Below are 478334 nucleotides of genomic sequence, written 5' to 3'. Positions count from 1 at the left end.
TAGAGCAGCACACGGGCTTGATCCTGGAACAATCCAAAGCCTTCTCTCTCACTCACTCACTCTCTCAGTGGGACTGAACTCGGGCTGAGAGATTTGTGGGTTGTGGCATTTAACCCACAAAGCAGCCTGGGAGTAGTTGGAACAACGGGTGAATAGAGTCTCCCTTTCTGTGTGCTCAAGTCATGGTGTCAGGAGTTTACACCAAAACATACAGCCTGGAAAAAAACGCAAACGAGATTAGCCGACGCTGCATGTTGTTTCCTTAAAGCATTCATTCTGTCATGCAGTAATGCAAGCTCAAGTTCATATTATACACATTTTACAATACTGTACATAGCTCTTGTCCTATTTTTATATATATATAGTTCTACATTCAAATGTTTATATTGTGTTGTCTATTTTTGCTAAACTCTGCCTTAATTGTTATTGATCTAATCATAAAACAATCTGATCTTTGTGTTATCATGCACAAAAACACCATTCTGTGTGTGTTTCTGCAGTCAGTGCGTCTGTGGACGTTTCACAGAATGCAGAGATGGACCTCTCCTGCAGTGGTCTGACTGAACTGGACATCGGTGCAGATGAGGTTTTCATCACGACTTCAGCTCCCAACTCGTGCAGGCTGCACTTCTCCCCTCACACGGTAACAACCAGTTTCACGTCAATGCAGAGGATAATTGCTTACTGAATGAATCGTCAACTATCGGTTTGAGTTTTTCCAGCTTCTTAAAGGTCTCATATTATACCCTATTTTTCCAAGTTAAACTAGTTCCCTGGTGTCCTAATGAACATGTCTGTGAGGACTGTAAGGATGAAGCACCACAGCAGTTCAATCACCCTGCCAACACAGCCCTGTTCAGAACGCTCTGTTTAGTAGTATTTCTTAAAAAAAAAAAAAAAAAAAAAAAAAAAAAGGAAACTTAAGGGACAGGAAATGACATCAGCCACAGAGGCTAACAGCAGTTAGCATTTGGAAAAGTGATCATTTGCAGGCTCTAGCAGGCACATTGCCGTCATATATAACATATGAAGTTTGTGTAGAACTCTGTGCTGCACTGTGGAGCCAAGCCGGTTTTCGGATACCGTTGCCCTCGCCAGCACTCTCGCGTGTGTTTTACGTACAAAGCAGAGCTCCGCGAGACAACAATTTCAGAAATTTAGAGCGTTGTGACGTCCCAGTGAGCGCGGAAGTCAACATCTCGTGTTTAATCTCCTGTACTTAGACTGAGGAGGACCACAAAAACATGAGTGGGTCATCTTTTTTCACACTTTGCCGACTGATAGGACCTCCAGAGTCCCAAATATAAGGACTTAAATGATTAAACCGTTGATTTTGCATAATATGGGAACCTTTAAATGTGGTTTTCGTGGTTTCTTTGCTCCACATTTCAAAGAAATCATTAAAACTGAATAATTTTGGTTTGTGGACAAAACAAAACATTAGAGAGTGTATAGACGGTAATGACACTTATGGAGGAGGTAAACGGGTTGGAGTGTAACTAAAAACACAAAGAAAAGTGAATTCTCCTGCTCAAAACACCTGCTTGTTCAGCATTTTGACAAGATAAACTCTTGCTGTCTGTCAGATAGTGTTGCTGCTAGTTTTGCTTGACAGAGCCTGTTGTCAAATGCAGCATACATACAATAATGTCACGTTGTTTTCCGTTTACAAATAACAACGAAAGAAAAAGTTACTCACTTACTGGTTCTCATGACTTTGTTGAACCCCGGATTTTATCCAGCGCCATCTTCTGGTCATTCTTGTTCCATAGTTTGGTTTGTGATCGAGTTTCTGCAAAACTAATCAAGTTTTATTAGCATGTCAGAACCAACGTATAATTGTGATCATAGTTGACGATATAACTGCTAAATCTGCTGACGCTGTGTGTCTCCAGGTAAACAAGGGGGCGACAACAACAAAAAAGTGTCTGTTTAATTTCAAGGTCAAACTCTGTGTGGGTGATCTCTGCTCTCTGAGGAAAATGATCCCTGAACCAGTAAACATCAGAGGTGACCGGGCATTCGTTGCTTTTTGAATTGACCCAGTGTTCTCAAAAAGACTGACACCATTTTATTGGCATACGCATGGTACAGCGACGACAACTACGAGGACATAAATGGGGAAATGAGGATAATTAAATGATGGGAGGAGCGTCGAGGAAGCAGCAATGGTCTTTTTCTTCTCTTTGCGCTCTTTTGTATTCTCTCGGAATAAGAGTTGGCATAAAACAGCTCTGGCAGCTTTTTGAAGGACTGGCAAGCCTTTTTTTTTGCAGCCTGGGCTAATGGAGTATTATCAACAAGGCCAGATTCCCAGCTCTAATTGTGTGTGTTTGTGTGTCGGTGTGTGTCATGCACGCTTTGGCACGCAGTGTGTGGTCTGCCTGTGTGTGTGTGTGTGTGTGTCCTCGATGCAGACTCTTGTAAACAATGATTTACACATTTTGCGTGGACACAGAAACTCGTATTTGCCCCAGGTGACCCGTGAGGTGAGAACGAGACACCTTTTCTCATCGGGGGAGCAAGTCTGTTGTAAATATGTTGATTTTCTGTCTCACACGCTGCAGTTCATAAACAACTGTGTTTGCGACTGATTTTTCACCTTATTCATTAAACCCAAATCTTGCGATTGTATTGTGAGGCTTTAATGAACCAAAAGAACATTTTATATAAACCCCAAGCTAATTCTTGTCTAGACGCGGCTGCGAGTGAAGGATTAACTTGACTCATTCTCTCTCTGATGAGTGCAACCCCTAAAACCTTCCTTCCCCTGACCAACAGCAGCTGACCGATCAGGAAGGATAAAGCCCAGTGTGTGTAATAGTAGTTGTGTTGTACTCGGCTCCCAAAACTCTTCCTCACCCTGACTGCTTTAATATTCCTAATAAATCAGGACAGAGATTTGGTAGGTTGAGCCACATTTGCTCAGCTGCATGACTGAGTGGGCCAAATATGTTGGTACATTTCCTTCTGGTGAATCTATTCATTTATCAAATGTGAACAGGACAAAGGAATTCAGCTGTGACGTGGGTGGACACGTAGCAGGTGCAGCCAGCAGAGTGGCAGCCTGTCAGAGGCTTTGTTAGGAAGCATATAATGCATCACTAACCGTGATTATTTGGTCAAATTGTACCTTTTTCTGTAAGGTCTTAGTCATTGTGTCTCCTGATGCACAACTTGAACAATTGCAATCACAAAACTGGATACATTCTGCTTGCTTCCTGGTAACATTGTCCATTTACTGTAACATTACATTAACATTTAAAGGGATACTTCACCGATTTGAATGTGGCTTTGTATTGCTAGAATAGCAGTAGTATTTTTTTTAGAAAATGTGCTTCCCTCCCTCAGTTTTTCACTGAGTTGTAAAAAAATTTCCATTTTCAAAATGTGCCCTACTGTGATGCAAAACGCATCATTTGACTCACAGTAGGGCACATTTGGATAAGGGAAAACAGATTTTTTTTACAATTCAGGGAAAAACTGAGGGAGGGAAGCACATTTTCTAAAAAACACTACTGCTATTCTAGCAATACAAAGCCACATTCAAATCGGTGAAGTATCTCTTTAAAATTAAATTATTCACTGCTGATTATTTCCCAAATTAATAGATGAGTTCTTTGGTCCATAAAATGTGATAATTGCCAAGTGTCGAGCGGCGTTTCCTAAATTATCTCAAAATGACGAACAAACCAAAGATGATCAGGTTTGTATGTTGTGCAGTAGTTGCAGACCTCTTTAGAGACCAGGTGCAGGTTCTGATCGATACTAATTGTCCGCGTTGTGCGACTCTCAGCAGCAGGAGCGGTTCCTGAGGCACAGCGACACCGGTACCAGCCCTGCGAGCGACTGGCCCTCACCTGCCGAAGGCAGATCCGCCAAGGACAGCAGCAGCTGTGCCAGACCCAGAGCGTGGAGCGTGCGCACCTTCCAGGACTTCCTCCCTCCACTGCCACAGCTGCACAAGAAGTGGTGCAGCTGGAACTCCGCCAGTCCCTTCACCAAACTGGTGGACAGCGTCAGTACTGCAGCCCTTTGCCGCGTTTTCATACCCGCAAAAGCTGTCGTTTTAGGATCATTTCATTATTTCCAATATGAATGAGCCTGTCACAGGAAGTTAGTCCCGAAGGACCTGTTCAGACCTGGCATTAACATCCGTCCTATGTGATCCCATCGTGTGCAGAACATGTTGAATGTGTCCTCGGATCCAAACACACACGACAACCACATTTGTAGGTTGTTTGAGGATGCATGCGGCCACATTCCTGAACGTGCATGAAAGAAATCTGTCCTCAGGATTAGAGAACGCCTCCTCAGCTGACGTCCTTTGAGCAGCTGTAGTTTCACAGTATTTTCTACTCATTCAGTGCTCAGCTAATTGTAGCCAGCGACACTATCAACAGTGATCATTGCACGATTTCTTCCCCTACTGTATTTCATCTTATTACAGTTTTGTTGTCTCACTCCATATCACCAGGGACAGATTTTAATATCAGGTCTGAATGAAACCTAAAGGCAGGTTTTACACACTCAACAAATCAATTGTGCGCGTACTGGCTTATGATGCACTAAATATATCGAAGAATCCTGTAGTGTAATTATATCTGCTCACTGTGTAAAACTGTGACCGTCTCCATTGCAGACTCAATCTGGTTTGACAGCCGACTGCAGGGGAAATGACGGCAGGAAGGTCTTCTCCGAGATACACTTGGAAGCCAAGGCAGACGACAGCGCCATCTCCGACTCGTCCATGAGCAACGCCTCCTACCCGCTGACGCAGTCCGCCCAGCGCCAGCGGCGTCTCAACTCCACCAGCAACCTGAGGCGCTCGCGCTTCCCGGGCCCTTGCTTCGGCCTGCTCCCTGCGACGACAGACCCAGGAAAGGCCTCCAGGGTTCCGCAGTCCCAGGGATCCCCTTCAGAGTCCAGCTCGAGTTCTTCCTCCTCCACCCAGTGTCAAATCGAGAGCAGCCAGGCGGCGAAGAGGCGCGATTTCCCAGGCGAGTGCGATCACGTCAGCGTGCCGGTGTTCGCCATCTCTGAGGAAGAGGACCGGCAGCCTCTGGTCTCAGCCGAGCACCTGGATCAGGCATCTGCCCCGACTGCTCTGAACGGACTGCTGAGGGGGACATATGAGGGGAAGCATCCCGCAGGAGGCGCCGTCAGCCACAGCCCAATCAACCAGAGGGCAAGGCCGGAGTGGAGGCCGTGGGGGAGCCAGGCGTACGGAGGAGCGAGTCCACTCCCGTCCAGCACGCCCACCATGACCGAGTCAAACACCGTCGGTGACAACCAGCTGTGTCCGAGTCACTCGACAGCGCTGTGCAGTGTGACCAACCAGATCTGAGGTCATGTATTCTCTGAACTCTGTTAGTGCCGCATTATGAAGTATATATCCTGCTCCTTTAATTTCTGAAATAATGTTACAACTTTTGCAAATTTACTACATATTCTCCTCACTCTAGATTATTATTGTAAAGTTGTGTTTTGGACAAAGGTGGAACAATGCGCTGCTTACTAAGTCGAGGCTGAATGCAAACATACATAACTATTTTCTAAGCGAGTCCTTCATAACCATCATCTCTTAGTGTCATTTATTAACCAGTTTGATGCTTTTCATTCAATCATAATCCAATCATTACACTTTTCTTTCAGAATCTCATTCATCGTGGATTTTGCGCTGCTCCGTCAGCCTTTCTTTTTTTAACACAGGCAAATAAATGCTCTATAGTTATTATGCAAAAAAGTTTCTGCAGAGCATGAACCGTACATTATCAATGTTGGAATAGGGCACACACATACAGTATGTACTGAAACTGGGTTATAAAAAAGGGAAATCAAAAATAATGCAAACGCATAATACAGCACTAATACACGTGTGTAGAAAGAAGAGAGGACTAGCAATCACAAGAGTATTTAAAAAATGTCAAGTTTCAATAAAGGTTGTGTCATTTACATGTTTCGTCCTTGGTTTGATTACCAGCAGGAACTTCTGACATTAAACATTAAAACACACACATACAAACGAATAGATTAAAGCGAGATTTGTTGCGTTTATGTGCATGAGCGTTGATTTCGCTCGGTAATTATGCAGATGCAGTCATTTAAAATGTCTTATTACTATCATTAATATATTAATATCACAGATTTGAGTGTCGACCATGACTGGCTTCTTACCTGGTTGTGATCAGGGATCGGCTAGTTGTGATGTCACAATATCCTGTACCATACCTGCACGTCATAAACTCAGATTTCAGGTGAGCACAGAGAAATGTGAAAAACAGTCAAACTGCAAAAGTATGAGGCTCAAACATTGAGGGAAAAAAAAAAAGACAAAAAGTCAATTCTACTGCTATATCTGTATTTAATCTGTCAGATCAGTTCCATTTCAAAGACATCTTTAGCATTGCTAATACAATACACAGGGTAAATAAGCATTTATCAAACGTAAGTTCTCAACAGTTGTTGCATGGGCCTAGTGCTGCTACTCTATAGTGGATTATAGTCCAGACTAATTGTTCAAACGGTTGCTTTGCATACACGATCACCGCACATCAGCTTTGAAACCGACGTGACTCTGATGCCCGTTCAGTCTCCCACACGCCTGGAAGCTGAGATGAGGTAGAACGAAACCTGCCTCTTCCGCACTTCTGCCGAGCAGCTTGATCCACACACGCGGCGAGTAAATATTTGCCTCAACATACAACATAACCCCGTGCATAACATCCCACCCCAGGGGAGAATGCAAAGCACTGGCTCCAAAGCCTCTTTAATTCCAATCCGTGATTGGAGCGGCTGGAGGCTGCTGTTGGCTTAGGGTGCCCAGATCTCCTGGAGGGAATAATTAAAATCTAGCCACTCTGTAGGGGGATCGACCAGGCTTGTGCTGAGGGCCTGAGCCGCTAAGGAATGCCAATGTGAACCCACCATGACTGAGGGGGGGAAATAAAATACACCTAAACCACCATGCTAACCCCACAAATAAACTAAGGAGCTCAGGCTGAGGCCAGGAAAGTGCCCATTCATAAACCAAGACTTAGAAATGAAATTATGAGGAGCTCAATTCCAAAACAACACAGTGCATCAATGTCTCTATGGCTGATGTTTTACGAATGCTATGCTACAAATGCTATTAATAGTATCTTCCAAAAAAAAGCATCTATTTATATGATTAAAAATCTGATTAGACATTGAAGGAATTTTGACCTCCCATACAGTGATTATAGACGCTTCTTCTTCCAGGATGTTTGTTTCAAACTGTGTACACTTTAAAGAAAATAACTCTTTAAATGTGTGATGAGACACATTATGTGCAAATACCTTAAGAGTCGTATAGACAATACAGACACATTGAGCAATAAAATACTTTTTTTTTTTTTTTAAAACAAACATTTACGTGTAAAACTACACACACACACCGATACGAGCCGAGGCCTGAATTTAGCATTCGTCCTCAACTATTCTTCATGTTCACCAACATTTTCTGTACACAAACGGTAAACCCTACAAAAAATAAAGAAAGCCGAGTGGAGACCAAAATGACATCCTTGCGTTTCAATTTACAACCAAGTAGTAAAAACAAAACACGGGAAGAGAAACCCCCTGATTTGTCGCGTCTACATCAAAACTGGTTGTGTATGTTTGCATGGTGGAGACTTACCGACACCTGGGTCACAGACGAGACGACGTCAGATTTAAAATGACGATGTCCAGTGACACAGAGCCTCTGAAAGCAACAAAACAGCAGCTCTGCAAACTTGAGAAAAATCCCTTTTTAATCTAGATTTAAAGGTGCCATATGTAAGAATGTGGCCAAAAACCGTTACTACATTCAAATTCAAATTCTAAATACCGAGGTCTTTTAGGTTTTGTTTTCTGACGTAACTGGCAACCCGTGGTAGCTGAGACTCTACTGACTGCAATGATTGGTCGATGTCGGTAGGTGGCGCCGCATGCAAAAACATGAATTCAATATTCAATATTTTTAATGCAAATATTTTGTCTGTACTGTTGTTGTTGGTGAGTTCAGTTTGTTATATGAACATTATTCCTGAGTTTCTGTGACATATTAGGAGGATTTTATGGCCAGTTGCTTTAGATTTATTACATAATGCACCTTTAATCTCACTAAATTCAATACACTGATCTACTAAAGTCTCAAACTAACAGAAACTGAACAAACGTATATCAAAATGAACTTGAGGCGAGCTATGACATAGTGTATGTAATTAAAACCTAATTAACAACATACACGGTTGTTGTTGTTGTATTGGCACAGTTCCCTAAACTGTTGTTTTATGAAAACACTCACAAACGAGCATCAGCTTCGTGGCATTCTAACCATCCCTGGTTGCTCGAAGTGCGCTCTATCCTTTCTTCTCTTAGGTCGTCATGGAACAAACGCATTTCCCTCACAGCTAAGCCCTTACTACAAAGTTCTAAGAAAAACGTCCTCGTCTAAATGACTTTAATCACCTTGGAGATGATTATCCAGAGCAAAGCATACAAAAGAGGCCCCCGTGCCCTCTGACAGTATTACAACACATCGATTCCATTCCCACAGACATGAAATCCCTTGCAAATATCACATGGGATTAAAAAATCTACCCTAGTTTTCGTGAGGAGCTTTAACGTGGCTTTACAAAACAGGAGTAGACCATCAGAGGTGAGACCGGGGGCTTTGAAGCTCTGATAGTTGGAGTACTATAGTAGTGCTATATTACGCATCGCTTTACTTTCACTCTAATTATTATCAGAAGAAGAAAAATCCTTACAGAGTTGACAACTATAAATACATACAGTACATGGCCATTCTCCATCCTGATTGCCTCGGTTGCTCTTAATGTCTTTACGTCACACAGGCTGGAAATCAAACATACCAGGAAAACACATTTTTCAACACCAACTCAAACAAATAAATTAAAACCATGCTTGATTACCCGGTAAGTTTATACTTATTCATGAGCCACAATCTGAGCCCAGTCAGGTCGTAACTCCCTGCACCGTGAACTTAAAAAGGATAAATGTGAATGTGCATAGCATTGTTTCACACAGCCCCGTGTCGAGTGAGACACCGGTCACTACTGTAAATGCATAATGATTGTTGTGTCAGCGTTAGGTTATTGCATAACATCTGGAAGGCAGTGAGCTACGATTGACGCGAGGAAAGGTAACAAAATCATATCTGATGTCCAACGCATGAGGAGCTCCATCGTCATAACCACACCTCTGCTCGGTCAGTTCTTGAAACGCGTCTGCTCGCATATGTGGTTGAATTTTCTGAAAGACAAACGGAAGAGAGGGGAAAAAAAAACATCAACGAGGTGTTTGAACGTAAAACAACAAACATCTAAGACGCATGTGTCAAACTCAAAACCACACACGTCATTTTATGTGTCCCGCGAGGTCTATGCTGCTTTAATGCTCGTGTTGACCATAAACTACATTTCCCACAACGCATGAAGTCACGGCATCCCGCCACTAGATTGCAGTGCATCATTGAATATGCATCATGCGATGAGTGAAATTGAGATTGAAATATCCACAAATGATCATGATGACCAAAATATCCAGGAAGAGAAAGATTGATGCAGATGGAAGGCAGCTTCAAGAATGATGGGAAGGCAAATACATGTTTGTGCTTCAAGGAGAAAAAGCGGTATGTCTTCTGTGTTATGAGGCGGTGTCGGTCGTCAAAGAGCACGATCTACGTCGGCGTTTGACAGCCCTGATCTAAGAGGTGAGATGATGATACCCTTCTTCTGGTCCTCAAACAGCAGCACAAGGACCTGTAATTACCACACTTATACAAGGACTCCTTCTAGTGGTGAAATAAGTGAACTACAACGATGCATTGGGCTGCTGCTCCACATCTCCCATCATGTTAAGTGTGTACGTTTAGAACTATTCTACAATTTAGGTCTGAACATATACATATATATACACACACACACATATACATACATACACATGTACACACACATATGTATGTGTATATATATACATATACACACACATCCGTGTGTTTATATACACATATATATATACACACACACACACACATATACATATATATACACACACACATATACATATATATATATATAGTGTAAAAAAAAAAATGGTGTGTCTCTGATTCTATTTAACAACCAAGTCATTATTTTAATAATACTGACATCTTTCCACCATTTAAGCATAAGGTGATGGGCATTGCATCATTTACGATGGATAATAAAACCAGAGGGATGGGTTCATTGTTTACTGGTCACTGTGGCTATTGGTAAACAAATAGAGCATCAAATAAGAAAACATTTTTGTTGTTTATTCAGCACAAGAAAAAAAAGGTGAATATAATAAAACTATTATGAGGGAACATTGACACAGACTACCGGTGTTGCAATTCCCTCACATTCAAGGACAAAATGTGCTGACACGGCTTAAGATGGGAGGGCAAAATTTGTAAGAGCCGCTTCGCCCAATGGCGTCCACGTTTGTTCTGTGTAGTCTACGTACATCAAGCAATGCAGGGCATGGAACAGTAGGTGGCGTCGCAACAGACAAGGGAGACATTTAGCTAGCCATCATCTTCTTTTTTGCACAAATGTCAAGCACTTTCAATGATTCATGACTATTTTAGGCCTTTTTATAATTCACAAACTTTAAAAGGTTTTACACTATATGGTGCATAATAAGACTTACACTGCATGATGGGCCTTCACCTGCGTACGACAGTTGCGTCCCCAGTAACAGTCGGGACGAGATGTTACAGCAGCTGAGGAAAGAACATAAAAAAACAACAAAAAAGTTAGTACATGGAACAAAAAACTGTAACCTGTTTTTGTCGTTTCTGAGTAGACTAAAAAAAAAAAAAACAATCTTGGTGTGTCTGACCTGGCAGTTCAGATGGAGGGATGTTCTGTCTGTACTGGTAGGCCAGCTCTTTGAACGCTCGCAGGCCGCAGCATAAGCACATGATGGTATTGGCAGAGATTCTGCAATCTGACACAGAGAGGACAAAAGCACAGCAATCAGGGTTTTTTTGTACGTGGTAATGTGAACTGTGCTTATCGTACGCCCTAAACTGCAGTGAATCTTCCAAACGCATGTGTTAATGTAACTGGCAGCTTTGTTAGGTTGTGGTTTAAACCCTGTGTGTGTGTTGCAATTGTTTTCTCCTGGGTGGAAACACCGCCCCCCCCACCCTTTGTTGCGTGTCATGCATAAGCTGCTACTTTACAACCTGTTGTAAATCAACTCGCCACAACAACGTAATGGAATACAGCAGATAGTGGCAGCAATGCCAGCGGAGAAACATTTTTTGGAAGGCATTGTTGCTTGTTCATTAGATGGGTTGGCATACCGCCATTTTTATCACTTAAACGATGATCCTTTTAAGGCGTTTGACTAATTGGTAACTGGTATTTTGTTCGAGCGTTCTGTGACATTTACATTTGTTTATACAAAGGAGCTGTGAAGCATCTGTTCAGGACTCCTCCTCATCCTTGTCAACAAAGGGCTGTTACAAGGAACATCTAAGCACTCACCTGTCAGATGGTAGTTATGCTGCAAACCCTGCAGAGCCTCCTGAAGAACATCCCTCCATGACTTCCCTTTGGAGGACAGGTGGTTCTGGTGGAGGGAAGGAAACACAAATAAATGCATATTAACATTTCACATGACGGCGAGCACAGCTGTGTATTTCAAGGATCTCTTTCAGTCATACAGCATTTCAGTGGACTAATTTTCAAGGGGAAATGTATTCAACATAAACGAATCCATCGGTTCTGTTTTACTTTAACACCCTCACACTCACACACAGGAACATTTATACATGCCTTATATACATGTGGCAGTTACTCAACCGTTCCGTAGAAGTTGTAATGACTTATATGTGCACAAAGCTGAATTTCTCTGCTTTCTGGTATCCATCCATCATCACATGAGGCTCACAGTGGGTTCTGTGCCCATCTCAGCAGACGACAAAGGGCGAAAGGCAGGGTCACACCCTAGGCAGATCGCCAGTTCATAGTTTTTGAATTTTCTAGATATCACAACGGTCTAGGAGTTACGGGTTCAACAAGCACTTTTTAATGGAGATAACTCAGAATGGAGCTTGTCCCGTAAGATTACACTGCAGCCATTGCTGCATGTCCTGATGTACTGGACCAATTATGAAACGATTTGTAAGTACTATTCACATACACACCAGCACTTATAAACATAGGGCCCTGGTCGAAAAATACTGGAATTCCCCTTTAATTCCTTATGGTCAAAATACCATAAGGATGAAACACCATAGCAGTTCAATCACCCTGCCAAAACAGCTCTGTTCAGCCAAAGAGGCTAATGGGAGCTAACAGCAGTTAGCATTTGGAAAAGTGATCATTTGCAGGCTCTAGCAGGCACATTGCTATCATATATAACATGTATCCACTGGACAGATAAATCCTCTGAGGCTGGAAGTTTGTGTAGAACTCTGTGCTGCACTGTGGAGCCAAGGATAGAACTTTTCACAGCCTTCGCAGACTTTCCGGTTTTCGGATACCGTTACCCTCGCCAGCACTCTCGCGTGTTTTACAGACAAAGTGCAACAATTCCAGGAACTTAGCGTCTTGTGACGTCCCAATGAGCGCAGAAGTCAACCTGGTGTGTTTTATCTCCTGTACTTGGACTGAGGAGGACCACAAAAACATGAGTGAGTCATCATTTTTCACACTTTGGCGACTGGTAGGGCAAAAAGTTGATTTTGCATAATGCGTACATGTGACTATAATAACATATCATACAATACAACATCTAAATTGGGTCCATCTTACCTGAAGGATCTCCGATTCATAGTTATTGTTGTTCAGCACTCCGTCCAAACACTTGTCCGTCAGATTGAGCTCTGCAAAAAGGAATGTTTTCAACTACCAAAACATCTATGCTTTTCTATTCATTCATAAAGGACAACAATCTTCTTTTAAAAACAGAAAATGCTTTTCTTTGACACAATTGAAAACAACTTGGACCTCGATTTTAGAGAATATACCAGCGGAAACAGAGCCACACCTGCTGAACAGATACATACATACTAACAATAAGGGTAAGAGTTGAGAGTTGCTCTGCTGAAAGTGATACGTACCAGTGAATCGAGCCAAGCAGCCTTGACAGCGAAGCCCCTGGCAGCCCCAGTACATATGACAGAAAGGTAGCTGGCACAGCATACCTGCCAACACATACACACCATGAATATGAGGTGTATAATGTAGTTAGTGCAAAAATCTATCCATGAATGAGAATGAAAGGCAAAATTGTACCATTACGGTCATGTGATTTGTACAACTGAATTTATGAATTTAAGACTGTAGTGTGTCATTTTATCATTTTACCCTGGTACCATAAGAAATAAAATGGAAAATACAGCTTAACATGTTATAGGGAGCACTCACATTGTTGAGGAGGGACCTGCTGGCTGATCTGCTCCGTGTGTCTGTCTGGCATCGGCGAGAGGCAGCAGGTGCAGAGGACATGGCAGCCCTGAGGGGGGCAGCAGAACTCCTGAGGAGCTGCAGACAAGTCATGAAGTGGGCGGAGACGCTTTCAGACAGGTGCCAAGATGTGGACAGCGCAATCGACAGTTCTTGTGGCGTTAAGTGAAAAGATTACGGGTGAATTCCAATTCATTGCTTAACCCTCAATCTCAAAAATGCTCCCTCCCTCTAGTGCAAGTGCTGTCCCGATTCTCAGAAAAATTAAGTTGAGGGGCGAGTTTAAGGGCTGTATCGCCCTCAATGTTGAGATTTTCCGAGACCACCCTTGGGAGCAAGGGCTACCCAGAATGCATTGCGTGTTTTCACATAACAAAGACGCCGAAAGCAGCGAAACGAGTACGCTACAAATTAAGTATTTTCTTTGTTAATAGAGATATAAAAATTATGAAAACCATTGTATTATCTTAGTTTAGGCCCATATTATGGATTACTGACGTCATTGTTGGGTAACATTTATTTTTATTTTACGATCTTTTGTCAATAGCCGGCCGGTGCGCACACGCAATCGTTCGCTATGGTTTACTTTTCAATAAGCCGTGGTGTGTGGTAACTGTCAGCTGAATATGTCCGTGGTTGTGGTATTTGTATGAGTATCATCTTATAACTAACTGACAACCTAAAAACTTGACTGACAAATGGATCGTAATAAATAATCCTGAAAATGTGTTCTTCTTCTTCTTCTTCTTTGGAGTTGACAGACTGGACGCAGCTTTCGTGTTATTCTGCCCCCTACAGTCTGAAGACGTATCTGCATTTAAGGGGTGTCCCATTTCTAAGTGACAAAATAACCCTCAACACTTGGTTTTGAGGCCAGTTAAGATTAAGGGTTGAGCTTGAGGGTTAAGATAGGAATTGGCCCTTATTTTGGCGAGTAACCTTTTCTATCTGCTCAGTCATAATCACCTGAGGGGACATCAGAGGATGTTGAAGGCTGCTCCACTGCAGACTTGGCAGACCCTTCCTCAGTTGCTGGTTTGGGTGGAGCAGGTGTAGGTGGAGGAACTACCCCAGCAAACCAGTAGTTTGATCCTGTAGGAAACAGCACCTGACTGACCTCACCCCTGTAGCCAGGACACTGTCGGCACAGCACAAGAGGCTGACTAAAAAGCACAAAAATAAAAAGGGGAAAATCACCGATCACACGTTTTTATTTACGAAATTATAGATTTTTAATATCAGCCTTATTAGGACACATGATTGGAAATATTGTTTCCTACAATAATTTTTACCTTATATCAGAGGAGTCACTGTCATTGTCAGAGAGCTCATAGAGGTAATCCGAACTGCCCTCCTCATCGGAGAACGAGCGCTCCACTTTTGGCTGCAACATGTCCTGAGTTATCTTGTTACGGCCGTCCATGCTCTTCAGATCCTCCTTACTGCGACACTTTTCTGCAGGACAGAAAGGGACAAAAATACGAGCAAAATTTATATCACGAGACCAACATTTGTCTTCTTGACACAGATGGAAGAATACATGTTGTTCGCTGCCAGTTAGTGCTTTCATTTTCTCTTTTTCAGTGACGAATACAGACTACTCCATCTGCTTGGAAGGAAATCCGTTTCCTCTCACATAGGAGAACAATGTACATGCTACGTTGTTTGTTGGCTGTAATTGATCCGGTGTGTGCAACTGCAGTATTTAACCCCTGACACATCAACTGAGGCTGCATTGTTGTTGTCCGTGAGTCGGCCCTCTAGGCTTAAAGGGATAGTTCGGAATTTTGGACATAAGACCTATTATCCAACTCAGCTGGTGTGATGGAGACGTCTGGAGACGTTTTCAAGAAATTTCATTCAGTTCTTCTAGTTGCCGAGTTCGCTGATGCTATGGCTAGCGCAAGTCAATGATACAGGTTAGCATGGTATTAAAAACACTCATACCGACTCCACAGTGCACCCGAGGCAAATCGATTGTAACGGCAGACTATCGATGTACATATCTGTGTTGATAGAATAATATTTAAAACAAAACTAAAGTCGCATCGCATGAATTTTTGAGGGACTACTTTCTCAGCACTATACTTCTGGCAGCGGAATCAGTCCACCGCTGCCGGAAGTATGACGCGCTGCTGCTGCTGCTGAGACATAAATCCTTCAAATTGCAAGGTTGGTTTTATTTCAAACATTCTATCAACACAGATATGTACATCGATAGTCTGCCGTTACAACTGATTTACCTCGGGTGCACTGTGGAGTCGGTATGAGTGTTTTTAATGCCATGCTAGCAGGTACCATTGACTTGCGCTAGCCATAGCATCAGCGAACTCGGCAACTAGAAGAACTGAATGAAATTTCTTGAAAACGTCTCCAGACGTCTCCATCACACCTGCTGAGTTGGAAAATAGGTCTTATGTCCAAAATTCCGAACTACCACTTTAAGAAACTTTTGAAATGATCTGTTCAAACCTGGATGCTGGATGAGGTAGGCCTCTACAAGGTTGTTGAGCATGTGGTTCTTGCGTATCCTCTCCACAGGACACCGGCAGGTGGGGCAAAGTGAAGAACGCTCCATCCAGCCCGAGTAGCAGGCAGCACAGAAGACGTGCATGCAAGGCTGCAAACTGAAGCAAAGACAACACTTTCAGAATTTAACGCAAACGTCCCTTCACGTCCCTAAAACATTGATATAATAACCAGCGAGATTTTACCTGACACAGTCGTGCAACAGGTCCTGACAAATAACACACGTCAGAGTCTCCTCCATTTTGTCCGTTTTTATTGATTCCATGCGAGGTTTGGATGCAACACTTCCCTTAATAGCACTGGCAACTTCTGAACTGGCATCATGACTGTAATCTGTAAAACACAAACACTGTATATTACACGACACACCAAGTCTTCTGGTTTGACACACAGAAACCAGGCTAATGAGTTGTATGTATTTATGGTTGAAACAAAAGCTCTAAAAGTCTTAAAAGAGTTTAAACTAATGTGAAAAGTAATTGGAAGATTCCCCAAAATCCCCAACAACTAACCATTATCTTTTTTCCTCCGCTTGCTTTCTGGCTCCAAGTTGTGCAGGTCCTCTTTAGTTTGGTCTGATAAAGCAGATGCACAGACAGAGGTCAAGTTATGGTGTTAATACTTAGTAGTACATTGGTGTGGAAGAATTTAATTGATATAGCTCAGAAAAAGGGATTGGTCATTGGTCATCACAGTAGTCGGGGAAGACTAGTTAAAGTAGATATAAATTCTGATATAAAACAATTTCTCAACTCGTACAACAAACAGCACTCCTCAAACAGTCCCATCAAGATCTCACATTTCCTGTTTGTAGTCATTTTTTAATCAATGGAAAGTCAGTAGAAAATGAATGATCTGCCCTCTTGTGGTCTCAGGAGACTATTGCGTCTAAGAGCTCAGTCGACCACCAGCCTTTGCATCTTGTATCCATCATTTCTGTCACTTTTATTGATATGGCTGTATCTGTATCACATTGACAGAGGCTTGTGTAACAGAGAGAGCAGTAATGTTTAGTACATTTGTAGTTTTTTAAAAATATAATATTGTGGTTGCACAACACATAATCATGGGATGTTTGATAAATGTTTCTTTTAAGCTGCTCTTGACTCAGCAGCACAGTATGATACTGTATATTCATGTACAATAGCTTGGTAATGTATTGATGTATAGCTACAACACACGGGGGGGCAGTGAATTAAGGAGCTGGTTCCACACTTCTGTAATACGATAACAATAGCATTCAAGACAAAACACAGGAAGAAAAACAAAACACAAAGACCATTTACTTCATCATCAAGCAAATACTGTATATTGAACACAGGGCGGGAGTGTGGTGCCAGAATCTGACTCAGCTAAGCTGTATCTCATTGTCAGCTCACTGTGTGGGCAAATAATCAGAGCAGCATAGAGTCTCTAAAAAGGGGAAGTGAGTCATAGTGGGATTTTGTGAAGAAGAAAAAAACATAATTAATCTCTGCCTTTCTGTTTCTCAACATCCAGCAAATCCATATCTATTAGAGAGACTATCTGACATTATTTTGTTTATTACAAACAAGTATAATTTGAATAAATGTCTTATATGTGTTAAATGTGTAATATGACAGTTAAATGTTCATCAACAGCTCATCTTTAATCAGAGTCATAGCAGAGAACCTACCAGAGGCAGAAGAGGCTGCCGTTGCAATGAGTCCAGAAGGGAGAGGGCCCTCGATACAGAAGTTAGAAGCTGAGGTGGAGGGTTGAGGTTCTTCCTGGACTGGATTACAAGGAGCCTTTGTGAGCATTACTGGCTGCACAGAGAGCAACATGTCTGAAGCTGGAACAGGAGCAGGACTGTGGGCCGATCTCTCCATGTCTGAAGGTCAGATGAAGAGCAGCGGGGAGTCAGTCAGGCATTAGTGAAGTTGAATAAAGGTGGTTGAAGTGAGCTAAAGAAAGTATCAGACTACTTACCATAATTAGGTTGTGAAATAACAGACTCTGTTTTGATTGAGTGGTAAACATAAGCAATATCTACATGGTGACAGGAGAGAAGGTTGTCAAATTGTATGCCTTTTAAACTCATATCTGTTGTTATTGTCATTGCTAAGAATATGAACTGCTTACTTTGTTCTGGTTCACTTTTCCTGTAAACAAAGTAGATGACGTCACCATTCTGCAGCATGTGAGTTTGCTTCTTGACCAGTTTGGACATGTTAATCACTGTGCCGTTCGTGCTACAAAAACAAAAAAAAAGGTTAATTATGTGTCACTATACACTTTAAAGATTTGTTTTGTTTGCTGTAAACACTCAAAGAGATATGTCTTCTAACTTCTAAATCAATAGCGGCGCACAGACCTTGCATTATTTAGCTCAATCAATTAGTATGCACCTTAATCCACTGGGAAGTTAATTAACACATGATGCGTAACACTTATGAATTGCACTTTGGTAAACATGCACACAGTACCTCATGTCTTCAAGCCACACCAGCCCTGAGCTTTCATCTTGCACAATTTTGCAGTGTTCCCCTGAGACCAGTTTGCTGGCTGGAAATGACAGATAACATCCTGGCAACAAAATAATAACACCACATGAAAACAATTGCAAATAAGAGTGGTTACTGAAGCTCTGCTTACTCTGTTTTTCCCTTGTCAAGCTGTTTATTCACCTCTCCCTGTTAAAATATGCATCCGACTACAACATGTTTGTATGTTGATTTCATAATTTCCCCTCCCAAAACAAACTCGCGGCTGATAAACTGACACCGCTCTACATTTCCAGCCTAGTAAATCAAATTAAATACATGACAATTAAAGCTGGCACTATAGAGATTCACCTGAAAGCATGTTGCCATTATATTAGACCCATCAATGCCCAGACATAAGCTATAAGCAAACCAATTAATGCTGGTTGCTTTGCATTGCAAAAAAGCAGACCTTCAAAAGGCTCTCAACAAAGCAGACACTGGGGGGAATATAGGACTAACTTTCTCTTAAGCAACACCCATACAAAAAAAATCTACTTAATATTCCACACACATGTTCTCAATGGACGCCTTTTGTTATCATCACAAGGGGCTGTCTAAGTTTGGTGCACTAAAAAAAGGCTTTGTGTTTTCAAGGGGGAGGTTTGTAAAGGCTCCAGACACTGACAGCAGACACTATGCTGCAGACGTGGTTGAGTTTTGTTTGGGGTGGTGGGGGGGGGTTACACAGCACTCTGGGTGTGTTTTAAAGCAGTTTGACATATGAATAGTTTTATGAAATAAGACATACAGTGCGTCTTTAAATATGTATAACATTATACACAAGCAAACTAACTGACCTGTTTTTCTGCCCACTGTGCATTCCTTGCTGAAAAGCAGGACAGTTTCACTGGAGTCGACTTTGACCAGCTTCCCCCATGGACGTCCTCTCCTACAGCTGTCCATCTCTCGCTTCTGTGAGAAATGATAAGAGAAAATGTACTCAAAGGTCTGAATTACATACTGCAGTCAACAAGATCAGACATTTATGCGTGGTGGTGTTTGTGGAAAAAATGTATTGCGTCAATAATCCATTTTAAATGGTTATCATGGCAGATGGAACTAGAGGTGAAACGATAAATAGATGAATCGATTACTAAATTAATCGGCAACTATTTTGATAATCGATTAATCGGTTTGAAGCTTTTTTCATGATTAAAACAAGATTTCTGATTGTTTTAGCTTCTTAAATGTGAATGTTTTCTTGGTTTCTTTGCTCCACATAACAAAGAAATCAATAAAACTGAATCATTTTGGTTTGTGAACATTTTCTGACATTTTCTGGACCAACCGATTCATCGATTAATCGAGAAAATAATCAACAGATTAATCGATTACGAAAATAATCGTTAGTTGCAGCTCTAGATGGAACTTATTTTATACTTGCTGTTGTAATTTAATACATAATATGCAGTTACATTTCATGAGAAATGTAAAAATTAATTTAAAATGTCTTAGACCAAAAACACTGACATCATTACACTTAATTGGTCTAGTCCAGCAAGTTGTTTTAATATTATTAATTTAATATCACCTATCGGTGGATATTTGGTGTATTAAATATGCCGAATTCACAAGTGTATTTGACGAATCCAGAAACAATTATGAGTAACGTTCTGAAAAACTGCATTCACTGAAAAAATCCCCGAACACATAAAAGTTGGGGAGTTTCCAACGAAGTTTTGTTAAAGAAGCCAGTGGAGTAAAGTCTGCCACCCAGACCTCACTGAGCTTGGCTTTCTCTGAACCAATACTGTGATTTTGTCGTGTAATAAATCGGAAAACACCGAGTTTTATAACCGTAAGATAACAGTTCAGCATAAAATAGCATCGGTATTTATGAGTGGAGCCGTTCACGTAAACACACACAACTTCGCTCAATAATAACACTAAGCTAGCGCGACTGCTAACATTAGCAACGCACCGTAGCAAGTATCCGACATACCCAACGGGGAGAAAACAGCGACCGCGGGGGGTGAAATGCGACGTTGTTATTTGTGTCGGGTGTGAAACGCTTCGTTTACCGTCAAAAGATGAGTTCGTTGCCCCAGTAGCTGAGAGTACGGCCACCTCTTCTCCTCATGTTCCAGGCTATGCGAACAAGATGCACTCACTTCCTGCCAAAGAGCTCAGGGTTGACAATATCAGCTGATGGAGGAGGGGCAGCAAAAGTTCATGTGCTGAAGCTGAAGCTGAGGCTGAAGCTGAAGCTGCGAGGGGAACAAACCGAGCAAAAGCATCATCCTCATCCTCCTGCACACGACCGTGACACCTGCTAATGCAGCAGGTGTTCGTTAAAAGATCATCATTATAAGAAACAATATCCAGTCTTGTATAATGTGCCTTAAAGTATCATACCAGAAAATTACTTTGGTAGAAGTTGAAATCACTTTTTTATAATATTACTTTATAAGTCCTTCAACAACCACGGTGAAATTACACTGAATAATAATATATTAAAGGTGCATTATGTAATAAATATAAAGCAACTGGCCGTAAAATCCTCCTAACATGTCACAGAGACTCAGGAATAATGTTCATATAACAAACTGAACTCACCAACAACAACAGCACAGACAAAATATTTTGCAGACTGCAAATCATGTTTACGTTTTTAAATCACGTTTTGGCACGTGGCGCCACCTACCGCCGTCTACCTGTCATCGCAGTCAGTAGAGTCTCAGCTGCAGAGCAGCCGCGGGTTGCCAGTTAGGTCAGAAAACGAAACCTAAAAGACCTTTAAATATTACATTTGTCATGAGCTGAACTCAAAGATCGCTATTTCTCTCAAATATCGTTCACAAATATGTCTGCCTAACCAGGATACACCTCTTTGTATTCAATTTCAACACTTCCCATATATATATATTTTTAAATGTAAATATAACTTTACAGCAGCTGTTTTACCCACTGAGCTACCTGCTCCCACAGTTCTTGACTGTTTACTTTTAACATTGACCTCTTTAGTCTTGGCTCCCTGTAGTGGTTGGACTATATTCTATACAAGTATTTATCATGAACCTTTTAATCATTATTATTAAAGGTGCATTATGTAATAAATCTAAAGCAACTGGCCATAAAATCCTCCTAATTATGTCACAGAGGACCAGGAACAATGTTCATATAACAAACTGAACTCAACAAAAGTAGTACAACAAAAATATATGCATTAAAAATATATATTTTTCGGACTGCAAAGTAATGTTTATGATTTGAAATCATGTTTTGGCATGAGGCGCCACCTACCGCCATCTACCAATCATTGCAGTCTGTAGAGTCTCAGCTGCTGAGCAACCACGGGTTGCCAGTTACGTCTGAGCTACGATGGAAATGAAACGAAACAAAACCTTAAAAGACATTGGTATGATGTGTCAAAAACGCCAAGATAAAGTTTGCGGCAAAGCGAGGGTCTATATAGGACATGCTTTTGAACGGTGGAGAGAGGCTGTGTTTTGGGTATGTCGTAGGATCGATTCCAGACAGTGTCGACGTTATTTACCTTATTATTGTATGAAGCATTTATAAGCCTGGGATGCATAAAATATAACTATAAATAAATATATTGGGTGTGTGGTGGTAATTTGCCCCGCATGCCACCATTGTCTCACTCTAAGGTTTTGTCAGAAGTTGGCAGCCCTGCTATATAACATTATAAACGGGGAGGCAAAAATGAAGGACAGTTCTTCTGTTACAGATTCCTGCAGAGGCAGTAAAGCTGTGTTTCCATCATGGCACGGCACAGTTTGGAACGGTAAAGCCCTGGGTCAAGTTTGACTGAGAACTTGTACTTGGTAGCTGGGGTGTGACCCTGATCCTTACCTTTTACTCTGGTATCCCAAGTGAAGGGTGCCAAAAAAAATGGAACAATAGAGGCTGGTTATTTTGGTACTATTCCTAAAGGAAACGTTTCTCAAACTCAGTGGAAAACACAGCATAACATGTTCAGAGAGCATTCACATAGTTGAGGAGCGACCTGTTGGCTGTTCTGCTCTGCCCCTCTGTCTGGCATTGGCTCGAGGCAGCAATCAGGTGCCAAGATTCACATTTGTGTTTGCAGCGCACAACAATTCCTGGTCGGTAAGTGAAAAGTTTACTTTTAGCAAGTAACCTTCCCATATGCTCACTCAAGAACAATTGAAGAGGCATCAGAGGATGTTGAAGGCTGCTCCCCCTGCAAACTTGGGGTGGAGGAACTGGCACAGACCAGTAGTTTGAACCTGGAGGAAATAGACACATTAGACACATGTCACATTTAAAGGGACACTGTGTAGTATTTATGGGTTTATATGACCCAAAATCCACTTTTTTATACATATTATGTGCTCCTGCATTGTCTAGTCGCTGTATAATATTCTTTGTTTCATTTTCGTAGTGTTTCAAAAAGTCATGTAAAATAACATGGTCGCGGGCCGCTACTGTATTTCCACGACGTCATGTTTCTACCGGAGCCTGTAAGGACAAAAGCGAGAGAACAAATCAAGCGTCGCTTTACTTTACGAGGATGACATTTGCTGCATCGCTCATTTTAGTACGCCCTTAACTCATTTTAGTTCAGGGAACACGTGGGCCGAACCAGTAAAATAATAGCATAATAACCTATAAACAACAAGAACTACTCTGCAAGTTTTACCATTTGAACATCATGAGCATTACAACTTACAGATCACGATGGACCTACAAAGGCAGAAAAAACACCCCGAAAAATAAAGTATTTCAGTTCCAGAATTTCAACTAATTCATCATGTGGGCCAGATTGGACCCTCTGGCGGGCCGATGCTGGCCCTCGGGCCGTATGTTTGACATCCATACTCAAGGTGGTGTGTGTGTGTGAGAGAGAAAATTCAAATCCTCAGCCAGGCTGATTGACAAAAAAAATGTTTTTTAAACTAATGTTGAAAGTAACTGTAAGAGAAAAAAAAATCCCCAACAATTTACCATTATCTTTTTTTTTTTTTTTCACATTTCCTGTCTGTAGTCATTTTGTAATCAATGGAAAGTCCCTCAATGGAAAGTCAGTAGAAAATGAATGATCTGCCCTCTTGTGGTCTCAGGAGACTATTGCGTCTAAGAGCTCAGTCGACCACCAGCCTTTGCATCTTGTATCCATCATTTCTGTCACTTTTATTGATATGGCTGTATCTGTATCACATTGACAGAGGCTTGTGTAACAGAGAGAGCAGTAATGTTTACTACATTTGTAGTTGTTATATATATATATATATATATATATATATATATATATATATATATATAAATGTGTGGTTGCACAACACATAATCATGGGGTGTTTTGTAAATGTTTGGCTGCAGCTACTTATAGACGAATGTTTCCTTTTACCTCAGCAGCACAGTACCAAGTATGATACTGTATATTCATATACAATAGCTTGGTAATGTATATATGTATAGCTACAACACACAGGGGGGCAGTGAATAGAGGAGCTACTTCTGTAATACGATAACAATAGCATTCAAGACAAAGCACAGGAAGAAAAACAATATATAAAGGCCATTTACTTCATCACCCAGCAAATATACTGAACACAGGGCAGGAGTGCGGTGCCAGAATCTGACTCAGCTAAGTTGTATCTCATTGTCGGTTCACTGTGTGGGCAAATAAGAATAATTTTTTAAAAAAGAAAAATAAATCAGAGCAGGATGTCTCTTATAAAAACATCATTCAGAGTTTCTAAAAAAGTGGGTGTTAATCAGAGTGGGATTTTCTGCAAAAAGAAAATAATTAATCTGCCTTTGTGTTTGCACAACATCCAGCAAATAGACATGAGAGACGTTATTTTGTCATAATTATGTGTATTTCCAGCAAGTATAATTTAATAAACATGTGACGGATAAAATTTAACGCCTTATCGTTAATCAGAGTATTAGCACCCAGAACCCAGAAGTGAGAGGGCCCTCGATACAGAAGTTAGACGTTGAGGTGGAGGGTTGAGGTTCTTCCTGGACTGGATTACAAGGAGCACTTTGTGAGCATTACTGGCTCCACAGAGAGCAACATGTCTGAAGCTGGAACAGGAGCAGGACTGTGGGCCGATCTCTCCATGTCTGAAGAGAGTCAGTCAGAAGCTGACCAGTTTGGGCCATGATGTGCCACCATTTGATGCTTAATCTAACTTCTAAAGCAATAGTTTGTTTGGCTTGATCAATTATGCACTTTAATCCTCTGATGCATGCAACACCTATGAACTAGCAGTTTTGTAAAACATTGACATGTCTTCAAGCCACACCAGCCCTGAACTTTCATCTTGCACAATTTATGCAGCGTTTCCCTGAGACCAGTTTGCTGGCTGGAAATGACAGATAACGTCCTGGCAACACAATAATAAACACCATGAAAACACAAAATAAGACGGGTTACTGCGCGCTAGAGTGAACGAGGATTTCCAGGAGAGCCGTGACGTTACCACTGTTACGATCTGGTGATGAGTGACTGCAGGACCAGGAAACATGTAGGCTGAGTTGATGAGGGAATTCAGAGCAGGTGTGCACCAGCAGCATGTGAGCGGATTACATGCTGGAAGTGAAAACAGGAGGCAATGACACCCTGAGCAGAATCAGATTTGGGGGCCAACCATACGACCTTAGTACATTAACTATAGCCAATGCTCAATCTAACACACCCATTATCAACTGTAATAGTTAATGCTCTGTTGCTTATATTATCCCAGTGTCAGGCCATATGCAATTTAATTTAATATTTTATTAACTACTGAAGAAGAGTCTGGATTTGTTTATGCAATGGTTCAATGTTTTTTTTCTAGTGATATTATAGGAAAATGAATTTCCTCTCACATGATGACACCACAGAGGTCTTTGCAATCAACCCCCTTACACTTTTCTACCAGTGCTACTCATTTTACTTCTTTAAAAGTACAAATAAATAATGTACTCAAGCAAAGGTAAAAGTACCACATAAACATTTCTACTTGAGTAAATTCCCCTCGTATATGTAGTACTACATCTACAACTGAGTATATTACACAGTACTTAAGCCTATCAACTCCAAATACTCTCGTATAAGAACATTGGATAAGAACAGATGGAGGCAACAGCAGCTTTGCTTTAGTAAACTGAGACAAACGCAAACAAGTTGTAGGATGATAGAAGCTCATAAAACAGCCTCAGCCTGGTCTGATAGTATTGTTTGTCAGAGTCTGTTTTCATGTGAAGGATGACGCATACAAATAATGTTACATTGGGGCAAACATTACGTACTGCAGCTTTAAGGACGTGGTCTCCCGTTATTCCAGGTACGGTCGAGTTAAAGTGACAAGGATTTCCTGCAGATCCTTCAGGTTCAAGTGCAGAGTGGACACATGTTTGATAAACAGCTGGTCTGTCTATTAAGAAGGGCTGTTGCCCCTAATTCTGTCCACAGCATCTTTCACAAGTACATAGATCAGTGAAGGTCTGGAAACAGATGTGTTGCTTCAGTTTCCCGATCTTCTTTTGACAGTTCTATTGTTGGCGTCAGCTCCGCTGGTGCAGCTGGAGTCTTTACTCATCGCTGTGTTCAGTCTGCAGACTTTGGACTCCAGTGAAAACTGTCACTGCTCACTCTTTGCCAGGAAGCCTGCGTCACCTGTGGAGTTCCAGCAGCATCCAGCTAACTCTGGATGAGATCTTCTTCTTCTTCTTCTTGACAGTTTCATTCACCTCGTGGAAATATCCGTCAGTGTGATGCTTGGCTGTTACAAGCGCCAGCTGTTGGACAGCGATGTTGGGGAGATGAATCAGACACTCCAGAGACTCTTTCCTTGGAAGCTGTCTGATGTAGTCATGAATAATGACAATCTTCGGCAGCGCTGGAGTTTAAACATCTCCCTGAACGCAACCAAACTCTGGCAAAGATTTATTTGGCTACACGTGTACATGCTCCTACTCCTGCAGACAATAAACCTGAATATTTGACTGTATTCCCAGTCACAAGATTCATTATTGGAATGTGTTTTTATTTTATGAGACCAAGCCTCATAGTAATTGGAGAAAAGGCTTGACAGTGAAACCTTGATGTGCAACACTGACGTGAAATGTGACGTCGAAAGTTGAGATTTATAAAAAAAGTCGAACACCTGAGAAGTTTGCATGTTGTGTTTCCAGCTGTCGAAAGCAGTTTTTTTGTCAAGTCCATTTTTAACTTGCTTCCATATGCTGCTTCATTCTTCATTGTTAACACATGCTTCAGAGGGAAATGTTACTCTATCACTTTGACAGTATACAAATGCTGGTTATTTGTCAAAGACGATTTGGCATCCCCCAAGGTTCCATTCTTGGCCCCATTCTTTTTTCACTGCCTCGCCAATTATATCCAGGCTAGAGTCTCAGAAAGTGTTCAATCAGTTCAAGACTTGACTGCTGTAAAGCCCTTTATGTTGGTGTCGCTCAGTCTTCACTGAGTCGCCTTCAACTAGTGCAGGGGTCTGCAACCTTTAGGACGCAAAGAGCCATTTTTGTCAACCCTCTCCACCCAAATAAAGTTGCAAAACAACCCACAAAATGAACAAAATAACAGGAATAAAGGTTTTTGTGCAGATATAATACATTAAAGAGCAATAAGTCTTTTCATTTATGAACTTTAAGAACTACAAAATGTTCAGTTTATACAACACACATCGACGTAGACCTAGTTCTTCCGTTGTTTGGTTGTCTGTGACAAATTATTGAAATTAAAATGAACCCACTTTGAAATAAATTAAGCAAACATTCGGATTGTGTGTGTTGTTCATGCTTGAGAAAAAGGCATGTAGATCCAAAGATGGACAGGACATCCACATGTGTACTTAATATTGCATTTTACTTCGACGTTGGATGTGTTGCACAACATATTAAAATACTTTTATTTGTCGCCTTGTTCTCTAAAGCTACAAGGAGCCACATGAGGCTCTAGAGCCACAGGTTGCAGACCCCTGAACTAGTGCGAAAGGCACCTGCTCGAACTTTGAACAAACACAACTATCATGTCACAGCCGAACAAGGACTTGGACCCGATTGCAATCATTTACTTTGAAAGTGCGACGAAAAAAACAAAAACTACGAGCAAAAACGAGGGCTTGTAGCAAACAAAAGTGCAAAACCTGATGAGACATGATGGGGCACAGAGCGACCGCTGACACATCTTCTGATGACCTGGTAATGGGAAACAGGTGGAAACAATCAGGACGGGGAAGACAATCAGACTGGCGGGAAAAAACGCAAGGGGAAGTGGCAAGTTACCTGAAACGAGAGGAGAGTGACATTTCAAAATAAAACAGGAAACCACAAGACAACAACTAAACTTCTGAATTTCTCTGTGAGATGAATAAAGTATCTATCTATCTATCTATCTATCTATCTATCTATCTATCTATCTATCTATACACAACCAGAATAGCTTTGCGGTCGTCCAACCAGCAAGATGTAAATATTAGGGAGGCCGAGCCTTTCCTGTTGTCGCCCTCAGGCTCTGGAATAAGCTTCCCCTGACCTGCGTGTTATCACTGACCTGGCCTCTTCACATCTAAACTCAAACATTTAGAATGTCCAGTAGTGTGGTGACACTTCACTTCTGCTCTGGTCCATGTTTATGAAACTGTGTGTTCTTAATGCTGTGTATCTGTATTGTTGATAGCACTTTGGTCACCTGTGAGTTGTTGTAAAGGGCTACACATAAATAAATAAAGTGCATTACATAACCTATAGCTAATAAAAACATTATTGTGATGCATGAAAGAGAAGATGTGCAGCCCTTTTTAGTTGCCTTTGACACCACATAATGAACTGGAGTCCAGTCACATAGCAGATGTTTATGAGAACATCTGATATGAACTAAACTGCTGAGATGGTTTCAATTAAAGTTAAAGACCAACATTTTAAATGTGCTAACAGAAAATCTTATTTTTTAAAATACCACTGTTACCAAGTGAAGTTCAAACCAGATAATGTGTTGCCAACTGCATCAGCTGCTTCTTATTTAATTGTAGGGTTACATATCTTTTTACCATATAAATACAAATAAAGATAAAGTAAATAAATACAATTACAAGGTTAAAGAGAAAGGTAATACTCACAAAAAGTGTCATAATGTCCAATGGACTGCTCATTTCAGAGAGGAGAAAAGGAAAATAAGAGTAAAGTAAATATGTAAATAAATCAAAACAACGTGAACATACAAATCCTTTTGACACACTGGAGCCAAAATGGCGGTTTGCAATGCTCAGATCCACATGATCACTGAGCAGCATCAGCTGTGTCTGTTATCTTCACACCAGCTGATTAACGGCCACGCCCACATGCACATGATAGTAATACTACATTAAAATAAAATGTACAAGTAAATAAGTGAGTGTATCTTTCTACATCAATCTTTGGATGATCTGTTTCTTGTATTTACTATTTAATTTAGTATTTACATTATTCTCATTTAGCAATTTTGTATTTGGTATACTTAAATAGGTTTTTTTTTTCTTTTATCAGAGGGAAGAGAAAACAATCATCAGCATCATATATCTGCCAGTGTCTGCACTGATTTTAATTGGCATTGATGCAAAAAACCCACGTCTGTCAATTTCTATTTTAAATAATCACAGTGAACACCTGAAATTAGCCCTCACTGGTCAGACGATGACTGTTGTGCATGGATGAAACGCTCAGCTTCTGCAGTTTTTGCCATTGCATGCACTGCCTGTGTAGTGAGGTCAAATGACTTTTTAATGCAAATGTATTCCCATAACCGCGTGGTTATGTTAATGTTTGCGTCAGTGAAGTTGTTGTAATAATAGAAAACCCTGTCATTTTCACATTAAGAGCGTTCACCATGTCCATGTAGAAAAACCCCCCAGTGGAGTTCCAGTCACTGCCCTCGGTGAAAAAGGAATTACATGCGCTGGACTACTGGCAATTTTGATATAGGATTTTACAGTCCAATTACAAGTGGGCTGATCTTTCTTGTTTAAGAAAGACCAACATGTCTCCGGAATAGAAAAAGCAAACGAGTCCTTAATGCAGGACTAATCTCAGCTCGGCCCCCCCCCCCCCCCCCCCACCTTCCTCCCTGGCAGTACATTATTAATGGGCTGTGGGGAGGCTGGTGCAGCACGGGGGCTTCTGCTCGCTAATGTGCTCATTCCTCATTGTTACACGTACAGTGAGGGAAAAACGCACACTCTCACACATGCACATGCCTACGCGCAAAGACGTGGCGTCCGTGCATGCTATTATGTTCTTAGCTGTCAGTCAGCGTGGACTGTGAATCCTCTGCAGATCCTCTGATAAGGTCACACTGCAGCAAATTAAACGCATCTTATTGAATCCCACACCCACTCTGTCAATCAGCATTTCCTAATTGGATCAAAGATTACGTGTGGCAGCTGTATAAAACATCAAATGTGTAATTAAATGAAATAATGAGAAAATAAACCTTAATGTTGCCAAGTGGGAGCGAAGGCGCGCCGGGGAAACGTGATTCCGCGCTGCTCTTTGAAATTATCTCTCTCCGGCGTAGGCTAATTGCTGGAGGATGTCCTCTTAACTGAGTGTGAAAAGCTGTGTCTAATTACTGCAACATTAATCAGGCATTAGCATGTTATCACAAGGTTAACTTATCAGGAGGGGCCCATGAGCAGCTGGAGGTGCCATTTACCCACGCTGCATTGGGCCAACTGGGCCACAAGGGGTAGTGCTTGTTCTTCCTATGAATCATTACTCATTGAAGCCGAAGGGCTGAACTCATGAGGCGACCATGTTGGATTGAAAGGAGGGAGCTCTGCGGTTTTGAGATTCCTCGGTGCAGAGTGGGAATGACCGGAATCAATATCAGCCATTTCCTGCTCATTGTTCAGCTGAAATGGACCCGGTTATCCTCGGAGGGATTAAGATTTTGAGGTTGCAATTTGTTAACATCATACTTTAGCACAGAGGAGAGCTCTTTACCGCACACACACACACACACACTTGCAAGAGGAATTACACGCGCCGAGAGAATCTGTAAAATCAATGTCAAGCAATTGTGTGCTTGGTGGAGCAGTTGAGTCCAGTATAATGAAGATTGACTGGACGGTGAGTGCATCCTAAATTACCCCACTAGTCAAATATGAATACAGATATTACATCGGACATCACTGATTGCTGAAAAAATGTAAAGTGTCACTATCCCCACCGCCAAAATAGGGAACAGAAATAACACGTTTGAAATGTGTTGCCGCCTGGAAGGAATTATTTCATGAGTAAACACAAGAGAACAAAGACCTGCACATGCACATCTGAGCCACTGCATGTTAAATTACCTGCAGTGTTTGTTAGATTAAAGGTCATTCCTTTCAGTAGGTTCGGTTTTTCCGGCCCCTGACTTTATTACCAGCAGCTCCGCAGAGTATAGTCTCATCAGAATTCCAGCAGGGCAGAGAAGCCGCACCTCCAGCGAAGCCCCTGCCAAAAGCGCTCATTTGTAAGGGAGGCATGGAGATCACAGGCCGACAAATCTCCCCCATGTCTCCCAGACTGTCGAGCTCTTTGGCTGCATATTAGAGACAAAAGAACAGGACTGGAGAGCAAGAGAGCAGAGCAGCCATTCTATTTAAAGACGGTCAGCCATTTAAAACCCCCCCGGAGCACGCTCTTCTTTGAAAACACCCACTATAGCCTGAGCGAGAGAGATTACAAGCAAAATAAAATGACGTTCATTGTGATATTTGATTTCATAAAACCCCTGGAATTATAATTACACCCGCCACTTTTCCATCTAAAACCATTCGGCGACAACAAAGAATGTGTGTGCATCTAGTGCGCATCCAGCGAGTAAAGTGCACGTTATCAGGCTTGTTTCACCAGAAATAACATTAAAAGGGAGAAGAATGGAGGCACTAATAAGAGTGTAATCACACGAGAGAGCGGGATTTAATGATATGGAACACAAGGGCACAGGTTATTTTTATCTGTCAGTCTTTTTGGTGCAGCAACGGGAGAAAAAAATAACTGCAATATGGAAACTTAAAGGTGCATTATGTAATAAATCTATAGCAACTGGTCATAAAATCCTCCTAATATGTCACAGAGACTCAGGAATAATAACAAACTGAACTCACCAACAACAACAGTACTGCAGACTGCAAATCATATTTATGTTTTGAAATCACGTTTTTAGCATGTGGCGCCACCTACCGCCGTCTACCAATCATTGCAGTCAGTGGAATCTCAGCTGCCGAGCGACCACGGGTTGCCAGTTACGTCAGAAAACGAAAACCTAAAAGACCGCGGTATTTTGAATTTGAATGTAGTAACCGTTTTTGGCCACATTCTTACATATGGCACCTTTAAAAAAAGACCCACCTCTTACTTCCCTACGCAATGAATAAACTCCCAATCATAACTGAGCTGCGGCTGCTCTGTCTGTCAGGGTTTGCACCAAATGCACAAACGGTGTGTTACACGGGGAATGTGGGCATATGCTGTCTGGCTTAAACCAACACGCAGAAGGGAAGAGATAAGAGGCATTCTTGGGCGGCACAGAAACCAGGAATGAGAAGGGCCAGCTTGATAGCAGTACTTGTTGTTCTGATGTGTTAAATAGCTGGCCTTCAACACCCCCAATCAATCGCTGAGTGAGCCACTGTGTAGCCAAGGGTTGAGTGAGATAGCCAGATGGCTGAAGTCAATGGAGCTTTGCCTGGTTTTCTTGTGTCACAAAGGGACGATCATGAATCTGGCCACACAGACTGAGGGGGGGGGAAAAGAAAAACATCCCACATGAAATATTGCAGCAGCAGCAGTGTTGTTTTGGTTGATAAGTCAAATAGATGTGGTTTCGAAATATATCAATGATTAAAGCTAATCAGCAACACAATAATAACAAATCCTCCCCCAAAGCATTCAGTCACATAGCTGGCCTTGGGTGGCTATCAGGCACATTTTTATTTTGGCTCGCACAGTCAGAGCTTGTCTGATGTGATAAGTGTTGTCGATCTCACTGTGTAATGATGCCTACCAACCATTGTGTGCTACTCCAGCCATTTGACATGGGGGGGGGAGCAGCAGGCAGCCACTATGCCAGTGTTGCACGTATACGAGCGCGTCTGCGGGAGGAGAAAGAAGCACATTTCGTATTCGCTCCGAGAACCTCCAGAGGCCTGCGCTGACTAATCTGCAAACAATCCGCTCTGCGAGCGCCTCCCCACACTGCAAGTGGAAGAACAAGCCCCTTAAGCTGCGACATTAACGAAACACAGCGAGATAAGATAGGGTTTGTTATCTCAGTCGCACGGAACTCCTGCCCAGATAGGAGATAAGAACCCATTCGAAGCATGTTAGCTGCCAGACACATTTGCACGGAGCAGGGGAGGCAGGCAACGCATGGGCCTGGAATGTGGAGCGGGTTCCACTGAAGCCAGTCTTCACCTTCCCTTCTCCAGCCTCGTTTTAGTATGTTTGTGATTGACTCACTGTTCTGGAAGAAGGAATGAGAGTAAGCAGTGCAGGAACAGCAACATATACTGCAGGTGTAGACCATTAAAACGTTTGATTATTCCATTAATTCAAACATGTAGAAGTAGCTGTTCCTGTGATCGTGATGCTGTCACATTTATCTGCAGACCTGTCTGAACAGCACTGTTTTTTGACAAGTTATTTACATAATATTATGCATCTATAAGTGTGCATAGAAGAATATGTATAAAACATACATGAACAAATCTGAATACATTTCTAATACATGCATTTCCACTTTAGCTGTACAAGGATAAAAGCATGTGGCAATATGAAAAATATGCATAAAACATATACATATATACATATTTGACTATGCTTATTAGTTTAAAACATATATCTTCATAAATCCAGATGATAAATATCATAACAATATCACTCCTGGTGTATGGACATGTATTATTATATAAAACACATGGTACTATGTTGGTATAATTAGTAGAATAATTTTACATTTTAAAAATAACTTCTAATACAGGAATTAAAGGACCAGTGAACAAAGCATAGTGCCATCTAGTGGTGTGTTTACAAACTGCAGTCACCTGAAATAATCTACCCTCCCTCAAGTTGGTAACATACTTTGATTTGAAGGTGCATTATGTAATAAATCTAAAGCAACTGGCCATAAAATCATGTTTTGGCATGTGGCGCTTCCTACTGCCGTCTACCAATCATTGCAGTCAGTAGAGTCTCTGCTGCCGAGCGACCATGGGTTGCCAGTTACGTCAGAAAACGAAACCTAAAAGACCTCTGTATTTTGAATTTGAATGTAGTAACCGTTTTTGGCCACATTCTTACATATGGCATGTAGGTTAGCATGTAATTTACAATTAGGTCAATTTAATTGTAGGTTTACATAGTTTTTGAACATCTTTTTACCATATAAATACAAATAAAGAGTAAAGTAAAGAAATACAATTACAAGGTTAAAGAGAAAGGTAATACTTCAATATATAATATTATATAGAGAATGCTCTTGATGTGTCGTTGCTGATTGGTGGTCTTTTTTTATATAAATGAACCAGTGAACACTAAGGAAACACTGACAGTTTCATATTAGCTCTTTGTTTTCAGTAGAGCAATAGCATGGTGTGTTTGAATGTTTTATTTTCCTACGCGTTATTAATTCATAGGCCGTAAAAACAACTTTTTTTTTTTTTTTTTGGGTCAATTTCATAATTTCATATTGGAAAGGAAATCCTCACGCGTGTGCGCCAAGAAATAGGTATTGCATGGCTGCCAGCTTCACACTGAGTAAACGCTTCTGAATATGCCCACACCACCAGAGGGGACGGACTGAATGGTAATTCTCATTCTGCCGGCTTGGAAAAACTTCCTCCTTCCTTCCCCCCCACCCCTCGGTTGCCAAGCGGCTCTGAGGCGATCCCAGTGATGAGCCAGGGAACACTCCGCTAACCGAGCTCTGGAGAAATTCGGTCACGGCGAGATCCATATTCAAATAAACTTCACTCTTGGCCCGTGCACACAAGCCATGTTGTCACCAGCTGGCAGCGCCTCTCACCGCCCCCCCATCCCCCCCCCCCCCCTCTTCAAATACTGAGCCACTTTTGATTAACGTCTGTACGGCTAATCATGTGCATTAGCTGTGCCAAATTGGACCAGCCATGTATGGCCTCCATTCGCCTTGAAATCGCTTTTTTGAAGCATTGGAGTGCTTCCCTTTACACCACCCATCCCTCCCTTAATTCTTCTCCTGTCTAGTGGCCATACAGAGAACAGAGAGGGTGGTGTGTGCGGTGGCATCAACAGAGACGGTATAGTGTGGCGGCACGGTGCCATCCTGTGGGTCCCTCAACGAGAGCCCTATCTCTGCCAGATGCACCCAGCTGCATAAATGTTATTCATTTTTATGGCTTGTGTACATAATATGGCCAGTGTGGGAGATTTTTGAGGTTCCACTAAAGACTGGAAAAATCCTCCAAATTGAATCAAAGTGGAAAACTTATTTTGGCTGCCGGCTGCTCTGGACCTCCTTCTTTTTCCATCTTCCCTGATTCTCTTCCACTCCGCCCCCTGTCTCGCGCCACCACGCTTCTCTGAGGTTCCTCTGTGAGGGATTTACACTATAATCTTTCTCCTCGCACAGCCGTAGTGGCGGTGGTGTGAGCCAGCCCGGGATATTTGTCCTGGATCCGGAGGTGCAAAGACATTAGACAGCACTTTGTCACCGGGGTCTGGAATTCACACCATTCGGTGCGTTTCCAAGTCAGCTCCTTCACCGCTGACTGGCCTGGTTTCTGTCAGCTGCCACTCTGTTGACATTGAAGGGTTAGACGGCAACACGTGAGGGTGGACGCTGTTGGCCTTTTTAGGTGGTCAAAACAACACGCAGTCTGCACTGACAGTGATCTAGTGACCAAGTCCTTCATCTCTCTCACAGTTCACAGTTCATAGACGCTGTCATTTGGAGACATTTCCCTCATTCCCACTGGTAAAAAAAACACATTTTAATCCCATATTTAAACTGGGTTTTCGCTCGTGGGAATGTGTTTAATCAGCATTCACATGGGTTTTTACAGGACTCCGCTCAGACTGGCATCCGAGCGCGACCAAAAAAAATCTTAATCTAATTCCACTATACCATATAGTGTATGAAGTATATTGATGAAAAGAGAGAAAATTATCTTATTGGGAATAAATTCGCTCAACTCAACTTTTTTATAGAGCGCATTAGGCAGCTATAGCTGGTACAAAGTGCTAAACAATACAGTAAATAAAACATGGCACATAAAATATAATAAAAACAATAAAACAATTAAAAAATATATATATAAAAACAATAAATCTGCCTCCTGACTTTGCTCGACCTATTTACACCACTGTATTTTAACGTTGGTGATAATGGTGTAAATTTGAGAGCTCAATATTTTCTCAGGTCACACTTTGGTGTAAAAGGTGTGAGAACCACTGATCTAAATGATTTAATATGATATAATAATAAGTTATTTTGCTCTTTTTTTTAAGAGTAAATGACATCATTATTAATTCTCATACTATGTAAACTGATTTGACCAAAACATTCCTTGCAGAAAACCTTCAAAATAAACACTTTAGAGTGGTGACACAGCACCCCCAATGGCCAACATCAGTATTACAAAAACAAACACTAAAAATAAGAGTATTTTCCCCTGAAGAGTGACAGAATGAAATGTTCACTTGTTTTAAGGGTGTCCATAATTTAAAGAGGGACCAAAGTAAAAGATACACACAATAGCAAACACCTTAACGTGATCACATACCAGGAAGTAAATGTTTTTCTTCCTTTTCGACTCATGTTGTGCCCAGCACGTCTGCATCATCACAATTCACGCGTGAGTAACTCCCTCCAGGGTGAACAGAACACCGCAGAGCAAACAACAACAGCACTGGCAACAGGAATGGTGTTAATCGCCTTTTTTTAACAGCTTCATCTGGGTTTTAAAATCCAGCAGAATATTCCAACCAAAAGCAGTGTCAGACAGGCACGTCAGGGTTTGCTTCTCCCCACAGACGGAGAAACATTTCTGGAAACCCTGAAGCACAGTCTCCCAAATCACCCGAGCCCAGTGGAGGCCCCGGCAATCCAAATGTGATAGAGTCGGGGACCTCCCATCTCATTACCAATCTCCATTTCAAAACAGCCGTCTTATGGGAACTAATGCATTAGCCTGGGAAGCCACTGCGTAGCGGCTTAAAAACACTTTCATACATGATTTATTAGCGGGGAGAAAAGGAGCCTCGGACCGAACCATTCATTTGTTGCCCATGGTATTAGCTCGGTGCTGTGTTATTAGGAGCCATTGTGGTGAGTAAAAACCCCTTAGGTCTGTTCCAGTGTTCACTGAATCCTTGGGCGAACTGTGCCAAATGCTTTTTTGGAAGTGAGAGCATGAAAATTCAATCCTAAAACCCTCAGCGACGGAGTTTTCTCACAGATAAATAAGCAGGATTAGAATAACAATAAAACAATGTCTCAGCATTTGATACCGCAATATCGTATTAATGGGGAGCGTAGTGGAGAAATGTCCCGAAGACCTGTCTTGGTAATAATTCATCAAATAAAGAACAGTTTAACATTAAAACATATCATAAACAATGCCAGCAACAACAACAAAAAAGGAAAAAAGGGGGAAAAAAAGCCTGAGGGTGAAGAATCGCTGTGGAAAAAGAGCTGACAATCGCAGATACTGTAATAACCCACCTTGGGTTGGATATGCTACACAATGTGTCAATTGATTCCCTTCTGATGATGGACTGTGTGTTGAAATAAATTGACCTTGCCAGACGATGAGTGAAATTGATGGAGCTTTTCATCTCCGGAGGGCCGTTCTTCACTCCGCTGTAAAATGGATGGAGCGCAAGGCACACAGTGATTGAGTCAGGAGGGGGGGGGGGGGGGGGATGTAAGACGTGTGTTCTTCTTCTACCGAAGCTTGTTTGGTAAATAATAGTTACAGGAAAAATCACTATGCAGTAACTGCAGGGGTTAAGTGCCGTTTGTTGACTAAATGATTAGACCTGAAAGCACACGGGCGCTAAAGCGAATCTGGCCACTGACAGATGCTACACACCGCTGAAGGAATATCTGGCTCAATTACCGGGGGTCTAAATTGAAAGTGATAGTGATTTAAGTCTTCCCAATACGCCAGCCCCATTCTGGCATTTTTTTCCAAAGGAGCCTTTAAAAAAAAAAAACGTGTGTGAGACAGAGGAGTGCCATTGATTTTCAGTAACATCCCCTAATGACCTGGCCACGGTTTGATCCACGCTGTTATTAGAGGGCCCGATACCCTGGGACAGGATTGGTGGGTCTCATGACACGCGGCATGGTGATGAGTAGTCGAGGCATTAACGGGATGAATCGGTCGTCTCTGGACAGGCGGCAAGCACAGCCGAGGTCTCGTCAATATTGGGACGGGGCACCTCGGGGCGCTCTCCGTGGCCCACACCAGAGCACCTTCTGGCCTCATTAGAAAAGCAGATGAGTGGTGTTGAATGAGGTGAGGGGGGGGGGGGGTTATGCGAAAGGAGCATAGCGTCTCCTCCGCCATCCGATAACCTCCCTCCCAGACATCGCTCCTTTTAATGAGTCCAGACCGTGGGTCAATATGCCACTGGGTTGCCAGTCAATACCAGTTACCTGCAACACAAACACTCAAAACCTGCTTTCATACAGAATCAATGTCCTATTAGTCCCTCCCCCGTATTGCCTTGGCCCGGTCCCATCGATCCCCTCTGAAGAGCAGTGCTGCCCATGTATGACAGATTACGGTCAAATGATCCGACGGCTTAGGCTACACTGCCAGAACAAGTCTGTTGCCTTTATGATTTCCAGAGTAATAGCTTCACATGACATGAGCAAATACTCCACATGCTGGAAACTGAAGCACAAGCACTAATCGACCAAACACCAACATTCCTCTCAGCGGGCAGATTGGGTTTCGTCGCGCTCGGCTGCGACAATCAGCACCAGGATTAAACACAGGCGGCCAATGAGTGACATTAGGTCCAAACTTTATTCTGTACATTTTAAACCATGAATGTTCATTTTCATTTTTTGCAGGCCTAAAACTCTACTCGTTTTTGTATACAACAGTCTAAGAAAAACAACTGCACAACACCACAAGGTTGACAGAAAACCGTCCTTTTTGCCGCCCGCTGAAAGCGTCCCTTCTTTTCTGTCCGGGGGGAGGGGGGAGGGGTGGTGGGGGGGAGGGGGGCTGGTCCAGTTTGTGACATGGAAGTCTTTCAATAATTCGTCATTATTTCATTGGTAGATATAAACATGTGTTAATCCAGGTTTCTCTCAGTGTCACCAGTATTGTCCGCTCCCTCCAGGTGATCTTCATCAGGGTGCTGAGTGCTGCTTTGCATAGATTGCAGATGATCCTCGTCGGCCCCCCCTTTTTGCAACACCCTCCCATCATACTTCCCCATCCATCGGGCAAAGGTTTGTCAGTTTTACCGTGATATTCAGCTAAGGGAAGCGACTCCCCCATTAGAGTCATTTCATTTTGTTTTTCTAGAAATGGTTAAAAAGCCTAATAAATTTACATGGTAATTTTGCAGCAGAGGAATATGAACAATTTATTTACATCAGATTACTTTACAGAGACTGAACAAAGACCCCATAATATATATTTTATCTGCATATCTCAAAGGCAAAACAAATGGAACGAAAACATATCTCGTACATTGTCATTGTTGAGGATATCCTGGTACCATGAGGTTAAAGTTATTGACGGCCGAAACCCAAAAAAATCCAGTCTTTACAGTGGGTCATAGTTGGATATGTCTCACAATCAACTGGGATAAATATTGTAAAATGTGTGACTAATGCACAAAATACATAAAATTCATAGAAATGATATTTATACATGGAACAAGGATAGGAAATGTACAAACTCATTTCAGGACCTCTCTTTTCGCACAAAGCTGAAAAGAGATATTGGATTAATATATTAATTATCAAATATTTAAGTCGGATATAAACATACACGCGTTTGTGTTTTTCTTCACCGACATTTTGGAAAACTCCAGTCCACTAAAAGTAAAGTCATGGCATGTGCTTAATCAGCCTTACACACCTTCACTTTCACTATGACAATCATACCCTTTCCCTTTTGGGAGTCTCGCTCTCCTTTGATGAAGAGCAGTGCATTTCGTTCACAAGGAGATTTCAAATTTAGGGAAAGTGGGGTTTGTGAGTGTTTCTGCTAAGATTTTGTGCACTTTTTTTTTTTTTTTTTTAAAAGAAGCTACCGAGCCTCTACCTCTTTGGGGTTACGGGAAGGGGAGTAGTCCCGTGGGTCCTGTGTGGAGGTGAGGGGGGTAGTCCTCCTGGGGGAGGCTGGCCTGGCACTGCCAGCTGGCACAAGGGGCGGGGGTGCACTGAGTGCAGCAGTCGGAGGTGTTCTGTTCAGGGGACCGTTGTGTCCCGTGGAGGGGCTGAGTCTGGGGTAGGGCATGCCACCCAGGTGGGGCATGAAGGGAGGCATGTGGGGTAGGTGGCCCTCCATGGGGGACTGGTGCAGCTGATGGAGGCGAGCTCTGTCCAGCTCCTCCCGCAGGTGCATGCGCTCGCGCTCCTCCGCCTGCTGTCTCATCCTCTCGTGCTCTCTGCGCACCTCCAACAGGTGCTCGTGGTGGGAGTAGTCGTGTGCCTCCCGCTCGCGGTACGCCCGCTCCTGCTCGTACGCGCTGGGGAAGCGGTGTCCTTGTTCCGCCCTGAGCTGGAAGTCCATGCGCCGCTGCAGATCCAGGCTGCGGTAGGCCTCTTTGAGCGGGTCCCACGGGAAGGCCGCGTGGGGTAAACGCTCTCTCCCAGCCAGGGGACTCACGCCCATGAAGGGGGCCATGCGAGCCCGGTCTAACACGTTGAGGCTGCCCATGTGGGGCATGGCACTCATGGAAAGGGGCAGAGAGTGAGCCATGGGCACGCCGTGCAAGCCAGGTGCGGGGATTTCATTGCAACGTGGTGAGGGAAGAGGCTGCTGCTGCTGGGACAAAGGCGGGTGGTGGTGGTGCGGGTTTCCAGGTTGCCCAAGGAGAGCAGGAAGAGCTTGTGTCGGTGGCTGGGGTGCAGGCTCTGAGCTCACCACCATGACCTCCTGCTCTTCCTTCCTCTCCTCCTTAATCTTCATGTCATTTTTCACCTTGTGGAGCAGGTCTACCGACGGGGGCTCTTTCTTCTCATTGTCCTTGAGTGTCGGCGGGGGCCCGCCTGCTATCTTCATGCTCTGCTCATTGATCACTGCCTTGGAGTATGGGGACGGAGAACGTTGCGATTGCTTGATGGAGTCCTCTGAGGATCTCCTCTCTAGCATCTCCTTGCCGGGGGAGCGACTCTCCTTCACCTTCACGTCAGCCAGCGCGGAGGACTCTCGGTGTCGCTCGAGCAGCTCCTTCTCCGCCTCGCGGACTCGGTCTACGCTGCCACTGTGATGCCGCCCCGAATCGCTGGAGTTCTGGCTGTTGGAGCGGATAAGGTTACTGATCTGGTAGCTGACGGGAGCAGAGGCCGGGGATGAGCGGTTGGAGTGTCGATTGCGATCCACAGAGTCCCTGAAATGACAGCGTGACAATAATGCTGTCAGTTCCAGTGAAAACAAAGGTGATGAAGGAGGGATGTACTCGATGTATGTGTTTTAATTCTCTTTCAAAATAGGTCACCATGCTGCAGTTTCCCTGTGATCATGTTTTCTGCCTTTAGTCTGATGGAAACATCTGTGGGCTGCTGCAATATTTTCCGCAGAGATCCTTTCCAATTACATTTTGACTGATAGCTTCCCTCAGAGCACATTTCTTCCTGTTTGATTTACGACTGTTTTCCTTATTGTTTCATGATTTCTATTTTTTTTATTTTAGCTTTCAAAGATCCTCTTAATTGCCAGAGGAATTGTCAGTTTTTTTTCTTTCTTATGCAATTCCAGAGATAATTAGATAATGACTTTCATGTCGTTTTTTTGTGCGTGCATGCATAGGCCTGCGATATTTGGGCACATTTACTCCGCACGCATATGCTAATGCTATTTGGAAAATGGATTATTAATGTATCTTTTAAGCTGCGTCCATGGAGGAGAATATTTTTGAAAACATTAAAGTTTCCCTCTGAATAATACCATGAAATTAGACCACAAACGCACCTGTCTTTGTCCTTCTCCTCCTTCCCAATGGACGAGTCTCTTTTCTCTCTTTCCCTCTCCCTCTCTCGTTCTCGCTCCCTCTCTCGCTCTCTCTCGTGGCTGTTGGCCGAGCTGCTCCTCTCGGTGTCTGCGGTCTTGGGCCACTGCGGCGGGGTGGGGAAAGACGGCGGGGTGCGTCGCAGTCTGTTCCAGGTATCGTGGTGGGGGCTGCCGAACGTGGGCAGGCCTCCTGGCCCCTCCTTGGTGCCAAACATACTGTTGGACCCTAGAGGCAAAAAGGGGGAGGGGGGGGTGGGGTGGAGAGAGATGTGGGACCCAGTGTAAGTTAATCGAGCACAAAACCTTCTTCAGGACACATATGATGAGAAAGACTCAACAACAAAAGGTTTTGTCTTTGTCTCTGGAGGTTCTCTCACTGAAGCTGTTTGAAAGAGGTAGAGGTTAATGGCTCCCCCCACCAATGGACAAAAAAAAAAAAATACTCATTTGTTTTTGGACTAAAGGGTTTCTCCCTTCCCTTTTTGCACCAGATGAACAGGGGATACTCACTTGCCCTCAGGAGTTGAGGGCTGTGAAAAGCCAAGGGAGACCTTAGCATTCCACGGCATGTCTATTCCAATTATATCCATTTTCACAGCAGGGTTTGGCACACAAGAATAGCAAGGATGAAGAGAAAGAGAGAAAGGCATAGAAAGGAGGATGCAGGGGGGAAGAGAGAAAGCCCTTCGTGGTGGTGCAGAAGGTGCTTATCAAATAATTAATAGATGAATTGCCACCAAACAGCAGACCTGAGAGTGCATGTTGGCAGAAGTGCAGCCAGATTAAAGCCAGGCTGTTGGGGACATGGTTGGTGGATGAAGTGCAGGCAGGGAGGAGGTTTGCTATGGCATGTTTGTGCTGCGCTACTGGGGCTTCGCTGGGCTAAGTTTGCTCTGCCACAGAAACTAGAGCAAAAGTTTCATCATTTTTTTTTTTTTCCTCCCCTCCTGGCTCTCCCTGTGGTCTAAAACTCCTGTCCTACTCTGTTCTGTCACCGGCCACAGGGGCCAGATTGTAGGGGGGTAGCAGTGGAGGAGGAGAGGGGTGGGGGGCCAGCGCTTACCAAGCGAGGGGTTGCCTAATCCTCCAAAGGCACTGCTTGAAAGGTTGCCGAGGCCGCCAAAGGAACTGGAGCGACTGAAAGGATCTGCAAAATGCCAAACAGGGATTAGCAAAAGGGGGGGGGCTGGCTTGCAGTGCTCACCCCAACACCAGCCCGTTCCACTCGGCTTTTCTCTTACAAGCGAGCTTCTTTTTTAAGCCCTAGCCATTCTAGCTCCCTGCCTGATAATTCTGCAATTGCCAGGTCATCTGGATTCACTGCCACTAACTGGAGTGGAGTGTCTCTGCCTCTGCTGGGGCGAGTGGAACAAAATTGCTTAATGGGAAAAATTTGTTTGGAGTTGTTGGAGCTCTCTGCTGAAAAATGGCCTGTGGTCGGTTCAGGGGAAGTAGAAGCTGTAAAAAAAATAAGGCTAGACTGACTGTAATGATTTAATTGGAGAACAGCGTCTGATGGGATCCACTGGTGCAAACTCTACCCTCCATGCATTTATAGTAATAACACAATTGTCGACACGTCAGCGACAGCGAGCAACATTTATCACCTGCTAATTTGCAGTCCCGATTTAATTCGGCAAAAAAAATATCCAACCAATAACGCGTCTGCAGATTAAGGCTTAAGGATTTTCATCTCTGGTGTTAATAAAGCAGGAAAGACAACAATTTCCTTTTGCCTCACAGAAGAATGTCTTCCTCCTCTGTGCAGTGTGTGTGTGTGTGTGTGTGTTATCCCATGAAATCAACTCGGTGACAGAATGGTGAAAAAAATAATTACATGCACAAATAAACCTAGTAGTAAACAGTAGCTATGAATTACAAAATCAACGTTGCATGCTAAGAGAAAATGAGTGTGATGTATTGCTTTTTGCGCCGAGTATACTCGTCTGAGTTATTTTAAGGGCTTATGCTACGAATCATAACGTCTGGCTACACGATGGCTACTGCACCCGCCGAACGATGACGCCGGTCAACCGGATTCCACATTAAACTTCAAACGAATCCGAGATCAAACGTAGAAATAGAAAGTTCCGAATGACACCCTGGTGGCTCGTAATGTGTTTAATACAGGAGTGCAAGAGAGAGAGAGAGAGAGAGAGAGAGAGACGGGGAGGAGGAGAAGATAAATGTATTAAAAAATTGAACATGGGTTTACTTACACTTACCTGCCAAATGGCTAGGAGGCAGGAAGCCACTGGGGTGAGGGGCAGGGCCATAGGGGGAGGGCGCTGGGTGGCCAGAGCCTATTAGAGCAGAAAGGAGAACATTGTTATTATGATCTCATTCGAAAGTCATAACCAGGCAGAGAGAGAGAAAAGACACTTATTTTCCACCCACAGCAATCATCATTCTAACCCCTGTGATTATCAATGACAAAACATGTAAATGAGAGTAAATACTGCATTTATTCCCCCCCCCCCCCCTCTCTGCAGAAGCATCACACATCTGTTGCATGAGTGTAGAGACAGCTGAGTGTTGGCAATAAGCGAATGAACGAGTAGCATTTGGGTTTTCAGTGCAGCGGCCGTACATTTGTGTGTGTGTGTGTGTGTGTGCTATAGCTGCTTATTGAGGTCAACTCCACACTGTGCCTCTTTCCCAAAACAGTAACCATCACCCAAAAACTCCATGAATGGTTAATGAGCGAACCAATTACAGGAGGGTCTCTGACACGCCGCTGCATAATTACTAGTCAAAGGCCATTTCTCCTCCCCGTTGCCCTCCAACGCAGGGCAAATCAGTCTATTACCTGAATGAGAGTCATCCATATTCATAGAATGTCTGACTCCATTTACTGGCAAAACATTTGCTACAAAACAACTATAATTAAGTGAACATTACGCGGGAGGGGAGGGAGAATAACGATGCTATTTCTTTGCAGTGGTGCAGGAACAATTCCGACACAGGGCTATAAAATGCAAATTTTATTCTAAAATGCAAGCGGAAAGGCTTTCGACGACGGCATAATTCAAGCGTTTTGAATGATTTGTCTCAGAAGGTGCAGTTCATGACCCCCCCCCCCCTGCATTGGGCACCGCGTGACCCCACTGACCTGAGGAAGAGAAAAGAGGTCTGGCCAGGTCATGAGGGTACGGGATGCCTGGGAAGACTCCTGGACCTGGGGGTCGACTGAACAGGTCCAGCTTCCCGTTCATGTCGATTTTGTGAGGATCCAGCTGCATTTGCTGTAGTGCAAAGAGCGAGGGAGATAAAAGGAGACAGAGAGAGAGAGACAAAGGAAATTAGGTCGCTATAAGAAATAACAGCAAACATTTCCAGCAGCAGAGTGAGAGGGATTTGTCCTCAGCTACACTGGGTGACAGATTTGTCAGAAGACGATTTGTCAACAATGGCTCCGTGTCTCCAATTTTGGCCTGACTGTGTTATCCAAATATATTGTAAGCTGATTAGTGGACACTAAATCCTCGGTAACGGGCATTCAGAGCCCAAGAAGAGCCGACACCACAGGGCCAGTGGCATTAGCAGAGGATCTCCATGGCGAGGCCACACCATCCTCTGTCAGTGAGAGGAGTATTTCCACACTGGCATTTTTTTTTTTTTGTTGGTCTGTGCTCACATGTTGCATTTTGGTCAACACATCATTTCAGCCACTATTTCCGTACACGGGACGCTTTTTTATTTCTGCCCTTTTTCTCTTTAGGTGGAGTGAGCCGAGCACAAAACCTTTACACAAGAGAAGATTCCAGATTTTGTTTTGTCAATAAACTTTAACAGCATTTTCTTGCTTTTCATTTTCCAAAGTCCTTCCTGAATCCAATAACACGATTATAGATTGTTGTTACAGGTAAAAGATCCAACTATATGACACAACCAGAACTCCCAAATTTTCAGTGAGTGTGTTATCCAGGGGACATTATTTCATTACCAACGTACTGTATTTTCGATTTTTACATGACAGCAAAACTCCTGCAAGACATCACTTTGCATCTCACGCACCTTCATTTTCTGCTGGTGGTGGTAGATCTGCCATGCGATCTGGACATGCACTGCACACCACTTGCCAGGTTTCTAAAAATTTACAGAGAAACTGAGGTTAGCCTGCTGGCTTTGATACGGGGAGCTAAAAGTGGATTTTGGCATCAATATGTTCTGGCCAAACTACAAAGTGGGAACTGGTCAGAGTTTTCAACCAGGCAACAGATTAAGAAAAATCGAAAAAAAAAACCTGACTTCCGACCCAATAGAGTCCTCGATTCTAGCCGTAAAATGCAGCCAACAGGTTTTTTTTTGTTGGGAGAATTTGCAGTGTCAGACTTTGTGGCCTGGCCAGAGAGATGACATGCTAAACAAGAAGATGGACAAGGCAACCACTTACCCTAACAGATGTCCTGAACGGATCTGTTATCTGTATGGACAAACACACGATCATTATCATCACCAACAACGATGGTACAGTCCTGCAGAGCTCTTTCATTTAATGTGTGCACAGACAGGCAGGGACAGAAGAGTCTCAAGAAGACGGCGGTGACTAAGATTTCTCCGCGTGGCCGTTCACCGCGACGGACAGAAGCAAAAATGGCGTCGGTCGGACGATTTCAGCGTCATGCTTACCCGTGGATCCTTCTGTAGGAGTGTGTGAGGTACTGCTCCAGGACGCGCCGTTACGTCAATGGAATTCGATGGCTGATTGAGAGAGAGACACAAACACAGAGACACAGGTTGATCAGATCATCATTTACAGCATATTATATTTATTTATAAGTGCTTTAAGGAGATGGTTTCAGGAGGTAACTTGACCTCATCCAATAGCTTCTCCATACTTTACACTCATTCACACCATTGTGGATGTGAACCACAGCAAATAACAGTACAATCATATGGATTGGCTTTAATTGTGCTTTTGGTAGAGGAGTTTTAATTGATTTTCTTTCTGTATTAATAAGAATAAGCAAACATACATGTACAATATGTAGCCACGAGGGCTCTGTCAATCAAATCAACAACAAAAGACCTTATATCGTGTCAGGAGGCAGCGTGGAATCATGGGAATTGTTGTCGTTTTTGTCTTACGCTATTGGCAACAGAACACGCAGTACACACACAATAAAATGAAAATAAATAAAAAGGACAAAAACAACAAAATACACACTGGCTAACTCGTATTAGTAATAAAGATTTCTTTAAATTTAAGGCCGAAATGACTGTATTATATATTTAAAGGTGCCATATGTAAGAATGTGGCCAAAAACTGTTACTACATTCAAATTTAAAATACCGAGGTCTTTTAGTGGCAACTGGCAACCCGTGGTCACTCGGCAGCTGAGACTCTAGTGACTGCAATGATTGGTAGACGGTGGTAGGTGGCGCCACATGCCAAAACATGATTTCAAAACATAAACATGATTTGCAGTCTGCAAAATATATATTTTTAATGCAAATATTTTGTCTGTACTGTTGTTGTTGGTGAGTTCAGTTTGTTATATGAACATTATTCCTGAGTCTCTGTGACATATTAGGAGGATTTTATGGCCAGTTGCTTTAGATTTATTACATAATGCACCTTTAACTATGTGACTACATGTTGCGTCAGTGTTACTCGACATGGAAGAATGTCAGAATCTCAGTCTTGCAGCGAGAGACGCCAGCGTCCCTGTAACCTATATCCTCTCTCAGTAGCACTACACACAAGTTCACTAATCCTCAGCTCCAGCTACTTATATCGCTGATGCTGTAGATAAAATGGCAGTGATGCGACGCTGCAGGCGGCGAGCCAGAGTAACACACCTCCTCTCTCAGCTGCTGAAGAACAAGTGCTTAGATCAGCCTTATAATCCGCCTCTAAATCAGGGAGAGGAGGGCTCCTGCGGGGTGACCATCCCCACCCCCCCTTCCCCCCATAAACAGACACACATCTCCCAGACAGCTCATCTCCCAGAATACTTAGCAGGGGTTTTTAGACACATAAGACGGGTTCTTTGAGCCATCTGGAGGGGCCTTTCGACAAAAGGGCCCCCTCTATGACAGAGTCCATTGGGAACCGGGCCAGCGGATTTAGGGCAGCTTTGATTAGTGGCTTACACTGGGTCACAGCCCCTGGGCATCTGCCAGACAAGCTAACACCCTCATCCCCATCCTTTTACACCCCTAACACTCCTGCACCTTCTCTGCTTTTGCTTATTCGCCTGAACAGATTTTTTGCTTTCTTGTCCCTGGCATGGTTCGTCACAGCTTGTGTCAACACACAGCGCTGACCCCGGTTCACGTCTGGAGTGTTATAATAGATTCAAATGGGATGGAAGGAGGGGGTGGGGGGGAGGGGGGGGGGGGCAAGATTTATGAGAATCCTGTTTCATATTTTCAGCGTTGAGAGCCTTTCAAATCCAACATATGCTTCAAGTTTAGGGTGCAACCAGTTCTTGTGTGAGTATCCACTACTAGGACGTTCCTTAATGACTCACATGTATGTTATGGACTTGCATAGCCTAGTTTTTTTTAAATTAACAAACCATATTTGTGCTTATCACGTATACAGTATTAGTCACTGTGTTTATATAGGGAATAAAAAACGACATAAAGTCACATGACTTGAATGAAAAAATCATATCAATCATTGTCCCTTGACAGAGCAGTGCATTTAAATTCAGACAAAAGGAGACTTTAATCTAAGTGCGTGTGATTTTATCGATTTTGTGTTTGTTTTTGGTGTGCAATTAGTTTTTTAAGTTTGCGCCAATACGTCCTCAAAAGTCCAGTGTGTAACATTTAGGAGGGTTTATTTTTATTTGCAGACACGGAATTGAACGTGTGTTTCTCCTTGAAATAAACATGGTTTTTTTGTAGCTGTAATATAAGACGTTTATATGCACGTTTGGCAAATGCCTTGCTGTGCACAGGCTGCCAACGTTTGCTCACGTGTTTCAACAGCAGCAAAACCAGCCAGAGGATCCATGATGTGTTTTGAGATGCCACATAAAGTGGGAGAAAGGTGTAAATAGTGTTTACATCCTTTCTGTGCATGAAGGCCACTGTCGCTCCCCGATGTGCGTGGGAAGGGGGAGGGCTGAGCGGAGGTGTCGCTAATTCTTACACACTGGACATTTAAATTCTCAATTTGTGTGTCGACGGTGGGCGAGTCGAGGGTGGTGGGGGATGTGGGGCTGACCTTGGGCTGGAAGGCTCCTTGCAGCGAGCTGAAGGGTCCTGAGTGTGGGAGCAGCGGGGGCATGCCTGGCATGGTGGGGGGGTAGGAGGGGAAGTACTGGGGAGAAAAGAGGAGGATGGGAGACACAAAAAGACACAAAAACAAAATCAAACAGAGATAACGTACAGGACTCAAGCATAATGCACACAAAGCACCACCGCAGCCAAATGGCAGCATTCAAATATGTCAAAATATTTGATTTGCCAAATGCAAATTAAAGAAATGTGATTAAAAATGGCAAAGAGGGAACTCACGTTTGAATGTCTGATGAATGGATTGTCCAGTTTGGGGGTGTATTTGTCGAACTGGAAGAGACGGGAGAGAAAAGAATAAGGAAACATAATGATCTCTTCTGTCAAATTCCTTCATGGAAAAGCTTTTTTTTATTTCTTTAAATAATGAATAAGGAAACATAATGATCTCTTCTGTCAAATTCCTTCATGGAAAAGCTTTTTTTTATTTCTTTAAATAATAATACCATCTCATTATTTTGACATCTTGAAAACACATCATGTGATCAACATCTGTAACTGGTAATAAGCAGGATTATGATCCAGAGTAATAAGCCCTGGAGAGAAGCAGCTGGCTTGCACTGGTCATGGGTTTACTTAAACTGCATGGTCAGATAGGCAGTTAAATTACTAACAATACAGTCGCTTTAGCAGACTGCCAAGATGAAGGCAGCCTGCATGATTTTCCAATTGAGCGTACAGAGGTTTGGGCGTGGAGGCCCAGCTTTGGGAATCAGACCATTTCAAAACCAGACCAGTTGTTTCTATTCACTGGAAAATTTGTAGAAATGTGAATCTGATTGCTTTTGACTGCAACGCTTTTTTCTCTTTTTTTAAAACAACAATCTCCATGATAGAGTTGGGAGGGAGCACATGGAGACATATGGGTTTGTCCTGGGTGTTAGAGAACCAGACTTCAAAAGAGACAGGAAAAAAACGGGGGCCAATTCTCTGTGTATAAAATCATGGAAATAATTCATGGAACCTCTTGAATGAGTAGTCTGCCTTTTATGACTGAAACCCAATCTAGTAAATGACATTCGCAATGGTTAGAGGCTAATTAAGGACAGATGAGCGTGGAACCGATATACTGTAACCTCGAAAAAACCTGAACGCTGAAGTCTTACGGCCAAAAGAAGAAAAATCTCAATTACAATTTGCTTGTCTAAAAACACTGTTGTTTGATGTAAAAGGGAATTCTGATCATATCCCTAAACACATGGGAATCTAGTCAGTAAACTGAGGAGGGAGAGGAGGGAGAGCAGGAGCACTCTGCATGAATGGGAGCTTTGTGTGTCTTTTCACTGGCTCTCTATTTTGAAACGGGCTAATTACAAGTGACAGTAACTTACTCCAATTCTGCAAAAATTCGCAAAACCATTTGCAGGTACTTTTTTTTTGCGAGTGTTTTCGCAAAGCCCTCTTGGCAGCCGCAGATGTTTTGGGTTTACATAAAAACCAGAAAACGAGTGGGTATGAATCAGAGTTTCTGTGAGTACACGCGCGTGTGCTGCGACACGGGTGGTTGCAGAGAGCAGGGGGGGGGGCGGATTTGTTGGCTGAGCTGCTGGTGCAGAGGCAGAGTTTCGGGGGTCAGGGGGCCCCCCCCTCTTTGGTGAACCGGGGGGGGGGCCTTTCACATCTGCACGCAAAATGGCAGCAGTCACAGTGGCGGTGTTGACGGCCCTGTTTGTGGGGCGATAATGGGTCCAAATCAAAGACAGACAGCCTATTGAGAGGAAACGGCGACCCGGCTTTGGAGCTCATTAAACAGCTCCTCTGCATTTCTGAAGGCGCGGCCCGTTTAATGTCTGACACTGGGAGAGAGAGGTTTTGGCTGCTTTATGGCCTTGTAAAAAAAAGGAAAATCTAAAGCTCTTGCCCTTATTATTTATGGTGCCTGTCACGGTTTTATTGTAAACAGCTTTGGTTAATTAAGGCTTAATATTTCATCTTATAACAATTAAGGAATATTCCTGGTCCAAAGACAAGGCAGGGGCAAAGGGGGTGGGGTGGCAAAGACACTCAGTGCTGCCATTTGGCAAGCCAGCTGCTTCAGGGTGTTGTACAATAAACAAATATAAAGGCTTCATAATTTCATTAATTACAGCCATTAGCCGAGGGCTGTTATAGAGTTGAAATGACATGGGGCATCTAGAGAGAGAGAGAGGGAGAGAGAGACAGAGTGAACAACTGGGCCATATGTGGTCTGCCTTTTTACGACAAAACAGTACGACAACCACAACATCATTATTACTCCTGCCTCTCTAAGCATTGGAGAGCAGCGTTTGTAGCAGAGGAGATGAAGGGAGGGGGGAAAAGGCACAAGTTAAGTAACAACAACACAGTTTCAATTAAAAAAGGAAAAACAGAGCAGAGGACACGAACGGAAGAAAAAATCCCTTCACAACAAACACGAGGGATTGAAGGTTACGTACATCACGGGCTACATAACGGCAGCAGTAGAGAGACGCGGAAACAGCCCTTTTTTCATCTCCAAAGAGACGAGAGTGTGTGTGTGTGTAATTCCTACCACGTAAGAAACAAGCGGGACCAGCTTACGCCAAGTGTAGGAGCTGAAGGAGCTGAAGGAGCTGAAGGAGGCGGCTAAACGCTGTTCCATAAATACCACGGCTTTGATTTCAGATGTACAGGATGGGGGTAATCTTGAAATGGTGCCTTAATGGGTCCGCGGGCTCTCAATCAGAGGTTGTGACATGATGGATTGGATCTATTAGACTAATGCCAAACAAAAAAAAAAGCTACAAATGGGGCCCGCGTCTAAAATCCACTGTCAGAGATTGCTGTGCATTTGAAATGATGGATGAATAGTTATAACCTTTTTTTTTTTCTTTCCCTGAACTAATCTGCTAGTGTTTGACCCCCCCCCCCACCCCCCCTACACAAGACTTAATGGCAGTCAAAGCACGGAAGCAATTAGAAACATTATCAAAACAGTACTGCAGTGATGTCATAGCCCATTCATCTACAATAGGGTTATTTGACTGGCTTTGAATTTTCGAAATTGGCAAGTATGGTTGCTATTGAGCTGTGCATGCCCATACGCACACACACACACAGATGCCGTCTTTGTAGCTCTTTGTTAACAGGCAAATAAAAACAGTCAGCACCGTTTAAAACACATCCATCTGCAAACAATTGAAAAGCCTGCCTTCAGGCCATTCCTCCGTTTTTTTTGGTTTTTTTTTGATCCACAGCAAACTATGAACAGGGAAATCTGTGCCCAAGTTAAGAAGGAGACGAATCGTTTTAAATTGAATCTGGTGAGGTTTGCTGGTTTGGCAGACGAGACGCGAGTCTCTGTGAAAGAGAGTGAAGCGTCCTGTGTAGGGAGATGTAGAGGTGTGTGTGTGTGTGTGTGTGTGTGTGTGTGTGTGGAGGTGGCAGCCAGAGGGTCGTGTTCGCCCAGCATTTGTTGTGATGCTCCCAGCTTCTCAACAGGAGAGTACGAAAAAAAATCATCTTTTTGAAAGGGAGGGGGTTTGAACAGCTATGGGACATAGTTGGTGAATTTGGGTTAAAGTAAAAAAAAAAAAAAAACAGGGAGGAACTGATTGAAGAGGAGATCTGAAGGGGGTGACAGTTGGGTGGGTCTTTTTCTTGTTTTTTTTTTTTTACTTATCCTCACATTTCTGGCTTGGGTACGCACCATGGGGGGTGCGGTGGGCGGGGTGAGGATGGCGGCCGGGGGCAGACTGGTGGGGAAGGGCGTGAAGGTGTGCTGGTGGGTGTGTTGGTGCTGGTGCATGTGCTGGTGTTGGTGAAACTCGGCCCTCAGGAGCGACGCGGGGGCCAGCGGCGAGGCGGGCGGCCCCCGGCCCCGCTCTGAACTCTGAACCAGGAAGCGGTTGTTCAGCTCCTGCCTCAGGAGGTCATGCTCTGTAAGAAAGGAGAGCGAAGGAAACCCAGAAAAAAAAAAAAAAAAAAAAGGAAAGGAAAGAAAGAAAAAAAGGAGGGTGGGGGATGGAGGGTGGGACAAGAAAAAAAAAAAGGCACGGCGCCCAGTCAGTTTTTACAACAAGGGTAGAAGAAAAGAGAAATAGTCACCTGGCATTCTCTGTTTCTCCAGCTCATGCTGTGAGGGTTTTCTACGTGGGGACTCATTGGTGGTGGTAAGAGAGTTGCCTGTGACAATGTGCCAATCAGAATCCCCGAATGAGGCTGGCAATACATGATTGGTTGGTTGAATGATATCAACAGGCTGGTATCTAAAGACAAGAGAGAACCAAGAGTCATCCCAGCAGAAAACACACCACACACTCTCTCCCTCGAATAGAAAGTCACTGGCATAATCATCACAGACAGTCACTGGAGACACTGTTGTTCCTTAACAGCTTATTTTGAGATTGTTAAAATTTAGATATTTAATATGTTTTTATAATGTGACTTTTCCAGCTCTGATGACTGTCCCACTGTGATGCGTCCCTGTTCTCCTTCTATCACCTTTTCCCCCAATAATAAATAAAAAATTAAAGTTGCCTATAAATACACTCTATCTTAGAATGATTGATTATTATTTTTGTATGTGTAGCACTAAGCAGACTGCATTACTACCATTAATGGACAGGACATTCAGGAAATATGCAGATTTTTTTTTGTTTCACCTCTCGTTTTCGTATGTAAAGTTCCACTGCACTGCCTTTGAGATAAAGTAGATGCAAATGTTTCATTTACTATTCACGGTGCATAGGCACCGACTGTGATCTGGAATATAAATGAATAATAAAAGCAATACGTTTTTATTTCAAGGCAAAGCCCTAATTTAGGAAAATGTGTTTTCTTTAATAATAGAGTGAACTAGGACTCGGTGTAAAATCGGTAAAGTAATACATGTAATCATTGAAATGGCCAAATGGCATCTTTTGAAGTAGAAAACAACATATTCTGACATAGTGAAAATAATCAAAGTGAAGCAAAAAAAAAAAAAAAAAGGGGAAGCACTTACCAGAGCAGCAAATCATTTATGAACACGTGACTGAACTCAGTCACTCAGTTTATCAAACACAGTTTGATATTCACACTATAAAACTCATCATCTAATATCACACGTTAAAGGTAGCTGGAGGTTTTTAATCCCACAACACTGTGCAGACTCTATTAATACATATATTATTAATATGTTCTACTATTTTGAAAGGCTTTAGAAACTTTAGGAAACACCTAGTGACATGATATTGCTATATATGGAAAAGGTGTCACATTGATACTGAATAAAACTATATCGCAATATTTATTAAATAAGAACCCATCCCTATGTACAATAAATACTCTAACAGTTTGTTAATACCAGCAATTTTAAATGCCGTTGCTGCTCTATTGTTGTGTCTGTGTCGGGTAAGTTTATGGTCCAGCGTGTGACGGAGCGCGGCTTTACCTGGGTAGGGGGTGCCGGCTGGGTGCCCGGGCACCACTAAGCTGTTGGTAGGTAAAGTCGGTGGTGGAGGCAGTGAGGCTGGGGTTGCAAACATGGCCGGAGGGCGATGGGCCGGGCTCCGTAGGGAGGAATAATGCGAGGTAGAGAGGTTGGCTATGGACAGAGGCAACGCGGGAGCCGTGGATGGCAGTCCACTGAGGTGGTGGTGGTGGTGGTGGTGAGGGGACGGGGGTAAGTGTTGTTTGGGAAGAGCCACCGGACTGCTGCGATGGCTGAAGGTTTTCATAGAGAGACAAAGCAGAAAAAAAAATACAGTTCTCTGTTAAAAAAAAAAAGGAATGATAATTTATGTTGGTAATCAACACAAAATAATGAATTTATCCAGTTAAAAATGCAGCAGTATGACACGTTTAATTAAAGTACCGATAAAAACGTCAGCTTCTGTTTGTTTATGCCTGCGCTCACAGCTTTATTGATGTTTGACACTTTTCTTTGACAACATGAGAATTATTATTTTTTTTTTCAATTAGGCTTCTTGCATTGAATAAGGAGGCGAGGGCAGAATCTAGGATAAAAAAAAGTGCTCGGTGAAATATGACGAACAGCTGACAAGCTGCTTATCACAAGTTTGTGCCGTGAAAAATCAATAGCAGCTCGAACACCGTCGATATTGTAAACTGTCCCATTGGACTACATTATACTCATTTGGAAATTGCTGCAGTGGTTTGCGAGGGCGACAAGGACGTAATAAAGGAAAGTGGCTCCAAAGTAATATCCTGGTCTGCTAGATAATTGCTCGCTTGACACTGAATCTCTGCTCCCTCATTGTTGGACCGTACCTCAACTGGTTCAACTGAGGCTAAACGCTGCTGAACGTACCCCTCGTCGTGTTTGGTCATTGCTAATTCTCAGTGCAAAGCTTCGGAAGACTGATGCTGCTGAAATTCTGCAAAACTTCAGAGGCCCACGCCCAGATTTGTACATTAGCAAGAGCAGAACATTGCAATTTGCACATATTTCCATGGATAAGCATGATAAATAATCACTGTGAAGAAATCATATTTTAATTTTATGACATAAATGGGAGTTTCATAGCCAACACTGAGGCCAAACTGTAATACCTCCAAGGCCCTCTGTCTTCATGGGTTTGTGTTTTTAATCATAAACGAATGCATTCTGTTTTGTAAACCACTGTAAAGCCCAACACGCCCCCCATGTAACAACCTACCTGATGTCGTGGAGGCTGCTGTACTGTAGCGGGTGATGCAACTGGTGGCTGATAATTGGCCGCGTGTGGTGCTGCGGAGGCAGAACAACACGTGGCTCCTGGTGCAGGTGTGGGTGTAGATGTGGATGTGGGTGTAGGTGTGGAGGGAGGGGCTGGGGATGGGGATGGGGATGGGGCGGTGCCCTCAGCAGGGGAGGGGTAGGGATAGGGGGCGGAGGCTGCTGCTGCTGCTGCTGCTGCTGCTGCTGCTGCTCCCTCTTGACACTGAGAGGAGGTGGGGTGGGGAGGCGTAACCTAGGAGGTTCTGGAGGCGCCGCCGCTGCGGCCGGGGCGGGGGAGCCTGTGGGTGCCGAAGCCGGGGTGGGGCTGGGCACGGGAGGCGCGAAGGGCACCTCACTGTTGCTTTGCTCCTGACTCCGCTGGAGCCCCGATACTTTGGCCGAGCTACAGATCTTTGACTCAGGAATCTCATTCGCTGGCACACCTGAGGGGAGAGAGAGAGAGAGAGAAACACAACAACATGTAAAAACAAATCTGTACTGTACACACACACAATACTGCCATATTTTACAGTATGATACTGTATTGATTATTTGAAGTGCTGTATCGACACACCAGAACAGTGGGTTTTCCAGCCCATACCGACTGGTTTGAATGTTACGGCAGGTTAACGCGCTTGATCCACGATGAGTTAAACAGTAGCTGCCTTTCCTTTTGTAATAAAGCCTAAGGTTCCTCTTGTTTCCGTCTCCCTAGGTTCCATTAAGTGTTTAATCAGGTCATTTTCATGCTCGACTATAATCAGATGATCCAATTTCTTCCCGCGATCCAGTCAGTATGAATAAATCACAGCTAATTAAAGTTAAATGTCGGCCTCTATTCAGGGCTTTGCTGAGCACACAATCTGGCATGAAATAATTATGTTTCAATTCTGCTGTGAAGAGAGATCATGGCCCTTATCTTGGCCTCTCTGCCACTGCACAGTTCTATCCTCCCATCCTGATCTTTCACGGGATTTGGGAAACGGCAGCAAAGCCACTCTGAACTTGGCCACTTTGTCTTCACCATTCATCAGGGAGCTTTTCAACAGATAAGACGCTTTTATGATCACCATTCCAGTGAACAATGACTTTTCATACTTGCGCTGATGCAGTTTAATGACTATAATTATATGCTGTTGTAGCAGGAAAATGACACCTTTTACATACTAGGAATCTCAACGCACTTCTGGATCTTAATGAAAAAGAAAAGACATCTTGGAGTTAAAAGAAGAAAAAAACACTAAACGAGCGACAAAGACACTGATTTTGAGGAGATGTAAGTGCAACGAAAAAAAAAAAACAAGACTTGAGCTTACTGGCATCGGAAAAATCTGAGAAAGACAAGGATAGAGACAGAAGAACAGAGGAGACAGCCTCGTTCAGACGATACTCTCCAGGCGGCTTTAATCTACAGCTAAAATGCAGCAGTGCTTCAGTCAGGAGGCTTACTAGCTTTGCAATTAAAAAAGCTCCACGGGCACTTTCAACGGTAACAAAAACTAAGAGGAGCTGGGAGCTGCTGTCAAGCCAGTGAGAACTCGATATGCAGCCTGCTAATGGAATATCCAGTCCCTATTAACAGACTGCTTAATCTTTCAAGGATCCTTACACCCATAAAAAGACCAATAAAAAGGCAAGGCAGAGCTTTTATTTTTTTATTTCTTCAACTCCCCCTCCTCCCTCGCTTCTTGCATTTTATGAGAGAGCTGGGCCTGACTAAGGTGTCACGATTTTCGAATGAATGCCGGGGTCTGGGTGTTCTGTATATAAACCTCCAGATTTATAGAGGTCTGGGATTTGGATTAAACTGTCAGGCTCTTTCCCTGCGAGCGATGGAGGCATGAAGGCAAAGACAAAGAGATGGGCACCGACAGACAAACAGAGAGGGAAGAAGCAAATATCCACAGTCGAAAATGTCGCCGCTGGCTGATGTTGCCGTGGCAACCCGTTCTCCCAGACACAATGCGAGCCGAGTATTACGGAATGGAGTCTCGACCACTGGAAGACAGAGAGGGGCATTTCTAACACAAATGCTGGGAAGCCAGGGCCACAGCGAGTGCTGGGTTATCTTAATGATGATTCTAATGGGCTCTAATGGAGGCAGGGAGGTATCAACCCATACCTCATTAAAATCCCTCTGCAACTACAACACACACACACACACACACACACGGACACAAAAGTTTTCATTCTGGACACATTACAGACTCACAAACACAAATATTCTCTAGTTCTAACGTCTTCATTTTGGTAGAGCAAGAAAATCAATTTCATTTCATTTACTCCACATTTATTCTACAGGTCCCTCAGCTTCTTTAGCATCACACAAGTCACAAGTCCTAAAATACTATTCACCATTATTATCGATCACCTTTCAATTTTACACCTAGTGTTTCATCAGCAGCCATTTTGGGTATAAACTAACACGTACTGATAACAAGTTGATATAAATATCTCTATGACACATGTCACCTACAGGCTACATGTAGCAAAAACACAACAACAACAAACACCACACAACTGCCAACTGGATGTCAACAATGTGACAGATTCAGAATTGTTTCTTTTCCCTGAGCACATGAAACACACTTTGCCTGCAACGACACACACACTGAGGAAAACTGTAGCCGAGCCACAGGCAGTCGTGTGAAGCAAATGCCGTGGTGTCTTTACAAAAAAACAAAAAATGTACTGTCCTTAAGCCCTGCCCCACAAACCTGAGCAGATGGTATGAGTGAGTCAAGCAGGTTGCCCCCACCACACCCCACATCTCCCGTTAGCTGGGTTAGTGCACCGGGGGGACGGGGACATTCCCTAGAGGGCGCGTTGGCAGGTCTGCTCACCAGATGACTTCTCATCCCACTATTGATCTTTTTATAGTTGTGTCCTGTGCTCCTGCTTACTCGGGGGAATTAGGCCTTGCCCGGTGCACGCGTGCCTGAGTTTGCAGTGATATGGGTTTGGACGACTGGACAGTACAGAGAGGAGGGGGGGTGTAGGGGAGGGGGGGGTTGCAGGCACTAATGTGGCAGACGGACAACAGGCCGCTGGGATTCACTGGTAATGACTGATGTGTCCAGCGGGGGAATCTGGGGTGAGCACAGTGTCACTACACAGCTGTTCCTGCCGCCAATATCCTTCACTTGTGACCCTGTTTGTCTCTGCGGAACATCTGGAGAGCTGGCACAGATCTGGGTCCTCTGTGGCCTTTATGAAGCCAGATGGCCCAGCTTGGAATGACTTGGACCAGCCTGGAATGGCTTGGCCCACGGACTGCGCTAGGATGGGCTAATTGTCATCATCCAGGGGACCTCAAAAGGAATAAAATGCCTGGTTGTTGTCATCGGGATTCCCTTGTAAAACATGGCCTGCCAACGCATGCCAAGTCAACAGCGCTACACTCCTTTGCCTTCTGAAGCTTTGAGATGCAAAACTGTGGCTTTAAAAATCCAAAGCACTTTATTTTAAACACACACCTGGCCACCTGCAAATAGACCCAATGAACTCATGAACGAGACAAGAGCCCTAGAGAGCGTTCTCATCTGGCCTCGAACAAATGGTGCGCATGCAAAATAACGTGTTACATAAATTACCAGCTCGAAGCTGAGGCCGATGCCAGTATATACAACCGCCAGGGAAACTCAACTTGCATGCAAAAAGCTTTTTCAGATTAGATGAGAGGGAATGCAAATTCTCCCAGTGACAAGAGGGTTGTGCTAAGAGAAGCTTTAAGCCACTGGGTGTTCTCATTTACTAGGCAAACACTGCGGTTCACTTCCTTCACGGCTTTGCCAAAAACAGTCAAGGCACTGATAAAATAAGGACACAGGCAAAGCGAGATACACAGTATAAATAAAATGGTATTTCTTCTGAGAGACGTTGGAGGATGCAGAAGGTACGTGAGACGGCACGCAGCCTTGTTCCATCTCCTGCTGGCTCTGGTTGACAGAAAATTCTGCTGCACTTGATGGCTGGGCTCACAATGATTTGGTTTTCGTACCTCTCGAGACAGGCAATCTGCACAGAGCCAAGGCTTAGCTCACGAGTGAGTGACTGCGAAAGATGGCTATAACAGATACTAGCAGAAGGCAGGAAACCACACTCTTGCCAATCAACACTTCATTGCCATGAGGTCATAAAAAAAAAGTTGGGGCGGTTTCAACAAAAACTGATTTCGTACGAGAGGAAGAAAAAGACTGAGCATTGTTGAATCATTGCGATAATAATAAAATCATAGGAGAGTTTTGTAAACGGCTTGCTTTGCCTCACAGTATTTAATCTGCCTCAAGCATCTCCAAGCTGGTAACGAGGGGAGCCAAGGCGGCATTTTTGCAAATCACTTTGTGATGTTAATGGGGGAGTGGACGAGGAGCTGGGCTGAGATAGCTCAAGAGTGGGGACAGCTGGCATGTTCCAATTAATTCTTTCTGTCTCTACGCTGCACCAGACAAAAGGAGTGGATGGCAGCAGAAAACGGGGAAGGGTGTTAAGCTGTAACACATTTACAGTCAGAGCCCAGGCATAAATTGAGAACCTAATGTTCATTTCAGAGCGCTGGCAGCTCAAGCTGTGGGATGAGTCAGTTTTTTTTTTCCTGTGCATATCACATCCCAATTCAAAATCCAGCCATATGGTGCAGGACACATATGCTGCTCACCTCTTATGGCACATGTGACAGTGTTGTGGATGAGAGAGAAGCGGTGGGAAGTGAGACGGGGGGAGAGGAAAAAGACAGAGGCCTTGAGGTTGATTGTAAAAAAAATCAACGTAGCCTTGGAGGCAGTGAGAGTCGGCCAGCAGGAGGTGATAACGCTGGTTGCACAAAGAATGGAAGGAAAAAGAAAGAAGGGCTATGGGTGGGAATAAGAGTCTACTTCTCACTTCATTTTCAACATTTTTCTTCCAATCGTTGCCTGTTTGCAGGTGACATCCATCCATCCATCCATTATCTACCGCTTCATCCTCCACCAGAGGGTCGCGGGGGGTGCTGTGCCTATCTCAGCAGACATTGGGCGATAGGCGGGGTACACCCTGGACAGTTCTCCAGTCCATCGCAGGGCCACATATAGAGACAAACAACCATTCACTCACACACTCACACCTACGGTTGACCGATTCACCTAATCCCCATATCGCATGTTTTTGGACTGTGGGAGGAAGCCGGAGAACCCAGAGAAAACCCATGCACACATGGGGAGAACACCCTTGTTCCGAAGTTCTGATACAGTGCTGCCCAAATTGTGAATCTTGGGGCTTTTGCAACTGGAGGACTACGTCCAGTTTTTTATATATACAGTCCAAATCCTATTACGTCCTTATATCCGTGCTGTGTTGTGCTGTGGAGAGACAAGACTCTTCAACACTCACACGTCCCCTGTTCGAACCTGAATGTCCGTCCAGGCCCGTCCCCCCCTTAGAGCTCCTCTGTGGGACAGCCATCGGTCTCAGCCTCTTACCAACACAACCAGGTCGTCTAAGGTCAGTGCCACTGGGCTCTCCCAAATAAAATAAAAAGGGGGGGGGGGGGGCATCTTGAAACTTTCAACAGAAAAGATCAAGTCTAATGGTTCCTCCGACATGGCCCACCCTGCCAGCCTGGAATTTGACCCCTTTCACTGTCACTGACCCGGGTGACCCCTCTTACCCTGAGGCCACTGTGGACAGACAGCCAACAGGAAAGAGGGAAGGGGGGGGGGTGAATTGTAAAGATGAATTTTTGTGCTGAAAAGAACGAGAGCCTGCAGGAATTATTTGTGCAACGCTACGAGCGCGAGCCTTATCGTTTCGTTAATTAGCGCGACACGCCCACCTTATGGACTTGAACGCCGCAGCGGCAGCTGTCTCGACTGATTACGGCGGTGGACGTGTTGCTGCAATTATCAAGGTGACTGGAGACGACGCCTGCCACTTCTAATAAAAGACTTAACTCCTGCGTTCCACATCGCAGCACAGTGGTAAGTGGACAGCAGCAGCCTCCCCACATCTCTCATACCTTCAAGACCTTTTCAGTGTCTCTCCATGGGCTGCCGTGGAGCACAGTGTGGGCTGTGGTTCTCGGGCAGCGTGTCAGCTTTACTTTAGCTTGCATAATGCCTGAAACAGTATCACTTTGGTGCCCCACAGGAAATCATCCCTCTTTTAGCCCACCAGCTGGCTGACAATCCACAGAGAATGAAGGGAAAAGGAGGTGGGAGAGAAAAGAGAGATTGAGAAAGAATGACGAATAAAAGATACAAAGGCGGGCAGCGTTTGCCAGAGAGCTTCAAGTCCAAGCAGAGACAGAAGGGGTGAGTGCACAGCAATGTAAACAGAGGCACTGCTCTCCAGCTCCAGCTCATGTATGAACACGCAGCAAGCCCACATGCCTTTAAGTGGATATAATATTATCTTTCAGTGGCGTACTGATTACTCCTCAAAGGAAGGGAAATGGCTGGGTTGAAAATCCTTCAACAAATCCGAAGTGGCATGACAGTGGGCTGAAAGAGCCTGCATGTTTTGCTTTTCCTCCTCCACCATCTCCATTTTCACTTCCCACTCTGAAAGCAAAGCAACAATTGGGAGCTGACAGCTCGCAAACCATTCACCGTACCTCATTCACTGCTTTGACATATGCAGCCGTCGCAGTTTAGTGCGGTAAAAGCAAGTCGGACGAACAGTTTCGCAGACATATCGTATTTCTTTAAGTGTTTCGCAGATACCGAGGTTTGACGACATGCTCCAGATGACAAGCGGCAGTTTGAACCACTGCTTGATCTACACACCTGCATGCAAACATAGCAGCCGTATTACCAACATCATATACAGTAATACCCTCTGACAGCTAAGAGCGCTGTGGCCGAGTCGGCTGAAAACAAATATGTCTTTACCGACAGCGTCCAAAGATCATCGGTAGCCCACCACATTTCTTCCTCTTGTCATGTTTGGAAGCGTCCTGTCGTAACACGCAACAACTGCTGATCCTCAAAGCTCAGGAATACTTCTCCTGTCATTCAAGAGCCTGTCGGTGCACAATCGCTTACATTACAACACGCCAGAGGTATTTCTCTGCACATGGCAGAACAAAGGAGAAACTAAAAATAATCATCCTCACCACCACCACATTACCAAATATACTTTCAAACCCGAGCTTAAAATATATTTCGTGTCCCAAACTTTTTACACGGTGACCTGCTTTTAAAAATTATTTATGTTCCCAAAGACTGAAAAATTACCTCCTCATACAGTAGTTTTAATTAAAACATTCCATTTGATTTACAATATAATACAATAATATAAAATAGGGAATTCACCCATTAAAGGTGCCATATGTAAGAATGTGGCCAAAAACGGTTACTACATTCAAATTCAAGAATACCGACGTCTTTTAGGTTTCGTTTTCTGACGTAACTGGCAACCCATGGTTGCTCAGCAGCTGAGACTCTACTGACTGCAATGATTGGTAGACGGCGGTAGGTAGCGCCACATACCAAAACATGATTTCAAAACATAAACATAATTTGCAGATGCAAATATTTTGTCTGTACTGTTGTTGTTGGTGAGTTCAGTTTGTTATATGAACATTATTCCTGAGTCTCTGTGACATATTAGGAGGATTTTATGACCAGTTGCTTTAGATTTATTACATAATGCACCTTTAAAGAAACAAAGCGATGCTTATTCTATTTGCAATTAGTTCAGTAAATCAAATCTTTTTGACATGATCAGTATTAAACTGCAGAACGACATGATCTACAGTGGCTATGAAATGTCCCTCAGAGGGAAAGTGTCTGTGTGTAAGATCCTAGTGGACTATTTGTCCAAAGATAGCACCCCAGTGTGCGCTGAAGTGCTTGAGGGTTACGTTTCACATTTCTGTCGCCGCCCCCCACCCAGGAAAACACACTGTCCAGTATAGACCCCACTGTAATCGATGCCTCTTCTATAGGAGGATCCTGCTGCTGAGCTGCTCCTGGGGTGTTGCCGGATAATAAGGGCCTACAGATGGAGACCCGGCAGCTGTTGAAGAGTCAACGCGAGCTGCCATTTTCCCCTTCAGGTGGCTAAGTGCCAAAGGAGAAGCGTTTTTTATATGAGCTACAAGCCTTTTTTTTTTTTTTCACAGCAGCATGAGCCTTGCGGTCTTCTGAACGAAGACTTAAAAAAAAGTGGGGTGGGAGGTAAATTACATGTCAAGGCTGATAACACACTTAGACCAAGGTGGAGATGTTTGAAATAGCTCTCACAAAGAGCTTAGTTAAACAAACACGCACAAAAGCCTTGTCAAAATCACTCTGCTCCCTCTCCCAACCGCCACATCCTCACCCAGCACAGGGGAAAAGAGTGACAATTAGAGGGTGTATCAGGTTCGTTTACATTCACTGTCCTTCCTTGTACCCCATTCATCATTCTTGATTAGACAGAGAGGGATCATGACACAAACAGAGGGGGATAAAGTGACCCAGTCTGGAGGAGAAATTGGGAGAGAGAGGTTAGTTAATAAGGCAGAGGAGAGGGGAGAGAGAGAACAGAGGGCAGGGAGTTGTGTCAGGTAAACTAATGGAGACAAGGCCTAGATCCTGACCTGTAAGGGGGGGGGGGGGCAATGTCTGCTTCCATCTCCTCTAAGCCTTGGCCACACATAAGTACTAATCCATCCACACAAACACACACAGATGTAGGAAAAAAGTGGGTCTTGCTTCGTTGAGCTTTAGGGCGCTTTCGCACCACTAGTTCGATTATTTGCTCCTCACCAGGCAAAACAATTGTTATTATGTAACATATGACTCCAGTGTGGTCCAGTTTCACACCAGCAAACCAACCAAAATTGACCCGATTGACGTTTCATCAATGTGTTTATATCTTCCGGTAGAAAAGCGCCAATTTTGACTAACTATGGAGCGACACGCTCGAGAATGAGTCGCGGCTGCGTCTGGAGAACAATCTGCTGATGCGCTGGAGTCGGCGAAGACGTATATCGCGTCATTTCAGGCAGAGGAGACGCGCTATTTTCCTGAATGTGGTCGTGCTAACTATGAGACGAAGATTGCTCCAAAGACCTACAAGGTAGACTATGTCCATGGCATTTACTGCAGAATATGGTTTGGACCCGAGTTGGCGTTCTCACCAGAGCGACCGCACCAGAGTCTGACATTTGGTGCGGAGTCAAGCGGACCGAGACCACCTCTTTTTGGCGGTCTCGGTCCGCTCGATTTGGTGCGGACCCGAGTGCGATTGATGCTTTCACACCAACGAAAACCAAACCAACTAGAGTTTTTGGTTCGAATGGATCGTTAGGTGCGCACCAACTGCTGTTGGTGTGAAAGCGCCCTTAGTTGACAAAAAAAAAACTACTGAAAAACAGTCTGCATGTTTTCAGCAATTTACTCTGGCGCTCCAAGTGTGGCAAGTGAAGGATTGATTTGTTTGGAGTGTGAAGGCGCTGTGTCGGTTTGGGGAAATGTGTGAACGTGAGTAAGTCTCTGCAGAGAGAGAGAGAGAGAGAGAGAGAGAGAGAGAGAGAGAGAGAGAGAGAGAGAGAGAGAGAGAGAGAGAGAGAGAGAGAGAGAGGAAAGCATGGTGAAAGTAAATTGTTCTCCGAAATGAGCCAAATCGCTTGCGAGATGAAACAGACTACACCGAGGAAAACAAAAAAAAACACCAACACCAACAACAACAATAATAATTCAAGGCTCCAGAAAACTGTCAAGCAAGCCGGGGCTGGCACAAAAAGAGAGGAAACAAAACAAAACAAATACCTTCTTTCTGCTCGACATATTTCAGACTACAGATGACAAAAAAAAAAACAACAACACTGCGAGAAAGAAGGAGTAGAATCTAAATCACATCGGCAAGTGTGTCTGGCTGTTTCCTGAATCCGTGCTGAAGCGGCGGCTGCACACCACATCAAACCCTGTAAATTCTCCTGATAGCCTCCTCCTTTCCCTTTAGCAGCCAGCGCTTAGATTATTGTGTGCAGCTAAAAAGTAAGTGCTGGGAGTGTCACACTTGAGAGTGTGTTTTAAGCACCATAAAGCAACAAGACCCAGATGGCTCATCCTCCCCGAAAAACATGTCCGCCCTACCTCAGCTCCAGTCGCACCTGCTACCCGGATTAGGTCAGCGCTACACCGAGCCAGCTCAATAATACAGTGTGTCGCAGCAGATAAGGAGACCTGTGCTCTTCAGCACTTGCCCTGCACTTAACGGTTGATGAGCCAATTCCTGTCTCACTGATTGTACACAGGGCCGTATATTGATCTTTTCCAAAAAAAACAGACAACCATGATTTCGTTGCAATTTCTGAACCATTAGGCTACAACAGATGTGGTCTTTTTCATTGTCGATATCAGTGATTATCATTTTAAAGCCTAAAGGTGACTGGTATTACATGTTTGTGCCAATAAAATCCTAACCATTTATACCAGGGGTGTCAAACATACGGCCCGTGGGCCAGAACCGGCCCGCCAGAGGGTACGATCCGGCCAGCAGGATTCATTTGTTTTTGTAATACTATTCTAAACTACCTGTGTGTTGGTAAATTTGGGGATAATATGATTGAAATTGCAGTTATTTTTCTCATAATTTGTAAAAAAGATACTTCATTAAATGTAAAACAAAAGGGAAAATATTGTTGTTGTTGTTGTTGTTCATAGGTTATTATGCTACTCCATGTGGCCCCTGAACAAACATGAGTTTGACACTTCTGATTTATATGTACACATATGTACACAGGACATTTTAAAATAATCAATAATCATTTTGTACTATTAGTTTTTTATGCAAATGGACACATTTCTCTGCAAAACAAACGCACACAGAATGGATAGGCAGATCATAAGTCAATAAATGTTTAGGGTTTTGCGTAACATTTGTTATAATCAAACTGTCATATTATAGCATTATACATTTGCCATTGACCGCCCTGATTTCTAAAGATTGACCAAACATATTATTAGTCAGCCTCTTATGCTATTATCAGATTTTAAAAAAAAAATCATCAAGAAAAATAATTTTTCTCCAGGATAAAATATCAACAAGTCCATTTATTTACCAGTGGCGTCTTAATGAATACTGCTGCTGGAGCTCTGTGCGCTCTCCTCCACGGGTCATGTGGCTTTGGAGCTGTCTCCCTCACTCCCGTCCCAAAGCAAACAGCAGTGAATTCCCAGTCCTGCTGCTCACATCTCAACACAGCAGCACTAACCCAACAAGCAGGGAGGTTGAAGCCCATGCTCTGCTGAATGGGGTATTACAGTCAGTCAGAGGCCATTAGGGGGGGGCCCCCCGTGACCAGGGCCCAGTGCAGGGAATTCACCAAAAGCCAAAAACAACAGCAAAACAGATGACCACTTGAATATTGGAGGAGACAAATTTGTGCATGTGCTGCTTAAAAAAAAACACCCTAAAACTGCCAAACGCAGGCCCTCGTGTCTCAGAAAAAGACCGCCTGTCTGTTAACAAACACCAGGGACGATTAATGACGCTCACACGCAGTGAAAATACAGGACAAAACACAAGCTGTTTCTCAGGCCGTGCGCGTCAGGTTACCACTTTCACCATAATAGCTGTATAGAAAACGTCTTCAAACCCTCTCGTCTCTCAAACATCAGTCCAATTCTGCAGTAATGATTCCAGACAGAGTGTCTCACGATAAGACACGTGGATGCTAATGCTACACCACTGAATAAACAGTGGAAGACCACACATTCAGAAATATTTGGAAAATACTTTATATTTCTGTTTGATCTGGTTTCCTGCATTCATCCCCCCCTCCCCCCCTCCCCCCGTCTTCCCACAATCCTCTCTGGCACATTCTTCGTCCTTGTCCATCACGGAATCTGAAGCGTTTTACATCCGCTCTGCTCCTGGCGATGGTTTCCGCCCCATCTTTATAAGCCCGTGTTTAGGTGCTTCCCAAAAACGTCCAATCCATTACAAGCATGTTCGTAATATCCATCTTGGCTGACGACTGTCCCCGTGCCAAAAAAACTGTACTTTATCCAAGTGTCGTGTTTGGCCACAATCGCCTACCATCTGGCTTTGTCGACGAGCGTTACGGCCTCATCTGCAAACAACGTTGGCTCTGCACTGTTCAACACAGATGAGCTTAAAATGCAGATAGAGGGGGAACTAGAGGGGATCTTCAAACAAATGCAGGGAGTGGGGGGCGGGGGGGACCCCACTCTTCCAGGCAGAATGACTGGAGCTGGGAATAAAGGAGTGAAAACAAGAAAACCTCTGAGTGATAACAGGCGATGGCGCTTTACATTTCAGGCCCCGACAGCTGACGGCAGATAAGACGCTGGTCATGTATTCTCACAAGTAAACAATGAAAATGCTTTCCTCGCCGCAGCCGGCTGTGCCTTCACAGGATTAAGATCAGACAGAAGATATGATGAGAGATTTCGCTCTCTGGAGTTATCCTTTCTAAAGTCTTTGCTCTATCCCCTCTAAAGAAAAAGGTTTTTTTATAATAATAATACAAAAAAACAACCTACATTTATTAAATTTCATACCAACGATGCTTGACATTGTAGTCAAAGCTGCTCGTCTAAACCTCTCATTTCCTCACTCGCTAGTGAAGTGTGAGCGTCCTGCACACGCCTCAAACATTTGACTGATTTGAAGTCAACAGTAAGAGCTGCTGAGAAGAAGGGCTGGGTTCAGGCAGCAGCTTTGCTGTCGGAAGGATTTCTTTACTGCCAATAATCGTTTATTGAATTATCTCTTCTTTGTGTGCTTTGCAGCTCAGCCAGAAAAAAAACGTCTTGGTTTTTCAACACTGACGATTCAACGCTGTGTGCTACTGACTGATGAAATGTCAGCTGAGGTCTTAAGAGTCGCATCTGATTTAGAGCCAGAGCAAACATTCACATTACTGTGTTTTTTTTGGAATAGTGTACAAAACAGCTGTTGTATTCAAGATGTAATAATAGGTGAGGGGCAATATGTGTGTGCAAAGGGCAGAGTGGGAGTTTAAGATGGCATTTGATAACATGAACAGAAGAGATCACATTGAACGTCCTCAGAATAATAATAATATAATAGTGTATATGATTCAAATAAGGAAAAAGAAAAGTGCAACAGTTTTGCTGAATTTATCACTTTTCTGAACAGTGCTTGTGTTTTGACTACTTTCCACCTGCGAGCTGCTGGCTCTGTGAACATCTTTTACCTCAGTGAGTCATTTCCAGTCTCTCCAACGTGAGACAAAGTAAAACTGGATTTAATTAAACAGGCGGGACGCGTTTGCTTCATTAATCTGCAAAGCACTGTCTTGTTAATTCAGAAAAACCACAGCAGGAATAGAAAAACTAGCTAAAAAAAAAGGTACATGTAAACACTTTCTAAGGGAAGCACTCGTCTCCTGTGTGTGTGTGTGTGTGTGTGTGTAGTAAAATGGCTCAGGCTGCACTGTAATGAAGTGATTAAAGGCGCAATATGTAAGAATGTGGCCAAAAACGGTTACTACATTCAAATTCAAAATACCGAGGTTTCTTTTAGGTTTTTTTTTCAGACGTAACTGGCAACCCGTGGTTGCTCTGCAGCTGAGACTCTACTGACTGCAATGATTGGTAGATGGCGGTAGGTGGCGCCACATGCCAAAACATGATTTCAAAACATAAACATGATTTGCAGTCTGCAAAATATTTTTTTTATGCAAATATTTTGGGTGTACTGTTGTTGGTGAGTCTCTGTGACATATTAGGAGGATTTTATGGCCAGTTGCTTTAGATTTATTACATAATGCACCTTTAAATACTTACAATACAAATATACCAACCTGTTCTTGACGGTATAATGAAACAGAAACTGGAAATGTATGGACATAGTTTGTTTCTGTGAAGGTTCATCCAGGTCATTATATAAATTATTCTCATATCAAGTTCTGAAGAAAGTTGCCTGGCTCTACACTGGAAAATAATGATAATGTTCCGCAGACAAAACGCTGGCAATCTCCGTGACAACTTAACACCAAAAGTCCCTCGTGGCCGTTAGTGATTTTGTATTTGTTCCCTCTCAAAAGCCCCAAAAAACTAAATCCATATTCAGTCAATGAACAGCGAGTGTCACAATAGAGCACTAATCACACAGCTTTCGGTGCGACTCCCACTTTCTGTCACAATAGCGTATCACCACCCGGGGGCTCGCTGACACAGATGACAGCCCCTGATAAGGACTGAGTGACAGGTGTCAAGTGCTCTGACACGTAACGGCTAACACAGACGGGAGGCAGAAACACGCCGACTATCTCACACGGTTGCTATTTCAAGACTAAAAACGCAACCAGCAGTAATTCAACACATGAAAGAGTTAATATTTAATGCACACTGGGGATGTTGGCAGCGAACAGACATTTTTCTAATGGACATAATGGTGCTCTAAAGGGGCCACAGAGTGCACATGGGGATAACATGACGTATCACCAATGACTTTACAAGCCGGCTAATTGCTGTGCCGCTGACAATCGGAGGCCGTCTTGTAAGAACTGCTACGATTTGAAATCGCTTCCTGAATCAGAACAAAAACAAACAATTCCGCCCTGTCAGCGTTTTAAGGTGCCAGGCCGTGCAGGGGTTGTGGGTAATGTGGCCTGTTCTCTTTGACTGCCTGCCACTCCACATAAATAGTACATGACGCTGTAATCGTAATTTAAAACGCTATAAATATTGAAGAGGTATTAAAATAATTTATGGAACACCACACAGTGTAACAGGACGCATGTGTGTGTGTGTTTGTGTGTGCGAGTGTTTTGTCTCCTTTCGCTCCTCTCTTTGCAGCACATCATGAAACGATGGGCAGCAGCGGTGCAAGCTGGGAACTCTGTAATTGCTTTTTTTTCTGTCCCTGAAGCAGGGCCTTCCTGCTTTAAATCAAAAAAAGGCAATCTCTGTCAGTGATGGCTCAATTAATAATTAAACACACGTCTTATCTCCGCCCACCTCCCACTATTTATTTTCATCTCTCTGACAGGGATGGCTGCACAAACAGCAATAGCACTATCAATAAAGGGAGCGTTAATAACCGGCGCTTTTCTCCAAAAAAACAAATCACCCAAATGTCCCATGTCGGTGAACAGTAATAACCCAAAGATTAATAAAGAATCGAGACACATTATTTGGTTTTCACACTCTCAAGTAAAACCTGTGTTTACTAAACCAACTGCGTTCGACAAAGAGTTTGTACCTTAGATAAATCACAAAAGACGAGCTGAGCTGCTGTTCAACTAAAGCAAACAAGGCTGGTGTTCGGCTTCATCCACAAAACGCAAAAATTCTGCTTTGGATACAGAAAAATGCTGTCTCATTTTTAGCTTGAATGAAAATGTGGTAAGGTACGGATGTAGCCTTAGTTTATTTTATACAGCTCCTTCTTACTCCTTACCCCAGGTCATAGGTCCACCAATTGGGTATTGGTAGAGCGGTAGAACGATTATTTCCGTAATCGATTAATCTGTCGATTATTTTCTCGATTAATCGTTTGATCCATAATGTTTAAAAAAAACGTTGATCGGTTGTCAAACGTTGTCAAAGTTGGAAATGATGATGTTCTCGAATGTCTTGTTTTGTTCACAAACCAAAATTATTCAGTTTTAATGAGTTCTTTGTTTACGTGGAGCAAAGAAACCAAGAAAATATTCACATTTTAGAAGCTAAAACAATCAGAAATCGTGCTTTTATCATGAAAAAAGCTTCAAACCGATTATCGATTATCAAAATAGTTGCAGATTAATTTATCTCTAGGGATCGGTTCCCTGTTTTTCCCAAAAAAGGGCAACATAGATACGGCACCACACAGATGAGGGCCTCAGAGCTATTTCAATACAGAAAAACTGCACTTCTTGATCAAGAAAACATTTCCTATATAGCTGCTTGGACTTTGTCAAACAAATCTCAGTAGGTCCTGAAGGTGAGCTAGTCCAGGCTTAGCTTCCACAGCTATAGAGCTATAGCTGCTTTCACTTCCAGTGCTCACTAATCTGTCTGTGCAAAGCCCCCCCGTCTGTGTGAAGCCTGTGCAGCCTTTGTTTTCCCAGCAACATATCTGCCCTCTGGTCCAACCAGCCAGCCAGCAACACTCTCCCTCTACCTCCACTCTATACTGACTCAATGGTGGCGAAAAAGCTGATTAGTTGGTCACAGGGTCAACCTCCATTCATTATTTAATAGGTGAGAGGCTGCAAACACTCAGGCCAGCCGTCGAGGTTAGTGATACATTACACTGACCTGGCCAGAAAGAGAGCTGCTTGGCCCCAAACAAACACGCTCACTCATTTTCTTCACTATTCCTGAGCTGCCCTCCAATTCCCCCAGCCCCTGACCTTGCCGCTCACTCTCCAATCCCCATCCTTCCTCCTTTTCTCTGGCGTTCAGGATACAGCAGGTGAGACGGTGTGTTTTCCTTTTCCTGTAGGTTCTGCACTGCCGTGTGGGCTATGGCTGCCCCCAGGTAACTGAGGAGGAGGAGGAGGAGGAGGAGGAGGAGACCATAGCTCTTTTATTGACACGCAGCAAACAGCAGTGGCAGAACAAAGGCCACTCAGCACCTATTGAGAGCGAGCCGGCCTGCGGACAGGGTGGTTGATTAGCGATTCGACACAGAGACCGTGGACTGTGTAGCACATAATGAGAGCTTAGGAAACCAGCCATGATCTGATGGGGGGAAGGCGGTGTAGTGAAGGCAGAACAGAGGAGGGGGAGAGGAGGGTTCGACCAGAAGGCATTGATTTCTCACAATAGATAAGATAGATAAGTAAAAGTAAAATAAAGTAAAAGACTCGCATAAAAAAGCAACAGTATGGGCAGATCCTAAATCCTTACATTACAGCATTGTTATTGCGTTTGTATATAAACAGTTAGAGGATAAGCCCCTAAATCCACTGCAAAGCTAAGTGGTTTATGCATCTTTTTTTGTTTGTTTACTTCTGTGTCAATTAAGCAAATTGGTCCGACTTCCCTGACGAGCAGCAGACCTAAAGTGAGTGGATTTTGCATTCGCGTCCAAAAGCTTCAATCTCCCTGCACGGCACACTGACCCTGTCTTCACCTCTCATCGGGGCCTGATGTTTGTAGTTAGATGTGCGCGATGGTAGTTTTGTGTGTGCGCGCGTTTTCTCTTCTTCATCTGCACACTCTCTCCTTCCTTTGTTCCACTAGTCTAATCCAGTATGTGTGGGCCGGTAAGTTTAATGGAAACAATTTATTAAGTCCGGCTTAAAATGCCATCTGCAGCTAAGCCTCCCAAAGCCGCTAAGCTCCTGGTTTCGCCCCAGAGCTTGCCGTGTTCACGCTTACTGTAATGCTCTGTTTAAAATGAGCACAACGGGTCAAAATTAATCAGGATTACAAGGGCACAAATCCACTTCAGAAATGGGTTTTTCCACCAATCTTTCTCCGGCTATCCTAAGACGCCCCCCAGGTTTGTCGGTTGTTACACCACATGGGTTCACCCCTCATCCCACAGCAGGTAGCACAACAGAAGCCCCAGAGAACAACATTCAAAAGTGCTACTCTCAAACATTTCTGACTGCTCACAGCTAAGTGAGAGCTCCCCACCGCCTCCTCCACAAGGCACAACATTTGCGAAATGTCATAAGGCCTGAGAACGAAGTGTTTATGTGTGGAGTTGCCCTGTACATGCTGCTCAGCAGCTACATTTAACTTCTCATTCGCCTTCAAGCGAGTGACAAACGGTGAACTCTGACCCCGCAACTCAATAAGAGGAACCCAGAGTGGAGCACACAGCGCCTGCACTTAAACACGCCATCCTACAACAAATCAATAGTTGCAGGAAGGTTTTAAGACAGGAAATAAATAAAAACCTAATACACGTTAGATAATCTCGCCCTTTACTGTACCTTTCTACCTTGCAACCACCAACACAAGCAGACGTTCAGCATCGCTCGAACATCCAAAGAGAACAGCTCAGCGTGCTCTGTTATCACAGATAGAATTAGCCTGCACTGTGATCAGTGCTGTGAGCGTGCATCTATAACATGGTGTCAACAAGCAACAGGCGGTGTAGAGATGATGAAAAGTATGAGAGAAAGACAACACGGGTGTCTGGGTTTTTTTTTTTACCCAAAACCATGTAGTATGTGTATAATTACAGGCTTCTGTCTTCCCTGATTACAATGTTGGTCTTTCTTCTCCTCTATTAACCCTGAAGCGCTTCATTAACATGACAGACTGTCGGGCCTGTGTGCAATTTGGACTTAACCTCAACTGTTTGCATCCATAACGGCTCCCACCAAAATAAAGTTCAGAGTGCTGAAAGGAAATGATGTAAAAGAAAGACGAAAAAAAAAACATTGACACTCTGGACAAAAATGTGCAAGCCAAACATCATCGCAGCATACAGTATTTATGTGTGTGCGCGCGCGAGCATCTGTGCAGTGTGTCTCGCAGCCAGCAGCTCGACAGACCTGGTGATCAGAGGAAAAGCGGGCTTTTCATTGATCCCACAGGACAACGAGCTAGACCGGTAATGGGACACATACGCTGCATTCTAAACCAGAGGAAAACAGCCTGTGGGCTGCTCTGTATTACACACACACACACACACACACACTCAAAAACCCAGTCTAGGCCAAAAAAACAAACCCTGGCCTAGAATCTATTACAGAAACAACAACACTGGAATGGGAGATTATCTGGCTGGTGCAAACGCAATTGTAGCACAATAACTTAACACGCCACCCTTCTTCTACACTACCTAAACAGGATCCAGTTGATCTGTGCGATAATCACAAATGTCTGATTGGATTGTCTGGATGTAATTCCCAGTTGTCCTAATCCTCAGCCCCGTGCGCACACATTAGCAGCACACACAGTGGCCTCCGCTCACCAGCTGACAAGGAAGGAGTGTTTTGAGTGAATGTGTGTGTGTGTGTAACAGCCTGTACGATCAGTTCTGTACGGCCATGCAAGAAAAGTAAGTCAACCCTAACCCTGACAGCTGACAACTACAGTAGTCCTGCAGAATAAATGCAGTCGGACACGGTCGAGTTGTTTTCTAAACCATGCAAGTCTGGAAGTCATTGTCATTGTGATTGCTGGGTCCATGAGCCTGCCACTGGTCACAGGTCATCTACATCACACAGCCCCGCAGATCTGGCTTCTCTCTCTCTGTGTGTTGTCAGCCATGCTTTTGCACTTAGCAGTCACACAGCTACCGCACTAAAGCAAGCAACACCTTCGTATGCTGCACAGAGGGATTTAAGCGTTCACACCAGATGTTCTCATGGAAAGGTGAAGCGAACACAAAGACACTGTTTCTTGGAGATGGAGGTAGTTTTACACTTGGATGCTTGGACACTAACTATGCCTACATTATTATGGGAAAGTTGCATTTCTGAATGATTTAATTTATGATATATTTTTTCAAGTCAAGGATTAGTTTAAGTATTTACTGTGTATTAAAGGTGCATTATGTAATAAATCTATAGCAACTGGCCATAAAATTCTCCTAATATGTCACAGACTCAGGAATAATGTTCATATAACAAACTGAACTCACCAACAACAACAGTACAGACAAAGTATTTGCATTAATTGCAGACTGCAAATCATGTTTATGTTTTAAAATCATGTTTTGGCGGCCGTCTACCAATCGTTGCAGTCGGTAGAGTCTCAGCTGCCGAGCAACCATGGGTTGCCAGTTACGTCAGAAAACGAAACCTAAAAGACCTCGTTTTTGGCCACATTCTTACATATGGCACCTTTAAATTTAAAATGTAACGGGACATTATCACAATTTCAACGACTTAGAGATACACATTGTTTCCAACATGTATGCACTACATTTTACAGTTTACATCGATGAAAAGAAGACCTGAGTTCAATGCATGTCTGAAAGCTGCTTTTGAGTTTAGTTTGAAAGAAAAAACGCCCCTAATTACAACCAAATGCTGATTACAGTGCACAGCCTCACGTGCACAGCCCTGTTACTCTGACAGAAACCTCCTCATATGGCCATATTTTTACATTGTTCTGCACTCCCACCGTCTTCTCCCTCTGCTTGTGTTAATAGCCGTGCTTATTGGTTCCTGCCCTGAGGGGGACGTGGTCTGCATGCTGCTGTCTGTCACTAGTAGGCCGATCGTGCCTCGCCTCCCCTTTCTTGCCTCCCTGCATAAACAACTTGACACCTTCCTCCCTTCGTCTGACCTGGAAAGCACACTGCGTCTGGTGAGCACGCAGGTGTGCAGCTGCCCACACGGCAAACACACCAACGCACGGACACATGTTGCGCAGAATCACATGAAATCGTACATGAAAGAAGCAGAAACCTCATATTCCACATTTGTGCACATGTGAATACACACACACACACAGTTTGTATTGTCTGGGGGGCTGACAAAGCTCTTTCTCTCTCCTTCCTTTGGCATCCATTATGTTCCAGGCCTGCTGTCAGAGAGCTTGTATTGCCTGAGGGGATGTTCCCATTTGTGGGAGCATGTGGCATGGAGGCTCTAAATCCCCTCTAATGAACCAATATGTAGGAGGGCTAAGCCTTCGGCGGGGTCGTCCAACAAACGTCACTTGGGCACCCAGGCAAAAATGTATGCATATGTAGTCACCAGGCCTTATTTACGTCGGCTGACATTTAAATCTGAATGGGAGCTGCAGGATTAGAGCGCAGCAGATTTGGACTCGTTCGCAAAAAAAAAACCCAGTTGTTTTGTGTATGAGGTCGGAGGAGGAAGGACTGAAAGAGGTAAAGAGAAAAGAAAACAGTGCAGGTGCTTACCTTTGGGTGTGGTAGGTAAAAAGAGCGTTTCTGATCCTACATCAGACACCTGGAAACACAAGAGAGAAGCCGTTAGTAGATATATGGCTGATGACGTGAATTAACCATCGACTCGTACAAACACAAATTAACGTTCATTTAAACTAATACAAGCTCTCGCACAAAATTCATTCACAAGCTTGGAAATGTAAATTCCAGCTCCCATACACAGCATTTAAAAAAAATCAATCAATAGCTTCCTATCAGGCCACAAAAGGAGCTCCCTCTGTACCTGATGGTCCCTGTCTGGATTTTTACTGGTGAAGGAACATTAGGTGGCACTGTTGTGCCACCTGAAAACCCTCAAAAGAAATGCTGTCAAAGTCAGAGGAAGTCAGTGAGGTTGCTATGCAGGCGTCAGAGCACAAAGGCTCCTGCGTACAACGATGCTGCTGCTGCTGCTCAGAAACCATATTTAATATGACCTGCAATGTTTTTGAATGGAAAAACATAGCGCATGAATAAAATAATCCTTATTTGACTGACTCATCTGTCAACAACATGAGCATTTTTTTTGGGGTTAAAATAAAACCTGGTGACTGACGGTGAACAGTGGAGGTTGAGTCTGATTATAAAGTGATAGTGGAGAATTGTAGACTAAACATCTTTATATGGAAAGATTTTTCCCTTGCTCCTTTAGAGGGAAGTAGATTTTGGCAAACCTCGCCTCAGTCAAAACACACCATTCATTTTAAGAAAATAAAAAAATTCTTCCTGGCTAGACATGACATTTTAAACACTATGACCAAAAAGCAGTAAATCCCCAGGATTGTGCAAAAACACCATAGCAACAGCCTTCTTGCTCGGAAGATAATATTAACAATAAACGTCTTCCTCAGCCTGTAATATCAGCCCCATGAAGAGGTGTTGTTTAACCCAAGATTTCCCTCTGCTGCCTCTCCGCTCATTCGGGTTTGTGCAGACTTGTAAAAAAGCTGCAGGAGCCGAACATATGTTCCAGCCAAAGGGTCTGAGTGTCCTTAACTGCCATGCTTGTATTTTATGCAGCACAAAGGGACCATATGTAAGGAATGAACAGTGAATCAGAGTGAGTGAGAGACAGAGAAAGAAAGCAAATGATTGTGTAAACACAGATGGCTGTCCTTGGCACCTATGTTAGCTCTTCACAAGTGTTTTTTGAGGATGTCCTCTTCTTTCCAAGACCTCCCAATTTCTCCTTCAGTGCCACTGTGTTACAGTTCTCCATAGTGTTCGTCTGTGTGTGTGTGTTTCATGTCTTGGAATCTGCTTTAATCACAACAAGAAAGCAACAACCCTGTGATTTGTGTTCTCCGGGCCATGTAATACACGGGTAGGAAGTCTGACAAAGTGAATGGAAGAAGCTAATCCTCCTTAACATAACAATAACAACACTGAAAAAATACATTATACCACATATTACCTATTTAAAGTTCCGTACCTTTAGCTTCTGAAGCAGATGTAAGATAACCTGCTGTATTTATAGAAAGACTATAGTCAACTAATGTGTTTACAGAAGTTCAATAACCTGAGGTAAATTAAAGGGGGGGGTCAATAACACCTCTTAAGTTTAATCTTGATAACAGGAACATTCAGAGAAGGACAAACACTCAGCTGAATTGAGATGTTTCCTGTTTCCTCTTACAGTAGACGAGGTGAAAAGACCATAGAGGAGTGAGAGTGTTGTGCATTGCCCTCTTCCACTCTCCCAGAACCAGGGCGCCAGGCTACAACACAGGCTCTTTTGTTAGCTTTGGACGACATTAAACGCTCCAGTACCAAGCCTCAGTGCAGCAGCAGCAGCAGCAGCACAACCTCAGGCTTGAATCGCAGCCCCGGAGGCCATGGAAGAAAAAGAAAATATGGGCTCAGACTGAAATGAAGCTTGTCAAAATGGACACGGAGGTTTGGCTCAGGGACTCGCTTCGAGTGGCATGGGGGTCACAGATGCAAAAAAAAAAAAAAGACGGGGCAGGTCATGTCATAACTCACTGAAAACAGTTAAAACAATTGTTATGACCAGAGTGGTTATCCAGAGAGCAGTGAAGACATAACATGTTCCTGAGAAAGAGTAAAGAGAATACTGCATTTTACCATGTGTTGACCTAGATCTCCTAATTCCTTTTCTGGCCATTCTGAGCGTGCAGAGAGCTGTTTTATGTTGCAAATGTATTCCAAGTTACACCAACAACCAATATTTAGGTTTTAACGTTGCGTTTTGCACCTGCCAAGTCTGCATGAGTCAGTCACGTAATCCACAATTACAAGGCCGGCTTACAAAAGCACTTCTGAAAAAACTTCATGTCAAAGCAGAGGCCTGATTTGGCGAGCTGTTGTTTTTGTATAAATTTCTAGGTTTTTTTGCCGGTCAAGTTGACATATTTTCACGGGGCTGTGCTGCTGGCAGTCTGAGCCGCCTGTGGTTGCGGTGTGCAGAGGTCATGTATAACAAATTCTTCACACTCTCTTTGTCGAGGCAACCCTGGGTGCCATTAAAAACAGACCGAGAAAGACGAGATAGAGGGGGGGAAATATGTGGATAGAAAGAAAGAGACAAAGAAAAAAAAAAGAGGAGCAAAGGCCAGATTTTCCAAAGGAAACAGGGAAATTTAACTATTTGAAAAAATAATAATAAAGGAAATTCAAGCCACATTGCCTAGGAGCCAACAGCCCTTGGAGCGGGCCGCAGGAAGCCTGACCTTTGTGGGGGCCGTCTGCTATTTGAGCCTGGGGCTTCAGGAGCCTGGCCTCCTCTCTGGAGGGCCGTCAGCAGGCCTCAGCTTTCCTTCCCTATTCTATTCATTAGCCATGCTTTATGATTCAGCTTCCTTTGAGCCACACAAGAGCTCCCTGAGGAAAGAGACTGCTGGAGAGAGGGAGAAAAAAAGGGAGTGAGACCGAGGGAGGGGGGGGAAAAGCAAGAAGGAGGTCATAGGGCCCAGCAGGGACCCAGCTCTCAGCAGCTGTGAAATCCTCCTGTTTCCTCGGCAGTCGTAAAAAGGAACGAAGGGGGAGAAAGAAAAAGAAACGCGGCCAGGGAGGGAGCTGAGCCAGTAAACCCACCATTTGAGTGCTAACTCCCTGAAGAGCCACATGCAGAACCATAATTCCCAGATTTAGGGAATGCCAAATTACAAATTACACTGCTGTTTGTTTTAAAAAGTCCCCAACTTCCCTGAACACCAATGACTTATTGGCTGCATAAATCTCTAGATAATAGCATAGCCACAGAGGGAGAGCAGAGGCAGAGAGCCTTTCTAGCAATAAGTGAGACATTCGCTCACTGCGAGGAGGCAAAATGCATTTGCTGTCACAGCAGAGAAGCACAGGGGGGAAAGAATCTTTGCGAAATTTCCATGTCCACATCGTGTCTACTTAACACCACAGCAAGTTAATTAATTAAGACAATCTGAGACGAGCTTAATTGAGTTAAGTTGAGTTAAAAAAGCTTCCACGTTCAATTTTTGCACAATGGATCAAGAGAGCGAGGCGGTGCAGGCGGCGAGGGAGAGAAGAATAATAAACCGAATGACCTTCGGGCATAAATTTATGAAACACATTGATCAGTTAAGGCTGCGATTTCAATGAGACAGAAAAGTCAGCAATTACCAAGATTCAGTTAACCTCATTTAGTAAAGACTGCTGAGAGACCAATTTCTCTCCACACAATCCCCCACCCACCGATCCCACTGTTTTCAAATGAAACAATCCCAGTGCCGGGCCAACTACCTTTGATTTTAGAGCTGCTATTGCATGTCCGACATTCCTCTGAGCTGAGCGAATTATCTACAAACAAGAGGAGGAAGTCTTGTGGCCAAAGGTTAGGTAAACCCAGACTAACTCAAACCAAATTCGGTAACTGTCTCTTTCCTCCCTAGTGAACGAGACAGAAAAAGCTCTTCTCCCTCCAATAAGGAAATACATTTCATTTCATCACAACAGCTGTTACTGCAGGCTGCAGAGCTATACTTAATATTTAGCACGGAATTATTTGGCACACGGTTTCTGTTTGACACGACTGTTGCAGTGGCAAGTGGCACGAGAAGGAAAGCAACAGTAATGTACCAGGAACCAAATGAGAGAGAGCGAAATTGCGGCTTAATATAAAAGCAATTTTAGAGACGGCTCAAAAGGTAATCCAATGTGAAAATGTGAAAAATAAGTAAATAAGTAAATAAATGCAGGTGAAAATTGAGTCATCACAGTAGGTGTAACTGATGAAGGTTGTCCTGCTGTAGAATGGGAAATACAATTTGAAAAAAAAAAAATCTTGGTGTGCTTCCTTGACAGGCAAACACGTACGCTCAGTGTCTGAGTGTAGGTGAGGTGAGGGCACTTGTCCGGTCCTGAGGATACATGGCTACTCTACTCCGTGTTGTGCTGACGTGACATGATACAGCGCAACAGATCCATCGGGTGGCATGAAAGAAAAGCGACGAAATAAAACAAACGAGGGAGAGAAAGACGAGACGGCGAGAGGGCAAACGAACCAGACAGTCAGGCTCTCAATTACCCTGGATGAACCCTGTCTGTGGCTCCACACCTCCAACACACACACACACACGGACACACTTAAGAGGGTTGTGCAGCTATGCGTTTAAGCACTCTAATTGACTTTGATTGTTTTGGGCAGCCTAGAAATGACAGTGAAGTTATTCTGTGTTTTTGTGTTCATTATATAATGGTTTTGAACGCTGGCATAAAGACACAAGAAAATGGCTCTGCAGCTTGGCTAAAAACACGGCATCAGCAGCTGCCCTGCACCCTCAGCTGTCACCTTTTTTACCCCCAGATGTCTGCTAATGCTACTTTAGCAATAAACGCCGCATTAGCCATGCACAGTGGGCCTACAGCTCCCAGGCTGCAACGGGTGACACAGAATTAATTATCTCCCTTGCATTTTGTCCTCACTTCGTTCCAGAAACTTAATGACCTCCCGAGCGGTCGTTTATTATAAGCCGCGGCAGCGCGATGCATTCCCAAGGTGGGGAACAGACATCATCTAGCTTTCCTCCAATTCTCACCCACCACCACCGCCGCCGCCGCCGCCACTGCCTGCTTGTCAGAACAGGTGTGGGCCAGCAAGACTTCGAAACCCCCAGCGAGCATGATGGGATATACAGTATGAACCGGGAAGAGAGAAGAAACCTCCCACGCAACTGTCAACCAACAGATACTCGCCTCAACTGGAGCATCATTAAGATGATAATGAATTCCATAGTGACCGTGTAGAATAGAGTGGTCTACCCTGGCACACACACACACACAAAACACACACACACACCTCTTTATGCTTAGCCCTGAGTGCCATTTTCATAGCCACGAATAATGCATGTGTGTGTGTGTTTGACAGTGGATACCGGGGATGACAACTCCTGCTCTTCCCCCAGCAACAGACGCATGGAAATGAATGCCAAGAGAGGAGCAGGGGGGCTTGAGCTTTGTGTAAAATATTACCCTTCTTCTCGCTTACCGCAGCCCACACCACTACTCCTACCTCCCCTCGCTGTGCTGCTGTGCAGCAGTTGCTCGCCGTTATCATGGCTGCCTGTCAGTTTACTATACAAATTAGCAGTCTATCAGGGGAATGCAGGGGCCTGTTTCATCAGTAGGGAGAAGGGCAGAGGCACGCATTGCATTAAAGGCTCTTGCCGCCGCAGACAGATAGGGTCACAAATCAGCACCGCAGCAGGCCCACAGCCAGCACTAACCAGATAAGGAGGAATGAAGGAAAAAGGACGAGGCATATTTCACCAGAGAGTATCCAGACCTGCTCAAACTCCCTGCAAAGGCCTGAAATAAAGGATGGAGGAGGGAGGTATAAGGACGGAGGAGGTCACAAATCACAACGTGAACCTTACAGATTGCAACGTAACAAAAAGAACATGGAAAAACAGACACGGTTATAATAAAAGAAATAACCAGGAAGAAAACCCCGCTTTATAAAATGTCAACAACAGACACAGAGGAGTGCTTTGAGTTGATTATCAGCCGAAAATCACAGGAAATTAGGGCTAGCACATTCGCACCTCTTCCTGTGCAGTGAACCTGTGCATGTTAATACCAGCGGAGACAAAACGGCTGTGAAGGGTTCTCATTAAGTGGCATAATGCGATGAGGCACAGTCTAAATTGCAGCAATAAAAGCCGACAGACAAATCATCTCGACCATCACAATCCATTTAACTCAATTAATTCAACACAAGATCTGAACTCGGTGGTGTAAAAGCATGTGCAGCCTCGTCTACCGTGTCCGTCTTATGAGAATAAAGGGGGTGAGGGGTGGGGGGGGGGGGGGGGTGTGCACCTGGAAAGGTTAGTGGTATCTCTTTTATGAGTATCTCTTTGAATTCTGTGCGGTGCAGCCACTGCACTTTGATTAAGTCCTGCTGCTTAAGACCAAGGAAATGGAGAAAGAGGGAGAAAGTCAGAGAGATAAAGGCAAAAGGGGAGACAGGAAAACAAAAGCAGGTGATAGCAGCGGCTCTGCTCAGCGGAGCACAGTTGACTATGAAAAGGGCGTGGCCTCCTTCGCTTTTTAATGTCAAAATGTGCGCCGGCGGAGATAAGAACAGCAGGTAATCTCCCGGTGGAATCAGGGGGGCTGTTCGTCATTACTCCCTGGCTCTGATTAAGATCAGAGCGCTGGTGGCTTCTCTTGGCTCTCCGGGCTTTTTGGCAGCCGAGATCGCAGATAGCCCTTCAAGACACGGCTCACTGCGCCCTGATTGGCTGGTCAACAGCCACAACCAAATCTCCAGCTCCCTTGGGCCGCGCTATGAGGAGGTATGATAGGAGAGGTCACGGAAACTCACAGTCCCCATATCCACATCACCCTTTTCGTTTGTAAAGCCTTTACCCCATTGTCAGTGTGTGTGGTGGGAAATAATAATAATAATAAAAAAAGAAAGAAAAAAAGCCTTTCTCAATGTTATTGTCTGAGAGGCATGATAACAGACAGGCGGATTATTTCAAAAACAGCTTTCTCCAGAGCGCTCACAATGCAGCACTGTTGTTGCTGTGGAGAGGATCCGAGAGGAGATAATAATAATATTCCTAGTCAGAGCCTTTGCTGCAGTAGAGCTGCCTTCTAACAGATAGATACACACAATTCTGACTGGCCCGCCATGACATAATCGCCCTGCAGAGAGCTGCAGGCAAGCTTGGTCGGCAAACCACCTCTCACTGCAGCTTGTTAAGAGAGAGGTGGCTTTAAGCATCGCTCAATAGAAACTCCTATTGAACTTTTTTTTTTTTTTTACTCCATCTGAACAATGTCTAGGTGAGTCATAGCCCACCTCAGGCTACACAAGTTACAGTCTTCCTTTCTTCCTCTGTCTTAAGATTGTACTGCACTTTTGACTTGGATGAATTTGCTAAGAAGGGGGGAGCGGTGGGTGGGGGGTTAAAAAAAAAACTCGGCTGGATCTTAAATAATGCATCAGAAAGAAAAATATATTGGCGACCCTTTCCCTTGCCTCTACCCACACACACCGAATTTCTTGTGCAGTGAAAGACAGCGCACACAAAAAAAAAAAGCAGAAAAGGCAGAGCTGGCACTACATGAAATGTAGTGGTAGGCATCGGTTTGCTCCTCTGGGCACGGACACCTCTAATAATCGTGGAAAAGATTGCACAGCAAACGGCAGATCTCGCCCCGTTGCATATCAGTGATTTTGAGTAATATGAATCACCTCCTCTAACACAAACAAATATTGTTCTAATACCAGTGGGAGTTGAAGGCGGACATTGGGTTACGGAAACTATGAGGGATCTAGGCTCCACGCAACTGCCTCCACACCAGTCATCCTGAATCACATAGCCCTGCTAAACCCTACACCATTCACACACTAGGTGCCCGTGACCCCCCCCCCCCGCCCAACCTTTAAGCTTGGCTCTCTGCTGATCTCACGGTTTATCAGCGCGACAGGGAGTGTGAAGTCGTTGATGCCGGTTTAGTAACAACATCTCCCTTAAACGACAACGGGGGCAGAAACGAGGCAAAGGGAATTTCGAAAATTCATCTCTGCATCCTGCTCATATGTCAAGCTGCAGCCGTGAAAGTCGGGCCACGCTGTCGGGGGGGTCAATGCAGCCACTGTGTCCTGCAGAGGAATGAAGGGGGGGATTTGTGGAGGACAGGAGGTTGCAAGTGAAGGAATGGAAAACTGGAGATGTGACTGAGAAGACCCACTGGTTACATGCCACAATGACCTTGTCACTTTAAGGCACACGATCCACCATGCTAGCACAAACAAACACGGTATGTACTATATAAAGGCGTCTCAGACCCTCCAAAGCCCCTAGGCCATGTTGGAAAGGGATGTGGCACGTTAAGTCGTTAAGTGGAATTTACTTTTGATGCAGACATCAGGCCTCGAGTTTCTGGCAGCTGTAACTCAAGCGTTCCCGTGGGCCTCACTGCAGGGTAGCACAGGACACCAAACGCTCAGGCAGTCACCTTTAGAAATACCTCCAATGTTCAGCTGCTACTATAAAGTGGGGGCCGGGGGGGGACTTTTCATGTTGGTTGTGTGGGATTGTGTGATACTGTTCACTAGGGGTGTGAGAAAATACCGATTCAATAAAATGCTGAAATAGTTTATGCTATGAAACTGTATCAGTTCTTTGAATATATTTGGTCAGTGGTTTTGTGATGTATTTTAGCCTCCGAACACTAGTTGGCAGAATTCGACTCTCCACCGCCGAGATCTTTTCTTTACGTAGACAATTTTTTGTGGGAAAAATAAATGTATAACAAAGAAAAATAGGAAATATTGTATTAGAAGAAAAAAAAGAACAGTATTGCAGTTTGCTAATATACCGTATTTTCCGCACTATAAGGCGCACCGGATAAGGCGCATATAATAGTAGATATTGCAGTCAAACGTTTGACTGGGGTTGCATTATGCATCCACTAGATGGAGCTGTGCTAAAGGGAATGTCAACAAAACAGATAAAGTCAAACTTTACCAATTGATCCATATATAAGGCGTACTGTCGTTTTTTGAGAAAATTAAAGGCTTTTAAGTGCGCCTTATAGTGCTGAAAATACGGTAAGTAATTAAATACATAGAACGTGCACCCTTGCAGCCCACAGTACAGTCACAACAACGCATCTTTTCGTCTTTTCATCAGCACCTTTGTTTCCCTTTGTGAATACATGACAGGGTTTTGAGTCAGGCATGTCACGACTCCTTATCATGGGAAAGTGTTGGTCTAAATCTTTTCATCTCTTTCAGGACGCGACGTAGCACTTGAGCTACTCTGTCAGTGACGGTCCAGATGTGTGACTTCATGTGGGGTGGGAGAGGAGAGTATAAATATCCACGATGACATGTCGGGGAGCTTTGTTTCGCGAGGGGTGGAGCTAAACTGCGGAACCTCTAGGGAATCCGGCATAAGCCGGTTTAACACCGACACGACAACTGCAGAGATCTTGTGAGAGAACTCATGGCTTTGGACTTCACACTTTAAAGTGAAACTTCATTCTCGCAACTCTCGTGTGAGCTGACCTTGACAATGGCTGTGGTGTGGAGTGGTTTTCAATTACAGTGATCATACATAAAACCAACTGTTGGGCAAGACTTAGGAATGGCATAGATTTATGTTTATATTTTGTGATGACAGACTGTCAATACGTATATAATAACCTAAATAATATTTAGCTCTTACAGCTACACACATTTCCTTTAATTTGTAAAATATAACTTGTGAAAATTGACTGTTTAAGGTGAAGTACATGCACACCAACTGGATGTTACCTCAGGTAACAGCAATAGCACTGTTGGAGGAATCTGATCTGGCATCTAACTGAACTCAGATGGCAGGACAAAAGAATCGCAGGCAGGATGAGGATGATATATTGATGTGCGTTCGCATTGCCGGAACAGATTTATGAGCCATCACTGCACAGAGCACTGTTAAAAGTCGTTGGCCATGCCAAGTGTATGCAGAGCATCATTTGCTCTGGATTAAAATATAATGAAGCAAGTGAATGCAACTTTGTCTTACATACAACTCCTTAAATTATTCAAGTGGAAAGAAAAAAACAACAGACAGGAATGTTTCCCTGGAGCACTGATACCCTTTTCTGGGCTTGTTCACGATGGCAACAATGAATATGTTAGCGCTTGTTAAAAGCTTTGTTTTCTTTGGGAGTCTTGGAGCATGCGAGCGGACTAAAAGTCTGTAGCAGAGGCCAGTCATTTTCACCTCCAGTATGGCATCACTGACAATACTGGTGAGTGTGTGTGTGTGTGTGAGAGAGAGAGAGAGAGTGTACATAATGCAGAGGATTGATTGTTTTTTCAGTGTATGGGAAGAGGCAAGGTTAAACAGCTCATTACTGCAGTGCCAGATAGCCTTAACAAGCCAGTTTCCTGTCAATAAAGCAAACCTTACAATTACACTCTTAAACTACCTCTTTAAATGCTGAGAAGCCTGCTCCAAACCCCGACCGTCTATCGCAGGCCGATAACTGGTTTAATTAGCCGTGTCACTTAAAAAACAAAAACGTGTGCTTGTTTTTCTGAGGCAACGCTATAGCAAATCTCAATATCCCCGAAGTTCATTGCAACATCTGCAAGTCCAGGAACACTCTGGCAGGCTGGCCCAGGTGGCTCCTATCTGTATTTGAATAAGAGATATGCAAACAGATGAAGTCAAAGCAGAAGCCTGTGTGCTCAAGCAGCCTTTTCTCACATTTGAGAGAGTCCTTGGATTAGTTAGCCGAGGCTCCAGGGCCTTTATACTGCGTGCTATTCATTCAGCAGAGAAAGAAAAGTGTGTTTGCATTTCATGTCTGTCACTGGCAAAGATGCTTATGGTTTGGACTGGAGAGGCCAATGTAAACAGAGTCTACAAAGACAGAAAAAGGTGACGATTAGCGAGCAACAGCCAGCAGAAACTAGATGACCGATCAGAGGAGAAATCCCTGAAGCACATTTCCCTTACATTTATTCTATCAGTGCAACTGAGGATTAAACAGGAGAAAAGAGGTTTAATCATCTGTAAAAACTGAGACGCTGGACACATTAAGACAATGGAGGATAGGAGGTTAGTTAAGGTCATGCCTTATTAATCATGTTCCTCTTGCTTCCCAGATCATTGGTTAGCGTACTGTGATGGATCAATAATCCCACCCCAAATATGTAGTTACAGACTAATAATGCTTTTGGTGTAACCCTATATCATATCTCTGAATACTGAGATCTCCGTCTGGGCCATCGGCCACTTTCATGAGTGACAGGATCAAGGATATCGGTGTGTGTGTGTGTTTAGGCAACAACTTCTGGTACAGTGCCCTTGTACCCGCAACAGATCAATAGCCCATTTAGAGTTATGAGATATAATCCAGCTCCTCTATCAACCACTGTGTGCCTGCATTCCATCGCAGAAATATATGTACATGTAAAAATACTCATAATGCACATAATAATCAGGCAGTCCTTGTTTTTCTCCCACATACTATTTAGAAATATCCTGTAGGGCAGGATGAACATAAATATAATGTTTGCAACATGCATTGTGTGTGTACATTGCAGTTTTTAATTGGCGTAAAACATTTATTTATAAATTGATCTACCACAGAAAAAGAGCCAGTTGCTTGTGCTAGCATAGCATAGCTTCCAAAGAATGCAGGGGCCATGTGTGGGCCACTGTGGTGGTGATGGGCCTGTGGAAACTGTTCCGTCTGCTTTTTTCCCTTGTGCCGGGAAAGACTTCAATCTGCTCTACTGACAGTTACACTTGTTCTGTCAGCTCAGAACCCCCCCACACCCCCGCCACTAACAGGTGGCGTGTCCCTCACAGCAAAGTCATTTGCCTTGCACAGCAGTAGTCATGGGTAGCCCCAGCCAAGCTGTATTCAGGTTTCCGGAATTATAGCTTGGGCCACCGAGAGAGGCAGTGGCAGAATGCAAAGGATAGGGCCGGGGGAGGGGGGGGGGAGGGAAGGAAGAAAAACCTCCTCCGATCAAATAAATGCCACTGTAAGCACAAGTGACAAGTCTTGTTTAGGGGTTGTGTCTGCTCAGGGCCTGAAAGGCCAGCTCTGCCTCCTCTCTTCAGCTATGTCTGCGAGCAACGTGGGTGGGTGAGGGAGGGAGAAATGTCGGATTGGTGCCATAGCCCGAGAGTGAGAGCAGCCCAATTATATTTCCTATCCCTCAAGAGCCGGTCAGACCCCTCTGGTAGAGCGAGGCTTCTGCCATCTCTTCCTTCCTCACCTCTCAAGACACTGCAGATAGATAAATAAATGACAGCCGCGCTGGGGCCCGGCCCCAGCCTCCCAGAATACATTGCTGGCTGGCTGCCTGTCCATTTGCCTTCACCTGGCATTACTGCAGATAGACATTTTTCACATTATTATCGTTGCATCGTCTCCATTGTCCTGTTCACTCACTCGAGTTGCGGTTGATGATGGTGACAGAGGTTCCTGAGGAGACTAGAAGGAAACGTCTCCTGTCAAAGTCGGCATAGCCTAGCTTAGCAGAAATTTAACAAGTTCCCTGGGCTCTTTCCATTCGCTCTCTGATGGAGCACGGAGCCAGGACATGGCCTGCTGACAGCAGTGGGCATGTCACTGTCACCAGTTCTTGATAGGCCACAGAGAGGAGAGGAGAGGCAACAGGGCTCAACACAGCAACACTTAACTATAATCCGCATGGTCCCATATTGTTATTTTTGCCTTAAAACCAACCATTCGGAAATTTACCCAGAATAAGGGAAATGCAAACTAGCCTCAGTCACACACAAACACATTAGCTTTCTTGGTTAAGTGAGTACGTTTGGTGTTGTCACTGTAAAATGCTTACAACTTCACAGAAAGCCAAATATCCGCGCATGTTTGTGTTTTAACAGTAATAATGAGGTAGAAGCCAACAGTGAAATACTTGCGCTTAAACTGCATGTGTACGAGCATTTTTTTCCCCCCACAATCTCGCCACTCCCTGATGGTTAAACCCAAAACCAGATGTTGTGGATCAGTGGGGATAAAAAAAAAACAAAAAAAACAAGGCGAATAAAAGCAAGAGGATGGAATGGTATGCATTAACTATAATCAAAAAGAAACAAAAAAGGAGACCAGGATGCTTTAATTACTTCTCACATGTAATTTGGTTTTGTGGGGGCAAGTTGTGCACTGCCAAGAAAGGAAAGATGAAAAGCAACTGAAATTGCATAGAGAGAAAGTGCAGAGGCTTTTTTACACACAGTCAATCTATTCTCCACAGCTGAAGACAAGGTTGATGACTAGCCCCCAAAATGTTGCTGTAAATTGTCCACGGGTCCCCCCGTACTCGGTGGATTGAGCCATTCCCGAGTTGTTCAGCATGGCCGTGACTTTTAGAGAGGTGTTGAAATATAATTACTGTCGAAAACAGGATGAATTGCTCTTTAAAAAGAAATGTGCTTTTTAACGGGCATGCATAAGTCTGTGAGCATCCGCATTAAAATCATACTTTTCAGTTGTTTGCTTAACTATTAAACACCTTAAAGTCCCTTCAATAACGTAATTTCGCTAATTTGCCGTGCCATTGTGCCAAGTAGATGAGGATGCATGTTATGTTTGGCCACTGGAGAGAGCTTGGATGAGGCCTGAGTGAGGTGCTCTATGAATCTACTTCATAGCCATCCTCTGTTTACAGAGTCTCTCTTGACTCGCTGGTGTTGCCACAGTGCTAAATTGCACAGCTGTTCCACAATCTGTGGTGGTGTTAATTACCCAAATGTGAGCGGCAGCTCGTCAGTTCCTCGCTAACGAAGGGGCCTGCTTTCCAGCGAGGGCGCCGTATGTTTGGTATGTAGGCCCATTTCCACCCAGCGCTCCCCAGACTGTGCGCGGACCACCCGACACATTCGCATCCCGGAGACGATGCATCTAATTAAAGCTCACGACTCGAATCTGCTTACTAAGGGGGGAAAACACGCTGGCTGGATTAAAAGATGGAGAAAGGGGTGGAGAGGAATGGGGGGGGGGGGGTTTAATAGACTGCAAGTGAAAGGGCTTAGGAGGAAATATGAGAACTCTCAATAGTAAGATCCCAGGCAAGGCTGGAAGGAAACGCTGTGTAAATGTGAGCCGATCAGTCAGCGTTTGTCAGTCTAATCCCTTAGCACTTCCAAAGCCCCCAGGCAGAGACAGACAAGCAGGTTGTTTTCAAGAAAAGTGGCTTCTTCACTCTTCTGGTTGGCCCCTCTTCCAAGGACATGCACATCAATTCTCAACTACTGAAACCCAGACTGACAGATCTCAACAGCCTGTGCTCGATGCCAAAACCACTTAGTGATCCAACAGAAAAGGAATCCAAATAATGATGTACAACTTTGGTGATGTTTAACAGCAGCTGCATATGAAATGTGCCTTTTATTCCTCTCACACTCTCACACGATGACAGTATATGACAATGAAACCCTCTCCAGGCAGACACTGTAAACCGGTAATGCACCGCATTACTCGGTACATCACCCCACTCCTTGCATGAGATGTTCAAAACAAAGGTGTTAAGAACTCTCCTCGTGAATCATACTTGCTGGCTAAAAGCGTAGCTGCAGTGTACCCACCCACCTCCAGTTATACATGAACACCACGGCCTGAAGTAGCACTGGGAGACTACATAATGAATGCATAAAGCTAAGGTGTCACGGGGGCTCATATGGCGCACAAAACGATGGGGCAATTAGGCCCACACGACACCTCGGGATGGCGTGATGAAGGACTCCTGGGCTTGTCTCCTCCGCCTCTGTTCCTCTATCATTAAGGATTGAGCAGCCACATCTGGCTAATGGCACGCCTGGGGTTCCTGCTCAAACACTGTGCCATGCCGTGCACATTTAATTATGCCTCATAAAGGTAACAAAAGACACGGACTGCACACAGGGAAGGACCGTTTGGAAATATGGTAGGGAGATGGGAAGAGAGGGGGATGAGGGGAAGGTGAAGAACTGGCCAGCTGCCAGAATTACAGGTTGACCCAGGTCGGGCAGCTTCAAAAGAGGGGGGGAATTCACTCGAGTGTCTCCAAGATGGGTTCTGATGTGCGGGCTGAGAGGAGGAGGTGCTCAGTGGCTGAGAATCAAAAGGACCTCTAGTTTGTCTTCCCTTCCTCTATTGGATCACCAACAGCACTGGATACTGCCATCAATGGCTAATTGTAGTGAGACTAGGAGGATTAAAGGGAAAGCTGCCTTGAATAATGCATCGGTTTTAGTAGCTGTTTGAACCGAAGAGGGCCTTCGTTTTAAAGGTGGACAGAGACGGCAACAGCAGCATCACAGGAGAATGCATGTTAACCGTGACCTTTGTGACTTCCACCCAGCCTCTTAGGCACAGTGTGTTGTTCAGAAGCTCCTGTAAACAGCTCACCAAATTCAGTTAGGGGTATGAAGCACACATTACCCTACTGACTGAATGACTGGCTGACCTATGACTTCAGCAACACCTGGAGGAATTCAAAAGAGCATGTGGACGGCTCTGACATTTTGAGCTGAGAGGGAAAATGTTTTTTAAGAAAGGAGAAAAAAAAAAACACGAGCGGCAACGCAAGCCCCAGGTCTCTGAGTGAGCAAATGCTCACATTTAGGAAATCAGATAGTAAGAAATGAGGGACAAAGAGCTGCGGCTCATTGTCGAGGCGGTCCAATGTCTGCAGTTGGAGAACTGGCTAACGCCACAGGAAAAGGTCACTGGTCACTTCCATTTGGACTCGCACATAAATCCCCCGCTGTCGAGTACAGTTAATAACACAGCCAGCTCTGAAGGAGCTGCCATGCAATAAAAAGGGAAGGGGAAAAAAAAGAGAAAATGCATTTTGTTTTGCCAACACCTCCCTGTCCCTTTACAGCCACTGGCCTTGTGCAGCCCTCTGCGTTATTTATAACTTAAACATTAAAAAACAGAGACATCTCTGCAGTGTGCATTAAAAGACAAGCCTGCCAAACGCCTCACTTCACAGCAGCTTCCTCTCCTGTAACGTCTCCCCCTCTGCTTTTGGTGTAGAGAGAGTGTTTTACGGCAAGTCCCTTGTCAGGATTAAGATGTAGATCCACAGTGCCACAGGGGCGAGCATAAATTCTCCTTCTCCCACTGTGGGGACCCACAGGTGGCGGAGCTCAGGGAGTGTCCTTGAAGTATGAATAACATCACATGCTACGCGTCATCCGTTATACAGTAATGACATGTCCTCGAAACAATCCGCATCTCCTGTGGCCCATAAGTCTATGAATGAGAGAAGTATGCAACTGTGATTTTTGCAAAAGGCCCCCGAGCGTTACGGCGAACACAGTTCACGCTCCTGTTCTAATAAGAACATTTTATTTGCACCAACAAACTAATGCTCGGTGCAACATGCACTGAAGACAGGAAAACACAACCAGAGTGATCCTTCTAGCACGACTGGCACTGACTGGTGCGTGGAACGAGAACCGCGTCGTTTCCCGCAGCACAGCCCACTTTCACACTTGCAGAGGGCACCTTAAATCTCAAAGTATAAGCCGATTTAAACGAGGTCTACACTTTAGACCCATTACTGTTGGGATACACTCAATTTTTAGAACACGTTCCTTCCTCGGCATAATGTTAAGTCGTTTCACAGATTGTTGCATATTTAAAGCCAACGCTCCGTTTGAAATAACTTTGCAGGCTGAAGAAGAATCAGGTCACAACACACAGCGAGAAGCATCCTGAGGTTCTACACATCACTGCTAAGAAGAGGCCGTTGCGTTTAAAGGCTTTGGCTATTTCCATGCATTCTTCATCTATTTCAGCCCATTTTTTTTCTCATGCACGGATTCTAGAATATATCTCCATTTCTTCTTCTATCTCCTATCCGGGCTTCAGGGGGCACAAGGCATTAGTCTCATGATGCTGGGTTTGTCATGTCTTCCCCAGCTGTGATCTGCCTGAACTCTTACATTACAAATAGCTGGAGGATTTTTCACCCTCTTATCACATTTGGCAAGCAGGCCTGTCTCTTATCAGCTTTCCTCTAGAGATAAATGGGCTTTTGAAGATAGGGGTAAGAGACGTTTTTGCAAGCTAATTCCAGAGCCCCATCTGCAGTAGATTACAGATAGGTGCTGGTGGAGCGGAGAGAGAGAGAGAGAGATACATATTTTAATACGTAGGTGGTAGAAGTGCAAGGTGGAGAAGTGATTGGTCTTACAATGGCATATACTCTATGGCCCAAAGACACTAAAACAGGAAATAACAAAAGATAATGGACTGAGAATATTTTACAGAGACTTCATCATTGACCGCATCAGTTACACTGCTGGGGTTTTCGACAGCCCTGATGAGAACAAAATGACATTTCTTTTTTTTTTTTATTAACACAGCCTATCTGGAGCCCGCAGCACAGGGAGAGACAGTGATTGGCAGACATTACAATGAATATGCAGACACATTTCTCCGTGAATCTTATCAGGGGAGGCGGTTCGGCGCATTCGGGGAAACAGGAAAAAGGAATAATGCTGAATTACTTTGTGTGTCATTTATAGATCCATCTGCCTTCATTATGATTTATAGTAATATATTTGAGATTTACCCTTTTTAGCAATTTATTGCATTAAAATGCCTCAAGAATTCTAAATATACCACAACACCTATTTTTATAGTACAGCTACTCACACCTTTAATTGGTGTTTTTTTAAATTCAACAGAAAAGTGCCAAAGAGACACACAAGTCAACAGATATGACATTATACTATTCACCACTGTATAGTATAGAAACAAAGCACATAGAGCACACATTAGCAGGGCAGTGTCTCTATTGAACGCAGGTCCCTATGGAAATAGTATAGTAACGCACTGGGGTGTGCGTAAAGTAGGGCAAATCACTATAAACTCTATTGGGACGCGCGTCTAAAGTCTCTGTGGGATTACAGCGGGAATGTTGTCATTTGTTTTTCCTAAAAGGACAAAAGAATCAACAACAACAACAATAACACGCCTGCATTTGCTGCTGTTTGCTGTGTGATTCTTGTCATCAAGTCTTTGCAGTAATATTAACAGGCGACATGTGATCCAGTCTGACCTTGAGGGCTGAGATTTTGGGTGAAAAAAAAAAACCCTAATTAAAGCGCTCCTCCCACGGCTGTGGGAGTGAGACACGGGACAGGCCCGCGTTGTGTTCACGTCCTGCGTGGCGGATTTAAGAGTGTGTGAAAATGGCGCACGGGATATTGCAATAAAATAAAACATAATAATAATAATAATAATAATAATTAAAAAACAGCTTTAAGATCGGAGATAATCAGGAATATAAATAATAAAAAAAATACATGTGTAAATATAAACACACTCACTGACTGCAGGGAAATGTTAATATTTTGAATTTATTTGTGTCTTCTCCCTAAACAGAACCAGCCTTTCATCCGTTTCTATGAATCGCGGTGCAAAATATAATTGCAGACGTGAATTTTTTTTTTTTTTTAAATAAGCTATTTTTCATATTAGAAATGGGGAAAAGTAAGTTTTAGATGATATATTCAAGCCGCCACAACATCTTTGCTGACAATACGTGCGGGTGCGGGTGTCTCTCGCTCTGTCGTTGGGAAGGAAAAATGCGCCTTCCTGCCACCGGCGGAGAGAAAAATCCTAACAATGAACAGCACATTCAAACCAAATCATTCACCCATTTCGACGTTAATTGTACATAATGCTTTTTCTTTTTTTTACATAACCATATTTACCCTAATATTACACCAGAAAATCACGCCACAAAAGCATCGGCTGCTAAACCTTACCGAGTCCAAATGCGCGTAGATCGGTGGCGGAGGAAATCCAAATCAGCCAGACTGGAGCGAATAAGAACACGCATTCGTGGAGGTATTTCAGCCTCGCTGGGATTAAATCCAAACACGGGAATAATAACAACAATAATGTGGAGGAAAGAAAAAAAAATCACAGTTCAGCTGCCGGACAATCAGAAAACTCTCGGCACAGGAATAACCTGCCAGAACAATAAAAAAATCTTCACCGAGCCGATTGTTTCCCCCTCTCTCTCCGTCTCTCGGAAGGAAAAAGCCGCGAGAGTTTCAGGAAATATTATCAAAAATCAGTTTGTTTCAGTTCTGTCGGAAAGGATCTTGTTGTTTTTTTGTGGATCTTTGTGAAGCCCGAGCACGATTCCAACTCGGGGAGCGAAAAGCGCCGATGACAGATCGTCCTCTGTAGTAGATTCCCCCCACAAAGTATCTGCCGACCTCGGGTTAACGAAACGCGACGAAATCCATATCCATGAGAGCCGTGTGGGCGCTCCGTCGAGCATCGGGCGGTATCGTTTCGACGGTTTTATCCACAAAATTCCCCGGCGCGTTTAGTAAAAAGACGAGAAGTGGAGGAAAAAAAACGCAATGCGCTCCGCTCCGCTCCGACCTGCTCTCCGTGCGCAACAGAGAGGGAGACTGGGGCTGCTCTGCGCGTCAGCCAGACTCTCTCTCTCTCCCTCTCTCTCTCCGTGTGTGTGTGTGTGTGTAAGTGTGTGTGTGTGTGTGTGTGGCAGCAGCTGTTGAAAACGAGGACAGAACGAGACCAGAGCAATCAATGTACGAGGGCTTGATCTGATTTGTTCGCACCATTCACAGTGATGTAACCAGGGTTCTGGTCCATTTTCAGCCATTGTGTAAAATCGTCTTATTATTTATTTTTCTGAGGGGTTGAGCATATTATCCTATACGTCCTCTTTTAGGATATATATACATTAAAAATCAGGGCGGTGTAGCCAATGCAGCAAGGTTTTAGCCCGGGTTGCAACAAGGAAAGTAATGAAATACATTTACTCAAGTTACTGTATTGAATACTTTTTTTTGGTGTATTTTGTATTTTTTAAGTACAATTTAAAATCAGGATTTTGTATTTTACTTGAGTACGTATTGACTCAAGTATTGTACTTTATAAATCCTATATATAAATAAAAATTCGGCACAATGAAGACCTACAGGAGGGAAAATATACACCAGAACCAGACGAATGATGATGTGATTAGCACCAGCACTGGCGCGTGAACCATGGATGTATTATATGAACTGGATAGAGCTCCGCCCCTTCGCTTCCGTTCATTCCCATGAAGCCGCTCACCCAGCGCATATGCCAAAAAAGTTTTTTGAATTCCGCGTTTATTTCCGGGTTATGGGGCCCATAGAGCACGCGGAGTAGTGTCACTGCCATATAAAGATCTATAAAAGCCCGTGTTCATGTCTCCAGGTGTCCTGTGGACACTTTTACAGGCGTCTCTTTTACTATTGCGGTCAATGGGAAAATTGCTTTTGGGCTCCAAGGGGTTTTCTGTTGCAGTACCCACAGTGGCCACCATGAAAAAAAAATTGTCTTCAAAACAGAGGGCGCGCGACAAAAGTGACGTAATATCCTGTGTCGCGCCCGGCGCGTGAGCTCTAAAATAATTTTGGATTTCTGACCTTGTCACATTTCTACTACCCTCACACCCCACATGCAAAGTGACTAAGTAACTTTTACTCAAAGTACATTTCAAATGAACTACTTTTTACTTCTACTTGAGTAATATTTCATCAAACTATTGGTACTTTTACTTGAGTACAATATTTGAGTACTTTTTCCACCTCTGTCTGCATGTTCTCCCTGTGTGTGTGCGTGAGTTTTCTCCAGGTTCTCCAGCTTCCTCCCACAGTCCAAAAACATGCGATATGGGGATAAGGTAAATTGGAAACTCTAAATTGACCATAGGTGTGTGAGTGTGAGAGTGGTTGGTTGTTTGTCTCTATATGTGTCCATGCAATGTCAGCTGAGATTAGCACAGAGACCCTCATGTGGAGGATAAAGTGGTAGAAAATGGATGAATGGATGGATGGATGTTTCAGGGCAGTACTATAGATTATATGATACTAGATAATCTATGTTCAATATTGAACTTGAATGTGTGGTATTCTATCGCCTGATATACGTTGTTAAGTAGAAATGACCTGGGCATCAGTTAGCCATTTACATGAAGATTAAACGTCTGATCACAAAAAACAAAATGTAAAAAAAGTAAAGTCAGTGTTTAGTGCGCAATGTTTTTTTTTTTTGTTTTTTTTACCACTTTTGATGCTATTTTTAATATTTATTTGGATTTTATCACGAAGACGATCGCTGAGCCGAATACAACATTTCACAGTTTTCCTCCTATTGACCCATCCAGACTTGCAGCGATTCCCTAAAACTCTCGCTATAGCCTTGGGAGTATGGATTGGCATCAGTCCTGACCAAGCGAGGCTATCCATCTGCTCCCTTTTTCACAGTGAAGATGTTGTTCTTAAAACGTACTTCAGAGGAGAACTCTCTGAGGCTAAAGAGGAGGAGGACTGGACTTTGACGTCTCCAACAAAGTTAGCCCTGTGGTTATCCTGTTCACTCCGATGACCTGCGTAACGCAACGTAACGTTGAAGTCAGGTTAAAAGAGGCTTATGTTTGTAAAATGCCAAGGCGGAATAAGGGTTTCCTTTACAACCCCATCTCCCTGTGGAGTGTTCTGGAGACAAGTAGAAGATTGGTGTTTACTTTCTGCCATGCTCTGTTATACTCCACAGATACCCAAGAGAGAATAGCAGCTCTGTAACGTGAAACAAATCCTTTTTTTCTATAAAGAATGATAAATACAGTTTTGTGGATGGGTAAATACTACGCCGTAAACTGGGCATCTTTTGCCTGTAGGTTAGGCACTGTCTTGAAAGAGTTATAGTACTCTGTGGGTTTGTGTCAGGAATGCAAGACTTGTAATTATTTCCCAGCTGACTGTGATTAAAGGTCATCCCGAGACTCCAGACTTCCTCTAAAAACACGGACATTACACAAAAACATATCAGCACGCAGCAGGTTGGAGTGAAAAGGTGTGGGAACATTTGGAATTTGACAGGGAAAAGTTAGACCACACTAATGTGGACCTTGGTCAAGTTGGCTGTGTGTTTTTTTTTTTTTTGTTTATCCTTGAAAATACAGCTTACTAAAAACAGCTGTAAAGAGATGGCAACCAAAAAACGGGAGATCGTATACTGTACAGGACGTCAAATCTGGGAAATGTTTAAGGACAACGTATGGAACAAAAAGCAGATGTTGGACAAGCAGGGCATCCTGAGAAAGTGAACTCTTAGATGCTAAAGAAAAAAACCGAGCCAAGAAGTCAGTTTCACATTAGCCTATCTACGTCTGCTAACTCTCGTCTTGCAATAAAAAAAAACAAAAAAACGAAACCATGGAGCCGACCAGTGGTGTAGGGGATGGTGGTGGGGGGGGGGGGGGGGTAATTGCACTAAAGTGCCCTCTTGAGTCACAAGACGCACACTAAAGTACCCTCTAGAGCGGTAAAACCACGAGGAAGTGCCCTACTGGCTGCCATTCAGAATGGATTGTTTCTAAAGAAGTGTAGGAAAGTGATCCAGTGCCTTATAAGATGCTCTTCCAATCAAAATAGGTGCTGTTATGAAGTTCCCTACTGTATGGTGATTTAGTATCACACGGAAGAGAAGAGTAATCGTTTATTTTTTGAGATCATCAACATGGACACACGAGAGAGGCTCTTGCAGTAGTCATTGTTAAGCTGGTGAGGCCACACATGTTTCCCAAGGTAGGGATCTAAAGCACAACATCACCTCTGGGAGAAAGGTTGGGTGTATTTTCTGTCCTTCAACACGTTAACAGCCAGCTTTCGCTTCTCATTCATTCAACGGTGGGCCGCTAATGCAGCCAGCCTCAGCCAAGAGAACAGTTAATCTCAGGTAAGCCCACGCTGACTGAGTGGATCTTGAGGCTTGGTCAAAATATCGGCCTTGTGGAAATAGCATCTGGCATATGTAATAGCTCACTCCTTGACGGCTTCCTAAAATAGGTGCGTGTACAGTAAAAGCTGTTATGTAAAGAGAGAAGTCGGAGGGTGTGAGCAGAAATATTCCAGATCAAATGTTGAAAGGATGGTGTTAATATTGACCACAAAGAGAACATTTCTTGGATAATGGCATTTTTTCTGCTGATGGTTGATCGATTGCTTTTGTGCACAACTACTGAGATTTTATGATTATCTTTAACAGAGACAGACATGACTGAATATTCACCACCATCATATCCGCCGCAGCTAATTTAGGTAATAAATATCTACTGTTCTGTTAAATAGCAGCAGTGGACAGTTACTATAGCTGGATATATAAAACTACAGAGCAAGTTTGAATCCCTCACATTACTCGTAATGATGGTGGAGAGGCTCAACACAGACCCTCACCACCTAAAAATCGGAGCACATTCATGTTTTATTCCATTTTATTTCTGCGGCTGTACATTGTAATTTCCATCTGCAGATTGCTGTGCAGAATCCATGATTTATTCATTATGGGGGACTCGAGTAGCAGAGACCAATGATGTGAGAATGAGCACCTTATTCAATGACTCCCATTTTTCAATACAGACAACATTTCTAGGTCATCCATTTGGAGCACCACTGTACTCCACAATACAAGTAGTGCTACTGAGAACGGAGGCCAGAGGATGTCAGACACTTTGAATGACTCTCAGGAGAACCAACTAAAAGTAAAGGACTTTACAGTAATAATGGAGATGCACAAGCGATCGACTAAGAACAAAATACTCAGTAGGATTATATGTAGAAATGCATCACGGCACTGCAAATGGATTTTCACTCATGTTCAGTTCTGCAAACTCTTTGCAGTCCTATTTCTCTATGTATTGCATGTGCGGGGCTTGTCAGGCAGCTCGTTTTTTAACCGTCTTGAAAGTTGTGCTCATCAAAGCCCTCGTGGCAAATGTTTCTGGAGGTTCCTGTTCGACATGAAAAGTCGTCCTGATTGATCGAGGCGATGTAGAACAAAAAGCACCCTCCGCCAGGCACATTAAAAATGAATTTTCTCTGGGATTCAAAGGGCTGCGCTGCTAGGGCAGAGGGAGATGAGAGCTGGTAACTCTGCTAGTTTGCCTCAGGAGCCCCTCTAGCAGCTAGTCCCAGCTGATCCATCCATCAGCCTTCAAGCCCACAGAGGTGAGTGACTGTTTGAAGGCTCTGCCGGCTACCTTATCCCGAGGCTTAACAATCCAATATTGGTTGTTGCCGAAGATAATTACTCTCCATTGATGGTAGAATACCCAGGGCTAGCTGCAGCCATTTGCATTGCCCAATACCACAGATCGATCAGCGAGGGAAAGCAGTTGGGAGCTGATAACAGTGTTGCGTTAGACTGGCGTTTCTAGGAGGGATGTTATGCTCTCTCTCCAGCTTTTATTCTCCTACACACCCACACCCTCTCACGGCCTTCCTCCCCCACCCCCCCCCCCCCTCTTTCAGCGAACAAGGCAAAGAATGGCATCCACTGATAGAATCTGCAAGGACATTGCTGTCTTTATTCTCCCTCCAGAAGCATGCGCATGTCACCTTGACATTCTTTATCTTCTTCACAGCGCTGGCAAAGGAAAATGTGCAAACTAGATCCTGCATTTGATACACAATTGTTTATGGACCCACAGTATTCATTTTCCCTCCTCCTGAGCCGTTCAGAAGATTGACGGAAGCAAAGAACTACACTTTGCTGCTTTTGAAAAACATGAAAACAGAAGGCACAGCCTTGTGTGGTCTTGTTGCTGATTTGTCTCCACCAGGGTATAATTTACACTTCGGAAAAAAAAAAAGATGAAAATTGGAGAAGTGAGATTAGCAAGTAATTTATGGGCACTTAGCAGGGTGCCTGCAATAACAACCCCCGATATGCTTCAGCGCAGTGTTGCATTCTGAGAGGACAGCCATGCCACTTGCTCCTGAGTTATAGAGCCTCCATAAAGGACAACCAAACGCCACCAAATTATGCGTGAACACAATAATCAGAGCTATCTCGTGTCTAATCTCCTGCTTGGGATGTGAAACGGAAAATGTGAAAAACAAGTGGTGTTATTTTCGCTTGTAATAAATTTTCCATTTCTTTAACAAGATAAAAGTGAATTGTGCTCCGACTCAGAAAGTGTGAAAGACGCGGCGGGTTTAATTTTTCATGCACATTGATAATTTAATACGAACTAGCACCAGTTTATTAACATTCTATGACTTCTCTTGTGCTTTGAGAATAATAACCGTATCATTTGTGGCACTGTCGGTGGGGGGGGGGGGGGGGAAACCTCACTGTGGCCTGATCAGGAGGTCAAAGATTCTTAAAAATGGTCTTCAAATAAAAAAAAACACAACAAAGTCTGATCCACCACTGAGTGTAGAGAAGGTTTTTCAATTATGCAGAAAACTAGTGATAAGAGGACAGTGCAGGGAAAAATCGATAATATCCGAACCAACGGAAAACTCTTCAAATGCGATAAGATAAAGCAAAGTGGTGTCCAGGTGCTGGTGTTTTTTTAGTACATGTCTGGCCAAGTCATATAGATAAGAACCACTCTCAGGGATAGTTATTTTACTTTCCATTCATCTTGCATAAAAAAAACCCCCAAACACACATAGTCAAGAACAAACAAAGACTTTGCAGTAGTTCAGGTGCAACAAATAAAACAGGAGAAGGAGAAAAACGACAGAATATTTGTTACCATGAGAAACAGAGTTGCCTGCAGAGACTGGAGTGAGATTAAATATAAGGTTACCACAGCAAAGACCTAATCCATTCAGAGACAAATGCAGGGTCTCTGAAGCACATTTGTTGTGCGGCCTGGGGTTTAACAACTGGCATTATAACTCCATTCCTCATCATTACCTCCCTGTACTGTAGCACTGCGGAAATGGGGTCGGTCAGGGGAAAGAGAGCAGGGAGAGTCGGAGCAAGAAGGACTGTGAACAATAGAGAACACACGGCATATTATATATTGTACCAGCCCCCTGTATATATGTCCTGTAAATTCTCATTTCAGGCCCGGGATTGCAAATGTTATATAAGTAGGTGTGCATAATTGCTCATGGTAGTGCATTACTGCGCAGGGCTGGAGCACAGTTGCACTCATACGACATCTCCACGGTCACCATATGCTTCCACGTTTCTTGGTGGAGGACTGAATGTGGACACGAGTGCTCCCAGCAGAAAGTCAGCATAGTGTCAGATATGGAAATCTACCGGCACTCATGAATGATACAAGGCCTGCTCTTTTGCCCCACACGTCAAAGGATTTGCCAGGGTGGATGAGGCAGATGCTTTGACAGATTTAAGGGAACTGGGGGAGGGTCTTTTGGCTTCCGACTGCATTGCACACAAACTCTCCAGTGTTACAGAAGTATATAATAAGACCCCTTGAGGAAAAGTGTTGGGGGGGGAAGAAGCACCCAGGCTTTAAAAAAAAGAAGACAAAAACAACAAAATCTGATTGCATTCAAGGCCTTATTAACATATCTTTTCATCAGCAGAGGATGCCACTGGTTTTAATTCAGTAAGACACAGCTGCTGGGGTCCCGCAATTTCTATTATGACTCTATGATTCAATCAATTATGGCTCTAAAACTATGGCTTAATTAACTCCATGCGCAGGCGGATGCTTTTCACGGGAGAAGTCAAGGAAAGCAGGAAAACAAAATGGCTGCTGGCTTTCCTCATGCTCAAAATAGAGAGTAAAATGGTGGTGGGTAGATTAACTATGTCCTGTGCAGTTTTATTGATTCACCGTTTTGTCTCATAGGGGATGTGGAACCAGTAAATGCTGTAACTTTCTCTGTATGGAGTGACCTTGGCCCATTTCTATAGTTCTAGATGAGTGTTTCTAAGTAAAGATAACAATGGTTGACAAAATTAGTAAGTCTGATGAAGTGATTACCAAATGGAATGGTGTTAGTATGGGGTGTGCAGACTGTTCCTAGTTATATGCTTTCAATTTCGTCGTCATGAAAAAATCCATGAAGCTGACTCGTTACTGAGTGAGGCACAGGCAAGGAAGGAAAATAGACGCTGAGTAATTTAATATTAATTCAAGTCAGGGCAGGAAACAAACCTCCATCAAATAGGAAAATGGCTCAAAAAGTCCCTCTTGCAAAATACGAATCAACAGCAAGTAATGAGTTAAAATTAAGTTAGGAATATCACATTATCAAGCCAAATAATATTTCCAAAAGATTTAAAATGTAATTATAGACTAAGACGTAAGATGTTTACACTCCTCTGTGGCAAACTTCAGAGTTACTCAAAAGTAAACAAACCACAGGTTAGCTAACTGCAGTCAGGTGAACTGAGGATCCCAACGCTGGCAAACTATGAGTCAAAGATGGAAGTGATATAAAAACTTCAAAAAAGCTTGAGTGGAATATTGTGACCATTTCACAGAGAGTGCCTAACACCACGCACATTAACTATGTTTTACTTCAATCACCCCCCAAAATTGAGCTTGAACATCCCTCGTTCATCATTCCAACCATCGTACACTACCTTTATTGTCTATGCTCGGCGTTTCACTGAAGAATGCTCTCTTTATACTGGAGGCATGTGGAGTCCTCTGGAATAGCATCGCTATAATGACAAATTAATGATGAAGAGACCAAGATAATTGGTGAAATAAAATCTCACCCATTTACAGCACATCACCGGAAAATTATCCTTATTCAATCACGTTATTAGATAAAGTACGGTCCAACTGAAGTTCTTTCTGTGACCACGCTGGTGCTGAATATTGAGTTCATGTGTCAGGACTTTGGTAACTAAGGGCGAGACAAGAAACACATTTTTGCTGCAAGCCTAGTTATCAGACAGAGAAAATGGGTCACTGCAAATGAGTTAAGACATTAACACCAGTCAGGTGGTTTTCATTTTAGCCCATAATTGTGTGTGTCGCTACCCTAAATCCCATATTTTTCCTGGAAGACCCTTGCCCTCCAAGCTAATGGCTTCCACGTCAGAAGGTTAAGGTTCTCAACCTGTATATCTTAACCTAGAAGGAGCTTAAGAAGGATATGTCTTCTCAGCGTTTCTTGGCAAAAAAATTATTTTCTCTCTGTATCCATATGCCCCCCTACAAATGGTAAGTTTTAATTCACTGGGATGAAGATTTCTGTTAATCTGCAAGGCCCTTTTTATGGATTAAGACGCATTGGCTCAGGGAGCTCAGTCATGATGCCAGAAAAGCCTCTTTGCATCACAGCTCCCTTGTTCATCTGGCCACAGGCCTGACATGACTTCTGACCTTGCACCCTTCCCCTTGGGACAAACCCCACACAACCACTCAGTCTTTTTTTCCCAAGTGAGCTGCCCCGGCCGTCCTAATGCCAGACCCCAGGGGGGACGTGGGGGTTGATAGAAGACTGGCGCAAGGGCAAGGGCCTTCATTGCTAATTACACCAATGCAACTCCAGAGACAGAAGCTAGGATCCTTTGACATCAGTTTCATATTGGTCTTTTGTTCCTTTGTTCCAGTGGGCTTTTGTAGAATGGCTGCGAGGGTGGTGATCACAACTTCCTGCTTGCCAGATCTACACTTGGACTGAGACATAACTGGGTGGATAAAGCATTTACAAACTCTGAGACTTTTGACTGTGTTTGCTTGGACAAATATGATATTAATGTAATGTTTTTGAACTTAAAGCTCACATAGAGTGGTCCTGTTGCACATATATGTTGGTTATGGAGGTTTACTTACATACATTAACTTGTTTTTATGGTCAAAAACCTCCTAGTTGCTGTAAACGAACCGATCTCTGAAATCTGTCTTTTCTGACGCTGTGCTGAGCCGCGATATTTCAGACATAAATCTCACCCCCAGAAGACAGAGTGTGTTGTGATTGGCCAGCCATGTTTTGAACCTTCAAGGCTTCGTAAACAAGGTAATGACGCATACACAAAAAAACAGCGTTAATTGGAACTTCCGGTCTAGGTCCGCTTTAATATTTTCTGTTCCCACACACACAGACAGAACCATGATAATGCAGTTTGCCTGGTTGGACTTTCCACAGTGCATTCAGTTGCAGGAAAATCCCCAAACTAAGTGCATGCAGGCTGCATTGCATTAAAGTGAAGTGATGTGAACAGGAAAGGAAAAACTCAAACAAAAGGACAACAACTTTTTGGAGCAAAAGACAAAGGAGACATTTTCAGAATATTATAGGTGTCAACTTTTCCGTCTAATTTAAAGCCACTTGTTTAAGCCTTAAAAGCCTATTTAACTTAAGAAAGGTTTTCACATTCTTGGGATTCCTACAATGACTTGATTCATTAAATAAAACCTTCAAACATTAGGACGTCTCATGGTTCATCATGAGACCTCTATCAAAGACGGTTCGTTTGCAAATGTATCCTGATTGGCAAAATCACTTAAAGAGTGCAGACTTATTATAGTCTGCAGATGTTCACAGAGGTAAGCTATTAACTACCTCTAAAGTCTACAAAGTCTGGACTTCCTCCCCTCTAACAGTATGTATTTCAGCAATAAAAAAGGTTGTTTATACAGCAATCAGGCCACAAGCTGGAAACCAGGCAAAGACTGTGGGGGTGGGACTCTACACAAAACCACTCGATCCCACTTTAATAGAAAGCAGAGCGATGGCGACTGACTGGGGTTCCATCGTAAAGACAAACAAGCATTAACTGGGATGTTTTAAAGGCAACAACAGAGGGTTTTTATTTAATGTCTTAAAGCTTTAATTGGCGCCTCTGTTATTTCCTCTTCAAGGGACTGTGGGTAACAGTAAACCCAGTGTCAAGTAGGAGGGCCTCGCTGGCTGTGGTGACCCAGCAAGTGGCTACCCTCGTTGGGCCTCTACATCTGTGATCTTTACCAATTGAGCTCGAGAGGCCATGCTCCCCTGGTCCCCAGCTGCCAACAAGGCTGGCCTCTCAGCCATGGCCTGGGAGCCTAATCGGCCTGGAAGGGCCCTGTCAACCACTCGGCCTCGGGGTCACATGTGGTAGTGACTAGGGCTGTTTTTAAGTCACCTGCGGATATTCATAAATCTCAAGACTGTTTCCTTAACCTAATAATTCAGGAGAGCCACTGCTCCCCATCAGTTGTCTGGCAACATTATGGCACCAATTTTGCACTTACCACTTGCAGCTTCTCTCTCCCCGTCAAACAGGAAGTACATATCTATGGTAATAGCGTTAACTAAATTGCTCTCTAAACAGCCCCAGGTTTCGCTCCCCTGGAGATTAAACTTTAGAGCTGTGGGGGGAAACCCGGCTATTGAGTTCCCGAAAAATGAAGACCACCACCTCACGCAGAGGTTCATCGATGGATGTCGAAGCAAAGCTACTTCTCTCAGACACTTTTTTATTCACCACAAAAACATTCCAGTCAATGAACTTTATGTACACTAACTGTGTCTTCCCTGTTTTAATGTGCTCAGGGTGGGATCCAGACTGTCAAGCCAGTAAATCTGATACTCTCCTCGAGGAGAACAAGCAGTCTTTTATGCGAACAGTTTACAGCTCCATATGTATTTTCGATACAGATTTATTTAGTGAGGGGATCGGTAAGACCCCTGAGGGATCCATAAGCCTTAGTGCTCCAGCTCCACCTCTCTTATTAGATTTATATCCTACAACAACACAAACAAAACTCTTGTTTCTCCCCCAGGAGCCCAGTTGTGAATCAGTGCAGCTTCCATCTGAGCTCAACATGCAAAACAGGAAAAAAGAGAGAGAGAGAAAGAAAAACAGGGCTTCACCCTGGCTAGGCTAAACAAAGTAGAAGGAGGTACAAGAGTTGTTGGATGAGGGTGGAAATAGCTGCACTGCAGAATGCATAGATAGTTTTATGGCCATGACACATGCAAGCCAGTCCATAATCATTTTGAGAGACACAATTGAGGAGGTTCGGCCAAGTGAGACTAAGTGGGATTGATGGAGCAAAGCTAAGGCAACTGCGCAGACTAAAAACACACTGAGGTTTTTACGATGAATGCTGAGCTCCAGCCCAGGCTCACATACAACATGATCTGGGCTTTACACAGTCAAAGCCCTCCATCCTTCCTTGCATTGTCTCATCTGACACAGTGAAGGATGTGAGGGAGTCGGGCGCAGACAAAGGCTTCTCCCAACTGGCCCATTAGCCGGAGAGAGCGATGTCCAGAGCGTTGGAGCATGTCCCCTTGCTCTCAGGTGGGGGCTGTTTTATTAATGAGCCAATCCAAATGGGTGCAAGCTGCGGGTCTGGTCACTGCAGACTGTATGAAGCACCTTAGGCGGCCAGCCTGGTGGATGAGTATGGCTGGGAGACAGAAGACTAATCCCTGCAGGGGCCCCAGCCAGTAATGTACTCCCTGGCGGCCATCGGTGGAGGCATGTTTGACAAATGAAGTACTTTAGCAGAGCTGTGCTGGAGGTTTCTGGGTGTTGGGTGTTAGCTCATGGCTGGTTTACCTGCCCACCGTCTGCTCACTTCTTCATCCGACTGCCTCCCCTGAGTTCAGACAGCTACTGACTGACAATAAGGCCGTGCACACAGAAATGGATGGACCAGGCGGCGAAAGACACACAAACGCTGAGCCTGTCTGTGCTGATGAGCCAATGTTGTCAGTAACACAGTACTGTCACTGCTATGGTTTCCATAATAAATTACACTGTAAAACTGGCTAGTTTTGGAACAATAGGTTAACATAATGTTTTCTGTAAAATACAGCATTTGTCAATATTTGGAAATTTAATTTATTTAGAAATACATGACTATACAATTAACAAACATTTGATTCTATTTTGACGCTGTTATTAAAATGTTGGTTTGACAGACACACTTGTTTACTCCTGGATTACACAGACAGGAGGGTGGTGCAGACTGAACCTTTGTTGATATTTGTCTAACACAAAAACATTAAAAATAAATCTTTAATGGGATTTCTTTTTTTGGGGGGGGGGGGGCAATCTGTTGTAGTCTAGTGTGTTGGCAGATGCTGAGGTGGTAGACAAGTAGTGCGACAGATCAGGACGTGTGCATTTGTGTTTTCTTCGTGCGGTGCAGGAATTGTGACAAATTCCAGAGCGAGTCTCTAGCGAGTCCCACTGCTTTGGTGTCAGCGCTGAGCGGCTGTCTGTGCGTGATGGAGCTGAGAAGCGCCGAGCGCCGCGGCCTCCCTTGGGAACGCGTGCCGAACAAGATGTCGCCTGTCAAGCGGGGAGCATTTGAAAATAAATAACATCAATGATGATTTCAGTTTACTTGTCACGAGTGTGTGCGCTTTGAGAAGTGATGCCATCACTCTGCCAGGAATGCAATTGCTCCGCTTACCCCCCCCCCCCCTCTTCTGAGACAGGCTTTGGCTGCTAGACACACTGCATTTGCTATTCAGATTCAACATCAATCTGTTGGGGACTCCAGATCTCACTTTTTATAAGCTGCTGGGTAAGATGTGTGCAGTGATCATTCATTAGAGCTACCGTAATAATAATGTGGCATCACGCAGTAGCCTCTCTCTAAATGTTTTTACATTACTTTGGACTAGGGATGGGAATTTCACACATTTTTAGAGTCGATTGTTGAGGTCCACGTGTCAAATTATTTGTTTATTTATTTTTATTTTTTTACAGCAGCAGCAATGAAGGGATGTAAACTATTCTACTGTGTACTACTTCATGCTACTTTAGGCTCAAAAAACATGGCTGTAATGTCCGTTATTGACCATCAGAACAGCGATAATAAAAATGAGGGGCAAAAAAAAAGGCAAAAAAAGTGGACTCTCCGCTGGAACTCGTGTGTCGCCACTCGCCAGACGGCTTAGGTTTTTGAACCTGTGCTCGTTAGGTGTCCAGAGTGAAGTACAGTGATCCTGACTGGGTGAGATGCTGTCTTCATTTGTGTAGCGCTCGTGTTATGTCCCCCACCCCCGTCCTAAACTTAAGCGCAACCTCGTACGCACACACACACACGCTTGGAACGCGCACAGCCACTCGAGAGAACGAGCCGGTGACGCGCGCATGTGAGAACGCAGAGAGCCTGGACAGCAGGATCACCTTTTTTTACTTTTAATTTTTTTGTCCAGGTGCACACGTGTCGATTGTCGATCGATTTGTCGACAAAAAAGTCCCATCCCTACCTTGGACAACCCGTTAGTAGCACGTTCAAATTCAGTATTTATGTGTCCTGTGGCTTTATGCACTTTGGACATAACATATAATCTGTGTTCTACCACATTGTTACGGGAAAAAATCAAAGCTCCCAAAAAGGCATTTAAACCATCAACTGACAGAACCAGTAATTACAGTCCAATTCCAAGGAGCATTTATTAACCTTGACTGGAACACGGTTTGTTCAATAACTCAAAAGCATGAAGACAGGTGAGACCATTCATCACATCCCAAGTCTGAGTGTTGAATGCGTATATGCATGCCTTTGCACTCATTTGGCCTCACTACCTTGGAATGAAGCCCAGCAGGGGAGCCTGAACCGATTGGAGTCTCAAAAAAGACCAAAGAGCACTTGTAACACAAAGAGTTTCATCTCAGCTCCTTAAGGAGAACCATCTGTTGTAAGGCAGCCTTTCTATTGCTCTCTCTTTCTCTCCGTGGCTCTACAGTCGATCGTGGGTCAAGAGCAGGAAAACAAATGTGCTCTGTGCACATGTGTCTGTCTGTCTGCCATTCCTCCAGCCAGAGATTACATATCAGAATGTTCTTTTGGCAGCCCTGCAAAAGAGAGAGAGAGTGGAAGAAAAAAAAAAAAGGTCTCCACGGTATGGAGGCCAGATCTGACTTCCTTAGAAAGGCATCATAAATTGTTTGCAGTGTGTTTCGTCTTTTGAAGACTGGGGCTCATCTCTAGTGGAAACTGTGAGGAGGGGAGGTGTTGGAGAATATATAGAGGACTAGGATGAGGTGAAGGAAAATATGGGGAAATGAAGGATGGGGAGTTTCAGCATCTGTGTGGGGGCAGGGAACATCTGAACATGCCTGTTCTAAGCTGTGTTTTGCGCGCACCGTACTGTCGAGAATGACAGGCCCACCTGTCCATGAACGCTGGGACAAGACAAAGCAGACACGGGGAGACGAGGGAGGTCAGACTTACCCGTGTCTGAACACAATTTATACCACACTTTTCTAGGCCTTTTGACAATGATGTACACTGACACACGTACGCAATGTGCTTAAACCAATGCATACTTTTATAGAGCTCCTCTATCTCAGATCTATGGTACAGCCAACAGGATTCAGCTGCCCAAGCACACAAGAGCCAGAAATTGAACCACTGACCTTCCAATTTGTGGATGACCCACTCAAACCCTTGGGCCACAGATGTGCATTTCTATGGTCTCTTTTCCGTGGTCTTTCATCACCCCATGATCCCTTCCCGTTCTTCCTTTTCCCTAGCTGGTCTGCACAAAGTGAATCAACCTCTTGCTGTGCACCTCAGAGCCACAGGCCTCTAATGCCTCCATGTGTTTCCCTCTCACTCAGCACATACAGTATCTGCCTTTGATTTGAGGCTCGTCTGAGGGCCAATCGATCACAGTTTAAAGGCCCCTAATCAGGAACAGGAAGAAGGAATGAATAAAATCATACATCATGGCTCTCTGGCTGGCTGCTGGCCTCCTGCTATGCTTCTCTGTCTTGCTTGCATTCTCTCTTCTTTCTGCTGTCTCTCTCATCGCGTTATTTGATGTCTTGAAACGACCCGAAGTGTTCAGAGCAACTCTTTGCATAGAGGGAGAAGAAATGGGCTTACAATGGGGTCTAACAAAATATGTCATCGTCTAGCTGTGATAACTTCTTTGGCAAAACCAGTGGTGCTATTCAGGAAACGTGAAAGCTTTAGCGACTGTCAGACTAATGGCATCTGAGATACTTCCTGCATCAAATGAAAGGGTCAGTGAGGAAGGGCTTTCTTACAGAATGTCTCATAATGAAACCGTCAATGAACGATGGAAGCAAATTTAAATTGAACCAAATTCAAATGTATGTAATATATGTTATGGATCCAGACAGATGTAGCGTTTTCCGTTAAAGGATCAAGGAAAAATCCAATGCATCCCTTGCCCCTACCCCTTAACCCTACCTCTACTATTGTGTGTTTACTTGTTTGCATAGGGTGTCTCCATTTTGTTTATGTTATGTTTATGCTTCGAATGGAAGTGTCATGAGATTTTTTCCAGAATAATCAAAATCAGGTTAAGTAATGCAGAAGTATTAGCTCCGATTAAAATGGTATCTCTAGCTGTGTAGCTATACTAACCACAACACTAATCATAATAACACTTGGTTGTATGTTGAATCTCCCCAAATGTATTTAATGTCTGCTTGCGTGATGACATGTCATGTCCCTGAAGGGGTGTCCCATTTTTATTTTAAACCCCTACCCCTTCTATCTTCTATCGAGTGGGTAGAGGTAGGGTTAAAAATTAGAGTTATGGAATTGAAAAGAATCCCAAATTTTAGTGAGTAGTATGGAGCATAAACCCTGAAAACCTCCTGTCATTTGGTTGAGCCTTTAATCTACGCCTCTTAGATGGAGACATGTCGAGAGCAGAGAGCAAGAGGGAGGTTTAATGAGCAGCATTGACTGCTATCAGCCTCAACAGTGCCCAGGCCCTTGGCCTTCATAAAAGAATCATATCCTTTCACCCTAATTAAAAGGCAATGCTTTTACCTGGAGGGTGACCCCTACGATCCTCTCTTTAACAACCCCATTCCCCCTCTCATCACTTTCAATCCATCCATTTGGACAGATTCTTCTTTCACTCTCTGTCCAGGTCCCTAGTGTCATTTACATGTTCCTACCACATTTTAAGAGAAACAGAGGCTGCAAAATACACATGTTTAATATTCACACGGAGGAGGATTGTGGTCAGAGCTTTTTGGATGAGTCCATCTCAACCGCTTCCTTGTATTGTCACCAACCCCTGCAGCGTTTTTCGATCATTCTCACCGGCTGTGGAATTAATTGAGTCTGTGCTGTGGTAATGTGGACTCATTGCTTTGGAAGGCCATCCTATCGGATTACTACAGAGAGTGGGGAAGCAAAGCCCTCTTCTGTCCCTGAATTCCCCTTCACTGTGCCTCCATCGCTCCGTCTCTCCTTTCTTCAAAAGTACGATGCAACAAAATAACCACAGCGGGCATTATTAATGAACTAGAATGGGCTGGGAGGGAGGAGCTCATTTCTTATTTATGAGACACTAACCAAATGGCAACCTCCCTGACAGTCCTATTAATGATCTTTAGTGGCCCTCAGGCCATTCCCTCTCCCTCACTCTCATTCCCAGTACCTGTCTCTCGCCCCTTGCTCACATCCTGCCAACCTGCTTCCCCCTCTTTGCTAACCTCCCACTCTGGCCTTCATCTCTTAACATGGCAGGTTTGAACCAGGGTGGGCAAGTGGGGGTGGGATGGGGATGGAAGGTGGTACAGACCTGTAATTTGTGCGGGGGATTTAGACATTACAGGGGGGGGAGGGGGGAGAAAAAGGGCTCTCTTGGGACCAGGCAGTTGATCAGCCATGGCCCCAGTGGAGCAAGCCAGACAAATAACAAATGACAGCTCTGTGATTAAATCAAACCTTCTACTTTAAGTGTTGAAGTATCTGCCTGTCACTAACAATCTAGGGCTTGTTAAAGCTCCCGTCCCCCCCCCCCCCTTCAGAGTCCTGCCTCCCTCCTGCCGCAAGTCCCCATCAAGCTGCCATCCCCGACTCATTCTCAGAACTCCCCCTTCTCCACCTTCCGCAACCCCCAAAACACATCAATCAAACAGCTCCCTCTGGACACCCTCCCATCTCCTCCTGCCATAGTCTTGGCTAGCCATACAGTCTCAGGAGAATGGATGAAGTGACACACACACACACACACACACACACACACACACACACACACACACACACACACACACACACACACACACACAGACAGTCCATGTGTCTGATAAAAGAGGTGGCTTAGCGTAACATATTTAAAAATGTATGCAAAACACATACAATGGCTATTATAGCACAATAGAATCATTAAATTGTCACTATAATTTTGAAAGTACACAGGTATTATTGCACCATTGAGAGCCACGGCATGTAAACTGAACAATATGATTATGTGTCGGTCAATATTTGCATCATATATTATATCGCATCATGACTCTTTTCTAGACAAACCGATGTCTAAGCGCTCATTAGGGATGGTCACTAAAAGAATACCGGACATAAAAATGATTTCTTAGAATTACTGGGGAATACTAAAATGATATTGTATTGATAAGTCACTGAACCTTCAGTTCACAGGCTTTGGTCTGAACCACATCAGTGATTCGTAGCAGAAATCGCACAACTCTACTGCAATGCATGACAATTGCAACGTGCAAACGTTAGCTTGCTTCAACAGTAATAAACACTGTATAACACGGTCTGTTGTAATGCAATCAAACCTTTGTGCAAGAGTAGTCGGGGTAGAATATACTGAAGGCTTTTACGTGCAGGATAAAATACAGTTGTTGCACATAATGCAGGAGATGTCATTGATTTATTCTCCTTCATGTTCAGATGTTGTGTTTGAATTCATCATTAACACCAAAACCCTTGTGTATGAGGCTACATTTTCATCCTGCCATTTTCTGGATTCTGAAGACTAAAGAACACTGAAATTAAAGGGACACTGCGTAGTATTTATATGACCCAAAATCCACTTTTTTATACATATTATGCTTTATGTTTCATTTTCGTAGTGTTTCAAAAAGTCATGTAAAATAACATGGTCACGGGCCGCTGTTGCATTGCCACTGTTAGCAGCGAGATGCCATGTTTCTACCGGAGCCTGTAAGGACAAACCAGAGAGAACAAATCAAGCGTCGCTTCACTTGTAGCGGAAGTCCCGAGCGGATCTTTTTACGAGTTTAGAACGGAGGACCACGCGTATTTTACGGCGGATAAAGGAACACCACTTCCTGACCGTACACCCGCATCACGGAGAAAGACGACGAGGACGACATTTGACCGGCTGAGGATACCGTAGCGCTCAGAGAAGGGAGGGGGTGAGCAGAGGAGCAGTTCTTTGTTGTAAATTTCAGCCTCTCCTCTAGATGTCACTATAAACTACTTACTTCACCTTTAAAGTGTGATGTCAAATTAAACTTATGGACTAAAATGGACTAAAACTAAAAAAGACAACTAATATATGTATCTCATGAAAAAATCTGTGATGGTGTTCTGGTCTTTGGTTTTCATAACGTTGGACTCACGTGCTGATTTACTGTATAACAATGACTGATAATTAAAGATGGTATTAAAGCAAAAACACGGTGCTCTGCTGTGCTACCTACACGTGTAACCTTTTCACGCAACATTAATGTCATTACAGTGTGCAGCCACAAATGCTGCTTACACCAGGGGCCGATGCACACAACTGGAGTCACTGGGGGCAGGGGAGGGGTACGGACACCACGATATTTATAGTTTCCATCAGACCCAGCCTTGCCATCGCTCCTGTCCTGAGTTTAATTGTACATTTAATTGCCTGCTAGTATACTGGAGACGGCATTAACCCCTATAGTAAGCTCATATACCGTGAACAGTGAAGCCAACAGTCCCTGGAATATCAAACATTTACAAGTGCCCTAACCAGTGAATGAGGAACAGCGAGAGCTAGTCCAACCAAGTTACCTGACCTTATAAAATGTCTGGCTGCTCAGCTGCTCTGCTGCTGCTGCTGCTGCCTGTTGGGCAGGTTGTTGATGTCTGAAACGGTGACATGATTTAAGGCTAAATTAGTATTCATCACACCAGTCACAAGCCATTAATCTAATATCCCCAACATGAAATGATATGCAAATTGCTGCCCATTGTAATGCTGCACCATGCGCCAGTGCTCCAAAATGGCCACTGCTGTATCTGCATCACAGGTTCGGCACAATGAAAAAAGAAAAAAAAACATATAGGTGCTCTCCTGTCTCCGTGTGAAAATGAAGCTGAATTCAAAATGCCTGTAAATCATTTAAATTTGATTTGGCAGAGGTGGATGTGTTCAGAAGCAATTGTCGGCTAATGTAATTTACTAAGGTGGGGGTTAGAATATGCTGTTTACATACTAATATATGCATATACAGTATATAGGTGGTGTGTTAGTGTATGTGATAGATGTTCCTTAAACACCACTGACTTGAAACATGCCTGTTTCATGGTTTACTCAAAACCTAATGTAAGACTGTATAGGATTATGAGTTGAACTATTCCTAATGCACATATTGTTAGCATTCATCATGTCTTTGAATGCAGCTGCTATTGTGGGCTCACAGCCCATTAAAATCCCCAGTAAGGCTAAAGAGATTGTGTTAGTTCAGAAAATTAATTTCTTTAAAATCCCCAATCTACATTCGGCACATTTTTCTTGCTGTATAACTATTTCTGCAAGTTCAGCGTACATCAAATAGTATTAATAATAATATTTTTTTTTAAAAAGATGAGTGTGTGTTACTGATGAATTGCCACTGAGAGAAAAAAAAAATGTTTGGTGAGCCATTTTCAGCCAAGAATTCAGGGAATATTGGTAGCTGAAAAATGTGATTAACATAGCTGTTTTTTAAGAATGTGTTAAATGTTTCTTATCCTGCTCGATGAAAAAAAGAGATAAAAAGGTAAGTGGACCACAAGATACCAATCATTCACACCAGCATCAAGCAGAATGAAATATAAATGAACACATATTTCCACCCACTGCTCTTATGTGAAAATTAGCACTGTCAAAATTAAATCACATTTTATTTTTTACTCTCTCTGTGTATACGTTTGCACAAAATTGCACAAAGCAAACAGCGTTCTGCTGGTGATGGACCTGTGGGCTGACTGTAGTTTACAGAGCTCGAGTACAACTCAATCTTGTGATTGTAAATGCATTATCAAGTGCAGTTAAGCTGTGAACCCCTTTTTGCTCACAGTTGTTGTTAAATGATTCACTCTTTTCATCTTTTCAGCTAATTTAAGTCATCAATCAGTGAAAGTGACGATGTGTGACATCACTCAGTGCCGAGCACACAGCTGTGGCAGTGTGTGTTAACCCACAATCAAATACGAATTTTCACAATTGAATATCTTTTTTCTTTTTTTTTTTTTAAATCACATTATATAATGAAATTTAAATCTATTTATGGCCCTTGTGAATATCAGAAGTTGGTTCAGGATCAAGAAAAACGAGTGGTGCTGGTTATTCTCCCGTCAGGTGCCAATAAACCTCCCGCAGAAGAACAGGGTGCAACCACATCGCAGTCAATCAAAACTCAAAAAGGTGAAACAATGGAAATATACTGTTTATTTTGCCTATTGCACCACACAGATAGTTTTGTCTGACACCATTTTTAGTCTTTTCAATAGAGTGGAAGCATCAGTTAGGTCACACGCTTCTCGTACGTCATGATTTATTGATACGCTGACTTTTCCACCTCGCCCAGCCTGAAAGCATTGTTTTGAAACTATGTCATCCAAAATTTGATGACATACAGTTGTACAGTTTACACTTATTGGTCTGTATCCAGTAATGTCCAATAAACATTTAACAAGCTTAGTCGCTCCTGGATTAAAACTATCAACTGTAATTCATTGCGGGGCCGCCAGAAATGTTTCTGCGGGCCGCCATTGGCCCGCGGGCCGCACTTTGAGAACCAATGCCATAGAGCATTATGATATGTTTTTGCAGGGAAAGCATGCACTATGAAAGTGAGGAAGCTAAATGGAACTCGGCCATCATTGCACTTTTTCCTGCGGCGACCAGTCAAAATGTCTGCTGCTGAAGAGGAAAATGTAATTTTGCCATCATTCAAAGCAATGTCAGCAAATTAATTTGTATTTGTTCATAGAAAAAAAATATGTAAATAAGACATTTTAACACTAGTCCAGCACATAGTTTCCCTATTGTTCATGTTATAGTGATTTAAAAATGTGGATGGGTCAAATATTTAGGTCAAAGATACTCTTTTCGACTCCTCTCTCTCTCGTGAATATGCCTTGTAGTGTTTTTTTTTTTTTATCGACAGTTCTATTGATTCGGCCGTGTACACACACACACACACACACACACACACACACACACACACACACACACACACACACACACACACACACACACACACACACACACAGAGCATTGATGTGGTGCATACGCCTGTGGGTGAACTCATAAAAGAATGCATACTCTCCGGAGGTCATCGATAAAGTCAATGGTCCCCTCAATAATGATTAGGTATAATCAGCGTAATGCTGTTGATGAATTACGACGCGAACGTCCGAGGTGGAGCTCCTCGTTTGGAAACACTTGGAGTCGTCAGGTTAAATAAACCAAATATGTAATTCCAGCAAAACAAACAATATACCTAGACAATGTATTTTCACACCTCGCTGTAGTAAAAGGACACCGGAGGACAATGGTTTCTGGCAGAGTGCCCGGCTCTGAGGCTGAGGGCCAGGGTCTGGTGCCGTGTTAGGGAACACGCCTGGCGACAGATGCTCGGGAGACACGGGGTCGCGGCGGAAAGGTCCAGGGAGAGCAATTAGCACAAACAAAGCGGGTATGTCGTTAGCTGGTCTTTATTAGCCTCCGTGATCAGTTCAGAGGCCATTTGTCTCCTCTGATCACAGACCCCCCCCCCCCCCCTCGCTGGCTCTGCCCATTTCGGAGCGTTTGTGATCACGCATGTGCGGCGTTTCATTGTGGCGAGACGCCGGATTAGCGTTAAAAGCAGGACTGAGCCAATTACAGATGCTGATTTCTGATTATATGGATGAGATGCAGTCGAGCGATTACATGTCAAAGAACAACACCTTATTGCTGTGTCCTTTGAGAACGGTTTGTATTTCTTTGTTAATTGATGGTCTTTGATATTTGGAAGATTCGGAATATGTGGGCAAAATAACAACATGTATTCAAATGTTGTGTGGAATATTCATTATAGTAAATTTCAGCCTCTCCTCTAGATGTCACTATAAACTACTTACTTCACCTTTAACTGCTCAGGACATCACGTAAGGTAATATAGTATTTATAATGCATTTAATCCTCCATTGAGTACCATTTATAAAGGTTAATTGGCAGAAACTGAATATACTACACTAAAGTACGTTTGCACCAGGGTATAATCTCTGTTCTTATGTTTATCGTAGCCTTAGAAAAAGCCTTAAATATGTACTTTCACGCTTTGAAGCAGAAAAACAACACTTGAACATTTTAAGCGACACATAAGTAGGTATGTTTTACAGGTTACCTGCAAAAATCACATTGTCTATTCCACATGTAATCAACATTCACCACCCTCTGTTCATCCCTTGCCTTGTTTTCTTATGTATTTATTTTTATTTCAGGGCTGTTTCAGGTTCTCTTTCAACTACAACCTGGTGGGAAACATAGAACAGAGTGTCTTGCTCTGTACCATGTGTGATATCATGGGCTGGCGGGGGTGGGGCTGCGGGGACACCATCATGTGCAAGCTTTCTTCTCTATCCTGTGTTGCATGCTGGGAAATCGCTGCTCTGTGTGCTGTTCCTCTTCTTTGCATGGGCCCTGAGAGACTTCCCTGCTAATGTTCCCCTCCTGTTTTACAGCAGTACTTCCTGGAACAGCCCCCCTACTAGTCGTCAGAAGCTACATTAAGGGAGCACTCTGAAGTCTTCCTCCATCACTAAGGGCCCCTGATAAATAACTTATGGGGGAGAGGATTCAAAACATCTCTCCGATTACTAGACTCGATTCATTTTTTACAGTCCCTCGGGCCCCCCCCATCTGTCCTGCACTTCAAACGCAATCTGAATGCTCTGAGATACTTTTTCCCATTTCATCCTACGGGATCCTGGCGAAGGTAGAGAAGGAGGGGATGTGAGGGGATTGTGTGGAGGGAAAAGAAAAGGAATATGACAGTCAAGACGCTTTCAACGAACGCAGAATGTGCCAAAAGCATCTCTCCCTTCACCTTTGTTTCTGAATAGTCTCCACGGAGAGGAAGGAGGAGGATGAGGAGGAGGAGGAGGAGGAGGAGGAGGAGATTTGTGGTTGACGCGTCATTGTCCGACTCAGAGCTGCCACTCTGCGTTGAATTATAACACATCCAACAACTCGGCTTTTTCACATTCGCAATTACAAATGAGTCCATTAGTCTGTCAGCTGCCTGTCCCTGCTCCTCTCTGTGCTGGAGGGGGAGGTGTGTGTGTCTGTGTGTGTGTGTGTGTGTGTCTATAAGGGAGGTGAACAGATGGGAGGGGACCTTCCCTGGGTGTGAGATGGCAGTTTTCAAGTCACATAATGAGACAAACAAGCAAACCAACAGTTGTAATTTGACGTGATGTCAACAGTAATTGTCCGCGATGCCGCCGATAGGCACGCGAATGGCGTGGCAGGTTGGCCCCGAATCGGTCGTTATGGAATCTAAATTGGAACAGCCTCTTTTCTAAAGATAGGAGGAGGGAGAAATACAGGTGGGCCATTTTGGTGAGGGCCATCACAAACACCACTTTTGTCAATCAGTCCATTAGCTTAAATGGATTTTAAATTAGCATCGAGAGCACTGACAATGCATCAGAGCTGAAAGGAGCGGCGCTCGGTGCGGGAAAAGCATACGAGTGACATGTATGGATTTTGATGGAGTCAAGACGGCTCTCACTGATCCCTTTCATCGACACCGAGGCTCTTTTTCGAGGCTTTGAATCAAACATATTCACACGTCGAGCAAATTTAATTTGAGCTCCAGATCAAAGACGAGCAAGAGATAAATTTAGTGTAAGGTGATTATTAACTGGGAGGAGGTTACAGCACTGTACATCACATGAAATGTGTTTTTTCAAAATTGTTTTTCATTTATTTAATATACTTTAAAGACTGCAGAGAATCCTTGCAATTTTAAAGGGCGCCAGTAAAATAATTAGCATACAGCGACTCGCTCACACAAGTGTAGTGTTTTGAAGGTGTGGTCCATCCTGTCCGGTTGTTATCATCCACTTTTGGATGATTTTCATTCCCCCCCCCTTTTATAAAGCTCCCCAAGTCACAACTAAAAGACGCACATTTCCCCTTCACTCCACACGCTATCGATCGATTTGCACAATTCTTGATTGCACTGTTCGTACACGTTTTTAATTGCACTTCCCTGACAGTTCTTCAAACTTGACAATTAAATCGGAATTAAATTGTCAAGTTTGTTTATACCGTGTGTGTCTACGTTGTCCTTCGTTCTACTTTATCGTGTGTGTGTGTGTGTGTGTTTTAATTGTTGTTTCAGCAAAAATAATTTTACCTTATGGGACAATGAAGCTCTGAATTGAACTGAACAGAATCCAGTGGGCCTCAGATGACCTATGTTCTTACAGTATATTATGTAGCAGCTTAATATTCGGGCAATTTGTGCCGTAACTTGGTAGTCAATTCACAGCGAGTCCAACTGCTTCTCCCTTATGGCCACTATTGCAGCCAGTTAGTAAATGTCAATGCCCAGATCCCTATTTCTGCCTTGAACAGCACCCCGTGGATGGAGGTGGAAAGCAGGATCATCGTGTCTTGCATTAATAAGGCTGGTCCCTTTTTTTTTATCACTAGGAGAGTAGAGCTAATAAAATCATGCAGGAATTAAGTTGTTTAAGAGCTAAGTTCTGGTTCTTGCCAGACGATAATGAGCATGTTATGTGAGAAGCCCCCTCGTCCCTCCTAAACTCTGCATTCAGCTACTAACATTGCTTTCATCCAGACGGTCAAAAAAAAAGGGGACAAAAGCAGGTTTTTCAAAGGACAAATACGGTGTGGGGGGTTCGGTGGAGCAAGGGTGAACTTAACAAGCAGGGATCTTACAGATTTAAAGGTAGAAGTAAAAATTTATGAAGGCGTGTTTGGACGGGGGCCACTGCGAACAGCTTGGCCAGCTGAGCAACATCACAGCAGGATGCCTAATAAGCTCTATGCAATTTTTCACCCCATATTTTATCAATAAAAAAGCAGTTTAAACAGCCTCCCCCGAACCGCAGCCGCTGCACTGCCTGCCATCTGGAGCCCTCTTTCATTTTATAATCCAACTGTCATTAAAATGCTTCTTGGCAGTTTACAGCTCGTTCCCCCTGTGCAGATGTGGAAGCGATCTTCAGACGGGGCCCTCTGATCAAAGTGTTTGCTGCTGTCAGACAGAACACTTACCACCCTCAGGCTGCCTTCCAGTCCTATCCGGACTTAATGCCTCTCATTATTTATTTATTTCCACACTTCTGTATTTATCAGGTGCACCACTCCCAGCAGAGCTCGGGTCAGCCCCTGAAGCTGGCAGTTGGTTGCCTTGAGGTTACAGCAAGCAGCGGGCTCGTGATGGGGAGGTTGCAGGAGAGAGGAGCTATTAAGGTGCTGTTGAGCAAAGCAAGCAACCTCTGGTCGAGTTCGTATTTACTGGCAATCGAAGGAGAGATGCAGAAAAAGGGCCAAGCTACTGAATCTGACTCACTACGACTGTAACAGTTCTTTTTGGGGGTTTCTAAACGCAACCGGGATGAAAAGATCATCCAGTAACAATTACATCATTGTCTAACATTATCTGAATAAGTATGAGAGGTAAGAGATTGGAAAAGCACTGCTCACAGATGTAAAAAAGTAATGTAATGCCAGTGTGTAGCATGATGTATATTTTGTCATCTCATTTTTACTTGAGTTGATGCGAGGAGGTTGAGTCGGTATCCACAAGTGTACAACTCAGCACTCAAAAGACTACAAATGAGGATGATTTCAAGATGAGAAAATGCCGCGACTGGATTCGAATGTGAGATAGAGAACAAATGCATGGAATTCTAAATTCCTCATTTCAGTATGAACTGAACTACAGACATGAACACATGCATGCGGACATGGAGAGAATCTCTCCCCAGACATGGGAGTATGGAAAGTATGACCTGACCAAAAAAGCTCTTTGACTACAGTGCTACATAAATACAGACCATTTATACATCAGTAGAATGACATGTTGCCGACACAATGCGATCGTTTTCTAGCTGCAAGATTTAAGATCTCTGTGTGATTTATTACACACAACACAACAACAGTATAAGACTGACACTTGGCATGCCCCTATTAATGACAGCGAATTTAAAATATACATATATATATATATATATTTTGAAATATAATACTCGCTAGTCAATAACGAAATAAATACGAGCTCTGTAACCTAATAACATGAGCGTTTCTGTCTGCAGCCACAAAGGTAATGGCAGTGAGTCAACCTTGGCAGCGTCTCTGTATCATATCACGCTGCCACATTCACTGTGTGTGTGTGCACACGCATGACTTGCACAAGCTGCCCGGCGACTCGCGGCCTCCTCGCTGATGTGGCGCGGCGCGCACGGCGTTAATGCTCCGACCGGGTGTTGATTGAGCTCCCCTAAAGCCAGTGACGCATGTTGCCTTTGTTTGGCAGCCGTCCCGGGTGTAAGAACCAGGGCCATATTCCGCCTGTCAGTGCCATGTGTTCGCTCTCCTCAGTGCACAGCGGCTGATGCCACTCAACCACCAGCAGCCCCCTTCCTCTCACCCCCCCCCTGGCATCTCTGTGGGCACCTCAAGGCCTAGCAGGTCTGCACTAATGAAGTCAAATTAATTTAATGGATGCCCATGCCGCCTGCGTCTGTAGTGCTTGGCAGGGGCACACTTTTAATGCTGGTCTCTGTCTGTGCTTTCCAAACCTCATACATATCCAAGAGCCGCTGCACTTCTTCCTGAATGTGTCAAGCCAAAAACAGACAAGCATATCAGCTGCGGTTGTGCCACAGTGCCCTGAAAGACTCCGAACTCCCCATAAAACAAAAGCGGCAGGGAGAGTTTTCACAGTTAACTTCGGAGGGAGGCCAGGTGTGTCCACTAATTAAAGTCTACCGAAAAGGACGAAGGGAAAATAACTGGCAAATGAAAATGAAGGGCAGCCACCATTAATACCTGCTCCCCGCTGCCCCCTGAGCCCAAAAATCCCCCTGTTAACTTTTATGGAAACAGCCCTTTGATACAATCATTTTTTTTTCCTGTAATCTTTCAAGCTCTGTACCGTTTCCCCTGGCTGAATGGTGCAGATCAAAGCGGGATGGTTTTGTGCATAAGGGACTGCAGAGGCTGGGGTTTCTGGCTTAATTGAAGGCAGCTGGCCCCTGTGTGTGTGTGTGTGTGAGTGTGTGTTTGGGCCTGATCTCAGCATGCTCTCCAGGGTTCTCAGCTTTCCACATCACATAGACATTCGCCCATGGAAAGTTCCCTGCAGACCCCAAGTGACGTGGAAAGGCTTGCAAACTCTTGAGGTCTGGCAGTCGCCGGCTCGTCCACAGGCATCCAAATGTTTAAATTGACTTGGAGATGCTCGAGTGGTTAGCGCAAGAAAGATAGAACACATTTCTCTCGGTGGGTGGGAGACGAGACTCAGACTCAGAGCTCACTTCCTTTACTGTCCATCACTGCGATTAAGAGGACCGCAGATGATCCTTCTCCATAAAGACGCAGGGTTGTGAAACTTAGCCGCAGAGAGGTTTTTTTTTTTGTTGTAAATGGAGACAAAATACAGAGCCCAAAGAAATAACAATGGCCCATGACTTCATGATTAATGTGTGTTGATTTTTCTTATAAAAAAAAAAAAAAAAAATATGAAGAGTGTACTACATTGCTGACTGGCCTCTTTGTCTGAGGAGGGAATTAAGGCTCTCGACATTCGTGTTGCAACACACAGTGGACCTGAGCTCCATTTACTGATGTCGTCCTCGCCAAAGAGGAAGCAACGCTTCTTCAGGGAAACATTATCCACAACGGCACTGATTCCTAATAACAACAGGGAATTCTATATTTATCCCTGATTGCATATGCCATTTGTTGTGGAGGAAAAGCGAGTCCTCTTGCATTAGGAAGTCTCGCGCAGACAAAGCCAAGCCTGGGACAGACATGAGTCTTGGAGCGCCAGCTCTAAACGCACACAAAGTCTGTCTTGCATTTCCAGCCAGAAAGAAAATGTGTAAGTAATTTCAGTCCAACCATGTTTATTGAATAAAAAGCCACTTAGGCATTATGTTTATACACAATCAGAAACACTCAAATCTTACATCTTACACACACACAAAAACATTTGTGTCTTTTTTTCCCCCCCCCTCTTTCCACAGAACATATGCACCCAATATGGAGTCAATTTGACTTTTATTACTCATGTGGAAAAATGTACATAGAGCTCGGATTGTTATTCAAACACGGGCCACTTGAAAAACAATGAATGTTGTGCCATGTGTCTACGGTGGACACTGTTTCACTTTGTGCCACACGTGTGCGTCTGGGTTTATTACCTGGGTTATGTGTTTATGCTTTACTCGCTTTTAAGTAGGTGTGCGTTAAATGCTTTTAACAGTGTATCATTAAAAAAAAAAAAACAGCGCACATAAAGTAACTTGAGGTTGATTACATGAAGCAGGTTTTATGTTTAACTTTAAATTATTATGGTAGGTGGATGTTCTTGTGCAACTCATAAAAACTGTCACACAGGAAGGTTTTTTCTTTTTTTCTTTCCCAAAGTCATATATGTCAAATATTGAGAAATGTAGTTTTATAAAGAGCAAATAAACTGCCCGGCCAAAAACAGTCACACACTAGGCTTTTTGTTGGACCTTTAGCTTCGATTACGACATCGCCTTGGCATCACTCCGACGACCTTAAGCGATGTCAGAACATTTATTTGAAATAATTTTTTTTTTTGCCAAAACCACCACATCCCAAAGATTCTCAATGGGATATATAATTTAAAAAAAAAAACTCCCTGAGCCACTCTTTCAATTTGAGCACAATGAATTCAGACATTGTCATTTTAAAATATTAAAAACCTGGTCATTCAGTATATCTAGGTAGTCAGCTGGCTTCAATTTCTGAGCACATAAAGAGACCCCAGATCATCATAGAGAAAGAAACTTCTTTTGGCTGGGCAGTATATGAGCTGTGATTTGGATCTATATCTAGTTAAAGTACTCTACTCTATTGTAAATATTTTATATTTATCTGGAAATTGTTCAAAATTTTAATTTTAATTTAATTTTATTATTTATTTAATTTTATTTATTTTGTATTTTTTGTATTTTATTGTATTAGTGCTTCACAGTTGCACAGAGGGGCTTGTTTTGCAATGTCATTTCACAGGGGTGTACTTGTACATCCAAATGTGACAAATAAAATCCTGAATCTTGAATCTACAGATACATACAGTACCAGTCAGACGCAATGAGGCACCAAAATCGGCACAATACTTCACAGCTTGTCCGATTTGATACGGCACGACAGCTTTTTTTTTTTTTTTTATCACTGTATCACTGAGCTGACGAGATCTCGAGCAGAAAATTGTGCAATTGAGCATTTCACCTGACCGACAGTGAAAACTCTCATATTACAGAGCCTGCGCTCTCAGGTGAGACAAACAGCGTTTGAGAACAGCCACCTCCAAAAAATGGATCTGGTCGAGCTGGAAGAAAAACACATATACTGGAAACGCGATGTTCATTGAGGCAACAATAACTCCCCTCAATAACAATGATCGCAAAGCTGTTAAACACGGCTGAATGGTGGCAGGATTTTCTCAAAGAGTTAGCAGAGCTCTGGTGTTTCACAGACAGATGGGCAGGGCGTGTGTTATGATTTTAACAGAACAAAGGGACAACTATTTGTTTTATTAACCGCCGCTGCCAACAGCTTCGCTGAGACGAGGCAGTTAAGTGAAAGAAGATTACAGTGTTGACGCCACGCTATGTTTTCACAACTCTTTTTCCCAGTGACTGGTGTGGCTTTTGTTTGCCACAACCCTTCGAAATTCATCTGCCACGCCAACATCAGCGCTAAACCTTTGAGAAGGAATCTGAGCCGGGCTATTGCAGTGCCACATCAATGACACCACGTCCATGTTGACTGTCCCTGCTTTGCTGCGTGACGTGCATTGCTAGTGACAGGGCCATCTTTGCTGATGTCTGCTGACTGTGCCCCCGCAGAACCTCCAAGTCTGTCTCTGTCATCACCCCGACGTCTTCCCCCGACATGCACTGAGGCTGTGTGCCCTTATACTCACTACATACATGCTTCAACTTAAGGCGTCCTTCACTTCAGAGACAAATCCAAAACGTGTTCCCTAATCACGGCAAACTTGTGTCCTTAATGAAGAGCAGATGAATTACCTAACAGCCATGAAAGGAACATGAATATGCTGCAAACTGCTATAAGTCAAGGTTTCAAGGTTCATTGTAATGACCACATGTAAAGACCATCACAAGAATATATGGAAACATGGTCCTGTTGCACATATATGTTAGTTATGGAGGTCTACTTACATACATTAACTTGTTTTTATGCTCAAAAACCTCCTAGTTGCTGTAAACGAGCCGATAGAAATCCTCTTTTCTGACGGTGTTTCCGAGCTGCGAGATTTGAGACTCAACTCTCTCACCCAGAAGACAGAGTCTTGTGATTGGCCAGTACCCGGAAGTGACATAATCAGCACACCCGCTCTCAGAAGCGCAGCTCCCCCCTCTGGAACGGTGGATGCACTGCTACTCATTATCAAAAAATTGTTTTAACAGTGTTTAAAAATAGCTTCTTCACGACTCCCGGCCGCAGTCCCTTTGACGACCTTTGACCCAGAGTCAGAAGACACTGTCGCTCGTGAAACACCTCCACAACGGACGTTATTCTTCTTCTGCGGTTCAATGTACTCAACCGGATGTGCCCGGACTAGTGCCCGGAGCAGGAGGATCTGCCCGGAGAACCGGTGTTTATGTAACTGGACCAGGTTTTTTCAGAGATCTCGCTGAGCCCGAGATTACAATACAACACATCGTTCTCAGCAGTGGCTGAACTGTTTGTTTAGAACCTTCAGGGCTTCATAAACAAGGTAATGACGCAGATACACACTAAAAAACAGCGTTAATCGGAACTTCTGGTCTAGGTCCGCTTTAAAGAACCTATGTGACCTTCATTTACTATAAAAAAAAACAATGTGTCCATTGTGGGCTATTGTAAAAACATGGTGGTCCAAAATGGTGGCCTCTGTAGAGCTGACCCAGCTGCTGATATAAATATAAAAGGCTCATTCTGGGGTAATGAAATGTTTTGTGAGGCTTAGTCAGAAAGTGACACTGCAGTAAAAAGAAGAAGAAAAAAAGAAGGAAGTACCATCACTGTAAAAGAAAAAAAAGGAGCAGAGGCGGTTGAGAGAGAGAGGAAAACAAAAGCAAGAGGAGAAAAATGACATCTCCATATTAAGGCCTGTGTTGCCGGTGTCAGTTCTAATTTCACAGTGCCTGTGGGGAGGCGAATGTAACCAGTCAGCTCTGGTCTCATCTCGTTCATCCTCCATTTTGACTCCGAGCCGGCGAATCCCAAGCTGGAGCGAAAGGAATATTACAGGCAAATTGGTTTTAGATTAAAGGAGGTGGCGAGGCATTCTGCTTTCTCAGCTCTTTCCCAGGTGCACTTAATCTAATTTCATTAAAGAGATGAGGACGGATGATCACTTGTGTCGAAACATTAAGCCGGTCCATTTTTTTCCGCCCATAAAAAAAATGTTAAGGTTGTCAGCAGCCTGGTGGGTGGCCTGTTTGTTATTGAATATGATGATGCTCAGAGACCAATCTGGATCTTTCAAAGCAGCAGGGGTTGGGGAGTAGTATGTATCAGGAGGCTCAATTACACGTGTGTGTGTGTGTGTGTGTGTGTATAAATATATAAACTCATTGTCCATTTTATACAGAGGTACAAAGGACATCTAATGAATTAGCAGGACTGTCACGAGGTGTGGCTCATTTGCTTTAAGGCTTAACATGCTTAACTCTTACCCATGGTAATTTAACTGTGGGAATATTACGCAACTCCTTATATGGACGTCCTGGGGTTGTGTGTTTATAGGTCACAATAATTGAAATAATTGAGCAAAAGTCACACAATTAGACCGTTTTTCTTTTATTTTTGTTGACAAAAACGAGCCGAGTGAACTTTGAACTGTGACATTTTACTAAGTTTCACAAATTCAGTCTGATTTTAAAGATTTTGAGCGGTGACATTGTTTTTTATTTTCCTCAGATTGCCTAGGTTGTGCTGAAAAATGGATTTAAGATACTTTATATTGAACATTCTTATAGCTTCTCTACATAAAAATAGGAAAAAACAGCCCAAATGCTGTATTCTAGGGGTTAAAGATGGTCTTCTGCATACCTTGGTTGTAACAAGTGGTCATTTGACTTACATTTGCAAGTTAGTTTTGTCTTTCTACTGCTGCTCACTGAATGTTTCCTCTTTTTTATAAAACCATTCTCTGTAAATACTAGATAAGTAGTTTTTGAAATACTCAAATCAACTGTCTTTGAACTTCAGCAGGCCGTCTTGACCTTGTTTCCAGTTGCTGCCATGTGACACTAACCAGCAGTTATAAGTGGCTGGTGAGTCAATATTAACACACACACACACACACACACTTGGGTGTGACATTTATTGTTTTCCTTTTTCATGATGCAACAGTGAGCACAACGGGTAAAACCTGAAAACACAGGTTTTGACCGATGGAGCGACGGGTAATAATTACAAAAGAGCAAACAAAGAGATGAGATTCAAACATGTGAGGGGAATCGGTGACATCAACGGATGCCTTAAAAGCTCTGCAATGCGCTTGTTTTTTCCGCTTCCGATGCGCCACTACCTACCTTTACAGGGCGTACCCACTGACACGTCAGCTGGGAGGAGACCAGTAGCTGACGAGCCATTACAGATAAGCTGGTAAAGACGTTCCAATGCAGTGATATGGCATTCATTCTGCACACAGCAGGAAGATAAGAGGGTAGAGGAGGAATTAATGTGTCAATCAGAGCCTGTGCGCTGCACTGGCAGATGAGTACACCAGAGCCATAAAAGAGCTAATAGACAGGATGTGGTAATGGTCCTTGGAGACTCCCTCAGAGACAGATACACTCTGCTTGGCAAATATGACCCAATAGAATTAGCCGACCTGGGTGTCCTCCACAGTGGCTATCGTGATGCAGCAGCGGTGGTGGTGGTAATGTAACACACACACACTAGGCCACTGCTTCAAAGGGCTGCAGAGAATAGAAGCGGCTAATGCTAATGTTTCCCACACGGCTGTATTATTTGCACAGCAGAAAGAATACAGAGGTAATTGGAGGAGCCAGTGAGGATGGCAAAGTGGGGCCTAATGGAGATACGATGACACTTCAGGAGAGAGTATGAACAAACTGAGAACAGTTAAATCCCACTCTGTGCCTTTCCCTGCCTCTCCAGTGGAAGGCAATGACAGTCTTGACTTGGAGTATCTCAGACATGTCAGAGGTTGACATGATTGGCTGCTCCACTGATGGCAGGTGAAGCCGGAAGGGGTGAGCACTGAGTTTTTAACATTTGTTAACAGCAACAAAAAAGAGGAAACAATTATGTGTGTTGCGACATTTCTGAAGTTAAACCATGAAATTACATCTAATCAGCTAAAAGGGTTCTTAAGCTGTAGAATTCACTTATGAAACTTCCTGTGTATGCTTTTGCTTCCATCTGCATTCACATAAAACAAATCACTTCCTGCGTGCAGTGCAGGAATGTCACCAGTGGACACAAGATCAAAGCAACTGGCCATAAAATCCTCCTAATATGTCACAGAGACTCAGGAATAATGTTCATATAACAAACTGAACTCACCAACAACAACAGTACAGACAAAATATTTGCATTAAAAAAATCTTTTGCAAACTGCAAATCATGTTTATGTTTTTAAATCATGTTTTGGCATGTGGCACCACCTACCGCCGTCTACCAATCATTGCAGTCAGTAGAGTCTCAGCTGCCGAGCAACCACGGGTTGCCAGTTACGTCAGAAAAACGAAACCTAAAAGACCTCTGTATTTTGAATTTGAATGTAGTAACTGTTTTTGGCCACATTCTTACATATGGCACCTTTAATCAACTTCTCATCACTAACTCATTAGTCAGTAGTTCAAATATCTGTGACATTTATGCACAGCATTTTTAAGTTCAAACACTAATGTTAGAAACACGTTTGTAAATAGGGTAAACAAATACAATGCCTTATCTAAGACCTCATAATTACATTAAAAATACAGGCACTGAAATCCATCTTTGTGAAGAATTAGACAGCTACCACATAGCATCTGGGATATTCTCATCAACTGACAGTCACACAGAGATGTTAGGTAGCTAAAAGTATTCCATTTTAAAATAAAGAACAAGTTCCACAGCAGTGACTTCAGAAAAGATATCGTCCTTTTGTTGCCAAGTGATTTACCCAACAAGTGGTTATTTCCTCCATGATGAGCGTCTAATTTAGCACGACTATGTGCAAACACACCAAGTGCTGCTTTAATAACGGCAAAGACTCCCCCGGGGCGTAGACAATGCAAAGTCAAGGCTATTATTTTTTTGGAAAAATGCATTCTGAATACTCCTCATTGTCAAACACCACATAATCTCAGACAACAGACAGATGAAAGGGCCTCCCAAGAAGAAGTAAGCGGCGATCAGGACACAAACACCCTGGATCGTGTTTGCTTGTTTCTTCTCGGCTTTGGCCGATCTAGGCGAGAATCTCTCGGTAACAGCTTCATGCTTGAACCGGAGGTGACCTGTTCAATCTCCGAAGAATTCAAGTCTGACGTGTTCTGGAAACGCATCGCAAGGTTCCCTGATCCAAACCGACTTCACTGTAGCAGCGACTCGTCACTTCTGTTCACGTACAGTGTCGCTGATTGCACCCCGAGGGTACACCTGGAAGCAATATTCTAATTAAGTTAATCTGTGAAAGCCTGACAATGTGGGTGTTCAGGTGGCTGCGTAATCTGATGTGAAAGGAGTCTTTGTTTTCATTGGAAAGATTTGTGAGGAGCTGGCACCTGTTTCAGCGAAACGTTGCAGAAAATCACTGCTGTCGAGTTATCCTGAGTGCAGGCAATTACAAATGACAGTGTTTGTCTTCCTCCTCATGGAACCCAATTTTCACACCATCTTTTTTTTTTTTTTTTCCTACGCATAGTGATGGCCTGTCAGAATATTTTTTTCCCCCCAGGCTTCCTGTTTCCTCTGCAATTTGATGTGGATGATTCGTAACTCATCAACTTGATTATGATAATGTGTGTGTCTGTAGGAAATAGGAGGGTCAATGTGGCTTTGGACTTTTTTTTCTACATATTCAATTTGAGTTTGCACTCTATTAGTTTATAAAGATCCACCAAACAGTCATAACATTGTTAAAGGTTCCATTGACTGTTGGCCACAAATGAAGGTTTTTCTTTATTCAACATCTGCTCATGAAAACAAACCATTACCATTGTCATAACAATAGACAATATGAATACTTTAAGTATTAATACTTTCAGTTGAATATCAATTTTTTATTTAGATAATGGACGTTCATAATTCATATGACTTTAATGATGTTTTTTCATTGGTCGATGTATTGATGTTGCTTTGAAAGGACGATCGTTGACCTTCATAATATTGTACTGAAAGGCTTTAAAGGAGTAAATGGATGGTTCTTCTGAAATGTGTCATTGTTTTTCACCTGCTGATTCAAGAATTGAAGCAGTTAAGGACAATTATATGAGGTCGTGCAGAATTTCCTCTCAGTGTGAGAGGTTTTACAGACACTTTAAAAACAAGCTCTGTTTTGTTCCAGACGTGCATTCAAGCCCCACATCAGAAAAAAAGGTTCAAGACCAAGCTTTAGACGTTAAGAAGGGAGAATGGAAACAAAGAACTGAGAGCAAAGCTCGGAGATAAATGAAAGAGTAAGTGAAGGATGTAGGCAGTTTCAGTTATTAAAACTTTCTTGTGATTACTTTTCTTTCTATTTTTTAATTTGCAGCAGACACATAGTTTAAGATTTACATTTGTAGTGATGCCATCATGATTACAGAAAAATATGGGCCAATTCCAATTCCAATCTTAACCCTCAAGCTCAACCCTTAATCTTAACTGGCCCTCAAAACCAACTGTTGAGGGTTATTTTGTCACTTAGAAATGGGACACCCCTTAAATGCAGATACGTCTTCAGACTGTAGGGGGCAGAATAACGCGAAAGCTGCGTCCAGTCTTTCAACTCCAAAAAAGAAGAAGAAGAAGAACACATTTACGTCACGATTATTTATCACGATCCGTTTGTCAGTCAAGTTATTAGGTTGTCAGTTAGTTATAAGATGATACTCATACAAATATTCAGCTGACAGTTACCACACACCACGACTTATTGAAAAGTAAACCACACCGGCCGACTATTGACAAAAGATGGTAAAATAAAAATAAATGTTACGCAACAATGACGTCAGTAATCCATAATATGGGCCTAAACTAAGATAACACAATGGTTATATCTCTATTAACAAAGAAAATACTTCATTTGTAGCGTAATCGTTTCGCTGCTTTCGGCGCCATCTTTGTTATTTCAAAACACGCAAGGCATTCTGGGTAGCCCTTGCTCCCAAGGGTGGTCTCGGAAAATCTCAATATTGAGGGCGATACAGCCCTTAAACTTGTCCCTCAACTTAATTTTACTGAGAATCGGGACAGCACTTGCACTAGTGGGAGCGTGCATTTTTGAGATTGAGGGTTAAGCAAGGAATTGGAATTCACCCAAAGTCCTCTGCATTAAAAGTGACATAAGTAATATGACTGATGCATTCTGCGAAAACAATATAAAAGTTAGGATTCTGGAGTTAAAGAGGCAATTCATAGTGTTCTGATTGAAGTGTACGAGACGAGAAGGGTCTTAAGTGACATTTGGCTCTTGGCAGTGGACTGTGTAGTAATTGGTACAGCGCTCAAGCAAACTTGGCAGCACTATCTAACAGTCCACCATGTCTTGAACTACATCCCAGTCCAACCTAAACTGCCAAATGATGCCGCTGCCAAACACAAAATATGGAGCTGTTTTACAGGACAGAGAGGCTAACACCTCACCAACAACACAACACCGCCGACTCCACTCTACAAAACTGTCAAGGCCTTCGCTTGTTTTTCTTGCTCTTGTTTTCTTTTAACAGCGCCGCTTCAGAAGTGGAGTAAACTTTTTTCGATGCTTCATGTCAAAACGGATGACATTTCATAAGAATAGGGAGGGGAAGGAAAAGAGAAGGGAAAACAAAGAAGCAGCAAAGCAAACAATCCGAGAGCTTTGTCATAGTTTCCACCTCCCACAGTGATGCCAGGGAACCTTTTGGAGACTGACAGGCCTTCTGCACGTCTCTGTCACGTCAGCCAGCTAGTGCCCTCCATTCCTTCTCGCTACAATAAAGAGATAAAAGCCTATTGACTTGCCAGGCTACAGTTAATGCAAATTGGGCCTGCTATCAATGTATTATTTATAAGGGGAAGCTGCAGACATTTCCAGAAAACTGGGAGCTAAGCTTACAGGAGATTAGGCACGCTATCTCATTCATTTACCAGGGAGTAATTGCTAAACTGTGGCGGAATTAGGATGCTGGAGGTTCCCCAAAAGTGTTTCATCTTGTAACCCGGGTTGCTGCCATTAGTCAACCACCTCCACGTCTGTGATAAACAGACATACAGAAGTTGTTGTTTGAAGATTTACTCGTGCGACCTATCGTTGGCAATTTCCATGTGCATTCACAACTCTGAAATAAGAGTGAACATCACATTTACTTATCGTGAAATACTGATTCTCCGTTATTTCATCTAACCAAGAAAACTCAACAGTGGGCAGCTGTCTCTTCTGGTTTCTATCTTTGTTATGTTTTTTTGTTTTTTTTAAACCCTCCTTTAAAACCTCATATGTCATATGAGAAAAACATTTTTTATTTTTTAAATAATAATTGAAATCTCGAGGTTTCAAAGTCGAGATCTCAAGTTTCCAAAAAATTGTTAAAAAAAAAAAATCAACATTTTGCTTTTTGGATTTTTTTTTTTTATTATCATTTTTTGGAAACTCGAGATCTCGAGTTTCTTTTGACTGCCAGCCGCTCAAACATTTTCAGTTGCACCATGCTCAGGGCTTCTTTGGTTCAGCACAATGTTCGAAATTTCAAGTTTCAAAGTCGAGATCTCGAGTTTCCCAAAAAATTTTAATTTTCTTTTCATATTTTTTCATATTCGAGATCTCGACCTTGAAACTCGAGATTTAAATTTTTTTTTTTCCTCCTGTCACTTCGAGGGCTCCGTAAAAACCTGTAATGACCTTGAGTTCAATAATCAAATATGATCACGTAAGGACAAACTGCAGCTCTGACATTTTTGTCAAGTAAGAGACAAACCGACAAACGCGATACACGAGAAGATAAGAGGTGAACAGCTCGCTCTATATTACCTTTACTTCAAAAATAATAAGTGCTGCATCGTTTCACAGCTGCAAAACAGCCTCGACCTGCACCACATTTTCTTTCTTGTCACTTTCTTTCTATTTGGGATGCAAATGATCAACAGTTGTAGGATGTGCAGAGCATCCTTCACCCCCCCCCCCCCTCCTCTTTTGTTGTGCTAACAACACACTACGACTGTCTCCCTCCTTTAGTCAAGAGCTCAAATTTGTTATTCACAACTCTCAGACACACCGTGTGGTAGGTGAATAAACACAGGAAAAGCAGTCCTACCTTGTTGTCAATGTCACTCTCGCTGTCACACTGTAACAGAAAAGAAAGAGACATGGGAAATGTAAGGAATTATTCATTTGGCTCACCTCCCCCCCCCCCCACAGTAGCTCATAATCAGTGCAGATGTTATTTTTGTGTGCAACCTCTCATTCACTGACAGCTTTCAGTGAAAATGGCAGAGAATGAAGAGGGAAAGGAGAGTGTGCTATTCTAAGAGAGTTTTACAAGTTTCAAAAGGAGCACGGTCGCACAGAACGCCATTCTGCTATTTCTGTGGCAAATTCAATGCTATAAATTTACAAAAGATGAAAAAACGAATAATACTATACACTGGAGGTTTTTTTTTTGTAAAGAGCCTTTTCAGTGACTTTGTATTCAGCTGCAGCTTGTCATTTAGCCTTTTAAGTGTGCTTTAAAATTGGATGATAGTATCTCAAGGACGCAGAGAGCTAAGGTTCTTTGAATACTCAAACACAGCGCTTATTAAGAACGGCATTTCAAATCCACCTTGTGACAAACTAGTCTTTAATTTGTATGCAAGACGTCTACCGGGATGAAGGAGCTGCGTTCTGAAATATGCCTCGTCTTGCTCAGTCAAAGGCCAAATCACTTTTTTCCTTTTATGCTCAGTCAAGATGTGAAATTATTATTATTTTTTCGGAACACTTCAAATAACACAAGTCGCAGTACACGGCGATCAGGCTCAAATATCCAACGGAGAGGTGAAGCTTTTATACAAACAAGAATGAGAGGGAAAAAAATAATCAGACCTTGTATCTGACAAACACACATTGCAGATTCTGAAGGCCGTGGCCTTTCATTCCTGATGTGTTTCATAGACAGAAATGTCTTTTTTAAGCAAATAATTATTATTTTTAAAAAAAAAGTTAGACTCGTACACATACTGGGAATAACATTGATGTTTAGTCTGTAAATTCAATAATACTGGCCTAGAGTTATTGATGCTTTTCTTTATATTTTTCTGCCAGTTCTCATCCTGTCAGAGAAACATTTATGGGAAAAGAAATGACCACATTCCATTAAATCTTTTTGTCACTAAATTCTCTTGGCTGGGAAATATCACATCTCACAACTAGTAAAGTTGAGGAGACAGACGTGATCCAACCTCCAAGGTCAGTGGTCCTGGACCTCCCAGCAGGACGCATGAGCTGCAGAGCAAACCAAGCGAAGAGTCACACAGAGAGGAAGAGGGCCCCCAGTGGAAAAACTGCCTTCAATCTGACAATTAAGTCCCTGTGGCAACATATTTAAGTGGAGCCTCTTTATTTTGTTTGACTCCCTTTCAGAGCTGGGTCACAATGAAAAGAGAGCCGGGTCAATGGAGGCATAGCGGCCCTTTTGTTGCAAGCGCGGTGGGTCCAAATGTATAATTAAGTAACGAGAGTAATCAGTGCAAGGGCTCAGTGGCCAAGATCTCTCTGGAGCGTAGAGTGGAGGAGTTTGGGGGTCCCACTCTGCAGTGACGGGGGGGGGGGGGGGACATGGCAAAAACCTGCCTGTAGGGGGGGTTTCTGGTTGCATCTCTATCTGCTCTATCTGAAATATCTCAGCTCTCGCTGTTCACACTAAAGCATTCTTGCACAAACAAACAAAAAGAGAACAAGAGCATACACCTGTCAGAGAAACAATACGGCAAAAATGATGTTCATTCTGAGACACTGGCTGTTATTGTTTGTGGTTGGAAAAAAAAAAAAAAAAAAAAACTTTAATAAAAGCAGCGTGAAAGCAAAGGAAGCATCTGTCAAAATACTGTCGAAAATATCCTCGGGAGAAATGAGAAATTAGCCTGACAAGTGTGCGGTGTTTCCGAGAACATGGCTGAATGCTTGTTTTTATAGGGATATGTTATTTATTTATGTTTAAATGTTAAATATTCAGCCCATAACAGGAAATGACAAAATCATACAAAAATTGTAGAATTCAATTCTTCTATATGTACAACATGTGTCTTTTCTTCTCTGAGAGAATGTTTGCAAACCTTCATTTCGGTGCTTTTGTTTGTGAAAAGACCTTCATTACAGAGTTGCAGGGCGTTAAGAAGAGAAAGTGGCTTGGGCTTCGTGTGTCAATCAATTCCCCATTCTCACTGCAGATCCTGGACAAATTAATTGTCAGCCATTTTCTATGCTGCTTGTTAAGGGGGCACATCACAACCTGTAATCACCAGCCATTTCTTCCGTTACCACTCTCGCATTTTATCTGACAGGAATCACGATCACAATAATGTTTCTCTCCATCTGGACCCATCCACAAATTACAGAAAGAGGGGAATTGTATCCAATCTTCAGCTCCCCCCCCCTGAACCCCCCCGGGAAACCGGTGTAAATGTATTCTTAGCATGCAGCTGAAAGGACGACAGGGGTTCACAGCGTCTATGGAGCTCTTCTCCATTACTCTGGGCAAGTTTAAACCCTATAGGTGACGGAGATGAACAACTGGCTCGCTCTATTCCCCGGGCACATGCTTGGCCTTGTTGTTGTAGCAGTAACCATGACACAAGAGATGAGGCCTCACAAGGCTGGAGCTGGTGAAGAGGAAAAAAAAATAATATCAAAAGAGCACAGCATGGTGCTTATCCTTTTACAAGAAGCATACACTGCTGCAGAGCATAAAGAGGAATACTAGCTATGGCTCAGAGACAGAGGACGACACGGCGCAGCAGGGGAGAGAGGGGCAGGTGGAACGGAACACCAGTAAAAACAGGCAGGGGGGATGTGATAGAGACGGAGGGATGGACTGATGTAAATAGCAGGTTGTATGCGATTACTCTGTTGGGCTATTACGCTAGGTTGAGTAAAAGAAAAGAATCCAATGAACCCATGACGTATAAGATTGGCTAATGGTGTTCAGTGTGTGTGTAAGAAAAGGACCATGTCATTTAGCACCCAATGCTTTTTCAAATATCTACACCAGAGAAAAAACATTTTCAGCAGAAAACCAAGTGATCCAAACCACATCCCCGAAGATGAAGCCTCCCCGAGCTGCACGTCTGATGGTCAGAGGGGACGTTGTTAAAAAATTGGAAAGATATGCTGCTCACTATGCTGCCTGACAGCAGCCAAGCCCCATGCGGTTTGTGTCTCTCAAAGATGTTCATAAACCAAAAAAAAGGAAAAAAGAAAAAAAAAAAAAAAGAGGAAACTGTCTGGCTCTTTTGAGGCTGGAAGCAAGCAGCAACATCTGCACCTGCAACTGCCAGCTACGAAGGGTAACAGGGGAGTAGCTCCATTCAATGGCTCCACAAACCCCCACTCCCAGCTCTCCCAGCCAGCACATCAGACAGATGCATTTGACATTTACATAGCCCTCAATACTTCAGAGACAGGAGATTTATTCCACTAGTGCTCCTGGCATGGGGCTAGGCTTCGACCTGGGCTGGCCTCCTCGACAACCCTGTAGCTTAGCCCTGAAAAGAGGCAAGGCTGAGGAGCAAGAGGGAAAAGAACTACAGGATGGAGGCCTGGAAGTCTCCATTTCCCTCGATAATTTCCGGAGACAGATTCCATAAGACGTGCAAGGTGAAGGCGATGGGCTCTACACATACCACAGACTGGACAAAATGACTCACACATTTATACATGTGGAGGCTTCACAGCGGTCATACTCTGAGGACAGTCTGTGATACAGGCAACGCAAGTGAGGAGGAACTTGCACAGATATGCAAATGCTGACATGGCGTCAGAAAAATTACTGTATGAATACTAAATAAAAAGAAAGAAAATCAAGAAATCTGCACGAAAATATATATGTCACTGTCAGTTCCTTAAAAAATGTAAACAATGACAAAAATAAATAAAAAGCACTTAGAAATAGAACATTTTAATAAATCTAAAGCAACTGGCCATAAAATATGTCACAGAGCCAAATTATTAGCATTAAAAAAAATCTTTTGCAGACTGCAAATCATGTTTCGGCATGTGGCGCCACCTACCACCGTCTACCAATCATTGCAGTCAGTAGAGTCTCAGCTGCCTAGCAACCACAGGTTGCCAGTTACGTCAAAAAAACGAAACCTAAAAGACCACTGTCTCTTGAATTTGATTGTAGTAACCGTTTTTGGCCACATTCTTACATATGGCACCTTTAAGCTTAAAAACTACAATTTCTGATGAATCTTTAAATTCTTAAGATCTTGATAAAAACGATGAAAAAATATAATGTGAGACTGGAAAAAAATGCATATGAAAACTGAAAAAAAAAAACATCAACAAAGAACGGTGAGACAGCAGCTGCATCATCTAGTCTCTGTGAATAATGTGTCAAACCAATAATACAACAAAAAAAGAAAAGTCTCAGTGAGGGGGAAAATGGCCTCAGCTCAGAAGACATCTGCCAGGAACATCGACTGAGATTCCCCTGATGGTGAGGGACAAAGCGCCGACAAACCCAGATCTCCTAGTGCGAGAGCCCACAGAGGGAGTAATGGTCCATTTAGATAGTCGAGGACCAGAGCAGTGTCAGCTACAAGTGGAACAACACCAATTTCCTCCTGCAATTTGCCTCCTGCAGAGGCTGGGATGAGGTCTGGGGACAAAAGTGCTGTGGGGCATGGAAGCAAAGCCTCAGGTGCACTGGGGAGAGGACCTCCTGTTGGGCCAGAAGATAAAGTCATTTTTTGACCCGATTCAGACGCGGTATTAATACCCGTCGCGAGTGATCCAATCGTGTGCCGATCACAATAAATACAGAATGCTTTCCAATCCGCGCTGAATGTGTCCTCAGATCTGAGCACAAAAACCACACTGGGAGGTGGTTTGAGGATACGTGTGTCCACATTCCTGCAGTCTACTCTCACGACATCCTGTGATCGGCAGCAGTTTGGTACTTTTATGTATTTGTATCAACACTGACCTTCTCTAGATGTATTATTCTATTGCTTAAAATCGTATTTAGTGTAACGGCAGTGTGAGTAAGGCTCTCTTTCCTCTGTCACACATGCGCCTCACACACAAACAGCAGGTACACCTGTACAATCAGACTAATTATAAAAAGCTGTTGTACTCCCAACTAGCCATGACGTGAGCGTGTATTTGAATACAGGGCGAGGAAGCCAGATCGGAGGTATAAACAAATGTACTTTGTGCTGTGTGGTGACGGGCGTAGCCTTATTTCCACCCCGCTTTCATTATTTATCAATAAGAGGGTTTGTCACCAGGCTTTTATGTTCTCTAAAATAAACTTGGAAACGTCAGTCACAACAAAGCCGAAGAAGCGGTGTTGTGTATTCTTATTATGTGCTGACAAACACGGAAGCACGCAAGTGAGGTGGAATCAACGCCTAAATATACCCCGGGGCAAATATAGCTTTGGAGAAGTAATTGGCAGAGCTTTTTAATGTAAGTGTTTGCATGACTCTCTCAACTCAACAGGGAGGGGAGGGAAAAAAGTGATTGCTCTTGACCCCACGAGCTGTATCTGAAAGCACCACCTAGCAAAGTGATTTGATCACAGGATCAAATCTATACGGCCATTTGACCTTTGACCTACCCTGCAGGCAGCATGGGAAGTCAGCTGATTACCCCAGGTCAGCCTTGGAGCTCTGGATTAGGAAAGTATTGATCTCAGAGAAGATGTAGGCTCCAGAGGGAATGAGATTGAGAGAAAAAAGCTCTGCTGGGTAGAAATGATATCGACCAGTAAGAAGCCGAAGACGGGCGTGCATGTAAAACCATATTTGAGCTCGGGACCTTGGAAGCTGTGCAAACAGAGAGACGGCTTCAGCAAAAGCTCCTTTCACAGAAGACCGTCGAAAGAGCACAGAGAGAGAGAATGGGAGTGAAGTGAGGATTGAAGAAGACAAGCTCAGAGAAAAGCTTTTTGCATTAGCCAGACACAGAGGCCTCTGGTTCAGGGCTGTCACACTTAAGGGAAGAGTCAGCAGGGGCCATGTAAATCAAGCCGAGGTGAGGAAAGATATAGTCCTGACGTGGGGCCAAACTAAGCAGGCTTTAACATTACCCAGAGTCCATGTAAACAGCTCTGAGACCTGGCAGTGCTCTGTTTCACTTCCATGCAAAGTATGTGGTGAGGTCGAGAAGGAGGTTCCATGGACAGATTGATGGTGATAGCAGTGGGGGTAAACTTGAAGAGCTGTCCCCCGTCTTTACTAAATCAAAGGACTGCCTTGTCCTTTCCAACAAGAAATCCCTCAGCACTTTGCTTCCAGTACTCGCTGGGGGAGCGACAGAGCCGGCCGGGCTGCCGGTGTGATCCTTGGAGGAGTTTGGCGCGGAGGAAAAAAAGAAAAAAAAACAGACAGTAATGGCAGATGTACGAGGGAACAGGGAGCATTTATTCAGCTCACAGAGAAAGAAGAAACTGACTGAGACCTGAAGGGACAGGGAATACACAACTGTGTTATGAATATAGTCACGGAAGAAAAATGGAGACATAGGTAACAGAGAATGAGGGAAAAAAAACAACACTGATTTATGATTTTTTTTTTTTTTCAGCCTTGTCTTTCATAAAAAAAAAAAAAAAACCTTCAGCTCCATCTTGTCTCAGCTGACCGTGTGACTGCGGCGAGCACACACATCGACACACACACACACAACCATCACTACCTCCCAGTGTTTTGACATGGCCTCAGGCCCAGTGCTGCTGAGCTGTAGCAGCAGACACTGGGCATTGGAAATTTAAGTCGGAGCGTAGAAGAAATTAGGCGAGGAGGCAAGGAAATGGGATGTTGACTTGAAGTGGCCCCGGGGGCAGCTGAGAGTCTCCCTGTGCAGCTCTGCTGGCTGCCTGACAGTTTGATGGAGCGAGTGGAGGCTTCCCTGCGGCCCCAGCCACCGTCTCTAACACTGATGTAGCTCAGTGAGGAACAGATTGAGCCTCCAGGCATCGCTCTGTACAGTTACTCCCCTCCTCTCTCGCTCTTTTTCTTGCTCTCTGTACTGCTACTAGTAACTCTGCTGCACTCTCGCTAATCCTGTCAAGCGACACACACACACACACACACACACACGCAGCATGCATGTATGCATGTTCACACAAAGATCACATGGCGTAACGCTTCGCAAAGCACGCAAAGACACTCGGAAATACACAGAAATAACAGCATCACCCACAGAGACACCAGCTCCCCCCTCCTTGCCTCGTCGTCCCCACGACAGTAATGTGATGAGCGCTGCAGATGCTGTTTACCAAACTCTGGCCGACGCAAAGGGGGACGGAGAGGGAGAGGGAGAGTGGGGATGGAAGGAGAGGCAGAAGGAGGTAGAGTCAGGGGGCTGGCAGGCCACAGCCATAATGAAAAGAATCTGGCGGCGGCCCACTGTGTGCTGGTCATGAGAAGCATGTGCTGCCGGGGGGCTCTACTGCTAATTTCAGGGGGCAGCCAAGCGTTTCACGCTAGACTTGTCATCGGGCCAGAGGGGGCATTCATACTGGGTGACAGCAATTGCACGAGGGGCGGGTAGGGGGTTCGGAGTGGGGGGGGCAAAATGAGAGGGAGAAAGCTTGAGCTCCCCTTCCCCCTCCCTGTACCTCCTGTCCCCTCTCTGCAATGATCAAACGTTATTGTAGGCAGGGTACAGAATTACAAATGAGTGTCCTGTGGCAATGGCTGGAACTGGATTCAACTGCTCTCTCTCTCTCTGCTCTACTGTCTCCTCAGGTGGCCATAAGGGGCACACCTCATCCTCCAACCCCTGTTGTGTCCAGACAGGAGTTTATACTATTATACTAGTTAACGTGACAATAATGATGTATGCGATGAAACTATTTCCATTGTCAAAGGAACACACAGTGGTGAGCTGGACTGCACGTCAATGCTCGGTGGATACATGGCTTTTATTTCTTATTGGACTGTTTCCCACTTAAAATTGTGGAATATGGATTATTCTCTTAAGCCCAATTTAGACTACACTTTAGTCTCCAACTGCACGAAATATTTTTTTAAGTGTCCGTCACTCCGTCAAGGGACAACGGAGACGGCAAGAGCTGCGGTTGGTCCTCAGGACAGGCCGAGCGAAGCTGCTCTGTGGCGGCTCACAGTGCGCACCGAGCGTCCACAGAGGCGGAGCTGATCACCGCCGACAACGTCGCTGCCAAACTATAAATAAATTGTTAATTTCTCGCCTCAAATTATCTTAAAACTGCGTTCCGTGACACAGAAAAGTGAGAAAACGGCCACTGTTTCAACAACAACAACAACAGTCTTTCTCTCTCGGAGGCCATTGCTCACTGTAGCCAGAAGCACAACAGCCTTGCGTAGCGACCCCTACTGATCGGGCGGGAAATTGCAGTGCGTATCTGTCACCACGACGCCGAAGTATGAAGGCACGAGGGGTCTCCGTGGTTACGCAGTCTGATAACGCATTACGCAGTCGGAGAAGTATAATGTGGCCTTTACTGTGAATCATACACAATCTATAATATAGATTGTAGATATTATTGTAGATTAATAATGGCTGACAATCTCTGTCTGTCTTGACTGGGCCAATGTCCTTGGCCAATGTCCTTGGTTTGGAGCATCTCCATATTCAGGATTCAAGGATCAATGACTGACAGGCATATCTTTAATCAGTGCAGTTAACTGGCCTGAGGATTTGTTGTGCACAGAGGGTTTATCTTGAAACTCTGCTCGATAAAAATGAGCACAACGGAAATCATTAGATTTGTACGGAGCCCCCGAAGTGACAAAAAAAATTTGAAATCTCGAGTTTCAAAGTCGAGATCTTGAGTTTCCAAAAAAAATATTTCAATTTCAAATTTTTTTGTTCTGGAAACTCGAGATCTCGACTTTGAAACTCGAGATTTCAATTTTTTTTTTCTCATGTCACTTCGGGGGCTCCGTAGATTTGAGATGAGTGGAGAAAAAAAAAACAGGGGTAATAAACCACTCGGTCCAACCCCTATAGCTCATGGATCCAATGAAATGTGAGCGAGGGAGGGAGGTATGGAGAGAGTATATATAAAAGAGCTGATGCTAAAGAAGAAATGATTGACTCTGGACTTGCAGCCAGGAGAGGGAAGCGAGGGATGAACAGGGCTGGAAGGAGGAGTGTGAGATATGAAGTCAGTGTTGGAAGGTGGGTGGTTAATGGGAGATGAAGTGGATGGAAGATGGAAATGGGTGTGGGGAGAGATTTAGCAGCTTGCGAGGAGAAACTCCAGTTCATTGACTCTGAAACATGCTGTCACACAAGAGAGAAAGGGAATGGATGGGAAACAGAGACACACAGAGAGAGAGAGAGAGAGCAACGTAGAGTGAAGGAGGGAAGAGAAGAAGGGAGGAGGGAGGAGGGCAAAGCCACATTGCGAATCTTCAGGCTGTGAATAATTTAGAGGAGCATTGGGGAGATGAGACGAAGACGAACACAAAACACTGGCAGCGTTTGACCTAGAGCTGCAGCTACATCAGTACACATCACAGAGTGGAGAGAGCACTCCCTCAGTCTCTCCCTCTTCTTCCCTCCCTTTCTCGTCTGCTCTTCCTCTGCCTCCCTCTGTGTCTGGGAGGAAACAGCTGTATGCTCTTCTTGTTTCGCCTCACATTCCATGAAACTCAACAGAATGGCTGACAACTCCATTTTTACAAGGATCTCTCTTTCTCCCCGTCTGCTCTGGGCACATCACGGGACTTTAAAGGAATGGAAATGTTTAGATCCAGGTTAGATGGATCACACTAAAGGCTGTCTGTCTGTCTGTCTGTCTGTCTGTCTGTCTGTCTGTCTGTCTGCAGGTCCTGCGGCACAACCACGACGAACCATAACATCACACAGCGTGAGGAGGAACATCTCCACAATTCATCAACTTCAAAGATCTTAGCATCTGAATCAGCGCTTTATTTTTAAACACAACGTCAGCTTTGACATTCCACTAGTGCTGCAACAATTATCACTTTGGTCAAATTAGATCATTATCAAGCAAAACGCTTAATTCAACATTCACATTAAAAAAAATCAAATATTCATTAAATAAATCAGTTTGAGTTCAGAATAAATCATTATTTTTAGCTCAAACTAACTCGCAATAAAAAACGATATGCCTCATGATGAGGTGGAAAGTAACGAAATACATTTACTCAAGTTACTGTATTGAATACTTTTTTTTGTGTATTTTGTATTTTTTAAGTACAATTCAAAATCAGGATTTTGTATTTTACTTGAGTACGTATTGACTCAAGTATTGTAGTTGGTTACTTTATAAATCCTATTCGTTACCGAGTAAAAATAAGTGACCAAAAGTGACGTAATATCCTGTGTCGCGCCGGGCGCGTGAGCACCAAAATAGTTTTGGATTTCTGACCTTGTCATAGTTCTACCCTCACACCCCACGCAAAGTAACTAAGTAACTTTTACTTAAAGTACATTTCAAATGAACTACTTTTTACTTCTACTTGAGTACATTTTCAGATGACTACTTTTACTTCTACTTGAGTAATATTTCATCAAAGTATTGGTACAAAGTACAATATTTTAGTACTTTTTCCACTTCTGGCCTCATGATAGAACAACAATATTTAAAACATATAAAAACCAATATATGTAATATTTACCACCCACTTACTGACACTGTTTGCCCATATCAATACATCAATGTCGAGAGACATAATGCAGTGTCGGGAGGAGGTTGGGGGGGGGGGGGCAGGGCTGTGAGCGACCAAGCAGCGTAAAAACTGTGGACAGCAGCAGTAAATAATCGCTGCCCTGTGATTAGGCACACAAGAGGTTAAACAGAGCTTGTTCACGCTGCCTTTGTCAAGGTGCCATGAATCATCTGACCTGCTGAAGAGAGAGAGAGAGACTATGTGTGTGTGTGTGTGTGTGTGGAAGTGAGAGATGAAAGGACCACTGGGCATCTGTGGTGGATGTGACAGTTGGGCGGACAGAGGGCGGTCTGATCAGCCCAGAAGGGGAGGGGCCATGTATTACTGTAATTAAGGAACCGTGAGAGTAAAGGAGCCATGACTGTATATGTGTGCCGATAGACACACGCGCACGAGTAAATATTTATCGTGTTAGGCGTGATAGTACGATGAGTCGATTAATAAACTAATAAAGGAGACAAACAAACAAACAAACAGAACACAAGTTAACTTGGCGTCTTCATTATTTTATTTGCCCTCCCTCCCTCCAAACACACTCTCTCTATCACTGTCTCCTGTTTGGCCTGCATGGCTGATATTAATGGGACGTCCCTTGTTTGTAAACGTGCCAAGTTGTATGCACCACTGCAGGCTGTCTATTATAGCGAGCCTCTGGGGCAGCTTTTCCATATGGCGTCACATATGGTGCTCAGCAGCATCAATTAATGTTGTTATAATACTGATTTTTATGAGCGAGGATTTCACTCCTTTTCCTCTCTTCTCCAGCCCTGCAACTCCCCGACATCCACCCCCCCCCCCCCCACACACACACCCTCGACTGTTGCTGATGCTTTGATTCTTCAAACTGCCGCGCTTCCGCTCCTGAAACCTTCGACAACCTGGTCTCTGAACAGCAGAGGATCTAAAAAAAAGTTTTTCTGTGCCAAATTCTGAAAAGCTCCTCACAGCTCGACTGAGCTCCACTCAAAGAACCTTGAAAAATGACTTTGTTCCTGCCACAGAAACACTATTGCCAGTGTGTTGGAATCTTTGCATCTCCTATGAAGCCGAGAGACTTTGATCAATGAGATATGAATATGAGAGAGACAAAAACAGCCTCAACACAGACTGAAAACTATGATAGAAAATATAACATCTGCAACTAAACACTGCATTTACCCTACCTATTGTAGTTTTGGTCACATTAGCCCAGCATCAGGGCGTATTAGTTTTAAATTACAAAACAATAGTAAGACGGCTGTGAGAACAGAATCTGAGGGGCCTTTTAGTTCCCTGGTGCCTTTGGTGGTGGATGTGACAGGAAAGGAACAAGAGCGTAGCATTAAAAAGCTCCCAGCAACCGCAGCCTTGTCAGCGTTGCCACAATTAGAGACTAGATCACTGGCGCTTCCCAGCGAGAAACATCTCACCACCGCTCCTCAATGGCGCTCAGTTCTTTGAGGAACACACTCAAAGCGCAGGGTTTTTAAAACGTTTCTGATGGCTAATCACTCTCAGGATGAAAGGCCCCGGCGTGTTCGCTTGCCTCCGCGTGGGGAGCTTCCCTTGCCGTTTCTCCGTCTCTGATTCTGATTGTTTTTGTTCGTTTCTTTTTCGGCAGGCAGGCGGGCTGGCGGGCTGGCAGGCAGCGCCGTTTGAAGGTGCAGTCAGACCTGAGTGCAGGGCCTGATGCTTTGTAGTGATATTTCCAGCAGCACAATCTCATTACTTTTTGACGTGGGAGATGCGCGCAGGGGTGGATTGTCATTTCACGCTGTCAAAAGTTCTGTGAGGGGAACGGAGACGGGAATGGAACTTCAATGACCTGCATGCCTCTGGCTCATCAAGACTGAATATATTAAACCAAATAACATGGATAATATCCAGCGAACCGGAGCCTTGAAGGTGTGTGTAAACCTAATGTCCGGTCCCCAGGGGTGTTGAAGGAATTTCTTCTCTTTATCTGTGATCTCCAATGGGATCTGTTTCACACTCTAACTAAATCTGTCCCTGTACATCCATCCCCGAACCTAATTAATCTACATACAGCACTGCATATACAAACAGGTCATTGTGTCTTGAGAGGATATATCCTGGGGGCAGCATCCCACACCTCTTAAAAATGCTGAGAGCTCCTGGACATTTTCACAAGGGACAATCATTGGCAGCTTCTCCCTTTTTTTAGAAGAACTGGGGGGTATCCCTCGAAGTTGATTTCACACCGAGTTCTTTCAATGCAGAGAAAAACTTTGCTGTGTTTAAGAAGCTGCCAGGCACTGATTGAAGCGCCTGGTTACCATGCAAACGCCAGCCTGTTGCTGGGGTTACTGTCCCAAAGTGCTTCCTGGGTAATTTTTGAGGTCACTGGTTTGTGCACGCCTATGTGGTGCAGATGCGCCCACCCTCATTCAGTGCCCAGCAGGAGCTCTTTCATTAGGCCCAGTGAATGGCCTCATTCATCCCCTTCACCACAATTGGTCACGCTGCGTCTCTGCAGAGGGCCCAGGACAAACTTTTCTCTCTTTCCACCCCCCTGATCTTTCATGCACCACCCACCTTAGTCATGCTTCACTTTTGTTCAGGAGCATGAAGTGTCTGAAGGTCCAGGACTCATTTTTTTTGGTTACCTTGGACCCACTAACAGACAAAACACTAACATTGCTGTCCATTGTTACATTTGGACCAGCAAATAATGATGTGCATGCACAATCTGTTACGTATTCAAAGTGTTTTTAAAGCTGCAGTGCGTCACTTTATGTCATTATTCTGCACGTGTTTGGTTTCTGTGGACAGAAATGATGTAACGATGTAATACGCAAAGATGTATTGAAGGTGCAGCAGAATTTTATACAGATTTTTATGACACATCAGTGCATTAATCCCATGTTCCACACTTCTATTTATAATCTGATTGTGGCACAAAAGGCCCAGAGGACCTGTTCTAGAAGAACTTGGAGCCATTTCATCTCTGAGATGCTTCTCTCTCCACTGAGTCACTCACATAAACTGCAGTGCTTAGCCATGCAAGTGAGTCCTCTACTCTGTGCCTCTTTTTTGTCCTCCAGTGAGTTCCAGGTTTGGCCTAGTGAGAAGTGACTAATTGTCTTGAGTTGTTAGTGTGCCTGGAATGAGCTCCACTCCAATTGGTGACAGGGGAGCGCAATAATTTTGTTACTCCCCCTCCTCTCTCTCTTTTTCTCCTATTTTTGCAGCAGATTTAGCCCCTCTGCTTCTCAACCTACTGAGCTGTAAAATTGAGAGGACGGCAGGCAGGATACGGAATGAGACCTGGCGTCGTGGACACACTAACCTTGAAGAGGGCCACTGCTGCTGGCTGCACCTAAAGAGATGGAGACAGAACGTCAACCATATTGGAATGAGGACGGTTGAAATAAGGAGGGAGGACAGACCAGAGGGTAAAGTGGAGACACCCTTTGTAGAAAAACATGAAACAAAAACAAAACAATATGACTTGACAAAGCAGATCATTGCAACAAGGATGGAACAAAACACTACATATAATTGACAGGAGGTTAAATGCACAGAAAGAAAAACGAGAAAATATTAAGTATTATCAAACCTCCCCCTCTTTCCCTTTATTTTGTAAAATCCTAACAGTTCGTGCAAATCTATCATTGGTAATGAAATTGATTTGTATAGATATTCTTGGAGGGAATGCGGACAATCAATTACTATGAATCACAAATATACTAGTCGTGGTTAGATGTGAACAAATGGAGTCTCAGTCCCTTACAGATGATATTAGTGCTCTGAGCTGCTCTCTCTCCGCGAGAGATTAAGCAGGTTTGTGCTCTCCCAGGCGGGCAGTGCTCCCGCCCTCCAGGGTGCTGCGCTATCATTTGCAGGAAAATTACTTCAGTAATGAAGAATCCAGGCCCATAAATCCTCACGGTCTCACCTTCCTTCGCCGCCCGAGTCTCACTGAACAGCACAGTAAAAATTCCCTTTAAAAAATTCATTGTGCAATTTTGCTCAAATCCCTCCCAGCAAGCACAATTATGGAACTTTCATCTCAATTGATTTATGTCCTGGGCTAAAGGAGTAGGGGCGGGTGGGGGTGTGTCTCGGAGGGGTGTGGATGGAGGGGAGAAAAAACAAGTGGTAAATCATAGATTTTAAAAGGGGAGACATACACTCTTTTGTCACTTAGCCTGCATGTGTTTTGTAACGCAGGATACTGAGGGCTGCACGGGTGAAATGGGAGGAGGAGAAGGGACGGCGAAGTCTGACGGGTTTGAAAGCAGAAGTGAAATGGCAAAAGGAGAAAGAGGGGAGGAGGGGGTTGGGGGTGGGTGGAAAGGAGCGGTATTCCACTTGATTAATAACACTAATCAAATTATACAGTGTTCCACTGTGCCCTGAAATCTGGGGCCATAATGTCCTCTAATGGCGAGGTTCATGGAGCTAAACTTCAGAGGGAAAACACGGAGCTGACTGCTGCATGCCTTAATGAAGGCAGTAAAACATCCATTTCCAGAAGCCATGAAATGAAAGGCAAGATTGTACTGTAGATGTGCACCCAGTGGCTCCCCCACTGCAAGAAATGCAAGGCTGTTAACACAAAAGACAGTGTTGGAAAGAGAGGGAGGGTGAGAGAGAGAGAGAGAGAGAGAGAGAGAGAGAGAGAGAGAGAGAGAGAGAGAGAGAGATGCAAAGGCTTTCAGGAGAGAAAAAAATGACGAGAGAATAATACAAGTGAAGAGATTTAAAGGGCAAGAACACCAAGAGTATGCGGATATAAAAGGACAGGGATGATGAAGAGAGGATAGAAAGACAGATTGGTAGATGCTCTCAGTGCTTTATTTCCAAAGAAATTCTCTGCTGGCATGAGGACAATCTCTGTGCTGATTATGGATGAGCCAGCCTGCTTTACTATGTCTGTTATACTTAGTGCCGCTGACAGCAGCCACAATTCATCACTATTTAGTTGCTGATGCACCTAACCACAGCATCCTCCCCCTCATCTATCTCAATAGCACTCCATCGGAGTATTCCCTCTGTCCATCCAGACATGCGTTCTGTTGATAAATCCAGCCATTTGTATCGTCATCCATCCGTCCATCCATCCAGCCATCCATAGTTTTGCAATACAATTCTTTGAGCAAAGATCATTGTAATTCACTATGTGATAGATTTAAAATGTGACGGTGCATTACCACACGTCACCATCACAAGTCATTAATTACTCTGTTTTCTAAGGAGAAAAACTTGACATATGAGTTTTTTTTTAATTTGCATAAAACTGTCAAAAATATACAATTGCAAGGTTTCAAGTTGCAATTTTTACTTGGAAACAATTTATTATTTAATCCTACCATCCATCCATCCGTCCATCCATCTATCTAGGGCTGCAACTAACGACTATTTTCATAATCGATTAATCTCTCGATTATTTTTCTTTTAATCGTTTGGTCCATAAAATGTTGGGGTTAGAAAAATGTTATGAAAAATGTTGATCAGTGTTTGTCAAACCTGGAAATGACAATGTTCTCAAATGTGTTGTTTTTGTCCACAAAACCAAAATGATTCAGTTTTCATGTTTTCATTGTTATATGGAGCAACGAAACCAGACAATATTCACATTTAAGAAGCTGAAAAATCACAGAAACTAGTTTTAATTCCTTAGAAAAAACTAAAACTGAATAATCGATTAGCAAAATAGTTGACGATTAATTTAATAATTGATTAATCAAGTAATAGTTTCAGCTCTACATCCATCCATCATCCATCTATCCAATTAGACCTGACACACTCAACAGTATTGCTCTGACCTCTGACCTCAGCTATGTGCTAGCTAGTAATAGTGTTTGATCGTATTATTCTGTCTGAGCGGTGACCAATCAGGTCGTATGACTTCAGTGGCACATGTTTGACATCTAAATCCAAACATTACACGTGAGTATCATTAAAGACACCAAGCAGAGAAGAATGTCTGCAGCATTATAACAAACCCAGACACTCCAGACACTTACATTTATACAAAAGCATTATGCTTTGCATTTAATCTACTAAATTGCACTTGCTACAAACAATCAAATCAGCCTTTGAATCTTGAGTAAAGCAAATGCTGTTAGTAGTCCTTAGGGCAAAATTTCATCTGGAGAGCGAGAGAGGGGGGAAAAAACAACAAAGCTAACAACAAAGCTGAGAAAACACAGATTGCTATTGTTATTATTATCATAATTACAGCTGCGCTTATCATGCAAGCCGCCTCAATCAGGATGAAATACAGTTTCATTTGATGACGCTTCCTGTTTTGACTGGCTTGAGTTTGGAAACCACACACTTGGCTGGCGTGCCAAAAACTCAATCAAGCGCAATTACATAGCCATCAGATAGAAATGTAATTGATTTGAAAGCTGACATGAGATATAACTACATTACAGTGGCGGCACAGTGGGGAGGCTCCTTGGGGACAGGGCCTATGGGGAGCTCATTACCGCCAAGCTTTGAATTATTGAGTGCTATGGCAGTGACACTGAGGGAGAGGGGCGGGCGATTGGCTGTTACAACTCAGCAAGTGTTTATCTCAACTTACAGCAACCCAAGACAAGAAGGAGTGATCTGCCCGCACATAAATATTGCAAGGAAATAAGTTGTAATGGTTCATAAGTGGGGGCTGTGTCCAAGGTCTCTGGACAAGATAAGAGTCTAAGGGTACACGACCTTAGTATTTATCATTTACTATACAGGAGGGAGAGCTATGTAGACTTAGCATGGTGCTTTCCAAAATGTACTTTTACTCAAACAGAATCTGCTGCTGAGTAGGTTTTTGTGTTTGGTCGAGTCCGGCTCTTGCTGAGCTTGTTGGATAGTTTCATATATATAAGCCAGTAGTGAAAGGAACACTGAACCATACGTGTGTTAAAGTGTCTGTGGTCTCAGGATTACGTTGTGAAGAAGCGCCAAAAGAAAGTGCCGAGACGCCGACAAACAGCTGAAACAATTATAAATGGAGCATACAGTTATAATCTGGTTCCGTTTGGGTCTTTTATGTGGTTTAAAAACAGGTTTACATTTCTCCTTGCAGCAAGAGCACACTGCTCAGAACAAAAAAAAAAAAACTGAACTATCTACTACTACTACTAGCAGTATTTCAATCATCCATCCATTGGAGACCACTTTATCCTCCACCTCCACAGTCCATCACAGGGCCAACACATAGCGACAAACGGGACCGTATCTATGTTCCCCGGGTCCTATGTCCCCCGCTTTCACCCAAAAGGACCCGGGGAACATAGGACCCTACCCCTTACCCCAACCCTAACCCTTACCCTAACCCGAACCTCAACCCTTACCCTAGCCCTAACCCCAACCTGAACCCCAACCCTTACCCTAACCATAACCATAACCATAACCCTAACCCTAACCCTAAACCTACCCCTACCCCTACCCTAACCCTTAACCCTGGAGCTCCACACCCAGGCTTCCACAAAGTGGGGAACATAGGACCTTTTTTGGGAAAAACGGGGAACAGGACCCGGGGAACATATCCGTGGAACATAGGTACGACCCCGCGACAAACCAGGACCAGGACGTGAACCCGGGTCTTTTTGTTACAAGGCACAAGCAGTAACCGCTACTGTGCTGTGTGGCCCTCTACTTCAATCATTCTTTAATCATTTTTTAACCTACACATGTCTGTTTTGTCACCACTTCTTTGCTTTTCAGACACAAAGAGTTTAAAGTAGCCTCCCCAGAGTCAGGATGGGGCGTGAGGGAGTTAAGAAGTGCATCTTCCTGACCCTGACCACCAGCCTGTGGGCTTTAACTCCAGTGCTGAGGGTGACTGTTGAGGGGATAAAGATATAAGGCGTTGCACAAGGGCCTTGGCATCCCTCAGGAACCTGGTGACTGCCTACCTCTGGGAGGGCTGTGCCCCCTAGGTTTCTACCACTGATCTCCCCTCTGTCTCTCTCTCATCCTTCTTTCTCTGCTCACACAGGTCTCCTGTGAGCTTTCTCACAAAAAATGAGAACTCAATTAATTCAGGCGGAATGAGGACAAGAGAGGAGTGTGGTCTGGGGAGAGCCCAAGGAAACAGAGAATGAGCAAGAGAAGGAAGCCTCACAGAGCCGCTTGTCACTCTGTGGCCTGGATAACAGCAAACAGAGCATGAGGTGACTGTGCATGTGGATTAAATCTTTAGTCGAGTTAATCCTGTCTGCAGTTTAAACATGGCTGATGAACAAATGCTCCTCATTACAGAGGGGGATGATGGGTATGGAAAGGTCAGGGGGCAGGCAGACAATGAAAAAAAGAGCAACGCTCAAAAGAGATGAAGATTAAATAAAATGCTGACAATCTCCCACGTGTAGTTAAATCACGTGTTGCCCGTTTATTAAAGGATTTAATCTCTACCACTAGGGGTCTCTTTCTTAATCAAAACAATAAAAAATAACCTCGATTGGTGGCAACAGGGAGCAGCGCGGGATCATGAGCTTCGATGAAGTGACTTTTCCTTTCCTTTCTGTATTTTTTGCCAAAGTTGCTTTTTATTACAGCAAAAGTGAAGAAGAGAAATAAATTGGGTCAGTAAAGTAAAGATTCTGAAAGAAACATTGGAAACAAAAGACACTAAACTGAACCATCACAGCTAAAAGCCTAACTACAATCCTTAACCTAAGCCGAACTTAAAAAATTCACCAGAGACACAAAGTGCTGAGCTAAAATAGAACCAGCCACATGGAAACTTAGATTTTTTTAAAGTAATATTAGCATTACGATCGTTTACATTCTTCTTGTAGTAGTTGTTTTAGTAGTTATCCCTGAGGGATTCAACATGACCTAAAATGAAAAAGACGTGAGAGGACAACAGCAGAGCACTGCTGCATCCGTCTGTGCACAGACTCTCGGGAACTTCTGCAGACAGCGACTGTAGAACATCTCTGCATCTTTGCACTGACAGCTCACCGGAAACAGTCTGCCTGGATTATTGAAAAACTTTGAAAATGACAAAGACGGTGGGCACAAAACCCAGCTTCTGACCATGGTCTTTCCCTCTCTTCCTGAGTTAAGGAGTTGAATAATGAACAGACATTTCAGTATCACAGTACTACTGACCTTTGGGTTGAAATGCCTTTATATAAGATTTCATTGGCTGTGACCTTTAACTGTTTGTAACCTTAAAACTTGAGTCCAAGTGGATGAACCACATGTAAAGAAACAGGACAGACTGCAGGCACATGTGTGTGTGTGTGCAAGACCACATTTTTTCCCCATTAGATCCCCACAGAATAACCTACAGAGCATACATAGCACTATAATTAGAAATACCTTAGCCCCGCTTTGACCTAAGTTAATGACCAAATGTTAGTGTGAAATGGCTGCGTGTACAGTATGTCACGTCGCGACTGTGACCTGCGACCCTGTGAGCGAGGGCCCCCCCCCGCGCTAAAGATGCAAAGTGCGGTCCCAAAGACAACAGTCATCCATCTTGCATGAGCTCGGTCACCCTGCTTAATACTATAATAAGGAGCTACAAGCCACCACACAGCTCAGCTAATTTTCTCATAGCCTTGCAGAAAACTGGCAGAAAACCAGCTGTTAGTCGGGGGCCGTTGCCAGGTTTGAGGTCACGAGCGAACACGAGCGTGCACGCAGGTACTCACATGCACACACACACACACATGCATGATATAAGGTAGCACACTGCAGTATTTCCAGCACCACAACTATTTTAAACTGCAGCAGCTTTTTTTCATCTGATTGGTTGCTTTAGGCATGCAAATGTTTTCTTTATGCGTCACTGAAAATAAAACAAAAAACAAAGCAAATGACCTATTTTCGCCCCCCACCCCCCACCCCCCCGACTACTCGTAAGCTGTGAGATGTTATCGCCATTTGAAGGTGTTATAAAAAGTAACCACTTCCCTCTGACAAAGTGTAAATCTCACAGCAGTCTCGGATATTTTTTATGTTCATCTTTGACTGCAGAGCATATATTATGTTTTACCAGTCCCAGCTCTAGGACAAGGCTAGTAAAACAAGCACGTCAGACGGTTTAAAAATTTTAAGGAAGTAAGGGAGCTGTGTTTCAGAGAAAAATCAGCCTGCCACTTGCACTTACAGTGATTAAATACCCTGTAAACAGAGGCTGCTCACTTGCTTGACACTCTCTGGGAGATTCTCATATAGTTGTGGTGCCAGGAGTTGAAGGGAAGGAAGGAAAGAGGTGGTGTGCAGTGCAGTAGGTGCATCAGCTTTTAATTTGACCCTGTCTCCAGATTTGGCCTGGAACCCTTAACTGAAACTGCAGAGTAAAAGCACAAGACTGATGAGTGAAGTACGTCAAGTCAGTCATAAGACACCCTCACTCAATGGCTGATAGTGTTCCTCAGATTAGCCCAAATTAAAATTAGATCTATCTTTAACAATCTAATAAAAAAAAAAAAGGCATATGATGACACGTTTCCTCTGCAAACCTCCGAGGGGAATAAATTCTCATTTGTTCATGGTGCTTGAAAAAAAAGAAAAGAAAATGTGTTTGTTAATGTGCCAGCGTCTTCCCTAATTATAAAATGTATTACAGTCAGAGTTAATTTTTTTTCCACATCTATGTCCAATCAAGAAAGAGAGAACGCTGCAGTAGTTGATAGTAGACTTGTTGATGTCAAATTCAAGAAAGAAAATGAGCATGAAAATGAATTAAGCATAGAATTTAGCACTCTCGGTGAAGGCATGTCTTTGTGACTTTGGCTCACATCAGCTGACATTGATAATGTGCTAAGCCTAAGGATATCAGGCTGATAAACAACTTCCCAAGAAGGCAGCATTCTTCTCTGGTTAGGAATCTGACTGTTTTTACCTTTAAAGCGGCCATAGAGTGGTCAAGGGTCAAGGGACAACGGCGACGGCAAGGGCTGTGATTGGTCCTCAGGACAGGCCGAGATAATGCTGCTCTGTGCCGGTCACTGTGCACACCGAGGGTCCACAGAGGCGGAGCTGATCACCGCCGACAACGTCGCTGCCAAACTATAAATACGTCATGTTTAGACTCTAAATGGCTAATTTCTCGCCTCAGATGATCTTAAAACTGCGTTCCGGGACACAGGTGTGAAACGGCCACTGTGTTTCAATGTTATTCAGCTGCAACAACAACAACAAAAACAGTCTTTCTCTCTCAGATGCCATTGCTCACTGTAGCAAGAAGAACAACAACCTTGCGTAGCGACCCCTACTGATCGGGCGGGAAATTGCAGTGCGTATCCGGCACCACGACGGAGAACTATGAAGGCTTCAGGGGTATCCGTGGTTACGCAGTTGGATAACGCATTACGCAGTCGGAGAAGTATACTGTGGCATTTATGGAGGTCTACTTACATACATTAACTTGTTTTTATGCTCAAAAACCTCAGAGTTGTTGGAAACGAGCCGATCAAAATCTCTCCTCACTGAAGCTCTCGTCAGTTGCGCTGTTTCAGACTGAAATCTCACCCCCAGAAGACAGACTGTGTTGTGATTGGCCAGCCAGCGTAGAGCCTTCACAACTGTCTTGTGATTGGCCAATACCTGGAAGTGATGTAATTATCACATCAGCTCTCAGAAGCACAGCTCCCCCCTCTGGAATTGTGGATGCACTGCTACTCATCATCAAAACATTGTTTTAAATTGGTACTTCCGTTCTATGGCTGCTTTAAAACTGCTCATGTTTGTCACTTGATCAAAAATCTATGAATTCTTCCTGAAAATGAATTGACTCCAGTGACCCCCAACAAAGCAAAATGTGTAAGATAAACTGCATTTTGAAAGCTTGTTTCACTTTCTTGACGTCAGCTACGGGGTGAATTATTGATATTTTTCTGAGACACTATCAATTTTCACAGAGCATCAAGAGGGAGGAAGGGTAAGGGAGGCAGTGAGAGTTGAAACTCTGCAGCTACAGCAGTTTCGTTGGAGGTGTACTGTTGAAAAAAAAAGGTGAGAAACCCACAAATGATATGACTCTTGTGCAAAGGCTGCTGCAAGCTGCAAAAAGAGCAGGTTATATACAGATAAGTCACAGCCCAACACAGATTGGACTTTTTGCCTTGTGAGCGGCACATGAACCTGCCAACACTGGTACATATATTACATTTATTTTATTAGATTTTTGGGGGATCTACGCCATAGACTTATAATTGATAGCAAAGTAACAAACAAACCCACAGACACACCTGTTAGCTTAGCTGTGGCAGCCTAACCTGTCTAATAGTGAGTGTAATAATAAATAATGTGGGGATGTTTGTCTGTGTCTGCAGGCAGGGAGAATATCTTCGAAGGAATAGAGTGTCACTTAATATTCATTTGAAAATGTGACAACCCTTCTAGGCTACTGTACGCAATTGAGTTGAAGGCTAGTGCTTCTTTTAAAAAGTCTTTACTTCTGAGAGTCGGTCATTGTTGGCTGCCATTCCCCTTAGGAAGGGAAACATACACTTCTGTTGCTCAGGAGTGGAAGACATTATTTTTGGATTAGCTTATGAAAGGGTACAGATCTGTGACACTTGATAAATAAAAAAATAACTGACGATTTATGAACACAGCTAGCTAACTAGCGGCTATTTCTTCTACTTCTTACTCTTACTTCGAGAGAGTATGCCCTTCATGTCGAGCTACATGACGGGCAAACTCTCTGCTAGCTAGCTCCCATACATCTGGGTAGTTTTGTCAGTGCTTTGGATGTGTGTACCGGCACATTCGTGATATAGTGTTTATGAGGACGGAGAAAAACAGACACTGATGGAGAAAAACAAACACAGGCAACACAACAGCTGGAACCGCCGACATTTTCCATGATAGATCCTTGCAGAACACTTGTCTTCACTGTCAGGTGCAGAGTTATAATTGTCCGTGGACGTGCGCTGACTTGTGCCTGTCAAGTAGCTTAGCACACGTCATATCTCCCAGTACATGATGATAATCCACTGAAACAAATGCAGTGGCTTATCTTTTCGTAACTTGTGACCGATTTGACTGCCGTTATTGTACGATGTCCTTGTCCCGAGTCTGAATCTTTTTTTAAATAACGTGAATGAGATGTTTATTATAACAGGTTACTGAAATACTTAAGCTTCAACTGATTCTCAGAAATAATCTGAGAATCAGTAAACATGTCCACTGTGTTTCTAACAATAATTATAAGTCTTGGTCCATTCCATAGATACTTATCTCGACCATGAGACACCAGGGGCCGTCCTGGCGTGCAGAGAAACCTTACACTGGCATTCACTCTAATCCCCAAAGAAAAGCGCCAGGCCAGCAGCACACAGAAAAAGCATGGAGTGGTTGCATATCTGTGACAGACCACCACTGAAGTCTCCAAATGTGGCCTCTGTGACACTGCTAATTTGACGTCCCGTCTCCTGTTCTACACTTGAACCTTTCTGCTTCAACCTAAAACGACTTAGCTCGGGCAGAATTGCGCCCAGTTAATTGGCGATTGGCTGGTGTGGAGCTGGAGAGTATCAGTTGACCTAGACCAATTATTCATAAGGCCATGTTGTGGTGGCTGCTGTTCCAGTAAGGTCAGACAGGTGTAGTTAAAGGGGAAAACAAAAACACTTCAATCTAAAATGGAGTCGTTGTGTCTCAAAATAGACATACATTAGTTAAAGTCGTGAGCTGTTCTGTGTTGTAAGTGGACAATAATGTATAAGATAAACATTTCCAGATGGAGGTTTTATTTGATGCAGTGGGAGATATGATTTAAATAGGTTGTTAATGCATGGCTGAGAGAATTATCCATCTCCCTAAATAATAGCACACGCTGTGTCCTCACTAACCCAGACAGGCATTGCCTTACAATTTGTAATTACATTTATTGCAGTCTTGACAAATAGGCCTCCAGTATGGCTAAAACACCATTTAGATGAAACTGTGACTCCTGCAAGGAACACGGAGAGAATGCGCTTCACCTTTATTTTCATCGGGGAAAAAAAAAAAACCTCACCTCCGTTCACAATCAAAATGACGTGCAACACATGATGTTGTGTACCAACAAACACACACACTAAAAGCCCACATATAAAAAAGCACAATAGTGTGGCAATTAGCGGCTCGAGAGGAAGAATGCTGGATCGGTTACAGTTGTTGAATGTTAATTACAGCGTTTTACGGCGCCGAGGAGATAACGAGTTAGCGCCTGGTGACAGCAGCGACATGTCCTTTAACGAGAGCCTTGGAAATTTATGAAACTTGAGCTTAGGGACAATGAGGCGTTACTGGCTTGTCAGACGCACTTTGGCTCAGCCGTCCTTTGTCCTAATGAAAGCAGACACTCATTTCTTTGTCTTCTTTACTACTCCTAAGACTACGACTATCCATCCAGGAAAGGTAAAAATGTATGGACTCCATAGGGATTCCATCCATGTCCTCTCTATACGGACATCACCAATGGCTTTGTTTGACGAGCAGGTCACAGTTTTATGGTTAAAAAACAATTTCAAACACGGGAACACATAAAGGCCACAGATATGTATGAGGTCGTATTACAGATAGAAACACCTACATCGTGAGGAATCAAGAGCTTGGTGAAATCCGAGGGGTTAATATGGTCAAGTTGTGAAGCCTTCTTTAGAATTTAGGTTAATGGAGTCATTGACGGAGCTCAGCGTTTATGCCAGCAATACTTAAGAGGCTCCATACTTCATGATTTAGACAAATCCTTGGGACATCCTTTAAAGATTCCCCCGACTGACTCTGGAAAGAGTCTTTGAAACTTACACAGACGCAGGATTTGACTGTAGGTCTGCAGTCTGCTGCTAACAAGAATACCCCAGGCTGTTTCAATAGCCTAAATGGGCTTTTATTGAATATTACATCAGCTCGACCAGAGCCCCAGTGGAAATATTAAGCATAATAAACAGAAAGAGGGGCCTGGTTTGTTGGGTTGTTTTTTTTTAAATCTAGCAAATTACTCTAAACCATGACCAAGAACGTACACTAAAGAACGGCATTCTTGGAATTGTAGGTCATGTCCAGACCTGGCAAAAAAGGTAACCAAGCATGTTATCAATACAGGAAAACTCTGGTGAACTTGGAGCTGTTTCCCGAAATTCCTGTCGAAGCTTAAGTATTTCATGTTATAATAAACAGCTCATTCACGTTATTTAAAAAAAGATTCAGACTCGGGACAAGGACATCGTACAATAACGGCAGTCAAATCGGTCACAAGTTACGAAAAGATAAGCCACTGCATTTGTTTCAGTGGATTATCATCATGTACTGGGAGATATGACGTGTGCTAAGCTACTTGACAGGCACAAGTCAGCGCACGTCCACGGACAATTATAACTCTGCACCTGACAGTGAAGACAAGTGTTCTGCAAGGATCTATCTTGGGACCAAATCTCTTTTTTTCTATTTATATGATTGAGATTGTGATGGACGATTTAACACAGCAACGGTACATCTTCTGCGCACATGACACAATTATTTATACCGCGGCGCGATTATTAAACGGGGCGACGGATTCTACACAGATCGTTTTTTTATACGACTGCAGATATTTGCTGAATTGCTGTTTGTGATTAAACTGTCCCTGTCCACCACCCACTGACTGTGTGGCATCTGTCGTCATGGTTAAAAATAACAATTCTGAATTCTAGTCAGTTATGGTTACAATGGCGATATAATTGATATTCATGTATAATTATCTCTTTAAAACAACAACAAAAAACCTTCATTATCTTCACCCTATCCAGGGAAAACAATACACAATTGATTAGGGATATTTGATTTAAAACTATCAAAGATATTCTCAAGATCTAATGCTGTCACTAGTATAAATAAACATAAATAAACTGGTGAATTATTCAATTATGGCCTAAAAATGCTTTCTTTTGTGTATTATACGTGGTGCAGACACGATTAACCCTTTAAACACCTCTGAAATTTATCATAAAGAACGTTTTTCAAACGAGTTCCGAATCAAATTACCAGGCAGCTCCCATAATTAAACATACCTATTGTAAACGCTGCTAATACCTTGTGAAAACACACTTGCCTGTGATTATCGAACAAGGGATTTTGTGCAACCAACTGCACTGTGTGACTCACAGACACTAAATTAACACAGTTTTTCAGTGTTTGCCTTTAACATTTGCCATTAGTGACGACAATTCTTTTTAAGCCTCCAGTCTTTCTGTGTTTTGTAATTGCTGTTCTTTTATATTAAACTTTGAAAATGCAATGTGTTATTTATTTTTGTCCAGAACTCATCGGCAGAGAGATGTATGTATCTTTTTACATAAAAAAATTTAAAATATGCTGGTTTACTGATTAGACATTTGCATTATTATCAAAACACCTTCCCCCTCTGTTAATGAGCCTCTTATACAAACATGCAATGACAAAGCTTGTGCCAATGCAAATGTATTGATTTAACTACTTATATCCTGTTTAAACTGCTGACCTTCAATCAATCCATGTTGTGGGAAAAACCCCCCCGACTAATTTAAGCAGCTACAGGAAGAGTGACTAACATACCAGAGAGAGATCTTTTAAAACCACAGAAGACGAGGTGCCTGGGATGTCAATAAAAACAGGTGTTAACCAGCTTAGCTAAGATGTTAAGAGCTTAGATAATCCTAGCCTGGATCCAAGCGGGATCCAGCTCTGGAATACTAATGCTTGGGATGCATTATTGAATCACACGGCGCTGATTAGGAGGCTGGGTTTGAGTGGATCTGCTGTTAGAGACAGTCAAAGCTCAACCCACATCGTCTGGTCACTAAGAGTAAAGGACGTTCATGTATGAGAATACTTGGTTGTAGGAGGTCCAAGAGCAACGGATTCTTTTTTTTACTACAAAATCCAAAGCACACAATTTCAATTTCACAATTTTCACCTGCAGAGAGAGAGAACAAACCAGCAGTGGTTGGATTTTCTAACTGTAACAGTCTTCAATGGTCCATTTATGGTTGTCACTTTTGGCTATTCAGTCAAACGTGTCAGGGGAGGTTCAAACTCTAACCTTAAAAACCCACTGAGTTAAAAATATACAACCTAAAAGCTATCGGAAGCAGTAACTGCGTGGTTCATCAAAGGCTGCGGTGAGTACAGCACGGCCTTGAATCCATCAGAAAAAATGAGAGTGATGTGAACGCTAAACGGTCCTTCTGAGCAGAAAATAACAACTCCAAAGCAACTGAAAAGCACCAGGTGAAAGTATTTGTGTAAATATCTGAATATCTTCAATATTTCAAATAATATTCTTTCAAAATGTAATTTCTGAACGAAAAGTGACGGGTCTACAGTCCAGAGCTCATGCGTCTACTGCCGTGTCTATTCTTGGCTGAAAAGCGGTGGAAAACTGACATTATCTTCTGCTGCTGAACCGTTTTCTCCACAAGGTCGGATGTGTCACTTTTTTTTTTTTCCAGCTCTAACCAGTTTGACCATTCTCCTCTGTCCTCTCTCATCTTCCAACACACTTCCTTCCATCTGTGGAGCTGCTTCGAACTGAATTCTTGTGTGTGGATAAAGTTGAAAGGCCGTTGTGCCTGAAAGTCTGTGGAGAGCCGCAGTTTCACAAACAGTCAGACCAGGAATTTATGTTTTCATCTGCTGCCACATGATAAGCGTAGGTGTCAGTGCAGCTTGTATTTGTTCTCAATAAAGTTCTTTAAAGCTCACATAGAGTGGTCCTGTTGCACATATATGTTAGTTATGGAGGTCTACTTACATACATTAACTTGTTTTTATGGTCAAAAACCTCCTAGTTGCTGTAAACGAGCCGATAGGAATCCTCTTTTCTGACGCTGTTCCTCAGCCGCGATATTTCAGACATAAATCTCACCCCCAGACAGACTGTGTTGTGATAGGCCAGACAGCGTAGAGCCTTCCCAACTGTCTTGTGATTGGCCAATAACCGGAAGTGACATATTCAGCACACCCGCTCTCAGAAGCACAGATGCACTGCTCCTCATTATCAAAACTTCCGGTCTAGGTCCACTTTAATCAACTTTAAAATTCAGTTCTGTCTCAACTCACCTCAAACAACTACATCGGTGTTGTTTCTACAGCTTGATGACTTCATCCTCAGGTGTCTGAAGCATCGGAAACCAGAGCTCCAACTGCAGAGCTATGTTTGTTAGCACTTTCACACCTGCAATTACAATCTAATCAACACCACCTACATGTTTAAGCTAGGTTTATGGTTGCCGTAGTGTATTGGGGCGTGCATCAAAAACGTTGCCATATCCTGTGTCGGGACAGGCACGACAGCTCCGAAAGGTGTCGCGGCGCTTGGTCGCACGCCTCTGAATTGTTGCAACGCTGTCGGCTGCGGCGCGCGCCAAGTCGAGGGAAGTCTGGCCCGAGACTCTTGCTTAACCCTAACCCCCTGCCATTGAGGCGAATACCGCAACGCATTGAGCATAAACGCTTCCGTGCATGCAGTGTGACGCGCATGCATAAACAAGGCTTTAGGCATCGTCAGAAAACGATAAAAGCGATGCAAATGTTTTCATCAGAACCCGTGCCCTTGCATGCGTCATGTTGGGTTACGTATGTCAAACGTAAACGATGAATTACGAGCAAGGTCAAGTGTTTCCCGATGAAAGCAGGATCAAGAAAATGTCACAAAGGGCACATCTGCAAAACCTAACGTAACGCTGAATGCAAACACTGCACGGAAGAAACAACAACAAACCCTCGTCGTCTATACTTAACTCCACTGCTCTCCCCCGACACCACGCCCCTGCTGCGAGAACCCCCCCCCCCCCCCCCCATCATTCTCACAGATGACACCTCCATTTGGATAAAATCTAAATAAATGTGACACTCTGTTTCACCTAATCGACTTTGAACGCACCAATCTCGCCTGCTCCATACATTCATACACTCTCTTACACGCCACCCCATAATCAAATCAGCATCTGGTGTCAGAGTGGCTCGCGGTTTGGGGTGTTCTCATTTGTAAACACCACCTGCCAGTTCTCACTCTCCCTGGGTGACATTAGCGCGAGCGTGAAATGTGATTTAGCGTTGAGCAAACCTCTGTGCTGAGCGCATCTGAGCCTGCCCACCTGGAAAGCGGGCATGAATAATCAATGGTGACCTAAGTCAGAGGCAGATTTCATGCATAAAAGACACCAGGCACCAGACAGCGACGGCAGCAACACAGTCCAGGAAGAGCTCATTTCATCCTCGCTGTTATTTCTGTTATCACCACGTTAAATAATGTTAATTATAGTAACAGGAAATACATTCTTATAAAGAAAAACTCTGTGTCTGAATGTGTCCTGGTGTCACCCTTTAAAGCGGGATCGATCAGGATTCCTGCTTCTCCCCCCGCTGACCACTTTATTTGCTCCGACTCAAAGCTGTGAGACAAGGCCACTGTTAATCACACCAATTTAGCTATCGATGCAAAGCCTTAAAGTGGCACAGACCCTGAGGCGATCAATCATAAGACAATTTATTTTCATTGGTCAGGTCTGGTTAATACAAGGCAGCTTCACGCCTATTGCATGATCACACATAATGTAATCAGATTTTCATTGATGGAGTACCTAAGCTATGATTAGATTTCCCTGTGGGGGAAAAGGAAGACATGTAGATATTCACTTGTCAGCGCTATACACCTGCTTCACAATCGGCGCCAAGTGCACTGTAACAAGGAACAGCAGACGCATCACCTTTAAGCTGGCAGCATCCTCCTTTTGATGAATGTCAACAAAGTCGTTAGCAGTAGTTAGTAAAGAAGGAAATGGAAAAAAACGGAGAAAGAGAGAGAGAAGTGGAGAGGTGGGGGGGGGGGGAGAACACACAATTATAAAAGCTTCATTTCTTCAGAGAACCATAAAGTCTCGTCCCAGAAGGGCAGCTGAGCACAAATCAATTTCTTTCAGTCGATTACAAGCACCGAGGTTCTAACCTTCATTTGTGAGTCTAATACTCCAACAGTTATGTAGAACACATACCAATTAAGCAATTCCGCCGGAATAAGAGGGCCGTGAACTGACGTGATTATGGAGGCCCGGCCTCTGGGGAGGTTGGGTTATCGGCTCAGGAGCAGGGGAGAACGAGGGGAAGGAGGAGAAAGAATGCAAAAAAGAGAGAGAAATGGAAGTCAAGGAAAAAGCCATTTATTAAGTCTAATACTCTGTGAAATGTTCCCATGGTAATAAGGCGGGGAGATTGCGTTAATATCAGGGAGCCATGCGGGAAAGGTCACTCGATATCTGTGCCGCCCACTGGGGTCGCACTGATGGGAACTGCTCAAACACATCTGATCATCGCTCGCAGTGTCGTCGGCTCGGTGCCAGAGGTTGAGAGGATGGGGGTTTGGGGAAAAAAAAGACGCCATTTATGGAAATTGTACTGATGTACGACTGCGCTCTGACACGATTCTCAGCGCTGGCTCTTTATGTGCAGGCAGCTGTACGACAAGTGAACGGAATAAGCACAATGACGCCCAGTCAAAAGATTATCAAGCGTAAGTGTATACCCACCATAGTGCACTGTGTTCTTTTCCAACTAAGACTGTGATTTTTTTTGCAATCATTCATCTCCACAATGACATGAATACACAGGAAAGGCAGCCAGCGTCCTAGCTCTGATTTTCTCTCTATCTGTTTGCACATACACTCGTGAAAGGAAACGCATTAGAGGCACTCTTCATCTTTCTATTGTCACGAGCTAAATCTGATGCCATTTTCCTCTTGATTTAAAGAGCGTGGATGCATCTCTCCAGATATGCAGAGATCAACACATTGTCATTCACTGCTGAGGCGCACCTTAACCACCGCCCTCGCTGCCGGAAGATTTATGGTAATTCCTGATAGCATGTGATAGGATGCAGCCCATAAACTCAAGTGAGGTATGTGTTTCTATGGTAACCCTTTCCCTCTATTTGCCAGCCCTGTGCGTCTTGGTGTTTTACTTTTTTTTCCTGCATTGTAGGCGCCGTCTATTTGGATGCCAGTGGAAGGAATGAGATGCAGATTTGTGGCAAAGCAGAGACACAGATGTTTCCTCATTGCCTTTTAATCTCCTATTCCCTCAGCTCCTGGTGAGAAAACACTCCCCCTTCAGAATGGTAATTGGACGAGATGAATAATAAACAAAATGAAAACAGGCTGATGTTTATAAGCAGCATTTTAACACTTTGGAATGATTATACTTTATGGCTGTTATAAGCACAGAGACAAAAGCAAGTGCTGACTCTACTGGGAATAATTTAGGACTTGTCTAATTAGTAGAAGACCTATCAGGGTCTGGCAGAGGACAACAATGCTTTGCTCATTAAGACGGAGCAGCTCAGAGTCCAGTTTGCGGTGGCTTCCTTTGTTTTAATGTGCACAATAACTGAAAATACACCACAGCATTCATAAATTCATACTGAACACTTGCACGTCTTCCTTTTCTGTCCATATGTCTGACATATACAGAATAAAATCTATATGAAACTGCAGCTTAGTAGATTCATGGCTTGTAAATTTTAAGATTTCAATAAATGCTGCATCGCCCAGTGCTAACATGGCGAACACACACAGCCACAATGTGCGTTTGTTGACAGCACTGAGATAAATGTGAATATTGCAACACCATGTAATGTGGGGAAAAAAGAAAAAAAAAAACTTCTATTTGCATGAAAAGCCTGTCTCTCTTTCTCCCGAGGGAGCTTTATTACAGGAGGATATTTCAAACGCTATCAAATGTGCCAAACATTTACTTTGATAACTCCATCAGATGACTCTCTGGGTTTAATGGCAGCAATCTGTGAGTGCTGCGGTGCACACCTGAAGCACAGACAATAAATGCAAGGGAGAAAATACGAGGAGGAGATGAATAAAAAATATCTCTTTAAAAAAGTTCATAAATAATGCACCTTGCTCGCGAGAGGGTTGTTGCCTATTTAACATTACAAGCCTCTTCCTGGTTTCTGTGCTGGCAGAAACACAAACGCAGCGGGTGTTGTGGGTCAACATGACAGCACAGGAGGAGAACAACCTAGGGCTCCATCAATCCTCACAGCCTCAGCACTTCCGTTCACGTGGAGCAGCAACTCCCAGTGACAAACCTCCAGCCACAGTATGACTGCACCACCTACTGTATTTTGTTTTTGCCGGGGCTGAAAAACCTAATGACAAAAGGGAAATGACCGAACCACTTGCCAAACTGAGGGAGAAGATTTGAGAAAATGGGAGAAAAACAAAGCGCAGGACTAATTATCCAATTAATGTGCAATTAAGCCCATGCGGGCTAATGGTCTGTGTTGGATTTGGTAATAGCTCTACCAGACTGAGGAGATTATTAAACTCCGTGTAGGCTGGTTTACAGAGCAGACACAGACGGTCTCATTAAAGGAGCCAAATAGTAGGCTCCTCCATGCACCTACATTGTATTTTGGGAGCAGGCAAATTTAAGGAGAGGGAGGGAAAAAAAACACATCAAACCCTCCTGACACAGAACTCAACAAAGCATTTCATTAAGATTTTCATCATCTACCGTAGCAGAGTTTGCTAATAAATGCTAATTATATTCAGGCTAATATTTAATCACACACTATTTCTCTAGTCAACTCAGTTTGAGGAAATACTAATTGTAATAAACACGTTCACGATGCAGTTTATGAACTCCGGCGCGGGGCAAAATGAGAGCGGAGACGTGGATGGTGTTTAAAAATGCTGTTTTCAACGGAGCGTTATTGGCTTTGACTCAATTCCAACCCTAATGGGAACCTCTTGGAGGGGTATTTTTGTCCAATTAATAATGCACATAGAATAATAAGAGGCATAAATATTTATCGTGTTGTACTTCTGGCGAGTATAGAGGCTGCTACTGAGTACAGACAAAGCTACGAAGGAAATTTTTATTTCCTGCATTTCAATATCAGCTTTAAACGCACCACACACGAGAAATTACAGTGAAATCTGTAAGACTGTAAGACAATCATCCTCTGTGAGGGTTTTATTATGTTTGGTATCATTCAAGATAACATTTAATGTGACTGACTGTTAAGCCAAGAACAAATGGCATGACTTAAAGCCTGAATACGAGCATTCATTACGCCCATAGAGGCCTGTGGACATGACTACAGAGACAGCATGCTTCATTGTGTGTGAATGAATCTCTCATCTTGAAATTGAGCGTGAGAAGACTTTACACAGTTCAACAAACACTCAACAGCATAATTTCAACTTGACAAAGACAAACATGAACCTGTTCTTCCAGACGGTGAAGTGTTTGCGAGCTTATCATACAGACAACGCGGCAACATGATGTGTGTTACAGTTGGGTATAGAACATTTGTTTAGGAGTGGCTGGATGCAGGTGCAGCTCATCTGTGTCGCAGATCATCTATCTTTTAATTTAGGCACACATTCATCGATTAGAGCAGCACACTTTTTAGAAATAGTCTCCTATTTGTGTTCAGCATAAAAAAGTATTTTACCAAAGTTTACCCCTTGTCCTGTTTTCATTATAAAGTATAAGCACGAGTGTTGTGTATCCCTGAATCTATTCATTATCTTCAACAGAGCTTTATTGTGAAAAATAGGACCAATGGTTGCACGGCCTCATACTGAAGAGTCCTCTTATTCTTAATCACAGAGGAGTGCTTAGAATATTTAAAGATATATTTTCAGGATTTTGTAAAACATCGCAGACGCTCAGCAGCAGGTGCAATCGCTGTGTGAACAACGACGCTGGGCCACATGCAGCACATCAGGAACATAGCCATCACATGCACTACACAACTAAGGCCGACCTAAGTTCTGTTATGTTCCACCATATACTCAGTCTTGGATTGGACGTGTGTGTAATGTCATGGTGGGTTACATTCTTTCAATGTTGCAAGCTAGAACCTCATGGAACTGTAGTGCCCCTGGTGGCGGCCATGTTTCACCAACATCAGAACACCTAGACTATATTGAATGATGAATGATTCTCAGGTTATCTTCCATCCACATCACTCTGTCATCTCTGAGTTTACAGGTTCTCTGGCCCTATTCATCATCCCTCTGTTTAAACTGGTATTATCACGTGATTTCACTCTTTATAGTGACAGTAAACCTTTATAACTTTATTCCTTTATTGTATATCATATAGTTGTATTGCTCTAGTGTACACTGTTGTTTAACTCTGCCTTATAAGTTGTAAATTGAACGTGACCTTGAATGTTTTATAATACATCTATATCAAATCATATTAGTACTGTTGTTATTATAATTTGTATTATTATTTGCAGCAGTAGTAATTGCAGAGGTAGTAGTATTATTATTAAAGGATACAAATAAGTCAATAGCCAATGCATTTTCAGTCAGCGTGCTCTCCATCTTGTGCTTTCCACCCATTTACCTGGGGGCAACCACAGCCTGCTCAAACATGACTAGAAATGGAAATACAGAGAAGGAAACCAACATATTGTCGTGACCTACAGATTCTGCGAAACTGGTGTATGGAGATGAATGATTCCAGACCAGCATGATGTGTGTGAAACAATAATTCGGTTGCTTTTTACTTTCTTCAGCAATCCCAAACATTTCTGTGACAGGATTCGCTGATGCCCGGCTGACAACCTGGTCCACTTTTATAAGCAATATAGAGCTCAAATACTGGCCGTCTCCTCATGTGAAACAGATACGAGCAGGAAGAAAGAACAAGGTACAACTGAAACGAGGCTGAACTCTCTTTGCCCTTCAACAACCAACACTAAAGGTAAATATTGCTGGATCACACTTACCATGAAAGATGAAAGTGTAAACACATGTGGGTATAATGTGTAGCCAAACCCAGATAAGCCGCTCATATAAGCAAAATATTACTCAACATCCCTGGGCTTATTATGAACCTTTAAAAAAATGTTATCATTATTCTGGGACAACTATGCAAATACACGTAAAGCTGACGGGGATTGTTCAGGGTTTAGTGCATTTGTGTAGCCTTTAGCCCACTTTTAGGTCACGCGGGGTTAAACGTGCACGACTCACAAGGCTGGGCTGTGGGTCAGGATGAGCAATCAGGTAGATCTGCTTCCTCGGCTCCAGGAGGTCAGAGTCGATAAGATAACGAAGTGGCGCAAAGACAATCAGCGTGGGGATGAATTTAATCCACGTTGAGAGCAAGAATAATAGAGAGCCTATGTCTGGGTGAGCAATGGATAGTGAGGCAGCGGTGTCCCCCGAGCCCTGAGCCCTATGACTGCAGCCATCTGGAGTTGATCTGTGTCTCATTCACCTCGAAACCCAGACACAAAATGGAAGTCCTTTCCCCCTCTCTCCCCCTCAGTCCCAGGTATGTAAAACAATCCGACACACTTTGTCTGGCACCATGTTTCTTTGATTTCTTGTCTCACTGCATCTAATCAGCCTTTCACTGGTTTAATTGTCTATAACGTGTGGTATTTAGCCGACTTGGATCACACGCCCATAGGCCTAAGTCAGAATCCTACAGGGTCCCTTTAGCTTTTAAGTGCATAAACCAAACATCAAACATTCAAAACAAACCACTATCTGAAAATGTACTGTCAAATTGGAGTGAATTAATGGTGCGTTTAAGTGCCCAAAATGGACGTTAAAGTCCTCTGCAGCCAAGCTGACTGACAGATTTCTCGTAATAATCTTCCCAGGGGTTAAAAGGGAGCTGATTGACATGACTGTGCTCTGCTAGAGCAAAGGGGTAAAGCAATAACGGTGACTGGGTCACAAAATGCCTGCAAAGCTGGCAGCTTGTGTTAGTTATCAGACTGTTTTAAATACCTCTTTCAATGTGAATCCAATTACCGGCAGCTTTTGTTTGCTCAGACAAAAGCAGCAATGTTCAAAGCCTGTGTCTCTCTGATTTTAATCAATTCTCTGGGGAAGTGTGTGTGAGATACAGATCTGGTCTTGCCATACGTCACTGAGAGATAATGTGTGTGTGTGTATGTGGATGCTCGTGCAAATGCATGTTTGTGAGACACAATGCATGTTTAATTCCTAAAAGGTACAGTTAGATGTAGTTTTTAGCACAGCTTAGGCCTGTATTTAATTCAGCCAAAGATAATTTGCAGCAGAAATAAATATATTGTTCATATTATAATAATTCTTGCAACTTGGCAGATGTACTCGTACGCTGCAGGTAAAGCTGGCAAAAAAAAAAAAAAAATCACAACAATTAAGTTTCAAATATCAATACCTGAAGCAATAAAATGACAGATTGTTGTTAAAACACAGACACAAACTTAATAAACTAACTTTTGTGCGTCTGCATAAACACTACATGGTTATATATTGAAACTTTTATATTGATTTATATTGAATTGGTGTTGAATAAATCCCCAGTCCTATATCGCAGCCATAATCCACTTGGGCACAAACCACCTGCTCCATAATGGAATTTTGCAGCGCGCTAAAGCCTGTTGATGGAATCCAGATTCACGTGAAAAATTAGTGAAAGACGACACTGCAATAAAACGAACAAAGGTCAGAAGGTCAGTCTCATTTCGTTCCATTCCCTTTCAGGAAAGGAATTTGCACGGAATGAGAACTGACCCACCCCCTTTCCACAGTGCACATTCAGGCTTTAGGAGGTTGTTGTTGTTCGAAAAAGGGCCATGTCAAACCTAATGAATTCCAAAATGGTAAGATTTGCATTTCAATTTGGTAACCTCCCTCTTGAAGGCGATAAAGTCGCCCGCCCCTTACCCCAGCTCTAAATCACATTAAGCATACATCTATCTTTTGTGAGGCCCGGCAACAATGTCACTGTGCTTCTCCCTCTCCATCATTATGCCGGCTACTTTTTGTCGGCCTGTTTACAAGCTAAATAAATAGCAAAGCAAAACATCTGGAGCCACAAAAGAGACCGTAAGTGGGGCTCATAAAAAGAACCGCCAAAGCCGGGGCAGACTGAGGCCTCCTTTAACTTAATTGTTCAACTACCAAAACAAGAGAGAGGAGGGAAAAAAAAAACTTTTTGTTTAATCTCAAAGTATATAAAATAAACCGTACAACATACACGCATACTTTTTCTTAACAAAGAAAATGATCCGAGATGACTGTGGACAAATATTTACATTTACAGCACTCCATCTGGTCACTCCGCTAAGTGGATGAAGTCAATCTTCACATAAGATCAACAGTGCGATGAGAGTCTGCGGCGCTATTACCGACAAAATGTAAACAAATTGTGAGCCGGTTATTTACCTCTGCTTGACATCACTACTTTTCACTCTCACAGTGTGGAGCTCTTTTTTTTTCCTTCTTCTCCTGGAGCCTTAAACTATTTCAGCAAAAAACTGCGACAAACTATTAAATCCACATCTATTTGGTCAGCGGTGCAATTCATTGATATGGCGAGGCACTGCTACTGCTCCTGCCTACATACACTTTTGAGCAATGAAATCTAATCTGGATGCTGTGTGTGAACTTAATGGTGCGTGGCCCATTCAGCCTTCTCATCCTAGAGGTCAAGCGCACTTTATGAGGTCACAGTCCGCAGTTTTACAACCTAATTTTCCCATGACAGCTGCCGTTAGTTTGTGCATCCAAACAGGAGGACTCAGAGAAATGTGCTCTTACAGCTGGGTCGCGGTGTGACCTGGAAGTCTCTCTCTTTAAGAAATAGAGACAAGGAGGAGGCAGAGGCTAATACAGGTTGTATAAACATACTGTCAGCGGCAAGGGCAGCCGGCACAATAACTTATAGAACGTTTCACGTCTCCCATCCACACAGAATGACAAGTCATGTCGAGAGGAGGTGCTGGCGTAATTAGTTATGGGCTGTAACTGCTTGTAAAAGATACGTTTCATGTGGAAGATTCAGCGCCGCAGTCGGGCAGTAAAACAGCAGAGAGGACATAAGAAAACCATGACACCAGATCGCTCTTTACCTGACGTTAGAAAAAAGGCAAAGGGCCAATTCCAATTCCTATCTTAACCCTCAAGCTCAACCCTTAATCTTAACAGGCCCTCAAAACCAAGCGTTGAGGGTTATTTTGTCACTTAGAAATGGGACACCCCTTAAATGCAGATACGTCTTCAGACTGTAGGGGGCAGAATAACGCGAAAGATGCGTCCAGTCTGTCAACTACAAAAACGAAGAAGAAGAAGAACACATTTACGTCAGGATTATTTATTACGATCCGTTTGTCAGTCAAGTTATTAGGTTGTCAGTTAGTTATAAGATGATACTGCCATCTTTGTTTTGTCAAAACACGCAATGCATTCTGGGTAGCCCTTGCTCCAGAGGGTGGTCTCGGAAAATCTCAATATTGAGGGCGAGACAGCCCTTAAACTTAATTTTCCTGAGAATAGGGACAGCACTTGCACTAGAGGGAGAGCATTTTTGAGATTGAGGGTTAAGCAAGGAATTGGAATTCACCCTAATTATTATGTTGGTCTGACAAGACCAGACTTTTAAAAATAAGAATGTAAACATTGGACTAAACTTACATATCACCACCTTGTCGGAGGATTGCACTAGTCGAGTTTACATAGCAGGACTTGACTGTGTGCATGGAACCGTAATGAGTGTTGCTGGTCATGATTACATGTTTTCTCTGAAGCACTGCTGTTAATGTTAGTGCCTTTCTTTTTGCTGAACTACATTAAATGAGTGGGAAGGAGAAAAAAAAACCAAGAAGCATAGGAAAGTTATATTCCTCTTCAAAAGCTTGCTTCTGAAAAGCTGTTGCGTGGGAGCGCAAGATCATTTCAACCATGACCCTTTGTGTCTATTTTTTTTTTTCCCCTCATCTCTGAGATTCGGCGAGTCTAAATGAATACAGCTTCCAGTCAAGTTAAACTCTGCTTTCATGCTGGACATCACATGAAATATCCTTTACAGGGGAAAAAAAGAAGAGTGCAGTAATAGTACAATCCTTTAGGGAAATGGTCAAAGTTCAAAAAATGTAAATGCGTGGGTACAACGCGGTCTCTCTGGCTGTAATTCTTAGCATCGTCTTCAATAAGACTTATCAAAGACAACTTCCTCGTGATTGGATGTAATTCTCTTTTTCAAGCAAATATGTAATGAAGGAGAAAAACACAATTAGGGACAGACCAGACTGCAGAGTAGAAGATCTCTCCGCATGAGGCAGGGGCGTCATCTTTCATGTCCAAAACTAAAGGTCAAAGACTCAGGCAGCCCACGTTTAGACCTAACAACTAATCGCCTCACTCCCCCATCCCATCTGAGAGAAATACAGTGGCTGTTAAGTGAGCATAATGAATGCCATAAAGTTGGCCTATAAAGCAGGCTTTTGGCCAGCCCCTGGCAGTGAGTGGGAGCAGGTCTAAGCATAGATCTGACTCTGCACACCCTCATGCACAGAATGATTGCTGATGGGTTTTTTTGCGAGGAGGGGAGGGGTGGGGCCCCGCTTCCACATCATTAATGACCACTAATATTTCAAAGCAGGACGCGGGGCCTGAGCACTGACCGTTATATTAAAAATCAAACGGTGTGACCTTGTTAAGATGGATGCCTTGTTGCTCCGTCCCCTTGGTGCAGCTGAGCTGCAGACGGCGCACCATATTAAAAGTGGCTCTTTGCTTTTTAAAGCATCAGCTATGGCTGCAGATATACGGGGTGCACCGGGAGCATTACGAGTGGCATTTAATTAAAGAAAAGTAAGCTGTGGGATTTTATAGACTGGCTGGGGATTGCTTGATCTGGTAAGTAAGTGGAAATGAAGGATGCTTGAAAGGTGGCATAAATCTAACACAGTGCTAACTTAACCTTGCTATCATTGTAAAAGTCAGGGTGAGGACACTTTGAGTGCAGTCTGCTGCAGCAAACGTTAACTCATTCCTTTTCTTTTCATTTTTAAATTAGTTTTTTTGGTATAAAAAGGGGGAACGTGGGGATCACACAGTACATATGGTAAATTAGATTATAAGGTCATTTCACTTTAATGATGAAAATTATTGAAATAGCTGATAATAACACATGCAGATGTGTATTATATTAATAATAGCCAACGCGTGAACAAACATTTAACTAGAAAAACCAGCCAGCAGGGACTGAGGGTCCAGTCCACCTTAAGAGAGACTAGTTCCTCTGGGCTGTAGCTGGTCCGGGTTGGATTAGTGATTTATAGGCTACTAATTAGCCCCAGATGACAATGATGAATGTGCTACACCAACACCTTTGTACGCCGCCTTGTTCCGTAACATCTGAGAAGGCTGACAAAGCTATCATTTTACAGAAAGCTCTTAATTAGCCCGCGCACAATTACGACCGGACCACAAACAGACACCCAGCTGTTTTGATGCACTGCGGTGGGAGGAGACAGACTGTGATGTGAGGGAGGGAGGGAGGGAGGGAGGGAGGGAACCAAAGCGTTCGGATGTCGGTGCTTGATGCAGATGTGTCGCGAGACAAACGCAGTCGGACAAAATAGCTCAAGGACATTCTGTTTGTCGCCGTCGCTGCACTCTCTGGGAGTCAAGGAAGTGGCTTTTGCTCAGTGATAATCAGAGCTGTGCTGGGTCAAAAGGTGGGAAATGAAGGCGATGATGAAAGGAGGAGCAACTATGTTTGCTGAGAAAGTAGGAAGACATTTTTAGCCAGAGTACGGTTGATTAAATGTCGTAATAATTATTGTTTATCATATGAATAAATAATCACTGATCTTATCTATTATAGGCATGCACTATATTGGATTGGATACATCTCACAGCCAATACTGATGATTTCATATTTTGTTAATAAAAGAGAGACCTTCATACGACCTGTGGGTTTTGCTCACCTGAGGGTAAGGAAGGAGTGCAGTGAGCACAGATTAATGATTCAATACAGCGTAACCGTGACCTAACGCATAACAACAGTTCAGAAAGCAACAACATATGAAGGACGGCCCAAAATGCATCATAAAATCCTTTTGCTACCAAAGTAATTAAAATATGTCATTTTAAATAAGACTTTTTTCTTCCTTATATCAGGGTTCCGTCTCCGTACAGCTTCACTACAGTGACAAAGAGCTTTCAGGTGACTGGACTAATGCGTGAACAGTCTGTCCAGCAAAGCAAATGATTCTATTCATGGCATACAATTATATTATTGCTGTTCTGTATATGTATATTCATACGTCATTACAGTCCCTATTGGCGTAATGGTCAGGTGTCCGAATACTTTTGTCCATATAGTATTTTCCGTATTACTGCGTCCAATATTATGGTCATTCTCTAATGTATCTCACAGTCATTCATATCAATCAAAGCATTATTGACATTTACTAATGTCTGTACTATGGATTTTGTTGTACTGTGTCATCAGCCTTGAACCACAACACAAGAGGAACAAAAACACATCAGTGTTGGATTACTTCCCTCGCCATCGCAGGCCATCGAGTAAATAAGGCAAGTGCCATGAATAAAAAAAGACACTTCCTCCTCTTTGAGGAGACTGAGGTCCTCATTCCACACATGGCGTCCTGTGCAGGGAGCCAGAGCTACTCAGAAACCAAAGAACACACTTCCACAATCGCCCCTGCCGTGTCACCGAGGTCAGCAACAGGGCTGTTTCCTCCCTGCCACACATTTATTTTCCTTTTCCAGATTTCCAAAATTAGACTTTCCGTGCAGGAAACGAGCAAAGAGGAGGAGGAGGAGGTGGAGGAGGAGGTCTCAATTCATCTCATTACCTAAATATTTGGACGCCTGGTAATTTGCTTTTGTGATATGAAATGATTTCCTTTCCAGATAAGAATCAAATAATGGATTCCATCTGTCTGTGCACTGTGAAGTGACGCTGCTGAGTTTGTCTGAGTATGTACGCCTGTCTGTGTGTGTGTGTGTGTGTGTGTGTGTGTGTGTGTGAATAAGGGGGTGGAGTCAGGGGCGAGGAGGGCAAGGAGGGCGAGGAGGGCAGGGTGACCTGCGACTCTATCAACTGAACAGAAACAGACACAACATACGGAGCCAGTGGGGACTACTACAATTTTGGCTTTTAACTAGAACATTCTGTCAAGGTGATTATTATAGTGCTGCTGTAATCCCTCCACTGCAACATCAGTGGTTTGTTGATTTTCATTTTTTAATTAAAATGATGAGTTACTTAACTGTGCGATGGCTCCTGACACCAGAAAATCAATCTATAAGTTTTGCCAAGCTGTCACTTGAGTAAGTTTTTGATAAACTTCTAAATAAAATGGATTCATGTCCATCTGGAAATAAGATCATGACACTGTCCATTTATCCCACAGCCAATATATATACATATATATATACATATACATATATATACACATATATATGTATATACATATATATACACATATATGTACATATATATATACACATATACATATACATATATATATACATATATGTACATATATGTATACATATATACATATATGTATATGTATATATACATATATATATATATGTATATATATGTATATGTATATGTATATATACACACATATATACACATATAGATATACATACATACATACATATATATATATATATATACATACATATATATTTAAATATATACAGATATAATATATACCGTTTCATCAGGCTTTAGAATTCCATGGTGCCAGTGACAGCACAAACCACAGTGATGAGTCGATCTGCAGAGCTCCACAGGGAATTCTCTCAAAATATACAACTATTCAAAGGAACAATGGTAATTACATTATGTTTGACAAGCATTTAAAGCCATATGTTGGACACAGGGAATGTAAATGTATGGTAATATGGCTATTCATGGCCCCACTGTACGTGCTGGAGTCTGTGACTGTCACGGCTAATCATACCGCTGCCGTCTGATCATACGATAACGCGGCGTAACATCTGCGAGCGCACAATCGACATGTAAAAGGCAAAGGGCCCATAAACAGACGCCGTCATGATGTGTTTCTGCTTTATTAGCCATTTAAACACGGGAAGACAGACACGCTCAAGAAAATGATGAAAAGACGAGCGCGGGCATATGAGAACGGTTAGGAAACACATTCACAAATCCACTCTGTGTCCTTTAGTCAGAATTGACTTAGAGGTCATCAGACACTTTCAAATTAACTCAGCAGTCCGCCTGTACAGGACACAGATGTTTTTTCTCTAGAGTGTGTTCCTGTTGAAATCCATTTTCATTTGTTCCTGCGTGGGGTCGGTTTATAAAGACGCAGCCCGCGATAGCTTATATATGCTGTCGTCGCCAATTTGGTCTCTCGGTGCTGTGGGACAAACTATCGATGAGCTGTTGCAGGCTGTTAAATTAAAGTGAGCCCCACACCCGCCGTAGAGGAATTGCTCCTTCAACACAAAATGACACGTCCCAGGACCAGTTCAATAAGTCACATCTTTGAATTAAAACCACCACGAGGCACAATTTCAAAACGCAATCTCAAAAAAACGTGGATGTGAACGCTCAGAGATGGGAATCGGAGATCCACAGTTTATGTTGTGATAACAGAGCAGATGGTTAACTACATTGATTTCAGCAGTCCCTCAAGTACTTGCACTGTTGTTTGGTCCATTTTGTGACAATACAATTAACTTTCACTTCACTTTTCAGAGGAAAAGGATCAGACTCTGACCCTCGTGAGTCATTACATTCCAAAAAATTCAAGTTATTCAAATAAGGAATGAGTGAGCAATCTCTTTCTGAAAGCAGCAGAGAAAGAGTATTCATTTGAGTGGGTCAGCAGGCTTTTTGTGGCAGTTCCACTTCCTGGGAAAATAAACATTGCTATTAAATTGTCTATTTATTAAGAGTTACTCCTACATGTTTTTTTTTTTTTTTAGAAAGGTACTCAATTTTCACTTTGGAAAAACAGGTGGAAAATATTAGTCAGAAGCTCTTTAGGTGACTGTGTTCATATTCACCCTCTGAAACAGGGAAGATCTGAATAATTTCACAGAAAAAACATGGTTTTATGACACAACCGGCCTGGAAAGCAAATGCAACCCTTAAAACCGTCGGGGGAAACTTGTCATAAGGGACTTTTTCAAAAGAAGTATTGCTCGGCTCACATCTGACAAAGATAAAAGTTTTGAATCAAATCGTATTTCCATATTTAGAGATTCGGGCTTGTTCAGGCTCTGCTTCTTCAGACTTATTTTTATGGAGAAAAAAATAAAAGTCACATCACAGTCCGGATACTATTGAAGCCACAACATAATTTCTGAAAAAAAATACAAAATCCCTGTTCTTCTCAGACGAACAGAACTGTTTTAGAAATGATTGATTACTCCTACAGCACACCCACACAGTCATAATGTTTAACATACTACAAGAAAAACACGTTTGTTTAGTCTGAAAAATGTTCTTCTTTTGCAGGTCTGTGAATGCATTTTCGAATTACCATATTAAATGGAATAAAGTTAGCGTATTAATACTTTACGTATTTGTGGGTTCAACGTTTTTAAGAAAAAGGCGAGACTTATTTCACGTGCAAATGGTTCGTTCATGCTGGGAACGTCATCTTCTTCCCATTATTGTCCCGTATTTTGTCTGTAATTGACAGTGTATGTTTGTATGCATACTGTATACACTGCACACACACACACACACACACACACACAGTATTATGAACATGCTGAGAAAACAAGCACAATGCAGGCATGTTGTAGCAGGAACACCACATGGAATAAACAGCAAGAAACCTGCGAGTCCTGTCACAAGCAGTCACAACATGGAGCGAGGGAGTGAGAGAAATGTATATAAAGAGAGTGGATGAGGGAGGAGGGGGGTGTTGGATGAAAAGAGCTCCCCGTCTCTAACCCGCCCAGTGGCAGTAGCTGAACTGTCATCGCTCCGGCCCTGTCGTTTGGAAACTTTGCTGTTTAGAGGCGACAGCCGCCCACAGACACACTGCACACACTCCACAGCGCCACACACACACACACACAAACTTATATAGTGCATACTGGGGAGAGGTTTGGGGTGGTGAGTGCACACTGTTTGACACTTCCATGTTTGACACCTCCACATCGCTCTGCATGCTGTAGCCTCTGCAGGCTGTTTTCTCGCTGTGCTGATGTGGCCCTTGCTCCTTTTAGAGAACGATGGATCCATGCAATTGTGTGTGCGTGTGTGCTATGTGTGTACAAGCTGTACAAGCTTTGCAACTTTTTTTTTTTTTTATTGCAAAGAAGTTTGGTTTCCGGAGTTTTTAATAACAATAACATAACACTATTACATTGGCTGCGATCACCTACCAGAATCAATGCAGATACACTGGACACTGGGATAAACCAGTAAATGAGTATTTGTGTGACACTTAACTTCCTAATTACAGGTGTCCCGGGGTGTGAACGTGTGTGTGTGTGTGTGTGTGTGTGTGTGTGTGTGTGTGTGTGTGTGTGTGTGTGTGTGTGTGTGTGTGTGCGCAACAGTCGCGTGAGTGGTGTCTGAGGTGTGCTGAGGGAGACAGACTAGGAGGAAGGGGTGATGAGGAGAACAGCAGGGTTTCTCATCAGCAAGTTGTAAATGGTCCCACCACCAACAACCTCCCCCCCTCCTACTCCCACTCCCACCCAACACACACACACACACACACACACACACATTTATACACACGGCGGTAATTGCCGAGCCGGCTCATTTGAGCTTGTCATTTCTCCCGATAAGACTGCAGTATTAAAGACGACAAAAGATTGATACACACTCTCTTTCCCACACACCCACACACACACACACACACACACCGCATCACCCAGCGCCCACAAAGGCGGGCGAGGGCGGGGTTGTTATTGCAGATTCTACAGGCGAGATATAAGGGAAATGTGATTTCACACTTTTTTTTTTTTTTTTCAGTGCTGGAAGATGGTGAGATGTTGTGTAAAACAAAAGACAAGTTTGGGTGTAAACAATGCTGTGAAAATGGGAAAAAAAAAATATTTAATTGTCTTATTTGGATGAGATAAATAGGAACAAAGAACAGACTGCATAAAGCCTAAGATCTATCCATCCATCTAGCTATGGTCTTAATAAAATCAAAAACAATGAAATCACACTTCAGAAATGTAGGTAGCAGGTCGTACTTTCAATGATAATCCATAAGTAGGTGAATCATCATCATCACACGGAGAAAATGGACCAAATAGTCCCTCTGACATTGGATATTAACAAAGAGGAGGATGAGAGCGAGAGAGACCAGTGTTAATTGGGAGCAGAGTATTGACTGGATAGTAATACAGCATAAGGCGTTTGGCAGCCAGAGCGGAGGAATGAGCTGATGCCTCGTCTCCAAATGGAAGGAAGCAGAGCGTTCACGGTTCATTACCACTTCCCTTCAGCCCGCTAATCAAAACACAAAGCACTACAATGTGTCAACAAGGAAGAGTTGTTGCTTCTTTCTTTTTTTTCTCCCTTTTTTTACTGAAATCACACATTATAGATGTGAGTCAGTCTGGTTTGTGTGTGTGTGCGCGAAGTAAGGTGTGGGTTTGGCTCGTATGTATGTGTGTGTGGGTAACGTGTACGTGACGGTACAGATGTGGTCAGGAGTTTCTGTCTGCGTTTGCACGTACGTGCCCAGCAGTGAATGTGTTCGTGCATCACATCGCTTAAAACAGTTGACGCTGCAGTGCAAAACGTGTTGCTGTGTTGTTATTTGGCCTCCGTCTCTTGATAAAACAGAAAGGATGTGACATTATTTGCACGCCGTGTCCTTCATCTGAAAGCAGGCTCTGTCAAGCAATACTATCAGACACCACTACACTGAGAAACACAGATCAGCACCGTGTGAACTCATTTAATGGTGTTTTTAATGTAACAGACATCCGTTTATATGAAAAACGTCATGCACTACAGTTTTAAAGGTGCATTGTGTAATAAATCTAAAGCAACTGGCCATAAAATCCTCCTAATATGTCACAGAGACTCAGGAATAATGTTCATATAACAAACTGAACAACAGTAAAGCCAAAATATTTACATTACATTTGCAGACTGCAAATCATGTTTATGTTAGGGCTGGGCGATATGGCCTCAAATCAATATCACGATATATTGAGCAGCTCACCTCGACAATGATAAATGAACGATAAGTTCGAAGTTGCTAAATGACGTCATCGCCTAATTTGTATAATTGACCATTTGCCTGAAATAAGTGTCCGAGTGTCTTAAAGGGACATGAAGATACAGGTAGCCTGCCTACCCTACACACACAGCCCAAAACAACTTTTATTTTGTTTTTTTTAATTTTTTTTAATTTCTATTTTTTGAATTATTGAATGCATCGGTAACGGCAAAATGACGTTGATTATCGTCGTAAATTTCGATAACAATACCTTTTCGATATATCGCCCAGCCCTAGTTTATGTTTTGAAATCATGTTATGGCATGTGGCGCCACCTACCACCGTCTACCAGTCATTGCAGTCAGTAGAGTCTCAGCTGCCGAGCAACCACGGGTTGCCAGTTAGGTTGGACAACGAAACCAAAAAGACCTCGGTATTTTGAATTTGAACGTAGTAACCGCTTTTGGCCACATTCTTACATATGGCACCTTTAACTACATCAAATCTGGAGATCTAAGTGCGGCAAAAAAGGAACTGCTTTGTCTTTGCAGTTCTTGGGCAGCATTATTATCCTCCAGGAGAAACGTTCATACATATCTGAACTCTTATGACACAACCAGCCTGGGTCCACAGAGCTGACTGTCTGAGAGCCTGCAGTCGTCTCACACTTCAGACAGGCAGCAGGAGGAGCCCAGGGAGGCCACAACTCATTTATGCCTTTCTCTGGGCTAACTCCGGTTATTAGCTGGAATCAAATGATCCAACATGTCTTGTGCCACAGGCAGGCCCTGCACAGAGAAACTCAGTGTGTGTGTGTGTGTGTGTGTAACATGAAGGATAGAGGGAGAGGAGTGAAGCGAAAGAGAAATGAAAGACAAACAGCACTGCACAATTCCATTAGAGGAATCTAAAAGCATCATGCAGAATGGATGGGCAATGATCCACGCCTGAGAAACTGCGATGCTCAAAATTAAAAGTATTTTTCAACTTGGTTTCCGCCCTCAGAGGATCTTCATGGCCACTGTGAGATATCTGTGTTATAAGAAGACAGCTTATTAATTGTAACCGACGCTTCTATAGTGGAACGTGACATACGTAATCTTCTCTACAGACGTACTTGTAATGTATTGTTTAAGAAAAGTCACTTACTGTAAAGTCTGTCACATACATTTAAATGCGAGAAAAGATGTCTAAGTGTATGGTTTCAGTTTGAAAGCAGCCACACCACAGCGGTGGTTTGTGCTACATGCTAATTTCACAACTCAAACATCCTGAAAGCACAGTAAGTACTTTACGTTCATCCTGTGGCCCGAGCACAATCACTAATGAACCCGAGGTGAGCTCGACACAAAGACGGACGTCTTCGAAATTGAAAAAAATCCACAAAAGAATAGCGAGGAAGTCAAAATGTGCTGGATGTGCACCATAAATACATCTTTGCAAATAAAGATATGAAAAGTAATACTGGACGATATTTGACCTTGCGATGGCGCGAGATGTAAAGCCAGTAGGAATTAATGTGAGTGACAAATTCCTATGCAGCAGTGAGATGTTTTTTACACAACTCGTAGTCACCATGGAAGCACGGAGTAGAAATGTTATGGCTTTCAGATGTGACATCTGTATTTTCAGTACATCTGAAGTGTTAGACCTCTTATCACAAGGCCAAGATTCCATGTAATCATCATAATGGCACAGTACGTATACTTATTTGGTGACTAAATCGTCGTGCATTCCAGTCGCAGGTGTGTAATTTTGTCTACAAAAACAGGTCGTCTCAACAGATTCCTAGATCCACAATCAAAGCCACCTTTACATTTTGTCCCTTGTCATTTTGTGTCTTTTGTCAGCTACTATGGCGAGGCAGCTAATTTGCCCTCCAAGGTTGTTATCCCACCTCCACTCCTCTGCTGTCCCTTTGCTCTCAGGCAGCAGACTGGCAGTATCCTCGGTGAGAGCTGGCCCTCATTACTCTCCGCTGAGTCTTTTGGCCTAAAGGCTGCGGAGCCATCGTCCTCCATTCCCCAGTCCCCGCTGTCCCTGTCATGCTGTGGGCTCCGGTCTTATCTCTCTAGTCCACAAAGCTCCTGTGGATGTGTGCAGCTATCCACTTGCAGCGTGTTGTTCCCAATCACCTCGCTCCCATGTTGGCGAAAGGCAGAACATTGTGCCAACCCCACCCCCACAACTAGGACAGAAAGGCTGTGATGATGTGATAGCTGCTGAGCATGTGAAGGGTTAGAAAGTGGCAGTTTCCTCCACACAGCAGCTGATGGCGCTATATTTAGTCAGCTTTCTCTGTTTATGTCAATTGATTAAAATGATGAACTAAAGGTAGGCCAATATTTCAAACAAACATGGAGAATTGTGCTGAATAATGCATACATAAACATATTAACCATACAAGTCAATACATTCATCAGCTGTCTTTTTAGATCATTTAAAGGTCACATAGAGTGGTCCTGTTGCACATATATGTTAGTTATGGAGGTCTACTTACATACATTAACTTGTTTTTATGCTCAAAAACCTCCTAGTTGCTGTAAACGAGCCGATAGAAATCCTCTTTTCTGACGCTGTTGCCCAGCCGCGATATTTCAGACTCAACTCTCTCACCCAGAAGACAGAGTGTGTTGTGATTGGCCAGCCAGCGTAGAGGCTTCCCAACTGTCTTGTGATTGGCCGATACCCGGAAGTGACATATTCAGCACACCGGCTCTCAGAAGCGCAGCTCCCCCCTCTGGAACGGTGGATGCACTGCTACTTATTATCAAAACATTATTTTAACAATGCGGTTCAATGTACGCAACCGGATCTGCCCGGACTAGTGCCCGGAGCAGGACGATCTGCCGTTCAGGAGAACCGATGTTTACGTAACCGGACCGGGTTTTTTCAGAGATCTCGCTGAGCCCGAGATTACAACAAAACACAGCGTTCTCAGCAGTGGCTGAACTGTTTGTTTAGAACCTTCAGGGCTTCGCAAACAAGGTAATGACGCAGATATACACTAAAAAACAGCGTTAATTGGAACTTCCGGTCTAGGTCCGATTTAAAATGTTTCCAGGTGTAAAGTGATAAGCTGTCGTGCTCCAGGTTGTATTGGATGAACAGAGGAAATCAATTTGTTGCTGTATATACACGAACAACTTGCAGCTAATTCACATTTTTTGCGAAAAATACACACATGCAGTAAATGGAAAAACATATCCTCTCACAAGCGAATCTGCATTTTGCTCAGCCATTGCCGATTTTGACATACGGGGCCCCTCAGTCCAATTTAAAAAGAATGTCTAATATCAGAGAGAAGGGGAATTTATTCCGCACTAATAAAAAAAAAACAGTCGCTTGGTGAAAATCACCATCGGCAAGTCATTAAAAGTGGGAGAGGGAGAGGAGCTGTGTGTGTGGAAACGGCTCATCAGCTAACCGGGTGCTACTCACAGCAAGAGACCTGGACACGACGTCCGAGGCCCTGATGAATTGAGCCATAAAGGTGATTGGCTCAAACGAAAGTCTGCGCCTCTGAGGCAAAAAAAAACAAACAACACATGCGTTTGATTCGAATACAAGACCATGTCGAAACGACAGCCAACTCAACCTGGAAGAAAATGACACACGGGCGTAAGAAGAAGAGAGTTGCGCGGTGCCTCAGCATGAGTTTGAACATCAAACCTGGCGAGCAAGTGAGACAAACCAAGCCTGTGGGACACATAAGCCTTCATTACTGCGCCGTTACTGGTTGTCAGGTTACGGATGCAGGGCCTCGGGTGCAATGTGTGATTTTGGAGCAGCGGCTGCCTGCTAATTACCAACCTCGGCAACACGCAGGCATTAAAAACGCAACCCTGAGTGTCTGCCGAGCTAATTTGTCTAATTACATCTTTGTAACTTATGAAAAGACCCAACATTACCCTGAGGGCTTGCTTTCAGACAGGGAGCTGTTTAGATAGTAAATGAAAACTTTGCTGTCTTACTACAGCGTCACGAGTGCCTCAATATAGCTGCAAGGCAATGGGAGTATGGGGAAAATTGTGAGGGGGAGACGGTGGAACCCCTGTTGTGTGATGCTGTAACTATTCCTATATCCCCGAGATTCCTCTCCCATGGGACAGCCACCCACGTCCTGTCGGCAAACCTCCTGTTTATTTTTCTCATCATTAATTTGGTGGGTTTTTCACTATTTATCAGCAAAACCGATATTTGGTGTCAGTTAGAGATGCACAGGCTTTCAGTCAGTGTAATAGATTGTGACCGAGCCGTCACAGCAATGAGGGTCTATGGCAGCTCTCCTAACAAGCATTGCTAATAGGAGAAGGAAGGGGAAGTAGGGTGAAACCTTGATGACATGTGTCAATTCGCTGATATTTGAAAGGCTTAAACTAAACTAAAAAAAAAAAACATCTTCCAATTAAACTGACAGTGAAATGCAAATATATTCCCAAACCGAGCGCTGTTTTTGGGAACAATTTTTACTGTAAGCACCCAGGTAGCCACGCTCACAATTCTTTTATTTTATTTTGTTTGTGCAAGTGTGTTTGTCAGTTCATAACCCGCACACTCGATCATATCGCCTCAGCTTGAATGACAGCATGACATGCAACACATTCAATCAAACAAGGCACAAACAGAGAATAATCGCAGCAGACGAAGATAGAAAAAAAGAACAAACAGGATGATGCCATCTTCCTTCCTTCTTCCTCCTCCTCCATGCAACAAGAGCACCTGATAGCATCTCTGAGTTTCATAGCATAAGCAGCTCCCAGGAGCCAGGCAACTCGGCTATTCTGAGGAGAGACCTCCTGCCTACGTGGGATCGGGCTCATCTTTCAGCCCCTTGAGTTCATCCCTATTCTCCTCAGTCCCCACATGGCGGACATTAGCGGGGCTGGGTGCCAGTGGATCGACCACCCTGCAGCCAAATGAGAGGAGGCCAGCGCCAAGGTGTAGCACATGTTGCATGTGTGTGTAACACGTGTGTAAAACAAGTGTTAGGATTAAAGACTTTATGCACTGGCTCTTGACAACATTAGGTGCACCATTAAAGGCTACTTGCACCCTTTATTTACATATTTATACACACTTACTAAGTATTCTTATTGTATGTTTGTTTGCTTGAGCATATATGTGAATGATCTGATGTTATTCACATTTAGGAGAACTGATAAAAACTGTTAAAACGAAAAGCAAACAGGTTAATGTTGGCTACTTTAAAGGTGAAGTAAGTAGTTTATAGTGACATCTAGAGGAGAGGCTGAAATTTACAACAACGAGCTGCTCCTCTGCTCACCCCCTCCCTTCCCTGAGCGCTATGTTATCCTCAGCCGGTCAAATGTCGTCCTCGTCGTCTTTCTCCGTAGTGCGGGCGTACGGTCAGGTACTGGTGTTCCTTTATCCGCTGTAAAAAACGTGTGGTCCTCCGTTCTAAACGCGTAAAAAGATCCGCTCTCAGCCTCCTCAGCGCTTGATTTGTTCTCTCGCGTTTGTCCTTACAGGCTCCCGTAGAAACATGGCGTCTCACTGCTAACAGTGGCAATGCAACCGCGGCCCGTGACAATGTTATTTTACATGACTTTTTGAAACACTACGAAAATGAAACAAAAACTATTATACAGCGACTAGACAATGCAGGAGCACATAATATGTATAAAAAAGTGGATTTTGGGTCATGTAAACCCATAAATACTACACAGTGTCCCTTTAAAAAACAAAGAAAAAAGGTTGACCTCATTTAACCATGAACAAAACTGAAAGGGAAAAAAAGTTATCACAGTTGACGAATCTCTGTTTCAAATTTGCGATGAGAAGATAAAGCAGTGCCAGTGTGGTTTGTAATCCGGCCGTCTTGACTCAACCCACTCATTTGTGGAGAGCGTGGTGTGTTTTCGGGGCCAGCCAGAGATGTGTGAACTGAAACTTAGACACAACCTCAGAGACCCGATGAGGCCCACTATCTCGTCTAGATTTGACTCGCCTTGCCTCGACGCTTTCTCCTCGCCCTCGCTCTTCCTCTGTTTTTTTTTCTAATCAGGTGAGATTTTATCAGCCGCTCTCTGTCAGTAACCGCTATCCGTTGTGAAATTTCAGAAGGCGAGGCATGTGGGAACCACAGTATCAGTTGCGCTCATCGAACCCAGGACCTTTACAGACACGCGGGGTGGTTTCTGAAAAAAAAGTGTGAAAAGCTTCACAAAGAGCGTATATATCGCAGGCCGGGTTTAACACAAACCGACAGCGGAAATATTTTCATATCCTGTTCAACATTGTCTCTCTGCTGCGTCCCCTTTTCTGTGCAGCTTTTCATTGTGTTCCACTTCTGCCACGCCGCACTGGCTCACTGCAGGATCGTTTTACAACATTCAGAATTACCATTCGAGGAGGGATCTGTGATCATTTGTTTGAACCTGCAGACACAGAGAAGAGATACCCACATGCAGCAGTCTGCTGTCTTAGAAATCCCTATCAGTCGGACCATTCTTGAATACATGAATGCAAACCCTGGTAGGACAAAATTGGAGCTGAATGATGGCCTCTCCCTGTGGACCCACATTGAGAGCACTATAGCACCATTCAGTGCGAGTATATTCTTTCACAAGCTGAAGTGATGGTCTACATTCAGTATCACGATCAGAGTTAATTCTTTGCATTTACCATTGAGCTGCCTTATTGAATTTCAGGGTTCCGATAAATGCAACACGTCATTAGAGCTCGCAGTGCGGATGCACCGTAACACAAAGTAATCCCTCGGGTGCTACTGAGACGCACTCTCTCAATGAGCAGAAAGGTAATCCAGCTGAGAAGTGAGGTTGTGATAAAAAAAAAAAAAATCGCAGTATGAGCAGGAATGAGCTGCGGGGGGAGGGAGAGGACTGACACTCAACCAAGAATGGGTTCATAAACAATCGCTGTCTAGTCAATAGGAATAAATGATTCAAATTCATGCTTGTAATGGGAGGGTTGACAGTTTGACTCCGAGGACGGGTAACAGCTGAGGTGCTCCTGAGCCAGGTAACCCCCACAAACAAAACCGCATCATGAAACAATGAGGTCCTTGCTTGAAAACGCCTCTTGACACAGAGTCTGAACACAGATAGCACAATACACGACCACCTAAGGAAAATCAGCACCTTTGATTTCTAAAGGTCAGAGGAGAGAGTTTGTCGTTTGTTTCCTGGAGCTTAACTTTCCTTCATTGAGCTGTTCCAGACGTTCTGACTTCTTCTTCTTCTGCTACTAATAAATGAGTGCTTTGGTTGATGAGGGCCCTCTGCTGGTATAAATCGTAACTCCACAGTATAAATAATCCAAAACAACCAAACGGATGTTGATTAAAGGCGCCATATGCAAGAATGTGGCCAAAAACGGTTACTACGTTCACATTAAAAATACCGAGGCCTTTTAGGTTTCGTTTTCTGACGTAACTGGCAACCCGTGGTTGCTCGGCAGCTGAGACTCTACTGACTGCAATGACTGGTAGGTGGCGGTAGGTGGCGGTAGGTTTGTCTGTACTGTTGTTGTTGGTGAGTTCAGTTTGTTATATGAACATTATTCCTGAGTCTCTGTGATATATTAGGAGGATTTTATGGCCAGTTGCTCTATATTTATTACATAATGCACCTTTAATTAATTAATACATTGATAAACGAACTACTTACTCTTAATCATGCTTGTTTTTTTAAATTTAATTTAATTTTTTTAACTCAATTTAGTGTGCAATTTTTCATACACTGATGTATCTTCCAAGAATGTCTTTATTATTCAGAGCTGCACATAAAGAGAAAAAGATCCTGATGAGATTTAAATAAAGAATGCTGCTGTTTGATGGTCAACGTCTTTAAAGTGAAGTGACACGCGACACATATCTCAACAACTTTGACTGAGAAGGTTGACTGACTGACTTACACTGTTGGGTTTCTTCATCGGTTGCATTTTGATTTTCAGTGGGAGGAAAATTGCGGTTGGAATAGTACACACTTCCAAGAAGTAATTTCTAATAGGTGATTTGTTCTTGTCCTCCTGATCCCTGGAGGTGTCACCGTCTCTTTTTCTTTTTCCTTCCAAGTACATTAGCATAGCTAGCAGTGCGAGGGCGTCAGTGGCTCCATCAGTAATGTCATGGGCACTTTAACATGATGAAGCACGCCGCAGCCCCGCTGGCATGAATAATTCACATTACTGTGCACCCAGAGAGAGAGAGGGAGAGAGAGAGAGAGAGAGAGAGAGAGAGGGAGAGGGTTTGACTTTGCAATGAATTGTGGGAACAGATGTGTGATTTTTAAGGCGCATGGGTTTCTGTTTTGGGTGAGTGGGCAATTTTAATTCAATTTGATATTTCTCTTTTAAAGTGAGTCGAGACCTTGAGCCGGGCTGGGAAAATAAATAAGGTGGGATCAGGCGAGGGAGCTGTGGTTATGGGGTGGGAGGGGGAGAGAGGGGTGCTAGGTCCTCCTCACCATCCATCACAGTGGCACTTCAATGATTGTCAAATAAGTAGCCCTGTCCAAACCCATCTTTTATCATTACGTATGAATGGATCTATCTGGAGATCACATCATCCAGCACATGGGAGGGCTCCATCTCATAAACATGATAGGGAGACGGTATGGAAATGGGATACATGATAGTAGAATGGCTTGGATAAGGGAGATGGATTCACATCACTGCTGGGAGAATGGATCACTATTTGATCTCCGTCTATTCCGTCTGTCCTGAAAAATGGAAGACGTACAAGCCGCTGCTTCTTTTACAGTTTGCACACCTTTTTTTATATATATATATATATCACTTAAAGCTGCAGTGCATAACTTTTGATGAATTTTGTTGTTGCTGACTTTATTATTCAGCCTCTGCTTGGTCTTCATGTCTGTGTATAGAGCAGTAGTGCAGGGATAAGAAGTGTTTATCCTGTCTGCAGGAGTAGAATTCACTTCTGAGGCCGTTTGTCAATACCCAAGTATGCCAGTATGTACTAGCTTACTTGGAAAGTACATACTTGAGAAGTACGACTGAAGTACAGCAGTGTACTTCCTTGTTCTACTGTTTGAATGGCAGGTGGCGCGAAGCACTTAAGCCTCATTACCGTCACCTACAGTGTTGATGAATGAACATATAAAATACTTTTAATAAATATACATATATTGTTGTTATTTTCACATTTTAAATATTTTATACACTATAAAATAGTGTCCATTATATGTAAATACATATACAATGACAGTGCGACTTTAATATAAATCTAAAATGCAAAGATACAATAAATTAAACATTAATATTATACAAAAGTTCACACTGTCAGGTCAACAACAAATCTATGGATCACACCAAGTATGTAACGACGGAGCCGTCTGAGCCAGCGGATCATTCCATCGGGACAGGCCGAGGTAACGCTGCTCTGTGCCGGTCACTGTGAGCACAGAGCGTCCACAGAGGCGGAGCTGATAACCTCCGACAGCGCCACTGTCAAACAATAAATAAGTCATATCATATTACACAAACCACACGTTTGGATTCTAAATGATTAATTTCTCGCCTCAAATGATTTCAAAACTGCGTTCCGGGACACAGAAAAATATTTATTTCAGGTTTATATTTGTATTTTATCCTGCTATGTTCCGCCGAAATGCATTCTGGGATATATGGCTTTCCCAAGTACGCTCAAGTCACCACCCGATGCATACTTGGTAAAACGGGCGGAGCGAGAACACTTCCGGGTATGAGAACCGTACTCGCTGCTCGCGTTCTTGAGAAATGGAACAGAATTTGGACTGAGGCTGATGACGTTTTCACAAGTACGGGAGTACGCAAGTACGGACGAGTACGCACAAGTATGGATATTGAGAAACGGCCTGAATCTCTTTGTGTGCGCTTATGCGTTCAGTCATACTGCAACTTGTTTGCAGCCACTTCACTTTAGAGCAATGTTGACGATGCTTCCATCTAAACACGTTTACAACACTGAGAAAGAGAGAGTCGTGCGGTGATGAGCATGTGTGTAAACCCATTTGGCAAATTCAGCCTTGAGTTACTTCGTGCAGGACACATCGTCACGAGCCACAGCTGTAATTAGCCGACCGCCAGCTGACCAACATCTACTAATAATCCTAAATCAGACTCAAAAGTTGTGTCTTGCTCGCTCCTGTACAGGTGTTTGACTGTGATGCTGCTTGGCCAATCCGGGGAGCATCTTTAGAGCAGATCCATCAGTGCGAGGTCTAATTGCATTTCCATTTGTTGCAATAAAAGGTTTAATTATGACGAGAGTGTTCCTGACTAAATGGTTTAAATGTTTATATTCAAAAGCTACACGCTACATTTTTAATGGAACACTTTATTTCAGATCCTCGAGTGGCACTGACAAACCTCTCTCTTTGAAAAAAAGAAAAAAAAAACATGTTCCATTAAAAGTCTTGGAAATACTTAACATTTGTTATGTTGCTTCGTGCTTCCAAGGCTTTGACATCTCGGCAGTTTAAGAAATACTATCTCTGGGGCTTGGTTCTAAAGCTGACGTGAGAACTTTAACGTAAATAATTCAGCAAAGGTGGGTGAGAACTCTTGGCACAGGATTAAGGAGGCTCTGCCTGCAAAAGCTGCTCTCAATCCATTTCCACATTGTCACGGGGCCTTCTAAGAGGCAAAACAAACCCACCTTAATCTCTGCTAATCATACTTAAGCGTAAATGTTTCATGTGGAAATGCCTGGTTACAATTTAGGGGCTTTTTCCTCATTCCTGGGGTAACCCTGCTGCAATCCAAAAATCCTTTTGGCCACAACAAAGACTAAAATACAACGCAGACACATCAGATGTGGTGCAGTGTGCACAGCATGTAAGTAGGAGGAGGCAGAACACCACATTACAGACACCATGTTTGTTGACTCCATGAAACGCTGCAGATAATAATTCCAGGCAGCCAAATTTCAAGATGTGCCAAAAGATAAAGCTGTTATAAACAAGAGTGAGAAAAAAAGGAAAACAACCATAGCAGCAGTGATTGGTTGTGATTAACATCAGCCTTCTTGCTTGTGTCTCAGAAATTCAAATTACAAACCTGATGTAGGCTATGCCAGGAACCAACCTAATATTATTATTATTCGAGACGGAGCATAACCCAACGGCGGGATGATTACATTTGACTTGCAATGATTTTCTCCCTCTGCATGCGAAAACAACAGCTTAGAAAAACTAATAGTCATATTCCCCAAAGTAGCTGTGTTGCTCCTGCCTCGCTTTAGATAAATCTCAACACCACAGTGAGAAATGTTTTGATTTCTTCGGCGTTTAGTGGAGTGGAAAAAAAAGTCCGATCCGTGTGTCCTTCACCTTCACAGAGAGCAATATGCAGCAGAGGGAAGGATTTATCACGTGCGGCTCGGCAAAGTGCATCTGCATCCGCACACTGCTCCCTCTCGCATCATTATCCTCGTTGCCTATCGCTTCCCCAGCTGAGCCCCCGTTTGGAAACAGGGGCTGACATGTTGACGATTGGTAAAGACTTCCGCATTTTTCGGGGACCCCTGGCAGTGTGCTGAGCTTATAGGGGAGTAAGCCACTGTCTGGCATCACCTGACTGGATCAAGTTTGTGCGAAGAACAGATGTGTGTGGCTGGCTAAGCTCGACACTGAACCAGAAGATGCCAGGGCTAAATTTACCTTAAAAAAAAAAAATCACGTCTGCCTCCAGAATGAGAGAGAAGAGCAAAATCTACCATAAAAGAACATTTGTGGTGGCGTCTGAAAAGTAATAAACACTTTCCTCTTGGTGATGATTCAAAAAGGTCCCTATTTTCTTCTGTACAACCATACATCTGTGTGGGAGTGGATGTGTGAGACACAACGATTGCAAAGAAGGCTGAGGTAGTTAGCATGGCAGCACTCGCTGCGCCAGTCATGATCTTTGGCAAAGGACAAATTAAACCTTGGAAACCAAGTATTGCTGATCTAATTAAGAGCTGGCACGAGGTGTCATCTGGGGTCTGACAGATATCAGCCGCGAGCTTTTCTCCGCCTGCAGTGAGCTGCCGCAAAAGTGAGAAACGCCGGCGCGAACAAAGAGAGATGAAGGAAGACAAGGAAGCACTATTTCCAATCAAGCATCTGCCTCCCCTCTGACACAGCTCGATTTAACCTTGAAGAGTAATGAGATCTGACTTGCTTAAATGTTAGCATTCTTAAATCATCAGGAAGTGCCTCCAAGGAGGCGATAATCACTGTGCCAAATTGCTGTGCTCGCTAATTTCATTTCTCCCTCGCATTTGCTTGCAGTTAGTGTCGATTATTCAAGAACAGGCATTTAATGCTGCCAGGTCCCAGGGGTGTTACATTAAAATGTAATAACTTGCAACATAAATGAAAACAAAAAAACATTACTTTCTTCCCCCCGCAACTTTCTTGCCTCCTCCCTCTTTCGATGCCACCTCTCTCCCTTCCTCTCCCCCCTCAATCTCTCTCTCGCTCCTCACCCTCCCTCCATGGTGGGAGTTCGAATCTAATTCTCAGCCCATCTGGCAGGCGTAATGAAGGCGGGCTGGGTTTGCGGTGCCCTGCTGCCATGGCTCTGCAGAGCAGGAGGCTAGCTGGCAGATTGGGCCGGGATGAGTGGAGGGGAGTCAGGGAACCTGCTGAGTGAGTAAGCCAGCCCAGTTAATCTCCCATGTGGCCCGATGTGATCAGGGCCAAGGCTAACCACACGCTGAGGGCACGGAGGACTGGAGTGTGTAGTGTGGATGGCTGTGGGCAGAAGACTGGAGGGTGACTCTGGCATTCATTTACATTTACTGGCATTTAGCTGACTCTGCTGTGCAAAGAGACTTTCATTGACACAATCTGAAAGACACCAAAACATTAAAAAAATCCAGCAGGTATATACCAAGTTATATATAACATGACTGCAAATGGCAATATCATCATATTCCAAGAAAAAATGTAATATAAATGATAGCACTGATAAAAAAAAAAAGTGTATTTCCATATGCATCCACTGAGCAGTCTGCATAGTTTTGTTTCATGGATTCTAAAAACAGTCAGGAGAAAAACTGTATACACAGTAGTTAAAGGTGCCATATGTAAGAATGTGGCCAAAAACAGTTACTACATTCAAATGAAAAATACAGAGGTCTTTCAGGCTTCGTTTTCTGATGTAACTGGCAACCCGTGGTTGCTCGGCAGCTGAGACTCTACTAATTGCAATGATTGGTAGATGGCGGTAGGTGGCGCCACATGCCAAAACATGATTTCATAACATAAATAATGTTTTTTTTAATGCAAATATTTTGTCTGTACTGTTGTTGTTGGTGAGTTCAGTTTGTTATATGAACATTATTCCTGAGTCTCTGTGACATATTAGGAGGATTTTATGTCCAGTTGCTTTAGATTTATTTCATAATGCACCTTTAAACGAGTGAATGTCGTGTGCTAGTTGTGCTGCCAGGGCTGTGAAGCCTCCGTGCAGAGTGATGATCTGGGTCATCACATGACAGGTGGACGCAGCACAGCCATTACTGGAGCGAGGGTCCACCGATGGCGTCAGGTTGTAAACAATGTCATACCAGAGCCCATTAATTAACAGCAATTATTAAGTGGGTGACCTCCGGTGTTTTAAAATTGCAAATAATATTATGGAGCATAAATGAGTCAATCCCATGAAACGGCTGCATGTGAATGTGACACTGAATACATTTTGAATGCATGTATTTCTAATTAACACTTTGAACCGCGGTAAGATTTTTCTGCCGTGCTGCAGAGAGCGTAAATTACATCTTCTTAAATAGGTTCCAGGTCGAACTTGATCAAAAACTGTATATATATCAGAAGACGGAGACTTAAGTTAAAAAACAACAGGTAGAGCCACAGAGGAAACAAAAGACAAACAGTGTCTTTGGCACCATATGGCGCAGACAGGCGTGCATATGGATTTACATATGGTCAAACATGATAAACAAACAAGTTAGCGCTGCACAACACATCAATAGGTATACTCGAATAACACAGGGATGTGTCACAGTTGCAAAAAAAACAAACACTAGGATTTTGATTGAGTGTACTTTATAATATAATATATAATTTCACCCTAAAGCAGAATATATTATGTTTCTATTGTATTTGCCAGTCTGCTGAAACCTATCACTGCCAGCCAGAAGTAGTTACCAGGAGAATGCCATTGCTAGACATTGGAAATGTCTTGCAATTATGATTAATCTCTCTTATCTAAACACTAACTCCTCTCCAATCGCTGAGATCTGCCTGCTGTGTGTGAAAGCACGTAGAGGGAAGTGTGGTCTGGCAGCCCAAACCCTGGAGAGAGAACAGCTGCAAACACTGCTACATATCTGTGTATTCCTACCTCTATATATATGTGTATACTGATGTGTTTTACCAAGCCAAGCTGCTATGACCCAGAGAAGCCATTTTTAGTTGCATCTCCGTGTAGTCGGCACCTGCTGGTTGAGCACATTACTGGAAATCTGTATCCGCTCGGTGCCTCCGTTTGCCCAAAAGGCAAAAATCAAAGCATTCGCAGAACAACACAGACACACTGCACCTCAAAGTGAAGGCTCTGAGTGTCGCCGAGGCGTGGGAGAGAGGAAGAACAAAAATCGGTTTGGAGAACAGGAAAAAATAAAAAGAAGGGGAAAATCAAGGCAGAACGCTAGGCTGACAAAAACAGCAGGTTTCCCAAAGCTGTGCTGCGGCCTCTGGAGAAACCACAACGCTGTCATTAACAGTTACTCTCCTCATAAACACACCAGCATCAGCTGGAGGTATAATTGCCCCGGCTTCTCCTGTAATCTTATACCTTACCTGCTGTTACTGTCAGACAGACAGACAGAAAGGGGGGGAGGGGGGAAGAAAGACAGAAGTTGCTTATGAACTGTCAGATACGACGTATGGAACGTAAAAAGTGCGGAGAGAGAAAGAAAAAGGAGAAAACATATCGGGGAAAATCAAATGAGTGTGCATTGCTCACTGAAATCCCAGGAGTGAGGCTCACGGGCTCTGACAAGAGGAAGAAAATCGTGTTCTTTTCATTGAGTGATTAGAAGACGAGTGGCAGAACATGACCTACTTAGTATAACTTTCTTGTTCAGGTTTTTTCGGAAAAAGAGGTGGGTGGGGGCTTTAACCCTAACAGAGTCAAAGAAACATTACAGATAGCTAGAATAATTGCTGGGGGTGTTTGTGAATATGGAATAATGTCTCTCTCATCTCATGACCTCTCAAATTGAAGGAAGGGTTTTGCCGTTATCCTCGGTGCTGTGGCTTTGCAGCCAAAAAAAAAAAAGAGCAAAAGATGAATGCATATCATCCTACAGATGTGCAGGGTTAAAATGCAAAAAAAAAAAAAATGAATTAAACATCATCTGACACCCTCCAGGATATAGGCTATACAAGGAGGGTTTTTGTACCTTTAAAATGGATCGCAGAAAGAGTGGTGGGAGGTGTGAATGTTTGAAAAAACATAGATGGAAAAACCTGCGCGCTCAAAATCTGTGACTAAAAATTCCAAAACGTTATTTTGTATATTTCCATATGGGAAATCCACCACAGCCGTGAAAAAAGAGCACTTTATCTGTGCTGTGGAAACGGGGCCTGCCTCTGGCTGCTCTTAATTTCAGGCTTTGTTTGCGCGGCGTCGAGGAGCTCTTGTGGGTTTGAGGGAGACCCGCAGGCCTTTTGTCTCATCAGCAAAGGTGGTTTCCGCGTGGCACCTGCAGCAATCGCATGCCTTTTCATTCCACCTCTCCACGTGAGATTTGGCCACAGGTCGCAGATAACGCGGAAAAAACAAGTCATCACAGGAACACTGCTGTTTGTTTACAGCATAACAACTGAGGCAACAGTGGATTATCAAATAGTCAGTGCAAGAGGTTCTTAGGAAGAAGCGAGAGTGAGAGGCAGCAACACTCACAGTAGGAAATAAAAACTCCTATCATATAAAAAAAAAATATACCGCTATTCATCAGGTTCTGCCAAAACTAAAAAGATGCTTCCGCAAGATTCTTTGGGGAAGAGAAGCGATGCCGCAATGCCTGCTTCTTTAAACCACACAAACTAATATTACACTTGTGAATTAATAAGCTGCGACGTGATAAATCTCTATGATTTATTATGTTCCCTCCAGTGTATAATCAAGCCAAAGAAAATGGGGAGAGAGAGTCAAAGAGAGGGAGATTGGAAGAGACAGCAACATCGCCGGGTCTGACTTGAGAAACAACAGACGAGGTCCTCTTTTTTGCCGCCGCGCAGCCGAATGGACGGGCGCACGATGACTACGAGAAGTGTCGGCTATCGTCTGAAATCAGTGGGCGTTGTGCTTAACAGAAGGAAGGGGATTAAAATACCACAAAGTTCAATGTGCAGCGCGCTGTGAAATATGACATATGGAAGTGCCAGAACTGATCTAGCAGACGCTCTTTCCTCCGAAAAAATGCTCCGTTTCTTTTGGGAGGCATGAATTCCCCATAAAGACATTTTTATGAGAATATCACACCTTTATGGATGTCTCATCCCACAATCCACAGGAGGTTTCCTCTCCCCCCCCCCCCCCCCGCCCGCTTCTGGTGGGTGTCATCGTTCCCTGTTCCCAGATAGATGTTTTGTAATTGGAGCTCTAATTTATGATCGGGCTTTGGTGCAGGATAATGATATGGAGCATTGTAATTTGCTGATGCAAATTGTACGTTATAATGGGGAGCCATAAAAGCCCCGGCAACATCTCGGAGACTTGCCAAACACCCTGAGCGTTCATTACAGCCCTCATTAAAACATCCACGTCGGCGCTGGGAGCTCTTACAAATGGAAGGAGCATGTAATTGCTGCTTGATTGTGGTATATGTAACATATGATAAAGTGGAATTACCACTTTATTTGTCTACAGTGTCCGTGAAACTTAATAGGGAGAAAGGCTGCAGTAAACAAATCCACAGAGCATTGTGTGATTGTTACATTATAGGGCTATTTGTTTAAAGTGGGGCAAATGTGAGTTAGGGGACAGTGCATCCAGGACAAACTAAGAGTGATGATAATCAAGGCTGGGCTTAGGGGGATAAAACTAATGCTTTTACCCAAGAGAGCCTGTGTTTCATTTGGACTAACTCCAGCATGGGTGATAGCACAGAGCTCCATCTGGGAATACATTAACTGGATTTAATATAAGAAAAGATCAGTATTGTTCTTTTTCATTACGCAGCCTGAAAGTCATCATCATACATTTGCGTTAAGGGTTGGTGGAACTCGATTGAAAAAGGTTAGAATGAACCATTTAAGTCACCTCTGGTGAAAAAATATTTTGTACAAATGCCAATTTGGGCCTTTGGGCTAAAGCTTCCAGCCATTTCCAATCGTTGATCTCAATTCAGTGGTAATGAAGGGGGTATGTGCAATGCAGTGAAGCCGAACGTCCCCGCTTTTAAGCGGCCTTAAGAGCAAAGCCAAGTGGCAAAAGCAATTAAGAGTTCATTTGGAACAACTGAACTATGCTGGGGCTGGTTTTTCTGAAGCCCAGTCAACGCTAATTCACAGTGTCGCCTTTTTATTCAAATGACTTCTCCCAGAGTCTCCTTTCTGCTGGTGCCGTTCTAATGCATCTCCATTAGAACAAAACCTGAGCTGCATTGCTGAAAATGAAGTTTGCCTCCTCGACTCTGAATGACAGCAGGCCTCTGCTGCCAGAGCTGTGAGTGCTCAGCCACTGGAAAAGGATTTTCAACTGTGCCATTCACCCGGGGCCCCTGAAGCCCGCAGCCTTTATCTGCAGACCCGTTGATTGATGTGTTGTGGGCCCTGCTGTGGTTAACAGCAATTTTTATCTGTTGCTAGCGGCAACAGCCCAGATCCCCGGTGTGCAGAGAGCAGCAGGGCCTGGATCTCAGGCCGGACCGCACACGGGGATAAACAAATAGGTTTTTCAAGGCGGACAGCCCTCATAGAGAGGCCTCTGACAGGCAGCGCCCCACCCCAAGGAGAGGACAATGTCAGGCCCCCGACCCACTCCTACTGGGCTTGTGGTTTCCTTCACTAATTTTCACCATGTGCAGAGCTGGTGGTATGAAGACACCTGCACATCTGACTGAAAAGCAAGCAGAGTGAGAGACGAGGGGAGGGGCCACACAGTAAGACACTGCGGTAAAGATAAAGTTTGGAGATATCACTGAGTGTACAGGAACAAAGGCGTGGATTGCTGTGAAAGTATAGGATATCATTTACACTCAATTTCATCCAATTGCTGTGTTTATTATTTAATCCACTGAATCAGTGTCGTTTGGTTAAATAAAGCGTAACGCTTTTAATGGCTTCTATTGTAATTAAGTGACATAATCCTTGTATTCGATAAAGATCTTGTAAAAAGCCTCATCACTCAGGCAGGGAAGTCTATTTGCCTCAATGTGGAGGCCGTGAATGCCAAATCAATTAAAACAAGGCTGTGTAAGAACGCACTGAGACAGCTCTGTTTAGAGTTTTAGAGTCGTTCAGCGTTAAATATGATTATGACAACCCGAGCTGGGGGAAATGAAAAACGGGTGTGTGTGTGCGAGCTCCGAGCACTCGCGCTCAACCCAAACGCTCCGGCAAAGGTTTTACTCTCTGACATCACAGACATAACGCCTCAAAACCGACACGTCCGATTATACAGCCACAGACAAAGCTCTGTGTTTTTTTATCGTGTGTGAAAACATCAGTTGGCCTTGGGTGGTTTCAAAAGACGAGGAGTGGAACGACAGTGGCTCAATCGCCACATCTGAAATGAAAGAGAGGTGTGTTGTGTTTCTCGCTCGGCTAAAACATCACGGCTTCTGCACAGTACATTTTTTTTTTAGACATTTTCTGCATCTGTTGCAGCCCATATCTCCCAGGCGTGGAGGGGATATGCTCGGTTCTTTATCAAGGAACTCCTGAGAGGATGATAAATCGGCCCAGAGCCTGGGACCATCTCTGCTGGAACAACAAGCAGTTAGCGGTGCAGGAAACAGGGCACAGATATTGTCTCCCAAACATAGTTGAGGCTATAATGAAGCCTGCACAAAGCAGACAGGAGAGAGTCCTGCCTGATAAACAATTCCATAGCCAGTCTTCCACAGAGAGAGCGAGATAGCAAGTCCTGCCTCTGCATATCTCTGCTGCTGGACTCACTGGTCCAGAGATTAGCCCTCAAACCTGAATATGAGATGAACGACCGGTCGTGATTTCACATCTTGCAATGGCATCAACTGAATAAACACACCATGTAATGAATGTATGTCTCGTTTTTTTTTACAACCGAGTGAAATTGTTTTTGAGAAGAGGATGGATATTGGCACTGGATTACTATCTACTTTATGTACTCGCACTTTTTATTCAGTCACGGAGACGGCGTGGAAAACATTAACTACACACAGCACTGGCTGCAGAGGCACAGACAGAAACAGTGCTTATACATTATGCCAATCATACATATATATACATATATACTGTATATATTAGAATGTGTTGAATTACATTTAACACACTTTAACCACATTTTCATCATCTATCTCATTATTGCATGTTTGCGTGTCCTCAGTACCATGGGATCATAGTTCTGACGTACATAATCACATACATTAATTTGTAGTATTATTAATATCTAAGCATTCAGTGAGTTGCCAATTGGTGGACTATTAGTCTGCGTATGCTCTCTGTTGGTTTGTCTTTTAACAAGCAAGTAAAAAGAAAAACTAATCGGTAAAATATACAACTTTTATCTATAACGTGCACAATTTTCTCGAGTGAAATGAAACCAGCCGACTGTGTTCTGTATGCAACAACCAAACACTTGTGTGGAGGTAGTTGCAGTGTCCAAAACACTCCAGGGCTCCGATTTCCCTTTTTCACGAGTGCTGCACTAAAGCCCGGAAACTTTCTCTACATTCTTGTATAAACCATTCAAATGAGGCTATTCAAGCCTGGCAGGCAGCATAAGGGGGGGGTGGGGAGGAGGGGGGGGGAGACGTATGGAAACATAAACAAGAAGAGGCGTTATCTCCCAGAGAAGTAGAAAACAAACTGTCAGGAGAAATTTCATTCTTTACCTCTTACTGCCTTGTGACAGTTAACCAGCCCCGATGCACCAGCAGCTTTTTTTTATTTTGATATTTTTGATTGTTTGTGATCTGCTCCTGGGACCAAACCAGCAAATATGTGGCCTTGTTTGTTCTCCTGGTGCCCGGTGGTGCTGACTGCACTTCTGTGCCTGCCGTGTTGACCCTCGCACACACCCCCACCCCCACCACCCTATTTTACAACCAGCCCTCCACCCACACACACTGATCAGCCACAACATTAAAACCAGTTACTGGTTTAACACTCTCCGCTGCCTCTGGCCTTTTTTCTTGTTCCTATTCCTCCTCTCAAAGTCGCTCCGTGAAACTGGCAGTTCCCCGGAGCCCCCTGACCCGACACCCCATTCCCCCGCTCCCGCAACCATCACACTGGAAAAGCCTGGAGCACTTACAGATAAGGAGACCCCAGAAATCAGGCAGACGTGGCAGCAGAGCAGATTGAGAGTCAAAGCTCAGCACCCGGGAGGTGCCCTGTGGCTGCAAACGCTGCAGACAGCTCCACTGCAGAGCCGGAGAGGGGGCAAGACAACCTGAAACGTCCTGCCCCTGTAACTGGACTTTGCTTTGCTTGCACAAAGACCCTGCCTCCAAAGCACCACCAACAAGCCCCCCCCCCCCCCCCCCCCCTCCATCTCTACGTCTGCCCTCTCTCCCTCCCTCCTGTTTTCAGATAAAGAGAAGGCCTTGTTCCCTGCCGACTCAAACTGACAGCTTGAGCCAAAGGGCTCCACAAGCTTTTTTGGAAGGTCTTGTTTGTTTTCATCCATCTGCGAGTACGCGGCTGCTGGGGAATAGCAATGTGACATGTTCTATTAAAACTAAATAATAATAATAATGATAAAAAAAGATCGCACGAGATCAATTCCTTTTGAAGTAACGCTTTGTTTGGCACTTTAACTGCAGTCCTTTGAGGCAGATTAACGATGACAAACCATTTATAGTTGTTTTGTTTGTCTGGATGATTGCTTTCAAGCTGCAATAAGAACCGCCATATGCCACTCATCAGCTAAAAGTAGCACACTTTAAAGAATGCTCCTCTTACGAGTTCCCCTTTAAGCAAAGGACATAAAGGACGACCGCTGTCTCTATTACCCAGAGACGAGACACATCATTGAAACAATGGGAGGGGAAGAGCACAAATGTACGGTTAAAAAAACACACTGGGGCAAGGCAACAGATGCCTTCACGGGATAAAAATAGTCCTGTGCGTTTGGAAAGATTCGCCTCCTGTTTTCCACGGCGTCGCTAAATATTCCTCTCGGGCACATTTACCTTGAACAACACTCCACACGCTCTATGATAAAGACCATCGCACTGACTCTTAATGCACAGCCAGCTCCAGCAAACGATAAGACATGTTTAACTGCTATGAATCTTCCCGAGGGTGTAAATGTACATGCATTTCTCTGATGGTGAGAAATTTTATTTATTGCATAGATGTGGGGTGGTGGGGGGGGGTTTAAAAGGCTTTTAGGCATATTGTCTGATCTGTGAGCAAATGGATCCTGCACCGACAGTCACTGGAGGAAGACATAAAACTCTGACAGCCAAATTGCAGCATCGCGGAATGGCGCTGATCGATGCCAATAAAAGGAGGCTCTTTTCGCCAAGGTAGCGCAAGACACCTTCCCGCAATTTAATCAGTCAGTCAGCCAGAATTAATGTTCCTAATATCATGATTTCTCCATTACTCTATTTAACATAATTAAAATGTCGAGCGGTGGGGCCATAAAGCGGGTCGTTGGAGATTGTAATTCTGCCGTAAAGCCATGAAGCATGAAAATGTCACTTACCGAGTAGCCGCGGCCTGACAGCGAGTGAGTGGAACTCTGTAGGGAGAGAGAAGGAGAACAGGGATGACCTTTAAGGAGCGTTCCCCTCGCTGACACAGACATGATGAAGCAGCGGCGCTTTAATATCAATATTCACGTTAACCTTTTACCCGCCCTGCCATGTTACTCCCGCCCATCACACATCACTCCCCTACATTCTGGCTTTTACCACTGGGGCAGCTGACCCACACTCACTTGAAAAACAATCACTTACGTCAGCTGACAGTTCATTTGAGTTTTCTTCGAAATAAAACCTCAGATATCTGATAACTGAACCTAGGGTTCTTTTAAGACTATGTTTAAAAACATTTATTTATTTCACTTTATTTTGTGTTTTCAAAAATTCCATCTGTAATAGTCATTGTATTGTCATTGCTGTGAGACCTTTGGTTAAAACAAAGTCACTTTGGATAATGTATGATGTCGTCAGATTGACGTTTGCATTCGGAATACATAGCTCATGCATTCTGGGATATGTGTGATGTGCTGTAGTCCATCAAACCACGCCGGTGCTTTGTAAGAATCCAGGACTAAGACAGAAACGGTTTGGGGTTTGTTCTGTTCTCTGGTCCTGTCCATCAGCGCCCAGCACGAATACCAATCTCCAAATCCCGCCCTCCCACTTCCACTTTTCACTGCTTTTATTCCTCTGTCTAGATTGCCAATCTCTCCCCCTTTGGTCTCTAGAGAGGACTTTTCTGCAAGACCAATTTTATCCGTAGGTCCACCTTCCAATCCACACGACCTCCCCCCCACACCTTCACTGCTGCGGCCTCCCTTGTTTTTGCACCCTCCCCACTGCCCCTCATCCATTCTCCAGGCCTCCGTGTCAGTTTGCCACTGTGATTCACAGGACAGATCCTGTGGTGACGATTAGACGGGAGCCCTGCCGCAAAACCGGAAAGCAGACTCTGCGGGAATCAAAAAGGCTATTCCCACTCTGCTCAACCACTCTGTAACCTTCACTACCGCGACCAGAGGAGTGGTGGGGTGGAGCTGCACAGAGGACAGAAATATGTAGATAGAAAAAAGGGGCCAAACAGGGTGTTCACGCTGTCGTCTGTGTGCATGTTGTGACTGCAGTTCAATGCGTGCGCGTATACATGTGTTTGTGTGAGTGTGAGTAGATCCGTGCATAGGTGGTGGGAGGCCAAGGCCATTTGGAATTAGCCCTACTACGTAGAGTTCATTCAACTTGGAGCATTCTGAGCAGAAAGAGAGGCTTATTTAAATGATAATGAGGGACAATCCATTGGATTTAGTGCCGGTGAGGGGAGGAAAAGAGGGGAGGGAAAGGGGGGGATCCATTAAAATGCCAGCGGTTCATAAGCCATAGGGTCGGCATACAGCTAAACACTCTCTCTTAAAAGCCATTATACATGGCTCTCAATGGATTTCTGCAGCGCTTAGGACTTCAAAAGGATTTAAGAACCCGCCCCAGAGAGGGAGTGTGGGGGAGGGAAGAGGACAAGTGCATGTGTGTGTGTGTGTGTGGTAAAAAGGTTCTGTGGTTGGTGGTGAGAGGGATGGGGCGGATGCTCGCGGCATTTAAGGGTTAACTAAACAGCCCCAGAGAAGAGAAATGTTAGTAAATCCGCCCCCTAATCCTCTACCCATTTCCATGCCCCCTCCTCCACTCTCGTACAAAAAAAAGGGAGAAAAAAAACATGGCGACGAGAGAGGAGGGTCTACTCCGTCGTCTCTCAACTTCGACTATTGGTTTTTGTCATTGCGTGGAGGCCAAGAGCCAAGCTCACTGGACCGAGATGAGGGAAGTCGATGTGAACGCATGTGCCCCCTGCAGCAGGAAGGTCGGGTAGGTGGGTGGGTTTGGGTGAATGTGGGTGGGTATGGGTGGTTTAGAGGAGGGTGTGGGAGACCGTGACAGCCCCACGCTGCCCTCTCCTCCGCAGGACACAGATGCAGTGGAAGCCACCCCCCTCCACCACTTCACATTTCCCTAATCCCTGTGTGGCTTAGTGCCGGGGCCCCGCTGCACCGCAGGCACAATTACCTAGTCAAAATAAACAGATAAAGACCCAACCATGGCAATGAACAAATAGCATCCCCTGCATTTTTTTTTTCCTACCCCCTGCTTCCAAATTGATGCATGACTGTTTTTACAGGCGGGCGCGTCCGCATGTAGCATTTGTCTCTATTTCCTTTGGCGGCAAGACAAGAGGAATCCATTTTACTCATTGCCGATGCAGCATCATTAGTTAGGAGCTCTTAAAGCTGCGGTGCCACTTTAATGTGGTGGAAAGTATTTTTTATTTTTTTTTATTTTGCTGAGCTCTCAGTGTAGTGGTGGAGATCTTTACGTAGCTGAGAAAAATAAGAAATTCAGGGAAGACAATAACACGGTGCTGTCCGGGGCCTTCACTGGGAGGAGCCAGCAGAGAGAGGAACAGATGCACAGACAGACAGATAAAGAGAAAGGTAAATATGGCAGAGCGAGGGAGAGAGAGATAATAGATATGGATGGCTACAACGATCAACGTCTGTGCGCCATTTATTTGGCAGCAGATTAGAGAGACATGCCACATCTAACACTGTTGGCGATTACAGCCTGCAATTTTCATCCTTGTATCCCCCCCCCGCTCTACCCACCACTCCCCACCTCCCACCATCACTGCATCAACCACCACCTCCACCACTTCTATACTCACTCTACCTCCCTCCTCCTCCTCCTCCTCCTCCTCGGTGCACGTCGTATATCCCTGTCAGAGCTGTCAACCAGCGTCGGTCTTTTATCTGACAAGCCCGCCTCTTCCTCCTGACTTTTTCATTAAAAGACAGGCTTTTACACAAATTCAAGATGGGGGGTTGGGCGATGGGGGGGGGGGGGTATGGGGTGGCAGTGCATGGGAGAAACAGAGCAGCAAGGTTTTTTCATATTAAGAGAGGATGAAGTTGGATTCTTTCCCCCCTCCTCATGAAGCTGAATGTTCAACTGGAATGCCAAATAGCATAAAACAATGTATTCAGTCAGTTCATTAAAATCTTTTTTGTTTCTCTCATTCTTAGCCCTACAGGAAAAGAATGCTGCCTTCTCTCTCTCACACATTATCTCTCTCTCTCTCTCTCTCTCTCTCACATTCTCGCTCCACCTGCTTTTGTCAGCGAAATGAATAGTCTGATTGAATTTACTTAGGTTTGGGAGGCCTGCTTGACAGGCATTAGTTAGGAAGCAAATTTCTACATTCATTTAAAATGAGCCGCATGGGATTTTGCATAAATTCTCATTACTTCCTCTATATTGTATCTAAATTGCATTATTTCATCCCTTATGCTGAACCAATGCCTGGCCTCTATTTCCCTTTGCCGCCTACTCATCCTGTAAATGGGCTAACATATGGTAGCCAGTGCAGCGATAATTGGAACAGCTCCTTTAACTCGTTCCACTCCGGGGTCAGTGAGGTCAGCGCGCACCTGGCAGAACCGCGTTAGGTCATGTCCACATTTAACCGCACATTGGTTTAATAATACCAGGCCAACTAGGTGACGCTCATTTCCTGTCTGTGTGTTTCAAGCCAACCATTTTTTTCCCCTCCCAGTGCACGGGGGATTTATGAGGTGAAAGCTGGAAACACCAGGAGCTGCTGCACTACCCGCCCTCTGATCTCAGACTCAGTGTTGCTGTCATCCGCTCGCTCTCTGTATCCCACTTCAGGGGTCCACTGCTTTAGCGTGTGAAAGTGGATACCGTGTCTCTCTGTAGGAGATCTGTGAAAAGGTTGAAGGTCTTGTCCAAAGACTCACCTCGCTGAGCTGTTCCTTGGAGTTGCTCCTGTGCGGTCGGCTGAGCTCCTGGACCGTCTCATCTTCACTGACTTTGACAGGACGTGGTGCCAAAGGTTTGATCTGTAGGGAAGGCAAGAAAAGCGTTTTTAATAGCGTTTTTGAAGTTGTGTACCTGCCACATGAATCCTGAATCGCTGCTTCATAGTAATTTCATTAGACATGTAAAGGATGTGTATGTAAGATGTCCAACTAGAGTTTAAAACAGGTACTACGTTGTCAATTCATCCCTGCTCCCCTGAGACTCAAGGTTGCCAGGTATTTAAGGAACTAATCCTGCATAAACCGCACTATTTAGCTACGAGCAGTGACACTTAAAGGTGCATTATGTAATAAATCTAAAGCAACTGGCCATAAAATCCTCCTAATATGTCACAGAGACTCAGGAATAATGTTCATATAACATACTTGAACTCACCAACAACAGTACAGCCAAAATATTTGCATTAAAAAAAATATTTTGCAGACTGCAAATAATGTTTATGTTATGAAATCATGTTTTGGCATGTGGCGCCACCTACCGCCGTCTAACAATCATTGCAGTCAGTAGAGTCTCAGCTGCCGTTACGTCAGAAAACGTAACCTAAAAGACGTTGGTATTTTGAATTTGAATGTAGTAACCATTTTTGGCCACATTCTTACGTTTGGCACCTTTAAAGGATGTGTATGTAAGATGTCCAACTAGAGTTTAAAACAGGTACTACGTTGTCAATCCATCCTCGCTCCCCTGAGACTCAAGGTTGCCAGGTATCTAAGGAACTAATCCTGCATAAACCACACTATTTAGCTACGAGCAGTGACACTCATGAATGAATAAACTGTCGGTACCATTGTTATCGTAATACGATACATTTCCTGCGAACAGCTCCTTTAAGACAGAAGCTCTGTTGTAAGTGTACATTATATATACTTTTTAAAATGGCAGGAATAACCTTTTTGAACGGTAGAGCTTCATTTTAATGGTAAACAAAGTCCATATCATTCAAACCACTGTGAGTTTACACAATGCTGATATCGTCTTTCATCCCCACAGGACTGCATTTCCCAGTATCTCTCAGTCAAGTTACATATTGGACTGTGCACTGAGCTTCAAATGACATCTGACACATTAATAACTTTACTGACTCCAAACTAGCGCTTCAGCCACTGAGCATCTGAACCATCCATTTCATATGAAAGGTTCTGTCACTGTAATAAATCACATGGCAGAACAAAACCATCGGTCGAGGCTCAAACTTGAATTCTATCTCGTTTCCCATCACTCACTGGGATTTTTAACTGACTCCACAAGTTAGGCAGCCATGTATAACAATACAACACAACTACAATGGCTCTGACAGACTTCCACCGGACTGTGGCCCTGCTATTATTAACCTGAGGGAAACACAGAGTCAATGTGGTGCCTCGTGCTCAGTCTCAGACAGTTTGTGCTTTGGGTAAATGCAAAGCAGAACTGGTTGTAACAAAAGCACCCGCAGCTCCGAACCCTCGACCCACTGGTGCTAGTCATAGCAGCCGGCAACAGCAACAACTGAGTAAACCCAGCTGTGCACGACAAGGAGTGAAATTAGTCTCAGTAACAGCAAACAAGTTTGTTACGTGATCTACAAATAAAAACAAGATTTACACATGTCGAAATTTGTCGATTGTTGTGGGTAATTTATATTGTATATACAAATAAAAATGAATAAATAACAGTTTATTTACAATTTGAATAGACAAATTTTTTTAAATAATATTTAAAATAAGAATGTTAATGTTCATACAAATGATTATCATATGTGTGTGCATGGATAGTCTGACATGCATGGAGTACTACTGTACAGTACAGTAACGTGTGTTTAATATGACTGTTTTAAACATGTGATAAAAAAATATATGTAAAGTGTGAGATGAGAGTTATTTCCTGACAATATTTCGCAAATATATAAGCACACTCAGATATTCTTATAACACTGACGTCCATTCATTTGGACAGCCAAAAACTACCATTTAATGCCGAACACTAATCACAATTAAACTCTTAGCGCTAAACAAAACCATTTGCTCAAAAATAAGGTTCTGTTTTATTAAAATCTGTTTTTTTTGTCTCCATGAGGACTACCGGTCCTAATAAGGTAGTGAACAGGTTACAAATACAAGAACAGGTGTGTATTTTTGGACTGTAGGAGTACACCAGAGTATCCAGAAAGAACTCATGTGCACAAGATTAGAACATGCAATCTCCACATAGAAGGGCCCTTGGTCAAATTACCTGGCACATTAACAAGCGAACAAGTAGAATTAGAAAGAAGTTTGGATTAACGCCTTAAATTGGTTCATCTCCTCCTTTTCCTCACAACATGACACATTCATTAAGCACATGAGGCAAGAAACATTCAACTGCAAACAAAGTTAAACATAATTCCACATCTACCCCCGACGACATCTACAGAAAAAAAGAAAAAAAAAAAAGATTACACTTGGCGGAGACAATTTAATAAATCAAATTAAAGGTCAAACAGTGGAACAAACCATCACGTTTTAGCAGCTTAATGGTACAAATGTCAGAATGTGTGTTCAGCCACCCACATCATGGCAAGTCTAATGCCAACATGGATGGGTTGTTTTATTGCAGGCCATCAAAAAAAAGAAAAAAGAAAACACTTGGCGTGCATCCAAATTCCTGGCCAGATGGGAGGTTGGCGCGCTCAGCATGGAAGAGTCTGTGCTAGTGCAGCACCGGCCAATCACAATGTCCCATGCTGCTTCCCCACCTTGGAGTACAGTGGCGATGGCCGCGGGGTGTAATCCATTTGACTAGCAGTTTGCGTGTAGCAGCTCCCCCGGTGGCTGGCCCCGGTCTCCTGATCTCCACTGTAATTTAAGCAGATCACTGCTACAATTAACCTTTCCCGGTAAATATCAATTATGGCCCCCGGCTGGGCTAGAATTAAAAGGGTCATCAGCTAATCTGACAGGTCCTGCATGCTACCACCTGGCTGGGAGAGATGGAGGGAGGCAAGGCGGCAGAGAGAGAGTGTTTGTCTACCCTTATGCCCACCAGCTCACATGCCAAGTAGACACAATTCCCTTTTAATTACCCTGCCACCGCCAGGGCAGGCATGCTGATTGGCCAAGGGGCATTAGCAGTGCACCGAGTTCAACAGTGACAGAATGAGGGTGGGATGGGGCGAGCATGGTGGAGAAAGAGGAGGGGAGCTGCCGCCAAGCAATCACGCTGCAGAGATGGGAGGAAGAGAAACCTGGCAGGTGGGCCTAATCAGGTTTGACTTCCACCTCCACCCGCCTCTCCCTCCGCCTCGCTCTCTCTCTCTCTCTCTCTCTCTACTAGCTGTCAGCCTAATCACGTCTTGAATTTCAAAATAGATGGTGGCCTTTTTGATTTTATTCTCTCAAAGTGAGAGCACAAAGAGAAAATTCCCCCTCGGCAGGCAGGCAGGCAGGCACGGTGGCAGAGACAGAACATTGAGGCGCAGTCTGTGACGCGTTGTCGTCAAGTGCAGCCGTTGATTACTTTGTTTACCCGGCATCAGTGTTGCCGACAAATTCCTGAAGGTGCACAAATAGTTTCGGTCTCCTCTGGGGCCTGAAACTTCATTACGCAGTCAGCAATCAACTTGGCTATTGATCAGAGCACAGTGTCTAATTAGGCACCGAGGTTAATGATGCCGCACACGAGGACCGCGTTCCCCGAGCCGATGTTGAACAGGACAGGCGAACAATTGATCTAGGCTGGAATTCACCAACTCTGACAAAAGATTGACAAACCTGACTGCCTGTGATTAAGGCTGGGATTAATTTCCTGTCTGGGGAGGTGTTTAATTGGCCCTAAGCTCCCAACTATACAGCTTTCATGTATTGTTTTTTTCCTTTTTTTTGTCTACTCATTACTGTAAAAGGAGAAGTTAGTGAGCTTAAGGGTGGGGTTAATGGTCTCTACTGAGATGTTATTGGTAATGACTGGTGACATAGTTCAAGGTCGTAATGCCCTTTTCACTGTGCCTTTGACGATGTCTTGGCCACTTGTTGTCAGGATTACATTTGTTTACCTTGGAGATTTAACCCACACTGTATCAGGGCAAGGTTAACCTGACTGAAACAGTGTGTGTGATTAATCTGTGACTGTGTGGTAGGGGTGGAGTTGGCTTGAAGTGACAGCAGTCACAGAAAACCCATAGCTAAGTCAGGGCCTGTGTTTTACATGAATAATGTACTGGAAATTAGCTCCATTAGTCTCGGTATTGAACATGTCTGCACTCCCTCTCTAGAGGCTGCAGCTCTGTGCTCTTTAATTATCTTCAAAGGGCCCTACAGCATCTTAATTTTCCCCACAAGTTCAGTAGTGTTGACTTGGTTTTGCTCGTTTATACTGCTCTAACCCTGGGTGAAGTCCCCCTGCTAGGGAGGGACCGGTCCGGGGCTTCAGCGTAGAGAGAAGTGGTTCACACCAGTTCATGCTAAGCTTGGCTAACTTTCCTTTTACCGTCACTCCTCCTCCTCCTCACTCTCATTTCAGTGTCCATCAATCTGCAGCCTGTCAGCAGGGAGCCGGCTGGAGGCTGGCAGGTGATGCTTTGTTGTCTTGCTCCTTTGATTCTCCCTCCTCCTTCACCTTGTAGAAGGTTTTAGAGGGGCATCGGACAGCTGTGTGGTCTCCCGCCCTTTTCCACCTTGAATAGGAAGAGCTGTTAGTCTTGACCTCGCTTTTCTTCTCCGCGCTCGAGCTGGTCTCGCTTTGCCTCATCTCCCCTCGCCTGCAGTCACCTGTCAACAGCGCTCTGGGAGTCTGTGCTGCAGCCTCATCCCAGTGTCAATCCTCATTACCCCAGGATCTTGGACCTTGTCCCCGCCTGCTACTTTTTTTTTTATCTATCGCGATCTCCTCTCTGGGTTTCCCCATGCACAGGGCGGGGAGCAACCAAGGGGGCAATACAGGAAAGGAAGGGCTGAAGAGGACGGATACAGATCCTTCCTATAATTTGTTCTGAAAAGTGTCCTGCGCAAAGGACCCTCACCCCCATTAACCCAACGACAGGCTGCTACCGCTGCTCAGTGAGGCCCCCGGAGTGTGTCTGTGTGTGGGGGGGGGGGGGCCCGATGGTGTGGTGGGGCAGAGAGAAAGAGGCACCATAACGCTCAGAGCTGGGCTCCAGCACCAGCTCAATCTATCGGCTCATTATCCCCCCGCCCCAGCTAGGGTGCAGACAAGTGCACTTTAGGGCCACAGGCCAAATTGATTCATCTGCCTTCATTTTCTTCAGGCTCAGAAGTGGCAGCTGCTCAGAGACAAGGGAACGAGCCATAAGACATTGAGAGAGAGAGGGAAGGAGAGAGTCTGGTACAGAGTGAGATAAAGGAGGAAGGTATCAAGAGGAAAAAGGTGTTCCTGGCTTTGTTCCCCATCCATGTCTCATTTTGCCTTTCCTCCGCCCTTCCCTCTCTCTCTCCTCTCTCTCTACAGCACAACCAACACCTCCCCTCCCTTGAAACCGCTATGAAGACATGCACTCACTCCACCGCCAAGTCCCAAGTTGGAAATTAGCCCAAGGACAAGCAAGTAGATTTACTACAGGGAGAGCAAATGGATTCTTGCTTTTATTTTGACGAGTCCCAGCGTATCCATTACGCCTTTTAATCATACATTATTCATAGAGTTCGCCTCATAATAAATGACCACATAAAAAAGGGGTACACATATTATACAAGGCCTAAAATGCCCCCATAACTCTCTTTCCTCGTGCACTCAGAACTACATCGCATTTGTACACCGGTTCACAAATATGAGCCTGTGAAATCGCAGCAAGATGGCGTTTCTATTCCAAGCACTGACACAAGGACGCGACAGGAGTCGAGAGATTAAAAACAACACTTGTGTATAAATGAGGGACCGAACAAACAAATTAGAGGCTGTGACCTATAAGCTGTTCAGCGAGTGCCCTGTGCACAAGATTGCAATGCAGAATGCTGCACGGTGTTATGCTAACTGGGGGTGACCACTGTGACCGCACAACACCGCAACAAAGCAGTAAAAATGCAAGCAAAACTGCCTCCTTGGCCTGATTCCCAGCCAACAGGGACCTGAGGAGAGCAGGAGTGTCCCGCAGGGCCCAGTGTGGAACAGATGAACTGGGGAGAGGAGCACTCCCTGTGGGGCCCCAGGTCTCTCCAATCACTCTCACCATATGCCTCCTGGGGGAGTGAGGGAACAAGGCTAGAGCAGAGGAGGGAGGGGGGGGGGGGGGAGAAGGTGCACCTGCTCCCAAATATGAAACCATCCCTCAGCACCTGTCCCGGGGGTCCACTGACAACCGCAACCGGCAGACAGACAGACACACACACCCACACACCTGTCAGCTAGGACCACAGGAGCAGTATCTGCCCTTCACTGATAAGCACAAGGCCTTGCAGCAGAAGCACCCCCCCCCCACCCCCCCTACTCCAAGGCAATCATTTCTCAAAGCTACCAACAACAATTAGGGCCTATGATGTCAAAACGCTCCTGATGTGATTGGAAGGAAAGCACAGGGACAAACGCTGGATCTGCAATTTGCTCTTCATTACTTCAGTTGCTCTGTAAATAAAGGCTCAGCCCGGATTTTTCTGTAAACACTGTAAGCGTCGAAAGCGAGTGAATGCAATTTGCAAATGATTTATGCAAGACACATTCAAATAGGATTCACTTGGGATGTTGTGTGTTTTTTTTTTTTTGTTCTTCTACTTTAAACTCCACATAATTATTTGCAATTCAAAGTTCACTCTGACTTTTGAAAGTGTGGGTGCATTCAAAGTCGCAGTAAAATAACTTCAGGTTGTGGTACATGCTATTGTAAATGCCACATTTGCACTTAGTGGTGGGCCAGACCTTTTGAAAAAGTATGAGAGAGAACGATTCATTCATTCACTGTTCAAGTCTGTGCTGCTGTAACCTCTCAGTGCTGTAATTATCTCAGCAGAGACCTTTTAGTCAGTAAAAGTATTTTCAAGGTAATGTGGACACATTAGCAAATGTTATAAACAGAAGGAAAGAGAGATCTTCATCATCACCATCATCATCATCATAGAAAAAAATACTATTAACCAAGAAATATAACTGATATAATTGGAAGGAAAAAAACTAACGTAACAAAAGTATCACTGGCATTGATTATATATTCTACATTATTTTAAAAAGAATGTCACCTACAGTATATACTGTTATGGGATTATTAAGACAGGAATAGGTACATTGATGAGTGAATGAAAAACCATCCATGGAGCATTTGTAACATCGAGCAATGATTTAAGGAAGAAATCTGTATCTGTCAGATGTCTGCAAGTGTGAGATAAAATTTGCCTCATGCTCGCTGGATGTTTTTTTTGCTCTGCTGTGACACATCATAACAATATTTACGCTACATCAATCACAGATTCTGCAACAGTTTCGTGCGGAAAAAGGATTTATCAGTTATGGCTCTCGACTCCTCAACCTTTAAATGGACAGAGATAAGGCCGGCGTAAACACTTTTATCAGCTGATAAGAGCATGTTTGCGGCACAAGATCAGCAGTCCAGACAGATGTCGAAATGACAGAATATCTGACTACACGCAGATTTTTCACAACTTCCACTCTTGGTTAAATATCAAAGAAAACGGCGCGCTCTGAAAATGTTAAGCAAATCCAGGTTTAGACCGTTATACAGCAATACTGACATATATATTTGGTTCATTGCAAAAATAATTATGACTGCCCTTTCATCGGGATTTGCACAGCTGCACGACGACCGTTATCAGTCAAACCTCATTTTGAAACACTGAGAATATGAATATAGCTTTGAAACTTCAATGACCATTACATACCACTGCTAAAAGCTGCAGGCGTGCCTTAATGCTCCAACACCATTAATTATTTTTTAACACTTAAAAATGATCTTATTAGCAGTCGAAAAAATTGCATTTTTGGAAGTGCAAGATTCACACTCCCCGCCGTCACTATACGCGATAACTTTGTCACCCTCACACGTACGTTAAGAAATGTTTAATTTCCTCTAATGTAATCTGAAATAATTATCAGCCACGGCAGATGTAGGTATGTGCTGCAAAAAGACCCCCTTTTAACAAGTCTCACACACACACACACACACACACCTTCCAACGAGCTATCATTCACCACGACATAATTAAAACACTGAAGATGAGATTGTTAGGTAAAGGAAATGAGCAAGTGATTAAAAAACACTAGATGAAGAAGAGTCTGAAACTTCCAATCCATCTAACTTTAGACTGTGTTCTTTAATCAGGTAAGAAATTGGCTCTTTAATGGATTTCGTCTGAGTTAAATCGTGCTATGTTTCTTAACTCTTTTACGGCAAAACACCAATGCGAATAACAGCAACATGTGATTAAAAACGGAGCTTATTTTCCGCCACACAACAGTAATCAACCGCTCCTACAACCTCAGCGTTACTGACGACCACACGGGTGGTGTAGTGGTTAGTTCTGTTGCCTTTGCAGCAAAACAACCCAGGTTCACGACTTCCACAGATTGATGGTGACGGATCTAAGTGGAAAGAATAGCATTCAAAGGAAATAAGATGAACTTCAGACTTTCAGACACAGAATGGCAAAAAGAAAAACGAGTCCATTTTGCATGTATGGACATGTTTGGTCAAAACAGACGCTGATTTAACTCGATCACTGAGAAATAGCAGGGAGCTGAGGCATGTCATCTGAGGAGACGGAGGGTGCAGATGACAGAGAAGGAAAGAGTTTTTGAGAGAGAGACGAGGTCTAGGAGAGGAGTCGGGAAAAGAGTTTGCAGTCAGAAAGTGAGAAACCAGCAGAGACGGAGTGCTCTGGGCTGTTTAATAGGAGGCAGATGCAACACATGTAATGAATCAGCTTCGGCTCAACGCGGCTTCCCTCTGATGTCTGAACACTCGTCTTGCCCTTGGAAAACTTCTGGGACGTTATCTCATGCCTGCACAGCACACAGTGCCAGTGAATTTTGGAGGAAGTGCATATGGAGAGGGAGGGAAGGTGGAGACAGAGAGATGGGATGTGAAATGTATGTGTGCTAGCAAGCCGAAGCTTCAATGTACTGTATGTGCTAAAACTACAGACTCTTGTTAAGTGTGACTTCAATGTAAAGTATGCATAATGTGCAGCTCTACATTTAACACAACGGTAAGTTTTTCTGCAACACAGTTAATGGATGATAATGTGCCTTTTGACACATGCCTACATGCGGCAGCCTATAGCTACATAATGAGGCCGTGCTGTGCTTATTTCAGCATTCATCATCCAGCAGAGAGTGTTGGGAGCACTGATTGGATCCATTTTGAATGCCCTTTTAGCTCAATAGAAAAATAAGTGATCTTATGTTGCTGTTAAAATGGAGGACACAAGGAAGCTAAACCATTATGCTTAGTGGACATTCACTAAACACAAAACATCAAATAAAACTGGTCCCAACACAGGCTGAAAATAATACGAAATTAGACGCCCTAAAGACGCCCTATTTTTTCCCCCGGAAACTACCGAAACGATGTTGTGATGATGCGCGGGGTATAGATAGGCGCGTGCTGGCCGTGCCTGTCTTTACCCGCTTAGAGTCTGTCCAAGATCAGTTTGGAACACAAATAAAACTATTCCAACAAAATGTGAGGACACGGTGGAACAGCACCTATTAAATGCTGCGAAGTCTCTTTGCGCAAAAGTGAAACTTGACTGCATAGAGCGCAGATTATGAACTCCCCACGACAGAACTCTCTTCTCTCTCTGAACAGTTAACTAAAGAGATCAGCTCATCTGATGCATCTGTCATTCCCTTAATTACAGCGCTAGAGCGTCTTCTACACAAATATTGAGACCACGGAGTGAAAACATGAAAAGTGCGTTTCACTAAGACCTACTCGGATCCCCTTTCATCGCGACTGTACTCGATCCTCGTCATAAAGATCATTATGTATGTGTCATATATGGATGTGTGGATACAACTGCGCATAGAGAAATAATCCATTCTGTGTTGGATACGGAGAGCCCGCTTATAGCAGCGCACAATGCAGGAGAGGCCAGAGGGCAAGGGGGGGGGGGGGGGGGGGGGACACACACTCTAAAAAAATCCTAGCTAAAAGCCTGTCTTTGTCTTTGGATTATTGAAATCTGACCTTAAAACAAGAGGTGGTGACATGGAAATTTCCAAAGCTTGGTTCACATCAATGCCTTTGTAGTCAGGATAATGACCTACTAGAATAATAAATAATAATAAAATACCTGCAGTGAAAAACATCAAGTAAAATTAGTGCTGTGGTTAAACTTTATATCACCAATATAATGTTCCAGGCAGTTTATGAGCTCAATGATTCCACCGTTCATTACATTCCAGCCTACGTGTCTTCACCTGTTGTATGGATGAGAGTCATGCAATTGTGAGATGCATATACATGTTTATCACTGGACTAAACAATTTGGACATGTGCAGAGGTGTTTGATTTTCCAGAAACAGTAGAAGAAGAAGCTTCACTTCAGCCTGTATTGTAAACAGACGCCATTGTTGCTGCTCAGCCTCAACTCTGTGTTCCTCGTCCTTCAACCATCAAGACATTCAACAATTCTGAGTTTTTGTAAAGCCTCTAATAAGAAAACAGTGTTGATTCCATGCCAGTATTTTGCTCCCATTTCCTCCATGTGTTTATTTCTAGCAGCATCAAAAGCGTCCTAACATCCTAAACCATCCCTCTCCATCAGAATGAAATTTCTTTCCAAATGGCCCATATAAGACCAGAGTATTCAGATTATTGTGTTTATTTGAAGCGTTTACATTCCAATCAGGCATTTATTCTGATTAAATATAACCATATTTGTATTTGTAACCATAGCTGTTCCTGTATTTCTTCCTCTGCTGCAGTGACACAGGTATTTGATGTACTGTACACTATGAAAGGTGGAGGAATTGTACCCCACATTTTGCCCTGTGTCAGCTGGGATTCGCTCTGGCTCCCCCCCATGGGCCTCATGTGGAGGATTCAGCAGCAGACAATGAATGAATTAATTACACAGCATCTCATCTATGGGCTTAATAAACTCTTTGTGTTGAATATGAATACGTGTAGATGTAGAATCATCAAATTGTTTTTACTGGCCCTGTCTTGAGTTTTCATGGTCGGTCTATTTTCCAAACCACCCACCCAGCCCCGTTCCACACAGATACTTCAGTATATATCCACGACAATAAACCCCCAACGCTAACTTCTTTCTCCCAAAAATGGCACTGGCACATTTAAAGGAGTTTGTGCGGGGGCAAGATTTGCAATGACGTAGGCAGTGGATAGATGAGAATGTTGAAAAGGAGAGAGGATTGGAGGAATGGGAAGAACTACATAGGAGGCCTCCTCCCTGTCATTTGGTTGTTTTGGCTGTGTCATCTGCCTCTTTGTTACCAGTTCCATCCCTGCAGCCTGAACCAGAAGAAATAAGCTGGTAGAAGAAGAAGACGAGGTGGAGGAGGAGGAGGAGGAGGAGGAGGAGGAAGGAGCAGAGCTGATAAGATGAGAGGATTCCAAAGCTTTGGGTTGGTATGGAAATGAGGTCTTGGAAAGAGGGAAAAAAAAGAAATGATGAAAAGCAGATGGAATCAGCCACTGACATGACAGCATCCAGCCTAGAGAGCGCAGATCTACGGGTTGTGCAATTACACGGCAGCATTTGCATCTATATGATCCCTCAAAATGCTGACATGCTCTGGGATTTCTGCATTACTATCTGCAAGAGCCTGTCTGTGCACGTTTGTGTGTGCGTATGTGTGTGTGCGGACATATTCGCGAAATTAGATAATCTGACAGGCACTGCTTGTCACAATGTTCGCGACACAAAAAGAGGATGCAGTTGGAAGAAGAGGATCATGTCCATTGTGTTAATAGGGATAATAGAGATTTAATGAGCTTACTGGGGGATTCAGTGTGCATTCTAATTGGCAAGGCCCCTCAGATGAAGCTCTACCCCTGGACCATTCCATGTGTTGCCACTCATGGGAATGGGATAAACACAGTCCAAGTGTGAACCTGCAAAACTGAAACGACGATGCATTCTGTGTGATGCTACCAGCTGTTTTACTGAAATAATACAATGTGCTTTCATACCTACATTTTTTTTTTGTTCAGTAATAATTTATGATATTACTACATAGGCTCTGCGAAATGTAATCATTAGTGTTGCTATTGCCACTGCACGGATCAAAAGGATATTTTGAGACTAGTGGAATGGGGGAAAATTTAAGGTCCATCATTATGCAAAAATAATACACTACACCTGACTTGTGTGTAGCCCTTTGATTTTCGAAGTCAGTGAATAATTTATTTTTTGTAAGTAAGTTGTTATTCAGATTTTGTTTTGTTCTACAAGGCATTCGTAAATACCTCGGCATCCCTTTTTTCACGTCGTGTACCAAAATCCAAGTGACCTTATGACTTCCACTTGAACACAACACAGACTTCCAGAAAACATTGCGTCTTTGAAAAACCAAACAGTGTTTACAGAGATACAACTAACTGTGTCATTGCTGTGTTTCTCTGTTTGTGGTTGCCATGCGGCCCCCCATCCCTCTTTCAGCAGCAAACACTCATACTTTAAAGGGACACTGTGTAGTATTTATGGGTTTATATGACCCAAAATCCACTTTTTTATACATATTATGTGCTCCTGCATTGTCTAGTCGCTGTATAATAGTTTTTGTTTCATAAAATAACATGGTCGCGGGCCGCGGTTGCATTGCCACTGTTAGCAGCGAGACGCCATGTTTCTACCGAAAACCTGTAAGGACAAACGCGAGAGAACAAATCAAGCGTCTCTTTACTTGTAGCGGAAGTCCCGCCTCCTCTCTCTCCGCTTCGTCTGCTACGGCCGCGGTAGCTCGCCCTCTCCCTCGCCTCACGAACCTCATCTGCTGACACGGAGAAAGGCGACGAGGACGACATTTGACCGGCTGAGGACACCGTAGCGCTCAGGGAAGGGAGGGGGTGAGCAGAGGAGCAGTTCTTTGTTGTTGTAAATTTCAGCCTCTCCTCTAGATGGCACTATAAACTACTTACTTCACCTTTAAATCCTGCCACTTACATAGCCCAAAAAATCTCAAGTGACACTTTATTGTGTAAAGGGTTTGTGTGTGTGTATAGGGGGCAGGTCAGGGGTGTATGTTGGTGAGAGTACATATATGCCCATGAGGCACTTCCCCAGTACCACTTGATGGCAGTAACACACAGTAACTTCAAAGTATTTCCACCAATGTACACATGAAGAATTACAGAAATGACTGCCAAGGGCTCAATGCATGAAGGAGCTGGCAGAGCAGGAGTCGAGTGGAAAAAATGAAGAGGGAGGTGAGCACTGAATGTGGAAATGACAGGAGGATATTGGGAGGCTAATTGTCTTGAGGAGTGGCCCAGGCAACCTTGGCTGGGTGAGAAGTTCAGGGGCTTTGGCCTCCCAGGGCAAGACACTGCCAGGGTAATTGTACCGTGATCCTGACCTTGCATTGCTTAAACCCAGCCTCTTCTCTTTCTCTCTCAATCATTGTCTCTTTCCTTATCTTTCTCTTTCCCTTGCTGAAGACAGAGAGGAGCAGGGAACTGCTCTCCACTCTAATGATGTCAGCTCCCCAGAGGAGGCGTCTGTCTGCTGAATCTCAACAGCTAGCCTTCAAAGTCTTAGCCTGACCCTGGAGCTGGAGGAAGGGCTGAAGGATGGAAAAGGAGAGGATTTGCCAATTGTGGTACAACCACAGCCTAAACAACCAGGCTGAACAGCACTCCTGAAGCGGGTCACAGAGGTCCAGCTCATCTTGCACTGCATATGTTAATGGAGCTCTCAAATAATCATAACATGAATGCAAAGAGGCAGGAGGAAGCAGATTCACTACACAAGACGGAGAAGGGACTGGAAATCTAAGCAACTTTTAAGCAGTCGGAGCATTAATCAGAAACTCAGCTCATAAAAACAAATTCAAACAACTCTTTTTTTTTTTTCTTAAACTAAACTTACCTGAACTACAATGATATGCAATACTGTATTCTTATACACTTGAAGTTATTTATTGTATGAAACTGGTTGGGGGCTGTGTGATGTCATGTCCAGGTTATACATATCACACTTTTGTGAGTCTGTCATGTGGCTCCTTCCGTCTTCATGTTTGCCGTACAGTGTGTGTCATGAGTAAAAGCCTCTGACTGAGGTTTGATTTGAAGCACTCGACTGTACACTTGAGGGCCTGGCTCTTATTCTGCATGAGTTGACCAATATTCAAAGTACAGTTTTCAGGTCCATTTTGAAACTCAGATCACAGAAAACAGTCCTATTTTAGAACTGTGGTATTTGTTTTGTTTTTTTCTGGAGCTCTTTGGGGTAGTCACACCTGGGTTTCAGTTTTATAGCTTTTTGCTTTTTTTTTTAATACTAGTAGCAGAGGTAAAGCATCTGGATAATATTTTTAGACCATGACAAATGCCTCTGACACACGCAGTACATGGTCTGTTATGTGAGGATTACAATACATCAGCAGACAAGAGTCTGTGTCTGTTTGCAGCATGTTTGGAGGCCTGTGTGTCAGATACAGAAGTGGTCTGCCTCAAAGGTTTTTCTCTTTCTGTTTGACCTAGTCTAGTCTTTTAGGCTATTTACATCACGGCTAACCTCATCTGCACACCAGACAAACCTCTATCTACAGACACTACATCGATGCTAAAGCAGTAATGTGATGAATCAAAAGTGCAAAAGAGGAAGCAACAGATGGGGAAATCTAATTTGCTCACATTTAACACTGAAACAAAATCAGAGTCAGATTCCCTTAACCCTGGGTTGCACTGTAACGCTGACTCAGTGAAACAATGGGTTTTTCATGTCCAGTGCCAATAGTGTATGTATTAAAGATCTATCAGAACATGTGCCTTTCAAGAAACACTACACTGATACGGACACCTCGCTCCAGATGTGACACAGACGCATGGAAATCTCAGACCATACAGCCGTCTCCAGATCCTCATCCACTCCTCAAGACACCCAGCAATCTTCTTAAAGCTTAGAAGCACTTTACCATACGTCCACCTATCAAGTTTCATCAAAGTAGCCAAATCAAATAAATCTATAGGCCAGTCACAGTGTGAGGGAAATGACTCCCACAAGACCCCACTCCTCCTCTACTTCAACCATTACCTGCCATTTCTTTCGCTCTGCTGTTCAGTGAATTTCTGCTAGAACCATTGCCGCAGAGATAGGAGCTATAGTAAAATTGTCTGTCTCCTTGACCTTCCACGAATGGGAAGGCTTTTAATCTCTTACTTTCTTTTATTCTCTCTTTCCATTCTTTCATACTGCAGCAGCTGCAAGGCCACGGGTCACGCCTGTCTTGCATTTCACATAGCAAACGTTACTTTGACTGCAACATCCTCTGTCCATCAAAACACCACAAAGCTGTTTTCCGTGTCACACAAACGCACACATTTGTGTTCTCGTCAGCAACGAGGATACCGGAGACTCACTGTAGATACAGCTGGATGATTACTTTAAGTGTAGGTTTACCTGTTGAGGTTTGGACATTGCAGCCTTTCAACAGCAAAATAAAACTGGGGCACAAATGTGATATTATCACCAAGTATTATAATCCATCTATTCACATTTTCTGTGTACTGTAGTGACCTTCAGGACTACATGGTAAGTGCAAGGATTCCAAATGAAGCAGTTTTTTAGTGTGTATCTGTGTCATTTACTTGTTTACGAAGCCCTGAAGGTTCTAAACAAACAGTTCAGCCACTGCTGAGAACGCTGTGTTTTGTTGTAATCTCGGGCTCAGCGAGATTTCTGAAAAAACCCGGCCCGGTTACGTAAATGTGAACAGCTGATCCTCCTGCTCCGGGCACTAGTCCGGGCACATCCGGTTGCGTACATTGAACCACAAAAGAAGAATAACGTCCGTTGTGGAGGTGTTTCACGAGCGACAGTGTCTTCTGACTCTGGGTCTGACTCTGGGTCAAAGGTCGTCAAAGGGACTGCGGCGGGGAGTCGTGAAGAAGCTATTTTTAAACACTGTTAAAACAATGTTTTGATAAGGAGTAGCAGTGCATCCACCGTTCCAGAGGGGGGAGCTGCGCTTCTGAGAGCAGGTGTGCTGAATATGTCACTTCCGGGTACTGGCCAATCACAAGACAGTTGGGAAGCCGGGGTGAGAGTTGACTCTGAAATATCGCGGCTGGGGAACAGCGTCAGAAAAAAGAGGATTTCTACCGGCTCGTTTACAGCAACTAGGAGGTTTTTGACCATGAAAACAAGTTAATGTATGTAAGTAGACCTCCATAACTCACATATATGTGAAACAGGACCACTCTAGGTGAGCTTTAAGCATGTTCTGTTAGTAAATGTCAGGGTTGAGGTCATGCACATGTAAAATGACACCATGTGCTGATCAAAGTTTGAAAAGCATGTGTGCAAAACAGTGGTCGTGAGACTGAGTGGTCTTGATCCAAATCTGTCACACTCGAGAGAGAGAGAATAGTGGGGTAAATTGAAACAGCATTTACTTCAGTGCAGAGCAATACTGAAGGTGGGTAGCAGACCAAATCAATAGATATTAATGAATTAAGTTAAGCAAACATTACATTTATAACACAACGATGTAAGATTTACAAAGCGTGTGTGAACAAGTCAGAGAATACAGCTTTGCAGAGTATACTAGACCAAGAAGTGACATCGTGGAGTATCTTGCAGCCTCAGTGTCGACAGTGGTCTTACCATCAACTTTTAACAGCAATGTTCTCTCTACAAGGACAATTGTCTGTGTTTGTTCTGACCGTGTGGGCAAAGTGCTAAATGCAAAAGCAAGGCCAGCCTTATTGAAGTCTATTCATTTCACTCCAGCAGACAGAGCTGAGAGACAAATATCCTTGCCTAAACTTTCCAGTTGAAAAGTTTGAGTTATGCCAAGGTGAAGTAACATGGACGCACAGTCTTCTATCATATAAATATTTTATTTTCTCTTTGACTCCAGGTTAAAAGTAAAAATAAAACGCATTTATCAAAGACTGTAAGCCACAATGGGTATTTATGTGACTTTCACTCAAATATTTGCTGACATGCAACTGCACAGGGTTAATCTACATAAACCAAATGGGACAATGCTATCAAATACAACTCACCACGACAGTTTTGACCAAAGAAAACAACCTGCCAATCTCCTTCCTAACCCATTGTCACTGCTTTATCTCCAAAGCCAGAGTGAATATTACAAATTGCCCCCTTGTGCAAACACTCTTGATAAATGGAGCTGGGAGGCCAGGCCTTTGGGAGCTAACAAAGCAAACATGACGTGGTGCATTGCTCTACATCTCCATCTCCAGTGTGTTTTTACAGAGAAGCGAACGCCTGGCTGTCTGGGTTGGATCGATGGGCACATCAAGGTCCGCTTAGCAGCATTAACACAGTAGTGAGAGAGGAAATGACCAAACATCTCCCTCCACGAGGACCAGAGTCGGTGACCAGTGTGTTCTAATCATAGAAGAACATTTCATCTTTCCTGTTTCCAATCTATAAAAAACAGGGTAATGTGACCCTATTTTCTTGATGGTTGAAAACTAAAGTTTAATCTAAAGTGTCAGAGGAGAAAGTATGAGTGAAACAAACTATCACATTGGAGACAGCGGTATGATCGGCTGCCATGTCATCTGATCGGCTCAGTGCCGAGCTAAAAACTAACCTCTGAAGGGTGTGTTTTATTGGGACTTTAGTGGACCAAGCAAACAGGCTACACACTGAATGGAGTGATTGTGATCATGTTCTCAATGGCCTGTCTAAGACTGGTTTGATCTGTTTTGATCCATCTTACAGGTGTAACCATCATGACCAAGTGGTGCCAAAGAAAATCAAAAAAAATCAGGCTCAGGAATCAAGTTTGGTGTGTTCTAGTTTGATGTTGTCTGTTCTGGTATGAACCTGCATGGCCAAATCTGATGTTTTTGACTTTATCTGATTTGAGCTAATGCAAAATTGTATCCTGTAAGAGGTGACCATGTTCAACACCACATAAAGATAACAACACAACTTCCCAAGCTGATGCAAGACATCACGCAAACATCAATATAATGTCAGTCATCAAGCTTACCGTCACATCAGTGGCCAACAGCCACTTTGTGTCCTTTTGTTGAGAAACCACACCTAGTTCACTGTATGTTACTATTGTCTGACCTCGGTTGATTTTCTGGCGTGCTGTGTGATGAGTAACAGTGTGAGGCTCATGTCAACTCAATAAAACAACACTAACTGCAGTGTTACGCTGATTCAGACTGTGAGGAAAGATACATCATTCCTTCACCCTGAGGAGGAGAAAGGCTTTTCCAAGCTTATAGAGGCTTCTGCAGGCTTTAACTTCTGGCCGAGTGCTTTCTTTTGTATTACTACAGCTGGCAAGTTAACAGTTAAGGTAAAGGATATCTTTCACACTGCATCAACAAACATATATTTCTAGTATGTGCTATGCTTTGTAAAGTCATCCCATGCTTGCGTTGTCTTACCAAAAATAACTCAGTTTGTATTTGTTCTGTCGTATGTTATCTCTTCATCAGCGTTCTGACGTTGGAGAGGCTTTGCGTTATCTTGACTGCTGTTTCATTTGCATTACGACCATAATTAGCTGCATGTATCTGATAAGCGCTCAGATAGTAATCAGGTTAATCTGTCAGCCATTTTGTCCTCTCTTGTGACTTAACACGTTGCACAAGAAAAAATTACTCCTACTCCGAATGGCACAAGACTCAAAAGCTTGAAATGTTGCTTATACAGAGAACAGAGGGTCTCACATTATAACAGGTAATTACAATTGAATTTACCAAAGAAATAATATGAGGAGATATGAGTCACCAAAGGGGAGGACACAACTCACCCACTGTTATAAGCACAAAAGCCTTCATGTCAGCACAGTTTGAAACTCTCTGCTTTTCAAAAACACCTGCTGATGTGGCTCTAGTGGTAATCTAATAGCAGATGTAAGTCATGGGGTCTTTGCATCAGAAGGAAAGCCAAGCTCCCAAGAGCTTTCAGTCTCCTAAATAACAGAACACACTTTTTGCCTCAGTTGGAACAGCAGACATAAATCCTGAAACCACAGCTCCATCAGCAGTTAGGTTATTTGGATGATCTCTTTCATCCTGCCATGTGCCACCATGGCTGATAAAATGAACGATGACTATTGACACTGTTGCACGTTTCACTTGCGCTTTTCAACGACTCTTGTACATGTGTGCGTCTATTTATTTACATATTATTTGCATGCACAAACATGCACGTTTTTTTTCCAATTTGCACAAGCGTACACACACACTTCTTGCAAATCACATACATCAAAAGCACACATGTAGCCAATACTGCGAGTCAGACATCTGGAAAATATCTAAGCCTAGCGAAAAATGCCTGTATGAGGGCAGCTACAGTCCAACTGTGTAGGCATGTCAGGGAGACTGGAGAACAGCAGGGAGCCAGAAGGATGAGGTGAGAGCTGTAGTGAGCATACTGCCATGCTGAAAGAAATCAGTACAACCTGGGGAGAGAAAGCTGGTACATTATGTTCAACCACTTAGCTTTCATGCTGTTATTTGTGTAGTAGTTAATGCCTCTGGCACTGGGTTCTTAAGCACGCTGTGTTAACTGAGCTGCCAAACACCAAAATCTACTTGCAGTCTTATTCTTATTTTTTTTTTCAAAAATGAGCAAATAAAACTAAAAGATACATCGTTTTAACTGTCATGCACAAACTAATACCAAGTTTGAAACATATTTTTTAAATGATGAACATGTTCCATAATGTTTACGAGGACTCACTGTCTTAACTGCTAAATGCATTAGGGAGCTACAATCCTGCAAAGTATATTCGGGGAGGGGGGGGACTTAACAACATTCACATAAAGTACATCATCTAAGTGAATTAAAACAACAACCCAGGACAACACATTGTGTATCATAATTTACACCCTGTAGACAGTAACGGTAGCTGCTTTGAAAGGGGTGTTATGGAGGTCATGCACATTAAGCTTAAGTAACCCTCACTGAAAAGCGGTTGAGGACAGCATTGTCACTTTTACAATTCTTCCTATGCCATCACTATATCATCGCACTTTCAGTGCCAATCTCAACTGGGAGCAAAGCCGGCACCTAAAGAGATGACGGCGTTCATCTGCTGAGCAGATATCGGCAAGCGTGTCCTTATTCAAGAGAGTCAGTCTCAATAGACATAAATAAACTGATGATCATTTTCCCTTTCAGCATAATGTGGAACCTTTTTCCTGCTTAGATTCAACATAGCAACAAATTCTTGAAAAGAGATGAAAGACACAATGGTGGTAAAAAAGCGCCTGCTGTAGCTTGGATATCAGACCTGCTACTGTATCAACTGGGCATGGGGTGAGGGTGGGGTCCATCCTCCGAAATGAATGATGTCTGGGGGAAGCAAGGTGTCAAGAGGGACTTTGGTAAATGGCAGCATGTGGCAAGGTCACTTCTCCATTTGTCTGCCAGTGGGATGGTGGAGGGCCACTGCATAGTGGAGGCTATAGCTTTGTGACTGCCTGACAACCCCCTGTGGCCCTGCAAGCAATGAGGGCCCTCCATCTTGTGTCACTGTGGGGATGTTTAGGACTGGCGTGGTGCAGAGTATAGTGCCCTCCCCTGCTTTTCAGTGCTTCTCTCCACCTCCCGGAAGCATCCATCACAGCATTCCCCAGTGGGGCGTGGGTAACGGATCGACTTTCCTCCGGAGCGCTAATCAATCCGACTCTCGCTGCCTCTCCCTGGGAACATTTATGGCTTGCCATAAAGCAGGCCTTTGGGGCATTACGGCACCCAGTAATCTTGCTAAGTGAGCAATATTTCCCATCTCTGGGGCTGCAGTTAGACGGGCTTGGGCCATAAATAGCAGAGTTAATCTGTGGCCATGACTTCTCGGCCAACCCTCAGCAGTCACAACCCCACTGGGGCCAGTTGGGAGCCACCCAGCGGCCAAGGTAAAACAACCTGTGAGAAAAAAAAACAATGACATGGCCTTCACTAGAGAAGGTGTTGGATTGACTCCTCACCTTTTTCCTTCTCTGTAGTCTGCTCTGATGGAAAGAGTCACTCAGGGAGTATGCATCTATCATGGAAGATATAGTGTTCAGTTTGAACCGATGCGCCACTGTTGCTCCCTCTGTTAGACAGCGAGTTCATAAAGTATCCATGAAGAAAGCAGTTTGTCATTGTGCACCCAACACCACCGCGTTCATTAAAGAGGCTCCAATTCAAAAGCTACTAGACTAGAGAGAGGGTTAAAGTGAGGCTGTACATAATAAAGAATCATTTTGATTTAAAACACGTGTGGCACAATCTCTCGCCAATGTTATTCAAATAAACGATCGAGCAATGCATTGTTGCGCTTCCTTTATTGAACAAATTCGGGAAAATAGTTCAGTTGGGCAGTCAAACCTCTAATTCAAATATTGCAAAGATACAAATTTGCTTTTGTTCACTTGATTCGCTTGAAAATGTGCTTGGTTATTGGCTGTTGGTAAGCAGTGCCATTAGTCCCAGGTTAGTAGTCAATAGTCACATTATTCACATGAGTCTTGTAACTAAAAAAGTTACATTATTCAAGTAAAACAATGCCAAAAATAGATTATATTTCAGTGTGACCTCAATATCAGGGTGTGTTCCTGTAAAAAAGTAAACAAAAGTCAATGTATTTGCATACCGGATTAATTCCTCAAACACACATTGGATATGTGCAAACATCTTCACTAAGGATACAGGATGTCTTGCAAAGCAGTTACATCTCGGGACTAAAATAACTCCAAAAATCTCAGTCAACAGCAGAGACTGATATTCAAATCAACTACTTTCAGAACGCAGCTTTATTAAGGCATGGCAAACCCAGAATAGAGGAGAACGACACTTAATGGCACATGTATATTGCTCAACTGATCGCCACGTCTATTTCTGTATTGTCAAACATATTTATGATAATTCTATAAGATGTAAAGTGAAAAGACAACGACCAAAGGAATAATGTGCATGTTAAAAGAAAGACATAAAAGGAAAACACTAAGACGAAAAAATCCGGCTGCATTCTTTCAGACTTCCTGCCAAGGTCACAGAGTTCTTCTCATAGGGGAGCCACTTCCCCATTTTATGCCCAGCTGAGTTTAAACGGATATGTCGATGTGCTAGTATTTCTTCAAAACATCTTAAAACAGGCCGTTTTCTCTCAGGGCACCAGTGGGAGTTCCATATAGTAAAACAGAGAAGATAGAAGGTAAAGCTCGCCTTTGGTTGAGTGTTGCCAGAGGGCTACAGCAAGCACCTCCCTTTCACCAATAACTGCTGCTGCTCGAGCTGATCCCATTCTATTATGTTTTATTCCACCCATCATGCATCAAAACATCTCCCTGAGGTAGCTCACCTTTGAGCAGAGGCTCCCGTCTCTTTTTTGCTGGAAGGCCAAGTCTCTCCATCACACCACGGGGTGCAGGAGTCAAGGTCCTCAACCCTCAGCGCTCAGCAGCCCAAGCTCTGCTCAGCCAAACCCCAAGGCTGCCTGCTTGTCAGTCAGGAAAGCTCGCTGACTTTTTTTGTCTTTAGCTATAGGGTCAGAAACCTGACATTGTTTTCCCATTCGGAGCAAGGCAGAAACATGACAGGTGTCCATGGAAACAACTTTCGTGCAGATGTTTCCAGCTCTTTTAAGATTTCAGAGGATGTTTTTAACAACTAAGGTCAGTTTTCACTGTCCTGCCATACCTCTTGGGCAGAGAGGGTACAGCGAGGCATGATTTAATCAAACAGAGGGCAAATGATGGATATTGTGAGAAAAAATATTCACCCATTAAACATTGAGTTCTAGCAATGCTATGATGTATAAAACACAAAGAAAGAAGGATTAAGCAATGGCAAACTACTACAAGTGAAAAAAAAATCTGACATTTGAGTTGAGAATGAAACCATATAAATCAATGCATTACATATGGCAGTGGCTGAAATCAATAGATTTAAAAGACAAAGAAACTGAACCTCAGGCAACTTAACCCCCTTTAAATTCTATGATATAGAAGTGATGATCCCTCATGGTTTAGTTGAATTGGATATTTACACTGTGTATTATACTGCACTTCAAACAGGGAGCATATGTTTTGAATAGTAGCCAATTAATCAAACTTTCAAAACAATTCAAGGCTGTCGTTGACTTTTCAGGCGAGCTGTCATCACGTGTTTTTTTTTCCAGGAGAGTAGATGTGTGAGAGCGAGGCATACAAAGCCTGAAAGACTCTGACATGTTCTTTGATTCCTCCATTTGCTCTTCTTCATCTCATCCCTTCCATGTCATATTTTAAGTAGCAACTAGCATGTAGCTGTTAGTGGTTAACCTGCACTGATGACTTCTGTCAAGTGTATTGCTCTTCCCACTCCATCCTCGTCTTTGAAGCAGACTATGGAGGCCACCTTTGGTTTTCGCAAACTTGGCACCATCCAAAGTGGCTCTGTCAGAGTCCTTTGTAGACCAGCTCAGGCTCAGAGGGGTTTCTGTGGTAGTGATGGGGCCCTGATTAATCCTGGAGTCCCATAAGTCACTGTTGTTGTTGCTGCTGAATGTCCTGGCCAAGCCTGAGTAATGCTCAGAGGTTCCCAAATCATTTCCACTTGTAGCAGGAATGTATCCCGACTACAATTGGATCCGTATGGTCTGGACGGCTGTCAAGAATGTCTTTCATCTTCTTCATGTATGGTAGCTCCCCCAGCAGGCAGAGTATGCACTTACTCGTTGTATATATGACCAATAAAAGCTCAATAACCGATGTAATCAACAACATTGGATACAGGGGCTGCACTGTAACTGGGACAGAAGATTTGTCTGTTCCCCTGAAGAGATGTTATCACTGTAAGGCTCAGTAACCATGAACCTGTGATCTACTTCTACCCTGTGAGCAGGGATTTAAACTCCCTCACAGCTAAAAGAGGAGTAAGGAACATTAACTTTGTACATGGGACTCAGCCACAGAGGGGAAATTGGAAAAGAAGAGGCAGAAGAGGGATACTATTCTTAGCACTGCCAGTGCTGCTGCACTCATAAAACGTTTGCTTTATCTCTCCCAACAATCAGTCTAATTATGTTCATTGGAGGAGTCCAATTAATCCTCTATTGTCAGCCGGCGTCTAAGTGTTTCTCTAACACTCACACTGCCACACACAGACATATAGGAATCTACAATTAACACTACCCAAATTTATTTAGTGCCACTTGCCTCAGCTTCTGACTCCCTGCAATTATTCCAAATCAATTCCACCAGGAGGTGACGGCAGAGTGGGGCACTGGGGGGGTCACTGTCATTTGCTGCGACAAACCTCTCTGCGCCACCCAAAGGCCAGACGTGTCAGCGAGGTTGTCATGAGGCAAGACATACAAGCGATGCTCACTGAATAGCTAACCAACTTCCAAATGGCCACTGCCTGGGGCGCTTCCATTGTAGACGTTAATTGAAAAACATGCATTAACATAGTAAAAAAAGATCACACGTGGTCTCTGGACAAAAACCCAGTCTGGACTGGCTGCTTCACTCATGGCTGAAAATGAAATGCAAACATAAGTGGGAGGAATACAATAAAACCCCCCCAAAAAATGATATATAGCTTAAATATGGCCCAAAGCTGCACGTAAATGTAAATCTGCTGTAAAGCTATTGGCGTGGACTGCATCTGACTGTGGATATGTTTTTGTTATCATGCACATCCTGCGACACACACGTGTGAATGTGACATCAGATCAGCTGCTGCAGTTTTGGACAATGTAGTTCAACATATGGGAACAGCATGCTCATGCAAAAGCATTTGTAGAACATGGCTATTTATCTGCAGCACGGAAATATATGGAATTTCCACACTATATTTGTGGGAGAGAGAGTGTGTATGTGTGTGTGTATATATATCTATATATATATATATAGATATATATATACACAGTACATATTTACTGCCCAAACTACTCCCCACAGCTAACACTTTGTCTCAATGCCGTCAATGCCAAAGCTCTACACTGTGGGCAAAAACAGTGGCAGGGTAAGTCTACTGACTGGAATAACCACGTTACAAACACTCTGTAAAACATCACTAATATTCAGTGCCTTGCTGTCAGGTCTGAAGGGCAAAGGCACATGGGGGAACTGTGCAGCCAAGTGTGTGTTCCTCTCTGAGGCTCAGTGCATCTGTAAGCGGAAGAGAAATATGAACAAGTGTGTGTGTGTGTGTGTGTCTGCATGCTTTTGTGTGGGCATCATGACAAACAAAAACCTGTTTTTTTTTGTTTTTTTAAAGCTGAAAGCATTAATATTTTCACTGAGCCGTGTCAGCTACTGCAGCCAGAAACAGCCGGTGGCACGTTCCTCACTAATCCACGAGGTGTATCGGATGATGGAGGCATCACTGGGCCTGATAACATCACTATGTCTCTGGCAGGATCAGCCTGAAGAGGCACCTTGTGGGTGAGGTCAGGCTAATGGCAGCAGATATCAGATCATGGCTGTCACTGCATAAACCCTGGCCTTGTGTAATCATCTGAAAATAGACACATTTGGAACCAGTGATGCTGGTGAAACTGTCAACATGCCAGCCATCGTGACTCTAATGAAAATCAATGTCAAGTGCTGACATGCAGTGCATGTATGTCAATGTCAGTATTCAAACATGCGCGGATAGAATATCGAGCCATATATGAATATATCAGTATGTAGTAAACAGTAAAATGACATTCATAAAAAGTCATACATGCATCGATGTAATTACATGTAAAGCAGATGTCTCCCCTGTCCACTGAAAATGTCAATGTGTCATTCGTAAAAAGTATAGTGTAGTAAGTATGTGGAGACACACGATAAACAATGCTTTATGCTGCACTGATGTGTGCAGTGTTTCCCTTTTTTTTTTTTATAAACATTGAACCTGTTAGAATAACTTTCACATGTCAGCAACTGGCAGAGATTGAAAGTGAAAGTGGGAACAGGGAATCATCACATGATGAGAAAAGATGACAACGTGACAATAACAGACTGTAAAACATTATACACAAAGACACAGAGAGGGAGCGTGCTAGCTAACCTTGTGTGCAGTTGCTTCCACATGATATGATTGAAAGGCGTTTAACAACTTTACAGGGTTCCTTAATCTCTAATATCATCATGGTCATTTTATTCCTTAATATAAAAAAATGTCCTCCATATAGCCTGTTGAAAAATGTATAAATATATTATTTTTGATCATGTGAATCTATGAGAGCCGACAGTGTTGACAGTACGTCCACTAAAAATAGCATTTGCCTCTTGACCCAAGTGCCTGTGGTTATTCTCTAGTGCAGTGTATCACTTTCACACCGACAACAGTAAAAGCACAGAGCCCCCTGCACTGGTCTAGTCCAAACACAGTACCTTGGGATGCCTTCCACTTAAAACAAGCAGTGGGAGCACATTAACATTTCAAGGTATTATTTCAAACACTGGGGAAATTGCTGCTGAATATTTCATGTATCCAGTTCAAGTCAAATATATCTCTCTGTTGCTGGAGCAGTGGCGGAGGTCGGAGTTGGTGGTTTGGGAGGGGGCGGGGGGCGGGGGGGCTGCAGGCAAAATGATACCTAAGAGACCTGACCTGGGCCTTTGAAACAAGACTGCTGTGTACAGTGCTGCTCTGCATCAGTGTCAGAGGGGACCCCACTTTGAAGAGCAATTATACTACGACTACCAGCTCATTAATTAAACGGAGAGCCACCAGGCTAATTCAGCTCTGTGACCCTGCTGAACGTGTTCACAGCTCAGTGCGCTGCTCAGATATTATCCAATCAGTATTGCAACAATGCACCGCTAATTGGTGATGTTGTTATGTCTGTGGATCAGTGTCACAGCTCCAGTCTGGCCTTTGGCTTCAATCACATGTCACAGCTTCCAATTACACCCCGATGTCACCCACCGTGCGCAGAAAGACTCCCGATTCTGACTGTAAGTCGTGCGCTTGTGCATGAAAGGCCACCAAACAAGTTACATGACAGGAAAAAAAAAAGACACACTAACATCTGCTCCTGCTCTCATTAATGAATAACAATATTTATAACTACATTATAAACACTGAATGTTGAGCATGATGCAAATCGTTTGTACTACAATAATCAGGTGAAGCCGTGACTGCAGACTGTTTGATGCCTTAATCTCTTCTGCTCAGGGACCAGAGGATGAACCCTGACCTTTTTCCCTCTACAGGCTCAACCACAAAAACCACACCCTCCATCTGGATCCAGCTCCTCAGGGACTGTGCTATAGGGTCCCTGAGCCCCTTCACCCCCCCCCCCCCCCAAACGCCTCGGGTGTACATGCTCTGTTGTACAAAGCAATCATTCTTAACACCCCACCACCACCTCCACTACCACCATACGCACACACACCCTCTCTTTGTTTTGCAAATGGCCTCTTCCACATCATTTTACATACACACTCCAACCACTGAGCTCTGGGGACCATCCAGGAAGTAATTGTGGCTTTGTGCATGTGCTCCCCACCCCCCCACCTTTCCTCAAAGGAGCCACGCCTCCTTGTCAGCTGTCATCATATAACTGCCTGCAGACCCAGGGGCCTAATGACAGGATCTATAGTACATGAAAACACAATTATAGCCCTTGGATCAATTGCTACTGTGTGAATGGCCTTTAAAAGAAGAAAGGAACCGTACACATGTTGTCTGCTAGAAGGGATCTGCGTCTGAACAATATCCCTCTAAATCACAACCTATTAAAATGCACAAAGACTCATATTTGAGGCTCAACACCTTAAATACACCCTGCTTATACACATCTCAAATTGGTGTTAAGCTAATTGCAGAACACGCTTGATGCAAGGAGATTCGTGCCTGACACTGATCCATCTGACCTTGTACAACAGTGCTGTTTTCTGCTTTAATGAGCCGACATGAGGAGCAGCTCTGGCAAACACGACCCACACGCGAGAGCCGGCGTTCCAGCAGCATTTCATTATGTGTGGCGATGCAGTTTTCACGGCAACATTTTGAAGCAACATTAAGCATCCATTACAAGACGCTGCAGGAAACATGTTGATGGAACATGTGAAAGATCCACCGCCTGGGTTTAATATTGCGCAGACCGACGTGCTGTACATTAGACAGTCAAAATGGCAGAAGAGGGGAGGAAAGGCCTCCTAGTATCTTTTTGAAAAAGCAACAGTGACCCCCAATGGACAATCAGATGCAGTCTGAGGAAAGAGTTATCACGGCATCATCCGCCGTCTCCTGATTTTAAGTCTGTGGTTGCAATGACTCTGTAATGCAGCAGGGGTCAGTGTTGTATCACAGCAAAACTGAGCACGAGAGTGAAAAGTGGCTGCAAAGATCACATCTGCCTCAGTGACATCACTAATCCTATTGAATCCATTTGAGCTAATGTGCAGCTTTGCTAGCCGCCAAACCCCCCCCTCCCTCCTCCCTCCAGGCATGAGGCTATGAAAACAGGGGCAGAGGTCTTTGCAGATCCTATTAATGTAGTGACCCTAATGGGCTAAAGTGGCACAGATGACACATAAGTGTTCATATGCCGCCAAGTGGACAAGCACTCCATCATAGCCACACGCATGCACATGCACATGCACAGGCCCACATGCCTAGATACACAGTGTTTACATCATGGACACACACACACACAAGAACACCCAGTAGCAAAGGAAAGAACACACAAGAGACACAAGAGAGGTTTGCAAATGAGATGAACACGCCTGCAAAAACACATTTTGCAAGAAAAGCAACAATTAAAGGTAATCTGATTAAATTGGTGTTAATTGAGAGGATAATTAACTACAAAACAAACGGGTGCAACTGTGACAAGAGGAGCATTTATAAACGGCAGCAGAGTGCAGCAGCCTTCACTGCAGGAACACGTCAGGATTATGGTCTGGCCTCTCTATTGTCTAAGCCACTCTCAGGCCTGTCAAAACAAACAGGTCTACACAAACAACTGCAACTGCCACCCACTTCCATTTGCCCTAACAAACTCAAGATCCCCACGTCCTTAAAGCCTCCCGTGTAACTCAGTCAGCACCGAGCATCGGGCTCTGCAAAACCTGACCTGGGTTACAATCCACTTTCACCGATTCATGATTTTGAAGGAGCAGTACTGTGATGAGGCACTGATGCAACACATGAGGATTCCCCACCTTTTAACTGGTTTAGGCCAGGTTTTAATCATCCACGAAGCAGCAGAAACACAAATGATGCAGATCTAATTTTGCGACCCATAACATCACACAAATCCTGAATGAACTACTGCAACACACTCTGACTTTAATTTCAGGAAACGCTCGTTTGATTTTCTAGAGATGTGTTTGTGTGGAACAGAGCACAAGGAAGTTAACTACTATTACACTGCTACAATCATTTAAAGACTGCAACTAGGCTAAAGATAATTATCTACCACTAAACCATATCAGATACTCTTTAACCTCATTAATACAGGTGGGTGACACAATCTGACACAGTGATGCCTGTTATACTCTGTTCATGCACATGTACACATCTTTACACACACAGCAGCCACAGTGTTTTCTTTCTCGTTTACGTCCATTTGTGATAAGCTTGTTATCTTAACCTTTTTGAAAAAAAAAAAAAAGCATTGGACGATAAATCAGACCTCACACGACTTGCAGCTCTAACTCTGAAGAGCTACTTGGCAGAGAGCGTTAGCAGGAGCAATACGACCCTAGACAGCAGAGATTTCCTCGGGCACAGATTCTGAACCGCTCTCTAAACATTACTGTAATATAAACCACCATGATACTGTAAATCATAAAGCACAAGGTGTAATAAAGTGGCTCTCCCTGCTGTCTGCTCTAGTTAAACATCTACCAGGGGCAATATATCTGTTGCTATAGCTACTGATTCGCCAGTAGATGCAAAACTGGAGTATGATGTAGCCTGGGAGGTCCCTCTTTAATAAATTACTGTACATGAAAAAAGAAAGTAATCACAAGTAGCCATCTGGCACAGTGCAGAAAAGTAATGTCCTGACAAATTTATTATGGCTAACATCTTTCTCCCGAGTCCAGAATTTAAAGAGCTCTGTAAAAATATTGCACCACATTGTAAATAAAATGAACATTGGTCTGAAATTAAACCCTTACCTTCTACAGTAATATCAGACGGCACACAGTGTATCCAGGAGGTTCTCTCTCCGCCTCTGTTACCTCGTCCAATCCCAGCATGCAATAGCCCTGGCTCTGACGGAGCATGACTTTAGATCCCTGCTAATTTAATGTTCCCAGGCCTAATTGTCCCCAGAGTGGTTGCTCTGAGGTAGCCCTGCTCTATCTCAATGGCTATGGCTTGTTAAAAGTGATGGTGTGTGTGTGTGTGTGTCTACAACCGAGCAGCCTGGCCAAGAACCTTACACGGCCTGACATTAATCACTGTGCGCTGTCCAATGTAATATTCACCTGGCTAAGCACAGAGGGTGCAGAGGTTGGCTCGGTTTGGCCGGTCTATGTCATTCTCATCCCTTTATTTCCAGCTCTATTTCAGTTCCTCTCCGTCTTTCAACCGACTTCTCTCCCTCTCTCTCCTCTGGTCTGAGGCCCTGGAGGCTTTGGCTGCAGCTGTGTGTGATGGATCTTGACGAGAAACCCTGTTAGAGCTTTATATTCCTGGAGGTTGCACTTGAACACACTGAAAACTATTTTTTCAGGTGTTTCCACTAAATCTTGGTTTGATGAAATTGCGCCACTATGGGTTGCATTTATCACGACCGCGTTTACAACCGAACCCCTTTATCAGGAAATCTCTCGATCCACCTATGGAGCACGTGTTCTATTCTGGCATACTGGTCATATCAAGAATGTATACTAACATCCAGTTTCATCAAATTTCAAATCCAACCATGTGGGTCTCGTTCAGACTGGGACCCAATTCAACTCCTAGCCTTCCCTGCGTCTACACAAGCAGTCGCAGAATCTGTCTGCGCTCCCCCACCGACTCCATTCCAACACCAGTGGGACTGTTCCCTCATCCTTTTCCCATCTTTCCCCTGGCGTTCTGTGCTAAGTCAACACGCCAGTGGAAACCCACGGGGACGAGTTTGGCTCCTCACACTAAATCCACTGTGGTCAGACTGTCTGCTGAGCAAAAAATAGATGGCATTTAGGAAACTTGAAAACACACACACAGGAGAAAGGTGCATGCTCTCAGACACTTATTCATACAGGAAAATCATCGCAGCAACAGGAGAACAACTGACTACCGTCAGTTTCCCTAAAAAGCTTGCATGTGCCAGTTTGGCCACAAGTTGATTTGCAGAAATCTTAATTACATTTCTTATGATCTTAATGATAATATTATTAATAGTGGGCTCTTGAATCTGCCAAGTGTGTAGTCCTGCACCTTTCAAGTGCATGTTGGCCGCAGAGCAGCAGCGCTAACATGCCAGAACTCCACTGCAGTTACTTGTGTGATTCCCATAAAGAAAAAAAAATTCACACGAGAACATACTGTGCAGATAATGATAACAGAATATGACGACGTGCCATGATAAATTGAAAACCTAATATACACGTGTATATATATCAAATTCAATTTAAGAAAGCATAATTGTAATATAAAGAATATAATGGCAGAACAACAAAAGCAGTATGTGCTTGTGCAGTAAGTGTGACTTTCTATTGCATTAATATCCAAATAATTAACTTTTCATGTTGTCATTACAGCATGTTTGTCATGCACAGGCGACTGACTGTCAGTTGTGCGTGTGTTCTTCAGCTAAACTTGTCTTTGATGAGGTACAGACAGTTGCTGTATCTGCCATTTTGCCATGCCTCATGTGCATGTGTACGTTTCAAGCAGCTTACTAATTCACTAATTGATCTGTCAAGGTCTATTACAAGTTCCCCCTCCACTCCTTTCTGTCTGTCTACTCTGAACACACACACACACACACACACACGTGCGCTCACACACGCTGTGCCTGCAGACACCTCTGCAGCGTATCTCATTATCCACTCATCTAATAATGCTCTTTGTTAAATTGCAGTGTTAACCCTGAGTATGAGCCTTTTTCTATCACATTGTCTTCCGACCCTATAATCACTTTATATTTCAGGGCTGATCTCATTACAAGTTCAAAATTAGACAGTGTTCCTGTTTCATTATGAACCACAAAAAAACAAAAGAAAGCAGTGGAATTATTTTCTTGAAACCTTTCATGGGCACTGTGTTTTCATTCATATTCACATTCGTTGCCGTCTTGCAACACAACTGTTGCATCAGTGGATTCCTACACTTTGCTTTGTGCAGTGTACGAATGTGACTGGGCAACACAAGCTCTTACATTACATTTTATGCACTACAGCTTTAAATATGGCTTTTGTTTTCAAAAGGTTTCTGTCGCTTTGACCGTTTGTTTTTTTTGTAAACTTGATACGAGTCAACAATAGCAAATTGCAGCTCTGTGACTTGAGCCACTGGAGATGATTCACCTTTATCTCAGGTTTAAATTGGCTGAAAGCAAGGTGAGCCAGGACAGATAGTCTGCTGGGCATTTCCTGAGCTGAGCTTCTACTGCTCAGGGTCGCTGCTCCCCAGATAACAACCAGCCTTCTGTTATCAGTCATCCTGATCGTCCGACTGTTTCCACCGCCTCGCTGCCGATGGGCAGCGGAGCCCTTGTGTCTATCACAGCTCTGCGTCTACCCCTGAACTATGCTCCGGTGCGCTGCTAATGCCCCAGCTAATCTGATCTGTCTGCGGCTGGATTACAGTTTATAAACACAGCTAGATATGAACCTGGAGGAGTAATCCAGCTACAGCATGCTACAGTGTGACAGGTGCAGGCAAGACACTGGCCTCGTGTCCACAGGCTGATAGTGAGGGATTCGCCTGAGGGGAGGGGGTAGAATAATAGAGTGGAGTGTCTGGAGGTGTTTACCTGTTTTGTTGGTATGGTGTGTGCTGCACAGTGTACAGTGCTGCTGGACTAATGGACAGGCCAATGTGCTGCTTGAGCAAGTCAGCGTTATGTGTTATTCATGATCCCCGGTAAAAGAAAAAAGCATACTGAAGGGCAAAGCCACGTTGCTCGGTAACCTGCAAGCTTTTTCTGGTGTCTTAGGAGAGAGAATCTATTCATTCAAGCATCCACTAACCCGGTGTTATACCACAATACTATCAACTATGAGGGCTGTCAGAGAACTGAAACATGTGTAAAATATCAGGAAAATCTTTATAAAGTTAATGCAAGTGACAGAAAACAGATGAAAATATTCATATATAGACTTAAGCTAAAACAGGTATCAAGAGGGACAGAAAAAACACTGCGCAGGATAAAAAAAGATACAGATTAACAGACTTAAAGTCAGCAAAACAACACTAAATAACACTGTCGCCTATAACTTTGCACTGAAAACTTTGTTTGGGTGTGTAACCACTTCTCATCTACTATAAGAGGGATTTATAAGGAAGGCAAAGATCATTATGAAGAACCTAATGCTCCTCACACAGGCCGTTATCATTATTGAGCACTAATCATAAAATAATAACTGCAATTACAGCCAATAGACTTAAAGACAACGTGCCCATTATAACAGATAATGATCAATGTGGATTCATTCCAGGTAGTTTCCTGCCAGACAGCATTAGATGGGCTATAAATACAATAGACTATGCACAGAACATTAATACTGATAATACTTTTGCTTTTAACTGTGGATGTTTGACTGGGTGATGTGCCAGTGAGATTTTGTTTTCATGAACCTCTTGAATGATAATAAAACACATAAATCAAATGAAACTTTGCATATTGATATGGTTGACTGGAGATGAAACAAAAGTCATTTCTGTTATTAAACCACTCTTTTTTGTTTTCTCACTGGATCAATAGGAGACATTGCTATTGATCTAACTGAGCAGCTCCTGTCCGGTGGAGAGCTTCTGAGCAACACTACCTCAACTGTGTGGATCATAGTGGGTGACAAGCACTCATGACAACTGCAAGGGGGGGGGAAGGGGGAAGGACAGCGGAACTGAGCTGAATACTTTGAGAGAGGGGGTATAGCCTGGAGGAGAAAGTAACTGCTCCAAGTGATGCTGAATTAGTGCCTCAGCACAACATCGTCTATCTCATTGGTTCTCAAAGTGCGGCCCGGGGGCCAATGGCGGCCCACAGAAACATTTCAGGCGGCCCGCAATGAATTACAGTTGATAGTTTTAATCCAGGAGCAACTAAGCCTGTTAAATGTTTATTGGACATTACTGGATACAGACCAATAAGTGTAAACAAAAATACTGGGTATTTACCTGGTTTCTATATGGTGAATTTTAGTGTATTATTGGGTTATAAGCTGGTAATAAGCAGGTAGCTGCAGCCACCAATTACTAGCTATTTACCCAGTAAATATATGGTAACAGAAATGTGTTACTTGGTATTAACCTGTAATTAGAAGGTAAGAACAATGGCCAAAATACTGGGTAATTACCCAGTAAATTAAGCGTTATTATATTAATGCTTAAATTACATTATATTAATGCTTAAATTACATTATATTAATGCTGAACTGTAGAACTGCAATCTGGTCATTAAAATTATTACAAATGGGATTTCTTTCTGGGTTTTTTTCCCCGTTTTTTTCCTTTGGCGGCCCTCAGTCCAATGTTGGGTTCCTAAATTGGCCCTCAGGTATCAAAACTTTGAGAACCCCTGGTCTATCTGATTCATTTATTATGACACTCCATGCGAGTCTGTGTAAATCACCTATCGCATCTATAAAAAATCAGATTAGGGAGGAAATACCTGTTTTAAAGCCCATATGGCTGCTCCACGTCACCACAGTACAATAAAGACTTTATGGGTGCACAGCCATCACATCGCATGCTCACGTCCCCTTTTTTTCCATGGAGGGATTTACATTATGCCTTCACTGTAGACGTAAAGCTAACCGGCAGCTAAAGAGAACTGTGAATCATACACATTTCCTATGGCATTTAAAGTCCACAGAAGACTTATCAAAGAGGATTTCATCTGGAAAAACATTTTATATGAACGGGCATCCATACATCAGCTGCATGAAGGCCCATTTATACTCTGTAGCAGGACACTTATAAACATGTAGAGCAAAAGAAATGGATAGAAAACGTTGTGCTCTAACCCTTCACTCTATCCACAACAGATGTTTTCATAGTTTGCTGCATAGTGCGGGAATTAAATCAACGACTTCATCAAAACCATCCAATTTCAAAACAAAGCACTTTCACCAGAGCACAAATGTCCTGCTACTCATTAAGTGGTAAGAAATGTAGCCAGGGAATCATCACATAAATCCATACACTTGCATTTAAATAGTCACTTCAGAGTTAGCGAGTCTGACTATCTTCATTCACCCTAACACAATAACCAGAAGACAGCTGTCTATGTCTAAAGATTGAAGGGAATCCAAAGAGCCACGTTGCTCAAAGGCTCCAGTGAAGATGTGCGTGAGGCAGGTGGCTCTGCAGGGTTGCATAGTAATGTGCATTTTCCTGCCATTACAAAATCATATTTTGAGAACAGACCGCAGTACATCTCAAATTGTTGTTGTGGGACGGAAAGTTGTGGTCGTGAGAGCTGCTCTGAAACAACTGTGAATCCATTCAGCTTTTTAAACGTTGATTTAAAGACGCAGCTCAATTACCGTATAATTCATTATGTTATCTGTAATTCATTAGCGATGCAACATGATCATCTCATTAGCCTCGTTCATTAGCACTGTTTTTATGACTGGGTGTTGTTTCAAACCATAAATGTCAGTTCCAAAACAAAATGAATGTCGCGGGAATTTGAGTGTTGTCTTACAAACAACAATACGATATACCGTACGCTCTTTATCTGCAGAAAGCTACAGGGAAGGGCAGGTGGAAAGATACTTAGGAGAAAAAAAGTGACCTAGTGACTAATGAAAGAGGAAAAAAGGGAGCCATCAGCACAGGATGTGAAAAGCTGTGTAGATCATCTGTCCAGATGGGATTAATGATCAGCTCGATCAGTTATCTATGGATCTCAAGAGTGAGTTGTGTTTTAAGCAGCTTGAACAATACATGGAGTCAATGTGCTCTCACGAGACAAAAATGTCTGATGTTGCTGAAAAAAAAAAACAAACATTCATTACAATGGTTGACTGACACGGAATTCTCTGTCAGAGCAAATATAGCTGCTGTCACATGACGACCACAGAGCAGCTTGTTAGTAAACAGAGGTTTACTGTATGTGCTGTGTTGACCTCATGACTGGTGCAGTGAACTGCACTCAGAGTTCTACCACGATTATCTTGCACATAATGGGAAGAGATGGCTTTTTCTGCTGCATTCCTCAAATACAAACAGTAGATACAAGCATTTAAACAGATGCACCTCTGACTGCACAAAGAGTAAATAACTACTATTATTCAATACGCAGTAACATCACTTGGAAAGCAGACAAAACCCCGGCTTCTTTAAGACACAAGATGGAAGAGTTGCTGCCTCTTCACTTTTATGAATTCGAGAAACAACATTTCTCTCAAGACGGCTGGAAATCACATCAAATACGAATCAAAAACAGTTTTGGTTTGGCTTTTCCACAAGGATTTGGGCTCCTTTCAAAAGCTTTACACTAACTTAATCTCCCAGGGAAGAGTAAAAGTTACAATATGAGATTCAGCTCAGCGGATGTGATAAGGTTTTTAAAGACAGCGGCAGTTTGCTGATATAATGGACGTATTATTTGCACTGGGATGTAGATGATGTAGATCTGGGTGAATTAAGTGCAGCTGACTGCACTTACAAATGTGGATAAGATCATCAGCTTAATACATCATTTCTAACTTGTCTCTTAGCAAACTAAATATCACAGCTAAACTAATTTTCAGCCATGTTAACTTCCTGAGGAAATCTTATCTAAGAGAGATATTTTTGTCCGTGGAGGCCTCAAGGCTACACAGCCTCATTATTTAGTTTGGCTTCCTGACTACATTTCCCCTTGTATCCTCAACAGCACTATGGTGGATCTTGGCATCCAACAAGAGCATAAAAAACATCCTCCCATTTAAACAACTGTTAACACATAGATGGGCTATCTCACTCGGACAGACTCCGAGTCTGAGGGCTGCACAGCGTGCTTAAAGCTGGGGATACTGGCAGTCCTGGATCTGCATAAACAAACAGAAAACCACTCCTGCAGCCACGAAAAAGGAAAACAAGGACAGGACTGTAGCGTTAACTAGGGATTAATATTTTAAAAAGCCACACAGTGGAACACGTGGCTAGCACAGTTGCCTCACAGCAGGAAGATTGATGTTTGCATCCCAGTCCGAGTTTGAATGTTCTCCCTGTGTGCGCATGAGTTTTCTCCAGGTGATTTCTCCGGGTTTAATGCAGCAGTGAATTGAATAGTCTAAATTAAAGGTGTGAGTTTGTGAGTGTATGATTACTCGCAGGGAGTCAGCTCCCTGATACATGCAGTAGAAAAAGAGGTGTGAAAAGACGGCCTGGAAAGGCAGACTCCTAAGTCTATTGGATGAATGCGAAAGGGGAGTTGCTTAGGTAGAAATGTTTCGGGCTCACTCTGCTCCGTGTCTTTCTCCAGCTACGAACACTCGTGTGCAAATTGACCTTTTCTTTGCAAAGAAAATAAAACCTTGTCGGCCGGCAGAAGTCTCTATTTCATTCTTCACCAGCAGCAGAGCATTTCCACAACACTGTCTACCGCCTCTCTCGCTATGTCAGCTGAGACTGACACCAGTGCCCTGCGACCGTCATGTGGAGGATAAAGCAGTAGATGAGACGAATGAATGAATAAACTAGATGTATTAAATGAACCCTGGGAAATAAGTGCGTGTATATTTAAAGCCCAGGTCATTTCAGACAAGGGCAGGCATAATTGTCTAGCTATATAACATTAAAGAGGATAATAAGAGATAATAGAGGTGCAATAAGAGCTTTTTATTCTAGCAGTGGTCACCAGTAGCAGATGTAGTTGTCCTTCCTTAAAGTTAATGACATGAAAAACCTTTGTATGCCTATAATTTAGGCAAAAAACCCCCAAGGCAATTGGCCTAAACCATAGCTGATAGCTCCGGCTCCTACAAATGCTTGTTGTACACACAGGTGTTCCCTCTTAAATTCCTGCCAATCACAGGGCAGGGTATTATTGATTGACACTATGAAATATAATAGAAACTTCTTTTATTTTCCCTGTTTTCCATTTACTTATTAAATTTCCCAGGAAATGGTCCCCATTTCCCAAGATTAAACCCTGGAGTAAAACTACTGACATCAACATATCTGTTTATGATACACATGTCACTCTCTCTTATAACAGTAGTGCATGACTTTTGAATATAAACAGTGTCTGTTTCATTTCATATTCAAACCGTTGCCAATTGAGTTTGCACAATGCCGCTTAGATTATCAGCTCCACACGAGTCTCTCGCTATCTCTCAGCTGTGTTAAGATTTGTTTCATACCAAGAGAGAGAGAGAGATGGAGGCAACCGCAACATTTCACTAGTAAAAGCGAAACAGCTGCAAACTGATTACGCTGCACAAAATAATGCTCCCTCAGTCAGGTCTAATAATACAGTTGAGCAGATCCTGTTTTCAGATGAAGGATGCGGCACACAAATAACGTTACATCATTTTCTGTTCGTGGAGAGCAAACGGCTGCAGAACAATAACATCAACAACGACGAAAAAGTGAGCAAACTCGAGGCACAAACCCCCCACAGTGGCTACTGTTGTGTGTCTCACTGCTGAACTTTGTCACCACCACCAATGGACAGAGCAAGCCATCCACTTTATCTCAATAAATGTCTTCATGGTTACAATCGGCGAGTAGCCTATAGTCAGCAGACTCTGAGGCAACACTGGGGTTTTCATTTTCAGAGTAAGTTAGGAAACGGTATGCCGATGATACTGTCCTGTATGTCCATGCAAAGGATAAAAAACATGCTGCGCAAGAACTGACAGATGCTATGACACATGTGCATAACTGGCTTGAGAAATCCCAACTATACTTGAACATATCCAAGTTTGTATGTACTTTTCAAAAAGAGCAAATACCGACAGTGATCCTTACATTGCTGTGCAAGGTAAAACAATTGAGGTGGTACAAGTGTTTAAGGGTGAATTCCAATTCCTTGCTTAACCCTCAATCTTAACCCTCAATCTCAAAAATGTGCGCTCCCTCTAGTGCAAGTGCTGTCCCGATTCTCAGAAAAATTAAGTTGAGTGGCAAGTTTAAGGGCTTCTTACTGAGAATAACTTTACAAAGTAGCACAGGTGCATGTTACACGTGTCTATAGACCATAATGCAAAAGGTTAGAGGTGCATGTTTTGACATCTCATGTCCAGTGTTATCACCAGCCACAATGGTTCTGTTTACAAAACTTCAGACAAATAAAGATTCTATACAAGTCCAGTGTGCTATGACCTGGATAACATTATGATAAATCTTCTGTTTCCAAACACAAACAAAGACGAGATAAACTAAGATAATGCCGACAGCATTTCCAAAAACGATGGGCAATATAAAGTCCACTTTTGCCAGCACTAAATGGGCTGAAGCTCCACCTGACAGCCATTAGCTGGAGGAAGTTGAAGACAAGTATTCTCCTCAGTGCTCAACACAAAGCTCTCAAATTGAGTGAAGCTGTCTCCTAACAACATCACTGCTATGGTACAAAGTCCCAGCTGACACTTTAATAGTGAATGTAACTTCAAAACTGACAGAGTTCATGATATTCACCTTTTTTTCTGACAGAATAAGAAGCAAGGTGAAGAATATAAAACACTTCCCTGCTTCTTTTGTTAAAGAATAGCTTCATTTCTCAGCAACACAAATTAAAAGGCTACATGAAAAAAGTCCGACTCACCATCTTGTTCTTCTTGGAGTACGTCCTCTTCAGCAGCCGCTCGTTCATCCTCTCCTGCTCTCGCTGCGCGTGATGAAGGAAGCCGTTCTCCAAGGGATCCACCACCGGCTGCACATTCTCATCTTCTTCCTCCTCCACCTCGTCGTCTTCCTTCTTTTGCCGCTTGGCGACCTTTTTCTCCTTCCAGCGCTCCTTCTTCTCCTGCGAGTTCGCAACTCTGGTCTTCTTCTGCGGGGAGGAAGTGGAGATAAACTCATTAGAAAGAGCGTCACACGGGCAGACACATGCTGAGCAGACCAACTGGGCACTTTTAGCAGGAAAAGCACAGGTGTTCCTGATTACACTGACGACCACACTGATTTAGGTCAAATAAGTCAGAGTGTGACAGTGAGAGAGCATCGTTCATTTGATTATTTGCACCTGCGCTTTTGCAACTGTGAAATATACACAGAGGTGGAAAAAGTACAAAAATATTGTGCAGAATTTTTATTTTGACTCATTAACGGATAGGATTTATAAAGTAACTAAGTACAATACTTGAGTCAATACGTACTCAAGTAAAATACAAAATCCTGATTTTAAATTGTACTTAAAAAAAATACAAAATACACAAAAAGAGTATTCAATACAGTAACTTGAGTAAATGTATTTTACTTTCCACCTCTGAATATACATACCTATTATAATTAAAGGTGCATTATGTAATAAATCTAAAGCAACTGGCCATTACATCCTCCTAATATGTCACAGAGACTCAGGAATAATGTTCATATAACAAACTGAACTCATCAACAACAACAGTACAGACAAAATATTTGCATTAAAAAATTATATTTTGCCGACTGCAAATCATGTTTATGTTTTGAAATCATGTTTTGGCATGTGGCGCCACCTACAGCCGTCTACTAATCATTGCGGTCAGTAGAGTCTCAGATGCCGAGCAACCACGGGTTGCCAGATACGTCAAAAAATGAAACCTAAAAGACCTCGGTATTTTGAATTTGAATGTAGTAACTGTTTTTGGCCACATTCTTACATATGGCACCTTTAAAGAAACAGAAAAATCTCTTCAGGAAAGCCTTTTCCACTCCCACAATGCACCAGTAATTCTTGTGTACCAAGCGCAATTAAATGTAATGGATTCTTTAAACTGAATTAAAATGTCTGCATTTAAAGGTGCCATATGTAAGAATGTGGCCAACAACGGTTACTACATTGAAATACAAAACACCAGGTATTTTGAATTTGGTTGCGTTTTCTGACGTAACTGGCAACACGTGGTTGCTCGGCAGCTGAGACTCTACCGACTGCAATGATTGGTAGACGGCGGTAGGTGGCGCCACATGCCAAAACATGATTACAAAACATAAACATGATTTGCAGTGTGCAAAATATTTTTTTCAATGCAAATATGTTGTCTGTACTGTTGTTGAGATCAGTTTGTTATATGAACATTATTCCTGAGTCTCTGTGACATATTAGGAGGATTTCACGGCCAGTTGCTTTAGATTTATTACATAATGCACCTTCAACTACAAGCTCTCCCGCTTTTAAGTAGTTGCTTGTATTTGTACCTGGTGAAGTGCAGCTACTTAATTAAAGTCACAGAAAATAAGAAACTTCGGTAAGCCATTAGTAAGTGGATGATGTATAACCTTTTATACACGTCGCATAACTTTCTCCATTTGTATCACCTCTAACTACATTACACAGACATTCTTGCACTGCAGTGACACGGCAACTAATCAATGCCAAGCTAATGAGACAGATTTAGTGCTTTTAGTGTCTCCAGGATTTCCTTAAAAACCCCCACGTAACAATTGTACACCGGGGTGATGCCAAGTCTATGAAAAACAATGCCGTCGCCTTTCGAACGAGAACAAAGCGGGCAGATATTTCACTGTGCAGACAGACTGGCAAGCGATTAATGTGCGGGAGAATGAAGTGGGCTTATGCCACAGCTGACAAACAGTCAAGTGCACAGCCCCTATTCACTGCTGGCTTATACAAAAGAAAGCAAACACTTGAGTAAAAAAGGAGCAATGCCCGCTATCGCTCGAAAAATGTTTAATCCTGTCAACAGCAGAACAATGCCTTACTGGAGCCCATAACCACTTTATGGCTCAGATATAATGAGCTTATGATATGAAGTGCTTCTTTAACACACACTGGAGAAAACACAGTCGCTGTGCACTTACCCTACCACCGTACTATTTCCCCCCTTAATCATTCCCTTTATGCTCCGGTTACAGCCCATGTAGAATTACAGTTTGCTCATTGGAACTAAAACACAATTAGAAAATGCCTGGTATTTTACATTTTTCTTCACTCGCTCCCTCTGGAGCAAACTAACACACTACAACTTAAGTTAATGTCCCTGCACAACTACTGAAAATAACATTAAATAGCATTAAAACACTACTTTAATCATCATGTCACAACCATTGCATGTCTAAATGTCCAACCAGGTTACCAGGAGGTGACCTGATATCATCTGTACTAAATACATGCACACCTCCAGAGCACAACACTGTCCAGTCCAGTTGGTGGCGCTTTTTTGGTCAAAAAAAGATGGTAACCATGGAAACTTGCTTGAGATGATGTGATTAAATTTGCCAGTAGCCCCACACGTACAACTCGGCACCCACAGGGAATTGCTGAGCAAGTATGAGCCAGCAATTATGGTTTTACAGTTCAGTTCCATGTCTATGTCATGTTAAGTTAGCACAATACAATTCCCACTGAAAAGACTGACAGTCAACATGGAAATCTTTCCTTCCTTCCATCCATCCTCCAACACATGAAAGTGGCCTTAGTCATAGAGATGGGGGCAAATTGGAAAAGATGCACTGGCTGTGGGCAAAGTTACACATTACATTCAAAGTGTGTGTGTGTGTGTGAGACACAAAGTGACGCACACACACATCTGTCAGCTTGTGGAAAACGATGCTGCCGGCCTGCCTGCCTGCCTGTGTGTGTGTCAAGTGATGGAATCTTATCCTCCTCCTGCCCTTCTGCTGTGTTCTATTTCCAGATCTCATCAGGCCCGTGTGGAGCTGGTGATGCACTGCTGCCTGCTTTAGCCCGTCGGTGGATCGGTGTGTGTGTGTGTGTGTGTCTGGATGGCAGCGGGCGACAGCAACACCGCTCGAGGCTGCGTGGAGTTCAAGCCCGAGGGGCAGCGAGTTCGTGTTTCAACATCTGTTCACAGCCAGCAGCGCTCTGTCTGACCACAGTTAGCTTAGCACACCGTGTAAATAATCAGGTGACGGGTTAGCAGATGGCTAGCACACTAGATGAGTACATTAGCCTCATAACTGCTAATGAGTGACACCCAGTGCAACACACCGAACGTCTTTACCATGCAATAATTTATGTTGTGGGGGCTTGCTTTTTGTCCCCCAGATGGATAGATAGATAGATAGATAGATAGATAGATAGATAGATAGATAGATAGATAGATAGATAGATAGATAGATAGATAGATAGATAGATAGATAGATAGATAGATAGATAGATAGATAGATAGATAGATAGATAGATAGATAGATAGATAGATAGATAAAACACATTCAACACACTCAAGACCTGTTCAAACTCACAAGCTAAAAAAAAATATTCTGTTAATTTACAGTCCACTATCTCTGTGACACAGTTGACAGCGTGGCAAAAAGCTGCTGAGCTAATACAGCTAAGAGTGTGACACCACTTGCAAACAAGGATTTCATGTCATGACACCGACTTCACGCAGCAGCCTCAGAGAGGCCTTTCTCACTGCACATTAAGGCAAACGCATTAATTTCTCATGAGGAACATGCAGTATTAACGGTCCACATCTCCAGTCCAATTCATAAGCTGAAGAGCAGTTACACAGATGAAGCGGTTACAGCCTGAGAGCAGGAGAGGCTGAGAATGTGGTGTTTACCTCCGTTATAAGAGGAGCACTGCAGCTCCATGAGGACGGCCCATCAATAGCACGGCAAACTGCAATTTTCCATCTGCTTGCTTGTTAACAGAGACGTACCATTGTGAGCAAACCTGCTGTGAGCTGTGGATCAAGTATGCAGGCGTCTTTTTTTCTGCTGGGCTCCTGTGGTTATGTCTCAATCAACCAAGGTAGAAAAAACACAGACACACGAGGACTAGAAATAGGATTTGACAGTTTGACACACTTATATTTGGCTTGTGTGTAATATTTGAAACGATTGGCTGACATCGGCTTTCTGTGTATTTCAGGATAACTTTAGCTTCACATACAGCAATCATATACTGTACGATGAGCAGTGATGACATCGGGAAATTAAGACTGATCTATGTATTGATATATAATAATTATAGAGCGTTAATCATCGTTTGCTGTATTTCTTATGACAGTCCAGTGATAAATTCTGTTCACCCAGCACTGACTTCATTTTGGTGACAAACCTCTTTACTTTAAAGGTGCATTATGTAATAAATCTAAAGCAACTGGCCATAACATCCTCCTAATATGTCACAGAGACTCAGGAATAATGTTCATATAACAAACTGAACTCACCAACAACAACAGTACAGACAAAATATTTGCATTAAAAAAAATATTTTGCAGACTGCAAATCATGTTTATGTTTTGAAATCATGTTTTGGCATGTGGCGCCACCTCCCGCCGTCTACCAATCATTGCAGTCAGTAGAGTCTCAGCTGCCGAGCAACCACGGGTTACCAGTTACGTCAGAAAACAAAAAGAATATTTTGAATTTGAATGTAGTAACTGTTTTTGGCCACATTCTTACATACGGGACCTTTAAGGTCTAGTTTGTAAGACTTATATTAGACACAATAGACACATTAGATATAATGGTGAAACTATATGTTTGACGTCATTAGACACAAACATGCATTTTTGGCCTTTCAGATTTATGTCACATGTATTTAAAGTAACGTCAGGTGTTACAGATTTGGCAGTAAATGAGCTAATGTAGAGATATTAAAGATAAATTAGCTCTTTTAAAGCTTTGGGAACATTTTGACAGGTCACACTGGGGAAATCACAGAACTGTTAATAGTCAATTGTTAATATAATATAATATTATCAGTTTAACACCTTTGTTTGAGTGTGTCTCTGTATAAAAGGTTTGGAAACACTTCACTGTGTAAATCCACACACATATGCTGTTTTAATCCTTATTTTACATTCTCCTCTGCGTACCAGTTTCACTTTCGAAACGGCGCGTCCCTGACTCACGTCAGGATTTCAGATCCACTTACGCAAATACCACACTCTCAAGTCGGTGTGAATCATGTGACCTTTCATTCACAACACACCCCTCTCTCGCTCTCTCTCTTTCTCTGTCACCCTCTCCCCATTTCCCCCTAGACTTTAAGCCGTATAATGAAGCACAACAGAGAGTAAATGACATTAAAGAGGCCTGAGGGTAAAAAGCATGACTCAGCTGTTCAAACCTACTGCCTCCATGTTGGCATGAGAAGTAGCTGCTCTTATAAAAATGAGTCATATCAGGACTTAAAATGAGACTTTCAACACATGTGCTAATAACATTAATCCTATTTTATAGCCATCCATCTTTCACCGCTTTATAATGCCACATGAGGGTCATGGGGGCGCTATCCACTCACACAGTGTCCAATTTACCAAATCCCCGTAATGCATGTTTTTGGACTGTTGGAGGAAGCCAGAGAACCTGGAGAACCCCCCCCCCCCCACACACACACACACAGGGAGAACATGCAAACTCCTTGTTTTGTATAAAGTATAATAATAGTATGCAGAGCCACCGCTGTAGTAAATATTGCTTTTTGTCCGTACAACTTATTCCAGTTCAAGTCAGTTCACCAGTGAATACTAAGGGTTTGGATGTGAATATGCATTTCATGAGGTCAGGGAATTAGACTTTGCTTCGAAGCTTTGCACCTGATCTCGTTGCGGTTTCATGTCTGCTGTGTTCCATCAGAAATAAACCCGTTCAATTGTCTTCGCAGTGTCATTTCTATTTATTCACAGCCCACAACTCGACTCTGACAACAGATCTATAATAGCTCCAAGAGACGAAGAAGAAGAAGAAGACGACGTGTAATCCATCACCGTGTGCGTCTGCCAGCAGCTTAGTTGTAATATAATTTCCATATGCCAAAGGCCTGAAGTGGGGTTTTTCTTTTAATGCGGCAACATTATTTTTCTTCCCATAATGAGAGCACTCTCTGTATTATTAAAAAGCTCATTTACAAATGAAACAAAGCTGTTGTAAATAATTGCAGAGCACAGGCTTTAAAAAAAAAAGATCTATATCAGCCTTCGGGGGGAAACACGACATTATCACTTAACACTTAATGACACTGTAACCTACATGCTGAATTAATGTTGTTGGTTGAGTATTTTGGAGACTGCCACTGAGTGGACACTGTGCTCGGATATTTTCCTTTCTATTCATCCTGCGTAAGACACAATGGGGCGGAGAGGTGAACGTGGGGTTGAGGACAAAATGACAACAGTGAGAGAAAGAAGGGAAATTGAGGGACGGACAGAGCACAGAGGGAGAGACCGCTCAACTTGTCTGACCCCATCACGTTACCCTGGCAACAGTGTAGGAGTTGCGTTGCTCTTCCTGGCCGAGGGGGAGAGAATGTGTGTGTGTGTGTGGATGCGTGTGGAGGTATGAATACATCCAACACAGGTTTCCATGCCAGCAACAATGAAGTACATGGTTTAATGTGTTTATGCTGAGGCCTGGAGATCCACCCATGGAAGAACATGCAACTCCCAGAGGAAGGTTTATGTATTCTGCACGCAGGAATGTCAGCAACCCTGGAGTTGCTTTGCAAAAAGGGTAAGGAGGGTCTCGATGAGGCATGCATAAACCAGAAGGCAGAGCGGGTTCAACACAAATGGAGCCTGGAGTGCAGGAAAAATAGACAGGGCGTGTGTGAAGAGCACAGGGAGTTATGGTGGTGGCGTCTAATGCACATAATCGCAGTTTCTCCACTGCACTCTCTTCTTTTCTCAGGTCAGTAATTATTTAGGAGACACAAAAAGCCGTGCAGGTTACACCCTCCCTGACACCAGGCAGTGCTACAAAGGGATAACAAGCCACCAGTCCACTTACTTCTAATCCAAAAGCTGCAAATCAACTGTGTGTGTAGATTAGAGACTGTATTGGAAATAATAGACACTGGTTCCTGTTTATCTTTGACATTTGTCATGATCGGGATGGGCTAATAATTGCTTTGTGCTATTGTGCATGTAAGGAAGACGACATGTGTAACACCATTTTCTGTTGTGATTCTGTCTGCAGTGATATCCTGACACTGCATTTAAACAAGCGTGACCTACTTTGTGGTGTATTTCTGCTCCTCTTCAGTGACACGGCATGTTATTGTTAATGACATCCATATTCCTGGATGCTCAAGTGCTTTTGCAATACCCATCTGACAGCTCAGGTTAACTGTACTTTTGAGGGCCCTATTTTCTCGTAAAAGTCTGATTAGAAAGCTATTCAAGGAGCTTAATACTGAGCGTGTGAATGCCCTCTTTCATCTCTGCATACGACATGAAAGCAGCAGTCATTTGTTGCTTCAGCTGTGTTTAGCGCCTTTTAAGCGGGCTGAGGTGTGGCTGCACAGATTTATGGCTCAGCTGATGGACTGATTCTATACGCATTACCGCGGCTCTTGGCATGTCAGATAAATCACTCTGACTTGTCATGATTTAGCCTGGATTGATTTAATCATGCCACGCTCGCTGGCTTTTATCACGGTGCGTGTGCGCGCGACGCTCGGCGGAGACAGCGGCGCACGTACACACACACGCGCACAACGTCAGCTACATCAAACACACCTTTGATTAACTTAGAGCATTTTTTACCGTCTCGCTGTTTCTCTCAAAGCATGTAATCAGAGTGTTATTGCCTCGCAGGGAGAGAAAGGCGAGCACATTGTGTGCCGCGGGGCTTATCAAGGCTGTGAACAAGAGAAAGCACACATTTCTACAGTGATCAATGTTGCATAATTGGCTAGCACATGGATTAAATGAACCGCATCCTTTTCACCTTTTGTTAATCGATGTGGTGTGTTTTTCCTGTTCATTTGACTTCATGGTTTGAGGCTCCAATCCTTTGTAAACTGTAAGCTAGTTTATTGGCGATGCTGCCGCTGTATGCACTGTTTTTGGGGGGGGGGGAGGGCAGGGGAATGAACAGGAGGACAGGAGGTGTTAATCCCTGGCAGGTGAGATCGCTGCTGCAGTCGTCCAGCTCACAGGAGCCAAACCTGTGAGCAGGCCATCTCTCTCACTTTGTCACTTCTCTGCCTTTCTGGGGAATAACTGTCAGGTTGGTTTGTGGGTAAAAACATCAACACGAAAAGCTCCAGGTCGAAGCCTGCAACATGATGATTTCTTCAGACCTTTGCTTTGTCATAATCATTCTCACTGCTGTCAGTAAAGTATGACTCACCAGATGTAAAACTCTTCATTTCAACAACAACAAGATGCTGAAAGTAAAACTCCTTTAAATACATGCCGATTGCTGTTCAAGATACTTCTTATCGATAAGATCCTCCTCCACACCAGGCTTTTGAAAATAGAAAGAAATTAGACATCCTACTTGTAGGCAGGACGTGCTAAACATGCCCTATTTTTCCCCCGGTAACCACTGAAACGATGTTGTGATGACGCGCGGGTATAGACAGGCGCGTGCTGGCCGTAGTTTGGAACACCACAAGATTCCAACAAGATGCGAGTACACGGTGGAACATCACCTATTAAATGCTGGAAAGTCTCTTTGCGCAAAAGCGAAACTTCGAGCAGTTAACTAAAGAGATCAGCTTATCTGATGCATCTGTTATTCCCTTAATTACAGCGCTAAAACGTCTTCGAAAGAAAGAATTAGACCACGGAGTAAAAGAGAGTCTGTCAACAGTTTACTAAGATCTACTCGGATCCCCTGTATTTCATCGCGACTGTAATCGATCCTCGTCATAAAGATCATTATGTACGTGTCATATATAGATGTGGGGATAAAACTGCGCATAGAAATATTATCCATTCCATCCATACGAAGGGTCCGCTTACAGCGGCGCACAATGCAGGAGAGAGAAGAAGCGAGTCAGCAGGGGCGGTGCGCAGAAAAAAAAAGTGGGGGGGACACCCTCTAAAAAAATCCTAGCTAAAAGCCTGCTCCACACCCACTATCTATGAAGAGAATGAACAAATACTTACCTGTATTGCTCAATTTCTTCATTGTATCAATAACTGAATTACGATTCAAGCTTGTAAACGACATACGAAACTGACGACACGAAGCAGGTTATCGCTCGGTCGTACGTGATGTGACATCAGGGTTTTCCTGCCAGAACGAGCCACATCAAAGACGGAGCTGAAATCGCCTCCTCGTCTTACACTGACGCATGAGCCGAGGTTTTTTTTGTTTGTTTTGTTGCTGAGCTAAGCTGCGTTAAAAAAAAAAACCCTAATTTAATCAGCTGCACTGCGCTCACAATAGGAACAGGAATAGAACAGTGCACAGGCGAACAAGAGAGAGATGTTGAGAGATGCTTTTTGATAGTTCTGGAACCTGTTGGAGATTTTCTTTTGAGCGAGCAAAAGAAATTGTGTGTGTGCAGGTGGTGAAAGCCTGCAGCCACTCCTCCTTTCTGTGTCTCCATGTCCTTTCATTCCCTACCCCCTTCCTGGCATTTGCATTCATTGACACTGTAGGTTTTATGAACTCACGGCTGTTGCTTGTTATTTAAACATTCTATATATATCTATATTATTAATGCTTATACGCAAGCCTCATTGGTATGTGTATGAATGAATCAATAAATGAAATGCACTTGTATGGAGTATTGACACTGTAATCATCACCCTGACCCTGAAATATAGCTCTCTGATGCTTCTCACAGTTAACTGACTAAAGTATACAGTGGTGTCTGCCAATCCTGCACTTTTGTATTCTTCAGTATAGATGATAGACATCATACTATGTCATCATACTGTATTTATTGCCAAGCAATATTGCTGTATTGTGACAGTATTACTGTGGGAAATGGATTTACCCTTATTATCATCCCTAGTCTATATTATAAAAGCACATTTATGCAGCTCAATGTGCTTAGTAAAAAAAATAAAGCACATAACAAAACTTAAAGTGCATGAAACATAAATAAGAATACAGTAAAGAGAGGCATGTATTATGTTTAGAATTACTCATTCCAAGTATATTAAATTCTGGTATGCAAGAGGGTGAGTGAATACGGTAAGTAAATCCTAAAAATGTATAATCTGCCACGACTGTGTTTGTGCGACGACCGCGTGAGTGTTTGTTTAGCACATGTGTGAGAGCTAAATTAACCCCTGGAGTGACACCATCTGGCCAGAGGAGGCTGCTGGAGGAGGAGGAGGAGGAGGAGGAGGAGGAGGAGGAGGAGGAGGAGGGGGGAATGCAGCGATAACAGAGCGCCGAAGCAGAAAAATAAACACCGCCATTAAATGTATTTGAAAGCTCTGTCAAACATTTGACACAGTCCACACTCCAGTAGCAAAAAGCCATCGGTAACAGCTGCATCGCTAATATACACAGTTAATATACTGTATACAGTGTGGATATTACATACATATGAATCCCTATTTGTTTTCTTACAACATAATAACAACACATAACATGAAATAAAACAGTGTAGTTTAACGTCACCACAAACTACAGCCTCAGTGCAACAGTCTTCACATTATAATCAACATAAAGGCAGGATTTACTGCAGCACTTACATTCAGTCACTTTACTCAGTTTCATGGCTTATGTTTGTGTAGATGAAGTAAAATGTATATTTCTTATATTTGAGACTTGCAGGAACATGTTTATATTATTGGATCACTGCATTTGAAAAGTGGATATGGTCTTCCGATTCTACTGAGGACTGTGGAAGTAACAGTATACTCAACAGCCACCAGGGGGCAACTCTGCTGGTTGCTTGCAAGAACAAGTCTGTTTGAGTGGAAGTTGATGGGAAAATGAACCTCGTTCTTACATGAATGAGTAAACGTCTCCCTGAGGAGTTAGTGCTGCGATCGCGAGTTCCCAACTCTTCTTCAATAGAAAATGATGTCAATTTTGTAAATGATGTTCCCATTTAGAAGAAAATAGTCACAGAGGATGACGTTAAAATACAAACAGAAAAATACTTAAAAAACATGAGGAGGCTGAATTCCATAGAGCATGAACAGGATGAAGTGACAAAGACACTGGGGAGCACAGAGACTGCACACAAGGCTGCATTTACACTGCAATGCTGCGAGTTATTCCTCCCATATGTTACAAATCAGATATGAGCCATGACAGTGTGAGGAGAAGAGAAAAGCACACGGATTTGGATGTGGAAGAAAATCAGATATGTACATATGTTACTCTGTCAATGCAATCCATACATCCTTAAACACACGTGGACCCTATCTACAGTCACTGCTCACGTTCAAACGGTGCATCGGAGGACCATGGTTTCATGCTTTTTAAGCCTTTGGAGTGAGGATTTAAACATTTCAGACAGTGTCAATGCAGATTTCAGATCATGGGTCACGTCTGACAACATTTCAGCATCGGTCGTTAAAACCTCCATCCATCATCTACCGCTTTACCCGGGGTGGAGGATGGAGGATGTCTCAGCATAGGGCGATAGGCGGGGTATACCCTGGACGGTTCGCCAGTCCATCACAGGGCCACATATAGAGACAAACAACCATTCACACTCACACCTACGGTCAATTTATAGTGACCAATTTACCTAATCCCCATATTGCATGTTTTTGGACTGTGGGAGGAAGCCGGAGAACCTGGAGAAAACCCACGCACACACGGGGAGAACATGCAAACTCCTTGCAGAAAGACCCTTGTTCCGAAGTTGTTCCAAACGGGGCTCGAACCCAGGAACCCGGGTCTTCTTGCTGCAAAGGCAAGAGCGCTAACCACTACACTACACCAACCGTGGGCCCATCATTAAAACCTTTGAAGTGGAAATGAAGCGTAAATAATCCACAGACACGAGGATCACGACACACAGGTGAACCACATGAGGACAGGGCACAGAGTCGCAATGATGGGAAGTAAAAAAAAATAAACCTAACAAATGACACAGGGAGGAAAACTAGAAGGTAAGACAACAAAAACCAAATGTCCAAATAAATCAAAAGAACCTGGAGAACCCAGGGGTCAATGTCCAGAGGTCAGGACAAGGGTGATGCATCTCTGCATCAGCTGATGTGATGTCTGATTTAAAACAGCAACAACTGACAGTTTATTTTAGCTGCTCACTGCTGCTCACTGTGCAGCTGATGCAGCTGATGTGTCTCACATCCTGCTACTGTAACACTCCAGCATTCTGCTGCCGTGGGCTCTGTTCATTATGGCATCTCACAGCTGGGTGTATTGATCTCTGCTAGTTTCTGCAGTAAAGCTCTTACTCTGCCAAAAAAAAAAAAACCCGAAATGCTCGGGCTGTTCAGGTTATCAATATTATATCAGTATTTTGACACGTGATGAGATATTGACTTAGAGTTTGGATAATGTCATCTTGATATAGGATGTGTTTTTTTTCCCTGTTGCAGTGCTGACACTGAGGCATTTAGTCAAATATGCCTGGATTTGTTGTGTTACAGCAGAATTTGAAATGTCTCCGTTTCTTCTTCTATGTGTTAATATTCTTATGATATTAATTAGAACACAGAGCATTTTGACATAAAAATAGATATAGAGGCTATAAGAATGCACAGTTATAGCGTCTTATATACTTTTTTCAGCACAACCTATTGGCAATCTGTTGAAAACTATTTATTTTGATTCAAATTTTCACAAACAATATAAACACACCTGAGCAAAAACTACTATTTATATTTTAACTACTATACTTTTTTAATCAGATCACATTTTTATGAACATAAATAAATATGCAATATAAAATGAATCATAACTCGCTGAAAAACATACATATATACATGTATATACATATACATTTATATACGTATATATACATATACGTATATACATATATATATATACACATAGATACATATACATACATATACATATACATATATACATATATATACATATACATATATATGTTAAAATGTGACATTAATCAGAATCTTGATGTTCACAGTCCATCAGAAGTCAAAGGTCTCTCCTCCCACAAGCTCTTCTAAAGACTATGAAGTCGATTGTGTGACAGGAAAGAGGCTTTTCACAGAGTCCAATAAAGTCCTGTGAACCTCCCACCCATTGTCACAGGAAGCTCCCTGTTTTCTGCCACTCAGCCCACACACTTGAGCCCAAAATACAGCCCAGTGTCATTCCTTGGATTTCTCTTTTCCCCTCACACTCTCCAGAGAGAGGAAAGCGTTGCCTCGGCAACAGCTATTCCCATTGGTCGGGCAGAGAACGACAAAGAAACTCCTTTAAATCTGCGATGGCCTCTCACTGTCAACAAATTAGCTTGTAACATATTTTCCCGCACCAACTGTTAATTATGTGGTTTTTTTTTCTTCTATCGTGGGTAAAACTGCTAAAAACACATGGGCGACATTAACAGCAAGCCTCGTCAAGAACAATAAACAGCCTGCTTTTGGATACTAACATGCTTTTCTGTCTGCATAACTGCCTGCTCACAGTTTGACAGTTTTTTTTTTAACCACAAAGCCAAATCAAAATAGAAATTACAAAATGAGTTTCCTTCCCACCGCTGACTAACTCGGGAGATAGCGGTAGTGTTTTGACATCAGCTGAATTTCTGAGCGCGTCCCGCTGTGAGCTGAACCCTGGTGAGGAGGCAGCTTTGTTCACACAGCAGGAGGCTGACAGAGCAGCACAGACCCAGCTGCAGACGACTGACGGAGGAAGAGGAAGAAGAAGCCTTAACCATATCAGCCCCACATTTCCTGTAAATACGTTTCAAAGCCTGGTAATAGGGAACCTTTCTGAAATCTATACAGTTTTTTGTTTCATTCTAAACTGCAGACACAGACCATCCATCCATCCATCTTCTACAGCTTTTATCCTGCACATGAGGGTCGCAGGAGCTGTGCCAATCTCAGCTCACTCTCTCACTCTCACACCTATGGTCAATTCCCATATTGCATGTTTTTGGACTGTGGGAGGAAGTCGGAGAACCCAGAGTAACCACTACACCAACCGTGTGGCCCCTGACACAGAACAAATCTTCAAAATTAATCTGCCTAGAGGGAAAACAGTGAGAAATAACAACATGAACATCACGCAAATTCTTTAAAAAGTGACCCATTATAAAACTTCAGTCATTGTCTTTCCGTGCAGGGTTAAGTCGAACAACAACCTCCACTGTCCTTGTCCCAATATACAAGCATTAGAGAGGAATTGATTTAGTGAATGAAGTGAGTCCACCTTCACTCTATGCAAGGTGGCGATATGCCCGGTTTCAGCTTGTTATGGCGCTTTTCCATTAAACAGTTCTGGCACGGCTCGGCTCGATTCTACTTGCTTTTCCATGAGGGACAGTACCTGGTCCGACACAATAATCAAACCCATTTGTTTTTAAAACGGGCAAAAGCGTTACAGCGAGATCAACCTTTTTGTGTGTTTGTCTCGCTTATATAAAACTATGTCACACAGCCGTGATATGACGACCCTGCCCATGTTGACGAGGTGCTATGAAGTAATGGAAAACAATGTGACTGATACCCAAACTGAGTAGAGACAAGTTTAGTAGTGCTAGATCTGTATGATGGCAAAACCTATTAGGCTGAATATAAATAGGGGATGTAGTCTTCCAAAATAAAAGTCAGTTGGCAAGGAAGTCTGTGAGAAAATGAGCTTCTACTTCGGACTTGATTCATGTAGAGAGACATTCCAAATATTCTTACTAGCTTTGGACTTTAAAGTGTTCAGTTCAATCACTCTGCCAAAACAGCCCTGTTCAGAACGCTCTGTTTAGTAGTATCTCTTTAGGTCCACCTTTAAAAAAACAAAAAAACTTAAGGGACAGGAAATGACATCAGCCACAGATGCTACTGGCCGCAAACAGGCAGTTAGCATTTGGAAAAGTGATAATTTGCAGGCTCTAGCAGGCACATTGCCGTCATATATAACATGTATCCAGTGGACAGATAAATCCTCTGAGGCTGGAAGTTTGTGTAGAACTCTGTGCTGCACTGTGGAGCCAAGAATAGAACTTTTCGCAGACTTCCGGTTTTCAGATACCGTTGTCCTCACCAGCACTCTCACGTGTTTTACGGACAAAGCGGAGCTCCGCGAGACAACAATTCTAGGAATTTAGCGCATTGTGACGTCCCAGTGAGTGCGGAAGTCAACATTGCGTGTTTTATTTCCTGTACTTAGACTGAGGAGGACCACAAAAACGTGAGTGAGTCTTTTTACACACTTTGCCGAGTGTGTAAAAAGACACTTGGCAAAGTGTCTTTTTGCCTTTACATATAAAACTATTTTTATGTTTGTGTTTAAGGCGAACTCCTTGCAGGAAAGGGAAAAAAAAAAAGAAGAAGTAATTCGTTAAAAAAGGAACACCGACTGTCACCTTAAGGAACGTTAAACGTGCGAACATTCAGACTATTACCCACAGAGAAATCACGGTGACTGCGTTAGACAGCGAGCAAAATGAGCTGCCACACACGGAAAGAGGCCTTGTGTCGAAAATCAACAAAAACAAGTTGGTGATAAAAGCCGCCCCACAGCGTTCCCCAAACACTGAGTCAGCTGTGAACTGATGCCGTCACACTGTTCGCTGGGTGAATGAGCCTGACACACTGTTTACACACACACACACACACACACACACATTCTTGTACTTGCTGCATACTGAGGACCGGGTAAAAGTGCTGACAAGATGAGGACCAGCATTTCCACAAATTATAAATCAACACAATTACAAATATCTATTTCATGAATGACATCTATAAAGAACTACTGGGTGCAGTACCAAAAAATGTCCGCAGGTGGAGCCCTAGAGCAAAAAGGTCTGGAAAACTTTTTGTTATTTATTTATTTTTTTAATTCTTTTTGGTCCAAAATTTGACAAAAACATCATACTATACTATGTTGCCCAAAATGTGATTTATTTTTTTTTACAAATTGAGCATAGCATGTTATAGCAACCTAAGGAAGTGATTTCAATGAAAACAAAGTGAGGACCGACCAAAATGTCCTCACTCTGTAGGTTAAAAACCCTCACTGGTCCTCAGTATGCCACAAGTACAAGAACACACACACGCACGCACATACACACGCACACACGCACACAAACACACACACACACACACCCACTTCCTTCCCAGCACTTTTGCTTTCTTTGTTTCCCTCTCCTGACGGTATTTTAGAATAAAATCCACAGTATGTGTGAACTGTGCAGAAGTTTCACTCCTACACACAAACACACTGCGCAATAATGTCATACACACACATACAACAGAACGTTCATGTACAAAAACACACCGGGGGTCAGAAACCTTTTTAAACACAATTTTTAACAGGTTTTTGTGGGTTACGCAAATTAACTTATAATTTTTCCGCTCGTCAACGTAGCATAACATTGTCACGCACACCAACCATTAACACTCTTACACTTCATTTTCATCCCTCCCTTCTCCAGCTGTCAGTGTGAAACCTCACCTCCACCTCTCGACTGATCCACCTCAGTGAATGTGTGTAACTTTTGAAAAAAAAATCCACAAATTAATCCCCAGACAGAAGGTGTGCTGTATTACACAGTTTTTAAAGTGTTTATACTCGTGAAGCTCACCAGACACATCCTTTCACCTACAAAGAAAATAATCATTTTGCACCAAATCTCCAACTCTCGTGTGTCAAAGAGACCATAAAACATGTTTTTTTTACATTTATAATTACTTTATGCACTGCTGCTGTGATAAAAAGTAGTATAATATCAAGGTAAATGGAAGCATTCTGGCTGTTCTTATTCTCTCCGTTTTGAATTTCATATTTTATACCCACGAAGGTCACCCTTGCCTTGAAGTGTTAACTATGTGGAATGTGTATACGTTTATATAAATGTCTTGCTTGCGTGTCCCTGTGGTTCGCTGTCCTTGAAACTACATTTGGAAGTAGTGTGGGCTGGTGTACTCACTGTTATTCTTACTTTACTCTATCGCTCCCAGCAATTTTCTGCTTCCTTTCCTCTCCGTTCATCCTTGACGCTTTATATGCACGTTAGTTGTTGATCAGCGATGCAAAATACATCCACCCCTCAGGTGCATAAGGAAGCGTAAATGTTTATAAGGTGGGATGTGAACGTTTAATGTCCTCGGCATAAATTTTACGTGCCATGCTGTAATGTGCGGAGGGGACAGAAGATTAGGAGAAGCTCGTCTGAAACTCCTCTGCTGACGTTATCGTTACGCACATTCACAGACATTTGGATACTTCAAAATCAGCTTTGTGAATTAAGCAAATGACGGATGGAGCAGTTTTGACGAGGAAAATATGCCGTCGACACACAACATGGCCTATTTTTTAATTATGGAAGTGTTTCTTTATGAGCATGTGTAATGGGGGGGAATTATTTTGCATTTCAGAAAACCACATTTATCCTCCACATGAGGGTGTCGCGGGGTGCTGTGACAATCTCAGCTGACATAGAGCGATAGGTGAGTCACACCCTGGACAGTTCACCAGTCCATCGCAGGGCCACACATAGAGACAAACAACCATTCACTCTCACACCTATGGACAATTTAGAGCAGGGGTTCTCAAAGTTTTGATACCTGACATTGGACTGAGGGCCACCAAAGGACAACAAAACGAAAAAAAAAACAGATATAAATCCAATTTGTAATAATTTTAATGACCAGATTGCAGTTCTACAGTTTACACTTATTGGTCTGTATCCAGTAATGTCCAATAAACCTTGAACAAGCTTAGTAGCTCCTGGATTAAAATTATCAACTGTAATTCATTGCGGGCCGCCAGAAATGTTTCTGTGGGCGTTTACATGTGGCCCTTTGAGGGTAACCATTATGCTGATGTGGCCCTCAGTGAAAATGAGTTCGACACCCCTGGACTAGAGGAAGCTGGAGAAACCGGAGAAAACCCACGCACACATGGGTAGAACATGCAAACTCTGACTCTGCAGCTACTAAACCACTAAACCAAACGAATGAAACACATTTGACTCACCTAATTGCCGCCTATTTCGTTTCTTTCAAATAACACATTCTTCGGAATCAGAACCCCACGTTCCCTAATCGCCCCACGGAAACGCTAATGGACTCTTTATCGGCTCTTGATGCTGAACAAAGGCGGCAAAGTTCTAGCTCTACGATTCCTTTTTACGGCTGGTTCACTCAATTTGTGCAAAACACAGCCTCCTGCAGTGTAAAGTTGTGCACCAAACTCACTGCACAAATTCCCGGCTATCAGATTCACCCCCACTGTGAGGGACTCGTGTAATAGGCGCAAACGATCTCCAGCCGACCATTCTCACAAGTTTTGGTTCCGTCCTGGGCTTGGCCACATACTGATATGAAATCGTCAAAGCTCTTAGCACAGTACATGAACCTGGACCTCCCCTGGCCTTGCTTGGTGCCCCCCCCCCCCCTCCTGCAGCCTGTTACCTGTTGGCCAGGCAACTGATACTCCATCTCACAGTAAGTGGGTGAAAGAGCTTTTGCTGTCTGATAGACTGGAAAAGCTTAGGTTTTCCCTTCAATGGATCTTTAAACTCATTTGAGAGGATTTATTTTCCTTATGTGTGTATTTGTTGTATGTACCATGTACCGTTTACATAACACTATGGGATGTTCAATAAGAACTGCTCTCCTTTTAGTGGGATGGGACTGCAGGCGGGATAAAAAAGATGGAAAAGTTGAAGGAATGGTAGTTTTTTTGTCACATTCATTGCCCTATGTCAGATAAGATTGGCACCAGCAACTCCCACGACCCTCATGTGGAGGATAAAGCAGTTATAAGATGAGTGAGTTTTTTGTATGTGTACATTCCTCTGGGGAAGATAAATACTTTTACAAGCTCTTTTTTATTTTCTCTATTTTCAATGATGCCAAGGAAAAGCCAGATTCCTCTGGCAGAAGAGAGGCGAAGTCTCTTGTAAGTGTCCTTCTTCAAGCTGCTACAGAACGTACAAATATGCTTTTCCAGCTGCACTATGTGAAGAGTTGCAATAACTTCGACACCGACTCACATTCTTTGCTACGCACTTGATTTTTTAACTGAAGTCAATGGAGGATGATGTCATTGTTCTGTTGTCTGTGACAAACGAGCCTGTTCCATCACATCTGGAGAACATTAACGACAGGTGCATTTGCATCACGGTGCTTCATCAAAACCAAAATATATATTACACAACTGTACTCTGACAGGAATCTCATTTAGCTCCATAGAAACACACTGGAACACTGTATTCCAGTATATAACCTATGCTCAGACAGAGTGAAATCCCAAAGCTTCAGTGTGTAAAACAAAGCATGAGGAAGTATTGAGCTATAAACTCTGGCAAAATGCTATAAATGCCTGGGAACACAAAATACTCCTCTCTACTATCTGACTCACTAAAAATCACAAATAAATCTGAGCAATATCTCCTCTGTGACGCCTCAATACCACATTTTCTTGTACGATACAGATGACAACCTCACGATATGGGTTTCTGTAGATATCTACATCATTGCCAGTTCACTTGTTTTTACGTCTTTCAGCTGCTAAAAACACATTTCAGCTTATGGCAAAGTGGGAAACAAATACGCCTCATATGATTTGGCAGCCATCTTTTTGACAGATCCTGAGACGGTGTCACATGCTGCTGCTCTGTGGTCTGCACAGTTTTAAAGCTCACATAGAGTGGTCCTGTTGCACATATATGTTAGTTATGGAGGTCTACTTACATACATTAACTTGTTTTTATGGTCAAAAACCTCCTAGTTCGTGTAAACGAGCCGATAGAAATCCCCTTTTCTGACGCTGTTTCCCAGCCGTGAGGTTTGAGACTCAACTCTCACACCCAGAAGACAGAGTCTTGTGATTGGCCAGTATATTCAGCACACCCGCTCTCAGAAGCACAGCTCCCCCCTCTGGAACGGTGGATGCACTGCTCCTCATTATCAAAACATTGTTTTAACAGTGTTTAAAAATAGTTTCTTCACGACTCCCCGCCTCAGTCCCTTTGACGACCTTTGACCCGGAGTCAGACCCAGAGTCAGAAGACACTGAAACACCTCCACAACGGACGTTATTCTTCTTCTGCGGTTCAATGTATGCAACCGGATGTGCCCGGACTAGTGCCCGGAGCAGGACGATCTGCTGTTCAGGAGAACTGTTGTTTACATAACTATTACGGGATTTTCAGAGATCTCACTGAGCCCGAGATTACAATAAAACACAGCGTTCTCAACAGTGGCTGAACTGTTTGTTTAGAACCTTCAGGGCGTAAACAAAGTAATGACGCAGATACACACTAAAAAACAGTGTTAATTGGAACTTCCGGTCTAGGTCCGCTTTAATGTATTCTGACAAAGATGTTTTCAGGGGGGTCACACGGTTGGTGTAGTGGTTAGCACTTTCACCTTTGCAGCATGAAGGGCCTTTCTGCACGAAGTTTGCATGTTCTCCCCGTGCGTGCGTGGGTTTTCTCCAGGTTCTCCGGCTTCCTCCCACATTCCAAAAACATGCAATATATGTGGGATTATATGAGGTAAATTGGACGCTCTAAATTGACCGTAGGTGTGAGAGTGAATGGTTGAATTATTATTATTATCTGTTTCTCTCTGTAGCCTGCCTATCTCCCTATGTCAGCTGAGATTGGCACAGCAACCCTCCTGTGGAGGATAAAGTGGTAAAAGATGGATGTTTTCAGTGGGAACAGGCTGATAATACTGTTCTCTTTTCCCACATTGAAGCATCCCCTGTTTTACACACACATTTAAACTCAACAGACATGTCCTGAAGATGCTGAGGCGGTAAAGAACATTTTTGGGGGCGATTGCAGACGATTGAACGCCGTCGTCCAGGTGACTGTAGGTGTTTCACGAAACAACCGCTAATCTACCACGATGACTACCTGTCATCTTCTCTTTGAACACACTAATTATATCACTGAGCCAAACCTCATAAATAGAAAACGCTTGTTTGTCTAGACAAAAACATTTGCAAATATTACCGCAGCGACAAGAGTGAAATTATCTTTACCGCTGTTACACGTTCAAAAGTTATTGCTCGGAGAAAATTACAAGCTGGCAGAGGGAATAGAAACAGAAATGAAAACACCAAGTCAAGAATTACATGCCAGGAGATAAATATAGCCTGATGTGTGTGTGTGTGTGTGTGTATAGAGTCTGGCACTCTCACTGCTATCATGTCCTGTTGTCCTTGAACTGTGTGTATTAGTATGTGTTGCTATATACCGAACGATTCAATTTCACTGAAACGAGGCAGAGAAACTGCACTTTAAGCATGGCGAATAATAGCAGAGGACAACGGGGGGGGGGGGTGGGGGGGGGGGGCAACGCGGAGAATTAGACGAGTAACATATTTATCCTGGAGCAAACACACACACACACGCGGACAACCAGATACAAATGCACACACCAGCTGCCCTCTCATCCCTCATCTAACCAGTGCAGATCCTTGACCAGGGCGCTTGTTTGAAAAACCAGAGGTCAAACCGTAAAGCAATTACGCTGGCAAATCATCAACCAAGGGCTGACAGCGATACAATTACCTCCAGGCTGCAGCAGACAAGTGTGTACAGGGAGAGAGAAAAGAGCTATGTATTACTCTGAATGTAACAGTGCTCGCTGCATAACTGCACCCCACCGAGTGCACTTTAATTCTGTGTTTAACAGGTACAGAGTAGTGCTGAGGAGGAGGAGGAGGAGGAGGAGGAGGAGGTCTGCTCGGTGTTACTTATTAGGCCTTGGACTCGAGCCACTTCACCAGGACAAAGATGGAGAGAGAAATACATGGAAATGGTGTCAGGAGAAAAGAAAACACAGAGCCATCTCCCCGCAGTCGAGGCCGACAATGCAGCTTCCTGACAAATCACTCCTGAGGGACGTAAACAATTACCGAAGATGAGAGAAAGAGAGAGTGAGGAACAGAGCAGTTTAACGTTTCAATGCTCCTCCTCCTCCTCTTCTTCTTCTTCTTCTTTCTCACATGCAAACAATGTTTTTCTGCAACAGCACACTATTATTAAAAAGGTGAGAGAAGATTCAAATGTGGTTTTGCTGACTGTACGTTAAAAAAAAAAAAAGAGAGACTGCAAACAAACTAACAAATTAATTCAGCAGAAAATCCATTATTTAATAATAAGTAGTTGTTAGAATGACAGATGGGAAGATTTCCTCTGTTTTCTTTTTAATTGGTTATCACCTCGTTTTCACAATCAAATCCCGTGAAAGCAACAGCCAAGCAGAATTAATGTGAAAGGTTGAACTTCCTGAGATGAATAATTGTACAATTTACATTCAATAAGTAACGCGTGTGTGTTTTCACAATAACACGCAGTCATCAGCATTTGCATAGCTGCAAAATGTCTGCGTTTGCATACATGAGAGTATGTCAACAAACATACGGAGCATGATTTCAAACACATTTCTACATTATCAGCCAAATGATTCCCATGTGTGCGCCGAGACCGAACATCCTGCACGTTCAGTCTGGCTGTGACTTCACACGGAGGAAAACTGTTGTTATTCATGTATTAAACTCTTTTCTTGTGTGCTTAATCACACTTGTAACACTGTTACGTTTAATCCCCTTCATTTGCTTAAATTCCATTTATATTCTTTCTTTCCTGCTTTTTTTCAACGTTTTTTTTGCTGCTCCAATGACCCGATTCCCCAACAGGGATCATTAAAGTTTTATCTTAATCTGTGTGGAAAAAAACTCTCCTCGCACTGTGGAGTAGAACCTGAAGGGAATTTCCTGATAAAGTTAGAATGGCAGAGAAATCCAGAAATGGCAAATAAGAGCTAATATTGTTATGGTGTCATTTGGTAAAACTTTAACACTTTATCACAACCAATTAACAGTCACAATATCTGTCAGTTTCAGACAGGAATATTTGGATCTTCAAGCTGAAGTTTATATTAAACAATCTCTATTAAACTAACACGACTGAGATTCAAACAAGGCTACAGAGAGGTAACGCAGTAAGTCGACTGATTAATGACAAACCAGATGGGAGGAGGCTGCACGGCGGAGGAAGTAATCAGCAGCACGTAGCGAGGAAGAAGAAGCATCGGGAGCAACTGCAGAACCAACTACGATCAGTTTGTCTGAATAAGCTGAATAAGACCCATGGAAATGTCAGCCATGATCATCGGCGTTATATAGAACCGGACGTAGTTGCAGAAACAAACTCCCGCTTTGAAGCCTCGAGATTTGTCAATCCCACTGGTGTCCACTCATATGTGCTGTGCTGTATTGTCTAATCTCAATGGGAACTAATAATTTGCCGCCTTTTATTAGTTGTCTGTCCACTATGCTGAGATACAGGGAAGCAGCTGACTATATATTTCACCTTTTTATTCCACCTTATGTGGTGTTTTATTTGCATTTTTACTTGATTTTAAAGTAAAAACAGGGTTTTAACCTCTTGACTCTAGCCTTTTCCTATTTATTCCACCCTGTGTTACTGTTTTATTTGCATCTTTTGTTTTATTTCAAAGTTAAAACAGGACTTTTCCTTTTTGACTTTAGACTTTTCCTTTTCAATTCACCCTGTGTTTGTGTTTTATTGCTGTATTTGCTCTATAATTGTATTTTCCTTTTTATTGTGAAGCACTTTGAGCTGCAATCTAGTGCTGCAACGAATATTTTCATTAACGATTAATCTGTCAATTATTTTCTTGATTAATCGAGTAATCGGTCCATAAAATGTAAGAAAATGTTCTCAAACGTCTCGTCTTCTCGTCGTCTTGTCCAAATTATTCTGTTCTGAATGATTTCCTTATATTTCTCTACGTGGAGCAAAGAAACCAGGAAACATTCATATTTAAGAAGCTGAACAATCTGAAAACTTGCTTCAATTCCTTAAAAACACTAGAAATAGTTGACAATTCATTTAGTAATCGATTCATAATTGCGTAATTGTTTCAGCCCTGCTAATAAATCCTTTATTTTATCATGAAACAGAGCTGGATCTAGTTGTTAAGACCATTAACTCCTCAGGAAAATGACTGTATTTATAAATGAAGTCAGACGTAGAAGCTATTTTTTCCATAGGCGTCCATTTAAACTAAGTTTTTTTTTAACTGCCTCTTCCTGGGCTTAACATTGTAAACTTGAAGACAACTGTGTGTCCATATCTATATTCAGTCCACACCTTTATGCTCCTGAGAGAAACCACACACCTGAGGCTGGACCCTGCCACCCCCCCCGCCCCCCACTACAGGAACCAGCCTGTCAGTCATCTAGTGGGGCATGTAAAACTTAGTCCAGTGGGTCTAAATGATGTCTCTTTAGGTGCTGCGGTGTCAAAGCAGCAGTGCAAGGCCGAGGTAGTGGACAGGTTACCATGGCGCCTGCTGATGGTCTCTGTGCTGTCAGATGTAGTGAGACAGGACAGGGAGAGGAGAGTGAACAGAGGAGAGTGAACATGTCTCTGGGATAAAGCAGCAGAGGAGAGGATGCACTGGGCATATTAGGTCTGTGAAGTTATTTCAGCCGAGGTGAAAACAGGATGGATTGATACAGAGGGGAGGGGAGTTTGGAGCACATGAGTGAAGAAAGGAAACATGCCAATGTAGATGTTATCTACCACCATCATCTGCCAGGTGTCTGCTCTTTTCAGTGTGTACGTGCACAGGTATATATATATATATATATATACACATGGTGCACGTGCGTCAAAAACGTCAGCTTTGCTTCCACTCAGTGTGATCAAACAGCAGCAGCGCCTCTCGTCTCCCTGCTTTTCCCAGTAATGAGGAGTGATCCATTCACCTCACTGTGGAGGAAGGACATGTTTATACAGCTCCTGCTCACAGGCAGCGAGGAGAGAAAAACAGATTACAGAAGCACTCTGGTCAAATGTCAACACGACGCCGCATGAGTAGCAAAGACTCACATCAAACGCCGCGGCGCAGAGTGTGAACAGACAGCTTGCGCTTAGCAAATCAGCTAAAAACAAACAGGCCTTTGAGTTTACAAATAGAGGAATTTCCTCAGCGCTGACCCTCACTCAGTCCTGGCAGACGATGCGTTTTGTGCCGTGTGCTAAATCAAAAGGAGTCGAGGGAGTCAACCGGTGTTATAACGTTGGATGTATTCACAAGGCTGTGCAGCGGGGATGGATGAGCTCACAACGGGACGGCGATAATAGGTTGATAACAACGATAAGCTTTGAATGCGTTCACTCGATAACGCGTGGCAGAAATAAAGCGCAGTCAGTCACAGTCGGCGTGTAGAGCGGAGTTTGTACGTGTGGGGGAGGAAAGAAGGAGAAGACGGTAAAGTTACAAAAGAAAGTGGAAAAGAGCCGAGAGCAATTGAAGCGATGCCAGTGTTGATAATAACATGTTGCACAACAACCTCAGCTGTGTGCTAATGGTTATGGCTATAATGGAAACACACAAGCGGTTAATAATAAAATAATTCCAGAGCAGACCAGAAAAACAAGAAATATTTTTCCACCACCTGAAAGTGTATGAGCCTGAGTCATCACACACACACACACACACACACACAAAGTACCTTACGCTTAGCTTAACCCCAACATAACACAATAAGTGCTAAACCCTTAGCCTAAGCCTAGCGCTAGGCTTAGTTTAGGTTAGCGCTGTGGGGCCCAGACAAAATGTCCCCACAACGATGGGTCTATAAGGTTTTGGACCTCACAAAGTATAATATAAATAATAAAAATATAAATACACATAAATAAAAGTACACGCGCACACACACAGCGACTGCTAATAGCAGCACTAGCATTAGCAGCTGACACCCAGAGCTTTGTTTTAAAACCCCTCAAATAAAAATGTGTAGTAAGTTGTTGTTTTAATTCCAACATTCTGTATTTTTCAGTGTTGCTCAAACTCTGAACTTTTTGCGACTGTGCTTCTTTCTGTACTACCTAAACATTGCCTCTGGATGGTGCTTTTGATTTATTGTTCCGTAATGCAGTCCAGTTAAAGGTGCATTATGTAATAAATCTAAAGCAACTGGCCATAAAATCCTCCTAATATGTCACAGAGACTCAGGAATAATGTTCATATAACAAACGGAACTCACCAACAACAACATTACAGACAAAAGATTTGCATTAAAATATCTTAAAATATTAAGACTGCAAATCTTGTTTATGTTTTGAAATCATGTTTTGGCATGTGGCGACACCTACCGCCATCTACCAAGCATTGCAGTCAGTAGAGTCTCAGCTGCTGCGCAACCACGGGTTGCCAATTAAGTCAGAAAACGAAACCTCTGTATATTGAATTTGAATGCAGTAGCCGTGTTTGGCCACATTCTTACATATGGCACCTTTAATAAAACTGAGGTGAACTGAGGTAACGCACTGTAATTGTCATTCTCTACCTTTCAGGTAGCTCCAAGTCTAAAAAAGTGTCCTGTGTTCTAAAGCTTATCTTATTTAACCTCTGGTTGCTTCAGCCAGAATGCAACTTTATTACTTTTATCACATTTATCTAGCAGCATCGGCAAAACATTGCTATCATAGTAAACATCAATGTAGTTCAATATGAGAATAAATAACATATTTTGCCATAACACCAGCACCTTTCACCAACAACTGCCCACAACAAAGAGGAAAAAATCCACTAAAACCTGCGTGACAGAGGAACAGCATTGTTGCAGGGGCAGCGATTCATTATAGGAGTTCCCCCTCTGTGAAAATTAAGAGTGAAATCAGAGTGGAGGGCTAACTGTGATTCATCACTGCAGCCGTTTTTTTTCTACTGCAGCTCGACTGCTAGCGTGATGAAATAATCACAGAGAATGGGCACTCCTGCACAGCGGGACATGGGGGAATTTGTGAGCTGTAGGCAAGACGCTATAATTGGCGAACACAGGCAGGAAGGGGAAGTTGGCCCCTTTGCTGTAACACTCAGGTCACTTGGAACACTTTTTCAAATCCGGTCCAAATCTGAATGATTACAGATTAGATTTGACGGTTCACAGTCACGACTACAAGTGTCCCGTGCATAAAATGCCTTTTTGCATGCGTCACTGACAACAACATCACATTTGCGGTCCCACTTGGCTTCAGGGCTGGGTGTCAAACTTCCTCTGTATCACCTTATATTAGAAATGAGTTGCCATTTGATATCAAATGTTGATACCTGGGAGGTTAATCTCATCAGTGTCATGTCAGTGAACCAATACCCATGCAGTACGCCGTGATTGGCTGACTCGGGGCGCGCAGGAAATTACAACCAGAGACGGAGTTTATTCTCCACAAAAGAAGATGAAGACGGGGCTTAATATGTATGTGTCTATGTTTTGAGAGGCTGTTGCTATGTCATGAACCTCTACAGCAGGGGTTCTCAAAGTTTTGATACCTGTAGGCCAATTTAGGAACCCAACGTTGGACTGAGGGCCGCCAAATGAAAAAGAAAAACAGAAAGAAATCCCATTTGTAATAATTTTAATGACCAGATTGCAGTTCTACAGTTTACACTTATTGGTCTGTATCCAGTAAAGTCCAATAAACATTAAACAAGCTTAGTAGCTCCTGGATTAAAACTATCAACTGTAATTCCCTGCGGGCCGCCAGAAATGTTTCTGCGGGCCGCCATTGGCCCCCGGGCCGCACTTTGAGAACCAATGCTCTACAGTGATATAATAGATTTATAAACAGAAAATTGCTCCCTAGTTGACTGCAACAAGACAACCATATTGGCTAAAACTGAAATATTTTACCATAATATGGGTGGTTTTTTTTCCAGATAAAATGCTCAGAAATCTGTATCAAAAACCAGATATCAACAATGAAACGTTACAGGGGATAATCGGGAACAGAATCTTCACAGCTAATTAGTAGGAGAGATTCTGCTCTTGATTTTCCTGTCCTGTTATTCCATTTGGCCGCATTCTGATGGGACTGTTAAGTCACACTCACACACACACAGAGGAGCAAGAAGGATGAGGGGCAGCGAAAGGAAGGCGGTGTATGTGAGGACAAAGCAGAGGTGTGCTTTGTGTCAGCCCCCGACCAAAAGTGGAGTGTCTGGGCAGAGGCCAGATCACACACAAACTAGGCACATTGACAGATCTATTCCCTCAGCAGCCTCCAGCAGCTGTCACAGCAGATAAACATAATGGGCTCCTGCTCTCCAACAACAGCAACGCCGTAATCTGGGATTGACAGCTGATTCCGCCACAACAAAACTCGCAGGGAGCTGAGGGAAAGACAGTGAGTCAATTAAGGGAATGAAATTAATTTTCGTAGAAGAAGTCGGAATGCAGAACGCGGCGTGCAAGGCCACAGGCACCCTCAGCTCAGGTGAGCAAAATGGTTACAAAGAAAGGAAAATATGAACGATATGAAAACAAACAAGATCTGTAATCTCAAATCTCTCAATGTATTTGTCTCTATGGGTTCTCAGACGCAGCAGGTTCTTGCACGAGATGGCGTCCACCCAACAACTGCCTCACCACTGGGGTGTGACACCCATGCAGTGACACATTCACTCCATCAGCACTGGCTGCCAGGAGTTGAATTCTTTGTGTGAAAAACGCTGCCCGTGCAATCACATTATATGGAGGAAAAAGTGTCTTTAGTCTCCAAATGGCTCGCTCTGCCAGGTTCTGCTTCAGTCTTTCCACAGGGCATTACACACACAGAGCAGTGGATCAGTGTGTGCCGTGTGCCTGTTGTAGCCGTCTGTTTACGTTTTCACAGGGAAAGCTGGCAGCATCTGTGTGTCTGGGCATGCCGGTTCAAGCCCAGGCCTCAGCTGACCCTGATTTGTGTCTCTTTACACAAGAAAACTTTTTTACACCCTCGATAAAAAGCAATCTCCCTCTCCATCTCCCTCTCTCTCGCTCTCACACACACACATGGATTTAAACCAAAGTCATAGACCATCAAACGAAGAGAAACATATATCTTCCCTGACTCACTGGGGAAGTGCTCTTACTCGCATCCATTCATCGTCTCACAGCCTTGGCCTAGTTAATGACACCAGAGCTGAGACATTTAAAAATGTCCTTTCTCTTTATGTCTGGCAATTTAATATTCAAACTGTTTCATAAAAAACAAAAAAAAAATGTTTCAGTCGACGAGCATCTCATTTTATCCTCATCGCACTCCACTAGAGTGATGTCATCCCCCGCCTCCCGCCCCTCAGAGAGAAGTCACCCATTCATGGTAATCTGCTGCTCTCATCATAAATACCCGTGTAGTTGACCCACGCCGAACCTGTTGCTGTAAATTCAGCGCACAAAATCGATGCTGCACAGATTAGACCAAAGCTGCCACGCACCGTTACTGAAGACAGGAAAGACATGTTTAGCAGCTTTCTACGAAAAACCTGGGTCACAGCGAGTCTTAGACCTTTTAAGCCGCTTTCACAGCAAAATTAGCCGGATTTTAAAACTCAAAAACACAACAAATAATGAGACTGCAAACAGTAAACAAACCCTCATATTGACGTTTCTTAAAGGTCACATAATGTGGTCCTGTTGCACATATATGTTAGTTATGGAGGTCTACTTACATACATTAACTTGTTTTTATGGTCAAAAACCTCCTAGTTGCTGTAAACGAGCCGATAGAAATCCTCTTTTCTGACGCTGTTCCCCAGCCGCGATATTTCAGACTCAATTCTCGCACCCAGAAGACAGACTGTCTTGTGATTGGCCAGTACCCGGATGTGACATATCAGCACACCTTACCTTAAACAAGGTAATGACGCAGATACACACTAAAAAACAGCGTTAATTGTAACTTCAGGTCTAGGTCCGCTTTGAACACCATTTAATCAATGATATACGGCTGTAGGAGTACATTTTTAGGTCGTGATAATGTGATATTTAAGCAGGCTTTGCATTAAGGTCAAAGTCTAAAGTGCCTGCAGTCTTCCTTATGGAGAATTTAAATATCAATATCTGCCGTAAATGATTTGACCGTGTTTTAACCCCCGGCTCTTTACACAAGCAGCTCAAATCCAACACTGACATACGAAGTTGCATTCGAAGCTACGTCGAGTTGCGAGTGCCTGGCGTCTCACAGCATGTTAAAAATGTGCTACAGAGGCAAGAAAAGAAGACAGATCAGCTGCTGAAGATGTCAGGATTCACAACAGCTCTGTGAGGGAAGCAGGAACTCGACAGTGAAAGAGGAGCAGACATGGAATATTGATCGCAAGATGTGTGAATAGCTGACCTTCTTAGAAGTTAACGGCAAAGAAAAGTCTTCACCACAGCTATATCTGGCTGATTGTTCACAGTTCATACATATCACCATCTCAGTAAGACTTTTTTTTAAGTTTAGAAAGAATAATGATCAAACAAAAAAATGCTATTCCGACAGTCAGTGGGGATTCCACACACGGACTCTTTCACATCCAACAGTGTGTGTGAGTGCTTTCTTCAAATTCACATCGCCGTGGTCTTAAAGACGGAGGAAACAAGCGTCAGTCCCTCCAGCAAGACTTACAAACTTTAAATTACATTTCCACATAACATGTTTGTTTGTTTTTTCAGAGGGAAAATCTCCACTCCAAGAAAACAAAAAAAACATCAGTGCATGAGAGCTAGTGGCAGTAATGCAGGGTTCACAATAGGGGAGGGAATCTTTAGGTGCCTCATGATTTGATTATAAAACGATTATTGATGCATCTTCAATCAGTCTTAGTAGTTTATATACTAAGACCTAGTCCCCTAGGGGTAATTCTTTAACCCATCCTCTACTAGGAACCTTCCTAGAAGGAGCAGTCACAATGAGCAGCGCCCTGGGATTGGCACACATCGGTCTATTTTACACTATTTAACATTTAAATAATCGGAATTTGGACATTTGTGAATTGTCCACGTCTAAATCACGATGCATCTAAGAACCTATGTTTTTTTTCCCCCACCCCTCGTTCACAATATGTTGATTTTAAAGTAGTAGCCAATGAGATGCATTCAAGGACTCTGGTAAATATCGTGACTTCTGTGGGGTCCACAGTGGATTTTATCACTTCTGCAAGCACACATGCAGTACTCCAACTAGATTCACTACAAATTAGGCAGTCATTGACATCAACACAATCACTGATAAAAAAAAATATCTCTATATATTTGAATATACTATAATAATCAAATATTCAAGCCTATCCCTCAGTGAGATAGCCTCTCACCAAACAAAAACAACTTCACCTCATTCTCTTCTTTTTTATGGGGTTGGAAACAGCTGACATTACTGTGACATTTACCTCAAGTACAAACACTGCAGCTTTCTGACCAACCTTTGAGAGAAACTCTCCTCTGTCCTCCAGGATCAGTCCCTTTAAATGTTACCTTCATTTTCTCCGAGAGGGTAAACACAGAGTAGGGTTTTCTTTTTTTTTCCATCATTTCTCTGTGGTGTTGATGTGTGGTGAAATGCCATCTCTCAGATCTCAGTTGCTATGTGAGCCTCGTTAAACCCAAAATTACAGGTATCCTGCGAGGCGTGATTATATTTGGACTTTGTTGTTACAAAAAGCCATAATAGCACACAAAAGGTGGTTGTTTGACACACTCGTACATACTTAGACAAAAAAAAAAAAAAATCTCGAGCAATTTTGTTTCTCATTTTCTTGTATTTTGTGCAAATCAGCGGGTGTCGATAGTCGTCTTAAGTACTACTTCTGTGCCCAAAAAGGTTTCTCAGTGCAAACAAACAAGTCCTGAAATCATCAAAATCTGAAAGAATGAAGGATTTTCAACCATGTGACTTCATCAGGTGTTACTGTAATCCAGCAAGCACACGCTTCAGCCGGCTGCTCCGTACATAATGAGGTTTCATCCAGAGAGGAAATCGACAGTGATGTGACGCAGAGGTTAAAAGGTCAACTCGACCTCTGAATCCGTCGTGAGCGGATTGTGCGTGTGAGCAAACAGCACTGTGTGTCATTTGTCAACTGGTCCAAAAGGTAATTACTGTTTTGAAACGTCGACTCATTACAATATGGAGACAAACGGCTCGTCTGTTCGGCGTGAATCATCGGCAGCATAATAAGAGAACATCTGCCCCGCCCACCAATCCAAACCCCGGCCTCCTCCTCCTACCCCACATTAGCTGGTTTCCTGTGGTCCATCACAGTGAAGTCAATGTCATTCACGACACCAGTGTGTTATTTTATTAACAAATACAAATAAATGGTAATGCCAGAGAATATACTGGTGTCAACACATAATGTGTTTAAAAATCATATCCAACACATGCAATAATGCTAAGAAATACACCTATAACACCACATGGAGCAGGGGTCTCACACTCCAACTGTGTGAGGTAAGACATGTTCAGATGGGATGGGCAATATATATTAAAAAATGTGTCCAGACAATTGGTGCTAAAGATAAGATATTGTTTTACATAACATTTAACAAGTGCACAGGGACCACGGGAGCTCTGTTTTTTTTTTTTTAATCCATCCCTTTCAGACCTGCTGTCACACTCCATGAATGTGCCGCCCGTCTGTAACACTGCGGTCATTTTGAGTGTAAATGACTGGCAGCCTGAAGAGCCGAGGATGCCATCTGGAATCTGTGCTCAATTCAACAACACGATGACTTAAAAAAAAAAAAAAACGCGTCCAAACGTGTGGAGCCTGACATTTTTGGACTCCGATAAAAATACGCAGGAGCACAGCGCTGGTCTGTAACACGGTGGAATGCATGTGTCTGTATTAACAACTGCATGAGCGAAGCTTCACGTGTTATATATATATGTGTGTGTGTGTGTGTGGAAGCTCTCTGTCTGCTTTCATATCCATCTCGCCTGCCAATCCGTCAGTCGGTTCCCTGAGTGAGTTGTGGGCACCTGTCTGTCAATCGCTGCTGCTTTGTCTCTGTATTTTTTCATGTTTGTCTGTCTGCCAAAGCTGCCAGTCTGACGTGTTTGCAGAAAGAAAGTAGCCATCTTTCTCAGGCTGAAGGACTTCCCACAGAGGGAAGTGAGAAGCCCATCTATCTCAGTGGGTATTTGTGATTGCCAGCAGAGTGATAAGATGCCCCCCCGGGGCAGTGCTCTGTGCACTGGCAGGCAGAGATCTTACGCTGCACTGATGAGTGCTGTCTAGAAGCTTTATCTGGGACAAAAGTGGCCTTGTTAAATCTCAACACCAGCTCTTAAACTAGCCGTGAAGAAACAGAGAGAGGGGAATTATGTGGGAGCAGGAAGAGCGATGTCTCCGGCTGAATATAATTACCTAGTTCAAATAACGCTGTATATGGTAAGTAGTAGTTATCTCAGCGACCTTCCCCCGTCCATGCTTTCTACTGTCATGGAAACATAATAGAAAGAAAACTGGATAATCGTGCGACTCTATGCAGCCGTGTGCTTCATCGATTAGATATAGTAGATGCTTAAAGACGTGCAATGGAGACACAGTCAACACTGTAATATTGTTGATTCATGCCACTTAAACAACAGCATGCCACACATTCTCCTGACAGCGACAGTTCAGGCTTTTTGAAGTGGTGCTGTAAGCGCTACTTATGTTAATCAATGTGTTTCATAGAGTAGCATACAGTGTTGTGCTGTGAATGAGATGGGTATTATTAGAATTTAATCAGTACTGATGCTGATACTGATACCAATAGCCATCAGTACACTTTTCACAGGGGGTCACACGGGTCCTTGAAGTCATTGAAAGTTAGAAAAATCACCCTAAACAGTCATGGGTCATTGAAATGCTTGAAATTTATGCAAGAAATAAGTTAAGTTGACATCTATCTATAAGGCAATAGAGGCTCATCAGCGGCAGCTGCGCTGTCTGGGGCGGGGAGTGGGAGTGAAGAGGCTGTCCTCACGGTGGGTGAGACATTTTCACACGGTTCACTGCAGAACATGGTGTTATACTGAAAGGACGAGGTGTCCATTCAGCAATATGCGAGCAAATATTTATTTTGCATTAGCTTGCTACTACTTTGCGGGTAACTTGGCGAACCTAAGCTAGCGAGGCTACGATTGGCATTAGCGTAGGGCTAACATAACACAAACACTGTGCAACCTAATTAGGCACATGCAAATGTTTTCATTTTCGATTAGCATTAGCATAGCTAGATGTTGTGACTGTCAGCCACGCCAGTGGAGCAGCCTAATGAGGTTGCACTCCTACGGGCACTGCACTAGTTTAGGTAAACATCTCCCTTGTTTGTCAAGACGCCACCTCCTGTTTCATACCCTGCTTGATGTACTGTAGACTAGGTAGAATAACAGTGTTGTGGACACTGTCCACACATGCTGAACAATGAGCGAGTAACGTTAAAGCAAGAGAGAGTGAATCATGTGATACTGTCTCACCAAATACAATTACAAAGACCGACTTTGACCAAGATCCCAAGGACAATCACTTGCCCAGATGCAGAGCGTTCTGCAAATCAATTAAAGTGGACGCCACGAGAAAAGGGGCTGTCCTGGGAACCCTGTTTTCAATAATTTGATGGCAAATAGTTAGCTTTGTTAAAGCAGCCAATCATACCTTGTGTTTTTAGAATGTTGTATTTGTAAGTGTTTTGCGGGTTAAGGAGTGCTGCCCATTTATTTACAATGCCTTAGTAAAGTGAGCCCAAACCCAAACTTCTATCCATGCACAGCCGCCCTTTCGTACGACACTACATTTTTCTAGACTGTGCAATAGAGACACGGCGTCTTTTTACTTTTCCCTCATGTGCCCTCTAATGCCGATTTAGCTGCATTTTGGTTGCTACTTTACACTTAAGCATGGGTACTGAAACCCAGTAATATCAGATTGGGTAGGATGGATTTATGCTGTTCCTAATCCTGAGAGGAGAGATCTGTATTTGTCACCCTCCTGGCAGTCGCTTTGCATCTTCATACCCTAGAAAACACCTGAGTATCATAGAAAAGTGCTGACAGCATGGTACACTGGTGAGAAGATTCTAAAAATACATGCAATAGTATAGTATAGGGCTGAATGATATGGTGAAAATATGATAATATTCCACATAAATCCATTCTGAAATACATGTAGACATAATGAAGCATGACCATTTTTGTATTGGCATAATACAATAAATGATCAAATATAGATCAATTCAATTGTGGCCTTTGTAATATGCTAATTGCATTGTTTTAAAAGTGTAACTTTAATCTGTTCAGCCCTGGAGTTCAATACAGATTATTCAATTGTGGCACTGCAGCACATTTTAAATAATATTAATTAAATACACAGGTGTAACAGGGAGTATACGGTGAAAAGAGACACATGCTGCTGTCTGAGAGAGATTCATGAAAAGGGAGGTTTGGTTCAGCATCAGTTCAAATGCTGAATGGCTGACACTGAGCTGAACACTGCACAGTCACCTCTCTGTCACTGAAAAAAAGCCACAGGAACACTTTGAAGTGAAAATTAGAATGACCACAGAACTTTATCGACTCATCCTCACAACAATCGAACCACAGCAGCGTGAAGTTCAGGACATAGTAAAAGTCAGCTTTTGACAGAGAGGAAGTTAGCATCTCAACCATGACCCTGCTGAGTTTGTTGTTCCTGGAGAAACAGCTGTCATCTCTACACCATGCAAAACGTATTTATATACAGTATATACTGTATATGACAGTATATGTTAATATATACAAATATATTCCCTTGCAGCTAAGAATGAGCTCCAAATAAGACTGCATCTTAAATCGATCTTCTGCATTTTATTTCATGAGCTGCATCTGTCACGGTAAATTAAATTAATTTGTCTTAAAGCTACAGCTGCCCAACACCCTATCCTAACACAAGATATCAGGTCCGTTTGTGTATTCCAATTAGGACGTTTAGACTCAAACTCCGACACCTGCAGTAGACAAAGAGGTGTGAAAGCACGACCTGGAGGGGCAGACCCCTTCCCAGACAAAGAGATCTGAAAGGGATGTTCCCCGGGTATAAATGTTAAGGTTCTCACTATGCTCTGGGTCTTTCTCCAGCTAGGATCACTCCTGTGAAGATGTGTCTTCCTTGCAAAGAAAATAAAACCTTGTCGGCCGGGCAGAAGTTCTCTATTTCATTCCACACCAGCAGCAGAGAATTTCCACAACACATCGCAAATAAACAATCCTATTTCACTTATTTTCCCAACATATGAAGCGCCTTTATCACATTGAATATCTACTATATCGAAAATGAATGCTTGAAATTGTTGGATTTATAAAACCACTCAGCAGCTACAGGGTTTCAATAGATGAAGTGTTTACCATGATCAGAGTGACAGATTTCTTGCCTTCTCTGCGTTCAGGGGAAACAAATACTCTGATCACTACTCTCGTTTCATTGGATTCCGCCTAAATAAAGATTCACTTTCAGTTTAGGTGAATTTCTTTCTCGTCTGTGCTGGTTAGGAGTGCACTTGCGAAAACAAGCTCTCAAGACAACAAACAAATCAATTACTGTTTTCCTGCACACTTACTTTACTATTTCAGTAAGTAAACCAGTGCCTGCTTTTTAGGATATTTAATGCAGAAACTAGGTTTCAAAGGTACAAAGAGGATAAATATTTGTTTTGATAAAAAAAAAAAAAAAACCTTACAGACACCTTTAATTAATCTCCTATTGAGCAGCAACAAAAACCTGAGCTGAAAGTCGGAAACTGGATGCTTTTTACAGACGATAGCGAGTCCATCCTGAATAGACAGTCAATAAAAAGAGAGCAGTAAAAAGGTTTCAGTCGAGCAGTGTGAGGAGAAAACATCAGCTACAATAACAGAAGAGCTTCTGCTCTGATGAGACAGTGAGAAATCACATCCATTTACTGTAAGATAGATGTCTACCATGTATTTCCCTGAGAGCAATTTGACTGAAAATGATTTCACAATAAATTAGGCTGAAATATTATAGATAAGAAAATGAGAATTATTTATTTTTTGTTGCATTAGGAGGATTTTTTTTTTTTTTTATTTAAAGGCCAACACACATAGTGATTACTGTTGATTTACAGAGTATGTGCGTAAAGACGTACAATTACCGAACCATAACCAAGCTAATGGCTACTGCATTACTGTGTTTCTAGATCACAATTTGTGGGTTTTTATTTATTTATTTATTGTGTGCCATGAAGCAAATCTGTGGGATTTTACATTTACATATATTTACAAGATGCTGCTTTTGAATAAAATCATGCCACTCAGGGCTGACACTGATCTGACAGAGAGACACTGAGATACTGTTGTTTGTTTGTGTCGTAAAAATCAACAATATTCTGATTATTTATTACACTCTACGTCACTTTTTTTCTATTTGCAAAAGCAATTATTACGACGTCTTTTTGATACCAAACGTCATATTATTACTTTTAATAATATAACAGGGAATAAAATAATGTAAGCAACTGACATTTATAATCTGACAAAAGATGTTGACGGGGAAAACTTGGGGAGGGGAACGAGTTCCAGATGGACAGCGACTACCAGACCGTGATTACTTCCTGTCCATTGAGCTGTTGCTCTAAAAACTCAGTAGCCAATCAGCAGGCAGCTTCCTAAGGCCCGCCCATGGTCAGAATCGCAAACAGAAAACCATGGCGCAAAGAACAAGTGCATTTTCTAAGAATAAAAGACACACAAATCTCATTGTCCTCGTGAGTAACTTGCCAAAGACCACTAGTGATCATTTTAATAGATGGATGTGGAAATGTTTCACAGCAACGTGATGCAATATGATTGACAGGTACAGGACGTGAACTATTACGAGCCTCTCACACACACTGTATACATACAGTTTCCTTACAGCTCACTCTCACTGCTCTCTGTACGGCTGCTAAATAAAATATCATGTTTAACTTCATTAGGAGTTGGTTCGTTGTATTTATTTTAGTCTGGTGTATGTGTGTATGTGTGAGAGTGTGTGTGTGTGTGTGTGTGTGTGTGTGTGTGTGTGTGTCCTCAGGGGCAGCTGGCAGGTTAATGAGCTCAGTAATAGACCTGCAGGCTGCAGTTCACCCCTTATTAATCGGAGACTCGGCTGTTTGTCCCCACGACTCAGCAGGGCCCCTAAACTTAGACTCTCAGGTCGTCTAAAAAAAAAAACCTTGTGACAGTGAAGGATCGTGGGTTACAGCGTATACGGCGCGCTGTAAAACTATTTCACGTGAGAGCGGGTCTTACACGAGGCTCCGTATGGCTGTAAAACGACAGACCGAGTTCGACCGCGGCAGCATCGCATCAAAGCCACAGCCGGCTCATTCAGAACAAACTATCATCCATCTTTGAAGCTGATTACATCATTGACGTGTGGGAGATTACACCATTGTTTATTCTCCTATCACAACACTACAAACGAGAGACTTGCAAGCTTCCAGCTGCGTGTCTAATAATGCAGTCTGTTTAAGACGCCGACCTCCTTCATCAGAAAGCCTCTTGTTACGTGTTTGAAAAGCGAACACCGCCGGGCTGGCAGTTTACGTTTAAATGGCGGTGGAAATGGAGCCAGTATGTGAACTGATAGGTTCACATATTGGCAGGGTGTGAAAAGCCTGGCGCAGTAAACAAGCCCCAAAGAGTTTTCTCTTTTTCCAGGTTGAGGTACATTGTGGGTCTTTTCTTTATGTTGATATCAAGCAGAGAGGTTTGCCAAGACAGCACATCACACAAATGCAAAAGCCTGTGCAACTTTAAAAAAAAAAAAAAAAGAGCCAGTCCACAGGAAACACAATAGGCATCTGGTACCCGAGAGTACATTAGCTGAAAAATAGGCCACGGGCGTTTTAGTCCATAAAAGAAGAGGAGAGATGAAAATCCTCCCGCAGCAGAGCAATAACACGGCTTTTAACGACAACATAAAGAATCAACAAAGCGCACGGTTCAGAGTGTGCTCGCTGACATTGTTCGGATCACAACACACACACACACACAACACCAGTGAGACACTTTGACTTGACACAACTTCAAAAGCGCTGGAATTTGACACTGATGCCAGCACACAACAGGTCTGACAGCTCACAGTGTTGGCAGAAGAGGCAGACGTAATGAATGTGATTAATGCTGCTTTTACTGTGTCAACGAGGGAGCTGTCACTCAGCCGTCACGATGGGAAGCCAGTGAATGGTAGAGTGACAGACGTGCATACAGTGAATGTAAAAAGACGCCATTCACAAGGCTGCTCAGACTTACTTTATAATTCTTATTTTCTCCACTCTCAAAGTAAAAGTACTAGTGTTTTGTTTGTAAATCTCTAAACAGTACAAACACAATGGCTAAGTGGTGAGCAGTGTGGCTTTTATGGCAGCATTATCTTCCCTAACTGCCTCCCACAGCTGTACTTAGAAGTGTTGTAGTTCAAGTGCAACTCAGAACAAACTTAGAAGTAAACAGAAGGAATCCAAATGTGATCAAACTCAATAAAATACTTTTTTTTAAGTGTATTATACGCACATGCCTTTTTTTGATGATTTGTAAGAAGGAGAAGTAAACTGGCTAACTGGAGTGATGGAGATCAGAGAAAGTGCAGCGTTGTTGGTGTCACACCATAGATTTACCTCGCACTCAGGGACAGGAGTCAAACAAAGAGTCTCACATCCAAAATGCAAAGCATTGCATCTGTATACAAATCCTCGCTTTGAAGATTTGCTGCAGCTCAGCTGCTGAACATGCCTGAGCTCAGTAACACTGTTGACACAATTTCACTCGATCCCTGTCATCTCTGTCACTACACCTCTGTTTGTCCAGGCAGGTCAAGTCGCAGCAGTTTCATGCAGCCGTGCTAGGATGACTCCACCCATGTTGAGTAGGCACTTTAGGCTACAAGAGAGACGAATGGATGGTGAGGGTACGGGCGGGACGAGGACGTTCATATTAAGATGTCCTCGCAAAATTAAAAGTTTCTTCTTTTTTAAGTCGTACCGCTATATAAGTAATTAATAAGCACAAGTCACAAGACTGAGCGCCGCGTTTGCTGTTCGCCGTCTGGGTCTCCGCTCGCACACGCTCGCCCTCAGTGTTGGTACTTGGGAATTATTCCAAGCATAAAGACCAGGAACTGCACCTTTCTTAAACCTCGTCAATTTCCCCGGTGTGACAACAAAATCGTCCTTTTTGAAACGCCGGCTGCAAACTTATGTGAAAACGTCCAGTCGTACCGTCACCATCCATTCGGCTCGCGCAACACATCCAAATGGAAACCTATGAAAGTTTATCGTACTATACTCTTGTATCCGAAATCCGCTAATTTTTACTAATAAAATTGACTCTACCACTTAGCACTTCACTCTGGGAAATCACAACGACAACACGACCAACCGGAAGCAGCTCAACGTACCAGCAGCCACGGTTGCTAGGCGGAAGTTCCATTGTGCGCGTAGCCTAAAGTGCCTACTCTACATGGGTGGAGTCATCCTAGCACGGCTGCATGAAACTGCTGTGACTTGGTTTTACACAAACAAACTAGTGACGAGTGCCTCGTAAAGCAGTTGTTTTCAGTGGAACTGAATCATTAGAATCAGTTCATTAAAAAGATGTGTCAGATTCCATCTGATACAGCAGCAGCAGGGGTTGTGATGAGGCAAAAAAAAAAAGTGCCAGGTACCAGGTACTATCGTGCTGAGGTGTGCCACGCTCATGGAAAAAGAGGTTTTTAGCTATTTCACACATTGCATGGAGCAAACTTCAGCTTGTTTTCACGTCTTGTTGTTCACACATGACATCATTCACCGATACGTGGCCTTTCCTCTGCAGCAGGAATGGAAACAATCAGCATTCACTCGCAGCTCAAATGACTCTGCAAGGTTTTTTTTTTTTTATCAGCTCCGGCTCCATCTGGCAGTGGAGTAATAACACCTGAGTGAATGTGCTGGGTTTCTTCTTCTACTTCTGCTTTATTTGGCAGTCTAGACACTGACTCTGCATCTTTCCTGGCGCAACATTAGAATATTCACAGTTCAAGCTGTGATCCGTGTTTTAAAGAGGGAGTGAAATCAAAATACACTGCCGAAGGGTAAACATCGTAAAATGATCACTGGTCTCCACGGTGCCTTCTCCTGTCATGTTCTTACTACCTCACTGTCTCCTGAAATCTTAGTTTACAGCATGTTTATAATGTTTGACCTAAAAGAAAAAAATAACAGAAAGGCAAACTACTCTCCTGGCAGAGGGAAGAGATTAAAGGGGAATTCTGGGATTTTTCTACTTGCCCTCAGCATTTTTGCTTCGCTACACACTCCTCTCACTAGCTGCTTTGTCTTCGTGCAACAACTCTCAAGTGTCATGAAGATGAACACTTTTTGTGGACATAACGAAGATTTGTGTCATGTTTGCACCAGAGAAATACACCGTAACTGTTGCAGTGTTGTGGCTGCCAGTACGACACCATCAAACATGTTTGTGTACACCTTAACAGAGTAATTATTCCAAAAAATTTAATTATTACACCTTTTTTCTGCAAATTTAAAGATGCATTATGTAATAAACCTAAATCAACTGGCCGTAAAATCCTCCTAATATGTCACAGAGACTCAGGAATAATGTTCATATAACAAACTGAACTCACCAACAACAACAGTACAGACAAAATATTTGCATTAAAAAAAATATTTTGCAGACTGCAAATCATGTTTATGTTTTGAAATCATGTTTTGGCGTCATGTGGCGCCACCTACCGCCGTCTACCAATCATTGCAGTGAGTAGAGTCTCAGCTGCTGAGCAACCACGGGTTGCCAGTTACGTCAGAAAACGCTCCTTTAACTGTTCAGTACTTTTCTCACGATCTGTATAACAATCTCCTTAACTCCAGTGTTATCCAGCTATTTGTATATCTTTTCAATAGTAAATAAAGATGCTTCTCAAAAAGTATTCCTTCAACATTCACATGTGTACTGAGAAACAATTAAATATAACACAAAATCAAAAAAATGTGTTTCTTAATATTAGTGGATTTCTGAGTCTATTAAGTCTACCCATGCTGGCTTAATATATAAAAAAAAAGTTGTTAAAGACTGTTATGGAGAGGATCACTATAAAGTGGATTAGTGTAACTCAGAGCAATATGCTCTAATCTTCTCTTCTCTTTTTTTTTTACAATTACGATTCAATTGTAAATACAACTCTGCTCTGAAATCATAGCTGGGAGGCAGAGTGAGTCATGACGCCGTGAAGAGCAGATCAAATGCCCTACAAAACAGCTGCGGCTCATTTGACATGTAGTCTGCCTTCTGTTGGCTGACTTTTCTGAACAGACCTTTCAATCTGCCTTTGCCTCAGCAGGCTGACTAATGAAAGGCCGTGGCAGGCTAAAGGTAGTCGTGGGGTTCATACATTCCTCTTCCTCTCTCTCCACACACTGAGCTTGATCCCCTTTGAATTTATTTTTCTTTCCTTTCTTTTTCTTTAAAAGCTCCATGCTCTCAGCAGTCATGTTCATCAACGGGAATGCTTGATTTTCAGACTGAAAGACCTCCTGCTGCAATGATAGAGAAGCTTCTTCCCTTGTGGAGAAATTAGACTTTTTGTATCCACTGATTCATTTTAAACTGCGATGTGGGAGATTATACCGAGATGTGTTCAAAATCAACTTTTTAATCCTTTAAATCCTTATATATGGGACTCTGGAGGCCCTATCAGTCGGCAAAGTGTGAAAAAAGATGACACTCATGTTTTTGTGGTCCTCCAGTCTAAGTACAGGAGATAAAACACGCAATGTTGAATTCTACACTCACTGGGACGTCACAATGGGCTAAATTCCTGGAATTGTTGTCTCGCGGAGCTCCGCTTTGTCCGTAAAACAAGCGAGAGTGCTGGCGAGGGCAACGGTATCTGAAAACCTGGAAGTCCGCAAAGTCCATCAACCTTAATTTGGTCGACCACACTTTAAGTCACTATATCTCATTGAAAAATGCATCAAACTGAACCCACTAACACTTAATGACACTTGTTCTGAATGTTGTACTTTATGAATTATGGAAACCAGGTTTATTATGAACAGATGTCTCAAACGTTTGGTAGAGGCCTGTATCTGTAATACTGTAGGGTCTAAAAAAAAAATGTGATTGTTGTTATTGTTATCGTAAGTAAATTAAAAAAATTAAATAAAATAAAAAAATGCAAAGAAATGATTTTTCCTTTGCTTTTTTCATGGTGTGTACCTAAAAGGGTTAATGAAGATCCTGCAGCACCAGCCAAGACCTGGTAGGGTTTCTTTAAAAGAGGAGGAAGCCAGGAAATTGGTTTTGTGTTGCCTTTGATGGTCCGAGACGTAAACTCAACCCAACAAGCTGTGTGTGATGTAACAGCACTGCAGAGGGTGGACGCTGACAAGCGAGGTTTAAAGAAAACTGCCACTTAAAGCACACGCTCTCCCATTTGCAGGAAAAAGGGAGTGAAACAGATTTGAAGTGAAGCATCAGAAGGTAAATTGTATCTCGTCCAACTTTAATAATGAATGTCTAAATGAAGACAATGTGCCAGCAGTAGTTTTGTGAGGTGCCGCAATAGACAGTCTGATTCTCCCACTGCCTGCAGCTCTCGGTGTTCTCAGCACGATGAGAAGCCTCAGCTGTAAAATGTTTCAACAGACTCTGCCTCCCGCTCTGAGAGACCTCAATCAGGAGGCAACAATGGAGGCCGAAAGTCATCCCCACCCCTACAACACTCCTCTTTCAAAGGATCCTGCCATTAATTGGCGCACAGCACATTCCACCCTGGCAATTACACTCTTGTCTCTTGTCTCCTACACTGCACAGTTCAAAGAGCCAGGAAGTGCATGTCCTTCTGGTACTAAAAGCACAGCAATATCCTGACTATGTCTGGCCTTGACTGGCAAAAGCCTGCAATATTTATCACAGGAGGGAGACGGAGTCGTTCGGTGCCAGTGAGACAGTTCCCAGTCGTACGGATACTGGAGGAGGGAGTGGGACAACACGTGGCTGCAGCAGGGGAGAGAAATCAATCCCAGCTGCTTTAACCACTCCACCGTCAACATCTGGGCTGTATAAACACAAACTCTGTCCCAAAAAAAAAAAAAAAGATCAGCAGAAAATGCAATATATAGTAATAATGTGGACGGTCACATCACTTTTTACGGTTTAAAATTGGACAGTTTCTCAGCGATTTGTAAAGGTAAGTTTTCCTCCCTCCCTCTCTCATTCAGGCTGTACTGCTGTTATGCCTGAAGGGCATCCGTCTCTCCCTCCCACTGCAATTTCCCCGGCAAACTAAATAAAAAAGAGATACCGGAATTTGTTTGCAGTGTTTGACTTTAGCCTGCGGCAACAACATCCTCTGCAGCTACGGGTCAGTGTGGGGTCAACGCTGCTCAGTGACAGACAGCTGACATGATCACCACGAGCAGAACCCTCTCTAAGCAGATACCTCTCTTCAATATTGACCATGGGCTTCAGCTGAAAAGGCTAAACAGCATTAACTCCTCCATCCTTGCCAAGCAAAAAAAGGTTAATATATCATTTCATGACTTCTATCTGCTTTTGATTTCTTTGTGTACACCAGTGTTCTACCATATCTGATCAACTGCAGACGCACAAGCTTTTAGAGAAGTACTTACTGATGTTTAAATCACTATTTTGGTTTTGTGGATTGCAACTTCACTTTCTCGGTTCTTCTAAGCACTTTCGGAAGCACTTCCTCAAAGGTGTTTTTACGACAAAAAAAAGAGTTGATGATGAAATCACTGATCACTATCTGTCCATGCAACACCAATGGGAGAAAACATCACAACCTGTGGCTGTCATACTGGTATTCAGTGATAAGTTCAGATAACCCATTTATCTATAAAGCAAGTTGAGTCTGTCTGTCTGTGTGTCTGTGACAGGCATATCTCGCTGACCGTTATTCAGATTGTCCTAAGACTTTGAATATGGGATGAGCATGGCCAGATGGTGTGCATCCTTGATTTCAAATTTTTCGAAGGAATTTTAATTTTTGCCGATTTATCGCACTACACCAGGCAGGCAGCGGCTCATCAGCAGCAGCTGCGCTGTCTGGAGCGGGAGGTGGGAATGAAGAGACTGTCCTCACGGTGGGTGAGACATTTTCACACGGTTCACCGCAGAACATGATGTTTACACTGAAACGACGAAGTCGGTGTCCACAATGTGTCGACAATACGCGAGTACATATATATTTTGCATGCTACTACTTTGTACTTCGCAACTTGGCGAACCTGTTTCCAAAGGTAAGCTAGCGAGGCTAGCTAATGCTAATCGAAAATGAAAACATTTGTGTTGTGCCTAATGAGGTTGCACAGTGTTTGTATTATGTTAGCCTTTACGTTCCTTATCATGCATTACTGTAACTGAAAAAATCTACTTCAGCTCCCACTATAGAATAAATACTGCCTACGTGCACTGTACTAGTTACTGTAAATGAAAAACATGACCTTGGAGTCTGGGATATGATGCACAATTACTCAGATTTGATTACCTGCCTTGATTATATTGTGTTGTCTGACTGCCGTTCTTATTTTTTTGCAGACATCCACCTGCTTTCACAGTGATCTTACAGACCAGTAATTCATTTTTACGCTTGTTTAACAGTTAAACTCTCCGTCATACATTGTAGATAAGACTTCCTTGTCAGAGGTAATTCATGCCAAAGCTGCCCTGGCAACTAAAATATGATGCTAATACATACTAGATGTCACCCAGCAAACTTCCTATAATGTAAATATTATTCTACGTTTGTGTGTCTGTGGAGACGTGTGATGTTTCCTGCTTTTGTTTCAGGACAAAGAGGTGAACATGGAAAAATGTGCTTTGCAGATCTCTTGGGGCTTTTTCAAGCCGCAGCAAACTGTGTTTCCTCAATCATCCGAGCCTTACCACATGTACTCTCATGCCATACGAACCACTTCTCTCATGCTTGTCCAGCCAGAGCTAATTCAATCTGGTCCTAATCTATGCATTGTGCAGCTCCTATGCCCGAGCAGCTTGCCATGTGCCATTAAATAGAGGAACAAGCATCTTGTTGATCTGCCTAATGTCAGCGTCCAGTGGTTCATTGCTAATTCCTATCATTAGTGCATATTGATGGTTTGCAGCTCGGGGAGAGCTTGATCCGAGACCGGCAGCCAGGGACCAGAGCAGAGGAAATAAGGAGGGATTGATGGTCACTTCCTGCATCGCTCACTCTGCTGCAGAGGCAGCTGACAGCGGCTTCCTGTGGTTTTCTGTCAGCCACTGGTAGAGAGAGACAAACAGATAGAGAAAGCGAAGCAGGAGAGAAATGGGTGTAGCCGTCCTGTGGCAGCCCACATCCTCTACAGCTTTAGCCAAACAGGCCATAAGAAATTCATCAGCTGTGTATATTTATTCTGCTTCAATTAACAGGTTTTTTTTATTAAAATAATGTAATGTAACGAATTTAGTGTTACAAATATAGATTTAAAATAATAAAGGATAAGGAGTAAAAGGTGTAGAGACGTCAGAATAGGCAGCAGATGTAATTTTTCAACAGCATTTGTGTTTCGGTGATGAAACAACTTGCCTCAGATGGAGCATGTGGAGATAATGTGCTTCATCAAACAGCAATCAAATCTGACATGTAACTATATACTGCCTCAATGTGCAGATCGTATAAACTCTTCCTCTTCAGTGAAATATTCAAATGGTTGCTTTCAGATGTAAGACGACATGTTCACGGCTTACGCTCATATTCAAACGTGACTTTCCACCTATTAACTCGTCAGCGCACACCGCAGAATACGTTCTCCTGTCGTCTCCCGAATCAAACTCTAACTGTCCCTCTGTTGTGCCCACATCCTCGTTTCCTATTCCGTCGCACTTTCAACAATCCAATGCAATATCATATCTTATTCACACCGAGGGACACGATATCCTGGATCATGCATCTTTGCTAAAGGAGATGAGAGCCTTCCAACAGTGTGAGCAATCAAGGCATACGGTTAAAAATTTAATGTGGGAGCCTTAAATATAGAGCGAAAGGGAGGAAACCACTTCAAAGAGCATGTTTCGCCGAGCGGATCACAGTCATTTTCTCAGCACATTACAGATCGAGGCAGGTGCTCGCGTTATTTTTAGGTCATTGTGGGTTTCTCGCAGTAACCTTATATCATGTGAATGAGAACACTCGCGGCCATGTTTCTCTGTCTGCATCATCTTGGCCTTATTTCCTCCTGAATTGACTGTAATTCCTGCAATACCAGGCGTAAAAAAAGAAACTTAAATCCCCTAGTATTCAACTTCTCCATGTTAGCACAGCTGCACAGCGACTGATGATTATCAGCTGAAATGAGCGTGATAAGAAATTTGGCCTGATAAGATCTTATCACAACATTCTGTTCGTGCATTTCAAAAGGCCACATACCAGGGAGGGCACGGTTATCTTACGAGTCGAACTGTCAGAACTACTTAAAGCACTGAAGACGCCGTAAAAACAAGTGGTGACGGATCACAAAAGGAAAAAAAAAAAGGTAGAATCAGTCAATTGTGTTAACGCGATGTGAATCTGTGAAGCACTATTTTAAAAAAAACAAACAACACATCTCCACAAAACCATTGCAATTGTATAGCTGCCAAGTGCTAATCTGAGGTGTGACACACACACACACACGCGCGCAGTGAAGTTGTTACAAACCACGAGAAAACCAAACAATTAACCGTTAGCTGCAGACTCGGCTGCGCTGCGAGTTGCTCCTCCAGTGCCTTGCGTAATTAAGCTGTCATTAAACTATGTGGATTCAATCATATCAGGTGTGGGAGCCAGGAAGTGTTTAAGAAACCACGCTGACAATCCATAAACTCGACCCGACTATGGGGAATGAATTGAAAATAAATACATGCTCTCACTTTAAATGCCACGTCTCTATTATTGCATGTCAAACCATTATCACGGCATTTTAACATCACTATATTTTCTTTCCTTTTTTTTTCCCTGTACAGCACTTGCAACCTTGCACTCTTGCAGAGTTTATTGATTTTGCATCCAATTATGCTATTTTCTCACATTTTTTTATCTCCTTTCCTGTGACTATAAATTCCTCCAGTAAGCGACTGGTGCAGAGGGAGCTGCTACGCTGTCATTTCCTTCCACAACTACACCACCAACCCGGGTGATTATTTTCAAAAAATGAGCTGCTAGTTATTGTCAACACATTTATCACCACTGGCTGCTGTAAACACCGAACACAGTGTGCAAAAAAAATAAAAAATAAAAAATAAACCTCCACAGTTGATCAAATAGCACTCTAGCATCCGTGTCTTCAGGAGTGCACAGTGCTGAATGTATGCTTGCTGTGTGTCAGTGGAACAATGCTGATGACATGACAATACAATCACAGTTTAAGGGTTATAAGTTATTCCTAAAATGTCAGGTACGACCCGTGGCTGCATCACAGCAGGTCAGGAAGGATGAGTCACTGCAGTGAAGTACAGAGCAGCTATTTCCACTGTCTCTTATTTCACATTCCCACTGTTCAAAAAACAAACATAATATCCTGTTTAATCACAGGTTTGAACAGGTTTTTTCACTCACTCTTGGGTCAAATGAGTCTGCAATGAACATGGGATTTAATCAGCTGTGATTGGCATCAGTTGGAAAGACCCAGATGAACAGGAGGTTCCAGCGGAAACGCTGCGACGCACGGATCATCTTCTACAGTTACCGACACACAACAGTCGGTTTAAAGGTGAAGTAAGTAGTTTATAGTGACATCTAGAGGAGAGGCTAAAATTTACAACAACGAACTGCTCCTCTGCTCACCCCCTCCCTTCCCTGAGCGCTACGGTGTCCTCAGCCGGTCAAATGTCGTCCTCGTCGTCTTTCTCCGTGATGCGGGCGTACGGTCAGGTACTGGTGTTCCTTTATCCGCTGTAAAATACGCGTGGTCCTCCGTTCTAAACGCGCAAAAAAATCCGCTCTTAGCCTCGTCTCGGCGCTCGTGTTGTTCTCTCACGTTGTTCTCTCGCGTTTGTCCTGACAGGCTCCCGTAAAAACATCATACACATCATATGTATAAGAAAGTGGATTTTTGGTCATATAAACCCATAAATACTACACAGTGTCCCTTTAAAGAGAGACCAACATTTAAAAAGCGGCTAAATAGTGGTGGTTTTGTTGTTGTTTGCAGCATGAAAGACACTCAAGTGTTTCCTGAGTTGAAGACGACCTTGTGAAACATTTCCTGTCACACTTGAACGCAACATCTTCTTTTACTTAGAAACACATCAAACCTTTGTAATCAAAATGAAAAACGGCATTTCCCCCCCGAAGCATAAATACAACTTGATACAACATGGATTTACACACAATTCACCTTCAACTGTTTGGATTATATCTGACTTGATTATATCTGAAAAGTCGATTCCTTTCAAGCATTTAAAGTCTGAAGCAGCTCAGCATTAGGTCAGGGTAGATATGCGTCATGATACTTAGGTGCCAATTTGACTTATACTGGGATTATGAAGTACTGTAATTCAGCAGTATTTTTTTATTTTATTTTACTTAGACCAAAATTAAAGGTGCCATATGTAAGAACGGTTACTACATTCAAATTCAAAATACAGAGGTCTTTTAGGTTTCGTTTTCTGACGTAACTGGCAACCCGTGGTCGCTGGGCAGCTGAGACTCTACTGACTGCAATGATTGGTAGACGGCGGTAGGTGGCGCCACATGCCGAAACATGATTTCAAAACATAAACATGATTTGCAGTCTACAAAATATTTTTTTTAATGCAAATATTTTGTCTGTACTGTTGTTGTTGGTGAGTTCAGTTTGTTATATAAACATTATTCCTGAGTCTCTGTGACATATTAGGAGGATTTTATGGCCAGTTGCTTTAGATTTATTACATAATGCACCTTTAACCCAAAGAATCAGGTCAGTAGAAAATAACATGGTTTAGAACTCCTAAAGGGAGAATCTGGAAGAAGAAGAAGAATGATCTATCGCAACTTCATTTTTTCCCCCACTATTAAGCATGGAACTGGACCACTGATGCTGCACATTCCTGCAGCCCTTCTATGAGCTTTCAAACTGGTAAAACCAGCAGTCTGACAAATACAACACTCCTGCACAGGCTGGGTCAGGAGGTCAATAATTATTTCTGTGAGTGACAGCTGTAAGAGCTCTGCCGGAGAAAAGGCCTACGTACAGCCGCGCAGGTCCAGCTCTTTGTATGTGCAGGGACCCAGACAAGCCAGGCTTTAGGAATAGCCCACTGTGACTCACTCAGTTAATGGCTGTAAAGGTTTTATTATCCAAAGCCAGCCTGCTCTGAGACAAGATCAGAGCCGCCACAGGAGGAGTCCCCGAGGACGACTCCTTACCCCCTCCCACCTCCACCTCCACCTCCCCATCCGCCTCCCACAACCATGATAAACGACTTGACACTTCCCAGCGAGCAGCTGTCTTATTCTTCCCCCTTCTCCTCTATCAGGCTTTCTGGAGCTGATATTTCACCGGTGGCGCGATTCGCCAGATAAATTGTACGCGGCGCCACTTGGAAGTAAACAAGAACTTCTAAACATCCTCAACCTTGCTGGATGTGGAAAAAAAAATACAGTTTCTTTCAATTTCTGCCGCTGAATTTCTGACTACATTCTGACAACAGCTTCACTTCCCCAGCTCAACATTTCAACATGTTTTTCTCTATCGGCTGTAAACCTTTTCATGTATTGCTCCTTTATATCACGACTAAAAATGCTATATAAAATAAAATCTTAACTTTGACTCAACAACACATAATTAGACGAAGAAATTATTTATTTTTTTTGTAAAGCCTGAATATGTGACCTATAAACAAACAGCCCCATGATGTCCATATAAGGAGTTGTGTATTATTCCCGTGGGTGCACCTGCAGCAAAGATCCATGCGATAATGCTCCATGTTGTTTTAAATGTCTAAAACAGCAAATATTGAAAAGAAACTTGACAACAATCAGAATTACACTATCACATATATCAGAAAAATCCCAGTTTCACATTTAATCCAAATCATTCCGCTCTCGTTCACAGTACAAAGCGTGTCTTCTTCTTTATAGTCATCCAATATGACACCTTCTGCATTAAGAGTTCTCCATTATAAAGCCAGGAGTACATCAGTATTGCACTCAGGCTCTTATTTCTTTTTTCTTTTTTAAAGAAAATAAGCCCCTGAACAAAACAGGACACACACCAATACACCCACACTTGTTGACCTAGAACAAATAGAGGATATTTTAATGTCTGTATAGTCCTTGTGGCGATGTGCTCGAGTTCACATCCAAAAAAACAAAAAGCATCCTACACTTAAGACAGAAGCTTTCAATGTCTTATCTGTAAGGAACACAAATCAACAAGAAGGAAAACATTGCTCTTGAATTTTGAATTATTTTATATGTGTTAATATGTGTGTATATATATAATCTCCCACCAAAGGGGTTTTGTTTGCGTCGGTTTGTTCTTCTTTTGTTTGTGAAAAGCATATCAATAAAACACATTTTTCTGTAAGGATGTAGGACGGTGGTGAATTCGATAATGACCACATACAAACATCTTTTATCGCTCCACAGTCTGAGCTCTGTATCTGACTGCAGTCTGGCTGCCCGTGATACATTGCTTTAACTTTAACAGTACTAATCTTGCACCTGCTCTAATTCCCTCTGGATGAAAGTACATGCTGAATGTATACAGCAGAAAGGTCTCCAGTCTTACATAAATCACTGCTGCAGGCCTACACACACACACACACACACACACACACACACAGCTAATGACGACACAAAATATCACCCACCCACAGACGCTTTCATCAACTTTGGCCACATCTACACTATTTTTCAAAAAATATCCCCGTAAAGGCGGCATCGTTTCAGGAAATAATCTCCGTAGTAGTACCATAGTAGTACCGTAGTACATCTGCCAGGACTGTAGTTGTGCTGTAATGGAAATCATTTCTGTTCGTTAATGTTTTGTTCCGTTTGAGTGTGCGGCCTACACCTAATTATTTACGAGAACGCACAATTCTGCTGCAAGACTGGGATCCATCTAACTGTATTTACTGACACACAGAAGCACACACACACACACACACACACACATGAACGGAGTCACAGACAAACTGTGGATCTCTTTCTCTGAACTCTTTATTTTACGATTCAACACACTTTGGTGTGTGAAATCTCTAAAGACAGGGCAAGTCCTTGTGATATTTAGCGTCTTATCAGGCTGACTTTAGTTACTTTTCATTGACAGCAGCTGGTGAAACTGTCAAACAATCTCCAAACACGAGACAATGAATGACAGCACGAGAGAGCTGTGAGTATTGTATTCGTGCCTACATGTAAGCACGAGGCCGGAGTTTTGAGATTTTCCCACTCCGAAAGTGCCGTCTCGAGGTTCAGTCAGACCACGACTCAAACTTAACTGATAGAAAGACAGAAATAACAGAAGACAACAGCTACAAAAAACATGTTTTTTTTTTGTTTGTTTTGGACAGACGCAGAGACTCATTTCATGCTTATCAGTTGAAATAATTGGATCTTTTGAAAGTTAATGGACAGTGGGAAGATTGAGTGGCGCTCGGCGTCCTAACAACTAGCTGCGTATTAGCCTAGACTTATACTAACAAGCTGAAAGGAGGCTTTTTGTGCCCTCGCAGGAGGAGGAGGCAGGCGCACTTCACTCAATAACTAGATCCCTCGCTGATGCTTGTTGACTGGGACAGTCTAAGGACAGTCGTCCAAACAAGCTGCAACCGTAGCTCGACTTAGCTGTGCATGGAACTATACTATAAAGCAAGTTGTGTCTGTGACGGGCACATCTCGCTGACCGTTACATGGCCCAATGGTGTGCATCCTTGATTTTCACGCTGCACTTTCGCTGATTTATCACACTGCACCAGGCAGGCAGTGGCTCATCAGCGGCAGCTGTGCTGTCTGGATCGGGGAGGTGGGAGTGAAGAGGCTGTCCTCGCGGTGGGTGGGACATTTTCCCACGGTTCACCCCAGAACATGGTGTTATACTGAAACGACGAAGCCGGTGTCCGTTCACCAATACGCAAGCACATATTTATTTAGCATGCTACTACTTTGCGGCTAACCTGGCGAACCAAAGGTAAGCTAGCGAGGCTACGATTAGCATTAGTGCGGGGCTGACATAATACAAACACTGTGCAACCTCATTAGGCTCATTTTTTTTTTTATATATTCAATTAGCATTAGCGTAGCTCGTTGTTGTGACCAGGCAGGCAGCAGCTCATCAGCAGCTGCTGCGCTGTCTGGAGCAGGGAGGTGGGAGTGAAGAGATTGGGCTAACATAATACTGTTACCACTGGCGTGGCTGACAGTCACAACAGCAAGCTACGCTAATGCTAATTGAATATAAAAAAACATTTGTTGTGCTTAATGAGGTTGCACAGTGTTTGTATTACGTTCCTTAACATGCATTACCATCACTGAAAAATCTTCTTCAGCTCGGACTATAGGAATACATACTACCTACGTGCACCACACTAGTTCCAACAATGAAGAGAAAATAATATTTTTTATTTTTTCTAAAAAAAGAAAAACAACAACTAGCATTTCCATCAGTCGAGCAGCCTTTGCTATATAAAGAGGTCAACTCAGCAGTTGGTGGATTAGCAGAGCGACTGAGCAGGGCCAGCTGATGCTCTCCACTTGATGAGGAATGGGCAAAGGTCATTCAACCATAGATATAAAACATGCATTTCACTCAATCAGCAACAAGGAATGGATATCTGCAGATTTAGAGACTTCCCTTTGACAATCCACAGGCTCGGTAGCTTCTGCTGTGTCTAAATTTGTTTAAGTAGGTGGAAATGAAAGTCAGTCCGAGCCGAGTGTACGTGTGACTCAGCGGAAACGCGTCCACCTACAGAGTAAATGAAACTCTGCCATACTCCAGAACAGTCTGCTGCAGGAACAAGAACAAAGAAAGTCTGCCAATAATAGACGCCAAAGCGGAAGACAGAGAGGAAGAGTATTTGTTAAATTGTTTTTTTGTGAATACTCTCTCTGAGACAAGCGGCAAAATAAGCGGTCGACTCGAAGCAGCATTTGTTTTCGCTCCGTTTCTCAACAGGAATCGCCGCACAACTGGAAAAATAACATGCTTCATAATCACAACACTTTCCACTCCTCCCCTCCCCTGCTCTCAGTTACTACATTCCAAAGAGGCTTCCTTTAAAGCCCATCATATTGAGCAGAGCCAGGCTTTATTGTACACGGCACATCCTGGAACAGAGCCACTGTGGGATGATGAGTGTATTTTCATTCCAAACCCACTAAGAGGAAATCTTCAGGTCTGAGGGAGCCGAGCACAATCCCCACTCTCTCCCCGGGGTGAGGAGGTCGAGACATGTGCTAATTGAACTGGTTGCCAGTGTTATTGAGGCGAGAAGAAAGAAGGAGCAAAACACGGGGAAACAAGGGTGCGCACAGAGCAGCAGAGGAGGTCAGGGTTTGGGGTGGTGGTGGCGTGAATGTGTGTGGAACCAGCAGGCCTGGGGGCAGGGCATTTGTCTGGGAGTGTGTGTGTGTGTGTGGGGCAGCGAGGCACTGACCTGTGTGATCTTGCTCGTTCTCCTCGGGGAAATCCTGTGCTATCAAGCCAAAGACTCTACGCTACGTGTGCGATCGGAGTAATTAAATAAAAGCAATTGGCCATGGATGTTTGAGCACTTCACAGTTAACACGTGGCATAGGAGAGGAAACACGATGCAACACAGGGCGGTAAATAAATAAATCTACACGGTCGCAACAACCACCAGCAAATCAACACTGGAAACGATAATGACGGACACTTCTGAATATATATTTTTTTAACAGACTTAATTAATGAAATAAAACACAATTGATTAGTCGAGAATGACGATAATTAGCAGTATAATCTGCAGATCCAATTTTCACAATGTGTTAGGGCAGAGAAACTAACCCACGCTCATATTAATGACCATTTAAAAGAATGGCGCGCTCAGATATTTTAATTATAATATACGCTTAGATAATTAACAGTGTGAACAAGTAAGAATTTATATAATGACATCTGTCACGGAGGGTAAATGTACTTTGCTGTCGACGCTATAGTTAATGCAGTCTCTGAGTGACAGAGTCACGGCTATTTTCAAACCTGTCAAAACAATTAAGATTAAGGTTTTTTTTGATGGAAAGTGTAACAAGTCCCTTTCAAAGACAATAGGGTTATAGTTTTTTAGATGTTTTATTTTAGTTTTACTTTAGTTTTTATTAGATTTTATTAGTTTGAGAAATAGTTACAGTTTTTATATTATTTATTTATTATTTATAATATTTGCCAGGTGTAAGATTCAAAAAGGCCATATTATATTATATTATATGATATTATATTATATTGTGTCATAAAAACCGAGCAAACGATGCCATTTAAAAAATTTATTAGGACAAATTAATCAAATAAAACAGTCTACAAGAGACTTAAGACACACATGAACATAATACATAAATAATAATAAATCACATACATATCAATGTACCCTCATGAAACACATTGTGAGTCAGGAGTCTCAGGAGCTAAATCCTGAGAATAGAGACTTTATTCACTTCCATGGACCAACTCAACCCAATGGATGTTATGTTTAACTATCATGGCCATTTTATTATGAGTGAAAATACAACCTTTCAAAAGTGTAGGCAGAGAAAAAATAAATAGACTGCAGATGAAGCCAAAAGGCGTATAAGAGGAAAACTAAGCACATTTTCACTACAATAGTTTTGAAAACACACAATTTGCTGCTTCGAGTTAGTTTGTATTTTTATTTTGCTCGTTTTCAATAACTATAATAACCTTGAAAGACATAGGAACATTATTAGATTTTCATTTTGCCTGTTTTGAGGAATCCCTGTCTTTAATTTACATCACTGGCCACTTTGTGAGGGAACACCTCTCAACTGCTGGTTCAAGCAAATGATGTAATCAGCCAATCACACAGCAGCAGTGAGGTGGCATGTAGACAAGGTCAAGACGACCTGCTGAAGGTCAAACTGACCATCAGACAGGGGTGGAAATTGTGTGATTGGAGTGATTTTTGAAGATGGCTTTTGGCAAGTATTTCAGAAACTGGAGCTTTCACACACAACCGTCTCTAGGGTTTACAGATCCAGAACAAGTCTCTGAGGGAAAAAGCTTGGCTGATTTCAGACGTCCAGACTGGTTTGAAATGACAGCAACTCAAACATCCTCTTGTTACAATCAGGATATGGAGAAGACCGTCTGAACACACGACACGTCAAACCTCGAAACAGATGGTCACAGCAGCAGATGGTCACACAGGGTGCAACTTTATTAGGTGTCCCGTGTACCTGATAAAGTGGCCAGTGAGTGGATAGTAAAATGTTTTTAGCTCAATTAGCAGAATGGTTTTGGACGTGGCAGATGATACACCACCAACAATAACCCTAGTTATTCTATCCATTAAGATAAAATGTGTACAGATGTTCATGTGTATGTAAATTCCAATGCTTTATCGCCTATACTTACTATACTACTATACTATACTATACATACTAACCACTAAAACATGACTGAGTCTTGTTTTTTCACATTTTGGGGACTGGTATGGCCCACTGAGTCCCAAATATAAGTACTAAAATAATTAAAAAGTTGATTTTGCACAATATGGGCCCTTTAACTTACTGCTATGTTAATATAAGATGTACCAGCCTCACACAGAGCAAAAGACAGCCTCTCTGTGCTCCCAGAAACAATCCTCCGCCAATAAACAACATCCCAGGGAAACAGGAAAGCTGTGTTCTTCCCCGTCGTCCTCACTGTAGCCAGTAGTAGCAGCAGTTGAGTGATGCTCTCCTGGCTCTGACAGAAGACTTTGAAGCCAGTGTGCAAATCACACAGCCCCCCCCCCCCATGTTTGCCAACAAAAGCCAATTGTGGCAGCCATAAATACTTACAGATACTCGCCTAACAAAAGAGCTTTGTTTTTCTCTCTCTGCTGCTGCACCACCACTGAAAATCTACGCTCCACGAGACTGTCAAAGTACATTCAGTACTGCTTTACTTTCTGAACCTGAAGGAGCCGATGGTAAACAACCCACTCCATTGAAATGTCAAACAAGCCGAAGACATAATGTGAGTGGAAATTTAGAGCTCTCGAATGCGCTTGTGATTATAGCGAAATACAAAAATGGACTTATGCTGGGCTTTGCGGCGTTCTGGACAATTGAGCGTGGTGTATTCCATTAAAAGGACAAACGCCACTGCTCGGCCTCTCGCTCCTGAATCACCAGGCCCGGGGAACAAAACAAGCCTTTCAGGGGGGCAAACTCTGCAAAATTGATTATTGCTCCCTTTTTTCAAGTGGCACTGCTGCGTTTGTGACTTCAGAGCACATGACTTGGCAGGAAAGGGACAGCTGGCTGTCCATTCTGGGTCTTATTCACATGACTGGTGCCCCACAAAGGAGGAGGGCTGCAGGGCTGCAGGGTGGGCAAGACTTCAGTCACAGGAGTGAAGCTCAACTCCATGATCTTAAGGTTGAAGAGAACATGATTAACTAAAGAAGAAGTTTAACGGACGAAGCAATAACTAAAAAAGTACAATTTCCTGAAACAGACGAGAGTATGTGAACGCACTTAAAGTAATCTGCAGCAAAATGGCTAAAATCCAATAAATGGTTTTCTGCTTTCAAATTTCGCAGGAGCTGATATGTCTGCCTTTATTACCTCTCTCTAAAAAATCAAATCAGTTTTATGCCTCCATTTACTATTACTGCACGCTCAGAAGACAAAGAACAGCCTTGAGCTTTTTGTGAACCGGACTACATTAACATGGAAGTGCGAGCCAGCACTTCATACTCACACCCACTCGTTATTGTCATCCAAGCAACTCAATGCTCATTACAGGTTATGTGATATTTCACTGCTTCCCTGCCTCCACGCCGTCGTGCTAACAACCCCTTGAAGCTGATGGAAGGGCTTTACTGAATGTGTCCTTGAAAAGACCTAGTGAGGGGTAAAGAATGCACATCTTTATCTGCCTTTCATGAGCTCCAGCCTCAGCTTCACAGACCACTAAACCTGCGCTCACAAATCAAGCCCGTGTCAACTGCATGTTTGCAGAGAGCTAAACAAGAAAGCGGCAATTCCTGCCGCCGTATGAAATAACACTGCTCCCACGCTGCTCTCTAAAGGCTGGTGACATGTCAGACCCACCAGCGAGAAAAGAGAGAAACAATCAATCTGTTATTATGAAGAGAAGAAAAGGAGACATCCGCTCATAGCCCGTATTTGATATTCGGATTTTCTTTTTAATTCCCCCAAATAATTGCAGCTCTCCTTGTTTAGTAGCATGTTGCTGCTTAGCCATGGGAGGTGGAAATTATGTTGGAAGCTAGTCCTTTTAATTATCCTTCAAATGCTTCCTGCACTCAGCAGATGTTGGGCTGCAGGGCAGGCAGCCGAGCAGCAGGGATTCCTAACGCTGCACATACAGAGCAGGGCTCGGCTGCCGACTCCACTGCTCGTCTGCCTGGACGGTATATTGTATTTTAAAGGTATAATGGCGCCCGCATTTGCATAATGCATCGCCACATTACCCCTATTCAATACCGGCTTACTGTATGCGGTTGTAAGGCCGTTATTCTCTCGGCCTTTAACTACAATTTGCAGTCGAAGCGAAACATAACAAACCATTAAATAGACAACAGACAATTTTGTCTCCCTGGTGGTTCCACGTCTATAATTGTTTCGACACTATTTTAAAATGCAAAGGGAGTAACAAGCCAGTGAGGACACAGTTACTTCCATCAGAGCTGGTGTTGTGTCATAATAAGCACACACACACACAAATAATATATATATATATATAGTTATTTATATGTATAGTCAACAGTGTAGATACCGGGTGAATGCTCTTCTCATTTTTCAAAAACTGCATCCTGGTGGCTCAGAGAAAAGCAAGACTTATAGGGGACTAATAATAAACTTGAATGCTGTCGTTTTTCTATTTATACTGTAACTCTGCACAGTAATAGAAAACTACAGACTGTATATTATTGTCTTCCAGTTTCCTCTGTGAAGTCAATCAGGACATTTCTCTGTTGGTTTTCAAAAAGACACATTTGAATAGAAGTCTATCAGAAAATGTCCACTGCAAATGTAGACTTATTTAGTTTGAAGGCTATCATGGAGGATCAGTAACAATTCTAAGCCGTAGGGTTTGTGCATGGTATTGATACCTAGCTGGCTGTTAGCATCTCCGACAGTTAACTATCTATTTTATCTAAAAGGGATCTAAAAGCTCCTGTTATGCTAATTTCAAGGGCATTTTGCCCCGAGCCCGCATTAATACCCTACGCTGATGTATACAGTGCTTTCATTTTAGATTTCCAGTAGCGAGAGAAAACAAATGTCCTCATCGTGGCATTGGCCTCCACTCTTGGCCTTTTTGTTTTCATGTTACTCATCTTATACTACAGGCAGCCTTCAGCCTGTGAGTCACCATTGGCCTTCCGCTCAAATCTACCTTCCCCACCACTAATCAGCTCCTTGTGTCTCCTCGTGATGATGGCATTGAGTGCATTGAGTGGGAGGAAAGGTGAGTGGAGGAAAATGATAGGGCAGATGTGTCTGAGGCGAGGTGTAAGACTGCACTGTCAAGGGTGAGTAATGTGCAAAATAAAACATAGCTGCACACACTTTTGAAGTAGAGATTTTTGCACACATACAAATTAATAATAGTGAATTTGACCTCTGTATTTAATCCTTACTAGTGGCACTCTGTCCCAGGATTGAACCATTGACCTTCCACCTACAAGCTCAATTCCTTTCCTCTTGGCTATGAGAACTGCTAAAGACACACACCCTAAATCTAAAGTAAATCAAATATATCCATGTCAAGTGGGAGTTTAACCCAGGAAACAGATTTTTTTTCCCACCATTTGGATTTCGTCTTTTTTCCATTTGAGGAGCCAGTAAAATCCAATATGGCAAAAGCACCAACTCAGGAACCAGGAATCACTTGTAGTGACCTTCCTATGTAGTAGTGAAATTTCAACTTAAAGGTCCCATATTATGCAAAATCAACTGTTTAATCATTTAAATCCTTATATTCAGGACTCTGGAGGTCCTATCAGTCGGCAAAGTGTGAAAAAAGATGACTCACTCATGTTTTTGTGGTCCTCCTCAGTCTAAGTACAGGAGATAAAACACGCGATGTTGACTTCTGCACTCATTCGGTCGTCACAATGCAGTAAATTCCTGTAATTGTTGTCTCGCAGAGCTCCGCTTTGTCCGTAAAACACGCGAGAGTGCTGCCGAGGGCAACGGTATCTGAAAACCGGAAGTCCGCGAAAAGTTCTATTCTTGGCTCCACAGTGCAGCACAGAGTTCTACACAAACTTCCAGCCTCAGAGGATTTATCTGTCCAGCGGATACATGTTATATATGACAGCAATGTGCCTGCTAGAGCCCGCAAATGATCCAAATTTTATAAATGCTAACTGTTGTTAGCTCCCAGTAGCCTCTGTGGCTGATGTCATTTCCTGTCCCTTAAGTTACATTTAACTTGGAGAAATGGGGTATACTACGAGTCCTTTAACAGTAAGAAAATGGACCATATCACACCTGTCCTTAAATCATTGCACTGGCTCCCTGTGAGTCAAAGGATCGAGTTTAAAATCCTGCTACTAGTCTACAAGTCGCTGAATGGTCTTGGGCCTAAAAACATGTCAGAGCTGCTCATTGATTATGAAGCGTCCAGACCCCTCAGGTCATCAGGGACAGGTTTACTCAGCGTCCCCAGGGTCAGAACCAAGCAGGGCGAAGCTACATTTAGCTTCTATGGTCCTCACCTGTGGAACAAGCTCCCTGAACACCTGAGGCGTGCACAAACTGTCAGCTTGTTTAAATCAGGGTTAAAAACATTATTGTTTACTGCAGCTTTCTAATATTACCAATTTTAACCACTTTAACTTTCCTTTTTAATGATTTTAATAATTTTAAAATAATGATTTTAAATTGCATTTTTTTTTGTGCATGATTTTAAGTTGTTAAATGTTTTAAATTGTTGATCTTAAATTGTTTAATGTTTTAAATTGTTTTAATTTCATAATTGATTTTTGAATTTATTGTGCTTAAATTTCAAATGATTTTATATTACACTCATTTCTGCTTGATTTTAAATTGTTTGATGTTTTAAATGGTTTTAATTTCTTTACTTGATTTTTTAATTGATTGTGTTTTAATTTCAAATGTATTTCCTGCCTGTAAAGCACTATGAATTGCCTTGTGTAAGAATGGTGCTATACAAATAAACTTGAACATTAAACATGTGCTCTCTGTAGAGCTTATGCTTTGACACAACAGAACAAACATCTTCAAAGTTTTGACAAACCTGAAATGTTGTCAGTTGTGGAGTTAAAATGTGACACAGCTGTCATTCAGACAATAAGCCTCGGAAACGCTAAATAAATAGCACAGACAGCACTTACTGCTGTTTAGCATCTCTTAATCCATTCTGACTGGTCTGGTTTTACGTGGTGAGCGACTGACACTGAGCTAGTTTTATCTATTTAATAGTGCCGAAGTGTTATATCCGTGATATATTGGTTATTTATCTGTAAATCCATGGCCAAAGGCAGCTGATGCACTTTCTTTTAATAATAATTGGAATGGGGATTGAGGAGAATGTGGGTTAATGTTTCTATCATCGGCCAATAAACTCATATTAGAACAAGAAACTAGTCATACAAAAATAGACCGGAAATTAAATTCCTCGGGGTAATAATTGATATGCCAGACATAAATTATACTAAAGCAAGCATTCCTAACTCCACATACTAATATAGTTTATGGATCTGGTCGACTTCATCTCCAGTTTCCAAACAGAGACCAGGGATTATTCCAAATTAGGGAGAGAAAACACAATCTAAAGAGAATATTATTGGTACAAAAGTCTTGACTGTGTCAAACTTTATTTGATCACAACAAAAGTTCATCAATGGAACAAGTGAAATGGAAACATATTGAAATATCATGGTAGTGTGGTTTGGTGTGTGTTTCTTTCTCATTGTGTTGTTTTGAAAGTTTCTCTGAAGTTTGCTGTTGAAGAAAGATCCCAAACCCTTTCAGACTTTGAATGGGGATTACTTTGTTCTCCTATGCGTTTTTGCTTTGTTATTTTTATCATGATCAAATAAAGAGATAAAACAAATATTAAACGGGATGTTTAAGTGGTGACAGATCAGTTCAATCTGGCTGTAAAAATCACTTGACTTCCTCTTACCTTCTGAGCAGCTTCAGATAAGACAACCCGATTGATGCATAGTTGTGTCTGCGAGAGGCTGCTTTGACAGAGCGGCTGCAGGCTCTCGCTGACAAATTGAGACACATGTTTTTTTCATCCACCCCACTGTGAATACATGACACAGTCGTCGCTAACGATCTGACACCGTCTCAAAAAGCCACCGGGCTCAGATTAATCTGGGAACAAACATCACCTCGAGTGCAGGAACTTCAAATGTGGCAGAGCAGCTCTGTGTGAGCGACTCAAAGCCCCATTAGGACACGTATTCAGTGCAACTTTACTCCATGTCAAAAGCCAGCAGGCTAGCATTTTGTCTGAGGTGCTGCGGCTGCTTCATAAACAGGTGCAGTGCTGTAAAATAATTGAGCCCTAATCATGACATTTTTTTTTTTTTACATAACTCATTTGCAATTTGACACCAATTCTGTTTCTTTGAATATGCAAAATGCCTGTCTCCTCTCACTGTTTTCTGACTAAGGTGCCACTTGTATTTGACACCTGCTTTGTTAAGGAGTGTATGCATGTGTGTGTGTGCAGCTGGAGAGTCAGTCAGCCAAACAGTCGTAGTTCCCTGGAGCAGCAGGGAAGTTAGGCAGCTCTACGTAGGTAAATCAGTCAATTACTAACACTCCCGCTCGCCTGGAGGAAGTCTCCCGGGAAGCTGCTGACAATACACATGTGGCCTGCCTGCTGGAGCATTCATCCATAGCTGAGTAAACATACGTATACACACGCAACAGAGCCGCCGAGTCACTGAGCCTCGACACACAAGCACATATGCTTATGAATATACAGCAGAGAGAGCAAGTGCAACTCCTACACGGACAGAAAAGAATGAATGATATTATACAATATATATTATATAATAACACAGTGACAAAGATTTGAATCAGAGAAACTACTTTGAATGTCAAGAATATATAATATAATCATTCTCTGTCAGCATTTGTCTGCATTAAACTCGTGTGTAGACCGTGAGACCGGATAAATGTGCACTCCCTCTGCAAAAGGTGCAATAATTAGGCTGAAACAAGCGATTTGCAACCAGCCTGCACAGTGTGACAACCCCGAATTACATTACACGGACAAGCAGCGCTGAAAGAAGGTAGTTCTGCGGAAAAATAGAGGCATTCGAGCGCGACGCCCAACACCTTTCACAATAGAAAGGAAATGAAAATGATGGTAAAGATAACGGCACACCAAACACAATTATAGACCGTGTGAGCAGGAACTTTGAGTTTAGCTGCTCAATTTAGCAACCTAAGCAGACATTAAAATATGCCACTTTATACAACACTTTTATTACCACGAGGAAATATGTTTGTCACCTCTGCCAACCTCGCTCAGAGAAATCAAACATGAACAGGAAAACGCTAAAACAGCAGCCCCGGTTATCGGCGCTGCCACTGTGACGTTCCAAGCAAAGTGCACGGAAAGTTGTAATTACACTGAGTGGGGAGCAATTAGATAGATCGGGGCAAGTCCATTTAAATCACACTTTGGATCATTCATTATGGTCAGAGCCATAAACAGAGTCTGCCGGACGTCCTGGAAACCGCCGTAGAGGCTCCAGAACTGCACGGTCATCAGATCTGCCTCTGACCCCCTTTCTCTGGCGCCTGTAATCAAATGAGGCCCTGTGTGAATCATGCAACCTGATCCACACTGAGCAACCAGAGCAGCAACCAGCTGTTAGAGGGGAAAAAAAAATACATTGCTATTATGATAATGGGAATCCATACTGTGGCAATGACAGTGATTAGCAGAGATTGTTCCTGCAAGCTAAACAGAGGAGAGGCCGCTGACACTGTGAGCACCACGGTCTCGTCCTCCTGCTGTAAACTACAACAACACTATGTCAATTTAGCCTCATTAACTTAAAGGACTCATATTATACCTTATATCTCCAAGTTAACCTAGTTCCCTGGTGTCCTAACGAACATGTCTGTGACATGCTTTGGTCAAAATACAATAAGGATGAAGCACCACAGCAGTTCAATCACCCTGTTTAGTAGTATCTCTTTAGATTCACCTTAAAAATAGTTAACGAAACTTAAGGGACAGGAAATGACATCAGCCACAGAGGCTACTGGGAGCTAACAGCAGTTAGCATTTGGAAAAGTGATCATTTGCAGGCTCTAGCAGGCACATTGCCATCATATATAACATGTATCCACTGGACAGATAAATCCTCTGAGGCTGGAAGTTTGTGTAGAACTCTGTGCTGCACTGTGGAGCCAAGAATAGAACTTTTCGCGGACTTCCAGTTTTCGGATACCGTTTTGCCCTCACCAGCACTCTTGTGTGTTTTCTGGAGCTCCGCGAGACAAAAGTTAGCGCATTGTGACGTCCCAATGACTGCGTTAGTCAACATAGCGTTTTATCTCCTGTACTTAGACTGAGAAGAACCATAAAAATATGAATGAGTCATCTTTTTTCACACTTTGCCGACTGATAGGACCTCCAGAGTCCCAAATATAAGGATTTAAATGATTAAAACGTTGATTTTGCATAATATGGGAACCTTTAAAACAGTAATGCTTAAACATAAACAAATGCCTGTCACTTTCTAACGAATCACAATCAAATGAGTTCACACAACGCTGATTAGACCTCATCAGCTCCACACGACTCTCTAAAGCGGTGTCACCTGGCAACATCAACGCACTGCACACAGGAAGTAACGTGTTCTACGCCGAGATAGATTGAGGCGACAGCAGAAGGCCCATATGAAAGGTATCACAGGTGAATTCTGCTGATCTAAAACTCAGCAGTTTTACGCGATAAATGCTGTATGACCCCAGCCGCCCCTGCCCTGCTGCTGTATACACACAAACGCTCCCCGCTAGTCTGTTTTCAGACAGCATCATTTCATATAGTTTCTGTTTTTCAATATTACAAAAGGTTTTCTGATTTTTCAGCTTCTCAAATGTGAATATTTTCCTGTTCATTTTCTGACAATTTATGAACCAAACGATGACTTGTTATATGATTATGAAGATAATAGTTTCTGTTCACAAAGACCAAACAAAGGCTGCATAATAACATCATCAAGAACAGCTTTAAAGAAGCAGCCATTCACTAAGAAAACACGCAATGTGATGAATACCACACAATAAATTGCACCACTGAAGCCATTTCCATTTAGCGTGGTCCAAACAGCGAGCACAGCCACTGAAATTCTCCCTTCAGCCTAATGCTGAATGACAGATAGGGAAAAGCGAAGGAACCCTGAAGAGCCAATTTGGAGCTGGAGTGGCTTTTCAAATCCTGCCACTAAAGTGTTAGAGAGAGGGAGGGAAAAAAAAGATGTTCAGTCAGACACCGAGCTCGGCTCTGAGAGCTTTTCCTCAGAAAAGCAAAGCAGCTTTTCCTGAGATGATGTTCAGAAGCTGAAAAATGATAAGTGTGACAGAAGTCTGACGGCTTTCAGAGCATAAACACATCGACACATTTAAACATTTACTTGTTTATTCATCCTATATGCACGTGTTCTCATGTATATTAATTAATATGTATGTTTTGAATGTATACACGCATTTAGACTTTAACCAGTAGATACAGTCATTTATGTAATTCTGTATTTTGATTCAAATCAACAAACTTGTCAATTTGGGCACTGAAAAATGAGTGAGAATGAGAAAAGCAGTGTTCAAAAGATCAATAAATCATACTTTTATGGAACAAAACACTGAATAAATCACGCATCTCATGCAAATAAAAGTCTGTAAACCAATAAATGAGTGAGTCGTCTTATTTTTCACAAGCTTCTTAATCAAAATGCTGAAAAATCCTGTTATTAAATCATGATTTGATGAATGTTGTCAATGAGAAATTGATAAAAGTTGAGTTAAAGTCAATAAAATGCTTAGTTATGAAACTATAAAACATAATTATCACTTGCAGATGTACAAAGCTATTCAAGAGCGCTGCTTCTTCTGTTCATGAAGGATCCTCTGCTGCACGCATAACTGTAAACTGTCTTCTCGACAGCACACAGACGCGTCATAATGGCTATGTCTAATTTTAGTCCGTCATCGTGTTACTTGCAGGATTAAAGTTAATCTGTGACACCTGATCCGATATGCCACCAGTCACGTTTGTCATTTTTACTGGTGAAAGTGATGGACGGCTCTGGCTGAAGTGAGACGACACACGCTTGTCCAACATGTTTTCGTCCCCTGCCGTTGAATAATGAGACAAAAAAGAAATGACAGGTTCGTTGGCAGCTGTTTTGACAAACCCAGTGTCCAACACTGCTCCAATCACATTATCAATCCACACTTGAATGATGTGTGCACAGGTGCATAGAGGTGGAAGGTAATGGATTACATTTACTCACGTTACTGTAATTGAGTTGCTTTTATGTGTACTTTTACTTTTTAAAGTAAAAAAAAATAATTAATTCACACACAAGTTTGGCAGTCAACGATGAGGACAGGTGAACGATGAGGACAGGTAAAAGATGAGGACAGGTGAATTATTAGGACAGGTGAACGATGCGGACAGGTGAATGATGAGGACAGGTGAACGGTGAGAACAGGTGAACGATGAGGACAGGTGAACGATAAGGACAGGTGAAGGATGAGAACAGGTGGAGGATGAGGACAGGTGAATGACAGGTGAAGGATGAGGACAGGTGAAGGATGAGGACAGGTGAAGGATGAGAACAGGTGAACGATGAGGACAGGTGAACGATGAGGACAGGTGAACGATGCGGACAGGTGAATGATGAGGACAGGTGAACGGTGAGAACAGGTGAATGATGAGAACAGGTGAACGATAAAGACAGGTGAAGGATGAGAACAGGTGAAGGATGAGGACAGGTGAAGGATGAGAACAGGTGAACGATAAAGACAGGTGAAGGATGAGAACAGGTGAAGGATGAGGACAGGTGAAGGATGAGGACAGGTGAATGATGAGGACAGGTAAATGACAGGTGAAGGATGAGAACAGGTGAATGATGAGGACAGGTAAATGACAGGTGAAGGATGAGGAGAGGTGAATGACAGGTGAAGGATGAGGACAGGTGAAGATGAGGACAGGTGAACGATGAGGACAAGTGAACAATGAGGACAGGTGAACGAGGAGGACAGGTGAATTGAGCAAGTGGCATTTGTGACCTTTGACCAATTTTGACTTGTTTAAAAAAGTAACTCAGTAACTTTCACGACCTTTTGAACAAGCTACTTTTTACTACTTTTTAGCTTGAGTACATTTTTAGACCAGTACTATGTAATTTTATCATAATGGTGGTACTTTTACTTGAGTAGAATATTTCAGTACTCTTTCCATCTCTGCAGCACAGTGAAACTCCCGCGGGCTCTGACTGTAGCTGCCGTGTCTCACTCTTACCCCAGAGGAGTGTGTGCCCAGAGCAATAGCATACACAAACATTTGCAGTCTCAAGCATGCGCGAACAGAGTGGCAAAACCGACCCTTCACTAAGCCCCGCCCCCCTACCGTTACTGGTTGCTAAGTCATTCAAGCTTTCAGAGCAAACATGGCACTGTCACTTACGACACTCCCTGGAGAAAACTCGTCTAAATTTTGGGAGAAACGAAAGAGCCACTTCAGACAGAAGCTGACAGAAGGCTCCACAGTCTGCGTTTGAAAGCGATATTCAGCCTGTCAAAGTGACTCAGCAATGAAATCACATGAAAAAAAACAGATAGAAGTTCACGACCTGGTCAGAACACGGGCCTTTCTGCAGGGAGGTTTTCCTCTCACAGTCTAAAACACTACGTTTACATGCACGGTTTAATCTAGCTAAGGTCTTAGTCCCATTTTGGTGCATGCACAGAACACCAAGTCCGACTAAACTTATACAAGCAGGAGTAATCGGACTATGAATCACATTATCAAGGTATGTTAGTCCGACTAACTCGATTTTACTTCTGCGACTTGTGCGTTTATATCACATTATTGACTTAGTCTGTCTAAAATTGGACTTTTAACATGTACTTAGATACATTGACCATAGGTACGAATTGTTGTTTGTCTCTATATGTCGGCCCTGCGATGGACTAGCGACCTGTCCTAGGCTGTCATCAGTATATAACATTAGTGATAACTAATCTAACATTAGCAGCCTACAGTGTGCAGAGATGATATTACTGTGGTGGTTAGCTCCACAGGTTTCTGCACCCATCATCTTGGAGCAGACAAAGCTGTGCTTGTTGATCTTTGGGGGGATAAATATGAGCATGAAGACTTCCACATAGCTTTATCCACAGCCTACACATTGCAGGGATTGCGTTGGGTTTTGGAAACAAACAGACAAAAAAAAAAAAAAGGGACACTCTGGGTTGCACGTGTCGATACGAAATGTGCCCGTGGTACAACGTTGGAACCATAACAATCTAACAGTCTACAAAATGAGCTTTAAAGGCACCATATGTAAGAATGTGGCCAAAAACAGTTACTACATTCAAATTCAAAATACCGTCGTCTTTTGGGTTCCGTTTTCTGACGTAACTGGCAACCCGTGGTTGCTCTGCAGCTGAGACTCTACTGACTGCAATGATTGGTAGATGGCGGTAGGTGGCGCCACATGCTAAAAACACAAATATACAAATATACAAATAGCAATATCTGTCAAAAATAATTACAATATGATTTCTTTTTTTTTTTTTACTATATCTTGCAGCTCTATGCAAGAATGCAAAAAAAAATGTAAACAAGTTATCACAGGCCCACCCAAAAAATGAACCTCAACCGCTTTCCTGTGTGAATTATTCCTCACTGCTATGTCCTTCAAACAGCAGAGCACACACACACACACACACACACACACTGTGGCTTTAAAGCAAAACACATGTGAGGGAAATACGATTACATGGCTCTTTAACAAGAAAACTCTTCCACAGCTCAGCGTCTTTGCGTCACCGCCCGAACGTGGAGGGAAGGAAACAACTCTCTCTCTCGTAAACAAGAGCAAACACAGCAGCGAGGTCATATAAGTATTTGTCACCTACGTTAAACAAGTCAAAGTAGGGAGCGGACGTTTGGGGGGGGTTGCTGGGCATTGAGGAACTATGCCAACCATTTTATCCAAACTCATTCTGTCAGCCTCTGAGTCACATTTATAACGCAGCCAGACAAACTATTGACCTCGCCTCTTTCCTCCACAGCGTCAGCTGACTCTGACACTGTCAAGGACGCTCGGGGGGGGGGAAGAAGATGTAAGAGTGGACGAGAGAGAGAGAGTATGAGTAAGAGGAGGGTTAGAGAAGGAAAGTGGCAAATGAAAGAGAGTGAGAAGGACAGAGACGAGAAGTGAAACGCAGCTGGCTGTGACTGGAGGCTCCTTCCAGCACAGCTATGAAAATATCTGTGTGAAGTGAGAAACTTAAGGATTGCATTTGGAAACAATTTTCTCTGGATAGAACTCAGGATTTCTAAATCATTGCAGAGAGGAAATGATCTTTGTCCTGATCCTGTTCAGATCTCTGATGCCCGGAGATCACCAGAGCTTTAAACAGGGCCGGGCTCTGTGATTTTATAGTTATAGAGGGTGTTGATTTTGGGTTTCAGGGTGAGTATCATGAATACTGAGAAGGTATCAAGAGTCAAACACACTGATGAACTGATTTAGAACGCCTTTTTTTTGACAATAATATGTGTTTTTCTGAAAAGCTCTCTGTGTTTTCAGCGTCATATAACAAAGAAACATCATCATGTCAGGGTTTGGGAAACACCGATCAACACTTGTCAGCATTTTCTGACATTTGACTTGCAAATCTGCAAAAATGTGTCTAACACGTACAGAGACAAGACACATTTCAATATCATCTGCGAGTCTGCGACTTATCAAGTACAAGCACCGCAGGAGGAACAAAACGAGGAATCGTACAGGAAGTAGAGTTTGAAAGGTATGAAAAGACTTTACTTATAAAGCTCCGTCGACAGAGAAAATCCACAAGATGCTAGAGAAAACAAGCATCAAAAGTATGAGTAGGTGGTGGAAGGCGAGTCAAAACGGTCAAAATGTATACCTGTGTTTTCAGCTGACTGAAAATCTTACGTCAATAAGAAGGATGTTATACAATGGTGGAGCACTGAAGTGCTGAGTCACCACAGTTTTTGTTGGTGTTTCAAATATAGTGAGCCAGCAAAGCGTTTACATATGTTTGGGTCTGGAACGTACAAACGCTGATTTATGCTGCAGAGAAAGCAGTTTGTCAAATCATGTGACATTTTTAAGTTCTTGGTTTAAAAAAATAAATAAATATATATATATATATCAGAAACATATTTTATTGGAAATGGTCAAAGTACAAAGTCTGTCAAAGGTAAATTTCCTTCGGTGACACTTGGCTGCAGCCGACAGACAACATGCTCCACCATATGTTGGAATTACTCCAACATCATTTGCGACGGATCTTTCCTGTTATTTTTACGGCTTAAATAGCCTGCGAGCTTTAAAATAGCAGCAGTGCAACAGCTCATGCTGTGTATTGTGATATATTAACCCAGATCGTTGTAAATCCAGCACTATTTACAATGTTGTCAGTAAACCAGACAAGACACAAGCCAGTCTCCAGTTACAGCTCGGGGAGAAAAAACCACAGAACCCACATCATCACTGTGGGTCTGGAAACATTATTCTCAGCTCTTCATCCAAAATAGTACTGCCCACTACCAACACTGCTGGAAAACTGTGGTAAACAAAGGCTACGCCAACAACAATAACGCCGTAAAATTTAGTGAAGCCTTTCTCACGAGGCTCAAACGAGGCAGAATAATGAGACGATGCCATTATGACAAGATATCCAAATGACAAAGTTCACTAAAGCCACAAGTGAACATAAAACTTGAATAACCCAGATGCTACACATTGAGGGTTTTTTCTGAAAAGTCAGCAACAGCAGACTGAAACTGAATTAGCTCCTTTCTGCTGAGTTAACACCATAATATTTTAAAAGGCACAATAAAACTAAACGTAATGAAACCTCTTAAAACCTCACTGTAGCGGTGGTCGACCTCTAAGTACCAGCTCACACTGTGCTGCTAAACATCGTCTTCGACCGCAACTTCATCTTTTTTTTTATTCCAAAGATTTCAGATATTCCAAAAATGGAATGTCTGATATAATTTAGTGGAATGTTAAGTCATGGGTGTAATTATGTTTCAGTCAGTATAAACAGAATTTGGCCTCAACAAAGATAAATATGTCACATTTTACAGGCTGTAAAAAAGTAAAGTAAAAGCCCAAAATCAACTGCTTTGTTCAAAATTACTGAGCAGTAATATTTAGCTATTTGATTCATTTTAATACACAGAACAAAATGTTATTCCCTTTAAAAACCAATAATAACTAAAAAAGCACTCGGAGAGCGCAGACCTCCGCCAAGGCAGCTCAGTGCCTACAAAATACACCCTCCGGTGCGCAGCGTCTATGGATAACGCTCAAAATGGGGTCCCATTGCGAACATTTCTTGACAATTTCATCCAAATCCGTCTGTGACTTTTCGAGTTATGTTGCTAACAGAAAGACAAACAAACTCCGGCGAAAACATATACGTCCTGGTGGAGGTCAATACACACTACAGTTTCAGACATGTAAATACATGTAAGCATCAAGTTACCTCTTTTAGAACTCTTCATTTTCCCAATAATAGCATTGGTCTTATAATTATCCTTGTCTGAAGCTCCGTAAGTTTGCATTGGAAGTAAATCTGAGGAGTCGACCTTCAGCCACATAACGGCACGGCCAAGCACCTCATTACTCTCTGTGGATATTGCTGCGTTCAAGTGGAACTTGTAATCTTGGAGGAATGTTCACTAAGGGCTCGTCTTGTAAGCACAGTAAACAACCTTGTTTGAGTGATGCATATTCATTCATATCTAGCGGTTCCAAGCGTTCACACATGTCCGTGCAGCTACCAGAACAGAGGAGCGTAATGTCAGGATTTACATTGATCTCATGAGGCAGATGGTTGTGTGTTTTTTAAGATGATGATGCCAAAAAGGACAATAAATAGTTTATTTCAAATCACTTATTTTCATCATAAATATCTATCAGACATATCTTCTGGGGAGCACGGTCCTTGTCATCAACTAGTGTTCTTCAACCTGCATGTGATGTGAGTCCAGAGAACCATCGAGGGAAATGTGTCCCTTATGTCCGTCTGCGCGAGTGAAATTACCGTAATAACCACACGTTGGTTTTGACGTGCAACTTCTCCTCTTTCAGAAACTGTTGGAATGTTTTCCTGATAGCACAAACCGTGATGTAAAGTGTGCGAGCGCAAACATGTCGCCTGCGATACACTCTGTGTTAAAGAGTTAAATATGTTTTATACTGTTCGAATTTCAAATCTAATGTGCACAATATGGTGTTCATGCACAACAGTGTGGTTTTTTTGAAAGTTTTTCTTCATTTCAAATTGTTAAAGGGGACATATTATGCAAAATCAACTTGCATATCCTTGGCTCCACAGTGCAGCACAGAGTTCTACACAAACTTCCAGCCTCAGAGGATTTATCTGTCCAGTGGATACATGTTATATATGACGGCAATGTGCCTGCTAGAGCCTGCAAATGGTCACTCTTCCAAATGCTAACTGTTGTTAGCTCCCAGTAGCCTCTGTGGCTGATGTCATTTCCTGTCCCTTAAGTTTCTTTTGACTTTTTTTAAGGTGGACCTTTAAGGTGGATGTAAAGAGATACAGTATTACTAAGCGTTCTGAACAGGGCTGTTTTGGCAGAGTGATGGAACTGCTGTGGTGCTTCATCCTTATGGTATTTTGACCATTTTGGTCCTTTTATAGTTAAAATAAGCAAAAAAGTCTAAGGTGTTAAAGTGTTGAAGTAGATCTAAATTTGATACTAAATGTAATATTGTAACAAGGCCACCATAAAACTAATGCATCGTAGCACCACATCAAAAATACTTAATATTAATAATAATAATACTACTACAGTAATAAAAAAAACTCCAAATGTGAGCTTTCAAAAAACACAGGAAGTGACTGTTTGTCACATAAAGCAAGACATCCTGGCTCCTGGGTTTACAGTATGAGGTGTGTGTGTGTGTGTGTGTGTGTGTGTGTGTGTGTTACCACTGCTGGATGTTAATGACTTGTTGCTATAAAGCAAATTGCCCTCCAGGGGTAATAAAGCCTCACACCACATGTTCAGTGCTATGGACACTGTTTTTTATCTCACACATATCTGCAGAGGCGATCACTGTATCAGCTCAAGGCAATATGAACCTTTTTTTTTTTTACGACATCATATCTATCAGCTACCAAACCACACAAACCCTAACATAACACGTTCATACTGTAACCTTTCGTACACTCAGGATTCACCTCATGAAGCCAGAGTTCATATTTAATGCACGTATTAAAGCTACTGTGTTTTCTTGTGAATGATACAGGGGTCAATGTGTCCTGTTGACTTTTTAATGTGGCATTTATCTCCATATGGATGTTCCGGTAAATCACTTCTCATATCTAGAGGTCTTTTCTTTTTGCTTATTCGGCTTCTGTGATTTCCCCTCGAGGATAATTTAATATTATCTCATCTCATCGTGGATTCCATTTAATTCCTTGTGAATCACAATGTGGGAGTTTTGAAGAGCCCTACACAAGATATTGTGTTTTTAATAACTGTCCAAGCCTCGCCTCAAATGTACATTAGCATGTTGATGCATATAATAATGTTACTGGATTCAAGATATGAAAAATGTCTGCTTCTTAATCTTTAAACACTGTGCACATGGAATATATGTGTATATACTCTGCATTAAGTGATATCTGAGTACTAGTTAGAGCATTTGGATCATAGCTAACCTCCCTAAATGTATTGTGATATCACGCTGTATGGGAAATCATTATAAATTCCATTCATATTAAGGGTTTTCCCTTGAAAAATGTCGTGGCTGAACACACAACAAATAGACAATCAAACACAATGGAGCAAATCAATTGAGGGTAAATTACACTAAGGGTACAAGCTGCTGCTGCTGCCACACCATTGTATTATGTTGGTCGACTGGGATTCATCTCCTTAACATCTATAGCAGCCACCTCGCTGTGTAATTTGGTATTATTGTTTACTCTACACAGACGACTGAGCCTTTTTATTGATTTTATTGACTTTCTTTTAACCATTCATGAGGCAAACCCGGTTGAAATTGTTTGCAAAGCAAACGCACTTTCTCCACTTCACATGATACATGTCAGAGAGCATGAAAAACTGACGAGCAAAGAATAATAATAAAAAAAATAACAAAAAAAAAGTATACTAAATGACTGATTTCTCAGCCTCTGTAACAGATATAGGAACACAATTCAAAAAGTATTTGAGAGCTTACACATGTGGCTTTCTTGTGAAGTGGAGTTTATTTAGATACAAAAATGTAAAAGTAAAGTGAATAAATATTTTCAATTAAAAAACAGTAAGAACATAAAGTACTTGATTTAGTCCTGATGGAGTGTGAAGAACAAGAACAGCATGTAATGACTGTAACAGTCAGCTTCACATGTGACGGTGATAGAGCTTACAGCGGTTTGGAATCTGCTGCGCGGTTGTAAACACTCCGTCGATTACGGTGGTATTTATCGTCATTATCGCCGACCTCGTCGTCTTCAAACATAATTATGTCTTCACCATAAATCCCGGTCGATTTGTTCATAAACTCCTCAAAATCACTGCCTTCAGAAATCTCTCCGCTGTCAAAGTCGTCCATGTTTGCGAGAAGTATTTTCAAAACAATGTCGCGAGGAACCATTATACCCCCCCGAAAATTGACGTATCAGCTTTACCACCGTCTATGGTAGAATAAAACACGCAGCCGCTCTCCCGGCTCTGATGGTAGAAATGCGGCAATGCTTTCCCGGCTCAATGATGCACTGGAGCCATCGTTACCATAGTTACCATGAGCACCCCTTAAACACATTTGCTATTCACATTCTTTATAGTTTATAACTGTTATCTGCTTTGGAGAGAACAGTTTGTAACTGTAACTGTATTAACTATGACAGTGTGCTGCTGCCAGGTCTTGACCAGGTCACCCTTGTGAAAGAGGTCTTGATCTCAATGGGTCTTTTATCTGGTTAAATAAAATAAAAATGTAGTGTTTGCAGCTGCCAGGGTTCCCCACACCTTGGTTGACATCAGAATTCTCTCAAATTCAAGGACTGCAGCGTTTCCGAAGCTGCTTCATTGTTGACAGCAACATCATTTTGGCAACTATTCTCTCGTCTACTCGTCTTTCATTTTGCACTTTGTGGTTCTTTCAGATCAGACATTAGCGTGGAAATCACAATTATATATTGTTTGACAATCATATCCATTTGACTAATGGTAAACTAACACACTGTAATTATTCAGCCTTGGCAGGATGACTGCTCTGTATTATTATTGTGACAATGTTTGACTATAATTGTTTTCATGATTACTGCCATTACACTTTCATATTACACTGGTTTACCACAACCTCTGTTGATGTCTCCACATGTGTAGAAATACAAGAGTTTTGGTCCAAGCGTGGACTGATGCCAAGGTTCTACAGACTCGTCTGTAAACCAATTACAGGCTGATTATTGACAGCAACAAAACTCTCAAATTTCTCTGCAGCAGAGAAACTCTTACCCTTTAGGTCAACCTTTGTAAATTTTACAAAAACACACACATGCACTATCGTTCAAAAGTTTGGGGTCACTTAGAAATGTCCTAATTTTTTGAAGGAGAAGCACTTTTTTCAATGAATGTAACATTAAATGAATCAGAAATACACTCTATACATTGTAAATTGACTATTCTAGCTGCAAACGTCTGGTTTTTAATGGAATATGTAGGTGTTTAGAGTGTTCTAATGGTACATTGTGTTTGCTAATCGCTTTAGAAGGCTATTGGATGATTAGAAAACCCTTGAAAACCCTTGTGCAATGATATTAGAACAGCTGAAAACAGTTTTGCTGGTTCTTTGATGAAAGGGTAAAATGATTATTTAGAATATAACTCATTATTTCTAATCTTGTCAACATATTGACTATATTTTCTATTGGATAGGTGATCCCAAACTTTTGAACGGTAATGAAAAACATAGTAGACAGGTCAGGTCAGAACTACTTGTACTTCCACACTCTTTAGCTATTTCATGGTGACATGCATGTATGAGCAGGGGAACTATCGGCTCACGCTTACCGCTCAGTGCACACTGCACTCGGCCGCGTTCAGTCTCAAACTGATGTGCACAATTACGTTGCCGCAGCCGCACTCCGAGGCCACGGCTGATTTAAAACCACTTAAAGTGTGCCGCTTTGCCAATTCCAGGTGAAGGCGTGATTAATGTCGGCCATGAACGCCACAGTTCTGTATGTCTGAGCTCTTCTTTGCCTCATTCCCTGCTCACATATTTAAGATTTTTGGACGTCACGTTGATGTTAAAATAAAAAGGCAGATAAAATGTTCACCACATTATCTGGTAGTTGTACCCTCAGGGGTTCACAAAGTGGCATATAGGTAGGCAAACACACTGATTAGAGCTGAAACAATTACTTGATTATTTGATTATTAATCCATCACTAAATTAAATGAAATATTTTGATAATAGATTAATCGGTTTGAAGCTTTTTTCATGATTAAAACAAGATTTCTGATTGTTTCAGCTTCTGAAATGTGACTATTGTCTGGTTTCTTTGCTCCACATAACAAAGAAATCATTAAAACTGACTCATTTTGGTTTGTGAACAAAACAAGACATTTGAGAACATCATTAATTCCAAGTCTGACAAACACAGATCGACATTTTTTAACGTTTCCTGACATTTAACATTATGAAAATAATCGTTAGCTGCAGCTCTCAGTTTCTAACCGATGAATCGCTTATCAAAATAGTTGACAGTTAATTTAGTAATTGTTTCAGCTCTGCAGCAGAGTGATCACTGTCATGGCAAAACAACAAAAACAAAAACACAGTGGTATTGCAATTACTAGACGTTTTCCGCAAAACCACAGCTTGAAGAAGATACGTTTGTTAGAAGTCATTCATTCGACGACTTTAAAGCTTTGCTCTCGTCTGCGATAGAATTAGCAGACAAAGTAACGAGAACCAGACAGAAAAAAGACTTGATCTTGTAACGCTACACTACAAAAAACTGGTTCATCTTGTTAAAAAAAAAAGCATCCAGTCCTACTGAAGCTGACTGTAGCACAACACTGGATCTTCAGTCGGAGTCAAACAATGATGCACTAATGACTTGTCAGTGAAAACTCTCTCTGTATACATGAAGTCTAAGCATTGAGATGTGAGTCGTGAGAGGCTGACTGTAGTCAGGACGCCTGCTTTCAGCCGCTCATTGCAGACTGATTCACTTTGACAGGCTGCCTCTCAGACCCACCACAAACACAAGTGGAAGGAAAAACCAGGCAGCTCTTCCACCACAAGAGAGCCCTGCACAAGCTGCTTTGACTTGTTCATGTTCAGATTAATAATCCACCAAAAAAAAATAATTTGTATAACAACACAATGACTCGTACTACTGCCGTGAGTATTTAAGCCCACTCTTCTTAGTTAAAGAAACATCGATGCGTTGTTTACATCCGTTAAAACGAATACCGCCTGGAAGTGAAACTGAACGAGGCAGCGCTGAATGCTTGTGGGTGAACCACAACTGAAAGAGCAAAAACATGTTCAGTGACGTCAGCTTTACCAACACAGGCAGTCTGTTATACTTTAGAGCAAACGCAAGAGGATCTGAGGCATTTCATAATTCTTTTAAGAGTTTCCAAACTCTTTTGAGAGAAGAATGTCATGGATTACAAGAATTATGAAGCTGTGGGAGTGAGTTTCCACATCTAAGATGTTCAAGCGATCTGCGTTTACTACCTGAGTGACTAATGTTTTTGTCGTGTTTCAAAGAAAATGGAAAAGCAACAGGACTTCATCATTCATCAACAGTCTCCTCCTCAGTCTAAGTACAGGAGATAAAACATGCGATGTTGACTTCCACGCTCACTGGGACGTCAATGCGCTAAATTCCTAGAATTGTTGTCTCGCGGAGCTCCGCTTTGTCCGTTAAACACACAAGAGTGCTGGCAAAGGCAACTGTATCCGAACACCGGAAGTCCGCTAAACGTTCTATTCTTGGCTCCACAGTGCAGCACAGAGTTCTACACAAACTTCCAGCCTCAGAGGATTTAACTGTCCAGTGGATACATGTTATATATGACGGCAATGTGCCTGCTAGAGCCTGCAAATGATCACTTTTCCAAATGCTAACTGCTGTTAGCTCCCAGTAGCCTCTGTGGCTGATGTCATTTCCTGTCCCTTAAGTTTCGTTTAACTTTTTTTAAGGTGGATCTAAAGAGATACTACTAAAGCGAGCGTTCTGAACAGGGCTGTTTTGGCAGGGTGATTGAACTGCTGTGGTGCTTCATCCTTATGGTATTTTGACCAAAGCATGTCACAGACATGGTCATTAGGACACCAGGGAACTAGGTTAACTTGGAGAAATAGGGTATAATATGGGACCTTTAAGCCATATGTATACAGTGTGTATAGTTGAAGTTATCAGTCAACCCTTCTGGTACCATCCTGTCACTCCTAGACTGTTTGTGATATCTAGAAAATAGAGTGGCGACCTGTCCAGGGTGTGACACAGCACCCCACGCAACCCTCATGTGGAGGATAAAGCGGTAGAAGATGGATGGATGGATACCGGAAGGCAGTGAAATAGAGCTTTGCGCCCATACACTTGTCATTACAGTAGAACCTCAGAACAACTGTCCAATCGCAGACAAGATTCACCAGCGCGTCGCATGTTTGTGGCGTCAGCTTATTCCTAAACGGGTGAATAACTGCCAGAAGCACTCACTCATTGAGCATTTATTGACAGCCATAAAATCAAACATAAATCCAGGCAACCTCATTATCTTGATGGTCATACGAGGGTTAAACAAGGGATCTTTGTGCTATGTCAAAAAGCAAGAGAGCAGAGATAATGCTTGAATAACCTTTAATAATTCTGGTGATACATGATCACTTTGTAACTGTTGGACAGGCAGTGGAGTCTGTTACATCTAAACTTTCTACGCTGACTAAATGGATTATGTTCTGTGCCACATCAAGCTTTAACTTTTTGTTAAGTTTTTGAAATGGGAGCTCCAAAGAAAGATATTTAGCAAAAGCAAAGAAGCTGTAACCTGAGGTGCATTCATTGTTTCCATTTTATACTTTAGATACTATACTGTACAAGCAGCGGAGCCTCTGGTAATGACAACATCGCTACCGTTGTGAGCGGAGCCTGAGGCTGAACAAAATAGACGGAGATGCAGGCGAGAAACTCACAGCAGTGCTTTGTGCTATTCCTCGACAGGAAGGGAAGTCGTAGAACTGGTGCTGCGAGACACTCGCGTCTCATTGTCAGACATAAGCAGGTTAATTTGTCGGTTTGCGAAAAGGTCAAGGAGCAACAGAGCTGAGTCAAGGTTGGCACCGATGACAGCACTTGTAAGAAACTCAGAAACGTTTGCCTTCATTTGTTTGACTGACTCCAGCCATAATAAAAACACGCGCGAAAAGGCCAACAGTAACATTTTGCGTGCTTGACCTTCTGCATGCACAAAGCACTCTGGACAGAAAGGCAAACAGGCAGCTTTACAGCACAGTGGTTTTGTTTTAAAATAAGATTAGATGAGATATTACAGCAGCAGAGAGAGTAAAGATTAATAGAGGTAATTAGGAAATGTAATGAAAAGGTATCCATAATTAAGAATGTGGCCAAAAACGGTTACTCCATTCAAATTCAAAATACCGAGGTCTTTTAGGTTTCGTTCTCTGATGTAACTGGCAACCCGTGGTTGCTCGGCAGCTGAGATTCTACTCACTGCAATGATTAGTAGACGGCGGTAGGTGGCGCCACATGCCAAAACAAAAACATGATTTGCAGTCTGCAAAATATTTTTTTTAATGCAAATATTTTGTCTGTACTGTTGTTGTTGGTGAGTTCAGTTTGTTAATTGAACATTATTCCTGAGTCTCTGTGACATATTTAGCTTTAGCTTTATTACATAATGCACCTTCAAAATCATTTAACACAATTTGTTTTTAACACTTAAGATTTCAAAAAGCAAGAGAAAAGGTGACAAAAATGAACCGAGAAACACAATAATATGCCAGTGTTATTCAACAGTGGTGTGACAGATAATTGTGTGACAGTCACACATTTCCTCACCAACAAGTATAAGAGTGTGTGTTTACAAAACTGCCATGTCATCATTATTCAGCACCAACAACAGCAGGTTTTTTTTCATCTCCTCCTCTGCAACGTTTATGGAACATGTTAAACGGAACAGAAGAAAGCCTCTAACACAACAGCTGACTTCCCCCCATTTATACTCATTTATAAATCAAAGCATCATATCACACATGAGCTTGAACCTAAATAACCCAGCTGCCTGTGTTTTAACCCGTGAAGTTACTTTGACCTGGATGACTGACGACGTTATTACAGACAATTCTGTTGTTTCTCGACAACATGGGGGGGAGATTCAGAATTCATCTGATTAAACAGCTGAGGCGTGAACTGACATTGGAGCCTTGCATGCAGGTTAAATAACCAGGACCAGCACGAGCACAGGTTGCTTGTGAGAGCATGTGCACCACCACCACCACCACCAGCAGCAGCAGCAGCAGCAGCAGCAGCAGCAGCAGCAGCCCTCCTCACTTCCTCCTCAGCTCTGACAGGCTGTCACTTGTGCTGGTGATTTAAACAGAAACACCATTGTGCCATCTACTCCAAACAATGTCTGCTGTTTAGCCCGAGGGCCAGAGGGCAACACATTAGCTCACTTTGCTGCTATTGTCTGCCACAGGATTCCCATCACAGATCTGGTTACAAGGTTTTAGCCGTGTCACAATGTCAAGAGTTTAGTGTGCTCCTGAAGTGCTCTTGAGCAAGAACCCGACACCCAACCAGCACTGGAGGTGTTGGCCTGCACTTTGATCTGCGTGACCACAGATTAAAGACAAGACGGGATGATAAACTTTCTCCCTGAAAGGTCGACAGATTATGGTGGTGGGGCTGTCCGTTAAACCAACAAAGTCTAAATGACATAAATGACGCAGAGGCTCTGTGACAAACTCTGCATAACCTACGCAGAGCACTTTACACAGGAGTATAAATTGGGCTTAAAAACTGTCATGGGGAAGGACGGACAATACCGAATAAGGAATTTGATGTTGATGGAACTGATGCTACTGGATGACTGACAGATTTCTTATGGAGGAATGTGACTTTAAAGCCATGATAGATTCATTAACTAGCTGTTAGACAAGCTGAGTGACGGATGACACGATGAATCTCACACACACACACACACACACACACACAAACAAAAAAAAGAAAAACCTCAATGACGCCCATTACCGCCTTGTTGGAGTCTGTCAGTGTGCGTAACCATTGCATTATTGTGCAAATTGAAAAAACCAGAGGAGAGAGCATGTGTCTGTGTGACGGGCAGGAGGAGGGGGCTTTGCCTCCATCTCTCTCAGAGACTTGGCAGCCAGGAAGGGGAAATATGATTATCCAGCGAGGGAAATTGTTTCATCAACACCTGGAGCAGAAAAAATGAAAATAGGACAATTTATGTACTAGAACAAGCTTACCTCTGCTGCCAGGAAGCAATTAAACAGAAAGTGGTTATTTTCTCTTTCTCTTTCTCTTCCACCATTTCTCTGCAACTCTTCACCTTTATTTTGTTTCCCTCTGTATGCTCAGCGCTCGCTTCACACCAGTGGCACAGTAGGAGAACTAATGGCAAGCCTTGGGGAAGGCCAGCTGTAAGAGAAGGAAGGTGTTCATTCTCACAAAGTGTCTCATTAAAGCCTGATAACAAAGTGGCTACGAGGCGTCGTGATCTCATTTGAATCTATGCGGAGGGAAACCGATGGAGACTCGGCCTCCCGTGAAGCTGCAGATGGGCAAACGCAGCTTGTCCTGCCTTCCTGCTGTGAGTCACTGAGAAGTGGAGATTTTAAATGTAAACGTCAAGAGTGATGTGTGGCCCAATTTAAGCAGCATCATATTTATGCTCATTGCTATTTTTCATCATTGCATTTTTTTCCTCATTCTTTCTTTAATGTAGCTTTTGGATACTTGAATGTCAGACACTAAGTTTGATTCAAGGAGTCACAATCATATCTTTTTTTGAAGGTGTTCTGAGATATATAAAAAAAACCGCTAAAACATGACATTCTTACCCTGATACCATGATATACTTGCATAAGGTTATGTTCTGAAAGTTTTGAGGGCCGGGGCCAAAGGAGAGCACTGCAATAAAAACAGAACAAAAACCCTGCCAGCTTCAGTTCACGGTATCCCCTCGTGACACTAGTGCAGGCTTTTTTTTGTAGATGATATAAAGCAATGGTGAGTAACAGACCCTAGGCACAAAAAAAAAACCCATCAGAGGTTATTCTACACAAAATCCTATGAACCTGGCTGATAGTCGAACATCTGTCATGCTGATGTGTCCTTAAGACATCCTTTCAGTTGTATAATCACAAATTATTCCATGGAAATCAAATGAAGCGTAGTCTGTTTTTACTACAACAAAAATCAAAAACAGCAAGCCTAACATTACACTGAGACGCGCATTCACTCAGTATAATATTTTTCTGGTTTCTTTTCTCCACATAACAAAGAAACAGGAAAATATTCACATTTAAAGGTGCCATATGTAAGAATGTGGTCAAAAACTACTACATTCAAATTCAAAATACCGAGGTCCTTTAGGTTTCGTTTTCTGACGTAACTGGAAACCCGTGGTTGCTCTGCAGCTGAGACTCTACTGACTGCAATGATTGGTAGAACTCGGAGGTGGCGCCACATGCCAAAACATGATTTAAAAACATAAACATGATTTGCAGTCTGCAAAATATTTTTTTTTATGTAAATATTTTGTCTGTACTGTTGTTGTTGGTGAGTTCAGTTTGTTATATGAACATTATTCCTGAGTCTCTGTGACATATTAGGAGGTTTTTATGGCCAGTTGCTTTAGGTTTATTACATAGTGTACCTTTGAGAAGCTAAATAAGAATTTACATTTGCAGCTTGTATTGGTCATTTCTATTCTGATTAAGTGCATCGTGTCATCAGCTCAGTTGTATCCACTCCCCCAATTAAAGGCCATGCCTACAAATCATGGGAGCACGGGTGGGTATGAGGAGTATTTGACACTCGGCTAGGGTTGCTGCTGCTGTGCCACGAAGCCAAGAGATGTGGAATGCAAACAGTAGCTTGACGAAGTTCTGTTTATGTTCCCTCACTCTCACTCGCTGGCTGTTTTCTTTATTGACTCAACAACTGGCCTTGTGCTCAGGCTCCAAGTGTGTGTGTGTGTGTGTGTGTGTGTGTGTGTGTAATTGTGATCTCATTCCACGCCTTGGGTAAAGCCCTGCTGGCTGGAAGTGTGTGTCCTCATTTCAGACGCACCGGCAGCGTAGCCTCTCTGCAGTGACTCTCTAACGTGCCGTGTGTTTGCAGACGCATTTCACTGCTTTTGATCTATGTGTAAGCAACCTGTGGATTAAAACAATAAAAAAAGGAAGGGGACGTCTATGCAATTCACACAGTACATTAAAAAAAAGGGGGAGAATCAGACTGACAGACTGAGAGAGAGAGTGGAGGAGACAAACTCTGACAGATACGTCTGCCACAGCTCACTGTGTGTGACAGGAGAGTTGTCTTGTCCTTGCAGGTTTCACTGCACTGCCTATGTTACATGTGCCTTATTATATATCCCATTATATTTCACACACATTCTCACTCTTCACCCGGCGTTCGCCTTTTAGTGATTCATGAAGTGAGGACAGGCGCGCGATGGCGAACAGGTCCAACCTGTTAAAAAGTGATGATACGTACTGTAAGTGGAATGATGTGTGAAATCGCGCCTCGCGAACAAAGCTTTGGCAAAAGTGACGGCCTTGAATTCCAAAAAACCCTGCATTTATGGATATTCTCTCACGGCACGCAACGCGTTTAATGTTGGCCGAGTCAAAAAGCCTCCAGAACAACACGTCAACCACAAAACACTCTCCACTGAAACCTAGGATATAATCACGACCATGACTTCCTCTACAGTTAATACCACTACTGTAAAAATAACAGTCATTTGTTGTACATTATTGTGAAACCTTATAAATATGTGTTAAAATAATAATCCCCTTCATCCATTATTCAGAGTGCAGTCAGTAATATTGTGAGTGTGAGGAGTGTGTGACCTATGAGAAGTAAAGACAGACTGAACAGCTGTACAGCACTGTGAGGAAAAAGAATCTGCTTTCAATGAAGAATTCCTGCATTTAAAGAAGAACAAATGTGGACACAGCAAATCTATGCACAAATTCAGTTTTAATTTGAGGGTATTTACATCCAAATCAGATGAATGTTGTAGGAATTACAATACTTTCTATATGTGCCGCCCACATTTTAGGGGACCAAAAGTAATGGGAAAATTGACTGAAAAGCTATTTCATGGACAGGTGTGTGCTATTCCCTCATTATGTCATCATCAATTAAGCAAGTAAAAGTTCTGGAGTTGATTCCAGGAGTGACATTTGCATTTGGAATATGTTGCTGTCAACTGTCAATATGAGATCCAAGTAGCTGTTACTGTCAGTGTAGCAAGCCATCATTAGGCTGAAAAATCAAAACAAACCCATCAGACAAAGAGCAAAAACATTGGGTGTGTCCAAATCAACTGTTTGGAACATTCTTAAAAAGAAAGAATGCACCGGTGAGCTCAGCAACACCAAAAGACCTGGAAGACCACGGAAAACCACTGACAGAAGAATTCTTTCCCTGGTGAAGAAAAAGCCCTTGACAACAGTTGGCCAGATCAAAAACACTCTCCAGGAGGTAGGTGTATGTGTTTCAAAGTCAACAATCAAAAGAAGACTTCACCAGAGTGAATACAGAGGGTTCACCACAAGACGCAAACCATTGGTGAGCCTAAAAAACAGGAAGACGAGATTAGAATTTGCCAAACGACACCTAAAAAAGGCTGTTACAATTCTGTAAGAACATCCTCTGGACAGATGAGACCAAGATCAACTTGTACCACAGTGATGGGAAGAGAAGAGTGTGGAGAAGGAAAGGAACTGCTCATGATCCATAACATACCACCTCATCAGTGAAGCATGGTGGTGGTAGTGTCATGGCGTGGACATGTATGGCTGCCAATGGAACTGGTTCCCTTGTGTTTATTGATGATGTAACTGCTGACGAAAGCAGCAGGATGAATTCTGAAGTGTTTGCAACGATATTATCTGCTCATATTCAGCCAAATGCTTCATAACTCATTGGACGGAGCTTCACAGTGCAGATGGACAATGACCCAAAGCAAACTGCAAAAGCAACCAAAGAGTTTTTTAAGGCAAATATGGAATGTTATCAGTCAATCACCTGACCTGAATCTGATTGAGCATGCATTTCACTTGTTGAAGACCAAACTGAAGGGAAAATGCCCCGAGAACAAGCAGGAACTGAAGACCGTTACAGTAGAGGTCTGACAGAGCATCACCAGGGATGAAACCCAGCGTCTGGTGATGCCTTCAGACTTCAGGATGTAATTGACTGCAAAGGATTTGAATTAAAGTATTAAACGTTTGATTTATGATTGTTTAGTTTGTCCCATTATTTTTGATCCCATAAACGTAGGAGGGCACAGACAGAAAGTGTTGTTATTCCTACAAAATTCAGGATGCTTGCTTCCGTGTGCACGGGGTCCGGGCGTATGATGACATTAACAAAGTGAAATTGGACTTGCGGAAAGTATGATTCTGGCCTTAGGCTACGAAGAGTCATTAAATCTGGCAACAGAGGAAGGTTGAAAGGAGCCAAGTGCTCAGACCAAGCCACAGACAATTAGAGTCACAAACCAATCATTTTTACACAAGTGTTTATAAAGTTATAAAGTAAGAGGAGCTCATGTTTCCTGGTTCTCTTTGTACATTCTGTGCGCAGAGTCTTTGAAGTAACAACACAGAAACTCAAAGCTCCTTCGCATAGTGATGCAATTATATAATTGTTGACTTAGCTTCTGGGAAACCATGATTTTTTCATCAGCTGGTTATATCTATCTATAAAGCATGTTGTGTCTGTGACAGGCATATCTCGCTGATCTAAGACTTTGGATATGGTTTGAACATGGCCCGATGGTGTGCATCCTTGATTTTCACATTTTTTGGAGGAATAGCTGTAGATAAATACAAGTAAACTGTTACTGTCCTTGTTAGTGAAGCGTATAATGTGATTTTATGCTCTGGATGTTTCTTACTCAAATGTACTTGACAGTAATTGACAGCAACTTGTCTCCTTTTGATTTCCTTTCCTATGTATGACAGTATCAATCAATCAGTCAATCAATCTTTATTTGTATAGCCCACAGTTTACAAAACATAGTTTGTCTCATGGGACTTCACATGCTTGGTAACATCCGCTGTCCTTAGACCTTCGACCGTAAGTTCCAATTAACGCAGTTTTTTAGTGTGTATCTGTGTCATTACCTTGTTTAAGAAGCCCTGAAGTTTCGAAACAAACAGTTCAGCCACTGCTGAGAACGCTGTGTTTTATTGTAATCTCGGGCTCAGCGAGATCTCTGAAAATCCCGTTATAGTTACGTAAACAGCGGTTCTCCGGAACAGCCGATCGCTCCAGGCACTAGTCCGGGCACGTACATTGAACCGCAGAAGAAGAATAACGTCCGTTGTGGAGGTGTTTCACCATAAAAACCATAAAAACAATGTATGTAAGTCGACCTCCATAACTAACATATATGTGCAACAGGACCACTCTATGTGACCTTTACAGAGAAAGTATGTAGTAGCATGGAGTAAAAAACATATAGAAGAAACCTAAGAAAAGGTAGGATCGGAGAATCAACCCACGTAGCTTTCTGTTACTACACTAGAGTATACTATACTTGCTTACATTTGAAGGAACGATAAATGCCTGATATAAATATGCATCTCCTCCTCTATGTTAGCAGTGATAAATGGTTTGTTATACACTGCAGCTGTCAAACAGTGATTCAGATTCCACGAGAGTGTGGATGCCTGACAAGGTGTTTCTCTTCAACATTCTGAGCGTGGCAGCTCAGCCTCAGGTTGTCAGGCAAATATCAGTCAGACGGCGAACGGAGCAAAAGTGGCAGTGGGAAAAAGAAAAATTCCACATTGCATAACTGCAACCTCGTATCTAAGCTCTATTATCTTGGCCACGGCTCCTAATACGCCTGCCAAAGCTATCACACAACACGCTGAAGCAACAGTCCTTATTTGCCTTTGCCCCACTCCCACACACACACACACACACACACACACACACACACACACAGACAAAGACAAAAAGGCTAAACGCTGCAAACATAATCAACATATTACCAACAGTGAGAGGTGATAAAGCACACACCAACATATCATTGTATCTTATTTCACAGGGGGGAGCTGAGCACTGAGCAATTGTTGTCAGTATCATTCGGTCTATAAAGACTATTCCCTCCAGCGCGAGTCGTAGCAGAAGAGCATGTCGACAACTGCTCACGCTAATTGCTTTCACACCAAGAGCCATCTATTAAGAAAACATGCAGCAAGACTCTGTGCAATGTCACGACTGTGTGAGTCAGAGGCCCTGCTTAAAAAAACAGGACCACATAGTTCGGAGGGTGATTAACAATCTGCACTGTTCTGACCACTTCTGACTCTTGCCAGCACTGCCATGTTGTTGTTAACATTTCTGAGTAACAATAAAAGTCTTTAGAGTTTTCTGTGTCCAATCGACCGATACCAGTGTTAGTCAGATACAGTCATTTTACACCTTTCAAAGTACAATACTGTGAACAATGCATGCACCATTTAGCCATTTCAAGGACATAATATTTCTCCAACTAACCCTAACTCTAACCCTGTGTAACAAATATTGATTTTCCCATAGAGAAGAAATAAGCAGCTCACAATTGCTGATATGTATTTACATTTTTACACTCTGTGCATAGTAAAGCATTTGTTGGACTTTTGAAATTGGACTATTACCAATATTATCATCGGCTCACCTCAAAGTCTTAGTCGTAGAGATTTCGTTTCAAGTTTTGCGGCTTCTGTGTTTGCTATTTTTTGGATGTTACCCAGTTCTCATCTCATTCTGCAAAGAATACAAGCAGAAATACACAACTACAGTCTACAATTTCACTTCAATGAGTGACTTCCCACAGTTTGTGCCCATTGTTTGAGGCAGGATTGTCCTGGAGGAAGTTAAATAGTTTCATTAGTCTTTTCCCAGGGAGCCAAGGTAAACATGTGTTTGAGAACTGTTAGTCACATTTCAAGATAACTGCATATTTACAATTTACATTTATAGTTGTTGTGTTGTGAATTCACATGCAGCATCTGTTGTGTTGCTCAAAACACCTCTGGTTTCTTCAATCCATTTTCCCACCGTTTGTTTTTAAAGAACGGCCCCTACGGCGAGTAAAATATTAATGTGATCTATAACAGGGGGGATCCTGTTTTCTGTGGAGCTGTCCCTAATGTGCAACTGCAAGTAATCGACTGGTAGCTTTAGCACAGCAAAAATGATGTCCGGTCAATGTTTGCTTTTACTTTACAAACTCGCAAAATTAAATGTTGATATGCCTCATTTTAAGGTTGTGAGAAAGGCATTAAGTGAGACTCTGAAAAGGCACATTATTATTATTTTTTTCTGGCTCAAACTCTGCATGTTGGACAAATTAAAACATCTATAAAATATTTTTTCTCCCCAATTCGTTAACACGGCCAAGTAAGCCACTTTATCCTAAAGTGTTCACCTTAGTTTGTAGCCGATCGCTGTTGAAACAACTATTAATGTTCCCCCAACGAGCACACTGCCCAGTAAGAGTAGTAAAGGGACATTTGTGCTGAGCGAGCTGGAAAAAATGACCTACCCTCGCATGCAAACAAATAGTTGAAAAGGGATTCAAGTGATGTGAAGGTTGAAGGAAGCCAGGCTTTCAGAGTTTTCTCTTTGCTCTCTCTCAGCAAAGGACCTGGCTGAAAAGAAAAACAGCCATTACTTAATGAGCCACTTAAAGAGTGCCCTCTCTATTTAGGTTTCATTATTTTTGTTGTAAATCCTTCACAGCTTTCGCCTGATACTTATTCATCCAAAGCTTCTGTGGCCAAGTATGCCATTATATATTAACCCAAATCACAGGACTGGAAAATGCCTCAGTTGACTGACATCAAAAACTATTACATTGAAGTTATTGCCTTTTTTTTTTTTTTTTTCAAACTGCTCCAATGAAATGTCTTTTGTTAACATTGTTTAAAAACACACATTAATCAAACAGTAAAGGAACCGGCAAGAGGTTATGAAAAGCAAAAAAAAAAGGGGTGACAAGTGAGCAGTGGATAATTACCGGGGGAAAACCTTCTAACAGTGCAGCTCCTAATCCATCGCCAGCTCGGAGACAGCATCTTAATCACAGCATAATTACATCCTGTCATTCACTGCAATGAAAACACTGAGACAGGAAGATGGAAGACGGCTCGGGATGACAAGCAGGAAATGGATATATACGTATGCCTACAACAAGCTGCCCACATGTTATTATGTGCCACTTAATATGAGTCAGTCTTTTCAATGATAAATCAAAATTGACAACAGAAACTTCAAAATATATCACTGGTGCTAAAAGCCACAGAAGTTAAGAAATCACATATATGCACCTCCTTTCTGCCAATGTCTACTCAGAGGCTTCAATGCTGTTTTTAGAACCGAGTGAAATGTGTCTGTGCCACTGACTTTGAAAGCTCTCCAGTCCTTAAACCACAAATCAAACATTTGCTTATATCCAGGCTCAAATTAAACTTTTTACAGTAATGGTTTTTTTAAAGTCTGAGTCAACACAGGACAACTATTTATCAAATCTTAAGGCTTGTGCTGGATTTACAGTTAATGTATTGATCAATAAAACAAAGAAAGTCATCAAATGACATGCAAAGACACGTAAAAGGCAATCGGTGCACTGGACAAGATGTGACCGAGCTAGTGTTTCACCTCCTGCATCAAAAGCATGTGATGCATTGGTCGCAATGAACCCTGTAACTTTAGCTATGATTAATGGGGAGAAGAATTAGCTCCTCCTCTTCTTCATCTCATCTTCCAATAGAAATGCACAGGCTTTTGGTAACTGACAGATGCAGTTTGCACAAAAATTATGCTGTGGTGCATTACCTGCAGTAAATGAGGCATGGCACATCACATCGAGCATGCATGTGCTAAAAATGTAAATGTTATACTTGTTGGGGAATTCTCAACTAAAGAAGTGTCTACCGTTTCTTTCTTTCTGAGCAAGTGCAAGTCACCATGTTTCAAATATAAATGAACATACTTCCACGAATGACATGTAGGTCAATGGTCCATGAAAAGTGTCTGTACAGTACTCTGTGTGTGAGTGTGTGAAGAGAAAGAGAGCGAAGGCTTGCGAGTGTGACTATGCATTTATCAGCTGTGCTGTCGCCTACAGTGTGTGACAGTTAGAGAGAGCCAGGGCCAGGGGACGTCCCACTGGCATTAAAAAAGCTCTCTCCGTGGGATGCGTCAGCCAATGAGCAGCAGAGCCTCAGGGGGCAGCCTTGTTAATTAAAGCCATAGTTGTTTGTCAGTGCCGGCATATGATGCACAGCACAATCACCGCCAGGGGAAAAAGAGAAAACACAAAGCACGATTGCTGCAACCGCTGCAACAAATCTGCTGCCTCACCATGGAAGCAAGACATCTTACTACAGCAACGGCCGCTGTGGTTTTGAGTGTCAGTATCAGTTTGCGCCGTGTTACTCAACTGGGAATCAGATACTGTATTTGCAGAGCAGAAGCACACAGCTGACCACAAGGAAAAAAGATGGCTTTTGCAAACTACCGTAGATTTTGTCCAACCCATTCATGTCGTGGAGGCTTTGCTTCAACCTCAGGCTCAAAGAATGTTGATGCAGTTCTGCAGAAATGCAACCAGGTGCCTGTGAGCACTAGCTGTGTTAATGTCGGCTAAAATGGACTATGTGTTGTTATCTGTGTGAGCTGCCCAGCAATCCATGCAATGTAAATGTGAATGTGCCAAGGCAAAAACCAAAAACACTTGTTTCTTGCATGGGCTCGGTTGAAGGCATTCATCCGAGTGCTGATGAAATACAAAGAAACACTCGTAACTGGAATGTTGATGGCTTAGATCAACACACCAGCTGGAGACGAGTGAGAGGAGAAAGTGAAGCAGTAGCTCGCAGCTTCCAGCTCTCCTAACAACTACTGTCAACCTCCCCCAAGGCGAGGGTCTTAATTTACCCAAATTGCTTTGGTGGAGCGCCTCAGTGGCCAACAGCAGACGATGATGGCTGCGTAAGAAAACAGGGCCATGCAGAAAAAAGAGCAAACATGTTAAGCAGAGAAGAGACATACTCTATAGTTCAGTAAGTGCTTCTATAAATAAAAAACGATTTTCACCTGACTGGCTGACCTTTATCTTTACAGCCACTACACTGTTGTAATATCACTAGATAAACTAAATCTAAACTCCCATTGCTGTGTATTTAATAAACCAATGCTGCGGAATGAAAAAAAACCCAGACAAATTCATATTAAAGCGATGAACAGAAGGATTGGGGGTTAATGAGAGAGGATTTGCCACTCTAATGTCACTCCCTGTCAGCGCAAATGGAGAAAATCAAACATCTTATTAATCCTGTGACAGATGGATAATTATGTCATTTTATTATCTACTCGCTTGTTCAATACCCACTGGGAGTTTTGTGGAGGGTTTAAACCACAGTGGGTAATTGTTTTGTCGCACTGCTGTCAGGTGAAAAGGCACTAACCTGCAGGGGAACACATTTTCAGCAAATAAGAAAGCTGCTTAAAGTCCGCTTTTCAAGTCTAAATGTTCGTTTTTGAGGTTGCAGCTCTAAAATAAACTGCAATACACGAGAAACATGTTGTCACTTTGACTGATGATGTTTCTCTTTGGCTAAAACAATCTTTTGATGTATCTACCTACTCGCAGACTGTTTTCCATGCACGGTAAAGCCATTTTGAGCTTCCGTAACATCTGTGAGCTTTAAAATATTAAATTCCTTTAAGTGACAAAGCATAAAATCGGTCTCCTCATCAGTTCAACAAACGTCTTATGACTTATGTCTGGAACTGTGGCGCATGTAACAGGCCATAGTATATCCTGGGCAGGCTTTTAGCTAGGATTTTTTTTTATTAGGTTTTGATTGTATTTACACAAGAATTCTGGCTCTTGTACCAACTGGGGCTCGAACCCAGGTCTTCTTGCTGTAAAGGCAAGAGTGCTAACCACTACGCCAACTGTGCGGCCTGCAACTGGAGACTTGTTTTGGATAAATGTATGAAACTTTACTGAAATAGTTGATGGCGTCTATATTCTACATTTTGTTAGGTTGCTGATGAAAAAGGCCAATTTCAAGAACATGTTTTATTTCCTGCTAAAATATAGATTATTCCAGGGTAAATACATGTTGCTGTTCCTGTTTATAAATATCAGTAAGTGAATATACAGTGTAAATACAATCAGAATCTCTTTAACAGGTGAATACTCTGGTCTAGGTATAGTTTGGGCTAGGACAGTTTACTCCCCGGCTATACTCTGGCCTGGTCCAAACTATACCCGGGTTTATTCTGGGCAGGGGTTCATTTGGTCTGTTACACCGGGTCCAACTCTGGTCTGACAGCATACGTACATGCAGTATTAAACTAGTTGCATAATCTGGTTTGGTATAGAACAATTTCAGGACTAACATATACTTTAAAAGTCCAGTTTCATGTTACGTAAACATACGGTCTGATAACAGTTGTGGTGCCGGTGGTTGTACACCTGATCTGCACAGGTAAGTAAGCAGCTTCCCTGTGAGAAACAAGGGGATTCAAAGTGAATAAAGACAGCATAATCAAATGCGGCCAAGGCTGAAAATTGCTTTTGGCTATAATGAAACAGGTCGTGGCGGGGGGATGGGGGGGGGCTACACCACTGTACAGTCTAAGCCTTCCTCAGGGGAGCGTGATCCTTTCAATGCAGAGATGGATTATCAACAACACCAAGCAAGTAAGTGTGTTTATAGTCAAAGTGCTGGAGGGGGGGGGGAAACCCTAACCCTCAGGTTCTTATGAACAGACTGTAGCAACTGTGCAAAAGTTATTAACTAAACATTAGATACAGATACATATTGGTTGAGTATAGGGTACAGGAATGATAGGACATCGCAGTGAAGGTAGCTGACTGCTAATGAGACTCAACACTGCTGTAGCACAGCCATGCTGGATATCAGCCATGTTCTGAGAGGTTGAGAAGACCAGACTCCCACTGACAAAGGTGTGTGAGCTTATCAAAGCATGATGTAATAGGTCAGAGCCGTTCCCTTAGCCAAATGCTGCTGTGTCCTCCTTATAATTCATGGGCAATTAGCACAGGTAGCATAGGTTATGAGTTCCACTCAAGTATTCAGCAACTAGTGAGAGCCTGGGTCATGACCTTTCAGGAGACTCCAATTGTCTTCGCTTATTAGCGGATATCAAATTAGATTATCGCCGCCATTCACTGCAAACAGTGTGTAAAATTAGATAAATGTCAACATGCTCATTCCATTCGTTACATGATGGAAACTGAAGAGTGGAAACCAGCAAAATAAATTCTACTCATGCACAAGCCTTCATTTAATTGTACCAGATCCACCAACATCATTTAATAAGAGCAGTCCATTTGCATGCAAATCAGACCAATTACCGAGCAACTGGCACGTGAGTATCATCTCACATAGAGCTGCATCATGCCTCATTTGCCTAGCCTTGAAACATAAGCTTGTGCGGTGCACACTGTTTTCTCTGTGCTCATTCAACAGGGATTGAGCACTCGAGTAAGAAGACTATTACTGCTCGCACGTGTGTAAAAACAAAAAATTAGACACTTATTTGGCTTAATTTGCCTCTCAACACAAAGAGGCATCGCCCTTATTAAGATGAAGCATCTGAAGAGAAAGCTCTTTAGAAACCAACCTGCATTACAGCATCAAGCAAGTACGATAACATCCACTTGACAGATGTGAGACACAAAATGACCTCTAACAGCATCAACCACGCAGAGGGGAATACTCCTGTGAGTCAGTGAGGCAGGACACCATGTTGACAGCAGTGGAGACACCAGAAGGTGGAAGAAGACGCCAGTACCAAGAAGCACTTTGCTGCTATGATGTCTTCAAAGTCTTTCACAGTGAGCAGCTGTCAGACGTGGCAGCCAAGCAGCAAAGAGGGCCAGAATCCTCACACATGCAACATCACAGCATGCTGCACTCTCACAAAATCAACAAAAAAAGGCCAGACACACACATTTTAGGGCACATGTAACGTGTTTATCGCAGGACGGCCCTGGTGTAACCTCGCTGTCGTACCAACTGAGGAACTCCTGCAGAATCTCATCATTGGAAGATTTTAGAGGTTGTCAAAGGTTTGATCCACATTGGCAATTTTTTTCTCAGTTTCTCTTCATGACTTAATTCCAGGATAAACAATGGAAATGGGTTTATTTTGACAGCTACTGTGATTGCGATATTCAAAGATGACGACTGTGTCAGCCTGTAGAAGAAGACGACGTGGATAGGGCAAGACAATATTTACTCTAAAATGATATTTTGACTGAATTCACACATCACACTGACACTTTTGCATCGACCCCTTAGCGCCACTAAGTTTGTGACACATTAATGTGTTGAAAGATGGCTGCAGACAAATTGATGATCTTCCATTTAATGTATGAGCGACGGACAACACACGTTCCATACAGCAAATCTGCATTCAACCGTTATACCGAGCAGGCTTTATGTAGGAGGTAAGAGTCAATCATGAGTGATGGATACCAATGCTAAGTCGACACAGGAGGCTGTCACAGAAACAAGGTGGCCCTGTGGAACGATGCTTTCAAATGAGGCAATCATCTTAAAATATACGGACCTTGGTGGACATGTTTGTTAACAGTAGTGATTGACTGTATATTTCAACTGCAGCAACGCACCCATTCCCAGAATGATTTGTCAGTCAGCCTAACATCCCACAGGGAACACGTGTTTATTTGTCATGTGGTGTATAATGAGATAAGACGACAGCGCACAACAAGAGCCTCCTCCTTTTTCACTTCCAGAAATCATCGAGAGAAGCACTCGATGTATCATCACACCACAGACGGAACGGTGCAAAAAAAGGCTGTTTATCAGGGAGCGTAATGTTCACATTGCTATGACAACACTCATTGTATCAGCACGTAAAACAATGCGAGGCAGAGCTGTTACTGTCACAGCAGCAGCACCGTCTCCCCCAACAATCAATACGCTGCCAGTGATTATGATTTCATTCACTGTGCCCTCAACTTCTAACACTCAGCAGGAAGAGTCGTGTGCTTTAATGGCTGTCAAACACTTCCGTGTGGAGGAATTCAAAGAAACAACAACACATTGGGGCCTAAACTAATAAAGGCATCACTACTGCAGATACAGCAGATCGTTGCATTTAAGTGACTTTAAATGTGACACAAGCTCCTGATCTACCGGGATTTCCACACATAATCATCTCCATCTCCTACAGAGTTTACAGAGAATGGGGAAATGACTTGTTGATGCCAGGAATTATGGACATACTGGTTGGAAGTGAAAGAAAGGCAACAACACTGTCCAACCCAATACATGCAGAAGACCAAGATCAGAGCTTGAGGCAGGTGCACTACAGCAGCAAAAGGACCACGAGTGCCACTATATTAGGTACACCTAATACCTAATGAAGTGGCCTGAGAGAGTTTACTGGACTGTGCATAAAAACTATCAACCAGATAGAGGACTGTTCTCCAACATCATCATCATCATCATCATCATCATCCAGACTGTAATTGGCTTCATCTCAAGTATATTAGAGACAAATCAGACAAGTCAACAACAAATTAGACCCCAGCTTTGACATCCACTCTGCTGATGAAGTATGCACGTGATGCACGTGCACACACACACACACACACACACAGGTGATGATGCTCTTACCTCCAGACGGTCCAGACTGATGAAACTGGTTATAGCAAATCCATCAATGATATCCTCCTCCTGTGAGCTGGACTCCCGTCTCTTCCTGCGGGGGGGACGCGGGGCTCTGGCGGCGGCTGCAGAGTGCGGCGCCTTTTTACCGGCCAGGGAGGCGGCGTCCCTCCCCGGACTGTGTCCCTCCCTGTCGGAGCAGGAGGAGTTGGGGTCGGGGCTGCGGGCGTCTCTGCTCCCTGCATCCCGCAACCTGCGCACCCTCTCCCGTTTGGTCCTGCATCTGCGACCCTGCTTCAATTTCCCATCCATGTTGTTATAGAGAGAGAGAGAGAGTGAGTGTGTGTGTCAAAGAAATAAAATATAAATATAACTCCTCCACAGTGGGAGCTTTCCTAAACGCTCTCTGCTTCACCGTGCAATAACAAACACACACACACATAGACACACACTAGACTGACAATTGTAGGTTGCGCTATAACGGGAGGATAACCCTGTGTGTGTGTGTGTAAATAACAGGGCAAATGTAGCCGTAAAACACTCAATGACCTTGAGTGTAAACCTCCACAATCTCCATTACAATAATGTTCAAGTATCCCACACACAGCAGCGGAAACGCGGACTCAGCCGAGCGACGCGGATCCACGCGCTATTTTGTCACGAATCTCCGCCGCGACGACGCGGTCTGCCTAAAAGCAGGTGCAAAACGGCGAAACGCTTAAAATCCACGCATTACGCTCGCTTTGTAACTTTTGTTGCATCGGAATAATCGCACACGCTGCGTTAAAGGAAAAGCCTCAGCTCGCTGCATAGCGCAGGCAGCGCGGAGAGGAATCGTGTCGCTGCCCGTTGTTGTTTTCCAGCAGCCCAAATCCATGATCCAAAGCTGTCAAATAAATAAATAAAGAGCTCGGGACTGTCTGTCCGTCCGGAACCACGCGATCCCGGCTGTCGGAGGAGCGAATAATCCCGAGCGAGCCGTTGAGTTGTTTTCTAAGACATAATTCCTCTTCTCTGCTTCAGGGGCAAAATGATCCCAAGTCTGAGAGCTGGAGCACTTCTGCGCAATTACTCCCCAAAATGATCCCAACTGTCCGGGTAAGACAGCCGCCCAGCGCGCATTCAAACTCCATGAGGCGACGAAACGGAGCGGTCCATTTTCTGCTGCGATAATGTGGAGTTTTCCTTTTAAATCCACTCCAGTCCAGTCCAGTGCTCTGGCTGCTGTGGCTGCTCAGCGGCTCCTGGTATTTTCTGTTCGCATAATAAGGCTTTGATAAGTGTCCTTAAAGCGACAGGAGTGATTAAAATCTACTCCCCCCCCCCTTTCTCTTCCATTCCCTTCATCCGAAATTAAGAGACACAGTCAAGATTTAGAAAAGCCACATAACTGACGTGTTTCCGCCACCTCTGGCCTACAATTAACCATAGGAAGGAAGCTGTTTTTTTTTTTGCTTTTTTCTCAGAGTGAGGGGGAGAGAGAAATCACACTGTTGCATCAGGCACTGTTTCAGTTTGTCTGTCTGACACAGTCTGACAGGTCTGATGCCACATCACCCTATCACTGACCCCCCAACCCAAAGGTCACGGTGCAGCCAGTTTGACCATGAAGCCTCGAACGCCTCAAACTCTTTACAGGTGTGTCCGAAGATTAAGGGCCAATTCCAATTCCCATCTTAACCCTCAAGCTCAACCCTTAATCTTAACTGGCCTCAAAACCAAGTGTTGAGGGTTATTTTGTCACTTAGAAATGGGACACCCCTTAAATGCAGATACGTCTTCAGACTGTAGGGGACAGAATAACGCGAAAGCTGCGTCCAGTCTGTCAACTCCAAAAAAGAAGAAGAAGAAGAACACGTTTACGTCACGATTATTTACTACGATCCGTTTGTCAGTCAAGTTATTAGGTTGTCAGTTAGTTATAAGATGATACTCATACAAATACCACAACCACGGACATATTCAGCTGACAGTTACCACACACCACGACTTATTGAAAAGTAAACCATAGCAAACCATCGCTTGTCCGCACCGGCCGGCTATTGACAAAAGATCGTAAAATAAAAATAAATGTTACGCAACAAGGACGTCAGTTATCCATAATATGGGCCTAAACTAAGGCCCATATTTGCAGCGTACTCGTTTCGCTGCTTTCAGCGCCATCTCTGTTACGTGAAAACACGCAATGCATTCTGGGTAGCCCGTGCTCCCAACGGTGGTCTCGGAAAATCTCAACATTGAGGGTGATACAGCCCTTAAACTCGCCCCTCGACTTAATTTTTCTGAGAATCGGGACAGCACTTGCACTAGCGGGATCGTGCATTTTTGAGATTGAGGGTTAAGCAAGGAATTGGAATTCACCTCAAGTTAAGATAGGAATTGGAATTGGCCCTGAGTCTCCCACTTTCACTAAATGCCTATCATTCCAATGGTCTAAAACAGGGGTGTCCATCATTTTTCACTACAAGACAACCAGGTGGAGGGACGACACTGACCTGCGGCTCTGCTCTCCACATTGGTCCACATTGGTCCACATTGGTCCACATTGGTCCACATTGGTCCACACGATGTCGAAATTGCCATCCGCTCATTTTCACAGTAGTCCACGACTACTGTAGCACAACATATTCCAGTCCAGTCAACGGCGCGTTGTTTCTATTGGGCAATAAAAGACAACAGAGAAGACCATGGATACATGTGCGCAGAGGTGTGGAAAAAGTACTAAAATATTGTACTCAAGTGAAAGTACCAATACTTTGATGAAATATTACTCAAGTAGAAGTAAAAGTACTCAACTGAAAATGTACTCAGGTAGAAGTAAAAAAGTAGTTCATTTGAAATGTAAAATGGGCTGTGAGGGTAGTAGAAATATGACAAGGGGTCAGAAATCCCCCCCAAAAAACTGTTCACAATATTGCATCACATCACATGTATTCTTAATAATACAATTTATGATGCAAAATTAATGTATAAATATCAAAAAACAGGCTTTTATTTTAAATTACATAAATAATACTGTGTACCAGGAGCCGTTTCAGACACTAACAAGCGTATTTATATATGTAATTGAATATTGTATATGATACATTTAATAATGTGATAATGATGTCTTATTATTACCGTTGTAATAAACATTGCTAGCAATCATATATTATATTCCATCACCTCGCTGGCAGCTGTGCCTCAGCTACACACTGTGTTTAAAAGACGGCGAGGTCTTGGGCCATGTTTTCATTATAACATGATATTAAGTGGGGGGGCCACATGTAATCGATTGGGGGGGCCGCCAGTTTGAGACCCCTGTACTAGATGCTCCTTATGGCTTGTCTTGGCCCAGTTCAGTCCAGTGCAGCCCAATTTCTGAATCTGATTAACTTCCCACGAGTACACAGTAAATATTTGAACTTACTGTAATACTCAGCCGCCCTGGTGCCTCCCCAGCTTGAACTAGTTAGTGTCTGTTTGCCAGATTAAAGGTACATTATGTAATAAATCTAAAGCAACTGGCCATAAAAATCCTCCTAATATGTCACAGAGACTCAGGAATAATGTTCATATAACAAACTGAACTCACCAACAACAACAGTACAGCAGTCAGTAGAGTCTCAGCTGCCGAGCAACCGCGGGTTGCCAGTTGCGCCAGAAAACGAAACCTAAAAGACCTCGGTATTTTTGAATTTGAATGTAGTAACTGTTTTTGGCCACATTCTTACATATGGCACCTTTGAATTCGACATTATATAATCACTTTATTGTGTGACAATTATTTAATTTATAGGTTTCCACTGAAACAGGCACCTGCGAAACCATCTAATATAACGTATAAAAAGTTGGCCTCAATGAGGCTGTTTGTGGCGATCACTAATCTGGATTGTGTACATATGGTGTGAATTACACCATATGTATCACAGTAAAAATATGTTTAATTAACTCACAGAAAAGATGCTGAAATGATGACACTCTGACTTAATGTATTAATTATATTAAGGTGTAAAAGTAGCCTCCCGTGTGTGAACGTTTGCTTCATATTTGCGCGATGCCTTGTTAATTAAAAACCTGCTTTCTTCGCTCCGAGCTTTAATAAAAGAAACATATCTCGGGTCAGTCTTTCGTCTCCGTGCCGGGCTTCAATCCGAGCTAAGATTATTAAAGGTGAATATTGAAAATACACCGTCAAGCTGTGTGAGACTTAATGAGCAGAACGGGCTGCAGCAGAACCTCAGGGCCACCCAGTGTTCAACATCCTTCACACTCGAGAGTGCATTTAAGGTAACGGCACACTTGGAAAATGTACAATTAAAATGACCAGGAAAAGACGGCAATTAATAATATAAAAGTATTGTTTACTGCAAACACAGCCACGCACCAATGTATCCTCACGCTTATCTAATAAGAACGACGCCTGTGAAGAACGTAATCACTCTTTGCAGTTCTTATTAGTAAGAGTCAGATTGGATGGGGGGAAAGAAGCACTCGCGGTGAACATTAAATATCCCAGGCTTACTGGTAATGTCCTCATATGAAGTTGTGAGAGCTGAAGGGAGGAAAATACTCTGCAATATTACATTATAAGAATCATGTGGCTGTAACTATTTGATGTCCACGGCACGGGGATCAGAGAGAGCCGAGCTGCGAGAGCCACGCAGGCTGAAATATTTAAGCAACGGCGAGAATCGTCAATGAAACGAAATGGAAAAAACAACGTGCAGAAACGCAAAAGGAAAGGACTTTTATGCAAATGCTGTGTACACTGTAGGTGATTAAACCAGAAGTGGCGGTGGGGGAGAAAAAAAAGGGAGTTTGACAAAAAGAAATAAGGAGATCGAAGGAAAAGAGAATTAGAAGTAATGCAACGTTACAGGTGACGACAGAACACCACCAATATCTGGCAGTTATTTACAGTTTAATGCATGTTTAAAAGACTGTTAAATTGAATTGAACAGTTTTTGAACAGTATAAAACAGACACTAATTCCCCCGGCTTCCTGAATCAGCACAAGTTGAAATTACCGTAATAACCACACGTTGGCTTTTCACGTACAACTTCTCAGCTTTCAGAGACTTTACATTTTTTCCCAAGTATGGAGGTGGCACATACTTAATATAGCAAAGAAGAAAAATAAAGAAAACACCGCGGCTGAGGAGAGCGTCAGTAAGGAGAGAATTCTATCGGCTCGTTTACAGCAACTAAGAGGTTTTTAGACCATAAACCATAAAACACCCAAAAAAGAAAATGAAGAATAATTTTATGAAACCATGCTATGTCATTATGGTAACATTACAACACCACGTAATTTGTACAATACAAACCACATACAAAGGCATCATATTACACATGATGTGTAGTCAAGAAGAGCTCTAACTGCAACATTAGGGCAGATATGGCAGTTTTTTTTTTATATTTCATCTCTGGTTCCCAGTCTGGATAAAACTAATCTGTTTTTAAAATTGTAGCAGACTCGATCGTCTCATTTCTAAAAAAAAAAAAAAGAAGCTCTGTGAACATTTTAATCCAAGCAGCAACTTTAAAGACGGAGGCAGGTTTATTTTATCTCTATGTTGCTTTGGAGAACAATAACCGGCTCCAATCTTTAAGTGAACGGACCTTTTCCTTTTCCGGGAGCTTGAGACATTATCATTTTCATGTTCCTTTAACCTCTGTAACCAGTGTGAATAAACCCCCTCTGTGTTTGAGCAGCTTCACAAGAACTAATTCAGTAAGGAGATTAAAAAAAGCACGGGCGGAGGACAGGTATGATGAGAGGGCTGTGGAGGAGAGGGAAGAGATTACCTCTGTTTCTTCCATGCTACTATTTGCTGTGAGCTTAATCCACAGCTACAGACTCTGAGCTCAGACATCGCAGTCATTCAAATACCGAGTACGCTTAGCTTCGCCTGTGCTGTGAAGCTACGAGGTAGTCCGTCATGCTTTTACGACAGATTGTTCTTATAAAGCAGAACAATAATTGTTGTTGTTTTTTAAGTGCACTTCTTATTTTAACGCGCTGTTTTCTGTGCTGCGTGGCTGCAGACATGTGGACCGAGAGGTGAAAGATCTGAGAAAAGACAATAAAAAAAAAAAAAATCTTTCCTCAAGTACACAGCATATCCTCTGTAAAGAATACAGCCCCGCAGAAATCAATAAGCCTTGATTTCACAGCAGAACACCCGACAGCCGTAAGACACAAATCCCTGAGCTGCTGTGGAGAAAACACATTGTGTTGGTCTCACGGTGTACAGTTATTTGTGCACAGTCAGTTTATTAAGACTCCAGTCAGTTATTGTGGAAGTCGCACTGAAGCTTTCATGTTGATGGGTTCACTGATGGAATTGCAACTGTCTGAAACTGAATTTAACCGATGATTTTTAAGTGCAACATGATAAAAAACGAAGGCTATATTAGGTTTAACGCGGACCTTGAGAGAAACACTGTAAGGTCATGGAAAAAGCGTAGTTAAGGTTAATAAACAGGGAAATGTGTCAGAGTGTTGGGGCTGTGGAGTTTTTTGGATTTAGCAAAGGAGCTCAACATGACAAATAAGAATGCAGGTTAAAGTTGAATAAAAGCTCACTGGTGAGATTATGAATTCCTGCCAATTCACTGGTTTCAAACAAATCCTTTTTAGTGGCAGGAACAGACAATTAGAATTAGAAAACAGAACGCACGAGACATGTTTTCTGATCCAGGACATGTTTGATGATGTTTGTCAGTATCGTCCATTTAACGTTCCAATTAACATAAGCACTTCACTGAAGCACTTCACTTCATAAGCACTTCATTACCTTTGCTGCTATTATAACAACTGGGCCCCCTGTGTGTGTGAGTGTGTGAGTGGATGGTTGTTTGTCTCTATGTGCTCCTGTGATGGACTGGTGACCTGTCCAGAGTGTGACCCCGCCTTTCACCCTATGCAAGCTGGGCTTGGCACCAGCGCTGCCCGCGACCCTCGCGTCTAGGCTAGAGCGGTAGAAGATGGATGATGTTCGAGTGGTTATCTGAGTTCCTGTTACCTTTTGTACCAATTTTTGAACCAGTTTGGCCATTTTATTTGACATTTGACCTCAAGGCATTTTTCAATATCCAGTGAAAACTACTATTTTCCCTCCTTTACAGACTATTCTCTGTCAGATCAGCCCATCTCCTACCAACAATAATGTCATGTTCTTTTTCAGTGTGATGCCTGCTGTGAACTTCAGTAGCTTGACTTGATCACGTCTACATTTTAAATTGTTTGTTTTAAATTGTTGATTTTAAATTGTTTGATGTTTGAAATGGTTTTAATTTCTATACCTGGTTTTTTAATTGATTGTGTTTTAATTTCAAATGCATTTCCTGCCTGTAAAGCACTATGAATTGCCTTGTGTAAGAATGGCACTATACAAATAAACTAAACGTGGTTGACTGATAAGATATTTGCAATAGATTTCAGTCTGAAACAGCGCGACTGACGAGCGCTTCAGTGAGGAGAGATTTCTATCGGCTCGTTTCCAGCAACTAGGAGGTTTTTGACCATAAAAACCAAGTTAATGGATGTAAGTAGACCTCCATAACTAACATGCGATAGGATCAGGTTTAAAATAACTAAACAAAACAAAAAAACACTGTAGTTCATGTAGTACATGAACACCAGATTTTGCAAGTTAAATTTGAAATTTGTTCTGAGTCTTTGTGCCCAAAAATGCAAACTTATGCACAGGTTTTTTTTCCAACTATCGCCTCTCTGATGACAAAGACGCTGATTTGCAACAGCGTGAGTAAAATTACCGTAATAACCACACGTTGGCTTTTTAGCGTGCAACTTCTCAGCTTCCACAAGCGCCTGCAATACGCGCGGTGTTAAAAGACTAATGATTTGCAGATTTCTGACCAGAGCTTTCCAATAATACCATTATTTAGCATAATACTGATTCACTGTTTCCACTGGCGCCCCCTGCAGGTTTCACGGTATGTGTCATATGTTCATGTTTAGATGTTTAGAGGACTCCTCGTGACTTGGATGATCTCTAAACTTTGCTGTTAATGTCTGATGTAGACATGACTTCACCACCACCACCACCAATGATGAAATGTAACCACACGTCATTGACAATTATCATCAGTAGACATTTTAATTTGCTCAATACTGTGGTTTATGACCACATACAAGAAGAAAAAAACTAATAACGCTCACGATCAGCCTCAAGTGCATATTATGTTCCATGTTAATTAGCATATGTTAGCATGCTTACATGCTAGTCTTTGATGGTTATCATGTTAATAGAGCCTCAAAAGCACCGCTGCGAATGAGATCTGAAAAGAGAAAAAAAAGCCTCAGAGCGACTGCCGTGCCTGTGGACTGTAAGTCTCGAATTGGCAATTTTCCTGACAAATGATCCCAAAATGATTTGCCACAGTTTGTTAAACCAGAAGCAGCAAGCTCATTTATTTAATCCATCACAAACTCCAGCAGCAATGGCAACCAGCTGTTTTGAATATAGAGCTGTTGGATTCTAACACAGACATCTCAATTTGCTGCCCTCGCTGTCACAGAGGAAGTGCTGCAAGGGAAAACACAAGTCCGATGCTTTATGCCTATGGGGCTTTCAGGCTGTGTGACACATCATAGAGTAATTCACTAGTTTGGTGGCAATTTACAGGCAAACTCAACAAGAGACCTGCTCGGGGGCGTCGAGCAACAAGCTTCCTCTCGGGAAAACCGTTTCCAGCTATAGGATCTCCTAGGCCGGGCCTTGCAAACCGCTACATGAAAAATTAAGCTGCCCACTCCGCAGACAGATCTTACACATCCTCCCTGCCTGAGAGCCTGCTTTCACACTCCCTTCATCCCTTTTATTCTCATCTTCACTGTCTTTCTCTCAGCCTTTCTTCTTCCTCTCCAACATCTCTCATGTTTTTTTTCTCTCCCAGTGCAGCAAGCAAACAACGCTCTGCGCAGCAAAGACAACAGCTGCTTTTTCTATGTTGAACACAGACAATTATTTATAGATCAGCAGTAATGTTGCGTGTGTAATGTAAACATGGCTCACAGACACTGCCATCAAGAAATGATGAATCGCTGCAGAATATCTCATGACTCAGGGCGTAGTGCGACTAAGACAACTTGCTGAGTCTCGGTATACGTGCTGAAAAGAAGATGGATTTATTGGCCGTGTATCCTAGGTGGCGCTGTATCTCTCAATAAGATATAAGTGCGTATTGAATCAGTTTGCTGTTGACCTTTATGTCGAACAGCGAGATAGAAGGTGAAATGGATCGCGCTGTGGTTCTGTATGTATCGTACCGGGACCGTATCTATGTTCCCCAGGTCCTATGTTCCCCACTTTGTATGTGACCGGGGAACATAGGACCCTTTCTCTAAAAAAGGGTCCTATGTTCCCCGCTTTCACCCAAAAGGACCCGCGGAACATAGGACCCTACCCCTTACCCTTACCCTAACCCTACCCTACCCCTAACCCTCTACCCTGGAGCTCCACACCCAGGCTTCCACAAAGTGGGGAACATCGGACCTTTTTTGGGAAAAACGGGGAACATAGGACCCGGGGAACATAGGTACGACCCCATCGTACCTGCTGTACATGTTAATGTGATAGAAAGTAGAGCATGGCCCTTGTGTTTGCTGTGTTGTCCGAAGAAAGACGCCACTGCCGTGTGATTTCCGTATGATTGCAGCTTCTACTTCCGAGTCAAAGATGAATAACAAGAATGCCAAGCCCGAGTCAATTCCGACGAAGTGCATGCATTATACACTACGTTGTATATTGCTTACTCACATCATTCAGGTATGTTAGTCCCACTAAGACAAACAATCAAATCATTGTCTTATTCCGGCTAAGAACTGACTTCTTCTGATAGACAAATGGAAATAACCAACCTAAATAGATGAGCTAACTACAGACGATTAAGTCAAGAATGGTCGTGAATTGTCAATATTTTGACAAAGCAGGTTGTAAATCTAAGTGCCTTTGGATATTTAATACCACTGGGGAGCAAAGTTTAATCAAACAGAAAGATTGGCCCCAGAGCCGTATGAGGAAGCTGAATTTATTGGCAGCCCTTGGAACAGGCAGTAGAGTTTTTATTGCAGGCATCATTCAGTGCAAAATTAGCAATGTGACCTGCTATTTTAGTGAAATAAATTGAGTTAAGAGACTGATGTGGATAAATGTCATGTTAAATGTCATCATAAAACCCCCCTTTCTTGGAATTATTGTAAGCCATGGGTGATATGTTACTGTTCCCATTCTATTTTTTTTTCCTCTCGCACTCCGAGAATCTCTCAGTAAAGAATTCCCACCTTTCTTGTTTTTGGTTCCAGGCATTGCTGAACATTTGAGCGAAATGTTGTAATGGTTTTTATTGATCCTATACGTCTGGTGCCTTCTCTGACACTGAAGTAACAATGCTCTCTGCCTCTCCAAATCGCATCAACATTTGTTGTGACAGCAGAGCTTTTCATAAAAGACCCTGAAGGCGGTCGATATTTCCCCAGAACCGCGTTTCGATTTCTGTCGGTTGCTGGAAGGATAAAATGAGAATGTCATTTGAGTTTATCACTGTGACGACTACACTTACAACACACATACTAACCCTGATATAAAGTCCAGCAGCATTATCCTTTCAAATAAGGTCTTTAAGTGGGGAAGGCAAACATATTCTTGGGAAACACAGCTACTGATCACCTACGGAACACATGCAGTACCTTCTCTTATATATATACATATATATATATATATACACATATATATATATATACATACATTCTTTACCTTGCCGAGTAACAAGGTAAAGAAATGAACATAATGCATAAACAGTGACGTTAAGCTGTTTAAATAATTGCTGCATCAAACCCCACACCATAAACCCTAAACTGTTCCTTTAACATTATTTAAGCTGTTTTCTTAAGGCTAAACTAAGCTCATAGCTCTATGGCTCCAGCTTCATATTTAAGTCAATTTATTGTGCTGTTTTGTGTTTTTTTTCTCCCCGAGTGCAGAATACCAAACACAAAAGGGGGAACTGTGAGTCTTTTCATGAAAGGTTTGTTAATTAAAAAGTGCATTTGCTAAAAGGTCAGTGCATCTCTCGTAGCAAAAATGAAGTGATTACATCAAATATTATATTTTAAAGCACTTTAAGAGTCAGGGATTAGGAGGCAGTCTGTGTAACTCACGGTTTTTCTTTTAATGTCTGATACCAATTTGGTAAACAACTTGACACTAAGGGTGCTTTCACACCAACGGCATTAGGTGCGCACCAAACGTGTTTGGTCCCTTGGTTCGGTTCCTTTGCGTAGGTGTGAATGTAATCTCGGTACTTTGGTGCGCACCAAAACAACCGGTCCGTGACCTGCCTGAAGGGGTGGTCTCAGATCGCTTTATCCGCCCTACTTTGGTACGGTTCCTCTGGTGTGAAAACAACCAAACCAAATGGGTCGAAACATTATAGTTTAATGCATTATCTGTATGAGATGAGATACAGGATTACCCCGAACTTCCACGGGGCACGTCAGCGGCGTGTTTTTTGCGCAGTCTCTGCCCAGCGTCAATCCCCACCGGGGGCGCTCATGGCAGAGCCGTTTTGTGATCCAGCCATATACGGCAAGCCAGCGATCGGCTCTGGTGACCACGGCGCTTACGTTCCGCGGCGGTGAAGGCGCCCGGTGGAAATCAGGGGGTTAGTCTGGTTAATATCTGGTCTTTATCTTATTAACTTTGCATTAGAATACAGAGTAGTTGATATTTTGATGGTGCCATCAAATGGAATTTGCAGTGATGTGAGTGGCTTCTTTTTTTTTTAAATGAACGTCTCATTTCTCTGGTGTTTTGTGCAAGAGACAGAGCAGCATTCCCACTGGTCATGCTGGAATTACTCCTGAGCCACTAAAACCACAGTCCATCACTTGAGCCAAAAAAAAACCCTTCCCCAAACCCCCTCTCTCTCTCCGTCTATCACACATTTCACGTTCCCATAGCCTGGTTCTCACTCATGTTCTCACCAACACACAGCTGTGTGCTAATAATGGCCCTTCTTACTGTTGGCAGGTGGCAGATACATCAGAGGTTGTGCCACACTGCACCACATTAGCAGAGATGGTGTTTTCTCAGCGGCAACTGACACGGCGTGATAAGTAAATAAGTGAATGAGTGAAACCGAAAGACAGAGAGAATGGGAGGCTTCTGTGTGCTTGTTTCCCGTGCATATATCTACAGCTCCTCTGTATAATGAGCACAATGTTCACACACAGAGAGTAAACAGAGAAGGCAGCATAAACAGGCTGACAGCCTGCAGCACTGAACACTGTCTGTGTTGTTCCGTGTAATGACTGAACTGCACTGATGATGCGCTGCATCCGTCCTGATGGACTTGAGTCCATACGGATGGAAACTAATGGAGTGACTTAAGCGGGCAAGAAAATATTAGCTGGCCATTTTTAACCCTCCGCACACACGGGACTGACCACTGAGAAGTCAAGGCCTGGATTTACTGCTCAGCAGCAGTTCATTAGAAACCCGCTGAAGGAGAATAAATCATAAAGTAAGCGTACATTTACTTTTATAACTGCAAGTATGTTTTCTAAGGGAATTCAGTGTCAAGTGCTCGCGCTGATATATTTCAACCATAAATGTCTGGCAGGTTGAGAGCATAAGTTATAATTATTCAGTCAATGACATGTCACTTACTGAGCGAATGGAAACAGCTCAATCTGAATTTTCTTGTTGACATTGACAGATATATTTAAAGTGTTTACTTTTTTTAGCTGAGACATAACATCAATATTCTTTTATACCAATCACTAAGGGGCACACGGTTGGTGTAGTGGTAAGCGCTCTCGCCTTTGCAGCAAGAAGATGGAGTTTGCATGTTCTCCCCGTGTGTGCATGGGTTTTCTCCAGGTTCTCAAGCGTACTCCCACAGTCCAAAAACATGCAGATTTGGGGATTAGGTGAATTGCAGGTGTTTGTATCTACGTATATGTGGCTCTGTGATGGACTGGTGAGCTGTCCAGTGTGTACCCCCCCTACACTCTTAGAAATAAGGGTTCCAAAAGTGTTCTTCTTGGGTTCCTTTTGGGTCCTTCTACAAGGGCTGAGGTTCTCCCTTAAATCAATTGCTTCTGAAAAACCCTTTATTCGGGAAAGGGTTTTTCAAAAGCAAATGGAAGCAAGGGTCCTTGGTAACACTAATGGTTCCAGTAAGAACCATTTTGATCCAGAGAACCTGGATCCTTTAAAACCCCTTTCCTGAAAAGGTTTTAAAAGGATTCCTGCTGGAACCCTCCAAAAGGGTTCCAGGTGGAACCTTTATAAAAAGGTTCTATCTATATTTTAGCTCTGAGCTCCCCGTGTGTGTGTGTGTGAATCCTGCTCCGGTCGCAGACAGATGCGATGCGATTTTTTTTCCACTCGTCTTCATAATTTATTTGTTTCTTTGTATTTCCTCGTTCAGTGTGCACGGGAGGGCGCGTCGTAATTTGCATCTGAATTATCCGCGCTCTCATCCAATACAGTTACAATGCGTCCCTGTGTGCAAAGACCTTTAGACATGCATTCATCTCGGACTGTAAGGCCCTTTAGCCAAGAATGTTATTTTTAGCAAACCTTACAAAGCGGAATTTTCTTCATTTTCCTTTTGTTTCGTTTTTTATTGGCGCCTTGGAATTGTTCGCTCACCGCTGAAAAATATGATAGTCATGTTATCAAGTCAATTTTATTTATATAGCCCAACATCACAAATACTTTATAGTCTGTGCAGCAAATGTCACCCTCTCTTATCCTGGAAAAAAACTCTGTGTACAGGGAAGTATAAACTCTAAAGCCTTGCTACACTTGCACGAGGCACTGCAGTGCAGCGTGCACCAGACAAGCTCTGAACGGCTAGGCCACATAAAAGGAAACCGTCTGGACACACAGGAAGTCAGCAAGATGGTGTCTGCCGATGCATATAGTGGTTACATGAGAATAGATGCAGTGAATCACTGTCTTTTTTTCAAACAATGCAACCTTTTCTTTTTTTATTGCAGATTTGAGTTTAATTGTCACACCTCCCTTATCTAGTAAGAAGTGATGTGTGATATAGATGTGGGAAGTGTGTGTGTGCCTCACACGGTGTTTGATACAGCTCACATGTGACTTCCTCCCTGTGCTGCATTAACAATTACTCCGTAAAGGCTTCTCTTCAGGACCCATGTGATCATCTTTCTGGTCCACAGAGCTGCTTATAAAGACAAATGCACTCTTCCAGTTTTCACAGTTCACGCAATGGTGAAAACAGGGCAGGACAATCACTGGGAATGGGAACGGAGTCACCTTTTATAGCAGGTCCAAAATCCTGGATATAACCACTGATTTTAAAGTGAAACGTGAGGCTTTAGCTGCTGCTTATTCTTGAAGGATGATTTTTAATTCCTCATTGCCATTCGGGTACAGTAGGGCACGGTGTGGAAGGTTTGCATTTGGCCGCGTGAGCGAGATACGTAGCGGGACGTCGTGCCGGTGTGACGACAACAACATTTATTCGATTATAATACGGGACATCCGGCATTTCTTTGTTTTTCTGGTGACCAGTTTGTGGCTGTTTGTCTCAACACGGCGTCAAGCTTTGAATAATAAAAGACTGCAGGCGTTAAAAAAGCACCAGAGTTGGAAAGTAATTAATTATTATTTACTCACATTACTGAAATTCAGTAGGTTTTTTTCGTGTACTTTAAATTGTTTAAACTTTACTTAAGTATGTAATTTTGGAAGTACCGTACTTTGCTACGTTTGAAATCATGTCATTTAGTGATAGAGAAACATTGTGTTTACATATTTTATTTTTGCACAACACAAGAACGAACCTTGTTAAAAAAGTAACTCAGTAACTTTTACTCTGAGTACATTTTAAACCATCTACTTTAACTTGGGTACATTTTGAGTACACAGTACTTTTACTCAGTACATTTTCCACCTTTGGCAAGTGATTTACATTTTTCTGTCGCCCCCAATCAGCTGACCGTTGTGGGTGGAGGCGGTCGAGCTCAACCTGGACTGTACTGGACCATTTTAGTCTGGTACACTTTAGAAATAAAGTGCTAAGTAGAACCATATAAGGTTCTTCGGCTTGTCCTCATAGGAGAACCCTTTTTGGCTCCAGGTAGAACCTTTTCATAAAGGTTCCGCCTGTAACCCTTCTGGAGGGTTCCGCCAAGAGCCCTTTTAAAACCCTTTATTCAGGGAAAGGGGTTTTTTCAGAAGCAAATGGTTCCAGGTAGAACCTCAGCCCTTGTAGAAGGACACTTTTGGAACCCTTATTTCTAAGCGTGTACCCCCAAGGGAAGGGTGCCAAAGCTGGAACGGTTGATGATGACTATTTTGGTACTAGTTCTTATCAAACTGAACCATTCCGTGGAAATCAGGAAAATATGTACCATCCAGCCATCTTCTACCACTTTATCCTCCTCGCGAGGGTCGCGGGGGGGAGCTGTGCCAATCTCAGCTGACATAGGGCGATAGTCGGGGTCACACCCTGGGCAGTTTTGCCAGTCCATCACAGTTTACCTAATCCCCATATTGCATGCTTTTGGACTGTGAGAGGAAGCTGGAGAACCCGGAGAAAACCGATGCACAAACATGCAAACTCTATGCAAAAATATGTACCATAGAAACAAATTGCACAGGGCAAAGTAACTCTGTGAGAGATACAGCTATGCAGCTGCTACACATGACTCCTGCACTCCACAGCCTTTATGACTCTGTGTGCTCAGAAGAGATATTTATACAGTAAGAAAAGTATCTCAACAGAAAATCAGCACAAACTGAAAGACACTTTGAGCGCGTGTATGGATAATTTGGTTTATAAATGAAGACATGCCGGGGCAAACGCATGCTGATTGCTTTCGTATGAGAAAAAGCAGTTGCTTCTTGACTTCACCATTAGCAATGACTTGCTTGAATATAATTTATGACTTGCATCATAAGTTATTTACCGACTTGCTGATTAATTATGTAAGCCTGAAATGTAATATCTCCGATTATGTGTGACGGGAGATGTTGATCGTTACCGACGAAGGGAGTCTAGAACAGTGGGTTTAAGCTGCGCAGCTTTCTTTTTGCAAATTGATACAGATGCATTTGGGTGAATACGGGAAAGAAAAGTGTTTATCCTCGCGCTTAATAGTATAACACTGAAGGATTTACTCATGCGACACTGCGCTTGCATCCATTAAAAAGCATTTCTTTAAGGTCATAATTTAATCTCTCCACAATATGAGGATCCAATTTGTAGAAGCTAAGCTGATTTTGTGCTGCTTCTCTCATTTTTCCGAGAGTAAATGCCACTTCTTTTCAAATGATTCAATCTCTTTTTTTTTTTTTTTTTTTTTTTAAACAGAGCTGAATTTATAACCCTGCATGGAGCAAAAGTAAAGTCATTCTTTAATAACATATACAGGAAAGGGTACGGGCAAGACCTTTCATCCATTTTTCATGCTTGTTTAACTTTTCCTCTGCACCACAGTAAATCCATTTTCCACACAAATTCTGAAGAGCCGGAGCTCAAGATTTGTGCAGACAGCTTGTTAAATATGTATCGGCTGAGCGATGGGGAACCTGCTGAAGTGGCAATGAACCTCCCCCCCCCCCCTACAGCTGAACACACTGAGTGAATGAATGATAAGATCCTGACTTTAAACTTCTACAGCCTTTTAGAAAAGACTGATGTGACACATGTTCTGGATTGGGATAAATAATTGCACAATATTGTGATGTAGATTTGAGGCACGGGAACTCCTGCAGCGAGGCTGCGTTAATGTCACGATACGTTCATTATGTCTGAATCTATGTTTGTCAGAGGAAATCATACCTTGTCATCATTGTGGAGAAGCTTTCTTTGGTGTAGAGAGGCACAATTGAGCTTCATCCAGGGATAAGTCACATGCTTATTGCTGCAGGCATCTGAAAGTGATAACAAAAAGGCTATTACTACTATTAAATTAGACAGGACACTATGTTGGTTGCCTTAATTTGTGCTTGAAGTGGTGCACCTTTTAATTTGACTATTTTAAGTGCTGGCAATTCTAAGAAGATGCCAGTACTTTGTTTAGGTAACGTCTCGGGGTGCACTACCTGACGTTCACCTGTACTCGTAAGAGCCTAGAGTTGTTATTTTTTTATTGTTAAACAAGAACAGAATCTAACAGGCAGATGATCCACTGTCGTGAACACCTAAAGGAAGAAGCCGAAAGAAAAAGAAGGAGATGAAGAACCATAATCTATTAGTGTTTAACATTTTTAATTAATGACCGTCTGCTTGGAGTTGAAATACTTCCAAAAGTATCTTAATCAGTCCAGTTTTTATTTATTTTAATGACTGAATATTTAAAATAAAAAGATGTTGTGAACATTACTAGCATCTTATGGTATCATTTATTTACTGAAGACTTTCATAATTTAGTGTTTAATGATTTAGTCATACAGACATACATGCTTCATATGGATAAGAGGAGAACTACTACTGCTGTAGCACTTGTTTTTCCCCCACTTCAAGCACTGGTTAAGATTGTGTGCATAAAGCTGTAGAGTGTAACTCTGTCAAATGACTTCACATAATGCTGATTCAGTGACACGATGGGTGACAACATTGTGCTAATAAAGTGAGACGGCTGCAAACAGCTTGCAGTGAGTGAAAACACATGACAGCAAAAAAAAAAAAAACACTAATTCAGCAACCACCTGCCCCTGTGCTGACACTGTATACACACAAACGCTCCCTCAGCCAGGCCTGATAGTATTGCTTGACACAGCACGGATGATTGTTTTCTGTTCACAAACAAAACCGCACGGGGAACAGAAATCCCCAAAAAGTTACTCACTGCAGTCGTGTGTCCTTGTCCTGACTCGTGTCTCGACAACAGTGTCCTGACAGAAATTGCGAGGGGAACGAAAGCCGTCTCTTGCCTCTTGAAATCCAACGGGGGTGAAATATATGCTGCCTAAATCCAAAAAGGGAACATGTGTTTCCCTATGTGTTTCTCACAAATAAGAATCCATTATTATGAACTATTCACCTCGACCACACAAGTGGAATTCAGGGGGCCCAAGGGAATGGAACTACTGGCTTTTAAATAGGGTGCCACAACATGCAAAGTCAATGCATAGCTGTGAGTAGTACGTTATTTGCCATGGGAAATCAAATCCTACATCTTGAATCCAAGAAAGATGCAAAAACAGGTTTTTTTGTGTTCAAATGTGTTTTTTTGTGTTTTCAAATGATTCTGTCACCACAGTTGGAGGACAATCATGACACAAAAAAAATCACGTGGCGCCCTCCTTAGCTGTTTGATAAGGAATATTTGTCTTTTCTTTGACAGAATAACAAGAAAAATAGATGTTTTCATGCAATCACCTGCCGAGTACATTTATTTTTCAAGCTGTTTTTGGAACAAAGCCTTCTCCTGTCTAAGAAACCATCTGGTACGGCTCGTTTTCTTTTGTGTGCGCTTCCTAATCCGTTTCATTAAACTATGAGACGAAACAAGTCACACAAAACCGCACAGTGTCATACGTCATCTACAGTGCAGTCGTGTACTCTCCTCCTCGTCTCTTAGTGAGTCACCGTCTCTGCTGTACTGTGCTGTCACCCGATGATCTGTAGTTAATCTCTCCGTCGTCTCTGGTGGGAGGAAATGATGACGGGAGGAGGAAGAAGAAGAGGAAAAACAGAGAAATGGAGTAACTCTCTGCTGCAGCCTGATGAGCTCGCCTTCTCTGGGGCTCCCAGAGGGGTGTTCAAATATTCAAACTCGAGTGATTATGGTTGTAGTGTGTGTTTTTTACGTGTGTGGGCTCATGTTCAATATGTACTTACAGAATGTAATATACCCTACAGCTTATGACGTTTCTGTCAATATCTAGCAAACTCACCACTGAGCTGCAGGGAGCATTTAACGTGGTGAAAAAGCAGCCGTGTACAAAGCAAATCTCAAAAGATATTTAAGGAACTGAAGCCTGTTGCTGAATTTGTGTTTCGATTTACTCAAGGCACCGAGTGGAGAATGTCTTTTTTTCTTTATGTCTTTGTGATTTAAGTTGACTGTAACAGAAAAATCAATAGTGGGCCAGCTTTTATCGGGTGTGTTTCATAGGAGAACGCTTGATGTCCAGCTGTTTATATACTGTGCACAAAGGAACTGCTTCTGTGCTCTCAAGCCTTCAAACAAAGAAATCGGTCAACAAGCGGAGGAAACTGCTCTGTTTCTGGAGATGCTCGGTGTTTGGTGTGCCTCCAAGTGGCAGCCACAGCGGTGGTGCTGGGCTGCTCTGCTGCAGGCTCCGTGCACTGACCTGCTCTCTCCTGAGATGTGGAAAGAGATGTGTCACGGGGAAAAGACGGAGAAATTGCTTCTGCTGCTCCCCCCCGGTGTGTGTGTATTTGTGTGTACTTGTATCCAAGCACAAGTTAAAATAGGCAGACACATACACATTCATAGACAGAGCAAATGCTTTCACACATGCTGTCCCGGCAAGCACGCTGTACCTAAAGGAGTCTTCACAATTTGTACAAGATGAGAAGAGACAGTGGATGTTTCAGCTCTTCTCTGAAACCCACAGGCTTCTCCAAGGCTTTTAGCAGGGGGGAAAAAAAAGCAACCGCATGATGAATCGGAAAGCAGCAGCAGCAGCAGCAGCAGTCACTTCTCAGCCCACCCAGCAGCAACTATTGCCTTTGATATTTCAGCTGCTATCAGCCCCTGTCGTGTGACTGTTTTATACTCTTGTCGCGCAAATGTATCTTTTCCTTTGGTCTTTACTCCTCTCTCCACATCACTGTCATTTCCCCCTCCATCACCCTCCTCTCCTCCTCCTCCTCCTCCTCCCTCAGACGTATCCTGTCTGTGTCTGTGACGGGCTCTCCTCTCATCTCAGGGCTGACAATTCACTAAAGCGTGCTGCTTCCCATACTTTGGCTAAAGGTGAACGGTGCATTTGCCAATACAATTACAGAAAGCCCTGAGGGCAGAAGGAAATGTTGACTTCCAGTCCCTTAATGTGATGCTGTCTGAACAAATGCCACTGAACCAACACTCACTCATTCACTCGCTCACTTCAAACATTTTTCACCCTCTGGTCAATCTGTCAGTAGTTTCATTGGTCAAACCTGAGGACACTAGAGCTGCTATGAGTCGTTGACACAATCTACAGTGTAAAATGAAGTATATAAAAGTCAGGGAATTTTAGGGTGGTTATACATCCGATGTCGATGGATGGATCATTAGTTAAAAATGTAAACTAGAAAAGCACTCGGAGAGGGCAGACCTCCGCCAAGGCAGCTCAGTACCTACAAAATACACCCTGCAGGCGCGTCTGGGTCAGACACTCGCTGTCAACAAGTGATAGCGTCTATGGACCACGCCCAAAATTTAAAAACTTCCTGGTTAAAGGTCACATAGAGTGGTCCTGTTGCACATATATGTTAGTTATGGAGGTCTACTTTCATACATTAACTTGTTTTTATGGTCAAAAACCTCCTAGTTGCTGTAAACGAGCCGATAGAAATCCTCTTTTCTGACGCTGTTCGCAGTGGCTGAACTGTTTGTTTCGAAACTTCAGTGCTTCATAAACAAGGTAATGACGCAGATACACACCAAAAAAACAGCGTTAATTGGAACTTCCGGTCTAGGTCCGCTTTAAACAGTTCCTGGTCCCATTGCGGACATTTCCATCCGGGACTTTTCGAGTTATGTTGCCAACTAACAGACAGACAGACAAACCAACTCCGGCGAATACATAACCTCCTTGGCGGACGTAACAAGGCTTCCACGTGTTGGCGACCATACGGAAAAGGTGGTTCACGTGACAAACGCTAAAACAGTAGTTGGGACAACTTCTGTGGGTTTTGCATTATTTGTCAATGTGACTTTAATGTAAGTACTACAAGAAAAGGTGCCACTTTAAGCATCGTATTCTCATGAAGAGTTTGTATGAAAACGTATACGGTTACTGTTATGGTTACGGGTGGGGTTCGGGAAAGGGACAGGGTTCGGGGGTATATCGCATGGTCACATGACTCAGTATGTAGCGGTTTTCAGTATGAATCATTCATAAGAACAGGCTGCTGAGACACGTTTCCACAGAAAAACAGAAAAACAACAGACGTACCTCTCTTTTTTCAAGAAGCTTGTACCAGAAGTTCCTTGGCAACGAAAAAAGCTCCTGGAGTCTGCCAGGAGAGGGAAGAAATATTGCAGATAGACATTCAACTATGCATTTGCTTACTATAGCATAATACTTCCTGTATCATACATTAAATATCCTTGCAGTGAATAGGGTATCTCAGAATCATCACTCCATCGTTATCATGGACAAAATTGTATTGTAGTGTAAAAGTGCTGGGCAGTGTTGTCTTCAATGTGGAAGAAAAATGTGTCAAAAGTCCAAAGAATTAGAGACTTTCACTGAAAATATAGCAGTGACACGAGCTGAATACTCGCAGTAATACTAGCATTCATTTCTAAACTTCACATATATGTTTAATGCTGCAGCCTCTCGCTACAAACTATAGTCAGAGGTGCTAATGAGCTAAGCTAACGTAGCACTGACTGAAAACGGTGCTACATGATGAGTGCAGGTGACTCTGCTGCACTTTCATTGTTTGAAACAGCTCGACATTCTTCTTAAGGTCATGTTTTTTTGTTTGTTTGTTTGTTTCTTTCATGTTTCCTGGTTGTATTGTGACACTTACCTCTCCTCTCTTTTCAGACCACTTCACTACAGTTGCTCCTGTGTATTTTCCTTCCAGTCTTGATCGTCTGCCACGCCCTCTCGTTAGACTCACCTGTGTCTCGTTGTCTCCCTCCTTTATCGCCTGTTTACCGACTTCAGCCTTTTGAGTTGCCCCTGTTGGATTTGTTTGCCTGGAACCAGCCTTTTGAGACAAGTAAAGTGATTTTGTTAGAAATCTGAAGTGTTTTTTTGAGTCCTGCTTTTGGATTATACCATATTTCTAGTTAACCTAGTTCCCTGGTGTCCTAATGAACATGTCTGTGACATGCTTTGGTCAAAATACCATAAGGATGAAGCACCACAGCAGTTCAATCACTCTGCCAAAACAGCCCTGTTCAGAACGCTCTCTTTAGTAGTATCTCTTTAGGTCCACCTTAAAAAAAAGTCAAAAGAAACTTAAGGGACAGGAAATGACATCAGCCACAGAGGCTACATGTGGTGGATCAATCATAAAAAAATCATCTTTCTGCTGTTTTCAGTTTATTTAGGATCAACTGGATTAGAGCAACACAGTAAAATAAGATAAGCAAATATGGGACGTCGTCCAACCTGCGTGTTTGTTTTGGCCGCAGATTCATATTCTCGTTAGAGTGACGGCTGGCAACGCTTTGACATTTTTTAAGTGGAATTCAACATAAACTCCTGCCCTCGTATTAATCCTTCTCAACAAAAACAACCACAAGAAACGCTGATACACGCATTTAGCTCGAGCTTCTCTGACTTCTCTCTTGAACGGTGACTATAGCCTTGAAGTAATCGTGACAAACTCATAGTTGCCGTTCACTAACAACAAAAAAAGACAGCCCTTACACGACTCTAATGCCTGGGTTTTTGTTGCACTGTAACCTACGCTGGAGTTGTAATTCAGCTTCAAACTGTGCAGAAAACTGAAGCCAGACTTCTAATAACAAACACTTCTCTGGGATTTTAGCTTTCGCCGGACTGCCTGCCAAGTTCTCTTGGAATTCACTTTAACCTCTTACTAACCACATATAAGGATTTGCATGGCCAAGTGTTGGATTACATCAGTGAGCATTTAACTCCCTTTACTGTCCCGGAGGACTAAACCAGAGCCAGGCCAGAGTCTGGGCTTATATCAAGCACTGATTAAGGTTTTGCTGTATTTGTACCTTGGCTTTTGAACAGTCCTCTATTAAATCCGCTGGCTGTGCCTTTAAACCCACAACAACGTTTTATTGAGTTGTTTTCCTGAATATTTAATAGACATTGTATTGTTTGCAAAAAAAAAAATACTTGCACCCGCCCGTCTTTGTGAAGCACTTCAACATCTGATTTACTGTGTTGGGCAATTTGTATTTGCTTGATTGAGTCTTTTATCAACCGTTGTTTATACTTATTTTATGCTGTTGTTGTTGTCGTGCCATAAATCTAAATAGTGCCTTTTATTTCCAAAGTGGTTTGGGGTGTGAGAGTTTTATGGACGATCCATTTTCATATTCAAGATCCCTGGATGTGTAATTTGTACTCATATAAGATTAAAGATATGATTCAAAAACATCTTTAAACACTTACTCAAACACTTTATTTGCCCATGGATTTTGTGCATGCTGTGTAGCCGTGTGTGTGTATTTTGTGCATAAGCCTTTATCAGCAATTCTGTGCTCAGTACCCACTGACTTTAACACCTGGAATCTGTCCAAAACAAACACACTCATCTCAGGAAAATCACTACTTCTTTACTGCCAGGATTGAGGGCTTGATTTCAATGGAGGTAAATATGGATCAACACACCTTTAATGAAGTGTTTTCAATTGCATATATGTCTCATATAAAAGGGCATTGTTATTTGGTGACATTGATTCCTCTGCGGGGGGGGGGGGGGATTATGCACAAGTAACCGATTGTTTCCAAACCAGTGGGTCTATGATTAAATATTGAACCGGGTGGTGATTCTGAAAGGAGACGAATCACATTCTGACAAAGAGACAAAGTGGCATCAGTGCCACGGCGCCGATGCGATTCATGCGGCACGTGCTGAAAAGGCAATAAGGTAGCGCTTGTTACAAACCCCAATTACATCAAACAGCACCACGTCAATGATGCCCCGTCTCATATTATAGATTTGTTACACAGGGTAACAATAAGAGAGTAATGACCCGCTGAAATTATTTCCCTTTTATTGTCGGAAACCTTTTGCTCTCTCTTTATTGCTTGCTCTCTTGAGCTCCCCTTTCAGACAGGAGGCACATTTGCACTCAGGGTCAGCCTTTCAACATCCTGCATTTCAAAGAGCTAAATGAGACTCTCGCTGTGGCCCCTGCCTTCCTATTGATCCCACTCTCTAATGCTCCAAGTGGAGTTTATGCACTAAATTTAGTCTAGTGCAAAGGGTCCTCGTTAATAATAGATCCATCTGCAGGGGAATGTGTGTGTGAGTGTGTGTGTACTCTGGCATAAACACTGACCAGTGAGTCCTCTTGGATATCAAAGCCTGGTCCTAATGAGGCAGAACATCATTTCTGAGAAAATGGTTAGGCTGAGATTGTCGTGTGGTTGAGGTTAGAGATATGATAAGGATTTGTTTAGGTTGTTGTACAGTTTCCTAAGAAGAATAAGGGTCAATTCCAATTCCTATCTTAACCCTCAATCTTATCCCTTAATATTAACGGACCCTCAAAACCAAGTGTTGAGGGTTATTTTGTCACTTGTTATTAAATGGGACACCCCTTAACTGCAGGGTTAGGGTTAGCAAAATCACTTACGCACGGGGCATTTTCTGGCTTATTTATGGTTAAAATAAGCAAAAAAAAAGTCCAGACAGACATTTTGAGGCTTAGATTTTAAAGGGTTAAACCCTAAATAGGACATAAATGCTTCATCTTGCTGTAAACAGTGATGTCTGTGATGAGTCCATGCAAGGAGCAAATTGCATGTTATGCATTCTACTTTTTATTATAGGTTCTATCCAGTTGAAACAAATGTATACACATTAACAATTAAGTATGGTGGTTAAAAGAGTATTTCAAGTGTCGTGTAGTCATGTCCTGTCACATTTTACATTAACATGGACTGATCTCGACTTAAACAACTACAGTTTATCATAATAGGCCCTTTACCTACATGTAGGGGTAAATAATCTTATTAATGATGCCACTTAGCTTCCTCAGTTCACTGTTACGTTGTCCTGACTTACAGTCAATGTGATCAGTTGTGTGTACAGGGTCCATTCAAATATCAGAGAAACTGCAATCAGATATTTATCTTTAGCCCTGAAGGTGATTTAAAAAACAATGAAAGCACACCCTTGGAACTACCAGACTTTGGCAATGATATTCCAAAGCAAGATGAGCGTTTAAGTCTGTAATCACCTCTGCAGGTGTCCACACACTTTATGGAGCAATATCCCCCTAAATAAAGCAACAAGCCTGCCACAAGCTAACAATTAGCAGAAGAATGAAGCAGATGTGTCAACAACAAACGTTACAGCTGCCGCAGCCATCAAACCCCGTGCTGCGTTGCTAGGAAACAAAGACGTGATTGATGCTTTTTACATGTACGGCGGATTATACCAGTCGTTTAGGACTCGTGCCACGCACACCTTTCTCAGAGTCAATATGTGACTTATGTGCAGCACAAAAATCCTCTTCAGTCTGCAACACAGCGTTTACCCTGCTGAATTAACCAGGAACACATTAATACCTCGTCCGACTCCTTTAAATTGAGACTTCTTTATCTCTTGCGTTAACCTTCAGGCAGGTCTTAGACCGGTTGATTTGGTGTGCACGAACCGAACCAAGGGCCCAAACACATTTGGAGCGCACCAAATGCTGTAGGTGTAAAAGCACCCTTAAACTCACAATTCTGACTTAAATCTCAGAGTTCAGGCTGGGTTTTTTTTTGTTTTTTTTTGTGGGCCTAATCCTCAATTCCCAACATACACAATCCTGCAACGACATAATCATTGACGAAGGTTATTATGATACATGTTATTATACTGAATTTAAGACACAAGAGCTCTCTGTTTATGTTGGTTCTGTCATATTTCTAATCCAAGAGCAAAAGAGCAGTATCCTGTGTATTGTTATTATTATTATCAAAGGTTGATATACAGTGTATCGTCTGATAGCTACAGATTACAGATCTGGGTTTAGGTGGGGCGGCAAGTTGTTGGAGAAAATCTTATTTGGGTTGGCTGTGGCTGCCTTGCCAGAGGGTGCAGTGATAATGACAGGCCTTTCAGCAGCCGCACAACCACAGTGAGCACGGCTCATCGCAGACAGCAGCCCTACAGGGGAATTATGTGGCGCGACCTGGCACCACAGCACTAGATTTTCCAGCAGACTGCCTCTTGGGTTGTGTTGACAGTGAGTAAGCCTTGAATTTACTCTGCCAGTCAATAAATACCCTCCTTACCAAACCAATGGGAATTGATGGATCACCGGAGGTGTTCTTTTGCTCCTGTACGCTACACTTGTTTTATGCAAAGTGCAGCTGTAGTTAGTGTTAGTGTGTCCTGTGTGTGTGTGTGTGATTATACTTGGATTTGTTAAATCTTGAGTACCTTTTCAGGCATAAATCCCTGACCAAAACCTGTGTCCTAATGAGGCACAGCATCACATCTGAGGAACGCGTTCATTTTAGGGCTGAGATTTGTATTGTGGTTAGGTTAAGGTTAGGTTTAGGCTTTACAGTTTGTATGTATATATAGATGTGGATGAATAGATGTACTGTATATTAATGTATAAATAGATGTATAGATGGATGTATAGATAGATAGATGGATGTATAGATGTATAGATAGATAGATGTATAGATGGATGTATAGATAGATAGATGTATAGATGGATGTATAGATAGATAGATGTATAGATAGATGTATAGATGGATGTATAGATGTATAAATAGATGTATAGATAGATGTATAGATAGATAGATAGATAGATAGATAGATAGATAGATAGATAGATAGATAGATAGATAGATAGATAGATAGATAGATAGATAGATAGATAGATAGATAGATAGATGTGGATGCATAAATATATGTACTGTATATTAATGTATACATAGATGTATAGATGGATGTATAGATAGATAGATGTATAGATGGATGTATAGATAGATGGATGTAAAGATATATAGATGTATAGATAGATGTATAGATTTATAGATAGATAGATGTATAGATAGATGTATAGATGTATAGATAGATGTATAGATGTATAGATAGATAGAATTGTTTATTTTTTTCTGTAAATTTGTGTCAGTGTGAGGTATTTAATTGAGACTGATTTAAATAGATACAAGTGCAACATAAAATGTGCAGGAATCTGAAACACGTAGATTATGTGCGTTTGGCATTGCTGCTTAAGATAAAGCACCACTTTGATTATCACCAGACCTCAGCCATGACAAAGGCATCCGAGGCGACATGAGAACACCGTTGTGTGTGTGTGTGTCAATGATTAGGGAAAGCTCCAGGAACACAGTATCAGACAATTCCCCAGTGCAGCACGGCAGGAGGTGAGATGTGTTTGTACTCCCTTATCAGCCTCCAATGGCACTGGCTTTGTCTTATGTCTCCATCTGCCTCTGGAGATAATATGACACTTGCAACAGGGCTGCTTTCATCCATAATAAAGGGCTGACTTGTCAGAATGATCAGACTCCTCCTGAGCCAAAAGTACTGTAAAACAGTATAAAAATATGTGGCTTTCATTCAAAAAGCCACATATTTGATTGAAGTACTGCTGACATTATGAGCCGCGGTCCCCTGAGCTCAGATAGTTAAACATTAACGCCTGTTTGAACACTCTGAAATAAGAGGCTGGCATGCGAGTGGCAGTTGTTCAGACTCTGAGTGCAACAAAATCAACCTTGCAGATGTGAAACAGCCTGATTATGAGCCATTTACTATCATATCATCGCGCTTGCCTGCTGTGGTTCCTCTTTGAAAAAGATAGGGATTGTGTAGTAGAGCAGAGAATAGTGAAAGATTGTTTGGATAATATATATATATATATATATACAATAAACTTTGTATTAAAGCATGATGGCACTGAAAACATTTTTCTAGAGTTGGATTCTGTCCGAGATACAGCTGTTGTTGTAAATAAACTATATTCACTGAATAAAATTGTTGGCACACAGCCCAGAGAGGGAAACACACTCTTACACTGACTTTATTAGAACACAATAACAACTCTGCTTCAATTCAGAATAACTACAAACTGCGATCATACAGTTTTTTTTTTTACACTGGATGTCACTGTACATCCAATGTCAATGATTCAGGAATTTTTTTTAAAAAGTTCAAAATTCAAATGCTGCTGCTGCTTCTTCACATGAGGTTCTGCCACATCTTGTACTGATGTTACTGTAGTCTCTAGACAACTCATGTCCACAAATCGTACTGGGAGCTCCGTTATTCTCTCCTGTTGCCTTAGTCAGTGTTTCCTGACTCCTTAAACTCTTGATGAAAAGACACATTTAAAGCCTCCCCCAAAAAAAGAATACTGTATATCACTGACAACATTCTTGCAGGCAGCACCCAACATCCTGTGTCAGCAGGAAATGAATGAACCACAGCGCATTAACTACGTTCTCTGTCATCACGACGGCATACAAAGCAACTTTCAGAAGTAATTTTCTTTCTTTTTTTTAAAGAAAGTATGCATGGAGAACATGGAACACATAATCATTGTGTTTTTGTCTGCTAATAAAAAAACTGCAATACAATGCGACTTCAGGAAAAAAAGACTACGGATCAATGCCTTAGTCAGGAAGTGAAATAAAGAGAAAATGAAATGAGGCTGCTGTTTCTCTGTGTCACAGGATATCTCTGCCTGTATCAGTTTAAACACATGTTCACGCTGCAGCCTGGTTCATTCATCTACATACACACATACACGAATGAAGCAGACAAAGAAGCTAAACTGGAACTCCTACAATGTGCAAATACTGGCACATTAAAGGTCCCATATTATGCAAAATCAACTATTTAATCATTTAATTACTTTTATCTGGGACTCTGGAGGCCCTGTGAGTAGGCAAAGTGTGAAAACGGATGACTCACTCATGTTTTTGTGGTCCTCCTTAGTCTAAGTACAGGAGATAAAACACGCAATGTTGACTTCCGCGCTCACCGGGACGTCAAATCCTCTATATATACTGTATGTTTCAACATAATAATGGAAAAAAGCAGCCAACGTGCTCTGTGTTCTAAGGGTTAAACTCTAAAACTCCCGTGTAATGTGGAAGACAGGCCTATCCAGACCAGAATGTATGCATTCTTAACGTAGCTTTGGTCCGCTGACCAATCATGTAGATATATATTGTGTGAGAGCGATGCAGCAAAATTAACATTTTTCTAATTTAGATTTAAAATCACAAGCCTTAAATGCTAAACTGCACATAGGTCATTAATCCCGTTTCACTGCTCGGTCTGTTTCTACAGTGACGACTAATGAACCAATGCAAACCCATTAGGTACCTGCAGGGAGGAGGAGGAGGAGGAGGGGGAAAGCAGCCTCTGCAGGACTGCAGTAGGGCCGGCTGCTCTTGTCAGCTGGCTGTGTTAAAGTGTCAGCTCTGCTCCCTGGATCAGCTTGCCTTTCAATGGCACCACCTCCCCTCTAATCCCTGCCTGTCATTCCACTGCCTTCACAGCTCGGCCCTCCTCTGCACAAGCAGCACAGACTTCTCAGTGTACTCTCTCTCTCTCTTTTCTACTCAAGAAGAATCAGTGTTATCAGCAGACAGAATAACATTACAAACAACAGCCAATTAAACGGAAAACCAACAATGACAATAACAAATTAACAATTCACAAATGCAAATGCTTCACTGCTTCACCCTTTTTTTACATTTCACTTTAAAGTCTCAATCTGCTCCCTGATGTGAATTAATGTCATGCCAATAAAAAACTCAAAGCAGCTCCAGTTGCAGCAAAACGATATCATGTGACTACATTTCCCTCTCCCTCTCGTATGGTAATGTGCATTCCTGCCTCAGTTCAGCTGCCATGACAACTCCTGGGTTTTCTCCTCATGTGGGATTGTGGGGCTGGAGGGATTTTTTTTTTTTTATTCTTTTTCCCCACAGACAACGTCCTGCACTGTAAAAGACGGCATTGGGCGCCTCGACCGAGGGGAAAGGGCTATTCATGCACCAGGCGCGGAGGCCATTATGGAAAAGGTATGGGGACAGTTTTCCGTGCAATATAAAGTGAAACGTGCAGTGTGTCACGTCTTATGTACTCACAGAGTAGAAGGTTCAGTTCAGTTACAAGGTGGATAGATGCGTCACAAGAAGGTCTATACCCTACCATGCATACTTTGTATTATAATGGCCCCATTGGTCTGAATAATTCATTGTAAATGCTGTTCAGGAAAGATTTTAAGCCGTTTCCACATTAAAAAAAAACCCCAAAAACTACAGAAAGTATCAAACCTGTGACTTCAGTCCAGAATCAATACTTGGACCTAAATGCTTATCATAACTACGAGCGACAAAGTGAAGATTCACTGCAAAGATTTAGAGGAAATCAAATATTCAAGGATTTTATCTCATAATTTCGACTATTTATCTCATAATTATGACTTTTTATCTCATAATTCCGACTATGTATCCCATAATTTTGACTATTTATCTCATAATTATTACTTTTTTTATCTCATAATTTCGACTACCTCATAATTATGACTTTTTATCTCATCATTTCCACTATTTATCTCATAATTATGACTTTTTATCTCATCATTTCGACTATCTCATAATTATGACTTTTTTATCTCATAATTTCAACTATTTAACTCATAATTATGACTTTTTATCTCATAATTTCTACTTTTTAATATCGTAATTTCTACTTGTTATCTCATCATTTTGACTATCTCATAATTATGACTTTTTATCTCATAATTTTCTTAATCAACATTTTCTGTCATCATTATGACTTTTTATCTCACAAAGTCAACTTACTTTTGTTTAGTTTTTTTCTGGTGTAAATGTGCTTCCATAGACAACCTTTCCACTCCAAGTCTAAAAAACTTTAAGAGAATATTTGAAGACTTTTTTTTTTTTGCTGCTCTGTTTCAAATTCTGGGGGTTTTTTTATGCATAAATCGAAAATGTGCATAAAAATAGTCTGACAGAAACACATTCATTGAATTCCTCGCATCAGTTCACTGTGGTGCAGTTCCAGATGCACAAAAGCTTGCCGAGTGTAAATGTTCTCTCCTGTGGGCTTCTCCACTCTCTATTTATGTATTTGTTTTCTACTTAGAACTGTCTAATACATCATTGTATAGTTGTTGCTCACCAGCCTGAGAAAAGGATACGTGTTCTGGTTGTTTAACTTGTGGGGAAAAGGTCTTTATTCTAAAAGCAGGCCTCATATGTTTCTCATACTTCACAGAATATAAACTAAGACAAATTCAAAACACATTTGAAACAAGGCACCACAGAAACACATTGGGGGGAAAAAAAGCATTAAAAGCTTTAAAGAAAAGTTGCTTTTGTAAGAAAGATTTTGGTTTTAAATGTTTGTTTCGTCTCCGTCTTCCTGTTTGAAATATAACATGATCATTCTTTCCCAACAGAACACACGTAAAAAACAATCAGAACGGCTGAAACTGTCGCACGCTGTATGTGAAAATGTTTGTATTGATGCCAGCGCTGTACACTGGATGTTCAATAAATCCATCAGATTGGATTCTCAGCTGCTCTGGTGGCTCCATTAGCCATTTAAGAGCTTGTGCGGTGTTGGCTGACGGCTGTTTCAGTCAATGTTGAGCTCTGATGGCCCTGTCAGCATTGGAAAGGTGACTGTGGCTGAACGCAGAATGGGATTGAGCTTTTGACCCTTCAGTTACTCAGCTGTGATAAAACGCTGACACAATGGACTTCTATACCCACTGACTCTCTCTCTCTCTCTCCAAAGTCCAACATCATTTATTATCAGATTGCTTTAAGCGCTCGCTAATTAAATCACACATCATAAATACACCTCTTCACTCCTGACTGCTGTGTGTGTGTATTTGACACAAACCCCACACACTTGGAGACAAGCCCACTGTTGTCTGCCAAAGACATTAAGCTGCGACTCTTCACTTTGTGTGCGTCCATATGTGCGCGCAACCTGTGAATACACACGGGCTTGTTAGCTGCGGTCTGAAAACCAGGCGAGGGGAGATTCTCTACGCAGCAATTTTGCCGTGATTAACAGCAGTGCAGATGGTTTGCAGCTGCCTTTAACCGAGGGAATGTACGTTTAATATTTACAGTGAGGGCGATGCAGAGAACTTGGCAGCTGCTCTGTGGTTCCCATGTACCAGGAACAAGTATAAAACCCCCATATACCTTTATCAAGGCACAGGATAAACCCCCGGCCGTTGAGCATGGCTGATAATGGAAGACAATTGGTTTTATTTCTTTTTTTTCCCTTTCCTCTACTTAGATACAACACTTGGTTGTAAGTAATAGCACCGACACAGAAAGCAGCAGCTAGTGGGAGCAGTTTATGTGTAATTACCTAATTAAGAGTTAAATCTCGGCGTAAACAACATGTCAGAGACGCACTGAGATATTGTATATTTTGCTCTTAAACAAGCTTGAGAGATGTCGGTAAAGCAAACATTGCTCCTCTCTGGTCATCGTTTAATTTTATCACCGTTCTCCACACATAGAGTCATAATGTGCAGTGTGATGGTGAAATATGCTCAGCGTAGAGATAACTGGGCACGGCTACACTGCACAAAATGTGTAATGTCGGTAAACACCGTCTACTGCACACACTGATAATTTGACAAACTTGTCAGAGTGTGTTCAGTCATTAAGTTAAAGGGGACATATTATGCAAAATCAACTTAAACCCTTATATTTGGTCCTATCAGTCGGCAAAGTGTGAAGATCCGCTTTGTCACCAAAATCTGCAAAAAGTTATATTCTTGGCTCCTCAAAATGTGTTGGAATAGGTTGGTTCGATATACATCCAAAGGACCGTTGAGCTTTGAACACTAATGTCAGAAAATAACTGACGATTTATGAAAGCGGCTATTCGCCGAGTGCTTCGAGAGAGTGCAAACTTCATAGCAGTGATTCACCTCCACCTCTCTGGATCTGTGTGGATCCGGCCAAATACTCTTCTGTTAGCCTGTCCTAGTAGACTGTACATCTATAGAGGTGAACAGCATAGTATCCTACCAGAGGAAATGACCATGGTTGTGTGACGTCAGCTCTATTACGTACAGCTGAGCCTTATGATAACGTTACAAACCCTATTTCCAGAAAAGTTGGGACACTTCGTCAAAAAACCGCAATTAAAAAGGAGGCAGTCGCGGGAAATCCAAGGGTGGAAACTGCTGCTGAATGTGTGTGATCATTGTGCCCTCAGGAGGTATTGTATGAGGAAACCAGTACTTTTGGAAAAGCATTGCCACTTAACACAGTCCATTGCTGCATCAATGCAACCTAAAGCAGTATCACGCAAAGAGGAAGCATTATATGAATTGTGTGTACAAACACTGCTGAGTTCTCTGGGCCTGAAGTCATCTGAGATGGACTGAAAGACACTGGTAACATGTTCTGTGGTCACATGAGATTGCCTGGATTGCACTGTACGTGCCATAAACCAGCATGTGTGTCTGTGGCATGCAGATGCTCAAATTGAAATAATAAAACAAATAAAAAAAACCTATGACAACATCTTTTCCCAGAACCCCATGTCTATCTCAGGAGGACAATGCCAGGTCTCATTCTGCATGAGTTATAACTTGGGCTTTAAAGACACAGAGTGTGAGTTTGACTGGCCTGCCTTCAGTCCACATCTGTCTTCTGTTGAAAATGCATGGTGCAGAATAAAGAGAGACAGCAAAAACCAATAACTGTTGAGCAGCTCAAGTCCTGTAAACAGTAAGAACAGGGCAAACATGATTTGCAAAGCTGCAGCAAAACTGTGTTGACTGTGCTGCAGGCATCAACTCCTCAATGTGTTTATGTTTAACTAATAGAATTAAGTTTGTCAGCAAAGACACTGACAATCTTTTCTCCCATCACTTGTCTATTGAATAACGGTTCAAGTGAATTTTAAATGATTTGTAAAGTGACCCAACTCCTCCAGGAATGGGGTTTAACACGAGAGACACTCCATCCATCCCTGGGGCAAACTACAAGCGCTCCACTATTGTTTTCTCAATAATTGAAGATGTAGTCAATGACAAAAGCTCAGTTTTTCCAAGAAGTTGCAAAATTTTTCTCTGGAAACAACTAAATCTGGATCGATTCCCAGTAAAAATACACGCTGCAACCGATTAACATTGTGTAGCTTGCTGCTGCAGTTGGGTAATGTTCTAGTTCATTATTATTATTATTATTATTTCCACAATAGTATAATATACACAAATGCTGCAAGATAGATGCATACCATAATACCCTTATTTCCATCTGGTAGTATACAGCACCCCAATGTACACAGTAATGAGCACAGTTGATGCTGAAAAATAGCAACCTGTGGGCATGTTACAGCCACACTGGGTCCATTGTGTGCGAGCTGTATAAAGCGTCAGCTCGAGAGCCATTAAAACGGAGCCAGGCCCGCCGGCCAAACGCCTCCTAATTCACTGCAAAATGAGAACATGTCCGTAAACATGCAGCGCTAAGTCACGCCTCTGACGTGGTTTCGCACCATCAATCGGTTTAAGTCGGAGCTATGTTGTTTAATTGGACCACTGCCCTTGTCCAAGTATTTAAACCTCCGGACGTCACGTGACTCAGTTCGTCCACACAGCCATTGTGGCAGGAAAAGCTTCTGCAAAAACAAATAATGGCAGTGCCAGTTTCTATTTCAGAGCTACTGTATGTCAACAGACTGAAATATCTTAAAATGCGCCAGATATATTAGGCATTGGATCCATCCATCCATCCATCTTCTACCGCTTTATCCTCCACATGAGGGTCGCAGGGTGCATATTTGTTTTGCATTAGCATGCTACTACTTTGCGGCTAACTTGGCGAACCTGTTTCCAAAGGTAAGCTAGCCAGGATACGCTTAGCATTAGCGTAGGGCTAACATAATACAAACTGTGCAACCTAAGTAGGTACATCGCAAATGTTTTCATTTTGGACTAGCATTAGCGTAGCTAGCTGTTGTGACCATCAGCCACGCCAGTGGAAGGACTACATACTTCCTTTGGGCACTGCACTAGTTCAAATAAAATGAAATAAAATGTACATTTTGGTCCAATAATTTAATAATAATAATAGTCTGTTAGTTTGAAGCTTGTTGTTGAGACTTTGACATGAAAAATAAAGGTGGAAGCAAGGACATGTCAAGTAAGAGAAGCATGTAAAATGATAAATGTAAACAAAAAATTGTTTGGTAAATTTGTCCTAATTTTTGAATATAAACAAAGTGAAATCAAGATTATTCATTGGGGTCGGTGACCTATGTCCCACACCAACCATGGGTTGGAATAACATTTCTGGTCAGATTAATACAATAATAATACATTTTTTATATATCTATTTTATTATACTCACCCGTGGACGTTAAACTGACAAGCGAGGACAGTGTCCTGTTCACCTAACCGGTCGTGTCGGCCCTGCTCTCAGAGCACTGCTGAAGTAAAAAAGAGAGAGGAGTTATTACGCTGTGGTCCTGCTGAGAGCTGAGCTAATCAGAGTAAATGATGACTTTAGCAAAAACATACAGAGTCTACTGCGAGGTGGCGGTTCAGTCATGGCACACAGTCGTGGAAAGGTGGAGGGGGGGTTAAGTACGGGACGCAGTATATCTGTTTAATATTCCAATGAATTATGAGTTGGCCGGGTGCAAATTTAATGCATCTGTATTGCAATCAAATGGCTTCACCTAAAAGGGCTGAGTGCACAGTGAATGTGTGATTGGACCGGGATGTGGACCATAAAATCCACCTTTACTGTATTTATCGTAATGAAATGTGCTTCTGTGTGTGTGTGTGTGTGTGTGTGTGTGTGTGTGTGTGTGTGTGTGTGTGTGTGTGTGTGTGTGTGTGTGTGTGTGTGTGTAGATCCCTGTGCTGCATGCATTTCACTCATATATGAATGTATGCAACAGTTGTAAGATTTAATTTCTCTCAGTGTTTGTGTACATGGAGAGCGGTGTCTGTGTGTGTGTGTGTGTGTGTGTGTGTGTTATCTTCTATCTCTAAGAGAAATAGAGTCGAACACAAAACACGACATGGGGGTATTTTATCTCCTCTAATCCTGTTACACACTCACACACAAACAGGCATACACAGATGAAACACTGTGAAGATTATTTCTCTTTAACGTGACATATCTTCTCTCCATTTAAAACTGCATAATCTATTAACACAAATACATACCCTTAAAAAAACCAGGAAGGAACCATACTTTAAAGGATTTTATTAACCGTCTCAGCACACATTGCTTATGCCTTGAAATGCCCTTAGGGCCTGATGTATATGTGGATTACGCCTTTGCAAGACACTATATAGAGAAGATGGATCATCGAGCTCCTTTAGATTTATTGGTATTGAAAATGTGCTGCCAAACCCAAGGGAGGGGACAGCTGTTAGAAATTGAAGCATTCTGGATTCATGAACTAAATACTCATGACGTTCCTGTCGACCCTGATGAAGGCCTTGATGGCTCAAACACGTTGGCTTCTTCTTTACTGTTGATATGATTCAATAGGCATGAAATATTAAAGGCTTTTCTAACGATCGCTCTCTCGAGTGCCTCAGATTTCTTTTGGATTCCCAAACTGATTAGCACCAGATTTGACTATTGAACCTGAACGACTGAGTGAAACCCAGGAGACTAAAGGTCATTTTAGTCTCTTCTGTAGTGAAATAAACACAACATTTTGCAAAATCATGTGGCAGGAGTGAAGGAGGAAGCAGCCGACAAAGCCTACTGTACTGGTCTACAGTCATATCAGTGGATCTCGGCATGTTTGCTGATTTGTAAGCATTTGTTTCTACTTATATTAGACATTGATTGTTGTTGACTTGGTGATGTCATAGTGTGTGTGTGTTATTCAGCTCAGCTAAAGTGAGTGAATGCGAGGACGCCACAGGCAAAACGCACACTTCACCGCACCGAGGATCTGTCTCTTTGTAAATAAATGAATACCCGTTTAAACCATTGTCAAATGAGTTCACACTGTGCCACACGACTCCCTCTGTATTTGTCAGTGTAGCGGTGTTTATATTGGAGCAGAGGTTGAAAAGGGGATAAGCATCCACAAAGAGTTTTGGAAGTTAATTCTTCTCGGACTTCCGGTTTTTCGGATACCCTTGCCCTCGACAGCACTCTCGCGTGTTCTACGGACAAAGCGGAGCTCCGCGAGACAACAATTCCCGGAATTTTTTATCGCATTGTGACGTCCCAGTGAGCGCGGAAGTCAACATCGTGTGTTTTATCTCCTGTACTTAGACTGAGGAGGAGCACACAAACATGAGTGAGTCATCTTTTTTCACAGACTCCTCCAGAGTCCCAAATATAAGGATTTAAATGATTAAAAAGTTGATTTTGTATAATATGGGACCTTTAACACTGTTTCAGCAAAAGTTAAGCACTGTAGCTTTTTGAGGGAAGAAGCTCTTCCAGTTGAAAAAAAAAGGCAGCTTCATATTAAACCATGACATGTTAAATCATTTCTGAGAAATATATTCAGATTCTAATGGTCATAGAATATGAGACCTAAGGCAAATTGAGAATTTTAACACACAGTGAGGAAAAAGTGAGAGCGTGGCAGAGTTTTGTCGCTCACAGATAAGCTCTTCAGTGTGTCTGAGAAAGACCTTTTCCCTTATCAACCACTCCTTTATTCATACACTGTTGTATATGTGCTGCTCTTCACGGGAGACAAGCCGAGACTGCAGAGAGAAATGGGTCACTTTGAGACACCACTCCACTTTTTGAGTCAGTGTGGAGAAAGAGTGAGGGTGTCTTTGTTCTCTACCAATTTTCTGTTGGACTTTTTTTTTTTTTCTCTCCATCCTTTTTGTGTCTTATCAGCCCAGTGACCCTCAGTGGCAGTTGGCTGTTAATCAGACACACAAAGACTGCAGTTGCTTGCAATAACTTAAAAAAATGCTACTAATATGATTAAATGCCAGTGTGAAATGATGTACCAAGCAATCAACACACTCACTTTTTTCTTTGGCATTACCTCAGGTTATGCGAGGGTAACGCTTGCTTTTTTACGGCTCAGAAAGAATCCCCAACACCTTCCAGTAAAAGCCTATAATTCAGCACCCATACCACTGGAGATAAAGAGTATTCTGGCAACTCATCAGCTGAAACTGCCACACTCTGACTCCATAAATGACAGACAAAGTTATGAGGAATGTTCTTCAGCGCAGGCAGAGCAGAGTGGCGGTGAGAGCAAAAAAACGATAATGATTGAGATCATGATTCAGCGCTTCAAGAGCAAAAGTGGCAGCGAGCAGTAGTGGAAATGTATTATTTATGGGGATCAGATCACCATTTCACTCCCACACTGTGAGTTTCTCCCTCTCTAATTCCAACCCCACGTGTGTCTCTCTGTTAGTTTAGCTTACCTGATGTACCTTTGTTTAACAGCCGATTCAGACACTTAATACAAGACGTTAGATTAAACAAAGCTTACGTGATTATTATGCATATTATAAACCTACGCCATTCACAGCTTGAAGGTGACAGATTAGAATTAACCTTGGTGTTCACTTCTCTACGGCTGCAGTCCAGCCACTAATATGCTGAGTGCTTTGAGTTAATTATGTTCCTTTAGTAATAATGTGAGTGAGATAATGAGGGAAACTCTGCTACTGTATGCATGACATTATGATGTTGGATACTGACAGGAAATGTAGATAGTCTATATTCACTCCAGTGCTTTACACCACATGCACTTTGACGCAGCACATGTTGTGATTTGTGAATGAATGAATTTGATTTTGAAAAAGCTGGCTTTTGGATTCAATTTCAGAATGCACCTAAAATGCACTATATAACCTTTACAGGTGAACTTACGTTAACCTTCTCTATACTTTTGAATGCACATGTTTAATTGTTCAATGTTTCAGTAATTATTGAAGAACATGCTGTTCTCTAACAAGGTGATTAAACACTTAACTGTCTGATTTAGCGGTTTAATTGTAATTTAAGAGGCTGGAAGTTTGTGTAGAACTCTGTGCTGCACTGTGGAGCCAAGAATAGAACTTTTTCACGGACTTCTCGGACTTCAGCTTTTCAGATACCGTTGCCCTCACCAGTAGTCCACTAGTCTACATGCCGATATGTCGATGGGCAAGACATATAGTTTTCTATACGTGTGATAGAAAACATGTCCCATGTACAGTAGATGTACTGTATGAATGTGTGAATGAATGTGTGAATGTCAAAACTGTAGTGTAAAGCTGCTTTGAGTGGTCTAACAAGACCAGACAAATGCTATATGAAGTGCTACATCTAGGTCACAAAAGAAGGCTAAAGCCCCTTTTCCACTAGCGTGGCACACCTCGCCTCGGCTATTTTGCGTTACCATTAGCGACAGTAGCTGGTACTTTTTTTTTTTTTTAAGTACATGCTCAGGCGAGGTTCCAAACGATACTATACTGTGTGTCATGCAGTTTCATGCAGCCGTGCTGTGACGACTCCGCCCACGTCGAGTAGGAACTATAGTAACGGTAACACATCCAAACCGTGTACAGTCGAGCCGTGCCGAGGTGAGGCGAGGTGAGCTGGAACCATGTAGTGGAGACAAGAAGTTGATAATACTAGATGATAAAATAAAGATCACCAGTAGCTGTCAACACGTGGTGGCAGTGTTTCATTGCTGCTTCCATCTATAATTGTAGTCGGGGAATGTTGTGGTTTCCTCCTCCTCTAGCCCACATTTATGCCATTTCCACTATTTTTCCCACCACAGCAAAACGCTGAGAAGCACAAATGCGTGACCTCTAAACACCATCCTTTAATCATCCGTTTCCTTCGCTCGTATTCTCATTTACCTTAACCAATTGCCATCTGCTGTGCAACGTTCAAGACATTTTAAAATACCCTTTCTAGTTATTTGAGCGCAAATCAAAAAATGTGCATAAAAACAGTTTGATGAAAACCCGCGTATGGATGAGAGGAGTCATGGGAAAATTCACCAGCCCTCTTGTTCATGCTCTGTTTCCTGAACCACAGCCGCCCCAAATGTTAGGAGAGAGGAAGGGGGATGACACACAGTCAACAGTTCTGCCGGACGTGATGACTGATGACTTCCATTAACCACAACCCTATTCATTTGTATACGAACTTAAAATTATACGGCAAAACACAGTTCACAGGAAGCAGTTTTCTGCCCGACTACAGTGCAGACCAGTGTGGCAGCATCAGAAAACAACAAAGACCAAGAGGAAAATCACAACTTAAGTCTCCGGCAGGCATGGGATGATTTAAAAAGTTTAAGTCACGATTATCCTGACCAAAATAATTGCGATTAACGATATTATTGCGATGACTGAAAAGGTGTTCTAATACATATATTTTAGATGCATTAACAGGTGCAGCCTTCTGGCTACACGGCAGATAGGATTTAATAAGATCATAGATGATGAATGAATGAATAATAAGTCATGGGAGGAAAAGATGCAGCTCGCCATATGTACATCAACACCGAGTGTATCGCTCACAACAGGTTGGCACAAGCGCAATTTGCGTTACGGTAATTAGGCAAACGGTTTGTGCTATCGGAAAAATAAAGCTATGAAGTTGCAAGTCAAAGCCAACGTGTGGATATTACGGTAATTTTACTCTTGCTGGTTCAGGAAGCTGGAGAATCAGCAACACCTGTACATAGTTTCCAATTTTTTGGCCTGTTTTTGCACAGTGAGAGACAAAGACTGGACATTGTGAGGGTTAGGTGTTAAAGAGTTAAGAAATGAATGAGTGGGAAGTTTCTCTTCATTCGCACGATAATAGATATTCACTATGATTAACTGACTGTAAGTGCTTTTAATCCTGATAAGCGATCATATTGTTTATCGTCCCACAGTGGGAAGCGCACAGACAAGTTTTTAAATCTAAATATACGATGAATAACTTACTAAACTTTAAAGGACAACAATCGCTGCATGAAGGAGCAACATGTACGTGAGCAGCAGACATCGTTCTTCCACATGAGACGGCTGAATTTAAGGGCAGATGAAGACTCACAATTACATTTGACACATTTATTACACGGATGTTAAACAGCACAACGTCTCACTAAATAAGTGGTTTGTTTGTGTGTTGTTAGAGTCTTTCTTTAAAGCTAAGAACTGTACATGGCCTCCATGCATGCTCTGAGACATTGCATTAGGTTTTATTGCCCTAATGCACTGTGATATATTTCAGTGGCTCCTCTGTTGAATTTCTTTTCATCACATTTTATCCACTTGCTGCCACTTATTCTCCTTTGCTTGCACTAGGTGTTTTATAGTCTCTTGTAATGGCGTTTGTAAAGTACTTTGCTCTAAATCGACTGCTCCAAACAAATGTGGAAAGAAGCAAATGGTTTAGAAGTGATGGTAGAAACTAAATATTTGCCACTGTGACACACAGCATTTTTTTTTTATATCACAACAAAAATACTTGGTTTATAGTTTTGATTGTAAACATTGACAACTTGCAATAAAAAAAGAAAGACTGCATGGCTAAGCACTAATGTTGTGGACTTCAAGCCTCTGAAAATGTTACAGTACAATCTACTCTTCTGTACTGTGCATGGAAACAGAGAAACTTCTATCCCATCATGCCACAATCAAAATCAAAACACCACCATTTTGGAAGGCTTTTGCAGGATTCTTCATCGCCTGTATTCATAAAAAGTGAAGGTGGTGGATAGCTGTTGTGCCCAGGGAGGCCAAAACAGTCGGTTACAAAGATCCTCAAAGATCCTGATGTTGTGTTCACACTGAACGTGATTTGTCGCGTCACTCCTCGGCAATGGTTTCTATCATGCCGCGCGATCATTCTGTGACACGATGGGATATTTTAAAGTAAAGGGCATTTATTTTCACCATCAACCAAAGCGTTGTTTTGGAAACGTCTGCAGAGAAGAAACCGTCGTCACGGTTTCATTTAGCCATGAAACTCGCCACATTGTGTTCGGCAGCAGCAATCACATAAGACGACGACCGAGTATCCGCACACAAAAATAATACATTTCCCCGAGTAAATAAATACATATTTCAAGAGCAACAGACATGATTCGTGCTTTAGATGCAATGTCGCTGCGCACCAATCCGTCCGGTTAAAGCTCACATAGAGTGGTCCTGTTGTACATATAAGTTAGTTATGGGGGTCAACTTACATACACTAACTTGTTTTTATGGTCAAAAACCTCCTAGTTTCTGTAAACAAGCCGAAAGAAATCTCTCCTTACTGGCGCTCTCCTCAGCCGCAGCGTTTCAGACTGAAATCTCACACCCAGAAGACAAACCGTCTTGTGATTGGCCAATACCCAGAAGTGACAAAAATAGCACACCAGCACTCAGAAGCGCAGCTCCCCCCTCTGGAACGGTGGATGCACTGCTACTCATTATCAAAACATTGTTTTAACAATGTTTAAAAATAGCTTCTTCACGACTCCCCGCCGCAGTCCCTTTGACGACCTTTGACCCGGAGTCAGCCACAGAGTCAGAAGACACTGTTGCTCCTGAAACACCTCCACAACGGACGTTATTCTTCTTCTGTGGTTCAATGTACGCAACCGTATGTGCCCGGACTAGTGCCCGGAGCAGGACGATCCGCAGTTCAGAAGAAATGTTGTTACGTAATCAGAAGGGGTTTTTTCAGAGATCTCGCTGAGCCCGAGATTACTATACATCAAAGTGTTCTCAACAGTGGCTGAACTGTTTGTTTCGAACCTTCAGGGCTTCATAAACAAGGTAATAACGCAGATACACAGCAAAAAAAACAGCGTTAATTGGAACTTCCGGTCTAGGTCCGCTTTAATATATTGTTTATTGATATGCTTCTATTGCGGTGTCTCCAGAGGAAAAGTTAATACCAAAGTAATACTCAGTCACAGTGGATTTAACGAGCACAGTGAACTCTGACAGTACAGGTGCCGTTTTGGAAAAATGTTTTCCTGCAAACATGTCTGTGTGAACACACCGAATCATGTGTGTAACCGACAGCCTCTCATTAAAAGGCTTACAAATCATGACTTTTGTTCATTTTCTTCGCTCGACTACCATTCAGGTGTCCTTGAGCTCGACAAGCAAGTGAAATGTCAGAAAGCTTACCAGCAGCAGAGTGTGTGAGAGGTATTTTCTTTTCTCAGAGAGAAGCACTAGAAAACCAGATGACTATTTACAGTAATGAAGATAACCTAACATTTAACAACATATCCTGCCCTGACCTACAGAGCAACAGAAGAGCACTTAACCTGAGCTGCTGTTGTCATTCACAGACACTCTTTAGCTTTCAAAGAGCAGCTTCACGATCCTGTAAACAAGCGGTAAATCTACACACATACCTACAAGTACACAAATGGCTTTTGAAGCTATACTTAAAAAACACATTTATCAGCTCAGCCATGATCAATTGTTCTCATCTATTATGAACAACACACTCACAATAAACCTTTCAAAACGGCACAGGAGCTGTCACTGCAGCACAGAGACTCCCTGAACCCTGTTATCTCACAATCACAAATCCTAATAATCTTGTCTCCAGATAACAAGCTCTTTTCTTGTGACCACATAATTGTTATCTTGTCATGGTGAGATTACACACAATGTTTCCTTATTAATAAAAAGAAGAAAGAAAGAAAGAAAGAAAGAGAAACACTGCTTTTCTCTGATTTTCCTGTTTTGACCAAACTGGCTGTAGTCTGTAGGATTACTTCATCGTTTTCTATTCACAGTTCTGTGTTGACACGACTGTTTCCATATTTAACAGCTCACTAAATGACTCCTGTTTGAGCTCAAAGAGACGACATCGCTGCTCTGGATGCGAGAGCTACCGGCTCTTAGCCTCAGGGCAGCTGTGGGGCAGTGGTAGAGCGAGTCATCTTCTAACTGGGAGGTCAGGGGTTCAGTCCTCGGCTCAGTGATGCTACATGATGTGGCACATGAGCGACTGTTTCCAGAAATCAAGATCAAACATCATCTATCATGACTCGAAAAACTCTCCTGTGTGTGTGCTACCATCACCGCTCCCCTAATACAACACCAATGTCACAGTTTTTATTACTTTATTAACAATTTAGTCATTATTTCTTAAAGGAGTCATATTATACCCTATTTCTCCAAGTTAACATAGTTCCCTGCATGTCTGTGACATGCTTTGGTCAAAATACCATAAGGATGAAGCACCACAGCAGTTCAATCACCCTGCCAAAACAGCCTTGTTCAGAACGCTCGCTTTTGTCGTATCTCTTTAGATCCACCTTTAAAAAAAAATCAGACAGAGAGGCTACTGGAAGCTAACAGCAGTTAGCATTTGGAAACATGATCATTGGCAGGCTCCAGCAGGCACATTGCCGTCATATATCACATGTATCCACTGGACAGATAAATCCTCTGAGGCTGGAAGTTTGTGTAGAACTCTGTGCTGCACTGTGGAGACAAGAATAGAACTTCTTGTGACGTCCCAGTGAGTGCGGAAGTCAACATCGCGTGTTTTATCTCCTGTACTTAGACTGAGGAGGACCACAAAAACATGAGTGAGTCATCTTTGTTCACACTTTGCCGACTGGTAGGATCCCCAGAGTCCCAAATGTAAGGATTTAAATGATTAAAACGTTGATTTTGCATTATATGTCCCCTTTAATCAACAGTGCTGCTGGTGTGAGGCAATTCATGTGATACAGAACTCAGTTGAGTAGAATAGAATAAAAAAGACCAAATGGGAAAATCACTGAAAGCAGTGATTTGTGAACTGTGATCTGTGCTATTTTGAAGCATAGTAAAGGCAAATGGTCCAACTTCACTGAGTCTGACCAGGATCAAAGGTGGCTTTCTTTTTATTTACAATATTACATTTATTTGTGAAGAAAAAAAATCGATATTTGCCCTGGCGTATGCGGAAGGAAGCTGATATATCACCAAAACGATATACTGACCCACCCCGATAATCCGTAAATGAGAACACTCGTTTAGGTTATCATTCTTATAATCGTATTATTTTATATTCAAGGTGCTATCACTGCTGCGGCTGAATAATATTGTATGGTATGCTAGGAAATCATAATATGTGTGTTTTCTGCTGGATTCTAAGTATTACTTCAACGGGTGCTTCAGCAGGTAATTATAGTGTGAATGTGAACTTCTACATTCCACATTTGAATATTGAATTTGTAATAAAAAGGCAAAAACAGCTATGCAATGTGAAAAAAAAACACCTCTGCATATAATTGCTCCATATGAGCGTTTGAGTTAACGAGTGAATGGCAAAACTGTAAAGTACTTAAAGTGGTAATGAACACTAGAGAAGGCTCGGTGTAAATACAGACCATTTACCATTTACTCTGCGAGCTGTTGCCTTCAGACAGGCTGCTCCTGTGAGGGAACCAAGGCACGAGCTGCTGAGGCTGCAACAAACGAACAAGAACCAGGCCCCTGACAACAGCGGCCAGCTGCCATTATCTCACTGTATTGTGTGATCATGTCTGCAAGGACACAGTATGTGTGTTTTCGTGTGCATGTTTTGCCTCGTGTGCTCCGTAATATGTCACGCATGCATGTGTGTGATGACCACTGCTTTAGCTGAAGTCGCCATGTTCATGTTTGTGTGTGTGCTCATGCATCCGACCGCTGTGTCCTCCCAGCTTTCATTGCCTCCTATAGAAAAGGCCTAAGTGATCACTTACAGCTGCACTGCTAGTGCACAGGACCGTGATTAATGGTGTTTAGATGGACTGCCGTGGTAGGTTCACTCCACTAAATCATAGGGCAGAGGAGAGGTTTATTAAGCAAACTATAGAAGAAAGTACCGGCCTAATGGCCACACTTGCAGGTTCATAAACACAACATGTGCTTTTGTGTAAATCCTTAAAAGATACCTAGACGCTATACCTCAGAGAACAAATAGTAGGGGGGAAAAAAAACTAATCTCAGTTTTTCCTTGGTGAATAAACAGCAATTATGTGACGAGTAAAGATCCAACATCAACATAAATATAGCCAGTGTTTCTTCAATTGCTTACTTTGATGCATTTGAAGGGATAATGTGTATATTTCAAAGTATATAACCATGTTTCCCACCTCACACATATCATTATACTGTAAGTGTGAAGCTGTTTCTTTGCCCTCAGGTTTGCAGCAGCAGCATCGTCTATTTCATGACTGAACTATTGACTTTGCAGCGAGTCAATGAAAAGCTTTGGGATGGAGTGTACTTTTGCTTTACAGATAAAGATCACAGCAGGGGGCGTGTTTGTAGCGTTACACTGTTACTGTCATGTACACACAGTGTTCACATCTCTCTGGGATCTCTCTGAAGTGTTTGAACTGGGGTTGTCAAACGATGATCTTAATCCTATTAATCGCAGAAGTTCAATGGCTGACTGTGATTAATTGCATTTTTTAATCACACGTTTACATTCCTATTAATATGCAATTCACACCAGATATTAGTCAATATGCGGAAAAAAGTAACTTTTACATTTATATTATTACCTTAATTCTAAAGAAGTGGAAAAAGCCTGGGGTTAACACAGTGTCCCCTCCAGAAATGGAAATACAACTGTCTGTTTCATACAGGCTGTGTGTGCATTAGGGTCGGACAGATGAATGAACCAGCCTGCAGCGTTAACATATGCAAACAGTCTAAAATCATACAGGCAGTGTGTGAGTGCTTCTGTGACACAGAGGCACAGCCGAATTATTCCTCACCATCGCTCAGCAGCTGCTGCTGCTTCACTTTTTTATTTATTTCTCTTCCTGAATAAGTGATCGATTGTGTCTTTCTCCCAAAGTCAAATTGTATTTTTAAGATCCACAACATTTGGCTGTTTAATGGTCACGATGAACATCTTTGTGCTAGTTTGAACGCTTTTTAAGGCTTCAGTGTGTAACTCCTGTTGTCTCTATCGCCCCAGACTTACCCCGCACATCAGCTTTCTGAAACCACCACTCTAGGTCCATATTCTAACCGTTGTTTCAGTATCTCACTACTCATATTTCAGAGAATCAGGGATTTACTTCTCTCCTAGTGTAGCTGTTATGCTTCCACCTTTCCTTCCATCAGTTGTGATGTTAAAAAAAAAAAAAAAAAACCTCACTTTGTGTCTCCACAGACACTCAAACAAAACCATGCTATGCTGAGAAACGTGGAGAGAGAGTTGTGTGGAGCTGAAAAAAGTTTTCCATTATACAGTGTAAAAAAAAAAGCTGACTCACTCATGTGGCTGCAAACGATCACTTTTCCAAATGCTAACTGCTGTTAGCTCCCAGTAGCCTCAGTGGCTGATCATTTCCTGTCTAATAAGTTTCGTTTTACTTTTTTTTAAGGTAAAACTTTAAGGTGGAACTAAAGAGATACTACTAAACCGAGCATTCTGAACAGGGCTGTTTTGGCAGAGTGATTAATTAGCTGTGGTGCTTCATCCTTAAAGGGATAGTTCGGAATTTTGGACATAAGACCTATTTTCCAACTCAGCCGGTGTGGCGGAGACGTCTGGAGACGTTTTCAAGAAATGTCATTCAGTTCTTCTAGTTGCCGAGTTCGCTGGTGCTATGGCTAGCGCAAGTCAATGGTACAAGTTAGCATAGAATTAGAAACACTCATACTGACTCCACAGTGCACCCGAGGCAAATCAATTGTAACGGCAGACGTTCTGCCCTTTGAGCGTCCCTCTCGCGCAATAACGCGCAAGAACTGCGCTAGAACTGCGCTAGAACTGTGTAATGGAAAAGTACCAGAACTTTGTCAAATGTGGCTCCTGTAAAAATACATTTTACCACAATAGAACTTTATGACTTCTGTGTAATAGTCTTATTTGTCAAGAATTGTGAAACTGTAGAAACTCGGAAACACACAGAATCATGTTGTGCAGATGTGGAGAAAGTGATACGAGGATGAGATTATTTTTCAGGAGAAAATAAAAAGAGAGCAGCTGGATCTACTGCAGCCAAGCAACAGGAAGACGTGCATCTGACATCGCTAGACATAAGCTGTTTCTTGTTTTCTTATGCAAGAAGCCAAAAGAAATCTACTCGAGGAGCTCAGGCAGAATCTGGGACCATCTGTTCGTTATGGGGGAAAGTTATCTCGGTCAGGTAGAGAGAAGATCAGAGCTCCTCAGAGTTTGTTAAACACATAAATGTCTGTGCATTTAACCCTTAAAATAATCCAAAAACTAGTGCAAAATGTTTGTTTCAAGGTTGATTCTGTTTACATGTTTGCTAACAGTTCGAGTGTTGTTCTACACTCTTAGAAACAAAAGTGCAAAGTAGAACCATATAAGGTTCTTCGGCTTGTCCTCAAAGAACCCTTTTAAAACCCTTTATTCAGGAATTCAGGAAAGGGGATTTCAAGGGTTCTCTGGATCAAAATGGTTCTTACTGGAACCATTTGTGATACCAAGAACCCCTGAAAAACGATTCCAGGTAGAACCTCAGCCCTTGTAGAAGGACCCTTTTGGAAGCCTTATTTCTGTGTACTGTGTAATTTGACACAAACACAAATCTACCATTGACATGGTTTTCCACTATGTCCCTAAATGTTAATACAATGTACATTAATTATACATAAAGTTTTATGATTAGAATAAAGTTACGAGATAAACTCCCTAAAAATAAGCTCAGCTCCAAATTCTGCCTCTGACCTGTTCATTATTCCATCAACAACCATGATATGAAGTGTTTAATTACCCTTTTCACACAGTGTCCCTCGAGTTGTGAATTTATTTGAGGATGGAAGACTCTTGGCTCCCCCGATGCCAGTTCTACAAGAGGCGCACAATGCCAGGAGTGACAAAGATGGAGGTACAGAGCTATTCCAGGACATTTGAGAATATGTCGGCCTATTATAATGTGGAGCAATAGGCTGAGTGTTCCACTCATCTCCTTTCCTTTCCATTATTTCCCACTGATAAATGACTGCCGCAGCTGTTGCTGATAAGAGCCTCCCCTGCCTATTCATCAGCTCTCAATTCAAGTCTCCACACTTGCAGCACAGACGGATCCACGGCAGCAGATTTAGTGAGTCGCGGTTCACTATCAGTGAACGAGCTTCATCTCTCGCTGCTCTGTTCTTCACCACAGTGCTGATACACACCGTGTGCGTGAAATCACACAATCGCATTCCCTTTTTTTTTTTTTACTGTCATATGTTGACAAAAATTGAAAAGGTCAACAAAGTACCTAAACGGTTAGTATGCATCGACTAAACCAAGTACTATGACTGAATGTTAATTATCCTAGCGTTATTTTTACCCGCTGAAAGAAACATGGCGTCTTTGGTGATCTAATGGGTCCTTTCTCCAGCATGTCCAGCAGGTGGACATTTCTGGGGCACAGAGAAATATGCTACGATGACATCACATTGCTTTGGCTATCACTGAACATCTGCAAAACAGTGGTTCATGAAACATGTTATCCTACAAATCTCACATACTATATTAAAGCAGCAAGTTGCTGGAAGCTAGAATTACTTGTACACTTGTATACATTCTGTTTGTTTGTTTCTTGGGCTGTATATTTTGAACTTAAAGTGCATTAAAGTAACTTCTTTGGGGTTAATTTCAATGTAAACATTGATATTTCTGTTGATTTCTGACAACAGATCCCAATTTTATAACATTTGCAGCATTCGGTCTGAGAAATTCTTACTCATACCAAAGCAAAAGTGGAAAAATGGAAACTGAAATATCTGTAAATGACCTTGGACGTTGTGAGTTGAAATTCACAGCCCTATAAATGAAACTCACTTTCAAGTTAACATTCAAACTCAATATATTCTGGTTCTACCTCTACTCACATTGTGACTCAACCATGTCTTGTACTTTTGTCTCGATCGTAGCCGTGACTGTTATTCCCTTGCATAACAATCCTGTTTAATGTTTACCTTTAATGGGAAAGTAAACTTTTCCTAAGGCAGGACTCCCACTGTTTGCATTGAGCAGTAAACATATAGTGAGGTACATTATTGTAGTGTGGGTAGAGTGGGGCAGCTTCTCATAACCTGGCTTTTCTCCAGACGCGCTGTACTCGTCTGTGCTGTCGTATCTCAGCACTCACTCAATGTATCACTCCATTCACAGCAAAATCAAGCTTTGATGTGCCTTGATACGCAAAGTGACACTCTCCTCTTTAAAGTCAGTAAGTGGGTGGATGTTGCCGAGTCTTAATCTGTATATCTACATGGTTCCCTTCTCTCTGTGATCCAGCTCCCAAACTTCAAATATGAGCTGCAGGGCCCGTAAGTGTGTTTGGCAAGGGAAGGGCATGGATTTATGAAGGATAATTACCGTTAATAACCTCAGGGCCCTGCAAGGTTTCTTTTCAACACTGCTTATGTAAATATTATCTTTAGGCCCTCGATAAATTAAACAGTTCCATTCGCTGGGATAGCCTTGTGCAAACATGTGAGGAGGCCGGAAGAGGAGCTCAGAAAAGCCAGGTTATTGTCACGCTCACTGTGCACAGAATGAAAATATAATCTATTGTTGTAGCCGGATATGACAGTGCTAATACCTGTATAGGTTGGATGGTCTGTATTTCACGACTAAAGAAAAATAATGAACTTAAAGGTCCATTATGTAATAAATCTAAAGCAACTGGCCATAAAATCCTCCTAATATGTCACAGAGACTCAGGAATAATGTTCATATAACAAACTGAACTCACCAACAACAACAGTACAGACAAAATATTTGCATTCAAAAAACATTTTTCAGACTGCAAATCATGTTTATGTTTTGAAATCATGTTTTGACATGTGGCGCCACCTACCGCCGTCTACCAATCATTGCAGTCAGTAGAGTCTCAGCTGCCGAGCGACCACGGGTTGCCAGTTACGTCAGAAAACGAAACCTGAAAGACCTCGGTATTTTGAATTTGAATGTAGTAACCGTTTTTGGCCACATTCTTACATATGGCACCTTTAATGATTTTCTGCCAGAGCAAACGTGTTTTCAAATGTTTATTTTCTATGTGACATTAATAGAACGAGGAATCAGTACCGTCCTGATGAAAAGTCATCTGCATGCAATTTTGAAAGCAACAAGATCTAAATTACAGCATAAACCCATTGTGCAATGATGTGCACGCTACTTTCCTCCCCCGAGTAAATGCAAATCATCTCTGTTGTACAAGGCGGAGTTTCTAATGTGTAGTTTGTTAAAGCCAGTCAAGCTTGCTGGAAATAGAACACGTACTTTACAGTTTACTTTAGAGAGAACATTCACAGGAGTCGTTATTGTGTGTTTTATTCGCACACTGTAGACGCAAACCGCGCTCGCCGTCTCGCCCCAGCGCCAGAGAAAGATCAATACCTTTTGCTGTTCCTCTCACTCAGAGTCGAGCATCGGGGATGTATGAAGATTGAATTAATGAGCGCTACATACAACACTCGACTCACCAGCCCCCCACACACCCACACCCACCGCCTACCCATTGATTTGAGCTCATCAAAACCTCATTGTGAGAAAGTGTGGTTAGCTTCAAATGATCTCGACTGGCTCCAGTCAATTAGGCCGTGATTAAGCTTTCCTGAAGCTGACACTTCTTCTTGTTATGATGACAGTGATGACGGGGGCATCGGATAAGGGATATTGACGAAAGGCGTGTTGATTAATATGTTAACAGCAGGCGGCTGAACAATAACAATAATCATGTCTCTGAGCTGTCTGAGATGGCCTTGAGCAGATTTGACTGTCACAGAATCGCCAGTATTTTTATTTTTTTATTTTAGCACAGCAGAAGTGGCAACACTTGATTAATATAACGCACATTTAAATAAAATTAAAGGTCCAGAAATTGAATTTACTACCCATACACGTTTGTATATGTGGATTAGGGACTAAAGTAATCTTCATCTATGTTGATCATCGATAAATAATGAATTAAAACAAGGTTCTCTGTTTCAGCTTCTTAAATGTGAATATTTTCTGGTTTCTTTGCTCCGCATAAGAGAGAAATCATTAAAACTTCATTATTTTATCTGAGAACATCGTCATTTCCAGGTTTGACAAACACCGCTCAACATTTTTCAACATTTAATGAACCAAACGATCACTAATTCTTCCACGCTGAACCGTTAAGAACAGATTTTCCAACATAACTGCACCTAATTCATTATCTCAATTTAGAGACGAAACCATCATTTTTAAATCTAACAAGAGGAATTACAAATCTGAGATTACACCTTCACAATAAGTAACAATAACATAACGTGCTGACCCTGCAGGGCAGTGTTCCCAGAGGACCAGGGCTGGGAAACACTGCATTAATTGATTAAATATTAGAGAAGGTTAATCGGTGTGGTCTGTGGTTTGTCCACCCTTAAGGCCACATTATACTTCTCCGACTGCGTATGCGTTATCCGTCTGCGTCACCACGGAGACGCCTCGAGCATTTATACTTCTGCGTCGTGGTGACGGACACTCGCTGCAATTTCCCGCCCGATCAGTAGGGGTCGCTGCGCAAGGTTGTTGTGCTTCTGGCTACAGTGAGCAATGGCGTCCGAGAAAGAAAGAGAGAGAAAGACTGTTGTTGTTGAAACAGTGGCCGTTTCTCACTTTTCTGTGTGACGGAACGCAGTTTTAAGATAATTTGAGGCGAGAAATTGGCCATTTAGAGTCTAAACATGTGCTGTGTGTGTTAAGATATGACGTATTTATAGTTTGGCAGCGGCGTTATCGGCGGGGATCAGCTCCGCCTCTGTCAGGACGCCCGGAGCGCACTGAGAGCCGGCACAGAGCAGCTTAGCTCGGCCTGTCCTGAGGACCAATCGCAGCTCTTGCCGTCTCCGTAGTCCCTTGACGGAGTGACGGACACTTAAAAAATATTCCGTGCACCCGGAGACGACGCAGAGGCTCTTCGACAGGTTCTGCGTCGACGCAGAGGACTCTGCGTAGCTACGCAGAGCACTTTACGCAGAAGTATAAATTGGGCTTAAGTGCTCACAGATCTGTGCCAAAGGCACACCCATGGTAAATTGCCGTGGGAATAAGACACAACTCCTTATATGGACATCCAGGGAGGCGACATCTTCAGGCTTCACATACTGTGTTTTTCGTGTTCTTATCTGTTGTTGAGTCAAAGTTACGACTCGCGTTAATAACTGTGCAGAAGTCACAAAATAGACCGTTCTTATTTGCTTTTGGTTCATAAAAACAAGCCGAGCGAACTTTGAACTGTGACATTATTTCCAAATTATAAAAATGAAATCTGATTTTAAAAAAATGCGAGTACTTTTTGTTTAGGTGTGTTAACATAGTTGGTGAAAATGATTTGCCCACAGGTTGTGCTGTAAAAAAGGATGAAACGCACTCGATATCTCACATTCTTTTAAAATAGTAATGGAAAACAGGAGCATAAATGCTCTGTGTTTAAACATGAGGGAGGTCATAAGTTGTAGTCAAGTAATTGTTGTTTTTCATGAGACTTGACTGTGGAAGATGAAATTACCCATAATGCTTTGTGGCGTTGTCGGAGAAAAACAACACAGCCAACGCAACAGGCAACACAACAGCTGCATCCGCCGGCATTTTTTCCCGAATGAAAATAGTAGCACGCTCCACCGGTAGAATTGTCAACATGTGACGTAGGTTAGCACGTTCGTTACGTTCACTACGCTAATTTGCATATCGTGGTGTCCCAATTCCATGGGGAAGCCACTTTCCCACAACGAGGGTAATTTAGAGTTGAGGGCACTACAAACCAAGTGGAAATTTTAAGGGGGAGAAATGGGACAGGGACAAAAACATACAAATTACAATAGCAAAGTTCTTGTGATGGTCAAAGTTATTTTCTACTCTCTCAACTCCTTATGCTCTTCGATTAAATAAAGCACAGCCAATTTTTTAAAATGTTTTCAGAGATCAGAAGCAGAGGGTTTGACATCTAAAAGCAACATCAGCAATTACAGAACGGTAAGTAAGCTGAACAACAGTTCAGAATGTTTAAAAAAAAATAAAAAAAAAAATACAAAGCAATACGAGTCCAGGGACAGCACTACTTCCCATCTCCAGCAAGGACAGGGACATTTTGTCTCCAAACACGACAATAAAAACCAGCCAGCCAGCAGCTGTTAATTTCCTCTGCGCTTCAATTGACTCAGTAGGGATTCTTTTCCGCTTTAGAGGCAGCGGCAGCTACTCTACAGGTGAAAAACAAGAGGAGGATAAAGAGACGGGAGGAAAACAGAGAAGGAGAAAGCACACAGAAAAGCAACGGAGGGCTGAGCATCCACATGAGCATCCTGAATGACTGGACTATTTACTTTTTACTGCCTCCAAGGTTTCTAGCGTATCTCGTACGTTGCATTACAACGACAAGCTGTCCGGCGACATGCACAATGACGGACGAAAGGCCTCAATATTTATGGTTTGAGTTTGTGATTACGTCACAGAAAATCACATAGTTGCTTTTGTATTTAAAGGTGCGCTAAATAAACTGTAGTCTATTCTCCTTAACAAATTAAGCCGCTCTAAAGTCAACAGTCGCTGCCAGTTTCACTCGTTGTGTGTCGAAGAAGAGCGAGTTTACAGCAGGATGACGGTGGAGAAAGCTACGTTTAGAGAGATGCTCCATCCACGTTTAATACATAGACTTTATGCACTTTGTTCTCTATGTTGTGAATAAATGCAGAAATCCTGCAGTTTTAACTCTTCCTTCAGTTATGCGTCTTGCAATTTAACGATTACCAGAGAATTGTTGTATTGTGTGATGTTATCCGTATCCTGGTATCCATGTATTGCATCTCGTATCCTGGGATTCTCACCCCTAATTAGCAAAGCACATGGCTACATGTGCTAGATACAGCCAAGTTACAGAAACAACACACTTCCTTTATCTTTCTTCAATCCATTCATCCATCATCTACCGCTTTATCCTCCTATTTCAGCTGACAGGGTGATAGGCGGGGTACAAATACTTAATAAACTTAAATAATAAAGTGCAAATTGTATTATTCTGAGTATTATTGTGAGTATTAAAAAGGCTGTATTCATAAAGTGTGTGTTGTAACCCGTGCATTATCTTGTAAATGAGTCAGAGAACAACAAATTACATTAGTTTTCATAGGAAGTTTGTATTATTAAAAGGAGATATTATGTTATGTATTGCTCTAATGCATCATCAACACCACTCAGCAATTATTCCATAACTATAATGTGTTCTGACAAACTCAGAATTCCTTTAGCACAGGCTTCAAGGTATACAATGCTGTGGGGATGTTTTTTTTTCTTACTATCAGTGATATATGCTGTGTTTTATTTTGCAAATGCGACTGCGGAGAATAAATATGGGAATGTCTGGCAGGAAAAATGGCTCCCATAAACTTTAATATCCTGATTTAGAAAAGACTTTGGCCCCGCAGTTCTCCTTCTTGTCAAACTTTAACATTTACATTTTATGGGAGTCACACTGGTTTAATATTTCTCTCCTTTAATTGGCGTCAGTGTGATCCAGGAATTTATGCTAATTCAAGCGCCAAGCTTCGCTGCACTAGAGCATTTACTAAATGTACTCTTGTAAAAACAGGCTTGTGTGTTGTGCTAAACGCCGCATTCTCAGCATCCTGACAAAATGAGGCGATCACTTCCATCCATCCATCCATCCATCTTCTACTGGTCTTAAAAATCTGTGTTAAAATAAACTACATTTCCCACAATGCATGGCGATTGCGTTACCCGCAAAAGTGAAGGCACCGCCACTAGATTGCAGTAGATCATGGTATAAGCATCATGCGACGAGTGAAATAAGTAATAAATACAGTAAATTATTTATCAATATTTTACGGAGTAGTTACCTTTATTTTACGATATATTTGGTTACATTTAGTTACATTTATTCTGTATGACAGTTACATCTGGCCCTTTGAGGGTAACCATTATGCTGATGTGGCCCTCAGAGAAAATGAGTTCGACACCCCTGCCCTGGACAGTTCGACAGTCCATCACAGGGCCACATATAGAGACAAACAACCATTCACTCTTACATTCATACCAGTGTCCAATTTACCTAATCCCCATATTGCATGTTTTTGGACTGTGGGAGGAAGCCGGAGAACCACACTTGGATTATTGTTTGCGTGACACTGACACGATGATCTGCTCCTGTTTACCGTCTTTAAAGTGTGACCCTTAATACAGACACTGTTGTCTGTCTGTGAAGGGAAGTGTGAACTCTCGTGGTCGCAGAGCCCGGTGCAGAATTATAATCAGCTCTTTCTGACAGAAAATTCCCCCCTCTGCTGTGGCATACTCTTGATCCTCAGCAACCTTTAATTAGTGTTTGTCCTTCAAGCCTGTGTTCCTCACAGCTATTAAGGTCCTTAAGCCCTTTGCAAATTAATTATAAAAGACTAAGCAATCATGGTAATTCAATTCGGCCCTGGGCGTCGGGGCCTGGTCTTTCACCTAACTCCAGTGTACCTTTATGTGAGGACAAAGGGTATGGTGGGATGAGTCAAAGCCTAACGTGTACATGTACAAGGACAGAAAAATAAATAAATCCAATAATGTCTTTTACGTTCCGATGAGCTCAGGGTCGGGTATCCACACTGTTACACATTGGCACAGTAACCACACTGAGGAAACTTCTTCATCTGTTTTGGGGTTCTACCTTTAGGGGTTCAACATGCCCCCTCTGCACATGAGCAAACCATCTCAACATTGACTCTTACTTCATCTCCAAACCATTCAGCCTAAACTGTCTCCTGTATATGCTCATCTCAAATTATGTCCATCCTGGTCAACTCCCAATAATGTCTGCATCTTCAGCTCAGCCACCTCCCGCTCTGCCCCCTGTCTTTTAAACAATGCCACTGTCTCCAAGCTGTACATCACAGCAGGTCTCACTACCATCTTGCAGACCTTTCCTTTCACTTTTGCTGCTATCCTTGTTACCTTGTCTTGAAGACCTTGCCTTGAAGACCTTGCCTTGAAGACCTTGTCCTGAAGACCTTGCCTTGAAGACATCTCCAACTCCAACATGATCATTTTCCACCTGAACGTATTACTGATCACAACATGAATTATCTGTAGCTATTATTTTACTCGGTTTTCAGTATGAAAAGATGACAGTTACCACCATATGAGAGTAAAATACAAAAGTCAATGTGCTCAAAGTCATTTCTGCATTAGAAGTTAAATATTGAAATGTGCTTAATTAAAAAAGACCCTTGTGGAGCTGAACTGCACAGACAGCAACTCAGTGGCTACCACAGGAAGGTAAGTATTAAAGTAGGCCAATTTGACTGTGGGGATTGACTGGTCAGAGTTTGGACTGTGGAATGAGGCCAGGACGCGAGATGATGAGCAGCTTTCCTCCTCCACTCAGCTGGCAAAGCCTGCCTGGCACATCTATAATGTCAGAACCACAGACCTAGAAGTTACACCACCCCACAGAGTCCTGTTCTAGTTGTGTCATTTAATAAAGTGCTGTGCCTGAAAGGTCTCCTGTAGCTGAATAGGCTCGTCTCCCCTTTCTCTTTAAAACAAACTGACTGCAAAAAAAGTAAAGACAAAGGTTTGTTAGGTTTCATATCTCACTTTTATGGAGTTCCCAAAACTACTCGGTGGAGAGAGACAGTACAGTAAGATATATAATCATTTCTGTTTGTTCTCAATGGAGCAAAGAGAAATGATAAAGTCGCAAAAGTATCAGCTTTTAGCTGGAAAATATTTTGTGTGAAGAGCAGAATTTTTGTCAGGTAAATATCACTTGGCTGTTTGATCCTCTTACACACAGCACTGCGGTATTGAAGCGACAGCTTTTTGAGCAGGGGTTTGGTGAAACATTTCATTATGAAAGCAGCTGTCTTTTCTGCTGCAGACATCTTCACCAGAAGGACAGGGCTTGATGCGAAGCATTTTTCTTTTCTTTGAGCAAAAATAAAAGCTGGAAACACTCACTCTGCAGTTACCTCTAGAGAGTGAAATGTTACACGAAGAACACTCACCAGTGAAAAACTGCCATATCCAGCTAATTGGTTCATAGTAGGACAATAACTTATTTGGAAAGGGGAAAAAAAGAGAGGATGCAAACTTATGGGATTAGATTTGTGTCAATATTAAAGAAGCAAAAAACATATCAATTTAATCATTCAAAATGATTGTATTTTATTGTTTGAACCCGGTCTTCTTGCTGCAAAGACAAGAGCGCTAACCACTACACCCACCGCGTGGCCCCGTCTGGAACAATATAATTGACAAACGTTAAATACTCGGAAGTCAAGGGGGGGAACACTTGGGGAACGAGTTCCAGATGGACAGCGACTCCAAGCCTGTGTCTACTTCTGGTCCATTGAGCTGTCGCTCCAAAACTCAGCAGCCAATGAGCAGGCAGCTTCCTAAGGCCCGACCATGGTCAGAATTGCAACAAGCATAATATTGACAATATATATTTATACCGGGGAACAAGTGCGCTGCGCCCCCATGTAATTGGCGAGCGCTCCCTTGTCCAGGTGCCGATTGAAACCCAAGTCACACCATCAAATGCGTCATTATAACGGTTACATTGTTCTCGTCAATAAAGATGTTATATTTAGCGATGCACCGATAATTCGGTGGCCGAAACACAGCGAGTACACTGTGGAACAGCACCTATTAATGCTGGAAAGTCTCTGCGCTAAAGGAGAAGAGAACAGCGCAGGTGCGGTGCGCAGGAAAAAAAGGGTCTGCACCAGATGAGGCAGATGAGGGGGCACTACCATTTTTTATAGATATGGATTTATTTTACTTTTAAATGTGACCAATGCATGGCTTGTTTTAAGATTCTCTGTGTGTGTCTTTTTGTAACACTCTATGGTTAGTGTTTAAATATTGTTAATACATGTCTTACAATAACACATAATAGCCATAATTTCAAATTTCCTGTCAACTTTAAAACATTTTTTTTTACAAAAACGCAGTGGGCCACCGGTGGGCTGCCCCAGAGGCCCTACCACCGGGCTTAGCAGGATTTCTGGGGGAAACTCTGACCTTCATGGCAGCGTTTAGTCTAAGTTTCTAAGGATTACATATTTATGTTTGAGGCCCTGCTTCTGGACACAGATTACAAATCAAACATCATTTTCAATAAACAATACGTCTCTGTCTTTGTTTCTATGACATTACTGCTAACATACAGAGGCATAACAAACGACCAGCTTCCCTCAGCGGAACAGAGGTAATTGGAATTCTATTAGATTGTATTGCCAAACAGCAATGAGGGTTTTATTGTGATTATTAAGGATGACAGTACACAGTGTTAACGTGTGCTTCTCAGCATTCTTCCTCTTCCTCTTGAGCATAAATGAACTGCTGCAGTGATCTGGGTCTGGTACTTGGAAACACAATTATACAAACAAGAGGAGTGAACGAGAGCTTTTTAAACAATTTAGACATAAGAGTTAAACAGACAGACTATTATCATAAACAGTCAGTTTTCAGAGTTTTATTGTAAAATATGTAATGCAATGGAAATGAATGAGCTTTCTTTACTGCAGTATAGTGAAATAACTCATATTATGTCATCATAAAGAGCTTTTTAGTTAAATTGGCAAGTTTGACTATCATATATATATATACACATATATATATGTTTATATGTATATATACATATATGTATATATATATATATATACCTATATACATATACATATATGTATATAGGAGTAAACTGTTCAGAATAGTTGGAGGCTGCACTGTTACTGATATAGAAACAATGGATTCTAACAATTACCAAGAAAAAAATGGAAGGCAATGGAAGGCAAGAGAATCACAGACAGAACAAGAGACACAGTGTCCAGCTCCATCTCACAGGAGAAAGATCCCGTTACCCCGCTGACATTAAACCGAGCACAAGCCTATCTAAGTGATGTTACCCTATTTAACTCTCTTTTTATGAGCAAACACACACAACCGCTTTATCCTCTCACAACAGTGGTGCCTTCTTTAACACAAGGACGAGATGGCATGTCGCCTTTAGAGGACCAAAGGCCTTTGGAGGACAGTGTGGACACATGCTCTTAGCCTAGGGGAATATTTTTTATGTAATATAAAGTCAGCTGAAACCATAAAAAAAAAAAATAGAGTCAGCTGAAAAAAGTTTGCATGTAAGAAATGTCAGTCGGGTTGATTAAATTAATGGTCCCTCAGATAAAAACACTTGAATTCATCCCTTTAGGGTTTAGATTGTTGAGCCTGGGACTGTAAATCCAGAGAAGGGACAAGGGAAATGCAACGGTACAGATGCCAACTGCCATTAAACACTCCAGGAAAAGACATTTTAGTGCCATCAGTCACTGGAGTTGCTTTTGCCTGCCAAAAATGACAGTGGTTATATATACTGTAAAATGTTTAAGTCTGTAAGTATAAGTACATATTCTATGAATTAATGTTTAATAGCATGTGTTGTTGTAATAAACACTCCGCATAAGAAGGCAAGAGGTGTCCGTCCATACGTTTACCTGCCGTGTGGAGTTAATTGGGTCATTGATCCTGAAGTTAAGTGTTGTTCTCTTCAGCCCTGGAGAACATGAGTGTGTCCTACTCTACGCTCTCTAACTATTGTCTATTGTTTCTGTAAAAATAGAACGGCGTGTTGTGTAAAGGCCACATTATACTTCTCCGACTGCGTCACCACAGAGACGACTCGAGCCTTCATACTTCTGCGTCGTGGACGGATACGCGCTGCAATTTCCCACCCGATCAGTAGGGTTGCTTCTGGCTACAGTGAGCAATGGCGTCCGAGAGAGAAAGACTGTTGTTGTTGAAACAGTGGCCGTTTCTCACTTTTCTGTGTCACGGAACGCAGTTTTAAGATAATTTGAGGCGAGAAATTGGCCATTTAGAGTCTAAACATGTGCTGTGTGATATGACGTATTTATAGTTTGGCAGCGACGTTGTCGGTGGTGATCAGCTCCGCCTCTGTGGACGCTCGGTGCGCACTGTGAGCCGGCACAGAGCAGCATTAGCTCGGTCTGTCCTGAGGACCAATTGCAGCTCTTGCCGTCTCCGTTGTCCCTTGACGGAGTGACGGACACTTAAATAATATTTTGTGCAGTCGGAGACGACGCAGAGGCTCTTTGACAGGCTCTGCGTAACCTACGTAGAGCACTTTACGCAGGAGTATAAATTGACCCAAATCCTTTGTTGATTAGAAAATGACCTTTCGTCACTGTCACTGTTAATGCTGATGATTCTATGCCATACGTTTGGTATCGTACCTGAAATCTGTTGACCATGTAGCTGAGGGAGACACGCCAAGGTCATGCAGAGTGCACCGACAAAATACCTTACGTTTTATATTCATTCTATTTGTGTACAAAATGCAGAAGAAAAGAGTGACATAGTGAGTGCTAGTGATTTGCATGTAAATTTGCTGGAATAAAAACAGGTTCCAGTGGTTACCTCAGTCCCCCAAGGATCGACCACAGACTGTTTGCAAAACAAATACAATTTGGGAAGAAAGAAATAGAAGAAAACGTACCTGCACATGTATCACGGCATGATAAAACAGTCATGCATGCAGTCATATATTCCTAAAAAACAATAAAAATATTCTATTTTAATCACTTAAGAGAGAAGTGTGTGTGTGTGTTCTCAGCCCCGTGAGAAGAAGTGACTGTTTGATTGCGAGGCACAGATATGTGTATATAGCAGAGCCTGGAGGTCAGCGTGGTAAACAATACTCCCTGTGATAAATCCTCCTGTCGGTTCTGTGTGTGTGTGTGTGTGTGTGTGTGTGTGTGTGTGTGCGCCTTGCTCTTTTGATTTATTCCTTCAGAGAGCATGAGGAGAAGGCAAAAAGAACACAGAGATAAATAATTCACAGGGACATTAACATCAAAGAGGGCCGCAGGGAAACAACAACACGACCATTTGGGTCGATGTGCCGTTTTGGATTAAACCAGACAGTGTGTGTTTGTGTGTGTTTGTGTGTGCCTAATATGGCCTTGCTGAAAGAGCCCCTTGCTCTAAGGTAGGTGAACATTAAAGCGTGCACAAAGGCGCACACACAACACAAAGAGACAAAAAACGAGATCACCTGCTCTATTTCACTGCTGGGGGTGAGAGTAGAGATCAGAGAGGAGAGCGGGGATTAATTGATGTCGATGTTTTTGCATTACTTCACTTACAACCACTAATTCCCCAGAGGACGACAAAGCATTCTCTGTTGTGATGGAGATAAATAAGGAAAATTATCCCCTGGTTGATTGTCTCGGTGCTTGTACACGGCCCACAGGGATGTGCGTCTCGCTGATGAATAGCTCCGTGTGGCGGCGATGTCTCATCACGTGCTGTCATAACATTGCCATCCAGAGCAGCAGAAGGGTCCTCACTAATTGCCAGAGGCCATGACACGTCTCTCCTTGATACTTTTCTTTTCCCAGTGCTTTGGGTTTGGTGTGAGGAGAGCTGCTGGCCCACATGAAAATGAGGACTAATTATGGATATAAAAACGCCTACAGGGCACGAATTGCTTTTGAATCAACAATAGAGGTTAATTGAGCTAAAAATGCTGCTTTGTTTAATATTTTTTCCTGGTGTTGAGTTGAAATTTGTAGTGAAAAATAGAAGTGGTTCAAAGAAAACTGCTGGGAGTCGAGCCAATCCTTCATTCTCTCACACCCAAACGCAGTAAATACAAAAGGACAGCGCTGACTCAGTATTTACATTCACAGCTTTACATTTGCAGCTATTCAAACATGACTTGCAAATATGCTGCTTCAGTGATTATTATTATCGTTTTGGTCACACACTTGCAGTATGTGCTATAAAAAAAAAATATGTTACCAACGAGCCAGTGAGATAATAGTTTCTGACCCATGGAGACCAATAGGATTGAAGATAATTAGTCTGGGAACTAACTCTACAGATTTGTTTATTTAGCTGTCGAAATGGGGAAAAAAAATGGTGTGCGCGTGTTCTGCGTCTACACACACACACAAACTTGCGCACACACACATTCCCTGGTTGGCCAGAAACAGCCTGAGCAGCAGCAGCAGCTGCTCTCAGTCTGAATTCTTTGGGTGACCTTCAAATGTATTTGGGGACGTTCACTTATTCGTCCATCCACACTCTGCCTGCTCGTCTCTGACTGCAGAACTGACACGTGTACAAATAGCAAAAAAGTGTCCACACCTCAGTTGTTTCCCCCACCAATAAAACTCTTGCCCTCGCCAGCACTCTCGCGTGTTTTACGTACAAAGCGGAGCTCCGCGAGACAACAATTCCAGGAATTTAGCGCATTGTGACGTCCCAGTGAGCGCGGAAGTCAACATAGCGTGTTTTTCTCCTGTACTTAGACTGAGGAGGACCACAAAAACATATTTGTTTCACACTTTGTCCCAAATATAAGGATTTAAATGATTGAAAAGTTGATTTTAATGTATGTCCATATAAAAAGTTGTGTATTATTTCCACGGCAAATTGCCATGGGTGTACCTGTGGCACAGATCCGTGCCGCGTGAGCACTCAGGATTAACCACAACCACAATTCTACCCTAAACAAAATGAGTTCCTCAGAAATGAGGTTATGCCTCATGAGGACCAGGTTTTGATCACGATAAGGACTTCTTGTTTCTGACAAGGTCGGTGTTTATGCCAAAAAGGTCATAACGAATTCAAGCACACACAAGAAAAGAGTTTTGTTGGATGCAACAACTGGTGTGCGGACAGTTTTTGCGACCTGGTGTTTGTTTGATTTGGATGTCCATGTCTTTGCGTATGATCGTGTTTTTACGCATTGGAAGTCAGCAGTTGCTGAAAATGCTGTGAAATGCTTTTTCTGTCTTCCACCGTGTCACTATCAGATGATTTCACTTTACCGATGATCAGCAAAACAGACACTCAGAAAGAAAAACAGTATTTGGTTAAAATTACATTAGTTTGGGAAGTTTATAAATGATAACATATGTAAATTCTTTCTTTTTTCACACGTGAACTGCAAAATGAGTGTATACTTCTCAGCCTGACTGTGCCACTGTTCCATGAAGGCAGCCTGAGCCACCATTAATTGCTATTCTCTCCTCGACCAAGACAGCGATACGAACGGTTTCTACATCTGTTGAAACACAACACACCATTACAGTACATGAGCCATAACAACTCCAGACTTTCAAACACAGAGAGTGTCTGCTCTAGTGCCTAAATAAATCAGGGGTGAGGAACATAATCGTCCTTTATTTTCTCCGACATAATGCATGGAGTGTTTTCCAGCGTGGCTGCAAATTAAAAATCAACAACAGCTAATGTTTAACGGTTAAATATGTAGAAGAGTGGACAGATATTATTAAGATGTTTCTAGATCTGGTCTCAAGGTGCAATCCGTTGAGTTCTGTCTCATTCAAAGATGCACTTTGGAATAAAAATGCTATAAATGACACTTTCTGATGCCAGTATGTACATGTAATGTAATAAACACAGTATGGATCCATGTTTTTATAGTGCTCCTAAATAGCAATGTTACTAATCTGAATGATGTCGTACTGCATCCTTCATAACAGATTATAGCACTGCAGATTATCTAATTCACATCATCTATTGCACTATATTTTTGCATGCCATAATTTCAATATTGTAATATAATCAGGATTAGCAGACTCTTCCCTTGTGTATTAGGATTACACATGTGTGTTATTGTATTGCTGTTTATAGAATAGTGATGACAGATGACAGTGATGATTAGTGGTGACAGATTAAAAAAAAAAAAAGGATAATCTCATCTAAAGGTTTAACAATAATTTTGTCTAATGACTGATCTCTTCATCCCACTGCATTAAAGTCTATAGGATGATGGTGAGCTTGGAACGGTTGCTGAATAATCCTTCACACACAAATAATAATAATCATTCCTCTGAGTGTCTTGCACTGTTGGTGGTCTTTCTCTGACAGTGGGATCTAGTGTATTTTGTTATCAGTGGTGCTTGGCCAGAGAAAACAGTGTGCTGGTGTGGCTTTGAGTTATTTTGAGATCATAAGCACAGCTGAAAACAACAAGGAGAAGATGATCGGTGTGGGAGGCACTGCTTTAATCGTGATCTAACAAAAGACCTTTTTTTCTTTTTAGAGGAAGAGAAAACTCTTTTAGTCACACTGTGACTGGTTTGAGTCAAAATTCTGCTGAATGTAAGGAAGGATTTTTTTTTTTTTTTTGACTTGAAGCCAAACTGAATAAATATATGAGGAATAATAAAAGAAGGCAGTTCCCGACACCTCCAGAGGATATGACCATCTCCATAAATCAAACGTCTGGATGAAAATCACTGACAGCACAGCCACCTGTGAGGTACTATATTGGGAATGAAAAAATATCAGGAAATTAAATCAAAAAACCAAGTTGGTGAAGATATCATACACTTCTAAATCTTTACTAGTGTCGTGAAAGTCGAACAAAACACACTGTCATGGTGATGATTTGTGGTAATGGTGGTTATATATACACATATATATGTGTGTATGTATATACATATAGGTATATGTTTATATATATACACATACATATGTATATGTTTATATATATACACACACATATGTATATGTTTATATATATACACACATACATATACACATATATATATACACCATATACATATACATATATATGTATATATACACACATATACATATATATATATATACACATATACATATATATATATACACATATACATATATATATATATACACATATACATATATATACATATATATATATGTATATATATACATATATATATATATATGTACACATACACACATATACACACATATATATATATATATATATGTACACATACACATATATATATACTAATATATATAGATATATATATGCACATATACACATATATATATATACACACACATACATATATATATATATATACACATATATATGTACATACACACTGGGATTGATCAGAATGGTATTTTGCCATAAACCATCTTATCAGTAGGGTTCATCATATGTGCGGAAACATTAAGGACTCATTAAGTGCCTCTTAACACGTCAACAAGTAGTATTTAATGTGAATGTGCTGCTGCTGATCAAATTCAAAATAATAATAAAATTTGTAAGAGAAAGAAAACATGAAATTGATTCATCTCAGCTTGATGGAAAGCTAATTAGTCCCCAGAGTGATCCATGAGAAAGTATTAGCAAACAAAAAATGCTTTGAATTATCAAAGAAGATGAAAACAAACACGTGTATGCGGCTGCATCTGCATCATCTGAGCGATGTGACATCATCCTTGTCATATTTATATTAACATGTTATTACAATCATTACTAATTGTATTTTCATCATTTCCTATCGCCCTCTCTTACACATACAAACAAAAATACACATTCAGCACACACACACACACACACACACGTTACAATTCCCCACTCATAAAAGTCACAATGTGTATCATAAATGGTAACGATAGCAGGAAACGGCCATTCGTGCGCGGTTCAGCCTCACTCCACTGTGTTGGCTCTCTGCCTCCCTCTGTGTGTGTTTATGTGTCTCAATATTTACCTTCTGGGCTCTTGTATTACACCAAGCACTGGGGACAATTTTCTGGCAACAGACGGCATCCCAAAATGCTCTGCTTCAGCTGTTACCATGACAACGTGGGTAGAAAAACACAAAAAGGAAAAAAAAAGCCGAACCTAGTCCAAAATGCCTGCCTGGTTTTTTTTTTTTTTACTTGCTCAGCGAACCTCATCAGCTCGATGAAAGCTGCACCTGCTGCAGCAGCACTGCTGGTTTTTTTCTTTGCTGGAGACTGTGTCTGAATGTACTGTTGAATATCCCACCAGAAAATACACCATCTGAAGTTTTGTATCTTATCAGAGGGGTATAGTTGTTCTTCTATTTATCTGTTAGGAGCCTTTAGAGCAGTAGCTCAATAAGAATTCACTTTGAAGAGGCAACTCACAAAATAACAGCAGTGGCTGCATGTAAACATTCATTTTTATTGGTTATGTTTTAATGCTACATTACACACTGATGTCTTCTACAAACAGTCATTTGTACTAGCGATATCTCCTGCAGTTTAATTACTATTGCAGCAAGAAAACAGCTGTGTGTGGTGTGTATTACTAAGGATGCTCAAATCAATGGTCCGCAAACAGGTGATCAGCAGGTCATCAACTGTGCACTCAAGTCCACAAAGTGTGACTCACTCATGTATTTGTAGTCCTCCTCAGTCTAAGTACGGGAGATGAAACACAAACACACAAACACAAACTGTGCAACAGGAATTGTTGACGCACGTTCACATCCGATGACAGTGTGGCAACCGCACAGAGCGACACATACAAACATGGGTCTGCTAGTCATTCAGTTATTAAAAGAGAATATCATCTTAGCCTCTGAGTTGGGGTGAGAGAATCTGGCTTACAAACATCTGCACGTCAGACAGCGTAGTTTATATTCACTGCATCAGGCTTAGTAACTCAATACTCGCTCCATGTCTATAAATAATATACACACAGACATTGACTCTGGTAATATCTGCTTAAATATCTCCGCAAACATCCAACGACAGCTATGACCTCCGAGCTTCAACAACAACAACACAAATAAATAAACTGTTGGCAGTGGCAGTCAGTATATGAGCAGACGCTGCTAATCAAAACATGACTCACCGTGCCGACTACACTCTCTTTCCCTGACTGTTTATCCATAACCTGGGAAATGGGAAATTCATGGAGAGAAGTGAGGCATTATCAAAAGCTCTAATTTCATTTAGTCAGCTCTTGTCTGATGATGAATGAGCATGAGGGGCCAGTGGCTGGTATTTTCCGACCTTTGAGTGCAGACAGTGGATATCCAATGCCAAAGCCAGACCGGACGCTGTTCACAGTTTGACTTGTAATGTGAGACGCTCCGTGCAAAACCCACAGTGACACATTTGGAGGTGTTTAAGGTCCAAATGTTTGGGCTAATCAATGTTCATTCGCATAAAAGCAGCATGCAGCAAGCAGCAATAGCTAATGAATTTTGGTGAATGTGATGTCTCTTTTGCTCTCTGCATAGACACAGGTACGAGGAAGTGAAGCGGGAAATTCTATAGAATAATAAAGCTCTAAAACTGGCACAAACTTAAAGGGATACTTCACCGATTAGAATGTGGCTTTGTATTGCTAGAATAGCAGTAGCATTTTTTAGCTCTAGCTTTAGGCTCTAACACATTAGATCAACTCAACTACACCGTTGCTTCTCATAACGTATTCCTTTTTTTTCCCGTGGTGCTTCTTCACATGGTGCGTCTCATGTGTGACAGTTTGTGAGCAGTTTCATCTCATCCACGATGAGCGGAACAGAAATGAATCCATCTATCTATCTATCCACTGGACCACGCAGTGCAGTGAGGCAAGTAGGTACATTTCTACAAGTATAATTCGAAAATGAGAGACTGCAAGGACGGACGTAAAAAGACACGCTGTCATAGCGCTGAGAATGTCATGGGTTGCGCTGTGTTATCATTTTGTTCAAACAGAAAGCAGCAGATACACACAAAATCGTCGATGGAACGTATGCGTCGATACATCAAGGTGAATTTCCGCCACATTAAATACACTTGAACTGCCTCTTTTTCTCACTTAGCACTTTAGTCAATGCTCAATGACACCTTTGTTCGGATCCTTTGCCCTTGTTCCCAAATCCACAAGGAAATCCTTTAGTCTTTGCTCTGAATGAGTTATGACCTTTCCTGCAGATCCTTGTAGCTAACCACAGAGCAGGCAGCCTGCTGCACAGCTCTGGCTGCAATCAATACTAATCAATTTGTCAGTCTGTTAGCTAATAACAAGCTAAGAACCAGCTGCTTGGAAAAAATATGGCTTCCAGACCTCTTTAATTTGTCATAAAAGGAGGGCAGAGGAAGCAAACCTGATTATCTGGCTCTCGGTCTGATTCCTCATGTGTGGCAGACACAATTTAAAGCCAAGAAGGGTTATTTAAGGAGGCCTGCTGCCTTCTGCGGTTTTATACTGCCAGGTGGATTCGATTTGGACCATCGCTAATCACATTTTTGTGCCAGTCAAGCTCTGATGTCTGTGTGTCCCTGAACACCGAGAGAATACACGGAAAGACGGAGGAACAAATTTGAAACGGAGAGAAAAAGCTTACGATATACAGTGTGAAAACAACATGTGTGTCTATCAAAACGCCTGAATGGGAACACCGTCGAGGGCTGCTCCTCCATTTGTCACTCACAGAAGAGTGCATCCAGAAAACTGCTCTGTGGCAAAGAAACAGGGATTTTATAACATGTCACAGATTACAAGCAGATATACTACCAACACCTTGTTGTTCACTTTGATTAATTCGAAAAGGGAGGTAATCCTTCAGATCCGGTCAGTGGCCCTTGACTGGCTTTGGCGCTTTCAGTTTGAGATGAATAACTGGATGGAGGACGTATGGGTCTGTGCTGTACTTTTTTTTTTTTTCTCCTTCTTCTTATTCAGTCACTTCAACCCTACAACTTGCAGCAGCTCGCTGCACCTCTGCTGGGGCTGCAGAACACCGCGGCCATTAATCAAACCCCAAAGGTCAGGAGCTAAACCCAATTTACCCGCACGCTCTCCTTGTCACTCACAAGAGTAATGAATATGTTGGTGGCAAAACCAGGAGGAGCCAAGCTGGGAAAAAGTGTTCAGAGGGATTTAGTTTTTTAGGAGAAACGTAACATTGTTCATCTGTGACCAACTTTTTGCATGTAGAACAAAGAGGCCGTGCTGTACTGTAATTAACCGTTGACATTTTCTATGTTCCTCATGAAGCATGTGATGAAATAGAACTCCTCTGGATAGGTTTACAGCAGATTTAATTAATTATCAAATGAAAGGAATGAAATATTTATGTATAGACATTCTTAGCAGTGCAATGCTATGTCACGCAAACGGTCATTTAGGGTGCTTTCACCGAACCACAGCATTTGGTGCGCACCAAATGCTGTGGTTCGGTTTGTTTGCGTAGGTGTGAATGCAATATCAGTACTTTGGTGCGACCTGAAGGGGTGGTCTCGGACCGCTTTATCCGCTCTACTTTGGCGCGGATCCTCTGATGTGAAAGCAACCAAACCAAATGGGACGAAACGGTCTAGTTTAATTCATTATGGATATGAGATGAGATACGGGCGCGTAAGCGTCGGGAAACGTCAGCGCCACGTTTTTTGCGCCCTCCTCTGCGCAGCGTCAATCCCCACCGGGCACATCACGGCAGAAGCCGCGGCGTGGCCAGTGGAAATGCTCACATTGTTTAGAGTGGCAGCGATCAGCTCCGGTGACGGTTAGTCTGGTTCCGGTGCTGATGGTCTTCGCGGTCCATTTTGGTTCGTTTAGAACTATGCATATGTGAAAGCAAACCGTACCCACTTCTGTTTGCTACATTGTGAGATTTTTCTGACTGGTGTGGACCAAAACTGCCAAAAAAAAACAAAAATGTGCCTGCTAGAGCCTGCAAATGATCACTTTTCCAAATGCTAACTGCTGTTAGCTCCCAGTAGCCTCTGTGGCTGATGTCATTTCCTGTCCCTTAAGTTTCGTTTTACTTTTTTAAAGAGATACTACTAAAGCGAGCGTTCTGAACAGGGCTGTTTTGGCAGGGTGATTTAACTGCTGTGGTGCTTCATCCTTATGCTATTTTGACCAAAGCATGTCAGAGACATGTTCATTAGGACACCAGGGAACTAGGTTAAAATGGAGAAAATAGGGTATAATATGAGACCTTTAACATAATCTCGCAATCAAAATTACTGTAATTAAGAGCCGACCTCCACATGCTGTCTTTTTTTTTTTCTTTACTGCATTCATTACTTGCAGGGAACAGAGAAGGAAAATTAACTGGAGCTCCTTCTGGGTGCAAATGCCACTGCAATAACATTTCTGAAGAACGCACTTTAGATTCTAAAAGTCAAGTTCATAAAATAACTTAGCTTTGCATTCATTTGAGTCCAAGCTGAGATACACTGGGAAGAGTTGCTTCTAATTGTTAACATGGCGTTAAAAACTATTTTCTAAATACATAAAAATGTGAATAATCATTAAATAACTTATGATTATGCAAGTAAAGGCTATTAAGAAACACTAAGATTCAGCATTAACTATTAGGCTGAAAAATAATTCAGGTGTTTTGACTTTGCCGCACATTTCCCCCTCATCCTCTCGCTCACCCTTCATCCGTCTGCCCATTTGTCATCCGTCTACAGAGAGCATCCTGTCACTACCTTCAGCTTCCTCTCAGCACAGAGAATCCAATGACTTTCCCCCCTCATCCATAATTGAGAGGCCATGCCAGGTACCTGGAGAGCTGAAATGAATTAGTTGGAGGTATTAATAGCCGTCTAAAAATACAGCTGCAGGTCTTTTTCCAGTGGCCCTCAGAGGCAAGGTGTTCCTGCTACTGGTGGCATTTGAAATCACTGCAAAGTGTAACCTTTGAATGAGCTGTGGCGTATAAGTCTTATTTTTATAAGTCATTTTATAGATGTATTCTAATTTGTTTCTATTCAGTGCCGCTCCACTATAAACTCCACATAATTAAATCAACTCACCTTCCTCTGCTCATAAATCCATAGTCTACTGCACCATCAAATGCCACCCACTCAGCCTAATAGAAACAAAGGAAGATCATCAGGATAATGTGGTTGACTTGCAGTCTAATGAGGCAGACACATTTCAGCTCTAATGATCTAAAATGAACTTGTCACCGTCTCTCTCTCGCTCTCTCTCCTGTGCCTGAATGCCTCCTCTGACCTGCTGTAATTACACCTTTCATTAGCCATGAGCAGGGACAGCCTCGTGGCCCGGGCGGATTGATCGGACATTCACCCGGGCGCTGTAAGCAACACCGTAAGAGGAGGACAGCAGCGAGTCTGATGAGGGCAGATACTTCAGGCGAGGGGAGTCATCATGGGGAAGATAACGGTGCTGAACTGCACTCGATATCGCTGCAGTGAATGTAATAACTATCTCGGGTAACACTTCATATAAAGATTATATCAATAATATAAATCCATAGCCTCGCTTTACGGGGCTTCAATAAAGACTTCTAGTTTTTATAATTTGACCTTCATCTTTTGAAATATTTTTCAAAAGGCAACGTCTTACTCTACAGAGCCACAGCACGGCGAGGCTTTAAATGACTTATGATTCAAGAAGATGTAATTGTGGTAACATTAATTAGAATGGAAACTGCATAGACTCAGACCACTTCAAGCTGTAATAAGCACTCAACAAAACACCACTACTGCATGACCTTTTCCCCGCAGCTCTGTATAAACAGGCTGCGTTTGCTCTGTACTCACAACACGTCAGTGACGATAGTGGGTTAAGTTAAAATTGCTGTGTGTAAGTAATGTTTTTATTAAGAGATAAAATGACCATGAGGAGTCATCAGAGACTAAGGACATGTGAACTTTAAATACTGGCTTCATTCCCAGCAGTACAAATAGAGAGCTTCAGGAATCGGGAATGCTCAAAAATACGGAATCTAAAAAGCACCATCAAGCACTCTCAAAAACATCCTGACCAAAAGAGAAGAAAAATATGATCTGTTAAAATATGGACAGCGACTTAATGTCAGCCTACCGACTCGAGGACATGGGTGACCACAGACGCAACGGACGCAGGGCCACACACATGGCAATCTCGGGGAGGATGCTTCAACATGACTTCAGAATGTAAACAGACACGTGGCAGACAAGTTTGTCCTCTTTCTCTACGTTCCTGCGGGCTCCGGAGACGATCTTAACGCTCATCGTCGTCGAACTTGCAACGTTTAATACTTACGATCTGAAATCGGGGCAGACTCCGATGCCTCCGATGGCGTCAAAATAAATAGCGTCTGTTAATCCCACACGCTATGGGATAATTTGGCCAGATATTCTGTTCAAAACAGCCTAAAATCAGAAGGCACCCACGATTGTCGGAAGAGCCAGATGGGGACAACAAATCTGGCCAATTATCCTCTCGTGTGGGGCGGGCATTAGGATAGCAAGAGACATGTCAGTGTGGAGGACAGGGAAGCAAAACGGGGAGCGTCATCTCAGGTTAGCAAACATTCTCTCTCATTCACTTTGTCCATGGCTATTTAATATAATATTTAATCTTAGAAGAAAGCTTTTTTTCAAATACTAAAGTTTAGCTAAAACTGAGCTTAGTACAAGAATCCTCTACAAAAAGTCTTCAAGTATGTGTAATATCAGACTATGATTTCTCCTTTGCTGCAAAACTCTGTGTCATATTAATATCCCGAAAATGCAGTAAACTTTCAGACACGGTACAAACATGGTTTTGATGAGGAATTTTCTGACCTCAATGAGGGATTTGGTGCCAAAAGAGCATTTGGAAAGCAGTAACCTGATATTGAGAGAGGTCACAAGTCTGACAGACTTGGGCGGAAATCTTCCCACAACTATCATGAACAACATTTAAAGAGAGTTTCCATTCTCCATTGAGTGATTTTTTTTTACGAGGTTCAAATGTGATTTCATGAAGCTACGCACACAGCTTCCAGATAATTCCCTGGCTGCTGCGAAACCTTCTACAGCGCTGCTTGTTTGACACTTAAATGCTCTGCGAGAGCTGATCCAAGGAAAGCAAAATGTAGCATCTGTAGCAGCGAGAGCTGTCATATCATATCGCCTTGGAAGTCATAATATCCACTGCGTGTCATGAGTCATGAGGGTCTTCTGAGTGTTGTAATGCAACATGAGACAGCTGAAGGTGTCATCAAGTATGAACGAGTACGTAAAGAAAAGGCCAAATGGCATAAGACAAATGTCCAGTGGTGAGGAGGGATGTTACTTGTGATGCTTATTGATCCTAATATGCACACATCTTGTGCAAATCATTTGTAATAGGATTATGAAGTATGAGGGGCCGTGTAGGCCATAATTCCATTTTTTTACCTCTCACATACACAATTTTACCTCTCACATACTCTCTTTTACCTTTCACATACAATTTTTTTACCTCTCACATGTAATGTGTAAAAACATTTAATGTGTGAGGTAAAAACATTTAATGTGAGCGGTAAAAAACATTTAATGTGTGAGGTAAAACATTTAATGTGAGCGGTAAAAAACATTTAATGTGTGAGGTAAAAACATTTAATGTGAGCGGTAAAACAATTGTATGTGAAAGGTAAAAGAGAGTATGTGAGAGGTAAAACAATTACATAAAATTGTGAATGTGTGAGGTAAAATTGTGTATGTGAGAAGTAAAATTGTGTATGTGAGAGGTAAAAAAAAAGGAATTATGGCCAACACGGCCCCTCATGATGAAGTCTCTGCTGTTTTGTTGCAATGTTTCTTTCTGTGACAAATGTTTTTTTTGAAAGACATGACACGAGACATGAGATTACATGACATAAGGAATAAATCAGATTAAAGTAGAAACGAATGTTAGTCCGATAATGCTGTTTGGAGTTTACTCCATGTATTCACTCAATAGGATCCAAACTGGCCGAGGTGCTTTGTGTGTGCTCCACAGCTCAACTTTCAACCTTAGCAGAACTAAACTGTGCATGGAAACACACTGAGCAAGATACCGCTAATTGGGTTGAGCCGGGCTCAGCCAAGAAAATTCACTTGCTGAAAAGAAGAAAGCATTTTGTTCCTTTTGTGTTTTAGTTGGTGGACGGCCTTGTTTTTCCCCAAGTCCGAATAAACATATTTGCATCCACCCACTGGATCCTTTATTGCTCTGGAATAAAAGGACACTTGAAAGGGGCTTTCAAAATAAAGCTGCATGTCTGTGTTGAAAAAGAAAAAAAACATTTTACACTTCAGTTTTCATCAGTGATGACATCAACAGACTAAACATGAAGTCCTCACTACCAGTAATCATTTTAATCATAACAGTATAACAGATGATGACTATTTGTATGCACAGAATGTGTGACCTCAAGAAGAATAATAACAACACTGTAGCCATGAATCATCAACTACAGTGTAGTGATACAGACTGGAGTATAAAGCACAGGCATGAGTTAGTGTATCGGATACAGGGCTTTAAACACCAACCCTCTACAAAGACCATGGAAAATCTCTGTCCTTTATGACACGCAAATATTAATACACTAATTAATCAGACATGCCTTGAGGTGAAGAATGATCCTATCATGTTGTGTTGTGAATATCTGCTCATAATATGCTCAGCAAACCTTCCACTCACATTGAGAAATGTGTTATTAATATGAAAAACACTCAAAGAAAACCTGAAATAGCTGTAGACGGATCGGCTCCTCCGTCTGCGCTGAACAATTCTTTACCCTGCCAAAATTCATCTGCCATGCCTTCCTTCACCTTTAACTAAATCCGTCAGCTCCCTTACAACGTACTGGCAGGCCCCCTCATTCAACATCATTCCATCATCAATTCTCATTTCACAAGCCGCCGCTAAGCTCATTTCAGATTTAGATCCAGAACTCCAAGCAGCCATAGATCACCTGTCACTTGTCAGAGCTCTATGGCAGAAAAAAGGGACAGAAAACCATCAGTAGCTGCGGGGAGTCTGCCAAAAATGGCAGACAAATAACTTCATTTAATGTGCGGGAATTTGGATTTAAAATGTAGGTAACAAAAAAAAAAGTCATTAATATCATTCGAAGTTCAAGTCGATGGAAGAAAAACAACAAAAATACCATGGAAGTGACATGTAACGGTGGTTAATATCATGCATCTCCCTCAGTCAGATACAGTTGAAACTATTGGGCTCTAATGTTCACTACAAACATCCACGGACAGCGGCAAGGCTAATGATGAGGTGAACAGACGGTAAATGAATGCACTTTGTAGCACTGTGCCAAAAGTGTCACAGGGAATTAGCATCACTACAAGAAAGGAAGCCGAGTTCACAAAGGTCTAGCGTTCCCACCAGAGCATGGATACCCCACCGGAGTCCGTTGGGACAAATTTGGACAGAATCCAGAAATGATTGCCAGGCTCTAGTTGCGTGTGGTCGTGGTAATTTCAAGCTTTTCAACAATCCTGAATCTCGAATCTACATCAAACACTAGATTAAAAATTCAATTAAAACCAGTATGATAAGGATATACAATGAAATGTGTTAAATTTGAAAAACCTGCATATTAACAAATTCATATTTTTCCCCCCCCTTGACGTTCCGTAAGTTGCTTGCTTGTCTTAACAACAGGAACATGAGTGGCTGTGTTGGACTACAACTATTTTATTTACTTGTTTTATTTTGTGTATATTATTGTAATTTTGCTTTATATACTATGTAAATTGGGATAAAGGGGCAGAGTAATAATAAATGAGAGTATTCTTCTTTCTGTTCCCTTTCATTCAAGACTTGGACAATTTTGTGTTCATATTAAAATAAATAAAAGAAAATAAGTAATAATAATAGTCGAAACTGACAAGTGATTAACCTGCAACACACAGGCTATTGAAGCCATCCAGGGTGGATGTTCTCCTTTTCCTCCTCAACAACTCAAAATAAACCATGATAGTATGATCTGAGTCTGACAGGGTTTCACAGGAAGAAACAAGTTCAATGTAAGACTTTTTACGACCTTTTAAAACCACATCTAAATGAAATTTAAGACCAAACTTACAATGGAAATACATATCAAAAGTGGAACATTTTTACGATCTATGATGCAGCTAGCTTCATACGCGCTGCCAGGCACCGACCTCAACCAAGAATACTATTATTTTCAAGCCATTTGCGATTAAACTTGCACTTTCCCATGTCGTCGAGTGGTTAATCAATGCTGCAAGCCACCTGTTGACGCTTTAGCCCAAGTCATCAAAAGCTGCGCAGTAGACTAGTGACGAGTTGAAGACGACACCCAGACTCTATCAGCGGCAGTGATTGGGTCTCGTCCTTCACTCGTCACCCAACGGTGCGTGTCTGCGTAACGTTACAGCCTCTGAACCAGCCCCATAGACAACGCAGCGGATAAAAAATATTCAAACTAGCAGAACAGATTGACTGCATTTTCGCGGTGACATGACACACAAATATTTAAGACCCATGCAATCTGAATTTACGACAATTGAATACTTGTTAAGGCCTTAATTTTAGGAAAATTGATTTACGAGTTTTTAAGACTTTTTAAGGACCCGCGGCCACCCTGCTCTGAAATGTTATCATCCTCATATGCGCTGGGGATAAATCCTGTGTTTATCTGTGAGTGTGTGTGTTCATGTGGCGAGTAGTTGCTTCCTTTTTTCCGAGACGTAAAGGCGACAAACACCTGTGCGACAGTCAGATTACGCTTCATCTTACTCCAAGGCTCCAACAACAATACATCACACAGGTTCGGTCAATATTTGCACTCTAGTTCCCACTAATGTGGCAACCCACAGGTTCTGCAATCTTTTGACCCATTTTAACCCAGTTGTACATGGTTTCTTTTGAACAGTGGGGACAGGGTATGAGTTAGCATTTGAAAGCAGCACGTACACAGTCATAAATGGAGAGATCTGCTCTGCTGCTATTAAATAAACTGTTGGCAAACAGAAGTGAAAGAGTGTGTGAATTCAGTGACGGCCAGACTTTCTTTGCCACAAGGGAATCAAATGTATAGGATTAGTCCGACAACTGTATACACTCACATTATGAAGCTCTTAAGGATAAGTAACAACACGTCCCACATTTTGGTTTCCCTTGACTGCATAAAAAGCAAAGAAAAACCTTCCTATTGCTCTCTCCCTCCCTCTTTCTTCAGTAATGGTACAATTGAGGAGATGTGAATTCATTTCTGTGGTAGTCTGAGAGTGGATTGAAGAGCTTCTTTCATCCCCTGTCACTCATCCACCCTGATGGGCACGTTGCTCTCATATGTCTCTCTCTCGCTCTCTGACAGTTCCTCTGTTCTATTACCCCCGGCTGTAATTTCATGTCAGTTGACAGGGGGGGGGGGGGGGGGAGAAGAGCTATTTACAAATTTAACACCCGATCCTGACACATAACCTGCAGCCGTCAACTGCAGCCAACCTGCAGGCAGGAAGAATGGTGAGGAAATGTTACGACATCGATTTTCATGAAGGTTTAATTGAAACATTTATACAAATCTGGGCCAGCTTGCACTTGCACTGAATAAATACTGCTTGTTTTGTACCCGGTGAACAAATGTTTTAGCTGCAAACATAAATTTGCACTTGCAATTATGCTGCACTAGTATACTGCAGGATAACATCCCACCCTTAATGAAAAAGAAACAAAAAAAAAAGGTGCCTAAGTGTGTTTATTCATCGCTTTACGCCACTGTGTTTTTCATTTGACAGTGGAGGCAGACAGCAGGATATTGATTGTATGCTTTCTTCCAGGGGTTTAGTCTGAAAAGGCAATCCATCACCTCTACATAGCCCACCCACGTGAAGGACAATCCCGGTTCTCCAGGGTGGGCCCTTCTGGTCTGCACAAAAGCCCTCTCCACGTCTCTCACTGGACCTTTTAACAGACTGAGAACTCAGCACAAAAAAAAAACAATCCTCAATCCGGCAGCATAATCTCAACTCCAATACGGCTAAAAGCAGCATCTACTTTGGAACATGCTCCAACTGAGAATTAGGGAAAATTGTCATTTCCTTGAAAGGCCCTGCGTTATGATTCACATGGAGTGTTTGTCAGGTTCTGAAGAAGCGGCAAGTGGGGAGCAAAGGCAGAGGAAAAACATGTCAACCTCCCAATCCATTTCTTCCATTGATATAGTATGTATGGTCGGCTTAAGAGAGATTTAAATAATTCAAAGTGCTTGGATTGCCAAAGCTCCATAATCAGCTTGCAAGCTCAAGGAAGGAAGCAGCACGATAAAGTGTACAGTAGCGTACAGGGAGAATGACTGCTCAGCCCACATGCATAATTAAGCAGAGGTGGGGGTCCGGCTTTGGTGGGAGAGCATCCTATAATGACAGATCTGAGGTCGGCTCGTCGAGGAGTATTTATACACGGACGAGCCTGTTTACACAGCTGCATAATGATCTGAGACGTGTGGATGTGGAGGCCCGGTATGAGCATCTTGTCAGTGCTGTAGCATGCTGTCGGGCTAATGCACAGTCCTAAATAAAGCCGAGTATCCCAACCAGGATTTACGGCTCCATATGGTTCAAATTAGAGGAAACTTAGTAGATTATAACAGATGGAGTTGTTTAAAGCCTTATTAGCCAAGGGATTACTTTATCAGTGCCTACTGCGCTCATTCTGCAATTAAAGGTCCTATATGCATAATTCACTTTTACAAGATGTCAGGAAACAAATATTAGCAGTGTAAATATAAAGCAGAGTACTGAAGTCTTCTGCCGCGTTCTTTCTCCGTGTGGTATAAACGGGTGCCGGTCAGCACTGCTGCATTTCTGTACTATGAAAACCACTGGACCCTGTGGGTCAAATGGGGTTGTTAACCATGTTCTATTTGAACATTACAGCCCATTATATCTGATATGTCCTGTTATCCCTCTGGTTTTTCTGAAAGTGGGTTCAGGATCTCCTGTACATGACTTCTTATGTTACAATTAACAGTTTATGAGGTCCACTTGCAACATAGTTTCCTCAGTCAGAGGGAAGTCTATGGGAAAATGAGCCCACTTCCCCGGGGTCTTCTTTAATTAAAATGTCAGTGTCAATTGTGTAGGGCTGTAATCAACCAAAGAAACTCTTGGCCGACTAAAGCCCTGAAATTTCGACTAAAAATCAACTAATCGGTAGGGGTGCTTTGCGAGTGAGGCTATTTTAATTTGAAAAGAGCCGAGACACAAATGCGGGACGCTGCCGCTGTTGCGCGCAGGTGCGCCTGCAGTTATAAAACCAATCAACGATTATTAGACTAAAACATTCAAATATGCTAATAATTCTGATATGTTCATACTCAAAACGGACGGAGCAACCTTAGCTTAGCGTTTTTAAATGATATGCCATGTTTGTAGTAGAGCTGTGAAAAGCAAACTGTTGCTTGCAAAGTTTGCATTCTGCGTTCCACTTTTTTTACCGTCATCTACTTTTGAAAAATGCTGCCACACTGGATGTGACAGGAGGACTGACTGTAGCCTAACATGAAAAGCTCAAAATTCACGTCTATTCACATCCTTTTCCATCATGTTTTCCAACACTTCACACAACACACGTCAAATTTTAGAAGACCTGAATAGGCCTCGGGTAAATCTTAGCAAGCAAATCAGTCAAACAGTTCATCATGGAGCCAGTCAGTACGTATGTGAGTGTATATAACCTTACCCTTTCCCGTTGGCACGTCCTTGTCCTCCCCTCTCAGTGCAGGGACCTGGACAGCGCGAGGGAGCAGCGACCAGGGTGAAACCTGTTTGTCCGTCTGCCAGACTGACAGCAGCCCGATGCCACAGGCTCATTTTCAAGCAGCAGCCGCAGCAACAAGGACGACAACAACAGCAGCCATGCTCCCTCCAGGCAGCAGCGGTGTGCAGCTGACCTCCCTGACAAAAACACAAAAACACAGCCCACCTGTAAATGCTCCACGCCTTTACTGAGTGGCCAAATGTCACTTTTCGTAGCGTGTTTTTGTGACGTGAACATGAATACATAATCTTAACTGGCCCTCAAAACCAATTTTGTCACTTAGAAATGGGACACCCCTTCAATGCAGATATGTCTTCAGACTGTAGGGGGCAGAATTACGTGAAAGCTTCGTCCAGTCTGTCAACTCCTAAAAAAAAGAAGAAGAAGAAGAACACATTTACGCCACGATTATTTATTACGATCCGTTCGTCAGTCAAGTTATTAGGTTGTCAGTTAGCTATAAGATGATACTCATACAAATACCACAAACACGGACATATTCAGCTGACAGTTACCACACACCACGGCTTATTGACAAAAGATCGTAAAACTAGAGTGGTGATAGTCGACGACTACTAATGCTCCGCGCTGAGTCCAGGCGCCCACATTTTTATGCCAATTTTAAAGCAAAATTTGCATAGGCAATGAAGGCCACTTTGGACATGTGGTGTGCAGCGGTGACCTTGGAAAGTAGGTCAAGGTCACCGATTTTCGAACTTGTTCAAGATACTTGTAAGAGGCATGGACAGTGCCAGTTTAACATCAATATGTCTAATATTTGTCAAGTTATCGTGTTGACAAGCTCGTAAAGTGCCATTTACACGTCTCACATTTCCCCGCAAAAAAACGAAAACAATTAAAAAAAAGTTTCTTGGACAAAACGAAATAAACGCCTGGAGATATTCACCCACTAAACAATCCTGCAAAATGTGAAGGACGTACGCGCACAGGAAGGTATTCATTTTAGTCCGGACGGACAGACGGAAGGGACGGTGCGAACGCTATATGCTCCGCGCTCGACGAGCAACGCGGAGCATAAATAAAAATAAATGTTACGCAACAATGACGTCAGTAATCCATAATATGGGCCTAAACTAAGATAATTTTTATATCTCTATTAACAAAGAAAATACTTAATTTGTAGCGTACTCATTTCGCTGCTTTCGACACCATCTTTCTTATGTGAAAACATGCAATGCATTCTGGGTAGCCCTTGCTCCCAAAATCTCAATATTGAGGGCGATACAGCCCTTAAACTCGCCCCTCAACTTAATTTTTCTGAGAATCGGGACAGCACTAACCCAGCACTAGCGGGAGGGCACATTTTTGAGATTGAGGATTAAGCAAGGAATTGGAATTCACCCGTGGAGTATTTAACAATAGCTGCAATCAGCAACTTGTTATTAACAGTGAGGGTAATTTGCAACCCTCATGTGGAGGATAATGCGAGAGTTTGAATGAAAACTGCGGCAACATGACGAGTGTGTTCACCTGTGACACACAGACATCACATAGGGTGATTGATAACCAGGAATAATGAATATGTGTGATAATAAAGCGGAACATTAAATCATCATTCTGGATAACCACACATCTAGAACCAAATCTTTGCGCTGTCGAGCGTTTTTTCATAATGCTGTTAATGAGCCTCTGCTGCTTTTGGATGTGTGGAACTGTGGAATGTGAACAAATCACAGCTACTCAATCATCTACACTTGGCACTGAAGCACAGGAGCATATTACTTATGAGGTGCTCTGGGAGACGGAGCTATATCAGGTTTAATATTCAGTTCAAACGCTAATGCTTTTCCAAGCATCTGAAGGCTTTTATGTCATCTTTGTTCTTTATGTTCACATCTTACGATGATGAATTATGCAGAAAAGCAGCTCCTGCACGGCCTTAGATACTGATTTTAGATTTTTTTTTTTTTTTAATACTTGATTAAAAACAACTTGTGTTTTTGCTCAAAAAATAAACATGAATCATTTGCCGTGGGTTAAAAAACAGGACAGAAATGTGCTTTGGACAATTATTTCACACAAACTTCTTCACTGTTTCACTCCATAAACAAAAACAAGTCGGGATATGTTTTGGTTACAGAAACCAGAGATGACAGGCTGTCTGGTACAATGCAAACAGATGGTGTTGTACACGCAGAAACACACACACTTACCAAGAAAAAGGGTACTCCAGTGTTTAGTACAGTTAAATTATTGCTATAACCACATTACATTAGTGTGTTGTCAAACTCTATGACTTTTTCCAAGATAACTTTCGATAACTGGCAGTTATTCAGCGGTTTAGGAATAAGCTGACGTCTCAAACGTGTGACGTGCTGGTGAATCTTGTCTGTGATTGGACAAAATAGGGCAAAAACTTCCAGATATCACAAACGGTCTAGGAGACGTACGCATGCCAAATCCTGGTTGGTCACAGAAGGGTAAAAGTAGGTGTCTTTAGGCGAATCAGAGGTCTTAAACTCGTGGCTCCCAGATGCATTTCAAGCCCCGCCACCTGATACTTTTCTACAGGATTATTTTGCATCATAAATATATATTATTTATTCTTTGGAAAATTAATATATCCATGAATATAATTTTTCAATATCATGATGGAGTATCATGATATGAAGTTTTACTCCAATCAAGAAAAAAAGGTATAATATTGTGACTTGTGCACTTTTTCATTTTTTTTATCAGTGATGTAATGATGGCTAATATGCCGTCATAGTTTCTTCCCCAAACATTCATTTTTTATTTTTGCTTGACTGGATGCTCATTGGCCCCCCAAATTTCAGTTTGAGAACCCTGCTTTTAATACAATAACCAGAATAACTAAGTTAATCTGATATAATCATTTGAGGAAATGAAATGAAATTTCTGTCATTTTACAAAAACATGTCTGTAATGTATTTATATTAGCGAGTGTTTGGAGCGTTTGTTACTTGCAGCATTGGTTTCGGGGACATTTTAATGACATGGTAAACTGCTGCTCTTTTCAACTGTTGATAAACTGTGCTGCTACGCGAGTGCATTTCATTAAGGAACCATTAAACCTTTATTTTACACCTCTTTTGGCACCAAAAAACACATCGTGTCACACTTTGAGTCAGCCCACGTGCACCTGCTGATGGAACTGCTCAGAGTAATGTGTGAAGCTACACAGAGAAATGAAGCTGCAGGGAGGTTTATTGATTAGTAGGAGATGACACGTTGCTGGGTTAAGTCTTTTGATGGGATATTGATCATAATATACTAACCATTATTATTAACCTCACCCTTTAATCCTGCTTGGCTCATTCCAGTGAAGTGTATCTCAACTAGCAAAATCATTTTTGCTTCTCTTAATGTTATTTTGATAATCAATTCGGTTAGAGTGTTTTTTATTACTAATTAAAACAAGTTTTCTGATTTTTCAGCTTTTTAAAGGTGCCATATGTAAGAATGTGGCCAAAAACGGTTACTACACTCAAATTCAAAATACCGAGGTCTTTTCGGTTTAGTTTTCTCCGCCATTGTAGCTCAGACGTAACTGGCAACCCGCTCAGCAGCTGAGACTTTACCGACTGCAATGATTGGTAGGTGGCGCCACATGCCAAAACATGATTTCAAAACGTAAACATGATTTGCAGTCTGCAAAATATTTGTCTGTACTGTTGTTGTTGGTGAGTTTGTTATATGAACATTATTCCTGAGTCTCTGTGACATATTAGGAGGATTTTATGGCCAGTTGCTTTAGATTTATTACATAATGCAACTTTAAATGTGAATACTGTATGGTTTGTTTGATCCATGTAACAAATAAATCATTAAATAACTGAATAAAAATGAATTAATAAATAGTAATTGAATTATAATTGTTTTTTGTTGACAAAACAAGACATTGAGAACATCATCATTACCAGGTTTAAGAAACATGTGGACGAACCAAACCATTACTCGTAACGGGAAAGTCGCTGGTTCAATCCCGCACAGAATAGTGCTGCCAACTGTTCCTGGACCCAACTTGTGTGTGTGTGTGTTCACTACTGGTGTGTAATAAGGATTTGTTGCAGGTCAAATTCACTCTCACTAAGTGGTGTGTGTGCAAAAATGTCTAATTTCTAAAATAAACTCACTAAAAGTGCCCTCTGTACCTCCTCCATGTGCTCCTTTCACTGTGCCAGACAATACAAGCTCTGTGTTTGTCGACTATGTGCTGTACACTGGCACGTTACAGATAGTAGTCATGAATGAGTCACACTCCTGGCTCCTGCACCCAAGAGCCTGTGATGATGTCAGCACCACACCAGCCAACTCACCAGAACCACTCTCTGAAACAACTCCAACCCCCAACACAGAGCCCAGAAAAACGCCTATACTAGTGTATACTTATCGTGTACACACAGAGTTTCACAAACTGTAAGTTAGAGGTTGACCCATGTGAGCTTTGCTACGGCTGCTGCCATTGCTGATCTCCAGAAATCAGTGCAGCAAATGGATGATATATCTACACCCATATCTGCACCCACAGCTACCACAAATGTACTTTCACAAACACACACACACACACAGAGCCAACAGACATGACACAGCTGTGAGCCCAGAGCAGAGATCCAGCCAGCACAGCATCAAGTCTGCCACTGACTGACAGGACCCCAGGGCTTTCCTGCCCTACAATAACACGTTTTCATGATCATCCTTCTTGCGGCTCATAATAACCTTTTTTGGGGGGATTTGGGGCTCAATAATGAGGGTGTCAAATGTACCTCAGCACCTCTACTTGGAGAGTGTGGTTCAAGATTCAAGATTCAAAGTGTTTATTGTCATATGCACAGTAAAGAAACACGTTTCCCTGTACAATGAAATTCTTACTTTGCTGTCCACTCAAAAATACCAGCATAAAGTAGAAAGAAATGTTTTAAAAAGTATAGTATACATAAGAAAAAATAGTAAATAAATATTACCAAAAAACTAAAATAATATATATGCATGAAATAAGTATAAACATGTGCATGTGTTGGCAGAGGCCTTGAAGTTGTAAGTGTATGCTGGCTGCAAGATGAAGGCAAACCAAGCCCCTAATCCATAACCACGTTGTTATTCATTCAAAACAATGTTTGTGGTACCTGCACTTCCTCTTCTTGGAAATTATGTTTATTTTAATCAGTTTGTCTTGCTATTTGTGAGCAGCTTCACTTTAAAACAGATTATAGACATCTGTAGACTTTGGTGGTAGCCTTGATTGAGCTCTGTCAAAGCTTTCACTATTTCTTTTTTTCCTGACAAGAGGACTACATAGGAATTATTCTCATCAAAGTAGCTCAGAATCAGCACAACTGATTCGCTCCACATGTACAGACGCTAAAAATATGAAATGTATAGTCATATACACTGACGTGACGTGATTCTGCGAATACATTTGTGTGAGAATAATTAGAATTAGGGCGCTTTCACACCACTAGTTTGATTATTTGATCTGCACCAGGCAATACAATTGTTATTATGTAACCCATAATAACAATTTGCTTTCACACCAGCAAACCAACCAAAATTGGCCCGATTGACGTTTCATCAATGTGTTTATATCTTCCGGTAGAAAATCGCCAATTTTGGAGGAGACGCGCTATTTTCATAAATGTGGTCGTGCTAACTATGAGACGAAGATTGCTTTGATGCGGACCCGAGTGCGATTGATGCTTTCTCACCAACGAAAACGAAACGAACTAGAGTTTTTGGTTCGAATGGATCGTTTGGTGCGCACCAACTGCTGTTGGTGTGAAAGCGCCCTTAGAACTACAGAGCTCTGGTAGCCGACCAAAGCGATGCATTTCTGGCAGGAAGCCGCACTGTTCAAATTCACAGACATGTATAACCAGCAGCATATATACCAGGCACTATGCCAGGCAACTTGTCTCTTTGTTGGCTGTTAATAAATAAAAAATAAAATAAAAAAACAAGATGGTAGATGGTTGCTGTGCCAAAATAGTACGATACAAGCAAACGGGAGGACATTTTACCACATTACCAAGGATCCTGAGAGACAGCAGCGTTGGATCACTGCCACAGAACAGACTCGAAGCAAGTACAGAAGACGGAGAGATGGAAACACACAAATGACAGATTCTGCATGTGGAGTGATCACTTCACATCAGGTTCAGAATCCAACGCTAACTACGTCTGTTCATGTTAAAGATAATGACTCGCTGCAAACAAAAATGAACTGTGGAGTTCCACAGGGCTCAGTGCTTGTGCCTATACTTTTTTCCTTATATATGGTGAGATTAGAAAGCACACCATACACTTTCATTGTTATGCAGATGACACTCAGCTACATGTCTCGTCCTACATGCATCGGTTTCTGCAGTGGTTTAATAGCATCCAACAGGGCAAAAATAATAGCAATTGTAATATCTGATGAATCAATTTCTGTTCTTGTTCATTTATCGAATCCAACTAAATGTCAAGAAAAACACTGACAGATGCGATCTTAACCAAACACCTGATTAGAACCAAGCCAGCGTTATCTTGTTGTTGTGATTTTAATTTTTAGTAACATGATCTGAGCACACAGACGAGTGTTAATATAGAGGTGATGCAGGCTGTACTCCATCTGTGGTAAAAAGCAGTTCACCCTGGAATGCAGGAGTACAGCAATGCAATTGATGAGATTTTGGCCAGACAACATCAGTTTGGTGGAAAATGATAGTTAGAACAGGCCAAGGTTGAAATTAGCTGGGAGTTCTGCTCGCAGATGGAACCTTTCTTACATTTGGTGATTCACATCCTTTCTGCATTCATTATGGATGCAGTACTCCGGGTGCTTTCATGATGACAGCCTCTTGATCCTTCACAAGGACCAGAGAACTTTGAACTCTCCTCTCCCTGAAGCTGTAGCCATGCTAACGGAAACAAAAGCATACAGCTCCTCTGGTGCCTTTGGTAAAGCTCTCCAGGCAGTTTACAAAACACGTTACCATGTGTGTATATAATATGTGTTCACCAGGTCTTAATTAATGGAAACCCTGAGGATCTGTATTGTGTTATTCATGAGAGTAAAATAGAACTATGAATATATTACCCTGCATGTTAAAGCCATGCTCTGCACAATAAAAATGCCAGAGTGTGTGTGCATACACTTGCGCGACCATGCACAAATACACATACACAGCAATACACACACACACACGTGTGCACACATTAGCTCCTTTGTGGAGAAATTTATAGATGACAGAATTCAGTCTGGTCATGAAAAATGGGCGAGAGGAGCTAAGTGCGGCTTTCCAGGGAGCGATTCTCCGAGTCTGTGGTCCTTATGTCGATGGTTGTTAACGGCTGCCTCTATTGCAAAGTCAACACGCAGCTTCAGTCTGAGAGTGAAATACCTTCACTGTCAATGTCGTAAGTCTGTCAGAGGAGGCTTGAAATATGCCTCTCCTTGGACCACCTAGGAATTGAACCCAGAGTTAGTGCCGATGTTTGTGCTGCCACTGGGGAGTGTTGCAGCATTTAGCTCAATCATAGCGCCACCTTCCTCTTCATCTTCCTCGTGGTTTTTGTGTTACCACTGCAGCCATCGGAGCAGACCAATGGGAGATCGGTAACAGCTGATGAATCCATAAAGAGATTGCCTCCATACAAAAACCCAGCAACATATAAAAGCCTCAGTATTGATTGCTCCCCCGTTGGATTCCTCCTTTTTTCCACCCACTGCAGCATGCCTAGAATATGAAGTCATGAAAAGCTCTTTGTGCTCATGTTGGACTGATCACTAATACATGTGTATGATTTATCTTCCCTTCAAGAGTTTTACTCAATTTAAGGTTTTCCATCCACCACCCACTCCGGTGTTGTACACACATCACAGACATGAAGATCACAAATGACTGAAAGAGTAGTGCATCTTTAACAATGGTGGTTTGATAGAGAAGAGTTAGAGGAGCACTGATTTATAAACCAGATTGACAGCACAGGTAAAGTGAAAAAGTCTCACTGATCAACTCCGGTGCCCTTGAACATGACTCACAATCCCCAACTGTTGCCGTGAAGCTGCTCAGTGGCCAACAGGTCAGACTGAGGGCCCGTACAGACCTGGAATTAACATCCATCCTCACAGTCATCGGTTCCCATGTGGAGGTACGACTGTTCGCAGCTGGCATTAAAATGCATCCTGGACTTCTAGATGCATGTCCTGTGAGATCGAATCTGACTTTCCATGTCCTTATTTTTTTTGGGATGCGGAGAAGCTCGAGAGACTAAAAGCTCCGCTGATACTGCTGTAACAGCAGTAGAGAAAGGAGTGTTGTGGTACTAACCTATAAACATGATAGCCTCTGATACACAAAACTTTAAATTAGATTGATTTTCCAATTCATCCATTTTCTTCTTTGGAAGGTCCGATATCTATTCATAAAATTCTTACATAGAACTTTTAATACATTATAGTAATTTCCTGTAACACATCGCCTAAGACTGGACATTGAATTAGTTCCACATGACCACGATTGTCTGTGGCTATGTGTTCTTTAAAGGGACACTGTGTAGTATTTATGGGTTTATATGACCCAAAATCCACTTTTTTATACATATTATGTGCTCCTGCATTGTCTAATCGCTGTATAATAGTTTTTGTTTCATTTTCGTAGTGTTTCAAAAAGTCATGTAAAATAACATGGTCGTGGGCCGCTGTTGCATTGCCACTGTTAGCAGAGAGATGCCATGTTTCTACTGTAGCCTGTAAGGACAAACCAGAGAGAACAAATGAAGTGTCTCTTTACTTGTAGCAGAAGTCCCGCCTCCACTCTCTCCGCTTCGTCTGCTACGGCCGCGGTAGCTCGCCCTCTCCCTCGCCTCACGAACCTCATCTGCTGACACAGAGAAAGACAATGAGGACGACATTTGACCGGCTGAGGACACCGTAGCGCTCAGGGAAGGGGGGGTGAGCAGAGGAGCAGTTTGTTGTTGTAAATTTCAGCCTCTCCTCTAGATGTCACTATAAACTACTTACTTCACCTTTAAAATGTCTGTTGCATTCCTAGGATGGATATACTTGAATGGGTTTTTAATGTTGGAGTTTGAAATATGACTGTACTGTTTTTGATGTAAACATTCATATTTATGATGCACCAGGTTAGAGATCCAAATTTGACACAATTTGCAGCATTCGTTCTGTGAAGCCAAATTATTATGAAAAATTAAATATCTCTTAATGAATCAATTTTATTTCAATTTCAAATTTTACATAATAATGTGATAATGTGAAATGTGAAAAGTGTATTATCTATTACATGAAAAATGGAAAAACAACATTTTTCATGATGTGAATTTCCATCTTTTTTATTAAAAAATAATATACATATTTTCAATTAAATAACAAGAAAATTAACATCCATGAAGGAAGTAAAAGGAACACAGTGTTGCACAGTTTTGTTTATCTGTAAAATCAAAACTAAAAACTTGACCGTAAAAGAAGTGGAAAGAACACGATGCATAACATTAGTGTTTTTATTTTGGTTACTGCCGTGTCATCAAGTCGCCCTCAGCTGACATCACATCAGAGATAATCTGTGTGACACACCAGTAAACACTGTGACCTTGTGACCCCTGGCGGAAGGCCACCCACCCACCAGCAGCCTTCTTCGCCTGCTGTCCTTCTGTTTCACCGATTTGGAAGGTCACCGTCTGTCATGTTATGCACATGTATGCGCGATTGTTTACCTATGACATTAATGTTGTTGGGAGCTGGAACCGCATCGTTGAAGTGGTGGTTTTTTATTACTGTGTAATCTGTTTGAAACACCAGAGCTATCGCATTCAAATCCCACAAACACTATTTCGTGTTTATGGGACACTGAGACTGTGTCAAAACCCATAAAGCTACTTCATAAAAACCACAACGCTAAAATTTAATACTGAATTGTGTCCTCTGAACGTTAAAATTCATGTATCTGTAAACCAAAGCTCTGTGAGCTCCCCTCACATTTTAGATTTTGACAGTTCACGCTTCAGCAGTGTAATTAAACAGGATTTCATTCTTTCTCAGGTAACCGCAGTGCCTTCATTTCGCCATGGAATCAGAGACGGAGAATATCTCATTTGTCGCTCAGTGTAACCTTGAAAAGAAACCTAATACCTGAGGCCTTTTTTGTCAACAGTAATTTAGCTTGAAGCTCAACAAACCTGTCTCTACAAACACATTTCCTTTTAATCTGTGTAGTCTCACTGTACAAGAGCACAGTCACAGATGCTGCGCGTATGGGTCGGGCAGGGAAGGATTACTGTACTGATTTTAATAATGTCTCATCCAGGTCATCAGGCTAATTAGAATTCTAAGAACATTTATGCTGCCACAAAGAATCAGATGACGATGTTCTCTCTTCTCTTACTCTAGTTGACCTTCGTTGGTCGGTTGATTAGTTTGGTGACTGTGTTGGTAGAGCTTGTGCCAGGTTGAGGGTGAATTCCAATTCCTTGCTTAACCCTCAATCTCAAAAATGCGCTCTCCCTCTAGTGCAAGTGCTGTCCCGATTCTCAGAAAAATTAAGTTGAGGGGCAAGTTTAAGGGCTGTATCGCCCTCAATTTTCCGAGACCACCCTTGGGAGCAAGGGCTACCCAGAATGCATTGCGTGTTTTCACATAAGAAAGATGGTGTCGAAAGCAGCGAAACGAGTACGATACAAATTAAGTATTTTCTTTGTTAATAGAGATATAACAATTATGAAAACCATTGTATTATCTTAGTTTAGGCACATATTATGGATTACTGACGTCATTGTTGGGTAACATTTATTTTTATTTTACAATCTTTTGTCAATACCCGGCACGGAGTCATGGACAATCGATCGTTTGCTATGGTTTACCTTTCAATAAGCCGTGGTGTGTGGTAACTGTCAGCTGAATATGTCCGTGGTTGTGGTATTTGTATGAGTATCATCTTATAACTAACTGACAACCTAATAACTTGACTGCCAAACGGATCATAATAAATAATCCTGACGTAAATGTGTTCTCCTTCTTCTTCTTTTTTGGAGTTGACAGACTGGACGCAGCTTTCGCGTTATTCTGCCCCCTACAGTCTGAAGACGTATCTGCATTTAAGGGGTGTCCCATTTCTAAGTGACAAAATAACCCTCAACACTTAGTTTTGAGGGCCAGTCAAGGTTAAGATTGAGGGTTAAGATAGGAATTGGAATTGGCCCTTAGTATATGTGCATAAAAAAAAGGTAAAGTACATATAGTGTGGAGGAGTTGAGGATAACAGAGAGACAATGCTGCCGGGCAACAGTTTGTGTGGGTGCATACGAGTAAAACTGCATGACAGGGTGAACACAAGAGATTTTAATGAACTCAAATGACTGATTTGGTTGTTGTTGTTGTTTTTTCTTTTTACTTTGAATACTTTCTCTTCAAAACATAATTTACGTTTGCAGTCTGTGCTCTAAATCTCAAATAGCTTCCTCAGGAATGAGGCACAAATGGAACGCCATAAAAAAATAATGGATCTCTCCTCCAAAATTACAGCTTTCGGCTGTTTTAAGGCTGTTTTGTGGTACGAGTCAAGTGAAGACGGTGTTCCTCGTACGTTCATCCGGCGGCAACAGCTGCAAATTAAGATACAAATCTGCGATGATTATTAGGCCGTTTGATTTAAAACTATTTTGACTTGAAAGAATATGGGCTGTTGTATCGTGAAATTCGCATGGCGGGAAAACACTATTAGATTAATTAAAGTGAGTACAAAACAAATGCAGATTTTTCTTCTTCCCACATCATATATGTTGGAAAATAAAGCTGAAAAGAGTTCAGGATTGTGTAAGCCATAGTGAGCAAAACTCCTCCTCAAACGGTATAAAAATCCTCAGCATGTTTTATCCACTCATGAGCAATCATACCTTCTTTGTAGTTATTTGAAGCCCTGCTGTTATAGTGAAATGTTGTGAACAGAAATACTGATGAAAAGCACCATTCACCTACTTGGTACTTGGAGGAAAATTAGAAATACTGTTACCAAGAGAACTAAATTACTCAGGCATGTGTAGTCTATTGTTATATACTAGGTCTGTCACTTTTGCCAAAAAAAATATTTGAACACATTTATACAATATATACATCTCCATAATTTGTACAAATTCATTTGCACCCCAACCCACCCCTGTGAGTACACACCCCTGACCCCCCACCACCCCAATACTGTTTTTGCTTTATGAACAATTTTAGTAATTATTACATTAATAACAGCTGCAAAGGTAAGCTAGCGAGGCTACGATTAGCATAAGCATTAGCAGAGCTAGCTGTTTTGTGAGCCACGCTGGAATCTCTTTACAAGGCGTATTTGATTTGGGGTGTGCACATACTTGCACTGCACTAGTTCTAAATAAATTTGAATTCCGAACAAAAAGCGATGAGCACTATTGTATGAGCAGACTTAAACATACCAGGTAAAAGTTCTTAATGACAATGCTGAACTGTAAACTGAATGTAGATATGAGATTTAGCACTTATAATTATCCAAACAATAAAGCTTCTATCACCTGCACCCTCAACTCCATGTCCTAAGAAATACCATCAAAGAAGATTACTGTTCAACAAACAAATGATTTTGTCCCGTTAATTAAATATGTTGACTCAATCATTTTGAACACAGAGGACAAACGTCCTCCTCCTCCTCCACCAATGACAGAAATGCCAGCAGTGTGGGAGGAGATGTAGGCTGGCAACCACCTCCTCTGAGTCACTCACTTTGTTTTGAGTCCAGTCTGCCCACTTATGAATGAATCCTCCACACAATATGCCTTATTTTCAGACATTTATTGGCAATTTATTTATTTTTATTTATTTTTTTTTTTTCTTATGGAAAAGCAATTTTCACTCCCTTTGAAAACACTACATTATAGATCACTTACACCATCACAGGAACATTTCCCAGTTGCTCACAGTGGCAGCAACAATCCACCTTCACACTTATTCCTATTCCCCACCCCTCAGCCGTCCTCCCTCTCCTCTCCCCTCGCCAGTCTCTGTGGTCTGTTTAATGAGCTCACTCTGAGCCATGTTTAAGCTCATTAACCTTTGTGGGTGGCAAGTCCCACTGAGAGGGAAAGCCATTGATACACAGACACAGATATAGAGAGGGAGAGGTTTTTTTTTTTTTCACACTTGAAACACACAGCAATTTAAACGTAACATTCTGCTGAAGTATATTTCAATAACACTTGACAGGTTTGATATAATATAGTACATTTTGTACATTTATAGGTTTAAAAAAAGGTCTATCTGTCTTGTCACTGTAAAGACTTTAAACAAAGATGTCATTTTCAATCATGAATACATTTAGGGTTACCTTATCAAACACACATCCACCCATGGACTGTATATACAAATGGATGAAGTCATATGATTAAAATTAACTCCAATTTCACATCTCCATATTTGCATTTTTGACTGGTCCACTCATATGTATTGTATTTATTTTATTACTCTATTTTTTTCTTTAAATGTGAACACAGTTTACTAAATAGACTATATTTACAATTGACGAAGACCTGAATATTTCTATTGAGACCATTTACTCTTCCGGAAAATGCTTTTTATTGATATAAATCAAGAGAAGTCGGCTCATTTGCCCATTCCACTTGGCTTGGACTCAACCCTACAAACCGAAATCCTACTGACGCGTTTCACTAGCCTCTACGCGGACGCGGTTATATTGCGTTTCCATCAGTGACAGTACCTGGTACCTGGTTCCAAGCGAGCTGATGTGATACTATGCACTGATTTGTCAGAGTGACGTCACAGGAAGAGGCATGGGCGTTGATGTCCGACACAAGAATCAAGCCGAACAATGCCGAACTGTAGATAAGATAAAAAATACTTAACAATCCTAAAAACGTGAGTTAATCTCCAGCAATTACCAGGGAAATGTCAAAAATCTCAATATTTAACAGAGTTTTCTGGTGTATTTAGTGACGGCATGACTCGTCGCTGTGTTTTCAATTTGAGTGTAGTAACCGTTTTTGGCCACATTCTTACATATGGCGCCTTTAACTGATTGTGATGATTCAGTTACAGTGGAAACAACTGCTTTACAAGTCACTAGTCACTCGTTTGATGCGACTTCGCCCATATACACAGTATACGTACACATGCATCCCCGAAGGAGGTTATGTTTTCGGCGACTGTGCCATCCACTCCTCACAATCTTGTGTTTTTTATGTTTTTTCTTAGAAACCCGCAGGCTGAAGGATTCTTAAACGATAACGAGACAACGAGCCGTTGAACAGCAGGTCACAGGCGTGAAAGCTCACAGCGGGGAAATCACAGGTGTGAATAATCCGATTAACGCTGGCTGAGTTCCATTTAACTTTCTCACTCTCGGGGTGCATGCTGCTTCACTGTCACGCCGTCCTGTCCGCCGTTACTGTGATCAGCACCACCTGTGCTTTTCCTGCTAAAACATGTCAAAATGGCTGCTGTGCAAAGGGCCCATTCGCTTACTGTTTAGACCGCGCAAATAAACAGTTAATTAACCTGCAGATCCTTTCAAACAGAGGTTTCAACTCACGCATGATTAAGCATATGTTAATGAGACGCGCTGCTTTTAAATAAAATGTTGAGCAACAACAGATACAGCAGTCAAATCAATTTTTTCACGTTATTAAATGTGAATATTTATGGTTCATTTGCTCCTCTATGGCTGTGAACTGAATACACAGTGTTTTTCACTTTGGACAGCACAAATAATTGAGGATATTGACAGTTTAGGGTTTGGCAAGTGTGAGTTCCAGGCGTTCTCCTTTCACTTTCCTTCAATCGCCTAACCCTGGATTTCCACTGGACGCGGAACGGCAGCGGCGCGGTCGCCGTTGCAAATCGCTTCCATTCTAATCAATGAGAGCATTTCCACCAGACGCGCTGCGGCGCGTCTCAGCAGCGTCCTAGAAGCGGCTCGCCGCGCCACATCGATATCGATAGGAATCAGTTCTATTTTTTCCGTTGCCGCTGCTGAACCTCGTAAATTTCAACGAAGCAGATCGCACCAGACAGGAAGTCCGACACAGAATCAAAGTAAAACATTTCCGCCCCCCTTTCAAAATAAAACACAATACGCAGGTCATACAGCCTGTCACAACTTCACATCAACATTACGTCATGACCGGTGCTACCAGGTAAACAGTCAATTAATCAGAGCGTCTCTGAGAGTCATAATGTACGACGAGAGACTGGTTGTTGAAGTGGAGAAACATCAAATAATTTATGACACCAGATCAACAGTTCTTCCACGTAGGAGAATGAAAGAAGCTGTGTTGTTGTTTCCTTTATACACACAGTCTATCGTGGGATCTCGCGAACTCGCGTCCGTTCGAGATTATCGCGCGATCTTCCGTGAATACCGCCGGCTCCGCGCTGCTGCCGTAACGCGCCCGAAATGCGTTCTTAGAGTTCTGTAAAAAGAGAAATAACAACTGACATCACATGCTCTTTAACCAGCTGGTATTCTGTCCTGTTTTTGCCCGGATTCTGATATAATCCTCCCACCACACCAGGCCGAGTAGGAACAGAAACGCCTTCACACTTCTGACTTTCGTCCTCAGATGAACACAGTGCATCTCTTACCTCGTTCTATTAAAATGCATACTGCAGTTTTCACGTCTAACAGTATTACAGGGAAGAGTGTTGGGACAGGTTAGATTAGTGGATTTGTCTTCGAGCTACTTTGTTATTTAATTGTTTGTCTACAATATTCTTCATCTCGTCTTCCTTACACGTGCACGGGTAATGAAAGGTATCGCGTTACACGTGTTAACTGAGTACACGGCTTCACAATACTGCGGAAAATAAATCCCCCTCTCTCTGCCTTCACTCTGCCCGAGGGACTTGTGCCGTTATGATGCTTGCATGTTTCCTTCAGAAAAAAAGAAATCCTGGTTGTTTCCTCCGCTCTGTCGTTGTGATTGTCTTTTACAGTCACTGCTCCCTGGGGAGGAAGCCATCATATTGTTTCTCCCTACAGCAGATGCTCACCTCCTGCCATAATCTGTCTGCTGCTGAGCCAATATTATTAAGTGCTGATTTCTTACAGTGGGGGTGCACAGTCACATCTCCACCACTCGGTTCACTTGCTCTGTGGCAGAAAAGGTTAAGAGCTGGTGAGAGTGGAGAGGAGGATTACTGCTGTGAGAAATGCCTCTTTTATTATTATTACTCTTAAGGTCACAGCCATATTTAAAAATCCATGAGCGAGCCATGTCGGTGGGTACGTGGAAGGATGGGTAGAATCAGCTATGACTCCTGATTTTAATACACTAACACTGAGGCATCTCATGAATGTGAGATAACTGTGTAGCAACGATCTCAACTACAGAGTCTGCCATCAAAGCGTATCCTCACGGAGCAAAGAGCCTGTTTGTGCCATGTGATATAATGGTATGAAAAGGATTACATCATCGTTTGGGATGTAAGTGGGGAAGGGGGGGAGGGGGGGATGGAGAGAGAAAGACTTGGACTGCCACCTGGTGTCCGTCTCACCAACTACGTCCTCTGCTGATCTGAAACCAGCAGTGTTGAAACACATCTCCCCGTGGATGCTGGCGAATGAGAACATTTGTTCTTGCAGGCGAGCTACATGAACTACCAGCAGCTCTCTCTGCCAGATGAAACAGGAAAGTGCCTGTACACAGAGAAGAGAGGCGGCCATAGTTATATCACAGCGTGGTGAATGGTGTCTTGCCCGGGCACCCATACATCCTCGCTCTGGTGTTACCATTGTCGACATGCCATTAGACAGCTGCGTGGTATTTGTGGGGCTGCAGTATAATGACGCAGCGAGCTGTGTTTAGTGCTTGTCATTACTCAGGGATTAGGACTCCTCTTTTAAGTGGACTAATCCCAGAGGAGCCTGCAGTGTGCAGCCATGAGGGAGCCATCGGGCCTTCTCCAGTGATGAGAGGGCACAGCAAATGTGTTTGTTTGGAGGCAGACTGAGATCAGATCTCAGAACAAACTCTTCAGCGCATTTAACAATCTCATAGCAAACTGGCTCATAAGCCTTAAACCCAATTTATACTCCTGCGTAAAGTGTTCTGCGTAGGTTACGCATAGCCCTCTGCGTCGACGCAGAGCCTGTGGCAGAGCCTCTGCGTTGTCTCCGACTGCACGAAATATGTTTTAAGTGTCTGTCACTTTCGTCAAGGGACAACTGAGACGGCAAACACTGCTCTGTGCCGGCTCACAGTGCGCTGATCACCGCCGACAACGTCGCTGCCAAACTATAAATACGTCATATCTTAACACACACGGCACATGTTTAGACTCTAAATGGCCAATTTCTCACCTCAAATTATCTTAAAACTGCGTTCCGGGACACAGAAAAGTGAGAAACGGCCACTGTTTCAACAACAACAGTCTTTCTCTCTCGGACGCCATTTCTCACTGTAGCCAAAAGCACAACAACCTAGGCGTAGCGACCCCTACTGATCGGGGCGGAAATTGCAGCACGTACCTGTCAACTCGAGGGGTCTCCGTGGTGACGCAGTCGGATAACGCATTACGCAGTTGGAGAAGTATAATGTGGCCTTTAGCTGCTACTTTGATATGTGAAGAAGAAGATTAGTGACAGTAAAACCAAACATGACAGAGTATAAACTTTTTCAACCCTCTAGTGGCTTGGCTTTCTACCGTTTCACCAGAGATGATAAAATACTAAATATCCATCCGATACTGGCCAAAATCGCTGGTTCAGATTATCATAAACATAAAAAAAGTAGTACGCAAAAATCCAACATTTGACATTAATGGTGATTTATCTTTATAAGAGCTGGAACACAATGTGGCAAACACTTTAAAATGGTAGTTTCAAGTATGTAAAAGGATGTAACATCAGACTGATATTGGTAGTACTTAAGGTATTATCAGTATCCGGGGAAAAAAGTGGTATCAAGCCATCCCTAATCTTTTAGAGACAAAGCGATAATCGATTTTTGTGTTGTTGGTATCTTGTTGTCTTGTCTTGTTTGCTGCTTCAGTTATTTTTAGTGATCACTAGAATAAACCACCACATAAATCTTTGCTTGCTTTGAAAGGTTTTTGAGTTAAGCATTGAGGAGCAGCGCATTGCCACTGAAAATGGTGGTATATATTTTAGTCATATTTAGTCGTGAAAGTAAAAAAGCAAAATTGTCTCTTGAACACTCGAGTGATTTGCATCACTTAAAGCATATTATCACTTATATTTTGTTGAAGCACTCACACTATACACCAGGATGACACTAAACTATGTCATCCTGGACCTGCCACGCAGCTCCTTCTCAAAGAAAATGTAGCAGAACTAATGAGCCCACATATTAGTTGAATCATTCACAGCAGCTAACTGCCAGCTCTGCCAGCTCTGCCATCTCTGAACACTGCACACGGACTGGGGTGTTTCATCCTCGCGTTGTGATTTCACAGCAACCTCACAAACTGCTGCTTATGATCTCATTTCAGTTGCTAATGTATTCCCGTTTGTTTCCCACTCGCTTTGTTCTCGGGCTGGAAAATGTTTAGTGTGCCACAATAATGATTTCTGAAAAGTGGTGTTTACAGCGCTTGAGCGGGGGAGCACTGAAAGCAAAGAGAGGGAGGGTCGCTCCAAGCTGTATGTAAATTTAATTAGGGTTTCAATCTCAGCTGGTGATTTCTGCCCTTCTATGTCTGGACATCCTAATAAACGTGATTGCCACACAGTTTATGTTTTTCAGCAGACAAATTAACAAAGTCATTTGTTTAGCATCAACAGAGTTCAGCCGAGTTCGCTATACTGTGTGTTTCGACACAGGGAGAACATGCAAACTCCATGCAGAAAGTCCCTTGTTCCAACTGGGGCTCGACTCCAGGTCTTCTTTGCTGCAAAGGCAAGAGTGCTAACCACTACACCAACTGTGTGGCAAACTATAAAATCATTTATCTCTTATTAATCGCATTAATGTCATAGTTAACTCGCGATTAATCTCACATTTTTATCTATTCTAAATGTTCCTTGATTTCTTTTTGTACCATTATTTTTTCATTTTAATACTCTTATCAGCATAGAAAAGTGGATTGGCTTGCTTTGTGTAAATGTTATTTGCATATTTTGGCATATACTGTAGTCTAGGGCTGAACAATTCATCGAAATGTATCTAAATTGCAATACGAGTTACTGCAATTTCAAGACACAATATTTATAATATAATATTTGTTCAAGCCAAAATATACATTTAGATAAATTACATTATTACACATCTTATTCTACGGACTGAACCACCCTGGCAGACAAACCAATCTATGTTACAGACTAAACTGGTGTGTGTAACGTGTGTGTGTGTGTGTGTGTGTGTGTGTGCTGTAGGAGGTACGAGAGGTATGTAGTGAAGCAGGAACTAATGTGTTGTTTACATTAGCGAGCCGCAGGTGAATATCACCGTCGCTCTGCATATGTTGAGTTGTTCCCCTCATTGTGATAGAGCCGCACAATAATAACAGAGTCTGTGTATCAGCCCCAGTGTTGTGGATAAAGAGCCGTTCTTTAACGCAGACGAAGTCCCGTGGTTTAATGTGTTGTTGCCGTAACGAGCTAACCCGAGCTGGAGGAGCTAGCGGAGAAGCGCTCGCCATCCGCTCAAAACGGATCTTTACTCTTTACTTACGCGAGCCGACTACTCATTGACCGTCTGATGTTGTGTTTCCGGTCTATCTAGATCCGGTGTGGTGTTGTAGTTGTTCTAACGTTACTAGTTGTTGCAACATCTTGTGAAAAAAAACTACAAAGTTTGCTCGGCCAAAAAAATTGATGCCGTTAAAATGGGCATCAATAAAAACACTCGTTTAACTGACAGCAATACTTATCTCAAAAAATAAAAAAAAAGAACACGCAAAGCAAGTTGAAGAGTGGATTAATGAGACATATTTTTCAAGGGTGGTGGATATTATTTGCATAAACGAATTTAAAAAGCGGACGCAGCACTGCACTGGTATTGTTCCTCTTAAGGTTTTAAAAACTCAAATCTCAGAGGAGAAACAGTCAGTCATAGCGTGAATTGAGACAGCACTAAATTTGTTATTCAAGTCAAGTCGTGCGCTACGGAACTGAATGAGCACATTTTAATGGCACCGGATCCCCGAGGCGACAGACTCCATTCACACTCTAAACACGGCAGTTGCTTTTACTGACCTTGAAGAATCTTGTTTACACAAAATTAAATTAAATGGCAAAGAGGAAGAAAATCATTTCGCTGGTTTAATTCTCCAACATGGAGTAAACAGATCACACATGGCGGCGAGTATTACTTTGCCCACAACTGAGATAATGAGCTTTATTCCACTGACGAAGCTGCTTACATATTCACTGCATGGTCACGGCAAACAGCCCTGACCCATGAAAATACATCTCATCGTATAGGAAAACGTGAATATGGGTTAAGATCAACATTATTTCAGCTTTAATATTAACAAAAGTTGCAGTAAAGGTTGGGTGGTTTCGTGTGTGTGTGTTTGGGGGCCGACTGTAAAAGCCTCTGGATCCCCTGGGTCCTCTATATGTCACTCGGCTCTGCATCTTTCAGAAGGCTGCTGCACACACACGGGCCAACCTTTTGAAATGTCAGCGTGATAAAACCCAATGGATTCAATGTGCTGGACCTGGTGGTGTCAAACGTCATTAGTTTTAATCCCATTTGCGGTGAAATTGCCTTTGAAAGGTAAAGGGATCTATAACTGTCTGGGCCGCAGGGCTGGTTCCATTGTAAATCTCTCCGTGTGCTGATGACTCCTCTCCGCAGGTTTATAGGGTTGGAATGAGTGTGTCTAGTTGCTGTGTGGAGACACCATGTCCCAGCAAACTCTTGGCTAAGTAATGGAGCTGTATTGGTTTGCGGTAGGTCATGCATCTCTGCACTGTGGTGTATTCCAATCGCTGAGAAAAGAGCTTTCCTCTTCACTCCGCCGCTCCCCTTCTATGAGCGTCGGCGGAGCACAGAGATTCATTGCTACTGTGATGACTCTATATGCTCTGCTTTGCCGTAGTCCCTTGAAGCTCAAATTGCTGCTGTTCACTTCCCTTTGCTCCGTGACAGAGATGTTGAAAGGAGGAAAGAGTAACATTGAGCAAAGGCAAATGTTCACTATGGGAGAACAGAATTCATTGAATGTAGTACAAGGGAAAATATATGGTTGGATGAAACGGAAAGATACAGACTACAACGGCGCAGAAAAGGTCTGTCTGTTCTTAAATCGTGAAGAGGAATTTGTCAATTTTCAGGTTGAGCTTTCACACTCTTTCCAAAAACGCAGAACCCTGGAGGCACAATTAATCTCATGGGTTCAATTAATGTCTTACTGACACTGTGTACCAGGGAAAAAGACAAGAGTTTAGAGAACCTTGATTTGCTATATTGACTGAAAATGAAGTCTAGACGCACTAAATGATACGAGTACTTAGCCGGTCTGTTAATAATTCAAAAATGCACTGCTGTACAAGCCAGACTAATCTGCCCATTTAAAGTGCTTCAAATCACACAACTACATCTTTCCTTTAAAAAAGCACAGTATACATAGCATCTGATATGCGATCCAATTTTGACTACTATCGGACCGATACTGAGACTGACCAATACCGCTTCCAACCCCGAATGTAGACTGGTGCAAAAACCCGTTGTAAAAAGCTAAATTTCAAGTAGTAGTTCTCATTCCAGGAAAGTCTTGCTTCCTCATTATAATAATATAATTTATAATAGTTATTACGGACTGAGTATTGTTTTGGTTTATTTAGGTTTTTAGAAACTAACTGCAAGACTATAATGGATGAATAAATCCAGGAGGTTGTAGTAACACAACATTATGGATGCAAAACGCTGTAAAACACCAAAGGAGAAAGAAACAGGGTACTTTCAGCAGTGTCTCTAGATGCAGCAGCCACAAACAGTCTCTGGTCGTATTGTACTGTATGTCTGAACCACTTCCTCCCTCTGCGAGACAGAAGGATGCTGTTAGCTGCTTTCCACTTCCTGATTCTATGATGAATGTGGTTTTCTGCTGTCAGTATAACACTATTCAGACTATATGGTTGAGTCAGTAAACAGAACAAATAATCATTCACAATGTAAAGGTAATGTTCCAACATACAGCTACAGAAAGGCTACTGAGAAAGACGACCGTAGGGAAATGTTGTACGTGGACCCTTCATGTCTCTTCATGTCTGCTTGTGATATTGCAGTTATTAAAGGGCATTCGTGTTAAGTTCTTTTCTCACTGAATGCCTTGTTCAAACACTTTTGTGGCAAATTACAAGAGCAAAAGAACAGTTTGGGGTTTCACGCTTCACCTCTCCTTTCAGCACATCCAACACTTAGTTGGCAGTGTCTGCTGTTGCAGAACGTTATCCAAACAGCAATGCCGTACAATACAAGAGGACCGCAGCTGCTGATTGCATTGTGCGGCCGACCTCATCATGCCAGCCAATCGTGAGTGGCCGCTTGTTTGTGTTTCTGTGCCATCTCCCCGTGGCCGTGATTGCATTTGAACCGTGGCAAAAGCAGCGCGAGGAAGAAACAAGTCGAGCATGTCTCTCGTCTCCCTCTCCCCCCCGATGTCCTATAAAGTCCTGTTACGCAGCACAGATGCTGCACAGCCACCCAGGCTTCCAGGAAATCACCACTGACTGGGATGGACAACATTCTGTGCCTCTGGGCGACCGTGAGTGTGGGTACTTTTATTTGTATCTTTGTGTGGTCCAAAAAAAACATACAAACCTATCCCTGTGAGGACATTCTGACGGGGCCCCACAACTTTAAAGGGCATTTTTTAGGTTTCAGACATGGTTTTAGGGTAGAATAAGGGGCTAGGGAATGCATTATGTCAATGGTGTGTTCTCACTAACACATAAATACAAGTTTAAGTGTGTGTGTAGATGGTATTCCTTATGTTGTGGGGACCTAAATCTGTTTACACAGTCTTGTCTTCCTTAGGTGAACAAAATAAAGTCACCCATAACGTAAATTAGAGCTGCAATTAACGTTTATGTTCATAATCGATTAATCTGTCAATTATTTTCACGATTAATCGAGTAATCGTTCCGTAAAATTGTCCCATTGTCCATAAAATGTGTTTGTCAAACCCTGAAAATTATGATGTTCTAAAAAGTCTTGTTTTGTCCACAAACCAAAATTATTCAGTGTTAATGAATTCTTTGTTATGTGGAGCAAATAAACGAAGAAAATATTCACATTTAAGCAGCTGAAACAATCAGAAATCTTGTTTCAATCATGAAAAAAATCTTCAAACGCATTGATCGATTAACAAAATAGTTGATTATTAATTTAGTAATGCATTAATAATTGATTAATTCAGTTATTGTTTCAGCTCTAATGCAAATGACTACATTTTATGGTGAAGATATGTTTTTAAAGGCTAAGGTTAGCTTAAGGTTGGGGTCAGGGTTAGGATTTGGCCAGTAGTAATTATGGTTAAGGTTACAGTAAGTCTGCAGGAAATGAATGTAAGTCAATGCAATGACCTCTGAAGTCATGGAAACCAGTGTCTGTGTCTGTGTGTGTGTGTGTGTGTGTGTGTGTGTGTGTGTGTGTGTGTGTGTGTGTGTGTGTGGCTGCCAATGATGTGCACTGTATGTATCTCACAGGCCAACACCAGTCAAACATGAACCGTGGATGTGAGGACACACCGCAGTCACAGGCCACAAGAGTACACTGTGGCGTCATGGTAGTGTAACTAAACCTCTTTAATTTAAAATATCAAGAGGAAGCCACTGAACACCAGATGGTCCCTCTGCAGCTCTCTATCACTGCAGAGAGTTTCCAGTTTTTTGGACTGCACTGTGATTCTGTGAAAGTGGGCTTTTCTGGCACGCGTGCATGTAAATGCCAGACCGGAAAATGCACAAGAGGGAATTTCCACCATCCCAAAAACGTTAATCTGGGCATGTGTTGGCACATGCACAACACAGCAAAAGCACATGAAGTGAGCAGCTCAAACCAAAAGATGAGCCCGGCTTCATTTGCATAGTGAGCAAGTGATAACTGTCCCTCTCCAAGGGCGAAATGAAAACACTCAAGCATGTAAATCAGTTGTGAAATAACACAACCCCCCCCAAGTGACTTAAACAAACAGCTATTAAACATAACACAAGACAGAAACACATGAGACTAATCTAATTTTGACACAAGTTAGTCTGATTGCAGTGTCAAATGTATTCAAATTCAATATCAGGCATGCAGGCGGACCTTTATACCACAGCACATAGCACTGAATAAAACATTTCTGCTGCTGAATGTTTGGTTGTCAGAGGAAGGAGGAGCGGGGGGGTGTGGGAGCAGCGTACTGATGTACTGATGGAGGTGTATGGTTGAGGGGCAGCAGAGAAGAGAAATGTAATGAGGCTGGAAATGAAAACAATTCATCTGCAACCTTGCAAGACTCTATGGCAACGCACAAATAGAATGTGAAAGATAATATTCTCACCTCCAACAAACATCGGTCTGCTCTAAAGACAAGTGACATTTGGTGATTCTGTTATGACTCAGCTTCATCTGTTACAGTTCATGGGAATATGATGCATCATATGTATACAGTACTGTGCAGAAATCTTAAGCCAACATTACATTTGTTGTTTTAGCAATGCTATAACGGCAATAGAGGATAATTATTTCTATTTCACTTTACTGGAACACATCAAGAAAATATGTATGCAGTATTTTTGTTTTCTTAAAAAGGAGTATTTACCGTGATCTACCCTTACACTTCAACAATAACAGCTCTGTTAATACTGGAGTGGAACCTTAATTAATGTTACTGGTAAATCCTGCGTTTGTCCTACTATTTCATTTAAAGCTGCCATAGAGTGGTCCTATGACACCTCCGATAGAAATCTCTCCTCACTGAAGCTCTCATCAGTCGTGCTGTTTCAGACAGAATCGCGAAACGTCCTTTCTAACTCCCAGTTATTTTTCCAGTCAGCCACATGATATGAGCTGTTGGTGCTACCACACTTATTTTTATTAGGGGTGTCAAATTATCCCGTTAACTGTGATTAATTAATTAATTACAGTCATCATTAACGCGTTATGTTTTTTAATCACGTTAATCTCTTCTTCACTGATGTCCCCGCTACCTGATGCAGCGTCAGACGCACCGGCAAAAGCGTCATAAAACCATGTCTAACTTTAACAAACACGGACATGCTGCATACCCACAGAAAGGTCAGAAACTCAGCTAAAAGCTCACATAAACCATTCTTATGTTCACCAAACACAGTTAAAACACCGATGGATCAAACCTGCAGGAGCTGAAAAAACCTGTTACAGCGCACACATTGAAAAGCGGAGAATTCACATATTTTTATCACTCGAACAAGTGATTCACGGATCCAGCCCCAAAATAACAGCAAAACAACTGACTTTCAAGAAATACAAGCGGAAATGTTGTCTTACCTTTGCTGTTTATCAAGTAAGTTATTTCCACTGGAACTGCTTCTCATGAAGATTTTTCACTTCCCAGCATGCTTTGGGGACAAATCCCAGTCTGATTGATCATCTACTTTGAAAAAAAAAATTTGGTTATTTATTCATTTATGTTCAAATCTGTTCAGTGTTCAAAATATTTGTTATTAAATGTTACATTAAGTTGTTATATAAGTAAATGTTTTAATTTTTAAAAAATCGTTGAAGGTATCGAATCGTGGGTCAAAAATCGTGATACAAATCGAATCGTGAGTTTGTGTATCGTTACAGCCCTACTGTTTATGTAACCAGAACAGGTTTTTTTCTGAGCCCGAGCTGAAATTAAAGCTGGCACTGGACTTTATTATGACTTTATTGTTTAATGGTCAAGTCCGTACAGCAAAAGAAAATGGAGAAAAATGCATGATTGTGTTTTAAAATAGTTATCCAAGTCATTATTTCTGTGGTCAGGTTACTCAGCTTCAAGCTGTGCCTTTACATCAGATTATATATTAGTGAACTCCTTCAGGTGTGGAGGAATCATACAAACATTCATCTCACTTCCTTCAGTTATAAATCAATAACACGGACTGAATTATCGCTGACTGACTGCTCCATTAAACTGCATGTCAGGTCAACCGCTCAACAACGTCTACCGTTTATAGGGAAACACTGCCCTCAGGTGTTTGTTTGGTTACACAGCAGTCAGTCAACACTAAACTAATACTGCACCTGTTCTCACTGGTACAAAGTATTGCATGTCCCTTATTAGGCCGAGTAAAACTGGCATCTAACTTAAAATTGATTTAGATCCAAAACAAATACATACATGTTTTATGTCTGATGCCAAATATTATGTGGACAATACAGTATTATTGGATATCAAGCTGATAAGCATGATATAACAAAAATAACTGGGGCTGATTATTAATAATTAATTCATTCATTATAAATTGATTACAAAAAAGTCAACATTTTTGATAATCGATCAATCAGATGGAGGGTTTTTTCCATTATTAGTTTTTCAGATTTTTCAGCTTCTTAAATGTGATTATTTCCAGCTTCTTTCGCTCCATATAATATTAAACCTGAATCATTTGAGTTTGTGGACACAAAGAGACATTTGAGAATGTCATCATTTGCAGGTTTTCTAACATTTTCTGACATTTTATGGACCAATCACTCGATGAATCGAGTTTATTCAAAATTGCATGAGTTGCAGCCCTAATTTAGACCCAATATGCATGTCCTATATTCCTAATAATATAGCTGATCACTTTGCCGTCATTTATTAATGTAATGTTTGAGGTCCTGAAAAAAAAAACAATAAGAAAAATGACTATTAAATTTAATCAGTAGATGCATCGGACAATAATTGCTGCTACATTGCATCATACTATTCAAATGTCTCTTTCAATAGGAGGCAAGGTATTTAAGGAAGCCTTCACACTGAGTCAGCAGGGGGCAGCATCTATCCATCCTTCCTTTCACAGTTCTCCATAACACTATATGCTCCCCTCTCATTATAAAGCAATTAGCAGGCGGCTGCTGCTACTGCTGGTGCCTTCAGGTCTTATTTGAAATATTTAATAATCACTAGACCTTCACATAAATGACAGAAAAGACAGTGTGGACAGGAGAATCTGGAATCCCTCTTGTAAGTATGGAATCCACAGCAGGAACCATTCATTTCTGTTACAGGATCTATTTAGTTTCGATTCCCAATGACAGACATTTTTCCCCCTTGTTGTAACTGCCAGTTAGGAATAAAGAGAAAAAAATGAATACAGCATAAGAGGGCTAATAGGCTTCCAACAGCTGTGTGTTTGCATGTGGTCAACCCCCCGCCTCCCTCCCCCTCACGTCCATAAAATCCCTGATCTAATTAACAACACAACTGATCAGTGGAGCCATTTCTGCTGTCTCCAGTAATGGTTAATTAAAAGACACCTATAAAACCAAGGAGACTGCTCTGTGGCCCTGGAGGAAATTAGACATTAACTGTCTGCTTAGCTAAGGGAGGAATTGTGCTGTTGCAAATGTGAGAGTATACCAGAAATAATTAAAGCGGAACTAGACCGGAAGTTCCTATTAACGCTGTTTTTTTGGTGTGTATCTGCGTCATTACCTTGTTTATGAAGCCCTGACGGTTCGAAACAAACAGTACAGCCACTGCTGAGAACGCTGTGTTTTATTGTAATCTCGGGGCTCAACGAGATCACTTAAAATCTTGTAAAAGTTACGTAAACAGCGGTTCCCCGGAACAGCAGATTCTCCTGCTCCGGGCACTAGTCCGGGCACATCCGGTTGCGTACATTGAACCGCAGAAGAAGAATAACGTCCGTTGTGGAGGTGTTTCACGAGCGACAGTGTCTTCTGACTCTGGGTCTGACTCCGGGTCAAAGTCATAAAGGGACTGCGGCGGGGAGTCTTGACGAAGCTATTTTTAAACACTGTTAAAACAATGTTTTGATAATGAGGAGCAGTGCATCCACCGTTCCAGAGGGGGGTGCTGCGCTTCTGAGAACGGATGTGCTGGATAGTACTGGCCAATCACAAGACTCTGTCTTCTGGGGGTGAAAGTTCACTCTGAAATCTCGCAGCAGAAAAACAGCGGCAGAAAAGAGGATTTCTATCGGCTCGTTTACAGCAACTAGGAGGTTTTTTACCATAAAAACAAGTTAATATATGCAATTAGACCTCCATAACTAACATTTATGTGCAACAGGACCACTCTATGTCACCTTTAAGACAAAATACCGGTGTACAGAAACATGTATTCATCTTCTATATGCATCAAGTCAAACTTAAGTAACGTGGCATAATTGTCTTTATTAATACTCGTGTTTTTGCAGATACTCGATTTCAAATATGTGCGACGTCTGACCCAAGTGCACTCCCTCCTCCTTGTGTCGCGGCCACAGGGCTGCATGTTCTTGTGTGAAGGGGCTGTAAGCGCTCTGAGCTGTGGAGATGCAGCAGCTCACGCTGAGCCTGAGGTCAGATCAGAGTCCGAGCAGGAGAGGTGAATTCATCAGCCTCCGCTGAGCTGGGCCTGTAAGGCACTCTGGCCCTATCCATCACCATGCAGCCCTGCCGGTTTTACAGGGCGATGATGGGGGTGGACGACAGAAGGAGGAAGCTGGAGAGGCCAGAGTCACGGCCGCACTCCTACACTACAGTGGAATGTACAGTATCAGAGATACTGTAAAGCAAGGGGAACTGCAGACAACTGCACAAAACAATGAATACTGAAACCGTATTGATATCATATCATTTTGTATATGTGACATTTTGTGACACCCATACTAAATGAGACAGTATTTCTGTAGCTAAAATACTTTATTATTGAGCTTTCTTTGACACACACTGATACACTGAACCATATTATTAAGATCATATAAAAATTCCCCTGTCAGGACCATATCCTGATATTTGGGTGACATCCACATTGATTTTTGTCCGCTCTTAAACAAAAATGTAAACGGAATACATATTTTACACTTCTATCTTGACAAGATACATCTCAATTTAAGACTTTAAGACTTCAGGCTATTCTCAATTTTGCAAAATTTGCAATCACGAAGATTGACTGTGATGAAAGTTGATGCATTCATTCAACCAAGGCAATAAATCTCTCTTTCTTATTTTAATGAAACCATGTCATTTTCTCAACTACCACCCTCAGGACAGCCACTGTCTTAAGCTGCTCTATTAAAATAGCTATCATGAATTTAGACGTCGTCTTTTTATAGAACACAAGCTTCTCTCCAGGAAATGTAAAGGAACATTGTAATGCAGGTAACATTTCCTTCTTGCAGAAATAATCAAAATCACACGGTATGAATAGCTTGAGCAATGTGAGTGAAAACTAACTATATCTGGCACGGTATGGCTGACACAATACTGAATGATAAAACATAAATGAATACGCTTGTTAATACAAGGGCTGAGGCAGAAACATCAAAGTGCTGGGAATATATTTCACAGTACAAAAACCTGGAAAATTGGTGTGCACTGCTTGTCGAGTTCTTGGCTTGAAAACAAAATCGGTTGCTGGTTATGCAGTCAGAGCATAACTACGTATAGAATATAGAGTAGTCTCGTAGTTATTTAGTCCAAAGTAGCAAGAAAGTGTCATTTCCCCCACTCTTCATCCACCTCACCTCACACCTCACCTCACCACAGGTAGGTCTGTTAACATCTAAACAGCCTCACCTCTTTCAGTCGTACAGGAAATGGACCACATGTCTCAGTGGGGCTCACCATTATATTAGTTGTGTTTCACAGCAGGGCTGGCACTGGGAACAGGCCAGAGAGCCGTGGGGTTATTAGGGGGGGCTCATGCAGCTTGGCATCAGTGAAGTGCTGGCTCCATTCTAAAGAAGGACTTACACTGAGCTGATGGGTTTGAGAAGAGAGGTGTGGGGGGGGGACTGTGGGAGCAATTTGGCCTCTGCTTTTGCTCTTCTCGAGAGGACTGATTCTGCACAGACGGTACATTTTCTTGGTTGTGAGGAGAATGTGACAGATTAGACTTTGGGGGCACAGCTACAGAGACACACCAAAGTCAACCGAACAACCAGCTAATGAAGTTAAAACTGCTATTGGTCGTTTATTTGTGTCCATCTGGAAACGGGCTCTGCCAAGCAATACTATCAGACCTGGCTGAGGGAGCATTTGTGTGTATACAGCTGCAGTGCAGTGCTGGGCAGGGATAAGAATCATTTATAGGCTTGGTTCTCAACCTCTGGCACGTGTACCACCAGCTGTATATGCACCAGGGTATGTGAGTGGAGCTGAGGAATTTTGACCGGACTGAGAGAATGAAACAAATAACAAAAAAAATATATCAATACATTAAAATAAGAACAATCAGAGCCAGGTGGTACTTGGTCTAAAAAGTTTGAGAACCACTGATTTATACCATCAAACTGCTGAAGGACTGAGTTTTTTTTTTTTTAGCAGCATAATTCACTTGTGTTGCCATCATGTGTCTTCATTGTCTGTCATCAACATGCTACTGTACGCAGCACAGCACACTGAGAAACACACAGAGTCTTGTGACACTGATAGGCTTAATCAGCATTGTGTGAACTCATCTGAGTAAGTCATAGTCGCAGAGAGTCATTTCTTTCCGAGGCAACCAGACTCTGGAGGGAGGCAAATGCCGCATCACACCCTTGTTGTCACTCTCTTTTATATCTTTTTTGTTTCCACAGAGACTATGGTGACATCTGACTAGAGGAAAAATGTTGCTCCATGTGATGCAAGCACACACACACAATGTTCCCAGGTGATTTTCTACAGTACAAAATGTCCCAACCATTGATGCTGTACCCTGGTCATATTTACAGTGGCAACAAGAGAGAGACAAAACATCAGTCATGGTCGTGCCAGCGATGGGGAAACGCAACTTGGTCTTGGATCCGAGAGCAGTGGTTCCCAAACTTTTTATGCCAGGCTCTCGCCAACCAAGGCCTTACCCCTGTCCTTAAACATAGTAATCCTACCTTTAACTAGAGCCTCAGAAATCAGGTTCTGTCTCATCAAGACCAGGCTTTCTTCTCCGAGAAGTCAGGGAACCACTGGATAGAGGAAATCGGTGTTATGTGTGCAGTACGAGTAAAGAAAACAATAAATTAATACATTAATTCATACAGAAATTCTATAAATTCATTGTGTTCTGCCACAGCTTGTAGATTTAATGTATTGGCCAATGCTATAAGAACAAGCATATAGATGCACAGCAGCATATAAAGAACAGTAACATGATGCAAGCAGTGATTTAACTGTGCAACTGACTGAATGGGTCAGAGTGACACTGAGCTCATACTGTAGCAGTACTGTCCACCACAGGACTGTACTGGAATAAATCTGTAGCAGCAGTATGACAATAAAAGCAGCAATGTGCAAAGAAAGCCCACAGCAGCAATAACAACCATTATGAGAAGAACACCAATTTAGCAGTACTGTCAGTAACACCGTAATCTATGGCAGTGCTGTGAGTGCGTATACAGCCAGGGTGACTGGGGCAGTGGAGATGAGGTGTCTGGGTGGCAGTTATGGTGCCAAGAGTATTCAAGAAGGTTACGACTCTGGAGAAAACGCTGTGTAAGAATGTGCAACGGCTTCTATGACGCAGCAGATGTGCTGCAGACTTTCTGGAGACAGGGATTGCAATATGCCCTAATGCTGGAAGATTTGGTCATTTAGCAATTTGTTTGTTAGGTAGACTGTTGCAGAACATCAGTATATTTTGTGATGGAAACGAAGAGACTTTCATCCTCAGTGTCTGCTTAATAAAACATACTATGACTAAGACCTCGAACTTAAGTTTGTTTGAGGACAGCAGTTTATCCTATAAGTATATAAGTATCCTATAATATACCACTACAATTAAGATACAAAAGCCCGGTCTATTGGACACCGGCACATTAGCACTGCCACTGAAGAAATGTATTGGACAGTGTATATATGTGTAGGTGTATATATATATATACACATATACGATTATACACGTATATGCACATATATACGTATACATACACATATGCACACACACATATATATATATATATATATAAATTGCTAAAAGCTAAATTGTGGTTAAATTGAAGCTATAGCTTAAGACTAAAGGTTCTGTAAATAAATATCTTATTTAATTAGAACATTATACTTTTAAGTGAGAAATGAAACTTATTTTGTCCATTTATTTGCAAAAATAGACAACAAAAACAACCAATAAGTGTTCTGTTAAAGTGCTGCATTGATCTGTACTGTACTCTATAACTCAGTGACACAATATGCTTATTATCGTCTCCACAATTAGCATGTAATGTTTATTATTAGCTAAAACCTGCCTGAAGTCCAAATACTACAGATGGCACTGTGCAAAACATCTGAACTGATGTATTGTGTTCAGTTGCAACCATGCAGTTGAACAGATGGCCACCGAGGGTAAATATGCCCCTTTTCATTTAAATTACTTAATATAAACGCTTTTAATATACATTATTTTAACTGATAAAGTAGAATTTAGTTTGGTTAGAATAGGCATGACAACTTCCTGGCATTAGTTCTTGATGGGGTTTTTTGGTCTGAAATCTCAGCGAAAGGTGAAAATCGTATATATTATATTGGACCTTTTAAGGAAGATGCATATTTCCTGATGCATGGTATCATGTTCTTATTCCGGTTCTTTGTACTACTTAAATTTAGTTCATCCCTGTGTTGACGTAGCTATTTCCATTGTGTGTCAATTTAAAAACACTGACACAAGGAAAAATGTGTCTGATAAAAATACACTCTATGTGAATTTTAATCTTACAAATAAAGTAAGTGGTCGGAGACACTCTGTTATTTTGTTTTGCTGAATTGCACGGGTATAATTCTCCGTGCAGACACAGTGAGAGGTGACAGGATAACAACAGCCATTGAGATTAAGGATGAGTGTCCGTGAACAAGAGGACAGGAAGATAGTGCTAATCCATAGAGAGATTTAATGCCAAGGTAAATGCTTTTTCCTTAACATAATTGATCTGCGGTGTGACATTAGGAGGTGTAGTGTTATTCAAAGTGCCTCACTGGGTATTAGTTTAGAGGTAAAGAAGACTTAACCTCTACCTTCCTCTCCAGAACACAGTGGAAAGCACCTTTACAACATTGTTAGTCTTTCAAAAACAGTGCGAGTGTGCTACAAATGCTAAAAGTTAAAGTCCGAGCACATTGAAGAGTTGATGTTCAATTTAGGGAGCATCATCGATAAACGATTCGGACAGCAATTGAGTGCAACACAAGTAAAAAGCCACCAGCAGACAGAAAAGTGCTGCACTTGAGATGAGAGCGATACTTAGCAACGACAACAATGCTGGCCTTTCTTTGGGATATTCCAAAGGATGCATTTTAATGGGTAATGTCAGTGGATATGCAATATTAACCAAATGGAAGTTTGTTTTGACTTTGACGCGAGGCATTCAGGGCCTTTCAATACGCACAGACTTCAGAGCTTCAAGGGCAAATAAATATCAAATTACATCGAATACTCATTAAGGTTTAACCTTGCAGAAAACCTAAAGCAACTGCACAGTGTGTTTACTTGCTTATAATATGCTAAACAAGGTGGGGGGGGAACAGCATTTTTTTTGAATAATTCAATGAAGTTACTATCCTTCATTCTCCATGACTTTGGTGTAAGATTAGTTTTACTCTCACGGAGGTGGAAGTAATTTCAAAAGTCAAAATGCAAATAACAATCCCATTATGAACCCAAATCATGCGTGACAATTATGATTTGACTTAAAAATGTGTGTGCGTGTGTGGGTATGTGTGTGCGGTGGGTGAAACTACAGACCGTGTGTGTGTATAGCTCTAAACCAGCGGTGGGCAGTTATTTTACCCAACGGAGCCATATGAGAAGCAGAAAATATTGCTGAGGATTGGAAAAATGGGCTGAACTGAATTCTGCTCAATATACATTTTTTACCTCTTAATAAAAAGCAGTATATTGTATCGTTTTGGTGAATGCAGCACGGCATACAAACACACAATGAATAAAATAAATGGCACTGAAAGGCATATTTTATTCAATTATTACTAACTCTATTGAAAATACGCTACTACTATACTATACTGGGGTGTATGGTCTATCGCAGCGAGTATATTGTCACATCGTTCACAGCATTATCGCTTGATTTAGGCTGTGTGTGGAGAGAAGGGCAGATAAATCAGCTGATAGTCTGTGTGTGTGTGTGAGAGAGAGAGAGACGAATGAATGGAACGATACGTCAGTGGTGATTCTGTCGTCAGGCATTGATCAATGTTTGGGAAACTCTGGAAATGTTAAGCGCAATCGCTCACACTCTAGAGCACTGTTATTTAAGTTTGTTTTCAAGTTAACCTCACGAGGGCCAGTCAGGGACGGCTAAAGGGCAGGATGTGGCCCGGGGTCATATCACGGCCACTTCTGCTATAGACCAATACACAGAAATGAAAGAAATTTCATGCAACTTCTCTAGCCTTGATTTGATGCTTTGCTTTAAAATCCCTGGCCTTGGATTGCATATGTTACCTCGTCTCTTTCTTCTTCCACAGGGGATTTAATTTTAATCTGCTACAAAGAGCCTTGTATTGTATTTTTTCTATCACAATTACCTACTATGTTGACTTAACTGGGCTGGATCCCAGGCTGATCTAAGAAATTCCTCATCGTCCGCACAAGCTTTGAGAGCGACATATTCACTACAAAGAGTACTGATGCAACTGAGAGACATTCTTAAAAGTGCACACAGTTTGATGTATAAGATGTCCAAACCCACTGATCGAAAGATGTGCTGCAAACTATCTTTATCTCACTTCATGCACCCGAGTGCTATAAAACTGAACATAGTGGATACTTCACCAATTTCAATCTATCACCTTTTATAAAATATACTGTACAATATCCGTGTGACTTTGGTCTTAATGGTAGACAGTCTTGGGGTTACCAGGGTTACCACACTTTCTTAGAAATCAAAGTCAAGATCTTTCCAGGCTCAGATTCAGGGAACAAAGACAGCAGATAAAGATATACCTCAATGTTAATTACTGTTACAACACAAGGTATTGTTATGAGTACTATGTACGATAGAGCTGGGCGATATGGCCTCAAATCATAACGATAAATGACCGATAAGTTCGAAGACACTAGTCTAATTTGCATAATTGACCATGTAAGTGTGTGTGTATTTTATGTCTGATAAGTATCAAATGCAGTAATTTACAATAGGTTTATCCTAATGGATGTGATGAAGTTGTGAATATAACTGTAGAGGTGAAGATATTTTAAAATTCATCTTTACTCAGAGGACAATGGGAACACAAGAAAGCAAAGTGGTGACTTTGGCAGCTGAGGCAATCAAGTCAGCCACCGGGAAAACATGTTTCGGTCCGACAGTGGAAGATGAAAGGTTTAAATGAACACGGTGACAACCAATCATACTGCATGACAAAATATCCACAACACGTTTGTGTCCACAACACTCTTTTTTGTCAATTTCTGTCATGACGGAGTATAAATCAAGCTCTGCTGTGGACTCTTTCCATGTTTTTTTTGCACCTGAGGGACAGAGGTGATTTCTCCCTCCATTAAAAACCAGGATGTCTGAGCCCGTCACCTTCTACAACACTGCATTTCTCAGCCATGCGTGAGGCTATGAGGGACACTGTTGGTTGAGGGTGATGCAGAGGTGGCGAAGCAGTCAGGCACAGCAGGATTTTTCTGCAACCTTCCCTCAACCTATGCTTTCAACCCCATCATGCATACTTCCTACCAATCTTCCTCCTTGTTCTTCGATACCACACAGTTTGCCTTGATCCTTCCAGCTCAGGACACCCGAGTCCATCCAGCAAGAGAAACACCAGCTACTTTACTTTAATGGTCCAGTCATAGTGAGATAGAGATGAAGAAGCGTTCTCTCCTATCTATTCTCCTCTCTACTCTGCCATGAGCTCCAGGTTTTGAAGTGATTCGATTCCAGTGTGAATTGATTTACAACTGAAGCCCGGGCTCCATTACTGAAGCCTGTATAGTAGACTCTGCAAACCCTCTCTCATCTCAACTTCCTTCTCTTTCTTTGTCTATTCTGTGTCTTTCCTATTCCTAACAACAAAACTGATGCATTATGGGTAACATTCAGAGGAGACAGAGGGAGCAAGGTGTGGAGCCTGCCCTTGAGAATCAAACAGCATCTTAACCCTTACACAAATTGATTTCTTGACCCATCATCAAGCACAGCTTGAACCTAGATTTATGTCATTCATAGGCAGGAAATTGTGGGCGAGCACGTCTGTCTCATATGAGAAAAAGAATCTGGTGCGATGCCTCGTCTCCCAGACCCATCGTTTAGATAGATTGTTTTTCTTGATTTATTGCTGATAGATAGGCCCCAAACAGTGCAGGAAATCAGACTTCATTCCTCACTCGCACAACCCTCTGCCACCTCTAATCCAGCATCAGGGCGACTACAGTCATTCCCCACTAGACCATGAAAACATGATTTCCCCGCCACATCAATAAGTAAGGCTTTATTCAGCAGCACGGCGGTTCATGCTGACTCGCCGTCTGCCCAAACTATGAATTTTATTAGCCGGGGTGAAGTACACCTGGGACAAGAAAATGAATTTGGTCATGTGGACAAAGAGCAAGGGCTGCGCAAAAATGGCAAAAGTCTAACAGCACATGTGACATGGTAAACACATTTTTGTTGGATCTCCAGCAAAAATTGTGTCACAAAATAACAAAAGGGTGTCTCATTTCGTAGGTGTGGATTTCAAGGGGCGGGTTAAAAATAAGAAATAGGATTTGGCCTTTACAATTCTTTGCAAGCTTCGACATTAGGTTTTGTTTGCTTGGGGTGGAGGGATTATTGTGTTTGCTGCACCATATTGCACACAGATAATACATCTCAAGAACATACATACTGTATATCGTTGAATTGGACAGACCAACTGAAGGCTGAGAGCACTGGACACAACTCTACAATAACAACAACATGGAGATAAATACTAAGTAGAGAGATAGATAATTGTTTAAAAATATCATCAGTAGTTTCTGGAATGGCAAATTATACTAACAGTGCAGTGTCTTCACATTATGTGGTGTGTTATTGTTCATGATTGTACCTACTGATGAGGTCACTGAGGTCAAGTGAAGGAATAGTACAAGTATATATAATAATAATCATGTAACTGTCAAAAATAACTCTAGTGCATCTCTGCCATGCTTTCCCAGCTAATCAGTGGCAGAACTGATTGTGTGTAGGTGTGTGGACTGAAGACCGGATCATTAGAGTAAATCTGTAACTTGGTACTTCTTTGATTATGTCAACAGAGCTGAAAGGACCGTGTCTATCATCCTGCTACATGAAACAAGATTAGACTCACAGACTTTAAAAGAAGGCTTTAGATACCCTGTTTGCCTGTTGAGTTCATGAAAATGTTTGAATTGCAATTTAAAAAAAAAAAAAAAAGTGTCCTGTATGTTTTCATTTTAAAACAGGTACACTAATGAAAGGCAGGAAGATTAAATGTCAAATATGAGAAATATGAGATTGTTGTATTTATTCTCAGTGATATTTCTCATAACTTTTGAGTTTTGTTTACAAGAAAATTGAGAAACAATCTTGATAACTACACATGCCATAGCAGCACCGACAAAACCTCTCATCTTCTCTGTGTTAAAAGATTAAAGGATGGAGCAAATGATCCGATCCAAGATGTCAATACACACGATAAAATAGAAGATTTTGCATGAGAAATGCTCAAAGTGGCCATTCATAATACATGGTGACAGCGAGGGAGTGGGGTCATGGTGTTTTTTAATAGCATACTTAATCACTATTTCACTTGGCTGCACAAACTGCTCAGTTAAAGTGAGCACTCTATTACATTTACCTTTACCACCTCGAGCAAAACATTTTTGGGATGAACTCAATGAAAGTCCAGTAAATTAAATTATTCTTTATTTTTTTTGTGGATATGAATTTTAAATCTATTGTCTGAAAGCCAGGACGGTCATGCAAGCAATGCTTTCACATAATGCCCTTTTCATCAAAGCTGTACCACCAAAACACAGAAAGTCAGGGCTCAGGCACATTTTCTGGAACATGATCACCAACAAGTCACAGGTGCACACAGGTAGTCAGGTCTGTTAATTTTACAACAACAAACTGTTCCTCTGCTCACCCCCTCCCTTCCCTGAGCGCTACGGTATCCTCAGCCGGTCAAATGCCGTCCTCGTCGTCTTTCTCCATGTCAGCAGATGAGGTTCTAGTATTTATTCAGATATACAAGTGTGTCTTTTGTATATCGTATTAGCTCCGTCTGTGGAGGCGGGACTTCTGCTACAAGTAAAGCGACGCTTGATTTGTTCTCTCTGGTTTGTCTATACAGGCTCCAGTAGTAACATGGCATCTCGCTGCCAACAGTGGCAATTACTTTTTGAAACACTACAAAAATGAAACAAAAACTATTATACAGCGACTAGACAATGCAGGAGCACATAATATGTATAAAAAAGTGGATTTTGGGTTATATAAACCCATAAATACTACACAGTGTCCCTTTAACCAACACACATCCTCACAGCCTCCAAACATGTAGAGTACACACACACATTATATGTTCTTGCTCATGCAAAATGATTTCATGTCTGTCAAATTCTGTCATCTTCTGTGTACCGATTGGTGTGATTATGACAGAAAATTTGTTTTATGCAGTGGCAATTTTCCCATGATTCACATCTTGCAGTGTGTATGTAATGATCAAATACAACAAATATTTGAATAAACCTGGCGTAGTAGCTCTTTTTCACAGCAGCCATTTTGACAGGAATTCGAAGGACAAACACAATGACACTGATTAGGCTTCCACTCTGCTTTTCAGAGAGCCAGAATCCTGCTAATTGTCCCCGAGGTCATACTAAATACTTGACACTTTACACAGCGGAAGCTGTTTATCCGGAAAAATATCAGAGATTTGAAAAACTGCAAACCTATTTCCTGAATTGTCTAGTTGTAATCTAATAAAGACAGAGAAATAACTATTTATATTCAATTTCAACCACCAGCCTTCCTCTACTCAGTGTCATACAACTCACCAATTCAAAATCGTAATAAAATCTTAATAATAATTCACACAATTAACAAAAGCAAACAGCCAACAAAAAATGCATTAACAGGATTAGAGCTGAAGCAATTACTCGATTGATCGATTATTCATCGTTTGAAGCTTTTTTTTCATGATTAAAACATGATTTCTGATTGTTTTAGCTACTTAAATGTGAATATTTTCTTCGTTTCTTTGCTCCATATAGCAAAGAAATCATTCGCAAAAACTGAATCATTTTGGCTTGTGGCCCAAAAAAGACATTGATAACATCATCATTTCCAGTTTTTTTTTTTTTTTTTTTTTTTTTAAACGTTGTCTGATATCTTACTGAACAAACGATTACTCGATGAATCGAGAAAATAATCGACAGATTAATTGATTATGAAAGTAACCTAAACCGGTCTAAACTGGATCACAGCAACCACAGAGAGGCCAGTGTCAGTTTGCGGCTAATGCTATGCTAACAGTAAGAACGTCATTTAGCATGTAGCAGAAGTAGCAGGTGCTTACCTTGTGAAGTGAAGTGTCGTGGCGAAACCGCACGTTAACGGCCTTTCGACGGGGTTCACTGTGATCTAAAAGCAGGCAAAGCAGGACAGAAAACATGTAATACACGGAGTCTCGGAGCAGAAAATATCAACAGTTCCTTCACCTTGTTGCTTTTCTTCACCTCACTGAAGGTAAAAATGAAAACTGAACCTCACAAAAAATGCATTAACAGGATTAGAGCTGAAGCAATTACTCGATTGATCGATTATTCATCGTTTGAAGCTTTTTTTTCATGATTAAAACATGATTTCTGATTGTTTTAGCTACTTAAATGTGAATATTTTCTTCGTTTCTTTGCTCCATATAGCAAAGAAATCATTCGAAAAACTGAATCATTTTGGCTTGTGGCCCAAAAAAGACATTGATAACATCATCATTTCCAGTTTTTTTTTTTTTTTTTTTTAAACGTTGTCTGATATCTTACTGAACAAACGATTACTCGATGAATCGAGAAAATAATCGACAGATTAATTGATTATGAAAGTAACCTAAACCGGTCTAAACTGGATCACAGCGACCACAGAGAGGCCAGTGTCAGTTTGCGGCTAATGCTATGCTAACAGTAAGTACGTCATTTAGCATGTAGCAGAAGTAGCAGGTGCTTACCTTGTGAAGTGTCGTGGTGAAACCGCACCTTAACGGCCTTTCGACGGGGTTCACTGTGGTCTAAAAGCAGGACAGAAAACATGTAATACACGGAGTCTCGGAGCAGAAAATATCAACAGTTCCTTCACCTTGTTGCTTTTCTTCACCTCACTGAAGGTAAGGTACTGTTGGCTCTATGTTGGCTAAAGCAGCGCGTTTCGCCAAAACATTAAATTATATGTAAAAAGAGTGTGCCGTCCATAATGATGTATTTAGCTTACATATTCACGTATTGCTAATGACTAAAGTTATGTTGCTAATTGTCCATGCCGACAATTATGACGCAAACATCGGGCACTAAAAACATAATTGACACAGGAAGTCTGCAAAAAAGCAGGACAACAACGGGACGAACGGGAGAATCCTGGTCTCACACTGCCCCCTGCTGGCTCCCAACATTTGGTCATAATTATGAATGGCAGTGGCCGAAACAGCTCCTGGCACGAATTTTAATTACACTTGTCCACACTATTATTTATGTAATTTAAATAAATGTCTGTTTTTGATATTAATACATTAATTTTGCATCATAAACAGTATAATTTTTTTTTTTTAAAAGGGTCTATGTTCCCCACTTTGTGGAAGCCTGCAGGTGTGGAGCTCCAGGGTAAAGGGTTAGGGTTAGGGTAAGGGTAAGGGTAAGGGGTACATAGGACCCGGGGAACATAGATACGGTCCCCAGTGGAGTCTCCCCCGGTGGCTAACTGCTACTTCTGTTCTACTCCATCACCTTCACTTTTCCACCCAGAAGACGAGGTCCATTTTTTTAATATATATTTTTATATGTGATTTGTACACACATCCATGGCTGCCGACATCCATCCTGCTCCCCTGGACATACACCATGGTGTGCAGGCACAAGCATCGCTGCATTAATACTGATGCACAGCTGTGTCACATCGAAAAAATCCAACGATCACTTTTCAAGTCCCTTTTTGGTTGAGCTCTTTAAACAACATTCACATTTTTTTGCAGTTGTCAGAGGAGCAGCTAATGCAGGGAGGCAGCAGGACTTTACTGCACCTGAAATGTCAACTTGACTTTCCTTTTTCTTTTGCAGAGCGAGGGCCCACAGTCCAAACACCCCGTCTCACACTGCCAGGTGAGCGTTGAAGGGCCCATTGCGTTTGTCACAGGCTGTCTACACATGTTGCATGGGTTGTCTTTCATTTGGAGGTCCCAGCATCAGGTCTGTATGTGTATGTGTGCACACCAGGTCTATGGGAGTGAGATCTGTGGCTGTACATATAGTATTGATTGTGTGTGTGGGTATGGGTGTTTTCAAATGCACAGACATGTTTTCCCTGAAGCAGGCACCTGTCACTCCCAGCTGCTGTCTGAGAGAATGATGTCCTGCTCTCAGACTCCTCTGTCTCTCTGACATGGCAGCCTGTGAGATGGAAAATTCACAGCCCACCTCATGCTCACACCGAGCTGCTGATAGTATTCCCAAGGCCACCGAGGCAACCCGGAGGAAAAAATGTGTGAATTATGCATCGTTTTCCATGATGACAATTTCAATGAAAAGTTAAAGGAAAAAAGCTCTACATGGGTTTGCAAAAATAGCAACGCACCAAAAAGTGCTCACTGGTATTGAAATTTTATTTATTAAAAAAAATCAATGCCATTGTAGATGTTGATCTATTACTACAATTCAAAGCAAGATGATAAGATAAGATAGTCCTTTATTAGTCCCACAGTGGGGAAATTTCCAGTATTAAAGCAGCAAGACAATAAAGATAAGGATAATAAATAATAAACATGCATTACCAAAAATTAATACAGTATATAAAGTACAATATATAAAGATATTAACACTGACTATAAAAATAGGTTTAACACAGTATGCACATGGTATTTACAGTATAAGGAAAACAAGGTTGAGCTATTAAATAAGGATAATAAATAAGGATATTAAATAAGGATATGGATATTGAACTGATGAGGAAAACTACAGTATAAGAAATTTGACAGTATGAAAAACGACAATATATTGCACTTAAAAAAATTACATTATGAAAAAGAACAATAGTTAGACAAAATACTGCACTATGTGGTAGCTACTGAATAGCATGAGTTTTGTTTTCCAGTATTTTTTTTCAGCTTTTTATTAATTAAATGATAATGATGTTGCACGATGACTGTAGAGTATAGTTGCACTTCTCTCCGACTCCTCTACATATTGTGTTTATCCACTCCTGTACTGCGAGTATTGTGTACTGTGGTTGATCCTGCACGGCAGAACTACAAAGCTCTGTTTAAGATTCATAACTTGGGCTTTTAATAATTGAAAATGACGACTGTCTAAGCATCCATCCTCGCAGTTTTTCAGATCTTGAATTCTTTCACATTCACATTCGTGAACACACTGGATTGTGCGCCTCCATTAATAATATGCCCACAGAGGCCACGGGGGAATAAATAATATCTATTTTTCATGTCACATATGTAATGGATTCCATAAACCAGAATGACGTGTTTTTTCCCCCAAAAGAAAAAAGGTAGAAAAATCACGCTTTGGGTTCCATACAGATTAGATTTGCTCGGATTCTCCTGTTTCATCAATTTCTCTACCCCCAGTGATTTATAGTGTCTTAGCATGTCGGTGTATTTTACTTGAGTGACTGGAACACATTGCAAAGGGAATGAGAGCGAGTGATAAGAGAGCTGCACCTGCAGCTGTGTGTGAGTGGCGTGTGAGAGCTGTTTAGTAGTCATGAGCAGGAGGACAAAATTGAATGACGGCACATCTAAAGGCTGTTTTCCCTCTCTTGCTGGATATTAATTTATTAGCCTTTATGGGCACTCTCAATGCACTTAAAGCTAACCCATAACTCAGTGATGGCAATTGGGGTTTTGACTGGCGTTTTCCTGATACCATTACTTGCCCAAAAGCACGGAGAGATCTCCGGGAATGCCGCGGAGGCGGTCGATGGAAAAAGAGTCTTGAAAGCTGTCAGTTTGTTGGACCACACTTTTACTTCCCTATCTTCAGAAAGCAGTCGTAGCTTTATACAATAACTTCGAAGCAAGTTGTGGCAGAAAATGTAAGAAATAGTGAAGACATGATTGGCAGGAGCTCATTGCACCTTTGTACATTTTAATTTTTCACTGGACATTTAGGATCAATCGTCACGCCTTAACTTAATATTGAAAAATAACTCCAGAGCATTTAGTGACTCAGATGAAGACTTATCTCTCACACACAGCAGTGCAGTTTTTTTTTACTAACACCACACCTTGATGCAAATTTTAAAAGGAGGAATTTCTACAAGGTGGAACTAGTGAGACTGCCAATGAAGGTTAAAGCATGGAGAAGAACCCTAGAGGGTGGATTTTCCATCATGGACCTGCTCACAGCATGCAACTTTTGGCTTGTTCTACAAAGAACGAGAAGAATTCTTACAAAGTCCAAGAAGCGTGGACGGATTTAAAATGATTTGCACGGCGCACAGCTCACATTTGAGGCTTTTGCACTGATTTTCCTTGATGATGATGATGAAAAGAGGACCAGCCACATCACATCGCCCATTTGTTAGATTGTGCTCTTCCTGTGGCCACAGCAGTGTGAGAGTCTGGATTCGCAACAATGAAGCGACAACTAAAGTGATGCGAGGCTGATGATATAATATGGGGCAACAGGTACGTCTAAAGGGACACTGTGTAGTATTTATGGGTTTATATGACCCAAAATCCACTTTTTTATTTGTCTAGTCGCCGTATAATAGTTTTTGTTTCATTTTCGTAGTGTTTCAAAAAGTCATGTAAAATAACATGGTCGCGGGCCGCGGTTGCATAGCCACTGTTAGCAGCGAGACGCCATGTTTCTACCGGAGCCTGTAAGGACAAACGCGAGAGAACAAATCGAGCGCCGATACGAGGCTGAGATCTTTTTATGCGTTTAGAACGGAGGACCACACGTATTTTACGGCGGATAAAGGAACACCAGTACCTGACCGTACACCCGCACCACGGAGAAAGACGACGAGGACGACATTTTGACCGGCCTGAGGACACCGTATCGCTCAGGGAAGGCAGGGGGTGAGCAGAGGAGCAGTTCTTTGTTGTAAATTTCAGCCTCTCCTCTAGATGGCACTATAAACTACTTACTTCACCTATAAGGAATGAGTTGGAAAACTGGACAAAAGGCTTTGTAATTCCACCGCTTTCTGTAATGTTTCTATTCCTCGCTGACTATGGACAATGCTGATTGTTACTAATTACTAAATATGGAGGAATTTGCATATCACATATCTTAATATTTACAAGGATGGTTTACACCACATGTGTCAAACTCAAGGCCCGCCACATCATTTTATGTGGCCCGTGAGTAATGAATTGGTCTCAAAATGTTTTGTTAAAATAGGTCTATGCTGCTTTAAGGCGTGCGTTGACCATAAACTACCCCACAATTTCCCACAATGCATGGCGATTGTGTTACCCGCAAAGTGACGGCACTGCCACTAGATCGTAGTGTATGTAATGAGTGAAATTGAATAAGTAATAAATACAGAAAAGTATTAAGCAATATTTAACGGAGTGGTTACCTTTATTTTACATTATATTTGGTTACATTTATTCTGTATGAAGGTTATATCTGGCCCTTTGAGGGTAACCATTAGGTTACTTTTGTGACCTAGGTTTCTTTGGTGTAACTCCTCTCTTTATAATTTTCTGTGCTCCAACCCTCCAGGAAGTAAACAGGAAGAGGTGGTAGGTTTGGAGGAAAAATTAAAGTGTGCCCACTGTTTAAACTAAATACTTCATTCACTTTATTAGGTACACCTGTTCAAGTGAGCTAGCGAAGCAAACATTAAATCACATGGCGGCAACTCGATGCACGTAGGAACGTATAGACACAGTGGAGAAGAGCTGCTGAAGTTTAAACCAGGCATAAAAAAGGGGACGAAATAGCGATTTTAAGTGACTTTGAATGCCCCAGATGGGCTGGTGTGAGTGTTCCAGAAACTGCTGAGTTGCTATTTTTAAACACATCATCTCTAAAGGGTACTGTAAATGGTCCAAAAAAAAAGGGAAAAATATCCAGTGAGCAGCATTTCTCTGGGCACAAATGCCTGATCGATGCCAGAGGTCAGAGGGAACGGCCAGACCTGTCCAAAATGATGGAAACTTACAACAGTAACTGAAATAGTAAGGTATGCTGTGAAGCAGATGGGCTGCAGTCTATACCTATGCCGCTTCTTTATTACGTGTCCTAGTAAAGAGGGAGGGGAGGTCGGGTAAGAAGAGAGAGACCAGGAGCAGTTGTGTCAAGTTATAGGTTTAGTCAGGACAGTTCTGATACTGCTAATACTGCCACTAATAATAATAGCCTCGCAACTGGATCTGGATCCTGCTGCCCAGGGGTCACCTGGAGAGAGAAAGGCACAAAGTACAGGATAGAAAGTTTAAAGGTGCATTATGTAATAAATCATAAAATCCTCCTTATATGTCACAGAGACTCAGGAATAATGTTCACATAAAAAACTGAACTCACCAACAACAACAGTACAGACAACATTTTCAGATTATGTTTTGAAATCATGTTTTGGCGTCATGTGGCGCCACCTACAGCCGTCTACCAATCATTGCAATCAGTAGAGTCTCAGCTGCCGAGCAACCACGGGTTGCCAGTTACGTCAGAAAACATAACTTAAAGGACCTCTGTATTTTGAATGTGAATGTAGTAACTGTTTTTGGCCACATTCTTACATATGGCACCTTTAAGTTTAGGTTAACATATCTTGAGACATTGGGTTTGATAAAAGGATTTCAAAACATGACTTAAAAACATGATATCGACCAGCGATTGCCTGAGCTTATGTAATGTAAACAATGCGCGTTGTTGCTCCCTGCAAATCTCTCCTGTGGTCAGAGCTCTGTTTGTCATCAATAAACACGTCCAGGTATTTGTATCTGTCAAACCACTCCGTTGCTTGGCCCTCGACAGCATTGGCATCTGAAATCGATCAACACGTCCTGATGCTAAGCTGCAAAAACGAATGAGTCCTGCAGCGAGTCCATGGCCGCCCATTTTCCCACGAGAGTGTATTTGTGGGGGAATATAGATTGTTTGCTGTCTGTCATCCGCGGATATGTGGTGCAGGAATACAAAGCTATATTCAATTTATTTGATTTTCTTTTTTTCAGGTTCATATACTGACCGTACAGTGTGTGCATCAAAATCACATTTGTAAAAATGTGCAAGTTAGAGGACCAATCTCACACAGTGTGTGTGTGCGTGCGTGCGTATGTGTGTGTGTGTGTGTGTAATATGTCACAGAGACTCAGGAATAATGTTCATATAACAAACTGAACTCACCAACAACAACAGTACAGACAAAATATTTGCATTAAAAAAATATTTTGTAGGTTTTTTCAGAGATCTCGCTGAGCCCGAGATTACAATAAAACACAGCGTTCTCAGCAGTGGCTGAACTTGTTTCTAAACTTCAGGGCTTCATAAATAAAGTAATGACAGATACACACTTAAAAACAGCGTTAATTGGAACTTCCGGTCTAGGTCCGCTTTAAGAATCACATCCTGAATTTTGAGGAAATGCACACTGAACTATTTCCTTGGCTGTAGTTTAAAAAGTCTGCCAACATATCGGAGGAATTAAAATGTGCTCATTAGTAACGTGTTTATGTATTATACTTTAAGTAGAGGAGGAATAGTTCTACCCTCAGTCTTTTACTTTGTATCTTCATATTTAGTGCACTGACATCAGAGTAGACTTATTCACCCTGTGGTCAAAACACATTTTCTCATCTAAAAAACAAAACTCGAGTATTGAGGTCAGCAAATATCTATGAATTTATCACTGCGGCGTCACCTCAGTTTCACCCTCTGTAGCACAAACTCCATGAGTCAAAGCTGACTTCAGTTGCTGCCAGCTGTGAACTGGCTATGATAGAAAGCCATGCTAAGTTGAATAAATGATGGTGCTCTTTCTTTCTTTTTTTTTTGTAGCGGGAGTGGAACACACCGCACTGCAGCTCCAGCCTGGAGTCTCTTGGTGAAGGTAAAAAATCTAATATTTCTTTCTCTGTGAGGATTTGTCCTGAAAACACCTTTGTGGAGGAAACAATATCCACAAGTGTGTTTTTTTAAGCCTAAGGTGACAGCGTGAGGGCTCACGTGTGTTGTAAAACATCGCTCCGCAATCAATACTGCCAGTTTCCATGGTTATCATTTCCTCTGGATTGTTGCCGATGGTCCGTGTTTCTCCCCCAGTGAACGTCACTGGTAACCCCTACCTCCTGGTGTGCTGAGTGGACACCTAAAGTCTTTATCCCTGCTTTCCCCTCTAATATTTAGAAGCTCAGAGCTATTAGTTTACAACCCCCCATCCGGCTAAACCCATAAAAACAAACCAATCAAAAACTGAGGCTTAGAGAAATCCATAGGCTTTCGAGGGTTATTGATCTTGCCCTCCAGAGCCGAGGCCTTTCTATAGCTCAGAGACTTTACAAGAGAGATTGAGACACATCTACACTTTGTAAACGTGACATTGATTAGAATAGGACTGCTTACCTTTTTAAGAGGTAAGAAAAAACAAAAAAACTACCTGGTGATTATTTATGGAGCCCCTGAAACAGGGGTTCTCAAAGTTTTGATACCTGAGGGCCAATTTAGGAACCCAACATTGGACTGAGGGCCGCCAAAGGAAAAAAAACAGAAAGAAATCCCATTTGTAATACTTTTAATGACCAGATTTCAGTTCTATAGTTTAGTGTTAACTAACACTTATTGGTCTGTATCCAGTAATGTCCAATAAACTTTTAACAAGCTTAGTCGCTCCTGGATCAAAACTATCAACTGTAATTCCTTGCGGGACCGCCAGAAATGTTTCTGCGGGCCGCCATTGGCCCCCGGGCCGCACTTTGAGAACCAGTGCTTTAGGGGCTCCGTAATTATTAGCCTATGAAGGGGTTATGCAGTTTTATGTGACCCTGTTAAAACAACCAGCTGTAAAACCATAAAGACCAGGCTGTATAAGTCATTTAACCTGACATATGGACAGCCCATACACTGGACGTGCTCTGCATGTGGCAACAGGGAATTTGCAAATGCACGGTTTTGTTGTTGTGTACGGGGGGGCTCAGCGGTTGAATGTCCATTTGCATTATATTAATATGTGACTGGGGGGACGAAAATGGCTGAGCACTCAAGTTAAACTCATTAGCAAAGCCCAGCAGGGGCATTTGTTCCACAGCTATCAAGGAATGCGAGGTTGCTTTTCATTATGTATTCTCCCCCTTATGCTTCCACGTTCCGTTTGTGAAGACAAAGAGCATTTAACTATACCAGAGATGGATGGAGAGAAAGAAATGACACCGCCTTCAAGCAACGTGCTTTAGAGATTGGTTTGTTTGTTTTTGTCAGAACTAGAGAAATTGATTCAGAGCTGTAAGTCGCTGATATTTGGGGAACTTCTTTGAACACAACTGGATGTTGAAAATGATATTTTTCTCGGATGAAATCATGTCCCAAGTACAAGCTCTGTAATTGCAGTTATTTTGAGGCCATTTCTGAATCCAAGAATTGATTCGTGTTGCTTTACTGTCGTCAATGACAGAGAATCATATCGTCTTGAACTCGGTGACATTCATCAGTCGGATTTCTCTGGGCTTCCGATCCTGAATGGTTGTAGCTATTTGCATTAAAGTGATACAGTAAGATGTGCTGCTGCTTATAATAAAGATGCATAGATTATACGGAGAACTGCCTCTCTGCAAATAGATTTTTTGGTTGAGTTTGACAAATGTCTTGGCTGGCAGCGCCCACGTGTTCCTGCCACATGCAGGACAATGTCACTGTGAGGAAAAAGCAACGTGACAGGCAGAGACAAGCACCTCTTTGCAGACTGTGAGACTCTGGGGATCGATCAAGGGCAACACTGTCTTTATTTGGTTTTGGCGGCACTCTTCTCCCCGAAATCGATATTTATCTGTTTATGATGCTATGAAAAGGGCATTTCAGCTTAGTGGTTCCTGTGGTCAAGGATGGAGTTCATCCTTTCAAAGACTTATATTCACTAATACAAATCAAATTACACTTGTGCCGCCTCCTGAACGTTCAGTTGCTATATTGTCCATTGTGTATTAATAGGAAGTTTAATGCAGAATGCCTCTACACGTTGAATCCCCCAGTTTTCAATACTTGCATAAGAGGCCTTTTTCACAGAGGACATTTTGATGAGTCATAGTAGGAGAGAGTATAAATTGTTACATTAATTACTGGGACAGGAGCCTTTGTTACTGTTATCAGGAACAACTGGAGCAACAGCGTTCCTACTGTGACCGAGGTCTTTTAGGTTTCGTTTTCTGATGTAACTGGCAACCCTTGGTTGCTCGGCAGCTGAGACTCTACTGACTGCAATGATTGGTAGACGGCGGTAGGGGGCGCCACATGCCAAAACATGATTTCAAAACATAAACATGATTTGCAGTCTGCAAAATATTTTTTTTAATGCAAATATTTTGTCTATTCCTGAGTCTTTTATGGCCAGTTGCTTAAGATTTATTACATAATGCACCTTTAACAATTTCCGATACGATATGAATCTGACAGATGATAAAATGCATCCTATTCTTTGTTTTTAAAATATAATCGATTCCATATTCCATTATTCCAATTCATTTCACAACTCAACACGAGATGGTAGAAAAGAGTAGTGCAGGAGAGGAGCTGTGTTAGTCTGCATGGAACATTTCCCCATCTGGCACAGGGAGACAGCACTTAGAGAGTATCTCAGGGGGGTTGGCCCAGTCACTTAATTCCCTGATTGCAGTGAATACACAGCAATCAGGGAATTGGCTCATTCATGGGCACATAGGTAGCAGCTTTTCTGTGTGCAGAAACATACAGAGTCCTTCTGGTGCCATTGAGAAAATTATCTTTATATAAAACTGTATTTGCTTAACCTTTGGTGATATTTGTTAGTACTTTTCCGCATCTATTTGGGCTTCATGAATGTTGGCCCTTATCATATGACCTGAGAAATACAAAGAGTCAGATATGATAGGCCATGAAAGCATTCACACAGATGAGACGCCGTTTTCATGTAAAATAGGGGCGAAAAAAGTTTTAAGCGAAAAAAGGATTTGATAATTCATGAAAGGATTCACAGGTGAGAAGCCATATTCCTGTGGAATGTGTTGAAAGTGTTTTTTTTTACAATGTTCAAGTTGGATTGAACATTGTAAAGGAATTTGTGCGACCCTATGTCACCAATGGAATTTGCACCACCTTATGTAGAGGATAAAGCAGTAGACATTGAATGAATGAATGAATATCTGTATTATTTGCTACCATAGGTAAAGCAGGTAGAAAAAGGAGCACGGTGGGTCCAGTACCCACCGTCTTAGTGGGGAAATCAAAGGTGTGAATCCTCATCAGCCTCCTCAGTTTCAAAGTGCATGTTAGTTAACGCTTACACTATTATGACATGAATACGCTTAACAGAGGAATTGTTCATTCCCTGCTTAAAAGAAAGAAAAGAAAATTGCTGCTGTGCAAAGGGAACTTATTACAGCTTATTGTTTTGCACTGAAGATGCACTTCACTTACCTTGTGCATCCCTGAGATGTTCCCTTAATGTTCCCAGAGTGGACTCTTCCAGAAAGCACTAGGCAGCTAATATCTATCTAAAGTGGCTCGGAGATGCCATGGAAACCAGAGAGACTGAGAAAACAAATGTCAGCTCTGTTTTGCTTGGTTAGCTGCCACTGTGAAGCAGACCAGTGCAGCAAGCAGAAACGATGGATGGATGATGGATCTTTTAGGGTAAAAAGGAAAACGTGAGATTGTATTAACATACTAAAGAGCATGATTGCAGCTTTTCTATGTGACTCACCGTATGTGCACCATAAAGCTTTTTGTTGGGATTGACTTCTGTGACTTTGTTTTTATTTATTCCTTGAATACTGTCAATTATTCACTGAAAGGTCAAATCCCATAAACCTGCTCGTGTTATTTACTCCGTAGAGTCGCCCAATCAAGAGGTTCACCAGTTCACAACAGGCTTCATGATAACATTGAGTTAATCTGCTTAAAAGAGACTGCGGTGAAATTAAGGTTGTCGGCCATAAAAAGGAGGCCGATGGGTGAAATTCAATTTAACGAGATGAGTTGCGACGGTTGATACAGAGAGCTGTTGTGCTGATGATGAAATGGATTTATGGTGACGGCTGAAGATAATGAGCTTTACTCAATCAGCTTGAGAGGGCAACCAACTGCTGTTTCAGTTGCTACCTTGGTGGTGTTGAGCTGTTTTTACAGTAGAGACGGACAGATGGATGGATGGAGGGACAGGGTCTGTATAGTGACCTGACACAGTCACAGCGAGTCACAGTGATTTCTCTTCAGGCACAGCACCCTTTGTCCTGGGGCTTTTGGAGATCAGTGATGTCTGCGTAAAACTGTAGTACAAGTGCATTCATTTTAAACATAAACAGTATAGTGGACCCTCCATTCACCAAACGGCAGATACACTCACCATGGCGCTAAAAACCAAAAAAAATACAAATGTTTGTAGCAGCCAAACCAGAGCTCAAAGAGATTTAATACATTCTATTGTGAATAAAGAAACAACAGCTTCAATGAGTCATCATGAACAACTTTATAAGCCCGAAAGAAATTTGAATAATTCAGTTGTAATTTTTTTTTTTTTTATGAAAGGATCAGAGGATTATTATTGATTTAACAAAAGAAAAGTCAAGACAGCAGCAGTACATATTATCAGATGAAAGAGCTCTCAGCAACACAATCTTCCACAGTTGGATTATTTATACACTCACCTTAAAAAACAGTTAGGAATTGTGAGTCAAAATCTCTCTGTTTCTCAGTTCAAATCTATCAATTTGCCAAAATGTCATCCAGCGTCAGTCTTTCTTAGCTCATTGAAAGGAATTAGACAGAAAACAATTATAATAATTGCATTATTTATCTTTAGTCTCTTCTTGGTTGCAGTTCAACCTCTGGTCACATCTGTGGTTGTTACTTTCACCAAAGGCGCGTTGTCCTTAACTCCTTTTGTCATTGTGTTGCAAAATGTATGCAGAGCAGCCGAATCTGAAATATACAACGTGGTGTGTTTGTGGAGGAAGCCCACAGTAATGTGCTTTTGCAAAGTCGGTTGGTTTCAGCGCTCGTCAGTTCACTGCTGCTGCTGCTGCTGCTGCTGCTGCTTCTAATTCTGCATCACAGTTGTGCTTCAGGGTAATTTGTTTTAGTTCTGCACCCAGCACTATTTTTGGCCCATGTGTGCACTTCACAGTGTGCAGTGCTAAATGTGTTCATAGAAAAACATACATTTTAAACATGAGGATTTAATTTTTTTCATTAAAAAAAAAAAAAAAAAAGGTAATTTATTATGAATACTGTGCAATCTTGGCAATTTATGTCAGAATACCCTATTAGAATATTGTGAAATTAACACCAGCGTTGTTGTAAAGGACAATAAAATCAACACTGCGGGTATGTACGTTCACGGGATTAGCAACAAAATACGATGGCCATCAAAAATGTTCCTGCACTGCAGGATTCTGACAGTTTCCTCACAGAGAAGACAGTACCGCTCCGACACAAAAGCTCCTCCAAAGAAGAGACAGATGTCCTTGTGTGGGAGGTGCAGCATCCCTGCAAGTATAGCCTACCTTAAATTAGCTCAGCGGGAGATGACGCACTGATGCACTTTGTTTGTCAGGCCCAAGGAGAACAGGCTTCTCTGTCCGAAAGAATAACATTTAATGATATCGTGGTGATCAGGGCACAGGCACAGCTTTGATAGAACAAAGGGACTTAACCACAGTCATGCCTTATATTTCTAGACCTTCCTAATTAGTTTCTCATCTATTAACAAGAAACGTCTCCTTGTTGCTTGGGGAGGCGTACCACTGTACAAGGAAGAGTCGTGTTTGTCTCATTTGAGGGATCATTCTGAGGGTTAAATTATTTCCATCGCGTATGTTTGATTTGATTTGTTTTTGCACAATAAAATCAACCAAAATGACAAAGATAATGAAAATTGCTCGCAGTGCACGGAGAGGCAGAAAAATCTTTTTTTTCGAACTTGTCGAAGTCACCGCCGAAATGCAAAAGTCTCACTGAAGCAAAAGGCAGATATTATTTCTTGAGAGGTTCGGTGAGGAAAAGCCAAAGCCTTGACTTGATTCCTCTCCCCCAGGGGGCACTTTGAACTTCAAAAGGAATAAATCCAGAAATCATTTCTCACCCACTTTTATTAGCTTTAAAATAAGATAAGATGATCCAATGTGTTTTTATTATCATTTTAAATCACATTCCAAAACCACATTTTGGGAAAGCGTAAAAAAACATAATTGAGGTCACACGCTTTTATGGTGTCGTCTTCTACATTCTCACACACAGTTCAACAGCCACCGTTGGCCAGCGCTCTGTTGTTTTCGGCCGGGGTAAAGACATCAAGGGCAGGGGGTGCAGACAGGATTAGCAGAAAAGATACAGCTTCTTTTTTCAGAAGGCTGGAGGACGTTAAGTGAACTGAACTCCATCTTAAGTACCGGTAGATTCACATTTGCACGCCAAGCAGTGCTGCAAAATCCACGCATTTGCATCTGCGGTTAGAGCATCCTATTCGCAGTAACACATAATTTATGTCATACGGAG

General features: G+C 42.4%; 2 protein-coding genes across 6 annotated transcripts; both read right to left on the bottom strand.

Moving 5' to 3' along the window:
• Positions 1-6357: 6357 nt before the first annotated feature.
• Positions 6358-20618, bottom strand: chfr (checkpoint with forkhead and ring finger domains, E3 ubiquitin protein ligase). Of its 2 annotated transcripts, XM_083903094.1 has the most exons (18): positions 20530-20618; positions 19306-19420; positions 18449-18548; positions 18105-18214; positions 17952-18011; positions 17656-17853; positions 16511-16573; positions 16184-16331; positions 15942-16096; positions 14762-14924; positions 14436-14632; positions 13431-13547; positions 13124-13207; positions 12816-12886; positions 11544-11628; positions 10891-10998; positions 10699-10771; positions 6358-9279 (listed from the first exon to the last, which is right to left on the bottom strand). In XM_083903094.1, the coding sequence occupies exons 2-18, from the start codon at positions 19409-19411 to the stop codon at positions 9237-9239; spliced, it is 1881 nt and encodes a 626-aa protein (XP_083759220.1). In that variant the 5' UTR covers positions 19412-19420; positions 20530-20618; the 3' UTR covers positions 6358-9236. The 2 variants fall into 2 exon arrangements, with proteins under 2 accessions (XP_083759220.1, XP_083759219.1); XM_083903093.1 differs by lacking the exons at positions 6358-9279; positions 10699-10771; positions 10891-10998; positions 11544-11628 and adding an exon at positions 11677-12670.
• Positions 20619-38496: 17878 nt separating this feature from the next.
• Positions 38497-344676, bottom strand: fbrsl1 (fibrosin-like 1). Of its 4 annotated transcripts, none has more exons than XM_083903205.1 (20): positions 344279-344676; positions 247841-248068; positions 207865-207966; positions 204064-204099; positions 148594-148623; positions 134729-134758; positions 76288-76336; positions 55517-56000; positions 54289-54560; positions 52962-53122; positions 49137-49187; positions 48844-48939; positions 46293-46364; positions 46057-46086; positions 45678-45749; positions 44773-44905; positions 43880-43963; positions 42724-42807; positions 41622-41886; positions 38497-41040 (listed from the first exon to the last, which is right to left on the bottom strand). In XM_083903205.1, the coding sequence occupies exons 1-20, from the start codon at positions 344579-344581 to the stop codon at positions 39735-39737; spliced, it is 3888 nt and encodes a 1295-aa protein (XP_083759331.1). In that variant the 5' UTR covers positions 344582-344676; the 3' UTR covers positions 38497-39734. The 4 variants fall into 4 exon arrangements, with proteins under 4 accessions (XP_083759331.1, XP_083759332.1, XP_083759333.1 ...); XM_083903206.1 differs by having other exon boundaries at positions 43886-43963; XM_083903207.1 differs by lacking the exon at positions 42724-42807.
• Positions 344677-478334: the final 133658 nt, after the last annotated feature.

This window comes from Microchirus variegatus (genome assembly GCF_963457635.1).
Source record: "Microchirus variegatus genome assembly, chromosome: 16".
NCBI classification, from domain to species: Eukaryota; Metazoa; Chordata; class Actinopteri; order Pleuronectiformes; family Soleidae; genus Microchirus; species Microchirus variegatus.
Note: the sequence above shows the minus strand (reverse complement) of the source record. Positions and strands in the feature narration are given on the sequence as shown.

Coding starts and splice junctions, on each gene's coding strand:
- fbrsl1 (XM_083903205.1), bottom strand. CDS start 344,581: ATGGATGGGAAATTGAAGCAGGGTCGCAGATGCAGGACCAAACGGGAG. Junction 54,561..55,516: donor AGCAGCCTCCACGACATCAG/GTAGGTTGTTAC, acceptor GAAAACCTTCAG/CCATCGCAGCAGTCCGGTGG. Junction 42,808..43,879: donor TAGCCATTTGGCAGGTAAGT/GTAAGTAAACCC, acceptor GGCATTTTGCAG/ATCCTTTCAGTCGCTCCAGT.
- chfr (XM_083903094.1), bottom strand. CDS start 19,411: ATGGACAGCTGTAGGAGAGGACGTCCATGGGGGAAGCTGGTCAAAGTC. Junction 14,633..14,761: donor AGTGACTCCTCTGATATAAG/GTAAAAATTATT, acceptor TGTGCTTTTTAG/TCAGCCTCTTGTGCTGTGCC. Junction 10,999..11,543: donor GCATAACTACCATCTGACAG/GTGAGTGCTTAG, acceptor TCTCTGTGTCAG/ATTGCAGAATCTCTGCCAAT.